This window comes from Ascaphus truei, chromosome 3 (assembly GCF_040206685.1).
Source record: "Ascaphus truei isolate aAscTru1 chromosome 3, aAscTru1.hap1, whole genome shotgun sequence".
Taxonomy (NCBI): domain Eukaryota; kingdom Metazoa; phylum Chordata; class Amphibia; order Anura; family Ascaphidae; genus Ascaphus; species Ascaphus truei.
In genome coordinates, this window is record NC_134485.1 from 234,403,423 (window position 1) to 234,980,138 (window position 576,716).

Consider the following 576,716-nt stretch of genomic DNA (forward strand, 5'->3'; position numbering starts at 1 on the left):
CAGCAAGTTCTACTTAATTCAACAGTTTATAGTAATTTGAAGAAAATTTTGCATTCCAGAGCCATGTGAACTTTTAGAAGAATTTCTTGGGAACGTGAAACTAAGGAGAAAAAAAAGTTTATAAATGTTTGAGCCGAAGTCAGAGACATTTGCACAGCTCCAGAAGGAATTGGTAAACCTGCAATTTTTAGATTAAACTTCACAAAGAAATATTATTGACTGAAGGTAATAGTAGTTTAAGAGAAAGAGAGAGGTAGAGTGGTGAAATAATGTCACAATGTAACTAAACATCTTTTTCATCTGTCACAAATCACTAAGATATAAGAGAGATAGAATGAGAGAAGACTTAGTTAATCGATGCCAGAACATAGAAAAAGAGTTCACAGAAAGTGTCTATGTGTTTGTGTTTCACTAAATATATACATTTCAAATAGTGCTACAATATGTTTAAACATTTTGAGATATAATACTGTAAGAGATGTGTGCAGAGGTATGCAAATGGAAACCGTTTTAGGGTGAAATTAATATAAGGCTTTATTGCCTGTTCCTTTAACAATGTAAACACAAAACATAAAAGAAAAACCTGCTCCACTTTGGAGAATAACTAGACAGTACTGTATTTGCCTTATCTAACCTTGTGAGTAGCTAGGCTGATAACCACCCCAAACACACACACACACACACACACACACACACACACACACACACACACACACACACACATATATATATATATATATATATATATATATATATATATATATATAATCTGCACTTCTGTCTTACCGACCTGGCTTACCTCTGACCTTCCGCATCTCTCCAATCCTGACCACAGCTTACGGACCTCAACGCTTCTACTGGCTCCAACCCCTGACCATGGCTAAACGGACACTGATCATACTACCGGCTCCTACCTCAGACCTCGGCAAGTACCTAACCATTCTACTCTCTCCAATCCTGACCGGCTGCCTGACTATTCACACTCCAGACATTCCCCCATGACTGTGGGTGGCATTTATACCCATTCCCACCTCAGTAGCGGGGTCTCGCCTTGGTTGTGGTGAGCACCCTGTTACATATACACAACAGTCCAACAACAAAGTCTCTTATCTGTTTCTGTTGTTCTTGCTGTAGGGGAAGGCCTCTCTGTTCTCCTTGGCCAGCATCCTTGTGTGCTATGGCACTCTCTGTGTCCAGGTATAGAGGTCTTGTCCCCTTGTCTTGCTGTCATCATACAGTCCTTTTGGGTGCATCATGACATCATCTTTTCCTCAGGTCAGCCCAGTTGTGGGCTAAGAAATCTCTCTGGTCTGTCCTCTATCTCCTTATGTCAGCCCAATTGTGAGCTAAGGAATCTCTCTCCTGTTTCCAACAGGGGGCTTTTCTTACATACTTAATTGGCCAGGTGGAGTCTGGTTAATTGCCTTCTACACTTAACCAGATCCTTGCCGCATTTTAGAGATAGTTTCTTCAACAGGGATAAGTCCCTGTTACATAACTCCCCTGTTTGTGGGAAGCTCAGGCTTACCACGGCCAAAGCCCATCTTTCCACTCTTACTTGAGATATCTTTTGGGGCTCGAATGAGAGTGGATGGAGGAAGAAAACCTCAGTCTCACTGGGATTGGAGCCATTTCTCCAGGCTATTAGTGTCTCCTCCAGAAGGTTCTTGAGATCAGCAATCCTCAGTCGCGCGAGGAGGACTTTGTCCAAGTACAGACTTTTTACTGACCGCATGATCATGAGATTTCCCCTGCGTTGGGTGATCCTCTTTTTTTAGGTAGAATGTATGGCGACAGTCACAGAGTGTTTGCGCAAATAGATTTTTCTTGACATCTTTTCTATGGACTCCAATTTAGCACTAAATGTCCATTCCTTGTAGCCCTTGCTCAGGTCTTGCAAAGCCTCTGCCAGCTTACTTTTGAATTATGGAAACAAAAAAAGAAAAAAAGCGCAAGGCCCATAGAGTAGTATAGTCTAATTTATCCACAAGAAAAAACGGTTAAAAACACTTACAACAATACAGTTGTTTTAAGGCACTTCGGTACTGTGATAGACCGCAGGAACAGAGGCACATAGATAGTCTGATGGTCGGGGTGTTTGAGTCCTAACCCTCCTTCTCCTCCTCGAGCGACGAAGCCTGCACTTCCGTGTCAGGTGACTCGCGACGTCGTGACGCCGCGACGTCGTTGTGCAGTGTCGGACGGTGGTTGGGTTGGGGGCGGGCTTCAGTTCCCTCCAAACATGGCGCTCCTGGGGCTCTGCAAACTGCGACCTCACAGCAACTAAGTGGGTGCTCACTGGCAGTCGGAGCAATGTCAGCCCTACCGGTTTCGAGAACTGTGTTCTCTTCCTCAGTCGCTCGAGGAGGAGAAGGAGGGTTAGGACTCAAACACCCCGACCATCAGACTATCTTTGTGCCTCTGTTCCTGCGGTCTATCACAGTACCGAAGTGCCTTAAAACAACTGTATTGTTGTAAGTGTTTTTAACCGTTTTTTCGTGTGGATAAATTAGACTATACTACTCTATGGGCCTTGCGCTTTTTTTCTATTTTTGTTTCCCTATCTGTAGTCTCCTCTGGTTCCGAGGTTGGTTCCAGACCCTAAGAAGCAGCATACCCATAGACTCATTCGTGATTGGACTCTATACCCATCTGCATGGGAACACGATTTTGGACATTTTTCTAAGTATCAAAATATATCTTTATTGTATTGTGTAAACCCCATCCTACATATGTGACTAATGTGTAAATGCCTTTACCAATTGTATTAATTTAGAGCGCTGGTGGATACTCTGAGGGACAGTGGGGTTTTTCCCATCTAGTTCCCCATTGTGTCTAACCCATTTCAAACCCCTATACTTTTGAATTATGTCTGATATTCGGAATCTATTTCTACTATCCTAGACTCATGCCATTTCATGGTATCACTTAAAGAGCGTTCAAGAATAGCTATTTGAGTTTTCAGCTCTTGAAGCTGTCCTTCTGCACTTCTTTTTCCACTCAATGCAGTTGCCAGTTCAGCTTCTTTGGAATTGGCACAGCCACTATTTGACTGACTTTGGACGTTTAAGGGCATTTGGCCTTGGAGCCCAACTTTCCCTTCAGCCTGCCAGCTGTTCCTTTAAGGCAACGGGCACTATCGCGCGCGGGCGCGCAGAGACTTCCTGTTGCTCCGTAGGAGGAAGTGAGGCGTGTGTCTACACGCGGTGCAGAGCTGTGGACCCCGCACACCAGCCCCCACGGCCGGAGCTGTTCCGGTTACCATCGTAAGGACTGACTGGTGTCTGAGCCGCAGTGGAGCAGAGGCATCACCTGCCAGGGAGATCATCTCTACCTAGGACTTGTTCCTACCATGCGAGCTTAAACCTTGCTGTATGTAAGTAGGGCTCCAATTTTTGTGCTCCGGATGACCTGCGGTTCCTTGTATTTGCCATTGTCCGTCTTGGCATAGTTCTTTTTAATAAATAATTATTTTAATAATCGCTAGGATTCTTAACTGTTTGTGTGTATTAGTGCAGTACTGCTTACCCTACAGTGTTGCGCTATGATTTTTGTTTGTTTGTGTTCTTTTCTTTGCATGGTCTGTCGAGCAAGTGTGCGGATCCCTTGAGGAGTACAGGACATTCCACTGACTATTTGGCGCCAGGTTTTTCTTTATTTTTCTTTGGAATTGAGTTGTGATTCCACATCTCCCAGTTGACTCAGAGCAAGGCTTAAATCCGTTTCCTTTTCTATATTTAAGATCTCTAGCTGCCGGTGCTCCTCCCTGACGTTGTCCAGCTCCAGCTGCAGCCGGGCCCTCTCATTGTCCTGCAATTTGCAGTCATCGGCCATCTTGACCTCATAGTGCAGTCTCAGGCTAGCCACTTGACGAACAGACACCTCTTCACTCTCTTCCTTTATGTGAGCTGTATCTTGAGCTCAGCAATCTGCATCTGCAGAGCTGCAAGTTGCTGGAATGTGTGTTTAGCTGACAGCTTTAGCCCTTCCACTTCTAGGCTGCAAGTCGAACTCATCAGCGAGAGATCCCTGTTTCTTGAGTGCATCCTGCAATTCTTTTCTCAGGACTTTTATATCTTCACTGTGCTCGCTCTGAGCTTGCTTCCACACATCCTTCATATTTTGGAGCCCTGCAGATTTAATCGCCAGGGTTGTCGCTGCTTGCGATTTCCACGCCTCTTTCTCCTGGGCGTACTGAATTTTGGGAATGGAGCAGCTTCTCTGCTTCTCCATCTATTGCTCTAGTTTCTGGAAGTTCTCATGCTCCCTCTCATACAGAGTCACCTGACCTCTAAGCTTGGCTTCCAACAATGCTCTGGTGATGCTCACGGTAGCCTTCAGTTCATCAGGCTGTTCTGCAAGGGCATACTTGGTTCTTAGCAGTTCCTGCAGTACTTGTACTTCCTTAGCAGTCTGCAGATTTTGATCATGCAGAGTTCACTGCTTCTCCTCGGAATTCTGGAGGTTTGTACGCAGACTTTGCAGTTGGTTCTGCAGTAGGTGCTCTGCTTGTGTGCGTTGCTCCAATGCTTCAAACTTTTCATCTTCCAGTAGTCTATTCCTTTATTCTAGCTCATGAAGATTGCTATTCATTTCACTTACGTGGTCAGTCAAATCAGAATTTAACACTTTCAGGCTGTATTTTCTCTTTTTACAGTCTCTATAATTTTCGGGGCCTGTTCATTGTCCTCCTTCCATTTACGCACTTCTGAGTTGAGACTTCCAGTCTCCTGGCGTGAGACTTCTATGTCTATGTTGAGGATGTGAATATTCTTCTGAGAGACTTTAAGATACATATTAAGCCCGTGGACATCTTTTTGGAGAGACATGTGGAACTCTATGGTAACTAGATTCACCCCTAGCTATGCAAACATATAAATGGGTTTGTGGGAGGACCTACATGTGTGATCAAATGCTAGGAGCGGGCCTGGTGTTCTATGGCCATTTCATTGATGACATCATTCTGATCTTGGATGGTGATAAACGGGAGTTGGCTGGTGTTCTCACATTATTTGATGAGAGCACTATGGGACTAAGGTTTACGTATGAGACTAATCCAATACAAATTAAGTTTTTAGATCTGAAACTCTTTGTACGTTTGGGTGATGAGAAAATTTACACAAGAACACACTTTAACGAGGTTACTGTAAATAGTTATTTGCATGCCTCCAGCAACCATCATACGAAATGGTTAGAAAACATCCCCAAGTGCCAGTTTTATGGAATTAAAAGGAACTGTACTTCTGAACAAGACTATATCAAACAGGGTCCAGAACTGGTAACCTTGTTTCTTGACAAAGGTTACAGTAAGGATAGAGTATTGAAGTATTTAATGAGGTAAAATAAACAGAAAGGAACATTCTTTCAATACAGTCTAAAAATAAGAATCAGGTGAGACGATTCAATCCACATCCATCTCGTGAGGCAGTTTGTGATTCGGATAAGGAACAGGATATATGTCCCTGTTTTATAACAAGATTCAATCAAGCAGCCTCAATAAGTAAAGGTGTTCTTGGAAGACATTGGAGTATTCTTCTGAGTGACCCTATCTTAGGACCATTTCTACCCATTAATATTCCTGTGACTTACAAACGTGCAAAGAATACAGTATAAAGAACATCATGGCACCAAGTAAATTACAGCATGTTACAAAATTAGCCACTGGTGTTATTGCTCCAAAACAGGGTAATTATGTCTGTGAAAGGAAACAGTGTCTGACATGTACGAATTTGGTTATCAGGGATTCTTTTTGATAATTTTCATACGGAACTAGCCATGAGGTGAAGGGAAACATTAATTGTCGGTCATCGTTTATTATTTATAGGCTATCTATCTCTTGCGGCCCCCAATATGTGGGTCGAATGATTTGAACTATCAGCACTAGATTTTTAGAGCTTAGTTGAAGAATTATTATGGCAATCAATCACAGAAATCATGGGGCCCAGGACTAATGAAAGGAGTAGGCACACCCCTCCCCCCATAGCACACCCCCCCCCCAACCCATAGCGCACCTACCACGAAAAAATATTTTTTAGCGCGCAACTTTTGTTATACAGAAAAAAAACATTACAATGCAACCTGTTTATTTTTATATTTTCAACAAAAGATAGGTGGCTGGGTGGGTGGGTGAGTGAGTGGCTGGGTGGGTGAGTGGCAGGGTGAGTGGCTGGGTGGGTGAGTGGCTGGGTGAGTGGTTGGCTGGGTGGGTGAGTGGCTGGGTGGGTGAGTGAGTGGCTGGGTGGGTGGGTGAGTGGCTGGGTGAGTGGCTGGGTGGGTGAGTGGCTGGGTGGGTGAGTGAGTGGCTGGCTGAGTGGCTGGTTGGGTGGGTGAGTGGCTGGGTGGGTGGGTGAGTGGCTGGGTGAGTGGCTGGGTGGTGAGTGAGTGGCTGGGTGGGTGAGTGGGTGAGTGGCTGGGTGGGTGAGTGAGTGGCTGGGTGGGTGAGTGAGAGGCTGGGTGGGTGAGTGGCTGGGTGGGTGGGTGAGTGGCTGGATGGGTGGGTGAGTGGCTGGGTGAGTGAGTGGCTGGGTGAGTGAGTGGCTGGGTGAGTGAGTGGCTGGGTGAGTGAGTGACTGGGTGAGTGGCATTGCCACTGTTGGACTGGCTTTGGACGTTTATGGTCATTTGACATTGGAGCCCAGCTTTCCCTTCAGCCTGCCAGCTGTCCCTTTAAGGCCACGGGTACTATCGCGCGCGGGCGCGCAGAGATTTCCCGTTTGCTCCGGAGGAGGAAGTGAGGCGTGTGTCTACACGCGGTGCAGAGCTGTGGACCCCGCACACCAGCCTCCACGGCCGGAGTTGTTCCGGCTACCATCGCAGGGACGGTCTGGAGCTCTAGCCGCAACGGAGCAGAGACATCACCCGGCAGGGAGACCATCTGTATTTAGGACTTGTTCCTACCAATGCGAGTTTAAGCCTTGCTGTCTGTAAGTAGGGCTCCAATTTTTGTGTCTCAGATGACCTGCGGTTCTTTGTATTTGCCAATGCCAGACTTGGCATAGTTCCTTTTAATAAATAGTTTTTTAATTGTCGCTAGGACTCTTAATTGTTTGTATGTATTAGTGCAGTACTGCTCACCTTACAGTGTTGCGCTATGATTTTTGTTTGTTTGTGTTTTCTCTTTGCATGGTCTGTCGAGCAAGTGAGCTGATCCCTTGAGGAGTTCAGGACATTCCACTGACAATTTGGCGCCAGGTTTTTCTTTATTTTGTGTTATTCTGTAAGTACTGGCAGTATCACCGGGCAGCCAACCTTTATTAGAAGTCATTATTATACTATCACACTGTGTTTTACACTTTAGCGCTAGTTCACAATTTTTTGTTCACCATTTAAAAAATGCAAAAATTTCTATTGTAGTCATTGGTTAATTCTTGTTTTCATTCATGGTTTTGCCGGTATGGCGGGCTGATGAGCATCAGCACTGTGGGGGCTATGCACTAAGCTCCGTTAAGTCACTTTTAGACCGCAAAGTGCTCTTAGAACGTGCTTTTGCGCTCAACCCGATGCACTAAGCAACGCAAACTGGCACTTTGCGCTCTAAAAATGACTTTTTTCAGGAATTTTTTCTAAGTCCAACTTTGCTCGTTCCAACCCTTTTTGCGTTAAATTCTGCCCTTAAGCGGGATGCACAAAGCAACGCAACCTTAGCGACCGCAAAAGTTGCGTTGATCAGAACACATCAGGTCAGAGTAGACGCAAAGAAATCTGGACTTAGAAAAAATTCTTGCTTTTCATTTTTGCATGCGCAAAACCCATACAGCAGGCCTGCTGGTGTCCCCGGCTGACTCTGCGGGGGTCCCCAAAGGAGCCCGGGGACTGCGCGGGTGTCCCCGGCTGACCAGGGTGTCTAGTGGTCCCTGGCTCACCAAGCGGGGGTCCCCGTGGGAGTTGCGGGTTACCCGCGGGCCTGCGGTACCAATGTTGCACCACCAAAAATAATAAACAAGAATTATAAATAAATACACCCCCCTAACACATACTATACAGTAATGGCCAAAATTACTATTATCCACATACGGATAATAATGCATTTGGCCATTTTAAATACATATAACATTCAATAAATACAGTCAAAACATATTACACTTACCTTTTACAGGCACCCACGATGAAGGCCATCTTCATCCTGCCCATGCCCCTCCGGTGCTGCAAAACATGCACAACAATCACAATAGCCAATGTAATGTCCCCTAACCCCTTAATCACCATAGTGGTTATTTTCCGCTACAGTCATTAAGTGGTTAACCCACCCTCTCCCACCACTCAGGAGGCCTACATGCCCTCCCACACTAAACCCCACCCCATGATGCCTTACCACCCTCACCCACTACCCACAAGGGAGGCCTACCCACATACCCTTGGGGCCAATATACCCTCCCCCCACCCCCAACACATACAGTACAATAATGTGCAAAATAAATATTATCCAGATATGGATAATATATTATTTGCCCATTATGAAACACATAAAACATGCATAAATCAAAACATGAATTTTTAATCTTAAAATCACCACATTGCATGTTAAAATAAATCCAGCATCTATTGTAAATATAAGGCAACAAATCAGCAGCTCCACAAATGTATATGAAATGTCACACAATTGCATTGAGTGTGTACATGATGCAATTAATCTGTGCACCATGTAACACTATGCAAAATATATGTAACAATAAAATACACTATGAACAATGTCCCCTAACCACCAATGCCATCATGAAAATCAATTAGAAACTAAACCAACATCAATACAATTAGCATGAATCAATTAATCTATTTCCTCAAACAATTAAAATACAATACAAATCAATTATACAATTCTCTATTCAATTCCTAAAGCCAAACCATTGCCAAAACAATTCTAATTTAAAGTAACCACCATCATTCTTTTCTAAGTACCATAAAGAAGCCATTAGCTAAATACAAATGACATTATTCACAACAATGACAAAATAAAGCTGCTAAATACATTAGCCATACATTAAAAGAACCTAAACATGAGCCAAACAATCATTTATTATCCCTGTATGTCTATCCATAAAGATAGATAAACATAACATACAGGGGCAATAATAGAGCATAAAATACAAAGCATTTACATACAAAAATCACATACAATACACCCATTCAGTGTCCGTGAATGTATTATATACATAGCTACATTCACAGGCATTAAATGGGACTGAAAAAATAAAAGACATGAATGAAAAATCATAAAAACCTGTAAAAGTAAAAATAATAAACTTTTCTTTTGTTTACTCACCATTAGATGTCCACTCACCGAAATCCAAGCGACCCAGAAGCACAGGAACCAATCCACAGGTAAGCCATAAAATAAAAAACCATAACAAATCCACGCCTGTGTCTTCTTTCTTCTTTGGGGTCTTTTGGGGTCTTCATCCGTCTTCTTCCGTCTTCTTCCATCTTCTTCCATCTTCTTCCATCTTCTTCCATCTTCTTACGCCAAGCCAAATTAGAATTGTTTTGGCAATGGTTTGGCTTTAGGAATTGAATAGGGAATTGTATAATTGATTTGTATTGTATTTTAATTGTTTGAGGAAATGGATTAATTGATTCATGCTAATTGTATTGATGTTGGTTAGTTTCTAATTGATTTCCATGATGGCATTGGTGGTTAGGGGACATTGTTCATAGTGTATTTTATTGTTACATATATTTTGCATAGTGTTACATGATGCACAGATTTATTGCATCATGTACACACAATGCAATTGTGTGACATTTCATATACATTTGTGGAGCTGCTGATTTGTTGCCTTATATTTACAATAGATGCTGGATTTATTTTAACATGCAATGTGATGATTTTAAGATTAAACATTCATGATTTGATTTATGCATGTTTTATGTGTTTCATAATGGGCAAATAATATATTATCCATATCTGGATAATAGTTATTTTGCACATTATTGTACTGTATGTGTTGGGGGGGGAGGGTGTATTGGCCCCAAGGGTATGTGGGTAGGCCACCCTTGTAGGTAGTGGGTGAGGGTGGCTAGGCCTCACAGATGGGGGGTTAGTGTGGGAGGGTATGTAGGCCTCCTGAGTGGTGGGTGAGGGTGGGTTAACCCCTTAATGATTGTAGCGGTTAATAAGCGCTATGGAGATGTCACGCCTGTATGCCCGCAGACCAAGCTAGACCCCAGTACTGAGGTGGGAACGGTCTGATACCACATCCCCACAGCAGTGGGAGCAAGCCCGGAGTGTGGTATAGCATTGCTGGGCCTGTTGAAAGAGTTGTTAGCATATACTTGCAACACTTGGGAGTGTCCGTGAGAATAGTCGGTCTGTTTGCCAATGTTCAGGGGATCCAGAGAGTAGAGTCGTCAGAGAGCAAGCCAGGACCTAGGAAGCCAGAGGTCAGCAAAGTCGTATACGTAGCAGAGGTCAGCAAAGTCGTATACGTAGCAGGGTTCAAGGGGTAACCAGAGAGCAGAGTTGTCCAGGGAGAGCAGGGGTCAAAAGCCAGGGAAATCCAATGTAACACAGGAGCAGGTATTCACAGGAGCACAGAGGGAGCACAGCATAGGACAGGTAACATACAGGGAAACAGGAACTATGCCGAGCGAGGAAGAGGTGGACAGACAGGGATTATAAAGGGAGGTGCACCAATGGTAGAGAGGGGAGGAGTAGAGAGAGAAGTGGGTCTATTTTGATCTGGTTTAAAACTGATTGGCCGGCCAAGTAGAACAAAGAAAAACCAGTCAAACAAATATTCAAATATTCAAAAGAAGACCAACAAGTGCACTGCAGAAGGGTTAACTCTAAAGAACCCTCGATGGGGGATACCGAGCAGAGCACCCCGCCTAACGCCCACTGGGAGGCAAACTCTGAAACCGTCCCAGTAGACTCGGCGTACCAGTACTCTGCCCGAATACGGGAGTGCACAAGCGCCCGGAACATGGCCATGATGTTTGTTGGGACCCCCCCTCCAAAACCTGCTTCCTGGTTTTACAAATGGCTACATAAGCCAATGCCAGGAGCAGGTTGACCAGGAGATCCCTAGGCTTATCGTTCCGGGACACTGGGCACCCAAAAATAAAAAGATGAGGGGAGAAGTGTAGCAAGAACTGCAGGAGAACGCTCTTCAAGAAGGAAAACAGGGGCTGCAGTCTGGCGCAACTCAAATAAATGTGATATACGGACTCCCGCTCGCCACAAAAGGGACAGGCGGCGGGGGAGTCCGTGAAGTGTGCCAAGTACTCTCCTGTGCTCAGTGCACCGTGGAGGACCCTCCAACTCAAATCCCCGGCGGGACGGGGAACCAAACCTGAATAGAGTTCTTCCACGGGGTCTCTCGCCCTCGTTCGCAGGAAATACCCGCCTCCAGATAGTATCAGGGCGAGGTAGGCGAGGTATATGGAGCACTAGAGAATACAGGACTTTCCTCGGCATGCCGCGGAAACATGCCGGGGACATATCCCCCAACCTGCTGAGGTTGGGGGAGAGAGGAGCCCGAGGGGGTTGCCGTGGCTTTGGTTCCATGCACAGATCCGGAGAGCTGAAGTTGATAGGTTGACAAGGCTCTCCGGTCTGCAATACCCCCTCAATGAAGGTGCGTGAGTCAGGGTGGATGGCATCTTTAATCTCCTGGATCAAACGATGAGGGACGCGGGCAGTATGCAGACCCATACGGGGCGCGAGCACCTCTGCCCTAACCCAGTCTCGCCGCTCATAGTCCAGGAGATCCCCGACTCTGGTCACCTGCGCCAGGATTAGCCGGCGGCAAATAGAGGGTGAATCCAACATCCGAGCCCCCACTGCCGGATTATACAGCAGGGGCTCGGCAAGGAAATCAACCCCCACCGCCTGTTCCTTCCTGGTCGCAGAGACCAGTTTCCAGGCCTTAAGTAAGTCCTGGTAGTATGCCGGCAGCTCCGAGAGGTCTCTACCAAAACCCTCGGGCCTGATGATAAACAGTTGCCGGTCATACCTCATATTGTGCAGCTGGCGAAAGAAACTGGTTGCCAGCTGGCACCACTGCGGAGACGGATCTGCGAATAGGTATCTCTGCAGGTATTGGAGGTGGAAAGTGTGTAACTGGGAGCAGACACACACCACTCCCTGTCCACCATCCTCCAAAGGGAGGCACGCAACTCCCGCAGAAACCCAATGCTTCCCCATCCAGAGAAAATCCATCAACCTCCTCTGGATCTTGTTAATAAATTCGGGGGTCGGACCCATGGCTATCAGCCGGTGCCATAGCTGACTGGCCACCAGCTGGTTGATCGCCAGGGTTCTTCCCCTGAGGGAAAGCATTCTCGACAGATACACCCAAGACCCCAGACGAGCAATGACTCGTTCCTCAAGATCACTGAAGTTTTCTGGGGCCGGGTTCTCTGCAGCAGACAGGTAGACTCCCAGATATTTGAGAGTATCGCTCCCCCACGAGACATTACGAAACGTGGGGGGCAAAGAGTCCACCTGTAAGGGACCCACCAAAATGTCGGAGCACTTGGAACAGTTGATCCGAGCAGAAGAGGCCGCAGTGTAGACCTCTTGGCACGCTTGCGCCCGCTCTAGATCATCTAGGTCCTGGGCCATGAGGAGCACGTCATCGGCATAAGCCGACAGGACTACCCGCATGTCGGGCTCCCGCAGCACCAGCCCGGTGAGCCTCCTCCTCAGTAGGCAGAGGAAGGGCTCAATGGCCAGCCCGTACAGTTGCCCAGACAGGGGGCACCCTTGACATACTCCCCGACCAAACACAAAAGGTGCCGTCAGGGACCAATTAATCTTCACCAGACACTCTGCAGAGGCGTTCAGCATCTGGAGAAAGCCCACAAATTGTGGACCAAAGCCAAACTCCCGCAGGGTCTGCAAGAGGTAACGGTGATCCACCCTGTCAAACGCCTTCTCCTTATCTAGGGACAAGAGGGCGAGTGACAGACCAGTCCTCTGCGCGTGATGTAGCAGGTCCCGGACCAGAATAATGTTGTCATGAATACTCCAGCCCGGGACAGTATAGGACTGGTCGGGGTGAATCACCTCTGCCAGCACTGACTTGAGCCTCAGCGAGAGTGCTTTGGCTACGATCTTATAGTCCGTGCTTAGCAGTGAGACCGGTCGCCAGTTAGAGATCTGGCGGAGATCCCCCTTCTTCGGCAGCAAAGATAGTATTGCCCGCCGATACGAAAGGGGCATCTCACCGGTCTCCAGGGCTTCGGCCAGGACCTCGGTGAAATCAGGTCCCAGCATCTCCCAGAAAAACCGGAAGAACTCCACAGTCAGCCCGTCTAGCCCCGGCGTTTTTCCGCGGGACATGAGACTGAGGGCTTCAGAGAGCTTGGCCAGAGTCAAAGGTAACTCAAGCCGCTCCCTTCCACCCTCGCCGACCATGGGAAGCCCCTCCCATAAGACCCTGCATGTGTCTGGCTGGATGGACTCCGGAGAGAAAAGGTCTACGTAGAATCTCCGGGTTCTGTCCCGGATGCTCTCCGGGTCAGTCAGAGGGGTACCGTCTTCTGCTAGCAAGCAGGTGATATGTTTACGGTTTCCCCTCTTTTTCTCCAGCGCATAGAAGAGGCGCGACCCGCGACCCATCTCCCGAAGGAAGTGGATGCGGGATTGCACATACTCCCCCCGAGCTCTCCGATCTTCCAAGTCCCGAAGAGCGCACTTCCTCTCCACGTACGCACACTGCTGGTATTGGTCTCCTGCCACAGACAGCCGCTTCTCAAGATCGAGCACCTTTTCCCTAAGGGCCTCGATCTCAGCATCGCGCCGCCTGCTGGCACCTTTGGTGTACTCCTGACAAACGAGGCGCAGATGAACCTAGCCCACGTCCCACCATTGCTCTAACGTGGCAAAGTCTGATCTGCAACCTCTCCAGGCCATCCAAAAGTCTCGGACAGACGTTGCAAACCCCTTGTCTTCCAACAACGTATTGTTGAAGTGCCAATAGGCGGCCGAGGGCGCTGCTGGTAGTAGCGCCACCGTCATGGATGCACAATTGTGGTCCGAAAACGGCGCCAGCCTAATGGTACTGTACTGGGCTCGCGACAGGATGTGGCTGGATATATACAGCCTGTCAATCCGGGACCAGGACATCCGTTCACCCCTAAACACCCTAACATGGGTGAACTCAGTGGATGCCTAGGGATGTTGTTCTCGCCAGACGTCTACCAAGGAGTAGCGGGTGATAACCTCCCGCAACTCCCGACGCAGAACACGGGTGTGGCCATTCCGGTCTTTCAGAGCCTCGAGGGTGCAGTTGAGATCACCTCCGAGCACCACGTGTTCGTCCGCGTCGACTGTCTCCACATATTCAGTCATTCTGACGAAGAACTGCCTTCTCAGGGGTCCGGTGGCAGGAGCATACACGTTCAAGAAATTAAACGTGTAGTCCTCGTGCCGGACCCTGAGATGCAACAGGCGACCTGGAACAACAGTTTTGGCAAGCAGTAGCTCTGGTTGAAAGGACTCAGAGAACAGGGTCACCACCCCACTAGATGACGAAGTGAGGTGGCTGAAGAAGACCTTGCCTCGCCACTCCAGATGCCAGCTGGCTTCAGCCTCTGGAGTGGTATGGGTTTCCTGCAGGAAACTCACAGAATACTTTCCCTTCTGTAAAAAGGAGAGTACCTGGAACCTGCGAAACCCGTCCTTACAGCCATTCACGTTAAGTGTACCGATGCTCAAAGCCATTGGTAATCAGGAGTTTTGCTTTCCACAGGCGCTCAGGGAGCTACACCCCGAGAAGCCTTTATGTGGTCTCGCATCAATTTATGAAATTTCAGGACACGAAGATGTATAGGCCCAGAGATTTTGGCCTTGTGGTTAGCCCTGATGTGTACTAAGAGAGAGTGGAGAATCACCGAGGCATCCTTCCACCTTCCAAGGGCCAACTGCACCTTCGTGGTTCCGTGTTTGCAGAGGGTATCCTCCAGGAAACCATCTAGCTCCTGGGCAGGGATAATGGGGGTCAAAGAGTCCACCGCCTCCGCGGTACCAGAGGACTCCTCACTGAGCCCCAACTCCCCGAGCTCCTCTTGACTGAAAAACTGTAGACCCCTGCCCTTCCCTGCGGGGGCCTTTCTCAGCCTTAAAGTTGGTCCCCTCCTCGGTGTTTCCACGAGGGGGTCCACTATATCCTCCCCATCCAACCCCGGGGTGGGATGTTCAGGGTAGCCGGTGGCGGTATGGCGGAGGTAGCGGTCTCCCTAGTGTCCTCGGGGGCCAACGAGGCACACAGTGCCCTCCTGGTCTCCTCTACCACCATGCGAACAAACGGGATGCCACGGGCGTTCGCATTAATCGCGGGAGGGCACTTTTCAGCAAGTACCTCATAGAGAGGGTCCAGCCCAGCAGTCGCCTCTAACAAAGTGCCCGACCAAAACTCCTCACCAGGAGAGCTCACATCTGGCATCTCCCAGATGCAAAATGAAGTGCTCGCTAAAACACCCTCACCCACACCCGCCTCCCCCGCTCCATCCTCCAAACCCCCAACCACGGGGGTCAGCCCTAGCCCATCCCCTTCTTCCGGTGACACAAACCGGGGCTCAGCCTCAGCTGTGCCAACCGAAGGCGGCACAGCCGGAGGGGGATCCTGGCCGACCTCCGAGGCCCCGAAGACAACTGTGTCCGGCACGGCAGATTCACTGAAACACAAGTCCCCGGGGGATGTTCTCCAACTGGGAGGGGTGTTGGAAGGCTCCCCAACTTCCATTTCTAGGAGCAAAGCCTCATGTTGTTGAGCACTTTGATCTTCCACCCCAGGGACGCCAGGTACCTCCTCCTGCATTACCTCCAGATCTTCGAGGGGGGGGGAGTGCATATTTATGGGGTCCAGCTTACACTGGCTATTCCTAACCTGTGGGCCGGACAGGGCCACCCTGTGCAGAATTGATGTTGCATTCCGCTTCAGAGACTTCTGAGGGTGAACGTAATACGGTTCACCCTCCTCGCCCTCCTCAATCACCCTCTTGTTCTTAGTTTTTGCTTTCCTCTTCCTGGGGATTGATTCCCCAAAAAAGGGTACCGCTACCTCTTCAGCGGGAGCCTCCCACCACTTCCCCGCACCCTGTACGGTGCTAACATTGGGGGTAGGGTGCTCCTGGGGGGAGACAGCGACAACAGAGGCTGACTTCTTCAGGGTTATTATTTTCTTCTCCCTCTTTTTCCTGGGGAGAAGTGCAGACGTCACCACCCGAGATGGGGCAGCGACATCTCCTGTGGTCCCAGGGGGGACCTGCGCCCCTGAGGGCTCCGCCGCGGTGGGTGCAGCGGTACAGGTTGTCTCCTCCCGGGGGGGACAGTGACAACAGAGGGTGGCCACTCCAGCGCGACCCCCTCACCCTCTCTCCGCTCCCCGGGGTGAGGTGCAGATGTCACTGCTCGAGACGGGGCAGCGACATCTCCTGCGGTCCCAGGGGAGACTTGGGCCCCCGAGGGCCCCGCCCCGGTGGACGCAGTGGCACAGGGTGTCTCCTCCCAGGGGGGGACAGCGACAACAGAGGGTGGCTGCTCCAGGGCGACCCCCTCCCTCCGCTCCCCAGGGAGAGGTGCAGATGTCACTGCTCGAGATGGGGCAGCGACATCTCCTGCGGTCCCAGGGGGGACCTGGGCCCCCGAGGACCCCTCTGTGGTGGGCGCAGATGTCACTGTTCGAGATGGGACAGCGATATATCCTGCGGTCCCAGAGGGGACCTGGGCCCTCAAGGGTTTTTCCTTCTTCCTCTGTTCTTTGGGGAGAGGTACATACGTCACTGTTCGGGATGGGACAGCGACATCTCTTGCGGTCCCTGGAGGGACCTGGGCCCTCGAGGGCCCCGCTGTGGTGGGCACAGCAGCACCGGGTGTCTTGGCAGAGGGAGGGGCGGGTGCAGGAGCTGAAGTGGGATTTCTATTCCCTTTGGGGCAACTCCTATGAGTGTGCCCCAGCTCCTTGCACAAATAACACCTAACCCCCTCCGTGCCATAGAACACGGTGTATTGAATGCCCTCGTAGGGCACCCTAAAGGACCCCTCCACTGATTCTGTTCTCCCCGTCAGCAGCAGCTGTACCTGCCACCTAAATGAGAGCACATGCCTCAGTGCCCTATCCCTGCAGCCCAAAGATAATTTTGGTATAGGAGACTTAATGTCTCCCAGGGTTTGCAGGTGCGGCTGCAAGAGGCTGTCTGGGATGAAGGGGGGCACATTTGAAAGGATGACCTTTGTGCCTAACCCCTCCATGGGTTCTATAGGGATGTAGGTCCCCCCTACATTGATGCCTTTCTGCACCAGGGTGTGGGTGGCAGCCAGCGTACGGAGGAAGAAAATGCCCCTCCCATACATCTTGATGGCCGCCACCACAGCAGAGGGACCCACAACATCTGCCACAGCCCTCACATAGATCTCCATGTTACGGCCAGGTGACATTGGACACCTCACCCCAAGCTTCCTGCTCACACCGGGCGTGGCCCCAGCATTGTTGTTGCTGGGGTCAATGCCTGCAGCTGCCACCTGCGCCCATGTTGGAACTGGGACTGCGGGGGTTAAACTGACAACAGGAGCCGGGGGAGGTGTGGCCAGGACACTGGATGTACCAGGCCTAGGGCTGTGGTTATTGATCCTAGGGGTCCCAGTTTTTGGAGTCCGATGTCCAGGTGTGGCCCCCGTTGCTGCACTAGTCCTATTCCCCCCAGGCATGATAAAATAAGCCTCTAAGCCTCTAAGTAAGGGGAGGAAGTAGTGCTTAAGGAGAGAGGCGCAGAGAGGAAACTGTCCCTTTAAGAACCAATTAACTATCTCTGCACAGGGAGGGGAAGAAAAACAGCTTTTTAAAACCTGCTGTAATCTTCTCTTTCCCCCCTTATTATTTAACTCTCTCTCTAACAAGAAACCACACCACAATATTGAAGGTCTTAAAGTAAGACACAGAGCTCCCAAAAAAGCAAATGACAAAAGGAAATCAGGCTTAAATTAAAGTGAAACTAGAAGTAAAATAAACAGCCTGAGGTACGGGAGGAGAGAGGGTTTGAGACTGCAGTTTCCAGCCAGCCAAACTGCAGCTTATGCTGGGTTAAAACACTGCAGCCTCTGGGTGAAAACCAAAAATGGTTTTTAAACCTGAAATACACCCAAAAACCCTCCACAAAACTCACAGTATACTCACAGTATACTACCCCACAGATCCACAGCAAAATATAACAAATAAAGAAAGAATAAAGCTGATTCCTTACCAAATGCCTGGGAGCTCTTCACACATGCTTCCGAGTGAGAAGCAAGAGATAGGTCAGAGAGAGAAGAGGAGGAGACAGAAGAGGCAGTCATGGGAATGGCCTGAACAGCTTGGGAGGCGGAGACATGGAAATCCTGATAAGGAGAGTCTGTGCGCGCGCCCCCTGTAAGCTGGGGATGCGCGCGCACAGACTGCAACATAGGTGCGGCCCGCACGGAGCAGGGAAAGGCAGCAGGAGGGGGACGGAGCCAAGCAGAGGGAAACGCGGGCGAGGCCTGTGCCCGTGCGATGGCCAGCAAGGGCAGAGAGGAGCATGCATGCGCGTCCCCTGTGGGCTGAGGGGCGCGCGCACCGGACGCGTCACTAGGCGCGCGGAACGCCGCGCTGTGGGCACCACAGGCGGCAGAGGTAACGGGATGGATGGCTCCACAGGGGAAGATAAGGGAGCTACCGCGGGGGAGAGGGAGCGGGTAGGATTATGGCAGGGACTGTGGGAACGCGTAGGTACGGGGAACGCTGTGGGGAACGCGCTGCGGCAAGGGGAGAGAGGTAGACGGTGAAGGAGAGGAGTGAGAAGGGACAGAAAGGATAACAGAAGATGGGAGAGAGGGAGAGGAAGAGGAAGGAATCTCCTTTGTCGTCACAGGTGATTAAGGGTTTAGGGGACATTACATTGGCTATTGTGATTGTTGTGCATGTTTTGCAGCACCGGAGGGGCATGGGCAGAATGAAAATGAGGATGAAGATGGCCTTCATCGTGGGTGCCTGTAAAACGTAAGTGTTAAATGTTTTGACTGTATATATTGTAATTTATATATATTTAAAATGGCCAAATGCATTATTATCCATATGTGGATAATAGTAATTTTGCCCATTACAGTACTGTATGTGTTAGGGGGAGGGGTGTGTGTGTGTTGTTTATTGCGGGCAATTGTCCCCAGTAAACATGCTAATGTGCCTTAACCCTTCATTGCCTTAGCGGCTATCCGATAAGGTAATGAAGCTGGATTAATGTATTTTTTTTAATAGTGTGTGGGAGCAGGGGGTTCCCTGAGCTGAAACGCATTGATTTCTGCCTCAGAGACCCCCTGCTTCCCGAGTTACAGGCCCGGTTTGGGGCATCGGTGCCAGTGCGGGTGCCATCTTTATAGAGCCCACGTCGCGTCTTGGACGCTATAAAGATGGCGGCGACATTGGCCTCCGATGCCCCATACCAGAGCCTGTAACTCGGGAAGCAGGGGGTCTCTGAGGCAGAAATCAATGCGGTTCAGCACAGGGGGCCCCCTGCTCCCGCACACTATTATTAAAAATACATTAAAGCAGCTTCATTACCATAGCGTATAGCCGCTACGGTAATGAATTATTGTTTATTGTTATGTGTGTTTGAATACTAGTGTAGATGTGCAGGGGGTCTCCTGCGCTGAACCGCATTGGTTTCAGGTCCGTGGACCCCCTACTTCAGGAAATATAGGCCCCTTTATGGGGTGCCGGTATCCCTTGCAGAATGTAAATAACCCGGTCACGTGACGCGGGAGCTTTAAACTGCAGGGGATACCGGCACACCATAAAGGGGCCTATATCTCCTGAAGTTGGGGGTCCTCGGACCTGAAACCAATGCGGTTCAGCTCCGGACACTCCCTGCTCATGTAACAGCCTTGCATGGAGATACAGAATCTCCATGCAAATGTTACATGCGGCTTTTTTTTCTATCAGCTAGCGTACATAAAGGTTAAGAACGCTAGCAGGGGGAAAAAAAGCATCACGTACACTGTGGCTGTTTTGAGCTATTTTGAGCAGGTACGTTAAAAAATGGCCTCAAGGCCTTAGTGCATCGCGTCCCCGGCTTCACTTTTTAACGAACCTGTTTTTTGGCCAAATCAGAACGCAAAGCCATTGAGCTTAGTGCTTAGCCCCCTGTGTTTGGGCTGGAAACCCATCCAGAGATACTGTCAGTTAATGTTATGTAATTCATGTTTTTTTTTTGTTTTTTACAACACCCTGAAATTGAATGACACGCATATCCGTTACAAGCAGGTTGCATGCTCAGAAATTCAATGACACCCATAGAAACACACGTGTATTGCACCACACAATGTAATTTGCACACTACACTACTGTATTACTTCTCGATTGTTAATATACAACGTCTTTCTTTACAGGTGAAAATGTCGAAGAGTCAGCCAGCCCAAAGAATATGCCGTTTGAAGAGGATTGTACATTTGGAATAAGAGCAAAGAAATTTGTATTATAGTATTTTTCATAAAGCCATTTACTGTCGTATAATAAAATATATTTTACATGTGAAAAAAACGTTTTAGTCTTCTGAAGTTTTTAGTGGAATACGTTGGTATTTAAATGTAACTTGCATCACATATCATATCATACAAAATGAACGGGAATAAAGGACGGGTTATATTGGTTTTAGATTTTGAAGACACACTAGCACCCTAGCCTGGAGGTTGTTTGAACTGGGGCGCTCCCTAGGATTTGTGGCGGAGAAAGTGCTGCAACGCCTAGGCTATTCAAATAAATTGGAATATAGATATGTGATTGTGTACGAAGTGTAAAAGAGTATATAAAAATATATACTGGCCCTTTTTTGATGATTTCCTGGTTGCTGCTTGACTTCGGAGAAGGGAATCCCGTCTCCTTCTTAGCGTGGCAGTTGTAGTGTGAAGATAGTCAGCGCAAACCTCATGGGCCTCCCGATGTCGATGGAACCGAATGAAATAAAAGGATATGGATAAAAAGAATTAAAATCTCAGTGTATTAGATACACATGTGGGGGATGGGGTAAGAGGGGGGGGGTGGGGGGGAAAGGGGGAGGGGGGTAAGGGCAGGGGGTGGAAGCAAGGAGGAGGATAATGCTGGAGGGGTTGATAATTGGTTTTCCACTTTAACTAATCAAAGAATACATAAAATTATGGATTCAGTGACTCACACGGGCTTGTGTGGTGTCTCTCCCTCAACGCTGACTGTAGTGGATTTATTACAGACTCATATGCTGGAGTCTCAATATACATAAAACTCACACGGCCTGATGTGAGTCCTTGTCCTCAGAGGGTGATGTCCTGTATGGATGGTGTCTGGGTTGTCTCAGCAGAATTATCCCCCGATGGGTGTAGTGTGTGAGTGTCTCCTCTCCAACAAGGGTTAACAACAATAAAAAAGGTCTTTAATGGGTATACAGTGGAGACATAAGCATATGAAATGCAAACCTGTGGTGAACCATAAAATGTATAGAACAATCTATGACACAATGAATTACAATAAAATAAGACACAATGAAATAAAATGAAATAAAGCAAACACAAGGACTACACTCACACTTGAAGTCAAATAAAATGGCCCAGCCTCAGCCACTCGGTACACTCCTGCACGGTCTCCTCCTCCGTTCTTGTTCCCACTGGCGCGTCCGGCAGCGGAACCGGAAGAGGGGATCTGCACCGGATGTCCTGCAGTGTGCTGGGTCCCTCTCTCAATGAGCTCCGGAGACAAAAGAGGTTTTTATCATAGAAGAATTTATAACCTGTGACTCCAATTATATAGTGTACCTATTGGAATGCACCGGCGGATTACACTATGTGGGTAGTGGGTAGAACGAAACGTAACCTTAAAATATGAATACAAGAACATATTCGTAATATAAAGAATGGTTTTGAGAAACATAGTGTCTCAAGACATTTCCTAACACACCATCAGAAAGACCCCTCCTTTTTAACTTTTATAGGTATCAAACATGTGCCAAGAAATAGGGGGGGGGGGGGGGGTGGACAGATTAAAAGCATTATCTGCCCAGGAATCTTTCTGGATTCACGAACTAGATTGCATGGCCCTTAAAGGGTTAAATGAAGATCTGGACGTGTGGGCATTTTATTAGGGGTTTTAGACCTATTAGACTCTAGACATTATGGTTGCTAAAATCTCTATGCTCTATTCAGTTAATTCCATTGAACAAGTTTTTATCTCCAGGTATAACGTTTGGAGGTCTTATTCTCTATTTTTTATGTGTATTTTACATGCTGTTTTAGGAGTGATGCTAAGTTACAGTTTATTTACTCAATGCATGTCTCTAACATGTTTTTTATCTTATCTTTTTATTTCGTTGCAGAGATTATTGATTAAAGATGTGTAATAAAAAATAATTTTTTTAACATGTATTTCGATCCAATGTCACGCCCCCAGCGCCGAGCGGATACACCGATTGTCCATGGGTCTTAATTGTCTGACCAATAACAATAGCAGTGTGTGTATTTAGTGCTTGGGGTTTGTGCCATTGAATTTATCCCTGAAGAAGAAGCGTCTACATCTTCGAAACGCGTTGGATTAATTGTTGTTATTCACTTGGTACCTTTTAATTGTAGTACTAGTATTGATTGCTCATGCTCATGCTCATTTGAGCGTTACTGTATTCACGGTGCTTTTATCTGCCCGGTTACGGTGCTTTTATTTGCCCGGGTGCGCTCCGCTTTGCTTCACGCCCCACGAGTGACGTCACTGGATTGCGCGATCATCAAGGCGGAACACTACCGCTGTGTGCCGGTCGCCTTCCTACAGTGAGCGCACATCTCCACGGGCGCGTGTTACCGGCCACAGAGACTTCTGCCTTGCCATAGAGACTTTCTTCTGTGACACAGTACAGAACGGACATTAAAGTGGCGCGTCGATTCAGATCTCTGGAGTACCTTAGATGCTGACTGCAGGACGCCGTAGTGTGAGATGCAGATGATGTCTGAATAGCAGCAGGAGACGATCCATTGGGGCTACATCTCTGAGACCACCAATTCTGATGACAACTGTGCGGTAACTTCGTGTGATATTACATGTGAATGCGATTAATGTTCATTTATGATGTACGCAGAACACTTACCTCTTTTTCACTAAATCACTAATTTTGATATATTTCACCATTTGCGTTTTGCGCTGTATCTCGGGAAGCAGGGGGTCCCTGGACATAAAACCAACGCGGTTCAGCTCCGGAGACACCCTAAACATCTACACTATGAAAGAAATGTATATTAAAAAACATTTTAATAAACATCAATACACCCCCCCCTCCCCCTCCGCCCAAACCCATACAGTACAGTAATGGGCAAAATAACTATTATCAAGATATGGATAATAGATTATTTGCCCATTATTAAACACTGCATTAGCATACATAAATAAAGTAAATAAATACAGTTAAACTTACCACAATAGCAGGTCCCTCTGTCCTCCGTAGCAAGAAAGCATATATACATAATAAAGACATTCTAATGGCCCCTAACCCCTTAATCACCTTAGTGGTTTCTAACCGCTATAGTCATTAAGGGGTTAACTCACCCTGACCCGATACAAACCCGGGAGGCCTAAGCACCCACCCCTGACTGACTATACCCACCCTGTATCCATTGAGTAGTATAGTGGTGCATCATACCCATATAATAATAACATGGGCATGATAAGCCTCTATAGCACTCAATGGGCACTCTAATTACAATACATTAATACACAAGACACACAATAATAAAACATAACTAAACTCCAATAAACCACACAGTTTTTTTCCTGCTTAATGGTAATAAAATGTTTGCGATTGGTGTTTGTTTATAGTTAATGTTGTACTATGTTAGCTAATGCGTTTGATGGTTATTTCAGATATTGTTTGAATTTATTTCTTTGTATTTTAATGTTTAAATTAATTCATTAATGTTGTAGTATTTAATTGTTTGATTGGTTACTGTTTCTATTCATTTTGAGTTGGTTTAGTAATTATTTGGCTTCATTGGTTACTTTATAAAATAATTCGGAGTTGTTTTAGGAATTAATTGTTTTGATTGGTTAATGGTTTAATTAATTCATTGTTGATGTTATTGCTTGTATTCATTGGATTAGCTGGCTACTGTTTTTATTTAGTGAAGTGTGGTTTTTTGGAGTTTAGTTATGTTTTATTATTGTGTGTCTTGTGTATTAATGTATTGTAATTAGGGTGCCCATTGAGTGCTTTAGAGGCTTATCATACCCATATTATTATTATATGGGTATGATGTACCACTATACTACTCAATGGATATAGTCAGTCCAGGGTGGGTGCTTAGGCCTCATGGGTGGGTGAAGGGTGTATTAGCACTAAGGATGGGTGTCTAGACCTTGCGGGTGGGTAGCGGTTGGGTTAACCCCTTTATTACCTTAGCGGTATTAACAGCTAAGGTAATGAAGGGGTTAAGTCCCCCCGCAACCTTTCCCCCCCCGCAAGGCCTAAACAGCCACTAAGGGCCAAATTCCCCCTTCACCCACCCTCGCTAGCCACAGTAAGCCTGGCATGGGTGTTTAACCCCTTTATTGCCTTAGCGGTTAGCCGCTAAGGTAAGGAAGTTGCTATAAATGCATTTTTCTTGCATCGGATGCATGCCGGGGGGCTCCGGTGCTGGTATTAATGGCTTTCAGCTCTGGAGACCCCCGGCATCAATCCGAGGCAGGAAAAGGGCCTGATTTTTTCTGTCCTGACATATCGCAGCTCATCGAGGCATCTCCCCACCAATTTACCTAAATTTTGAGGTGAATTGGATTTGGGGAGAAGATCGCCTTTTAGGGCTGCAATAGGCTACGATAGGCGGCGACAGCCGACGCGCGGGTACTAGAATCGCGCGAGTTTGTGATCCTTCAGAAAATGGTCGATAAATGGTCGATAAGCGGCTGATCGCCGCTCAATTGGCGATTTTCTTTTGGTCATAAGATTTTGCGTCGATATAGGCCGTTATCGAGCACTTATCAAAGCTTACTGAATACGAGTAGCCATTTTGGTCGAAAAGTGCTCGATAAGGGCCTTATCGACGCTCTCTGAATGAGGCCCTTAATGTTTTATTGATAATTGATGAGATTTATGTCATAATAACATGATCATTTGTTTTTGGGGGGTTGTGTACTTGTGTATCCCTTTTATTTCCAGGTGCGCTAGCTTTCATGTACGGTACACGGACTGACATTTTGGTGACCCTACTGTATCTGTATTTCTTGGGAGCTGCAAGAATATTTTCTTGATGGAATACAGGTTGTGACAATAAAACCAAATATATCCATAAAGTATTGAACAGACTTAATATTTGGATAGTCATAGTACATTTCACCTCTCATTTTAACCTTCAGTGGGTTGTGCAGAAAATAGTAATTACTTAATACATAACGATGAGTTGTTAAATGGAAGTTAATGTTCTTGTATGCTATTGATGTTCACGCTCTATTCTCACTTAAACAGTAACATTCTCTTTTAATTTATTTAAAAATTGCCATGAGTGAGAGAAAATGAAGGCATGTCAGAAGCTTCATTGCTTCCTATTAAATGCAGTGATTAGGAATTTTACTATCATCACTAGTAAAGATAGACACATAGCAAATAAATTGTAGAAAACAGCAGTGTGATGTATTTGTAACAGTGAATGGAATTATTTTCTCTCTCAATATTTACCGCTCTGCTGCTTTATTTTCAGACAGTCTGATTTCAGATCACTTATGCAGTTTGCTAGATAAATGATACATTATGAACAATATATCTCATTTGTCAATGGAAAAAATATGCAAAACAGGGTAAAGAACACAGGGCCAATCTAATCTATCTGCACTATCCATTCAGCAAATTGTTTTCCCTTAACAGTAAAGGCTCAAATAACTCACGGATATATCACACCAATCCTGGTGGGGACATTTCAATCTTCCATGTCAATCACTGACTCATTAAAGACATTTGAATAATATTAAAAACATAGGCAATCTTCACTAAAGAAAAGTCCTGAAAAGGAGGATATTTCTTGTGAAAGGTTCACAAACCTACAATTATTCTGACTAAATGCCTCTTATCCACTGTCTGGCACTTCATTGTCTTGTTTAATTTTTACTAGATCTCTATAGAGTACTTCAGAATTATACCGAATGTCAGATCCATATAGACCTATTGAGACATGGTTGGCTTTATTATATTATTTGAATAATTAAAATAATGTATTTAGTAAATAGAAGAGTGACCACTGAAAGCCTGAATATCTGTACATTGTCTTTCAACAATGTGCAATTGTAATTGTCGTGTCGGGGAGTAACACGGCAGCAGGCTTCTGAATTACCAGCTGAGCTGTGTCTTTAAATAGTAGCATTTTCCAGCACATTTTGATAGATGCAAAATCAGAATGCTAGCGCACTCTATACCGTGCTTCAGCTACGGTCTGAATCATTTAGGTTGCTCTCCCAAAACCTGGTTTATATGTAGCATTTAATTTACTGTGCTGCCTTATCCATTTGAGATCTGACTGCAAGAGACTGTTCATGGTCCCAAGGTTCAACAAAGTATCTGGCCTCTCTTCCTTACCTTAATGTGCACCCCACGACTGGAACAATCTACCGTAGACTCTCACAGCCGCTACCAGTCTAAGATCTTTCAAAACTAAAGCTGTTTCTCATTTTAATCTGGTCTGTAACTGTTACATACGCCTATAACACATATCTCTTACTGTGCATGCAATGTATTTTATATAATGTATAAACCTGCTCACTTAATGTTACTATGTATTTTATTTGTAACTATGCATTTGTCATCATAACTTTGTGCCCAGGACATACTTGAAAACGAGAGATAACTTCCAATGTATTACTTCCTGGTAAAACATTTTATACATAAATAAATAAATTATGCTTCCTTGGTTCAGCAAGCTGCCTGCTTTCCGGCAGGTTGTTGATCTGTGTGGGGTTTTGTTCTTGGAGTGAGACGACAAGTTGTTTGATGTCACAGGGTTTAGTGAGGAGGTCCTGCTTTGACATTGCTATGTAGTAGTAAGACTGTGGATGGCTGTTGTTTAGACGGGCCCAGAATGTCAGTGTTCTTTTCTGTACAGTGAGCAGTAGAGGAAAGCGGTCCAGCTCAGTCCGGCATGAATTGTTTGATGTACTCCTGTGTACTTGGAGAAGGTGTTTGCAGAATTCCAAATGCAGTATTTCGGTTGGGCTAGTATCCCATTTTGTGAAGTCTGGGTATATCATAGGACCCCACGCCTCGCTAGCATACAGAAGGATGGGTGTGATGATGCTGTTGAATATTTTCATCCAGATTCTTATTGGTGGTTTGAGGTGGTACATCTGTTTCCTTATTACATAGAATGCTCTGCAGGCCTTTCCCTTCAGTGTATTTATGGCCAGGTTGAATTTCCCTGATGAGCTTATTGTTAGACCAAGGTATGTGTAGCTTGCCTTCTGTTCCAGTGCATTGTCATTCAGTGTGAATTGTGATATGGTTGGATGTGTTTTAGATTTTTTTCTGGAATACCATTATTCTGTTTTTTTCTAGGTTCACAGAGAGTGCCCAGGTCTGTCTGAATTTTTCTAGTGTTGCCAGTTTCTGTTGGAGGCATTGTTCTGTTGGAGACATCAGGAACAGATCGTCTGCGTATAGTTGAGACAATCTCTGTTCCAGCCAAGATGAGCCTGGGAGCTGAGGAATCTAGGGCTGCTGCAATCTCATTGATGTATATGTTAAAAAGTGTGGGACTCAGGCTGCAGCCCTGTCTAACTCCACGGCCTTGATGGACGAAGTCTGTCCTTTTGTTATTAACTTTCATGCAGCATTTGTTTTTAGAGTACATACTTTTGATGGTGTCGTATGTTCTCCCCCCTATTCCGCTTTCTAGTATTTCCAGCAATAGACCTGGATGCCAGATGAGGTCGAAGGCCTTTTTAAAATCCACAAAGCAAGCAAAAATGTTGCCCTTGTTGGTGTTGTGGACGAGCTTATTGATTAGGTTATGTAGGGTATAGATGTGATCTGTGGTGCGATGATTTGGCAGGAAGCCTGTCTGGCTCTTACTCAGTACACTCTGCTCTGTCAGGAAGGTGAGGCTTCTGCTGTTCAAGATGCTGTGGAACAGTTTCCCCAGGGTGCTTCTGACACAGATGCCTCTGTAATTGGGTGGGTCCAGCCTATCTACTTTCTTGTGGATAGGGGTTATCGGTCCTTCATTCAACAGTTCAGGGAAGTAGCCAGTAGTAAGGATCAGGTTGAACATTTTCAGTAGAGCTTCTTGTATAGATGCATTGCTGTACTTCAGCATCTCATGTACAATTGGAATTGGTCCACTAGCTTTCTTGTTTTTTATTAGTTTTATTTTGTCTTTTATTTCCTGGTTTGTGGTTGGTATGTCTATGTGGTTTTGGTTTTTCTTTTATAAATGTTCTACAGTGATGTTTGTTTGGTGAGGATTTGTTTTAGTTCTTGTGTCAGGTTTTCTTCTGGGATTTCTTGGTAAAGGTCCTCAAAGTAGTTTTTTTTCCAGAATTTGCCATTCTGAATGGCCAGGTGTCTGTTATTCTGTTTTGTGTCAAGATGTTTCCAAGGTTTTCCAAAAAGTATGTTCATCCAATGCTTCTTCAATTCTTTCTAATTTTTTGGTAATGTGGTTTTGTTTTATCTTTCTTAGAGTGTGCCTGTAGTGCTTCAGGTGTTAGTGATACTTTATTTGTAGTTCTCTATTTTTTGGGTCTCTGTGTTTTTGGTTTGATATTGTTCGTAGGCTTTTTCTAAGAGTGTTGCATTCCTTATCCAACCATGTTTCTTTGATTTTGGCGTTTGCTGTTGGTCTGTTAGGGCTTGTTTTTTCAGATTTGTTTTTTTGCTATTAGATAGAATATTTTGTTAAGATTTCTTACTGCGAATTTTACTCCATGTTTGTTCTGCTCATTATTTGTGTTCTGGAAGCTTTGGAGTAGGTTTTCGACCTCTGGACTGTTGATTGTTTCTGTGTATATCACAAGGCTCTGTTTTGTCCATTTGTAGGTGACTTTCAGGCAATGAAGGTTGGAGAGGGTTTTTTTGTGTTGTGCTTGATTGGTCTGGTCTCTTAATAAAGAGCAAGGTTTGATTGTGGTCTGATGGGGTGATGCTGGTGTGACTATGAAAGCACTGATAGCTTGTGTGTCTATATCAGTGATTGCGTAATCCACTACGCTGCTGCCCAGCACAGAGCTATATGTGTATTTTCCCAAAGAGTATCCCCTTGTCCAGCAACTGATAATGTACAGTCCCAGACCTTGACACAGGTTTAGAAGCTTTACCGTTCTTGTTTATTGTGCTGTTATAGCTGGTTCTTTGACGTGTAACAGAGCGACGACAGCAAGTTTCATTTCCAAAGATGTACTGCACCGACACACTTTATTCGAGCAAATACCCAATATGTACCTGGCAGATACCTGGAATGCGCTGCTCCTCACCTCTGACAAGCCCCGTTGTGTTTGCCTTCCCAGCCTGGGTTCATGCCTGGCTGACGGGCGGCTGATCTGTTAAATGATAATGATTAGGATTTAATAGGCTGCAATGCTTCGTGTGTCTACCAGATGGCATAAATTCATGAATTGTAATGCAGTATATATATATATATACTGTGCAGTATTGCAGCCAGCGGGAATAAAATGCTTCAATCCCTGCCTGAAAAATACCTCAATGCACTCGGGCAGAAAACAGTCACAAACCTCAATACACCCGGGTATACCCGAATTCGTGGGACTAGCCGAGCTCGAATAAAGTGTGTTGCCAGTGTAGTTATTTCCCTCTGTAGATAGGAAAAACAGAACACAGAGTCCAATATTGGTGCAACAGAAGAAATCCAGAGATATAGCAAATCTCATAACATTAAGGACATCGGATTCCTAGTTTGAAACTTGTGTATAACTCCTTCAGAGCACTTGACAATGTTGTCATCCCAATAAGAGTTCATAAGCACGTGACTGCCAATTTGGCTTAAATCTTAGAGTGGGATTTATTGGGTAATGGGGGGACACAAAACCAAAGGCTAGGGATCCCCTTTTCCCCAACCACACTCAGATAAAGTCACAGAACAATATGGGTAATGCAATAAGTATAATATCAAAGTCCACTCACTGTTGATATACAGGCATAAGGAGCAGGGAATCCATGTAGGCGTGCATCCATCTTGATTAAAGATCAGGAAAGAAACCCTCTAGGGAGGAAAGTGGAGCAAAACCCAGAGACAAAACAGCAGGAACCAGCAACCCATAGGTTAAAAAACTCCTTTAATGGTCCAAAAGGGGGGGAGACACCATAGAAAAATATACCACCCACTCTGACGCGTTTCGGGCAAAGCCCTTTGTCAAAGAGTAAACCCCAATAGTAAAAAACACACATTTATATACTTACACATTAATCACCCTAATTGACTGCATCCTCTGGTATAGGTGACGTCAGCAATTTTCGCCGAGCATATCGCGAGACTCACTCACTAGCCAGAGCCCATTTGGACTAACCAACGAGAGTATATAGCGCCATCTACCCCGGAGGACATGTCAATACAGGAGCAAAGATTAAAAAGTGCCTCACGTGCGTCCGCAACCGGAAGTGACGTCACGGAGATCAATCCAAGGTCTCGAGACGAATCCAGACTCTATGGTGCCTCTAAGAGACGGGAAGAGCCCCACAGCGCCACCCAGCCCGGAGTACACAACAACACACATAAGTAATGCGTGTGCAGTGTATCAATAGCAAGAAATGACGTAATGGAGAACAGACCCAAGCCTCAAGAGGCACCAAGACTCACTGGTACCTACAAGAGACGCGGAGAGTCCACACAGCGCCATCTAGTTGGGGAGGCACATCAGCACACACAATCTAAAACATACATCCCTACAGCAAAAACCTCATTACCATAGAATTCATAATACAATGTAACAATAAATGTCTATATTATAAAGATATAGCGATCCATCTATGGATGATTATAGAAAAGCAAACAACAAAATAATAATAAAATGTAAAAACGATGAACAAAAAGAAGAATATACATATAGACATATGGCTAAATAATTAATACATGTATGCCATGACATCCTTATCGCCTCTAAAAATGATAGCGACATGGGATAATACAGTGGTTGGTGGAGAGGTATATACAGATTCACAATATAATTAAAATATTTCATATTACCAGCAATCTTGCTGGTCAAATAGAAAACCTCTCCATATAACTGACTAAAAGACCGATTATTTATACGTACAATGCTAGACTTACAATACATACCCTACATGTTTGTGTTTCTCTCTGCGCTGCTCATTTTAGATTCTCAACAATATGCCTCTGCTGGGTCAGGAGGTCAGTGCCCATCTCTTGAAATTGTTTACTTAACCTGTCTTCTTTGAATAGTATGAAGTTCCTCTCCAGCTGGGACAGGCTGTCTGTGAGAATGCTGGTGGGTGGATAAGGCTGGGGGGTGGTTGGTGTGATATCTTTGCTGGCTGTGTTTCTGATTGGAACTCGATTTTTTTATGTGTATTTCTTTGCTCTCTGTCACACTCTTGTTCTTCAATTCTTGCCTGGACTTTAAGTACTGTACATGGAAAATACTCTCAAATTCCTTCAGACTGCTCTCACTGCATTTGATCATGATGGTGCCATTGTGAAAATCATTTACAGTTAATATAGAGCTCTGTGACTTTTCCCCATCATGGATTCTTATTTGTCTTCCATGACAATTTCCTCCCTTTATGATGTGTGTGTAGTGTTTGCATATTGTAACGTGCCAGGCTGCAGGGGATTCGGCAAAGAAAAGTACGTTTGTTTTTATTTATCTCCTTCTGTATATGAAAAATCAGGAAACAGGGTTTGTTTATGTTCCCTTAGTACATTTTGTTTGAAGTCTTTCCTGGCCGATTTGCTCTGGCATTCCTCAGGATATATATTTCAGAGGTGTTAGGGTCCCAATGGATGGGGGTTATCAGCAGTGTCTGTTTGCTTACAGCCTTGCTGTCTTTTTGATCTTTTGAGGATACGTTTTCCATTTGTGTTGTTTTATGCAAAATCTCTATATTGTATCTGTAATTTCTGTATTATTCTGTGTGTTTTCCTGTGTTGGTGATATTGTAGGTGCAGTAATATAGGTAGATTCTTACCGTTAGCTCTTTTTTTTAGGTTTTTTCTTGGTGTATCAGGGACTGTTTTGATTTCCTTGCTGTTTTCTTCTTTATTAATCATTGTTTCTTGTAGAATTCTTGCTTGCTTGCTTGTATTGTTCCGTTTTTATTGAAAGACTGTTATTTTTGTTGCAAATAAGCTCACTGAGAAGGCATAAAGGTGACAACAGTTAGGAGCTCATTTTAACACTGCTTCTCTCTCAGTAACTCCTCCTGTCACACACCTATGTACACACACACACACACACACACACACAACAATTGGCAGGCTGAATGCCTCTATTTTTCAGTTGGGAGAATAGCAAATCCACCACTGGCTTTTATCCTGCCTGACTGCAGCAGGCTGATTAATCACCAGCTGAGCTTTGCCTTTAAATATCAGCCATTTTTGCTAGCTGCTATGTTAATATTCACCGTTCACCCCTCCTCTTTTTAATTTTTAGTATTGGCCTTAGTATGCGTTCCTAACTTAACAAATCATTACCAATGTCTTACCTAGATACAAATGCAACAATCAGCACTAAAATGCAAAATGTATTAATTTCTGGTAACCAAAATTACATGTACACTGTTGTCGTTTTTAAAGATTGCACTGTACAATATATTTTCTAAGACAATATGACCCATATTTAGTAAGCGCTGTTTTTCCATAAGTGAATAGGTGATAAGGTGTCTTCTTGCACCAGGATATATTTTCTGGAATAGAACTGCAGTAAATATTGCTTATACCTGTACAGCTGCAGCATTATGGTTGGTCGCACTGTCACACCTAATACCGCTGCAGCACCGTGTTTTTTTCATCTGTGCTCGTGAAGTCTCCGTAAGGAGACTTAATGGCCCATTGGGATTAACACAGCAGGGGTCCCTGCGTCTGAATAGGACTCGCGCTTTGTGAATCCTGGTAGCACCTGTCTCTGGGTTGCACCTGCCTGTGAGAGACGCGCAGTAAGTGTGAGACTGAATCAGTCATTCTACCTGTGCGCCTCTAATAGGCTATCGCACGACTTTTATTTATGGGGGGTAGATGGGCTGGGTAAAGGGGTTTGTTGCCCTGGTGTGGTTAGGCCTCTGGGGTGCGTAGTGAGATTGGGCTAACCTTGGGGGGGTTACTACCAACTAAAACGAACAGAGATTCCCCAATGAATGCACTCAAATCAAGTAGTAGGAAATGTTGTAATAGTAAAAAATACTCTTCAATCAATCAATATGTAAGTAAAAAATGTTGTACAGAGGGATATGGTATGATTGTCTTTGACCACACCCTTGTGACACACCAATGCCTAATCACAAAATAATGTGTATATCTTAAAAAATGCCCTTAGACAACAGAAATCTCATATATATATATATATATATATATATATATATATATATATATATATATATATATACAGTATACATATATATTTTTTATTGTGTAGTGTCACCAGTTGGAGTATTAACCCTATGTTTTAGGTAAGAGGCCATAATTTGATGCGTTCATAGAATCGCGCCTCGGGGTCTAGTCACATTTCGTGTATGCCCCATATGCCAGGAGTACTATTAGGTTATTATTAGAACAGATATGAGGCTATAACTGGATACGGTCCTTGAACCGTGCCTCAGGGCTTATGAGCACATTTTGTGCTAACCCTCTACCAATAGGACCCTCTAGGCATTTATGAGCTATCAATTAATGTTATCACATTAAACTGTACTGTGTTCGCATAGTGATGCTATAACGGGTAATAATTCTGTAATAAATACGTCTAGGAGTATATGCCTTGGAGACAGACATTTCCACTTTTGCTACATTTAAGATATATTACACACATTATAGTGAACCAGTACTGGTAAAAGGTATTACGTAACCTTTTCAGTTTTTAGTTAAACATTGTTGATATCACTGTAGCAACATCAGGAACTTTGTAGCTGTATCACTGAATTGGATATTAGAGTAGAGAGTGTGTACAGGCATACCCCGCATTAACGTACGCAATGGGACCGGAGCATGTATTTAAAGTGAAAATGTACTTAAAGGGAAGCACTCCCTTTTTCCCACTTTTGATGCACGTACTGTACTGCAATTGTCATATATGTGCATAACTGATGTAAATAATGCATGTGTAACAGGCTCTATAGCCTCCCCGCTTGTGCACAGCTTCGGTACAGGTAGGGAGCCAGTATTGCTGTTCAGGACGTGCTGACAGGTGCATGCGTGAGCTGCTGTTTGCCTATTGAGCGAAATGTACTTACTCGCGAGTGTACTTAAAGTGAGTGTCCTTAAAGCGGGGTATGCCTGTATATATATATATATATATATATATATATATACACTCTACTCTAATATCCAATTCAGTTCCTGATGTTGCTACAGTGATAGCAACAATGTTTAACTAAAAACTGGAAAGGTTACGTAATACCTTTTACCAGTACTGGTTCACTATAATGTGATAGAACTGTGTGTAATATATCTTAAATGTAGCAAAAGTGGAAATGAAAACTGTTCTGTCTCCAAGGCATATACTCCTAGACGTATTTATTACAGAATTATTACCCGTTATAGCATCACTATGCGAACACAGTACAGTTTAATGTGATAACATTAATTGATAGCTCATAAATGCCTAGAGGGTCCTATTGGTAGAGGGTTAGCACAAAATGTGCTCATAAGCCCTGAGGCACGGTTCAAGGACCGTATCCAGTTATAGCCTCATATCTGTTCTAATAATAACCTAATAGTACTCCTGGCATATGGGGCATACACAAAATGTGACTAGACAACGAGGCACGATTCTATGACCGCATCAAATTATGGCCTCTTACCTAAAACATAGGGTTAATACTCCAACTGGTGACTCTACACAATAAAAAAATATACGTATGCTGTATCGTGTGCAATATAATAGGTCCCAGATATACCTATGTTGAATTAAGTCTATTCAACTGGATACACAATTTACGAGCTATCTATTATTGTCTAGTACCATGTTTGGCATAATTGTAATTGTGAACATACTTCAGTAAGGCACACTGCATAGTGGCCAAAAAAGCGCTGCTGATGCAAATGACTATAGGGTAAAGTAGTAATTACCAGAGAGTGTCTCTAACTCGCCTTAGGTGGTAATATACAAGGTCTCAAGTAGAAAACCAATATGAGAGATATATCCCAAACACACCTGATACTAGTTGTCACTAGTTATACACCTCTTGAAAGCTATGCAAAATATGCAAACATATAAGGTATACAGTTCAACTGGTTGTATCTGTGTATCTTATACAGACCAATAATGCAGATGATGGAACCATATGAACTGTTTTGAAAGTGTATATAGCAACAGTGCTAATATATTAACCCCATGTTGGTCAAAAACGTCCTATAAGAGGTGGTATCGGTGTAATATACTTCAGCTGTTCATTGCTGTGATACATATAATCAAACCAATGCATCAATCATATTAATTAATGTGTAGCAGTATGTGAAAGCGTCCCCCTCAAAAGATCACATAAACATTCAAGTGACTAAAGCTGTAATGTATCTCCAGTATAGGGGACACTTTCATCATGTATACTACCTGTCTGGTCGGTTTGCTATAGGATCACTCTCCGTGGGTATTTTGGATCAGCTATAGTTCACGCAGTGTCCTTCATGCTAGTTCCGCATTGTGACATCATGTGGTCTTCTGACGTACTGTAGTGCCGACGAGTATTCTAAAACAAATCTGGGGCAATCACCAATAAGACCCAGGTATGTGCTGGGCACATGCTGGGCACATGCTGGGCACATGCTGCAACATTTCAGTGACATTTCTGCAGACAGACAAATGGCCCTTCGGATTAACTGCAAGGGACCCCTGCTGTGTTAATCCGTTGGGAAATTAGTCTCTGCAGAAATGTCACTGAAATGTTGCAGCATGTACCCAGCGTGTACCCAGCATGTACCTGGACCGTGTTGGTGATAGACCCAGATTTTCCAAGGCAAGTTTAAGGCAAGTTTTAGAATACTCGTCGGCGCACCTGTACGTATCGCGTTAGAGAGTGCTTTCTCTTACATACCTTCCACTTGATATGAGTGCATTCATTGGGGAATCTTTGTTCGTTTTGTTAGATATACCTTTATCCCAATTTGCACCTCATCATTATTTCTAGTTTTCACAGTTTATTTCTGACATTTGTTTTTTAATTTAAGCTGATGCGGGAGCTTCCCTCTCTTCCATTTTCCCTGTGGTGGTTACTACCACTATGGTAATGAAGGGGTTAAACCCTCCCACAACATTCTCAGTAGGCCTAAACACCCGCTGTTTGGCAACTACCCCCTTCACCCACCACGTCCACCCCCAATAAACCAGGTACCCTGGCTTAACACATTCATTGCCTTTGTGTCAAGCCGATAAGGTAAAGAAGCTGCTTTCATTATATTATAATAACAGTATTGACGCCGGTGGTCTCTGGAGCGAATTGCATACATTTCAGCCTCGGGGAACCCATGTTTTGGAGGTGAAAAAATTACATATGGTGTGTAAAATCATCTCCTACAGTATATGTATGTAACAGACAAAGCAAAATCACACCAATTAAATACTTCCTTTGTATGCAATATTTTTGTTGCGGGCATTTTATTATGTGTTTGGATGCTTGGGAAATGTCTGACTTACTACACCTGTGACTCTATTTCATGTATTGAAAGGAGTAAATAAGCATACTGCACCATTTCATGGTTTTACTTCTATGTTCTAAAAGTGATGTTCTCTAAATATTGGCTTTATTCCTGTTTTATGCTACAATAGTGTGAGGGAGTGTATAAGAGGCTAAACTCTCTCACTGTGACAGACCCAGGAAATCCCACCCTAGCTTCTGTGTCTGCTAGGTGGTTGCAATCAACCCCTGATTGGAACAAACGTTTATAAGACAGCAGCCACGGCCAGCGTGATGGCGATACTAACAGTGCGACTGAACCTAGTCCCATACTTACAGAGGCAACGTGTAATTCCCTGGCCTATCTTCTGTAATCACAAGTTTAAATTTTCTGGTAGTATAATAAACCTCCACAACATTTAAACTGTGATTGTAGGGGTAGAGCGTTGGGCCTCTGTAAGTTCTGCCATCTCCCCCTGCTACCATGAGACAATGTGTCGCCTTGACGAAGCAATGTCACATGGTGTGAGAGTGGGCAAGAAGCCCCACTCATCATGTGATGTCATGTCATCAAGGGGACATGTGGTAGCAGGAGGAGATGCCGACTCCAGAGAAGTTAAGGGGCCCCGTGCACTCACAGTACACCGGCCCCACCACACTCTCAGCTAGCCATGACAGCTATCTCATTGTTTCCCAGCCTGCAAGGAAGATGGTTCAGACATCTGCTAGGAATTAGGGCTTCAGTTTCCAGATGGATTTCCTGGGAATAGCTGGGATTCACACCCAGCATCAAAGTTAAGGACATTCTATGTCATTGTTGATCTATGCTGTTTATGTTTGCTCATTCTCACTTGCTTCAGCAGTGTATTATACCCTGTCTTTTCCAGTCTGGGTAATAAAGGACTCTTTATTTGAAAGTATATGATGTAAGAGGTGGGATAGCACCTCCCATTTTCAGTATAAGAAAACACAGGAAATTCTCAGAATTCAGATAGAAAACCTGATACAGTGGCTTGTGGAATACCAGGCTACACAGCAGCAGCTACAGTAACAACTTGCTGAAAACCAGACTGTACAGTAGCAGAAACTGCAGCACCAACAGGCTGCACAGCAACAGTGAGCCACTGAAAATCAGGCTGTACAGCAACAGACACAACAACATCTGGCACCAGTTGGGAACTGCAATAGCCACTAGTGCCCAAGATCCAGCACTCTGTAATCCTGGCCTAAGCGACCAGGGATTTGGTGTCATGCTGACTAAAATGGGATCATCTGATTATCCAGAGGCATTCCTTGACACATTTAAACAGGTGATTGCCATTTTCCAGTGGCCTCAGAAGGAATGGTAAGCCTATCTGGCCCCCCAGCTAACAGGAGAGGCACAGGCCACATACCGGGCCCTTGACAATGCTGAAATCCTCAACTACTCCCAAGTCAAGGCTGCCATCCTGGGTCGCTTGGTGGTGGACAAGGAAACTGTCAATAATTCCTGTGTGAATTAATGGTATGTGACCCAAGGCCTAGCTTTAAGGGCTCCAGTGGAACCCGCCCTTACCTGGCTGCTGTGGACATTTTGATTACTGGCAGCCTGCTCTATTTTCTGCACCTGTTCAAGGGCTTAAATAGTAGCTAGTGTTGTCTAGCCCCTGCCTGATCATAGTATATGTTTCCCTGTGTTCCTGGCCACATTGGCTTTTAGTTGCTGAGCCTTCCCTGTGGTTTGCCTATTGCTGTGGCTAGCCTGTTCATTTGGAATCCCTTTTGTTGACCCCAGACCATGACCCCGATCTTGCTGCCTGCTGCCTCACCCTGACCCCTTGTCTGTCTCCTGGACTTTGCAACTCTGCCACCAGCCCTGACCCTTGCCTGCTTACCGACTACGGATACTCTTACAGGACTCCATCCATTGGCTCTGGTTGGTTTATTTGCATTCCTACCTCAGTCCTGTTAGTCCGCTTACTGATCGGATACGAGCACTATCACACTAGCCCAGCATTTGCGGAAACCTCTGTTGGTGCTTGCTAAAGCCAGAGACCACAGCTCTAGCGAGATCACTGAACGGGTTGCCCTGGAACAGTTTGTGCATGGCTTGCCCCAAGCAGGAATAGAATGGGTCTGTCAACACCCAGCCATGACCCTCCTGGAAACCACCAGACTTATGGAAAATGTTTTGGCTGCAGAACTTTCATAGGGGGTGGTCCAGGTACTAGGAAATATTTAATATTATAAGCATGTTCAGAAAGGGCATTTTTTCTATGCCAGGTAGGCTAAGGGACCAAATTGAGAGCCTCTACTGGGTCATTTGGGGGGCCTAGTAGACACCAGCAAGGATTCCCAGTGGAGCGTTCAGAAAGTAGAAGGGAACCTGAAACCACTACCGATTTCATAGTATGTTTCTCATGTGTAGAGCTGGATCAAAAGTCTCAGCATTGTCCCCACATGGACAGTAACTATGCACACTCTTACACGACCCTGAAAAGGGTGGTTGGGCCTGCCAGAACCAAATTCGTAGTACCTCTGGAAGTAGAAGGAATTGAGGTGCAGGTTTTGGTGGACTCAGGCTGTAAGCAGACACTGGTGCAAGGGGAGTTGGGTACCTTAGATAAACGTAAGGGTCGGGCCTGAGTACGCATTGAATGTATATGTGGGGATATAAAAAAATACCCCAGTGCCACAGTAAAACTGACTGTAGGTAACAGGGTTATGTTAGTGTGAGTGGCCAAAGAACTTCCATACCCAGAGAAACTGGGTTGGACTTTGGAGTTTTTTGATGACTTGTTCACAACCTCTGCTTTGGCCCCTAAACACCAGGGAATTAAAGCTGAAAAATACTGAGGTAACACCTGGAGAATTGTGATTATAGATTATAGCTACTATTATAACTAATCAAGTTCTTCTTCGAGGTTAGGCTTCCTACCAAAAGTTTAACTGACCAAGGGACACCTTTTATGCCCAGACTTACAGTATGAAGGAGGTCTGTAGCCTGTTAAAAGTGAAATAAGTATGAATCTTGGTTTATCATCCACAAACAGACGAGTTTGTCGAGTGCTTAAATAAAACTCTTAAAAATATGTTATGAAAGTTTATATCCACTGATATACAGCATTGGGATAAACTGCTTCCACCATTTCTCTTTTCTATTGCGGGAGTTCCCCAGTCTTCCACAGGATTTTTCACCTTTCTTTATGGAAGACAACTAACTTGGATGTGTATGTATTAAACCTTATAGAAAGGTTAAATAGCCTAAGGATATTTGCACAAGAAAATCCATGAGAAGCACAAAAAGTGCAGGAAAGGAATTATAATAGAGGGGCTCTGGTAAGAAAATTTCAGCCAGGGCTTCTGTTCCCAGAATGATTGCCTGGAGCAGCCGGGACTCACACCTAGCACAGAACCTAGAGTTTTATAGAAGCCTGCTAGGAAGCAGGGCTTCAGTTCCCAGAGGGATTGCCTGGGAATAGCTGTGGCTCACACCCAGCACCAAAGTTAAGGACATTCTATGATGTTGCAGATCTATGCTGTTTATGTTTGCTTATTCACACGCACTTCAGTAATGTCTTATACCCTGTCTTTTCCAGCCCGGGTAATAAAGGACCTTTTGAAATCATTTGGTGTATGGACTCTTCACTGACCCTACCTTGAAGGCCAATCCATTGCAGCTAGTTTTGATTTTTTTATATCCTATTTTCCATATCCATATCATGAAAGCAGATAACATAATTATTCCTACTCAATCTTTTTTAAATCAATAGACACTTTATAATGCATTCACTGTTGGAACAGATTTGATACACTGTAGTATTAGTCACCATTTGTACTTTTCATAATGTACCCACTGAAGCACCTAGTTTTTTATTGTTGATCTGGCAGACCATTCAGACGGCTAAAAAGCCTCTTAACCTAATGCCCAAATGTGCAGCTACTTTAATTGTTTATTAATATTATTACAAATTGTTTTATTGACATAAATCTAAGGATTTTATGTACTTATTCTTTTCAGTTCTTTACTGGACAGTTAACATAGCATCTTTTCAACAAATAAAGTAGCTCTTTATAATAAATAAATGTATCGTTCTTAAAAAAGAAAAGTACAAAAGTTGTGAAAGTCATTTTTTAATATGAACTTGACAAGTAGGGAAGGAGAAAACAGTAAATATCTGTTTCTTGTGCCAATAACAGACATAAAGTGTGCACCTTTGCAAAATGTGTGGAGATTAAATACTTGGGGGCATCAGGATAGAGGGAGCCTATAAATAATTATGACATCCTGAAAATCTAACTTGGCCATATTCTAGTGCATCCTGAAACAGGTAAAATGTTGATACCTGTTATCAAACTTCTATCACTTAGGGTCTTATTCAGAGAGGGTTCATAAAAAAAATCGCCAGGGAATTTAAAGTGACTGTTTTTTGGGCGTTGCTTTCACGGTATTCAGAAAGGCTCGATTACCAGTGATAGCAAAATGGCCAAAATGGGCGAGTTGCTGCCAGCGAGAGCCTCGAGCCTCTGAAAAGGCCTGAACCAGCGATTCATTTCTGCTGCAGAGAGAGCAGCTCTGAGAGAGCCGCCTCTCCCAGCTGAAATGTCGCCCGAAATGTATTTATTTAAATATACATTTCTTTAATAGTGTAGAGGTGCAGGGGGTCTCCGGAGCTGAACCACGTTGGTTTTATGTCCGGGGACTCCCTGCTTCCCGAGATACAGGCACCTTTATGGGGTGCCGGTATCTCCTATGCAAGGAAATGTCCCGGTCACGTGACGCGAGACATTTCAATGCAGAGGGATACCGGCACCACATAAAGGTGCCTGTATATCGGGAAGCAAGGGTCCCCGGACATAAAACTAACGTGGTTCAGCTCCGGAGACCCCCTGCACATCTACACTATTAAAGAAATGTATAATAATAAATATTAAAAAAAACATCAATACACGCCCCCCCCCCCCCCTCTGCCCAAACCCATACAGTACAGTAATGGGCAAAATAACTATTATCCAGATATGGATAATAGATTATTTGCCCATTATTAAACACTGCATTAGCATACCTAAATAAAGTAAATAAATAAAGTTATACTTACCACAACAGCAGGTCCCTCTGTCCTCCGTTTGCCAGAAAGCATGTATACAAAATAAATACATTCTAATGGCCCCCAACCCCTTGATCACCTTAGCGGTTCCTAACCGCTATAGTCATTAAGGGGTTAACCCACCATGACCCGTCAGGCCTAAGCACCCACCCCAGACTGATATACCCACCCTATACCTATTGAGTAGTATAGTGGTACATCATACCCATATAATAATAATATGGGCATGATAAGCCTCTATAGCACTCAATGGGCACCCTAATCACAATACAGTAATACACAAGACACACAGTAATAAAACATAACTAAACTCCAAAAAATCACACGTCACTAAATAAAAACAGTAGCCAGCTAATCCAATCAAAAGAAGCAATTACAACATCAACAATGAATTAATTAAACCATTACCCAATCAAACCAATTAATTCCTAAACCAACTCAAAATGAATAGTAACACTAATCAATCAAGACTATGAATTACTCCAACATTAATTAATGTAACCATTAAAAGACAAATAAATAAATTAAAACAATCTCTGAAGTATCCATAAAACACATGAGCTAACATAATATAACATTAAGTACAAGCGAACACCAATCGCAAAGGTTTTATTACATTAACCATAAACAAACAATCACATCCACATCATTAACTGCAATAACATGCAAGAAATGCCCCCCAAATATTGGCATAATAATGTATTAATCTATGATGTACCACTAAACTACTCAATGGGTATAGTGTGGGTATAGTCAGTCCGGGGTGGGTGCTTAGGCCTCACGGGTGGGTGAAGGGGGTATTAGCCCTAAGGATGGGTGTTTAGACCTTGCGGGTGTGTAGCGGTTTGGTTAACCCCTTTATTACCTTAGCGGTATAAACCGCTACGGTAATGAAGGGGTTAACTCCCCCCGCAAACCCCCGCAATGCCTAAACAGCCACTAAGGGCCAAATTCCCCCTTCACCCACCCTCGCTAGCCACAGTATTGTATTGTACTGTATGTTTCTTACAGTAAGCCTGGCACGGGTGTTTAACCCCTTCATTGCCTTAGCGGTTAGCCGCTAAGGTAATGAAGTTCCTGTACATGCATGTTTCCTGCCTCAGATGCATGCCGGGGGTGTCCGGAGCTGCTATTAATGGCTATCAGATCCGGAGACCCCCGGCATCAATCGGAGGCAGGAAAGGGCCCTGATTTTTTCTAAGTCCCGACATATCGACCCATCTCCCCACCAATTGACCAACAATTTTGTGGTGAATTGGATTTGGGGAGAAAATCGTTTTTTAGGGCTGCGATAGGCCGCGACACCAGACTTGCGGGTCTCTGAATCGCGCGAGTTTATCAACCATCCGAAAATGGTCGATAAGGGGCTGATCGCTGCTCAGTCAGCGAATATCGGAGATAACATTTTGCGTCGATACAGGCCGTTACCGAGCACTTATCGAGGCTATCTGTATACGAGTACCCATTTTGGCCGATAAGTGCTCGATAAGGGCCTTATCGAGGCTTTCTGAATAAGGCCCTTAGTGTCTTTATACACCTAAAATATTGTAGTTATGTACACAGTATATGGTACAGGGAAACATTGCTTGCCTGAGTCAAAGACACAGATGTTTAAATGTATATTTATGATCCAGAAAATAAGACCATTTTTTAAATAAGAACAAGTTTTGTTTTTCATCTTGAAAGTGACTTTTGGATAGTAATAAAGCTGTTGTTCCTGGCTAACTTTTCTTATCGTAATAAAGATAATATTTCCCTTTGCATGTGCAAAAATTCAGTTCTGTTCTACATACAGTACCTTTGTGAAGGATAAAATATGGAGATCATATCTCTATGCTTTATAGAAACCACTCGTCTCCATCTTATATCTGTTTGCTGTGTTTTTTTACTAATACTGTTTTCTATCCGAGGAATGCCGCTTGCACAGACTCTCGCCCACGCCCACGCAATAAGGAAGTGATATCAGAGAAAACGAAACCTAACTTCAGAAAGCAAGGACACACGTCATTTCTGTGAAACTTGCATCAGCCGACAAGACCCCCGCCCCCATCGTGCCTTTTTTCTACTAACTAATGTAATAATTGGATAAGCTTTGCCGCATAATAGGTGTGGCATTGAATGATTGGCTAGTGTTAGCCTACTTTGATATAAACAGATTGTAATACAAAAAACTCGGCAGTCTTGACTACTTGTCTGATGTCTGAGGAAGCTGATACGTGACTCTGTGTCATTATTGGGATCCGGGGTGCGCACCCAGACTTCATACTACATAATTCGGAGCCCACATCTGAGCAGTAGAGACCCTCGATTGACGGGACCTTAACACCTTTTCCTCACAACTGAACCTATTTTTCATTTACCCCATTCCTCTACTTTTCCTCTTATATTCTATCCCTCATTATTTCCATATGAATCCCCCCTAGGGACTACTATTTCAGATGAGGGGTTAATGGCCTTAATGGGTTAAGAATGTGGGTTCATGCAGGATATTTTCCTTTCTCATCACATGGTGTAGAGCTACTTGATAGCAATGTACATAATCTTACATTTATCTGTATTAAACCTTATTTGCCATTTTCCTGCCCAAGTTTCCAGTCTATCCAAGTCGTTCTGGAGTGAAATTACATCCTGCTCTGATTCTACTACTTGCACAATTTAGTGTCATCAAATATGGAGACTTTCCTCCCTCCAAAGATGGTTGCTTTACCAACCTCAGGATCATTAATAAACAGGTTAAAAAGTGAGGTCCCTGGTCCCTGAGCCCTGAAGTACTCAACTCACAACTTTAGCCCAACCTGAAAAAGTTCCACTTACTGTATGACAACTCTCTGTTGTCTATCCTTCAACCAGTTTTTAATCCAGGTGCAAATATTTTTAGAGTCCAATTTACTTTATTTTGTACAGTACACTAACCTCGTGTGGAATCTTATCAAAAGCCTTTGTAATATCTAAGTAGACCACATCAACTGCATTACCCTGCTCTAAATTACTACTTACCTCCTCAAAGAAACTAATAAGGTTAGTTAGTCATGATCTATCCTTCATAAATCCATGCTGATTATTACCAATAATTTTGTTTACCATTAGGTATTCATGAATATTATCCCGTAGTAAACCTTCAAGTAGCTTTCCCACTATTGATGTCAAGCTTACAGGTCTGTAATTCCTCGGTTGTGATCTTGATCCCTTTTTAAATATAGGCACCACATCTGCTTTATGCCAATCTTGTGGTACTAAGCCTGTGGAAAAGGAATCCTTGAATATTAAATGTAATGGTTTGGCTATTACTGAATTTAACTCCTTAAGAACTCTTAGATGTATGCCATCTGGGCCATGTGCCTTATTTACTTTAATTTTATCATGCCGCCTATGAACTTGTTCCTTAGTTAACCAATTGTTAGTTTCTATAGAGGCTGTGGCTTCATTCTGTGGCACTACTATTACAATTGATTCTTGGTAAACACAGAGGCAAATAATTTGTTCAACACCTCTGCTTTTTCCTTATCTCCAATAATCAGCCTGCTCATCTGACACTGAAAGGGTCCTATATGCTCTTTTCTATTTTGTTTTTTTGTCATTAAGGTACTTAAAGAACTTTTTGATCTTACTTTCTATTGCAATTCTGTGTGCTTTTCTAACAATGTTTTAAAGACTGCCCATTTATCTTCCACATTTGCCCCTGCAAAAACATCATCCCAATGTATGTTTAAAGGATCAAGGACAGTTTCTGGACCAGATGCACTAAGCTACATTAACCTAATTTACATGATGTTAACCACAGTTAACGTCCGTTAATCATAACATAGTTTTCCATAAAGCAAAAAATGTGATGTCAACGAGCATTTACTTCCTTATATGGATTATGCTATTTTTAATGGCTGCTATTCTAATTACATACTAATAAGCCTAAACGATATTGAGTTTATTTACCCTTAGTTTGTTCAAGGTTAAAGCCAGGAAATAATGTTGTTATTTAAGCCATACAGTATGCAGCTCTGATGTTTCTCCCATCCAGACTTTTCTTGGAGAGGAGATTGAGAGAGAATATCTAAACTAGATGATAGAAGTTCATGAAATACATTTTTCAAAATATTAACGAGATGGGCAAAACCGTATATTTTTATTCAGGACATTACATTCCAAACCCAAATACAAAACCAAAAACGCATAAGATTTAGAACCAAAACCCCAAAATGATTTAGATCCAAAACTTAAACGCCATGCAAAGTCTCTTTCTCTAAGTCTTTCGTGCTGTATATTTTGTAATGATTAATTATTTTTTCAGTTATTTTACCATAGTTTCCTAATTGTATGTCTGATTTTGTACTTATTTAAGCATTTTACATGCTTTATTATGCTATTTCAGCATTGTCCTGCTTATTTTAATTTGTTTCCATTTGGTGAAAATCCCCCCCCCCCAAAAAAAATATTAACAAATCCAGTTTTGGCAAAACTAGAACCAGAACCAGAGCATTATTTTTTTTAGAACCAAAACAATGTCAAAAACAAAAACATGAGTGAAAGTACCAATATTAACCTAGTAGCTCAAAAGGCCAACTAGTCATGAGTAACCCATGGCTAGACGCCCACTGTCACAGGAGGCCAGTACTTTTAACACCTTTAACACCTTTACCTACTGTGATCATTCACTAGGCAAAACAAGGTAGTGGAATAAAGTGAGGTTTATTCTGGTGAGACCAGCAGACATACTGTACAGATATTACAGAAAATACAGAAAATATACACTTACTGGAGGTCTGGGGGAGACACTAGCTTAACTAGGTGCAGGGCACCTGTTTCAGAAGGCTTACCCTGTCCGCTCCTGGTCCAGAAAATTCACAGTACCTTCCTCCGGGAAGATACCTGCCTATATCCCTTAACCATGAGCAAAGCGGAAAATAGAACTTGGCCACAAAATGCAGGACTTAGGGCCTCATGCAGTAAGCCCCGATAAGGCTTTTTCGGCATTTTATAGCCGTTTTTTGCCCTCCTGATTCAGTAAGCCCCGATAAGTGGGAATTATCGGCAACTTTTCTTCCGAAAAAAATTTTTTCGCCACCCGGCTGCCGATAAGCCACTTATCGGGACTTTTTTTCCCCGCCTGAATTCAGTAAGCCCCGATCAGCTTTTTGGTGCTGATCGGCAGGCCAGATTGGAGATTTTATGGCCAATCCAGCCCGCCAACTAAAGTTGGCAACTTGCTGAAGGAGAAGCATCGGCAAGGGCGACACTTAGGAAAAATCAGCCCCTTTTCCTGCCTGTGATTGATGCCGGGGGTCTCCGGAGCTGATACCCGCACCGGAGCCCCCCGGCATGCATCCGAGGCAGGAAAAAGGCATTTAAAAGCCACTTCATTACCTTAGCGGCTAACCGCTAAGGCAATGAAGGGGTTAACCCACCGTGCCAGCGTTATTGTGGGTAGCGGGGATGGGTGAGGGGGGTATTTGGCCCTGGGTGTGAGTTTAGGACTTGCGGGGGGGATGCGGGGGCACTTAACCCCTTCACGACCGTAGCGGTTAATACCGCTATGGTCCTGAAGGGGTTAAGGCCTCCCGCTACCCACCCGCAAGCCCTAAACAACCACCGTTGGGGCTAATGCCCCCTTCACACACCCCCACTACCCACAATAATAAAAAAAACACACCCCAGCCCCACAATAACGAATTAAATAAATAATTAAATAATTATATATATATATATATATATATATATATATATATATATATATATATATACCCAACAACACCTATACCCCCCTAACATACAGTATAGTAATGGGCAGAATGACTATTATCCACAAATGGATAATAGTGCAGTTGTCATTTACAATACATACACAACAATAAAGACTTTAAATACATATAGCACTCACCCATGTCCCACTGCCACGATGAAGGCCATCCTCATCTTCATCCTGCCCATGCCCCATCCGCTTCTGCAAAACAAACACAAGAATTACAACATCCAAATTAATGTCCCCTAACCCCTTAATCACCATAGCGGTTATTAACCGCTACAGTTATTAAGGGGTTAAGCCACCATCACCCACATACCCTCCCCCACAAAGCCCCCCAACCACCCTCACCCAATACCCACAGGGGATTCCTACCAAATACCCTTGGGCCTAATACCCCCTCCCCCAGCACATACAGTACAATAATGTGCCAAATAACTATTATCCACATAGGGATAATACATTATTTGGCCATTATTAAACACATTCAATAACGTTAAAATGTAAAGAAACTTGTACTAACCTCATCAATAAGAAGTCTCCGTCGCCAGCATCATCCTTGGGGTCCGTTGCCAACATTAGAAATAGCCACAACATTTCAATATCATTAACATAACACTGAACCCCTTAATCACCTTATCGGGTACTAACCTGAAAGGTAATTAAGGGGTGAAGCCATCCTGCAATGCCTACAACAGTTATGCATAACATCCTCAGTGAAATAAAAACCAATTGCCTAACCAAATTCCATTTAATCATTCAATCTGTAGGCTCACATGCCTCATAAAACATTGCATTTACAGTGTATACATGTAGCATAACATGTAAACTGCATGTACACGCTGCAAATCAATGTTAACAATACAATAATGCCACTCAAATCGCCATACATCACAAGAAGTATATTATTTAATACAATAAACTCACCATCAATGAATTACCACACATCAATTACATCCCTAAACAATTAAAATACCATCCATACCAATTACACAATGAACTAAAGCTATCCTAACAGAGAACAACTTCAAAACATAGTCAAAAGTACACCAACAATTACAATATAATAAAGCAAGGCTTTCCATATCCTACTGTACGGCCTGGAAGCCCAAAACTTACATCTGTCTAAAAATAAAATACATTTAGCACACATCAATGCATAGCCACAATGATTAACAATACAGAATTAGAAGCTTTAACAACACTATCATTTCTTACCCTGTATATAACTGTTTTTTGTGTTGCTTTTTCATGTTTTCATTTTTTACAATGCATATCATTTCTTCCCACTGTATGTATGTCTGTATGTATGTGTACAGATATATATACAGGGTAAGAAATGATAGTGTTGTTAAAGCTTCTAATTCTGTATTGTTAATCATTGTGGCTATGCATTGATGTGTGCTAAATGTATTTTATTTTTAGACAGATGTAAGTTTTGGGCTTCCAGGCCGTACAGTAGGATATGGAAAGCCTTGCTTTATTATATTGTAATTGTTGGTGTACTTTTGACTATGTTTTGAAGTTGTTCTCTGTTAGGATAGCTTTAGTTCATTGTGTAATTGGTATGGATGGTATTTTAATTGTTTAGGGATGTAATTGATGTGTGGTAATTCATTGATGGTGAGTTTATTGTATTAAATAATATACTTCTTGTGATGTATGGCGATTTGAGTGGCATTATTGTATTGTTAACATTGATTTGCAGCGTGTACATGCAGTTTACATGTTATGCTACATGTATACACTGTAAATGCAATGTTTTATGAGGCATGTGAGCCTACAGATTGAATGATTAAATGGAATTTGGTTAGGCAATTGGTTTTTATTTCACTGAGGATGTTATGCATAACTGTTGTAGGCATTGCAGGATGGCTTCACCCCTTAATTACCTTTCAGGTTAGTACCCGATAAGGTGATTAAGGGGTTCAGTGTTATGTTAATGATATTGAAATGTTGTGGCTATTTCTAATGTTGGCAACGGACCCCAAGGATGATGCTGGCGACGGAGACTTCTTATTGATGAGGTTAGTACAAGTTTCTTTACATTTTAACGTTATTGAATGTGTTTAATAATGGCCAAATAATGTATTATCCCTATGTGGATAATAGTTATTTGGCACATTATTGTACTGTATGTGCTGGGGGAGGGGGTATTAGGCCCAAGGGTATTTGGTAGGACTCCCCTGTGGGTATTGGGTGAGGGTGGTTGGGGGGCTTTGTGGGGGAGGGTATGTGGGTGATGGTGGCTTAACCCCTTAATAACTGTAGCGGTTAATAACCGCTATGGTGATTAAGGGGTTAGGGGACATTAATTTGGATGTTGTAATGCTTGTGTTTTTTTTGCAGAAGCGGATGGGGCATGGGCAGGATGAAGATGAGGATGGCCTTCATCGTGGCAGTGGGACATGGGTGAGTGCTATATGTATTTAAAGTCTTTATTGTTGTGTATGTATTGTAAATGGACAACTGCACTATTATCCATTTGTGGATAATAGTCATTCTGCCCATTACTATACTGTATGTTGTGTATTGATGCTATGTTTATTGGGGGCATTTGTCCCCAATAAACATGCTACTATGCGTTAACCCCTTCATTGCCTTAGCGGCTATCCGCTATGGTAATGAAGCAGCATTAATGTATTTTAATAATATTGTGCGGAAGCAGGAGGCCCCCTGAGCTGAAGCGCATTTATTTGTGGCTCAGAGACCCCCTGCCTCCCGAGTTACAGGCCCCGGTTTGGGCATCGGTTACAGTGTGGACGCCATGTTTATTGCGGGGACGCTATAAACATGGCGGCGACACTGCCACCCGATGACACATACCGGGGCCTGTAACTCGGGAAGCAGGGGGTCCCTGCTCCACAAAGCAATGCGGTTCAGCTCAGGGGACCCCCTGCTCACTGTACAGTATAATTAAAAAGACATTCATGCTGCTTCATTACCGTTGCACATAGCCGCCAACGTAAGGAACGAGTCTTTATTGATGTGTGTGTGTTTTATTTATACTGTACATGTGCAGAGGGTCTCCGGAGCAGAACAGCGTTGGTTTGAGGTCCGGGGACCCCCTGCCCCCCGAGATACAGGCCCCTTTATGGGGTGCCGGTATCCCTCTGGTTTGTTTACAGGTCGCGGTCACGTGATCGGGACCTTTAAACGCCGAGGGATACCGGCACCTCATAAAGGGGCCTGTATCTCGGGGGGCAGGGGGTCCCCGGACCTCAAACCAACGCGGTTCAGCTCCGAAGACCCCCTGCACATGTACACTATGAATAAAAGTTGTTTTTAAATACTTTTTTTGGTGCCGAAGTTTGCGCTGAGAGAGCGGCTTGTCTCTCTCAGCTGCAAACATCTATCGGCACCAAAGGCTTATCGGGAGCCTTATCGGGAGCCAGGCTGTATCGCCACAGCTCATCGGCAGCTTTGCTTTCGCAGTGCTTCAGCAGGGATCGGAAGGATTCGGCCCTTACTGAATACTGCGAGGGCAAATCGCCCAAAAAAAACATTTTCGCAATTCGTGCCGAAAATTTTGTATCGGGGCTTACTGCATGAGGCCCTTAGTCACAGCTAGGCAGGCTTCTCTGGTTAAAAACAAAGCCGGTTGCTCTGCTATTCGCAACAGAGCAACTTTAAAAAGCCTGCTAGTGCCTCACCGACCTAAGCCTGAAATCATCTGGTTCTCTGATCTGATGGGTGTGTTGAGCCGGCTCAAAAACCGAGTGAGCTGGAAATATGAATTGGCCAATGGGAATCGTGCCTATGAGCAGTGGCTTCTCCCAGTCAACCCATTGCCTCCCGCAGGGCAGGATCCACCAGGTCTGGCAGTCCAAGTGTCTTCCCTGTGGGAAACCCTTGTTCTCCTGACCCAGTACTCCACCCCTCCCTGCCCACCGATCTGTTCCAACACCTCTGGACTTCCCTTCTCCCCTTTGATTCACGATCTCTATGAAGACATCCCAGCACCTATGTAGATGTGAGGGCTGACTGTATAGAGATTAATACATACAGTATAAAACATATTACATTGATTTATTAAACTTATAACTCAGGGAAAACCTTATAATTATGGGGTGAATGGATTTGTGATACTTGGGGTCAAAAACCAGGATTCTGGGGGACACTGTGTAGCCCCGGTGTAATGAAACTCACATACCCGCAGATCCTGCCTGCATGTCGGGGAGAATTACAGAACAACCGGTAACTTTGTCCCCCGACTCCTACTCAAAATCTAAACACATTTTGACCCAAATATCCCACTTGAACCTCCACTCCCAAAATCCCATGTTTATTGCATAAGGGGAAAAGGTAAAACATATAACAGGACCGGTTTTAGGTATACATTACAGGGTCCGTGGCCTAGGGTGCTACTTAGCTACCAGGGACCCATAGTTTTCAAGGGTAACCAGTTGGGCTTCACCTTTATTATGAAGACTGGCTACCCCCTACCGTCACACCCACTAAGTACTACAAAGGGATTCATATGTTCCTAACACTAGACTATCTACCCCCACCTCTAACTAATCTCTAGGGCAAACCAAGTAGATGAGATAAAGTCACATTATATGTCCTTATATAATGGATCTAGTTGTCTTTTCCCAAAATACAATTTCTGGCATGAATTTTCCAGAGGCAAGCTTAATACTCCTCACAATACGATAAAAAGAATAGTTATTTCTAAAAAGAATCTAAGTAACAAGACCACTACAAGAAGTAGTTCTTACTGCAACAGATAGTATTTTTTTTACTAAGATAGTTGTGGCAATAACTACATGAACATGAAACATGCTAGTATTTGTGCAGTTCCCTGTACCTTTTTTCTAGCAAACAGCAATGGTTCTGTCCCTTTATACTATTGTATGTGCATAATTGTTGATATTCTGCAACTTATTCAGATGCATTTGTAATATTTCAAGAAGCAGTGATTGAACATTTAAATGTGATGACCTTTACAGCTATGCAGGGGCATTTTACATATCAAAATCTCATGTTGGAAATCCTCTTGCCATCTAGATCTTTAATACTCGTGCATATTTGCTAATACTAATCTACAGGCAGAGTTTATCATTCAGCATGCCAGAGAGCATGTTAGTGTGCAAGAGCAAGTGTTCATGTATGATGCTTTTCAGCCTCCATCTTTATGCCTGCTTTAGTGAGACAATATACAGATGTAGCCAGACTTACCGTCCTCAGTGCCATGATTTTCATGGGGCCGATGCAGCTTCACTGCGGCTACAGCTCTCGTAGCACAGTACAGTAAGGCCTGGGTCCCGCTGCATCAGACTGCGCGGCCGCGTGCGTGTCCATCACCAGCTCCTGAGTTCCTCCCGAGCCGGCCTCAGGGACTTCCTCACTGCAAGGCTCGCTACGCACTGTGACGCGTCAGCCAGCAGGTGCTACAATAGATTTGTAATCCCGAGTGGAGACACGTCACGTGGTGTGGCAGGGAGTCAATGAGGAGGGAAGGAGGGGAGGAGGGAAGGAAGGGAGGAGGGGAGCTGTCTGGAGCTATGGGAGGGAGGCGGCTTGGGAGGGAAGTGCAAGGAAGCAGAAAGCATGGACAATGTGGATATCAAGCTATTGTGGCTCCTCACAAGGACACACAGTTATTTTCTAATAGCGTGCAACCGTTTGGTGTTGGTCTTCTGCACATTCCAAGATGCTGCAAGAGAATCCAGCAACAAAGCATTTAAAGCTCATGGAAATGTATATGCTGCAATACCAAGGAATAAGAAGTGAGATTTCATCCTTCCAAAAGCCTTAGGCCGCGCCCACCCGACCCGCTTTGGCCACGACCCCCCGTGCCGAAAAACGTTAACTGCAGATCGCGGTGCAGTGACTTGCATGCACCACCGGCAAGCAAGGCGGCCGTGCGGGTGCGTGCAGCGGGGCCTAAGCTTCCCAGAAGGATTAACACTGCGGGGTTCCATACTTTTGAATGGGACCCTGCAGCATTAATAATTTTGGACCATCTGCAAGGTGAGAAAACTAATACTCACCTTTTAGAAGAGCATTTCTGGTCTGTTTGCTGCCACCACTGCCTGCCATCTGGATCTATATCCCTGCTGAAGGTAAGAGATGCAGGCTGTATTTCCCTCCCCCTGAATAATGTAGATGCCCTTACAGTATATGGGCTCTACATCATGAGCGGGAGGCTATATGGCCATATTTGGGCATTTGCATAATCAAGGGGGCTGGGCAGGACAGGCGTCTATGCATTGTTCTCCTTGGCCACAAGGACTGTAAGTCTGGCTACATCTGTATATTAACCTTGGTATACAATATACTGTATATACACAATTATACACAGTAGTTGCTTCCAGAAAAAGAAACATTTTATATATATATATATATATATATATTTTTTTTTTTTTTTTTAAGTTTCTTTATTGACAGATTTCCCAACAATTAAGGGAAGATAAAATACAGGGTATATACATATTTAGCAAGAAATTACAATATATTTAAACAAGTAAAATGGTCATATGCGTACACTAAAAATAGAGACAGTAAGTTGTGACCACTTTTTATGTCTTTTGTATCTTTAAATTAACTTAAAAACCTGAACAGGTAAACCAACAAATATTTGAGTAAAGCAAGAAAGTGTGGACCTAATCAGGGTTTAGCTGAACTGTAGTATCTTAAGAGTGTGCATCTTAAAGTGGGAATCTTAAGTGAATGTGTAGTTAGACTGTAGTTGGACTAGAGGTGGACTGGGGGCTGGATGCTTCTGCAAAATCTTCTACACTATGCAGCAATTGATGAGCTCATCTGACCACATTATTATCCCATACCTGTTAGCCTGCACAATTAAATCCCTTCACACTTTATTTACTGCAGTCTCTCCTAACACTTGTCTGCACACAACTTCCTCTCCCATCCCACAAATCCCTCTGCAGTCCCTGAACAGACTCTAGCATTGCCAAATGCAGCACGCTCTCAGTTTGTCACAAGTCACTTGTCACTTAATCCACGTGATTTGCAATACGGAAACAGATTTCTCCGTAGTTTTAATCAGCTACTTATGACTATGTCAAACCACTCAGTTTGGTAATGACAAATTCGCAGCTTATAGAATGTCACCATCAAAATAACAATATTAGAACCACATAAGGTTAACATAACATGGAACATAGAATAATAACGGTGTGATGTTTCTGGCTTCAAATAAATTAGATTTTTGACAAATCCGTTGTGCTTTGCGTTGCCCATCCTCACATAGAATAATAACAACATGTCCAACTGAGTACAATATCTTGTTATTGAACTGTAAACACTGGCACAGAAAAAGGAGAAGAGCATTGACATTAAGGATTGAGTGCTTGTATCATGCACACTAGGGTTAATGCATTTTGATGTTGATCAGATTTCTAGCCAATTTCAAACAGACTTGAGGGAGGCTGTCCTCTAACTTTGATAGATTGTTTTGAGAAAAGAATACACGTTTGCCACCCAATAAAAAAAATAACTGTTTCCCCCTTATGAATGTCTGAAATATCATATAAACTAGGACATTCTGCCATCATCAGCCACTGTGTCAGCCGGTGGCTTGCAGACAGAAATAGCTTCTCGGAGTCAAGCTTGTATGTCCCGAATGTATAGAGCAAGAAGCACTCTCAGTAAAGGTGAGAGATGCAATTGATCATTTGGTGATCTTGATAGGTCATCGCGACCCTGAGAAGTGGGGATTTTTTTCTTGTAGTGAAATTTGGTGATAGTATTTTGAACTATTGTAGGTTGATCCTTATGCTTATGTCAGCTGTGGCCAGTTTGTTGGTACAGAATGTTAGCATTGCAGCAAACACATTTTTAAGGGAGGGGAAGTAATGGTTGATAGGTTGCATAATATCGTGTCAGTCAGCCACCCTTTTGGCAAAATCGTCTTTGCTAATATCTGCCAGCGTTTATCTCCTAAAAACAAAACATAACAGAATTGCGCAAAAATATATGAACAAAGGAACAGAATACACAGGACAAAAATATAAACTGAAGCTGGCCCAAAGACTCTTGCCCAAAAATCAATTGAAATGCACAGAAGATGAAGGGATGGACCTATAGCGCATGGGAGAGATAAAGAAAAGAGACCATAGTGCACTCTGTATAAATGTATTAGAGCGCTACTGAAGATCTCACTTACATGATGATGAATAAAAACCGCAGAGAAAACACAGGGATCCTGGCTGTCAGTGTAACTTCTAGATGGACTCCACTTGTCCACTTCAATATAGTTAGACTTACCAGGATACCAACATTTTCCTCAGAGAGAGATGTTAGATAAGGAAGAAAAAAACGAGGGGGGGGGGGGTGAGTGTACCAAAGTACACAGATTTACATCTCCTAGTTTGTCACGTGTGATTGACTACATTTTTTTCTATTTTTACACACCTGTGTCCGTGGGCAGTGCGCTGCTTTGTGCATTTATTTGCATATTTTTTGCTTTCGTTGGAACTTAATCAGTGGCTCGACACGCCCCCAAGAATCCAGTGGTTCCTAGGAGTGGGTAAGACCTTTGAAAGATTTTTTCTCAAAATTATGGATCGTGATCATTACTACAATCTTTGGTGAGTTTTGGACTTTGTTATATAGTTATTGTAATGAATCGGGGGAAATGAAGTTTATCTTTGGACCAGCGGGAATCGATAAGTGATTGGACCTCATATTCCTGTTGTTCTAGGGTGGAGACTGGATCGGGTTTCTGAGAGGGGATAGGAAAATGAAGACCAGGTACGAAAGGTTTAAGAAGGGAGGCATGGAAAACGTACGGAATCTTTATAGAAGGAGGATGGTCGAGACGGTGAGCCACAGTATTAATTTTCTCCAAAATTTTGAATGGACCTAGGAATCTAGGAGATAGTTTAGGCGATGGTGTGCCTAATATTTTTTGAGGATAACCACACCCGGTCACCAGGTTTGAAGGAAGGCCCAGGTTGACGATGACGATCTGCCTTGGACTTTTGTTTGGCAACCGCAGATTGTAAAGTCTTGAGGATCATTTTCCAAGATTCTTGGAGATTAACAACATGAGAGTCAGCCGCAGGAATGCCCGAAGGGGAGGGCGAGAGAGGAAGGCTACTGGGGTGGAAACCGAAGTTGATGAAAAAGGGGGACTCCTGAGTAGGCTCGTTTTTCAAAGAATTTATGGCAAATTCGGCCCATGGTAAGAGGTCCACCCAGTTGTCTTGTGAGTCCGATATAAAACATCTTAGATATTGTTCAAGGGTTTGGTTCATCCTTTCTGTTTGACCATTGGTTTGAGGATGGTATCCTGAGGAAAACAAAAGAGAGATACCGAGTCTATGGGAAAATGCCTGCCAGAATTTCGAGATGAACTGTGATCCACGGTCAGAGACAATAGAAATGGGTACGCCATGTAACCTGAAAATTTCTTTGGAGAAGACATCTGCCAACGTGGCCGAGTTAGGAAGACCCTTGAAGGGAATAAAGTGTGCTTGTTTAGAGAACCTGTCTACTACGACCAGAATGGTGTTCATCCCTTTGGAAATGGGCAGTTCAACAATGAAATCCATTGAAATATGTTTCCAGGGTTGTTCCGGAATGGGGAGAGGCAAGAGAAGACCAGAAGTTTTGTGATGGAGTGTCTTACTCTGGGCACATACAGGACAGGCAGAAGTAAAGTTGAGAATGTCTTGGTTCATCTTTGGCCACCAAAAAGTTCCAAAGGCCAGGGTGTGCAGCGCACAGCAAAGATGATGAGAGCAGGTCTTGCAGTAAAATTCCTTTATTGGTAAGTCATCTGGATGTGGGACAGCAGCAAACTTCAACGCGTTTCGTTCTAGAGAACTTTTTCAAGAAGTGCTGTATACTATACTATCACAGGTTTATTTGAAGAATACAATTATACATACTTAAACAAGAGCAGGTCTGTGCATTGCTTATCTATTTTATGGACAATATTATAATCTGGCTGTGAGAACCTATAATGGATGATATGGAGGATGCACAGGAAACTAACTCACCTACAGCTTATACTTTTAATTGTGGAGATGACTCATGGAGAAGGAAGAAAGCCCTTCGTGTATTTGATAACGTGGTTGAAACAGACACTGATGATATTTGTGATTTGAAAATCTATTTTCAAAGATTAGAAAGACTCTTGATATATAAAACACGGATATGGTGGGATATTGTTGCCACAGAAAACTACCAGAAAACTAAGAGAATTCCTAGAGGCCTGAGAATGAAGAAAGCGCCAACTTTTGGCTTTCCAGATAAAACATTTGAGGAACAGTGGATAACTACATTAAACACTTGTTCCTTTGGCCTAATGGAATTAATATTGCAACATAAATCAAAGAGAAAACAACTTTAGACACACAGATTAAAGAACTACAGGATAAACTGCGGAAATTTAAGGACATTGAGGGCTTTTCTAAATATGACCAAATTTTGGCTAAAACTGTGGAGGATGCAGAGAGAGAAATAATGATTCGTAAACAAAGTAAATATGATCGTGATAGAATAGATTACGAGAAAAACCAGATATACAATTGGCAGAGAACAGGTCCTGTTTTTGACCGCTCTTTGCGGGACACATCTAATAATCAACCACGCAGATCAACTCCCAGCAAATCCATTCTCAAAACAAGTAATTTTGATTATCAAAGTGCCGATTCTGAACTATCTGATGTGGAAACTGCCTCACACTCTGTATCATTTTTGGACATGGAGAATAGATCAAATAATACACAACGAGGGAATATTGTTCAATCCAGAGAGGAGAGACGTCCATCAGAAAGTACCACTTCTCGGGGGGAATCAACATCTGCCAAACAGAATGACACTTATCAAACTGACCAACAGTCAAAAAACTATCAAATGTTCAGGAGAGACGAAAGAGGACAAGGAGGGGGGGGAAGAAAAGACATGGGAGGAAAAAGAGCGAACAAGAGGAAAAAGAATTATTAGCTGACTCTAATAATGTCATTAACATTTCAGGTATGGAGTTGTCGCATGCTGAGATTTCACTATTAAATAAAGGATTAAAATATGCTCCTACTATAGAGATTGACCTCTTCGGTGTAGTGATAGACGTTCATAAGTTTGTACGCAAGCTTACGCTAAAAAAATTCTTCCATAAACCGAATATGGGAGGTGATTCTCAAAATGTGACAACTCCATATGAAGAACATGATATTTCCAGTTGTAATGTAACTAACCCCCCTTCCACTCCCCCTTTAGGAATCCTTGACTCCTTTAGAGATGAATGTACACTCAGAGACATGGAAGATCTTTTTATCCAGGGTAATACATTAGACGATACACAAACACATATAATAGGAGACTGGAGGTCCAAACTTAAAGATAAGTCTGTGTTTTACCCCACTTTTGCTAAAGGTCCATATCTTCGCATGTTTGAGAACCTGGTGGTTCGTGATCTCAGACTGTTGGCTCAGGGGTTTTCCTTCACTCACTCAAGGTATGACAATTTAAGCAAGGATGAAAGAATTGCTATCAAGACTTTGCAGGACAATCCCATGCTAGTCATTAAGAATGCAGACAAAGGGGGGGCGGTGGTAGTGCAGAGTAGGGTTGACTACTTCAAGGAAGCATTCCGCCAACTTGGAGATGTGTCTTCCTACTCTGTACTGCCCCGGGACCCCACAAATTGTTTTTTGCAGGAACTCCTTGAGCTGATAGATCTGGGGACGGCCACACATGTCTTGACCAAAACAGAAACAGATTTCATTATTAACCTCCATCCTGTTATTCCTATATACCACCATCTCCCAAAGATCCACAAGACTTTGGTCAACCCTCCTGGTCGGCCGATAGTCTCTAGCATTGGATCTTTGGGAGATGGTTTGTCTCAATATGTCAATGAATATCTGCAGCCCTTTGTAAGGGCATTGCCCTCCTTCATTTTGGATTCAGGGGACCTACTCACCAAATTGCAAAAAATCACATGGGATCAAGATTATCTGTGGGTTTCAATGGATGTGGTCTCCCTATACACAATCATACAACACGATCTGGGCATGACGGCTGTCCGCCACTTTATAGAATGTCCAGGTAGCTCTATACTCACAACCACGTTCATTATGGAATCAATCCTTTTTTTACTCACTCACAATTATTTTCTTTTTGAGCACGAATTTTATTTGCAACTTCGGGGTACGGCAATGGGGACAAGATTTGCCCCCTCCTATGCCAACCTTTTTATGGGGTGGTGGGAGAACAACTTTATCTATAGTAGCACCAACACGTATAGGCACAACATCATTTTTTATAAACGTTTTATTGATGACCTTATCTTTATTTGGCACGGGACCACAGACATTTTATTAGAATTTATTGAGTATTTAAATGATAACAATCTAGACATTCACCTTACTGTCAATTATCATTCACATCACATAAGCTACCTGGACATTCTCTTCTACATAGACATTGATCAAAAAATACAATCTGATATCTACAAGAAACCTAACTCGAGAAATTCATTTCTTAGAGCGGACAGCTGTCACCCCAGATCTGTAATCAAGGGAATACCCAAGGGTCAGTACCTCAGACTTAGGAGAAATTGCTCAACTCACAGCGATTTCACCACTCAGTCTGGGGAACTGACCAAAAAATTCATTGAGCGGGGATATGACCGGGAGACCCTCCAAACGACGTTGCAGGAAGTCACGGAAATTGAATGTGAAACTGTATTACCCTCTGGATCCAGAATGAGGGATGGTTCTCGTACTACCAACAGTAAGAAAAGAGAGGCTAAGGAAGATGGGATCTGTCCTTTATTTATTTCCCAATTTAATAGATTCAGTTATCATGTAAACAAAATTGTTAATAAGCATTGGGAATTACTTAAAATGGATCCCATACTTCGTGGATATACAGAGGAAGGCCCAAAATTTGTATATAGAAGAGCTAAGACATTGGCCACATTTTTATCACCAAGCGTGATATCCACGCCATTGAAGGATCCAGAAAGTTTCTCCACTAAAGGATCCTTTAGATGCAATCACTGCAATATGTGCAATTTCATGAAGCCTGCTCGACATGTCTTTTCCCACAACCCACATAAACGCTATACCATATACAGCTTTATAAATTGCAATACCACATTTGTGATATATCTTATCACTTGTGGCTGTGGGAAGAGATATGTTGGAAGGACCACAAGGGCCCTGAAAACAAGGATGCAGGAACACTGCAGATTGATTCGAAAACAAGATACTGATCATCCTGTGTCCAAGCATTTTACGGAATGCAGACAGGGAGGCATAAACAGCTTCTCATTCATGGGTATTGAAAAGATAATGAAAAAAGAAAGAGGGGGAAATGTTGTAAAGGCTTTAGACTGTAGAGAATCCTATTGGATTTCACTTTAAAAACAAGACATCCAGATGGGATGAATGTGGAATGGAATCTCAATCATTTCCTTAAATGAGATCATTCAGAGTATACATATTTAAATATTCAACACAGAAAAAATTATAGACAAATTATATATATATAATAAATATCAACAGTCTATTGCCTTTTGCTTTATTACCCCCACATGTCTCCAACCAAACCTTGGACCAATTGACTTATCTTTGCTAAAGGGGTCATTACGTTTACTTAAGTACATTTATTGCTGTCCATGTATTCTGGTTTCTCCTAAAATGCATATGTACCTAACAACTTGTCATAAATTACACATCCATCTACGCTAACATGTATGTAACCATAGTACTGTAATAATGCTTAAGAGGAGAAAAAATATTCTACTCACAAATTCACATGCCTACTACATAGTCCTCCACACTACATATATAAACAAAGGCATCTATTCAACAATATGATTATTAGGCTGTAAACTCCATCCCACATATAGGAGCAAGCAATTTGCTGTTCTTCAGATATAGGTACAAGATTAAATTATACCTTTTTAATTTGTTTTTAATTTTTTCAGAATTCTTTTAAATAATAAAAACAATCTCTATACTACAATTTTTGTCAAACACATAACACTGTCAGATTATGTTTTCCTCATATATGTTTACCTATACTTTTTTGTCTATATTATCCTTTTTCCTTAAAATATTGCTTATTAACAATCTTTTCATATATATTTTTGTGAAGTTTTTTTTATATAAATATTTATAGGAATTGTTTAGTGACTAGTTTTGTTTAATATAAAATTTATTTATTTTTTGTGTATTTTTATGTGTATTTTTATGTGCAGCTGCCTGCCTGGTGACTTTTAGTGGCCCATAGGGATCTAACCTAATGTTTTATTGGCCCCCAAGTTATGGTCATTCACATATTGGGTCCTTCAACGCTTTGGTAGCTGGAGGAAGAGTCTGTGCATGCGCCAATACGGGGAGCAGGAGGGAGGCACACGCAGCTCCCAGAGGCGTACTCTCAGTGTGGGGGCCGTCCTGAGAGGCGCACTGCACTTGATGAGCGCGGCTGGGGACTGCGGTGGCTCCTAGAGTGATCCGGCGTGCGGCGCATGCGCGGCATGGACGAATCCTATTGGTTTGATGACGGGCCATGACGTCATGTCGTGCCGAGCTTGGATAGTGCGGCTGGGACTGCAGACGTTCCCAAAAGCTCCGGCGCGGCGCATGCGCGGCGCTGCCGCGGCACACATGATTTCATTGGCCTGATGATGCGGATGACGTCATTTTTGGCGCGAAAACCCGACGGGCAGCTGTATTTAAACCTGTGATAGTATAGTATACAGCACTTCTTGAAAAAGTTCTCTAGAACGAAACGCGTTGAAGTTTGCTGCTGTCCCACATCCAGATGACTTACCAATAAAGGAATTTTACTGCAAGACCTGCTCTCATCATCTTTGCTGTGCGCTGCACACCCTGGCCTTTGGAACTTTTATATCAACAGCTGCACGCCGTGGAAGGGAGATTCTGGGAAGAACAGTACGTGAGTACATACCTAGGGCTAACCCAATGAGGAAGGGAGGGGTGTCTTTGGACAACCCACCCCAACCTTCAGGGTACCTTATGCCCACTTAAGGTTTAGTACTATTATTTATTATATACCCAGTCTACACTCCCTTCCATATATCTGGTCCTAGCACTGTTAGAGCACCATCACACATACAAAACTTGGCCACCAAAAAGTCTGTTTAATGAGATCTGCTGTCCTTTTGAAGCCTGGATGACCGACTGCTCTAGAAGAGTGACCCCAAAGTAACACTTTATGGTGAAAGCGTGGAGCTGCATATAAGCGTCCTTCTGGTACCCTGAACCTGCTGGGAATGTGAGCTTGAGCTTTCTTGATCTCGTCCAGCACATCAAAGTTGTTAGCGGAAATTATACATTTGGCAGGAAGAATAGGCTCCATGGTTTCATTGGCTTTGTCTTCTGTGGCGAACTGACGAGAGAGAGCATCTGCTTTGACATTTTTGGTACCAGGAATATATGAGATGGTGTAGTTAAAGCGGGAAAAGAAGAGTGACCAGCGAGCTTGGCGGGATTCCAGAAGACGAGCCCCCTCAATATATAACAAATTTTTGTGGTCAGTGAGAATCGCAACTGGTTCTTTGGAACCCTCCAAAAGTTGTCTCCATTCTTGAAGAGCCAGTTTTATGGCCAAAAGTTCACGGTTACCGACATCATAATTCCTTTCGGCAGATGAAAATTTCAGTGAAAAAAATCCACAGGGGTGAAGTTTCTCTTGGGGAGAAGTCTTCTGAGAAAGGACTGCGCCAGCTTATACGCCAGAGGCGTCAACCTCCAAAGTGAAGGGGAGGGAGGTATCTGGATGACGAAGGATGGGTGCAGAAACGAAAGTCTTCTTGAGGACCTCAAATGCAAGAATAACCTCAGGAGACCAGGAAGAGATATCGGCACCCTTCTTGGTCAGTGCGGTGATGGGAAGAGCAATAGAAGAACATTTTTTGATGAATTTCCTGAAATAGTTGGCAAAGCCGAGAAAACGCTGCACAGCCTTAAGAGAATTCGGCAGCGGCCAATCGAGAACAGCTTTCAGTTTCTCTGGATCCATGGAGAAGCCTTGGCTGAAGATGATATAGCCTAAGAAGGCAGTAGAGGACTTTTGGAATAAACACTTCTCCATCTTGGCATATAGGTGATTAGAATGGAGTCTAGAAAGCACTAGTTTGGTATGTGAAATGTGTTCCTCCAGATTTTTAGAAAAAATTAGAATGTTGTCTAGGTAGACTATGACAAATGTTCCCAATACATCGCGGACAATGTCGTTCATAAACTCTTGAAAAACGGCAGGAGCGTTACATAAACCAAAGTGAATAACAAGATATTCATAATGTCCAGAACGTGTGTTAAATGCAGTTTTCCACTCGTCCCCCTCCCTTATATGAATGAGATTATAGGCACCTCTTAAGTCGAGCTTTGAGAAGATAGAGGCCCCCTTGAGACGATTGAACAGTTCTGAGATAAGCGGAAGAGGATACCGGTTCTTCACCGTGATCTTATTGAGTCCGCGGAAGTCAATGCACAGCCTGAGCGATCCATCCTTCTTCTTCACAAAGAAGAAGCCAGCCCCTGCAGGGGAGGTAGAGTTGTGGATGAATCCCTTCTCCAAGTTTTCCTGAATGTAGGACGTCATGGCCTTGGTCTCCGGGACGGAGAATGGATATGACTTAGACTTCGGCAGGATGGTCCCAGGAATGAGATCGATAGGACAATCGTATGGACGATGAGGAGGAAGAATCTCCGCTTGTACCTTGTTGAACACATACAGGTACTCATTATACACGGTAGGCAGGGTCAATAGACTGGAAGAAATGGAATCCAGGCCGGCAAGCACCGCTACAGAAGGCTCCACAGGAACAGCGTCTGTGGACGAAGGCCACTGGAGAGGAAGAGTACCGGTCCAGTCAATGCACGGATTGTGGAGTTGAAGCCAAAGCAATCCTAAAATAATTTGCACCGTGGGAGATTGAAAAATATCGATGATGATTACCTCCTTATGACCATCAGCCAAGGTCAATGTAAGCGGAATAGACTCCCAAATGATAAATGCAGGCTGTATTGGCCTGCCGTTGATGGCATCGAGGCCAATGGGGGTCTTCCTTCTGACCATGGGGATATGATTCTCCGATGCGAACTTCTGGTCCAGGAAGTTAACACCAGATCGTGAATCGAGAAAAGCTTCAACCTTCAGGAACAGGTTTGGACCCTCCAACGTGGCAGGAAGCAGAAACTTCTTTGGGAGAGCTTCGGGAGGAGAGGGGCAAGGAGAGACAGTACCCAGTAGAAGCCCCTCTACCTTTACTGGGTGTGCCCGTTTCCCGGCTTCAGGGGACAAGTCTGGAGACGATGTTCCGGAGAAGCACAGTAGAAGCAAAGTCTATTCAGGTGATGCCGCGCTCTCTCCGTGGCCCGAAGTTGCTGACTGCCAACCTGCATCGGTTCTGGAGACTCCAGTGCCAGGAGAGGTTTAGTAGGCAACCTGTGAGAAACAACAGAAGAAGGAGAGCGAGAACAGTACCTTTTGTGCCATCGCTCCTGAGTACGCTGATCCATGCGTACGCTCAGTGTGATCAACTCCTCCAGGGAAGAAGGCTGGGCATGAGTAGCTAGGTCGTCTTTCAACATATCTGAAAGGCCATGCCAGTACGCGGCGGCGAGTGCCTCATCATTCCATTGGAGTTCGGCGTACAGAACTCGATGGCGTATTTGGCCGCTGATCTTCGGGTCTGAGAAATGTGAAAAAGAGAGAAAGCTGCTGTCTCGCGCTGCGCAGGAGTATCGAATACAAGTTGAAACTCGCATCTGAAGAGAGAGTAATCTTGCGTTAGCTCACTTTTGCGCTCCCATAGGGGGGAGGCCCAGGCGAGGGCGTCTCTGGAGAGCAAGGCGTAGACATATGCTACTTTAGCATGACCAGTGGGAAACAGGGAGGGGGACATCTCAAACTGCACCTCACATTGGTTTAAGAAACCGCGGCAGGCGAGGGGGTCCCCATCGTAGCAATTCGGAGAAGGAATCTGTGGTGTTGGGTTGGCATAGGTAGTAGCCACCGGTGGCATCGGAGCCATGGGACTCTCCTGAGGGGAGAATTTAGCCAATTGCTGGGAGACAGTGGACAGCTGGTTACTAACGTATTTTGGGCCTCTATGGAAATACTGGTACCAACCTCAGGGGGGTCTGTGTTTGTTGGGCTCTGCATAATGTCACGCCTGTATGCCCGCAGACCTGGCAAGACCCCAGTACTGAGGTGGGAACGGTATTACACCACACACCCACAGCAGTGGGAGCAAGCCCGGAGTGTGGTATAGCGTTGCTGGGCCTGTAGAGAGAGTTGTTAGATATACCTGCAACATCAGATGGTGTAAGCGTAAGAATGGTCGTGTCCGTGTGCCAATGTCCAGAGGTCCAGAGGGTAGAGTTGTCAGGGTACAAAGCCAGGTCCAAGGATGCCAGAGGTAAGCGAGGTAGAGTACGTAGCAAGGTTCAAAGGGATACCAGAGAGCAGAATAGTCCAGGCAAGCAGGGGTCAAAAGTCAGATAAACACAGGAGCAGGATACAGAAGGGACACAGAGGGAGCACAGCATAGGTCAGCACACACAGGGAAACAGGAACTATGCAGAGCGAGGAAGAAGTGGACAGACAGGGATTATAAAGGGAGACACACCAATAGGAGAGAGGGGAGGAGCAGGGAGAGTAGAGGAGGAGACAGGGGGCAGTCAGGGGAATGGCCTGAAGGGTTTGGGAGGAGGAGTCAGAAACGTGACCGGCCAAACAAGAGGAGCGTGTGCGCGCACCCTCTGTAAGTTGAGGATGCGCACGCACAGGCTGTGACAGGGAGATGGCCCACAGGGACTGAGAGGAGGGAGCAGAAGGGTGACAGGGCCTAGAGGAGGAGTGTGTTCGCGCGCCCTCCGCGGGCTGAGGGAGCGCGCGCACAGGCTGCGTCACCAGGCACCCCGCTGGAGGAGGGCAGAGGAGCAGACAGAGCTACCAGGGAAGGTGAGGTACTAGCCGCGGGCACAGCGGGTGTCCGGGAGCGGGGAGCGTCACTGCAGGGGCTTGGGGGCCGCGCAGTCGCGCGAGACGTGCGGGGCATGCGCTGAGGTAGTGGGGGAGAGGAAGACGGAACGGGACAGGAGTGAGAAAGGGTAGAGGGATTGGCAGGAGATGGGACAGAGGGAAAAGAAGGGGAAGGAATCCCCTGAATCGTGACAATTATTTCCGCCAACAACTTTGATGTCTTGGATGAAATCAATAAAGCCCAGGCTCATATTCCTAGGAGAGTTAAGGTGCCAGAAGGACGGTTGTACGCTGCCCTGCGTTTTCACCACAAAATACTTCTGTGGGGACATTCTTCTAGATCTGCTGGCCATCCAGGCTTCAAGAGGACGGTAGACCTGATCAAACGGACCTTTTGGTGGCCTAAGATGAACAAGGACATTTTTTACTTCACCAGAGCTTGTCCAGTCTGTGCCCAGAGCAAGTCCGCCCGACACAAACCTTCTGGTCTCCTCATGCCTCTTCCCATTCTGGAACAACCTTGGAAACACATCTCAATGGACTTTATTGTGGAACTTCCCAATTCTAAAGGGATGAATACGATCCTTGTCGTAGTAGACAGGTTTTCTAAGCATACACACTTTATACCCCTCAAGGGTCTTCCCAATTCAGCCACCTTGGCCGAAGTTTTTTCTAAGGAAATTTTCAGATTACACGGTGTTCCTATTTCGATTGTTTCGGACAGAGGTTCTCAATTCATTTCTAAATTTTGGCGAGCTTTTTCACAGAGACTTGGCATTTCCCTTCTATTTTCCTCAGGTTATCACACACAAACCAACGGGCAGATGGAGAGAATGAATCAGACGCTGGAACAGTATCTCAGATACTTCGAATCTGAATCACAGGACAATTGGGTGGACCTGTTACCCTGGGCTGAGTTTGCCATTAACTCATTAAAAAACAAATCCACGCAAGAGTCGCCTTTCTTCATTAACTTTGGATTCCATCCCAGCAGTCTTCCCCTCTCCTCCTCCCCTCTGGTGTTCCCGCAGCAGATTCTCACATTTCCAGTCTTCAAAATTCTTGGAAAAAGATCTTACAAGCTTTGCAAGGTTCCGTTCAAAGACAGAAAACGCAAGCTGATCGGCGACGTCAAGTGGGTCCAGTATTCAAACCTGGAGACAGTGTTTGGCTATACTCCAAGAATATCAAGCTCAAGACTCCTTCCCAGAAACTGGCCCCGAGATTCTTGGGTCCTTTCAATATCCTCGAAAGGATCAACCGGTCGCATACCGACTTGCACTTCCCCCTACAATGAAAATCCCTTCTGTTTTCCATGTGTCGCTCCTTAAACCCCTGATCCAAAATGCCCATTTTCCGGATCGTCCTCGAGGCCCAACCCGGTCGTCATACAAGGACAACAAGAATTCGAAATCCAGTCCATACTCGATTCTCGTTGGTCCAGGGGCAGACTTCAGTTTCTCGTACACTGGAAAGGATATGGCCCGGAGGAGCGTTCCTGGATACCATCCCATCATATCCATCCCCCAGCACTCCTCAGACAGTTTCGTAGGAAGTTCCCTCATAGACCTTGGGAGGATCGTCCGGAGTCCGATCCTCAAGGGGGGGATACTGTAACGGATCGGGGGACTCGCAGTTCCCAGCGTGTCCCCGTCACCCCAGGTTCCACAGTGCCTAATTCCTCCGCTCCCCTACATCCCCAATATCTACCTCCCTCCCTGAGCCGTTCCTCCATGGCACGTCCGCACGCCCTGGCTCACACTCTGTGCACGCGCGCGGTCCCCTCACCAAGCGAGCGCGTTCACGATCACGGGTTCCCTATCATGGGTCACACGCTCCCCGGCATGCCTCTGTCATCCCTGGCCATTCCCTACCTGGTTCCTCCTTCCCCTCTGTCTCCTCTCCCGTACGCCTCTTCCGCTGGTCTTCCCCCACGCTCAGATGCACGAGCGGTGCGCGCGCATAGCAGCCCGCTCTACTTGCTTGCTGCCCCCACGCTCTGGCTCCGCCCCCCGTCGGTTGCAAGCTAGAACTCTTGATTACCTCCCAGGTTTTCCACAAATGATAGTGCAACCTTACAGCAACCCTACAGGATTGCACTATCATTTGACCCTACAGGATTGCACTATCATTTGTGTTATTGTTTTTTCTCCTCATATGTCCATCCTGGTGTCTGCGCTCCCTGACTTCTGGACATTGCCACTATATAAGGATCTATAAGGAAGATCCACTGGAGGTCGAGCTGCAAACTGGCACTGGTTGTATATCATTTCATTCTATATTCTGCATTCACTATACTGCATTATCTCCTCCTATCTGAAACACTCGCAGGAGCGAGTCTTTGTGTCTTTTCAGGAGATTTATGTTTGCAGTGATTTGATTCCCTCACCTAGTAATTTACCCACTCCACAGTTGAGCCACATCTGTATCTATTATTCATGAATACAAGATTATATTCCAGGACTGTTGGAGCACCCATTATCCCCCTATACCTCCAATGTGAAGCCTGATCCTGACCCCTCCCACAGCTTTGACATCATGAAAAGGCCCCTGCCCCACTAAGTCCATGACCGCCAATCAAGAAGAGTGCCCTGTAGTTTAGAGGGGGTTAAGGGTGGGTTTCTATTTATTTTATTTAATTCATAAATATTTATTAATCTGTAAAGAACTTTATGTTGAAGTTCTTATGAATAACTGTAATCCAAAAGGGGAGGAAATCTTCACTCTTGAGCTTCTTGCCGTCAAATGAGACTGCACAGGCTTTTACTGTATATGCCTGTGACATCATATTTGAGTGAGAAATGGTTCCCAAGCAATCTGATTGTCTGGGATAACCATGTGACTTTTTTTTTTTGGTAGTGACGTCATGTAAAGGGAGTGAAGCCAGCCAATCAGAATGGCTGTGCTTCCTTTCCCTTTAAGATGATGTCACAAGGGGGCTTCCGGTGACGTCACCAGACATGCGGCATTTTAGGAGAGCCCTGTGGACCCCTGTGTATAATTAATAAAATAAACACCTTTACCCTAAGCTTTGCGGACCCAGCCCTGGTGCATCACGGAGCGCCGGAGAGACTGATTCGGCCGATCCGTCGATCAGCTGTGGGAGAACCCCTTGCGAGTCGCGGGCCCAGCGGAGGGAAGAGGCGGCGAGGTACTGTGTGTCCCGCGAGGTCTGGGACCGGGGAATCGGCGGCGGACGGGGATGGAGCTCCCCCTGCCTTTGGAGCCAGAGGGACGTTCGCTGCAGCCTCCCGCGGCCGCGAGGAGCGGTAAGGAGGAAATAAATAAGTAAATCCCGGATCGGAGGATCTGTGGGAGAGGGGGACGCCGGGAGGGGGTGGATCCTGGTGCCGTGGCTGAGAGAGAGAGGCGGCCATCTTGAGGAGGCCCCTCACGGAGGTCCCAGCACCCCACAAAGTGCACTTACTGTTGTCAGAAGCACTGAGTCCCATATCACTGCAGCAGCCCAGACACAATACCACAGAATAAATAAATAAATAAATAACTCTGTCTCGCTCCCCCCACAAGGACCCCTGTGCCGTCCTTGCCCCCCATCCCCACCTCCCCCCCTCCCCACCTCCCCCCCTCCCCCCTCCCCTCCCCCTCCCGCCGCAAACAAGAGGTCGGCTAAGAGACCTACAAACAGCCCTCCTCTGTCAGCAAACCAGCCCCACAGAATAGGCACTGTATAAGATAGCTGTGTGTTCATTATGGTTTATGCTTGTTAGAGTTAAAAAGTTAAATATGATGTTAATGTCGGAACGTTTATTCAGAGGGACTCGTTGTTACAACTGATCTGCCATGCTGGGAAACCACCGTTTGCTTATGCAAAAGATCACCTGTTCCACTCGATCATCACAGGCCACCCCTACCCCACTATGGAGCACCCTCCCCCCCCTCTCTCTCCTTCTCCCTGTTGGCTATATACACATAGGGAAAAGGTTCTTGAAAAAAACCATTAAGGGGTCCACACCCTCCTGGACGAGCCAGTCTGTATTCCCGGGTCTACCCCCCAAGGACCCTAAGTCCGAATGCCGGTACGCAAACCCAGCTACACCCTATTGGGGGCACCCTCAGGCCCCCATCCTTTTTCTCTCTGCCAGCTGGTGCTGTCAGGGCAGTCCTTTACCCTTCCGCCCACCCTCTCCCCCTCCACCCCCCGACACCGATGACCCAGGTCCAGACAACAGGTCACTCTCTTCCACCAGAGATGTACTTACCTACCCCACAGACACAGTATTCAGTCACGGTCCCCCGGTTGGGAAAGGGGCGATTCGCAAAGACCCCTCCAGAGATAACAAAAATGGCTAACCAGGCCCCAATCAAAGTTATCTCCCTTAACGTTAAAGGACTACAGAGCCATAGGAAGAGAAAACAAGCTCTCCAGGAGATGAAAAGATCCCAAGGAGATATCATCTTTCTCCAGGAGACACACTTCACAGACCACGAGCCGCCTAAAATATTTAATAATACATTTCCGCTGGGCTATTATTCCTCGTTCAGTAGCAAGAAACGAGGTGTTGTCATTTTAATCCACCAGGGAACCCCATTCAATTTCGTCAAAAAAGTTTCAGACCCAGCTGGTAGATTTCTTGTGGAATATGGCTCACTGGCAGGCACGGCGATCGCCCTGGTCAACCTCTACGCACCAAACGAGAACCAAGCAGAGTTCTTGAAAACAGTCCTAAACACAATCAACCCTACCTACCTATCCTCATTGATAGTGGGGGGTGACCTAAACATGGCCTTAAACCCACTGGAGGATAAGACACTCCCTTTTAACCACCCACACACGGTACTATCCCTAAAGATGGGAACAGCATTTAGAGCAATTATCAAAGATTTTTCCCTAGTGGATGTTTGGAGATCCCAACATCAGGGCCAAAGGGACTATACCTTTTACTCCGCACCCCACCAGACCTATTCTCGCATTGATTACCTTTTTACAACAAAGAATGTCTTGGAGGCCTCCCAAAAAACGGATATAGGCCTGATCACATGGTCGGATCATGCCCCTATCCCATTAACTCTCTCAGTTCCATTCACAAAGTCGAGCGCATTTAACTGGAAACTAAACGATTCATTATTGAATCACCCGTAAATAGAGAGAGAAATCAAGTCAACCCTATCAGAGTACTTCAGGAACAACTCAGGTTCAGTCCCATCCTCAGCGGTACTATGGGAAGCCCATAAGGCAACCATCAGAGGTGCTTTAATCTCCATAGCATCAGATAGGAAAAAAACTAAGGAAAAACTACTCAAAGACTTGACAGAGAAAATAATCAAACTAGAACAGCAACACAAATCCAACCCCTCGGGGAAAATATACAAAACCTTAACTACCGCCAGAAACGAGTTGAAAAAGAGCCAACTCGAGGATGTCGAAAAAGCCCTTCGATGGACTAACCAGAGATACTATGATAAGGGCAATAAAGCTGACAGACTATTGGCCAGTAAATTAAGAGGGGTACAAAAAAGGTCCCAAATAACTGCGATCAAGAACAGGTCAGGTCACATATTATATAATGACAGACACATTGCGGAGGAATTCACCAAATTTTATACCAAACTATACAACCTCAGAACTCAAGAGGAAAATAATAGAGCATCAAGGCTTACGGCAGTCTCAAACTATTTAGATAGCTGCAACCTCCCATCTTTAACAGAGAAGGAGAACGAGACACTGAATGGGAAAATTACAAAAGAGGAATTGGCAGACGCAGTAAAAGCTCTAAAACTATCCAAAGCCCCCGGCCCTGATGGATTCACAAACGCCTACTACAAGAAGTTTCTCCCGTCCCTATCTCCTTACTTGCTGGACTTGTTCAACTCCTTTATGGAAGGTGACCCCATACCAGCATCAATGTCATTGGCTAACCTAGCAATAATCCACAAAGAGGGGAGAGACCGAATGCAATGTGGGAGTTACTGCCCCATATCGCTGTTGAACAACGACCTCAAGCTATACAGCAAAATACTAGCTAACAGATTAAATCCCATCCTACCCAGACTTATCCATAACGACCAAGTGGGATTTGTCTTGGGCCGTCAGGCCTCGGACAACACCCGCAAAATTATAAATATAATAGATCACATTAACCTTACAAATACCAAGGCAGTTCTCCTGAGCTTGGACGCAGAGAAGGCGTTTGACAGAATCAATTGGCTATTCCTAGACAAAACCTTACAAAAATTTGGTTTCAGGGATTCATTTCTAGAGGGGGTCTGAGCACTGTACCAAAATCCATCAGCAGCAATCAAACTCCCGGGAGGTACAGCGCAAAGATTTCCAATAACAAATGGTACAAGGCAGGGATGTCCTTTATCCCCTCTCCTCTTCGCCCTGACGATCGAACCCCTGGCGGCCAAAATACGCGAGAGCACAAACATCCAGGGAGTACCAATTGGCGATATAAATCACAAAATCTCACTCTTTGCCGACGACATAATACTGTCCCTAACTCACCCCCAAACATCGCTTCCCAATCTTCATAAAGAATTGGTGGAGTTCGGCAAAATTTCGGACTACAAAATTAATAATGACAAATCAGAAGCCCTACACTTAAATGTATCAGAATCGGACATTAGCTTACTGAAACTGAACTTCAATTATAGATGGAGTTCCTCATACATTAAATACCTGGGAGTGAATGTATCAGGCAACTACCAGTCATTGTACAAATATAATTACCTGGATTTATTCGGGAAAATCAAAAAAGACCTGGATAAATGGGAAGACTACCAGATCTCATGGATTGGAAGGATGATCTCGGTAAAAATGAATATACTCCCCAGATTGATATACTATTTCCAGACACTCCCGATCCATGTTCCCAGCCCTGAACTCAAAAACATCCAGAATAGAATGTTTAATTTCATCTGGAAGGGCAAACGGCCCAGGGTTGCCAGATCGGTCCTCCTGACATCAAGAGGAAGAGGGGGTCTGGGTGTCCCAGATATCAAAAAGTACTATTTAGCGGCCCAGTTGAGGCAAGCCGTAGTGTGGAACGCAGACCCGGGTCTCTATTGCTGGCGAGATATTGAATCCCACTACGTTAAACCGCCTTCTCTGCAGGCCCACCTTTGGTGCATAGATAAGGGGGATAGACCACCCCGTAGGTTCGACCTTGGTGCCACCAGACACACCTGGGAAGTTTGTCGGAAATACAGATCAAAGTTTAAACTAACTGCTCCAGGCTCGCTGCTTACTCCGATCCACAAAAATCCCCATTTCCCCCCAGGATGTGAACCAAAACAGTTCGACTACTTCCGTCTGAAGGGGGTTAGGGTGGTCGCCAACCTACTGAGCGATGGAAGGCTGCTGAACTTCCAAGAATTATGAACAAAACACAAGGCCCCAGAATTGAGCCCATTTAAGTATCTCCAAATTAGACATTTTCTCCAAAAATTGTCCCCAAAATTTGAGTATCCTCCCCTCACCAGCTTTGAGAGGCTCTGCCGAACTAGTACACATCAAACAGCATTGATCTCTAACATATACGCTGGTATGGAGAGATCAACAGGCCCCTCCACTCACGACTACATGTCCAAGTGGGCGGCGGAACTAAGTATAGACATAGATAGAGAAGACTGGGAGGATATATGGGACGCTGCTTCAGGAACTTCCATCTGTACCACAACAAAAGAGAATATCTACAAAATCATGTTCCACTGGTATCTTACCCCAGCTAGATTGAAGCAAATCTACCCCCTGGCCTCAGATCTATGTCGGAGAGGCTGTGGACAGAGAGGAGACATGGCCCACATTTGGTTGTCATGCCCCAAAATCCAAAAATTCTGGCTCTCTATCCAAACTTTAATCCAGGAGGTAACTAGCCTCACATTAGTCCTAGATCCACTGACCTTCCTCCTGGGCAGGCCAATAGAGGAAATTGACTGCCCAGTAGGAAAATTAATCTCCTCCATCCTTACCGCGGCTAGGTGTGCTGTGGCATTCTCCTGGAGAAAGATCTCCCCCCCTCCATTCAGGCGGTTAAGAGAAGAATAGATGAAGTAATGCTTATGGAACGTCTGATGGCGTTTCTCAAACGCAAGACTGCAAGTCACTACAAAATTTGGGAACCCTGGGAGATTCACTGACACCCAAGAGAATCTGATAGAAGAAATTATGACCACCCAGACCACAGCCTGAAGGACACCAGGGTCAACGGGGCAGGGGAGGCTCACCCCCCCATCTCCATACCCACCCCCCTCCCCCTCAATTCCCCCCCTCGTTTTTTCAGACCACTCGCTCCCCTGGTCACCCGGTGACCCAGAGGTCGTGCCACTCTTGGCGGTACACCCCCCCCCTCCAACATGGAAAATTTGAAAATCAAAGTGTATTAGGATATTGCGACATGATATATGTCTGTAAATTTGCCTGTTTCCTAATAAAAATGTTAAAAAAAAAAAAGATGATGATGTCACAAAAACCCAGATGGCTGCCATCAAATGTTACTTCAGTCAATCAGATTGTTAGATGTATATCCCCTATCTGATTGGATGTAGTAAAACATGTGACATAGTCAAGTTTTGGAAAGGATGGGACGTCACTCCCTTTGGATGATGTCACATACCGCTAAGGTGATCAAGGGGTTAAGGGCCATTAGATTGTATTTTTTGTTGTATTTTTGATGCCCACGGAGGACAAGGATGATGAGGAGGATGATTTTTTGTATCAGTGCTATCGTGCTATAAATCCTATAGCGTGATAAGCCTGTAACAGCTGCATGGAGAAGTTGCGTCTCCATGCACGGCTCTTACAGGTGATCGTGCATTAAAAATATTGATTTTGATAATAGTTTATATGCGCAGAGAGTGTCCGGAGCTGAACCACATTGGTTTCAGCCTTGAGGACCCCCTACTTCCGTCAATATAGGCCCCGTTTTGGGTCGCAGGTTATCCCCTGTGCTTTCAAATATCCTGCGTGACATGACTGTGGTTCAGCTCAGGAGAACCCCTGCTCATGTACACTATTATCAAAATACCAATAACAATTTTTAAAAATTCATTACCGTAGCAGCTATCCGCTATGGTAATGAGGTAGCTTTAATTACATTTGTATTAATAGTGAGCAGGAGCAGTGGGTCTCCTCAGATGAACCGCATTGATTTCTGCCTCGGGGACGACTGCTTCCCGAATTACAGGCCCAGATATGGGGTGCCAGTATCTCCTCCAGTATTTTAATCCCACGGACACGTGACACGGATGATTTAAATATGGCGGTGATGCCGGAACCCGATGCCACATACCAGGGCCGGTAACTTGGGAAACAGGGGGTCCCTGAGGCAGAAATCAAAGCTGTTCAGCTCAGGAGACCCCCTGCTCCCGCACACTATTAATAAAAATTATATTAAAGCAGCTTCATTACCACAGCAGATAGCTGCTACCATATGGTAACAATTTGTTATTTTTTTTTATTTGGGTTTTAATACTAGTGTAGATTAGCAGGGGGTCTGCTTCCTGAGATACAGGCCCGTTATGGGGTGCCGGTATCTCCTATGCATTTAAATGTCCCGCGTCACGTCACCGTGGGAATTAAATGTATAGGAGATTCCGGCACCCCATAACAGGGCCTGTATCTCAGGAAGCAGGGGGTCCACGGACCTCAAATCAATGCGGTTCTGCTCCGTAAATCCACTAATTTTATCACTGCTTTGTGAATAGGCCTCTCAGTCCGTGTCACCTATTGTATATATATTTGTGTAATGCACTTATTTTTATTTTATTATCCTGATATTATTGTATCTTATATCAAAAAAAGTTAATTATTAATTAGCATAATTACTCTACTTTCACTGTATATGAGAGTGCCGCAATCAGTGACCTTTTTCTCTTTGCTGGATACTTTAGTAACTTGCTAATACAGTATATGTCAGCCAAACCTGCCCTCACCCCCACCCCACTTCAGTAACTTGCTAATACAGTATATGTCAGCCAAACCTGCCCTCACCCCCACCCCACTTCAGTAACTTGCTAATACAGTATATGTCAGCCAAACCTGCCCTCACCCCCACCCCACTTGGTTATAGCTTAATGCAAACAAAGAAACACTTTATAATACTGTATGATAAATCCATTTGCATTGAATACTGACATCAGTCTTTTCCCGCTCTCTAGCTCAACTAATCAAATAACTGCCATGCAGTTATTTATGTCATATATTCCAGATAGAAAAAAAAACCATGTGGATTGAGGATTAGGCAAAACAAATCTTGTGCAGACAAATATTATTGCTTGTTGATTCTTGGTTTGCATTGATAGTTGCACACATTTAGCATTACAGAAGAACATTGGTTGCATTGCAAATAACTAGCTCTAAATACTGTACCATAAAACATTAACACAGAATACTGACATCATTATTTTCCCTCTCACGTGCTCAAATATTCAAATCGCTACCAGGCAGCTATTTACTGTACATCATCTTTTCCTTTTAGAAAAAAACAAACGGTTTGGTGATTAGGCAAAGCAATACCTAAGCAGAAAAACATTAGGTACCAAAGCCAAAAAAAGACATCTTTGTCCAACTTTTTGTCCTGCACTCGCCAGGCAATACTCCAAAACAGAAACCTCCTTCACCCACAAAATTGTTAAGCAGGGTAAAAAAGGATATGGACCCTAGTGCCTAAACAGTGCAGAAAGATTTACATTCCTCCCTCTCTCCGCAATACTTCCAATCTCACGCCTTTAATATCTCAGCTATTCCTACTCTTGATATTATTGCTCCCAAAAAATTGCTATCCTACAAACCACATGTAGCCCATCTACCCCTAAGTGAGATTGGTTTGGGTATGCCTTCTCCTGGCTACTCTGTGTGGTGATGTGTACCTGTTGGTAACAGGAGGGCTGAGTGCTCCGCATTGGTGCAGCGCCTCCAGCCAGCCGGGATCCTCTGTGGTTGTTCAGGGGATGAGCCACTACTGACATTCCTCCATACAGCAGAGACAGTCACAGACAGCATTGTCTTTCTTGGTTTTATTGCAGGTAGATGTTACAGATTACAGACATGTATTTCTTGGCTTCCTCATATCCTGACAGGCAGTGACCTGAGCAAGGCATTAAACCTATTCGATAAGGTTCACATAAAGAGATCCATAAGTATAGTGACAAATATATTATGATTATTGCCAATAATAAAGCAAATACATACAACAGCACAGTAAGCACAACACTACTGAATGTTATCCAGTTAATAATATACAAGTGCACAATACAGTTATTTTCAACTTTCCTTAATGAATGTCGTGTTATGGGTAGTTGTCTTGGAAGAGTCGGTGACCAGATATGATGTACTCAGAAAAGCAAGGTGCTGCCGCTTGAGAAAGAATGACCCTCTGGAAGTGTAGACTTTATCCTCGATACCTGGATATACAATAAAAATGTCACATTGCTTTAGTTGATGGGAAAATGGAAAGTGTAATGTTAGGATACAGTACAGTTAATACTGTTAAAAACACTGACATTGAAATGGGCTTACCTTCAAATATAACAATAGGCCCCTGGTCCAATTGTAGACATTGCCCCACCTCCCTGCCCCCCCCAAAACACACATGAACTTTGACTATCCAGTAGGTCAAGGTTTTAGGGATAAGTAATTATTTCCCCGGAATGCTATAGTGCAAAATCTTTCCAGGACGACTGATGTCTCATCTGAAAGTTTGAAGACTCACAATTCCTATGGTAAACTGCAACAGGTGCTCGCATATACCCACATTTAAAGAAAAATTGTACTCCAGTAGACATGAAAAAATATATATTTATATTTCAAAGGTGCTAAAGTACAGAGATCTCTGAACTTTAGCACCTTTTAAATATATATTTTTGTGCAAGTTCACTGGAGTGTAATTTTTCTTTCAATACTTGAGCTCATCTAAAAAATTTACATTCGCAAACTTTAATCCACTCTCAACCCATGCACGTGTTTGGTCAACTCATTTAATCTTGTTCACATGCCTTATCATGGGATACACTCTGCAATAATAATAATAATAATAATAATAATACAAATAATAATAATAATAAAGTGGTTAGAACAGGAATATGGTAAAATGTCCATGCATATCACTTGTGCCTAAACAAACTGTGCAGTACAGCACTTTATCTCACATGTCCATAGGTCCCTAGGTCCAGCCCAAACCACGCCTCATGTCATGTGTTGCTGTTCATCTGAGGTTGTATTTACCTAATTTTAAGACCTGCTAAGGAACAGATGATTGTTATTACAGTATGTCCTGATATGTAAAACCATAGAACTCAAAGAGGGTGTACTTTCTTTTTCAGACAACTGTGTGGTAGAAGAAGCTGGCCAGAAGCATAGCCATATAATTTCACAGGAAAGTAACAAGCACCACAATCACCATTGCACCCAGCTCACCCCACCTCAGACCCAGCTCACCCCACTACAGTCCCAGCTCAGCCCATCTTGGACACATCACACCCCACTCCAGACCCAGATCAGTCCACCTCAGACCTTGACGAAATTGGCAGGCTTGAATCATGTTTTGATCAAAAGATGCAACCAAATGACTCTTTTGTTACACAGACTTAGGTTCAAAATGTAAACTTGTCACTAGTATATTTTAACCCAAATTGGTAGGAGCACAAGATCTGTTCTTTTGTTTTCCACACCTGTAGATAGACCTTCCACTGATAATGCCCAGGAGCAGAGCTTGGACTTAATGGACAAACAAATTGACCTTCTTTAAGAGGATGGACCATATGGAAAGGTGCATGGATGATTAACACTAAGGAGGATAAACACTCCTTGCTCAATTTGTAATAATAAAAGAGAAGTAGAATGTTTAAAGGTTAATGGTGCAATACAGGAATAATTGTAGCAGAGCAACAGGAGGGGAAAGCACTGTGTGCTCCACTCAATTAACTAAATGCATAATGGGAGTAGAGTAAAAATGTACTTTTATTAAAGTACATATATTAAATAAGTGTAAAATATATTAATAAACAAATTATCAAAAAGGTTAAAAGTGTGATTAGACCCAGGAGCAGTGAATAAAGTGCTGATGGCCTAATTAGGTACATCAATACTATTATATATATATATATATATATATATATATATATATATATATATATATATATATATATATATATATATATATATATATTAGAACAGGTGTTGGAGGTCTAGATGTTAGTATCTTAAATCTTTGAATAAACTGAGAAATAGTTCCCAAAGGTACATTAATAATAAGAAATATAATCCTGTCTAGATAAATATATAGACAGGTTGTAGAATAGTACTGTAGGTAACCTATAGTAGCTTTAAATGGCTCCTTCCTCCTGGAGCAATAATCTTAGCTAATGAACCCACTATAAACCACAGAGACATAAACACACCTGTATCCAAATTTGTGGGGATCCAGTAGATTACATCTTTATTGTCATAACGCGAGGCTTTATAAGAACAGAAGGATGAGAAAGGCGGTGCACTGCTCCAAGAAAACAAAGCATGGACTGGAGGGCAAAAATAGGTTAAAAAGCCCTTTATTATCACATGGATAAAAACAGAGAACCAGGAACAGTGCCTCTAATTCATTTCGTGATAGGTAGCGCTTTGCCACCAGGTGGATTGGTTAGGCTACTTCTAGAGGGTAGTGAGATGGTGTTATCCCCTTCATTACCTTAGTTGTTATCACCGATAAGGTAATGAAGTGGCCAACCCCTCCCGCAACCTACCTGGTAGGCCTAACCGCCCACCCTGGGGCAACAACCCCCTTCACCAATCCCCTGTAACCTTATTAAACCAGGTTTTTACACCTCCCTTACATAAGAGGCTTGCCACTACGGTAATCAAACGACTTTTATTATATTTTAATAACAAAGTATTGAAGCAAGGGGTCTACGGAGCTGAACCACATTCATTTGCTCTTTGGGACCCCTGCTTCCCGAGTTACAGACCCCGGTATGGGGTGCCAGTATCTCCCTGCATTGTTTAAATGTCTAGCATCCCATGACTGGGACATTTAAACATGCTGGAGATATCAGCTCCCCATACAGGGCCTGTAACTCGGGAAGCAGGGGGTCCCCGGAGCTGAAATGAATGTGGTTCAGCTTAGGAGACCCCCTGATTCCATACCGTGTTATTAAAATAAAAGCCGCGCGATCGCCTGTTGGAGGCGCGCAGGGAGATTGATTCAATCTATTCTTACTGCGCATCTCTTATAGACTGATGCTGCCCGGTAAGATTCACACACAGCGGGAGTCCCATTCAGAAGCATTGACACCTGCTGTTTTAATTCTGATGGGCCATCGATCTGGGTCTGCCAATCACGGACCTTGGACGGTCAACTCTTTGCACTCTGCGCACCAGTACATGCTCTTATAGATACAAGATGCTGCATCGGTATGTTGAAAAATGGGGTAAGGGGGGAGGGGAAGGAAACTCTCGCTTCAGCTCAATTAACAAAATAAATTGGTAACAAAGGTGCAAAAGGGGATAGAGAACGATTATGAAATTAGGGGAAAGCACACCCTTTTGATAGCACTCATTGTAAAGTTTGATGTGATGGAAAAATTTTAAAATAAAACTTTATTTATATTTATATTTTAAAAAATAAAAAAAGGTTACAAGAAAACATCAATAAATGTGTATAACTAAATCTACCTAAATTATATATAAGTGAATATATCACTATGGTAACTAACCATATAAGACAGACCAAAGTGCTAAATACATAAATTACTAAAACTGAAACAGAGGGGAAATCCTAATAGTTAACATTAAATTACATTAATAGTAATTAGAACCTCAATAGGTCACAGTTGATAGTGGATAGCCCCTAGGTACAGCACTAGAAGTAATTAAAAACCTGTATATCATAAACAGGTAGCGTAAGACTGATAATGTTAATATTTACAAATAAATGATGTATACTTATTCCTACAAGTTATTCCATACAAGTTTGTATGCCTATGTAATATAACTATCATATTAGGTACTTTACTATCTATTGTACCAATTGCAGGTTCTTTGTAGGAATAAGTATATGAAACAAAGGGGTTAACCGGCGCCAAAGAGGGTAAATACCAGTCCTGTTGTGACAGTCCAAATACAGTCCTTGGGATGATGAATGGTGATGATTCTCACCTCAGCAGTGCATATGTGAAAAAAGAGAAAGAGAAATAATAGTGCAGTGAATCAACACAGGGGGGGGGGGGTGATCACAGATATTGACAAAAAACAACAAACAAGACATACAAACATATAACACTAGCACGGCCTAAATATTAATAAAAAGCATATTTATTGATGTGGAAATGTGCATAAACCGCATCCGGAGGGGTAAAATTGCAACCCTACTCACAAAATGCTGGAAAGGTACAGGCAGATCTGCTGTATGCAGCTGGGCTCTCAAGATGGCGACCGGAGCACTTGTGCTGGCGTCCACACGTGACTAGGAAGCCAGGCAGATGACTCAGATGACGAGGCCTCTGGGCGGACGTGACGTCACCCCCGTTGTGTATTCTCCACCGGCTCACAGGACTCCAGTCCTCCAGTCCTCATCAGCAGCCGCAATATCGCCGTACCTCGGTTCAAAACACTAGTTGGAGACTGCAGAGTTTCTCCTTTGGAACTGCAGACTTCACCACACTGGAACACTCTAAAAACTTGAAACTTCCCGACGCGTTTCGTACGCATGCGCGTACTTCTTCAAGGGATGTGCTTGTCTGATAGTCTCTATGGTATATATACCCTCAGTCCAAAGTCCTGGTTGGTTAATTGGATAAGTGGTATTAACCCCAATTAGGGCTAATAGACAACAGCACATAAACAATGGCCTATGCTAATCAACATACATAACAAACATACAACATTAATTGGGATAACAGAAAAGAGAAAAAAAACGTTAAAAACATTTAAAAAGACATTAAAAATATAAACAGTGGCAGAACAAAGAATTAATGACTTAAAAATAAGTGATTATAAAAAGGCTTTGAGTTCAAAGTCGATATTCATTCCCTTAGGGGAGAGGGTTTTAAGTTCATATATCCAGTAAGCCTCACGTATACTGGCCTGCTGGAGTCTACTCCCCCCTCTAGGATTAACATCAACCTGCTCAATTGCCTGACAGATAAGACCCTTGGGATTCTTATCATGGTACAGAGAAAAATGATGTGAGACACTATGTGTCACTAAACCCCTTCTGATATTGTAAATATGCTCATAGACACGTCTCTGAAAGGTTCTCCCTGTTCTGCCCACATATTGCAAGCCACAAGGGCATTGCAATAAATATATAACATATGTGGAGTGGCAGTTAATGAAATTATATATAGGGTAACTCCTATTAGTAACATTAGATGTAAATGTTTTTGAATTTTTACTAAATGAACATGCTACGCATTGATCTCATTGATCTCATTGATCTATTGATCTCATTGATTGAATAGGGACACTTTACTTCAATATGAGGTTAAAAAGAAGGAAACAATAAATACACGTCACAACCAGGTAGCGTTCATCACTCAATATAATGAAATGGCGCCAAAAATTAAACAAATTATAAATAAATATTGGCCTATTTTATTACAAGATGAAGTATTGGCAGATATCCTCCCAAAAAAAGCCAATATTATATTTTCCAGGGCTAATAACTTAAAATCTAAACTAGCCCCCAGTTGTCCGGTGAACCAAAGAAAGCAGAAACTAGGAGGGAATCTAAAAGGTTTCTTCACCTGTGTAAAATGCGTAGCATGTTCATTTAGTAAAAATTCAAAAATTTTTACATCTAATGTTACTAATAGGAGTTACCCTATATATAATTTCATTAACTGCCACTCCACATATGTTATATATTTATTGCAATGCCCTTGTGGCTTGCAATATGTGGGCAGAACAGGGAGAACCTTTCAGAGACGTGTCTATGAGCATATTTACAATATCAGAAGGGGTTTAGTGACACATAGTGTCTCACATCATTTTTCTCTGTACCATGATAAGAATCCCAAGGGTCTTATCTGTCAGGCAATTGAGCAGGTTGATGTTAATCCTAGAGGGGGGAGTAGACTCCAGCAGGCCAGTATACGTGAGGCTTACTGGATATATGAACTTAAAACCCTCTCCCCTAAGGGAATGAATATCGACTTTGAACTCAAAGCCTTTTTATAATCACTTATTTTTAAGTCATTAATTCTTTGTTCTGCCACTGTTTATATTTTTAATGTCTTTTTAAATGTTTTTAACGTTTTTTTTCTCTTTTCTGTTATCCCAATTAATGTTGTATGTTTGTTATGTATGTTGATTAGCATAGGCCATTGTTTATGTGCTGTTGTCTATTAGCCCTAATTGGGGTTAATACCACTTATCCAATTAACCAACCAGGACTTTGGACTGAGGGTATATATACCATAGAGACTATCAGACAAGCACATCCCTTGAAGAAGTACGCGCATGCGTACGAAACGCGTCGGGAAGTTTCAAGTTTTTAGAGTGTTCCAGTGTGGTGAAGTCTGCAGTTCCAAAGGAGAAACTCTGCAGTCTCCAACTAGTGTTTTGAACCGAGGTACGGCGATATTGCGGCTGCTGATGAGGACTGGAGGACTGGAGTCCTGTGAGCCGGTGGAGAATACACAACGGGGGTGACGTCACGTCCGCCCAGAGGCCTCGTCATCTGAGTCATCTGCCTGGCTTCCTAGTCACGTGTGGACGCCAGCACAAGTGCTCCGGTCGCCATCTTGAGAGCCCAGCTGCATACAGCAGATCTGCCTGTACCTTTCCAGCATTTTGTGAGTAGGGTTGCAATTTTACCCCTCCGGATGCGGTTTATGCACATTTCCACATCAATAAATATGCTTTTTATTAATATTTAGGCCGTGCTAGTGTTATATGTTTGTATGTCTTGTTTGTTGTTTTTTGTCAATATCTGTGATCACCCCACCCCCCCCCCCTGTGTTGATTCACTGCACTATTATTTCTCTTTCTCTTTTTTCACATATGCACTGCTGAGGTGAGAATCATCACCATTCATCATCCCAAGGACTGTATTTGGACTGTCACAACAGGACTGGTATTTACCCTCTTTGGCGCCGGTTAACCCCTTTGTTTCATCTGTTTCCCTGACTGGTTGTACCACCAGTCATTCACCTGGCTGCCTGAACATTTATTCATCAGTATCCCTAGCGCTGTTTTGCACCTATTCCTTTTTTCTAGGAATAAGTATATGTAATTTATTTGTAAATATTAACATTATCAGTCTTATATTTATTTATGTTGAATATTCCAATTTCATTTTTTTGATAGTTTATTTGTTGGTTCATTTTCAATGCTATTCAATTGGGTATGATAATATATAGCTATAATTCATATATTTTGACATTTGTGTATTGACTGACATTCATGTTTTTATTCTTTTAACTTGTGGACCAGATGTTTATCTAACACCACTTGTATATATATATATGTTGTTTGATGAGTTTATATACATCTCTGGTCCCATTTTAAACTATCGTATGTTGTATATATATTTCTTTGATAAAGGCCTCATGGGCTGAAACGTGTCAGATGATCCGTCAGCACTACACTTGTTCAATAAAGTTTCAGTAGTCACCAGTTTTGCCTCCCTCCGCTTCTTCATGACGACGGCTGTGCATCATTTTCTGCCTCCTGTTGGAGGAGTTCCTGTTTACTTAATAATTAGTCATATTGGTCCTGCATTGGGGCTTTCTTGTCTTTTTTTATACATACAGTTTTATTTTTTATTAAGTCATTGTTGTGTTTGCAATATTTTTTAAACAATTTTTTTGTTTTTTTAATACTTTTTTTAACGTATTTTACTTAAACAATGGTAAAGAAATAGGGATGGGGAACAGAAACAAAAAAAAGTGACAGGGGAGGGAGAGGGTACATTAACATAGTACATTCATTTCATCCCGTTATACAGTCTATTAAAAATATATATATTTTATTTAAATAGTAAGATCAATTATGTTACATTTTACAATTTAGATGTCAAAGGGAAAAACACATTATTATTTGTATATATAAGTAGTTATTAGTCCAAGGGGCCCAGGTCTCACAAAAGTTATCATACTGTATATTCCTGAAAGGTAGCATGGAGCTTTTCCTTTCGCATAACATTGTTAATTCTATTTATTGTACACTCTATTGGTGGGGGGCTCATCTGTTTCCAGTTGCTTGCAATGAAATGGTGATGGAGTATACACAACCTAGCGCTGGTAACTGCAGGATAATGACATATACAAATATATAAAAAAAATATATAAGTCCCAATAGCAATTGTGAATTACACCTTTACGTGTACAGGAGTCCTGCAGCCTGAATGACTCACGGATTATCCAAAATCCTTTGATCGATATGTTGAAGAAAAGCCCTCCCTGGCGCTGGTCCTCAAAGTGGTATTATGGTCTTGCTATGGAATATTTGGTAGCTGTAAGAATGTGAGATACTGTATTAATATTTTCACAATTTTCGTTATGTTTGGAATATCCCTACTTAAATTTAAAAGGATCACACAACGGTCTTGAGAAATTTTTATCTTTTAGATATCATAAATAATCATGGATATTTGACCCTATTGTAGGTCTTGGAGATTATAGGACACTTTCATCAGATATACAACATTGAACCCACTTCTCCACATCCCCTCCAATTAGACACTTAAGGAAACATTTCATGAATCTCTCAGGAACCAGGTACCATCGAAATAAAATCTAATATCCATTTTCTTTACAGAAATTGAGTGCCATGACTCCATAGGTAATTCAAGACCTAACTATTTTTCCCATTTTAACATATACTGTATGAGGTCTTAGTGTCTAATTGTGTCTCTTGTAGGATATTATATAAAGTTGAGATCAACCCTTACTTGTGTGAATACTCTACATAGTTTTTTCAATTCATTTGATTGAATGCTGTGAGCCTCAAGGAGGAAATAAAATGTTGAATTTCTAGATAATGATGAAATTCTGTATTGCCATGTTTAAATTGTGTGTGATTAGAGAAGGGCCTTAGTTTTCTCTCTCAAAAATGTGGAAGAGCCTGTGGCGCCCGCTTCTCCCATATCCCCAAAGTCCCCTGGTATACACCCATTGGGGGAGTCTGGGTTATCTAGTAAGAGCATTAATGATTAGGGGTAACATGACAAATTTGCTTTTGCCTTCCATCTATCCCATATATAGAGGGAATGATTAATAGTGGTATATCTTGTATTATGTGTGTCCTGGTGTTTTTCTTGATCCATAACAGGTCCTGGATGTTTAATTATGCCAGGCAAAGGAAGGGGGAGGCAATTGTTTTGCTATTGTTTTAATTCTTGTTTTCATCCTTGTTTTGACGATTCTGATGGTTGATTTTTCAACACCTTGTTCATGTAGAAACCACATCCAGTGAAACAGAACATCTCTATTAGATAATTACGGTAACGTACGCATTCCATTCAATTGGTACCACCCATGCACACAAATTCAATGGAACGCATATACATCCATAGTTTACATAGAGCACGCCTGTGCAGCAGTGTACCGACACATCCGCACCGTTTAATTAATCCATCTATTTTTTCTTGATTATCTTAAAGGTGAAACTGGATAAGGGACAGCCAGAATAAGATGCTGATCTCTCACTAATTAAAAAAATCCAGCTGAAAATCAGGAATGTTAAGGCCCACAGCGTCGTAAATAAAAAAAAGGGCTAGAAAGCACTACTGGTTAAGAATAGTTTATTGGCACCTACAAGACGTGCATGGCAGCATGAAGACTGGATTACTGTTTGATTTCAAGTGCTTTTTGTACAGTGTGGAGTTACAGTAGAAGCAGAAGGGAAGGGACGTGCTGTGCTGTGTATACTAGGGTATACTAGCAGGGGGGGGGGCTGAAATTTGGGAGTGTGGGCAAGTTAAATGTGTCACTTGATAAAGACCACGTTTTGTTGGTCGAAAAGTTCTGTGGCTAAATAAATGCATTATCTGATTATAAAATCCGTAGTGCTGTGGATCTATTCCCACTTACTCAGCTTGGATTGCTTTGACAAGTACTCCTTGAACCAGCAGCACCGGTAACTTTATGTATTTGACTTTTTCTTTTGGTGTGCAGCATTTTATTTTTACTTGCTAATGCAAGAAGCATGGCAGATACAATGGGGGAGCTTGAATTAATAGCTACAAGGGAGTAGTATGATATCATAGGCATTACTGAAACATGGTGGGATAAAACTCATAACTGGGCAGTTAATTTAGAGGGTTATTCCCTTTTGTTGAAAGATCGAGCAAATAGAAAAAGAGGTGGAGTATGTTTATATCTTAAACCAGATCTAAAACTTATTATAAGGGAAGATGTTTATGAAGGGAATGATGAAAATGTAGAGACTTTGTGGATAAAAATTAGAAGTGGAGGTAAAAGTTTGAAGAAAATGTTTGTAGGGATATGAAATAAACCATCAACTATCTGTGAGATTGAGGAAGCCAAAATACTTTTACAAATGGAGAAAGTTTCAAAACTAGGCCCATTCTAGTAGCCTTGATAAGAAATTAATCAAGCTTTTTAAGCACTTCCTGAACGATTTGGAAAGTTTGCTATTCAGAAAGCTTTGATAACTTCCCAAAACCGTACGGGGAGTACATTTCCCCAAGCGGTCCCGTTCCTGCTCAAACACACTGAGTGGGAGATGGAAAAAGCAAAATAGCGCCATTTTGATAAGATCACACTATTCTATTAGCCCCGATTATCGGGGCTCTGAAATAGCAAGCTTATCACAGATCTCATCTCGCCACCCTTGGGGTGGCAAGTTGGACTTTGTGAGTAGGACATAGAAAAAAAAATGTATTTTTCCTGCATTGGATTGATACTAGGAGTCTCCGGAAATGATATGCATTAATACCATTTCCGGAGCCCCGCTGCTTCAATCCAATGCAATACAAATACATTTGCAGGCAGCTTCATTGCCTTATCGGCTAACCACTAAGGTAATGAAGGGGCTAAATACCAGTGCCCAGTTTATTGGGGTTGTAGAGTGAGTGGTTGCAGGTGGTATTTGGCCTGTGGTGGGTATTTAGGCTTGCGGGGGGTTGAAGGAGGTGTTAACCCCTTCATTACATTAGTGGTTACTACCGCTAAGGTGATTAAGGGCTTAGTGGCCTTTAGTTTGTTTTTTTATTGTACTGTTGCAGGACATGGACGTGGAGGACGGTGATGAAGAAGGCCTTCATCCTGGCAGGGGTATGGAGCACTTTTATTTACTTTATGTTGACTGGATAATGTTTTATTTTTAATGGGAAAAATAGCTATTATCCAGATCTGGATAATAGTAATTATGCCCATTATTGTACCGTATGTGTTGAGAGGGGTTACATAGTTACATAGTTACATAGTAGATGAGGTTGAAAAAAGACTTCCGTCCATCAAGTTCAACATATGCTTAATTTAGACAACAGATACTTTATCCTATATCTATACTTATTGATCCAGAGGAAGGCAAACAAAAAACCCATTAAGGGGAAAAAATAATTCCTTCCTGACTCTAAGAATTGGCAATCGGATTAATCCCTGGATCAACATCCTTCCCATGTATACTTATTTGGTATATCCCTGTATACCTATCCCATCTAAAAAGATGTCCAACCTTTTTTTGAACAAATCTATTGTATCTGCCATCACAGTCTCCATGGGTAATGAATTCCACATTTTAACTGCCCTTACTGTAAAGAATCCTTTCCTTTGTTGCTGGTGAAATTTCCTTTCCTCCAACCTTAAGGGATGGCCCGAGTCCTTCGTACTGCTCGTGGGATTAATAGTTTGTTTGAAAGCTCCTTGTATTGTCCCTGAATATATTTGTATAGAGTTATCATATCCCCTCTTAGACGCCTATTTTCTAATGTAAATAAATCTAATTTAGCTAGCCGCTCCTGATAAGTTAGAATGCCCATCCCCTTTATTAATTTGGTGGCTCTTCTCTGCACTCTCTCTAGTTCCATAATGTCTTTTCTTAGGATTGGTGCCCAAAATTGTACTCCATATTCAAGGTGTGGTCTTACTAATGCTTTGTAAAGGGGCATAATTATGTTTACTTCCCTTCCATCCATTGCCCGTTTGATGTAAAATAAGATCTTGTTTGCCTTTGCAGCTACTGCATGACATTGGGCACTATTGCTAAGCCTGCTGTCTACAAGCACTCCTAAATCCTTCTCCATCAAGGATTCCCCCAATATATCTCCATTTAATTTGTAAGTCACCTTTTTATTCTTATATCCCAAATGCATAACCTTACATTTATCTGTATTAAAACTCATATGCCATTTACCTGCCCACGTTTCCAGTCTCTCCAAGTCCTTCTGAAGAGAAATTACTTCCTGCTCTGATTCTATTACCTTGCACAATTTAGTATCATCAGCAAAGATGGAGACTTTGCTCTCGATCCCAACCTCAAGGTCATTAATAAACAAGTTAAAAAGCAGGGGTCCCAGTACTGATCCCTGAGGTACTCCACTCACGACTTTAGCCCAACCTGAAAAAGTTCCATTTATGACAACCCTCTGGTGTCTGTCCTTTAACCAGTTTTCAGTCCAGGTGCATATATTATTACTGAGTACAACTTTCTTTATTTTGTACAGCAACCTCTTGTATGAACCTGTATCAAAAGCCTTTGCAAAATCTAAGTAGACCACATCAACTGCATTACCCTGGTCTAAATTCCTACTTACCTCCTCAAAGAAACAAATAAGGTTAGTTTGGCATGATCTATCCTTCATAAATCCATGCTGAGTATTACTAATAATTTTGTTTTCCATTAGGTATTCCTGAATATTATCCCGTATTAAACCTTCAAGTAGTTTTTTACTATTGAAGTCAGGCTTACTGGTCTGTAATTTCCCGGTTGTGTTCTAGCTCCCTGTTTAAATATAGGCACCACATCTGCTTTTCACCAATCTTGTGGTACTGAGCCTGTGGAAATAGAGTACTTGAATATTAAATATAATGGTTTTGCTATTACTGAGCTTAACTCCTTGAGAACTCTTGGATGTATGCCATCGGGGCCAGGTGCCTTATTAACTTTAATTTTTTCAAGTCGCTTATGAACTTCTTCCTCAGTTAACCAATTGTTCATTAATATGGAGGTTGTGGCTTCCTCCTGCGGCACTACTATTGAACTTGATTCTTCCCTGGTAAACACAGAGGCAAAGAATTTATTTAATACCTCAGCTTTTTCCTTATCTCCAATAATCTGCCTACCCATCTCACACTGAAAGGGTCCTATATTTTCTTTTCTCATTTTTTTGTTATTAAGGCACTTAAAGAATTTTTTAGGGTTGACCTTACTTTCTATTGCAATCCTTTTTTCATTATCCATTTTTGCTAATTTGATTGCCCTTTTGCAATTTTTGTTACATTCCTTATAATTCTGATACGATGTATCTGTCCCTTCTGACTTAAAGAATCTAAACGCCTTCCTCTTCTTGTCCATTTCCTCCCCTGGAGGTAGAGGAGGTGGGTATTAGGGTTGTTGTGTTTTTAATGTTTATTGGGGGTAGAGGGATTGGGTGAAGGGGGTAGTTTCCCCAAGGGAGGGTGGTTAGGCCTCTCGGGTGGGTAGCGAGTGTGCTTAAATCCCATCATTACCATAGCATTTACCCCCGCTATGATAGTGAAGGGGTTAACTCCTCCCACAACCTACCCTGCAGACCTAACCACACACCTTGGGGCAACTACTCTCTTCATCCATCCCCTCTGCCCCAATAAACAGGATACTAAGGTTTAACCCCTTCATTGCCTTGGCGGCAAGCCGCTAAGATAATGAAGCTGTTTTTATTTAAATTTTAATGCAGTATGCGGGATCTGAGGGTCCCCTGAGCTGAACCGCATTGATTTCAACCTCGGGGACCCCCTGATTACCGAGTTTCAGGCCCCAGTATAGGGTGCCGGTATCCCCATGCAATGTTTAAATCTCCCACGTCATGTGACCGGGACATTTAAACGAATAGGAGATACCAGCACCCCATAACATGGTTCCTGTATCTCGGGAAGCAGGGGCTCCCCGGACCTGAAATGAATGCGGTTCAGCTCCGGAGACCCCCTGCTCCCTCACACTAGTATTAAAATGTAAATAAAAACACTGCGATTGCCTGTGAGAGCTGTGCAGGTCTCTATGCAGTTCAGATTGCGAGAAGATCACAGGAGGAGAATTTGGAAAAAAGCTGAGATCACATTGCTGCTACGCCGAGCGGTAAAGGCATTTTCCTACAGTACCTCATGTTTTGAGATGGTTTCAGGTTCTTTCCGAATACTGTGATAACACAAATGACAAATCGTTTGGTGGGAATATGCCACATTATTCGAGATGGCAGCAAAGTTATCAAAGCTACTAGAATAGGCCCATAGACTGGGGCAATGCGATTTGCCTTACACTGAAAGGAAACAGGTTTTTGGGGGTGCTTAAAGACAATTACATGACCCAAATTATTGAAGAACCAACCAGGGGAGGGGCAATACTGGATTTGGTATTATCAAACAATGTAGAAGTAATAACAAATATTCAAACGTGGGAATATTTGGGTAATAGTGAACATAACATCATTTGAAATAAAGGATCAAAAACCATATTATTTGGGTTCAACAACGACTTTAAACTTTAGAAAGGCAGATTTTAATAAACTGAGGACTAATCTACAATGAATATATTAGGATGATATTTTTTCGTTGAAAATGTAGAAGATAAATGGGCAGTCTTTAAAACATTGTTAGAAAAGCACACTTATCAGTGTACCCTATGTAATAAATATAAAAGAAACAAGTCTAAACCAATGCGGCTAAATAAACTGCTAGGGGAAGAAATGGAAAAGAATAGGCAGGCTTTTAGTTTCTTAAAGTCAGAAGTGATGGATGCATCATATTAGAATTATTAGGAATGTATCAAAAGTTGAAATCAAATTAGCAAAAATGGATAATGAAAAAAGGATTGCAATAGAAAGTAAGATCAACCTTAAAAATTTCTTTAAGTACCTTAATAACAACAAAATGAGAAAAGAACCAGTCAACCCTACTCAATGCTTTTAAAATTGAGAAAAGACATGTTGCTGTAAAAAATGCTATTATAACGTTTAATGCCCCCCATTCTTGCTTTTATCTCCCTGATGTGTAAGAGCACACACACAACCCACCCCGTACTCTTGGGGTGATTTTGTTTTCACTTTTCGAAAGTTTAGCTCCTAAACAAAGGAGCACTGCGGCGTCGAGCCACTGGGCCACTGCCCGCCCCCCTCACGTTCATTTAACCTGTGAGTGCGCGAGACTTGCACCACGGGTCCTACTATGGCTGGTCCCCCCAAACAATGTTTGGAAGCCGGGGTCCTCGGTTTACCTCTCCCCTCCCTCTCTATCCCTCCCCTCCTCCAAGTTCTGCAAGCATTTGCCACTACCATGTAATAATATGTATATCTTTCGTTGTATATGTTCCCATACCAGATTGTTTCCAAAGACGGATGTACCGACTCTTCAACTGTATGTAAGTTATCACTCTGTTCATTTGTATTATAGAACCTTGAACCCCCACCATGCCGATTAATATAATATCCCAAAACACCAAGGGCTTAAACACCCCCGAAAGAGACGTATTGCTCTCTCGGAAGCCTAAAGACTGGCAGGAGATATAATCTTGCTACAAGAAACTCATTTGAAAAAGAGGATCAGTCGCTGCTGTTCAGCAATGACTACCCCCTAATATACCAATCATCAGCTCCCACACAAAAAAATGGCGTAGCTACACTTTTCCATAAAAACCTAAACTTCAAAGTAGATAAAATTAAAAGTGATCTCGCTGGGAGAATTCTAATTATGACAGCGTCACTGGACTCCACTGATATAACAATAGTCAACACTTATGCCCCTAATGAATATCAAGAATCCTTTTTCCAGGAACTAACAACTTTAATTCTCTCTGTCCAGAAAGGCCTTTTAATCTTAGCAGGAGATCTAAATGCAATTATGGACCCAAATCTAGATAAATCTCCCAGTCCCCCCCCCAGCCACAAAAAATAGTTCCCTCTACTCTGGGACTTGTATCTATGACCAAGGATCTATCGTTGGTAGACTCCTGGAGATTAGTTAATAGCAATGTAAAGGATTTCTCCTTTTTCTCTCACCCCCATAATAGCTATTCTCGAATTGACTATATCCTAATAGACCAACAAATTAGTGATAATATTTCCTGAGCGGTAATTGCCCCCTCTGCTTGGTCAGACCACTCTACGCTTATAACCAAATTGGCTGGCCTCACTTCCAAAAATAAAACAAGGTCGTGGTCCTTGAATGAATCCCTGCTACCGAACCCACAAAATCTCCAACTAATAGAAAAAGAACTGGCCCAATATTTTGAATTGAACAATATCCCAGAGGTTTCCTCTTTTACCCTTTGGGAGACCCACAAATCAGTGATAAGAGGCAAACTGATTGCCCTGGCTTCTCAGAAAAAAAAAGAAAAAAAAAACAAATTGAAACACTAACACAAAAACTATCAGAACTAGAAGTTATTCACAAATCAAACCCATCTCGGAAAAATTACAGGCAGATAATCTTAGTGAGGGGAGAACTAAACCTCTTGTTAGTGTCAAACGCAGAAAGAGCTATAAGATGGACCCAACAGAAATACAGTACTATGAAAAAAGTAATAAAGCAGATAGAATGCTGGCACGCAAATTAATGCAAAAACAAGCTAAAGCTAAAATTCATAACATCCACACTAAAAATGGCTCAGTATCCCACAATCCCAAAATTATAAGCGATGCATTTAAGGACTATTACACATCCCTATACAACCTACCAGGCCCAATGGGAGACTCGGCTAAAAACAAAAGAGCAATAAAGATTCAAAATTACCTAGCAAAATGCCGACTCCCCACTCCGAACGATATCATAAACCTCGAAAAAACTATAGAGCCCCTGGAAATTATGGACGCCATAAAATCCCTGAAAATTGGGAAGGCCTCTGGTCCGGATGGATTTTCTAATCTTTATTACAAGAAATATTCCACAATGCTCCTCCCATTTCTAACCAAAGTATTTAATGATATGCTACTAGGCCTTCCCCCTCCTAGGGATATGCTCCGCGCTACCATAGTGGTAATCCCAAAAGAGGGGCAAGATCCTCTGCTGTGCTCTAGCTACAGACCTATCTCATTGTTAAATACTGATCTAAAACTATATGCAAAGATCTTAGCCAACAGATTAAATAATATCCTCCCTAAACTGGTTCATCCGGACCAGGTGGGGTTCGTCCTGGGTAGACAAGCCCTTGACAACACTAGGAGGACAGTGCATCTAATACACGTAGCACAAAACAGAAAGTGCCCATCTCTATTACTCTCATTAGACGCAGAAAAAGCGTTCGATCGATTAGACTGGCAGTTTATGTCAGCTACGCTTTCGCAGATGGGATTCACAGCTAAAATACTAAATAGCATAAACACACTATACTCCACACCAACGGCCACGGTGAGGACGAACAACTCCTTATTTGATCCCTTTTCAATATCAAATGGAACTAGACAGAGTTGTCCGCTATCACCTCTGTTGTTTGCCTTAGCCATAGAACCATTAGCATGCCGGATAAGGATGAACCCCAATATTGCGGGTATCCCTGTTGTCAGGAAGAATTCAAAATAGCTCTTTTTGCGGACGATATACTATTGACGCTTTCAAAACCTCTTACATCTCTCCCTAACCTTTTTCACGACCTATCAGAATTCGGCTCCCTCTCAGGTTATAAAATTAATCATTCTAAATCCATGGCTCTTAGCTTAAATCTCCCTAAAGAATTAGTAAAATTACTCCAACTAAATTTTGACTTTAAATGGAATTCGAACCATATCAAATATCTAGGGGTCCAATTAACAAAAGATTACTCGACTTTATACAACGCACATTTTAAACCCTTTTTCGATCAGATAGCTAAGGATTTAACAATATATAATAGGAATCCATATATAATATCCTGGTTTGGGAGAATAACTACTATTAAAATGAATATTTTACCTAGACTCCTCTATCTCTTCCAAACTCTCCCGGTTAAAATCTGTCAGAAAGACCTAAATAATGTACAGAAGAAAATTTTGTAGTTTGTCTGGCAAAATAGGCGACCCAGAGTTCGTAAAGACATTCTTTATAAATCCAAAGCAGAAGGAGGCGTGGCTCTCCCGAACTTACAAAACTACTATAGATCCGCACCGCTAGGGCAACTCATTAGCTGGCATTCAAACCCAACCGAGAGGAGGTGGATTGAGATAGACGACCTGATCTGTTCCCCATGTAAAATAGAAAATCTTCTCTGGCTCAACAAAAAGTCTAGACCACCTGAGATCTACAAGAACCCGGTGATATCCTTTGCCTGTAATCTCTGGGACTCCCTCAAAACCAAGTTCCAATTAACCGGTACCCCTTCCCTTATGCAACCACTATTCTCTGACCTCTCCCTTCCTTTTTACACAGGAAACCCGCACTCCCATACCTAGATTCAAAAAAGACTCACAAGAGTCAAGGATATCCTCACCCAAGGTAAAGTCCCCCCATTCGCTTAATTACAAACAAATTATGATATCCCTTCCTCCGAATTCTTCAGATTTCTTCAGGTTAGGCACTATATCCAATCAATTTACAAGCCAAATCAACCCCATGCTTTAACTTTGTATGAGGACTGGTGTCTACACCAACCCCACACAAAGGGCATCATCTCCAGAATATATCACAGTTTATCCTCTATCAAGAACCCCGATAACTATATGGTATCCTGGGAAAAGGATCTTAATGTCTGTATAGATCTCGATACCTGGACAGACATCTGGGAAGCTGCTTCCAAAAAATTCATCATGTGTTGTAATTAAGGAGAATATTTACAAGTTAATATTTAGATGGTATATGACTCCTGCCAGGTTGCACTCTTTTCTCCCAGGCATTTCCCCTCTGTGCTGGCGTGGTTGTGGTGAAGTGGGGAATATACTGCACATATTCTGGTCATGCCCCAAAATCCAACAAACATGGACGGAAGTGTTCACCTTAATACACAAGATACTAGAAATCTCTGTCCCACACGACCCAGGATATATTACTAGGAAAACAAATGGCTAATATCTCCAAAAAAAAAAGCTAGAGTAATATCCCAAATTTTAAACGCTACACGGTGTACAATTGCCAAAAATTGGAAACAACCGGCCCTCCCATCCTTAAATCAAATAAACAACAAAATCTGGCATATAGTCTATATGGAAAAACTCTCAGCCTATCTGAACGGCTCTACCTCGCAATTCTCTGATATTTGGGCTCCTTGGTTCCGCCATGCAGGTATATCCCCATATATAGACTAGAATACTTTGAACAGAGTGATACATGTGGTATTTAATTTGTTGAATAGTGTGCGATATTGGTACAAATGCTACCCCTTCCCTCCCCCTCCCTGATCTCCATCTCCCTCTTCTCTATTGTTCCACAGCCAGTTTATTTGTATTACTGTATCCCCCTTTTCTTTTGTGTAATATGCTGTGTTTACCTTATTTTGTATGTTTGAAAATGTTCAATAAAAATGTAAGTAATACAAAAAAATGAGAAAAGAAAATATAGGACATTTTCAGTGTGAGATGCGCAGGCAAATTATTGGAGATAAGGAAAAAGCAGAGGTATTAAACAAATTATTTGGCGCCTGTGGAAGCCACAACCTCTATATTGGCATTGGCAAGGAAGCATTGGCATCTTAAGAGTGATGCATTTAAAGTGATCATTTTAAGTGATAAATATAGTTAGACTATAGTTAATTACTTACTTTCTTCATGCAAGACCAATAACCTCAGCTGATATGACATGGATCTAATTGCATTCTCTTCACAGGTATGTCCCTTGATGTGCAGGTCCTGTTTAAAAGATTTACTCAGTGGCCTTAAGCAGTGAATATTTTGGTATGTACCTTGATGTGCAAATCCTGTTTAAAAGATTTACTCAGTGGCCTTAAGCAGTGAATATTTTGGTATGTTTGAATATCAAAAGGTGTTTTTTTTCCCCCTCTTAACTCTGTGCTGTTAATTGACCAACTGGAACAAGCTGATTTATTGGGGCAGGGGAAGGGTCATGTGACTGCTTTAGATGTATAAAACACTTATTCCCCTTGCATTGGCAAGGAAGCATTGGCATCTTAAGAGTGATGCATTTAAAGTGATCATTTTAAGTGATAAATATAGTTAGACTACAGTTTGACTAGAGGTGACTGGGGACTGCATCCTTTCTACAAACTCTCTTACTCAAGGCAACAAACGGTGAGCTTATATGACCACACTTTGATCCCATGCTTGTTAACCTGCATATTTTAACCCCACACCCCTTTACAACTTATTTCACTGCAGCCTCTCCCAAAACGGACTGCACAAAATACCTCCCACACCCACTTAGCCCACTGAAACCCAGAACTGACTAGCATTGCAATGCAGCAAAACATTTGACAAGGAACAGGCACACCCCTGCTGTTTAGTCTGCACACACTCACAACAGCTCCATGCAGCACAGCCTACCTCTGGCATCATGAACCTGCTATGTATCTTACCTTTTTTCTTTCTACTGGCCTCATGGAAATGTTACTCCCTCTATACACTACAAACTTCTCCATCCTGGCCCACACCCAACATCACCATACACCCTGTACTACTCAAAAGCCTTTCACTATCTATGGAATGTTGGTGGAGAACTCTAAAAACCAGCACAACAACCACTGCACACTCTAATGGCAAACACCACAAATCTACAAGTTGCAAACAACTACCCAAATTTCTGCTCATACTATTACTCTCTTTTGCAGGTGATATTGAACCAAACCCAGGTCCTCCCATTTCAAATCTGTCCCATGCCCCTGAGAATTCCACCTTTAAATTCCAAAAAGGGCTATCTGTCGCCCATATAAATATTCGGAGCCTGCAGACCAAACTCGACGAACTAAGGGCATGGTGCCTTATGCATAAACCCAAAGCCATCGTTCTTACAGAAACATGGCTAACCCATAAAACCTCTGATGCAAATATCGCCATTCAGGGATACTCCATTTTTAGGAGAGATAGGTCAAAGAGAGGAGGAGGGGTGTTATTTTATATTGCAGACACATTACAATTTACACTGTTAAATTGCCCCTCAAGCCCACGCTCTTTTGAAATTCTAGTTGGCAAAATATGCCTCCCCTTTTCTAAGCCCATCTTGCTCGCTGGCATCTACCGCCCCCCTAAAGCCCCTCTACAATCCCTGGCTGATAATACCCAGTTTCTTGGCTCCATTTCCTCTCTGAACGAGAAGAGTTAGCTGCTAGTTCTCGGGGATTTCAACTTCAACTGGCTTGACCCTAAAAACCATAAAATCCAGATACAACTCAAGTCACTTAACCTATCGCAACTCATTTCCCAACCCACACGGACAAACCTGAAATCGCATAACCATTCCTTGCTAGACTGGATTCTCTCCTCAAACCCCAGCAGAATCCAATCCTCTGGCATCCTTCCGGACATTTTCAGTGACCATGCAATAGTGTACTGTGTAAGGAAAATTAAAACGCCCCATTCAAGCCCTAAAGTTCTCCTCACTAGAACATTTAAAAACTTTAAACCACAACAGTTTCTGGATGACCTTACCAACTGCCCATGGCACAGAATAGATTTGATTCCCAACCCTGATTCTGCGCTCGACTATTTCCAATCCGAGTTCTTAAAACTCTGCGATACCCATGCTCCACTACGCAAAATAAGGGTGCGGGGGCCCATCTTCCATGGGTTACAACTGACCTTATTGAACTCTACCAGTTCAGGGATACTTTGTGGAAAAGCTACAAATTAACTGGCACTACCAAGGATCTCAATTACTACAGATGCATGCGGAACATGTGCACAAGGCAAACAAGGCACGCAAAAGCACAATATTACTCTGACAATCTCCACCAGAATACATCAAACCCAGCTAACTTCTGGAAGGTTATCAATAATATATTCCAGCCTCCTAACCATCAACAACCAAGTAATATCACTAAGGGGGATATTACTCTGACAAACCCCACTGACATTGCAAATGCATTCAATGTTTACTTTGTGGGGTGTGCCACTAACTTATTAGCGAAACGCAGTCCAAACCACAAACCTGAATCTCATCCTGGGAGTACCCCTATAGTCCCACCCCCTCCCAACACTGCCCACAATTTTCAATTTGGCCCAGTATCTGAAGAGGAGATTATACAAGCGCTCCTCAAACTAAAACTAAGCAGCCAATGTGGACCCGACTTACTACAATCTAGGTTCCTACGACTTGGTGCCCCAGCCATTGCCAAACCAATTGCGTCCATAGTCAACTCTATTCTGTCTGCAGGCCATATCCCTAAGACCTGGAAAACTGCCAGAGTTGTCCCAATCTTCAAAAGTGGGGACAAAAACACTGTCTCAAACTACCGGCCAATCTCACTTCTCCCAATTCTATCTAAAGTCATGGGAAAATGTGTCCACTCCCAATTAAACGACTACTACACCAAGACAAATTTCCCTAGCCAATTCCAATCTGGCTTTCATCCCAAACACTCCACCGTAACTACCCTGCTAAAAGTTTGCAATGAAATCCAGTGTGGAATGGAACGGGGACAACTCACTGGTGCAGTATTCCTAGATTTTGCAAAGGCTTTTGATACAGTTGATCAGGCTATCCTTCTTAACAAACTCCAGAGCTCTGGAATAGGGAAGCATGCCTTAAACTGGTTTCAGTCCTACCTATCAGGAAGATCCCAACATGTGTCCATCTCAGGCTCTAACTCCAACCCCCTGGATATCATCTGTGGTGTCCCACAAGGCTCTGTTCTGGGGCCCCTACTCTTCTCAGTGTTCATTAATGATCTTCCCACAGCTTGTAAGGAAGCCTCAATACACATGTATGCAGATGCCACAATCCTGTATGCACACAGCCATAGCCTCTCTGACCTTCAACACATACTTCAGTCTGACTTTTTGAGACTCGAAAACTGGATTTCCCAAAACAAACTGTTTTTAAACACTGACAAGACTGTAACAATGGTATTTGGGACCAAGACTAAATTCTTAAAGCTTCCAGCGACTGAGCTCCATATTAGAACCAACACTAACACCACCCTAACTCCTGTTACCAGTTTTAAATACCTGGGCTTATGGATTGACTCCCACTTAACATTCGGGATGCACTTTCATACCCTGACAACCAAGACCTTTGCCAAACTAGGGGTACTTTACAGGAACAAATCCTCCCTAAGTCTCCTGGTCAGAAAGCTTGTCGCACAGCAGATGCTAATGCCAATTATTGACTATGGAGACATAGTATATGGCACGGCACCTCAAACCCACCTTAGCAAACTTGACACCCTCTACAATTCAATTTGTCATTTTGTTCTCCAATGCAACTACAACACACATCACTGCGAAATGCTCAAAGAACTAGATTGGTCATCACTAGAGTCTAGGCGCAAAGTTCACCTTTCCTGTCTTGCCTTTAAATTCTTTATGGGCAAGCTACCCAGCTACCTGAACAAGCTCCTCACCCCTACCACATGCAGCACCTATCATCTGAGATCTGACTCCAAAGGACTGTTCATGGTCCCAAGGCTCAACAAAGTATCCGGCCGTTCCTCCTTCTCTTACCGTGCACCCCAAAACTGGAACAACCTACCAGAGACTCTCACATCCACCACCAGTTTAAGTTCTTTCAAATCTAAGGCTGTCTCACATTTTAATCTGGTCTGTAACTGTTACATACGCCTATAATATATATGCAATGTCTTGTATATAATGTATACCCTGTTCATTTATGTAACTGTATTTGTAACCATGTATTATTTGTCTTAACTCTGTGCCCAGGACATACTTGAAAACGAGAGGTAACTCTCAATGTATTACTTCCTGGTAAAATATTTTATAAATAAATAAATATAAATAAATATATTAATGAATAATTGGTTAACTGAGAAAGAAGTTCATAGGCGGCTTCATATATGATTTCTGTACCCTCCCCCCCTCTGAATAACTTCAATAAAATTTAAGTTACAAAAAAAAAAGATTAAAGTAAATAAGGCACCTGACCCCGATGGCATACATCCAAAAGTTCTTAAGGAGTGAAGTTCAGTAATAGCCAAACTATTAGTGAGGAAAATTTAAACTAAAAGCATGTGATCAGCGCTCAAACCTATAAAACTATACCTAAATATTAACTAAAATAACCAGGTGCTTTACAAGAATAAAAAGAATATTTAAAGTGTCCCCTATAAGGAAAAACCTAATGTGAATTCCTCACAGCCTGTTGTGGCAGGTTTGGGGAATGGCTGCCTTGGGAATATAACAACCCTATCCACAAGGGCTGTATACCATACACAGAGAGATAACAAATGACACAGATTAAACACAGACAATAATTCCCTGGTGCAATATCAGATAATAAACCTGACGAATCGGAGTAGTCCCATGAATCAAAAGATGGTATAAAGAAGATCCACAGTCCACAATGTCCCGTTCTTTTACACAGAATGCTGGTCTGAAAATACAAATAAAACAACCATTGCGCAGTACCCTATGGTCAGTAATCCAAGACCCCACCGTTGCTATCTACTTATTTAAAAATAGATAAGAATGGGCCTCAAAAGGTTTCTTTAAGTCCCCCCACGATTGGCTCCGACTGATTCCTGCTGCTGGTATCACGCTTTACACTTCCAGCATCAGCATCACCATACCGATTGGGAACAGAAAGGGGCACCAATAGTATAGCACTATAACATTTATTGTTAAAAAATGACAAGCATAAAAACATGCACTCACATGCGAGAATGCCCTATGCGTGTCCTACAACGTGCCGTCCGCTTCACATGGGAGGATGTCGAGGGATTGCAGGGGGAGGCTGGAGCCGGCGTGGGTGCCCGCTTCGTGGCCGCGACTCGGAGCGCCTAGTCCCTCCTCCGATGACATTCCCCATCAATCAACCTCCTTTCCTTCCACAGGGTCTGCACGTTGCAGCACGTTCAACAAGCTCCACCCTACGCGCGTTTCGTGACTCTGACGTCACTTCTTCAGGGGCAATGGAGCTGTGGGGGCACTTGAGGTATTTTATACCCTTGTGCAAAGCTAACAGGGAGTTCCCATTAGTTGAATGTCTAATTGGGAACTCCTGTTGATTGTCCACTTGTTGGCTGATACCTGGCAATTCGTGTGTTTAGCAGGTTTAACCACTTCATGCCTGGACAGCCAATTGCACTAGATGATTACATTCTAGCATGCTGTAAAACACTTTACAAAAAATTATTTTATACATCAATATCATAAAACCATAATAAAACTCTATATATTGTAGAAATAAAAAGTAATTAGCAACCTTGTGGCTTATTATTCAATGTGCGAGATAGCTATTTGTATTGATCACTGTTGCTAACAGCATAAAGGACCCAGAGGTGGAAAGAGATTATTTGCATAGCAAAAAAATAGATAACCTGGTTATGCAATATTCAACATCAGCAGCCACAGACCTAGCTGTCCCTCAAGAATGCTGCCAGATCAAATTCGATGTTTAATCCTCTCGGGGTTAAGGTTTTGAGGGTATATATCCAGTAGCTTTCGCGTCTGGATATAAGGTTGATTTTATCACCCCCCCTCCAATTCTGCTTGGGGCAGTCAATCCCTTTACAGATTAACCCTTCCGGATTTTGTCCATGTTTATTTTTAAAGTGACTGGAGACACTATGTGTCTCCAGACCCCTTTTTATATTATAAACATGTTCTGCAAGACGTCGTTTCAATGGTCTACCTGTTCGCCCTACATATTGTAGTCCACAAGGGCACTCTAACAGGTAGACCACAAAAGGAGTCTTGCAGGAAATGAACGATTTAATGAGAAATCTGACACCTGTAACATTGGATTGAAAATGTTTGCATTTACTGCTGTACCTACAGCCGATACATTTGTCACATGTAAAGAATCCGTCCAATTCCCTAAGCCATGTTGTACTTTGTGTTTTTACGGAATTGAACGGACAGCTCGGGGACAGTTGAAGCTTTAGATTATTGGCCCTTTTAAACACTATCTGGGGGTGTTTAGGTAGTATTGTTTTAAGTATAGCATCCCCTTGGAGAATACTCCAATGTTTCCTAATTATTTGTGTTATTTTGTTTGACATCCCATTAAACTTGGTTATAAAGGGGATGAACTCTACACCTTCTACTTGTTTTGATTTCTTATTGTCCATACTGATAAGGTCATTTCTATCTATGTCCTTTACACTTTCTAAGGCCTTCTCAACCATATTGGGATTATATTCCCTCTGGATAAATTTATCCTTAAGATCATTGGCCTGCATCTCAAATATTTCTGGTTGAGAGCAATTTCTTTTAGTTCTTAAGAACTGGCCCTTGGGAATATTGTTAATCCATCTATGGTTGTGATGGCTAGACGCCAAAAGATATGTATTGGCATCTACTTTTTTATAAAAGGTCTTAGTTTGAATAGACCCTTGCTCTATGAACAATGTAAGATCTAAAAAGTCTATACTTGTGGGGCTGATGTTAAAGGTGAATTTTAAGTTCATATTGTTGTTATTTAAGTATTTTTGGAACTCCCCAAGTTCCTCAACACCTCCACCCCAGATACATAGCACGTCGTCTATATAGCGTTTCCATAGTACAAGGTCCGCCCCAAATGGGCCGCCGGAATGGATGTATTCATCCTCCCACATGCCCATAAAGATGTTAGCATAACTAGGGGCGAACCTTGTACCCATGGCAGTGCCACATATCTGGAGGTAGTGGCTGTTGTCATAGCTGAAGAAATTATGTGTAAGTATATAATGTATCCCTTCTATTATAAAATGTCGAAATCCCTGTTCTAGACTATCATCTTGATTTAACACCCTACTTACTGCTCTGATACCCAGGTCATGATTTATGACGGTATACAGAGACGTCACGTCACACGTGACCCAAATATAATGATCTTCCCATTTTAGGTCCCTAACTAGATTTAATACGTGTGTGGTGTCTCTTAGAAAAGACGGGATTTTAGGGACATATTTCTGCAGAGTGGAGTCAATAAACTGCGACAAATTGGATGTCAATGATTTGATCCCCGATATTATGGGGCGTCCAGGGGGATTCCAAAGATCCTTATGGATCTTAGGAATAAAATAGAAAATTGGAATCCTTGGCTGTGGTACATCCAAGAACTCCAATTCACCCTTTGAGATATTACCATCTAAGAAACCCCTACTAAGGTATTCCTGCAGTTCTGTCTTGAACTCTATGGATGGATTACCCTGCAGTTTTTTATATGTAACTCCATCACTTAGGATTCTCAAGGACTCTTTTTTATAGTAGTCAGAGTCCATTATAACTATGCCTCCCCCTTTGTCCGCAGACTTAATTACAATTTGTTTGTTGTTTTCCAGACTCTTTACTGCATCTTTTTCTAACTTACTAAGATTGTGTTTGGGGATTTTAAACTCACTAGTTGCCTTTTCCATGTCCTGAATGACTAATTCAGAAAAAGTTTCTAAGAAACTACCCTTCATGTGTTTGGGATAAAACACTGAGGGTCTTTTAAATTGAGTGGTGGAGGACGATCTGCTCTCACTATTTTTATTACTCTCGAGAGTCTCCCTACTTACAGCATCTTTTATAAAGTACTTTTTGAGTGTTAACCGTCTTACAAATTTTTGGGTATCTATGAATAAGTCAAACATATTGGGTCCTTTAGAGGGAGCGAAGTTGAGGCCTCTGGACAAAACTTTTTCCTCAACCTCAGTGGTTTTGTAACCGCTGATATTGAATATATTGCTAACCTCTACCGGTGGTTTGGCTGCTCTGACTTTTTTCTCTTTCCTTCTTCCACCTCTTTTTCCTCTGAATCCTCTATTCTTTTGCGTCTCGCTGACCTGGGGGTGTCTTGTCTCCCCACTGCGTGGTAGAGTTATAATGGACTCTGACTACTATAAAAAAGAGTCCTTGAGAATCCTAAGTGATGGAGTTACATATAAAAAACTGCAGGGTAATCCATCCATAGAGTTCAAGACAGAACTGCAGGAATACCTTAGTAGGGGTTTCTTAGATGGTAATATCTCAAAGGGTGAATTGGAGTTCTTGGATGTACCACAGCCAAGGATTCCAATTTTCTATTTTATTCCTAAGATCCATAAGGATCTTTGGAATCCCCCTGGACGCCCCATAATATCGGGGATCAAATCATTGACATCCAATTTGTCGCAGTTTATTGACTCCACTCTGCAGAAATATGTCCCTAAAATCCCGTCTTTTCTAAGAGACACCACACACGTATTAAATCTAGTTAGGGACCTAAAATGGGAAGATCATTATATTTGGGTCACGTGTGACGTGACGTCTCTGTATACCGTCATAAATCATGACCTGGGTATCAGAGCAGTAAGTAGGGTGTTAAATCAAGATGATAGTCTAGAACAGGGATTTCGAGATTTTATAATAGAAGGGATACATTATATATTTACACATAATTTCTTCAGCTATGACAACAGCCACTACCTCCAGATATGTGGCACTGCCATGGGTACAAGGTTCGCCCCTAGTTATGCTAACATCTTTATGGGCATGTGGGAGGATGAATACATCCATTCCGGCGGCCCATTTGGGGCGGACCTTGTACTATGGAAACGCTATATAGACGACGTGCTATGTATCTGGGGTGGAGGTGTTGAGGAACTTGGGGAGTTCCAAAAATACTTAAATAACAACAATATGAACTTAAAATTCACCTTTAACATCAGCCCCACAAGTATAGACTTTTTAGATCTTACATTGTTCATAGAGCGAGGGTCTATTCAAACTAAGACCTTTTATAAAAAAGTAGATGCCAATACATATCTTTTGGCGTCTAGCCATCACAACCATAGATGGATTAACAATATTCCCAAGGGCCAGTTCTTAAGAACTAAAAGAAATTGCTCTCAACCAGAAATATTTGAGATGCAGGCCAATGATCTTAAGGATAAATTTATCCAGAGGGAATATAATCCCAATATGGTTGAGAAGGCCTTAGAAAGTGTAAAGGACATAGATAGAAATGACCTTATCAGTATGGACAATAAGAAATCAAAACAAGTAGAAGGTGTAGAGTTCATCCCCTTTATAACCAAGTTTAATGGGATGTCAAACAAAATAACACAAATAATTAGGAAACATTGGAGTATTCTCCAAGGGGATGCTATACTTAAAACAATACTACCTAAACACCCCCAGATAGTGTTTAAAAGGGCCAATAATCTAAAGCTTCAACTGTCCCCGAGCTATCCGTTCAATTCCGTAAAAACACAAAGTACAACATGGCTTAGGGAATTGGACGGATTCTTTACATGTGACAAATGTATCGGCTGTAGGTACAGCAGTAAATGCAAACATTTTCAATCCAATGTTACAGGTGTCAGATTTCCCATTAAATCGTTCATTTCCTGCAAGACTCCTTTTGTGGTCTACCTGTTAGAGTGCCCTTGTGGACTACAATATGTAGGGCGAACAGGTAGACCATTGAAACGACGTCTTGCAGAACATGTTTATAATATAAAAAGGGGTCTGGAGACACATAGTGTCTCCAGTCACTTTAAAAATAAACATGGACAAAATCCGGAAGGGTTAATCTGTAAAGGGATTGACTGCCCCAAGCAGAATTGGAGGGGGGGTGATAAAATCAACCTTATATCCAGATGCGAAAGCTACTGGATATATACCCTCAAAACCTTAACCCCGAGAGGATTAAACATCGAATTTGATCTGGCAGCATTCTTGAGGGACAGCTAGGTCTGTGGCTGCTGATGTTGAATATTGCATAACCAGGTTATCTATTTTTTTGCTATGCAAATAATCTCTTTCCACCTCTGGGTCCTTTATGCTGTTAGCAACAGTGATCAATACAAATAGCTATCTCGCACATTGAATAATAAGCCACAAGGTTGCTAATTACTTTTTATTTCTACAATATATAGAGTTTTATTATGGTTTTATGATATTGATGTATAAAATAATTTTTTGTAAAGTGTTTTACAGCATGCTAGAATGTAATCATCTAGTGCAATTGGCTGTCCAGGCATGAAGTGGTTAAACCTGCTAAACACACGAATTGCCAGGTATCAGCCAACAAGTGGACAATCAACAGGAGTTCCCAATTAGACATTCAACTAATGGGAACTCCCTGTTAGCTTTGCACAAGGGTATAAAATACCTCAAGTGCCCCCACAGCTCCATTGCCCCTGAAGAAGTGACGTCAGAGTCACGAAACGCGCGTAGGGTGGAGCTTGTTGAACGTGCTGCAACGTGCAGACCCTGTGGAAGGAAAGGAGGTTGATTGACGGGGAATGTCATCGGAGGAGGGACTAGGCGCTCCGAGTCGCGGCCACGAAGCGGGCACCCACGCCGGCTCCAGCCTCCCCCTGCAATCCCTCGACATCCTCCCATGTGAAGCGGACGGCACGTTGTAGGACACGCATAGGGCATTCTCGCATGTGAGTGCATGTTTTTATGCTTGTCATTTTTTAACAATAAATGTTATAGTGCTATACTATTGGTGCCCCTTTCTGTTCCCAATCGGTATGGTGATGCTGATGCTGGAAGTGTAAAGCGTGATACCAGCAGCAGGAATCAGTCGGAGCCAATCGTGGGGGGACTTAAAGAAACCTTTTGAGGCCCATTCTTATCTATTTTTAAGTAAGTAGATAGCAACGGTGGGGTCTTGGATTACTGACCATAGGGTACTGCGCAATGGTTGTTTTATTTGTATTTTCAGACCAGCATTCTGTGTAAAAGAACGGGACATTGTGGACTGTGGATCTTCTTTATACCATCTTTTGATTCATGGGACTACTCCGATTCGTCAGGTTTATTATCTGATATTGCGCCAGGGAATTATTGTCTGTGTTTAATCTGAGCCAAACTATTACATTTAATATTCAAAGACTCCATTTCCACAGGCACAATACCACAAGATTGGCGTTAAGCAGTCATGGTGCCTATATTTAAACAGGGAGCTAGATCACAACTGGGGAATTACATACCTTCATAATTTATTGAAGCTCTCCTAGCTCAGCATGTAATTTATTAACATCATTGGTAATAGAGGTGCAAAACAGGAATTTAAGAGATAAATAGCAAAACGAACACAGATCTCTTTTTTCTGCAACAAACAAGTGAAGATAATATATACATAGTGAATAGCACAAATAAAATTTGATTATACCGAGGGCAGTATTTTTCATGTATAAACGTAAATGTTGTGCACATACTCTATAGCAGTCAGGGCTTATACTGTACTGTGAAAGCCTAAGTTTTCATCCCTTAGTTTTTTGGAATCAGATTGACATATATGGATGCAGTAGTTGTTTTATTATATTGTCCTTGTTAGGATCAGTATAAAGTTGCAATATAGTAAGCAATCTGTACTTGATTAAATCCTAGATATTTTCTTTCGAGATGTTACTAGAGCACTATTCATTCTTGATGTACATATATAATATCTAATATATATATATATATATATATATATATATATATGAACAAAAAACAAACAAAAGCACGTAACTGAGTAAAAAATAAGGTACATTTATTTAAAAAATCAGCAACCCATAAGAATGTGCACTTACAGGATTTCAAACAGAACTATTCGTGGGAGAGAAATCTCTATTGTGGTCATCTGCGGTGGTATGGTGAGTCCCAGGTTTGCAGAGTGGATGTAAACAGCCCAGGTTCACGATGAATTGGCAGCAAGATATAAAGGCATCCAATGCCTGCACATCCTTTGCTCCCTCATACAATGATTGCTAACACTTGAAATTACCGCCAGCCGGAGCGCATGGAAGCCAGGGACTCCAAATACACCAACACAAACGCGATGACGTCACAGCTCTACGCGTTTCGTCACACTGCGGCGACTTCATCAGGAAAACCTTTTTTTTTACTCAGTTACGTGCTATGGAGCTTGCGCTTTTGTTTGTTTTTTGTTCATAGATTCCAAAAGTGGTTGGCTATACCACTCCCCTTAAAGCTGCAAAGACGCTCCCTGGATCTTCTATTGGGACTATATTTCTCTCTGGATTTATTGTTTGAGTGGAACATTCAATTTGGATTTTCCTTTTTTTTTTTCACTATCACGTTATGGTTTGTAGATATTATTAGGTTAAATTGTGGTAATTTTAATTTATTTTAATATTTTAAATATGTTATTATAATTTATCATTTATTAGGGTTATTTCACATCCTCTTTAGCTCTACTTAATTTTTGTGTTATATATATATATATATATATATATATATATATATGTTTTTATATATATATATATATATATATATATATATATAATATATATATATATATATATATGACAGAAAACAACACAAAAATATGTTGCGCTCTGGTGGATATGAGTGATAATATTAATAGTAAAAATTATATTATAACTAATAAACATTTACTAATAAAAAATAGCACACATTTAACTAAATATAACAACAAACCATAACGTGATAGTGAAAAAGAATAAGTCCAATATGAATGTTCCACTTTAAACAAAAATCCAGGGAGATAAGAGTCCCAGATGAAGATCCAGGGAGCAAAGTGCAGCTTCAGATAAAAGTGTTATAGCCAACCACTATGAATCTAAGAACAAAAAACAAACAGAAGCGCAAGCTCCATAGCACGTAACTGTTTAAACAATAAAGTATATTTATTTAAAAAAACTGCAGCCCAAAGGAAATGCACTTACAAGATTAAAAAAAGCAACCATAAGTGGGAGAGAAATCTCTATGTGTAGTCATCTGCGAGGGTGAGGGTAGTCCCAGGTAGGCATGGTACATCTGCACAGCCTGTAGCCACCACCAGCTCCTGTCACGAGTTGGTGCAAAGAATTGAGTCATTCAGTATCTCCACATCCTCTGCTCTAGCATGGAATAGTTGCCAGCACTTAAAAATGCAGCTAGCTGGATCGCAGGAATGCCCAGTACTCTGTGTACACACACCCAGAAACGCGATGACATCACAAACCCTACGTGTTTCGTCACACAAGGGCTACTTCGTCAGGGGAGTTTGATTGGTTAGTGACGGCCAATGAAATAGGCTGAATGATGTAAAATTATTCTTGAACCCTAATTCATGATTCACCACAAAACTGAGGTTTACAAGGTTGAATAAACATTAATACATTTTAAAAATTCCACAAGAATTCATAAATATTTGTGTAATTCAACCATACACTCAAAATAACCCTACTTATTAATTAAATTAATTTAATCACTTCTAATACTACTACTAACAGTACCAGAAAAATAACCTACTAATACCAACATACCATTCAACAAATATGAAAGAATAAACCATTTAAATTGGAATCTATATCTATAATTGATCTTAGCTCTAGTACAGTATACTAATTTCTATCACATAACTCAAATAAATATTCCATTTCATGTGTATATAACCATATATAACTCCTTATGTGTAGTGGGAACAACACAACAACAAAATAACAACACATTAAACAATTGACATATTTCACAATAAAAAAGGAAATACATATAAATAAATAAGAAATATATAATATAAAAAATTTAATGATAATTAATATTTGAATTTATTATTAATCAAAAATAGGAAATAGTTTAATAAATAAAAAATGTACTTATGCTAAAAAATAATACTAATAGAACTGGATTGACTCTAAACTAGAAAATGAAGCACCTATTTTGAATATACTGTAGATAAAAAATATATAAATTACAGAAAAAACCCTCCAAAAACACAGAGCCCTATCCACTTAACACTTGAAAGTATTTTAGACAGGGGGAGAGAAATCACTATAATTTTACATCTAGATCTCCCGCATTTGGAATTCCCAGGCACTAAATGTTGCCCCCCATTACCCAGTGTATTTTTACCAAATTTACTTGGGGCCAGGATATTTTTAATGTTTAAACCCTTACGAAAAACCAAAGGTGCCATAGTAGACAACTGACTGTTTAGGTGTGGATCTGAAAGCAACACTTTCCAATGACGATTCATAATCTGTTTAATTTTATTAGAATAGCCATTGTATTTTGTGATAAATTTAACACCACAGGTGTTTTTGTTCTTGCCTTCCAAAGCCATAGATTGAACAGATTGTTTTAACTTTGATTTGGATAATAGATCCACACGTTCTACAGATCTAACCTTGTTGAATGCCTCCTGCACTAGAGACATATTATAGCCTTATGTTTGAAATTCTCGATAAGACGACAGGATTGCACCTCAAAGACCTGGTCGGACGAGCAATTCCTCCTCAGTCTATGTGGGGGATGGGGATCAAAACATTATGATGACCAGTTGAGAATATGTCTTTGAACTACAGCTTGGAACTTCATACAGCTAGCACAGCTCGCACCCACTCCCCGCCTCCCCCGCACACACGGCTCAAGGATTTTAACCTTTTATCAATAATATATATCCAGACGCGAAAGCTACTGGATATATACCCTCAAAACCTTAACCCCGAGAGGATTAAACATCGAATTTGATCTGGCAGCATTCTTGAGGGACAGCTAGGTCTGTGGCTGCTGATGTTGAATATTGCATAACCAGGTTATCTATTTTTTTGCTATGCAAATAATCTCTTTCCACCTCTGGGTCCTTTATGCTGTTAGCAACAGTGATCAATACAAATAGCTATCTCGCACATTGAATAATAAGCCACAAGGTTGCTAATTACTTTTTATTTCTACAATATATAGAGTTTTATTATGGTTTTATGATATTGATGTATAAAATAATTTTTTGTAAAGTGTTTTACAGCATGCTAGAATGTAATCATCTAGTGCAATTGGCTGTCCAGGCATGAAGTGGTTAAACCTGCTAAACACACGAATTGCCAGGTATCAGCCAACAAGTGGACAATCAACAGGAGTTCCCAATTAGACATTCAACTAATGGGAACTCCCTGTTAGCTTTGCACAAGGGTATAAAATACCTCAAGTGCCCCCACAGCTCCATTGCCCCTGAAGAAGTGACGTCAGAGTCACGAAACGCGCGTAGGGTGGAGCTTGTTGAACGTGCTGCAACGTGCAGACCCTGTGGAAGGAAAGGAGGTTGATTGACGGGGAACGTCATCGGAGGAGGGACTAGGCGCTCCGAGTCGCGGCCACGTAGCGGGGACCCACGCCGGCTCCAGCCTCCCCCTGCAATCCCTCGACATCCTCCCATGTGAAGCGGACGGCACGTTGTAGGACACGCATAGGGCATTCTCGCATGTGAGTGCATGTTTTTATGCTTGTCATTTTTTAACAATAAATGTTATAGTGCTATACTATTGGTGTCCCTTTCTGTTCCCAATCGGTATGGTGATGCTGATGCTGGAAGTGTAAAGCGTGATACCAGCAGCAGGAATCAGTCGGAGCCAATCGTGGGGGGACTTAAAGAAACCTTTTGAGGCCCATTCTTATCTATTTTTAAGTAAGTAGATAGCAACGGTGGGGTCTTGGATTACTGACCATAGGGTACTGCGCAATGGTTGTTTTATTTGTATTTTCAGACCAGCATTCTGTGTAAAAGAACGGGACATTGTGGACTGTGGATCTTCTTTATACCATCTTTTGATTCATGGGACTACTCCGATTCGTCAGGTTTATTATCTGATATTGCGCCAGGGAATTATTGTCTGTGTTTAATCTGAGCCAAACTATTACATTTAATATTCAAAGACTCCATTTCCACAGGCACAATACCACAAGATTGGCGTTAAGCAGTCATGGTGCCTATATTTAAACAGGGAGCTAGATCACAACTGGGGAATTACAGACCTTCATAATTTATTGAAGCTCTCCTAGCTCAGCATGTAATTTATTAACATCATTGGTAATAGAGGTGCAAAACAGGAATTTAAGAGATAAATAGCAAAACGAACACAGATCTCTTTTTTCTGCAACAAACAAGTGAAGATAATATATACATAGTGAATAGCACAAATAAAATTTGATTATACCGAGGGCAGTATTTTTCATGTATAAACGTAAATGTTGTGCACATACTCTATAGCAGTCAGGGCTTATACTGTACTCTGAAAGCCTAAGTTTTCATCCCTTAGTTTTTTGGAATCAGATTGACATATATGGATGCAGTAGTTGTTTTATTATATTGTCCTTGTTAGGATCAGTATAAAGTTGCAATATAGTAAGCAATCTGTACTTGATTAAATCCTAGATATTTTCTTTCGAGATGTTACTAGAGCACTATTCATTCTTGATGTACATATATAATATCTAATATATATATATATATATATATATGAACAAAAAACAAACAAAAGCACGTAACTGAGTAAAAAATAAGGTACATTTATTTAAAAAATCAGCAACCCATAAGAATGTGCACTTACAGGATTTCAAACAGAACTATTCGTGGGAGAGAAATCTCTATTGTGGTCATCTGCGGTGGTATGGTGAGTCCCAGGTTTGCAGAGTGGATGTAAACAGCCCAGGTTCACGATGAATTGGCAGCAAGATATAAAGGCATCCAATGCCTGCACATCCTTTGCTCCCTCATACAATGATTGCTAACACTTGAAATTACCGCCAGCCGGAGCGCATGGAAGCCAGGGCCTCCAAATACACCAACACAAACGCGATGACGTCACAGCTCTACGCGTTTCGTCACACTGCGGCGACTTCATCAGGAAAACCTTTTTTTTTACTCAGTTACGTGCTATGGAGCTTGCGCTTTTGTTTGTTTTTTGTTCATAGATTCCAAAAGTGGTTGGCTATACCACTCCCCTTAAAGCTGCAAAGACGCTCCCTGGATCTTCTATTGGGACTATATTTCTCTCTGGATTTATTGTTTGAGTGGAACATTCAATTTGGATTTTCCTTTTTTTTCTTCACTATCACGTTATGGTTTGTAGATATTATTAGGTTAAATTGTGGTAATTTTAATTTATTTTAATATTTTAAATATGTTATTATAATTTATCATTTATTAGGGTTATTTCACATCCTCTTTAGCTCTACTTAATTTTTGTGTTATATATATATATATATATATATATATATATATATATATATATATATATATATATATGTTTTTATATATATATATATATATATATATATATAATATATATATATATATATATATGACAGAAAACAACACAAAAATATGTTGCGCTCTGGTGGATATGAGTGATAATATTAATAGTAAAAATTATATTATAACTAATAAACATTTACTAATAAAAAATAGCACACATTTAACTAAATATAACAACAAACCATAACGTGATAGTGAAAAAGAATAAGTCCAATATGAATGTTCCACTTTAAACAAAAATCCAGGGAGATAAGAGTCCCAGATGAAGATCCAGGGAGCAAAGTGCAGCTTCAGATAAAAGTGGTATAGCCAACAACTATGAATCTAAGAACAAAAAACAAACAGAAGCGCAAGCTCCATAGCACGTAACTGTTTAAACAATAAAGTATATTTATTTAAAAAAACTGCAGCCCAAAGGAAATGCACTTACAAGATTAAAAAAAGCAACCATAAGTGGGAGAGAAATCTCTATGTGTAGTCATCTGCGAGGGTGAGGGTAGTCCCAGGTAGGCATGGTACATCTGCACAGCCTGTAGCCACCACCAGCTCCTGTCACGAGTTGGTGCAAAGAATTGAGTCATTCAGTATCTCCACGTCCTCTGCTCTAGCATGGAATAGTTGCCAGCACTTAAAAATGCAGCTAGCTGGATCGCAGGAATGCCCAGTACTCTGTGTACACACACCCAGAAACGCGATGACATCACAAACCCTACGTGTTTCGTCACACAAGGGCTACTTCGTCAGGGGAGTTTGATTGGTTAGTGACGGCCAATGAAATAGGCTGAATGATGTAAAATTATTCTTGGACCCTAATTCATGATTCACCACAAAACTGAGGTTTACAAGGTTGAATAAACATTAATACATTTTAAAAATTCCACAAGAATTCATAAATATTTGTGTAATTCAACCATACACTCAAAATAACCCTACTTATTAATTAAATTAATTTAATCACTTCTAATACTACTACTAACAGTACCAGAAAAATAACCTACTAATACCAACATACCATTCAACAAATATGAAAGAATAAACCATTTAAATTGGAATCTATATCTATAATTGATCTTAGCTCTAGTACAGTATACTAATTTCTATCACATAACTCAAATAAATATTCCATTTCATGTGTATATAACCATATATAACTCCTTATGTGTAGTGGGAACAACACAACAACAAAATAACAACACATTAAACAATTGACATATTTCACAATAAAAAAGGAAATACATATAAATAAATAAGAAATATATAATATAAAAAATTTAATGATAATTAATATTTGAATTTATTATTAATCAAAAATAGGAAATAGTTTAATAAATAAAAAATGTACTTATGCTAAAAAATAATACTAATAGAACTGGATTGACTCTAAACTAGAAAATGAAGCACCTATTTTGAATATACTGTAGATAAAAAATATATAAATTACAGAAAAAACCCTCCAAAAACACAGAGCCCTATCCACTTAACACTTGAAAGTATTTTAGACAGGGGGAGAGAAATCACTATAATTTTACATCTAGATCTCCCGCATTTGGAATTCCCAGGCACTAAATGTTGCCCCCCATTACCCAGTGTATTTTTACCAAATTTACTTGGGGCCAGGATATTTTTAATGTTTAAACCCTTACGAAAAACCAAAGGTGCCATAGTAGACAACTGACTGTTTAGGTGTGGATCTGAAAGCAACACTTTCCAATGACGATTCATAATCTGTTTAATTTTATTAGAATAGCCATTGTATTTTGTGATAAATTTAACACCACAGGTGTTTTTGTTCTTGCCTTCCAAAGCCATAGATTGAACAGATTGTTTTAACTTTGATTTGGATAATAGATCCACACGTTCTACAGATCTAACCTTGTTGAATGCCTCCTGCACTAGAGACATATTATAGCCTTATGTTTGAAATCCTCGATAAGACGACAGGATTGCACCTCAAAGACCTGGTCGGACGAGCAATTCCTCCTCAGTCTATGTGGGGGATGGGGATCAAAACATTATGATGACCAGTTGAGAATATGTCTTTGAACTACAGCTTGGAACTTCATACAGCTAGCACAGCTCGCACCCACTCCCCGCCTCCCCCGCACACACGGCTCAAGGATTTTAACCTTTTATCAATACCTCTGACAAACCATGCCACGCATTCGCAAGTGCAGCTAATCACCAGTGGAGTGGTAATATCGGGCAGCTGAGATTAACCCCTTGATGACTATAAAACATTCATGGACAGCGGAGAGATAACATTAGAATGAAGGGAAGGAAATAAAGAATAAATCACGGTTTAGTGTCTTAAAGACACAGTGTGCTGATTGTGTCAGAAAGATTGTAAGGGTTCTGGATGCGGGCAAGATGGAGTCTTAACCAGGTAGGAATGGTATGATGAATAAGAATAAGCAATAATAAAAAATAATACAAATAAAAATAAATAATAATAAAACTCCAGGCCCTTCTCTCCTACCAGGCCCTTCCCCGGGCCGTCCCTCCGCTCCTCCCTTTGCTCTGACAGGTCCCAGCTGCCCAGGCATCTCTCCCCTATCAGGTCCTCCCTCAGGCCGCTCCTCCGTCCCTCCCCTTGCTCCGATAGGCCCCAGCCTCCCAGACACTTCTCCCCTATCAGGTCCTCCCTCAGACCACTCCTCCGTTCCTCCCCTTCCTCTGATAGATCCCAGCCCCCTCACCATTTCCTCTTTGCTCTGCATAGTTTCTGTACCTTGGTGCTGTCTGCTGTTGCCTGGCCCCTTTTGTCTTTCAGTTCCTGTCCCTGGATATTCTGCTGACCTCCCTGGATTTGACCTTTGGCTTTGGACTTCGTTTACGCTGCTCTCTGGAACCCTTTAGATTTGGCTTTGGACTTTCTACCTTGCAGACTTCTATATTCCCTGGACATGGCTTACGGACACTCTACTACGCTGCTCTCGCCATTCCATGACCATTGGCTTACGGACTTTACCTCGCACAGCTGGAGTTGGCAAGTACGGTACCTTATCTATTTTTGTTACCAGGACCATCTACGCTATCTCCACACTCCGGCCGTGCCCCCATTTACTGTTAGGTGTGTGGTATTACTTCTTTCCACCTCAGTCCTGGGGTCTCGTATGGCTTGTGGGCAGGCCGAGCGTTACATTATGCAGAGCCCAACAGACCCAGACCCCCCTGAGGTGGAAGATACCCTAACCACTATCTCCAAACACTTTACCTTTTTGGACAACCAGGTTACCGCTCTTAACCAACAGGTTGCTACCTTAACCTCTCAGATTCCCCAGCTTAATGTCTCCTCTTCCGTTATCCCTCCCAATGTCTCCAGGGAAGGAACAGGTTCTTCGGAGTTGCGTATTCCTACACCCAGTAAATACGCGGGGGACCCGCTTGGATGCCGTGGGTTTTTTAATCAGTGCGAGATACAATTCGAACTGTCACCCTCTCGCTTCCCCACGTAAGGTACCAAGGTAGCTTATGTTTTTTCCCTTCTCTCCAGGGACGCCCTGGCCTGGGCTTCACCAATCTGGGAGCTGAAACCTGTACTCACTTACAACTTCCCTAACTTTAAAAGAGAATTTCATTTAGTCTTTGACACCCCTGGACGTAGTGATATGGCTGCTTCCTCCTTGTTCCACATTTCGCCGGGTCGGAGATCAGTGGCACGTTACGCTCTGGAGTTCCGAACTATCGCGGCTGAGACTGATTAGAACGATGGGGCACTTTCCGCTGCTTTCTGGCAGGGACTTTCGGAATCCTTAAAGGACGAGCTGGCAGCTCATGTAAGGCCTTCCTCACTGGAGGCCCTAATCGCTTTGTGCATCCGAGTGGATCAAAGACTTCTAGAGAGGCGGGCTGAACGTCAACATCCTCGTATTTCTGTTTCCATGTCTTCTAACTGCAGGTGTCCTGCTCTTGTTCTACCAGCATTGGATGCTCCAGAACCTATGCAACTGGGCAGTCATCTACTTCCTTCTATGGAGCGACTTCGTCGGAGAAACGAAGGACTGTGCTTCTATTGTGGATCTCCTGGGCACATCCTGCCGCGTTGTCCCTTGAGGCCGGGAAACGCCAGCGCCCAGTGAGGTATGAGGGAATCTCTCTGGGTACCATCTCTTCTTTTCCCGCTCCCGCACAGGGTCTTCCCAAACGCATCTTACTGCCTGTCCTCCTTAAGTATGCCAGCATCCAAACGCCCGCTCTGGCCTTCCTCGATTCTGGTTCCGGAGGGAATTTCATAAATCAGGCTTTTGCTATCCAGCACAACATTCCACTCAGAGAGAAGGCCGTTCCGGTCGGATTGGAGGCTATCGATGGTCGACCCCTGCAGCCAGCCTTTATTTCCTTGGAGACACTTCCTATTGAACTATGATGGACATTTAGAACTCATTTCTTTTGATGTCATCCATTCCCCTTCGGTGCAAATCATCCTGGGCTTACCATGGCTGCAACTACACAATCCCATCATCGATTGGACTGCCGAGTTCCCCGTTCAATGGAGATCCTCCCAGATGGAGTCGTCTTCTCCGTCCGCTGCGGTATTGGCCGTCTTGGAAACCTGTCCCCGCAAGACACCACTCTATCGGAAGTCTATTCGGAGTTCCTGGATGTCTTCAGTAAGGCCAAATTCGAAGAGCTTCCCCCTCATTGCCCTTTCGACTGCCCGATTGACTTAATTCCGGGTGCTCCTTTTCCTAAAGCCAGGTCATATCCATTATCTCTGCCTGAGACGGAGGCCATGTCCGAGTATATCACAGAAAACCTTCAAAAAGGCTTCATCCAGAAATCCACTTCTCCCGCCGGAGCAGGATTCTTTTTTGTAAAAAAGAAAGATGGGACGCTTAGCCCGTGCATCGATTTCCGTGGCCTAAACAAGATTACCATCAAAAATCGTTACCCTTTGCCTCTAATTCCGGAGCTCTTCGATAGGCTGCAAGGCGTGACGATTTTCTCTAAACTTGATCTACGGGGGCTTATAACCTGATTCGCATACGCAGTGGAGACGAGTGGAAGACCATGTTCAACACGCGCAGCGGGCACTATGAGTACCTGGTGATGCCATTTGGGTTGTGCAATGCCCCTTCAGTCTTCCAAGACTTTATGAATGAGGTTTTTCGTGATCTATTGAATTCTTTTGTGATTATCTACTTTGATGATATCCTTATTTTTTCCAAAACCCTCGAGGAACACATTGTCCATACCAAGATGGTGCTCTCTTGTTTACGGGCCAACAAGCTCTACGCCAAGATGGAGAAGTGTGTCTTTCTCCAATCCTCAACTACCTTCCTGGGATACATTGTCTCGGATCAAGGGTTCACCATGGACCCAGAGAAGCTCAATTCTGTACTCGAATGGCCACAACCTAACTCTTTAAAGGCGATTCAGCGTTTCCTTGGTTTCGCAAATTATTATAGGAAATTTATTGCTGTTTTTTTCTACCTTGTAACACCCATTACGGCCTTACCAAAAAAGGAGCCGATCCGTCCTCTTGGCCATTGGAGGCCAGTCGGGCCTTTGAGTCTCTTAAAAAAACTTTTGTCTCTGCCCCCATTCTGCGACATCCCGTCCCCACCCTCCCCTTTACCTTGGAAGTTGACGCCTCCGACGTGGGAGCCAGTGCGGTTCTCTCTCAAAGAACCACCCCCAAAGATAAACTACACCCCTGTGGGTTTTTTTCTAAAAAAAATTCTTCAGCAGAAGACATTACGACGTGGGGAATAGGGAGTTGTTGGCCATCAAGATGGCATTACAAGAATGGAGACACCTTCTGGAAGGAACCAAGGAACCCATTCTGATCCTGACAGACCACAAAAATCTTTCTTACATTGAAGGTGCTCGTCGTCTTGGGCCCCGTCAAGCTTGTTGGGCGTTGTTCTTCTCAAGGTTTAACTTTATCATCTCTTATATTCCTGGGACAAAGAATATCAAAGCGGATGCGTTGTCCCGTCAGTTTATCACTGAGGATACGTCACAGGAAGTCCCGGAGAGTATTCTGTCCCCCCAATTGTTTATCTCTGCCACCTCCTTTGACATACTGGATAAGATTTTGGAGTCTCAAGCACAGGTCCCCAAAGGGCTAGAAGTACCTGATGGTCGTCTTTACGCAGCCCCACGTTTTCATCTCAAAATTCTTGAATGGGGTCACTCATCCAGATCTGCCGGCCATCCCGGATTTAAGAAGACTTCGGATCTGATTTGGCAAACCTTCTTGTGGCCCAATATGATTAAGGACATTAGAGCGTTCACCTCCTCTTGCCCAGTCTGCGCACAAAATAAATCAGTCCGTCAAAAGCCTTCTGGTCTTCTACAACATCTCCCGGTCCCAGACCGTCCTTGGAGTCACATTGCCATGGACTTCATGGTGGATCTTCCCACGTCTAATGGTATGACTACTATTCTTGTAATTGTAAAGGTCCTGATCACGTGACCGTGGAATGTAAACAAAGCAGAGGGATACTGGCACCCCATAAAGGGGCCTGTATCTCGGGAAGCAGGGGGTCCCCGGACCTAAAACCAAAGCGGATCAGCTCCGGAGACCCTCTGCACATCTACACTATCAGTAAAACACACATATCAATAAACACTTGTTCCTTACCTTTGCGGCTATGTGCTACGGTAACAAAGCAGCATGAATGTATTTTTAATAATAGTGTACTGTGAGCAAGGGGTCCCCTGAGCTGAACCGCATTGCTTTGTGGACCAGGGACCCCCTGCTTCCCGAGTTACAGGCCCCGGTATGTGTCCATAATTTAAATTAATTTGGCTATGCTGCTATGCATAAATGTGTGTATAATATATTGTAAAATTAGATAAATGTAATTGTTGCTATTGTATGGTGTACTTTAGGTCAGGGTGGGGCTTGCTTTCGTATATTGTATTCTTGTTGGGACTTATATTTTTTCACAGGATAACTTGTCCTGTTCAACGTTTGAATTACTTAATTGTTTAATTGTTAGGGATGGAATGTAAATGCTTTAGGGATGTAATTAATTAATGCTAATTGATTTATGTTTACTGGATTGGTATACTTGATTGGATGTATTGGTATTTTGTTTTGAATATGTTATTGTTAACATTCATTTGCAGAATGTATATGGTGCATAGATTGTATGCATCATATATACAATGTAAATGCTATGTTTTGATTGTCATTTGAGGTTTTTGATTGGCATTTGATGATTTTGATTGGAAGATCAGATTGGATTATTAAAGGTAAAAGATTTTATTGTAGTGTGTCTGTATGGAGAAGTGTTATTTGTAGTACAGCATGTTTTTGATAACCCTTCTACATTTATTTGTATATTGGTTCATCATGTGTGTGTATATATATATATATATATATATATATATATATATATATATATATATATATATATATATATATATATATACAGTGGTCGACAAATCACCAAAAAATCTACTTGCCAAACAAAAAAATCTACTCGCCACCTAGTACCACATGTGTGCTGCTTGGGCCAATAGGAGCTCGCCACGATGTTAAATCCACTCGCCTGGGGCGTGCAAATGTATAGGTTTGTCGAACACTGTATATATATATATATATATATATATATATAGTTGCATGATGAAGCCACTGTACAAATGAATGGGTGAAGGGTGGGTATCGGGCCAGTGTGACTTAACCCCTTAATTACCTTTGCGGTTATTATCCGATAAGGTGTTTAAGGGGTTAATTGATATCTTAATGAAATTGGCTTTGTATTGGCTATATATTTGGTGGGCAACGAAAGACAAGGATGTTGCTGGCGATGGGGGCTTCTTATTGTTGAGGTCAGTAGTACTTTATTTATTTTAATATGCTAGTTAATGTGTTTAATAATGGGCAAATAATCTATTATCCGTATCTGGATAATAGTTATTTTGCACAGTATTGTACTGTAGGTGTTGGGGGGATATATGTATTTAATGTATAGGCCAGGTTTATTTTTTTTACATTCAGGGTTAGTTTCTTGTTTCTGCGTGAGACCTCTGGAGACCACCTGCGTTCTCCTCGGGTATCTCACGGGTATCAAGCTGGTGGTTCCACGGGTGAAACCTGCGGGGATGAAGCGGTGGCCTCACATCTGTGGGGGCACCGCGGACCCATAGGTGCGGGGATGAAGCGGTGGTCCCACATCCGTGGGGGCACCGCAGACCCGTAGTAAGCACTTGTAAGTTCCCCAGACCCCCGTGGGAACCACCCGAGGCCCCGCAGACACCTGTGGGTCTGACCCGAAGCTCCCAGACATCCGCAGCCTACCGTGGGGACCCAATTGTGGCCCACGGTGACCCAAGGAGACCACCTGGCGGCCATGGCGCTTGGCGGGACCCACCAACAGGCCTCCAGAACCTGTTTGAAATGAGCTGCTGGTACCCTGTAGGTGGGTCAGGTGCCCCGCCAGCTCGCCAGAGACTCGCGTGGGGCTGGGTTATGAACCCTGTATGTAAAAGGATAAATCATGTATTTATGGGGGGGCCCAGGGGATGGGTAATGTATTTAATAAATAGAATAATGTTTATTGTGGGGCAGTGTATTGTTTTTATTGTGGGTACTGGGGGTGGGGGGGGGTATTGGCCCCAACGGTATGTGGGTAGGCCTCCCTTGTGGGTAGTGGGTGATGGTGGTTAGGCCTCACGGGGTGGGGGGTTAGTGGGGGCGGTTATGTAGGCCTCCCGAGTGGTGGGTGAGGGTGGGTTAACCCCTTAATGACTGTAGCGGTTAATAACCGCTATGGTGATTGAGGGGTTATGGGACATTACATTGGATGTTTTCATTCTTGTGTCTGTTTTGCAGCAGCGGAGGGGGCATGGACAGGATGAAGATGAGGATGGCCTTCATCGTGGCAGCCAGACATGGGTGAGTAATATATGTATTTAATGTATTTATTGGTGTTTATGTATTTCAAATGGGCACATTCACTATTATCCATTGTGGATAATAGTAATTGTGGCCATTACTATACTGTATGTGTTAAGGGGGGGGGGTTATTTCTTTAGAAGTATCTATGTGTTTTGACACTAATGGGGGGGGGGCACATAATTGGTACTGCAGGCCTGCGGGTAACACCCAAGGGCTCCCGCCGGCCTATAGTATCATTGATGTGCATATATGTGTATGTTAGGAGTTGTTGGGGTTATATATTTATATATATATATCTATATATATTTATTCATTTATATTCATTTATTTATGTCAATATATTTATTTATTTATTTAGTGTGGGTCTGGTGTGTGTGATTATTTTTTATTGTGGGTAGCGGGTGTGGGTGAAGGGGGTATTAGCCACAACGGTGGTTTGTTTAGGGCTTGCAGGTGGGTAGCGGGAGGGCTTAACCCTTTCATGACCGTAGCGGTCGTGAAAGGATTAAGTGCACCCGCAAACCCCCCCCCCGCAAGCCCTAAACAAACAAGGGCCAAATACCTCCTTCACCTACCTCCGCTACCCACAATAAAGCTGGCACGGTGGGTTAACCCCTTCATTACCTTAGCGGTTAGCCGCTAAGGAAATGAAGTGGGCTGTACATGCATTTTTCCTGCCTCGGATGCATGCCGGGGGTCTCCGGTGCTGGTATCAGCTCCGGAGACTCCCGGCATCAATCACAGACAGGAAAAAGGCCTGATTTTTTCTAAGTGTCGCCCTTGCCGATTACCAACTTGCCAACTTTAGTTGGCGGGCTGGATTGCCGAAAAACTCTCCATTCTGGAGTGCTGATCAGCAGCGAAAAGCTGATCGGGGCTACCTGAATTCAGCCGAGTTCAAAAAGTGCCGATAAGTGGCTTATCGGCACCCGGCTGCCGATAAGTTTTTATCGGCAACAAAAATTGCCGATTTTTCCCACTTATCGGCGCTTACTGAATCGGGAGGGCAAATTTGGCGAAAAAATGGCGATAAACGGCTTATCGGTGCTTACTGCATGAGGCCCTAAGTCCTATATAGAGAATTAGCAAGCCACATCTTGAATATGGAGTACAATTTTGGGCACCAATCCTTCGTAAAGATACTACGGAACTAGAGAAAGTGCAGAGAAGTGCCACCAAATTAATAAAGGTTATGCATAATCTGTTTTATGAGGAGAGCCTAGCTAAATTAGATTTGTTTCCATTAGAAAAGAGCCATTTAAGAGGGGATATGAACACTATATACAAATATATTCAGGGACAATACAAAGAGCTTTCATAAAAACTTTTCATCCCAAGGGCAGTACAAATGACACAGGGTATCCCTTAAGGTTAGAGGAAAGGAAATTTTACCAGCAATAGATAAAAGGGTTCTTTACAGTAAGGGCAGTTAAAATGTGGAATTCATTACTCATGGAGAATGTGATGGCAAATACAAAAGATATCTTCTAAAAAGGTTGGATGCCTTTTTAGAAAGGACAAGTATACATGGATATACCAAACAAGTAAACATGAGAAGGATGTTGATCCAGGGAGTTATCAGATTGCAATTTTTGGAATCAGGAAGGAATTTATTTTTTCCCTTCTGAGATATCATTAGATGATATTTCACTGGGTTTTTTTTTTTGCCTTCCTCTGGATCAAAATAATGTAAGTACAGATATAGGATAAAGTATCTGTCATCTTAATTTAGCATAGGTTTAACTTGATGGGTGTATGTCTTTTTTCAACCTCATCTACTACGTAACTTGAAAATGTATATAAAAAAAACTGTTACTGAATATACATTCCTGAATGAGATTGTATCTACATTAAAATGTCCAATTACCAGTGTTGACCGTCTTGATGCTATGCAGAATAATAAAAAAACAATGACAATTGTGATCATATGATCTTCAACATATAAATTCATATTTTATTGACTGATTACAGTCACAAACCAGCCGACAATTCGGTGTACAAACACCTTCTTCAGGGATGAAGAACACTTCCCTGAAGGTGTTTATACACGAAACTTCAGATGGTTTGTGGCTGTAATCAGTCAATAAAATGAACTTTTTATAAGTACATTTGACAAATCTATTGATTACCCTATCAATGACATTGCTTATATTGATATTTACGTGAATCAGAATCAAGGAAAAAGATAAATATACATTGACTAGAAAAATAATTCCTATCATCCTATTTAAATTCAAATCTTTGATTACTGCAAGTTGATAACATACAATTGTTAGTCTCAAAATTATATGAGAGTCACTGTCTGGACGATGTTTGAATGGATAACTCTTCAAAGTACAGGTTTCCTCTGGGACAGAGATTCGATACAAAGTAGAGCTCTTCTAACAAGTTCATAATGGTATTGTTCATTTAATGTGACAGCCAAGAACAGTGGAAAGGCAACATTTCTGGTCCCACCTAATGAAAGGTCCACCTGAAACAATGTTTTCCACTATTCTTGGCTTTCACATTATTGTAAATGGAGAATTACATTATACATTTGTGAGTAGAGCTCTACTTTGTATCCCTGTCCCAGAGGAGACCTGCACTTTGAAAATGTGTTTGTCTATGCTATGTTGTGTTGGCTGCAGAAGCAGGATTCTCCTCACCTGAAACGGTTTCCCCACTCTTTGGAACTGAATGGCTAACTCTCTACCATTCCGACATGATGTCAGTATATGTGACTTCAACTCAATTGATAAGTCCAAAATGAATGAATATTACATTAATACAATAGAATTGATAATATTGTAGATATCCCATATACTGTAGGTATCCTCTTGGCCACATATACAGTACTGTCTGGAGGAATGTTATTTGTTACCTATTTGGTTTGCCATATTGTACTTCTATTTGGTATTACTCCTAAAATAATTTTAGACTATTCTGTCTATAGATGGAGACTTCAGTACATGAGTACGTTATTAGGGAAACTCAGATATTAGTTACCCAAAATATAATATCCCTCGCCGAGAAATGTTTTGGATACCTTGGCCCCACAAGGGATTAAAATAGATTGGAGTTGCAAAACTTCCTACAAGGTTGATATCTTATTTATCATGTGTATACCAAGGGATGTTATATTTTGCTCTTCAGCTGGGTTTTTTTGTCTTCGTCTTTTTGTGTGGAAGCACACCGATGGAGTTTGGACGTGATGGGCCTTGTGAGTAACAATTACTTTCAATATATTGCTGAGATGTATTATTCCTCATATACAGAGAACATCATTTTTTTATGCTCTAAAAAGCCAGGATATTAGAGATACTAAATGTGGTGGTGACTTGGACACTCTTGGGGACTTATCGATCTGTTGCCCTGTTACCCTCCCCTCCTTACCTCATTGACAATACAGTGTTTTAATCTCTGAGCAGTTATGTATACCTAGCAAGTTGGGACATATTAAGTTAATAAAGACTATACTTGGACCATGTATGCTCACTAATACCTCTTACGTACTGTAGTTCAATACAACATCAACAATTGTTATTGTTTGATTCACAATTTTTTATATACAGTATATATATCCCGATTAAATATTTTCTATTATCTCTCCCTAATTTACTTTAAAAAAATAATTTATAATTGTTTTAGTTATCTGAATTTTTTTTAGCATTGAAACAGTGTATAGGGATAAAGGGTGGGTTACACTGAATTTAGGTTAGACACACTAGTACTATGGCAGATGCAAAACTGCATTTGGCAGCCACGGGTTAACCACGGTCATGGGCCGCAACATGCAAAGAAATTCTGGGAAGTGCAGTTGGTTTAAGGCGGTCACAGAAACAGTGTCTTGCTACATCTGCAGTTCAACATCCAATAACAATTCTGTGAAAAATATTATGGGTGAATCTGCCATACAAATGTAAAAGGCTTGGAAAACATGCACATATAGAATTTGGCACAACTGCTTTCATTTGTTGAAATGTACTGAACAAAATATTCTTGAATCATTAACCTACCCATTTACTAGTGAACTTTTATCAATGTTATTATTTTTTTCTGGGTTTTTTTTAACATGATCTCTAAAAGGTTGGATGCAATAAAAGCTGAAACAACAAATGGCTTCCTATTAGTGAAGGATTTATCTGGCACTTAAAACCAATTAACCTTCCCCAGCCTGCTAAAACAACAAGAGCCACACATTTGATGAGCCATGTTAGAGACCACTGACCAATTAAAGGGTGATAAAAGGTGCCTCCTAACAGCTTGATACCAGCTTTAAGACATTACAAAATTGTAGCTGGCAAGCAATATTAGAAGGACAGTACTGTATAACCTTCTGCAGAGAGAATAGAAAAATATTTATAAACGTTTAGTCCGGGGGATAACCCAACAGTTTACTAAAACTTTCTGTAGCAGGAAACAAAATGCATTAATAGACACTTTATAACACATAAGTCAAATACATTTTTTTTTTTAATTATTATTATAGAAGTGCACAATAGTCTCAAATGGGAATGTGTTGTTTTTACCACAGCACACTTTGAAAGATTCAGAGAATGCTAATGCATGTTGCACACAGTGATATTCTCTGGAAACAGCAGAAACACGAGTACCTTGATTCTTTGCTAACCTACAGTAGCATTAGCTTGCAGTTTTCCCTCTGGATATATTGAAACAGTTCTGTAATGCCTAATTGAAATTCTCTTTCTGTGTGAGGATGGCTTGTTGTGGTGACAGTTGCTAATACAGAAGCAAGGGAGAGATTCACTCTGTGCTGATGTGAGGTATCGCACCCCGATCTGGCATTAACTGCCATTCAAGTCAATAGTAGTTAATACCACAACGTGGTGCGATACCCCACATTGGTGCTTACTGAGTCCTGGCATAAACATATTTCCTGTGTTTCAGGATGAAAATATACCTTATACAGTATCATGGCAATAATTCTGGCTTGGTGGAAAATGGTAGTGTGCAGCTGGTTTGCAATGTATTCTCTGTCTTAATGTGTGAAGTAAATGCTATGACTAAGACATTCATACTGTATGAATGAACTGCTAACTATATATCTTGAATATAACAATCAGTGGTGATGGGGAGATCCTGTCAAAAGCTTTTCTACACTGTCAGGGACCAAATTAACCAAGCACTGATATATACGCTAGTAGTATACTACTTTTAATGTGGATTAAGTGATTAGTAACACGTCTGAGTACTAGCCCATTTACACCATGTTGCCACTACATTACAAGAAAAAAAAATAGTATAATTAAAAAAGATGACAAAGGCGGAACAGTGGTCATTGTGGATAAGGAAAAATATATATTAGAAGCAATGCACCAATTAAATGATCCCAAACATCATATAGTCCTCCCAAATGATCCCACTGCTAAGTTTAGTAAATTGATTGAAAATATTTTCACAAAGTCCTGGAAGGAAGGTATAATAGATGAGAAAACATTCGGTTCCACCTGTCTTAAACCTTCTTCCCAAAATTATAAGAATTTGTATAATCCACCAGGGCATCTTATAGTCTTATCTTATCTGGATCTGACAGCGGCCCAAACGGTGCAGAAACAGGGAGGTTTATATTCTCTTTAAAGATATACAGCTGATTAATTCTGCTACATTCAGCATTGAGCTTCAGGGTATCCAATTTCCCCCACCACTCCCCTACCCCAATTACGCCCTTCTATCTTATGACTAGAAACGATATCTTATACGCAGTGTTGGGATTCAAAATTTTTAGCAACCGGTTCTCTCTCACTTTACCACCCTTTCATAGTGAAAGATCAAAATAATCAGCTTCTCCCCTTCATCATCATCAGATCCTCCCCCTCATCAGATCTCCTCCAGTCCCCATCATCATCATCAGATCTCCCCCAGTTCCCTTCATCATCCTCCCCAATCCCCCTCAGCATTCTCAGATCTCCCCCAGGTTTCTCCCTCACATCTTCAATCTCCCCTCTCCCATGTCCCCCAGATCTCCCCCTCACATCTCCCCCAATCCTCCTCAGCATCCTCAGATCTCCCTCAGATATCCCCCCCACATCTCCCCCTCACATCTTCCCCTCACTTGTCTGTGCATCTGGCAGCTTGTGGAGGGTGCTGGGTGCCGGGCCGCGTCTCCCAGCATGCTCCAGCATCGCATGTTCCCCCGGCAAATCTTCTCAATATGGCTGTGCGGCGTCAGATGACGCCATTTTGCCATGACAGCATGACATCACGTAATGTGGTTACGTCACGTAACATTCCCTTTGGCATGGCAACGCAACGCCCTTTGACGCCGCGCGACCATATTGAGAAGATATGCAGGGAAAAGATGCCAGGAGATGCTGGTAGATTCTGCCAGCTGGCCGCTGCCCGAACAGGTGAGAGAATTAAGACCCGGTTCGGCGAACTTGTAAAATTTTCGTAACAGGTTTGCACGAACCGGTGCGAACCAGCTGAATCCCATCACTGCTTATACGTGCTGTAGGGATACTATAGTGGTAACAATTGAGCCTTTACTGTACACTTCTATTACTATCAGGTTCGTGATTGCCCTATACTGATTTTGGTGACTAGGAACATTATATACAGCTGTTTGCTAGATTCCTCAGACTTATTACTTTAGGGTTAGACTATATAGCATATTAGTGCTTGACACAACTGTCATCTTATACCAATCCTGCTGCAAGATAAGTTTCATGAAAAGTGACTTATCTGATTGGGATAACTACTTATTTACTATTGTCCCTATTTACAAGCAATAATGGACAATTATCTTAGTCATTTCACGTGCTGAGCCATTTGTGTTCTTTATAACTGGGTCTCCATACACTTTTCCCTTGATTTTTATAATTGTATTGTCTGCCCATCTAGTTAAGGACTATTGATATTATTTTTGTTGAATTAAAATGTACTTTATTTCCACTCGATCTGCTTTTTTGCCCTGATCACTAACAGACAACCTTCATCTGGTCTGTCTGTAATTGGGACAACACCCACAGCAATAGATAATCCATTCAAGTGCATTCAACAAATTAACCAATTTTGGAGGTAGTTTAACCACCTATTTGTTACCATTGGAAGCAAGAGCAGTCAAGGGCTGAGCCTCTTTCTCTTTGTTTTTTTTTACAGTATACTCCAACCTCTGTTTGATTTCTTTGAAAGTCACTTGCAAATATTTCTACAAAGCCTTAATACGGTTATCAAATATAGCACTCACTTTTTAAATATAGTGAGTGCAGGGCTGGTGCTAGGTCTAGCATACCAGGTGGTCACCTAGGGTGGCGTCTGGTGGGAGTGGCGGAAGAGTGTGATGGCGAGAGCAAAGCAGAAAGAAGTGGGTGGGTAAGGATGGTTGATGGAAGTATAAGGTAGGGCATCGAGAGGCCAGGAGAAAAGCAGACAAGGAAACAAGTGGTTGGCTGGCTGCAGCAGATGATGTTTGGGGCAGAGTCTGCACCAGCGGTCCCATCAGGAAGTAAGTGACAACTTCCTATGTCTGCAACTTAGCTTAAATACAACACTAGTACCACTTATCGTTACTACAAAGTACTTAAGCAGCCACACCACACTATTTGGCAACTGCGACTCATCCGCAGTCCCAGGGCATGACATACAATGAAATTCCGAGGATAATCACTTGGTTTTGCATGATCACAGGAACAATAAGTCTTGCTACATCTGTAATACTCTGAGACGACACTATACATGTACAGTACATGGAGTATAACCATACTATAATAGTGCATTGCCAGGTCATCTCTATGGTGTGACAATAGAATAAAAAAGTACCTGGGTACTATCTCGTGAAGTGTGAGTGTGAACAAATAAAATGAAAACGAGTATATTACAACCTTATCGGGGTATTAATCCCCTGGTGATGCCATCCTGTGACTCTGACCCCAACAGGATCTATCCAGGAACCTTGATAGCAATGTAACACAGAAAAAATGGGGGAGCACAGTGAGAGCGATAATACAATGTGAATGGCTGGTGGTGATGGCTCCTGGCTGGGGTCCAGTGGGATGTAATCAGCCAAATGGATCTCCCAACTGTAGGGTTGTGGGAGGTGACGGTGAACTCCAGTTAAAGAAATAAAAATAATATACACTTACACGGCCTTGTGTAAGTGCTGGTGCATCAAGGTTTCACCCTTCCGGTGTGGATTACTTCTTTTCTTACTAATTTTGTACTGACCCATATTTGTCTCTTCGAGGGAGCTATCAGCTATTTGAACTCCCATCCGAGAGTTCTAAATTACATCTAATAGGAACAGACATAGAAGAGGAGATACAAGGGATAAACGACCAAAAGCAGAGCAAAGATATCCTTATGGGAGAACACTCACAATAGCCCATGTGAGTCGTTACATTTATTATCCTTAGCCACTCTCTTATGCACCAGCTTATATAGCATTTGTATTTTCCTCACATCGATCTAATTGTTTTTTTTTCCTGTGAGAGGGAGACCTCTTGAAGGAATAAGAGAAACCTGAAGCAAGAACCAGGAAGACTTCCCTAACCTGATGAGAGACGGCCGCAAGAAAAGAAGTAATCCACACTGGAAGGGTGAGCCAGAAGAAAAGAAACCTTGATGTACCAGCACTTACACAAGGCCGTGTAAGTGTATATTATTTTTATTTCTTTAACTGGAGTTCACCGTCACCTCCCACAACCCTCCAGTTGGGAGATCCATTTGGCTGATTACATCCCACTGGACCCCAGCCAGAAGCCATCACCGCCAGCCATTCACATTGTATTATCCCTCTCAATGTGCTCCCCCATTTTTTATGTGTTCCATTGCTATGGTGTGCCATGCTTTGCGTGGTGCCAAATCTCTCCAGTGGTGTGCTTCACATCATTATTGATGACACTCGAACCCAAAATCCCCTACCTTAGGCAAAATCTGGGATATGCCACAGTCAACTTCCAATTGGAACTGATGAGCTCTCAGCATCCTGTTATGTTGTTGCATACTACTGTAGATCGTTTTTCACAGCTGCTGAGATTAATGTTTGCAAAATACGTAGGGATAGTGAGCCCAATTGTAACTTTGCATCCTCATTCACCTGTAATTATCTAATGACCCTGTTCTTTTAATCAGCCAGTGCCTGCCCATGTCTGGGGTATGATTGTTCCATGGTTTATCACACATAATGAAAAGACACAGATGTAGCAAGACTTAGTGTCTCCAGAGCCACAGCTGAAAAAGCTTAATGCCATATCTCCTGAGATGATGTCTACCGTGACAGCGTTTCGGTAGGTCCGTGCTTCCATATCGGACCTCCTACAGCGTTAATCCTTCGGCACCGGGCCAGCTGTGCATTTTACTCTGGTGCCAGGAATTATTTTCATTTGCTACATCTGTAACTTTCTCAAAAGGATATGTTGCTAAAATTAGAGCTTTAATTTTCTGGTACCACAGCTACAGTACTTTAAACTATATCATCTTGCAACTTAAATGAAAGACCATTATTTTTGTAACTTTAAAATGTACAGTACTGTATATGTTATTTGATTATCATGGAGACCTTGCAAATCTGTTGTAATTGTTTGCTTCTAAAGCTACGTTTTGATTGATCCAATTACACATATATTTTTTTAATGATTGGTGCAGTATTTTTTAAATCTTGATTGTACAGCAGATCATTTTATTCTGCCCTAATGTGGTTCCTAATCAGATTTAAATGCTGTGTCTTTCTTCTTTTTCCAAGTGCTTTACTTTATGGTAATCACAATAATCCTTCCCACGCTGTGATAATTTCAGGAACCATGCTGACCTTGAAAATGTTAAAAACCTAGTTTGATTTAACTTTGCCATTGGGCAAGTGCAATACATGCCCGCCCCATTGAGCTTTATTGCTTTATCCTCTATTTTGGTTGCAATAGAAGATCTAGCTGAAACCTGCCAGCTTTTACTGGTATTTAGCTGGTACGGGTTTTCTGATGACAGGGTACGGAAACATTTGACAATTTATTCCAAGGTTCTATCATTATGCACTATAGTAACAATGTGTTACATGGTTAACCTACTGTAGCAGTGCCAAACATTTACCCTTTTCAAGTTTTCTTTCAAAAAGGATTTTTTTCTAAATTATTTCCATTGTGATTTTATCAAGTACAGGCAAGTATCTATTTAATTATAACACAAAAGTCAATTATTTGTATTGTAGTGCATTCGGTGTAAACATAATAGCATAGTGCTCAAACTTGTCTCTGTCCTTGCATTTTTATTTATACAACTGCCAAGCATGGTGAACAACACAATGTGAAACAAATATCTATAATATTTTAAAGTGAGATTAAAATATGCACTATGTTTTGATCACTAAAATTGGAATTATTTGTTTCATATACTGTATACACATGAATTGCTTGACACAGTAGCTTCTATATAAGGGGGCTTGCTGCTTTGGGCATACAAAGTTGGCATTAGGAGGTACTGTGGTGAAAAGAGCCCATCGACCAGCATAATAAAGGTTAGGCAGGTCCCTGGCCCCTGCTGTCCTTTCCTGGGTCTCAGGTAGCCACCAGACCCATGAGGTACCCTGTTTTTACATGCCCGGTAGCCGTTTGCATCTCATGTAAACTGTATTCTTTATTCCTGAAGTGTGTAAACTGTACTAAAGCGTAAACATGTGTTTGTACACAATATAAAGCATAGTCAAGGTTTCTGGGCATGCGGGACTGAGAAACCCTTTGTGCAACCTGCATGTCTGGAAAAATGGCTATTACTGGTGCTGGAGTGAGAGTTGAGGTGCAGGTATAAAGGAGATAGTGGCCGGGAGGGAAAGGGAGATTGGGCAGGGTTCCATCTGTTGTAAAAGTGGAGCATTTGGTTCTTTCTCCAGCCAGAGCGGCACAAACCAATATCCTGTCGGCCGGGGGAAGTCGTTGCTGAGCTCCCGTTGTTAGGCTTTGCTCTCATTGGCCCGTTTGTATTTCCTTCCAAAGTTTTTAAACTCTCTCAATCCATCCCAAACCCTGATTGGCCAATGCAGCTGAGTCCTCATAGCCTGATTGGTGCGTGAGCATCATCTGTACTGTGATTCGTCACCCGCCCTTCTACCGTGATTTCCTTTGGTAGCGGGGAATCTATGTAAGGGGAAGCAACTCAGCGTTCCACAAGTCTTTCTAATCCTGATGTTGAGGTGAGCTAAGCGGTGTGCTCAAAGGCTGAGACACAGACACCTGAAAATGATGCTGGGAGCCTAAATAAGCAGGGACAGAAAGTGCTTTTGTGTTACGACTGTATTGCAGGAGAAGCGGAGAGCAGGAATTTTAAGCAGGAGACTTGAAAGTGCTCTGCCGCAAAGTGTACAAGAGAGGTCTGGATGTTCCCTAATGTACCTCAACGAGTCTTCAATGGGACACTTAACACCTAGTCAGCTAAAAATCCCCCCAGATACCCCTGTTTTAGTATAGTTCCAATCTGTGTTTTTGTGTGGTGCTTGTGGGCTCCGGCTGGAATAAAATCTCATTATTGCTGCTTTGTCCAGTCTGGTGCATTGATCCCGGGGTTAAGTTCTGGTCTTCCGTGACATGCACAATATATCTTCTGCAGCATATTCTACTGTATATTCCATTTGCTAAAAATACTCAGACACATCACATCGGTGTGTATGTGATAAGAGTCTCAAAGTCAATCAAAGAGAAAAATGTGTGTATTGATTACATTATATGGAAAGTTTTAAACAAATTGCAATTAACAGACTTTCATGCATTACTGGGGTTAATACAGATAAATGTAAGGTTATGCATTTGGGAAGCAAGAATAAACAGGCGACTTACAAATTAAATGGGGACAAATTGGGGGAATCCTTGATGGAGAAGGATTTAGGAGTGTATGTAGATAGCAGGCTTAGCAATAGTGCCCAAAGTTATGCAAAGGCAAACATGATTTTATCTTGCATTAAATGGGTATAACCTAGTCTCTGGCCGCTATTACTTCCCTTGGGCCCTAACCGTATAAGTCCTGCTAGGGACAGGCATTGGAAGGGTAATTCCTCATGAAGGTCTAGTGTGCTATTGCATCCTTGGATACAGTAAGTGTATCAGGGACAGGCCTAGCAACAACCAGAGAGTGTCATCCGGGGGAGGATACTAGTTGATGTGATGCAAACTGATGCAGTTAATGTGATGCCTATCAGTATCAGACCTGCCCTGTTATGGGGTAAGGTTACAAGCCCATCCCCTGGGTTTATACTGACACTCTCCCAGAAGTGATAGTCAGTCTGTCTCCCCTCCCCCTGAGGAGTGGGAGTGTGTGTGATATCCTGAACACCACCAGGGATAATAATCTAGATGGGGCCTGCAAGGCCTTATCCCTAAAGTAGGGCTGTACAGTCAGTCTGACTTCTGCTGTTTACAAATAAAGAGCAGTTGAACCATCCCCCTGTGTGGCTAACTGTCTGGACAATAAGAAGTTCCCAGCATGGATCATCCTGGGACCCCAGGATCCTTAGTGGCTGGAGGCACTGCCATATGAGAGAGAAGCACCCTAAAAAGTCTGTCCTGATTCTCCCCACACCATCGCGGAGCAACTCAGAACCTCCTGGATTACCAACAGGTATGCACAGAACCATGAAACATGCAGGTAGCAACCCAATCTCATATAGGGTGGGGGTAAAGGTGCTACATGGCATAGGGTGGAAGGGAAGTAAACATAATGATGCCCCTTTATAAAGCATTAGTAAGACCACACCTTGAATATGGAGTACAATTTTGGGCACCACTCCTTAGAAAATACATTATGGAACTAGAGAGAGTGGAGAGAAGAGCCACCAAATTAATAAAGGGGGGGGGGACAATCTGATTTATGAGGATTTAAGGATTTAGCTAGCTTCTAAACTAGATTTTTTTCCATTAGAAAAGAGTAATCTAAGAGGGGATATGATAACTATATACAAACATATTTGTGGACAGTACAAGGAGCTTACAAAATAACTATTTATCCCAAGGGCAGTACAAAGGACTTGGGGTCATCCCTTAAGGTTGGAGGAAAGTAGATTTCACCAGCAACAAAGGAAAGGTTTCTTAAAATAAGGGCAGTTAAAATGTGGAATTCATTAACCATGGAGACCGTGATGGCAAATACAAGAGATCTGTTAAAAAAAAAGGTTGGGCGTCTTTTAGGAAAGGTATACTGTACATGGCTATACCAAAATAAGTATACATGGGAAGGATGTTGATCCAGAGAGTAATCTGATTGCCAATTCTTGGAGTCAGGAAGGAATTTCTTTTTCCCCTTATGAGATATCATTGGATGATACAGTATGTCAGTGGTTTTTTTTATTTGCCTTCCTCTGGATCAATACGTAAGAATAGATATAGGATAAAGTATCTGTTGTCTAAATTTAGCATAGGTTGAACTTAATGTACGTATGTCTTTTTTCAACCTCATCTACTAGTAACTATGTAACTGACCATCAAAGCAGCACAATAAATAAATATCTTAACACTGTAGTTTGCATGGCAATATAATTTATTCTCAGATGCAATTTAGTGGTTAATATTAATAATTTAACAAACATTAATGAATTGCTTTCCTTTCCAATATGCCCTCTAAAACCACTGAATTGCAGCAGACATTTAAAAGCAACTTCAAAAGAATAGTAACACCTACACTAATGTTTTATTTATGAAGCACACACAACAGTTCACATATTAATTTGGTGAGATTCATAAACTGTGTAGGGTTGAATAAGTCTAAAGCAAGTGTTTGCCCTTAATGTGTTTTAAAGCCAGCAATTCATTCAAATAAATTACAAAAACTCTGATGAAAGACGTTAGGACTGTTAATATTAGTGTTCTTTTATCCTTCTGTCTGCTTGCACTTTAATAAGGTGCAACCACAATTTTTTTTTATTCATTGTATAATATGAATTGTTTGCAACAGGCACATTAACTGACTCAATTCAGTAGTTAGGTCTTTCTGAGGATACTGTAGAAAATGTTGGTAGTTTTTCATTTTTAAAGAGGGAAAGCGGAAAATTACTGATTGTCACCATATGTACAATGTTATGTTTAGATTAATGATCCTTTCAGTTAATCCTCAATGGTTTCTTCTATAAAGGGGAAGAGTGTAATAACTTTGAACAAAGATGTACAGTAACACTCAAATTGATAACAGAAAAGTTATGAAACAGAAAAATAGAAAAAACTAAAATCACAAAGGGTGCTATTACCTAGAAATTCTTACATATTTATTATGTCAAATAGCCGATGTTTCGATCCATAATGGATCTTCACCAGTTCCAGATTACAAAAGGTATATACAAACCAATGATTGACACAGAAACAATCCAACAAAAGTTCAAAAGATTTTAACATTTACTGTACAAGGACGTACACTAGAAAAGGTGTCAATTTTTATCTGCACAAATATATGTACTGTATAAGTAATTTATTAATTGCTTTGCTCATTGACATTATTTTACTACTTTTTCATTCTCTTAGGTTGTGATACCTTTTAGCAAACCAACATTATGGTTCTTCATAGACAAAATAATAGTGTAAAGAGCTTTAAACCGTATATGTTTCTTTGCCAAGTGTACAAGTGGGTTTAAAAAGCTCTGTACAGTATCATTTTATCTATCAAGAACTCATAGATTAACTGTTGGTCCACTAAAAAGATATCACAACCTACTGTAAATTTAATCTGCTTTTCTCTTGGACTAATACATCTACTAGAACATTCTCTTAGGGAAAGTATGTAACAAAACATAGAAATGAAAATTAAGCCTAACAATTGTGAACTGGTTATTGTTTGCTTTGCATCACCTGCATTGTGCTGGTTGGCAATATTGATTAAATATATTAAAACAGAGATTGTGGAGTATTTATGTGTCCAAGTCAATATTTATTACAGTGAGTCCATGTCAAATCATTTAATTAAAAAAAAAAAAGAATTCAAAACTATTAAAACTATGATGGTGAAGGACATCATAACGTGGTACAAATGCTCGGGTCATGCTTGGGGATCCAAATATATAGTATTTAAACCTGTTTAGTTCTGTATTGACCGTTTTGGGCAGATCACCTTAATGGATCATGCATTCCTACACTTTGTACATTCAAATTTATACACGTGTTTATGTGTGTGTGTGTGTGTGTGTGTGTGTGTATACACACACACACACACACACACACACATATATATGTATATATATATATATATGTATATCCGTCAATGGGCACGTGGTTTCAAGGAGCTAAGTTTGGTGGGATAGCTCATGCGTCTGCTGCCAGGAGAGGGAGGACGTTCCCTGAGCCACACACAGCATCTAATGCTGGAACAACAGACTGTATACCTGAATTTCCGGAGGGACATCTGACTGTGATGCATCGGTAGCAGTGAGGTCTGATGTACTGAAGTAAACATTTGGCGAGCAGCTACTTGTTGGCGCATGGGTTTACCCATACAATGCTTAATTTGCATTGACAAATTGTGAGTGTGCATTTGTCTTGTGATTTTTTATTAAAATTTTGACTTCCCTTTGAGAAAGTCACCCGTTGAGTGACGAAACGCGTCAGGGAGCGTCATCACGTCAGACGCAGGGACATTGACGTCATCACCGCGCGCTGGGACTGACTGACCCGCGCGATTGCTGCAGAGGCTTCCCATCTCGGAGCTACTTTAGAGGACTCCCAAACTGGCAGAGAGGAGATTATATACCCTGGACTTTAATCGGGACATCATCCTGGGACTGCTAAGACCAAGACACAGCAGCTTTTGACCGGATGGTGGTGATTATATATCACAATATGCTTGTTTATATTGTACCTTTGTAAGTGCAATTCTTATCCCCCCGTTCCCCTCCCCCTCATTAAATTGTACTATTTTACGCTATGGTCGTGCGCTCTCTCTTCCCCTTTTTCTTTTAGATTCCCTGTGGATGTGGTTTGTCCACTTAGAGAGCAGCCGGAGACCCTCTACACCAGAACTTACCATCTATTGGACTATTCTGAGGAGTGGTTTTTACACTCTTTTTCCAATTTTCGGATACATATATTCGCAGTATTAATTGTTTATTATTTGTATGGTTTACAGGTTTGATTGCTGTGTTCGGTTTTTTTCACAATTTATCTGTATTTACATTTTAATTTTTATTTTCATGTTAGTTATTTCATAAAATTAGCACATACCCTTTATACAGTGTAGAACCGATCCAGCTAGTTCCATTGTATATTAGTTAAACCATTAACAGAGGCGCAGCTTTGTACTTTTTGCTTTATATATTTATATATATACATATATATATATACACACAGGCATACCCCGGTTTAAGGACACTCACTATAAGTACACTCGCGAGTAAGGACATATCGCCCAATAGGCAAACGGCAGCTCACGCATGCGCCTGTCAGCACGTCCTGAACAGCAATACCGGCTCCGTACCTGGACCGTAGCTGTGCGCAAGCGGGAGACTATAGAGCCTGTTACAAATGCGTTATTTACATCAGTTATGCACGTATATGACGATTTCAGTACAGTACATGCATCGATAAGTGGAAAAAAGGTAGTGCTTTCATTTAAGTAAATTTTTCGCTCCGGTCCCATTGCGTACATTAATGCGGGGGTATAATGCCTGTATACACACACACACACACATATATATATATATATATATATATATATATATATATATATATATTATATATATATATATATATATATATATATATATATATATATATATAGTGACGTCTCAGTCCCAGCGTGGGATCTTATGTCCAGATCAAAGGCAGGAAAACAGTGTTTGTGCACAGGAGGGTTTATTTACAAGGTTCAGATCAGGAACAGGATTAACTCATAACATAAAAGAGAAACAAAAGACCTAACTCCTTTCAGGAGTTCTGACTAATACAGCTTAGTCCCTAACTAACAGAGGGAGAACTAACCTCTTTCCCCACTTTACACACTGTACTTGCAGCAGCTCCCCTTGATGTCTGTGTATGTGCCTTCAGATCAGCACAGCAGCAGCACAGGAAAATGTATGTGCTGCCTTTTACCTTGAAGCTCATTAATTAGGGCTCAGGTGAGAGTGAAGGGAACACACTCTGGAATGTGCTGGGTCCTATGTACCTCCCCTCAAACAACTTTTGCTTCAATACATCACAATACTGTATATATATATATATATATATATATATATATATATATATATATATATATATATATACAAACAAATGTAAATACAACTGTATGCTCATCTGCATGTCTTAGGCAGGTCTGCAACCCCGCCTTTCACCATTATCACCCAGCACACAGCACTTCCACTGCAGCAAGGGATTCTGGGGAATAACATGCAAATGAGCACACAGTGTCACTTTTTGCCTCAATAACCATTTTTAACATGGTTCCCTATAGGCTTAAGCTTGCTGCATGGTCACAGACAGCTGTTATATATATATATATATATATATATATATATATATATATATATATATATAATATATATATATATATATATATATATATATATATATATATATATATATATATATATATATATATATATATTATATATATATATATTGTGACAGAAACCAGGGGATGGTAATAAATTCCGTATATAGGGCTCCCAGGATACTAGACAGTTTCTATCCTGTTTGGCCTGGGAGTGCAGCCTTATAATACATACACTCCATCCCACAGTTTGGCAAGCGCTGGAACTGAGGGATGAGAGATCCAGACCAGAGTTTGTCTGCTGCCTGATTTCTGTCACCTGTCATGCTAATTAGGAATCAGGTATGAAAGACTGATTTCCTGTTTGCTCTGGTCTCCCCACAAGAGCCAGGAGGCTGGAAGGCTGCTGAACTACAGAGGGGAGAAGCCTCTTCCCCAAACAGGTTCAATCTTTCTGTTCATTTGTTTAAGACTGCAAAAGTACCATGTTTTGATGTTGGAAGTGGAAAAGCCACTTCCAACCCTGAGTCAGGGATATCTAAGTTAAGTTATCGCTCAGGTGAGCAGCTTTTGTTTTGATCTGTTTTCTGTTGTATGCACTGTGGCAGTCTCAGTGCCTGGGACTGAATAAACCAGGCATAGCCTGTTTTAAGGAACAGTACGTGACGCCTCATCATTTAACCTACCCTAAAAGACCGTGTTCTAAACAGTCCCGGACAAACGACGGAGCCCCAGAGTAAGCCGTTTGTCACATATGGTGGAGAATGCGGGCAGAGCACTAGGGGGTCTGCGGGTTGAAGAACTTTGAAAAAAAAAAAAAAAAAAGTTTTTTCCATCCTCTGCAAACAAGATGGAAGACTTGGTGGGTGCGCTGGTACGCAATGTCGCTGCCCAGAAAGACGCGAATGAAACCCAGCAACAGCTGTTAATAGCCCAGCAAGAAACTAATGCAAACCAGCAGCAGACGAATGCAGCCCATCAACAGCTGCTAATAGCCCAGCAAGAGATTAATGCCAACCAGCAACAGGCGAATGCAAACCAGCAACAGACGAATGAAGCCCTGCAAAACGCGAATGCAAACCAGCAAGAGACAAACCGCTTGCTGAGAGAGGAGCAACAGCGGTTCGCTCAGGGCTTACAGCAGGAACTCGAGATCCTGAGGGGGACTATCAGTAACCTTCCACTGGCAGCGGCAGCCCCAGTTCCGAAAATGACCAGGGCAAGCCACTACCTTCAGAAGATGGGACCCTCGGATGATGTGGAAGCCTATCTTCTCACGTTTGAACGCACGGCACAGAGAGAGGGATGGCCAGAAGCTGAGTGGGCTGGTCTAATCGCACCCTTCCTAAGCGGCGAACCCCAGAAGGCTTACTTTGATCTAGAGCCAGCCGAAGCTAACGTCTATGCAAAATTGAAGTTCGAGATCCTCGCCCGCCTCGGCGTAACCACGGCTGTTCGCGCCCAAAGGTTTCACGCATGGTCCTTCACGATGGATAAAGCCACCCGAAGCCAGATGTATGACCTCATCCACCTCGCCCAGAAGTGGCTACAACCCGAGATCAACTCAGCCAGCCACATCGTGGAACGGTTGGTCATGGACCAGTTCTTGAGGAAACTTCCCTCTGCCTTACGCCGTTGGGTCAGTCGGAGTGACCCCCACAATGCGGATGAGCTTGTGGCCCTCGTAGAAAGGTACAATGCAGCAGAAGAGCACCCGCAACCCACAGTCGTGGAGCAACCCCACTACCCGAGGTTCCAGGACTCTTCCAGAGACGGTAAAAGGGTACCGGGGTTAAGGGGCGCTGAAGAGCGGCGACCACCTTCACGCAGCACCAGCAACAGTGGTTCGCACACTAAGGGCAATAGCCAACATGGGGAGCCGGGAAAAGGCTCTAAGTGGGACACAGACTATGTACCTAAATGTGTAAATTGTCATGAGAGGGGCCACACAGCAAAAATCTGCCCACTAAATTATGAGCCCATGCAATGCAACAGCGTGGAACCTTATTCGCTGTTGTCCCAATGTATGGGCCCTAGCCCAGAGGACCCCTTGAATAACCATCTGTGGGCATTTGTAAAGGTTAATGGTAAGAGGGTTGGGGCACTTCTTGACTTTGGGAGCATGGTCACACTAGTGTCCGAATACCTCTTGCCCATTAAGAAGAAACAGGGAAACAGTTCACAAAGAGTGGCAATTTGTTGTATACATGGGGATAATCATGAATATTCCACTGTTGATGTTTTTTTGAAACAGAGTTTGGTTCTTTAGATTTCAAGGTGGGTATTGTACCCAAACTGGCACATGATGTGTTAATAGGGACCGACTTTCCCCATTTTCTAAAAATGTGGTCCCCCGCTCAGAATAGCGCCCAGAGTTCAATAGCGGACCATAACGAAGTATTAGAAGAAACAAATCCTTTCCCTTTTTCAGAAATGGAGGTTGACGAGGGCCCAAATAAGAAGGGGAAAAGGAGGAGTGCTGTAAAATTCCCTTCCCCATCACTACTTTGGTAGGGAATACCCCAAATCAAGATGTTGAGCAGACACTTACCACCCCAGAACCGGATAAGACCCTCGCTGACCTAGAGGTCAGTCCTGGGAGTTTTAAGAAGGCCCAGTGGGAGGACCCCACATTAGCGGTAGCAAGGGGAAATATACGGGACCAGAATAGTACTCCTGGCCAACCAGATAGGTCACTTGCTTACCCCTACTTCGAGGTAGAGAACGACCTAGTATATCGGGTTGATAAAAGGAAATCAGTTACAACTAAACAATTGTTGGTACCACGGACATTCCGTAACGAAATATTACACCTCGCACATAGTCATCCATTGGGGGGACACCTAGGGGTGGAAAAGACAAAAGAAAAGGTTCTCCGAAGCTTCTATTGGCCTGGGGTTCTGGCAGAAATTACGAATTATTGTTCCTCATGCCCAGAATGTCAGATCACCGCCCCGTTCAAGGCGTACCGCAGCCCATTGGTACCCCTTCCCATAATAGAGGTACCATTTGACCGGATTGCTATGGATCTAGTAGGACCCCTAATAAAGTCTGCTAGGGGACATCAGCATATATTGGTAATAGTAGATTATGCCACCCGATATCCGGAGGCAGTTCCCCTACGTAGCACCTCAGCTAAAAACATAGCAAAAGAGTTAGTAGTTCTGTTTTCCCGGGTCGGGATTCCTAAAGAGATTCAATCTGACCAGGGAACACCATTTATGTCCCAAGTAACGAAAGAGCTATGTAAACTCCTAAAAATCAAGCATCTCAGAACCTCAGTCTATCATCCACAAACAGATGGTTTAGTGGAAAGGTTCAATAAAACCTTAAAGAGCATGTTACGGCGGGCGGTTGATAAAGATGGGAAAAACTGGGATTGTTTGTTACCGTACCTGTTATTTGCCATTAGGGAAGTTCCCCAATCATCCACAGGCTTCTCCCCGTTTGAACTATTGTATGGCCGACACCCAAGGGGCTTACTGGATATAGCCAAAGAGACTTGGGAACACGAGGTTACCCCTTACAGAAGTGTAATAGAGCATGTTGCCCAGATGCAGGACCGCATTGCTGCAGTCCTACCCATAGTGAGGGAACACATGGAGAAAGCTCAAGAAGCACAGAGGAATACATATAATAAGGGTGCTAGGGTCAGAATTTTTTCTCCAGGTGATAGGGTACTAGTTCTGGTGCCCACCGTGGAGAGTAAATTCCTTGCTAAATGGCATGGGCCATATGAGGTCTTGGAAAGAGTGGGAGAAGTAAATTATAAGGTAAGACAGCCAGGTAGGAGGAAACCTGAGCAAATTTACCATATAAACCTACTCAAGCCCTGGAAAGATAGAGAAGTCTTGTTAACCCTAGTACCCCCAGGTCCGTCAGAGAATCAAGAAACTGACCCAGAGGTTAGCATAGCTGAAACACTGTCCGTTCATCAGAAACGAGAGGTTCAGAATTTAGTGAAAAGAAACAAAGAAATCTTCTCTATACGGCCAGGTAGAACTAGCGTAATTGAACATGACTTAGTCTCTGAACCGGGGGTCCGAGTTAACCTTAAACCGTACCGAATCCCAGAGGCCAAAAGAAAGGCTATAAGTTTAGAGGTTAAAAAATGCTAAAACTAGGTGTAATTGAGGAATCCCAAAGTGGGTGGAACAGCCCTATAGTCTTAGTCCCAAAGCCAGATGGTACAACAAGGTTTTGTAATGACTACCGGAAACTAAACGCGGTGTCAAAATTTGATACTTATCCTATGCCCAGGGTAGATGAACTTGTAGAGAGACTGGGCAAAGCCCGATATCTCATAACCCTAGACCTAACAAAAGGGTACTGGCAGGTGCCCCTCACAGAAAGGGCAAAAGAAAAGACAGCCTTCTCAACCCCAGACGGCCTCTTTCAGTATAAGGTGTTGCCTTTTGGCTTACATGGAGCTCCCGCCACATTCCAAAGAATGATGGATAAAATTTTAAAACCACATGCTCGGTATGCTGCCGCCTACCTGGATGATGTGGTAATCCATAGTGAAGATTGGCAATCCCACCTTCCAAAGGTCCAAGCTGTGCTTGACGCAGTCCGGTCTGCTGGACTAACTGCTAACCCCGCTAAATGCACTATTGGTCTGGAGGAGGCCAAGTATCTGGGATATTCTATTGGCAGAGGTTTACTCAAACCCCAAACACTCAAAGTGGAGGCGATACAAAATTGGCCAAGGCCAGTTACAAAAAAACAAGTAAGGACCTTTTTGGGCTTAATTGGGTACTATAGAAGGTTTATTCCCAATTTTGCAACTAAGGCAACCCCACTAACTGACCTCACAAAAGCAAGAGGACCGCTAATGGTAAAGTGGTCCCCCGAAACCGAACAGGCCTTTAGAAGCCTGAAAGAAGCTCTCTGTGCCCAACCAGTGTTGGTCACACCTGACTTCTCCAAAGAGTTCGTAGTCCAAACCGACGCATCTGAGGTAGGGCTGGGGGCGGTACTCTCCCAGGAGTCTCAAGGTGAGGAGCACCCCATCCTTTATTTAAGTAGGAAACTAAATCCCCAGGAGAAAAATTACTCCATAGTAGAGAAAGAGTGTCTCACAATAAAGTGGGCTGTAGAGACGCTCAAATACTACCTGTTGGGGAGAAAATTCCGGTTGGTCACAGATCATGCACCCCTTACCTGGATGTGTCAAAACAGGGAAAAGAATGCTAGAGTGACCAGGTGGTTCCTAAGCCTACAACCCTTTAAATTTTCTGTGGAACACAGGTCAGGGCACAAACATGGCAATGCTGACGGGTTGTCAAGGATGCACTCCCTAATATCCATGGTCGCTCATCCCTCGAGGTCTGAGCTGGGGGGGAGGATATGTGACAGAAACCAGGGGATGGTAATAAATTCCGTATATAGGGCTCCCAGGATACTAAACAGTTTCTATCCTGTTTGGCCTGGGAGTGCAGCCTTATAATACATACACTCCATCCCACAGTTTGGCAAGCGCTGGAACTGAGGGATGAGAGATCCAGACCAGAGTTTGTCTGCTGCCTGATTTCTGTCACCTGTCATGCTAATTAGGAATCAGGTATGAAAGACTGATTTCCTGTTTGCTCTGGTCTCCCCACAAGAGCCAGGAGGCTGGAAGGCTGCTGAACTACAGAGGGGAGAAGCCTCTTCCCCAAACAGGTTCAATCTTTCTGTTCATTTGTGTAAGACTGCAAAAGTACCATGTTTTGATGTTGGAAGTGGAAAAGCCACTTCCAACCCTGAGTCAGGGATATCTAAGTTAAGTTATCGCTCAGGTGAGCAGCTTTTGTTTTGATCTGTTTTCTGTTGTATGCACTGTGGCAGTCTCAGTGCCTGGGACTGAATAAACCAGGCATAGGGCCTCATGCAGTAAGCGTTGATAAGGGAATTATCACCATTTTATAGCCAAAATTGGGTTTGAGATTCAGTAAGCGCCGATAAGTGCTTGATTTCGCCAGGTTTCGGAGCCGATTATTTTGTTATGGCCAGTCGGCTGCCGATAAGCCTGTTTTCGCCACTGATCGCCACTTTTTTAAATCGGCTGGATTCAACAAAAAAAATCAGCTTATCGGGGCTGATCGGCACTACGAAATTGAGATGTTATGGCCGATTTCTCCCGCCAACTAAAGTTGGCAGTTTGGACGGGAGAACGATCGCTAAGGCTGCCGGAACGGCACTTAGAAAAAAAAAATCTTCTGTACATCAATGGAGTCAATGGAGCGGGGACGTATAACAGTATAGTACTGTTTACGTTTCATTGCTCACAATACAAACGTCATTTGCATTACAGTGTGGGGGGCATTCCCTGCATTGTGTCACGGCTGACGTGTATTATTTGCATAACATTATACTTTTACATGTTTGCAGCATTTGCGGGTCACATTACTCATCATGTGATGATGTGGCAAGGGAAAATACTATACTCAACTCTTAAAGGAGAACCTCACATCATAGCACACATTTTACTGAATTGATCGACAATTGTTTACATGATGTTACACATGTCACACATGTCACACATACACCGTATATTCATGTTCCTTTACATTACACAATGCTTGTAATGTGTCACGCATCTTTAAACGTTCATGTACATCTAAATTCTCATGTTTACATCTACGTTTGGTCCTCCCTATTTTCATGACGTCACTTATTGGACGCGCAATCACATTGCATATTTACATTATAACCGTTGCATTACAAGCACTTCAACCTAACTTATACGCACATGTACAGTAATTCATCATTGGGACACCTTGTAAACTCATTCTATAGCAACTATCCTCATTACACAAATGCATGCATATGCACACGACTATTCATTGTTGGCAACATGTCACAATAACATGGCTAATTACACATGTTACACAAAACTTTTCCCACATCAATCTCAGCCTTTTTGTCTCATTACATGACTGACTCTTGCGTTCACAAGTTTTACATGCATTGCACATGCAACTATTTATTTGCAAGCAATGTTTCTACAAAGCATCACGTCACATCATTGGCAAATATCATCATTCCCTGCAGAATACACACAACAACTGCACACAGCTTGCCACACAAGTACTTTATTATGTTCATGTAAAACCTTGCATTTTACTATGTCACCTGACATCATTATACCTATTTAAAGGACGCCCATTACCTGCTCATTCACAGCTACTCATTTCAAAATGTTGAGATTGTTTAGGAGACGGAGGAACATTCTTTTCTATGACATGCTTGATGATGAAGACAATCATATAGGGCAAGGGAGGGACACACCGAGGGACAGTGACAGGGACAGTCACGCGGATACGACAGGGACAGGGAGAGGGACAGGCCGAGGGACAGGGAGAGGGACAGGAGATCAGAGGAGAAGACAGAGGAGACAAGTTGTGCCTCGTCCGCGTCTGTACAGGGAGAGAACCCTGTTAGATGGGATGAGTGAGGAGGAGATTGTAAGTCGCTATCGTTTGAGTTCAGCAGCAATCTTAGCTCTTTATCAGGAGTAAGGGGAGATTTAGATTTTTTCACAGCCAGAGGTCGTGCAGTCCCTGGGCTTGTTAAAATGCTGTGCTCATTACATTATCTTGCTTCCGCGTCATACCAGACAACTGTGGGAATAGTGGGCGGGGTCTCGCAATCTACATTCTCGCGGGCCTTGACCCAGTTTCTCTATGCACTCAATAGACGCGCTAGGAATTATATTCATTTTCCTACAGAGGCGACAGAGTGGCTGGAAGTCAGGACTGGCTTTTATAATATAGCAGGGATACCATGTGTGCTGGGTGCAATCGATTGCACACATGTTGCTTTGATTGCACCTAGTCAGAGTGAGCATGTGTACCGCAATCGGAAGCACTACCATTCACTCAATGTACAGGTGGTATGTGATGCGACGATGAGGATAATGCATGTGGTACCCAAATTCCCTGGTTCCAGTCACGATTCCTCTATCCTGAGGAACTCTTCAGTCTTCCATGCGTTCGAAGAGGGACATTTTGAATATGGTTGGCTGCTGGGTGAGTACACATTTACATGTTATAACACAAAACACATTTTTATTTAGGAATGTTGGCATTGTACCATTTGATCACTAATGTCAGCTTATGTGTGCTCCATTCATTATAGGTGACTCAGGATACGGAATTAGGCCGTGGCTCTTGACTCCGGTGCTAAACCCTCAAACTGAAGCAGAGGAGAGGTACAATGCAGCCCATATATCTACAAGATCTGTTATAGAGAGGACATTTGGCCTACTCAAGACCAGATTTAGGTGTCTGGACAGAACTGGTGGGGCTCTTCTATACAAGCCTCAAAAAGTCTCTGATATTATCCTTGCCTGTTGCATTTTGCACAATGTTGCACTCAGGCACAATGTACAATCAGACCTAGCTGAGCCTTTGGTAGACGAGCATCCCACCCATGTAGCTGCTGAAAATGAACAAACAGCCAGTGGTGGCCAGACACGCCAGAATCTCATCAATTCATTTTTTTCTTGTAAGTAAAAACAGATATGTTCCAAGTTCTACTTTTATACTTACATTATGTTATCTTAACAATAATGTTTTTTTATATAACCTTCTGTTAGGACACAGATGAATATGGGTTGCACACCTTTCTTTTCTCTGCTGTGTGCACAAAGGGATGTGGCACCGGTATGTTATTGTTGCACAGGTTATATAATCCCTCTTCAATTGTACTTTAGTTGTGTGTATGTGAATACAACTGGGGTAACAAAGCACTAATATTTTAGCATTGTGTTGTTCCTTATGCTAACACAATACACATATTATGCCCATACTCATTCATGCTTCTAGTATGCTTACATACAATGTTATTGGTGCAGTGTAACATGTACATCCATATGATGTGTACACCAGGCTCATTTACATTTTGAATGTGATTAAATATACATGGTGTTGCACATTTAACACCAAATACACACTTTGCTGTGTTGTTTACGGTACTGAAGATGGCATGTCAATGTTTGCAATTTATATATTGTTCCTTTGCATTATAGGTATATCTCCAGTATGACTGATCATGGTATGTATATTTGCTGACATCTCTCATAAGATGTGCCTACCTCAATCTTCCTATAATTATTTGAAGTAAAAACACAACATATTGTTTTAAAGACAAATGTAACATACATGTACTTTCTGTATCATGTATATGCATTTAGCTACTCTTGAGCTTTCATGTGCATTGTATTCGAAAATGATTACTCACATTTTATCACATTTTATGTATGTTTCCTTATAAATTCCATTCATGTAATATAGAGCTGTTTGGAGAAAAGGGGATAACTGTACTTATTTGTTTACTTACGGGAGCTCATTCATCACGGATGAAATTGACTGATCATAACACTCCATGCATGAATGCCTGTAATCACAACAATGCGTACTACATCTTATATTTAGCAATGTAGGTGTTTTTTAATGCTAGGAATTAATAGTCAACATGAATTTAAATTTGTGACATGTGTATGTATAAGTCACACGTGTGTGGATGTGTCCTACATGTACCAAGTGTAAAACTGTGAACAGAAAACACTATTTTGTTGCAAATGTTACTGTCATTTAGCATTTCTAATTTACCTATATGACAATGTTGGTAATATTTTTGCTATATAATTCACGTCACTTCATCATTATCATGATGATAATTATCAAGTATTCTCACAATTGTAACGTCAATCACGTGCACATTAGCATAGACACACTTTTTAAGACAACTGTTTGTGTCTGAATCAATTTGTGTAGGATCCATGTATAACACCGACAAATGATAACACCAGCTTTATTATGGTAGCTTATATCATCATATTGACTATACGATGTATTTTTAGAAAGTTTAATAAACACAGTAAACTATAGTTAGTTAGGTTAATGAAATATACACAGAAACGTACTTCATTACATGATGTTGATGTCATATTCAGAACATCATGCATTGTAGGGGACCACAACATCTGGCCAATAACATTAATTGCTACAGTCCCAAACCATTTTATCAACATACCCATGTAACAAGAGATTTTTAACAATAAAGGGCTAGTTGGTTGTAAGTGTCCTTTACATTGGGAGAAGGAGTGGCTCAGTGAGTAAAGACACACACTGGCACTGAGAGTTTGAAGCAGGGGAGTCTGGTTCAATTCCCGGTGTCGGCTCCTTGTGATCTTGGCCAAATCACTTTATCTCCCTGTGCCTCAGGCGGCCAAAAATAAATTGTAAGTTCCACGGGCCAGGGACCTGAGCCTGAAAAATGTGTCTGTAAAGCGCTGTGTACCACTAGCAGCGCTATACATGAACATGCTCATATTATAATTATTATTATTATTCTTATTATTATTGTTACATAGTTTCGACAGTCATACGTTCCATTACACAATAGAATACACAAATGTGTTAGCAGAGTGGGAATGGTTGTTATATATAAAACACACCATGCCATAAAATGATAGTAGTCATTAAAGAACACTCAATAAAAATTCATGAGGCACTATTTTGCAACATCATTATGTTAATTAAGTGCTTATGCAATATAGGCATAAGTGTATCACATTTTTAATTGTTTGTTAATAAGCGCTGCAAGCAATATAAAATTAGTTCCATATGTAGTATAGTAGTCGGTGGCTCCTCCTCACAATCATCTCATATAAAGGTAGACTCTTCTGAAATCATACATTGATCCGATTGTATCTTCCCCGACATCTCTGAAATACAGCAAACACATGATGGTCAAAGATGGCACCTTACTATATATGTATCCGTGACAACGCGTTACACAGCTCTATATGATTGTGTACATACACACGTCACTCACTTATATTTTAGAAGTACAAGTGTACATCAGTATGTAATGTTTCCTTAAATTTGTAGCAGGCATAACTATGTATATGATGTGAACGTTGCCTGTATACTGAAAAATGTGCGCGCACATCTTAGTGTGCGCACGCACTTCAGGCTTGGCTGCACTAACTGTTTGCGCATGCGCAAAACAAAGCGTACGTTGTGCGTTCAATACAGGTTGAAAATATGATTAAACATACAATCTTTATTTCAAATACAATGAATACGAAACTACATTCGTTCTAAACGAGTACATCTGTATTCTTTTTAAACAGACGTGTTTGGACAGAAAGGACGGCCGATAACACAATGCGCAAATGCAATACGTGTGACGTCATGTTAAACCAGCGTGAAACGCACGCTAACACTCCTCCCACTCAATTAACATTCGGCTAACGCCCAGTTGACGCCCCCACTGTATGACACACTGCAGTTACCGTTACTATAACAAAACATGACAGCCAATAGGCTTTGAGGCGCGCACGTCGCTTGGGGGCGGGACTTACATCCGTAATCCTTTTTAAGGACGCCTTGGGCCATGACAAGGGTCCCACGTCATACGTGGTGGACCCGCTTTTAAATGTTGTAGATGTAGCATGATAACAAAACAGGTATGTGTTAGAGTTATGGTAAAATTTTGCTAATATGTTTAAAGTGATAGGAAAGTACGTATATTTATTCCGTCAGCAATGTGTACTACTCTTTCAGGTTCTACTATATTGTATTCGGAAACAATTTATTTGTGATCGCTACATGTTATGCAGTCTGCTATGTTACGCTGTATCCACGCATTGAAAGGGAAAATGGTGGTTAGACAAAAAAAAAAAATGTAAACGCAGAGTCAACGCATAACGATTGTTATATTTACCATTCTTCTAGAATTAACTCTTCGTCTGCCTGCAACTGGTCACTCCAGAAATGCAAGGCATTTTCATCCACGCTTGACCCAAACGCTGAATCCAGTATGAAACACATCTCCTCCATGAAGCGCTCATAGGAATCGCCACTGCTTTCTTCAAACAATTGGTCGGGAGGTAGGTTCATTTCTTCGGGTACCCATTCCAATGCATTTTCAGCTGAAAGGCTTGGTACAGAATCATAGTAGTTATGTTCATGTACAATGTGGGTTTCAGGAATGGAGGGTGCAGATATTGCAGCAGCTATCGATTCACACGGAACAGTAGTAGCGGATCCATTGCTATTGGCATTAGGAATAAATATGCCTTTAACCACAATATATGTGCCTTCTTTCACGGTGAAATGTTTTTCTTTGGCAATCTTCCAGAAACCATAGTTGTGTTCTAGCTTATCCTGCACACGTTCAAAAAAGTCATTTGTTGATAAAGTGAATCTTATTGATGAATTAAAACTGCGCGCATGCCGACGGTTTTGGTAATAAGGATATTTTGCTCGAATCAAATCATAGATTTGGCGTGTGCTTGCTTGATGTCCGCAAGTTGATAAAATAGCTTCTGAAATCATGTATTTATAACCTAAATTCGGATTCATAATTGTCACCAATTCATCAGCCATTGCAGAGTAGCACAAAAGATGTGTGCAGGTATCTGTTCTTTGCTCATCAAAATGAAACTGCTCAGTGGCTAACAAATTGCTGTGTTTCCTTTTCAAGGTCAACAAAAGTATAAACTGTAACTCCTTATTTCAAACGCCAATTGGATTTCTAGTTATAATTGCTTGAACATTTGTGGTTAGTGATAGCCGCATGTGGGACAAACATGTATCCTTTTTTTATCTCGTTTTTGAAAACATTAGTACACTTTTCATTCAGTAACATTGAGTTTTCTTGCAAAATAACAATGAGCACTGTGTGAAAATAGTGCTTAGACAGCCATATCAGTAAATACACACACCTGCAAAATGAAATGTTTTTTTCCCACATTTCTGTGTGTATTTGAAAGTCTGGTTAAGTCCCTGTCTGCATGAGTTTAAATACGTGTGTATCTATATATATATATAAATATATCTATCTCATAAATATATATATATATATATAAAGTGTATATTGTACTATATGTATATTGTGTGTATGTGTATGTGTATGTGTATATGTATATATATATATATATATATTATATATAAAAAAATATTATTATTTTTTTTTTTTATATATATATATTATATATATATATAAAAAGTAATATTTTTTTTTTTTTTTTAAATATTGCTGGAGTACACACAACATATTGATGGCAGTAAGTAGGCCTTGTATGAAACCTATTTAAATGGTGATAAACATGAGTGAATTAAGTAATAAACATTTGTTTGCGCCCAATAATGTTAGAGGCTCACACTTAGTATACTTCTCAAACATTAGGCCTGTATTATTAAAATACTGTGTTTTCACAAGGAAGCATGAAGTGTATGTTTCTTGTAAATACATCTATACCAGTTTATATAGCACTATACATACACACACACACACACACACACACACACACACAGTGTGTGTGTGTGTGTGTGTGTGTGTGTGTGTGTGTGTGTGTGTGTGTGTGTGTGTGTGTGTGTGTGTGTGTGTGTGCATATATCAATACATACTACATATATATTAGTATCAATTCAGAGATGTTCTTGAAACAAGAACACATAAATGATTAAAGGACAACATTACAATGGGCAGCAAAGGTAAGTAATATGTAACACAAAATCCTGCTGTACACGTACAAGAAAGATGTTTGCAGTTAAATAGGTGCTTTTATAATTGCATGAAAATAATATGCACATGCAATGATTACATCAATTAACACACCCAAATGCAATGTTTTGCTGCAAAGTCAATGGCAGCTTCTCTAAACTTAGCAACTGGCTCCTGGTGGACCATTACTGAACAGACGATTAAAACATAAATATTTAGAACACTATTCATTAATTAGGAGTGTAAACATTTCCAAAACTTCACGTGTACAAGAACATACTTGAAAGTTTGGAAACAACACAGTCTTCAGCATACATACAATAGTAATTAGATAATGTGAAGTCAACAAAACAAGGCCAAAGACATATTTTCTGAATTATAACATTTATTTTTTTTGTTCCTTTTGCGAGCGAGTAACAGGCCTGCTTGTTGTCTCTTGAATTTTCCTTTTTCTTTTGCCACCAACTTTAGGCACAGCAGAGCCACTTTGAGTGGCCTCTGGCACTTCACGGGCAGGGCTTGTGGGCAGTGACTCACCTACAGGGCTTTTGGGCAGTGACTGTTCACCTACGGGGCTTGTGGCCAGTGACTCACCTACAGGGCTTGTGGCCAGTGATTCACCTACAGGGCTTTTGGGCAGTGATTCACCTACAGGGCTTTTGGGCAGTGATTCACCTACAGGGCTTTTGGTTAGTGACTGTGAGCAAGTTGGTAGACACTGCACAAGTGATGGTTGGTCTGTTTCATGTGTGTCTTTTGTTGTTTTTGACCAAAAACTGGTCAGTAGTAACTGCTTGTATTTTGTTTTTGTGGGCTCCTTTGTAGGTGTCAGCTGCTGATTTTGTACAGATGGCAGTGGTAGTATGTCGTCAGGAACCTGCACAGCAATCTCTGCTACTTGACCGGTAACATTTGGGCCTGGTGAATGAATATCAGATGAATGTGGTGAAAACTGACCTGCATGAACAGATCCTGGCTGGGAGGTGTTGAATTGTGGTACATTAGTCATTCTCCAGTAATTAGCTTGTGTTTGCTGAACAACTAATGCTTCGAATGAGGTGTTGATTTTTTGCAACTGTTTCGGCACTTCAATGAAGACTCTGTGGAGATGTGCCAATTGTGAAACTGTTTCTTCCTGCAGTGCAATCATCCTTTCCAGCACTGTCATGAAGTCAGAATGGCGACGATTTTCTGCTTCCACAATTTTTCCCTCAGAAGCTACAATTGCATCGTATGTCGTATTTGCTGGACGATTTGCCGGTAAAACAGTTTCAATTGGAACGTCTTCATGGTCACTTGCTTCTATTTGTGTGTGTATGGCGGTGGCGTCATCATCATCATCATCATAATCCTCTTCATCATGTTCTACAAATAAATGTACAAATTATTAAATGTCATGTTAATCTCTGCTGTGTTACTATGTAATTGTACTGTGTCATAAGTAACAACTAACATGTTTCCATACGTTTTATAACCTCACATTAAAAACTACCTTGACTTAAGAATAATGTTTGGACTCAGAATGAAATATGAGTGAATGAAAACTTGCTGTAAACTCACAACTCCTACATGATAGTTAACATCACTAACACAATACAAGTTGCCTTACACTTCATTTTCACTGACACTAAGTAATCCTATTTAAAGAAGATGTGCAAAACAAATAATGAACATGACAACATAACATATAGAAGTGCACATATTATATGGCCACCAACTGATACACTCACCTTCTAGGTGTGTTGAGCTGGCTGACCCAGGTGAAGACACTTGTTCAGTCTCAGGTGACACATGTCCTTCAGGGGCAACTATATAACAATAACATAAGTTTTACATTTACATGTGTAAATATTGAACAAACAGTTATTGTATGTTCTGTATTTATGAGTACCTAACAGCATCATTTCCTTAACCCAAAATGTGTGTGTGAAAGTGAACATAAATAGTTGTAATAACAATGTACATGCCTGTGTACTTAGAAGTTTTGAGTTCCCTAACATACAACATACTATGGTTCTGCAGTAATGCGTGAGGAAAAATACATTAAATTTGTACATAAAAATCATATGTTGTGTAGTGATATCAGTATCATAATGTACATAACTATCATGAGATGACCATTCACAATGGTTATCATGAAGGTGGTCATATTGCAAAAAGTGTTGCTTTTGGTAGAGGATATGTGTGGTACATTAATATAAGATGTGGCACACATGAATGTGGCTGTGACTAAACAAGACAACACATGCAGTGTGTGATAATGTGTCGTTGATATTAGTTCAACTATAGATATGAGTGAACTAATGTGTGACGTACGGTTTGATAAGTAATGAGTTTTTGGGGCATTTAGTAGCTAAAGTGAAGCTTTCAAATGAGTGTGATTAACTTCAGTTGTGCTAGTCAGGTTGTAAGAACGGTATTCCCTTCCCCAAAAAGCCTAATGAGCCACACCTTTCAATTACTTGAAACAGGTGAAAATGGTGTGAACTAAGTTGCCCCTAAAATGAGGCTGTAATTAGTGTGTGTGCTGAACCCCACCCCCTCTGTTGAAGTGTATGCTGTGATGAGATATTAATTGCAGCTGCTTTAACACAATGGTAGATGAGCTAAATAGTCGTGTGCAGTTTTGAAGTTATGAAAACAATGACATAAAATATGATACGTGTGCCTCATTATGCTGTCTGTATATGACTTAAAGCAAAAATGGACCTTTTCATAAACAACTATAGATGTGTTAGTGCAAGTGATGTTTGTAGGCCGTTGCATGCAATATATTTGATGCATGCTTAAAATAGGCAGTAATGTCATGTTTGTCCGAGTAAAATAAATAAATACACAATAATATTCTACATATTTCTGTTCTGTACCTGTAGCTAGTAATAATTTCTCATTAACATGTGTTACACATGTGTACTACCCTGTTGTTCCCCATCTTCGCCCACCATCAATTGCTTCCACTGCAGCAATGCATTTTGGGAATTCACATGTAAATGAGCACGCAATGGCACGTGCTATATTAGTTACTGCTTTTAGTAGGACTACAACATATATGTCTATTTAGATATATATATATATACAGAATCAGACATATACATATATAGATGCAGGTATGCTTATATTGTGAAGACAGTATAAAAAGCAGTGTAACTATGCAAAATAACTGTAAGCAACGACACGCCTAGTACAGTAATATTTCTCACCTGGTGGAAATTGTGAGGGGTAAATTCCTATATCACGGTCACCAGGTAAGCCTTCCACGACGACGGGAAGTAATTTTGCCCGAAGCAGCTCCTCCAATGGACTTAATATGAGACGTTGTGGTGTGGGCCCACCTCCAGTGCCAGTAGCATGCACGCGTTGGTGTTGTATTTTCTTTTTCAATTTGGACCTAATATCATCAAATCTCTTGTGACAATTCCGCTTGTCCCTCACATGATTCCCACACGCATTGACACCAATGACTATTGTGTCCCACATTTCTTTTCTGCTTGCTGAACTTGTCCGCCCTTGAAAAACATATCAAATATATGAGGTAAATTAATAATAATATAAGCACCAGTTTCCTACACTGCTAGCTGTTCCAAGAGATAGCAAACATGCTGTTTTATGTTTAATATGTGAAGCACATGAGCATTCACTACTAAACCTATACATGTAAGCAAGGTTGCATTCATATTGTATGCAGTTATGGCAAATTGACCGCCTGTGTTTAGTTGTCCTTGTAAGGCATGATAAAAAGCTGTGTTTCCAGACTAATTAACATAGAAAGATATTGTGAAGCTTGGCTGGTGCTGACTGGACTCTCCTTCTTCCAATGGAAGAGCCTCCAAAAGCTGCCCACCAGCAAGCACGCCACCACCATCCACCCCATCAGCAACTGCGCCACCAGCAGCACTCCCAGCACCAGCACTCCCACTCCTAGCACCAGCACTCACACTCCTAGCACCAGCACTCACACTCCTAGCACCAGCACTCACACTCCTAGCACCAGCACTCCCAGCACCAGCACTCCCACTCCCAGCAACAGCACTCCCACTCCCAGCACCAGCACTCCCACTCCCAGCAACAGCACTCCCACTCCCAGCAACAGCACTCCCACTCCCAGCAACAGCACTCCCACTCCCAGCAACAGCACTCCCACTCCCAGCAACACCACTCGCAGCACCAGCACTCCCACTCCCTGCAACACCACTCTCACTCTCAGCAACATCACTCCCCTGAACAGTACGTTCACTCCGACGCGTACTCGCACGAGTAGCACTCCCACTCCCACCAGCATCACTCTTCCAACGCTTTGCGGGCATACTTCCAGCACTCACAAAAAACAGACAAGAAATGTACAGGCAATCACACGAAACACTTCCACATATAAAACAAGACAAAGATGTAAACAAAACAACAATGGACAAAGCTCACCCAATACACAACAAGTCTCTCAGTCAATATGCAAATGTTCAAACAGCCAGCTCTGTGCGTCTCTCTCTCTCTCACTCCCAACAACACAGAGAATGAATAGCAGTACACGTTGCCTTTAAATATGGCGCGCAATCCAAAACATGCTTGTTTCGCCTGATTCAGCAAGATTTGTGATTGGGCAACCTAACAGCACCCCGCCACGCACGCCGATACACCTGTGTGTGATCGGCTAATCATCGTGAGAGTGGGCGGATTTGTTTTCGGGTTGATTTTGAATGTATTCGGCACTTACTGCATACGGAGAGGAAAAAACGCCAATAACATGACTAATCGGTAAGATTGCCGATTTCACATAATCGACGCTTACTGCATGAGGCCCATAGCCTGTTTTAAGGAACAGTACGTGACGCCTCATCATTTAACCTACCCTAAAAGACCGTGTTCTAAACAGTCCCGGACAAACGACGGAGCCCCGGAGTAAGCCGTTTGTCACAATATATATATATATATATATATATATATGACAAACAAAAAAGAAAAAAGCAGCGCCTCTATTAAGCCAGAACCATAAAGTGCAAGAACTATATAAAATAATTAATAAATAATAAATTATAATAGTATATGAAAAATGAACAATATAAACTATATGGTATAAAATATATATATAAAATCAAATCAATCTATAAACCATAAACTAATTCAATAAATATATGAATATAAATATGCAACATAAAACATCAAAAACAGAGAAAAAAGAGTATAAAAACCAGTCCTCAAAAATAAGTCCAATATTGATGTGGGTTCCGGTATGGAGGGTCTCCGGCAGCTCTCAGTGTGGTCAAACCAAGTCCACAGTGAATCTAGGGGAAAAAAAAGAAGAGAGAGCGCACGCCCATAGCGTAAAATTGTATTTTAATGAGGGGAGGGGGAAAGGGGGGTAAAAAATGCACTCACAAGGGTACAATAAAATCAAGCATTGCGTGATATAATCACCACCATCCGGTACGTGTCTACTACGTCTTTGAGAAAGTTACCCGAGAGTGACGAAACACGTCAGGGAGCGTCATCACGTCAGACGCATTGACACTGACGTCATTAACGAGCGCTGGAACGGACTGATCCATGCGCACTGCTGCAGAAGCTCCTACAACACGGAGCCATCTTACAGGACTCTTATACTGCAGGAGTGAATACCATCTGCTCTGGACATCTGTTTAGGAGTACGATCCTGAGACTGCAAGACTGGGACTGCCCCAAGACGTAGTAGACACGTACCGGATGGTGGTGATTATATCACGCAATGCTTGATTTTATTGTACCCTTGTGAGTGCATTTTTTACCCCCCTTTCCCCCTCCCCTCATTAAAATACAATTTTACGCTATGGGCGTGCGCTCTCTCTTCTTTTTTCCCCCCATATATATATATATATATATATATATATATATATATATATATATATATATATATATATATATATATATATATATATATTTATATATATATATATCCTCAGTGTGGGATTGGTTATACTGGCTATGCAAAAATGAAGCAAGGGATAGGTTTTACCATACTTAGTTAAGTTTACCCACCATAACTCTAAGTATGGTAAAACCTATCCCTTGCTTCATTTTTGCATAGCCAGTATAACTAACCCCACACTGAGGAGACTGTAACGTACGTGCTTGCCACAAACTGGTACCGGACCGCGGGGCTGAGGTGGGGATGTATAAGCACCGACCTTAGACCGCGCAGACTGGTCCGCAGTGCGGAAATCATCGTCAAACAGGCCGGGTTCAGGATTGGAGAGAACAGGGTTAACGTTATCCAGGCAGGGTCAAGGCAGGGTCAAGGCAGGCGGCACAGGAGCGGTGGTCGTGGATACGAGCCGAGGTCGTCATCAAGGAATACAACAATGCTTCTTCAGCGAAGACAGCAGGGCTTCAGGGATAGGAACAGGAACTGGGGATCCAGTGCTTCAGCACAGATCGGCACCCCCTAGCCGGGTTCAGCCAAGAGTGGTGGAGACCACTGGGAACAAGAACTGCCCACAGGCAGGCCACAGGAACCAGGGGTGCAGACACGCCACAGGAAACACTGTCCCCAGTGTCACCAGCATAGCGGCTTCAGCACGGCAGCGAAGTCTGCCAGGAACAAAGGAAGCAGCGCTGGGGCTGCTATGCAAGAAGGCCTTGGGATGCAGGGGACTGGAAGCAGGATACAAGGCACAAGGAGGCCTAGCAGGCCAAATAGAGAGTCTGTGACAAGCACAGTTACTTGCAACTTGGATTGCAAAGTCTATGTCCAGCCACTTCCTGAGGCCGGGGCAGGAACTAAATAGCACAGGAGGGCAATCAGGCCAGAGCTGCACAGGAGGCAGCAAGAGGCAGGTGATAGCAGAAGCAGGGAATAGTTTGTCTGGAACCTGCAAAGCTCCTGATGGATGGGCTCCAGCCAAACCCAGGAGTGGATTCCTGACAGAGACCCATTGCTGACAGAAACAGTCTGTCTGTGGGTGGATTTGCTGGCTATGCATCTTAACCCTGGTTGTGCTCAAAGCTGTGACCATTCAGCAATCTTAAGCCTATAGAGAACCATGTTTATGGTTTTGAAGCAAAATGTGGCACTGTGTGCTCATTTGCATGTCATTTCCCAGAATCCCTTGCTGCAGTGGAAGTGCTTTGTGCTGGGTTATAATGGTGAAAGGCGGGGTTGCAGACCTGTCTAAGACATGCAAATGAGCATACAGTAATATTTCCATTATATATATATATATATATATGTGTGTGTGTGTGTGTGTGTGTGTGTGTTTTTCAGGGCAAAAACTCCTAAGGCCGCGCCTATAGTGCCCGCGACTGCGATGCGTGATGTCACCGTTGCCGCTAACGAAAGTTGTATTTCTCTTTGCGGCGACGTCGTGGGCGACCCTGGCATTGATTGGTTCAGGGGCTGTCACATGAGGCGACCATATTCCCGGCTTCTGAAAATCGCGTCGCCACGTCGCCCTGTTGCTGTGTCGCCGTTGCGCTTACTATAAGTGCACGCGGCGACAATGCATTTGTTTTCGGGCGACGTCGTGTCGCTGTCACTGTCACGGTGAGATTATGGCAGGCTGTATAAAGTCACATAAATATATATAACAGATGATATATATTTATCACTGGGTCTGAACTGAAACGAGTCTTAGATATAATAAAGTGATTTTATTCCTTAGGATAGGTGAACACACGAATAATACAGTAACAGACAAGAAGTACACTTACTTAGGGGTTGGGGAATGAGAAGTTTGATGTAGCATTTCTCTTCAGCAATCAGGTAATCATTCAGGTGATATCAGGTAACCATAACAGCAAATGAAGAACGAATGAAGACAAAGGATATATGGGTGGACAGCAGTTTATAAACCTTTTGTCCCTCTATCCTTAACCTGAAGTACCTGTGATTGGTGTTCAATTATCTCGAGCCAATCTTTGATGGGGGAACACATTGTAGGACATGCCCCCCTGCTAGCTGGCACATGCGCAGTAGAACTCTGGGGTCTCATTTCTGTAGCCCCCCATAAGCAAATGGAATGCCAGCCTACCCATCTGGATCTCTAGCAAGATAACCTTTGTTGGAAGGTGATAACTGGGACACTTGGAGACTGCTCTGGTTTGAGCCTCCTCCGCTCTTAAATCATCATGGAGGGTGACAAGACCCTTTGAACAATACTTAAATCCTAGACATTGGGGCGCCTCTAGGGCCATCTGCTATCCTGGTATGCAAAGGAATTCCTCTGAGTCTTTGTCCATACCTTGGGACACAGTATAAAACATAAAACATAAACGTATTAAAATATCCGGTTCTATTGGGTCTAGCAGAACCAAACTTCCCAGTTCTCATGGCCAGAACTGGGACACCATATGGTCCAAAAAGCGACTTGCTACGACCTATGGAACCGGAGTTAAACAAATGCACATTAAATCATTTTAATACAAAAATATCCGCTAAAAAAGAAATCTCAGCTTTTCACTAAATCCCCATTGAAAACAACGGGCTTCTCCGCCATAGACTTTCAATGGTAAATTGCCGCCATTGAGGTCAATGGGGTTTCTCCGCCATTGAAGTCTATGGGAAAAGTCCCGAACTTTCAAGGGGGTCCATACTCCGTCAGGTTGGTCCAGGAGGGTCAAGGATGGTTCTGCAGTGATGCCGGAGCAGTGACTGCAGACACCCCAAACCTTGATCCGCTGGGCCCTCCGGAACCGGAGATATGGAGTACCAAAATACAGCATTTCACACTTAGTCATTTTTCTGAGCCGTTTGTGCCGCCACGGCAAAGCCTATGGCGCGACCCGTTCTTCTCGGTTCGACCCTTATCGGGGGTCCAGGATTTGGGGGCCCGGTTGTGGTCGAGTGGGGGGAAGCCTAGGAACTAGGGGCAAAAAGAATTTTATTCCTAGGGGCCCTAGAACTGTTTATTCCCACGCCACTTGACGTTGACCTTGACTTGTAAGTGATCAAAGCTCTCCTATTGAAAATGTATCCGCTTTGCGGTTTGCGGTCTGGACGGCTGCCAACTTGTTCTTCGAAAGTTACCTCAAGGAACCTCCATTGAAGTCAATGAGCCCATCGACTTTCAATGGGAAACCGCCGCTCTCCCTCTCGGACGCCACCTGCTGGTCTTTACAGGAAACAGGACTAAAACAACAAGATTCTCCATTAGAATGCATGGAGCCCTAATGGCGGCCAATGGGGACCTGCAAAATTGTGCCTGAAAAGGCGGGAAAACTTCACAAAGAGCTATAATCATTAAAGGACTATTAACCCTTGTGCTCCCAGATGGATTCCAGTGTGTGTGTGTTGCAGACACTGATTAAACCAGACATACAATGGAACAGGGGAACAGGGAAATACACATGTACATGTCATTACAGGGGTTAAATCACTGTTCTGGGTCTTAGCCCAGTTAATCCTTTGACTCCCGGGTGAGGTCAGGGGATGGCCAAATGGTGTGTAACCCCTTTAATCCCGGGCCACCCCCTTTCTCCCTCTACACCTCCCCTTCTTAATGGGTGACCTGTGGCCCACTGGCCCTAACGGGGAGTGGGGCACTGCTGGCACCATTAATGAACTCAGTCTCAGAGGGATAGTCCTGGCGTGAAAGTCCATCAGCATTGCTGTTTTCACTGCCCTTCTTATTTGAATGGTAAATTCAAATTCTTGCAAAGCCAAGCTCCATCTCAGCAGTTTGGCATTTTCCCCTGATACCCTCTGTAGCCAACTCAGGGGTTTGTGGTCTGTGATGACCGTGAAAGCCCTCCCATCATAGGGCTGGAGCTTTTTGAGTGCCCACACAATGGCTAAGCACTCCTTCTCAATAGTGGCATATGCCACTTCCCTGGGGAGCAGTTTGCGACTTAGATACACCACAGGGTGCTCTTGGCCGTCGTCCCCCACCTGGCTCAACACAGCCCCCACACCAAAGTCGGAGGCATCAGTTTGTATGAGAAAATGCTTGGTATAGTCTGGAGCAGACAGTATAGGGGCTCCAGCAAGCGCAGTTTTCAGGGCCTGGAAAGTAGTTTCACAGGCAGGAGACCAGATAATAAGCACAGGCAGTTGCTTCTTGGTCAGATCAGTCAGGGGTTTGGCCAGGGCGCTGTACTGTGGGACAAATTTCCTATAGTACCCTGCGGTGCCCAAAAATGCCATGACCTGTTTCTTGGTTTTTGGAACATGCCACTCAACTATGGCTTCTACCTTGGCTGGCTCTGGCTTGAGGTGCCCTCCACCCACCCTGTGCCCTAAGTACAGGACTTCTGCCATCCCTACCATACACTTAGTGGGTTTAAAGGTAAGCCCAGCCTCCCTTATCCTATCCAGCACCACAGCTACATGACCTAGGTGGGATTCCCAGGAATTACTAAAGACAGCAATGTCATCTAAGTAAGCCCTGGCATAGCTCTGCATCCCTTCCAGCAACCTATTGACCAGGCGTTGGAAGGTAGCCGGGGCATTCTTCATCCCAAATGGCATCACTAAGAACTCATAGAGGCCACTTGGAGTGATGAATGCTGACTTATCCCTAGCCTCCAGGGTCAGTGGGATTTGCCAATAGCCTTTGCTCAAATCCATGGTGGTCAGATACTTTGCCCCCGCGAGTTCATCTAGTAACTCATCCATGCAGGGCATGGGGTAAGCATCTGACACCGTCCCAGCGTTGAGCAACCGGTAGTCCACACAAAACCTGGTGGTCTTGTCCTTTTTAGGAACTAGGACTACTGGACTTGCCGAAGGGCTCTGGGATGGAGTAATTACCCCTAGAGTCAGCATCTCCTCAATCTCTCTCTCCATACTGATCTTGACCTCTGCTGACACGCTATAAGCGTGCTTAAGCAGAGGCTGCAGGTCCCCTGTGTGTACTGGGTGTTTGGTGAGATGTGTGGTCCCTGGCATGTCAGTGAAGAGGGCACTATACTGAGCTAGCATGTCCCTGGCTTCTCCCTTCTTCCTAGCACTCAACTGTGCCCCTATCTCTACCTGCTCTACAGTGTTTCCTTGCCTTGCCTCCCCTAGGAGATCAGGCAGAGCATTGCTCGCCGGATCCTCCAGCAGTGGGCTACAAATGGCCAGCACTGCTCCCCTACTCGGTGTTCTGTACTCTTTAAACATGTTGATGTGGTATGTCTTGTGCCTCCAAGGCGCTACCTGTACAACATAGTTGCACTCATTCACCTTTCGGATAACCGAGTATGGTCCCGACCAGGCAGCCATCAGCTTGTTCTCCCGAGTGGGTTTGAGAACAAGTACCTGCTGTCCTGGGATGAATTCTCTGCTACGGGCCTGCTGGCATACCATTGCTTTTGCTTGGTCTGAGCAGCCCTGAGGTGGTCCTGGGCCACCCCCATGAGCATCTCTAACCGGTCTCTGAGATCTACCACATACTGGATCACTGAAGCATCAGTAGCGGTAGTCTCCCCTTACCATCCCTCAAGGAATAGGTCCAGAGGTCCATGTACCCTGCGGCCATATAGTTGCTCGAAGGGGGAGAAGCCTGTAGATTCTTGCGAAACCTCTCGGTAGGCAAACAGCAAGTGCTGCAAGTGAACCTCCCAGTCTTTCCCCTCCACCTCTATAAAGGTCCGAAGCATCTGCTTCAGGGTCCCGTTAAACCTCCCACATAATCCGTTTGTCTGGGGATGGTAAGGGGTAGGGCACCGGTGCTGTACACCGCAGGCATCCCAGAGATAATGTAACAGTTCACTCATGAACTGCGACCCCTGATCGGTTAGGATCTCACTAGGGAAACCTACCCTAGCAAAAATGTTCAGCAACGCTGCTGCCACTGTCTTGGCACTTATGGTGCCAAGCGCTACCGCCTCAGGGTACCGGGTGGCAAAATCCACCACCATGAGGATGTAGCGCTTCCCTGACCTGCTAGGGATCATGAGGGGTCCTATCAGGTCCATCGCTTCCTTCTGGAAGGGTTCCCCTATTATCGGTAGGGGTCTCAGGGGTGCCTTCACATGGTCGCCCGCCTTACCTACTCGCTGGCAGGTATCACAAGAGCGGCAGAAATTGCTCGCATCTCGGGATGCCCCCGGCCAGTAGTAACGCTGCAATAACCGGGCTCGCGTCCTAGTGACCCCCTGATGTCCCGCTAACGGAATAGAGTGAGCTACCCGTAACAATTGCTGTCGGTACCCCTGGGGCACTACTAGCTGTCGCTTACCGGTCAATCCCTTCTCTATCCCCAGGTTCCCTTCTTCTCTGTATAGGAGTCCCTTATGCCATAGGCAGCGTTCAGTGCCCTCCCCTGCCTGAGATTCGGACGCCCGAAGTCTCACGCTGGCCAGGGTAGGGTCTGCCTTCACTGCCTCCCTAAACTGGGCTCCTAAGTCTGGCCACCACCCAGTCATGTCATTGTCAGGGGAAGGGGGGAAGGTAAAGGGAAACAGTAAGTTAGCCTGTGGTTGCAACTGATCCTGGCTTACCTCCCCGGGCTCCTCTGTGCCCTCCGCTAACGTTGGTCCCAAAGGCTGGGGGACTGGAGCGGCCGCCGCCGGCATTGCCGCGGTCTGGCTCCGGGTAACCGCCGCCACTGCAGCGGGCTGGGGCACACGGTCGTAGGTGCAGGTAATCGGTCCCAGGTCGTTGCCCAAAAGAATGTCGGCATCCAAACCGGGTAAAACCCCCACCTCCCGCACACCCTTGCCCACCCCCCAATCCAAAAAGATGCGGGCCACCTGCAGGAAACGTGGCTCTCCGTCGGCCACAGTGATCTGCATCCCAGGGCCTGGGAGCAATTCCTCTGGCCGAACCATGTCAGGTCGGACCAGGGTCACTGCGGCTCCTGAATCAAGCAAGCCGACTGCTTGCCGGTCACCGACTGTGACTGGGGTGAGATGTTTGCTCCGGCCATCCGTCTGCTGCAGGTCTGCGCTGAGATGTCCTCCACTCCTGGCTGTAGGCACCGATGAAACCGGGATAGGGGTGACATGGGACATCTCGCTGGGAGTTGTTTCCATGACCGGTCCTGGTTCTTTAGTGGAAGCCACCCGCGGGCTACCGGCTTCGCAGCTGGGGTGCGTTGCCCTCGATAGGGTCCATGGAACGCAGGGGTTCCAGGCAATCTGGTCTGAGGTGACCAGTGCTGTTGCAATTGTAGCACCGGCGCTCATGCTGAGGATCTCCCGCCTTTGGTGTCCCACTGCCCGCAGGTGGCTTTTGGGTCCACTGGGGGGTACTCACAGCTTTCTTGGCCGGTACCGGCACGATCGCCGCTTTGGCGGGTGCCTTGGTGGTCATCTGGGAACGGCTGACCACATAGTCATCTGCCATCCTCGCCGCCTCGGTGTAAGTCTTGGGCTTTTTATCATACACAAAAGCCCTCACCGCCGGCGGGCACTGCTGCATGAGCTGCTCCTGAAAGATGAGGTCCAGCAGGCGTTGGTAAGTCCTGGCCTCAGAGCCCTCCACCCAGTGTAACCCGTACAAAGCCATGCGGGTCACATAAGTGACATAGGTCTCCTGAGGGTGCCTCTCCTCCAGCCAGAACTTACCCCGGTAAGCTTCAGGGGTAAAACCGTGCTGAAATAGCAAAAGTTCTTTCAGGTGGTCCTAGTCATCAGCATAATCCTCTGTAAGCACCATCAATGTCTGCTTAGCCAAGCCGGAGAGTAGCGGGTCCAAGCGTGCAACCCTATGCTCGGGGAGCACCTTGTACCGCCGACACTGCGTCTCGAAGTTATTTAAAAACATATTGATCTGATCAGTGCCTTCCACGTACCTGGTGAGACTGTGCTTGTCTAGTTTGAGTTCATCTTTGCGGGTTTGGACCGGGGGGCAATAAGCGGGTCTGTTCACTGCCATTGAGATAAACTTTAGCCGCTCCACCGCTGTCCCTCGGTCTCCCCACTTGGTGATCAGTGCCAACATTTCAGAGGTAAACGGGCTGGTGGCCGTAGCCATCGGTGCCCCTCTTGTTGCACTTGGCCCGGGAGGTGCACTTGTCCCCTCCCCGGGATTCTGCCGCTCCGGCACTGGGTTCAGTCCCTGATCTCCGGGCGGCTGTACAAGGGCAAGCTGAGCCGTACCCTGAGACGCTGCAAGCTCGGCTTCATGAGTTGTGATTGCGGCAACCATTTCCTCGACATCCTGGTCCACATATTCCAGTCCATATTCACGGCACTTGTCTCTTAGCTGACTTCTAGTTTTCAGGTAATAGACATTCTCCGCTTCACTCATGGTTCTGGGTCGCAGCAGGAGAGGTGGTGTGACAACTTGCGTTACTTGTTGCACTAACGTGTGTTCAATATCTTTAGACCCAGGAACTCGCAATTACCATCGAGGCCCCACTAGATCACAGTACCCCGCAGAATACTGTAATCTGCCACCAGTTAACCTATAAGCCTGTCACGGTGAGATTATGGCAGGCTGTATAAAGTCACATAAATATATATAACAGATGATATATATTTATCACTGGGTCTGAACTGAAACGAGTCTTAGATATAATAAAGTGATTTTATTCCTTAGGATAGGTGAACACACGAATAATACAGTAACAGACAAGAAGTACACTTACTTAGGGGTTGGGGAATGAGAAGTTTGATGTAGCATTTCTCTTCAGCAATCAGGTAATCATTCAGGTGATATCAGGTAACCATAACAGCAAATGAAGAACGAATGAAGACAAAGGATATATGGGTGGACAGCAGTTTATAAACCTTTTGTCCCTCTATCCTTAACCTGAAGTACCTGTGATTGGTGTTCAATTATCTCGAGCCAATCTTTGATGGGGGAACACATTGTAGGACATGCCCCCCTGCTAGCTGGCACATGCGCAGTAGAACTCTGGGGTCTCATTTCTGTAGCCCCCCATAGGCAAATGGAATGCCAGCCAGTCTACCCATCTGGATCTCTAGCAAGATAACCTTTGTTGGAAGGTGATAACTGGGACACTTGGAGACTGCTCTGGTTTGAGCCTCCTCCGCCCTTAAATCATCATTGAGGGTGACAAGACCCTTTGAACAATACTTAAATCCTAGACATTGGGGCGCCTCTAGGGCCATATGCTATCCTGGTATGCAAAGGAATTTCTCTGAGTCTTTGTCCATACCTTGGGACACAGTATAAAACATAAAACATAAACGTATTAAAATATCCGTTCTATTGGGTCTAGCAGAACCAAACTTCCCAGTTCTCATTGCCGGAACTGGGACACCATATGGTCCAAAAAGGGACTTGCTACGACCTATGGAACCGGAGTTACACAAATGCACATTAAATCATTTTAATACAAAAATCTCCACTAAAAAAGAAATCTCAGCTTTTCACTAAATCCCCATTGAAAACAACGGGCTTCTCCGCCATAGACTTTCAATGGTAAATTGCCGCCATTGAGGTCAATGGGGTTTCTCCGCCATTGAAGTCTATGGGAAAAGTCCCGAACTTTCAAGGGGGTCCATACTCCGTCGGGTTGGTCCAGGAGGGTCAAGGATGGTTCTGCAGTGATGCCGGAGCAATGACTGCAGACACCCCAAACCTTGATCCGCTGGGCCCTCCGGAACCGGAGATATGGAGTACCAAAATACAGCATTTCACACTTAGTCATTTTTCTGAGCCGTTTCTGACGCCGCCGCCGGCAAAGCCTATGGCGCGACCCGTTCTTCTCGGTTCGACCCTTATCGGGGGTCCAGGATTTGGGGACCCGGTTGTGGTCGAGTGGGGGGGAAGCCTTGGAACTAGGGGCAAAAAGAATTTTATTCCTAGGGGCCCTAGAACTGTTTATTCCCACGCCACTTGACGTTGACCTTGACTTGTAAGTGATCAAAGCTCTCCTATTGAAAATGTATCCGCTTTGCGGTTTGCGGTCTGGACGGCTGCCAACTTGTTCTTCGAAAGTTACCTCAAGGAACCTCCATTGAAGTCAATGAGCCCATCGACTTTCAATGGGAAACCGCCGCTCTCCCTCTCGGACGCCACCTGCTGGTCTTTACAGGAAACAGGACTAAAACAACAAGATTCTCCATTAGAATGCATGGAGCCCTAATGGCGGCCAATGGGGACCTGCAAAATGGTGCCTGAAAAGGCGGGAAAACTTCACAAAGAGCTATAATCATTAAAGGACTATTAACCCTTGTGCTCCCAGATGGATTCCAGTGTGTGTGTGTTGCAGACACTGATTAAACCAGACATACAATGGAACAGGGGAACAGGGAAATACACATGTACATGTCATTACAGGGGTTAAATCACTGTTCTGGGTCTTAGCCCAGTTAACCCTTTGACTCCCAGGTGAGGTCAGGGGATGGCCAAATGGGGTATAACCCCTTTAATCCCAGGCCACCCCCTTTCTCCTTCTACAGTCACTATAAGCACGGCCTTAAAGCTGCAGTTCAGTCTTTTTTTTACATTTTTTTTTATTTTTTTACTTCAATAGTTTCATGTGTGCAATCTCTAATTACCTAAAGAACTGTATAGCTGCAGGTCAATTCGTTCTCCATGTATTGATAGGCGAAATTTGGTGACATAATTAGTGAAGGGATCTGTTTTTCTTCTGCTTCTGTCTCTCAGTGGAAGCTCATGAATATTCATGAGCACTCCTGCACTGACATGTGCTAGATGGAGGGCAGGGCTAACAAAGGGTGTGCCAGGGCTTGTGACAGGACATGAAGGGGCAGTGCCTTAGTAAATGCTTGTTAAAATAGAATACAAGAAAATTGGTCTTTCAAAGTTGTTTTTTTAAAAACAGAAAATGCTAAAAGTATTTTTTCTTACTACAGAACTGATTTATTAAAAAAATACACATGCAGGATATTGACTGAACTGCAGCTTTAAGCTGCTACACAAAGCTGTGTTGCTGTCGGAGCTTCACCATTGTGTGATCCCTTTCAGTCTGGAGAGCAGTCTGCATTCTTGGCTTCTCTTGCAAACATCTCTTCCATCACCTGAAGAGCCACCTTTTTACTCTACATCAAACTCATGTTGAGCTGAGGTATCTCCTTCTTCAGTAACATCTTCATCTGCTACTTGAACATCTTGATCTCCTCCTGGGATTGCAGCTGCTGCTTAGACTTTACCTGTAGCTCTGCAGTCAGGCACTGGCTATTCATCTTTGAAGTCAGAAACGTATGTGTCTAGAACTGCCATTTCAGCTTGGCCACTTCTTGCTGTATCTCATTGGCCATGTCATCCAGAAACAATCTAGTCCCTACAGGATGTGATGCCTCTGCGGCCTCTGCATCCGCACCTTCTCAGCAGGTGTTTATTTACTTAGTTGGACTCTTGTAGCTTAATCTTTAACTCATCCATCTTGGCTCACAGATCTTCCATCTCATTCTGATGTTGTTGCAGTTCCATAGTCAGCGCTGATATCAGCTTTTGCCATAGGCTGCTCTGAGTCCTGGAGGTCTGAATCTGTTCCAATGCTGCTAGGCAGACATGCAGTACTTTGTCCATGGAGAGAATATTCTGTAACTGCTCCTTGTGCTCAGCTGCTTTTGCAGAGTCTGAAGTGCAATTATATGCTCCTGACTCTCTAGCTGTTCCTTCAGATCATTGCAGCTCTGCTGTAATTGTTTGCTCTTGAGAACCTGTCATTTCAACTCAACATCATGCAACTCCTGATTTTCTGCATTATAGGCACTTCATTCCTTGTGCCCTGTACCAATCTCGCAGCTTCTGCAGAATGCTCTGGTGCTGCTCTTTCATTCGGAACACTTCCCCCTGCAGAAGATCTGAGCAAGGAGTATCTCCTTTCCTCCTCCAGTTGCACTTTGAGATTTCTGATCTTCAGATGCACTTTGACTACAGCTGTAATATGAACTTCCTCATCTGTTAATGAAATTGTCCAAACGGCACTAAACAGGGTTCACTAAATGGCTGCCTTTCCGTTTCAATCAATCCTTTAGTCAGTGTAACTCAGCAGCTACAATGTATTCCTATATTACTAAGGTAGCATTATCTATTGTTACAGTTTGCAGCTCAAACTGCTAGGAACATTGGCAACAAATTATCAGAAACAGGAAAGGGTTGCAAAGATCTTGCACTGCTGGGGAAGTGTGCTAAAACCTGCTATAGAGATCAAAGGATGCTCAGCATACAGATGCAGCGGCCATAATTTTACGAAATCACACGGTTTATACCACGTAATACCCATGTGATGGCGCAGGATTACTTACAACCGTACCGCTTTAAGACGCGAGTGCAGGCGAGTGCATAAAATGGTATTTTAGGGTTCTGGCTTTTAAACACCTGAAATTGACACAGTAGCACAGTACTGTACACATTACAATTCCTTCATTTCATTGCATATAATTGCACACAATCCATAAAATTCAAACAAAGCAACCACGATAAACACGTGTGCCAGGACAATTGATGGCGTTCATGCTGCGTGGAGTACAGCAGCGCACACGAAAACGGCGCCATGATGCCTTCAAATAACGGCCGCTGCATCTGTATTAAAACTCATTAAAAATTACATCTAGAGTTTAATTAAAAATGGATTTCTTTGAAAAGAAACCCCCTCATATGTAGGATATTGCATGAACGGCTTCTTTAATTGTATCTGTAGCATAAAACGTGCAACTGTATTTCATTCCTATCATATAGAGGATTAGATGATATAGTCAGCCAAACTTGTAAAGAAGGCACACTTGTGGTGCACACCTTGGCTATTAAAACTTAGCATTTAATACATTTTAAATAATAAATGGCTACACATGCTGATCGTGAAGTGACAGTGTGTAAATTATAAAATAATAAAATAATAAAATCACAGGAGGCGATGCTGTCTCACTTTTATCCACTGAGAAGGATTACAAAATTCTCTATTACTAAGGGGCAGGTTGAATGAATCTACCAATTAATTACCGAAATTGGTGTAGTAGATAATAGTTAGCCAACCGTTATCACAAAACTGATTCTAGATATGATGCCCAAGTTGTATATGTTGGACTATGCTAATAGAAATATAATCATTGATCTCTTGTTGCATGTATTTCATTCCTGTAGAATGGAATGGCAGGCGAAGCACTGCAAAAAGCTAGTATACAGTATAGTGTGCGGTATGAAGTGCATAGGATTACAGATGCGATGGCAACCATAGAGGCCAAGGCACATCAGGAAACAGTGTAGTGAAAATGGAATACAATAAAGTGAAACAAACTATATGGGGACTCAAAAATATCCACTTGCAAAAGAAATACAACAATATTTCATTTAGAAACAATAATTATATATAAAAAATATTGATTAACCTCTCCACTCCTCCACATCACTTTGTACATAAAGAATATAAACCACAATTAAAAACCTGAGGACATAACACCAATCTGGGTCATGTCTGGAAAACTGCATGAAAATAGATACTGTATGCATTAATACAATGAACAACAGGCTATACGTTAAGTATAACTCTAAAAGTACTACTGTATAGTTAATGTGAGATGTTCAGTCCACCTTTACAGAACACAAGTTCCAGCAGTTGGCAAGCCCATGCATGAAGTTCTCTAAGGAGATATTAGTTCAAATGTTCTTATTATAGAAACCATGTGTAACAGGGTATGTCCCATAGTACCTTTCTTTCCCCTGTTATATCTGTTATGTAAGTCCTGTTAGCTACAGGCAGTAACAGGTTAAATCTATGGGCTCTTGACCCCCCACCCCCCTTATGCCCCTTTTGTGAGTGATGGAAGTAAGGTGATGACTCATGGCCTGTGTAAGCCTATCAGGGATAGGTACAGACCATGAGCCCGCCCATTCTTGAGTCTTCCAAGTGGGTATAGCAAAGTTTGCTTTAGTTTGCTTCTTGCTCCAGTGAAGAGAGGAAGAAAGAGCTGTGAGTCTCTCCCATGGCAGTCTTTGGACTGAGGGAACATCAGGCTCAGCCACCAAGGCCTGTAAGACCAGGGCCTGCCCCACCTAGAAGTCTGGGACTTCCAAGACTCTGCACCACTGTACGAAGAACTGCAGTGGATGCTGTATGTATACCAATAAAGTTCCCTGTTCTACTATACACTCCTGTCTGAGTATCAGTCCTTAGGCAGGAGGGAGAAGAATGCAGTAGTGGGGGCTGATTTCCGGACACCCTGGGACCCACTACGGCTGAGGCGCTGAACACCAGAGAAAGAACGAGAACCCAAGCCTGTCCAAGTCTCTACTCTACCGCAGACAGCTCAGTATCTCCTGCTCCATACAGGTAGTGCACCACACACACGTAGCATAGGCTGTGCCATCTCCCAAAGGGGGGGTGGGGAACAGTGCTACACATGTATTTCCCCAAGTCCATGATAAGTAACTCCTGGCATCAAGCAATGGGAGTTTCTATTAATTATATTTCCAAAGCAATTGTTACACAAGCGCTTCTCCACTGTAGATATTCGATATGTATTTACACAAGTCAAAACTGGTTGTCTGCAAGTTCTGCAGTATTCAAGCTTCTCAAATTCTTTTGCCCTGTATGCATATTTTTGTGTGATTCCACCAGGTTATTCCTCTCTCTGGTTTAGAAATGGTCACTGTCCTTTTTTGGACCAATACCGTGGACTTGTCAAGCGGTCAATTCTTGACCTTTTTATGTGCTTGAAACGGATTGCCCATATCAATTGTATGAAGACCATAGTCTACATTACTTGAGTGTTTTGAATTTGTTGAAGCACTTTCCAAACGCAACACACCTTATTCTCATGCTGAAGTTTCCAGTCTTATTAGTCGATCGGCGTCTCCTCCAAACAAAATGGATAAAACACAAGATGCTCTACAGTATGTAGTACTTTTATCCTTCTTTATATTGTTTTCAAACTGGTCACTGCTCTTTTTCCCTTTGATAACATCCTTGTTCCTATACATATAAATATCAAGTGAATATAGAGTATTCATTATACCATTTGGGGAGTCTCTTGGTTGCTATCATTGTCCACACGTGGCTTGCTATGAGACATCTATTACAGTATATATATAATGCTTGAATTTAGAATGTATATTTTGTATATTTTACAATTGTGCCTTGTGCATGGTTGCCACACTCATCAAGTTGGACGGACCATGCTTTGACTCACCGCGTGACATCACAGCCCAGAATCACTGGAAATCAAGCAGCCACACGGCCCACCCTGTCTTATAAAGTCCACAAACACCTGGTGTAGCATCTGGGTTTAGCGCTTTTGGCACCAAGAGGGTGGGGGTGAGTTGCATTGTGCCACTATATAAATGTCTGTTTGTTATGTATTTATACACTGAGGGGTGATATGACGAAAGGGCTGAGCCCCTGAAATGTAATTGTTCCTTTAGTGTACACAATGCTTCAGTAAATAAGTAAATACTTTTCCAGCAATACCTGTGCTGTCTCTGTGTGCTACATACATTTGTTTTTTTCAGTATAGTTTTGTGTGGTTTAGACAGAATTATTCTGTACAGTACATTTGATCACCTTGTGCTTTTTTTTACCTTTCTCTATTGAGTATTTCATTGCATTTGTGTGCAGTCCTTGTCTCTTGTTTCAATATTTGTCGTATGTCTGCTGCCTGTTCCCACTTTGCTAAAACTGCACACAGACTTGCAATCTCACTGTTCTTTTTAGAGATTAAACACTTTTTACCAGCAAGTGTTTCAACCATTTCTCTTCTTTCCTCTGTCTCTTCAGCAGTTCTTCCTCTGTACATTCACTTGAAAATTCAAATCTCATACTTTATCTTTGTGATAATACTTTCATTGTTTTATCTCCTCTTGGAGTTGCTGGATTTCTCATCCATACTGTTGTAGAATGCTGGGTTCAGCTGTCTGCCAAAGTCCTTGTCCATGCAACTTCTTTCCCTCCTTTTTTGCTGTCACAAAGTTTTTTTTCTGGGGAGGGTGAGGTGGTCTGACAGTTTTCTGACCCTTCTGATTTCTACAGTATTCATCGCTCTCATGGAAACAAAACAAATATTCTTGCCTCTTGTAATGTGTGCAACATGCAATGCTCTCTATGGTAATCTCTTCCTAACTTGAGTGCTTAGGTAGGTTCTGCCTCTAGTGCAGACTTCTCTGGATCAGTCTCTTGCCTTGACAGTCTCTCCACTGTTGCAGGACCCATTTTCTGTCGTCCCATATGTTACCAGGCAAACTCTAAGGTCCCCTCTTTCTATGTCGGTCGGCACTGGAGATGGGCGTATTTGTTTTGCGAATTTGGATCCGCAGCGGATTGGCCAGTTACTTTAGTCCGCTGATTTCTGTGGATCAATGTCAAAAAGATCGATTCACGTTTCAGAGATTTTTTATTATTATTACCAATACACTCCGTGTATTCCAAAACCCGTGGACGGATTTGTAGAATCCACAGACTGGATTCTTAAGAATCCGCCAACGGATTGCTGAATCCACAGACTGGATTCTACAAATCCAATTACAGGTTGTTTCCAATTGTGGATCTTGATGAATCCATGCAGACTGAAACCGCCCAAATCCGTTTGTGAATTTTACATTGCAATTGAAGAGAGAAATGCAGACACACCATAAACTAATACAAGATACTTATCAGCCGGTGCTCCGAATCAGAAGGGAATCCCGATGTCCCAAAGAGAACAATGAAGAAATGGAGAGATACAGGCACACGGTCTTATAACATATCAAATTTTAATTTGCCAGATGAAAGCAACGTTGCGGCTCTAAATAACAGCCTTTGTCAAGGTGAGGGCGCCGCAAAAAAGATTTGGGGGTAACATCTTCGAAAATCTGAGAAACGGATTTTGGGCGAATTCACCCATCTCTAGTTGGCACTGCCAAAGAAACTAATTCCACTCCCAGGCTCAGGTAAGTCAGTTCCTGAAACCTCCCCCACAGACTCTACCAGCTTACCAGTGTCTGCAAAGAGGTTGCTTCTCCAAGCACAGGGATTCATCCAAACAGGACATTTAATTCTTGTCCCTGGGAGATATTGGGAACACTTCTTCCTAACGCCAGTCTCAGTTAAGCTCTGCTCTATCTGGTATTTTAAAGGTGCCTATTACAACTCCTGACACCATATAATCTGACCCGGATTTCCAAATCCTGCTCGGGATGTTTTATCATTAGTCAGAGTTGATGTTCGTCCAGCTGGGAATCTAACACACTACAGTATCTATATAATTCTACGAAATTATCAAGCATTTGACTATTTATATAATGTCCCTTTATTATAAACATACAAATTATTCCAAATACTTCTGTCCTATGTCAATCCACTAGCATACACTATGTACTGGCACTATAAATTTCCACCAAATGATAAAAAATAGATATTGAATATTTTATGCTTGGATGCTAATGAGTAAAAATGTGCAAAAAACATTATTTTATTTTTAGTTTGAAAGAAGCAAAACAATTAGCAAAATGTTCAAAGGACATTTTTAGCCAAAAAGTTCTGTCAAAATTGACTCTCGGGTTCAATTTGTTTTACTGTACATAGGTAAATATTTTAAAAATACAATTCTTCTTTTTATTGACTGTACCCATGTTTACTTCTGATTATTTAATTTTTGTATCTCATGTAGTTTTTTTTTACTCATCTGAGCATCCTTAGGTGCTCTAGAATTTCACAATGCCTGTATAATTTCAGCAGATCCTAATGAAGGTTTAATTTCTTTATAATTCATGACATATGAAGCAATAAAAGATTTTACACAGCAGTTTGCTGCACACAATTGACTTACTGTATTACATTTGTAGCACAGTTTTTTCGACACTTTATTGTTATATTTATTCCTTTTTTATATTTTGGGTGAACTTCAAAGGATTTAATTATATGGATGTGTTTCATAACTAAAATGTATTTGACTAAACACCATAACTATCAGTTTGAAAAGAAAAGCACAATATGCTTAAAAGTTTAAATGAAGCAAGTGTCATCATGGAAAACCAATTAGCTAAAAATATTACATAAGGCAACCACATTGTCTCTTCAAAAGATTATATGCAACTATAATCCTTTTTAATTTGAAAGTATGATTTAGGTACAAATATAAAGGATTAAGAGGAGGATTTTTGACAAAAGAAGAACAATTGCCCAAACATGTTTATTCTCAGAGATAAATTATGCTCATAAATAATAAAAAGAGAAAAGTATGATCTCTGAAAATGGATTATCAAGGTATAATAATTAATAAGTATAATACTATTTTTACATTCACTGGCTTTCTCCCTAGAAATATTAAAGTGGTTGTGAATGGTCTAATTTTAACAAAGATTACTTTATGAGAAAAGCCTGGAGAAACACAAAGGTTAAAACCAGACAGTTGAAAGGTTTGGGTAAAAAATCACATACAGTATTCTTAATGACTAATAGCCTAGGCATGTTGATTCAAAATGACACTATTCTTGTTTTACTTTGAAACTTTAGTGATAAAGTTTTAGATTTTGTGGGAACTTACTATAATTCTAGTACTATTTCATAATTACTATTTATGTGAGTATATGGTTACTCAATATTACAATACTGCATGCACAATAATCATGACACTTACATAGGTATAAAAAGAACACAAATATGCCAATTGAAGTAGGGCCGAAAGAGAAGTTCAGTAGTAAAATCACTGACCTTGAAGCAGGTGAACCCAGTTTGAATCCAAGTGTCAATGCTGGTGCAAGGTTATTTGGCACCATTAGCACTACCCACCTCTCTCCCACCTCTCTCATTCTCTCCTCCTCATTCTCTCTCCCCATCTTTGTCATTCTCACTCGCCCTCTCTGTCGTTCTCCTTGCCTCTGTCATTCTTGTTCCCCTTCTCTCCCTGTCTTTATCATTCCCCATCTCTCTCTGTCACTCTTTCTCCCTTTCTCTCTCCCCTCCCTCATTCTCTTTCCTCTCACTGTGATTTCCCCCCTCTCTTTCTATCATACTCTTCCCTTCTCTCTCCCCCTCTCTCCCCCCTCCCTCCCTCCCTCATTCTCTCTCCTTTTAAATCTCCCACGTCACGTGACCGTGGGATTTAAATCCTGCAGGGGGATACCGGCAACCCATAGCAGGGCCTGTATCTCATGAAATAAGGGTTCCCTGAGGCTGAAACTAATGTGGTTCAGCTCAGGAGACCCCCTGCTTATGTATACTAGTTTCAAAACCCCAATAACAATAAAAAATCATTCATTTCCGTAGCGGCTAGCCACTATGGTAATGAAGCTGCTTTAATGTAATTTTTATTATTAGTGTGCGGGAGCAGGGGGTCTCCTGAGATGAACCGCATTGATTTCAGCCTCAGGGACCCCCTTCTTCCAGAGTAACAGGCCATGGTATGGGATGCCGGTATCTCCTTCATTATTTAAATCCCCCGGTCACATGACGAGGACGATTTAAAAATGGTGGCGATTCTGGCACCCGATGCCTCATAACGGGACCTGTAACAAGGGAAGCAGAGGGTCCCTGAGGCAGAAATCAGAGTGGTTCAGCTCAGGAGACCCCCTGTTCCTGCACACTATTAATAAAAATTGCATTAAGCCAGCTTCATTAGCTTAGCGGCTAGTCACTAAGGCAATGAAGGGGTTAAGGCACAATAGCAGGTTTATTGGGGGCAATTGCCCCAATAAACATTGCAATATGTACTACCCACCAATACACAACCCACACACCACCTGTGCCCCCAACAACCCCTGTACCCCCCTAACACACATAAAAGCAATTTTTGTTTTTTATGCACAGGAATCATGCTAGAGACCAGCGGGGTCCCTCGGATGGTCCCATTGGTGTCTGGTGGCTCTCAGGTGCTCCCCGAGGGTCCCTGCTGGCCTGCAGTACCAATCCTGTGCCCCCCTAAAAATGTCCAATACTTTAAAATAAATACACCCCCTACCCCCTTTGCACATACAGTACAGTCAAAAATTACCCTTGCAAGCCTGCCACGATGAAGGCCGTTCTCATCCTCATCACTATCCAGTAACCGCTATAGTAATTAAGGGGTTCAAATACAATGAAAAAACCTGTAAAAGAAAAATAACACAAGTTCAATGTTTTTTCTTATCTTTAGATGTCTTCAACCTCCGATTCCCGTGGTCTCAACAAGCTCTCGAACAAATCCACAAACCAGAAAAGCAATGGGCCACAGGTAAAGTCCAAAGTCCATTTCTTCTTTCTTTATCTTCATCTGTTAATTGTAATCCATTTGGGGGTCTTTTCTTCTTCTTCCGTATCTTTATCTTCATCTGTAACGCCATTGTAATCCTATTGGGAGGAGGTCTTCACTCTCCAGCTCCTTGGCGTCATATGAGGCTGCTAGGAATTTTATACGGCCCGTGATATCACATTTAAGTGACAAATGGTTCCCACGCCTTCTGATTGGCTGGGATAACCATGTGACTGTTTTTTTTTGGATGTGACATCATGTAAAGGGAGTGAAGCCAGCCAATCAGAATGGCTGTGCTTCCTTTTCCTTTAAGATGACGTCACAAAAACCAACATGGCTTCCATCACATGTTAATTCAGACAATCAGATTGTGAGATGTATATCCCAAATCTGGTTAGTGTGGTACCGCAGGTCAGCGGACACCCCCGGACACCCGCGAGGACCCCCAGACACCCACGGGGACCACCCACAATAACCACCCGAGGACCCCCAGACATCCGTGGGGACCACCTGGAGGCCCACAGACACCTGCTGGGAAAACTCGAGGACCCCCATACACACACCTGGGGACCGCTGACACTTGCAGGAACCATCTTAAGGCCCCAGGACATCTGCGGGAACAACCCGAGGACGCCCAGACACCCACAGGGACATACCTGGGGACCACTTGAGGGTCCCCAGACACCCGTGGGGCCCCTGGACCACCCGGAGACCAAGTGGCAAGCTTGTGCCACCCCAGGGATATCTGCCAGCCAAGAGCTACGGCGATTGCATCTGGAGAGGTGCCCCTGAGCTCATCCCTGGTAAGGGGGAGACAAGGTCAGGGAGGTAGGTGCACTCAGGTAGTTCCAGTGTCTGGGTTAGGATTGCCCAGGGGGGAGAGGAGTGCAGGTGGGCTGCAGGGAGGTAAGCAGCAGGAGTCATCAGCAGAGGCTGAGGTGCTGGGCCTAGGGGAGGCGAGGCAGGGAGACACTGTGGAGCAGGGGGAGATAGGAGGTAAGTGGGGTGTCAGGCAGCTGGCAGAAGCTAGGGATGGGCTAGGTAGGCAGGAGGTCCCTTGTTCTGACTGGCAAGGAGTGACCCCCCTGATAGATTCCCCAGGGTTCTCAGAGGAGGGGCTGTGGGTAGATAGGCAGCCAGGGAGGAGAGTCAAGGGTATAGCGGAGCAGCTACAGGTGGGCACAGGGCGGTAGGGTCCCTACAGGATAGTGACATAGCTCTTTCCCAGACTTGGTTGACAGGAAAGCGACGGTCTGTACTTGATAGCTGGTCTCTCGCTGGTGCAGAGACATGCAGTCTCTGGGCAGTATGCAGCCTGGTCTGCAAAGGGGCCCCTTCACCATGGACTTGGTTCACCAGGCATGGGGTGGGGTGCAGAGGGAGGCAAAGGAGAATGCCCGGCAGCCACGGTGGAGCCCTGCTCAGCAGGATCTGGACTTCACTGTCCACTGTGGCCAGGACAATGTACTGGATAATGCCGGAGGACAATTTTGCCAGGCCAATCTCTCAGGACGTATTGAGTGCTTCAAGGACGCCAGTGGTGTCCCAGTGCCAGGGAAGGCAGCTGGGGCACCAGGCACCCATTGTGCAGGGGAGGTGTCAAGCGAGAGGGGATTTGGCCCGGGATTAAAGGGGTTACACCCCATTTGGCTACCCTCTACTCTCACCTGGGAAGCAAGGGTTAACTGGACTGGGGTCCAGAAATGTGTTTTTGCCTTGCTTCATCCATCCAATTGTTTATTCCCCTGTATAAATGTACACTGGCGACACACTTTATTCGAGCTCGGCTAGTCCCACGAATTCGGGTATACTCGGGTGTATTGAGGTTTGTGACTGTTTTCTGCCCGAGTGCATTGCGTTATTTTCCAGGCAGGGATTGAAGCATTTTATTCCCGCTGGCTGCAATACTGCACAGTATATATATATATATATAAATATATACTGCATTACAATTCATGAATTTATGCCATCTGGTAGACACGTGAAGCATTGCAGCCTATTAAAACCTAATCATTATCATTTAACAGATCAGCCGCCCGTCAGCCAGGCATGAACCATGGCTGGGAAGGCAAACGCAACGGGGCTTGTCTGAGGTGAGGAGCGGCGCATTCCAGGTATCTGCCAGGTACATACTGGGTATTTGCTCGAATAAAGTGTGTCGCAGCAGTATTGTTTCTGGGCCAGTGTCTGCACCACACACATACTGAGGCTTAAGTGGTTAATGAGCTACAGTTTAGGAAAATACAAATGTGTGGGGTCTTTTCAGAAATATCTGGGCTTCAACAGGCTTGATTGAAGTTAGGTGTGAAAAGTACAGAGGGGTTTTTTAGTGTACAGTATGTTAATACCTAATTTGCAGGCCAAGGGTATATTGCTGGGAGACAGCTAGGACAGGAGGTCTGGGGCATTGGGTGTGAAATATAGCACCAGTGACAAATGTTCACTACACACAGCCCAGCTTCAAAGGATTTCTTGATGGGGGCCAGGGGTGCGGTTACGCAATGAGATCTCAGAATGAGCGACCTTATTAAATATAAGAATATTATGACATGTCCTCGGCTGAACATGCTAAGAGTTACATATGTGTATTCGTGGGACTGATTCGCATATAAGGATTACAGACACATGATGTCTAGCCGGTACTAAGAGACAGATATTCATATCTCTCTTAATTTTAATATTATACAGTAATATTTAGTCTTATTGGGAGCGTCATGCGTGCCGGAATGTATTAATATTGCTCGCGTGCCAGTAAGTACTGCTGAACTGAAGTTATGAAGTTATTTAGCAGTTTTTAAACGTCCTTGGGTGGGAGGAGTTTTACTCAGAGGAAAACTGTCAACCTCACCACTGATTTATGAGAGGGGCTGGGTTTAGGTTGTGTTCAATGGGAAATAATTGTATAAGAACCAGGCTCAGCCTATGGCTATTGTCCTTCATGTCTTTCTTGTCTTGATGATTATGAAGATTGCTGTATGAACTGCCAGTCCAGATATGACTGTTTCATCATTCCATCTTAAGTGAGTGTCCATATTTTGTCTGTTATTTGTATAATCTTGTGTGTTCACCTTTTTCAAGGAATAAATTATATTTTATCATATCTAAGTCTCGTTCAGTTCAACCCAGTTATATTTGGTGTGTATTATTAATAGCCTGTCTCAAAGCTACCGTCACACCGCAAACCTGCCCATCTTATAAAAAAATATTACTACCCCTGTATTACTGTAGGTTGAAAGTAACACAGGCTGAGGAGCAGAACGGAAGAGGTGGGGCAACCTGTTGTCAGGGTGGGTTTGTGGTTCTGCTTTAAAAAAAAAAAAAAAGAGGTATCATTCATGTGTGAAGCACAACTAAACATATCTCTGATATGCAAGTCACAAGTCAAGTCACCAGATAAACAGTTCCAAAGCATTGATTAATCATGTTTTATTTACATTCTAGACACCAGTCAAGAAAAAAAGAAAAGCGCATAACTCATAGTGTAATATGTAAATTATTATATTGAACTATGGTGAAGGTAAGTAATGTAAAAGAGCATGTCATGCAATAACCAGCACATTACCACAGCCAGGTAGGATTTCTTATGGGTGAAGATTGTCGTAGATCACTGGATCCAATGAAAGTGGATCCCTTTTCGCCAGATTGTAGGTGAGGAGATTAGAACTACTGTAAGTTCCAGCCAGTAAACAGTAGACGCAGAGTCTGAGTATATATCAGAGTAATGTCTGCCATTGGAATGGGGCAGAGTAAAGTGGAGGCAACAATAGTATATCAAAAGAGTGAAGTAAACTACTGGGTGAGTGCACAGTGGAAGAGCTAGCACATAAACTGCAGGGGGACTAGCAACTCCGCCCTGGAATTAAGTTCGTATAGTGCAAATAAAGTCCCATAGAGGAACAACTAGCCTCAGTAAAACCAGAGCAGAAATCTCTCCTGTGGCAGCTTATAGCTAAGCTCAGCTGTGTTTACTGAGGGAAAACCTACTGACGCTCTCAGTATAACCCTATAATCTGCACAAGAGACAGCTCTTAAGCAAAAGGCCACAATGTAAGAAGAGAATGAGCTACTCACAGATATTATCTACACTATGTATTTCATTTATTATATATATTTTTACACTCTCCTCACTGATTGTTATACATATTTTTCTATACCACTGGTGCACGTTTTTTCTCTTTTTTTAGACAACAGTCAGGCCTACATCTTACGAATTATTGGGATGCTTGACAGAAGAGAAATGTGGCATTGAAAATGAGAAACCATACTGAGATGATGTGCTGAATAGGAGATGAAAGCACTTGTTTACATTTAAATGACAAAATGCACCTGAAATAATTATGATTTCTCAGTTTGCTTGTATTAATTATCACCACACAGGAAGCTAGCAGCATAAGATTGATTGCAATTTAGCTGTTCATTTGCAAGAGAAAAACATCATATATTGTGTTAGACAGCTTCTATATGAAAGACATTTCTAAAGCATGAATTGGAGGCTGAGGAGTCTTAGATAACAGATGACAAATGCATTGTACCTTCGGCTACAGTGAGACAATCCTCCATAAGGGAAGCAAGGTCTGAGTCAGCCAAGTTAATAGTAAAAATAATATTAGTTATTAAGATGCTATCAGTATGAAAATCATTTATAACCCAGAAAAGATAAAGTAAAGCCTGCTTTAATAACTTCATTTTTCATAGACATCGATAGATTCAAAGAGATAAAAGAGATAAGCCTGGTTAAAAAAAATGATTAAAGATGTAGTCCCACTTAGGTGTAAGTAATAAAGAGGCAAGAACCCACTATAAGCACTCAATACCCCCTGATGTATAATGTGAATGTTAAAAATAATTTTTAATGCTATACTAATTAAAATAATGGGTGTTAAAATTCAACAAATGACACACATATATGATACCCTATGATGAATATATATATGATATTCCAGGTAACGAAGTAAGGCGACAATTTGAGGTTAATTGGATCAAACTGTCCCAGGGAGCCGGTATACAGTAATCCCTATTAGTGGTTAAATAGGTGTATGCTGGTATCAGTGAGGGGCTGTTCAATACCTGTCTCAGGTGTCAGACAGGTCCCAGATGGTGAAGGTGAAATGTGAAATGGATCATAATATGCTAGGTACAGACATAAAGATCAGTATTTCAAACCAGTGTGTGCTCATTTTGCAAATCATAAATCCATAAATGGAAAGTGTAGACTCTCTCTACAATCCAACATGTAGCCACCTAACAGCAACTGGTTGACTCCTGAATAGTAAAGGAGTGGGCTGTTAAACACAGAACACAATGTGCAGAGGCTCATAGACTCCTATAGGCAGTGTGGTTGTCAGTATACCTATGCACATATTCATGAATATGCTTCCACTGTTAGGAGTGCTAAAGCCACTATAAAACTGTGTATGATCAAAAGAAACCTATCTAGTATGCAGAAAAAGGTTTCATGGTGGATACATATAGTCACCTAATAGCAGCTAATTAGCTCCAAAATAGTAAAGGAGTGGGCTGTTAAACACAGAACACAATGTGCAGAGGCTCAAAGACTCCTATAGGCAGTGTGGTTATTAGTATACCTGTGCACATATTAATGAATGTGTTTCCACTGTCAGGAGTGCTAATGCCACTATAAGGCTGTGTATGGTGGAAAGAAACCCGTCTAATGTGCAGGAAAAGGTTCCTTAGTGGATACTGAGTGAGAAAGAGACACTGTTATAATACTGCCACAAAGCAGTACTGAACACACTGTTAGTAAACTGCTCAATGAGCTTATGGTATACAGATCCAGTGAAGGTAAATCAGTCACATATGTACCATATAAATTCACATATAAATCACCTGTGTACTAGCTAATGAAGTCCATGAATACATAGAGCTAATACCACTCATAAATGCAAACGCCGTTGCTAATATACCCCTAGAAACGGTGTGGCTGTTGGTATGCCTATGCACATATTAATGAATGTGCTACCACCGTTAGGAGTGCTGGTTACACTAATGCAACAAAATAACAAGGAAAATCAAGCAGCCTCGCCTCACCATGCGTCACCGAGTCACCACAAAGACTCCTGCCCAACATTGAAGGGAGTACATATTAGCCGTCTGGTAGCTGTTTGCTCTGCAACTCAATAATGCTACCACGTGAGTACTGACAGCGCGCGTGCACATGACAGATGCCGACACACGTGTTTCGCAATTGGAAACGCTTTCTCACTTATAGCCTTGAGAAAGCGTTTCCAATTGCGAGACACGCGTGTCGGCATCTGTCTTGTGCACGCACGCCATCAGTACTCACGTTGTTATAAAGTATAAGTTGTTATAAAGAAATAAACCCCCCCCCAACACATACAGTATAGTAATGGGCACAATTACTATTATCCACAAATGAATAATAGTGCATTTGCCCAATTAAAATACATAAGGAACAATAAATACATTAAATACATATTGCACTCACCGTTGTCCGGCTGCCACGATGAAGGACATCCTCATCTTCCTCACCGTCCATGCCCCCTCCGATGCTGCACAACATAAACAAGAATAAAAACAGCCAAGGTAATGTCCCCTAACCCCTTAATCACCATAGCGGTTATTAACCACTACAGTCATTAAGGGATTAACCCACCCTCACCCACCACTCGGGAGGCCTAAATACCCTCCCCCACTACCCCCCCACCCGCGTTTTTTTCCCTTGGGAACAATTTCCTACTCAGAAAAAGGATCGGATGTTCTACTCCCTCAAACTGTTGTGACAACACTGCCCCTAGCCCTATCTCTGATGCATCGGTTTGCACTACAAAAGGCCTGTTGAAGTCTGGGCTTCTAAGGATGGGACCTTTTTATGTCCTCAAAGGCTCTCTGACACTCCCGTGACCATACCACTTGTGTAGGGGCACACTTTTTTTGTGAGGTCCGTTAATGAGGCTGCAACTTCCGAGTAGTTGGGGATGAACCACCAATAGTACCCTGCTAAACCCAGCAGAGAGCGTACCTGCGTTTTTGTTTGGGGGGTCGAAACTTCTTTCAGGGCAACTACCTTGTCGGCTAGTGGCCTTACTTTTCCACCTCCCACTGCATACCCTAAATATTTGGTTTCTACCTTACCTAAGGCACATTTCTTAGGGTTGACTGTGAGCCCTGCCTCTCTTAGAGATTTGAGGACCGCTTTCAGCCTATTTAGATGGGCCCGCCATGTTTACTATAAATGACAATGTCATCTAGGTAGGCTGTGGCATAAGCCCTATGGGGTCTCAGCACTGTATCCATGAGTCTCCGAAATGTGGCTGGTGCTCCATGAAGTCCAAATGGTATTGTCACAAACTGGTATAAACCCATGGGAGTGGCAAAGGCTGTTTTGCACTTGGACTTTTCCTCTAAAGGTATTTGCCAGTATCATTTTGTTAAGTCCAGCGTGGATATATATTCCGCGTTACCAAGGGCGTCAATTAATTCGTCCACCCTTGGCATCGGATATGCGTCAAACTTGGATACCGCATTGAATCTTACCTTCCCATCGGGTTTAGGGACCATAACTAGTGGACTACACCACTCACTGCATGATTCCACAATCACTCCTAAGTGTAACATTTCTTGTACCTCCTTCTCTACCAGGGCCCTACGACTTTCAGGCAACCTATAAGGACGGGAACGTACTTTTACCCCAGGTGCTGTCTCGATCACATGTGAAATTAAATTAGTTTGCCCTGGCAAATCAGAAAAAACATCATGGAATTGTGTAATTATTTCTAACAAGTACCCTTCTTGTTCAGAGAACAACTGTCTACCCATTGGGATTTTATCGTCACCCACAATGTTCTCCCGTGGGGGCTGAGGACCCAAGTCCGTTTCCTCCTCCACCGGGTGGATGAATAGAGACCGCTGCTTCATCCAGGGTTTCAGCAAGTTCACATGGAAAATTTGTTTACCCTTCCTGGACCCTGGTTGAGCGATCTCGTAATCCACATCACCCGTGCGGCGGAGTACTTTGAATGGGCCCTGCCATTTGGTTAGAAGTTTGCTCTCACAAATGGGTAACAACAACATCACCTGATCTCCTGGGTGAAACACTCTCATACGAGCATTTTGATTGTAATGTCTCTCCTGACTGTCCTGGGCTGATCTAAGATTCTCTCTAGCAAAATGCCTGACCACATCTAGGCGCTTCCTAAGGTCCAATACATATTGCAGGGTATTCTTAGAAGGGGACCGCTGTTCCTCCCAGGACTCCTTTAGGAGGTTTAGAATACCCCGGGGTTGGCGGCCATAAAGCGGTTCAAATGGAGAGAATCCTGTGGAGGCCTGGGGAACTTCCCGACTGCAAACAGCAGAAAAGGGAGAAGTTAATCCCAGACTCTCTTCTCTGAATCTACACATTTCCTCAGCATCCCTTTTAGAGTTCGGTTAAATCTTTCCACCAATCCGTCAGTCTGTGGATGGTAGACCGATGTCCGAACAGACTTGACCTCTAGTAATTTTAAGACATCCTGCATCAGTTTAGCCATGAAATTTGTACCTTGGTCTGTCAACATAACCTGGGGAAGTCCAACCCGTGAGAACAGCTCCAACAACTTGTTGGCTACTTGCTTAGCCGTTGCTGTTCTCAGGGGGAACGCCTCAGCATATCTTCTTGCATAGTCAACTATGCAAAGAATAAACCTGTGTCCTTTCGCAGAAGGTTCTAGAGGTCCTACCAAGTCTACCCCAATCCTCTCAAAGGGAACTGACACCAAGGGTAGAGGAACCAAAGGGGCTGGTTTTTGTCCCTTCGGACTAGTTAGCTGGCACTCCGGACATGCCGCACATAACTTAGCAATATCACTATGCATCCCTGGTCAATAGAATCGGGACGAAATACGGTCCAATGTTTTATTCCTGCCAAGGTGACCACCCCAAGGGACAGTATGGGCTAGAGTGAACACAGATTTAACAAACGCCTTGGGAACCAATATCTGTCTGGTGACCTTCCCTGTTTGTGTCTGCCTATTCACCCTATACAGGATATCATTTGATCTTTCAAAATGGGGGAATACTATCACCCTTTGTGCATTCAATATCTGCTCATCAATTTTTACCACCTTATCATACTGTCTAGCAAGGACTGGGTCTTCCCTTTGCCTCTGGCGAAAATCAGGGAGGTATAGGCTGGTAAATCTCCAGGGCCCATATCCCCCTCCCTCTGACCATCCCCAGCCATCACTTGTGACTTCTTCTGGCTACTAGAATGGTCACCTTGAGACCCAGATTTCTGCAACCAGTCCTGTTTGTCAGAGCGTCTTTGCTTCCGAGTCTTTGGAACCTGGTGTCTACTGGGAAAAAGGTCTGCCGAGAAGGGGAATAGTTTGGCAGGGTTCTCCTGAGCCATAGAAGGATGCTCCTCATGAGAGACTGGAGCCATTAGGTCCGAAAAGAAAGGCCAGTCCCGGCCGAGCACAATGGGGGCAGGGAGCCAAGGAGCGACTCCAACTTCGAGGTAGGCCTCCTGACCTTTTACCTGTAGCCGGATTTTGGCCGTCGGATACCGTTTTACATCGCCGTGTATACATACTATACTCCATGGAGAGTCAAAAGAACACACGTTGAACGGTAACAGTTCCTGGAGGACCAGAGTTTTCCCAGAGCCCGAATCTACAAGGGCCTGTATGTTTTTTCCCCCAACCTGGGCTGGAAGTAGCCAGGGCTTGTAATTTTCTCCAGTGAAGGCCGAGGCGACGGTCCTGCTGAAGGAACAATCCATCTGTGGACAGTCCACATGCCGGTAGCCTTGTTCTCCGCAGGCGGAACATGGCGAGGGTTCCCTCGCAGGAGGGGGCCGTGGATAGCACTCCGCTGGACCAGATACTGGAGACCAGGAGAAAATCACCACCGCGGAGGGGGAGAGTGAACCAGTGGGCACGGCCGCGCAACAAAAATAGCAAAGGCTGGACTGTGCTACAAAGACGGCTTTATTTCAACCAATAGTATGCAAATACTCCCGAGATCATATGAATCATGTGATCTCGGGAGTATTTGCATACTATGGGTTGAGTGACGTCACGTCCGGTTGTATCCGGTACTTTAGGAGGCTATGCACCAAGTAACGCTACTCTTTGAAAAAGCCCTGAGTGGGTGAAACGCGTAAATTATAAGTTATTGGAATTGGGTCAGCAGCTTGGCCATCCACTCATCCTGTGCTGCCTGCTGCTGGGTTAGGAGCTGGGTTTGCTGCTGCAATAGTAGTTGGGCCTGCTCTTGCATTAACAGTCCCTGCTGTTTTGTCTGCTCCTGCTTTAACAGTCCCTGATGTCTGGTCTGCTCGCACAGAAACTCTTTTAAAAATTCTTCCATTTTTCTCATTTTTGTGTGTGTGTGGCCCTTCAACTGCAGGGGCCTCTCAAAATCCCGGCACTTCTGACACCATATGTTGCAGGGTACATGCAACCACACACGCAGGTTCTCTTGATAAGGCTTCTTTATTGAGCCTTAAAAATATGCAGCACACAAAAACAAAATAGCTTCTCTTCAGCATACAAAAACAAAATAGCTTCTCTTCAGCAGACAAAAACAAAATAGCTTCTCTTCAGCGTAGAAAACAAGGCAGCTTCTCTTCAGCATGCAGGACACAGACAGTTCATCACACATGTACTTTGAAAAACAGATCTTATAGCAGTAATCTCTTCAGTATTTCAGTCCTGTCTCGTGAACAGCTAGCATGCATGTGTGTACAGCCTGGGGTTTTTTAAACACCTTGATTATGCAGCTGGGGTCAGACTAATTAAGCAGCCCTTCTCAACTGAAACTTAATCTCGTCACTGTTGCACTGCAAGCCTAAACATTGGTTTGCCAGGTACACTGGCGACACACTTTATTCGAGCTCGGCTAGTCCCACGAATTCGGGTATACCCGGGTGTATTGAGGTTTGTGACTGTTTTCTGCCCGAGTGCATTGAGGTATTTTCCAGGCAGGGATTGAAGCATTTTATTCCCGCTGGCTGCAATACTGCACAGTATATATATATATACTGCATTACAATTCATGAATTTATGCCATCTGGTAGACACGCGAAGCATTGCAGCCTATTAAATCCTTATCATTATCATTTAACAGATCAGCCGCCCGTCAGCCAGGCATGAACCCAGGCTGGGAAGGCAAACGCAACGGGGCTTGTCAGAGGTGAGGAGCGGCGCATTCCAGGTATCTGCCAGGTACATACTGGGTATTTGCTCGAATAAAGTGTGTCGGTGCAGTATATGGCTGGTGACGTTCATTCACCCTGTCATAGGGATGAACACGGATTGGGAACTAAAACATTTCTTGGTTTAACTATGTGAAGTGGTCCTTAGTTTTTGAATTACTGTTCTCCGCCCTTCTAGTTGCTTAACTGTTCTCTATCTATGTTTAGCTTATAGCTAGACTGATTTATACCTCTTATTTCCTTGCAGTATGGTTTATACAATAGTGGTAATCCAACTATTATCATGTTATTTCCTATCACACTACTGTATAACTGTTCATATAACAATTATAACTTGTATATATTAACTATAAATTCATGTTTTGCTTCTATTTATGCATTTTGAATTTGTATGCATTAGTATGTTCATACACCTATATTCATATAGGGGCATGTCCATATATGTACATACAGTAGGTTGATATATGGATTATTATTTTGCTATACAATTTATCCATAGAATATCAACTCAGTTCCAATATACAGAAGTCTTTTGAGTATTTGATGGTCTAAAACATCTACTTACACCATAGACATAAAGTAATGTCTGTGAGATATCGTATCTTTATGTATGCATTGAATATTGCATTTGTTTATATAGAATTTATCATTATTATTATTACCTACATAGTTACATAGTAGATGAGGTTGAAAAAAGACGTACATCCATCAAGTTCAACCTATACTAAATTTAGACAACAGATACTTCATCCTATATCTATACTTACTTTTTGATCCAGAGAAAGGCAAACAAAAAACCCCATTGTTATATCACCCACTAATATCTCATAAGGGGAAAAATAAATTCCTTCCTGACTCCAAGAATTGTCAATCGGATTAATCCCAGGATCAACATCCTTCCCATGTATACGTATTTGGTATATCCCTTTATACCTTTCCTATCTAAAAAGATGTCCAACCTTTTTTTGAACAAATTTATTGTATCTGCCATTACAGTCTCCATGGGTAATGAATTCCACATTTTAATTGACCTTACTGTAAAGAACCCTTTCCTTTGTTGCTGGTGAAATCTCCTTTCCTCCAACCTTAAGGGATGCCCCTGAGTCATTTGTACTCCCCTTGGGATGAATACAGTAGCTCATTTGAAAGCTCCTTGTACTGTCCCCGAATATATTTGTATAAAGTTATCATATCCCCTCTTAGAAACCTTTTTTCTGATGTAAATAAATCTAACTTAACTAGCCTCTCCTCATAAGTTAGATTGTCCATCCCCTTTATTAATTGGGTGGCTCTTCTCTGCACTCTCTCTTGTTCCAGAATGTATTTTCTAAGGAGTGGTGCCCAAAATTGTACTCCATATTCAAGGTGTGGTCTTACTAATGCTTTGTAAAGGGGCATAATTATGTTTACTTCCCTACCATCCATTGCCTGTTTAATGCAAGATAGGATCTTGTTTGCCTTTGCAGCTACTGCATGACTTTGGGAAAAATTGCTAAGCCTGCTGACTACAAGCACTTCTAAATCCTTCTCCATCAATGATTCCCCCAAATTATCCCCATTTAATTTGCAATCATCGATTCATTTTCTAAACGTGTTCACTTCGTGCCTCTTCCTCGTTTCCCACAGCTCAAGGGTTGGCTCAAAGGTGTTCCTCAGAGAAGTATATGTTTACGTGGACTCTAAAGTAAGATTATTTTGGACCGAGAATCTCAATTCACCTCCTGTTTTTGGTCTGAAATGTATCGATTACTGCATATCCAAAAAGAATTGACGTCAGCTATCACCCACAGTCTAATGGCCAAACTGAGCTTCTGAACCAAACATTAGAGCAGTGTCTTGGTGTTTTACTAATACACACCAATCTGATTAGACTACCTTCCGTGCAACTGCTAAATTCCCTTATAACAATTCCCGACATGCATCTATTAACAATCTTTGCCACCTTCGCATATGATCTAAATATATTACCCTCAGAACAGAAATGGTCTCCAGTGGCAACTATAGAATTCCCATACAATCATTCCCGACATAGGGGCCTGTACTATAAGTAGTGATGAGCCCCTTATTGCCAGCTTATCGCCAAAATAGCCTACTGCTATTCAGTAAGCCCCGATAAGCTGGCGATAAGAGCAAAAATCAACGCTTTTTTTTGCCGGAAAAAAATGCCAAACGTGTGGCGATAAGCCACATATCGCCGCTTATTTCCAGCTTCTCAAACTCACAGGATTAATACCACAGGCCGGCTGTGTCCCCGGTGGTCCCCACAGGTGTCCTCAGGCCCCACAGGGCACCCAAGGGGGTTCCCATGGGTATCTGGGGGCCCTCGAGTGGTCCCTGTGGGTGTCCAGGGGCACAACAGGGTTCCCTGGGTGGTCCCTGCAGGTGTCTGGTGGTCCTCAGGGTGTCCCCGTGGCATCCGTGGGTCCTTGGATGGTCCTCGTGGGTCCCCGCTGGCCTGTGGTACCATTACTGTATTAAAAAAAAAACATGGCCTACATTTCAATAAATACACCTCCCCGCCCCTCCCACCTAACACATACAGTACAGTAATGTGCCAAATAATTATTATCCAGGTATGGATAATAGATTATTTGCCCATTATTATACACAACATTAGCCAGCCAGCATAAATAAAGTAAGTAAAAACTGTTCTACTTACTCCTGCGAACATGAAGGGCATCCTCATCAGCATACTGCAGGGCCATGTCCTCCGATGCCAGCAACAATACATAAAAATACAATTTAATGGCCCCTAACCCCTCATCAATTTAGCAGTTAATAACCGCTATGGTAATTAAGGGGTTAACCCACCCTGCCCCACTACCCACCCGGGAGGCCTAAGCACCCACACCAGACCCACTATACCCACCTTGTACCCATTGAGTTCATAGTAGTACTTCATAGCCATATAATATGGGCATGATAAGCTACTATAGCAGTCAATGTCACACTAATACAAAAGCATGAATGTCAAAAATACACAATAATAAAACAGATACAACAAACACCTAAACACCCATAAACAAAAAATAAAAGCACTAGTCAACCAAGCAATTAACTGAATAAATCCACTATCCAATCAATTAAGGCAATAAAACCGCTAGGCATTCAATAAAATAATTAAAACCACTATGCAATCAATAACATAAGTCATACCACTAGCCAAAAAATACATTTAATACCTAAAAGCAGTAACCAACACAACAATTAATTCATACAACAACTAGGCAACACATTAATTGAAACCAGTAGACACCAAAATACATCCTTAAATAAAATCGCTAACCAATCTGTAAAAAGAAACAAACAAGCCATCACAATTCAAATCAATTTAATCTAAACAATAAAAGACATAGAAAATAACAGTCAATAGAAGAAATGCATTTGCCAAAAAATGCATTGGCTGTCACTGTATTCATCTGTACCATAAACATGCACAGATTAATACATTATCAGTCAATAGGCAATGAAAAACATAAAAAAAAATCCAATAAAAAAACCTGTAAAAATAAAAGTACATACTGTACATTCAATATTTATCTTACCTTTAGAAGCGCTGGCCCTCCGAATCCTGGGGAATCAGCAAGCTCTCGTACATGACGTCACGGAACACAATCCAATGCCATCCACGTGAAGATCCAGGACAGGTAATGAAATTCTTCTTTCTGTAATCTTCCATCGTCTTCTTCTTTCTTCATCTGTGATTATTTCTTGTTTTTCTTTATCTTCTGTCTTTATCTTCATCTGTTAATCCAATAATTCCATGTTAAATCCACAATGTTGACCAATGGCTTCTTGAGCTCAAATGAGATGTAACGGCCTTAAATATGGCCTTTGACGTCACATTTGGGTGGCAAATGGTTCCCACGCCATCTGATTGGCTGTGAAAACCATGTGATTTTTTTTAATGTGATGTCATGAAAGGGACTGAAGCCAGTCAATCAGAATGGCTGTGCTTCTTCCCTTTAAGATGACATCACAAAAACAAACATGGCTGCCTTCACAAGGTCTACTACAACCAATCAGAATGGGATATAGTTATCACAATCTGATTAGCTGAAGTACCATGTGACTGTGGCCATGTAGGTTTGGTGACGTCATGTTAAAGGGAAATGAAGCACAGCCATTCTGATTGACTGGCTTCAGTCCCTTTCATTACATCACATTAAAAAAAAAAAAAAAAAAACATGGTTTTCACAGCCATCAGATGGCATGGGAACCATTTGTCGTGGGACCACCTGAAGGCCCACAGACACCCATGGGAACCACCCAAGGGCCCACAGACACTCGTGGGGATGATCCGTGGACCCCCAGACACCCGTGAGGACCACCCGTGGACACTGTGGGTGCCCACAGACATTCGCAAGGACCACCTGGAGGAACATGAGCATAGCGGGGACCACCCAAGGGCCCCCAAACACCCATGGGAATCCCCCAGAGTGCCCTGTGGGGCCTGCGGGAACCCATGGGGACCACCTGGGGACCCCCACTGGCCTGTGGAATAAAAAGAATGAAGAATGTTTTTATGTGGGGGCACAGTGGGTGGGTTGTGTATTGGTAGTTATTACATATTTTATTTTTAATTTTCTTATTAGTGTAGATGAGCAGGGGGTCTCCGGAGCAGAACCACATTGATTTCAGGTCCGAGGACCCCTGCTTCCTGAGATACAGGCCCCGTCATGGGATGCCGGTATCTCTTATGCCTTTTAATGTCCCGCGTCACGTGACTGGAACATTTCAATGCATAGGAGATTCCTGAATCCCATAACGGGGCCTGTATCTCAGGAAGCAGGGGTCCTCGGACCTGAAATCAACACGGTTCTGCTCCAGAGCCTGAGTAGCCAGTGACAAGATGAACTGCCTACTCACCATTTGTTGGAATGTTGCTATCACTGATATTCGGGGCTTTCTGCATACCGTGACAGCAACGCTGTCAAAAATGCTGATTTAAAAACCCTGGCGATTATCGGACTTTACTGCATGAGCCTCATACATCTATTAACCCTCTTTGCCACCTTCGCATATCATCCAAAGATGTTACCCTCTAAACAGGAAAGGTCCACTTTCTCTTCTTTGGTGTCTTCACTCCAGAAAGTTTATCTGACTTTGGCATAACACTTGCGTCAAGCTAAGGTCAATAACAGGAAATTTGTGGATTGTCACCGGATGCCCGCGCCTGTGTACCAACTGCGAGATTGAGTGTGGATGTAGATTGGAGATTTTCCATGAGAAACACCCCAAAGAGATTTGTCCTAAGTTTTTAAGACCATTTTTGATCATTCAAAAGTTCAAACCTAAAGATTATCTTCAACTACCGGGTTCCTGAAAAATACACTCAGTATTCCATGTTTCATTGCTCAAACCCACTGTTCCATAACCCCTATCCAAATTGAGTTCAGAGCCTGCCAACTCCTAAGCAGATCCAGGGACAACGTGAGTTTGAGGTACAAGCAATCTGTGATGCAAAGAGAATTGGCAGGTGGTTATTCTACTTGGTGGACTAGAAGGGTTACAGCCTGAAAGAACAGTCCTGGGAACCAGCCATCCAAGTGTATACCTCGTGCTTGATATGACAATTCTTTTCCTGGTATCCACATAAACCCTCTCATGCCTTTGCCCGTAGATAGGGGAGGGGGTACAGCCAGGGCACAACTAGTAAGGTGTGCTTCCTTGTTTACAGCCTCTCAACTGTCAGCTGTACTAACTGCAGCATGTGATTTATCTGACCTATAAGATGGCACCACACTTCCTGGCTTCACAACTTTCCTGCTACCTTAGCTAGTGGTGTTGCTACCTGCTTCTGTTTGCTTTCTACTTTGGATTACCTGGTTCCTGACTTCGGCTTGCCCCCTGACCATCATGTTTTGCTGGCTGCCCTTGACTTTTGCTAGTGACCTGACTTCATTCCTTTGCTGCTTGCACAAAACCTCTATGTGTGACCTGACTACTAACACTGCTGCCTGTTCCTTGGGACTCGTCTACCATCCGCTCAGCTGACCCGGATTAAAGACGTTTACCTCTGGTGATCGACACTATTAAGACTTTAATTGACTTTCCTCATGGACACACCACAAAACCTGATACTGCCCTGGCTTTATTAAGGCTCTGCTGTCTTGGTAAGTGAAAATCCTCAACTGCTGCAGCAAGAAGAGAGGAAGTACAACCCACGGAGCATCACACTAAATAGCCCAGTGCTACCCCTCCCCCTTGACATTTGCCAATGCCTAACACCCCATGTCCAATAGCAAACTAGAAGGGGGTAGGGGAGGGGGGCTCCAGCCACCCATAACCTATAGCTCATGGCTAACTATCATATAAACTCAGCCTGATATATACTGTATTGTATGGGTTAAATTATGTATCAGATAAGGAAGGATGTCAACATTCCTTGATTTCCCAGGGGTTTTCCTTGTTCTCCTGTTACACTTTTTTAATGTGTTTTATTGTTGATTATGTAAATATTTTTGGGTAATAACCCTTTGGAAGGGATGAGTCAGACTTGCTGAGAAGGTAGAAGTTGTACTTATAAATTACAGTTTAATTTGAATTATATTAAATGAAGATTCTGGTGGCCGGAGAAAATATTTCCTTACTTTCCGCTTTGTTCATGGTTTATTAACCAGTACACATTTAGAGTAAATCTGAATGATAAAATATAAAAAAAAAACCACACACATAAAAGAAAGAAATAGCAGTGAATGTCTTTAGGCAGATTTCGATAAATCGCCCCAGCTGTTTTAGTCATCAGCTCTGAGTTGTTTCTAATCCCAAGTTCATTGAAAGGGGAAATAGGGCTTTCAGTGAAAGGACTTGTGGCTCACGCAACATTAGGCACATTCAGAGTGAGTTTCATTTGACACAGCTGCTTCACATTGGCACAGACTAGTGTGAATCCCATTCCACACATCACTAATCAAAGGAAATGCAAAACTGTAGATATGTTAAGAAAAATGTAGGCTTGAAAGTTACCTGCAGCCTACACAGATTCTACAAACACCCAGATGTTCTTAAATAAATTATTCAAAAATATAGTTTAGATCTGCTGTTAAATGAATGATCATACAGTATTTAGCACTTAGTAAATTATCAAGGTACTGACTGCTGAACCTTTAATACTAGTTTTCAATTGCAGTAAATAGAACTTAACATACTGTATAACACTGACAGATATTCTTTATAAAATATTCTACACTTAAGGTACAGGTAATTTGTCAGTATGTCTGTTTGTGGTCACATATTAATTCACTGAATGATATTACTTCTTTATTGTACCAGAACAAGGAGAAGCAGGTGATTGAAAAACAATCCTTTGAGGGGTTGCATGCATGACATGGACCAAGATTGCTGCTTTAGCTCAGAGCTCCATATCTAGGAGGCCCCTTTATACCCCAAAAGTCACACAAAGGCACAGAATGCAATTTTTATGGTACAGTACCTCGAAACATCTCAGAATAAGACTGAAGAAGACTCCTTCAAATTAAGTTTCTATATTTTTCAGGCCGTGGAAACTTATCCCCTACACACTAGATTTGAAAATGGAAGATCGCAACGTACAGCACTGGATTTTAACCTGGGCTCAGAAGTTGAGGATGCCTCCCTACTGTAATTACGAGAGGGGATCTGAAAAAGCTATTGAAACTGTCAAGAAAACTTTTCAACAAGAACTGAAAACATCAATCTCAGTCTTAAAACAAGATATAAAGGAACGAGGAGAGATGACTGAGTCTAATGAGTGCAGGGCAGAGGAAGTGTACAGTATCAACATGAGGCAGATGCAGGGTTGCAGAGTCTGCTTACACAGTTATCCCTCCTACAATAAAACCATTCCAGTTGCAACAACTTAGGCTAAGGTATTTCCCAGGAATCTATCAGACCAGACCAACTAGAACAATATATGTTATCTTTACTGCAAAAACTACTCCCAGGTGCCACTCCAGACCATCTCCTCATTGACAGAGTACATAGAAAATTGGTGCCAAGGCCAGAGAATGCCACAAGGCCAAGGAACATCATTGTGCGCCTACACTATCTTCATACAATGATAAATATGCCCTCTATTATGCAGAAAGAATAGCATTTACAATTCTTTACAGATCTGGCCTCATCTACCTGGACGAAGACTAAGAGATGTTATCTCAAGCCAATCACATAGGTTGTTCAGGACAAGGGAATCAAATAGATGAGATTTCCATTTTGGCTGTTAATTCTACTGGAGGAGTCTCAAACTACAATATGCCTTATGTCAGAGGGCCTGGCATTTGTCAGGAACAAGAATCTTCCACTACCTCAAGTGGAAGAAGGTTAGCTGGGCCCACCCAAGTGTCAAAGATCATCACATGGAGAATGGATGATGGGGACCAAGTAGAAAGCCTGACAATACAAGGAGAAACATTCAAAAGAACAAACCTATAGCGCAATGGAAAAAAAACAAAAAAAAAACCATAGTCTAATCCAGTGTTTCCCAATTAAATTTAGTCGTGGAACCCTTTTATATTTTGTACCACAAAATGGAACCCCTTAAATATTTTTAGCATAGCACATGAAAAAAAAAAAATTAAATCTGCTGCAGGCGAAACATTTTCTTGGTTCAAGATCAAATACCTTTAAATTGAAAGTTACATTTTGCCAGTGGGAAGTCAAGTACACGTTTTGTCCTCTTTCGTATCCCATAAATAAATGCAGCCGCCCTGTATACGTGCCCATCAGGGATAAAAATTATAAGGTTTTTATGACGGTAAATAAAAGCCACCAGCTATATGCCTGGCAGACATATGCTTAGTCTGCAGTGCAGCAGTGATGAGGTTAACTTCAGCTGGGAAGCTCATGGCAATTAGTTGGATGCCAGCTTTCTAATCAAGGTGTGTTAAAAAAACCCGGATGTGCACACATGCAGGCTAGCTGGTCAGGAGACAGGAGTGAGTTACTGAAGAGATTACTGATATAAGGTCTGTTTGAAAAGTACATGTTTTATGAACTGTTGTGTCCTGCATGCTGAAGAGAAACTGCTTAGTTTGCCATGCTGAAGAGAACCTGTTTTGTTTGCAATGCTGAAGATAAGCTATTTTGTTTTGTCTGCTGAAGAGAAGCTACTTTGTTTTGTGTGCTGTATGGTTTTTAAGGCTAAATAAATAAGCCTTGTCAAGAGACCCCGCGTGTGTAGTTGCATGTACTCTGCAACAGTTTTACTCTTGATTAAATGATAATTATAGCATCAGATTCTTTGTTTATTATTATAGTGTGGGGGGGAAGGAAGCCCGCAGTGGTGTTGGTGTCTCCGTCTCTCCTGGCGGCTGCAATTTTTAAATGTTTTATTTAAAACACGGAACACCAGGGTTTTTTAAAAGACCCCCACTGCCCCAATACATTTTTAAAAGACCCCAGGGTTCCGCAGAACCCCATTTGGGAAGCGCTGCTCTACAATACACGTGTTATTCCTTTACTATACAACACACACACATTTATTTATATATATATATATATATATATATATATATATATATAAACACACACTTCCCCTCACTCCTTCCTATACACTTCCCCTCACTCCTACCTATACACCTCGCCTGCTCAATCACACCTTTCTATACTGCACTTTCCTTATAAGTAGATATCCCGCACGCACTGTAACCGCCACCCACCATCCCTCCTCGCGCTCCCTTCTCACATACCTCGCTCTCCACTTTCTTCACCGGCAGCTTTTGCCATGGGTCAGCCAGCTGCGCTAGCAGCATCTTCCCCGAACGAGCAGCACGCAAAGCCAGGGATTCCCGCATGAGCCTCAGTGGAGCGGTCTGTCTCTCCATGGCTGCTCCACAACCGCTGTGGGGGGAGTGACGGATGGGGGGGGGGAGGGTGGAGGAAAGCCATGGCAGAACTGCTGGGACTGCTCCACGGAACCCCATTTGGGAAACGCTTGTCAAATCTGTAATGGTTAAGAGAAAATCCTGAGATGATGGAAAAAACTTATAGGAAAAAAACATCTTATAGGGCAAAAGAGAGATCATATAGATGCAGCAGCCGTTATTGAAACAAAACGTGTTGTATAGCTCGGAATATGGCGCAATATTTCTTCCAATCGTACCGCCTTAAGACGCGAGTGCAGGCGAGTGCAAAAAATGGCATTTTAGTGTTCTGGCTTTTAAACACCTGAAATTGACACAGTAGCACAGTAGCACAATACTGTATACATTACAATTCATTCATTACATTGCATGAACATTTAATTGCACACAATCCATGAAATTCAAACAAAGCAACCGTGATAAACACGTGTGCCTGGGGCGATTAGCATTGTTAATGCCGCGTGGAGTACAGCTGCGCACACGAAAACGCGCCGGGATTTGTTCGAATAATGGCCGCTGCATCTGTATGAAGGTTCTTGGTCCACTATTGTGAAGTCGTGGAGAGAACTGGATATGGTAGCTGCTGGGCTTCATAGGTATCGGCTCAGATGTAGAAATATGGGGAGACATCAAGACAAAAATACCAGTGAAATCTATTTAATAAAGTTGACGCAACGTGACATGGAAGTACTCAGAGAGACCGGCTGTCCGTGCGAGAGGTGCAGGACGGTTTCCTGATTACAGTTCACAAACTGTGGGATTTTCTGCAATACACAATACCTTCCATTACATTGTGAGTGTGAAGTGCAAATATATTTTTTATGTTTTTAAAGTTTATTAAATAGGTTCCATTATGGTATTTATGTCTCCCCATATTTCTATCCAGTTCTCTCCACGACTTCACAGTAGTGGACAAGAGCCCTTAGAAGTGACATCTGTTCGATATTTTTCCCTATAAGAAGTTTTCTGTTTCCTGTGTGGACCATCATAGCAGGATTTTCTCTTTAAAAATTCTATTACACTACTGTAGATTACACTATGGGGCCTATGCAGAGAGCAGCGAATTTTAAAATTGGCGAATTTATTAAAAAGTAGCTTTTTTGGAGAGTTTTAATCTCCATATGCAGAAAAGTGCGAATTCTGCTATGTATAACATGGATGCGTGTGGCGAGTTTAAATTGGCGAGATGCGCGCTTCAGAAATGTGTTAAAACAAATTCGCGGCTTTTTTTTTCCCTTTGCAATGGCCGCGAGCGGCAGTTTTTTCTGGCGAGTTAAAACTGAGACAATCGCGCCATTTTATTGGCGCGAACAGCCGCTAGATGCCGTTCGCGCCTCTCTGCATACGGATATTTTTAAAACTGGCGAGATTGAGGTTCTCGCCAGCCGCGAGGCGAGTTTTATAACTAGAAAAGAAAAATTGGCGCATTTTTCGGAACTCGCCATTTTCTGCTGCTTTCTGCGCGATTTTCTCCAAAAAATGGCGAATTTCGAAATAGCGCTGCTCTCTGCATAGGCCCCTATGTTTTTTTTTTCGTTTTTTTTCTTTTCCCCTTGCACTATAGGTTTGTTCCTTTGGATGTTTGCCTATTTTATCCCTGGGTGAGAGATTCAAATCAAGCTGTAGGGAAAAAACAGTTGAGTTACAGATGCAGCGGCCATTATCTGATCATTTCACGGATTACTGCACCGACACACTTTATTCGAGCAAATACCCAGTATGTACCTGGCATATACCTGGAATGCGCCGCTCCTCACCTATGACAAGCCCCGTTGCGTTTGCCTTCCCAGCCTGGGTTCATGCCTGGCTGACGGGCGGCTGATCTGTTAAATGATAATGATTAGGATTTAATAGGCTGCAATGCTTCGCGTGTCTACCAGATGGCATAAATTCATGAATTGTAATGCAGTATATATATATACTGTGCAGTATTTCAGCCAGCGGGAATAAAATGCTTCAATCCCTGCCTTGAAAATACCTCAATGCACTCGGGCAGAAAACAGTCACAAACCTCAATACACCCGGGTATACCCGAATTCGTGGGACTAGCCGAGCTCGAATAAAGTGTGTCGCCAGTGTATATTCCTTTGCACACCCCGTGTTGGTTCGAGATTTCTTGAAATTTTCCCGCTTTAAGACGGGGGGGCCTATGCAGAGAGCAGCGAATTTTAAAATTGGCGAATTTATTAAAAAGTAGCTTTTTCGGAGAGTTTTATTCTCCATATGCAGAAAAGTGCGAATTCTGCTATGTTTAACATGGATGCGTGTGGCGAGTTTAAATTGGCGAGATGCGCGCTTCAGAAACGTGTAAAAACAAATTCGCGCCTTTTTTTTCCCTTTGCAATGGCCGCGAGCGGCAGCTTCTTGCCAGTTTTTTCTGGCGAGGCAAAAAGGAGACAATCGCGCCATTTTATTGGCGCGAACAGCCGCTAGATGCCGTTCGCGCCTCTCTGCATTAGGATATTTTTAAAACTGGCGAGATTGAGGTTCTCGCCAGCCGCGAGGCGAGTTTTACAAATAGAAAAGAAAAATTGGCGCGTTTTTCGGAACTCGCCATTTTCTGCTGCTTTCTGCGCGATTTTATCCAAAAAATGGCGAATTTCGAAATAGCGCTGCTCTCTGCATAGGCCCCGGGGTGTGTTAAGATGTGTGGTCTGCAATACCATCGAAAAACTCAAGTGGGCGATCGCGAGCTGTTGCCTTAAAAAATCTAATTGCAATTCAACCTGTCTTTTATTCCCATACAGTAATTCAAGTGTGTGTGTAATTGTAATTTTTTAGCCATACAAAAATTCTCGAACTGTAGAAGATTTAAAATATGAACACACACAACAAAAAGTATTTTTAACTAATTAAATGTTTAATTTGTACAGGATAATAAAGTTAAAATGAATGATACAAAAATACAACATCACTCTACTTCAGAATGTAAAATGCATATTTCGCACATGCTTTTATGTTAAATTGGAACCTTGTTGAAACGCATGTGTGTCATCACATTTCTGCGCATGTGTGTATGTCAAATTGGAACTTGGTGAAATGCATATGCGTCATTAAATTTCTGCGCATGCGTGAATTGGAACCTTGTTGAAATGCATATGAGTGTCATCACATTTCTGCGCATGAGTTTATGTTAAATTGGAACCTTGTTGAAACGCATATGCGTGTCATGTTATTTCTGTGCATGTGTGGAATGTACAGTACAGTACTGCGCATGTGTGTTACTGTACAGTAAGATACAGAGCATTTCCTCATGGAGTCGCTAAATATCTGCTATACAGTAGTACAGTACTGCTGGTAGTGTATATAAATAGTAAAACAACTTTTATTTTCTATATTTATATAGTATAGTGTACATAGTCTACTGTAAGTATATTTAAGCACTAAAAGCAAATGAATGTAATTACTGTACAGTAAGATACAGTACAGTGCATTTCCTCACGGAGTCACTAGATATCTGTTGTACAGTAGTACTAGTCTTTGTGTATCTATAGTTCTGTATATAGTAAAAACACAGTTTATGTACTATACTGTAGTTATATACTGTACAGTATTTCAATGAGACATTTTTATATATTTAAATGTTTTAAGAACTTTACATTGCAGTATGTACTGGATTTTAAAGATTTGTATAGTGTATGTCAAAGATTAATAGTATTTAGATATACTATATTTAAACTACATCAGTACTTAATTTTTTTATAGTACTATTAAGCACTAAAAGCAACTTAATTTCAAGATTGATATACTGTACTGTATACGGTGCTGTACTGTATGTTTGATATTTATATATATATATTTAAATGCCTTTACAACTTTATGTACAGTTTGGTATAGTACTTTACCTGTACTACTGTAAACAGTAAAACATCAAAAAATTATATGTAAAGAATGAACATTTTTATTTTTTCAGGATAACAAAGGAAAAATGCATAATACAAAAATATAAGTGCAGATGTATAGAAAAATTAGATAAGGCACGCAGTAATATCTTGGCTCGTTTGTCCAGCCTACTCACAAGATGTAGATGAATAAAGGGCGGTTTGCAAATGGGGCTGTTACATTAATTATTTATTTATTGTTCATTATTTGTTTGTTCACGAATACAGATTCAAACGCCATCAGGGCTGAGTGTATTATCATAGTTATTTGTTTAATTGTTTAATTGATATATGTGAGGGTATATAAAGGGTACATTCATACCAGCATACACACTCCTGACGAAGCCGGATACAATTTTTTCAAACTGGGCGAACGCGTTGAGCGGTACCTTTTTGATCCTGAAGGCGATCCGTAGTTCACCAGCCCTGCAGCCGTGACGTCACATGTTCCGACGGGCGCAAGAGAACAAGCTCCGACAACAGATCACGAGTGGAGGAAGCTTGGAGAACCCAGGGGAGGCGGTGAGCAGTGCGGTTACCCTTCGTTTTCACTTATTAAGTGATACATGCTTGTTTTAAATTTGCACATTGTAAGTGTGCATTTTATATACTTTTTCATAAAGAATTTATCTATGAGCCTGATCGCGCTATGTAGCATTATCTCATCTCTCATATAACTCATCACATCGCTGACTGTGCCTTTGAGGGGGGATCCTGACTACACTCATTCCATACGGGTAGCAGCCCCAATTGCAAACCGCCCTTTATTCATCTACATCTTGTGAATAGGCTGGACACACGAGTCAAGATATTATTGCGTGCCTTATCTCATTTTTCTATACATCTGCACTTATATTGCGTATTCTCTTGTCTTCTTTTCCCTTACATGCTCCTCCTGGATTGTTAGAGAATTACCTTACATCTTGGAACCCGTGAAACAGGTCCCACCAGAGGGTTTGAGCTGGGATATTAGACTAACTATTATTTATTTTTTGATTATCACTACTTTAATTTTGATTTTGTGTGATTTATATTAGTTCTACACATTCACTTTTTTATTTGACATCTAAGTTGTTCGCGCCTTTATATTCTGCTTTTCACTATAATACAAAAATATAACATTGCCTCTTCTTCCAAATTTACAATCTTGTCTTTTTCTTCATGGATGCTGCTTCTTGGACATCTAGGTCTGTAAATAAAGAGACAATATTATATATTTACAATTGCACCGTACATTATTCAATCCAGATTTTTGGGGTGTTTGGGGAGAAAGGGCATGATATGAGGAACAGTACATTATGACTACAGTGTCTTGAATCTTCCGCTTTGGGGAAGGGTTGGAGGAGACAAAGCATGTCATGGGCTACAGCACTTTAAAATAGGACTAGAGGTTACATTCGTTTTGGGGTGTTTGGGGGGAAGGGACATGGTATGCATGGATTTGAGCACTGTGTCTTAACTGGCAATATTTCTGGGAGAGTTTCCTGCACCAAGGGGGGAGGGTTTTCTGCATGTTGTCTTTGCCCAGCTCCAGACATGCAAAATAGAAAATAAGCTATAAACGAATAAATCATTTTTAAAAATCAACTGTTTTTTATTAAGATTAAAAACATTGGCGGCGCATCTTTATCTTTAAATTTCTAACTTGTAGTCATCAAACAAGTCGGTGGACCTCCAGGGAAGAGCCCTTGTATGCCTCAAAAGGCTATTGATGCTGTCTCATGGTTTTCAGAAGAAGACTGGTAGCTTTAAAATAGCACTTCACTTCATCCATAATTGTTCTCCTTAAATTTGCTGGAAGAGCTTTCTTGTATTTTTTGCCTTCATAATTTACATTTTCTGTCCACTTGCTGTACATCTTAAAACTCATATTGTGTTTAAAGATGAACTGGGCATATTTCTGAGGTAGGCCACCACATCTGATCTTGTATTTCTCCCGGATGCTCTGGGGCAGGTTTCTCACCATGATGTCTGGGAGCTGTACAATCCTGGTGCTGGAGTGGGTGTGCTTCTGGCAGCGGGCGGGGGTAGATGGTCGGGGAGGATGCTTTCATCCTGTCGTGGCCTAGCTCTTACTCCTACTTCAGAATGTAAAATGCATATTTCGCACATGCTTTTATGTTAAATTGGAACCTTGTTGAAACGCATGTGTGTCATCACATTTCTGCGCATGTGTGTATGTCAAATTGGAACTTGGTGAAATGCATATGCGTCATTAAATTTCTGCGCATGCGTGAATTGGAACCTTGTTGAAATGCATATGAGTGTCATCACATTTCTGCGCATGAGTTTATGTTAAATTGGAACCTTGTTGAAACGCATATGCGTGTCATGTTATTTCTGTGCATGTGTGGAATGTACAGTACAGTACTGCGCATGTGTGTTACTGTACAGTAAGATACAGAGCATTTCCTCATGGAGTCGCTAAATATCTGCTATACAGTAGTACAGTACTGCTGGTAGTGTATATAAATAGTAAAACAACTTTTATTTTCTATATTTATATAGTATAGTGTACATAGTCTACTGTAAGTATATTTAAGCACTAAAAGCAAATGAATGTAATTACTGTACAGTAAGATACAGTACAGTGCATTTCCTCACGGAGTCACTAGATATCTGTTGTACAGTAGTACTAGTCTTTGTGTATCTATAGTTCTGTATATAGTAAAAACACAGTTTATGTACTATACTGTAGTTATATACTGTACAGTATTTCAATGAGACATTTTTATATATTTAAATGTTTTAAGAACTTTACATTGCAGTATGTACTGGATTTTAAAGATTTGTATAGTGTATGTCAAAGATTAATAGTATTTAGATATACTATATTTAAACTACATCAGTACTTAATTTTTTTATAGTACTATTAAGCACTAAAAGCAACTTAATTTCAAGATTGATATACTGTACTGTATACGGTGCTGTACTGTATGTTTGATATTTATATATATATATTTAAATGCCTTTACAACTTTATGTACAGTTTGGTATAGTACTTTACCTGTACTACTGTAAACAGTAAAACATCAAAAAATTATATGTAAAGAATGAACATTTTTATTTTTTCAGGATAACAAAGGAAAAATGCATAATACAAAAATATAAGTGCAGATGTATAGAAAAATTAGATAAGGCACGCAGTAATATCTTGGCTCGTTTGTCCAGCCTACTCACAAGATGTAGATGAATAAAGGGCGGTTTGCAAATGGGGCTGTTACATTCATTATTTATTTATTGTTCATTATTTGTTTGTTCACGAATACAGATTCAAACGCCATCAGGGCTGAGTGTATTATCATAGTTATTTGTTTAATTGTTTAATTGATATATGTGAGGGTATATAAAGGGTACATTCATACCAGCATACACACTCCTGACGAAGCCGGATACAATTTTTTCAAACTGGGCGAACGCGTTGAGTGGTACCTTTTTGATCCTGAAGGCGATCCGTAGTTCACCAGCCCTGCAGCCGTGACGTCACATGTTCCGACGGGCGCAAGAGAACAAGCTCCGACAACAGATCACGAGTGGAGGAAGCTTGGAGAACCCAGGGGAGGCGGTGAGCAGTGCGGTTACCCTTCGTTTTCACTTATTAAGTGATACATGCTTGTTTTAAATTTGCACATTGTAAGTGTGCATTTTATATACTTTTTCATAAAGAATTTATCTATGAGCCTGATCGCGCTATGTAGCATTATCTCATCTCTCATATAACTCATCACATCGCTGACTGTGCCTTTGAGGGGGGATCCTGACTACACTCATTCCATACGGGTAGCAGCCCCAATTGCAAACCGCCCTTTATTCATCTACATCTTGTGAATAGGCTGGACACACGAGTCAAGATATTATTGCGTGCCTTATCTCATTTTTCTATACATCTGCACTTATATTGCGTATTCTCTTGTCTTCTTTTCCCTTACATGCTCCTCCTGGATTGTTAGAGAATTACCTTACATCTTGGAACCCGTGAAACAGGTCCCACCAGAGGGTTTGAGCTGGGATATTAGACTAACTATTATTTATTTTTTGATTATCACTACTTTAATTTTGATTTTGTGTGATTTATATTAGTTCTACACATTCACTTTTTTATTTGACATCTAAGTTGTTCGCGCCTTTATATTCTGCTTTTCACTATAATACAAAAATATAACATTGCCTCTTCTTCCAAATTTACAATCTTGTCTTTTTCTTCATGGATGCTGCTTCTTGGACATCTAGGTCTGTAAATAAAGAGACAATATTATATATTTACAATTGCACCGTACATTATTCAATCCAGATTTTTGGGGTGTTTGGGGAGAAAGGGCATGATATGAGGAACAGTACATTATGACTACAGTGTCTTGAATCTTCCGCTTTGGGGAAGGGTTGGAGGAGACAAAGCATGTCATGGGCTACAGCACTTTAAAATAGGACTAGAGGTTACATTCGTTTTGGGGTGTTTGGGGGGAAGGGACATGGTATGCATGGATTTGAGCACTGTGTCTTAACTGGCAATATTTCTGGGAGAGTTTCCTGCACCAAGGGGGGAGGGTTTTCTGCATGTTGTCTTTGCCCAGCTCCAGACATGCAAAATAGAAAATAAGCTATAAACGAATAAATCATTTTTAAAAATCAACTGTTTTTTATTAAGATTAAAAACATTGGCGGCGCATCTTTATCTTTAAATTTCTAACTTGTAGTCATCAAACAAGTCGGTGGACCTCCAGGGAAGAGCCCTTGTATGCCTCAAAAGGCTATTGATGCTGTCTCATGGTTTTCAGAAGAAGACTGGTAGCTTTAAAATAGCACTTCACTTCATCCATAATTGTTCTCCTTAAATTTGCTGGAAGAGCTTTCTTGTATTTTTTGCCTTCATAATTTACATTTTCTGTCCACTTGCTGTACATCTTAAAACTCATATTGTGTTTAAAGATGAACTGGGCATATTTCTGAGGTAGGCCACCACATCTGATCTTGTATTTCTCCCGGATGCTCTGGGGCAGGTTTCTCACCATGATGTCTGGGAGCTGTACAATCCTGGTGCTGGAGTGGGTGTGCTTCTGGCAGCGGGCGGGGGTAGATGGTCGGGGAGGATGCTTTCATCCTGTCGTGGCCTAGCTCTTACCGGGGTTGTCATCTCCTCTAACAGAAGGGTACATGTGTATTCTGGAGTCGGAGGGGGTGAGCATGGGAGTCCCGTGGTATGCTTAGTGTTGGCACCGTGAAGGTCAAATCCAGGGATTGAGAGGGTGCACGGGAGGGGGAGGGAGGGGGTATGTGGTTCCTCCATGGGAGAATAAGGCACCTTCAGGCCACCCTCCTGCATCGTACATACAGGGGCATGTACTCGAAGCAAAGAATAGAGCCCCACAATGTTCCTCTCAATCTTATCCAGACGAACACCCATGCACCTATCCATATTCTCCATTGTCTCCAAAAGATGATCAATCTTGGCCTTCATTCTGTCCCTATATTTCTCTGTTGAGTTGTCAGTGATTTCGATACCACTGAAAACATGCAGCATGTGGGTGACCGAGCTAGATCTGGTGCAAGGAGTGCTGGTGTCACCCGGACGAACATCTGCGTTGCTTGGTGCTGGAGGAGGTGAGCTGAGGGCTTTGGGATTAACATCTGTGGTACAGAAGCAGGTGAACTGGGGGTTTCTGGACAAGCATCGGTGGACAAAGGGTCAGACCAGGCGGATGTTTTGGAATCGGTGGCGGTGGGCGATGGCAGTGAAAAGTCTGGGACGTCTGATTCAGCTTCAGTGGGTGCAGGGGCACTTCTGGTGCTCTTCCAAACAACTTTATCCTTGTTGATTTTGGCCATTTTCTTCTTCACATAATAAGGGCCAGGGTTCATTTCCTTTGGAGCATTCGGAACCTTTGGAACCTTTTCTCTAGGCACCTTTGGCTTTGGATTGAAATCCTCTTCCGACTTTCACTTTCTCGAGGTCAGCACAGCAGAAGAAAGCAGGTTCCTGTGATGGTAAGGGGCTATCCAGGCCACTAATAAAGGTATTTGGCCCAGCTGGGTGCCCCTTAGTCATATTGGGGAATTGTAGATTGTCAGCTCTGCAACCGTAATGGCAACAACACTGTGATTTAAATAAAAATGTATGTGTGTCTCCCACCAGGTATAAGGTGGCGAGACTAATATGATTTCTAAATGAAATGTATAATTGTGGCCGTGTTTTCCTGTAACCGCATAAAGAAAAAAATGATTTTAAAACTTGCGCTTGGCAGCATAAACAAGTGGCTTTTAGCTAACTTTCGCTAGGATTTGCTGTGAGCACCATTCGGGTTACTGTATATAAAAATTGATGAATTAAAGTACCCCTATTTTAATTGTACCAATATGTTAGGCACATAGGGATTTTCATCTAACACGCCAGAAACAGAGGAAACACTTTATTTGTAATCACTGTCATTACCGTAGAAATGTATAGCAGGAAATTCCTGCAAGGTAACGGCGCATATTCAGCCCTTGACTTCTAAAGCATCTTGCTGGCTCGATGCCACGATATCTGGAAAAAGGTCAAGTAAGTGCCTTACTGTATTAAATGTAGTATAATGCAATACTGTTGTATGCAAAGTGACAGAACAGAGTGACAGCATAGGGTTGTTACTGTAATTACGGTGCTGTAGTTAGGACAGTACAGGTAAAGTGTTGTACTCTACACTACTGTACTGTAGGTAAGCGTGGTTTTACTGTACCTGTAAGATTCTTCCATGTCTTTTAAGAGCATATCCAATGATAAGGGATGCCAACAAGGTAAAAAGAATGGATCAAGCACGGGCATGGATTGAAAGTGGCGAGACTTTTCAGGATGTCATCTTTTCTGATGAGACAACTGTAGCTCTTGAGAGATTTGCCACTTTTGCATTTAACAAAAAAGGACGCCTATCTCTGAAGCCGTGCCACAAGCACCCAGTGAAGATGCATGTGTGGGGTGCAATCTCTAGACGTGGACTAAGATTCATAATCATATTTGAGGGTAAAATAATGCACAAAGTCGCATGCTGTGGCCTTATGCACTGTAGCCTTGTACAACTGTAGTTTATTCTGTACCCTAATGTTCAGTTTTAACATAATTTTTTCTTCTCTTCTTCCAGGAATAATGGACAAGTATTTTTCCAAGAGCAAATAGTCACCCGTATTGTTGAATACATTAGGCATGATTTCCCATCAGGTGGTCACCGGTTCTTCCCGGACAATGACCCTAAACATCAACCCTCCATTGCCTATATTCTTGCGAGCGGTATCCACTGGGTTAAGACGTGACAAAGTGAGAATATGAAGTAAGGAGGGAGGAGGTCTGACAAACAGCACTGGGATCTAAGCCGCCATTTTAAGTCAGCATCCATCTTAGGTGCCTGATATTGTCTATTGTCTGTATGAAAGTTGGTATGAAAGCTAGTTTAAAGACACATTTTTTTTCTTTTCGGCTCCTGAAGGTTTTGATATTAAGCTGTTCAGCTAACTACAAAAAGACTTTTAAGAGGGGAGAAAAAGCACAAATGTTATGAAAATAAAAGATAGATAACACCATGTCTCGCATTCCGAGGGAGGTGCCCATGAAGTCCCGTATGTAGAGGAAAAGTCATCGGCTTGTATAAGGTGTTATTGCTGAGTCATTTAATTTCTAATATGAATCCCATAATAATATTATTAACTCGATGTGTTCATGTTCATATTTTGTTTATCTTATATGCTTACGTAGTGACGCACAAGCAACCTCGTTTAGGGGGCGTGGGCTTAGTATTTTGTGTATAAATAAGGCCTGTATGCCACCATGTCGTTGGGGGAGTTTTATTTTGAAACTGCCTCCTGCGTGTGCACCGTAGACTGCAATAAACTTATTTGTTATTCTGCAAAATAATCCTCAGATGACTATTATTTATTCACGCTTTTCACAGACGCCACCGGAGTAAGTGCTCCAGTGTACATTAACTTTTTCTCATTGTTTTAAACTGTTTTTATCTGTTCAACTAATTCACTATTTGTTTCCCCTCCCATTCCAGATCACCAGATTTAAACCTTATAGAACTGGTGTGGCATGCACTGAAGGATCATTTAACAAAGGTTGTGAAACCGTCCAAAAAGGAGGAATTAATACAAGGAATAATGAGTTTCTGGAACGACATAATGACTGAACAAAGATGCAACAACTTCATAGACAATATTAGCTGCGTTTTGCCCGTTCTTTTAGAACGTAATGGGAATGCCACCGGCATGTAGTAAGATACAGTATTGTGCTGTTCTGTAGTAAGGTAAGCACAGGTACAGAAAGTATAGTACAGGTAAGTATGGTACTGACAATAACCTGATTAAATGTTAGCCTTCTATTAAAGGTAGACCATTTTATGTCTGTACTTACTCTCCACTTTATATATACTTAATTATATACAGAACTGTATGTATAGTATTTGTATTAGACATGTGTATTACCTATTTTTTTAAAGATTCATTATAGTTTACATCTAGCGCCCCCAGGGGAATTAAGGTTAATACTGAATACTACATTATATTTACCTTCATTATAGGTATATACATATGATACATATTGCCAACCGGGTGGAGATGAGCCAATGTCAGAGGTGTATTGTGCGTACAAGCAGGGTAACTCATGTAATCTGCATTACATTTATCTTCATTATATACCTTGCCAACCGGGTGGAGATGACCCAATGTGAGGGGTGTACAGCATTGTGAGTAACAGCCGGGATCACTCATGTAATCCGCATTATAGTTGACAGGTGCCTACTGAAGCTGGTAATCAGGTAGGGCCAGGTAGCAAGGATTGCGATTCACCAGGTTTTCAGTCATGGTCGGCCCGTTATTGCAATAGTATTGGGAAGTCGGTGTTGGTACCTGTACACTGCAGGGTCAGGAAGTACGTACTGTACGAATCTTAAATGGATGAAACCTGACCTTTCTTCTTTTGAGTCGCCATGAGCAAACATACCGGCAAAAGCTAGTATCCCAGACCAATGTCCTCTTGTATCTCCCGGAGGAGGGTTTGTGCAAAAAAAGCAATCCTCCTTAGTTAAAGTTTGCCTTATTGAATGCTTCCAGCCTCGTTGGTTTGGTGAAAATTTGAAGAATTCGTATTTTTCAATTATATAGTCTATATCACCGTGGACCATTGTATTGTATGTCTTTATTTATATAGCGCCAAAAGTGTACTCAGTGCTTCACAAAGAATACATTACAGGAAATTATAATAATACATTAAGCGCAGCAAAATCAGACGATAGGAAAGAAAATCCCTGCCCGAATAGTTTACAATCTATAGAGGTATGGTAGGACACTTACAGAGACCGCAGGTGTGGGAATAAGTGTTGTGGATGGCAGTGCTTGGTCACAATGTGTGGTAAGAGTGACTGTGGGACCATAGCCATGAGTGCTGGCTATTGGGTTGCTCTGTGGGGCAAATTTTAAAGTTGGTCAGGATTAAATCAGAACGTTAACACCCTTTGCATGGGAGGAGATGGCAGGGAGGCATGGGTGAGAGAAGGTGTGTTTATGTCTGGTTCAGGATTACGAGCGATATCCCCAGCAGCAGGAAGGAGAAAAAAGAGGGTGTGAATAGAGGATTTGTGGGGGTGCTTTTTATGGAGGGGTAAGGAAGTTGTTGGGAAAGACGTGTATAAATAATGGTGCAGTGTATGGGCACAGACATAGGTAGAGGGGAGGATAGATGAAGAAATGTGGATAGGAGGGGTGTGTGGAAGTTGGAGAGAACAGAAACATTTACAAAGTAGTGAAGAAACATAAGAGAGAAAAAGCAATAGTTAGGGCATAGTGGGATGCAGGAGGAAAGACTAAACCAGGTAATGGAGGATAGGAAGAGTACAAATGATCACAGCATTTAGAAAGTCAAGTTCTCACAGTTACCATTATATCGTCATATTAGGAACCTCATGGCAATAATAATGACATGCATTTGTAGTAGGACTGTGGTGATTTGCAGGAGTTTGTAATACAAACAAAGGCTTATACTCACTTTTGTGTATAGGGTACTAGATGTGGACATTGATAAATGCAGTATAAAGGGCCGGCTTTTAAGCAATGCCTTAATTTACACAAAAATCAGACATGTTTTTTTAAATATTTTTTAGAGCAAGTTTAAAAACATGGAAAGTGTTCTATTTCTTTTAACTCTTTTCATTTGTTTGATGTCATTGTGTGTTTAGCAAGAGTGTGCACAGAGAAAATATTCTTCTCCCAGCCCTTAATGAAGGAGGAGGTAGAGGGAACATTTAATTGACTAGCACTTCCCCAATTTGAGTCTGACACATTGAAAACCTTTTCACTTCTCCTCTTTGCTTTAAACATGAATACAATTATTGAAAGAAGCATATTACATTGTGAAGTTATTTACAAAATGCTGTTTTTTGTGAGCCAGGCGGGGCTGCCCCTTCTGTAAAGTTGATGTCCCATTTTAGTTCTCAGGATAGCTGAAAATCATTGGCAGAATAAGCAGAAAAAGGCATCATAATGAAAAACTGAGCATTTAAAATAACACATTGTGTAGAACTACAGAAATACACACTGGTGTGCTTTTAGTATTGCTGGGGCCTTCAGGCAAGGGAGACACAGCAACATTTTGGAAAGTGGTGGATCAATGTGTTAAGCTTTGTCAGTTATGAAAGGCTATTGCAGTGTTGCAACAGTTGCTTATGAGTTGAGGTAAATTACCTTCACGCCAATTCAAGTTTAAAGCTCTCATGGTTTTTACAATGAGATTATTAATGTGGCAAGCACTTTTCTCCAGAGTGAAATATATATGTTCCATACATGCCTGTGACACAGACATATAGATCAGCTGCTTTCTCACTGCTCAACTTTAAATGAAGGATCTTCTGCTTTAAAAGGTGCTGCTGCTAAAGTACATGAAAGGATTTCTATTCTCTGACCCAAGACATTTCATAATCAAGGTCATTCACTATCTTGATTCATGAGCAGAGGGTTTTGAATGGGATACACCAGCAACACACAAGGGTCACTTCACTGAGGATAATACACTCGAGTGAAAAGATCAATGATGTTGAATTTCAGTGCTATTAGTTATCCGCTGACACTTACAGCTCATCTTAGAAGTTCAAAGATACACTGGGAGCAGGTCAGTGTTCACCAATCAGTAACTGGATGGGGTATTTGTCCCTTTAGAAGGACAATTTATTTGAAACTAAATATTGACAACACAATGAAATTGCCCACTTTACACAGAGGTCATCAAGAATTGTTGATGCACTCAACCTGAAAATAGGTAACTATAGGATAGGGTGATATAGTACAGTATCAACAGTACAGAGGCACACACACAGGCCCATATTGACTAAGCAGTGTTATGCTTAAGACTCCTTCAGGTACTTGAAAACAAGTTACAGTCAATTCAAGTAAATGGCGTAAAGTGTTTTATGGCGCTAGAAGATGTTCTATGGCAAATCACTGCTTAGAAAATGTTTTTGAGTTTGTTTCTTTTACTGCATATGTTTAACCAAGGCCACTTCTTATAAGTAAAAAAATAAAATATTATTATAAATATCACTAATTTCTAATGCCACGATATATTCCGCAGCGCAGAATTTTCACATGCTTACTGTTATATAAGTGCAGTAAAATGTATAACTATACATTGACTAAAACAATGATTACACAGGGATTTGACTGAAACAATTCTCCTTTGTGAAGAATGTAAAGATTCATTAAAGTGTATCTTGCCAAAAATATAATTTCTAATTCTTTTATCGGCATCATTTTCTTTCACCTCTTTGCTGTGAGAGGCCCCACTATGCATTACAATGTTTTCTAGGCCCCTCTCAGTGAAAGTGTTATGAAATTTTTTTTCCATACAGTACGTACTGTAGACTGTACTACTGCATTTTTTCCTTCTATTTCTTTATGCAATGCTCCATAATATAAGTACAATTTTTACGTGTAGCAAATATGCACTGTAAATGAGTCCACTATCAATTTCAGTCGATTGATTGATGTAGAATTTGTGATTTAGTGAAAATTTAAATATCATTGTCTCAGCATCATATCTAATTTAAGGAGAGCCTAACAAAGCTCTTTTATAGCTATCTTTAAAAGATGCCACTTTATACATGAACTAGAAACTTTTTGCTTCCACAGGTTATACAGTACTACTGATATACAGTATTATTTTTTTAACGTACGTCATATAAATTGATACATATTGGCCTATTCATTAACATGTGATACTGGCATTTCCTCAAATTCATTAAACAGTTCTCACAATGCCAAACTATGTGAAAATGTCATTTTAGGTAAGACACGTGTATGCGAAAGAGAATATTTCATGGAATCTTTCTCTCCTTTCCACAAAATCCACAATCTCGCCTGTCTGGGGTAGGTAAGAAAGATGAATTGCGTCAAATAGACCGAATTGGATATGGAAAGTGCATGCACATGAGATATTTGTAGGAATCTTTTTTTTTGCATACAGTAGATATTTCTTAATGACGATGGAGAAAACTCTCTATTTTTAATGCATTAAGAGAATTGTGCATGGTAAAGCTCACAGTTTAATGAATACAGTAGGTGCTATTGAATTTAAGCCTCAATTTTATCATTTTATTGAGGCTAGAGAGGAGAATAGTACAAGCTCTGCATTAGCAAACCTTTTCCTTTGCAATAACTGCATATATATATTATGTTTGGCAAACATTCTTGCAAAGTGTTCCAGTTCAGTTAATTTATGGAGTGCTACTTTTTACATATCTCTGTAAAAACTTAATGTACAAAAAAAATATGGAGAGGTACACAACCTGTGGGATTATAATATCATAGTGTCTCCACTGTGCACAGCTGCCACAACTGCAGTCAACTGGGATTTTCACAAATGGTGAATTGCAAGCATTGTAAGATTCTAAATCCAGGCACACAAACATAAGGCCACATTTTTGTTCCCTGTGTCGTATTTATTAACTATCTTGGTCGTAAAACTTTGTATTCTAGTTCAAAAAGATCAGTTGCAGGAGTTCTCTCTATTGCTACTTTCATAAAATAAAATAAAAACTGTTGTGAAACCATATCACAAACTGTACTACAAAAATGTAAAAAAAAAAATGAAATCCATATTTTTTTAAGTGGTCACATGATCAAATGCATGGAATTAGCCCCAGATGGAATTTGCAACTTATTACACATTATTTGCTTTTTTACACACAACATAAAGGAAACACTTAAATCCTAATTTTTGAGTTCTTCTTCAAAAATAAGAAAATGGTTTTGACCATACAGAGAGCAACTACAATTGTACCCAAAGCAGCAAAATAATTAAGGAAATCTGCCATACTGTACCTTTCCTATTCTATGTCTATTTATATGCTTTCCCAAAATACTCCTTCCTATAAAGTATTTTACATGTCCTTGAATTTCTTCCACAAATGGTAATGAAACCCAAACCCAAAATACAAATTCAGCAAGCTGTCTCCTAATAACTTATTAACACTGGCCTTCAGAAAGCAGGTCCTGTGATTTACACCTGGAACTTTGTTTTATCTCTTGTACAGGTCTCCTTTTCCCAAAGCAATTACAATAAATTCCAAACTATTTTCAGCTTTCTAACCTAATGTAATTGTTTGACAAGTGCAAAAGTTAAATATTTTACAACTGTATAAATGCCTTCTTAATGCGGCTTTTACATACATAAAAGATTAAAAAATAATGATGTAATACAAAAAAATACAACATCTTAGTATTTCCATAGTTTTATCTGTCACCGAGTTAAGGGATATTGCATTACTGTTTTATAATATATGTTTTTTCACTGTTACTGCTTTATTCAATAGCAATTATTCACCTCCATAATTCAGTGCCATGCAGAATGCTAATAAAATGCTAAATCCAATATTTAAGTTGTGTGTTCAAATGTTTAGACGCCAGATTTGCTAAGTTTAGTTTACAGAAATACATTTCCTAACACCTCAGTTGCCAGAATCTTAACCAAGCATATTGAATGTTAAAGCTAAGACCATCTTGATCTGACTGCTATTACGTACATGAGGTAGTCACTAATAACTGATGATATTTAGGAAGCATTATGAGGATATTGCATTTGCTTGTATGATGTATTGAAATAAGTACATCATAATGTAATTGATAATCATGAGTATTTACAAAGTACTGCTACCCCCACAATGTCAATTAAAATTAGGCTTGTGGATAGTGCCTGGTAAATTATTGATTGCTTTGGCACATGAATGGCCCATTCAAAAGGAAAGCTTTGCACCTGCATGACACTCAGTCATGTACGATTCTCACTAATAGGACTACCTTTTGATTTATTATTCGTTACAGTGGCGGCCTCCCTAAGTCTAAATCGGATGGATCCGCAGCTCTCTGATAATCTCGGTCAAATGCGTTTTTTTTTTTGGTCCGGAGTGAATTGCGTTATTTTAGCGCTCGTGATATTAGCATTTTATTCTCGCTGTCTGCAATACTGCAATGCCGTGTAAAAACTCAGGTGGGCGTTTGCGAGCTGTTGTCTTGGAAGTCTAATACCTTCGCGGTTCAACCTACGTTAGTACACAGTCTGTGTGTGCGCGCGCAGTAATTGTAAATTTGCATATTTACATTATACATGAATTTGCAGTGCTGTACTGTACAGTATGTCTCATTTGAAAATTGTTGAAATGCATAGGCGTGTACAGTACTGTAACAGTGTCACATTTTGGCATATACAGCGCTCTCCCCTCGCTCAGGATAATTAACTGCACTGCAGGGTATTTCAACTTCTTATCTTCTCTACAATGCAGTACATCTCTCCCACACCATTCCTTTGAACGTGTGTCTGGTTTCAATCCCATTCCTGCTTGAAAGCAGGTGATTACTGCGCATGCGCCTGTAACTTCGCCCACCACTGCTTGCTTGAGTGAGTGACCAAAAAAAAAAAAATTATTATAATTTTTTTTTTCTCCACAAGCCTGCAAAAACCATCTTGATACTATATTACGATATTCAATCTGTGCTGTAGCTTTTGACTGCGACCCTGTGCGTTTGACTGCACATGGTTGATTTGTGTGCTTTTATGTACTGTATTTGGGGGTGCAGGGATCAAATTATTATGATGAACTGCCTTTTGAAATGATGTCATTTCTTTGAACTGCTGCACAGCTAATCCTTCATGCAGCCCCCTCCCCCACGCACACACAAGGCTCGCTCAAGGTTTTGAAACTCTTATCGACAGACACCTCCACAGAGTCATTCATTTTGTGAAGCTTGTCATTGTGTTTTTAATCCGTCCCTAGCTGAGCATCAGTCACCTCACTGCGCCTTCGTGCAATCCTCTTTGAGATGGGAGCTAGCTTATTACTGCGCATAACTCACCCAACCCCCCCCCTCCAACCCTTTGAGGCTTTGTTTGCAGTAACGCTTTGGAAAAATCCCTTCTCGAATTTGATATGTAAATATGATTTGCACAGCATTGTGAGAATTAAAAAACCATTAACTGATTCATGTTGTTTTGTCATTCATTCTTTTTCTTTGGTGTACTGTGGGTGTGGGTGGGGGGGGGGGCTGTTGTCAATGATTATGATTAGCAGGAATGTAAATAAATATTTATTTTGCCAGGAACAAAAAAAATAAATATAAAACGCTTGCCATTGTGTTTTTAACCCGTCCCTAGCAGGGCATCACATCTCTATGCGCCTGCGTGAAATCCTCTTTGGGATGGGAGCTAGTTGATTACTGCGCATGCACCTGTAACTTCACCCACCACTGCTTGCTTGAGTGAGTGACCAAAAAAAAAAATTATTCTAATTTTTTAATTGTTATTTTCTCCACAAGCCTGCAAAAACCATCTTGATACTGTATTACAATATTCAATCTGTGCTGTAGCTTTTGACTGCGACCCTGTGCGTTTGACTGCACATGGTTGATTTGTGTGCTTTTTATGTACTGTATTTGGGGGTGCAGGGATCAAATTATTATGATGAACTGCCTTTTGAAATGATGTCATTTCTTTGAACTGCTGCACAGCTAATCCTTCATGCAGCCCCCTCCCCCACACACACACACAAGGCTCGCTCAAGGTTTTGAAACTCTTATCGACAGACACCTCCACAGAGTCATTCATTTTGTGAAGCTTGTCATTGTGTTTTTAATCCACCCCTAGCCAAGCGTCAGTCACCTCACTGTGCCTGCGTGTAATCCTCTTTGAGATGGGAGCTAGCTGATTACTGTGCATGACTCACCCAAACCCGCCCCCCCCCCCTCCAACCCTTTGAGGCTTTGTTTGCAGTAACGCTTTGGAAAAATCCTTCTCGAATTTGATATGTAAATCTGATTTGCACAGCATTGTGAGAATTGAGAGTTAAAAAAAACATTAACTGATTCATGTTGTTTTGTCATTCATTCTTTTTCTTTGGTGTACTGTAGGTGTGGGGGGGGGGGCGGGAGGGTTGTTGTCAATGATTATGATTAGCATGAATGTAAATAAATATTTATTTTATTTTATCAGGAACCAAAAAATACAAATATAAAAATAATCATGAATAATACATAATGCAGTCTTTATTAAGTTCTTCTGGCAGATTGAAATTGAGGGCCGGTGGATAAACATGAATAATGCACATTGATAATAATATTATTTAATAATATATAATTTATAATATATATAGTAATATAATTTTTTCCGTCTTTATCTTCTTCCTCATTCTGTGTACAGTACAGTAGTTCATTGAGAGAGGAGAGGTTTTGTGTACATCATTACTGCTGTTTATATACTGTACACTTGACTGTACAAACAGTTCAGACTGTACACAACACCCCCCCTCTCTCCCAGTCCATACTTTTTTCCTGAAAAGACAAGAAAACAAAAAATTAGTGCAGTTATGTGCGTACTGTATTATGGCATTGTGTGCTGTATAGTACTGTTAAACTTGTCTATACTGGAACTACTGTATACTGTGACTACTGTTAAATACTTTGCAACCAGATGGCTGGTGCTGCTCTCTCTGGAAAGAAAAAAATTGAGCAGTTAGGTGCATACTGTATTATGGCATTGTGTACTATATAGCTACTCCACATTGGACTACAGTAGGCAGTTAGTACTGTCAAACTAGTCTATACTGGAACTACTGTATACTCTGACTACTGTTAAATACTATGTAACCAGATGGCTGGTGCTGCTCTCTCTGGAAAGAAAAAAATTGAGCAGTTACTGTACTGTAGGTGCATACTGTATTATGGCATTGTGTACTGTTTAGCTACTCCATATTGGACTACAGTATGCAGTTAGTACTGTCAAACTAGTCTAAACTGGAACTACTCTATACTCTGACTACTAGGAAAGAAAAAATCTGTGCCATACTTACCTGTATCATACTGTACTTACAATACTACAGTACAGTACTATACCATACTACCTTCCTGATGCTTGCCCATTACGTGCGATCACAATGGGCAACACACTCACAAAATGGTCAATATATTTATTGCAGCGTTCCACGGTGAGTACATCGTTCCAAAAACTCAGTATGCCTTTCGCCAACTCATCCTTTTTGGAGGGTTTCACCACTTTTCGTATATGGTCCTTCAGCTGATGCCAGACAATTTTGATCGGATTGAAGTCTGGCGATCTGTCATTGGAAAAAAAGGACAATTAGTTTAAGAGATACAGTACACAGTAAAAACAGTGGGGGAAAAATGAGACACGGTTACCGCACTTACTCCGCTGGCGTCTTCACCCAGTTGATACCGCGCTCAAGGATCTGCGCTGTTGACACAGTGTGCTTCGGATCGTTGTCCTGGTAGAAACGGTGACCATCCGGGAACTCACGTGTGATGTATTCCACAATCTCAGGCACAATTTTGTCTTGGAAGAAAGCGGCTTCATAGATATGCAACCTTTTTTGTGGAATGCAAAGGTGGCAAATCTCTCCAGCGATACAGTAGACTCGTCAGTGAAGATGCAATCCTGGAAAGTTTCTCCACTGTCGATCCATGCCTGGGCCTGGACCACTCTCTTGATTTTGTTAACGTCCCTTATCATGGGGTACGCTCTGTAATGACAAGGAATAAATAATTTTAGCGGTACAGTACAGTTTCTTAAACAACACTTTTACCTCCTGTACTGTCCAGTACTAACCTCACACGTCCATATTTCCATCCAATTCGGCGTCTCATCTTCTTTATGCTGGTCTCAGATACAGTCAGATTGTGATTTTCCTGCAGAGTGTATTTGACCCTTAATGCACTCTTCTCATCATTCTCCTCACTTATTTTGTCGACCAGAAGAGTTGTCTCCCTAGAATGTACAGAAAAACAATCCGGTAAGTTACAGTGCACTGGGCCACAAGCACAGCACATCATTTGGTGTACAAATAGTTCTATAAATATGCAGCAATATAAAAAATATACATATACCGTTGCTATACTGTATAAATATACCGAAATAACTATAAAATTAGAAACAGTAGATCTACAGTACACAATATATTGGCAAACGTGTGGAGTAAAATTAGTAATGCAAATGTGGATTGGAAGTTTTAATTAAAAATTCTTTAGACAGAGCAATTAAGCAATTATATAATTAATGATGTATTGGTATAAATATAAGACACAGACATGACACATTATACTGCTCCTGACGAAGCTGTGAGTAACAGCGAAACGCGTAGAGCCTTGCTGCAGCTGCCTTCACGAGAAGACGCCAGACGCTGGAACTCCCCTACAGACCTCCCTCCGGCACGTCACAATCCATTCCCAGCTGATGCGATCGATCGCGAAAGGGAAGTGACGTCAGACGCCACTGTCGACGGCGCGGCTGGACACACAGGAGGATCGGGAGAGAAAAAACAACACTACAAACACCTATACTATACACCGAAAGATACCTTTATGTGTACAATGTATATGTACAAAGTGTGAGTACATCCATTTACCCATTACTTTTATAAAAGCCATTGTTTTCTGCAATCTGCACCATTGGGTTTTTTATCTCTTCACTTACATATTGCTACATGGGATTCTGAGTCTCTTCAACTCTGGAACAGCCCAAACTGCGGGAGAAAAGTCTGGGGAATAATTGATAGCACCAATACCAACAATCTACACATCTTCTGACTAAGTCAGATACAGGCTTGAAATATTCATTAGTGCTGTAAGTAGAATTGCCCCAAGAGCCAAGAACTGCATCCGATCAACATTTGAATTAACATACTGCACAATTATTGTTTTTTATGTTTTTTATTTACATGATGTGTCCCTGACTGGAGCGCTCCCTTTCCACTCCAAACCAAGACTTCTATTAATATGCAGCAATATAAAAAATATACATATACCGTTGCTATACTGTATAAATATACCAAAATAACTATAAAATTAGATACAGTAGATCTACAGTACACTATTACAGTACACTAGTAGATCTACAGTACAATATTTTATAAAAAAATAAATAAATTTAGTTATATAAATATACTTACGCGTTAGTTACCATTGGTGTCCTTTTGCGTTCTCTGGTTTTTCTGTGTCCATGATAGCTCACGGTGGTTGCTGGCAAAACGATGCCAGAAGTAGCTAACCAGCGTTGGATAGCAGCAATTCGGTGTCCGCTCGTGTACATCTCCTTAATTCGCATGCTGAGCTCCTTTGAAATCTTTTTAACAGGCATTGCTGTGAGTAGAAAGAAATACAAACACAAGAATGTATATTCGATGTTTAGTGTATTCAATGTGCAGTGAATCCACAAAATGGATGTTGTATTTATACGGTAATGACTCACATTAGAGTATGCCCACTTTCAACAACTGTACCTCGTCGCCATGCATAAAAGGTTACACACTTTGCATAGCCCACCACTCGATGATCTTTATCTGAACTTGCCCTTGTCCAGATACTGCATTGTGCCATCTGCTTCCATGGATCAACCCCGATTCTATGGACGCAGGAACCCACTCGCCTCTGCCGTGCCTGTTATGCAGAAAAAGCGAAAGGCGGCAGCCGTTTCCACGCCAAGGCCGAAGCGACAGGCTAAGGCCAATAAAGAAAACCTTCTGCTGACTCCAAAGGCTAATGGTTTTAATAGACGTCAGCCTTATTATGTCAAGAAGAAACACGGTGATGTACACTCCACGCAAAAAAAATGGCAGCCAACCCATCGAACCCGCAGACCACTTCCTCCCATACGCTTCGACGACTCTGCCGCCGCTCTCCCGGATATCTTCAGCCCGTCTTCTCCACTACTCGTCCTCGACACTGCTGCCGCCCTCCCGGAAATCCACAGGCCATCTCCGCCAGTTCTATTCGACGACGCTGCCGCTGGTGCCCCTGAAATCCATAGGTCACTTTCTCCTTTGCGCTTAGACGACTCTGCTGCTTCTCACCTGGAAATCCAGAGGTCACTTTCTCCATCCCTCTTCGACGACGCTGCCGCTTCTCCTCTACCGGATATCCACAGGTCACCTCCTCCAACCTTCTTTGACAACGCTGCCGCTTCTCTCCATGGAACCCCCATCTCATCCTCCGTAGCACCCATCCACCCAGATGTCCACAGCACGCCATGCACAAGAAGTAGCTCGTTAGACTGGATGTGGAATGGGATAAGTGTGGATATCCCCGGGAACTCTATTGTGCTGGCAAAGAGAGATATGCTTCTGGAGACCATGCTAAATATGGAGTAACGGATGCTAAATATGGATCAAAGAATGGATCGACGGATGGAGAGATAGAGGCTGACATAGCGGGGATACATAATTTGCTCAGTGTTCATGCTCCTGTATCCCCGACGCCAGAGCAGGAGGGTGGCATGGATGTGATGAATGGGAGCATCGACCACCTTCCATCACCAAGCGCACCCCCTCCACCAGAAGAATTTGTGTACATGTATGCCGTTGAGGAGGAGGATAACATGACAACCCCGTCAAGACAATGTCAGGAGACAACATGGCGACCAAGACAGGAAGAAAGCTTCCTCCCAGACAACCTACCCTCGCCCGCCGCCACAAGCACACCCGCTCACAGAAGAACACCTACATTTGCTCGCATCGATACGGTGCCCGACATTATCCTGTGCGATATGCCACCGGCACTCAGGGAGAAGTATAGGGTGATGAGTGCTGGTGTACCCCACAAGTCTGCCTTGTTAATTTTTAAGCAACATGTGTCCTACTTGATGTACTGCGAGTGGGCCTTCAGAGTGAACTACGAAGGAAATCGCGTAAAAAAGGTGCTTCCTGAAAATTTAAGAAAGACCATTCTGGATGAATTGAGGCGCTTTTTTTCAATTACAGATTCTGTAATGAAAGGCGTTCGAGACTGCATTAATGGCATTTTGCGCCATGCAAGGCATCGGCCATGGAAGGACAATCTGGTGGGGTACCCATTTGCGTGAGTGTTCAACTGTTGTAAATGTTTGGTAAATGTTTTGTTCCAGTCCCCGAGGGCCGCAAACAGGCCCGGTTTTCAAGGTTGTCCTGAAAACCGGGCCTGTTTGCGGCCCTCGAGGACTGTAGTGGTCTGACTGACTGTTCTGCACACCATCCCACTGTAAATGTTTTGACTTGCCGTTCTTTAATAAAGGAGATGTTGCGTTTTGTATATTTTATGAATAAAGATTTTTTTTTAATCACAGGTAAGACCATACTGTTGTGCTGAACTGTACTGTACATGTTTTGACCTGCTGTACTTAAATAAAGGAGATTTGTGTGTTTTAACTTGTATTAATAAATACATGTTTGTATTTACTGTACACAAGACCTGCACAATTCCAGTCCCCGAGGGCCGCAAACAGGCCTGGTTTTCAAAGGTTACCCTGAAAACCGGGCCTGTTTGCTGCCCTCGAGGACTGTAGTGGTGCAGTCCTGACTGACTGTTCTGCACACCATCACACTGTAAATGTTTTGACTTTCCGTTCTTTAAAAAAAGAGATGTTGCGTGTTGTATATTTTATGAATAAATGTGACTGTAAACCATACTGACTTACTGTAAATGTTTTACTTTCTGTACATAAATGTTTTCACTAGCAGTAAACCATACACCTGTTGATGTTTTGAATTGCTGTGCACTTAAAATGTTTTTACATTGTACAGTATTTGTAAATAAATGTTTTTGTACTTACTCCACCAATAAAAGAACATGTTGATTTGTTTTAAATTGTTCCATTGGCTCTTTTGATACTGTAACAAAATATGCATACTTTTTATTTTTTCGGGTTTATTACACAGTATACTGTATATAAAAAAGTATTGTACACTGTACGGTCGGAAAACATCAGCATACTGTTTCAGGTATTCTATCCTAATCAATAATAATTTTCCACTAAACTGTAGACTCCGGTACGTGGTTTTTAAAATCCGATTCAGCAATGTGCAGGCATTGTTACACAAAGCGATATTATCCATCGAAATCCCTCCATTTGCCGTTTTCTTTTCTGAGGAAAAACAAAAAGAAAAGTTTTACTGTAATGGTCAGTCCCCTAAAGAAGTTCCCAGTCAGTCCCACCAATAATTTTCTCGGGGGGCGTCTCCTGTTCACATGCGCATGCGCCTACCATCGATGTGATGACACGCATATGCGTTTCAAGAAGGTTCCAATGCGCATGCGCTTAGCGTTCCACCAATTGTTCAGTATCTGCAGTACTGTCCTGTAGAAGCCGCTCAGACAATGATATTGCTTACAGGAGAATCGCTTGACTTTTGAATCGCACCGATATTGATATTTTCAAAATAAAAAAAAAAACAGAAAAAAATACGGCAACATTACTCACCATAGAATTTCCCAATCAGCTGGCGCCGGCGCCGGGCCACTGCCAGTCCAGTATTCTTGATCATACACGTTGACAGTTGGCAGCGGGACTACTGCACCTGTAGTCAGCTGATGAGGCTGGAAATTGCTTAGGTACATGCAAGCTTGCTCGAAACTGGACGCGAAATCCGGCTCAGGCTGCAGGTATCCGTGCGTGGATAGACAGCAAGGGTTGTCACTGACGGTGGGACCATTATTGGAAGCTGGTGCTGGTGCTAACGCATTGCTTGCCAGCGACTGTCGTTTCTTACTTGGTTTTAACACGACCTTTTGCCGTCTGCATGATCATAGATACAGGAAAAACCCGGTGATACACACCAATACCCTCCAATAAATTCGGGATCAATATGATAAAAACATGGATCGCTACATAACCTTTTCCTTATTGCATGCTTCCACACATGAGGAGCTGGCGAAAATTTGTAAAAGTCATAGTTTTCGATAAAATACTGATACATTTGAACAACTGTTGCCATCTTATCATCTATTGCATTAATCGCGGCCCATATCAAATACACGTACGTTCTGTCGGGTTTTTGGAAAACGGGCTGCACTTGAACACTCATGGTGGCGGGTCTCTGGAAAATAACAGAAACTGGTCTTTGTCTTTCTTTAATATGAAAAGCCTAAATTGATACATTATTGTAACCTCTTTCTTCAGTCCCAAGGCCAATTTACAATAGCACACTGTGGTATCTTTTTTAAACGAAACACCTGCAAGACGACACATTACTGAAGCGCATGCGCATTACAATTCATGAATTTTTGCCATCTGGCGGAAACGCGAAGAATTGCAACCTATTAAATCCGAACCTGTCAGGAATCTGCGTTCTCCGCGCTCCCCACACAGAGCACTCTCTCCCCTCAGGGAGTCCCTGGACACACAAAACAATCCTGCCTTACCGGCCTCCGCGGCTCAGGTTACCAACAAGACTCACAAGGGGATACTCCAAACGTCAATTAAAAACAGCGTACCACCGAGCCCTCAAGACTCCATGTAATGATTTATTGAAACCTAAAATACAAGATGGAAAAACAAAAACAAATGAAATATGATGTATTACCACATTCCACAATCAGTGGAGAGATATGAACAAAATACTAACCAAACATTGGCATATCTTGACAAATGATGACGACCTCAATCTGGTCCTAAAAAATCGTCCTTCTGTGGTATGGAGACGGGCAGCCAACATTAAGGACCACCTTGTACACAGTCATTTTACTGTAAAAAACAAGAAAAGCAGAACATGGCTCAGTGTTAAAGGCACATACAAATGCCATCACTGTAAGGCATGTAGCTATATGAAGGAAAGTAAAAACTTCATGAATACGGGGGACAACAAAACCTTCAATATAAAACATTTTATCAACTGCAAAAGCACAGGAATCATCTATCTTGCCACATGCATATGTGGCAAAAAGTATGTTGGAAAAACCAAAAGGGAATTGAAAAAACGCATTCAGCACATTGGTTCCATAAGGAACTCTCTAGACACCCCTGTTTCCTGTCATGTCAGAGAACATCATGCAGGGAGTATCAATACACTGACATTCCAAGGGATAGACCACATACCCCCAAGTGTCCGTAGAGGAGACTGGGATAAGAAGCTATTGCAACGTGAGGCCAGATGGATATACCTACTCAATACACAATATCCATCTGGCATTAATGAAGGTTTGGTGTTTACTTCTTTCCTTTAAATAACCTCTTATTGTTATTACATGTAGGTTTTCTTCTTGATCCATCCTCATACTAATGAGCACTGTGAATACCATTCACACCAAAAACTTTGGTCAGAGTTTTAAAGTACATTACCTGGGTGCAGTACCCCTGCACCACCACCACCACTCGGCAACACACGCGTCCTAGGGTCACCATGACAACCACCAGATATAAAAAAGCGACTGGAGACGCAGATATGCCCACTCCGGAAGAAGTTGCAAGAAAGCGACGAAACATGCAGCATGTCGGGTCTTTGCCGATAAAATCTACTTATAACCTCCTGTAGCTGCACAGAGCACTGCTCAATTGTTTCACTGTAGCGCTGTAAACTCAGCCTTTAAACTGACCAAATGCATCTATGATTTGATACACCCATTTAAAGAGGTGTTAGCTCTGCCTTAGGCAGGGCTGTTTTCAATCACTACACATTCAATCAAACTGCAAACAGAATATTTTCACTCACTGCGTTTTTAGCTCAAATATCGGAGCAATACCAATCTGGAGTCCAGGACACTATCAGGAATTGCGCCCGGTCACTGTTCTAAAATCTAGCCCACTCAAATACCTGTCCCGTTTTTAGCGAGAGCCCTGTTGTACTTCCTGATGCGACATTGTCTTAGTCGCAAGGAACTACCTAGACGTGACCCGCTGGTAACTAAAGTACTACTTAGTACCATGGCCAATCCCTTCGGCCACTAACAGTACCTATACTTACCTATTCAGCAGGGATACCTAATATTAGTATCTTAATACGGGGTCTGTGGGCACTTATTAATGGGCGCCAGGGGAGGCACGGCAAACAGCTTCTGTACTTCACCGTATAGTGCAAACTGCGAAGCAGGGCTCCATCAGACTCTGCATCTAATCTACATCTAAAACCTGGCCCCTTTTCCTGTAGGGACCCAGTGATACTCCCTGGCGTGATATTGTTTAATTATACTCACCAAGAATTGCCACGAGTAGCACGGCAACCAGTTGCTCTATGTACAGACGGTTAGAGTCTCACGGCACACGTAGCAATACCCACTGAAGTCGACGCATGCGCAATTAGTATCTCTAATCAAACACAGATCTGTGCGTATGAGAACTGTACCAACAATAGAGCTGTACATCTGTGGGTCTAAACAACCGCCTTTTGAAACACACTGGACAGATACAAGAGGGCACAAATACACTCTATTTCTTTGCAGGGAAAAGGGCATTGTCGCTAGATACACTAGTAAAACTGCACCAGTTTATACATTTACTTCATTTAAACCTGGACCGCTTCGAGGGGGGAACGTACTGCACTCCCTGGCGAGACACTGTTTAGCAATATTTATTAGGAAGCATACCATTTACTCCATATATAACGGCTAAGCGGTGATTAAACAATACATTATCCCTAGAAAATACCTTGAAGTGTATCACGCCCTTTTCTCCCTATATGGGAACCTTTGATTGGTAATACCATTCTAGCTACAACTATTATACTTACCTTGCCAGACGCAGTGAGCCGCCAACAACTCTTGCTCACGCCCTTGACGCATGCGCGGTGGACTCCAGTTGTCTGCGGGTGACCACGAGTGCATCCATAAACATTATCGCTTAACTTTACTGTACAACAAGAACTACAGTTCTAATCCATACACGATCATTACATCTGGATAATCGAGCCACTTATAGTGTGGATAGGGTTTGGCTTAACTCCAAAATATCACCAGGTATCCATTCAAACTTATGAGTACCAACCCTGTGCTCTACACCACCCAATAACGATTATAGATGCATCAATAATCTCTAAGACACTACAGTGACTAACAATAGCTCAGAAATAGCCAGAACTACTTGATACTTATGCCTACTGGGGGCCTACAGTAGATTCTTTAGACCTGTTTATTGTCTATTTTAAACACAGTATATTTAGTAGAATATGAGTATGTATACTGTTTTTACTACACCTTCACTGAATTGAATAAAATATTAAAGACATTTCAATATACACCTTTTTTTCACACCTGACCACTTTTATTTTATAAAGGTCTGCGGTGCGCCTACAAAGGGACTCTTTCTGTGTACCTCTCTAGATACACCCGCTACATACCAACAAGACTCACCTGGCCTGTTATGCCTGCACCAATCTGCAGTGTCTCCCTGTAGCTCTTCCTGTCCCGCCCCTGCCGCCGTCGCGGGATCACTCCCCTCGGCGATTCCTCTGCTCAGCGCCGAGCGCGCCCACGCCCTCCTGTGTGCACACCTGCACCATCCACTGGCTCGGTCCACGCGCAAACACGCGTTACGGAGTGCGCTCATTCTGCACACACTTCTTCTCGTCCCCCGGACCTCAGGCTCCGCCCCCGCACTCCGCACGGGCATACTCAGGTTACCAACAAGACTCACCTGGCCTGTTATGCCTGCACCAATCTGCAGTGCCTCCCTGTAGCTCTTCCTGTCCCGCCTCCATTCCTAATTGGACCTTCCTGCTTTATCTAGCTCCTCTCTGCTCTCAGTGTTTGCTCGACATAGTCTCTGTATGGAAGTACTTCTGGATTCTCTCAGTGTTTTCACAGGTTCTGACGCGGCTTGTACGACTACCCCCTCTGGCTCTCGATCTCGGCACTCCTTGGACAACGCTACCTCTGGTTACCCCTTGAACACGGCTTGGACTATGACCTATCTCCGCACTCCACTCCCTGACCTCGGCAAGGCATTCTTCACTCTATCTCTTCAACCGGTACCGGCAAGTATTGTCTACCTTACTACACCTGGCCTGGCAACACTTTATACCACACTCCGGACACGCTCCATTTGCTGCGGGTGCATGTATTACCACTTCCCCCTTCAGCTCAGGGGACGGGTCTGGTCTGCGGGCAGCACCGGCGTAACAGAACCATTCTCAATAAACGCATGAACCGCGCATCAACCGCGCATGACCCGCGGCTGAGAACGCAACATGAATACGGCATGCACCCGGTGAAGTGCGTAGCATTCAGAAAAAAATCCCGGAAAAATGCGGTGATGTTTTAGAATAAAATGGGCCGCAGCAGTATGTGATTGCAAATATCTCCACAAGTAAAAGTAATCTCAAACTCTAAATATTTTCCTCCTTTGTTAAATGTTTTTGTATTATTTGATATAAGTCTTGCTGTAAAAGAAAAAGTTTAATTAGTATTCCATGCAATTGAGCCCACATTCCACTTGATACAACCCTGCTTGACGTAATCCCACTGCAACATTATATTGAAATGTACATTATCTAAGAATTTCTCTATTTGTCTTCTGTGTATCAGGTTATTTTTTAGCACTTTCAGTAAACACTACTTTTTATTTGAATGTAAATGAAACAGATATTATTAAGGTACACACTGTTAATTACAGTACATGTTGAGTAAAGTTGATCACATAAGCTAAAATTGAAGAGTTTCACCTTAAATTCATATGCTCAAGATGGATATCTGTAAAACTAAGTACGTTACATTTTCTCTGTAGATATTCTGCTTCTGAAAAATGGTAGATATACTACAGTATGTGTTTATGCATTGAAGCTAAGGCTTTTATGACACACAAACACAAAAAACAACTTGTTTAAGAACAGAAAAACTGTCCTTCTAACATTGTGAATTTCTCATAATGTTGTAATCTTGGCAAAAACTTATCTGAAGATTTATTTTCTTTGACATTGCTGAGGAAAGTCAGTACTTGTACTTGCAAGATAAAATTGTCCATGCATATGAAGTTTTTAAAATGTTTCTACCTTTTCTCTGTAGGGATCTTAGTTTTGTACTTCTGAGGTAAAATTATCTTTGAACCACTATTACCTATCGTCATTTGTTATGCGGTGTAACTGTTTTCACAAGACGGTGATATTAGCTATTACCGCATCTTGATGTGAAATCTTTAACCATTAATGTGAACATGCTTGAAGACAGAAAATAATGACTAAAACTGTTCAAAGAACTTGTCCAGCTGCTGGTTGATTTATCCACTAAGTCATGAGGAGTGCTTTGTGTGCAACAGTAATTGGTCTGTTGAGGCTTCAGTCTTGAATTACCCAGGTTCAGTGTAAGATGATTGGAATGCAGTATTCCATAAGATGAAGCCGTTTGCTGCCAGGAAAAATCTATGGATATTTTACAATAATACATGCTGGTATGAACCAGGCTGTATATTTGCAAGTGAATTTGAAATGGAAAAAAAAAAAAAAAAAAAATGATTTTGACAACCAGGATTATCTTTCTATAATACCTGGATAATAACCGTAGGGATGTACAGTATCATTTTAGCCAATCCTTAAAAGTGCACAATGTGCATTGTTCCCTGCAGTATAATGAACAACTGGAACATTACTGTATGTGAAACATAAAACAAACTTTAATGTCTAGGAAAGATGGAACACTTGGAAGCGTTCCATTCTAGGGAGGGATGAAAAGGAATAATACATGTCATGTTTGTTACAGTATTAATCATAACTATATTAAATTATGTTCATAGGGAAGCATATACTATGTGTTGTAGGACATTTTTACATAAATAGAAAAATGGAGACATCACATAAGTTCTCATAACCCCTGCATAAGGTAGAAAGAAGCTTTCTAGCCTTAAATCTTCTGTAATCTTTGTCGTTCAGATAAAAGAATGATATTTTTTAATATATGTAATGAGTCTGGCAGAGTTGTCAAAATAAGAGGTACACTCTTACAGGATTCACTGACAAGTCTTAATGTAAATTCAAACTGAATGTAAAGATAACACGGGATCTCACTTAACTCAAGAAAAAAGATCTACATGTGTCAATTCAAATCTCACACTACTGAATAATTGGTTATATTCAGGTTTTTTTACACTAGCTGTTAAATTAGTGATAGAGGCATATTGAAAAAATACTTCAATCCTGTCAGTTACTGTACCTCTTGTATTAATGAAGTTTATAAAAAATGTCAAAATTGAAAATGTACTGCTTCTAAGAATGCATGTATAAAATTATCAAATACTTTGACTCCGTTTTATTGAATTTTTGTAATAATTATCCCATATATTCTCATGCAAATACTAAAAAAAAAAAGTTACATAGTAGATAAGGATCAAAAAATACATACGTCCATCAAGTTCAACCTAGGCTAAATTTAGACGACAGATACTTTATCCTACAGTATATTTGTACTTACAGTATATTGATCAAGAGGAAGGTAAACAAAAAAAACCAGTGAAATACCATCTAATAGTATTTCATAAAGGGAAAAATAAATTCCTTCCTGGCTCCAAATATTGGAAATCAGATTACTCCCTGGATCAACATCCTTCCCAAACACTCCACGTTAACTACCCCCCTAAAAGTTTGCAATGAGATCCAGTGTGGAATGCAACTGGGACAACTCACTGGTGCAATATTCCTAGATGTTGCCAAGGCTTTTGAAACTGTTGATCATGTCATCTTGTTAAACAAACTCCAGTGCTCTGGGATAGGGAAGCATGCTTTAAACTGAATTAATTCCTACCTGTCAGGTAGATCCCAACATGTGTCTCTCAGGCACTAACTCCAACCCATGGGATATCACCTGCGGTGTCCCGCAAGGCTCTGTTCTGGGGCCCCTACTATTCTCAGTGTTAATTAATGATCTTCCTACAGCTTGTAAGGGAGCCTCCAAATACATATTTGCGGATGACACAATCTTATATTTAAAGTAAGCTTTTAAATGTTCTAGTGAGGAGAACCCCATTCAAGCCCTAAAGTTCTCCTCACTAGAACATTTAAAAACTTTAACCCACAACAGTTTCTGGACAATCTCCACCAAAATACATCAAACCCAGCTAACTTTTGGAAGGTTATCAACAATATATTCCAGCCTCCTAACCATCAACAACCAAGTAATATCACTAAGGGGGATATTACTCTGACAAACCCCACTGACATTGCAAATGCATTCAATGATTACTTTGTGGGGTGTGCCACTAACTTATTAGCGTAACGCAGCCCAAACCACAAACCTGAATCTCATCCTGGGAGTGCCCACATAGCCCCACCCCCTCCCAACACTGCCCACAATTTTCAATTTGGCCCAGTATCTGAAAAGGAGATTACACAAGCGCTGCTCAAACTAAAACTAAGCAGCCAATGCGGACCTGACTTGCTACAATCTAGGTTCCTACGGTGCCCCAGCCATTGCCAAACAAATTGCTTCCATAGTAAACTCTATCCTGTCTGCAGGCCATATCCCAAAGACATGGAAAACTGCCAGAGTTGTCCCAATCTTCAAAAGTGGGGACAAAAACACTATCTCAAACTACAGACCAATCTCACTTCTCCCAATTCTATCCAAAGTCATGGAAAAATGTGTCCACTCCCAATTAAACGACTACTACACCAAGACAAATTTCCCTAGCCAATTCCAATCTGCCTTTCGTCCCAAACACTCCACCGTAACTACCCTGCTAAAAGTTTGCAATGAAATCCAGTGTGGAATGGAACGGTGACAACTCACTGGTGCAGTATTCCTAGATTTTGCAAAGGCTTTTGATACAGTTGATCATGCTATCCTGCTTAACAAACTCCAGAGCTCTGGAATAGGGAATCTTGCTTTAAACTGGTTTCAGTCCTACCTATCAGGAAGATCCCAATATGTGTCCATCTCAGGCTCTAACTCCAACCCCCTGGATATCACCTGTGGTGTCCCGCAAGGCTCTGTTCTGGGGCCCCTACTCTTCTCAGTGTTCATTAATGATCTTCCCACAGCTTGTAAGGAAGCCTCAATACACATGTATGCAGAGGACACAATCCTATATGCACACAGCCATAGCCTCTCTGACCTTCAACACATACTTCAGTCTGACTTTTTGAGACTCAAAAACTGGATTTCCCAAAACAAACTGTTTTTAAACACTGACAAGACTGTAACAATGGTATTTGGGACCAAGACTACATTCTTAAAGCTTCCAGCGACTGAGCTCCATATTAGAACCAACACTAACACCACCCTAACCCCTGTCACTAGTTTTAAATACCTGGGCTTATGGTTTGACTCCCACTTAACATTCGGAATGCACATTGATACCCTGACAACCAAGACCTATGCCAAACTAGGGGTACTTTACAGGAACAAATCCTCCCTAAGTCTCCTGGTCAGAAAGCGTATCGCACAGCAGATGCTAATGCCAATTATTGACTATGGAGACATAGTATATGGCACGGCACCTCAAACCCACCTTAGCAAACTTGACACCCTCTACAATTCAATTTGTCGTTTTGTTCTCCAATGCAACTACAACACACATCACTGCAAAATGCTCAAAGAACTAGATTGGTCATCACTAGAGTCTTGGCACAAAGTTCACCTTTCCTGTCTTGCCTTTAAATTCTTTATGGGCAAGCTACCCAGCTACCTGAACAAGCTCCTCACCTCTACCACATGCAGCACCTATCACCTGAGATCTGACTCCAAAAGACTGTTCATGGTCCCAAGGCTCAACAAAGTATCCGGCCGTTCCTTCTTCTCTTACCGTGCACCCCAAAACTGGAACAACCTACCAGAGACTCTCACATCCACCACCAGTTTAAGTTCTTTCAAATCTAAGGCTGTCTCACATTTTAATCTGGTCTGTAACTGTTACATATGCCCATAACATATGTTTTCTTTAACTGTGCATGCAATGTCTTGTATATAATGTATACCCTGTTCATTTATGTAACTGTATTTGTAACCATGTATTATTTGTCTTAACTCTGAGCCCAGGACATACTTGAAAACGAGAGGTAACTCTTAATGTATTACTTCCTGGTAAAATATTTTATAAATAAATAAATAAATAAATATATGCACACAGCCCTAATCTCTCTAACCTTGGACACGTACTTCAATCTGACTTTTTGAGACTTGAAAATTTAATTTCCCAAAACAAACTGTTTATAAACCCTGACAAGATGGTATTTGGGACCAAGGTTAAATTTCTAAAGCTTCCAATGAAGGAGCTACAGATCAGAACCAACTCTAATACTATCCTAGCCCCTGTTACTAGTTTCAAATATATGGTTTGATTCTCATTTAACATTTGGGTTGCACATTGACACCCTGATTTCCAAAACCTATGCCAAAGTAGGTGTATTAAATATAGGAACAAATCCTTCCTAAGTCTGCTGGTCAGAAAACGCATTGCATAGCAGATGCTGATGCCAATTATAGACTATGGGGACATAGTATATGGCACGGCACCCCAAACTCACCTTGGCAAACTTGATACCCTCTGCAACTCAATATGCTGCTTTGTCCTTTTGTGACAGGGTGAAGTCAGCTACAAATAGTTATGCCTGGGAAACATATGTCTGAGTCCTTCATCCAGCACTCAGAGGGTTAACCCAGGAGGAATGGTTGGGTTATCAGGAGGAAGCAGACACACCTGACAACTAGCACGACGAGATATAAGGAAACCATTTCTTGTAAGCAAGTGGCTGCCTCATACTACAGAGCTACTTCACCGACACACTTTATTCGAGCAAATACCCAGTATGTACCTGGCAGATACCTGGAATGCGCCGCTCCTCACCTCTGACAAGCCCCGTTGTGTTTGCCTTCCCAGCCTGGGTTCATGCCTGGCTGACGGGCGGCTGATCTGTTAAATGATAATGATTAGGATTTAATAGGCTGCAATGCTTTGCGTGTCTACCAGATGGCATAAATTCATGAATTGTAATGCAGTATATATATATATATACTGTGCAGTATTGCAGCCAGCGGGAATAAAATGCTTCAATCCCTGCCTGGAAAATAACCCAATATACTCGGGCAGAAAACAGTCACAAACCTCAATACACCCGGGTATACCCGAATTCGTGGGACTAGCCGAGCTCGAATAAAGTGTGTCGCCAGTGTATCCTAGACAAGCTGCTAGGCAGAGGGATTCACAAACACAGTAAGAACGGTTACTATTGTTTTCCTGACTGTTATAGGTGTGGTAACTGAACGTAGCCAGCCAGCCTGATAGACAGGGCTTTTATTGTAAGTAAGTTCTCCCAATGTGGAGTAGATTGTTATTTTGCTGTTATATTTTGTGTTGCCTTAAAGGGACAGTGTGCCCAAATGTAACATTCTATTGTGAAGAAATAAAATCACTTAATCTTTGCTTTAACCTGAAACTACACGTGTGGACTACTGACTGACCTTGCCTACAGGCCGTCCTGTCACAGTCCTCCAATGCAATTACAACACACATCACTGCGAAATGCTCAAAGAACTAGATTGGTCATTACTTGAGTCTAGGCGCAAAGTTAATTTCTCCCGTCTTGCCTTCAAATAATTTCTGGGCAAGTTATCCACCTATCTGAACAAGCGCCTCACCCCTACTGCATGCAACACTTATCATCTGATATCTGACTCCAAAAGAATGTTCATGGTCCCAAGGTTCAACAAACTATCCGTCCGCTCCTCCTTCTCTTACCATACACCCCACAACTGGAACAGTCTACCGGAGACTCTCACAGCAAACACCAGTCTAAGTTCTTTAAAAAATAAAGCTGTCTCACATTTTAATCTTGTCTGTAACTGTCATATACACCTAAACAACAAAACAGGTAGCGCTAACCGCAATGTGTGTAGTGTAGTTACTATTACCTTATATATTAATTAAAACTATACATAAGGGGCTGCCTAGGACACAAAGCCTGACCCCCTGGTCAGGAAAACAGTATGGACAGGGAATAGTTCCGTGGGCGCCTATAAAATTTTACCACTATAAAGGATATACGAAAACCAAGCCTGTTGGTTGTGAAGATTGTTGATCCTCACGGTGGGCTTGAAAACAAAGAGAAAGCACAACACATAGCGTAATACTGTTGAAACATTAAACAAACAACATATAAGACAACATATAACAGCTGAATACTGAAATTGTATTTTTAGGACAATAAAATCATTTAATAACAATTAATATTTAATATAATGCACAATTTGCATGGACATATAGATTTAAGCAATTAAAAATCTGAATAGGTGGTTCAACTGCTCCGTAGCACCAATGTTGATGATAGCAATGCCTACTCACCAGATGGAATAGGTTTGCAGGCAGTGGATATTTTAGAGAGTATCCCCTCTCATCTGTGTGCTGCTCTCTGCTTAGCTGGCGTCTCTGTCGGCTCGTGGGTGCAGCTCATCAGCAGGGACTCCTGCAGCTCCAGGAAGCACGTCTGAGCAGATGGTACTCAGCTGCAGCTGATTCAGCACGATGTCAGCCACGGACCACCGTGAGCTCGTCTATCTGCTGCTCACTGCTAGCTGGCGTCTCTATCCGCTCGTGGACGCAACTTGTCAGCAGGTACTCCTGCAGGGCGCCAAGCAGGGCGCTTGAATAATGGGAAACCGCAACAGCTGGTTCAACTCGTCGGCGGCTATAAGAGATGGTTAGCTGGCACCTCACGTTGATTCACCGATGTACGGGGGGTACTACACCAATGTGTGCGGGGCTTGAACCTCCACCCTACGCGTTTCAAGAGCGATCTGCTCTCTTCCTCAGGGGTATATGAATAAAATAGTCCAAAATGTCCTTTAAATACTGACTTCACCATTTGGGTAAATAGTTCCACCTGTAGCTAATTGCACATGTGCTGTGCTTGTGATAAAGTTGCTCTTAGTGTGTTTGCAATCAGACACTGCACAGTGAGAATGTCTTTGAACAAAAAAGCTACTTACTATTTTGTACAGCTGTTATACATAATGACAACATTAAACATAACACAATATACAATGAACATATACTACTAACAACATATATATTTAAACATGACACAATAAACAATGAACATATACTACTATACTACTAACAACATATATATTTATGTATATAAACAAAAAATAAATGAATAAAAAAAAAATAAAAAAAATAAAATAAATAAAAAATAAATAAAAAAAAAAATGCATAATTTTAAGGTAGGACATAAAAAAAAAAAAAAAAAAATTATTTAATATAATATTGCGAATTATGATTAGATAAAATGTATTAAACCAGTGCAATTATGCATTTTTTTTTTTTTTTTTTTTTTTTATTCATTTATTTTTTGTTTATATACATAAATATATATGTTGTTAGTAGTATAGTAGTATATGTTCATTGTTTATTGTGTCATGTTTAAATATATATGTTGTTAGTAGTATATGTTCATTGTATATTGTGTTATGTTTAATGTTGTCATTATGTACAGCACCGACAAAGTTTATTGCAGCAAATGCCGCCGGTTCACCGGGATTTACTCCGGCTGGTGCTGAGGAAAGTCAGCACATCAGCCGCATCCAGCCGCGTCCCCTCCGTTCCCCCCCCCCCTCCAATCCGCGCGCAATTTACATACCTTCCCGACCCCCTAGCTGTGCCTGCTGTGCCCCTCTGCTTCCCCGCTCCCCCGCTTACCTCACTTCAAACCTTCAGGGGAGTCGGGGAAGCCGGGGAAGCCGGGGAAGCCGGGGAAGCCGGGCGCTCACGTGACTGTGACGTCACCGACGTCACGCGAACGAGCCGCTTGTCAACGCTACTCCACGCTGCCGCCACGCATCCTGCCAGGCGGTTTTTGCTGCAATAAACTTTGTCGGTGCTGTATAACAGCTGTACAAAATAGTAAGTAGCTTTTTTGTTCAAAGACATTCTCACTGTGCAGTGTCTGATTGCAAACACACTAAGAGCAACTTTATCACAAGCACAGCACATGTGCAATTAGCTACAGGTGGAACTATTTACCCAAATGGTGAAGTCAGTATTTAAAGGACATTTTGGACTATTTTATTCATATAACCCTGAGGAAGAGAGCAGATCGCTCTTGAAACGCGTAGGGTGGAGGTTCAAGCCCCGCACACATTGGTGTAGTACCCCCCGTACATCGGTGAATCAACGTGAGGTGCCAGCTAACCATCTCTTATAGAAACCGACGAGTTGAACCAGCTGTTGCGGTTTCCCATTATTCAAGCGCCCTGCTTGGCGCCCTGCAGGAGTACCTGCTGACAAGTTGCGTCCACGAGCGGATAGAGACGCCAGCTAGCAGTGAGCAGCAGATAGACGAGCTCACGGTGGTCCGTGGCTGACATCGTGCTGAATCAGCTGCAGCTGAGTTCCATCTGCTCAGACGTGCTTCCTGGAGCTGCAGGAGTCCTTGCTGATGAGCTGCACCCACGAGCCGACAGAGACGCCAGCTAAGCAGAGAGCAGCACACAGATGAGAGGGGATACTCTCTAAAATATCCACTGCCTGCAAACCTATTCCATCTGGTGAGTAGGCATTGCTATCATCAACATTGGTGCTACGGAGCAGTTGAACCACCTATTCAGATTTTTAATTGCTTAAATCTATATGTCCATGCAAATTGTGCATTATATTAAATATTAATTGTTATTAAATGATTTTATTGTCCTAAAAATACCATTTCAGTATTCAGCTGTTATATGTTGTCTTATATGTTGTTTGTTTAATGTTTCAACAGTATTACGCTATGTGTTGTGCTTTCTCTTTGTTTTCAAGCCCACCGTGAGGATCAACAATCTTCACAACCAACAGGCTTGGTTTTCGTATATCCTTTATAGTGGTAAAATTTTATAGGCGCCCACAGAACTATTCCCTGTCCATACTGTCATATACACCTATAATACATATTATCTTTGTATGCATATACTTTGTATGCAATGTCTTGTATATAATTTACTGCATAATCTTTTTAACTTATTGTATCTATGTATTTGTCATTATAACTCGGTCCTGGAACTAGATTCCATATTCCTCTGTCTCTCCTTTAGTTTATGGGATCCATTTCTCCCTTCTTTAGTTGCTTGTCAGTTTCCCCTGTCCCAGCAGCTACGCTGCATGTAAAATGCAACATTATTGCTACATGTTGTAGTTCCCTCAGACATTCTGTGAGTTGCCATAGCAGCCCCAGCCTTTCTCTCCAGAATGGGCTAGTCTGCCCCCCCTTCTGTTTGTTTTAAGGTAGTCTGTCCCAAGGCTATTCCTTTACCCACACTGCTCCTCACTTCCTTTCTACCCTAGATCACAGTGAGTACAGTCCTGTCTGCATCCACCCCTCTGGTAAGGCCTTTCTCTCTTACCATAGTCTAACCTCATAGAAGCATCCCACATAGAGAAGCACTCTCTGCCTACACTACACCTACAAGTTCCTGTGTTTTCTACTCCTGCAATAAAGTTAAGAAAGACATTAAGGACTTGTCATGCTTTGGAAGAGGGAAGACATGAGTTAAAGCTAACTGAAGCTATTCATACCTCAACACGTGACCCTAGCTTCAGGATAAACTCTGTGCCCAGGACATACTTGAAAACAAGAGGTAACTCTCAATGTATTACTTCCTGGAAAACATTTAATAAATAAAAATGTTTACTTATTTGGTATATCACTGCATACAGTACCTTTCCTTTCTTAAAAGATGTCCAAATGGGGGTGAGGGAAATAGGAAGGATAGGAAGGACTCTCGTATCAGCTTTTATAAATCTATGGGGCTTCATGCAATAAAGGCAACAAAAAAATACCCCAGGCCGGCGGGGGTTACCCACAGGTGTCTTGGGGCCTCCCGGTGGTACTGCTAGGCTCTGTGGGACTCCAGGTGGTCCCTGTGGGTGTCCGTGGGCCCTAACTGGGTCCACGGGTGGTCACTGCAGATCTCTGGGGGTCCCCAGGTCATCCCACGGGGGTCTGGGGGCCCTCGGGTGGTTCCCATGGGGGTCTGGGGGCCCTCAGGTGGTTCCCATGGGTGCCATTTACACTATTTAAAGGAGAGGACCTTAGGCACACAAATGATACCCCTTAGGGGCATAATATGATTATTTTGAAACAGTGTTATATGTGATGATATTAAGACAGTTGTTCTTGCATTACAAGATTGAAGATGATCGATGTCAGCTCTGCTCCTATGATGGCAGACTCACCAGGTAATGGATACAATCAATTTATTAAGTCTACATAAAACAGATACTAGAACACAACAAAAAAGACCTCCTCCCATGCATTTCGGGCAAATTCGCCCTTTTTCAAGGTGTATGACAAGACATGAAGGGAGGGTTTTATTTATAACTCCCTTCTAATGGATGACTAATGTGTTGCACCTGATTGAATGACATTTATGCAAATCTCAACACATAGGACTTCTATCAGAAAATCACATTGAATATATAATAGAAAAGAAGAAATTAATTAGTTAGATGCATATATCATGCTAAATTTCTCATAGTATCTTAATCTATACCAACACAATATTATGCAGTGTAACATAAAATATAACCAATAACTGCAACTCACTGAGAATGAGCAAAATCAGTTTTAAAAGAATCATTTGATATATACAAAAGACATAACAATAGTTGAAGCCGCTGTATAATATATATAACCTATCAACCATTTCATGACTACAGGTTAATTGAAATATATAAATATATATCATAATTTGGTTGTTTTATTACATAATATTATAACACAGAACAAACCAATATGATAAATGATGATAAGTATAAAATAATAACTGATAAAGACCAAAAAGATAAAAAGGAAAAGAGGGGGAGAGGGGGGAAGGGGAAAACAAAAAACGTAAGGGGAAATAGGAGGGAAGGAAGGAATAAGGGGGGGAGGGGAAGGGGGGTTAGGTTTCGGGTTAGGGGAGGGAAAATGACAAAAATAATAATAGTAAGAAAAAATGAAAACAGTACTGTCCATGATTAATTTGTAGGGATCACAGAAATACCTTCAGGTCCCATTCTGTATTGAGACCCTTGGGCATTAGTGTATCTATGGTGAAGATACAGAACGCTTCACTTTGGTAAAGAGTCCTGGATCTATCTCCACCGCGTTTATGAGCTTTAACATGCTCTAATACAATACATTTAAAGTTACTAAGACTGCCAGATTGACATTCCTTTAAGTGATTAGACACGGGATGTGTAATATCTAAACTTTTTATATGTCTAATATGTTCCAACATTCTTATTTTAAATAAGCGGGTAGTTAAACCCACATATCGTTTATTGCATCCGCAAGTAATCATATAAACGACATGATCAGTATTACATGTCACAAAATTTTGTATTCTTTAGTGAGTTCTGTATTAGTAAAACTTTTACTTTTTTGAACATATTGACATATTTTACATTTCCCGCATCTAAAACATCCTTTAAAGTCTGGAAATAATGTATTTTGAGTCTCCTTCTTATCTGAAATACACTGCCGACACAGTTTATCCGAGTGCGGCTCATTCCGCAAGCCGGGAAATGTCCCGGCTTGCGAGCCGCACTCCCTCAGCGTGCCGCGCATCACCGATGCGCGGTCACGCATCATCGGGTGCCAGCGCCCCCTGCACGCGCGTCCAGGGCTCCCCGAGGGAGCCCTGGTGTCCCGCGATCGCGGGACGGCGGCAGGGGGTTCCGGGGGACCCGGCAGCGGTAGGGAGAGCGCCCCGATCGGAGGGCGCTCTTCCGCTGCTTCGGCGCGCGCCCGTCACCCTGCGGCGCGCGCCAGGATACTGCTGCGGCCAAGAACGGGCAAATGCTCGAATAAACTTGGCCGCAGCAGTACAGAATAATAGTAAGAATATATAGAGAATTATAGTAAGTTAATTCACACAAAAGGTGAAAAGACAAACCCCTCATTTAGACCTTGCGCGGCTAATGTTCCGAGATTGTAGATCCATCAGGATTTTTGTAGCATCTCCTTATTCCAATCTCCACCTCTTGGGCCTTGGGGTACATATTCTATGCCCATAAACTGTAGGCCTGAGGTGTCACCTTGATGGACCTGATGAATATGATTCGCCAGAGGTGTGTCTAGGTTATTCCTTATTGTGCCAAGGTGCTCCAGAACCCTGCGACGTAGCTGTCTAGTTGTTTTACCTACATATTTTTTCTGACATATGCACGCTGCTTGATATATTACTCCAATGGATCGGCAGTTTATAAATTGTTTGATAGAGTTATTTTTGCAGTCATCCCATTTGGAGAATGTCTTAGTAGGATGTGAGAATCTGCAGGCTTTCAATCCTTGGCACTTAAAATTGCCAATATATATCCTTTTCAGACAAGTATCTTTAATAGTTGAAGTAATATGATAACATGTGATATGTTCCATTCTAAAAAGGTGGCTTTAAGGATGTGACATACCATCCTTGGAGATGACTGTCGGACGCGTTAGCGGGAGTACAAGCGGAAGAAGAGGTCTTTCCGGATAGCCTCGCGGCTGACGCTGGGCAGTTTTACCTGTGTGTGAGTGTATTTACTGTTTTTATCTTTGAATACTGTTATTAATAAACTTTATCAGCGACTAATCCAGACTTTGCCCATCCTTTTGGCTTATGGGCATCTGGGAGAGGAGCCACTCATACACTACACCTATTGGGACAGAATACTAAGACGCATCTGCTCCATGGAGACTGATGACAACACCCACTGAGGGAACGAATTCACATATGGCTGTGTGAGTTTTTATTACTATTCCTCCGTTTTTAGGGGTTTCATTCACCCACTACATTCTCCGCTGAGGGTGAAGTCTCACACAAGCCCGTGTGAGTCGTTGAAACTTATGTTTTATGTTTCATAAACTGTTTTATTTTAGTGTCATTCATCACAACATTACTCCCTTTTCCCTCCCCCTCCCCCATCACCATTTCCCCTCCTTGCAACAACACCTATTTATGCACTAATATTGTGTATTATATTATCTTTTATTATTTCTTGAGTTCCACGAGTTTGCGCTGACCATCACCATACTTCCATAGGAACTGTGAAAGCCCTGCGTGGGCGCGCACGCTCTGTAAGGTGTGCGGGAGACTTACAGCAGGAGGCAAGGAGGAAGCACACCGCAGGGGACGCGCTCTTGGATAACTTGCAGCGGGATGCTGTACCATAGGAAGTAAGGAGGGAACACACCGTAAGGGACTTGTTCCCCAATTCCTTACACCTTCCTAGTTCCTGAGCCTTCCCCTTTCCTGAGCCTTCCATGTGGCTTGCCTGTTGCTGTGGCTTGCCTATCCCTGTAGCTTTCTTGTTCCAGAGGTGTGCTTGTTGCTGTTGCTTGCCTATTCCTGTGGCTTCCCTATTCATTTCGAATTCCTGTTGCTGACCCCGGACTGTGACCTCGACCTTGCTGCCTTCCTCCTGCCCTGTCCTTTTGCCTATCACCTGGATTCTGCACCACTGCCGCCTGCCCTGACCCTTTGCATGCTTAGTGACCATGCATACTTTAACAGGACTCTGTCCCTGGGCTCTTTTCGGTTAATTGGCATCCCTATCTGCGGGTCAGCTTCCTGTTTCAGAGATGAGCATTGTCACAACCATTTGCTCTCTGGAACAGCTGCTCCAAATGCACATACCTCTGGCAAGATCTGCATTGAGTGGCATTCTCAATCCTTCTCATTAGTGCAACTATGGAATTATAAATTCTAACAATTAAATGTACTTCAATATACTATACCTTGTTTCATCCCATCCTTGTTCCAACCCCATCTAGTTCTAACTCCACACTAATAAAACCAGCACTTGAAATCAAACAGTAATTCAGTCACACAGATCAGGACACGCAAAGTGATTGTTTCTTAAATGTTTATAAAAATAATTTCTGATGGAAAAAATGACAGCTTTTTTGAATCTATTCTACCGATTAATTATGTAGAACATGGGAGCCATGGCTAGGACAGTAAACTGAATTGAGCTAAATTGAACAGGAGAATTGGGATAGCGGGAGGATAAACTATCAATCTGACGCAAATTGAAAGGGCGTTCCACCCTGAGTTTAAATGGAGCTTTCTCCAGAACAAAAGGAGTCCAAAAAGTAAAATAGGAGATCTACAGTATATTCTAAGCTGATTGGGTCAACCCTGGCGGGACCAGGGGATCGGGGAGAACCACCTCCCACCCCCCCTCATAATCCCTTCCCTTAATCCCCCCCCCCCCTTTCTTTTCTTTCTTCATCTTTTCTTGTTCCTTCCATAGGACAGTAACTGGATAACGCCAGTTGGGCTTTGTCATCACCTAATAGGAAACCAGCACAACAAACTTAGTTTGCTTAGAGACGTAACTATGTTTTTGATTTGGTGTTAATATAAACTACCCACTGGTTTCTTTATGTCTTTTTTTACCACAGAAAATATAATTGTATGTTGTGTTTTTCAATGTCTGTGGATGCTGTTTATTTTCTGTTTACCAAATAAAAATATTTGAAACAAAATACCTCCAATTCATCCTTTATTGACTTTAAAAACGATTTGCTGTTTTCATACAATAATTGAGTTCTTTTTTTATTTTACTCATACTGATGCAAAAATACTTAATTTTATGATTGTTCTAAAATAGATGTTTACATCTTTCATTACTTTATGCTCTGTTGATTTATTTTATGTTTTGTACATTTTTAATATTTAATAACAATTTAAGTTATTGAATACCTCTACAGTATTGCCTCGTTGAGCAGAGGAACTAGGTTAGATTTTCTCTTTGCTTAGTACAACTTTCAGATATCAAGTAATGAAATGTACACTAAACAAATGTCACTTTTCAAATAAGAAATGCATTGGGCTTAAATTAAATATATTTTTTTATTTTAATAATAATTTAGCCTGCCAACAAATATTTCCTGCTTCATTTATGAAACACCGCCAAGTATAAAATAAAATTACAACTAATTTTTCACATAAAACTATAATTGACCGACCACATTAGATTTTCTGAATATTTGATGTTTACTTGGTTAGTAACTATGTTCCACATCTGAACAATGTTCTCCGTGGTTATTAGCTGAGAGCACAATGAAATAGAAAAAAAACACCACTTTTTTAAGGGTTTAGATTTTCCTCATACAGTATAAAAATGAAAACAAGGTATTATAAAATACAGAGAGATTAAAAGACAAGGAAAACACCTGAGATATACAGTATAAAAATTAAACTAAAAATAAAAAGCTTATAATTAAAAATATAATGCATATTTAACATTACACCTACTATATTTAATATACATTTCATTTCTCTTGAACCTCTTCTAAATTATAATTAGTCTATTCAATTGGGACTTTGGTCAGTGTACTATAACTTCAAATTATAATAGTTTGAGCACCATTTTTTGCTAGATTAATTTGATTGAAATACTGTATTTTGCAAAGGTAAACACAAATTAAATGGAATTAGGGGGGGCGGCGGGGTTGTTTACCTATAAATATTGGCAACAGATTAATCAATATGTGGTAAGAAGATAAACCAAGGTGCTGATTCTATAATATACAATCACTGCAACTCAAACAAGAGTTAGAACATGCAATAGATAAATATTTAATTTGTCACTTTTCAGTCCTCATAACTTTGATACCGATGGCATTATATTTTCTGCACACTCCTCGCCGTCGCAATATGGGATGAGTGAGTACATGAAATCAATGAAAATTGTATCTCCAGAACCAATTTTGTAGGGCCTGAGTATCTTTAATTTTCAAAAGCAGATGACTGGAGACACATATTGATCTGTTTTAGGCAGCTTTCTATCATATGAGCAATGTATAAATTGACATCTTGAAAAATGATAGTCCTCCTTTGAGCTGAATCTCCATTTGTGTGCACAGATTATTGTGAACGTGAAAAACACACAGACAATTATCGCAGTGTGTATTCTAATAAATTATGATATTTCTATGAAACACATTCAAGTGAATAAGTATATTATAAGATTAAGTGACCAATTATTTCTTATTCCCACACAGTGAAGAAATCATTCAGTGGTATCAGTGTTTTACATGTTGTTAAACTTGCAGTCGTGCCTTTGACCCAAATGAGGATTATATATAGAATTATTTCCTTAATATCACCAATAATCATGCAGCTGAAATGATGAATACTTAACTCTCCCTTATGTAAGGGTGTAGTTATGGGCAGTTCATGTGACCATTCATGTGAAGAAAAAGATACATCATATGGTACAATTACATATTAAACTTTATAAAAAAACATAAAACAGAGACTATTGAAATCTCACTCACAAAGTGTAAATAAAAAATGCACATTGAATAGGTGTATGTTCACATACAAGCCTGGACCCTCCGGTCTTCTGTACTTGGAATCCGGACCCTCCGGTCTTCTGTACTTGGAATCCGGACCCTCCGGTCTTCTGTTTTGAGAACCTCCATCATTGGAATGGCTTTGGGTGGCCGTCCCAGCATCCCTGGCCCAGCTGTTCCTCTTTCCCTGTGATCACTCTACCTCGCTTCCCCACGTGGCGCCGTGCCAATGCAATCACTGTGATGCGTAGTAGCGCTCCCACATCCCGTGTCAGCGTGCTGATGCATCAACCTCAGCTGTTCCTCCAGGGAGCTCACAGCCCCACGCTCCTCAATATATATTGTATGTACTGTATATATTTTTTTTTATTGGCATTTTGGTCTTTTTAAATTATTTTTAATATATTCATATATTCCATTGAGTGTGTCTTTATAATGAGTTCCTTTAGCATATATTTATATTTGTAATTTTGTTATTTCTAAGTCACTCTTTTAGTGACTATGTATATTGATAATTGTTGTCCTGTTTGTGGTGATTTGGGCCACCTGTACTGTTTGCCAATTGAGTTTCTCCATTTTATCTATAAAATGTGTGTGTATGTTACATTTGATTATCGATTGAGAAAGTCAGCTGTTGCTGACGAAACGCGTTGGGTGATATCATCACGCTGCAGCGAGGTGCAGTCTGTGTACCGTGGATTTCCCTCTTCACATGCTGCTGGAGTTTACATCAGCTTTTCAGCTGCTTTGAGTGGCTTGCGGGCTGCCTGTGGCACTATTTCTGCCTCTACGGCTTGTGGCTGTTGGAGTGGATATCGGGACTGATAGTTTACCTGACTGATCCTGCCTAGGATCATTGGAGGTAAGATACGTCACTTCCTAGAACTTGCATAGCCCTCTCAGATACCTACTAAATTCAATCTACTAGACCTAAGCACCCTTTGACCCATTCTAACCTCAAGAATTCACTCTTAAAGCTGTAAAACGGCCTGGTGGATACTGTATTTCCCAGACATTTCTACATTTCAAGTCACTATGGTCTATGATAGCAACTAAGCCACATGTGGTACAGTATATAAGAAAAGGAAAAGATTAAAAAGCATTCTGGTACCAAGTTTATTTTTTTTTAAAGAAATTTAAAAAAAAAAGAAACCAGTTTTAAATTTTCCATCCAAAATTGCCACTTTAAATGTAGCCACTGTAGGGCTTGCAAATTCTGTGATAAAACCTCTATTTTGCATCCAAGCAATTTGGATAGGAAAATCAATATTGTAAGTTTCATTAACTGAATGTCAGATAAAAACACAGATTAGGTAGCGCTAACTATATGAATAATCAATCCCTAAATTAGGGGGCTGCCTGAATACTAAAACTGACCCTCTGGTCAGATAACAAGAAAGAGAAAAAAGATTAGTATTATAAAAGGCGCCAACAAAAAAGGATATAGTCACCACCAGGAGGAGACCGATGAGGATTCCAGGTGATGTGCTTAAAAACAAAGTAAAAAAACACAAAACATAGTGTAATACTGTATAAACTATTTTATTAAATGTTGTTATTTTCAATTCACCCTTGATCTCAGCTGATATATAATCAATATTATATGTTGTTTGTTTATACAGTATTACACTATGTTTTGTGTTTTTTTACTTTGTTTTTAAGCACATCTCTATCACCTGGAATCCTCATCGGTCTCCTCCTGGTGGTGACTATATCCTTTTTTGTTGGCGCCTTTTATAATACTAATCTTTTTTCTCTCATTAACTGAATGTGTTATTTATCTTCTGTCATGTACTTGCGACCTACAATACAGTATGTAGGTAAAATGAAAAGAAAACTCAAAGTTCATATTTTTGAGGATATTAATAATATTAAAAATATACCTACATTTCTGCATCAAAACAAAACACTTAGGGGCTTATTCACTAAACAGTGATAAGTGGCTTAAGGCATGTTAAATGCCCTTAAAGCTTGATATTGCCTGTTTTGCTCTTCACTAACAGTGAACTCCATTCATTTTTATTCACACTGATACACATACACACTCTTTCTTCACTTGCTTTCAGTAACCTTTTGACACCTCTAGCCATAAAACACATCCACACGGGGGAAGGAACAGCACAGATAACATTCCAAGAGACACTGTTTTTAAGTATACCTTTTGCTTCATTCATTGTAACATCGCCGGAAGAAGAGATCAGTGTATCTCGAAAGCTCGCACAAAAAAAAGCATTTCGTTAGCCACAGAACGGTATCATCTATTTATTTTTTGATTATATATATATATATATATATATATATATATATATATATATATATATATATATATGTGTGTGTGTGTGTGTGTGTGTGTGTGTGTGTGTGTGTGTGTGTGTGTATGTAAATACAACTGTATGCTCATCTGCATGTCTTAGGCAGGTCTGCAAACAAAATACCAAACAAAACTAAAATAACATACAATCAATGTTTTTCTTACCTTTTGATGTCTTCACCTCCGATTCTGACTTCAACAGGAACCTCTTGAGCTTCGATGCAATGCTCATCAACTTCAGGTAAATTCTTTTTATCTTTCTTGAGTCCTCTCTTCTTTATCTGTGTAATGGGTATTCCCTCTAGTCTGACCCACCCACTCTCATATTGCCCCCGTGGTCTATCCAGCCCCCATTACATGGTTTTGTGTGGTGGTGCACCTGTTGGCAACAGGACTCCTGAGTCTCCCGCATGATGGTGTTCGGGGACTGTCAATCCAGACAAGCAGCTGAGGTAGTGTGTGCGAGTCCTACCTATATCACGTGCAGCGCCTCCACCTCATCAGGATCTCTGCGTCCGCAGGGAGATGGTTCTGATGAGGAACTCCTTCTTGGTGGTGATTTCCACTGGAGAGTAACTTCACACTCACACAGTGGGGTTGTCTTTGAACAGGGCATCTTTATTGATGATAGTATGGGCAGACTGCCCCTTGCAGCGGTTAGCTCAGCCGCACATCTTGACGTACTGTCCCTTGAAAAGGTACGCCCTCCCAGGGCAACTTCCCCCACCCTTTACCCATTGATTGGCATGATATAATATAATATGATATCATACAGTATAGGCATGATTAGACACTATGGCAGTCAATGAGTAACATAAAAAAAATAATAAAGCACCAAAAAATATACAATAACAACTAAAATTCAAGCACCTAAATAATACAACAATAAAAAATAACCTAAACAACACAACAATAAGCCAATTACCTAAACAACACAACTATTAAATAAATCAAGCACAAAAACAGCAGAAAATTAAATAAAAACACGCTCGACACATGCATAACATTTAACTAAAAACAAGAAACAAAAATATAAAACATAACAATTAAAAACAAGCATTTGCCAAAAAATGCATTGGCTGTCACTGTATTTATCTATAGTGTATATATACTAAATAATTAACAATGATAAAGAAAACACAATTATAAAAAACAAGCTTAAAATACAGACTTAGAAAAAACAGCATCACAAAAAACAATTGAAAAATACAAGAACCCATAAAACAGAATTAGGAAAAAAACTGCATATTAAAACACAAGACTCCAAAAAATAGAATTAAAACAAAACAAGAATCCAAAAAACGCAATGAATAAAAATACACTCAATGCTTTTATTACTTGTGACGTCTTCACCATCTGATTCTGAGTCTTCAGCAAAGTAGGAAACTTTTGACTATAGGTTTTCATTATAGGTGATTAAGTGGTTAGTGGCAATTAGTTTTTTTTTTTATTGTACTGTTGCTGCCATGGAGGACATGGACGCGGAGAAAGGTGATGAGGATGGCCTTCATCCTGGCAGGGGTAAGTAGAAGTTTTATTTACTTTAAGCTGGCTGGATAATGTTTTATTTTAAATGGGCAAATTATCTGGATAATAATAATTTTGCTCATTACTATACTGTAATGTAATGGTTGTTGGGGGTAGAACGGGTGCCCCTTCATTCCCATTGTGGTTATCTTTGCTCCCATTGAGGGCTTAGGTAACCACACTGGCAATGAATGGATGTATTGGCTTGTATTGTGTTTTAATGTTTATTGTGGGTAGCAGGGGTGGGTAAAGGTGGTATTTGGCTGCGGTGGGTGTTTATACCTACTGGGTGGGTAGCGGGAGGGGTTAACCCCTTCAATACCTTAGCGGTAGTATCTGGTAATGAAGTGGTTAACTACTTCTGCAAAAAAAAAACCCGCCCCACATGGCTTAAACACCCACCATGGGCCAAATACCACATTCAACCACCCCCGCTTCCCTCAATAAACTGGGCACTTCATTGCCTTAACGGTTAGCCGCTAAGGGAGTCAAGCTGCCTGTAAATTTATTTTTATTGCATAGGATTGTAGCCGGGGGTCTTCGGAGCTGGTATTAATGTGTATGTCACGGGGGAGACTCCACTAGCGGGTAGGACCTCGGTGGCAAGAAAAGTGGGGAGCAGGCAAGACTCGTGAGGGTCATAGACAGATGGCAGATTGCATGGTCGGGGGTCACAGGCAGAGGTCAGAGTCAGGCGGCAGGTGGCGTGGTCAGGATTACAGGCAGAGGTCGGAGGCAGGCGGCAGACAGCATGGACAGGGTCACAGGCAGAAGTCGGCTGCAGGAATAGGGAAGGGAAGCAGGTACAGGACTGGAACTCAGGAACAGGACTGGGACTAGGGATCAGGACTGGGAGGAGGACAGGAGCACAAGAGGAGACAGACAGAGGAAAACCCAGAGCAGGCAGAAACAGCAGCACACCCAGTGGACAGACAAAGTAACTGGAAAGGGAGATTTAGGAAACTGTCAGGGCTATTCCTGACATTACTCCCCCTTATCCAGAGAGGTCCTCTGGACGACCCTCCAGGCTCTTCAGGGAAACCTTAATGGTAGGCCAACTTAATGTGTACATCAAGTCAGAGAGAGGTGCATTTATCCACCTCACAGGAGCGTAGGCATCAGCAACGGGTACATCGGGTGCTGCCAGGAAGTCGGAAAACCCTCCAGGCTCTTCAGGGAGACCTTGATGGAAGGCTGACTCAATATGTACGTCAGGTGCTGATGGGAATCTTTGAAAGGTGCATTTATCCTCTTCACATGAGTGTAGGCATCAGCATCAGGTACATCAGGCATTGCAGGGAACTTCAAGATGGGTCTGTCTAATGTCATCAAAGGAGCATAGGCATTAGGATCAAGTGCTGCAGGGAACTTCATGGGGGTGCGCCTAACGTTATCGCAGGGACATGGGCCTCTGGAACAGGTATATCAGACGTTGCTGGGAACTTCATGAGGGGTGCGTTTAACATCACAGCAGGGGCATGGGCATCAGGAACGGATACATGAAGCTCTTCACATGAGTCAGTGGAGCAATTATTGTCCTTAACCCTGCAGAAGACTTCTCGCTCAAACGCAGACTGGCTCAGACGCTTCCACTGGTTTGACAGCGAATTGTCCTAGACATCGTGAGATTATCTCTTCTTTGTTGCTGTGTAAATATTTGTGTCTGGCTCAGCATTAAAGAGCTCCAGCACCTCAACCATGGCGGATTTTCTCGAGCTCCCACTGAATCCTGTGATATCTTTCTTTCACGTTGCAGTAATTTATTCAGACGGAAACACCACTGAATAACCAGTGATGCTTTTTTCATTGTGTGATAGCGGTTATATCTCTGCTTCATTCTAGTCACAGACTAACTCTTAATGGCGGCGGATTTCAAAGCAAGGAATCTGGTTCGGATCATATGGTGTTGTAGAATGACTTGATCAGAATTTCAGTTCGTCGTCATAATCTGCTTCTTCTTTCCAGCTTCATGGAAAGCAGACTGTAGTGCTGAGACAGCATAGCGAATGCGCTTATAGGAACTCACAGCTTGCTTGGTTAGGACACAGGATCTATATCTGCACTGAATCACACAAGCAGCTTTCTTTATATTCCTGTAGCATCTTTGTTGCTGAACCCTTCTAACATTTGACTGCAGTACAATCACACATTGTTTCAGATATTCATATTTCCTCCTTTGTCACTGCATTTTCCAAATTGACTGAAGAATGCAGGCTGCTTTATTCTGGGGGTAGTAGGGGTGGGTAGCCCATTGAGGGCATAGGTAACCACACTGGCAATCAATGGGTTTATTGGCTAGTATTGTGTTTTAATGTTTATTGGGCGTAGATGGGTTGCTATTTAGCCCATGGTGAGTGTTTTTACATACCAGGTGGGTAGTGGGTGGGGTTAACCCATTAATTACCTTAGCGGTAGTATCCACTAAGGTAATGAAGGTGTAAACTCCTCTCACGACCCTCCCAGTAGGCATAAACACCTACCACAGGCCAAATACCCCTACTCCCAATAAACTGGGTACTGGTATTTAACCCGTTCATTACCTTCATTTTTTCTTCTGTCACACCGCGGATCTCATCTTGCCCTTGAGGTGACGAGATGAGAACTGTGAGTTGCTAGCGAGTTGCAGCCATGGTGTGATTATTAAAGCTGGCTGAATAGCTAGATGTCTAAAGAAATGCGAGTTTGAGCATTTTTTGAGCTCCCGCTCGGTTTGTCTGAGCAGGAGAGCTACCGATCATGAAGAAGCACTTATCGAGCGAGTTTGGCATGTCATCAAAGCTTCAGGAATAGCTACCTATGCCAACTTGTTTGAAAAGTGCTAAAAATGCTCAGTTACCGAACCTTCTAGACTGCGCCCCAAAGAATTTGACAAAAATCAAATGTAGTTGAATCAAAATATGTTTGCATTTTAATATGAGCGTATTCAAAATGAACAATTGGTACAATTCTTAGAGGTCTAGTCACACGTGTTAGAAGTATTGTGAATGGGACAAATGTCTACAGTGTGCAATGGTCATCACAATGTTTCATAGATACATCGTTATATAGTAGATGAGGTTGAAAAAAGACATGCGTCCATCAAGTTCAACCTATGCTAAATTTAGACGATAGATACTTTACCCTATATCCGTACTTACAGTACAGTATATTGATCCAGAGCAAGGCAAACAAAACCCCCCAGAGAAATAGCATCCAATTACAGCTGAACCCCATTATAATGCGATCCTTGGTGTCCACTCGATACCACCGCGTTATAATTGGGATCGCGATATTTTTTATTTAAAAAGGCTGTCGTTGTCAGGGGTTCCATGTCTGCTGGAGGGGGAGAGCTGGGATAACTCTACCAGCTCTCCCTGAAGCCGGCATCACAGCAGCACTCCTCCACCCCCACACAGCACTACCTGGAATCTGCAGCAGCAGCTGATCTGTGTGCTGTGCAGAGAAGCTGTGAGGCTGAGAGCGGGGAGCGGGGGGAGGATCTCACGGAGTCTTGGCCAGGATGTCAGCTGTGTGTGTCCCAAGTCAGGAACAAGCTCCCTTCTCTCTTCCCCCCCAGTTAAGGTACAGGGAGGGAGGGGTGGAAATGTGTGTGTATGAGATATGATGGGGGGTGATGTGCAGGCAGGGTGATGTGATGTGCAGGAAGGATGGGAAGGGATGGGCAGGGGGGATGGGATGTGAGGTGCATGGGGGGTGATGTGCAGGCAGGCTGGGGATGTGATATGCAGGCTGGGGATGTGATGTGCAGGCTGGGGGGTGATGTGCAGGCTGGGGAGGTGATGTGCAGGCTGGGGAGGTGATGTGCAGGAAGGGGGATGTGATGGGCAGGGAGGATGTGATGGACAGGGGGGATGTGATGGGCAGGGGGGATGGGATGTGATGTGCAGGGGGGTGATGTGCAGGCAGGAGTGATATGACGTGCAGGCTTGCGGGGGTGATGTGCAGGAAGGGGGATGTGATATGCAGGAATGGGGGATGTGATGGGCAAGGGGGATAGCATGTGATGTGCAGGGGGTGATGGCAGGCAGGGGGGATGTGATGTGCAGGCTGGGAGGATGATGTGCAGGCTTGGGGTGATGTGCAGGCTTGGGGGGTGATGTGCAGGAAGGGGTGATGAGCAGGCATGGGGATGTGATGTGCAGGAAGGGGGGATGTGATGTCATGTGCTGTTCCATAAGTTTCATTATATTTAACGATTAAGCCTTGAAATATGATTCATCTATGAATTCCTCTTGATATCATTTTTTATTAACTTTCTCCTTTATAGCACTAATTGTTTTTCATATCTAATATCCAATGAACAGTCCCTACTAACTATAGAACTGCCTGTATATTTCGCAGGCAGCTGGGGTTGTGGTTACTAGAAGCATCCAGATAAGTATTACACGCAACTGGCTAGCAAAATATATCAGTGTCTATGATAAATAATATATCGACAACTGAAAATCCAAAAATTCTATACAAGTCGTGTGAATTGAAAATATAAAATAAAGTCCCATATTCTTATTATAAAAATTATCAAACATTTTGTGTAAATCTCCTTCCCAAATGATAATGTCATCTATGAAATGGCCATAGTGGAGCAGACCCATCCTATATGGGTTGCCAGAACAAAATATTTTTATTCCCAGCAATGCTTAAACATGTTGGCATAACTAGGGGCAAATCTGGGTCCCATGACCGCTCCACAAACTGTATTTACTGGTGAAATTGCCCATCAAAAGAAAAATAATTGTGCTACAAATAAACATTGACTATTCTCAATAGACCAATGCATTATGTCATTCTGTAGCTATGCTGTTTAGTTTAGAAGAAAATACATTTGGACGTATGGCACACAATGATGTGGTGTACTAGCTCTAAGGGAAGTACCTTGCAAAGAAGATTACTCTGAAAAAATAAAGATGCACAGTTTATTTCTAATCCTAATAAAAACATTCAATGGTTCTAACGGAGGGAGACAAAAGTAATCAACATAAAAAGCGTATAAATATATTTTATTTAACAGTGTGATACAACAAGGAAAAAAAAGAAAACAACAATGTATGTGGTTTAGAAAATAGCATAATAACAAATGCTGGTGCAATATCAGTGCCTGAAGGCTGTAAAGTATATTCAGACTTCTATGATTACCAAGAGGGGTCTTTGAAAAGCAAAGGTGCATACTTTTTTTTTCTTTTATTAGAGTAAGATAAATGTTTATAGATGTTTTAGCAGACATATGGTTGCTTATAAAAGTATATTTAAACCAGGTTTCTCTAAAAATGTTGATTTCCAAAACGAAAGAAAGCAAGCTTTGAACTAAAATGTGCAATATGTTCAAGGCAACAGAAGAAGCAAAAAAGAGAGGGGAAGAAGATACTTTAAGATGGTTACCTCATCATTTCAGATAACTATATGTAGCCATGTCCGCCTCTTACCTCCGGGCTGCGTGTGGGGGAGGCTGTGTGGTTGCTGCAGGGAGAGTGTGAGCTGGCGAGCGGGTTGCCGGTGCTCCGCAAGGGGCACCGCCATTTTGTTTGTGCGCACATGCGCAGATAGTATCTAGAGTTGTGGAGGCCATCTTTGTACACCTGGCGCATGCACAGTATAATGCCAGCAGCGGCCATTACACCCATAGATCCACTGGGAACTACAAGTCCCAGCAGCCTCAGGGGCTGCAGACCACATGTTGTCGGGCAGCCATTAGGGCTGCTGCATTGAACCAGTTAGAACAGTGATAACAGTTAGGGCAGTTGGTCATTTGGGAGCAGGGTACAGAAGAGGGAGGTAAGGTCCCAGGTGCCAGTAGCCCTGGGACTAGGTCATCTTTCCCCTGCAGGCTCCAGTTAGCCCCGAATCACAGTAGGCACATGTAGCTGTATAGGGAAGCCCATAGTTAGGGACTCTTTTCCCTGTGTTGTGCAGTATCAGGGACACCATGTATACGCCATGCGGTGACGCGTAACTTGTGGTCTGGGATCAGATAACCTACGTTCAGAGACTATCTATGGTGGGACGCTCCTGCTGGAGACCACCCCAAGTGGAGGCAGAAGGCGTCGTTGGAGCAGACTGCCCGTTGACTGTTGTTCAGCTACACCCGGGGGCTTGAGCTCCCGGGAAGGTATCCGCATAAGTGCACCAACATTCACGTGGGCAGCGCTGTCTCACACTTGGGGGTGGGAAAAGCCTTTTTGGTCTGGATACTGGGACACTGGTGCCCCTGCACCCAAGTACTGTGGGGATATTCCGCGGGTTGGTATACATATATGACTATTGCTGTTCCTATTGATGTCATTGTTTATTACCTCCCAGTAAATAGTGTTTCCCATACTCTGTGTTTGTATTATTGGGCATATTGTTTTGGGAGGGGTTATCCTACTATGTGAGGATCCTTCTCAGGTGGAGGCGCTGTTTGGTTGAAATACATACACTCCAGGCTCCCCAGTGGCGGAGGATCAGGCCTCCTGTTGCCACACAGATATAGCAGCACACGTAGTTGCCATGACACAGGGGGAAAGGGGGCTACATATGCTACTGTAGTTTTATAGGAAATGAAACAGCTTGTATTGCTGTATGTGAAAACCATAGCTCAACCACCAATTTAACATATTACTGGAGGAAAAAAAACAGTAACTCTTGTAAAATATGTCTCACGACAACAAATGTTATTTATATTTCTTAATGATTTTGATATGTAAAAGAAAAATAAGAAAAGTTAACTTGTTACTGTAGATATTCCAAAAACAGAAACATACCAAATGGATATATTGTAATATTAGACTGCAGATGAAAAACACTTATGTATCTTCATGATAATTTATTCCAAAACTAACAACTCTTGCTACTCCTTTTTTTTAGTAAATTTGTAGAAAATCCAGATAATGTACAGGGTATGCAGGGTGTTCATGACTAAGGTTTCTATATATTGACAGTTACAAGTAATGTAATTTGATTTCTGAATTGACCCCCAACATTAAATGTATGATAATTGTTGAATACTGTGCTCTCACAAACACTCTTCTGGTCCAGCTCAGTTAGTTTGTGGTAAAGAGGGCTTACTCAACACTATGAAGTTAGCAAGCACATACTGTAGCTAGGACTTGCTTAATGGTTGGGCCCCTGGGAGTTAAGCCATCGGAGTTAAGCTAGGAGTCCAAACACTGGGCAAGAACCCTGAACACCACATGTCCATGAGTAGCACAATTGTGGTGCCTCAATGCATTTGAGGGTGGAAATTCCTTTGGCTTGGTTTGGCCCATCCTAAATTCAGGAAAATGTATTGCAGCATTGTTGACATCCAGTCATTGGCTTTCTGTGGGCAGCAGAACAGTATCATTAGCAGGGTAGGTCTAATATTGCTTTTTTTTATCGGGCCCTGTCCAATTAGGCCCTTTCCTAGCTATGTAACTGAAAGCTAGAAAGGGCAGAGAAGATAGACAACTTTCTACGGAGGGTGTTTTTAAATATAGATTGATTACATTTTCGAGTTACACTATGGGACTTCTGGTTAAGTAGGACTTCTGAGAAAATATACCATATGAGGATATCCATGACATTAGCTTTGATAATAAGCAATTGTAATTAAAGAAACACAATTAAAACTACTTCAAGAGTAGACTTACTATTTGGTCATTTTCAACTCTTTATCCTCGCTGTTCTAGTCTTGGTAAGAAGTTCCACTGGCCCCAACACTGAAGGAGAGGCAGGATAAACCCAGAGCAAAGAAATGAACAAGACCGCAATCTAAATTTGGCAACTTTAACTTAAAGCTGCAGTTCAAGCAATATCCTGTATGTGTGTTTTTTTTTTAATAAATCAGTTCTGTAGTAAGAAAAAATACTTTTAGCAATTTCTGTTTTAAAAACACAACTTTGAAAGACCAATTGTCTGTCTTGTATTTTATTTTAACATGCATATTTGTTGCTATAGCAACCATTTAAATTCCCCAGATCTAAAGATGTCGCCAAACTTCGTCGATCAATAGACGGAGAACGAATTGACCGGCAGCTATGCAGTTCTTTAGGTAAGTAGAGATTGCCCACATAAAACTATTGAAGTAAAAAAAAAAACTAAAAAAAAAAAACTAAAAAAAAAAAACGGGAGCTTGAACTGCAGCTTTAAGCTAAGGAAGACATTTTTAAGTTATGTCTACCCTTTCATAAGCACTTTCAAGGTACTCCCCTTTTACCTACTATTATTTTTCCTGGAATTCCCTATTAGTGTACTGCATGACTGTTAAGATAAAAATATATAGCAATACAGATCCCTATTTGTAAATGATCTGACTTAACACAGGTTGGATATGGTATCTGTGGTTATTTCTATCCAACCAGTTCATGTGTTTTACTAGGTAAGGCCTCATCCAGGGTAGAAGCGAGCATGCTGGAACTCGAGTGCTGTGACGTCAGGCGCTCATGCTGATCGGGCGATTCCTAGCCAGCTACTTGCGTGCGTAGGAGGGGGGGGGGTGCCCATGACATCACATGAGCGTTCGCCCTCATTGGCTGAACCACGTACGTGACCAGGGCAAGTGCGACAAATACAACTATATTTGTTTTGCCAAGCATCACGCCTCTGCATTCTCATGGGCACGTACACGCGCAGCATGGACCCAACAATTTACTTTAATTGTTTTGATCGCGAGCGAGTGCGCAAGCAAGCTCACAGCCTGTATGAGGATTTAGTGTTCGTCTCTTTTTGTACAGTACCTACAGATGTAACCGCCTGTTCTCTACCACTTACTGCACGGCAACCTAAGTCGTGCCTATTGCTGCCGTGAGATTTCTGCAATTTTTACGCAAGTTGTACTCAATTTTACTGTGGTATGAAAGAGTGCAGAAATTAAAATTTTGCGTTGTCTGCAATACCGACAAGAAACTCAAGTTGACGATGGCGAGTTATTGTGTCTTAAAAATCTAATTGAAATGCAACCTGTCACTTATTCCCGTTCATGTGTGCACAATCCGATATCACACAGATGTTTAGTACTGTACTGTATGTGAAAAAAAGGGGAAAGTGTTTACAGCACTAATGCTAAAATGTATTAAGTAACTTATTAATTACAGTGATTACAAAAAACCTATACTATAAAAGTGAGGCTGCCATGGCAAATATTGACCAACACAAATCAACAAATACCTTAAAAATAAAAACAAACAGCCGGCGCCTCCCAAAAGGATATGATAACTTAGTAAATATATTCTGACCAAGTATAAAGTCCAATCACGGATACCAAACTGTCCTTAGGGGGAAGAAAAACAAATTTAAAGTGTGCAAAAAGACCCTCTATTGTATAAGGGAATATATCCCAAAACACCTCTGTGATATAAATAAAACACAACCTTTGTACTAGCAGGTTAAGGTCTGCAGCTGTAGGTAAACGGAGTGACTGAACACCCCTGGAACTGAAACAGGAAAAAAAAAAAAGCGCAAACGCATATGGAGAAGTATGTTCAAAATTAATATTGTATATTAAAAGGTAAGATATCTGCGTACATCAGTTTGGATAAAAATAGGCAAATCGTGCACTTAGGTCACATGTTACCCGGCACCACCAGATTCACAGGAACCGCATGAACCGCAGCAACCGCCGTATCACCAGGATTAGGTAGCGCTGGTCGTCCGGCGTCCTGCGCCGTCACAGGCTGTCCTTATGAGACCCTCCATCTGTCTCTGTAGACTCGGTGGAAACTTCTTGGTGCTCTGCCCGTTCGAGCCGCCATCCGGCTCGTCTCTCCTGAGTTCCGTGTGGTTTGCGGCTGGCTCGCAACTTGCCGTAAGGCAGTCGCTTCCGTAAAGTATACTGATGAGTCACTCAAAATCCGAAAAAAGTCTCTCTTAACCTCAGCAGAGGTATATTGCAAAGATAAATGATAAATGACTGTAGGGGCTATTCAATTAGTATATCCAATGCGTTTCATAGCAAAAGCTACTTCATCAGGGATATGACCTGAATAGCATTACCGAGAGTGGAACTTTGGGGAAGTTTAAACATAACCTCACCAAAGCAGAAAGTCTCGCATTAAAATTCTTACAAGAAAATAAACAATTAATTATAAGACAGGCTGACAAAGGACGAGGTGTTGTACTTCAAGATCACTCAGTCTATTAACAAGAGGCGCACCGACTCCTTTGTGACCCTGTCTTTTATAAGAAACTGGCCTCAGATCCGACAAGTCAATTTCTTTTGTCTTTAAAGGTGCTTCTAGATGAAGCTCTATCCCTGACAGTGATTACACCAAAGGAATATTCATTCCTATATACAAATTCACCGAGGATACCGTTTTTTTTACCATCTTCCAAAGCTGCACAAGTCCCTGTTGAACCCACCGGGAAGGTCCATAGTCTCGGGCATATCGTCACTAACCGCAAACCTTTCACAATATATGGACTATTTTTTGCAGAATCTTGTAGGGAAATTACCCTCATATCTGAAAGATTCATCCGCTGTATTGAACCTGTTCACCGACTTTAAATGGAAAAAACTTACAGATGGCTTACATGCGATGTACAGGCTCTGTACACAAGTATTCCTCATGAGAAGGGTTTGACGGTGGTTGATGATTGCTTGAGAAAAGACTCTCAATTTAAGGATCTAAATAGGAATTTCATTGTAAAGGCTATTAAATTCGTGTTGACCCACAACTACTTTTTATTTCTTTCCCAGTTCTTCCTGCAGGTTTGCGGAACTGCAATGGGCACACGGTTTGCCCCCAGTTTCGCAAACCTGTATATGGGGAACTGGGAGGAAACTCACATCTGGTGCAATAATCCGTTTAAAGCACAAATAGAAGTGTGGCGTCGCTGTATAGATGACATTCTCTGTGTGTGGGAATGTGATGAGGAGTCTGTGTACCAATTTATTAATTATCTAAATAACAATCAATTTAACTTGGTATTTACACACATCATACACACAGAGAATGTCAGCTATTTAGATCTGAATTTGTCTGCTTCAGAAGAGCATGGTGTACATACAACCACATTTTTCAAAAAAGTGGATACAAATCATCTTCTTTTGGCCTCCAGTAACCATAAAAAATCATGGATAAGCAATATACCTGGAGGTCAATTTATGAGAGTCAAAAGGAACTGTACTAGTGAAATAGATTTCGAGGAACAGGCACAGTTCTTGTTTCTGAGATTTATGGAACGGGGATATAACTATCAAAGACTTATGATAGAACTGGAGAAAGTCAGGAGAATAGACTGTAAAAACATGTTAATACCTAGAAAGAAAAAGACAAATGAGATAAAAAGGATGGAAGTTGCATTTATTACTAACTATAACTCTATGCATAAACAGATAGAGGGAGTTATTAAAAAAACACTGGAGTATTCTATCTACCGATCCGATTCTGAATGGTCACCTTACCACCTTTCCAAAATGTATCTATAGAAAGGCACGGTGTCTAATAGATAACTTAGCTCCAAGTGACATAGGGAAGGTTTTGGATAACACCTTAGGTAAAACTTGGCTTGGGCCAAAACCCTTAGGTAACTTTCCATGTGGAAAATGCTCAATATGCAGATGCCTTCATTCTGAAAGAAAAACATTCAAATCACGTAATAATTAAAAAATGTATGACATTACTGACTTTATAAATTGCAACACAACTCATGTAGTGTATCTACTGGTATGCTCGTGCGGTCTACAATATGTAGGCCGCACAAAACAAAGCTTAAAACTCCGTATTCAAGAACACGTGAGAAATATAAAAAATGCTCTATAAACTCATAGTGTTAGTCGCCATTTTTCTGTTCATCACAATAAGGACCCCTCATCCTTCACATTTAAAGGAATTAAATATGTTCCATGTAATAGATGGGGAGGGGACAGGTTAAAGGATGTCGCCATTCATAAATGGTCTGAATGAAAATATAGATATATGGTGTCCCTATTAAGTGAGCCTGGTGCTCCTTTGGTTTATTTTTTGTGCATTATTTTTCTGTGCTTTGTTTTCATAACTATATGATAAGTAAGCGGCTAATATGCTGCGCTCAATGTTGTCTCTAACCATTCTTTTAATATTAATTATTATGTACTAATTTTTTGTTTGTTCTATTGCAGGGTCCCACTTGAACATACAAATTTTATTGATATGTGTTGCCAATTTTATAAATAAAGGTTTACTACTGTATGTAGGTTATAATTATGTATAGAGTTATCACTGCCCATGATGGGTTAATTCTGCTAACACCAAGACCTAATTAAGACTATAAGTGTTCTATTATTCACACATATGTGATTTTGTCATACTGAGACCTCATTGGTGTAGAATTAAGCCGAATTGACCTATCATGTGTAGTTATATGGTATATATACACCTGTGTATTTCAATTTTTATTATATCCCTGATGAAGTAGCTTTTGCTATGAAACGCGTTGGATATACTAATTGAATAGCCCCTACAGTCATTTATTATTTATCTTTGCAATATACCTCTGCTGAGGTTAAGAGAGACTTTTTTCGGACTTTTCGAGTGACGTCATCAGTATACTTTACGGCAGCGACTGCCTTATGGCAAGTCGCGAACCAGACGCAAACCACACGGAACTCGGGAGAGACGAGCCTGACGGCGGCTCCAACGGGCAGAGCACCCAGAAGTTTCCACCGAGTCTACAAAGCCAGACGGAGGGTCTCATAAGGACAGCCTGTGACGGCGCAGTATGGCGGACGACCAGCGCTACCTAATCCTGGTGATTGCTGCGGTTCATGCGGTTCCTGTGAATCTGGTGGTGCTGGGAAACATGTGACCTAAGTGCACGATATGCCTATTTTTATCCACATTGATGTACGCAGATATCTTACCTTTTAATATACAATATTAATTTTTAACATACTTCACCATATGCGTTTGCGCTTGTTTTTTTTTCTGTTTCAGTCGTGAGGGGGAAGCTGGAATAACCAAGCAGTCCTGAGGGGAAAGCTGGAATGATCAAACAGTCCTAAGGGGGAAGCTGGAATGAAGTCTCACAGTAAAGACAAACAAACATGAACGACAAAAAAAACAAAGAAAAAAATCATAGTGCAACCAGTAAATTCAGACACATATAAAGACTAACTAAAAGGTAATTGCAATTTAATAAAATAATGCAAATGAATTATAAGGACAAAACAATTGTCCAATAGGCTGGGGACATATGTGGAACACAATCATCCGGTAGGAGTAAAATTGTAATCTTACTTACAACAATGCCGAAAATAATACACCCGTAGATCAAGTAGCCTTCCTCCCCAAAGGGGGAGATGATAGCAGGAGACACCATGTTAATCCTCCGAAGATCTGCGCTGCTGGGACAGCCAACGTCGCCACCGCGCTCACAGACCCGCTGGTCACGCGGTATGGGGATGACGTCACTAAATAGCGCTGATGTTCAAAAGAGTCCTGGACGCCAGTGATACTCTCAGCACTCAATGGGATAGAAGTCGGAGTGGCTCACAGCTCTATGGGGACTATCAATCATCCCCCCCCCCCATAGAGCTGTGAGCCACTCCGACTTCGATCCCCTGAGTGCTGAGAGTGACTGGCGTCCACGACACTTTTGCGCATCAGCGCTGTTTAGTGACGTCATCCCCATACCGTGTGACCAGCGGGTCTGTGAGCTAGGCGGCGGTGGCTGTCCCAGCAGTGCAGAGCTCCGGAGGATTAACGTGGTGTCTCCTGCTATCATCTCCCCCTTTGGGGAGGAAGGCTACTTGCTCTACGGGTGTATTATTTTCAGCATTGCTGAATTTTCCAATTTTACTCCTACCGGATGATTGTATTCCACATATGTCCCTAGCCTATTGGACAATTGTTTTGTCTTTATAATTCATTTGCATTATTTTATTAAATTGCAATTACCTTTTAGTTAGTCTTTATATGTGTTTGAATTTACTGGTTCCACTATGATTTGTTTCTTTGTTTTTTTTGTCGTTCATGTTTGTTTGTCTTTACTGTGAGACTTCATTCCAGCTTCCCCCTCAGGACTGCTTAGTTATCCAGCTTCCCCCTCAGGACTGTTTGGTATCCGTGATTGACTTTATACTTGGTCAGAATATATTCACTACGTTATCATATCCTTTTTGGAGGCGCCGGCTGTTTGTATTTATTTGTACTGTATGTTATTCAAGTGTATATAATTGAAATCTAAAGAGTAAAAACGTGAACACACCAAAATGTATTTTCGATAATTAAATGTTTTATTTGCACACAATAATAAAGTAAAAATGAATAATACAAAAATAGGGGCCTATTCTAGTAGGTTTGATAACCAACTCATTGAGATTTTTGAGCAGTTGTCACACAATTTGACAAGTTTGCTATTCAGAAAGCCTCGATGGCCTGCCAAACCCATACAGGGAGTGCATTTTCCCGAAAGTTCTCACTCCTGGCCAAATATATAGAGCGGGAGCTTCAAAAATAAAAATAGCGCCATTTTGTTCAAATAATGCTATTCTAGAAGCCTCGAATCTCATTGAGGCTCTTAAATAGTGAGTTTATCAAAGATCTCATCTCGCCAGCCCAAGGGTGGCGTTATGGGATTTGAGAGCAGAACAGAAAAAATGCATTTTTCCTGCATCGGATTGAAGCCGGAAAACTCTGGAGCTGATACGCTGTCAGGAATATCCCTGACATAGTTTCCTAGAACTCCCTCTCTCCAGTTCCTTTGTCTGTCCACCGAGTGTGCTGCTCTTTCTGCCTGCTCTGGGTTTTCCTCTCTGTCTCCTCTTGGTGCTCCTGTCCCCCTTCTCTGTCTGTCTTTATAGTTTCCTATTTCCTGTATCTCTTAGCCTTTGTGATCCTGACTCATTCTGTTTCTGTCATGATCTGACCAGATCTGCTCTGACCTGACCTGTTCCCTGTAGACCTGATTTCATATTAAAGGCCCTTGCTATTGAAATAGCTTGTCCCCGTCTGTTTCCTGCTAGCAGTTCCCAGTCCTATTCCCTAGTCCCAGTCCTGTTCCTGCTTTCCTGCCCTATTCCTGCCTTCCTGCTGCCGACCTCTGCCTGTGACCCTGACTACACTATCTGCAACCTGCCTCTGACCTGTCTATGACCCCGACCACTCCACCTGCCGCCTGCCTCCGACCTCTTTCTGTGACCCAGGACCACGCTATCTGCCATCTGACTATGACCCTCACATGTCTTGCCTGCTCCCCGCTGTTCTGGCCACCGAGGTCTGGAGTCTCCCCCGTGACAGAAAATAAAGGCAACTTCTGGATCTAGCCGAAATAGATCCATCACCTGCCTGCTTCAGCAGACCCCTTCCGCTTGCTTTGGGGGAAGATAAGTACTTTTGTAACACCCAATTGTGATCCTGAATTTTTTTTGCTGCAAGTGTTCTGTAGAATTATTGTGCACTTTGTCCATGAGAAGAGTTCCCTTTTCTTGTGGGAATTTCAGTTGAAGAGGCTTTTTTCAGTTTCCAAAAGAAAACTCTCCACTGGTACAGTACAGATGGTATCTCTGTAAAGAAATGTACTGTAAGACATATTGTGTCAATACTTGTTTGACTATTTTTGCTAAGGCTGAAACTGTTGCTGCAGAGACCAGTGCATTTTTCTTTGAAGTTTTTGCAGTGCCTGATTTAATCTCTGCTGGGCCTCATATTCCCTTTTCCAAAGATCAGCCTGTATTTCCCTGCAGTTCCTCGTGTCACAACTTCAGACTCTCAGACTTGTATTTCTAAAAACTTGTGTTACCTTGATTTCTCTGCTTACCCTAGTTGGACCACTGCTGTTTCACATGGTTCCCATTTCAAAAACAAGAGTACTCCCATTGTTTTGTTGCTATATGCCATGATTTCTCTGTAATATGTGCTCTTCCTATGCTTGATTCTACGGCTTCAGATCTAGCTGCAAGTTTCTCTGTAGTTAGTTTCCGGTAATCTGTGATCTTCCTATGCTTGATTCTAAAAGTTGCAGATATAACTGCAAGTTCCTCTGTCTTTATTTTCTCCCAATCTGTGATATTTATATACCTGATTCTAAAAGATTCAGATGTAACTGCAAGTTTCTCTGTCTATGGTTACCCCTGCAATTTATGATATTTCTGTGACCGATGTTAAGGTCTCTAATCTAAAAGTCAGCTCTCCTATCTTTTGTCTCCCTGTTGTGCCTAATATTCTGTTGTTATTCCAATTCTTCTGCTTTAAAGACACATGTCCTGTTTACTGGTTTCCTTGGGAAGTTTGGAAGAAGGAGAAGGAGAAGAAGAAGACTTTAACATCAGGAAAACCTGTGTTAGAAGGGAACAGAGATATGTGGAAGCTTAAGGTGACTCACAGAGTAATTCCAGGAATAGTGGAAAAGAAAGAGAATGCCTTTAACCAAGGTAAAAAAAAAAAGCCTTAACCCAGGCACCTCAATCCGCAGGGAATGAGATTGGTTGCCTCTATGGACAACTAAATAAAGAGCAGAGGCCAAGACTGCACTACAGAAGTGTGTATCCACAGCAATTGCTAAATGTGTAATACAGGAGAAAGAGAACCTTCAGTTGAAGTGTTACCTGGTGATAATGTCAAGTAAACTGGAGAAGGCATACACTGATGCTGCCCAGGATCATCGGTTCGTTGCTAAAATTAACGCCGCACTGGAAATCTCTCTGACGGAAAATTACAGGCTTAATACATAGCTTGAAGCCTCACTGGAGGAAATGTACCACTGCTACACAGAGATGTTCAATGAGAGAGACCTTTGAAGTGTTTAATAGTGGTTTTGAAACTGTAAACCAAAAGTTAAATAACCACTCTGTCCAAGCAAATGAACAAGAGAAGAGACTCCATGAATTAGAAGAGGAGAAAATACTTTTGATAGAAGGTAAGTCAAGGATGCAATTGGCACAGGAAGAAGCAGAGGGTGCATTGGAAAAGGAAAAAGGTAACTCCCTATATTTCCAGTTAGAACTTTCTAAAATCAGAGCATAATCAGAAAGTATATAAGCATCCTATAATTTCAGAGATACGACAGAGCTGTCATCCAAGGAAGGCTAGAGAGACAGCGTTATCTGCACAAACGCTCTGCACCATACAGGCTGCCTATAGAGGGATGAAAATTCGGCAACAACCAAACCTCCCCCTAACACATACAGTACAGTAACGGGAAAAATCCCTATTATCCAGATCTGGATAATAGCTCATTTGTACAAAAGCATAGGAAGTGCTGCCGCTCTCCAAATGTATAAAGAAGATATACATATAGGGTGCATACGGGAGTAATATAAACATAGAGGGAGGAGGGAGGTTAATAAGATAACCAAAAAGAATCCTATGTGCACTCACTATCTACGTTTAAAGGGCTAGGAAAAATTCAATCCTTGGGAGAACCCTATAGCCACTCACTAAATCTATATATATATTTCTCAAACCATCGTATGTGTGTTTGTCTGTCTGTCCTGTCCCTAGGGGCAATCACATTGAAACTTTGGGCCATCACTCCGCCTCAGGCCAATGAGATGGCTCCCTTGGCCCGCCCGCCCCCGCACACCTCTCATTGGCCTGAGGCGGAGTGACGGGCCAAAGGTCCAACACACACACACACACCTCCTCCCGCCCAGGTAAGTAACTCAACCGCTGCCTCCCCTCCCAGCACACACCCCTGCTGCTGCCTCCCACTACTGTGCCTCCCACTACTGTGCCTCCCGCTGCCTCCCACTACTGTGCCTCCCGCTGCCTCCCACTACTGTGCCTCCCACTGCCTCCCACTACTTTGCCTCCTGCTGCCTCCCACTACTGTGCCTCCCGCTGCCTCCCACGACTGTGCCTCCCGCTGCCTCTCACTACTGTGCCTCCCACTGCCTCCCACTACTGTGCCTCCCGCTGCCTCCCACTACTGTGCCTCCCGCTGCCTCCAACCCCTGTGCCTCTGCCCCTCCTTCCCGCATTGCCTCCAAGCTCACAACCCGGCCGCTAGAGTCAGCGGGGGAGCGGCCGCATGGGAGCGAGCGACCAGCACACAGCGGGGGAGCGGCCGCACGGGAGCGAGCGACCATGATACAGCGGGGGAGCGGCCGCACGGGAGCGAGCGCCCAGGACACAGCGGGGGAGTGGACAGCCGACCGGGGGAGCGGCCACAACACGCTGCCTCCCACCTCGGATCCGCGTGGGAGCAGGCGGACGGGTGAGGGAGCGGCCGACGCATACACGCGCTCCCGTCTGTAGACGTCCACAATAGACGGAAGGTTTCGGGGGGGGAGAACAGACAGAACATTTCGGGAGGGGGGACAGACGACCGGCAGACACTGGGGGAAGAGGGAGCAAGCGGCCACATGATACATTAATTGTCACTTACCTCCCCCCCTCACCTCCCGCACCCCCCCCCACTTCCCCCTCCCCCCTCACCTCCCGCACCCCCCACACTCCCTCCACTTTCCCCGCCTTCCCCCCCACCCCTTCCCCCCCACTTCCCCCCTCCCCCCCTTCACGTACCCCCCTTCACCTCCCCCCTCCCCCTCCCCTTCCGCCTTCACCTCCCGTCACCCCCCTCCACCCCCCCACCCACCTCCTGTCACCCCCCCTCACCCCCCTTCACCTCTCCCCCTTCACTTCTCCCCCTTCACCTCCCCTCACCTCCCCCCACTTCCCCCCTTCCCCACCTCCCCCCTTCCCCCACCTCCCCCCTTCCCCTCCTCCACCTCCCCCCTTCCCCTCCTCCACCTCCACCTCCACCTTCCCCACCTCCTCCTCCCCCCTTCCCCACCTCCACCTCCCCCCTTCCCCACCTCCACCTCCCCCTTCCTCTCCACCTCCCCGCTTCCCCTCCTCCACCTCCACCTCCCCCCTTCCCCTCCTCCACCTCTACTTCCCCCCTTCCTCCACCTCCCCCATTCCATTCCTCCACCTCCCCCCTTCACCCCCCCCTTCACCGCCTTCGGCCGCCCTCCCGCCTCTACCTTTCACCCACCCGCTCTTCTGCATTTCACCCACCCACCGCTCACACCCCTGCGCCACACAGCCGCCGCATGCACTGAACAGACACCCGCCACACTCGACACACACCCGCTGCCTCTCACCCACCCCACACACTCGACACACACCTGCCACCTCCTGCCCCTACGCAACAACATCACTGACCAGCTGTCGCCCGCACTCGCCACACACCCGCCACCTCACACCCTAGCAGGACCCCGACCCACAGCCAGCGCTCACTACCCACGCGCCACCCGTACTGAACACCCACCCGCCGCCTCACACACGCTCACACCCTAGCAGGACACACGCCTCACATTTTTACATCACTTTGTCACCAAAATATACATTGTACTGTGGTGTGTTTACAATAAACCATTTTTATACAACATCGTATTACATTTTCTTCCATCTTTCTTTTCAACATTATTATCCAACCTTTCCAACAAATACTAAACCTATTGTTCCACGATTTATAAATAATACTACCTATTACGCATTTACATCCCGGGCAACGCTGGGTATATCCGCTAGTATAATCTAAAATACTTTATTTAACATATATACAAAAAAAGAGACAAACATGTCTTGTATAAAAGAAACAGGGAATTTGTGCAGGAGTGTAAATAACCTGTATAATTGTAACTGACAGGCAAACTGTCCATTCCTATGTAGTTAGGTAGGGGACATGGGATATAAAGGGTGATACATCAATCATCATATATTTGCCCAGTCTCACCTTATAACACATTAACACATATGTAGGAGTATATGTAATCAGTTAGTGAATACTGGGTGTATTGAGTCACTTGGAGTCACCTTAATACGCTTCTCAGACTTGTGCTTGACTAATACCTGTATCTTGTGTATACAGAAATTCATTAGTCAGTGCACTATTTCCTGTTTAAAAACGGAAAAACCTCTTTAGTTGGTTAAACAGATGTCCCTTAGAGGAAATACCACAGATTCTTATAGCATATATACTCATACCATTTGATGCAGTATATCATCATCAACACCCATGAGAATAACATAAATAGTAGCGGTATCACACTCCTCTCATCATAGTTGTATTCGACTGTGATGCGTAACAGTCACACATAGGGATTCAATGCATAGGCAGATCTATAAGCCATAACCGTATGGTTCCGGATGAATACAACCTGGTGTAGCTGCGATGCTCCAGAAATGTCCCCTCTCACAACTCCACACACGCGCTCCCTGATGACGTCACGACTGTGACGTCACTAAAACCAACGTACGTTTCGCGCCACCCGGCGCTTTGTCAAGGTGTAGGGAGTGATCAAAGACCACACCTCTGACATGTTATGGGTGTGGCCGGGGGGGGTGTCCGCATAATCTGGCCAATCACGGCAAAGATGAGTGACGCAGATTTAGTAATGCGGCTTGTGCGTTGCGATCTCAATCTGTATTAACACTGTGTGTGCCTGCAAGGGTCTGCGTCTTGTGCTATGATAGTTTTATTCATCCCTATTGTTGTAACAATTTACAGGACCTTTTATTGAGTGTCATTATGACAGAAATGATGAATTTACCTAAAAAACGGAGACAGAATCTCATATACCTACAATGCAAGGCACTTTATGATCTTGAACAAGACCCCCTTATTGAGATTAAACCCTCAGACAAGGGTGGTAACATCGTTGTTCTCAATAAGGAGGATTATGCCATTGAATGCAGACGTCTTCTGTCAAAAGTTATAGAGTGCTACCGGAAGATCCTACTACCTTATTTAGAATGAAATTATTACATATCCTTACGGAAGGTTTGAATAATAGGGTTATCACGAAGAAGGAACTAGATTTCATCATGGTGAAATGTCCCCAAATGGCCACATTTTACCATTTGCCGAAATTACATAAGAATAAATTGCCACCTCCCGGGAGACCAATTGTCTCGGGAATTGGCAATTTAACGGCAAATGCAAGTAAATATTTGGATACGGTACTTCGTCCGTTCGTTAATTCGTTACCATCCTTCCTTAGGGACACCAAGGATGTACTGCTTAGACTTGAAGATGTAGTAGTAAGTTCTGATACCCTTCTTGTAGTACTGGATGTGGAGGGATTATATACGAGTATCCCACACCCAGTCGGTCTAAGAGCGGTGATCCAACTTTTCTGATCCAACGCGACACAAGTTGTTATGCACATAACGACTTTGTTATCCAATTGTTGGATTTTGTATTAACAAGGAATTATTTCCTGTTTCATCAGAAATGTTATCACCAGATCCAGGGCACCGCTATGGGGACCACCTGTGCTTCCACCTACGCCAATTTATATCTAGGCTGGTGGGAGGAGACGGTGGTCTTCAGCGATGCCCTGGAAGAGTACACTAGATACATTGAATGGTGGGGCCGGTATATTGACGATATCATCATGCTATGGAACGGCCCCAAACAACTATTAAATCAATTTATCTGTGTATTAAACAAAAATGACCATAATCTCAAACTTACCTTTGAAGCAAACGAAACTACACTCAATTTTTTGGATCTAACTATTTCCAAACAAGTAGTTGGCAAATTGACAACCACAATATCCAGGAAAACCACCTCAACGAACAGTCTTCTGTGTGCAGACAGCCATCACCCTCAACATATAATAAAAAATATACCCACTGGCCAATTATTGAGGCTGCGCAGGAATTGATCAACCTTACAAGAATTTAAAAAACAGGCGGTGGATATGAACTCTAGATTTGTACAGCGAGGGTATTCTAAGAAATCGGTACACAGTGCATATGTAAGGGCGAAAGATACAATACGTGCGCACCTTCTAAGTGATAGACAGCATACTAACACACCAGATGAAAAAACTAAAAGGTATATTGGCACTTTTAATAACCAGTGGAGAGAATTACGCAATATCTTCAACAAGCACTGGCACATTTTGCGAAATGACCATGACTTAAGGCAGGTCTTGAAAGAAACACCAACCAGACCTGTAGAAGAGCTAAAAACTTGAAGGATAGGCTGCTTCATAGCCATTTTTTGGTCAAAACAAATAGGACATGGTTAGGAGATAGGAGACCGATTGGGTCATACCCATGTGGTCGATGCCGAACATGTCCTTTTATGAAAGTCACTAAAGACATCCCCGACCCAATAATCCCTAAAACACAGGGCATCAAAAGTTTTATCAACTGTTTAACAGTTGGGGTAATTTACCTTATTACATGCAGATGTGGCATGCGATACGTGGGTAAAACCCATAGAGCCCTGAAAGTCAGGGTTCTTGAACATCTGGGTTCGATTAGGAACATACAAGATACCCCAGTTGCACGCCACATTCACGAACATCATGACGGTGATCCACATTGTTTCACCTTTTGTTGAATAGAACACATACCATGGGGTCCCAGAAAAGGGATCTGGGATAAACATCTGATGCAGCGACAATGTCAATGGATCTTTACACTCCAGACATTGCAACCGAATGGACTCAATGAGGAGTATATTTACTCTGCATTTCTGTAACTGGTTCTTTATCACCAGTTGGGGTGAATGGTAAATGAACAGACTGATGGGGACAACTTCATCACTGTCCTCATAGTAAGGTAGAGGTACACGTATACATTGGAGAAATACAGGAGGCCCATGAGAAGAATTTTGAGTGGCTAATGGAGATGTAAGTAACCGGGGATCTAGGTATACAGTGAATCATACACCTTTTGGAGGCCGTCATGATTTTTTGAGGCGGTCACTTTAAAGTCAATATACCCTTATGATACTACATACCTCATATACACCAAGTACTAGACAAAAGAACTCAAGAATTTAGTACTCAGTAGTATTCGATGGTGGCCGCCACGACTTTCAATGGTGGCTCAGGATATTGTGTACACTCCTGCTGTATTATATACCTCATGTATTATATATCTCATATGTGTATACTGTAAATGTAATACCCACTAGTTTATTCATAATGCCATGTATCCTTTCCCATTAAACACCACAGTAATATCTATTACTCTGGGTGCCTCCATTAAATATATGTCCTACAAGATGGCAAAGACAGGTATACAATTTGTAACCATAAATGTGGTCAACAGGGATCAATAATTGGGATCAATAATTGGGGATCTGGGTATATAATGGAGTCTTAAACTCTATGGTGGTCGTTTTGACTTTTAGAGGCGGTCACCTTAAGGCTCATACACTCCTACGACACTATATACCCCATATATATGTTTGTGTATATACATATGTGCATGTGTATACATGCACGCACAGGTGTGTGTATCTGTATGTATATGTATGTATATGCCACCTATTCCCCGCCACCAATTTTGGTTATATCACGTCCTTCGCATGGATTACAAGGAGTAACTTAACAGTTTCAGTGCTTGAACCCTTATAAATCATACCTAACTCTCTGATAAAATATGTGTTTTTGTGGAGACAATACATTTTAATAATGAGTGAGTTAGATAACTAGCTATAACGCTATCACCTAACATATTTATGTATCTCCTTTAATTATTTTTCTAATTTCTGTACATCAGCTGCCTCGCAGTATTTTACCTTGATCTAGTGGTAATATTACTTCTGTTACATGAGGTCATAATGACATTCAATAAAAGGTCCTGTAAATTGTTACAAGAATAGGGATGAATAAAACTATCACAGCACAAGACACAGACCCTTGCAGGCACACACAGTGTTAATACAGATTGAGATCATCGCAACGCACAAGCCGCATTACTAAGTCTGCGTCACTCATCTTTGCCATGATTGGCCGGATTATGCGGACACCCCCCCCCGGCCACACGCATAAGATGTCAGAGGTGTGGTCTTTGATCACTCCCTACACCTTGACAAAGTGCCGGGTGGCGCGAAACATACGTCGGTTTTAGTGACGTCACAGTCGTGACGTCATTAGGGAGCGCGTGTGTGGAGTTGTGAGAGGGGACATTTCTGGAGCATCGCAGCTACACCAGGTTGTATTCATCCGGAACCATACGGTTATGGCTTATAGATTTGCCTATGCATTGAATCCCTATGTGTGACTGTTACGCATCACAGTCGAATACAACTATGATGAGACGAGTGTGATACCGCTACTATTTATGTTATTCTCATGGGTGTTGATGATGATATACTGCATCAAATGGTATGAGTATATATCCTATAAGAATCTGTGGTATTTCCTCTAAGGGACATCTGTTTAACCAACTAAAGAGGTTTTTCCGTTTTTAAACAGGAAATAGTGCACTGACTAATGAATTTCTGTATACACAAGATACAGGTATTAGTCAAGCACAAGTCTGAGAAGCGTATTAAGGTGACTCCAATTCACTGACTAATTACATATACTCCTACATATGTTTTAATGTGTTATAAGGTGAGACTGGGCAAATATATGATGATTGATGTATCACCCTTTATATCCCATGTCCCCTACCTAACTACATAGGAATGGACAGTTTGCCTGTCAGTTACAATTATACAGGTTATTTACACTCCTGCACAAATTCCCTGTTTCTTTTATACAAGACATGTTTGTCTCTTTTTTTGTATATATGTTAAATAAAGTATTTTAGATTATACTAGCGGATATACCCAGCGTTGCCCGGGATGTAAATGCGTAATAGGTAGTATTATTTATAAATCGTGGAACAATAGGTTTAGTATTTGTTGGAAAGGTTGGATAATAATGTTGAAAAGAAAGATGGAAGAAAATGTAATACGATGTTGTATAAAAATGGTTTATTGTAAACACACCACAGTACAATGTATATTTTGGTGACAAAGTGATGTAAAAATGTGAGGCGTGTGTCCTGCTAGGGTGTGAGCGTGTGTGAGGCGGCAGGTGGGTGTTCAGTACGGGTGGCGCGTGGGTAGTGAGTGCTGGCTGTGGGTCGGGATCCTGCTAGGGTGTGAGGTGGCGGGTGTGTGGCGAGTGCGGGCGACAGCTGGTCAGTGATGTTGTTGCGTAGGGGCAGGAGGTGGCAGGTGTGTGTCGAGTGTGTGGGGTGGGTGAGAGGCAGCGGGTGTGTGTCGAGTGTGGCGGGTGTCTGTTCAGTGCATGCGGCGGCTGTGTGGCGCAGGGGTGTGAGCGGTGGGCGGGTGAAATGCAGAAGAGCGGGTGGGTGAAAGGTAGAGGCGGGAGGGTGGCCGAAGGCGGTGGAGGAGGAATTTCAGCCAATCAGCGTGTGGAATTGGTTCCCACGATCTGATTGGCTGAAATACCTTGTGACACAGCAGCCATCTTGGATTTACTGACGTCATGTTAAAGGTAAATGAAGCACAGCCATTCTGATTGGCTGGCATCATTCCCTTTAAGTGACGTCACAGCAACAAAAAAAAAATTAAGTCTGCACATGGTTTTTACAGCCAATCAGGTGGCTGTTAACCATTGTGAGGGTAAATGTGACATCACAAGCCATATTTAAGGCCGTGACGCCTCATTTGAGCCCAAGAAGCCGACGAGACAGCATCGACTGGGATTTAACATGGGGTTTTATGGATTGACAGATGAAGAAAGAAGATAAAAAACAACAAGAAATGGTTACAGATGAAGATAGAAGACGGTGAGTAAAGAAAGAAAAAAGACATTTGGGGTACCTGAGCCTGATCCTGATGGATGATGGCATCGGATGCTGTTGGAGGCCTTCAAGGTACGTGAGCTTCATGTTACCCCGGGAGTCGGAGGGCCACCGCTTCTAATGGTAAGTAAGATATTCTATGTTTGTAAATGTCTCTTTTTACAGGTCTATTTTTTGGGTGTGTTTTTTGATTTTTTGGGGGAGGCACATTGACTGATAATATATTAATCTGTACCTCTTTCGGGTACAGATTAATACATTATTATGCCAATATTTGGGGGGCATTTCTCGCTTGTTATTGATGTGGATGTGATTGTTTGTTTATGGTTAATGTATTAAAAGGTTTGCGATTGGTGTTCGCTTGTACTTCAAGTTATATTATGTTAGCTAATGTGTTTTATGGATACTTCAGAGATAGTTTTAATGTATTTATTTGTCTTTTAATGGTTACATTAATTAATGTAGGATTAATTCATTGTTTACATTGGTTAGTGTTACTATTCATTTTGAGTTGCTTTAGGGATTAATTGGTTTGATTGGGTAATGGTTTAATTAATTCATTGTTGATGTTGTAATTGCTTCTATTGATTGGATTAGCTGGCTACTGATTTTATTTAGTGAAGTGTGTTTTTTGGGAGTATAGTTAGGTTTTATTACTGTGTGTCTTGTGTATTACTGTATTTTTATTAGGGTGCTCATTGAGTGCTATAGAGGCTTATCATGCCCATATTATTATTATATGGGTATGATGTACCACTATACTACTCAATGGGTATAGGATGGGTATAGTCATTCTGGGGTGGGTGCTTAGGCCTCACGGGTCAGGGTAGGTAGGTGATTAAGGAGTTAGGGACCATTAGAATGTATTTTTTTTTCAATATATGCTTTCTGGCAACGGAGGACAGAGGGACCTGCTGTTGTGGTAAGTATAACTGTATTTATTTATTTTATTTATGTATGCGACTGCAGTGTTTAATAATGGGCAAATAATATATTATCCATATCTGGATAATAGTTAATTTGCCCATTACTGTACTGTATGGATTTGGGCAGGGGGGGGGGGTGCGTGTATTGATGTGTTTTTACATATTAATTTAAATATCCATTTCTTTACGCGTCACGTGACCGGGACATTTCCTTGCATAGGAGATACCGGCACCCCATAAAGAGGCCTGTATCTCGGGAAGCAGGGGGTCCCCGGACACAAAACCAACGTGTTTCAGCTCCGGAGACCCCCTGCACCTCTACACTATTAAAGAAATGGATATTTAAATTAATACATTTCGGGCGACATTTCCGCTGGGAGAGGCGGCTCTCTCAGAGCAGCTCTCTCTGCAGCAGAAATGAATCGCTGGTTTTTGCCTTTGCAGAGGCTCGAGGCTCTCACTGGCAGCAACTCGCCAGGTTTGGGCATTCTGCTATCACAGGTATTCGAGCCTTTCTGAATACCGTGATAGCAACGCCCAAAAAACATTCATTTTAAATTCCCTGGCGAATTTTTTTATGAATGTTCTCTGAATAAGGCCCTGAATCTCTCAAAAAAAATTGGTCATATAAAAAATCACCGAGGCAGCTTTTAGGCATGTTCATAAACTCACGCAATGCTAGTAGCAGTGATTAGGCTATGAACGCCTATCAACACTCTATAATGGTGATTTTATCACAAAATCCTCACGCCAGAAAAAGTTGGTGTAAAGGTGTTGGAAACCTGCAGAGAAGCGGCGAGATGGGACTTAGAAAAAAATAAATTTTTCCTGCATAGGATTGATGCCGGGAATCTCTGGAGCTGATATCCATTAATATTAGCACCAGAGACCCCTGGCATGAATCCTGTGCAATAAAAATGCATTTACAGTAAACTTCATTACCATAGCGGATAGCCTCAGGGACCCCCTACTTCCCGAGATACAGGCCCCGTTATGGGGTGCCAGTATCTCTTTTGCATTTAAATTTCCACGTCACATGACCATGGGAATAAAATGCATAGGAGATACCGGCACCCCATAACGGGAATAGAAGAAAAACAGCGCACTGCCAGGGAGTCAGGTGGTGAAAAATAAAATCCTATTTATTCTGCACAAAGCCAGTAAAAACATCACCCCAGGAGGGGAACAAAAACCTCCTATGCGTTACGGATGGGTAGGTCCTTTATCAAGGAGTACGGGGCCTGTATCTCGGGATGTAGGGGGTCCCCAAGGTTGAAACCAATGCAGTTCAGCTCAGGAGACCCCCTGCTCATCTAAACTATTATCAAAATTAAAATTTGTACACAGGCGATATTTGCACAGGGAGAGATGGCTCTCTCAGAGCAGCTCTCTCTGCAGCAGATACAACTCGCCGGGTAAGGCATTTTCAGAGGGTCGTTCATCAGATCACCGGCTAATCGCCCGTTTTGTGAATTTTGCTATGACAGGTAATGAGGGCTTTCTGAATACCGTGATACCAACGCTCATAAAAACGGTGATTTAAATGGCCCGGTGATTTTTTTTATGAACATTTAGTGCATGAGGCCCTTAAGGTTCTACTCGATGACGCTGTTTCCTCCACTGTAATTACTAAATCTGAATTTCTTTATCTGTATGTACAGCATCCTCATATACCTATATACAATCGCCTTCCCAAAATACACAAGACACTGAGTACCCACCCGGGAGCAAAGGGAAAAAACTGGGGCGCTCCCTACCTTATATGGCGTGTGAAAATATAACGCCTGTGGGCTAGTGTAGAACCAAAGAAGTGAGTATATACTAGCCCTTGTCGCAGTTCTGCAGCTTGACCAAGAAGAAGATGAAACCCAGGATCTTCTTATAGCGGCGATGGATGTGATGTAGCGGTCAGCGCAAGGTGTTGTTCTCACAAGATAAAAAGATAGTAAAAACACATAAAATTAATGCATGTATTAAATATGTATTAAATATGTATTAAATGGACATGGTCAGGCTCTGATCTCTCCTTGAGAAAAACACATCTTGATCTCTCCTTGCCTCCAGTGCAGAGTTGCACATAGAGACTACTATATTTTTAAACTATAGAGGTTTCACTGAAATAAAAACATTGTAACTGCAAATTAGTGTGATGCTGGACTTAGACACTGGAATATCATGGTTCTTTGGCAGAATCTCCCAATCTTCTGCACATTGGTCATCATTTTCCAGGCTGATCTCATCCACCAGCCAAATTGTTTTACTGTGAAAAATAAAATTAGGAAAACGAAAAAGATTAAAACAGTGCAGATGCATAGGCATATTGCGTGACTATGTGAAGAATAACATTAGAGGCAAAAGTGTATACAGTATAATACTTGGTTCTGACCCTGTGGACCATTTTACAAATCTTTATTGTTCCTTGGGTATGAACACCTTATAGTGTCACATTGATGCCCGCTTCCCGTAACCACCATAGGATGTGCCTTGTTCTGAATCCCTTTTGTACATGTGCATTATCGCTATGTTGGTTTGTGTGTTAATTATTTTGTATTCTTTGTAAAAATAAATTGTTGTGCTATATTATACATGTAAAATGACATGTACAGGTATACACGCCTGTATACTTTGGAAACCTTGCAACAGATAACAACCAATCGCCAAATTAGCCCCACCCAAAACCGAGCGCTGCCCCTGTGACATCATCGGTACTGTTCCTAAAATCTCACAGAAATTGTATTGCCACACTCACTGATCTTGATCAGAACTAACTCTTGTACTCTTGTGCTTTCAGATACCTTGTGCTTGGCCAATAGATAGATCCAGCTTCTACGAATGCAAGAACCTGCTTACTGTTGCTGTACCGGCAAAAGATCCTAAGAAAGCGAAAGATGCCTGCTGAACAAACTCTACCCGAGACCCCCAAAAACACAAATGCTAAAGTGAGGAAAGAAAATAAAGCCGCACCCTAAACCAAAGGTGAAGAATCCGGGACTGACGTGGAGAAAGAAGAAAATGGTCAAAACCCTTGCCATTTAGGCTCCCATAAAACCTGCTTCAGCACCAGGTATCTGCACCCAAATACCCATTGCTCCCGGTTCCAGACCCTGCTCACCTTGCCCTGAACCCATCTCAGCCCAACACAGACCTTGCCCGCCTCGCCCAGACCTTGTTCACCTTGCCCCAGACCCATCTAAACCGAACTTGGGCCCTGCTCCAGCCTGGCTGCAACTATTGAATTGGTCAGATGCAGCTTGGCAATGTGTAGAGAATACATTGCATTGTTCGTTTATGACCCGTCTGTATAAGACACATGTACACCTGTTACCAGACCTGCCAGATCGGACAGATGTGACGGAAGGGAAAATAGACCAGATTTTTTTAGAGGATTTACCAAATGGTGAGAGACATCATGGGTCTCTATTCTATTTTAGGTCAACAACAGCACTAGAGAATAAGAAATCTGGAGGATCCCACCCCACCCTCTGTGTCTCCATGTCATAGCCCAGACAATGAGGATACTGGGACAGACCTGCAGGAAATTTTCATCCTGGAGCATTTAGCTGTTAGCTGGGCCTACTTTCAAATGCACACACCTGTGCTACCACAGAAGCAAAGACTTGAGATTATCCATGTGAATGCAATAGGCAACATCCCGCTTTGGTAATACCAACAGAATGTTTGGAAAGATATCTTGCAAACAACGGAGGACAGACAAATTGATATGCCCAACTAATCTTCCAACACCATTTGTCTTTTTAGCAATATTCCCTGTGGTCCAAACAAGTGAACTGTGATGGCTCAATGGGTAAGAAGGCGATTCGTAGCAATTTGAAGAGAGCAATTATAGATTAAGTGAAGAAGTCGTTTCAATAGACTGATGCACAATTTAGTGCTGTGAAAGACACCATTATACACTTTTACAGAATCAGAAGACTGTGGACTGGAGTCATTCAAGTGATGGAAACTTTTATTTAATAAAAGAAACCATTTTTAACAGTTTCAAAAAAAAGTTTTTAATACAGTAATTTATTGTAATCATTGTTTTAATTCTTGTTCAGCCTTGTTTTGCAGGTTTGGCACGCTGATACGCATCTTGTAGGAAACACATACTGTAAAGTAATGTAATGATGAACATCAAAAGCAATAATGAAGGTAATGTACAGTACATACTGTATAATTCACGCATGTATTTCTTTCTAAATAACAATCTCACAATTATTTTACATTTGAACCTGTTAAAGAGACAGCAAGAAGATGATGTGGTTGAAGAAGATTGTATTATTTCAAACAGCATTTGTATTATTTTAGTTATTGTTTAATCCTTGTTTTCAACCTTTTTTGCAGATTTCAGTAGGATAATGAACATCAATAGTGATAATGGACTACAACAAAAGACAGATGCGCAATGTTACATCCAATGTGACAAAATACATACTGCAAAACTTCAGTGCTGATATTCTCGTGAGTAAAGGTCATTTTGTTAAACCATTTGGCCAAAACGTTATAAGCCTGCAGGATGCAGCCAAAGGATTTAACTAAATGACTCTTACTTACGAGAATATCAGCACTGAAGTATTGCAGTATGTATTTTGTCACATTATATGTAGCATCGGGCATTTCTGTCTTTGTTGTATGCATTTGGCCACGCTCAGTAGCTCTCCTTTTTGACACTATATACAGTATAGGCTTTATAAATGATGGGGTGGGTTTTGGGGTTCTTGAGGTTGCTGGGATATTGTGTATATAGTGAAAATGGATTAGTGAAAATGGATTAGTGAAAATGGATTAGTTGCATTCATTTGTCAATACCTGTACTTAGCATGCGTTCCAAAAAGTTCTTACATTCCGTTCGCATGCCCAGAAATTCAATGACACGTACTGTATATGCATTTCAATCAGGTTCCATAGAACACGCATATGCGTTCCATGTAAGTTCTATAGTAGACGCATGCGCAGAAATTAAATGACACGCATATTCGTTCCACACAAGTTTATGTTCCACCGTGTAATTCATGCATCTACCAAGTATTTCTTTCAAATTTTTATAAATAACATTCTCACGATTTTTTACAGGTAAAACTGCACAAAGCCAGCCCGAAGATGATGTCGGTTGAAGAAGATTGTATATTTGGAAGAAGATTGTATATTTGGAAGAAGATTAAAAAAGATTGTATGATTTCACTAAATCTTTGTTATTTATACCTAAACTGTAATTTACTGTGCTCTAATAAGAAAATATAATACTTTAAAAAATACTTTTTAGTTGTCTGAAGTTTTTAGAGGAATAAGTGGTGGGTTTCAGTGAAATAAAGGGGATATCATATTATTGGAAATTAATCGGAATAAGGGATGGGTTACATTGCACTTAGATTAAAGACACATTAGTATATTAGCACCGCCTATCATTACTGCAGAGTACTACACAGAAAGCTACTGTAAAGCTCCATTTTTTTCCAGACACAGCACACTTGCAGTCACTTGTGGTATCCGCATCCAACATGCAAAACATAAATCATTGAACAAAGAAAGGAGCGCAGAGAAGGCAGGACGTCAAAGAAATAGTTCACATTTATTTATACACATTGTAACTTAAAAATGTACAGTGAATTCAGCCAATTGATCGATCCAAATCGGTATACTGTAACTCCTGAAGAAGCACATTAAAGCGTTAAATGCGTAGAGGGTTACATACAGTTCCCACAAACCAAATTATATGGTTTATGTGTCTGTGGGATAAGTTCGGCATTTGAACCTCCCCAAAAGATAAGCAACTTTGAGCGCTTATAGCTAGGCATTCAGCTCTAACGAGAGGAACAGGTTCTTCCTGGTAGTCAGCCCCTGGTTTACTTCATGTTTGATAACCATGTGGTGATCCGGGTTAGTTGGAGCAGGGGGGGATTCTGCGGATCTCATGGTGTTGATGTCGGCGGTGTTTGGGGGATTTGGATCGATCAAGTGGCTGAACTTCACTGTAAGTTTTTAAGTTACTACGTGTATAAATAAATGTGAACTATTTCTTTAACGTCCTACCTTCTCTGCGCTCCTTTCTTTGTTCTCTGTTTGCTGTGCCCCAGTTGATCGCCGGAGAGTTTTGGAGCAGCGGGAAGAAGAGGAACAGGCAGCTGAGAATACCTGACAAGCGCGGTCTCACTACTTTCTTTAAAACATAAATCATTGCCAGGGATTTAGACCTAGCTTCTCACCTTCACGGCAAGTGTAAGTCTTGCTACATCTGTATGTTGACCTGGAAAACTGCTGCACCCGATATAAAACTACATATTATTAAAAATGTAGTGTATTTTCTTTGCAATTTGCAAAACTGGAATGACCAAAATCTGGAATATTTTACACTCCCAACACTACTTACAGCATTACAATAAATTGAAAGGTTGCAGACGCCAGCACTAACAAGAACTAACTGAAATAAAATGCTTCAGAGGTATGATCTTGATAACTGATGTTTTAAAAGGCAGTCGATTACCAACATGAAACAAAATATGCAATGCAAATAGTAACATGAAACTAGCTTTACTTCTTTTAGCACTTCCTTTTTGTGTCACAGTGTGATAAGAGAAATTTGCTAACCTCCTCCACAAACCACGTGAAATCTCTTCCTGCGGTCTTTCCTACTTCTTTGAACTATGACAGGAAGTGGGGAGTGCATTATGATGTCATCATGGAAATACGATCAAATGGGCAAAGGGAGGAAACCGTTGAGCATGTTGTATAGGTAATGTAATTAAGTTGTTAATGTAAATGTCATTACACTGACTACTACCTTTCAAGCCAAACCTTTCATAAAATAAACTGTGGCAGCTGAACATTCTTTTTCTGTTCTTCCCTTCCTTTCATGAGAGGATTTTATTTGCAGATTATGGGGTTCATATAAAGATCACTGCACAATTGCACCACAAGGCAGATCTGGGCAGTGAAATTAGAACAGAAGTGTAGCGTTGTCACTGTGCCCAGAATTACACTGTGACATGGAAACATAAAAACTGTACCACTTGGCTCAACCAATCTGTACATTTTCCAGCCTGTTGTAAAGCCTCAGTCCCCATTTGATCCCTGGCTTCCATCCATACTTAAGAATCAGGATACCTATGTGTTCACCCCAAGCAGTTATGAATTATAGCATGCAGTGATCGTTAATTGTTACAACATTGAAAATATTGTGTATGTCTTTATACTGTATGAAGTAGATACTGGATTATACAGCCATACTAGCTAGTAGAAAAAAAGTATTCTTTTTTTCCACTTTCACACTAATAAAAGTTCCCTCATGCATGTCAATAGAATATTAAGGAATCTATCTTACAGATGCAGCGGCTGTTATTTTAAGGAATCATGTGGTGTATACCTCGGAATACACAGGTCATGGCGCGGGATTTCTTCCAACCATACCGCCCCCTTCCCGCCTTCAGACGCGAGTGCAGAAAATTGCATTTTTGTGTTAAACACTGAAATTGACACAGTAGCACAGTACTGTGCACATTATAATCCATTCATTTCATTGGACACAAACAAACAGAAACCATGAAATTCAAACAAAGCAATCGCGATAAACATGTGTGCCTGGGGCGATTGGCCGCATTCATGCCACGTGGAGTTCAGCAGCGCACACGAAAACGGCGCTGTGATGCCTTAAAATAACGGCCGCTTCATCTTTATTTGCATCTAAAATCACATACTGTAGAAGCGTTCATAGGTTGACTAATATGGACATCACATATTACCCATCTTCAGTTCATTGCACGCAGTTGTTTTATGGTAAGTAAATAGTAGTATGATTATAAACCCCCGGGTGAAAAGGTTAATTAACACAGCATGTGCAAAAGATAAAAGACTGGCATTTAGAGTTTAATTTAAAAAATAATTTTATTTTAAATATCCTGCCTACCATTCAGCTATGAAGAGCATGCATTCAGTCAGCAGAGGTATAGAATAACATTAAGAAAATGCACGTTTTTCTCTATAATTTATAGAATCAAACCGTGACTGGGCCAATTTAAATGTCTAAAAGCTACTATAGAGGAGTCTACTGTACATCTGAATGGCATTGAATAGTCAGTATTCCTTTGGTTAAATTAGTAGCCTACATGTTTAAATCTCTTTGCTTTTATTTTTTTCTGAAGACATGATAAATATTCAGCAAAGACAAAATATGCAACTTTAAAAGTCCCTATCATGTATTTGAAGTGAAAGAGAGGGTGCTTAGCTAAGTGGTTACTGTCCCATGGGCAATACTGGATAGAGTGAAGTGCACTCATGAATAAAATATATAGATTGCTTCTGCTCAATGACTGATTTCTATGGAGCACAGAAGTGTAGCCACTACAGTTTATTTTCACAGTCAGTGTTAAATCACTGGTCCACTTGAGACCAAAACCCTAACTTTTTAATCGTTTCATTCATTGTGATTCCCTGTGCACATTCATAAACAAGATTTTATTTTAATTAGAGCATCTGTCACATTCAGTTAATTAAATTCTTCTATGGCCCAAAGCAGAACTATAAGCTTATTGTTTTTATTTTCGAAGGCATTATGGGTTGATTAGGAAAATATAGCTCTAAGGCCCAGATTCACTAAACTCCATTAGGCCACTTCATGTAACATCAATGTTAATAGAAATGCTGTATTGAATACCATAATATTACACCATGTTTTCTCTTGTAAAGACAAAAGAGCACAGCATTAACGAAAATGGACATTAGTGATAATAAGATGCAAATGATATACAAATAAGGGTATCATATCATCACCTTATTCACTAAACTCTGTTATGGTTAACGACTAGACGTAAGGTTACGTTAGTTTAGTCAAAGCTACTATAAGTCTTGCATTGCTGCCCTCCTTCCCTACCCTGAAAAAAGACTTTGAATTGTATGGATGGGCTAACATCAGCTTTAAGTATGATTTAACTACAGTACAATAGCATTATTTCTGGTATTGTTTCCCTATACTCACCCACCACTGCAGCAAAAGCCCAACTTAAGGGTCTGAATCGGAGTAACACCAAGACTTACAGAACGGCACGTTATTAAAGTTAATGCAAGCTAATGTCAAATTACCGCAATGATAAAGTGAAGTTAAACTTATGCTAATGAGATGTAGTACGGTCGTTGTTTTTTCATATAATTGACTTAGTGGACATGGCGTTAAAATAATGTGCGTTCATGTTTTAGGTTGTCACGTTATTTTATCTGATTTAACAGAGCTTAGTGAATCCCGTCTTAGGGGCCTATTCTAGTAGCTTTGATTACTTTGCTGCGTTCTCGAACGGTTTGACATGTTCCCAACAAACGGTTTTGAAACGTTTGCGATTACCACGAACAAAGCGGGACCCCGGTACTGAGTTGGGAAAGTATGAAACTGCCCACCAACAGCAGCGGGGGCACGCCTGCAGAGTGGGTTGTCTGCGTAACCTGGTCTGGATTGGAGAGATCGGGTTAGTTCAGATACTTGCCGGAGTCTGTGGGCGGAGCTAGTGGGATGTTTGGAGTCCGTTGTGCCGCAGTCGGGGGTTGGAGCCAGGAGATTGGTAAAGTGTCCGTAAGCCTTGATCAGGGATGGAGAGGTGCAGGTAGTAAGAGGCAAGCCGGGGCCGTTATCCAGAGCGGGTCCAATAGTCAAGTCGGGGTCTTTATCCAGAGGGGGTCCTATAATGAAGCTGTGTCGGTACACAAGAAAGCAACAGAGAGACAGCATCAAGGCACAAGGCACAGCAAATGCAGGAACACAAGGCTACACAGGTTTATGCTCAGCAAGGTGAAAGTGAAAGTCTTTTATGTAAACAGTAACCAATGAGGCTGGGGGTGGAGCGGAGGCGTGGCCTCTGCAGAGGAAGGGATAGGGACAAGTGGGCATTTAGGAAATTGCCACACATCTGAGGAGCGGTGCACAACGTCACGTGCGTGCTCCACGCTTGACAAACGTGCGATACGGCCGGGGGGCGGAGCCAAGTTACGGAGTGAAGAGCTGCGGGTGCGCGCACACTCTAAACAGAGCAGGGGAGCGCTGCAGCAGATAATGAGGGAACGCGCCACAGAGGACGTATTCCCCGATTCCTTACAGTACCCCCCTTGGGGAGCGGCCTCGGGACATCTCCCAAATGGCTTCTGCGGAAACCTGGCGTGGAACCGTCTTAAGAGAGTGGGAGCGTGGACCTGGTGATGTGTTATCCAGGACCTTTCCTCTGGTCCAAACCCTCTCCAATGTACCAGATACAGTACTGGACCAATCCTCAGGACCTTCGTGAGTCTATTATAGACTGGACTTCGAATTCTTCTCGGCCTTGTTCCATTATTGGTGGTGGTTTAGCAGAGACAGTGGGGAATCTGGGACTTAGACTGATTTAAGAAGGGAGACATGGAAGACCGCCGGAATCCTCATGGATTGAGGAAGTTGTAGCCGATAGGCCACCGGGTTAACCTGTTCCAGCACCATGAAGGGGTCTAGGAACCTGGGAGCCAGCTTCAGCGTAGGGGTCTGCAACCTAATATTCCTCGATGAAAGCCACACGTTGTCTCCTGGCTGAATCTTGGGTGCCTCATGGCGATCGCGATCCGCCTGTGATTTCTGTCTCTGTACGGCCTCTTGTAATGTTCTCTGAATTCTCCTCCAGGAGTCCTGAAGAGTATTTACTCTGGAGTCTGCTGAAGGGGCCCCGGATGGACTAGAAGAGATGGTAAGGCATGAGGGGTGGAACCCATAATTTATAAAGAACGGCAACTCTTGGGTGGATTCGTTTCTGAGGAAATTATGGGCGAACTCGGCCATGGCTGGAGGTCCACCCAGTCGTCTTGTGCGTCTGATATGAAGCACCTGAGATATTGCTCTAGTGACTGGTTTGTTCTCTCAGTCTGTCTGTAGGTCTGCGGGTGGTAACCTGACGAGAAATGAAGTGCAATATCCAACCTCTGAGCGAAGGCCCGGCAGAACTTGGAAATAAATTGGGATCCGCAATCGGACACTATGGAATGTGGGACTCCATGGATGCGTAAAATCTCTTTAATAAAGATGTCTGCCAGAGTGGCAGAATTGGGAAGGCCCTTGAGGGGAATAAAATGCGCCTGTTTAGAAAACCGGTCAACGATTACGAGTATGGTGTTCATCCCACTAGAGACAGGGAGCTCGACAATAAAGTCCATTGAAAGGTGGGTCCATGAACGATCTGGAATAGGCAAGGGGTAGAGAAGACCTAAAGGTTTGTTGCTGGAGGATTTGTTGTGGGCACAGACGGAGCAGGACCTGATGAATTCATCGATATCCTTGAGTATGTTAGGCCACCAAAAAGTGCGTCTGATTAAATCCGAAGTTCTTTTCGTACCTGGATGACCGGCGGATTTAGAGGAGTGACCCCATTCAAGGATTTTTTTGTGGAATTGTGGAGCAGCATACAGACAACCCTCCGGCACCTCTATACCCTTAGGAATGCGTGATTGGGAATCCAGGATTTATCCAATATGTCGAAGGAATTGGCAGAGATGAAAAGTTTAGAGGGTAGGATAGTTTCAGAAATGTCCTCTGTTTTGTCTTCAGAGATGAATTGGCAGGATAAAGCATCGGCCTTGAGGTTCTTGGTACCAGGGATGTAAGAAATTACATAGTTGAATTTTGATGAAAAAAAGAGCCCAACGAGCCTGACGGGAGCCGAGGCGATGAGTCCCTTCAATATACAACAAATTTTTATGATCTGTGAGGATAGAAATGGGGTTCTCGGTGCCTTCCAATAGATGTCTCCATTCTTGGAGAGCCAGCTTGATAGCTAAAAGTTTGCGGTTGCCCACATCATAGTTTTATTCGGCGCGCGAAAACTTTTTGGAAAAGAAACCACAAGAATATAATCTGTCTTGAGGACTTTGCCTCTGTGAGAGAATGGCTCCAGCGCCTACATCTGACGCATCTACCTCAAGAGTGAAGGGGAGTTTGAGGTCAGGATGGTGTAGGATGGGAGCGGAAGCAAAGGCTTTCTTGAGAGCATCAAAGGCCTGAAGTGCCTCAGGAGGCCAGGAAGAAGTATCCGTCCCTTTCTTCGTAAGAGCAGTGATCGGGGCGACTGTTGAAGAGAAATTACGGATAAATTTGCGATAATAATTTGCGAAGCCCAAGAATCGCTGAATCGCTTTGAGTGAAGTTGGTGGTGGCCAGTCCAAAACTGGCTTGAGTTTCTCGCTATCCATAGAGAGACCAGCATCAGAAATGCTATATCCTAGGAAGGAAGTGGATGTTTGGTGAAACATGCATTTCTCCATCTTGGCGTATAGATGGTTCTCCATTTTGGCTTTATTTTTGTTAAATAAATCATGACACGGTGTAATATGTCAGGTGTTGTTGTTCATCTGAGGTTGTATTTACCTAATTTTAAGACCTGCTAAGGAACAGATGATTGTTATTATGTCCTGATACAGTATGTAAAACCATAGAATTCAAAGAGGGTGTACTTTCTTTTACACACAACTGTATATATGTTGAAAACGAAAGAATGCCTGCGACTGACCTAAAAAATGAAATGTACCTAAATCAGACGAAATATGCTATAAAGTCAAAGGCTGCTGACAGTACTGTGAATAATATAATAATGTTAACGAAATAGAAAAATATTCCACAAAAGCACTCAGGTATACACAAAAGTAGATACATTTATTAATAAATACGTCACATAGAACACAAAATAAATTAAAATAATCTCTATTACCTCCAAAATAAGTGAATAATTTGAAAAGTAACCCTATATAGAGTCAAGCCACTGACTGAAACACAAGTGAAGCTTCAGAGTGAGTGTGAGTAACAGTAATAGGATGGTTATTAGGCATGCAATCAGCCTCACACCTACATGACCGGCCGGTCTAATGAGAATACAGGTAGAACAACACAACCCTCAATCTACAGCCAAACAGGTGCATGTATATATACCAAAGGTACAGGGAAACCTGGTTCTAGTAGCCAAAAACTGCAATGAAAAAAATGCGGGGTCATAAGTGTGTCAAACATAAGGGGTATGATCCACACATATAATGAACCACTAATTTAAGGCAGTCCAAAGATGTAAGTTTATAGCAGCTGCTCCATTAATTAACATACAGTATGAACTGTTCCTAATAGCGTATAAGGAGTAGATGTGCTCAGGCACGGCTATGCCGATACTTAACCACCAGTGAGAGGTAAAGTGCTGAGCAGATGAGAGCGCCGCTTGTGTTCTGCAGACAACGGTAACCGCTGGTTCGCTGCTGAACACCAGGAGTTCATGAGACAGTCAGTGTTAAGGGCACGGAGGTACTCAGAGAGTACAAACAATGCAACAAGCCACAACATTCGTTTCGCCAACTGCTTCGTCCAGGGGCTTAATGAGGATACAGACACACGTTGTTTTTATGTCGCTTCCTTCATGACGTTGACCAATTAAAAACTTGGAGCGCAGAAACAGCACAGCTGATTCGGATCGGTGACAAGACCGCACACAGTTGTGCTTGATGTTAGTTTTATGGGTTGTATGGAGATAATCTGAGTATGAGACAGGGATCATAAGTAACATATATACAAAAGAAAAACGCAGGATGCATAACTATAGCAGGATTACAGCCTACTATACCTAACTTGACATTGTATGTCATAGACAATATATGAGCAGTGCAAACTCTAAAAAAATATAAAGTCAAGTCAGCAAATGCATTGAAACAAATGTTGTAACATAATAACCACTGCTAGTAAAGAATTAAGAGTACACTCTCTGCAGACATACAGTATGAAGACACATAATAACCTCTGATAGTAAAGGCTTAATAGTACACTCTCAGAAGATGGATACAATTACATTAAGCCATTGAATGTTAAGCTATTACAATTAATTAAATGTAACTATAAAGTGTATGTACTATGCTACACACTCATATGATGGAGTGATATATGTCAAATATGATATATAACTAACAGAGACTAAGATTGATAATGGGATAGAAATCGAAATGTCACAATGTTAATATCTTATCCACATATCACGGTTATCTCATATGAATGACACAAACGCAATGAGTAACCCAAAATTTATGATATTTATTGAGTTAACGGAGGAAAAGAACCAAATTCTAAAATGATGAAAATAAACTTGGCAAGGCCATAATAATATGGCATCGAGATGGAGCTGGTACTACAAAAACATGGCATAACCCATATATTTATTCATGCCATCTGGCAGAAGTGTGCCAAGTTTAATAATCCAACGGCAGTCCCGTTGCAACAATGCTTTCTCCAGATCCCCACCACGGATGCCCAAGAAGACATGATCAATGGCAAAGACTCTAAGGAGACTTGGGTCGGAGTTGTGTCTTAACTTAAAAACTCTATGTAGGGTTACTTTTAAAATTATACACTTATTTTGGAGGTATTAGAGATTGTTTTAACTTATTTTGTGTGCTATGTTACATATTAATTAATACATTGATATAATTTTGTATATACCTGAGTGCCTTTTGTGGGATAATTTTTCTCTTTTGTTAACATACATACATATATGTATATATGTGCATTTGGAAAACTACATATTTCAATAGAAGGGCTCGTGGCCTTTCTTTATGGAAGAAAAATGTCAGCTTTAATATATACAATGTTAATTTCATCAGTTAAAGATATAGTTAATTAGGTCAAAGTTACTGCAATATTTGTTAACAATTTGATGTGTTTAATTAAAGACAGATATACATAGCGAATTATACTTCCATTTCAAATTAACTTCATAATTCCTATTCATAGTTTGAAGATGAACTAGAATTAAACAAATATATTTTCCACCATAGTTTGTGCTCTAAGCATTAGCTCATAAATTGTGTAGCACATCATGCTGTTTGTACTTCTCACAAATACACTTGCGTAATAATAATAGCACATCAGGGATTTAACTTTTCGAGAACGAATGCTTTCTGATGTAAGGGTTCTGAAATTTAATAGCAGCTACCATTATAGGACACAATGGAGTTTACTGATTCTGCTCCCAAAGTGTATCTATAGATCCCTGTATTATATGCTTTCAAGAGCTTCAACTAGACAAGATAAGTCATTCCTACAGTGAATGATATAAAACAGTTCTAATTATAGGTAATCACAGAAAAGAGTAAATTATTTAAATGACTAATGCTTGTGGAGTTTCGCAGGATTCGCACAAATATCTAGAACATGTTCCAACTAAAGATAATTGTATTATCAATATGTACAAAAGTTTGGGACACCTTTCCTTTCTTTGCCTCTGACTGAGTTTAGTAATAGGCTGTTGCAGACTGGAGAAAGTTTCAGAGTGGTATTAGCAGGAAAAAAAATAAGTTTTCATTTGGCTCTATTGTAGGAGCCCCAGTGAAATGCTGCATACTGTACTGTTCAATCAACATAGTAATAAGGATTGCCCCTACTACATTTATGTAAAATGTGATAATCTCAGTGGCCTGGCCAGATTGGAGGAACAGACCATTCCAAAGTGATTCAATGAAGATGACAGAGGAGTTTCCTACAAGAAAGGTGGCCTAAAGTGACAATAAATTAGAATGTAAGATCTAACGGCAAGGGATTCATTGAGCTTGGAGTGTTTTTGTCATCCTACTGTAAATGTAATCCAAGTCAAAGCCAATATTGAAAAACTGGAGATAAATCTCAGAAGCGAAGAACTTACTAGCTATAAGTAAATGTTATATACAGCTAAACCCCGTTATAACGCGGGTCTCGGGGTCCACCCCAAGACCACCGCGTTACTAACGGGGTCGCGGAAAAAAAATGGCCGCCGCTTTAACGCAGATTCATCCCGCGGGACAGGACATGGGAGCGGGGACGCCCCTCCGGTCCCGGCTTCCCCCTGACACCACGTGAATAGAAAAAAAAACGCTATACAACCAGTTTCCGCCAGTTTTCAGCTCCCTGCCGCGCGACCTCCCCACCGACGCCACCACCGCAACGGCAGTACTTTCTGGTACTATATTTAAAAATCGCCATGGTCTGAAGTGTAAGTGTCTGTGAGTGTGTGTAAGTGTCTGTGAGTGTGTGTAAGTGTCTGTGAGTGTCTGTAAGTGTGTGTAAGTGTCTGAGTGTGTGTGAGTGTGTGTGAGTGTCTGTGAGTGTCTGTAAGTGTGTGTAAGTGTCCTCACGAGCCGCACGGCGCATGCGCATGCGCACGGCGAACGTGAGGGGTGCCTGCATAAGTGTGCTGCTTTGGAGACAGGTAAGCAGTCTCCGGAAGACCGCTAACCCCCCACCCACCCGCCGCAGCACAGGGCCCTCGCGCAGCAGTACAGGGCCCGCCGTAGCCGCAGCACAGGGCCCCGCCACCCCCCACAACACAATGACTTCCCACCCCCCGCCCCGGGCCCTAACACCCACCTACCTGCCCCCCCGCGCTGCACCGGGCCATCCTACCAGCCCACACAAGTTAGATTTTTCACTGACTTGGAGCAGTATATACAGTATTTGTAAGGGTGAATTATTTATTAATACAGTATATAGCTATAAATTGGTCCTTTAGAAGTGGGAATTTTTGTGAGTTGTGATAACTTTTTATATTTAAAGAGTGTTTAATGCTCCTCCTTTTAGTTTAAGCTTGTATAGAATGCAGTGTGTGTGTAGTGTGCAGTGTGTGCGCAGTGTGTCAGTGTGTGCAGTGTGAGCAATGAGCAGTGTGTGTGCAGTGTGTCAGTGTGTGCAGTGTGAGCAATGAGCAGTGTGTGTACAGTGTGCAGTGTGTGTGCAGTGTGTGTGCAGTGTGTCAGTGTGTGCAGTGTGAGCAATGAGCAGTGTGTGTGCAGTGTGCAGTGTGTGTGCAGTGTGCAGTGTGTGTGCAGTGTGTGTGAAGTGTGTGTGCAGTGTGTCATTGTGTGCAGTGTGAGCAATGAGGAGTGTGTGTGCAGTGTACAGTGTGTGTGCAGTGTGTCAGTGTGTGCAGTGTGAGCAATGAGCAGTGTGTGTGCAGTGTGCAGTGTGTGTGCAGTGTGCAGTGTGTGTGCAGTGTGTGTGAAGTGTGTGTGCAGTGTGTCATTGTGTGCAGTGTGAGCAATGAGGAGTGTGTGTGCAGTGTACAGTGTGTGTGCAGTGTGCAGTGTGTGTGCAGTGTGGCAGTGTGAGCAATGAGCAGTGTGTGTGCAGTGAGTGTGTACAGTGTTATAACCGAATCGCGGTATAACGAGGCGCGTTATAACGGGGTTTAGCTGTATATAAATATATATATATATATATATATATATATATACTTGGGTTAGTAAAACATTAAAAGACTTGGTGGAATAGTTTTTTTTTTTTTTTTTATTACTTAAATTTTTATTGAGCATTTTTCATACAAAATAAGAATTAACAAAACATATAACAGATAAAAAGGGGGGGTGGGGAGGGGGAGGGGAAGCATTTGTAAAAATATAGCATTGTACACAACAATTTAGTTACCACATGTATCACTCTGTTCCGAATATTCTAATCTATATATGGGGATATACCTGCATGGAGAAACCAGGGGGCCCAAATCTCCTAAAATCGTGAGGTAGAGCCGTTCAGATAGGCTGAGAGTTTTTCCATATAAACTATATGCCAGATTTTATTATTTATTTGGTTTAAGGATGGGGGGGCAGGTTGTTTCCAATTTCTGGCAATTGTACACCGTGTAGCATTTAACATTTGGGCTAGTACTCTAGCTTTTTTCCGGGGAATATTTGCTATTGGCTTGCCTAACAATATATATACTGGGTCATGTGGGACAGTGATTTCTAGGATCTTGTGTATTAAGGTGAACACTTCCGTCCATGTTTGTTGAATTTTGGGACATGACCAGAATATATGCAGAATATTCCCCACTTCGCCACAACCACGCCAGCACAGTGGGGAGACCCCTGGGAGAAAAGAGTGCAGTCTGGCAGGAGTTATATACCATCTGTATATTAACTTGTAAATATTCTCTTTTATTACAACGCACGATGAATTTTTGGAGGCAGCTTCCCAGATGTCTTTCCAGGTATCGAGATCTATACAGACGTTAAGATCTTTTTCCCAGGATACCATATATTTGTCGGGGGTTTGATTGCTATTAATAGAGGATAGACTTTGATAAATTCTGGAGATGATGCCCTTTGTGTGGGGCTGGTGTAAACACCAATCCTCAAACAGAGTTAAAGCATGGGGTTGGCTGGATTTATAGGCTGATTGGATATAATGTCTAACCTGGAGAAATCTGAAAAAATCGGAAGAGGGGATATCATGATTCTTTTGCAGAGAAGCGAATGGGGGGACTTTCCCTTGAATGAGAATATCTTTGACTCTCGTGAGTCCTTTTTAAACCCAGGTATGGGAGAGTGGGTTTTCTGTGTAAAAAGGAAGAGAGGGGTCCGAGAATAGGGGTTGCATGAGGGAAGGGGTACCGGTTAGTTGAAACTTGGATTTGAGGGAGTCCCAGATATTACAGGCAAAGGATATCACCGGGTTCTTGAAACTCTCGGGTGGTCTAGACATTTTGTTGAGCCAGAGAAGATTTTTTATTCTGCATGGGGAACAAATCAAATCCTCTATCTCGACCCACCTCCTTTCGGTTGGGTTTTAATGCCAGCTAACAAGTTGCCCTAATTGAGCTGCTCTATAGTAGTTTTGTAAATTTTGAAGAGCTAAACCTCTTTCTGATTTGGACTTATAAAGAATGTTCTCTAGGTCGCCTGTTTTGCCAGACAAACTTCAAAATTTTCCTCTGAATATTATTTAAATCTTTCTGACAGATTTTAACCGGGAGAGTTTGAAAGAGATAGAGGAGTCTAGGTAAAATATTCATTTTAATAGTAGTTATTCTCCCAAACCAAGATATTATGTATGGGTTCCAAGTGGCTAAGTCCTTGACTATCTGGTCAAAGAAGGGTTTAACATTTGCGTTGTATCAAGTTGAATAATTTTTGTTAGTTGAACCCCTAGATATTTAATATGGTTCGCGTTCCATTTGAAGTCCAAATTTAGTTGGAGTAATTTTACTAATTATTTAGGGAGATTTAAACTAAGGGCCATGGATTTGGAATGATTAATTTTATAACCTGAAAGTGAGCCGAATTGTGATAGAACATGAAAAAGGTTAGGGAGGGATGTGAGAGGTTTTGAAAGCGTCAATAGTGTATCGTCCGCAAAAAGAGCTATTTTGAATTCTTCCTGACCAACAGAAATACCCGCAATATTGGGGTTCATCCTTATCTGGCATGCTAATGGTTCTATGGCTAAGGCAAACAATAAAGGTGAAAGCGGACAACCCTGCCTAGTTCCATTTAATATTGGGAAGGTGTCAGACAAAGAGCTGTTCGTCCTCACAGTGGCCATTGGTGTGGAGTATAGAGTGTTTATACTATTTAAAATTTTGGATGTGAATCCCATCTGCGAAAGCATAGCTGACATAAACTGCCAATCTAATCGATCGAACGCTTTTTCTGCGTCTAAAGAGAGTAATAGAGATGGGCACTTTGTAAGGTTTGCTACGTGTGTTAGATTCACTGTGTTGTGTTGTCAAGGGCTTGTCAAGGGCTTGTCTGCCCAGGACAAACCCCACCTGGTCCGGATGAACCAATTTAGGAAGGATACTATTTAATCTGTTGGCCAGGATCTTTGCGTATAGTTTTAGGTCTGTATTTAACAGAGAAATAGTTCTGTAGCTAGAACACAACAGAGGATCTTTCCCCTCTTTGGGGATTACCACTATGGTAGCTTGGAGCATATCTCTAGGAGGGGGAAGGCCTAGTTGCATCTCATTGAATACTTTGGTAAGAAATGGGAGGAGAGTTGTGGAATATTTTTTGTAATAAAGATTAGAAAATCCATCCGGACCAGGGGCCTTCCCAATTTTCAGGGATTTTATTGCTTCCATAATTTCCAGAGGCTCTATAATTTTTTCAAGTTTTGTGATGTCATTTGGGTCTAGAGTGGGGAGTCGGCATTTTGCTAGGTAATTCCGGATCTTTATTGCTCTTTTCTCTTTAGCCGAGTCTCCCACTGGGCCTGGTAGATTGTAAAGGGATGTGTAGTAGTCCCTAAATGCATCACTTATCATTTTGGGGTTGTGGGATACTGAGCCATTTTTAGTGTGGATGTTATGAATTTTAGCTTTGGCTTGTTTTTGCTTTAATTTACGTGCCAGCATTTTATCTGCATTATTATTTTTTTCATAGTATTTCTGTTGGGTCCATCTTATAGCTCTTTCTGCATTTGACCCTAACAAGAGGTTTAGTTCGCCCCTCACTGAGATTATTTGCCTGTAATTTTTCCGGGAGGCGTTTGACTTGTGAATAAACTCTAGCTCTGATAATTTTTGTGTTAGTATTTCAATTTGTTTGTTTTTTTCTTTTTTTTTCCGAGAAGCCAGGGCAATCAGTTTGCCTCTTATCACTGATTTGTGGGCTTCCCAAAGGGTAAAAGAGGACACCTCTGAGGTATTGTTTATTTCAAAGTATTGGGCCAGGTCTTTTTCTATTAATTGGAGATTTTGTGGGTTCAATAGTATTTATTTATTTATTTTATTTATAAAATATTTTACCAGGAAGTAATACATTGAGAGTTACCTCTCGTTTTCAAGTATGTCCTGGGCACAGAGTAAAACAAAATAATACATGGTTACAAATACAGTTACATAAATGAACAAGGTATACATTATATACAAGACATTGCATGCACAGTTAAAGAAAATATATATTATGAGCGTATGAAACAGTTACAGACCAGATTAAAGTGTGAGACAGCCTTAGATTTGAAAGAACTTAAGCTGGTGGTGGATATGAGAGTCTCTGGTAGGGATTCATTCAAGGACCACGACCTTGTTATATTTTTGGGAGTGAGACCAGTCTGGTTATAAGTGTAGAATGGTCTGACCAAGCAGAGGGGGTGATTACTGCTGAGGAGATATTATCACTAATTTGTTGGTCTATTAGGATATAGTCAATTCGAGAATAGCTATTATGGGGGTAAGAAAAAAAGGAAAAGTCCTTTACTTTGTTATTTACTAATCTCCAGGAGTCTACCAACAGCAGCTCCTTGGTCATAAATATGAGACCCCGGGTAGAGGGAGCTATTTTTTGTGGCAGTGGGAGACTGGGGGATTTATCTAAATTTGGGTCCATAATTGGGTTTATGTCTCCTGCTAAATATTAAAAGGCCTTTCTGGACGGAAAGGATTAAACTTTTTAGTTCTTGGAAGAAAGATTCTTGATTGTCATTAGGGGCGTAAGTGTTGACTATTGTTATATCGGTAGAGTCCAGTGACCCAGTAATAATTAGAATTCTTCCAGCGAGGTCACTTTTAATTTTGTCTACTTTGAAATTTACATTTTTATGGAGGAGTGTAGCTACGCCATTCTTTTTCGTGGGAGCTGATGAGTGGTAGACTAGAGGGTAGTCACTGCTAAACAACAGAGATTGATCCTCATTTGTCAGATGAGTCTCTTGTAACAGAATTATATCTCCTGCTAGTCTTTTGGCTTCCGAAAGGGGGGTGTTTAAGCCCTTGGTGTTTTGGGATATTATATTAATCGGCATGGTGGTGGTTCAGAGTTCTGTGATACAAATGAACAGAGTGATAACTTACATATAGTTGAAGGGTCGTACCTCCGTCATCAGAAACAGTCTGGTATGGGAACATATACAACGAGAGATATACATATTATTCCATAAAAGTGGTAAATGCTTACAAAACTTGGAGGAGGGAAGGGTAGAGGGGGGAGGGAGGGATAAACCGAGGACCCCAGCTTCCAAACATTGTTTGGGGGGACCAGCCATAGTGGAACCCGTGGTGCGAGTCTCTCGCATCACAGGTTAAGTGAACTTGAGGGGGGCGGGCAGTAGCCCAGCGGCTCGACGTCGCAGTGCTCCTTTGTTTAGGAGCTAAGCTTTCGAAAAGGGAAAATAAAATCACCCCAAAGAGTACGGGGTGGGTTGTGTGTGTGATCTTACACATCAGGGGAATGAAAACAAGAATGGGGGGTATTGAACGTTATAACTGTTTACAGCAACATGTCCTTACTCAATTTTTAAAAAAAGCATTAAGTAGGATTGTTTGGCATCTATGATTTGGCAGGCTCAGCACTGAAGTCTAAGGGGGGGAGAGGGACAAAAAACATGGAAAAAAATCACCGTAACCTCTATTATTTTAGTCTCTAATAAAAATTTAGTAGTTGAACTTCGGGATACCAAATCAATTATAGGCAACATAACGGTCTAAAACTTGTATTGTAAAAACATTTCTATCTAGAAAATAGTTCCAAGCAAACATTGTATATCCGTCCCTCTAAGTGATCAAATTAGTACGAACTGACTGTCAAACTTTAAATGTCTCAACTTTGTGGGAAACTTGGGAGAACAGTTCCACAGTAAACAAGGACATACTGTAGCCTGAGTTTTGGGGTTTGCACACTTTAGAAACTTAGAGACTAAACTCAGTGGTTTCTTGATGTGCAGTTTGTCGTGGTCATGGTCGAGTTGGTTGACGTGTTCCAGATATCTCGACCCTTGATTAATTTTTAGATAGATTGTTGGAGTGAACCACGTCTCAGCTTGCACCTTATGACCAGACAACGTTGTGATTTGCCTATTGTCTTGAATAGGTGTTAGGAGAGTTTCCAGCTCTAGTTTTTAAAGTGGGTTGGGTCCTTGCTCGCCCAGAGGTTGGAGCTTTCGCCCATGTCTGGCGTTGTGCCTTAGGTGATTGACTAGACCTTTGAGAGGTTTCCGGATCTTCTGGTTCGAGTAGGCCCAATGTTCGTAGTTTTGCCTCACCCTCTGCTGGTGAGAGTAGAATATGCATAGTTTCTTGATAGGTGAATAGTAGTTTACACGGGACGCCCCAGCGGTAGCGGATTTTATTGTTCCGCAGCGAGTTGGTGATCTGCGCAAACATTCTCCATTTGTTCAGCGTGGTTTGAGCCAAGTCCGGGAAGATGAGGAGTGGAATATTATCTTGCTCTATCTTTGGGATTGTTCTAGCGACTCTCAATATCTCCTCTTTAATATGGAAATAGTGTAGGCGTGTGATCACATCCCGTGGCTTCGCTGGGTCTAGGCCTTTTGGTCTAGGAAGCCTATGTGCTCTGTCCATCTGAAGTTTTTCATCCGATGTTTCGGGTAACAGGGACTTGAAAAGCCGGATGAGGTATGCGTCTAGTTGGGCGTTGTCCACTTCTTCCGGGACGCCTCTGATCCGCAGGTTATTGCGTCGTGACCAGTTTTCCGTGTCTTCTAGTTTTTCGAAGATTGTTTTGACTCGGGTTTTTAATTCTTTGATTTCTTGCATTTGGGACTCTTGTACCAGGGCGGTGTTATCCACCTTCTCCTCCACTTCCACAACGCGGTCTCCTATGGACGCAATCGCCGCTCTAATGCTGTGGCGGAAGCTCTGCATCTCGGAGTGAAAGGAGCTTTTTAATTCCTGTACCGCTCCGTCCCCAGCTCTGTCCCTGCACTGCGCCGCAATGTGGGGGTTCTCCCTTATCTCTGTTTGTGTCGGGGGACTCAAGGAGCGTCCGCTACCTCTGCCGCGCGGTCCCGGCGGCCATTTTGAGGCTGTTGAGAGGCGAAGGGGGCGAGCTCTCGGACGGGAGCGAATCCCCCGCTCTCTCGTTCCACCGCGACCGGAATCGCCCAGCTTCCTCTCCTCCGCATCCCAGCACCGTATGTATCTTTTTGGGGGGCTTTTCTCCGAGTTTTAGGGGCTCTGTTTCACTTTTACAGTGGGTTGTATGGGGAGCTCAGCAGTGTGCGGCTAGCTCGCTCGGCTTCCTGGCCACGCCCCCCTTGGTGGAATAGTTTATCTGTTTCCTTCAGTATCAAATACAAATTGTTTCATTGATTTTGTTCAGTATGTATGTACTGCAGCTCAAAGAGAATTGAATAAAGAGGCCTGAGGATTTCATACATATTGAAATCTTGCTTGTTAAATCTTTTTTTTTCCTTCTGGATACCATTGTTTACGGATGTTTCATGATATCATGATCACCAATAGCATACATAAATGTCCAAAATGGACTGGCACTCAAAAATATAAAGATACATTAAAAAAAGCACACGTATCATAGACTATAGCAGTATGAAACAAACCATCTTTTCCTTTTTGTGAACAAAGAAAAACCTGCAATAAAAGGGAGAATTAAAAAAATGGAAGGATCACCCGAGCTTTATTTAATTTCATTTAATTTTGTGCTGGTCCCCTTTGGACATTTATAGATTACGCATGTACCATACTGTACCATAGCAGTGAAAGTACACGACCTGAGCAGCAGGATAGGGGAATTCTGTTGAGACAACCTGACGAAATAGGTGAGTGCCGGTTCTAATTTTTTTTATACACCCATAGGGGCCTATTCAGGTAGCTTCGATAACCAACTTATCGAGATATTTTGGCATTTCCCATACGATTTGGCAGATTTGCTATTCAGAAAGTTCGATGACCTGCCAAACTCGTACGGGGAGTGCATTTTCCCGAGCGTTCTCGCTCCTTGTCAAACACATAAAGCAGGAACTGACAAACAGCAAAAGAGCCATTTCGATAACATCACGCTATTCTAGTAGCCTCGATAATCTCATCAGGGCTCTGAAATAGCGAGCTTATCACAGATATCATCTCAGCACCCCAAAGGTGGCTAGAATGGCTTTGAGTGGGACTTAGAAAAAAAATGCATTTCCCTGCATCGGATTAAAGCCGAGAGTCTCTGGAGCTGATTCACATAAATACCAGCTCTGGAGACCCCCGGCTTCAATCCAGTGCAATAAGAATACATTTAGAGGCAGCTCCATTACCTCAGCAGCTAACCGCTAAGGCAATGAAGGGGTTAACAACCAGTGCCCAGTTTTATGTGGGTAGCGGGGGTGGGTGAAAGGGGTATTTGGCCCATGGCGGGTGTTTACGCCTAGCAGGGGGGGGGCAGTTTGTGGGAGGAGTTAACCCTTCATTGCCTTATGGTAAGAAGGGGTGGCTCCGTGAGTAATGACACTGACTGGCACTGTGTTTAAAGCAGGGGAACCTTGTTCAATTTCTGGTGTCGACTCCTTGTGATGTTGGGCAAGTCAGTTTATCACCAAACCCCCCCTGCCCCCCAGATTATAAGCTCTACAGGGCAGGGACTGTGTCTTCAAAAATGTCTCTGTAAAACAAGCAGTGCAATACAAGAACAACCTATTATTATTATTATTATTATTATTATTATTAATAGTAGTAGTAATGGGCAAAATTACTATTATCCAGATCTGGATAGTAGCTCATTTGTCCATTCAAAATAAAACATTATCCAGCCGGCATAAAGTAAATAAAAATTCTACCTACCCCTGCCAGGATGAAGGCCATCCTCATCACCGTGCTCCGTGTCCATGTCCTCTGTGGGCAGCAACAGTACAATCAAAATACAAACTAATTGCCACTAACCACTTATTCACCTTAGCGGTTAGTAATCGCCAGGGCCGCCAACAGGGGGTTCTGCCGGTGTTGGCGTCCCGGGCCCCTGTGCAGCCGTGCCCGGTTTATTTATTTTTTTTAATTAAAAAAAGGCAGCGACCCCCGTATTACAATAAGAAGAAAACAGTTAAGTAAAAGTTGCGCACTAAAAAATATTTTTCCGTGGTAGGTGCGCTATGGGTTTGGGGGGCGGGGCCTATGCTCCTTTCATTTGTCCTGGGCCCCATGATTTCATTTGGCGGCCCTGGTAACTGCTATAGTAATTAAGGGGTTAACCCCTTCCCCCACTACCCACCCAGGCAGCCTAACCACCCTCCCCAGGAAAACAACCCCCACCCTGTACCCATTGATTGGCAAAGTGCTACACCATGCCCATAAAATGGGCATGAGTAGCCACTATGGCAGTCAATGGGCAACCTAACCAATAAAAACAGCACCAAAAAGACCCAACAATTTAAAAAAAACAAGCACCAAAACAACTCAACAATTAAATAAACCAACACCTAAACAACACAACAATTAAATAAATCAAACACCTAAATAACACAACAATAAAAACACAAGCACCTACACAACACAAAAATTAAGTTAAAACAAGCCCTGCAAATACATAGCAATTAACTAAAAACAAGAAACAAATATACAAAACATAACAATTAATTCAAAACAAGCATTTGTCAAAAAATGCATTGCCTGTCACTGTATTTATCTATAGCCCGAAATGGGCATAGCTACACACACTGGCAGTCAATGGGCAAACCTAAAAAAAACCATCATAAAAAAAATTAAAGAAGCCAAGAATAAAAAAATACAATAAAAAACAAGCATAAAAAAACACAATTAGAAAAACCAAGCAGCAAAAACACTGAATTTAAAAAACCATGAATAAAAAAACAAGAATCAAAAATACGCACTGAAAAAAAATACAATCAATGTTTTTCTTACTTTTGATGTCTTCATCCTCCGATTCCAAGTCCATCATCAACAGGAGGAACCTCTTGACATTTGATGCAATATCCTTAACAGCCAGTATAGATGCAGTGGCCATTATTTTAAGAAATCACGGCGCCGTTTTCGTGTGTGCTGCTGTACTCCACGCGGCATGAACGCGGCAAATCGCCCCAGGCACACGTGTTTATCGCGGTTGCTTTGTTTGAATTTCATGGATTGTGTGCAATTAAATGCAATGAAATGAATAAATTGTAATGTGTACAGTACTGTGCTACTGTGCTACTGTGTCAATTTCAGGTGTTTAAAAGCCAGAACACTAAAATTACATTTTATGCACTGGCCTGCACTCACTCACGTGTTAAGGCGGTACAGTTGGAAGAAATCTCACGCCGTGGCATGGGTATTTCGAGGTATACACCGCGTGATTTGTTAAAATAATGGCCGCAGCATCTGTACGTCCATCTTCTTCTTTATCTTCACACGTATCTTCATCTGTCCATTGTAATCCATAGTAATCCCAGAGGCGGATGTTATCCCGTCGGCTTCTTAAGGTCAGATCAGACAAGACAGGCCGTATATAAGGCCTGTGATGTCAAATTTTAGTGTCAGATGGTACAGTTCCAATCCGATTGGATGTTGTACCATGTGACAGGGTTTTTTGTTTTTTTTTATGGATGTGACGTCATTTTCAAGGGAGGTAAATCACATCCTTGAAAAAATTTCATGGTAATACAATCAATCAGATTGTGAGATATGCCAATCTAATTGGTTGAAGTACAGTACCATGTGACATCTTCCATTTTTCTTAAAAGGATGTAACATTATCTTAAATAGATGATGTCACATCCTTTTTAAAAAATGGCTGCAATCACATGGTACTTCAACCAATCGGATTGTGAGATATACCAAAGCTCCGGAGTTCCCCTGCTCCCGTACAATAGTATTAAAATGTAAATAAAAACAGCGCGATCGTCTCTGAGAGCTGTGCAGGGAGATGTGACTCTCTCTGTGCAGCTCAGATTGCGAGAAGAGTGCAGGGGGAGAACTTAGAAAAAAGCTGAGACCACATTGCTGCTACGCCGAGCGGTGTTGGCATTTTCTTACCTCACGGTTTGAGATGGTTTCAGATTCTTTCTGAAACCGTGATAACACAAATGACAAACAGTTCGGTGGGAACATGCCACATCGTTCCAGATGGCAGCAAAGTTATCGAAGCTACTAGAATAGGCCCCATAGTATACAAACATTTTTGTTTTAAATACACATTTCTAATTGGCTAAGAAGAACCTAAAGGAGTAGAAATGTCTGTGTGGGTTATCTTCTAGCAAGTATATACACAGAATTGATTGTAGTCACTTTTTCAAAATGATTGTAAAGAATCTGTGTGTTTTGTGTCTGGTTTTGCCAAAACTCGAATTTTTTGGTTTTTGATTTGTACCCTATTATGGAAAAAAATCACAAGATAAACAGAAAAATGCTAAGAAAGCAAAACAATGCAGGAAACATGCTCAAAAAAAGTATACAATCTTAAACTAATTGGAAAACTAAAATAATGTAATTGAAAAACTAAACATAATGGTAAAATATATGTTAAAAAATACACTAAGATTTCCACTCCACTCTAGAGGGCCATTAAGCCTGGTGTTTTTTATTGTAGGGTTCTGGTAGATTCTGATTTCTCACATCCGGTTTTGCCCATCTCTAATTTAAAGATTGGCATATAAATGTATCCTACTTCCTTCACTAGAAGTTCTGTACTATAGTGGTAAGAGTGTATTATTTCAAAGACCCTTAGAAGATCAAATGGGTTAATAAAAAAAATGATTAATTATATCAACCGGTTCTCAATATATATTAGTTACGTTTTCAAGCGAGCATTACGTACATTATATATTTCTAAAAAAATTGTGTCCATTTTATACTTTTTAAAATGTTGCCTGTACAATCTTCTCTAAATTTGGAAGCATTCCAAATAGCAGGAATATGTTTAGCTCAGATGAATTGCAGCTTTAAGCACATCTAATTTATATATTATTAAAAAGGATTGTTTCTAAGGACCCAGGAGGAACATTTAGTTTTCATTATTAATGCCCATGTGCTAGTGCTCATTTGCAGTCACTGTGCTGTTTGCAGATGCTGGGACTAAACCAGCTTGTCATGAATATTCACCCTTTTTAGTTCATCAGCTCTTTTCAAACTATTCCTTATCTTACTTAAATTGAGATCAAGTACATTCTTTTGTGAAAGAATGTTCTTTGTTTAACTCATTCAAATACTTTTTGATGGGGAGAAAACAATGCAATCCAATGCAGATCAGAAACACTAGGAACGTGTATAGGGACCCAGCTTTTGACACAGGTTGAATCATTTTTTTTATATGGTGCAATATGCTAGCTGCAAATATCCTCCATCACTCTCCTTATATTTTCAGTTAGCAATAAAAGTATTACCGTATTGTTAAATACTTCAGCAACCACATGTTTGTCCCTTTTATTCAAGATTGGACTTGCGTAATTAAGTGAGTATAATGGTAAACCAGTAACACATTCCCTATCACAGTAGTCACTCCAGGACGGACTTGGTGGTACAAGTAAGGCCTGGGACCCGGTGCTCCCGGCGGCGCGGGCAGCAACACGCGAGTTCCCCACCAGCAGGGAAATCCTCCGGAGTCGGTCCCGGTCCCCCCTGGCTGCACAGCTTACTACACGCTGTGGCACGTCAGCCGCTATGGGATACAAGAGAATGGTGATCCCTAGCGTTGACGCGTCACGTGGTGTGGCTGTGAGTCAATGGGGAGGGGAGGCTTCAGGAGGAAGAGAGGCTTCGGAGAGCGGGGAGGAGTGTGGGGTGAAAGCAGCGTGAGTGCCTGTCTGTGTGTATGTGTGTGTGCCTGTCTATGTGTGTGTCTGAGTGCCTGTCTGTGTGTGTGTCTGAGTGCGTGCGTGCCTGTCTGTGTGTGTGTATGTGTGTGCCTGAGTGCGTGAGTGCCTGCCTCTGTCTGTGTGTGTGTGTATGAGTGCCTGCGTGTGTGTGTGCCTGTCTGTGTGTATGTGCCTGTGCCTGTCTGTGTGTATGTGTGTGTTTGTGTGTGTGTTGCTTTACTTACCTTCAATCAGCAGCCTGAGCCGTGGAGGGGGGGGGGGAAGAGAGTAGCGGGTCCCTCCGCTCAAGCCACGCCCCCCCTCCCGCTCAAGCCTCCCACTCCCGCCCACCTCCCGCTCCGGCTCCCGCTTCCTACAGACCACATATCGCGGTCTGTGTATGTCAGCGCCCCGCCTGTATGCAGTGCGGGCGCGCTGACTCTGGGAGCGGGGCCTTAGCCTAACAAACCATCACTGGCTTTTATTCTGTGAAAATCAAGCATCTTTAAATACACATGTAAATGCCGCCTTGTGATATATATATATATATATATATATATATATATATATATATATATATATATATAAAACACAACAAAAAAAAATTGGCGCCAACCTAACACTATATGTAATACCCTCTAAAAGATATATGTAAAACCTATATAGTGCACAGTGAAGCAAATAAAAAATACAGCTAATGCAATAAAACAATATAAAACATACAGAGTAAAACAACAAAAAGTAAATGTCCAGAAAAATATATATTAAAAAATACAAATCCTAAAAAATACTCCAATAGCTATCCAAAAGAGTCTCTGCAGCCCGAGTGAAGGGAACACCACTTCCTTGAAGATATCTATAAAAACACAGAAAAAACAGGCGCACTCATAGCGTAAAATTGTATAACAATAAAGTTTATGGAATGAAGGATTTAAAAATACACACTCTCCAGGCATCCTCCCAGTCAGACATAGGTTCAATATCTTGGTCAGATCACGCTCCGGTGTCACTGACACTCTCCCTCCCCTTCTATAGAACTAACCAATATAATTGGAAACTAAACGATTCTCTGTTAAACCACATAGATGTAGAAATAGAAATTAAACAAAAACTCAGAGAATACTTTACGCTGAATAAGGGCTCTGTAGCGTCACCAGCAATGTTATGGGAAGCCCATAAGGCAACAATTAGAGGGAATATTATATCCATAGAATCTCACAAGAAAAAAATAAAGCAGCAACTCTACAATGAGTTAGCGGAGAAAGTTCGACTTTTGGAGCAACAACATAAAACCAATCCCTCAAAAAAACTATTCAAGTTACTAGATAAAACCAGATCTGAATTTAAACAGATCCAAACAGATGAGGTGGAGAGGGCGTTGCGGTGGACCAAGCAAAAATATTACGACAAAGGTAATAAAGCCGACCGGTTGCTAGCTTCCAAATTACGAGGTATGAGAGCTAAATCGCAAATAACAGTTATTCAGACAAAATCAGGTAGGAAAACATATTGTGAGAAACAAATAGCGAACGAATTCTCGGAGTTTTACAATAAACTGTATAACCTAAATTTTCCACAAAATAAATTCTCAGACGCAGAGGCGATCAGTAGATATCTGGAATCATGCACACTTCCGGAACTTTCGGAAAGTGACCTCCTAGACCTGAATAAGGAAATATCCCTGGAAGAATTACTAGATGCAATTGCCCAACTAAAACCCAGCAAAACGCCAGGCCCAGATGGGTTCTCCAATCAGTACTACAAAAAATTTAAGATGGTTCTAGCCCCATGTCTACTAGATGTGTTTAATGCGTTTCTGGAAGGAACAGCCATCCCGACATCTATGTCCAAAGCTAACTTAGCAATTATACCAAAGGAAGGGAGAGACCCACTACAGTGTGGTAATTACCGCCCCATAGCCCTCCTTAATTCGGATTTAAAACTATTCAGTAAAATCCTAGCGAACAGACTGGCCCCCATACTCCCAAACCTAATACATATAGATCAAGTCGGGTTTATTTTCGGAAGATAGGCCTCAGACAATACTAGGAAAATTATAGACATAATTGATCATGTACATCTCTCATCCACGAAAGCCATCTTGTTGAGCTTAGATGCGGAAAAAGCGTTCGATAGGATTAGGTGGGATTTTCTAGACCAAACACTAATCAAGTATGGAGTTAAGGGCCAATATCTGGAAGGGGTCAGAGCCTTATACCGAAATCCCACGGCTTTAGTGAAACTTCCAGGAGGAGACACAAACCCTATAAATATAAAGAATGGTACTCGCCGGGGATGCCCCTTGTCTCCGCTTCTGTTTGCTCTCTCCATAGAACCCTTGGCATCAACAATTAGAGACGAAAAAGACATAAATGGAATTAAGATAGGAGAGACAAACTATAAAATATCCCTATTTGCTGATGACATTATCCTGACGCTCGCCAACCCCTTGACTTCACTCCCGAATTTACACTCACAATTAGATAAATTCAGCAAAATTTCGGGATACAAAATTAACATGGATAAGTCGGAAGCGTTAAACCTAACTCTATCAGATCCCGAAGCTAAATTATTACAAGCAAATTTTAAATATAAGTGGAATTCCACAAAGATCAAATACCTAGGAATCCAAATAACAAGGGAGTATACTACGCTATATAAACATAACTACCCACCCCTATTTGAGAGGTTAAAAAAGGACCTCCAGAGCTGGAATGAATACCGGATATCTTGGCTAGGCAGAATAGCCACGGTCAAAATGAATATCCTACCAAGGCTCTTGTATTACTTCCAGACTCTTCCAATAAATATCCCAATGTCAGAGCTTAAAAATATGCAAAACAGAATTTTTCAATTCATCTGGCAGAACAAAAGACCCAGGGTAGCTAGATCTATTTTGCTAGCTCCAAAAGATAGCGGAGGCTTGGCAGTCCCGGATATCATTAAATACTATTTGGCGGCCCAACTCAAACAAGCAATAATGTGGATTAACGATCCAAATACAAGTTGCTGGGTGGGAATAGAGTCTACCTACACGAGACCTCTCTCTCTCCCGGCCGCCATGTGGACCAGGAGGGGAAGAGAGACCTTCTCAGAAACATTAAAACTGGGAGCAATGAGATGTACATGGCGAGTGTGGTCTAGAAATAAAGATAAATATGGTCTGACAGCCAGTCCAACACTACTGACTCCCATATTCAACAACCCTGAATTTCCCCCAGGCTGGCTCCCACAGAGACTCAATAAATTCATGACGTTAAAGCTGATGGTAGCTGACGACTTTGTAGACAATGGTAGAATCTTACCTCTCCCAGAGCTGGAGAAAAAACTGGTTAAAGTACCAGTTTTTGGTTTCCTCCAAATCAAACACTACCTGCAATCAGTCTCCAAACATTCGACTTTCCAAACTCTAACAAATTTTGAAAGACTGTGTAGGAAAGGATATTACTGTAAAGGGCTGATCTCGGAAAAATATTTGGGCCTGGCACGATCGGGGGGTTGTTCCCAACACAGCTATATGATCAAATGGGCAGAAGATTTGAATGCAGAGATCTATAGAGAAGATTGGGAGGATATCTGGGAAGCAGCTTCAAAAACATCAATCTGTACCACTATTAAGGAGAATATTTATAAAATTTTATTTCATTGGTACCTAACCCCAAGCAGGCTGAGCCAGATTTTCCCCGGGTCCCCGGATTTGTGCTGGAGGGGATGCGGGCAAAAAGGAGATATGGCTCATATTTGGTGGAATTGTCCAAAAATTCAGGTATTCTGGGTCATGATTCAAACATTGATCCGACAGTACCTGGGGGTGGAGGTGGAGGTGGAACCGCTGACCATGGTGCTGGCCAAACCAATCGAAGATCTGGAAACGGCGGAAAGTAAAATGATAATTCACGTGTTTACGGCAGCCCGGTGTGCTATTGCAGTGGCCTGGAAAAAGGTGAACGCGCCCTCTAGACAGACGGTGTTACGGAGACTAAGGGAAATAAAAATGATGGAGCTCCTTTCAGCGCAATTGAACCAAAAACTTGACAAATTTCACAAAATCTGGGAAATTTGGCCGGGCAATTAGGAACACATAGACATAACTACAGAGAAACTAGATAAATGGGCTTCTCCCCCCTCCCCCCCCCCCCCCTTTCTTTCTCTTCTTTTCTCTGTTCTTCTCTATTCTTTTCTAAATTCTACGAGAGTCACGCAAGGAGGCGGCTGCTTCCCTAGCACAGCCTAAGATGTGGAAACAGATCATATTAACACAAAGACTATGTTAAAACGAATATTTTATTTAAGCACTGATAACGAATTGTAGAGGGTTTTTTTTTGTTTTAAACACAACTGGTAATACTTGAACAATATATGTGTACCAATGTTGAATATTTGTTGTGTCTCTCCAAAACAATAAAAAAATTGAAACAAAAAAAAAAAAAGTAGATCTTGCAGGGGGTTTTGCATTTAGGGCACAAAAGGAGCGCATTGGTCGGGTGCCGGTATGGGTTGTTGCACCTGTTCCAGCGTTCATTCCCATCAAAGCCAGTGGGAGGTGATGCTGGGGTGGGTGTGATGGCCCGTATCGGCCCGTGATAAATGTGCCCCTAGGAGCTATTTTTTGCAAAATCTCAGTGCTGAAGAAACCCTATCGGGTTATGTAGGATTTAAGATGAAAAATAACACAGCCAGGTGATTCAGCATTCCTTCCTATTTGTATTCAGGCATTTCTGCATAAAAAGATCTTAATGAATAATTTATTTATTTGCACAACCCTTTAGTGCTTCATGAATTGCATCTATAAAAACTTTAATAAGTAAAAAAAATACACACTCACAAACATAGTAGAATATAAAGCATTTTTGAGTAAAACTCAGCCCGTCAGACGCAGGAACCCAGTAAGGAGGACTTCGATGTGATTACCGTGGTATAACCTACTGCAGTAGTCCCTCTGTGTCCTTGCAGGGACCGAAGAATACGAGGGACACCGCCTTCCCCTTGCTCCGGCGTCACACAATGAGTTCTCTGATCCAAATCTCGCGAGAACTCGGTGACGTCAGTGAGTTTCAACCGGAGAGAGTTCACAATGGAAAACGGGCTGGACGGCTGGGCGGCTGAGATAAATGCTATCAGCACAGCAAAAATATGCTGTAGCACATGAGTGAATGTAATGGAGATAAAAACTGGACAATAACCTCCACAGCACTCTCTACGCGTTTCGTCTCGAACGAGACTTCATCAGGAGAGAATATTATAGGTATTGGACGCAGTAATATAGTACGTTGGACCAATCAGAGCACAGAAGATAGCAAATTACTAATAGGATACATGTGATCAATATAAGGGTGAAATTAACCCCTATGTATACCAAAACACATATAGAATAAACTAATAATATTAAACAAAGTGACCAAGCATATCAATGCATGCAATAACATAAACTTTAACAAATGAAATAAAAAGTGAAATACATTTAAGTAATAAGAAAGTTTATATATTTATAAATATAGCACAAGAATTTAGTAGAATATCATTGGCAGATAACTTGTATAGTATTATATATAAAACAGATACTAGTGAAAGGTAGCAATACCCTAAATATAAAGGAATAAGTGAATTTCCACTAGATGTATAAGGAGAAAATGTTGGTACTAGAGAGATTCAGAGGGATCAAGGTGCAAAAATGACACTATAACACACAAAGATTAAATAAAAAGAAAAGGAAAAGGAGGGGGGGAAAAGGAAAGGAAAGGATGAAAAAAGAAAAAAGAAAATAGGAAAAAAAAGGGGGCGGGGAGAGGAGGGGAGGGGAAGGGGGGGGGGGAAGGAGGGAACGAATAAGAATAATAAATAATATTAAAAAATGGACGAAGAAGGATACTGGACCAATGGTGGTCGCGCAAGCAAAGTCAATGGTACCCATATATATTGAGATTCATACGTAAATAATCATGTTTAGGCCATTGTCAAAAGGGAACAGTCAGATATGTATATATATATATATATATATATATATATATATATATATATATATATATATATATATATATATATATATATATACTGAGCCAATGTGGTGATGCTGGTGCCCATATGGAGGGAACGAAATAAATCGCTCAACCCAGACCTCCCTGAGAACACCACACCCCACAGTAGACAAGACTGTGCAACTACACTACTGTACTGATGTCTATTGTGTCATTGAGACCCCCTGGAACCAATGTACCAAGTACATATATCCAGTAGGTCTCCCTAACACACAATTTTTTTAACCTATCACCCTCCGAAAGGGAAGGTGAGATGGCCTCGATACCAAAGATGGACAGAGAGCAGGGATCCTTATTATGTACACTATCAAAGTGTCGTGATAGACAGTGTGACTGAAGACCATGTTTGACATTTCTACGGTGCTCAAGAAATCTAGTACTAATCGTCCTAGACGTGCGGCCCACATACTGTAGGCCGCAACGGCAGGTGATGAGATATACAATGTAGGTACTAAGACAATTAATGTGGTGTTTAATTTCATGTACTGAACCGTTAGAAAAAGATTTAAAGGTATTAATTTTACTCATATGCCCACAAGTAATACATCTATTTGTACCACAGGAAAAAATACCCTTTTTAGGAATCTTAGTAGATGTTATAAATGGTAAATTGATGATGGGCTTGAGTCCACTTGGGGCAATCATGGTCTTCAGGCACCTTGCTTTTTTAAAGACAATAGGAGCTCGTATTGGCACCCTAGGCCCTAGAATGGGATCATTCTGAATAATGCTCCAATGTCTATTGATAATATGTTTGACCTGGTAGGCCAGTTTATTGTACTTGGTAATAAACTTTGGAAATGAATACAAAGGATTCCCGCTATCTCCGCCCACCGCTGGATCAAGGCCAGCATGATCAGATCTGGTCCTGGACCTCTTAAGTAAAACACTCCTATCAGTACCTTTAGCGTCATCAAACGCCCTCCGCACCACCGTTCCATCATAACCCTTTTGGAGAAACTTGTTCATTAAAGTCTCTCCTTGGTCACAGAAATCTGAGTCTAAGGAACAATTCCGGCGGATTCTGAAGAATTGGCTTCTAGGGATATTGTTTAGCCACTTTTTATAGTGGTTGCTACCGTATTGCAGGTACCCATTTGTGGAGACAGGTTTGAAGTGTGTTTTACTATGTATCTTCATGTCTGACCTATCCATGAACAGCTCAAGATCTAAAAATACCACCGTATCTGGATGTATGGAGTAGGTGAATTTAAGCCCCATACTGTTGACATTAAATGAATCCAGTATATCTTTCAGTTGGTCCCTATCACCATCCCAAATAATAATGATATCATCTATGAAACGACCATAGAATACCAGACCCGCCACCAGCCGTGCATTACCCCAAACATGGAGGTTCTCCCACAACCCCATGAAGAGGTTCGCATAGCTGGGAGCAAATCTGGTACCCATGGCCGTTCCACATGTCTGCAAATAAAAAGTCCCATCAAAAGTGAAATAATTATGTGTCAAAATAAACTTAATACAGGATAAAATGAAATCTTTTTGTGACACGTGTAAATTCAAATCTAATTGTAAAAAGTGATTGATGGCTTCTAGGCCCTTAGTATGATCTATGCAGGTGTAAAGAGAACATACATCACATGTGGCCCAACAAAACATATCTTTCCAAGTGATCTCGGAGGTGGAGTCAATGACGTGCAACGTGTCCTTGATGTAAGATGGTAACAATTTCACATACTGTTGTAGGAAGTAATCGACATATTGGGACACGTTCGTCGTCATTGATCCAACCCCTGAGATAATGGGTCTACCAGGGGGATGTGTAGTGTCTTTGTGCAGTTTGGGCAAATGATAAAAAAAAACAGGTGTTCTAGGGTGTCTAATAAACAAAAAAGTGCTCTCTACTTTAGTGATAATACCCATACTAAGTGCATTGAGAATAAGTGCTTGAAAGGCCAACTGAAAATCCATAACTGGATCTTTGTCCAGTATACGATAGGATGAACTGTCCATTGAAAGGCGGACCGCTTCGGACACATAGTCCTGTCTATCCTGCAAGACGATAGCCCCTCCTTTATCAGCTTGTCTTACAACAATGTTAGTGTTCTCTATAAGGTTTCTCAGAGCCAATTCTTCTCCCTTGCTCAGATTCCTCTGTGACAGGTGTGTGTTGTTCTGACATAGCTGTTCAAGGTCCTTCAGAACAATGGTGTAGAAGGTGTCAATGAAGTTACCCTTAGAATGGTAAGGAAAATAGGTGGAAACAGGATGAAAGGGTGAGTGCTTGAAGTCCAGGGCCAGATCCGAATCCTGAACCAAATGCTGGGAAGATTCCCCACACCGGTTCAGGAGGCTGGGCTGGGACGCCTGATCAAATGTCCGACTCCCAGTCGAGTCTGGTTCAGAATGGGTGGTAAATTTGTGTGGTGCAAATGAGTCACACATATAATTGATTTGTGTACTCGTAGTGAAATTATCTATAGTGTCAGGCTCCACAAGAATAGAAGTTAGTGCACGAATGCATTCTTGTTCCTGTGTATTGAAATTGGCATCTAAAGTGTCTATTAACTCTCTGTTTTTAGATGAAAAATGTCTCATCAGTGTGAGCTTGCGTATGAACCTGTTAAGATCCACAAACAGCTCAAACTGATTAGGTAGACTACTGGGTGAGAACGAGAGACCCTTTGCTAACAGTGAGACATGGTAGGGTGTAAGTTCATGTGTTGACAGATTATTGATACCATACTTCACTGGCGCGGCCACCATTAATCTCTTCTCCTTCTTTCTCTGTCTCTTTTTACTCCTCTGATCCCTCTGAATCTCTTTTTCTCCTTTGGGAATTCTGGGCTGGCTCCTGTTTGTCCCATAGGGGATATTTCTTCCCTTTTTCGATGGGTGGGTGTTGGTATCCTTTCTCTAAAAAAGAAATAACAGAAGGAGATGTTTTATTTTTAGGTGAAAAATCCACTGTTCCAGATTCAACCTAATTTTTGGTTTTGCTCCTTCCTTTTGACTTTTTATAGATAAGTCACTATTAATAGGTACTACTTCTAACTTCCGCAGTGGAGAGAATTTATTAGAGACTGGGCAGTTAATAATAGATGCTGTAGGCTCAGGTGAATGATCTTTAGATTTTGCCATAGCTTTCTCTCCAGGAGTGGACTTGGGTTTAGAACTATCTTGGAAACTACTTTTTGTGGTATTCTCATATGATCTTGATCTATGTCTGGTGTAATCCCTGCTATTACTTCTATATTTTGATCTGTTAGGTTTCCCATAATTACCAGATTTATAGTAATCACCTTTTTTTCTCCAGTCCCTCACTCTGTCATTAGCGTAATCATCCTTGTCCCTTGCATATTTATTTCTCTTTCTCTCCACTATTTCATCTTCAAATTTAATGACCCTTTTATTCACAGCCTCATCTAGTTCTACAAATTCATCTAGATTTTCAAAAGGTTTAATGGTGCACTGGATCTCTTTCTATCTCCTTTTTCAGTCTTCAATTTGTCTTTCCTATATGAAATCAACATTTTAATTAAAGAGACCGAGCAAGTTTCCAGTGCCTCATTCCAATTTCTAGAAAATTCATCATCTGTTTCAAAAGTGGGCTTTTTAGAAATTCTAAGCCCTCTAGGAATAATACTTTTCTCTAAATAATTCTGTAGAGAAAGCAGATCTAGCCAATGACGCATTTCATCTTTGGTCAATTTCTCTAATACATCAAAATTATTTTTCAAATCAACATTATTTCCTCTTTCAGCAACAGGTATGACATCTACATTAAATGTAATCTTCTGTCTTCTAGCTAGTCTTTCTTCACAATTTTTCATCATAGTGAAGGTGAGATGGTAATATCTATACAGCGTATATAGATATAATATATAGAGATGGGGCAGCCAATAATAGGTAATATAGATAACACAACAAAAAAAAATTGGCGCCAACCTAACACTATATGTAATACCCTCTAAAAGATATATGTAAAACCTACAGTATATAGTGCACAGTGGAGCAAATAAAAAATACATCTAATGACGGGCTGAGTTTTACTCAGAAAAGGTTTATATTCTACTATGTTTGTGAGTGTGTATTTTTAAATCCTTCATTCCATAAACTTTATTGTTATACAATTTTACGCTATGAGTGCGCCTGTTTTTTCTGTGTTTTTATAGATATATATATATATATATATAAATATATATATATAAATATATATATATATATATATATATATATATACATACAAAACAGCACACTATAAACCCAACGTTTCGGTCCTGGCAGGACCTTCCTCAGGGGGGTGCTACCAGACAATGACACCCAGAGAACATATATACCCCATAGTTCACCATGTGAGGACAATTAGAGGCAGGACCGAAACGTTGGGTTTATAGTGTGCTGTTTTGTCACTGCTAATACATGTCTTTTTGCTATATCTGAGTGTTGCTGCTTTTGTGCCCTCTCTTATGGGAAGACAGGGTTTCTATATTGATTTCTATGGAGCATGCACCTTGACTTTACATTTGTTGCTTGGAGTATTGACTGCTGCTTTTTGTTGTACATTTATATGAGCTGAGCACCCTGTTTTGTGTTTTGCTCACTGAGTTGTGGTGCAGTCTGACTCAGTGACTATATTGTGGTTCTTACTGCTTAATATATTTCTAGATAGATATCATAGAGATTGTATGTTATGGAAGAATTTCCAGATGTGGGGGTCTGTTTTCATCTATATCAGATACTTTGTGTTATAGTGAGACTGATATTTCTAGGATCAGGTATACAGATTCGATTGAGGAAATTTTTAGCACAGAAAAAGTTTCTGATATTTTTAATGATTTGCTTAAACTGAGCAAGAGGGAAGTTGATTTTTTCCTTTATTGTGCAACCCTCTCTCACTATCACCGTGAGAAACTGTTACCAAGAGGGTTCCGCATTAAGAATCAGCCAACTATTGGACGTTCTGATCCAGAATTTTGTAAACGCTGGATCAGTATTCTCAATAAATGCTCATTGGATCTGATAATATTGGTCATTGAACAATCTACTAAAGAATTGAATCGGATAAGAGCTGAGATTGCCACCATTAAAACAAAAAATGACCGTGCCCTGACCGCTGACAAAGAGGTTAATTGGACTGACAAACTACAAGTAGCAGTCGACGCCTATAGAGAAAGCCTCATTACATTCAAACGTGAGAAACTGAAACAAGTTACCACAGACTATAAGGAACAGCACGTCAATAAATGGTTGTTGAAACGATTCCAGGGAGACCAGGCCAAAGATGGAAGAACACAAGGGGAAGACGCGCAGCCACCGCGGGGAGTGCGTACAACACTAGTGATACTGATCACTCGGACAACCAAGACACTGCTCGCACGGATCCATTTTTTAGGACAAGGGGGTGTAATACATCAGAAACCCCCACCCCAAGACCCAGACGCTGGCGAAAGATCTGCAGGGGCGGTGGCCGCAGCAACAAGATTTCTTCCAAGGCAATCAAAGGACAGAGGGGTCCAGAAGGCCAAGAAGTGAAGGACATAGTGTATAACACCTCATCCTACATGTTAAAACCATCGGAAAAGAGTGTCTTTGAAAAGAGCCTATCATTTGTGCCAACACATACACTGGACCCATTTGACTGGGAGGTAGATCTATACAGGCTCAATAGATGCCTTCGCTTGAAGGATTTCTTCTGCAGATATCAGCGAGACGACTCTATGCTTAATGAAGAAAATCGGACATCAATACCTTTCAAACAGGTGAGCTCTTTTGACCCCAAGGTTCATAATCTATACATCACGACATTCATTAGTCTGGTGGAAGCAGATACCAGGGATGCTGTTAAAAATCAAAAAAGAAGCTTTTTTAACCTCACCAAAGAGGAGCACCTTGCAAACAAGTCACTTAAGGATAATACAGCAATCATTATTAAGTCAGCGGACAAAGGGGGGGGCATAGTTGTGATGGACTATGAACAATATAGAGCAGAAATAATGCGGCAACTTAACTGAACTGAAAGGTGATCCCACCCACATTTATAAAAAAGATATTGATACCATAATACAACTTGGCATTAACAATAGGTGGATATCGGAGGAAACGGGGAAATTCTTAACACAGGAATTCCCGATCACTCCAGTGATATACATTTTACCCAAAGTGCATAAGTCTTTGACCTCTCCACCAGGAAAACCCATCATTGCGGCGATGGGCTCCCTATGTCACCTCCTCTCTCAGTATATTGACTTTCATCTAAAGCCGATTGTGGTCAGTATGCCAAGCTATATAAAAGATACCACTGATTTTATTAATAAATTGGAAGCCTTGGATTTTGATCTTACTAACTGCCTCCTGGTCACATTGGACGTTTCGAGCCTTTATACGAATATTGGGCATGCTGAGGGTATGGAAGCAGTAAAGGATCATCTAGACAAATTCATTGGCTATACTGGTCCGCCAATAGAATTTTTACTTCTGCTTATAGACATTGTGCTCCATAAGAATTTTTTCAAATTCGAGAAAAAATTATTTCTACAATGTGTGGGCCCAGCGATGGGGTCTAACATGGCCCTATCGTATGCCAATCTGTTTATGTCCCAATATGAACAAACCCATATCCTGTATGATTCCCCATATGCTAATAATATCAGGACATATATGAGATAAATTGACGATCTGTTCCTGATATGGGATGGCTCTGAAGCAGACCTGTTGCAATTTTTGGAATACCTGAACTCTATTCCGTCAAACATAAGATTTACCCTCAACTACAGCAATGAGCACATCGTCTTTCTTGACACTGTTGTTTACAAGGGACCAACCCGGCTGCTGACAAAGATTCATCATAAAGCAACGGACAGAAATACCCTACTTCTGGCCAGTAGTCACCACCCTGAGCTCTGAAGAAGGGGTTGCCGTACTCTCAATTTCTTAGGGTCTTGAGGATCACCAGTAGGAGTGACGAGTGTGAGGAAGCGCTACAGTGTATGACACACAGGTTCCTTGCAAGAGGTTATAACCACAAAGAGGTCAAAGAGGCCTTAGCCAAGGCAAGAAGGTTTTCCTGTGATCAACTCCGCAAACCAACCATCCAAACCACCACTTCAGATCGTTTTGGGATTAATACCACTTTTAGTACTTCATCATGTACTATTCGTAGAAGTATCATGAAACACTGGCACATCTTGGAAAACGACAAAATGATTGGGAAAACCTTCACCAAACCACCATTATTCTGTTACCGCAGGGGCCGAAACATAGGTGACCTATTGACACAGGCAGATCTGGTATCCAAGTATGCCAGCCCTATGAATTGGCTCTCCAAAACTCCCGGGTTTACACAAATTTCATGGCTGTATAAACTGTCAACACATGATATTGGGGAAAAGCTTTGTCCATCCACACAGTGGAAAAGCCATTAAAATAAAGGATTACATGAACTGTGAGAGTAAATTCGTTGTATACATCATCCGGTGTCCATGTGACCTGTATTATATTGGTAAAACCACACGTATGTTGAAGGAGCGTATGAGCTTGCACCGCTCCTCCATCAGGAAGGCATTACTTGACAGTACGAATAATGAGGATCTCAAACTGCAACCGGTAGCGAGACATTTTAAAGCTCACAAGCATAGCTTGGCAACGCTACGATGCATGCCCATCATGCAAGCACATGCTGGCCCCCATGGAGGAGACAGGGGCAAATTGCTGTTACAACTTGAAACTCGCATGATTTTTGATCTGAACACAATGGCTCCGTGAGGACTAAATGAAGATTTCAAATTAGGATGTTTTTTGTGATTGCATCTTTTGAAATTTTGTTCTGTGTCCTTTTCTCTTCATTAATGCATAGATGCTCATAATTAGGTTTCCATTGCCGGGACTTTGCATTATTGTTCCCCAATGGTGCAGTACTAAATATTAAAATTTAACCAGTATGCCATTTACAATTGCCTAATTTACTGTATATGCATGTTTTTGCTCTGCCTCCTCCTTTCCCTTGTTATCCATCCCTCCCCTTGCCCTCCCTCCCCTTGCCCCCCCTCCCCTTGCCATCTAAACAGTCACCCTCAGCTCTGGAAATTGTTTTTATTCCCCTTATGTGTTGATTCACTTGTTCCTTCACTGTCATTTTCTTTAGGGAGCTGCCACGCTGATGCAATTGACAATGAATGGGGTACCAGATCGGCATGATGTTCTGGTGCTGTCACAGAGCCTTGCACATGCGCAAATTTACTTTGAGCTGACTTCCCAGGACTTCACGCCACACATGCGCTTCCTAGCAACATTGGACGCTAGGATTTTTTTGTCCACCGGGGGAGCCTGTACTCATCTGCACATGTGCGATAGCATACATTGCTCTGTCTCCTGATTTCCAAAATGGCCGCCGTGCTACCACATACACTGATTGCACTCGTGGAGCTCCAGGATTGTACAATTAGCTGCCTCTAATTGTCCTCACATGGTGAACTATGGGGTATATATGTTCTCTGGGTGTCATTGTCTGGTAGCACCCCCCTGAGGAAGGTCCTGCCAGGACCAAAACGTTGGGTTTATAGTGTGCTGTTTTGTCACTGCTAATACATGTCTTTTTGCTATATCTGAGTGTTGCTGCTTTTGTGCCTTCTCTTATGGGAAGACGGGTTTCTATATATATATATATATATATATATATATATATATATATATATATATATATAGTGTTCGACAAACCTATACATTTACGTATACATATACATATACCTATACATATACGCCCTAGGTGAGTGGATTTAACATCGTGGTGAGCTCCTATTGGCCCAAGCAGCACACGTGTGGTACTAGGTGGCGAGTAGATTTTTTTGTTCGGCGAGTAGATTTTTTGGTGATTTGTCGACCACTGTGTGTATATAAATATATATATATATATATATATATATATATATATATATATATATATATATATAAAAATATATATATATATATATATATCTTGCTGCAGTGGAAGTGCTGTATGCTGGGTGATAATGGGGAAAGGCGGGGTTGCAGACCTGCCTAAGACATGCAGATGAGCATACAGTTATATTTGCATATTTGCTTTCCTGTGGAGTGTTTTTGTCACTTTTTTTACTCACCATAACTTAACTCAGTATTATGGTTTAGCCTCTCTTGCATTCCCAGTAAAATCAACCCCACAATGATGAGACCCATCAAGGTCGAAACAGCTGTCTGTGGGTGGTTTTCTGGGTATGCACCTTAACCCTGGCTGTGCTCAAAGCTGTGACCATGCAGCAAGCTTAAGCCTATAGGGAACCATGTTAAAAATGGTTATTGAGGCAAAAAGTGACACTGTGTGCTCATTTGCATGTCATTTCCCAGAATCCCTTGCTGCAGTGGAAGTGCTGTATGCTGGGTGATAATGGGGAAAGGCGGGGTTGCAGACCTGCCTAAGACATGCAGATGAGCATACAGTTATATTTGCATATATATATATACTGCACCGACACACTTTATTCGAGCAAATACCCAGTATGTACCTGGCAGATACCTGGAATGCGCCGCTCCTCACCTCTGACAAGCCCCGTTGCGTTTGCCTTCCCAGCCTGGGTTCATGCCTGGCTGACGGGCGGCTGATCTGTTAAATGATAATGATTAGGATTTAATAGGCTGCAATGCTTCGCGTGTCTACCAGATGGCATAAATTCATGAATTGTAATACAGTATATATGTATATACTGTGCAGTATTGCAGCCAGCGGGAATAAAATGCTTCAATCCCTGCGTGGAAAATACCTCAATGCACTCGGGCAGAAAACAGTCACAAACCTCAATACACCCGGGTATACCCGAATTCGTGGGACTAGCCGAGCTCGAATAAAGTGTGTCGCCAGTGTATATATATATATATATATATATATATATATGCAAATGTAAATACAACTGTATGCTCATCTGCATGTCTTAGGCAGGTCTGCAACCCCACCTTTCACCATTATCACCCAGCACACAGCACTTCCACTGCAGCACGGGATTCTGGGAAATGACATGCAAATGAGCACACAGTGCAACTTTTTGCTTCAAAAACCATTTTTAACATGGTTCCCTATAGGCTTAAGCTTGCTGCATGGTCACAGCTTTGAGCACAGCCAGGGTTAACGTGCATAGCCAGAAAACCCACCCACAGACAGCTGTTTCGACCTTAATGGGTCTCATCAGTGTGGGGTTGATTAACTGGCTATGCAACGAAGCTAAAGGATGGGGTTTACCATACTGTGTTAAGTTACACCATAAGTTAACTCAGTATGGTAAACCCCATCCTTTAGCTTCTTTGCATAGACAGTTAATCAACCCCACACTGATGAGACCCATTAAGGTCGAAACAGCTGTGTAGCTGGGTCTGTGCCCCCTTGGCCCTGTGGCATCGGCTCCTCAGAGTCTAAAGCCACTTGCTGCTATTAGGGGGGCACGCCATCCCGAGATTCCTAGGAAGGCGAAAGAAGAAAGATGGCGACAGGCACGCATCTCAAGAATACGGTTCATTTGAGATCGATGCAGAGGAAAGAGATCGTATTGGATTGAAGTTCATCATTGAGGAGGTGCTGCGGAAAGCCGGTGTGGTCGCAGAAAAGGTGTTCTGCTTACAGGATATCGCACGGCAGGGCATCTACGATGTGACGTTTCATATGGAAGGAGAATGCCTGAATCTCTATGAGAAGGTTAAAAGGATGGCGGAAGACCCGAATATGCGAAGAATTAAAGTGATTCCGAGCTTCCAGATGGACGAGAAAGTGGTGACGGTACACATGTACAACCCGTTCGTACCGAAAGAAGACCTGGTGATGTTCTTGAGGCGATACAGTACAAGTGTTAAAGGTGGAACTGAATTAAAGAACACCTACGGGATCTACAACAGCAAGAGGAGATTTTGGATTAGGATTAAACCTAACCCAGATGGAGTGGGGGGTGTGGCTCATCCACCTTCAACTTTCAGTATCGGAGGGAATCGGGGTTTTTTGAGTTATTTCGGCCAACCTACCTACTGCAGGAAGTGCTACCAGTACGGACATACTAAAGAACATTGTGAAAAAACTGGGGTGGTTTGCAGGAACTGTGGGAAAGAGGGACATTTTGCTGCGGATTGTGACATTCCAAAAAAGTGCGTCCTGTGTGGTGAGTTTGGACACTTTGCACGACAATGCTCGAAAAAAAGTTATGCTCAGGTTGCTAAAATTGGGACTGAAATGGAGTGTACGCAAGAGTCTGCTAATGTAGAGGGATTTCAGGAGATTACTGTAGTTGAGGAAACTTCAGGAGAAGAAATTGAAGAAACTTTGGCGGGTTCTACAAGCGATATCTTGGAGAAAAAAGAGGAAGATCTCTTCTGGACTCCTTTGGCCCAGAAACCGGAGGTTGGGGAAGGGGAGGAGACGGGAGCAGTCGATCAGAAAGATGCGGGGGAGGGGGGAAAACGGTCATTGAGTGTGGTGGAACCTAGCTGGGCGGAAAGTATGGAGTTTCAAGATGCACAGAGGGTGAGGGAAGGTCCCCAAGATGTTATGGAGGAGGAAATGGAAATAGGAGGAAAAAAAGCTCAAAAGCGTAACAATCTGCAAGGGATAGAAACAAAGGAAGATAAGGATAGCCAGAGTAAAGTGGAGCCTAGAGAGGAAGGTGTAGAGGGTAAAGTTGGGAAAGTATCAGGGAAAGTAATCCTAAAAGAGAAAATGGAACATTTTGAGGACGCAGTGGGAGATGTTCTATTTTGGGTGGGTATTTTTCGGAAGCAGCATGGGGGGAGTAGTGAATAACAGATAATAGAAAGATTAGAAAAAATGATGTACCAAAGAAAACAGCTGACAAAAGAGCATTATGAAGAACTAAAAAAGGAGCATGTGCAGTGGGTTAAAATAAAAGAGGCTAGGGGAGAGGTGAGGGAGAAGGAGAGTAGCGAGAGCAATAGCTCGTCCTCACAAAAAAAAACAGATAAGCATGGAGGGAACTAAAATACAGAGAAGTGTAAGCGGAGTAAATGGGAGCGAAAGTGAAGAAAAGGCAGGCCAGAAAGGGATTGCACAGGCAAAGGAGGCAAATTCAGCGGGAGATAGAAAGGGAAGGAGCACCCAGGGAAAAGATGAAGTATGGCTCACAAAGGAAGAGGTTTTGCACAAACGACTAGGGTGGAAATTTGGGCGGAAATATTGGGACGTGAAAGCTGTAAGGGACGCGTGTGAAACTGATGTGAGGAATGGATTCCAGTTAGAGACAAGTAAGAGAGGTTTGGAACGTATGGAGGAAGAATTTAAAAAGATGATCACAGTACTAGAGAGTGGAGAAAGGCGTTGAGTTTCAAGGTTTGGGTTGTAAGAATGAGATGAAAGAATCTTGAAGAAAAATTTTTTTTAGGTCGAAACAGCTGTGTAGCTGGGACTGTGCCCCCTTGGCCCTGTGGCATCGGCTCCTCGGAGTCTAAAGCCACTTGCTGCTATTAGGGGGGCACGCCATCCCGAGCTTCCTAGGAAGGCGACAGAAGAAAGATGGCGACAGGCACGCATCTCAAGAATACGGTTCGTTTTGAGATCGATGCAGAGGAAAGAGATCGTATTGGATTGAAGTTCATCGTTGAGGAGGTGCTGCGGAAAGCCGGTGTGGTCGCAGAAAAGGTGTTCTGCCTACAGGATATCGCACGGCAGGGCATCTATGATGTGACGCTTCATATGGAAGGAGAATGCCTGAATCTCTATGAGAAGGTTAAAAGGATGGCGGAAGAACCGAATATGCGAGGAATTAAAGAGATTCCGAGCTTCCAGATGGACGAGAAAGTGGTGACGGTACACATGTACAACCCGTTCATACCGAAAGAAGACCTGGTGATGTTCTTGAGGCGATACAGTACAAGTGTTAAAGGTGGAATTGAATTAAAGAACGCCTACGGGATCTACAACAGCAAGAGGAGATTTTGGATTAGGCTTAAACCTGACCCAGATGGAGTGGGGGGTGTGGCTCATCCACCTTCAACTTTCAGTATCGGGTTTTTTTTGAGTTATTTCGGCCAACCTACTGCAGGAAGTGCTACCAGTACAGACATACTAAAGAACATTGTGAAAAAACTGGGGTGGTTTGCAGGAACTGTGGGAAAGAGGGACATTTTGTTGCAGATTGTGACATTCCAAAAAAGTGCGACCTGTGTGGTTAGTTTGGACACTTTGCACGACAATGCTCGAAAAAAAGTTATGCTCAGGTTGCTAAAATTGGGACTGAAATGGAGTGTACACAAGAGTCTGCTAATGTAGAGGGATTTCAGGAGATTACTGTAGTTGAGGAAACTTCAGGAGAAGAAATTGAAGAAACTTTGGCAGGTTCTACAAGCGATATCTTGGAGAAAAAAGAGGAAGATCTCTTCCTGGACTCCTTGGCCCAGAAACCGGAGATGGGGGGAGGGGAGGAGACGGGAGCAGTCCATCAGAAGGATGCGGGGGAGGGGGAAATACGGTCATTAAGTGTGGTGGAACCTAGCTGGGCGGAAAGTATGGAGTTTCAAGATGCACAGAGGGTAAGGGAAGGTCCCCAAGATGTTTTGGAGGAGGAAATGGAAATAGGAGGAAAAAATGGATTCCAGTTAGAGAAAAGTAAGAGAGGTTTGGAACGTATGGAGGAAGAATTAAAAAAGATGATCACAGTACTAGAGAGCGGAGAAAGGCGTTGAGTTTTAAGGTTTGGGTTGTAAGAATGAGATGAAAGAATATTGAAGTAATGTTTTTTTCTTTTTTTGCCTTTGTATTGGTTTTTTCTTTCTCAGCAATATAAGAAATGTATTGTGATGTGTTCTGTTTATTACTTTCTGTAAAGGGATACTTACTGATTGTTAATAATGAAAACGTTAATTAAAATTAAAAAAAAAAAATACGGTTGAAACAGCGGTCTGTGGGTGGGTTTTCTGGCTATGCACCTTAACCCTGGCTGTGCTCACAGCTGTGACCATGCAGTAAGCTTAAGCCTATAGGGAACCATGTTAAAAAATGGTTTTTGAAGCAAAAAGAGGCACTGTGTGCTCATTTGCATGTAATTTCCCAGAATCCCTTGCTGCAGTGGAAGTGCTATGTGCTGGGTGATAATGGTGAAAGGCGGGGTTGCAGACCTGTCTAAGACATGCAGATGAGCATACAGTTGTATTTACATTTGCATATTTGCCTTGCTGTGGAAGGTTTTTGTCACTTTTTTTACTCACCATAACTTAACTCAGTATATATATATATATATATATATATATATATATATATATATATATATATATATATATATATAGTAATGATGAGAAAAAGTTAAATTTTTGTTAATGCACACAAGAACTATGGAAAACTTGTGAGTGCTGTTTTTATTAAATATAGATAAGCTATGTTAAAACCTATATTTCTAATGATTTCTGTCTTATCAGATAGTAGATGAAAAGGTGCAATATACAGTACATGTATTTTTCATCTGTGTTCTCCTAAAATAATAATAAAATAATAATTCTATAGAAAATAGTTCCTCATTTAAAGCAACAGAAAATACATTGGAAATATCTGAATCTTGTATATCTCTTGAGCAGGTTCATTCTTTATATTTTTCTTGGATCTTCCTTTGCTCCCTCGTCAATAGGAAATATTCTCTTTTCAATCAGCTACTCTCTTCCGAAGGGGGGGGGGGGGGAATGATTTATGAAACCACCTTGGTATAAATACAAACTTGCTTTATTAATCTAACATTTCTTTCCTACTAATTTTCTTGATGAACTGGTTGTTACTGAATGTTATTAGATTGTATATCTTAATTTCCTTCTTATATGGTTAAAAAAACACCTAATACATAATTAGCCCTCCTCTGGGGACTACTAATTAAGTGGTTAATAGCTGTAATGGGTTAACTGGGTGCAGCCACTATGGTATTGCCCCTCCCCTTCATGTGATGTAGGATGTCTGGTGACAAGGGATGTCACCATAAGGCGATAAAAGGGTAGCATCACCCACTGTTCTAGAAGCAGGTTCCTTGGAGTACCAGTTAGTGAGTCATGAAATACAACTCTGCCCTATCCTCCTCTCTTGACTTCCTTCACTACAAATGTATCCTACCCTGTTTTAACTCTGCCATCTGCCAAGCTAAACTCTTCTCCTTCACATTCTCTAAATTCTTGTTACCCGTAACAGAGCCCTATCCTGGATTTAGTCTTACTTCTCCCATCGTACTTTCAGGGTCACGTTTGCTAAAATCGCCTTCTCTGTCGATCTTTCTGTGGGCGTACCCCAGGGATCTGTCCTGGGAGCTCTTCTCTTTTCTCTTGACACACTCTCTAGGTGAGCTTATCACATCTCATGGATTCAAATATCACCTTTATGCTGATAACACACAATTTTACATTTCAAACTCTGACCTTACACCTGCTGTACAGACCAAAGTCTCTGAATGTCGCTCCGCTATATCATCCAGGTTCGCCGACCACCAAATCAAACTTAACATGTCAAAGATGGATCTTCTCATACTCCCAAGCATGACCCTACTGCCCCCTTCTATATTACTGCTGGCAGTACTATCATACATGCTGTCTTGGTATCACATTTGACTCCTCCCTCACATTATCCTCATTATATTCACATTGAAGATAAAATTTGTTGTTTTTTCCTCCATTATATTGAAAAAAATACACCCTTTCCTCTGTCCCTCAACTGTTAAATCTGTAATGCAGGTCCTCATTCTCTCCTGTCTTGACTATTGCAACCTTTTACTGTCTACTTCATGCCTCTCACTTGTCTCTTCTACAATCTATCCTAAATGCTGCTGCTAGAATCCCTTTGTTCTCTCCTAAATCTGTCTCTTTGTCTCTCCTGTTAAAATCCCTCTCATGGCTTCCAACTACAGTAAATCCTGTATTTCTTACAAAATTCTCCTCCTCACTTTTAAGGCTATACACTCTTCTGACCCTCTTTACATCGCAGCCCTAATTTCTCACTATACACCTATCCTACTCTTGAGTTCTGCTTAAGGATGTCTTTCTTCTGTTTACCCCTTTTGTATCTAAAGCCCTCTCCCATCTAAAACCTCTCACTCACTATCCCATACCTCTGGAATATCCTTTCCCCCCCAACAGCCGACTGGCACATTCCCTCTCCACCTCACACCTCTTTATCCAAGCATATGGGTAACTCTGCTGGCTGATACTAAACCTCATATGCATTGACCTTAGCCCTTTGCAGACGCACTTAAGAGAGCACCCTCGTTGTGTCTCTTTTAGATCTCTCCACTTACCACTTAAATTGTAAGCTCTTTGGTACAAGGACTACTTTTCCTATTGTTTTATGTCTGGAGAGCTTATTCCCATTGTGTTATAATATTATGTCATGTGTATTGTAAAGCACTATGTACCTGAATGGTACTATATAAATAAAGATATAAATATATACATGTTTAAATGTATAGTTATGTGTATTGAGGATTTCCTGTCACCCTTTATTGTTTTCAGTTAAGGAACGAACCCTATATAGTTAGCACCCATAGTCATGGCCCAAGATTATGCTCATGAAGGAAGAGGTGTAAGCAAGTGCTGAGCAGGCGTTCTCAGAGTAGTAGCTCCAGAGTCTACTCCAATCAGCCCCACCATAAAATCATTGGTAAACTCCTGATCCGATATGTACAGTATGGATGAAGAATGCTGTACACAGCATAATAATGATCCCAGAGAGTAGTCTCCCCCCCCAACAAGGTCCATCTGAGATAGGGCATTACAGATGCTATGCAGGAGATTGCCAAACTAACCAATACCAATGGAAACAAGCATAAGTAATTCCCCAACATAGGAGTGAGAACTAGCAGAGAAAAAAGCACAGAGTAACCATATCGTTTGCCACCAGTTAATGTTCAAAGTAATGTCATGCATTCTTTCATGGCACCCATCATAATGTTATCTGTATATCCACGCCAAGCCTGCACCAACCCAGCATACTGAACATGTATGAGAGACTGAGCAATACCATGTACGGTAAATAGTCATCTGTTGTAAACTCCATTAGACCTGGACGAAATGGGTTATATTTGGTGCCCAACGTGGGGCTGGACATGCAAATGAAAAGTTTTTGCTCGTTTTAGAACTTTGGAGCGATGAAAATGTTTTTGTGATTTTTGCTATTTTTTAACTGTTGTTGTGAAGAAAAGTGTTTTGAAAATGTTAATAAACTTTTTGTGTGTGTCTGCATTGGAAACTGTACTTATGGTTATCACACTGTAAAGAGTATTTTTCTTGCAAGTGCTACTGTAGTTATCAAAGACTGTGATTCAGCTGTTCTCTCACTAAAGAGAACTATTTTGAAGTATACTGTAAGATTAATTAGTGAAGGCAAACTGCAAGTTTTGAAAAAGAGAAAGAAATTGCTGTTTCTCGCCAGTGGGAAATTATGTCTACAGTACTAACGACTGTATTGCTAAAAAATTGTGCTAAAAGAGTCTCGCTGAATTATAGTGGGACATAAACTCAGCAAAAGAAATTTCTGCCGAAGTTAATGGGGTTTTTTCCCCACCAGTGTAGCAAGCGCCATTTCAGTGTAACCAGTATCCTACTGCTTGGGGGAAAAGTCTCTCATCTGGCCGACTGATGACTGCCTTTTTAAACCCCTTTGCAATCAGGAATTCAGTATAATTAACTAGGTGCAGCTGCAGATTGCCTAACTAGAGAAGTGTAACCTCCCATATGCTGGAAAGTATGCATACTGCAACCTCTCTATAACCTACACAGACAGTGACTGTCACATATGCCCCTCCCCAGTGTAACTTTGTCCTGTGGAGCAGACTGTGCACCGTTACTGTGCACCAGCATCTGTCCAAGTAGTCTGACCAATCTCTTTCCTTTTTATTCTTTTGCATTTTCAATCGAAGAAGTTTTCAAACTTCTTTTCTGTCTTTTCTGTATCTTTCTTACTCTATAAGCAGGATCCGGAAGTGGATCTAATTAAATGAGTGATGTGTACAGTAGGGGGGAGAAGCCTGCTCAGGTAATTGGCTAACTTGTTCAGAAAGAATTTGAAGGTGAGACAGGAAAGATGTACAGCATGTTGCGTTTGGACACAAGAGATAGTCAACCTAATGTATTTAACATATGTCAATAGTGGGTGTTGAAGTTACATAATAAGACAGCATATTGCATGTCAAGTTTTCTGGGGTGAATTTGGGGTGCTGTACCATACAATATATCCCCAGAGACAATAGTTGGCATTAGCATCTGCTGTGCAATGTGCTTTCTGAATAATGGGTTTAGGCAGGATTACAGTAATTCCCTAAATAGTACACCCAGTTTGGGATAGATTTTGGATGTCAGTTTGTCAAAACAGTATCTAAACCAAGTGTTAAATTGGAGTTAAGCCATATACTCAAATATTTAAAGCTAGTGATTAATGTTACAGCTGTTCTTATCAGTAGCTTGGTCATGGGAAATGTACTAAATTTAGCCTTAGTCCCAAGTACCATAGTTACTGTTTTGGCAGTTTTTAAAAGGAACTTGTTTTGAGTGATCCAGTTTTCAACCATAGAAAAATCAAATTGCAGTACATTTTCAAAGCTAGAGAACCTGGGACTACATGCATATAGGATAGTATACACATATGCAGAGAAGTGTGTTACAAACTGTGGGCAGGTCATTTAAAAAGACAGAACAAAGTAAGGGCTGAGAACAGAGCCTTTGGGAACTACACAGGTAATATCCAGGTGATTAGAGTTGAAGCATGAGATAGATATATTGGGATATTCTTGTTAAATACAAATTAAATCAGTTTTTGAGCATGTGGCACAAAATCATGGTACTGGAGCTTGTTTAACATAATAGTTTGGTCAACAACCTTTGCAAAATCTAGAAATATTGTACTAGCTCCACATGATGGAGTGAATAGGACAAAATCTGAGCAAAGTAGCTTAATAACCTGAAATTAAGAGATGAATGTTCCAAACGTTGTCTGCTTGTCAATTTAACACTGATGTTATTTTGTTTTTTAAATTGAGATATACACAATTCATTCCAGAAAAAAAATAAGAATTTTAGGTACGGAAGTGAGCAAGTGATAGATCAGTTAGTTAAAGAAGAGATACGGTAATATATTGTTTTCTCTTAAGCTGTAGCTGTGCCAGCCTTTATTCTAAAGCCTTGCACGCTGTATCTCTCTGAATACCGGATCCTGATGAACTATGTTTTCCAAAAGTATAGCAATTGACTCGGGTTTCTATCGCTTTTCTATCGGGCACAGAATCCATTTATCGTGCTCAGAAAATTGCATTTTAGCATTGTCTGCAATACCGTCTAGAAACTCAAGTGGGCAATTCAACCAACACAGTACAGCCGTACAGTTCTGCAAGTCTGTGTGTGTGTGTACTGTACAGAAATTGTAATTTGAAGATTTTAATTTGAAGCAGAGATTGACGTTATGAGTTCATACTGTATACAGTAGTCTGAGGTTCCTTAGCCATACACATAAAATATATGAGGACATATACTGTACTGTGTACAGGATACTAAAGGGAAAAGAAGTACAGTATTACAAAAATATAACGTTGCGTCTTCTTCCGAATATAAAACATTTTTTCCGCTCATGCGGATTGGAACCTTGTTGAAACGCATACTGTATGTGTGTCATCACATTTCTATATGTATTATTTATTAATCAATACTTTTGCTAGGCATGCTCTTCTTTTCCTACTGTTTTTATTTTATGCGCATGCGTGTATGTCTCATTGGAACCTTGTTGAAACGCATATGCGTATTATCACTTTTATGCGCATGCGTGTATGCATCATTGGAACCTTGTTGAAACGCATATGCGTGGCATCACATTTAGGCGCATGCGTGTATGACCTCATTCAATTTGAATTTCAACTCTGAAAAAAAAACTTTTTTTCGTTTCTCAACTGTCACGGTAGTGCTGCCCGCAGACCATACCCGTCCCTAGACTGAGGTGGAAAATATAATACATGCACCCGCAGCACAGGAGCATGTCCGGAGTGTGGTACATACGTTGTCAGGCCAGGAGACTTTAGTAAGGTAATCGATATATGTTCTCACAACCCAGGGGGAGCATAAAGGAAAAAACAACAGAGAAAACACAAACTCAGTGCAGACTGTATGCTACAGTGTAACAATATGTGAGGAAACTTGGCTCTCGTGTGCAGCCTACTCACAGGATAGCAGTAAGGTAAGGGCAATAACAGGATCTGTGGAATCTGTGGTGTCGTCTAGGTGTAGACAGGATACCTCTCACATTCATGAATCAGGTAGATCGGAACATGGAAGGGTAAAAAGAAATCTCCATGGTGCAGGTCAATATAAAAGGATAACTTTATGATGTAGTTAAAAAATGCGCACTTACAATATAAAAATCAAACACAAGCATTTGGCACTATAACAAGTGACTCACGAATGTTAGGATGTGGCCACCGCTCACCGCTCACCGCACCGCAGCTGCTTGTCCGCTCTACATCGTGGTAATGTTGGGATCACCTCCAGAGACAGGCTCGCTCACCGCGCCTCCGTTTTTCGTCCGCTCTATACCGTGGTACTGTTGGGATCACCTCCGGAGACAGGCTTGATCACCGCGCCGCCGTTGTTTGTCCCCTATACCCCGTAGTACTATCGGGATCACCTCCAGTGCGTTCTCCATTGCCATACGTCACTTCCGGTTCGCGCACTGAGCTCCGTCACGTCACTTCCGTTGCTGCTGTTTGACGGACGGCTGGCAGGACCAATCCATACACTTCCTGGGCAGGTCCTCTCTACGCGTTTCGCCCAATAGGACAATAGGCTTCGTCAGGAGTATAGGACCCCCCTCCCCTCTTAATCCTTATATACTAGGATCAATTCTGGGTATATTTTAACCCTCGAAATGCCTCATGGAGTATTCAACCAGTGTGCTGTATGCACACCATCATGTAAAACAGGGGTTTCAGCTGAGTATTTGGTGACTATCAATTATCCCATAAAAAGGACCATTTAAGCACATATGTGCAGTAATAAAATGGCAAGAAAACATTCTAAATTTAGTAAATACTAGAAAAATTAATATTGTATTAAAAATATATAATAAAAAATATATAAATATAAAATAGAACACCTGGGCACTATATATTGTGCTTAAGGATACAAACGACCAAATTGGGGATCTAATAATATGATAGTGTGAATACATCATCTTATGTCAACATAGTATAAAATCAAAGGAATCGCATGCAAAATATTCAGAGGAATATACCATGTACCAAAAAGATATTTGAGTACAATAGTATGTTTGAAGTGAAATATGCACACAAACAATTCTGACATCAAGAGTTCTACTCATTCCCATTAAGGGAGTACACTCACAGGCAATTTAAATAATTAATTACATGGTTGCAGCAGAAGAATACAATAACACTCTGTACAATAAAGCCTCTTCAATTATAGACACATAAATATAACATGAAAAGTGTGCAAAATGACGACGCGTTGGCAACCTGCAGAAGAAGCGGGATAAAAATGGAAATAGAGGGAAAGAAGTATTAAGACCAGATATTTATTTCAAAAAAGCATTAGGACCAGATATGTATCTCAAAAAAGGAGCAACATCAATTTCCATGTTTAGACCTCTTGGATGGAGGGTTCTTAACTTATGGATCCAAAAGGATTCTCTCTTAATCAGTTCTAAGTTTCTGTCACCTCCTCTCCAATGTTGTTTTACACTTTCTATGGCCATATATGTCAATCCCTTGGGATCACCTTGATGTTTCTCTAGAAAGTGATTTGAAACACTATGTGTAACTAGATTTCGCTTGATGCTGCTTAGATGTTCCAGTATTCTGGTCCTGACCGGTCTTTCTGTCTTGCCTATGTATTGAAGTTTGCACGGGCATTCTAAAATATATATCACATGATCTGTTCTGCATGTTAAACATGATTCTATCTTAAAGACTTTATTTGTGATATTCGAGCAAAAATCTGTTTTTTTGCTAGTCATGAATTCACACGCCCTGCAACTACTGCACCCAAAAAAACCTTTCCCACTTTGAAGCCAACTCTTTGGGTTAGAACTCTCTGTCTTCAAAGCACTGGGTGCAAGTTTATTTTTGAGATTATTCGCTCTTCTAAAGATAATATCCGGTCTTTCTGGGATAACGTTACCCAGGATGGGGTCATTTTTAGGTATACCCCAATGTCTGGCTATGATGTTTCGTATTTCTTTCGCTTCCCCACTGTAGTTTGTAAGAAAAGAAAAATCGAACTTTTTACTTCTTTCTATCGTTTTGATTCTTGGTTTCAACAAGTCCTCTCGGTTTGTTGAATCCACTTTCTTCAGTGCATTACTTAATCTCTCCTCCTTATACGCCTTCTCTAGAAACCTCTGTTTTAGCTGTTCTGCCTGCATAGAGAAGGTCTCAGGATCACTACATTTTCTCTTTAGCCTTGTAAATTGCCCAGGCGGAACTCCATCCATCCACCTGGGCAAATGACAACTGGATCTCAGTATGTAATTATTTTTGTCCGTGTCTTTAAAAAAAGTCTTAGTTTTTATGTTTTCTTCCTCAATGAATATTACAAGGTCTAAAAAGTTAACACTGTGATGACTATAATGATTTGTGAATTTTAAATTCTTCTCATTGGTATTCAATGACGCTAAAAACTCTACCAAGGTCTCGTGGCCTCCCCTCCAGATTAAAAACACGTTGTCTATGAAACGCGCCAGAGAACCAGGTCAGCCGCCAGGCCACCACCCTGCCAGATCACCTCGTCTTCCTAGACGGCCATGAACAGGTTGGCGTAACTGGGGGCAAACCTGGTCCCCATCGCCGTTCCACATTTTTGAAGATAATACTCTTCTCCATACCAAAAATAGTTGTGGTCCAGAATAAATCTGATACCATCTATAATAAAATTAATCTGTATGTCTGTAAGATCTTCATCCCTTGATAATACCTTTTTTACTGCTGCACATCCTTTTTCATGCTCTATTATGGTGTAGAGCGATGTCCTTGCCAAAAGTTCATAAAAGTGTGGTCAATCCCCCAGGCTGACCCATAGTCTCGGGGATTGACTCACTGACGGCTAATCTGTCATTGTATATTGATACATTCCTTCAAAAATATGTAGTACAGCAGAAAGCGTACCTGAGAGACACAACTGATATAATTAATACTCTGAGTAAAGTGAAATGGGAGCAGTACTTTTTGATGGCCACGTGCGATGTGACACTCCCGAGGGAGTATTGGAGATAGGAAGACGAGCAGGATGGAATCCGTAATTTATCAAAAATGGGGACTCGCAGGCAGATACATTCTTCATAGAATTAATAGCGAATTCTGCCCAGGGCAGCAATTTCGACCAGTTATCTTGGGTCTCGGACACAAAACAGCGCAGATATTGCTCTAACGTCTGGTTGACTCTCTCTGTTTGTCCATTTGTTTGAGGATGATATCCCGAGGAAAACGATAGGAAAATTACGAGTCTTTTGGTGAAGGCTCGCCAGAACCTGGATATGAATTGGGAGCCCCTGTCTGAAACTATAGAGGTGGGAATCCCATGAATCCAAAAAATCTTCATGGAAAAAATATCCGCGAGGGCGGGTGTGGTGGGCAGACCTTTGAGGGCAATAAAGTGTACTTGCTTAGAAAAGCGATCTACTACTACTAAAATGGTGTTCATCCCCCTTGATCTGGGTAATTCAATGATAAAGTCCATGGAGATATGGGACCAGGGGCGTTCCGGAATAGGTAGAAGCATAAGTAAGCCAGAGGGTTTTTGTCGAAGGGCTTTGCTTTGAGCGCAGGTGGGACAGGCACTGGTGAATTCCCGGATGGTTTTAGCCATGTTAGGCCACTAGAAGGTGCATTGGATGAGGTCAAGGGTTCTCCTGAAGCCAGGATGTCCAGCAGAGCGGGAAGAATGACCCCATTCCAAGATCTTGGGGAGAAATTCACTGTCAGAATAAAGCCTCCCTTCTGGTACCTCTAGACCACCCGGAATGTTCCTTTGAGCCCTAAGGTTCTTGTCCAGTATGTTGAATGAGGCAGCAGAAATTATGAGTCCCTTGGGTAGAATGTCTCAGGAACTTCTTCGGGTCTCTCCTCCGGGGACAACTGTCTGGATAAGGCATCCGCCTTCACGTTCTTGGTGCCTGTGATGTATGATAAAGTATACTTAAATCTGGAGAAGAAGAGTGCCCAGCGAGCGTGGTAAGAGCCCAGACGACGTGCAGTCTCGATATATAAGAGGTTCTTGTGGTCAGTAAGAATAGAAATTGGCTCTCTAGACCCCTCCAGAAGGTGCCTCCACTCCATAAGAGCCATCTTGATAGTCAGCAGTCTATTGCCCACATCGTAGTTCCTCTCAGCAGAAGAAAAGAAAATTGAGAAAAAACCGCAGGGGTGCAATTTGTCTTGCGGGGAAGATCTTTGTGAGAGCATGGCACCTGCTCCGCAATCCGATGCATCAACCTCCAGGATAAAGGGTAGGCTCGTGTCAGGATGTCGAAGAATGGGAGCAGAAACGAATGTTCGTTTTAAAGTCTTGAAAGCTGAAGATGCCACAGGAGACCAGGCTGAGGGATCGACCCCTTTCTTCGTGAGAGCGGTGATGGTGGAAAAATTCAGAATAAACCTTCGATAATTATTCGAAAAGCCTAGAAAACATTGAATGGCTTTCAGGGAATTGGGTTGCAGCCAATTGAGTATGGCTTTGAGTTACTCGGGGTCCATAGAGAAGCCCTTGTCCGAGATGATGTACCCAAGGAAGGGTGTAGAGGTCTGATGAAAGAGGCATTTCTCCATCTTTGCGTACAAGTGGTTGGAACGGAGACGTGATAGGACGAGCCTGGTGTGTTGAACATGATCCTGAAGATTGTTAGAGAAGATGAGGATATCGTCTAGATATACGATAACAAAGGAATTGAGTATGTCTCGAAAATTTTCGTTTATGAAATCCTGAAAGACCGCTGGAGCATTACAGAGCCCAAAAGGCATCACCAGGTATTCGTTAATGGCCGCTACATATATTGAAGGCGGTCTTCCATTCATCACCCTCCCGAATACGAAAAAGGATGTACGCCCCACGGAGGTCCAGTTTCGTGAACAACTTAGCCCCCTGGAGTCTATCAAACAGTTCAGAGATGAGGGGGAGGGGGTACCGGTTTATGACCGTGATCCAGTTGAGGCCCCGGTAGTCAATGCAAGGTCGAAGTGAATTGTCTTTCTTTTTAACGAAAAAAGAACCGGTCCCGGCGGGAGAGGATGAATGGCGTATAAAACCCTTCTCGAGGTTTTCACGAATGTATTCGTCCATGGCTTTAGTCACTGGTAAGGAGAGAGGATATGACTTGGATCTAGGGAGTGCGGCGCCAGGACTCAAGTCGATCAGGCAGTCATAAGACCTGTGGGGGGGGGCAATACCTCGGCTCTAGTCTTGCAAAAGACGTCCAGGAAGACAGAGTAGGGCTCAGGGAGATCGATTCTAGGAGTAGACGGAACCGTAATCCCCGCGTGTTGCATGGGAGGAATGGTGCTAGAGATGAGTAAGTCCCTCGGTCTTGATTCCCATCGTATAGGGGTGCGCGACCTCCAGTCAATGCGGGGATTGTGCTGCTGGAGCCAAGGTAGACCTAGGGTGACTTGGGTCCCGGGGGAATGAATAACATCCAAAGTAAGGGTTTCGGTGTGACCGTCGGTGGAAGATAAGGTGAGGGGAATCGTCTCAAGGGAAATGAAGGCCGGGTTCAAGGGTCGACCGTCGATCCCTTCTAATCCGATGGGTACTCTCTTCCTGGTGAGTGGGATATTGTTATACTTTGTGAATTCCTGATCCACAAAGTTCCCTCCTGCCCCGGAATCAACAAAGGCAGCCGCAGAGGCGCGGAATGTGGGACCCGAAAGAGTGACCGGAATCATTAGCTTCTTGGGGAGCTCGTCTTTGGAAAGGGGGCAAGGAGAAATAGCACCCAGGGAGAGCCCCTTCTTACTCACTGGGTGGAGTCATTTCCTGGATGCAGGGGACAATTCCGAATGAGGTATTCAGAGGATCTGCAATAGTAGCACAACCCACGGTCCACGCAAAGTTGTTGTATTGGTGGTCGGGTCTGTTGTGCCCCCAGTTGCATGGGTCCCAGGGGTTCCAGGGCTGGTAACCAGGACGACATGGGTCTTGGACCCGGGAGGAACCTAGGAAAGGGAGCGACCAGAGTCACAAAACAAGGACGTTGGCGTTCGGAACGTCGCTCCTGGAGGCATTGATCCATCCGAATAGCCTGAGCAATCAATTCCTCCAACGCTCCTGGCCTGGGGTGGATGGCAAGTTCATCCTTTACTGTATCCGATAACCCCTGCCAGTAGACGGCGATGAGTGCCTCCTGATTCCAACGGGTCTCAGCTGCTAGGGTCCGGAATTCCAGAGCATATCTGGCCACAGAACGGTGCCCCTGTAATAAAAGAAGAAGAGAAGAAGAGGCCATATCCCGACATGCGGGGGTGTCGAACACCTGCTGAAACTCCTGTCGAAAGAGAGCGTAGTCTTGGGTTATCACTGGGCGTAATTCCCAAATCGGAGAAGCCCTTGCCAAAGCACCACCAGTCAAGAGGAAGTAAACATATGCCACTTTCTTACGTCCCGTGGTGAACTAAAGAGGCGCCATCTCGAACTGGACCTCACACTGGTTTAGGAAGCCGCGGCAGGCCTGCGGATCACCAGCGTAGGGCTTCGGCGTGGGAATCTTGGTCCCCGGTGTGGCTGCGCCAGGAGGTCCGGGCTGAAACGGGGAAGAAGCGCTAGGTGGTGAACCCTGGAGAGAAAGGTTGGTTAGCCGTTGGACCAAGTCAGAGATTTGGGTGGACATGGTCTGATTCTGTACAACCAGGGCCGAGAGAATTTGGTCTAAGGTGGGTTCATCAGTCTCGATCTGGTCTGCGTCAGTTGGGCTCTGCATAATGTCACGGTAGTGCTGCCCGCAGACCAGACCCGTCCCTAGACTGAGGTGGAAAGTGTAATACCACGCACCCACAGAAGAGGAGCATGTCCGGAGTGTGGTAGATACGTGCCAGGACAGGAGACTTTAGTAAGGTAACTAAAGGTACTTGACGTATCCGGAGATAGAAGGATCATGGTGATTGCCATAGCCGGGGGTCGAGGATGCCAGAGGTCCGGGAGGTAGAGGTGCGAGCCGAGATCCGGGGCGGAGAGAGACTACGTAGTGAGGAGGAAGCCAGGGTTCAGAGCCAGAGAGGGAGAGTGGAAAGCCAAGCCGGGTCAATCCTGAAGAATACGAGAGAACAAGAGCACAAGCAAAAACCAACCAAACTAGCAGAAGCTATGCAGAGCAATGATTCCCAGGGAGAACAGGGATAATAAATGTGGGTGAACCAATCAGGGAAGAAGGCAGAGCAGGGGTGTGCCATGGAGCGCTTTGCGATAGGTGCAGGCTGTGATCATTGCCTGTGTTTAGCTGTGGAGCGTAGAGGCAGGAGCGGGGCTGCAGCAGCTGACGGGGGGCATGGCCAGAAGCCCAGAGGCGTGAATAAAATATCGCCGGAGGCGCGCGCTGTGTAAGATCCTCCTGCGCGCGCCCCCAACAAGATGGCGGCCGTGTGAACCAGCGCCGGCCGGGATCGCCGGGCACCACGCCGAGAATACGCCAGCGGGGAGTAAGGGGCGGCAGCAACAACCTCCGAGACAGGTAAGGAGGTGTTGCGTGAGCCCTGCTTCCTGTCATCGACATGGGCTTGCATAACAATTTTTGATATTCTGAGAATCAATCACTACTGTAGCTTTTTAATTCTACACTAGTCATGTATGTACTTTATGAGGTGGGTGGCCCTTGACCCTGTTTGTCCATCCCTCCCCCTCCCAAAGACACTAGACTCTTTCAGAGAACACTGTGCCCTTAGGGACATGGAGAATCTCTGGGAGGAACAGGGTGGATCATTAGAGGAGTCACAAGTTCTGGAATTTGGTCACTGGAATTCTAAATTAATGCAACAATCAACTTTTTACCCTACCTTTGCGAAGGGACCCTTTCTCTCTATGTTTGAAAATCTGGTAATTAGGGACCTCAGGCTATTTGCTCAGGGTTTATCTTTTTCCAACATGAGTGATGATAACCTAAATAAGAGTGAACGGTTAACTATAAAATCACTGCAGGATAACAAAATGTTAGTAATTAAAAATGCAGGGGTGCTGTGGTGGTCCAGAGTAGGACAGACTACTTTAAGGAGGCTTTTCTCCAACTTGGAGATGTGACCTCCTACTCTGGACTACCACAAAACCCCACAAATTACTATATGAGAGAACTCTTAGAGCTCGATGATCTGGTGTCAGTTACTCAAGTCCTTTCTAAGGAAGAGATGGACTTTATAGTCAATCCCAATCCGGTCATCCCCATCTACAACCATCTCCCAAAGATCCATAAGACATTGGTTGACCCTCCTGGCCGGCCAATAGTCTCCAGTATTGGATCTTTGGGAGATGGTTTGTCCCGTTATGTCAATGCATATTTGCAGCCCTTTGTTAGATCTCTCCCGTCTTTCATTCTTGACTCAGGGGATATATTGACCCAATTGAAGGACATCATATGGAATCCTAATAGTGTATGGGTAACCATGGATGTTGTATCCCTGTATTCCATCATTCGACATGACCTGGGATTGGCGGCTGTTCGTCATTTCATAGAAGGTCCAGATAGCTCAATACTTAACACCACTTTTATCATGGAGTCTATTAAATTTTACTCATGCACAGCCCAGAGGAGAGAGCTGACATGCTAGAGCTAGATGCCGGTGAAATTTTAACACGACCTCTGTTATAACGCTGTCTCGGTGTTGTGGACCCCAACGACCACGCTATGAAGTGGTTCAGCTGTATATGTTATTATTCATGTTTAATTTGGAAATTATGATGTATATAGATGGGTCATCTGTATCCTCGGAGGGTGATTAACTGTTTTAGAATTGGATTATGTGAAACATGCTAGCAATCTTTTACTGATATTGTTTTTTTGTCTTAGTTTTTTCTTTTTCTTATAATAGATTAACTTGTGAATGCAGCAATCCGGAAAGACATTTGTATGTTGTGGCTTAGTGTCTGGTTTCTATGGCAATGGTTTAGACGCACACTCCACTGGGTGCGCGCGCACCTCCGTCCTGGTACAACCAGAGCATTTTCATGCAATGGTCGGTGTTGGGGGGTTGGGAGACACGCTCGCATCTGTGGGGATGGTCCCGCGTGCACACTATTAGTCATCTGCGCATGCACTTGGGGGGGGCAGGGATGGTGGCTGAGTGGGAGTGCGGACCAGACGGCTTCAGCGACTTCGGCTTCCCATTGATGGGTACCCGTATGCTGCGTGATGTACCGATTGGTTGAGCGCTCTGCTCTTTCCTCCTCTGCACCCCTGTGCACATGCGCGATTGGAGGAGACTCTGATGTGTAGCATGTGAAGGTGACGTCACCTGGAAATGGCGCGACACCCGACATCAGCTATAGTTTAAATAGAGTGTATGTTTGTATTGTCAGGAACTCCTTGATAAAGTGCGGTCATGCACGAAACGTGTAGGAGCTTTGCACCCTCCACCATTTTTTAATGCAGCTTAAATAAAGTATATTTTCATTCATTAAGACCTGTCTCTCTACTGCTGTGTGTCACGCAATATTTTTTCTTTGGATTATCTCTGAACTTTGTACTTGGCTGCACGCCTGAGGAAACCTAAGGGGATTCAACAACAACAGTCAGCAACTTTATTGCTTATGGGCCATCCTAATGAGGAGGGGAAGATGTCAAAATACCACCCCTAACCTACAGGGAATCATTGAGCCTATTAATCATGGATCAGAATCCCCACATGTGGTCCCCTCTTTGATCAACTTATGCTAGAATTGGACCAGGCCCTTGAGCACCCACCCAACACCTGTACACACTCCATATTTGAGTATTAGAAGCTTTTCGGTTATTATGAGTAACCAACTCGGGTTGTAGATTGTCAGCAATGTGGGCAGGAAACTCCCAAAAAGTAGAGAAGAGGACACAGGATAGTGCAGATTGCTTTATATAAACATAGTAATAAAAAAAGTAACACTCACAAGCAGAAAGAAAATGTAGGCAGTGGGACCACCCTGGGTCACAGAGTGCTGGAAAGTCCAGTAAAACCTCTTCATAGGATAACCGCATGGCGGCCGTACACAGCTAGTCACTGGATCAGGGGAATCAAATTCAGCTGGTCAGTAACTCTTAGTACCGCTGCTCCGCACTCTCCTTCGCCAGTTGGCTCACCCTACACATTTAGTCCAAATAGAACTTCATCAAGGGGCATAATAAACAAGTCCTCCATTGTCCTCTCCTTTTTCTATCCTGAAAGTAACGCACGTCCATGGCTTGGGATGACGTCATCGCGACATGTTGCGCTGCATGTCATTAACATCATTCCAGCTTAAAAAACTTGCATTTCAGAAGTGTAGTTGCAGCAGGGCATAGAGCGGCCACATCACGTCTCAATGCGCTGCGCTTCATTAGAATAGTAGCGTCCAAAGCGTCATGCATATCATTGGTGTATTAGCATCTAATTATGCATATTACGAGTAAACAATATTAGAAACGCACAGCACACACATCAGAGTACCTGCCAGGCTAAAACCTAGTACAGCCTGTAGATATAACACATGAGCTGAATGAACAAACTTGGTACTCACATAATGTGAAAGGGTAAATAGCATGAATCAAGCAATTCTCATATGTATATAGCAAACAAAAATCAGAAACATAATGGTGACGATAGATGATAAATTCTACAACAGAAAAAGATGGTATTAGCACCAAATACATAAATAGCACATCGTGAACTTAAATAGCAAATAGGATAAAAGCTAGATAAAAACATCTGTATTAGTAATGGCAATAATAAAACCAGTGGAGAATGGCATAATAATAACTAGAGACCATAAAAAGGAAATAAACATATTAGAACCACTATATAAAAGATTACACATGGGTCCCTAATGATAAAATCAAACTAAAAACGCATTAATATCAAAATCTATGTTTAAGCATTTTGGTTGTAAGGTTTTGAGTTTGTGAATCCAAAAGGATTCTCTTTATGACAGTTGTAACAATCTGTCTCCTCCCCTCCCATGGATTTGTATTTGTTCGATGCCTAAGTAAATGAGGCCTTTGGGGTCTGAATTGTGTTATATTTAAAAATGCAATGGTACGCTGTGATTATCTGCGCCTAGATTAATGTTCCTGATGTGTTCTAATGTTCTTACTCTCAGGGGGCGTGTGGTTCTCCCCACATACTGTAACCCACATCATGGGCATATTAGAACATAGATAACATATGCACTCCTACAGTTAATACAATAATAGATTTTAGATGTTCTTCCTGTAGTGTTTGATACTACAGTTGAAGTTTTCTTGTGTCCAAATTTACAGGGTTTACAAGTTATGCATTTAAAAAACATTTAGGTTTATTGAATAACCACATCTCTTTCTCTCTATTTTCATTTATTGCTTTTTTTAGGGAACTTCATGCAATGCTGTCCTTTAAATTCTTTGCTCTTGTGAACACACCAGGAAGAAAATCAGCCAGAACCGGGTCACGCTGCAGAACATGCCAGTGTTTTCTTATGATCTGTTGTATTTTCTGTGACTCTCGGTTAAAACGAGTAATAAAAGGAATACAATTATCTTTCACATCTTTCTTTCTTATATTTGTGATTAAAAGATTCTATCTCCATTTTATCTACTTTTTTTTTGCCTTTCTTATTCTTATTTCATTGTATCTTTTTTCGATGAATCTTTTGCCAAGAATTCCTGCTTGTTTGTTATACTCTCCTATTTCTAAACAATTTCTTTTGATCCTCCTTAGTTGTCCTAGGGGGATATTTTCTAGCCATTGTTTATGATGGCAACTGCTGTTTAGTATACAATTGTTACAATCCACAGGTTTGAAGTACGTTTTTGTGTGGATGGTATTATTTTTTATATAAATACATAAGTCTAAAAAGGACATTTCTGTTTTGCTAAAAGTGGAGGTAAAATGCAGGTTAAAAATATTATTATTAAGATAAATGAAAAAGGAGTTTAAAAGCTCCTCTTCCCCACTCCATATAAAAATGATATCATCTATAGAGTGCCGCCACAGGACAAGGTTCGTGCCAAAGGCATTATTATGGTGGATAAAATCATCCTCCCATGCTCCTAAAAACATGTTTGCATAACTTGGCGCGATCTCCACCATGCCTACCTGTGGATATTGAGATGGTATGCGGCGACAAGCCCCCGGTGTTAAAGGATAAGCATGCCGGTAGAAGAATCAGAATCAGTGGCAGAGCAGGACAGCACGTGGTGAGGAGTGCCCTCCAGCAGCAGAAACCAGAAGTAAGAAAGACTCCTGGGTCAGGCTGCTAGAGCACGCTCCTCCCATGCCATCCTGCTCTGCCGGTGCCATCTACCGGTTTTCTAATCCTTTAACACAGGGGACCGGGCTGCATAACATCTCCCCCGCATATCAGCTCCCTCTGCCTGTCCCTACAGGGGGAGGATGGGGAGAGCCCGGGCTATAGCAACGCCACTTGTTTGTGTTGATTAAGTATCTGCCCTTTGTACACACCTACTACCAATTGCTACTACCAATTGGATTGTTTAGTGAGACCCTCGGATGAGCCACGCCTGAGGAAGCAATGAATGACTCTTGCCTAGCACCGAGAAGATGATCAAACTTTACTATCAAAAGGAAATAAAAGTAGTAGCAAGGTTTATATATATAAACCTGTGGAAAGATCATTAACCGTACCCAGATCTGTGGGAGGAGCAGGGATGTGGAGGGATAAGAGACCCCGCTAAGCACACACCATGGGACACACTGGAGAAGCGGTTCATGCCTGAGCCCACCCGGTACTGTCAGATGAAGTTCCAGTATGCGTGCTGACACACCCTGGGGTGGGAAGAGGATGCCAGGCTTATGGTATTCGGTCACCCACCCCTCCCTCCCCTACCAGGAGGTGTGCGTGGGATTCCACTGCTGGCCTGTGCGAGCCACGAAATAAGGAATCACATCCATTACAGCCATTGCGAGTACCTGGCATGCCCACTACCTGTGTGTTTTTTTCAAAGACTCAAACTGCTTGAGTTAAGGTCATCAAGGGCCCCACCGGCATAGTCCTGTCACTACTGTACTATGGGAGGTGAGGGGCAAAGGTCCACCAGCTGCTCCCCACCCTGGTGTTTGATGGCCTGGATAATGCGCTGAAATCTCGACAGGCCTCTGCGCCCATTTTCTGCAGGTGGTACAGACACGGCGGCTCAGCCCCCTCAAAACTGGCCATTTGCTCATAACAGTACAATAACATTGGCTACATCTGTATCCCAGGAAAATTAGCATGCCGACATGATTTACAGGGTGGTCATCAAAAGGGCCTTTGGCAGGCCACACCTCATGACATGTATTTTATGTCCATAGGCATTAAAGGGTTAAACTGCCCATGTAAGTCATAATTATTAATAAGAAAACACGGACACTGTTTTTAGACTTATTCACAGTCAGTAAACCATGGAGAAGTTCTTTCATCTGTGTTATACTGTATGACATAGCTTAATGTATTCTGAATGAAGCCCAGAGAGGATTATGAGAGCTTAATTTAAAAGCCTAAACAGTGTGCAGCTGGAAGATGTCTTTTATTTTACACCTTAAGTGCAAGAGAAATTGCTACGTACAAACCGCTTGGGCGCATACAGTATAACATATTTGTATCACGAGTTGAATTCTGTTTAAGACAGAGTTTTTGAGATGCAGATTGATATTGACAAAATATTGGACTTGAGTGCAATGGTTTGACTACCAACTGCAGCAATAAAATGTCTAACTGTCTTTAAAAAACAATGCCTCCTTTTAAAAGTTGGCAGTACATTTGCATGTGGTCTATGACCAAGGTTACAAAATTGCTGCAGGTTATTGTTAAATGTTTTTCCTGCTTTCTTGTTGAAAATAGAGAACTATCAAATTTCGATAAAGTGGAGATATTCTCGAATTGTAAAAAAAATTAGGGTGTGTTAATTGCGAAAGAATATGCAGAATAAGCATCAAGGTTTCTACAATCCTAAATAAGGCGCGAAGTTTCCTTATTTTGTTTATAAAGTTGCGAGAATGGTAAAATGGAGACAAAGTTGAGATCCTCTCTGCAAAGTTTAAATATCCCGATCGCATATCCCGGGAGATATAAACAATGCAAGGAGATACAGGCACATACCGGGGCCTGTAACTCTGGAAGCAGGAAATCTCAGGAGCTGAAAAACAGCTCCAACTTGCGTTTTTGAGAAAGTCACCCTATTCTAGTAGCTCCGATGAGAGCAGGAGTGGTTAATCCCATCATTACCATAGGGGTTACTACTGCTATGGTAGTGAAGGGGTTACCTCCTCCCACAACTTTCCCGGCAGGCCTAACTACCCACCCTGGGGCAACTATCCCCTTCTTACACCCTTTGTACCCCCAACAAACCGGGTACTCAGGTTTAATCCATTCATTGCCTTAGCGGCTAGCTAAAGGGAAAGGGGAGAATTATGAGAGAGGACGGGGGAAGTGTGTGTGTGAGAATGAGGGGTATGAGAAAAAGTGAAGGGAGTGAGAGAAGAGGGGTATGAGAGAAAGAGAGGAGTGAGAGAGAGTGGAATTAGCAAAGGGAAGGGGAGGGGAGTCAGAGAGAGGGGAGTGGAGAGAGAGAGAGAGAGAGGGGGGAGGGAGAGAGAGAGGGGGAGAGAGAGCGCGAGAGAGAGAGGAGGAGAGAGAGAGAGCGAGTGAGAGAGGAGGAGAGAGAGAGGGGGGGAGAGAGAGAGGGGAAGAGAGAGAGAGAGAGAGGAAGAGAGAGAGAGGGAGGAGAGAGAGAGAGAGAGAGGGAGGAGAGAGAGAGAGAGAGGGAGGAGAGAGAGAGAGAGAGGGGGGGAGGAGAGAGAGAGAGAGGGGGGGAGGAGAAAGAGAGAGGGGGGGAGGAGAGAGAGAGAGAGAGAGAGAGAGAGAGAGAGAGAGAGAGAGAGAGAGAGAGAGAGAGAGAGAGAGAGAGAGAGAGGAGAGGAGAGAGAGAGAGAGAGAGAGAGAGAGAGAGAGAGAGAGAGAGAGAGAGAGAGAGAGAGAGAGAGAGAGAGAGATGAGAGAAAGGGGAGTGCATATCAACCAGTGCAAAAACAGAGCTGTATTCATCAAGGCAAAGAAATCCCATTGAACAATGGGAGTTCTTGCTTTGATAAATCTGGTGCAATTCATTTGCACAGAATTTCCTACGTTTTGCAGCTGAGATACGTTAGTAAATAACCCCCACAGTCTGATATATTGCAATAAAATCTGTGCATCAAGTAACTCCTTCTATAGATTCTCCCTGAACTGGCGCACACTGAGCAAATCTTGGAGCAAAGAACTTGATACATAAATGCAAAAAGAAACACAATGAAAATGATGTTGTATATTGTATGTCAATTTTGTCTTGGTACATCTCCCCCCATCATAAAGCCACATTTACAAAGTGGTACTAACCAGATTAAAAAATGACTTACGGCTTAGCACTGCTTACTAAATATTGCCCATATGTCCATTTAGTTCTTCAGTACATTTTTTTAAATAATATTCTGTTGTGCGCAGAACAGGTATTTTACAAATAGAAGTACAAAGATATATGTGGACTAATATGTCCTCTCTATATACACTGGCGACACGTTTTATTGAAGTGCGGCCGGTTCCGCAAGCCGGGAGATTTCCCGGCTTGCTAGTGGCATCCCCTCGGCGTGCAGCGCGTCACCGATGCGCGGTCACGCGTCATCGGGTGCCTGCGCCCCCTGCACACGCGTCCAGGGCTCCCCGAGGGAGCACTGGTGTCCCGCGATGTGGGGGACGGCGGCAGGGAGTTCCGGGGGACCCGGTGGACCCGGCAGCGAGAGGAAGAAAGCCCCGATCGGAGGGCACTCCTCCGCTGCTTCGGCGCGCGCCCGGCACCCTCCGGCGCGCGCCAGGTTACTGCTGCGGCCAAGAACGGGCAAATGCTCGAATAAACTCGGCCGCAGCAGTAGGTTGCATCTACAGATGCAGCAGCCGTTATTCCAACATACCACGCATTGTATATCTCGGAATACCCATGTCATGGCGCGTCATGACCGTGTGTTGACTCGTTTTTATCGAGTACAGAAAATGGCATTTTAGTGTTCTGGTTTTTAAACACCTGCAAATTGACACAGTACTGTCCTGTACACACTACAATTCATTCATTTCTGCCACGGAAACGTGAAGAATTGCCCCACGAAGAAATCGGGATCCATGAAATTCCAACAAAGCAACCGCGTGATTGGCCGCGTGGAGTACAGCAGTGCACACGAAAACGGCTCCGTGATATGTTCGAAAAACGGCCGCTGCATCTGTATTTGCACGGTTAAAATATCGAAGAACAATAGTACATTGCCAAAGTTGATATCTTTGTAAAACGTGTTTTTAATTAGCAAGAGACCACTATGTATTGTGTTGCTGGCAACAGCAAGCACTTGAAATAACATTGTGCAGCAAAGAATTCAATATTAACCCAAGGATTTCAGTGGTTAAAACTGAGAAAAAAGCTATTATCAGCTCAGCAATTTTGCCAGTGCACTATGAACTTTATTGAGCTACAGCACAATGCACCTTTTAAGAACTAATAACATTTTTGGTTGGTAGTTAAGGAAAACTAATCTCTGTGCTGCCCGGAGCTCTGTATCTCTAAAGTATTCCATGTGTGCACTTTGCACTTTATCTTTAACATCTTGGGCTATTGGTCAATTATATATCTAAAGACTAACCTTATAATGCATCACTACTTTGCACTGGACTATGCTCTTCAGTACTGGTGTAACCAATGTAATTACTCCTGCTGGCGTGTTGCAGAGAGACATACACTACGCATGAGCAGCCAGCAGGTGTAATAATGTTGGCTACATCTGTATGTATAGTACAAGAAAAAATGCATTTTTTAAACCTTATTATGATTTTCTAAAGACTTGTATATGCTTGTAACGTACGTGCTCACCACAAACCTGGACCGGACCGCGGGGCTGAGGTGGGGATAGATATACACCGACCTTAGACCACGAAGCCTGATCCGGGTTGCGAATTCCGTGGTCGTACGTAGCAGGGTCGGGACTGGAGTAGGCAGAATAATCCGTGGACAAGCCGGGGTCAGGATAGGAGAAGGCTGGGTAAACGATATCCATGCTGGGGTTCGGCAACAGGACGCTTGAGCGAAGGTGCTCCAATGAAGACAGGAACAGGAACAGGGGATCCAGTGCGTCAGCACATAACAGCACCCCCTAGCCGGGTACAGCTGTGAGTAGTGGAGACCACTGGGAGCAGGAGATTGCAGCAGGTAACAGGAACAACGATGCAGGCCTCTGCAATGGAGAGTATGCAACAGGTAACCGGAAGCACCGATGCAGGCCTCTGCAGGAGAGATAGGGGATCCAGTACATCAGCACAAACAGCACCCCCTAGCCGGGTACACCTGTAAGTAGCGGACGCCACTGGAAGCAGGAGATTACAGCAGGTATCAGGAACAACGATGCAGGCCTCTGCAATGGAAAGTATGCAGCAGGTAACAGGAATCACCGATGCAGGCCTCTGCAGGACTGGAAGCAGGGCACAGGCACTGCAGACTGGACAAGAAACACTGAGGCTTCAGTGTAACCGCGGCCCGCGGTGGGGCTGCCAGTAACTGAGAACTATGACAAGAAGGCCAGGCAGGCCAAACACAGGCTGTGGCAAACACAGGCTGTGGCAAACACAGTTACTAAAGAAAGTCTACGTCCTGCAACTTCCTGGTGGGCGGGGCAGGAGTTAAAAAGAACAGACAGCCAATCAGACAGAGCTGCATAGGAGGCAGCAAGAAGCAGGCTGCATTCTAATTGCACAAGCAGGTGATTCTTGATTGCAGGTTCAAGGGAGAGTTTCCTAGAAGCTGAAAGGTTCTGTAAGGACAAGGTTTCAGCAAAACCCAGGAGCGGATTCCTTACAATGCTCATGTCTACTCTTAAAATTATAATTGTTTATTTGTAAAAGCAGAACATATTCCACAGCACGGATTGTCCTAATTTACCTGTCTTATATAATAGTATCTCTTAGTAAATATGGTCTTTGTTGTTAAAGTGCCGTGTTAAGAATTTTCAGAGACCGTACAGGCCTATATATTCTTTGTGGTGCAATACCATAATACAGGGCTCTTCAACTACAACACTTCCCCCTTATATACACACACACTCTCCCACTTACACACACACACTCACACTTATACACACACACACACACACACACACACTAACACTTATTCACAATCACACTCTCCCACGCACACACTCCCACACATACACCCACACACGCTCCAACACTTATACACACACACACACTTCCCACTTACACACACTCCCACACACGCATGCTCCAACACTTATACACACACACTTTCCCACTTACACACACTCCCACACACACACTCTCCCACTTATACACACACACACACACACACACACACACACACACACTCCCACATATATACACACACTCTCCCATTTATATACACACACAAACACACTCTCCCACTTATATGTATACACACACACTCTCACTTATACACACACACAAACACACACTCACACACTTATACACAAACACTCTCCCACTTATATACACACACACACATTCCCACTTACATACACACACTTTCCCACACAAACTCCCACTTATACACCACCACCTCACCCCCCTCTGTGAGTGCGAGCTCCCGCCCTCTTAAAATCCTCTCTCTACCTCTTGTCAGCAGCGCCGACAGGAACAGGCAGGGAGGTGAAGTATATCAGTGACCGTGCATGCGGCTGCTGCGGCTGAGCTAGGTCACTGTTATATATAAAGAGAACTGGGGCACTCCCTTTAAAAATAGATGAGTGAATTGGAAGAAATCCCAATTACATAAATGAGACTAATTACAACATAAATAAAAATAGGATAAAGCAAAAGAATGGTATTATACTAGCCCAAAACTATGATACTGCTTAGCCGGAAAAGGATCTTCCCTGGATCCTCGAATAGCAGTTGGGCACAAAGTTCATTGAGCACAAAAAAGGAGAATAGGTACAGTTATAAATATATATCACTGGAAATGTTGATGATTAATAAGTACAAACTGATAATGTATAACTGGGAATGATCAATTGATTCACATGAAATATCAGTGGAGTGAGATGTAAGGGGAGGGGAGGAGAGGAGGGGAGGGAATGGAGGAGAGGAAGGGGGAAAGTTAAGTGACGGAATGGATGATAATAAATCAAAATATAATCACTCACACAACCATGTGTGTGGGTGGTTTACACATCAGAGTCTTGGTAAGTCTAGTTCTGTATTCTCTCTTCTCTCTCACTGGGTTGAAGGAGCGGTCTCCTTGCATCCTCCCAAAGTCCCACAATAGGGCAACAGACAGCCAAGGTGGTCAAAAATGCAATGTATTTAACAAAATAAAATAACAATGAACATACATATAAAAACGCTCGCTTCAGATGCCCGTAGCTTCCATTCGTACCTCACTGCAGTTTGCTCCCACGTCCGGTGAGTGCGACTGTAGCCCGGGAACGCTAGAAAACTACGGTGGCTGGTAGTTGTCAAAATTCCCCAACTTCCCACAATAGAACAAGGTCACTGCTATGTGGGGGTGCCGCCGGGCCTAGGACAGCATGGGAGAGTTATCCCAGCTCTCCCCATCTGGCAGCCGTGGAACCCCTGAGGGGTGCTCACGGAAGCCCAGTTGATAATCACTGCACTAAACAGTGAAAAGCTTATCAAACTTTAAAATCTTGCAATATTTTGTCACCAGCTAAAGGCTGGTGCTAAAGCTAATGTGACATACACAAAGCATTTCTTTTATTTTTACTGCACATGATTGACCCCCGGAGACCCCTGGAGATCTGTGGGGACCCCCTGGAACCCAATGGGACCTGTGAGCCCCCCATAGATTCGGGGGTCTCCGCATGTCTACTGGGTCCTGCAGGTCTCCGGGATTCCCTGCGGGTCTCCAGGGGTCTCCGGAGATCTCTGCCGGCCTCCGGGATCAATCCTAAAGGATGTGATGTCACTCCCTTTCCAAGGTGTCACATCCTTCGATAAACAATGAAAACTGTCACATGATTTACTCCAACCAATCAGATTGGGGGTGTACCATGTGATGCCTCAAATGGTATCCTCAAATGGTATATCTCACAATCTGATTGGATGGAGTAACATGTGATAGCAGTGTAACAGTAAGGGGTAGCCGACCTTCATTAATAAAGATCACCCCTGGCTGTCTGCACCTAGAAACCGTATGTCAAGGGCTGACGTGTCAGCTCTTGGGTCTAGTTGTGCACCTTGATTTTTTGATATGTCTGCTCCCATTTTATGGTCCCCAGCAGAAATGTAAGCTTGGGGTGCCAGGTATAATTAGGATCCCTGTTAGGAAATAGTTGCAAAACAGGGACTTTGGGAGCATGAGATTAAGGGTGGACATTGGGGAGCAACTAGGGTTAAAAACTGTATAAAAGTATTGCTGATCTGAGTAGCCGATAGTACTGTTATATTACCCGAAAATAGTGTATGATTTGCGGGTACCCGTCTGAAGATGAAGACAGGGTGGGTTATGGAAGCCCAATGTTAAGTAAAGGGAAAGCCTGACCTATTGAGGGGCTTTTTGGGTTCCCAGAGTCCAAGAAACATGAAACTTAAGGAGTGTAAGTTTTAGGTGGGATATTTGTGTTGCAATGTATTCCTTTTGTTTGAAGGAATTCGGGGGACAAAGTTACCGGAGGTCCAGTAATTCTCCCCGACATGTAAGCATGATATGCGGGTACGCAAGGTGATTCACACCGAGGCACTCCAGTATCCCCCAGAATCCTGTTTTTTCAGCCCAGGAATTCCAAGCCCATTTTCCTCACAAGAATAACATTCCCCAAGGTCTAAACTTTATTAAAGTATGTTTAATAATGTTTTACTGATGCAGCGGCTATTATTCAATCATTTCTTTGCGCCGTTTTCGTAAAGTCTGCTTTATTCCACGTGTTTTCCATTCGTTAATCTTCCATAAAGGATGGCAATCACACACCGTTTACCGTTGTTGATTTCCGTGATTACTGTGATTGTGATTTGTTTGGGTGCAGTTCCGCGTGTTTCCGAAAGATGGCAAAAGTGAATCCCTTTGCACAGGGCAACTAATAAATTGTGTGTAGCCAATTTGCAGATGTTTAAAAACTAGATAAAAAGAGTGGCCGCTACAGTCACCCATTGTAAAATGACCTTGGTCGCTGAAGACGTTATCAATTTTATAATAATTATCATATATCATAATTAAAATCTCCACAGTATACACAATTCTTGTCCCGTTATTCTACATTGCTACCCCTGCACTTGGTGAATGAACATCATGTCATGTCCTTATACCAAACCACACTGTAGTTACACATTTCTCATATTTTCTGCAATTAATGCTGGAACAGATAAGAAGGCAACATTAGCAAAGATATACTACTATATAATTGAAAAATATGAATTCTTCAAATTTTCACTGAACCAACGTGGTTGGAAACATTCGATAAGGCAAACTTTCACTAATGAGGATTGCTTTTTTGCACAGCCCCTCCCCCAGAAAATACAAGAGGACAGTGGTCTGTGCTACCAGCTTTTGCCGGTATGTTTGCTCATGGCGACTTCAAAAGAAGAAAGGTCGGGTTTCATCCATTTAAGATTTGTACAGTGCGTACTTCCTGACCCTGCCGTGTACAGGTACCAACACCGACTTCCCAATACTATTGCAATAACGAGCCGACCATGACGGAAAACCTGGTGAATCGCAATCCTTGCTACCTGGCCCTGCCTGATTACCAGCTTCAGTAGGCACCTGTCAACTATAATGCGGATTACATGAGTGATCCCGTCACAATGCTGTACACCCCTGACATTGGGTCATCTCCACCCGGTTGGCAAGGTATATAATGGAGATAAATATAATGCAGATTACATGAGTTACCCTGCTTGTACGCACAATACACCTCTGACATTGGCTCATCTCCACCCGGTTGGCAAAGTTTATAATGAAGGTAAATATAATGCACTATACAGTATTAACCTTAATTCCTCTGGGGGTGCTAGATTTTCTTGGGGGGGCGGCAGTTAAAGAGATCCCGCGCTCTCCCCTCCAGGCATTTAAATTAAATGCTGGGGGATCACCCGAAGCATCCATAATACACTTACTGTACCTTTGCTTCAAGCAACGCATTGTCATGGTAACCCAGCATCAAATTACCATGGCAACGTGACGTCACATGACCCAGGGCCGAGCAGGGGGGCGGGGGGTGAGAGCCACTGAGGAGAACAGCCTGGTATAGTGTACTGTATGCCTGCCATAGCCAGTCAATGGTTGTACACATGCGCACTATAGCGTGACTTGATGCATGCGCACTACTGTAATTAGTAGAATAAAAAAACATTTCCAGAAAAGAAACTTGAAATCGAGCGTCAAAAGATGAGGATGAAGTTCGATGGAACTCTAATATCGCTTTTCTAAACCGTTGCCTTTTTAACTTTTATACAACCAGTATTACCAGCTTCACGCTTTTAAAACTTTGCAAGCTACAGTATTATTTTGGACAACACACTATGCACTGTGATTCAATTACATGTCATAACCTGTAATAACATGTCACACCGAGATGTTTATTGATTTTATTCTACGCCATGGTTAATGGAAAACATAAAGTGAAGCATTTTTTTCATATTTAATCAATTTTAAGATTTAGACAATAACTACATTTGCAAACTTATACTTCCTCCTAAACCTGGTCCTACAATCTCCTTCCACATCACTGTTGGAAATACAATCATTCACCCAGTAGCCCAAGCATGCTGCCTAGGGGTCACACTCGATTCCTCTCTCACATTCTCCTCTCACATTCAAAACGTTTCTAAAACTTGTCGCTTTTTCCTCCGCAATATCACAAAGATACGCCATTTCCTCTGTTACTCGACTGCTAAAACTCTGACGCAGGCCCTCATTCTCTCCCGTCTCGATTACTGCAACCTACTGCTGTCCGGCCTCCCTGCCTCTCACCTGTCTCCCCTACAATCTATCCTAAACGCTGCTTCCAGAATCACTCTACTCTTTCCTAAATCTGTCTCCGTGTCTCCCCTCCTGAAATCCCTCTCCTGGCTTCCGATCAAATCCCGTATCTCACTCAATTCTCCTCCTCACTTTTAAAGCTTAACACTCTTCTGCCCCTCCTTACATCTCAGCCCTAATTTCTCGCTATGCACCATCCCGACTCTTGCGTTCTTCTCAAGGATGTCTTCTTTCTACCGCCTTTGTATCTAAAGCCCTCTCCTGCCTTAAACCTTTCTCACTTTCTGCCCCGCACCTCTGGAATGCCCTTCCCCTCAATACCCGACTAGCACCCTCTCTATCCACCTTTAAGACCCACCTTAAGACTCATTTGCTTAAAGAAGCATATGAATAGCACTGTGGATAAGCCTGGGCACATGATACATAAAGCTTGGCCCCTTGCAGACGCACTTACTAGAATTCCCTCCTACTGTCTCTATATGTTCCCCTACCTACCAATTAGATTGTAAGCTCCTCGGAGCAGGGACTCCTCTTCCTTAATGTTACTCTTACAGTGTGTCTGAAGCACGTATTCCCATGACCTGTTATTTATATTATTTGTTATTTAAATGATTACAACATGTATTACTACTGTGAAGCACTATGTATATTTATGGTAGAAAGAACTTGACAAGGCACCAGGAAGAGGGTTTGCTTATACTTGTTCACTGATTGATATCTGATATCTGCATATGTTCTGTGTCTTTCACAATATTCTTGTATCTACATTCAGTGGTTGATATTTGATATCTGCTTATGTGATTTGCCCTCTTTAGACTTTAGATTTATATCATTAGCTGAGTGTGGGATCATTTGACAGTGGGGAGGGAAGGCTTAGGGAAGTACCTCTGGGACCCTTTGGGACCAGGGGGAATGGGCCAGATGAAGAGGTCACCCCTCGAAATGTCGCCCCCCTAGTTTGCTTTCCTTTTTCCATTTTTGTTATTTTTTGCTTTTCTTTTGTGTTTTTTTCCCCTTCTCCTTCTTTCCCCTCTACCACCTATATTTTCATTTCCTCTATGGTGATATTTATTCTTGCATTGGCGTATTGGCTATTGTTGCTATATTTTCAGTTTATTATTAGTGTCATTAAATTATTCATTTGCCCTACACTGGTATTCGCTTATATCTGTAGCTGTGAGACAGAGAGTGCTGGTACTATTTTTTGGATTGTATGTATATTTATGGCGCTATATAAATAAAGACATACAATACAATACAACAGTTTAAACAGTTGTTTTCTAATCCTTCACGATTATTTGTGCAGTACTGTAAAACAGACCAATTGAGTTGCATCTCACCTCACCCTCCCCACCCCCACAAAGCAAAGGCATGGGACTAGCTATCAACACCTCCCCCAGGCTATGAGAAATTACCTGTAACAGAGAAAGTCTAAGACAGTTTCATGATTTGTCTGCTGGTATAAAAATGTACATTTCCTGGTTTCTCGCGCATGCGCATTGGGAACAAGTATGCAATAGAAAGTCTTCAGTGCCAATCAGAAATCCAACGGGAAACAAATAAAATTAAAGTAACTTTTTTTTGAGAAGGCAATAATAATTATGAGCTGTAGACAAAACTTTAAGTGATGAATTTTTTTAATATTTATTACATTTTTACATTTATAAAATCACTACCTTTTTATTTCTCTATGTGGTGGCACACAGTACTGTTATTTTTTTGGGGTCATCCTTTCATACTTTTTAGGGAAATATAACACACACAAACATGGTCTCAAGGGACTGAAAACTTTTATTATATTTTACAACATTTCAAATGATTTTTTTAAACTGTAATCCTGCACGCTCATCACAGAATTAAACCAAGATTAAACATTTTAGTTCCACCTCCACCCCCCCCCCCAAAGCAAAGCAAAGGGCATTCGATTTGTTATCAATACCTCCCCCGGCCGATTCAGGACATTCACACAGAAAGACACATTACGCATGCTTCGGGTCTTCGCTAAGCAATTACTTTTCCCGCTTTTACACGCATGAGCATGGCTGATAAGATGATCTGCACTGTAATTTGGCTAGAATGATTTCACTGCCAATGTGAATTTCAAGTCAAGATATATAAAAAAAGAAAGGCATAACCTTTTTTTTTTCTTTTTTTCATGAGAAGGGATTAATAAATGAGTGATTTAAAGAAACACTTTATGTAGTGTTTTTTTTTAATATTTCATCAATTTCAACATTGTTCAAATCACAACATTATTATTTTAGCAGTGAGGTTGCTTTTTACTGTATTATTGGGCTTTGCAGATGTAATTTATTCAGGAAAGAAACCCCCAAAAAATATATATTTTGTTTGGGGGGAAGGCGGAAATTCGATTTAATACTTTCAATTTTGGGTTGGCTTGATCTGCTTATCATACTGTTTAGGGAAATATCATACACACACACAAACATGGCTAACTTTTATTAACATTTCAAATTATTTCTTTCAACTGTAATCCTGCACGCTCATCACAGCATTACACCAAGATGAAACATTTTAGTTGCACCTTCCCCCACACCTCCCTTAGCCAAGATACAGTATAGGCATTCAACTCGTTATCAACACCTCTGCCTGGTGATTGGGCATTCACACAGAAAGACACAATGTTTCAGGCTTCGGTTCTTGGCTGAGAAATTACTTTGCCTGGTTTCACATGCATGCGCGTGCCTGAGAAGTCCTGCATAGTGATTTGTCTACAATGATTTCACTGCCAATGTGAATTTCAAGTCCAAAAAAAAAATGAAGGCTATTTTTTTTTCTCGAGAAGGGCTTAATAAATGATTTTAAGGAAAACTTTGTTATGCATTTTTCTCATATTTTATCAATTGTTACATTTATAAAATCACTACTTTTTTATTTCTCTATCATGTTGCGTTTTGCATTATAATTAGACCTTGCATGTGGAATTAAGTCAGGGAAGAAACTCCCCAAAAAATATTAATCATTTTTTTGGGGGGAGGGGGAATTCTTTTCAATACCTTCAACTTTGGATCATACCTTTTATTATATTTTACAACAGTTCAATTTAAAATTATTTCTTTCAAGCGTAATCCTGTGCGGACATCCCAGAATTACACAAAAATGAAACAATTTATGTAGTTGCACCTTCCCCCACAACACCCTCACTAAGTCAAGCAAAAGGCATTCGGCTCGCTATCAACACCTTCACTCCCCCGGGCCATGGGACCTTTAAAAATAAAGTAACATTATATTTTAGCCTTTTGTTCTTGGCCGAGAAATTACTTTGCCTGGTTTCACATGCATGCGCGTGCCTGAGAAGTCATGCATAGGGATTTGTCTAGAACGACTTCACTGCCAATGTGAATTTCAAGTCCAAAAAAAATAAAGGCATATTTTTTTCCCTTTTTTTTCTTGAGCGGAGCTTAATAAATGAGTGATTTTAAGGAAAATTTTATGTTATGCATTTTTTCTCATATTTTATCAATTTTTAAATTTATAAAATCACTATATTTTTATTTCTCTATGATGTTGCATTTTGAATTATAATTAGATCTTGCATGTGTAATTAAGTCAGGGAAGAAACCCCCCAAAATATTAATAATTTTTTTGGTGGGTAGGAATTCTATTCAATAACTTCAACTTTGGGTAGGCTTGATCTGCTTTCAGTTCATACTGTTTATTGAAATATCACACACACACATGGTACAGTATCAAGGGAATCATAACTTTTATTGTATTTTACAACAGTTCAAAGAATTTCTTTACATTTTAATCCTGTATGCTCATCACAGAATTAGACAAAGATGGACTAATTTAGTTGCACCCCCCTCTCCCCCACAAACACACACTCAAATTAGCACATTCACACACAAAGACACATACTGTACACTGTAATGTTTCAGGTTTTGGCTGTTGTGCTTTTTAATTCCATGGGGTTTAGCTGGGTCACCTCAGTCGGTGTAAACGACCTTGGAGTTCTTTGGTAAATGAGAGAGGGGTGATTAGGACAAACTATTGACTGTTATTATGCACAGAGTACTGTACAATAAGCTTGGACATTTCCCCTCCCCCCACCCCCCGCCGCTTTCCAGTAGTGCTGCATCTGTGAAAGAAAAAAAAATGGCTGCAGGATTTGTGAATTGAAGGCCTTGACTGGTTAACAATACTGAAAGCCACACAAACGAATAAACTATAACTTGCTTTAAATGTAAACTATAATGATTTTTTTAAAATAATAGGTAATACACACATGTCTAATACAAATACTATACATACAGTTTTGTAAGTAATGAAGTATATATAAAGAGGAGAGTAAGCGCAGATCTAAAATGATTAAAGTTCAATTACCTTCAATAGAAGGCTCACATTTAATAAGGTTATTGTCAGTACCCTACTTACCTGTACTATACTTACTGTACCTGTACTTATCTTAATACAGTACAGCACAATACTGTACCTTACTACATGCTAGTGGCATTCCCATTACACTCTAAAAGAACGGGCAAACCGCTGCTAATATGGTCTATGTAGTTGTTGCATCTTTGTACAGTCAGTATGTCGTTCCAGAAACTCAATATTCCTTGTATTAATTCCTCCTTTTTGATCGTGTTAACAACCTTTCTGATATGATCCTTTAGCACATGCCAAACCAGTTCTATAAGGTTAAAATCTGGTGATCTGGAATTGGAGGGGGGGAAAATGGCGAATTAGCTGAACAGATAAAAACAGTTTAAAATAATGAGAAAAAGTTAATGTACACTGGAGCACTTACTCTGGTGGCGTCTTAACCTAGTTTATATCGCTCGCAGAATATAGGTATTAGAGGCGGTATGTTTAGGGTCATTGTTCTGGAAGAACCGGTGACCACCAGATGGAAAATCATGCCTAATGTATTCAACAATACGGGTGACTATTTGCTCTTGGAAAAATACTTTGTCAATGATTCCTGGAACAAGAGAAGAAAAAATGATGTTAAAACGGAACATTAGGGTACAGAATACACTACAGTTGTACTGTACAGTGCATAAGGCTACAGCATGTGACTGTGCATTATTTTACCCTCAAATATGATGATGCATCTTGGTACACGTCTAAAGATCGCACTCCACACATGCATCTTCACTGTGTGCTTAGGACGCGGCTTCAGAGATAAGCATCCTTTTTGTGGATTGCAAAAGTGGCAATCCCTCAAGAGCTACAGTTGTCTTGTCAGAAAAGATGACAGACTGAAAAGTCTCGCCACTTTTGATCCATGCCCGTGATTGATCCACTCTTTTTACCTTGTTGGCAACCCTTATCATTGGATACGCTCTGAAATGACAAGGAAGAATTTTACAGGTACAGTAAAAACACACTTTTACCTACAGTACAACACTTTACCTGTACTGTCCTAACTATGGCTACTAAATCCAAGTGCAATGGTGCTAAGTGTACAAATCACTTACACAGATAATGATAGATGGATGTCTTTGCAGAACGCCTCCTCTAATGTAAAAAAAAAGTATAAGGAGAGAACATAGCGTAATACAATTTAATAAACACAACAAACCGAGGGTGGGAGAGAAAATAAACTCACATTCTCCCAATCCTTTAAAACGTTGAGTGCTATGAGGGTACACTCACACCACTCCAGAACGCCAGAATCCTCTGAGACAGTCCTTGTAGTTGGAAAGACAGAAGAAGACGGAAGATGGAAGAAGACGGAAGAAGCCGGAGAAGACCCCAAAAGACCCCAAAGAAGAAAAGAAGACCCCAAGACAGACGGGAAGGATTACAAATAGAAGAACAAGACACCGTTATGGATTGTAATGGTTTATTATTTTATGGTTTATCTGTGGATTGGTTCTTGTGCTTCCGGGTCGTCTGGATTTCGGTGAGTGGGCATCTAATGGTGAGTAAACAAAAGAAAAGTTTATTATTTGTACTTTTACAGGTTTTTTTTATTTTTCATTCATGTCTTTTATTTTTTCAGTCCCATTTAATGCCCGTGAATGTATCTATGTATATACATACATTCACGGACACTGAATGGGTGTATTGTATGTGAATTTTGTATGCAAATGCATTGTTTTTTATGCTGTATTATTGCCCCTGTATTTTAAGTATATCTATCTATATGGATAGACATACAGGGATAATAATTGATTGGTTTGCTAATGTTTATGTTTTTTTCATGTATGGCTAATGTATTTATCAGCTTTATTTTGTCATTGTTGTGAATAATGTAATTTGTATTTAGTTACAGGTTAATTGTAATAGCTTCTTTATGGTACTTAGATTAGAATGATGGTGGTTACTTTCAATTAGAATTGTTTTGGCAATGGTTTGGCTTTAGGAATTGAATAGGAAATTGTATAATTGATTTGTATTGTATTATAATTGTTTGAGGAAATGGATTAATTGATTGATGCTAATTGTATTGATTTGCTTAGTTTCTATTTGATTTTCATGATGGCATTGGTGGTTAGGGGACATTGTTCATAGTGTATTTTATTGTTACATATATTTTGCATAGTGTTACATGATGCACAGATTAATTGCGTCATGTACACACTCAATGCAATTGTGTGACATTTCATATACATTTGTGTAGCTGCTGGTTTGTTGGTTTATATTTACAATGGCTGCTGAATTTATTTTAACATGCAATGTGGTGATTTTAAGATTAAAAATTCATGTTTTGATTTATGCATGTTTTATGTGTTTCATAATGGGCAAATAATCTGTTATCCATATCTGGATAATAGTTATTTGGCACATTATTGTACTGTATGTGTTTGGGGGGGGGGGATGTATGTATTAAATGTAAAGGTCAGGTTTATTTATTTTACATTCAGGGTTGGTTCCTTGGTTCTGCGTGAGACCTCTGGAGACCACCTGCGGTATCCTCGGGTATCTCACGGGTATCAGGCTGCGTGGGTCCATGGGTGACACCTGCGGGGAAGAACCGGTGGCCCCACATCTGTGGGGGCACCGCGGACCCGTAGTGAGCACCTGTGGGTCCCCATACCCCCGTGAGAACAACCCGAGGCCCCTCAGACACCTGTGGGTCTGACCCGGGGCTCCCAGACATCCGCGGGCCTACCGTGGGGACCTAATTGTGGCCCACGGTGACCCGAGGAGACCACCTGGGAGCCATGGTGCTTGGCGGGACCCACCAACAGGCCTCCAGAACCTGTATGATACAAGTTGCTGGTACCCTGTAGGTCTGTCAGGTGACCCGTCAGGCCCGTCGGGGACTCGTGTGGGGCTGGGGTGTGAACCCTGTATGTAAAATGATAAATCATGTATTTATGGGGGGCACAGGGGGTGGGTAATGTATTTAATAAATAGAATAATGTTTATTGTGGGGCAGTGTATTGTTTTAATTGTGGGTACTGGGGGTGGGGGGAGGGGGTATTGGCCCCAAGGGTATGTGGGTAGGCCTCCCTTGTGGGTAGTGGGTAAGGGTGGTTAGGCCTCATAAGGTGGGGGGTTAGTGGGGGAGGGTATGTTGGCCTCCCGAGTGGTGGGTGAGGGTGGGTTAACACCTTAATGACTGTAGCATTTAATAACCGCTATGGTGATTAAGGGGTTAGGGGACATTACATTGGATGTTTTTATTCTTGTTTCTGTTTTGCAGCAGCGGATGGGGCATGGGCAGGATGAAGATGAGGATGGCCTTCATCGTGGCAGCCGGACAAGGGTGAGTGCTATATGTATTTAATGTATTTATTGTTTTTAATGTATTTAAAATGGGCACATTCACTATTATCCATTTGTGGATAATAGTAATTGTGCCCATTACTATACTGTATGTGCATATAAGCGTATGTTAGGGGGGTATAGGGGTTGTTGGGTTAATATATTTATATATATATATATATAGATAGATATATTTATTTATATATATTTATTTATTTATTTAGTGTGGGGCTGTTGTGTGTGTATTTTTTTTATTGTGGGTAGCACGGGTGGGTGAAGGGGGTATTTGGCCCTTGTTGTTTGTTTAGGGCTTGCGGGTGGGTAGAGGGAGGGCTTAACCCCTTCATGACCTTAGCGGTATTAACCGCTACGGTCGTGAAGGGGTTAAGTACACCCGCAACCCCCCGCAAGCCCTAAACAAACTGCAAGGGACAAATACCCCCTTCACCCACCCCCGCTACCCACAATAAACCTGGCACGGCGGCTTAACCCCTTCATTGCCTTAGCGGTTAGCTGCTAAGGTAATGAAGTGGCCTTTAAATGCATTTTTCCTGCCTCGGATGCATGCCGAGGGGGTCTGGTGCTGGTATTAATGGTACTGTCCCGGCCAGCTTTATTCTAAAGCTTGCCGGGATAAATGCGGGTCTTTTCTCCGATTTGAACGGAGTTTCCCGCGCGGTGGGCGCTTCAACAGATAAGCGCTAATGGCGCTTATCATTGAAAGCGCCCGTGGCGCGGGAAAACAAAAAAAAGCCGCGCCCGCCGCGTTTAAAAAAACCCGCGGAGAAAGCCGCATGAGACTAAAGGCAGCCGCCACTGTATCAGCTCCGGAGACCCCCGGCATCAATCACAGCCAAGAAAAAGGCCTGAATTTTTTCTAAGTGCCGATCCGCCGCTCATCCGCAGCCTCTCACCAGCAACTTGCCTACTTTTTGTGGCGTGCCGGATTCGCCTGAAAAACGCCATTCTAGAGTGGCGAATAGCGGCGCAAAGCTACTCGCAACTACTAGAATTGAGCGTGACGAAAAAAATGTCTAGTTGCGGCAAAAAGTGCCTTTTCGCCTCGCCGATGGGGGAAAAAAAACGCCAAACACATTGGCGTTTTTTTTGCTTTACGCCAAGTTTTCGCCCCTTACTGAATAGGGGTAGGCATTTTTGGCATGAAACGAGCGAGAAGTGCCTTTCCGCCGCTTACTGCATGACCCCCAAAGTTCTTTATATCTTTGAGCATTCCTGACCACCAGAAGGTCCTTCCAGAAGGTCGATTGTTCTTAAAATGAATATTTAAACTGCACGATAGCCTGTAAGAGCCGTGCATGGAGACGCAGTATCTCCATGCAGCTCTTCCAGGCTGCAGTTTAAAGAATCAGTTGCCAATCGATAGGATTTATAGCGCAATAGCACTTAGAAAAAAACAAGTCAAAGAATGTTCAGTCCGCGCTCTTGCTTCCTATGGTGGCAGAAAATAAATGATTTCTCTCCTTCCTCTTGCAGCTCCTGTGGTTTGAAGTGTCTCCCCCCACTCCAAAGATGGACTCCGGTGGAATACTCCGTCGGCGAACCAGATAACCAAGAAAAAAAGCACAGGAGCGCACAAAGGTAAGGATATGATATAATATAATATAAACAACAACAATGTAGAAACTTACATATACGTAAAAGTTAGTTCATGTCCAAGTCGAACGATATCCTCATCGTGTCGGCTCCACCATTGAACAGGTAAGGGGGCGATGTTTAATTCCTCTCATGTAGCTGGGACTGACTCTGTGGCACTCACTGCAGAATCACTTCCGCGTGTATGCGGATGTTGGTGTGATGTGTAGTGCGAGTGCGCATGCGTGGAAAAAAAGGCCCCCTATAGCTGTCCGCAGATGCCGGTTGGGTTGAGGAATCACGACCGGAATAGATACACTTGAGTGTATGCCAGCCACCAGTGGATAAATAAGCTGGTTACACAATTCGCGACGCGTTTCGTATAACAGGTATACTTCATCAGGCACCTACTTGGGCACCCGCGAGGGGTCTTTTATATGTCCTTCATGCTACATCATTGGTTGTTCATTTAGAGAAACAAACCAATTATGAGGCTAGAAAAGATGAATATATAAATTCTTGACAATTCTATTTGGTGTCATAAGGAAATCTGCAATCATAATGATTGCAGTAATGAGATAATAACCTCTTAATAGACAGTATTACTGTTATTTTCTAAATAATAAAAGGTTATATTCTGATGGCAAGATTAGTTAATGCCATGTTCGTCAAATGTAAGCATATAATATCGCACCCACGGTGTCCAAAGTAAAAAAAAATATAAATTAATAAAAACTTTGTCATATATAATAATATGGACAATAGTACAAAAAACACATTGTATACAAAACATCTAAAAACATAAAAAATACATAAAAAATACATATAACATATATGGATGATAAGAGTGAAGAGATAAAGCAGAATAAGAAAATATGGAAAATTGGGAGGGGAAAAAAAGAAGGAGGAGGTAAGGGGGAGAGAAAGAAGAAAAGAGGGAGGGAAACAAGAGGGGGGAGTAGGGGGGGATGGGAAAAGGAAATAATGGGGAAAATGGGCAAAGAAAGAAAAAAGAAAACAAAAGCCCCCCAATGATCCAAACTCAAAGGGCTCTATAGCCTCAAAGCCCCCCAAGGATCCAAACTCTATATGCACAGTTTATAATAAATGAATGACAGATTCCACATATACTGTATACATTAGTATATTTACCTCATTAGGATATTTACCTCAAAAATTGAGTCAGTTCTACATAATCATTCAACCCTCCCGGATATTTAGTTTGGAGGGTGTATATCCAGAACTGCTCTCTTTTTGCAATTTGAAGGTCTCTATCAACGGCTATAATATTGGTCACTATATGTTCAATACGCATATAGCGAACTCCTGTAGTACTACATTGGTGTACATCTGTAAAATGAGATAAAAGATGGGTGAGTGGTTTGGCTGAAGCTGACAATTTAGGAATATTGACAATGTTTCGGAGATGTTCCATAATGCGCAATTTTAAATGGCGCTTAGTGGAGCCGACACGATGAGGATATCGTTCGACCTGGACATGAACTAACTTTTACTTATATGTACGTTTCTACATTGTTGTTGTTTATAGTATATCATATTCTTACCTTGGTGCGCTCCTGTGCTTTTTTTCTTAGAAAAAAACAAGTCGTTCGATGCTGCATTTTTTAATCAAACTTTAAAAAACTTGTATTTTTTCTTAGTAAATACCGTTTTCACCCACATGTTTTATAGCGCAATAAAACAATGCAAAGTCGATCGGCAATGCACTAATTTTCTCGAAGTTTAGTGAATGAGGCCCATTATATCCAAGTGTTATGACCTAGATGTTCAATGAGATTATTACAGGCACTCTTTTTATTAATATTTGGTCTCACGTATATATCAATAAATCTAGCATTATGATTGTGATAAACCAAAATATCTGGAACCGACTGCAGTAGGCATGTGGCAGCAATATGTTGTTGATGTCAGTTCTCCAAGTCTACTGTACATACAGTAATGCAGCACAAAGTATCAGTCTCTTACATTCTGTCCTTAATCTGCCCTGTTTTGTTCATTTTAGAAGCTACATGAATTTAAAATAGGTGGACTGAATTGCTCGAACAAAAATCTTAATCAAATGTAAAAATGAAGCAACTGTTCAAAAGCAGAAAATGTAAGGCCAATTAAGATGTGTAAAAATAAAAAACAATGAAAAAAGGAAAAAGTACTAAGAAGGTCAACTTTATAGAAAAAATATACATATTTGAGTACAGGCTGAGGATTCGAGTGAGGAGGAAGCTGGTACAAAGCTGCAAAGCATGATTGGACAAGGCAGATAGCAGCATTTTGTGCACACTTTTTTTTAATGTATTTTAAGAAAAGCATTTTTTTGTATATATTTTTGTAAGGGAAGTAGTACAGTTGCTTTCAAGCAGGTACTGTATAAGATCAGAGGTTGAAAGATACATTTGTGTGTCATAAGCATCAAGGTGATATTTGAACCCAAGAGATGTGATAAGGTCAAATTGTGACTTTTATCCACTTGAAACTAATGATTCAGTTACGTGACCCACAGTCACCTTCACTACAAGTCCATCTTTCCTTTGTTGACTACTCATCAACAGTGTAGGTTGTGATAAGCATCAAATAACTGCTGCTAGATTTACCTAGTGAAATTCAAAACCCACAAATAACACAAAAGGAAGGGCTTCTTTGCACTTATCGACATTGTGTTTTATACACTATGAATAGAAGTTCTAATACTCTTTAAAGCTCATACTGAAATGTGTCCAAATTCATGAGGACAAGAAATACTGGCACATTGTTTAGTTGAAATAAGATACTCCAGGTGTATTCAGAACTCATGCTTTTATTCTGCTGACTTCAGTCCATTCTAAATTCCTGGAGAGTGTTTTTCAAGTGCTGGATTATACGTTCCTGCGGTAAAACGAATTCTGTCAATCTGCTGTGATGTTTGGAAGGTAAAAGTTTGTTCATGTCAATGTCAACCACTGCAAAATAAATTGAAGTTACACTCACCAATTCTCTCTTCAATATTTCCTCAAAAGTACTTTAAGATCCGAAGTTGTTCAAATGGGTGTCCTAGAGAGAAAAAGAGGACAAATATATGTGACAAAAATGTAAGACATTATAGGATGTTCCATGTACATATAAATACAATATGCTACAATGAAATGTCTGAATTGTATCTGTAAACACCCTAATAAAAAAGATACTTTATTAAAAAAAAAATACTGTTTGTTGGTGCTCTCACTGCAAGATTCTTGACTTTAAGAACAATCAATGGAATTGGATCAGCACTCAAAAATAGACATTAATGTAAAAAAGAAACTAAACAAACTCACTTCCTCCTCGTTGTTCACTTTTTAGCATTTTTCTTATTTAATGTAGATACCTTTAAAAATGTTCAGAATATTGAAAAAAGTAATTGGACACATATTCACAAACAAACAGCAACATTTCAGGGCCCATGGCCCCTTCCTCAGGCTTAACAATAGCAAGATGCCAAGGAGACCATATACCCCTGAGGAAGTGACGCAATCACGAAATGCATAGGGTCAGAGGTTACAGCTGATTGTGAGAGACGCGTGTGCAACCTAACAGGCAGTGTGAAAACAGCCCAGCAGCTCTATGTGGAACTTTCCCCCGATGTCTGCTCCTGCACTTGGGCTTGGTACACGGAGCACATAGACGAATTGGGTAGCCCACACAGACGTCCCACTGCAGTGGAGGAGCTAAAGCAGTCATCTGCCACTGTTGGATGTGCCTTATTTACTCCTAGTTGTTGTGAGTAGGATTCTGGTTTTTGCCAACCGGCAAAAAACGGCAAATTTTATATTTTAATAAATTAGCTTAACTGGTTATTTCAGCAGTGTTTTGATTATTTGTTTGTTGGTGTTAGTCTTGTCATAGTTGTTTGTTGTTATGTTGTTTACTCAGCCGTATACACTATAATTGTTCCACAGTATATGTTTAATCCCACATGTCCTGAGACACTTCTTTGTGGATTATTCAAGAGGATCCAGATTGGATTGGACTTCGTAATAATGTTTTTGATTACCTTCTATCTGCATTTGTTGGACATTTTTGAGGCGCCGGTATGTATTTGTTATACACTGGCGACACACTTTATTCGAGCTCGGCTAGTCCCACGAATTCGGGTATACCCGGGTGTATTGAGGTTTGTGACTGTTTTCTGCCCGAGTGCATTGAGTTATTTTCCAGGCAGGGATTTGAAGCATTTTATTCCCGCTGGCTGCAATACTGCACAGTATATATATATATATATATACTGCATTACAATTCATGAATTTATGCCATCTGGTAGACACGCGAAGCATTGCAGCCTATTAAATCCTAATCATTATCATTTAACAGATCAGCCGCCCATCAGCCAGGCATGAACCCAGGCTGGGAAGGCAAATGCAACAGGGCTTGTCAGAGGTGAGGAGCGGCGCATTCCAGGTATCTGCCAGGTACATACTGGGTATTTGCTCGACTAAAGTGTGTCGCAGCAGTATGTAAGATGCAAAGGAGAATATATACCCACGTGAAGGGCCATGTGTGGTACAGCATTCCTGGCACCAGCTATATCCATTGCTGTGACATCACACCTCTTCTGGATTTGCCACAGTGCACCTAATGTAATTTCTGGCAAATGGAATACTCACTGGCATGCACAGTAATCTATTAAAACACCATTTACTTCATAAGGGTTATCCCTATACAGTACATGCATAATACACTACAAGGCAGGGCTGCCGACAGGGGGTACTGCTGGAACTCCTGTTTTGGGCCCGGTAAGTAAAGGGGCTGAGGCCCCAGCTCTCCTCCACCCCACCCCCATGTCACGCTGCTCTTTCTCCCGACCCTCTTCTCCCTCACATCCCCCACTCCCTCCTACAGGTCTATAACTACCCCCTTGAATGCTACCAGCACCAGTGTGAATGTGCGCCACTCTCAATGAAGAGGTTGTAGCTCAATAGCATGTTATTAAACCCTTGTAAGGAATCCACACCTCGGTTTACTGCTTACCTTGCCTTACAGACTTGTGCAGTCCTGGAACACTCCCCATGATATATTCTGCAGCTGTGCAAGCTATTACTGCAGTCCCAGCTTGGGTTCAGTTGTTACAGCAATGCTCTCACACGCCCCTATTGCTATAGGTTCGCTGACTTTTAAATATAGCTTTCCCACAATGCTTCTCTGCCGAGCATAATCCTTCTTGGATGTACACTGTGTTTGCCACAGCCACCTGTCTTGGCCACCTTGTTGCTGTTGTCATGTCCGTGTTCATGTCCCTTGTTCCTAGTCCATGTTCCTGGTTCCTGGTTCCTGTGCTGAAGCGGTGGATCTCCAGCATAACTTCAGCTTCCTGTTTCCTGAGGCCTGCTGCCCTTCCCATAGCAGAGGCCTGTCTCTGGTTCCTGGGGCATGCTGCTCTCTCTCCATTGCAGAGGCCGTGTCCTGGTCCCTGTGCTGAAGCGGTGGATCTCCAGCGTAACTTCACCTCCCTGTTTCCTGAGGCCTGCTGCCCTTCCCTTAGCAGAGGCCGCTCTACCAGTCCTGAGGTCTATAGCTCTCTCTCCTTGCACAGACTCATTCTGGACTGCTGCGCTGAAGCATTGGTTTACCAGTGCTGTCCGGCGGTGTGCCCGCTCCGGTCTGCCTACCCTTCCCGGAGACCGGTACCATGGGCCATGGTCGCCGCTCGCGCAGAACCCGCTCCCGCCCTGCAGCTACTTTGCTGAAGCGGGACCTAGTTGACTTCCTGTTACCGAAACTCCGCTTTGATAACGTTCATCCTGATGTCTCCTATCCTGACCCTGGCTCGTCCACTGACTACGCTGCTCTCTCCAGTCCCGACCCTGCTATGTACGACTACGAACTACACATTCCGGATCAGTCTGCGCGGTCTAAGGTCGGTGATTATACAACCCCACCTCAGCCCCGCGGTCCGGTCCTGGTTTGTGGCGAGCACAACCGTGACAACCCTCCTTTTCCCTATGAGTCAACTATGCCTCTATTAGCTTCACACTGCCTAGCATGGCGTTTTATCCCATGATTGAAATGCCTGCAGTTACAGTAGATCACTACCATTACAGTGTTTATAATTATCCCCTTGATCAGTAGGAGTCACTTTGACTTATCAATAGCTCGCCTCACACAGCACTGCTTTACTAGACTATTATTTTCTACATATATTAGCTGAATGGTACTCTGAGCGCATATTAATTAATAGATATTTAGTGTTTGCATGTGTTTGAATACATATATAGTCATAAACGTTTGCAATGGAAATTAAGTAGCTGTTAGTAGCCATTAAATAAGTGAGGTTCTCAATAATTGTAGTTTACGGGCTAAAGTGACACTCAATGTCTTTAGTTTAGATAGACGCCAGGAGGAATATGACTTTGTTGGCGGACAATGTCTTTGAGTGCTCCGAATGAAGTGGCCGAAAGGATACATTTAGGAGAAAGGATGGACTTTTGCTGATCCTGGCAAAAACTCTGTTCTCGCGTAAGTGAAGAAGCACTTTTTTCACATGATTAATGTGTTCTTGTATGGATCTAGAAAAAATTAATATGTTATCGAGATAAATGATTACAATGGAGTTGAGAAGGTCCCTAAAAATGTAATTGACAAAATCTTGAAACACGGCATAGGAGGAGGGAATTGTGGGTATTTAAATTTTATGTGTGTCGTGTATACTTTACTCTTTGACAAAGGCCTGTTGCGGCTGAAACGCGTCAGAGTATTTGCTGTTGCTGTTTTTATGTGCCAATAAATCTTTTTTGTACCTAGTATCCTGCAAGTTTGGTCCCACGCATTTTTTCCATGGCAGCTACACCGCCATCCACGAATCTTCTGCATTGTATACCACTTCGGTAGGAGCACGCCCCACTGGATCTTCAGTGATTTATGAGTTTATTCTTACCTTTTCCATTTGTATCACTGTACCTACAGCCAGTGACACCCATACAAAATATACCTCTTACAAAGGTTAGTGGGAGTCCACACAGAGTGGCTTTCAAAGGTTATAAGTGACATGGATATACTGACTTAACTACGCTGTGTGTATATGGAAAGACAATAGAATTGTTAAAATTGATACATGGACATTCCTTGTGAGCATTGCATAGGAGTCCAATCTCTTATTCCTTCACCTTGACTGAATCAAGGAAAGCAAGCGTAGATACTTGGAAGCCCTCCCCAAAGAGAGTGATAGGGATAAGAATGCGAGAAGGGTTGTCAGCAGAAATAGGGAAAGAAAAAGCGTTCCCAATGAGACTCTCCAAGGTCTCATGGGAACTTTGCGTTTCCCGACTTTTGGGGACAAAATTATGCAAAATGTCCAGAAGTACCGCAGTAAAGGCATAGACCGGCATTCTTGCATCGTAATTTCTCGGATTTGGAAAGACTAGTACCCCTTAATTGAATAAGTTCAGAAGTATCCGGGAGCGGAGCCTCAGCTTGACTCACCTGACCGGGAGTGATCCGGGATGGAGTGACACGATGATGAACCCTCTTTGATCTTCTCTCCTGAAGGCGATGATCCACCTTGATGCAAACAGTGATAAGTTCTTCCAAGTCGGTAGAGCAGTCGTAGGTTGCCAGCTCATCCTTCAAAGCTTCGGATAGCCCCTGCCAAAAAGCCGCGGACAGAGCTTCGTCGTTCCAATCAGTCTTTGCAGCTATAGTCCTAACCTCGAGTGCGTATCTAGCAACAGGGCGATTGCGTTGGGAGACATGAAATAGTGCAGAGGCAGCAGATACATTATGGCCGGGTGTATCGAAACACCTTCCGGAATTCCCTGGTGAAGGCTCCGATATCCTGTGTGAGGTCGGATCTTCATGCCCAGATAGGAGAGGCCCAGGCAAGAGCGTTATCTATAAGAAGAGAAACAATATATGCCACTTTGGCGCGAGGTGATGTGAAGCGGGAGGGATTCATTTCGAATTGTATAAAGCATTGATTAAAGAACCCCCGGCATTCGTGAGGGTCACCCCCCAAAGCGGTTAGGGGCAGGTAACCGCGATTCTTGAGAGAAGTGTGAAGAGGGCATAGTGGCAGGCTCAGGAACAGCAGGAGCAAGAGAAGAACGAGTCTCTTGAAGAGAATGAGTGAGAGACCTGAAGTTCTCCTGAAGGGAGCGCATACTTTGATCACTAGCCACTAATTTTTCCTCAATACTAGACAGGTAGCTTGCTTGTGTGCTCAGGACTCTTCCTATCTCAGCGGGGTCGAAGTTTGTGTGGCTGAGCATACTGTAGCGCATAGCTCACCACAAACGAAGCGTGACCGCGGTGAATTGAGAAATTGAGAAACGCCAACCCACAACCACGCGGGCGCGCCTAGGATGTAGATTGGTCGTGCAAGCCAGGTCAGGATTATAGATGTGAGAGTAGTTAAGGGTACTTATTACCAGTGATAGTAGGAAATAGACAGTGTGTTGGAATGGAGACGGTCCCAAGGGTGATATACATATTACAGAGGGTTATTCAGGAAAACAGAAACCACATGTGAGAGTGTAAATGTGAGGAAATCGGGAGCAGGGCTTGCCAACAAAGGGTTAAGCCTAGCCTAGCCTTCCCGTTAGCCTCAAGCAATAGTTGAAAAGAAAAGACAGCTGCACTATTGGGTTATGCCACTTTACCAGCTGCCTTTATTCACATCAACATAGGTGCAGAAACAAGAGCAAACACCGAATTTTGGGTTCGTTAGGTAAATTAAAGTGACATTTTAAAAAATCCTCTTAATACACCGAGGATCCCGTTGTAAGGATCCTCAACCAAGAGGTTGGTTAAAAAATATATAACCTTTACAATCGTCATAGGTAATTAACATATGATGATGTCATATGAATTCATTCTCTTTAAAGTACAACGGGATCAATACTCCTTTTATTTGGATGGCTAAAAACTTCCTAATATGGGCATAACCAGAAAGGGGGTCATAAATACAAATAACAGTAAAAGTATATGGGATAGACAAAGGCAGATACAGACAGGCATTGTATATATTCATGCTAATTTGTCCAACACATATATTGTAATTCATCACAGGCAAAGTAAATGTGCGCTCTCAACTGCAAGTGCCTGATTTTAATTAGAAGGATACAAAGTTACAGATTGAAGTTGTCGTTGGATACAGCTGTAAGTATCAGAGGACAGCGCCGGAATGTAAACACATGAAATTATTACAATAAATAGCATCTGTTGTTTTCTTCATCATTTAACCTTTTAGGGTGTACTGTGTTTAGCCTCTCAATTCAATACAATTCTCTCTTACAAAGAAGGTTAACCCTATCTGCTCCCGGTTCTGGTAATATGACATATTAAAGTACTTGCCATTGTAATTGTAATGATAATAATGTCTCCCTACAAGAATGTCTTTATTTTTATTGTCTGGGTCAAAGTTTTTGGTGCTGCTTTCATGCTCACAAATGCGCTGCTTTAGTGGTTAGGATGTTGATCAACATACCTCATGCCACAAGGGCATTTAAGTAGTTCACTGACTTACTGTCATAGATTGCAAAGCATTTGAGTAGGATCTTATTGCCCTGGGAAGGATAGGTAACCAAGTTTCCTTTAATAATTCCATTGCAATTCCCAAAATTTTGGAAAGGAAATGTGCCAAATTCTTGTTGTATTCCTGTACTGGTACAACAACAAAAAAAAATCCAACTTTAAGACCCACCTTAAAACACACCTGCTTAATGAACCATATGAGCCATATGAACCATATGATACATACACTTGGCCCCTTTCAGACACACTTACCAGAATGCCCTCCTACTATCTCTGTACATCCTTTCTACCTACCGCTTAGATTGTAAGCTCTTCGGAGCGGGGACTCCTCTTCCAAAATGTTAATTTTTAAGTCTGAAGCACTTATTCCCATGATCTGTTATTTGTATTATTTGTTATTTATATGATTGTCACGTTTATTACTTATGTACATTAATGGCACTATATAAATAAATACATACATACTGTACATAAATACATATGAAAACGAAACAAGAAAAAAATGGTGTCCCAACTGAAGCACTCTGGTATACAATGAATATCAAATTTATTAATATCACAAACAACACTCAAAATTAAAACAATCCGCAGTATCCCTAAACTGAGAGAAAATGTCGCTAACACCTGAATGATTCAAAGTGAATGTATAGTAACTGCCTGAAATAATGATCCAAATAAACACAATTACCCAGTGGTGTGGAGGCATGTGTACAGACTCCCACCACTTTGACCAGCCGGTCTCACACACAAAAAAGCTTGATGGAATACAGTAATATAATTCCCTATCTAAAGCAGAGTATTAATGCATGACAAATCCACACAGATAACTGGTACAGATAAAACAGGCTATAAACTCTAATTGCTGACTAAGGGACTAATAAGTCCTGACAAAATGTACTATTTCCTATTCAGTAATGCCACTGATATGGCTATGATGCAGCAGCATTGCAATTAGTGAAAGAGTGAGTCCTGGTATGAACTAATATGCATATAGGATTGAATCTAATACTTAGCCACAGCCGAGCTTGAAAGTCCAGAACAGCAAAATCAATTCAACTGGTGTAGCTGGAGGTATGGCTCTCAAAACTGCTGCCTCTCCATCATCGGGTCATAGAAGTACACAGAAGGGTTCCACAGCAGAGACTGTATAGCAGCTTCATTGATACTGCAGAGTACATACAGGTGTAACCCTGTGTAGTTTTGGGGTTATAGTTCTTTCTCCTCCTGTGCAATAATCCCTGGTAAGAGCAGGTTGCCAGGCGTAATCATGGGGCTTTTCCCCCACACACATGTGCTGTGCAGTAGTTCAGTGAAGATAGTGTCATCAGGCTCTGTGTCCAATTACAGTGACACAGGGGTAGTGCCTATTGGAGCTATTTATTGCACAGCATTTCCTGAATTTAGAGTGCCTCACCACCTATGAGTGAGGCTAGTCTGTCTCAGCAACCTCCCAAGGCTCTGGCAGGTTTTGTGGCCCTCCCTCAGGGGAGTGGTGCGAGAGAAGACTATTCCTCTTACTCCATCAGGGAGTAAGGGAAGAGCTAAACCTGCTTTAAGTGCCCTTGACTGGGAGTGCAAGGTCAGGGACTTACTTCGGGTTGGCAACCTATTATTATGAGCGGCTAAGAAGACCGGCAGCAGGATGGGCAGTCTGCCACACGTTGCTGTAATAAAGTATGCTGTTGATAAAGATTCCTTCTTGCCTGAGCCTGGAGTCATTCAGGGAGAAGCTGCACATAGAGGTTCTCTTTCTGAGACTCCTCCCTACACTGGTGGTCTGGAAGAGATGGAGGCGCTGTACCAAGAGTGAGTATGACTCAGCCATACCTGGAGAGCCAGTCCTGATGATATCCCCCATAACATCGCGGGCGACTCAGGAGTCCTGTAAGCCAGCAGGTGCACCACACTACACCACGTGTAACATGGGTCAGTTTCCACATGATAGGGCCAATATCAGATTGGGTGGGGGAAACACTGTTAAACAGGAAACAGCACTACACCCAATTATTGAGGCACGGTACTGTAAAAATTACCTAATGTGAAGCATTAAAGCTCCTATATGCACTAAAAGCGCAGAGGGTCAGACAGACCTGGAGAGGCTCAATTCATAACATTTAAGTAGTTATCCAAAGATAGTAGCGGAGCACAGCTGAAGGATGGGGTCAACACCAGCAATGAATAGGTTAAAAATCTTCTTTATTGAGACATGGTGCAGAACGGGGGGAGACAGCAACAACTCTAACGCGTTTCAGGCTATGCAGCCCTTTCTCAAAATAACATTTAATTCCATATGGGTGTCTTTACTACTTGTAGGCATCATCTCTTATGAGAGATATTATAACAACCTAAAAGGTGCACCTTAAGGGGGTTATGCACTAAGCAGTGAGAGTGGGTTTTCTGGGTGCTATGCACAAAGCAGTGATAAGTGCTTTTAAGTGAGATAGCCTTTACAGCATGATACTGCCTGCTGTGAGATACACAAAGCAGTGATAACAGTGCAGTATCGTGCTATAATGGCTACTTAAGGGCACTTATCACTGCTTTGTGAATCTCACAGAACGCAGTATGGTGCTATAAAGATTTATCTCACTTAGGGGGCTATGCACTAAGCTCCGAGCTTTAGCGCTGGCCTGAAAAAAATTAGCACGTCCGATAAAAAATGAAGCCGGCGGCGCGATTCACTAAGGCCCTGAGCCCATTTTCTATCGGACATGCCCAAAACTGGCTTATCGTGCGTGCAATGTATTTTCCCTCTGCTAGCGCACTGAAACTTCCCGTACGCTAGCTGATAGAAAAAAAAGCCGCATGTAACATTTGCATGGAGAATTGCTATCTCCATGCAAGGCTGTTACAGGCGATCGTACACTAAATAAATATATTTTAAATATAGTGTACATGAGCAGGGGGTCTCCTGAGCTGAACTGCATTGGTTTCAGGTCCGAGGACCCCCTACTTCAGGAGATACAGGCCCCGTTATGGGGTGCCGGTATCCCCTGCACTTTAAAGCTTCCACGTCACGTGACCGGGATATTTACATTCTGCAGGGGATACTGACACCCCATAAAGGGGCCTGTATCTCCAGAAGTAAGGGGTCCTCGGACCTGAAACCAATGCGGTTCAGCTCGGGAGACCCCCTACACATCTACACTACTGTCAAAACACACATAACAATAAACAATAATTCATTACCGTAGCGGCTATCCGCTATGGTAATGAAGCTGTATTAATGTACATTTTAATAATAGTGTGCGGGAGCAGGGGGTCCCCTGAGCTGAACCGCATTGATTTCTGCCTCAGAGACCCCCTGCTTCCCGAGTTACAGGCCCCAGTATGGGGCATCGGGTGCCAGTGTCGCCTCCATCTTTATAACGTCCAAGACGTGACGTGGGCTCTATAAAGATAGCGGCGACACTGGCCTCTGATGCCCCAAAACCGGGGCCTGTAACTCAGGAAGCAGGGGATCCCTGAGGCAGAAATCAATGCGGTTCAGCTCAGGGGACCCCCTGCTCCCGCACACTATTAATAAAAATACATTAAAGCAGCTTCATTACCTTAGCGGCTAACCGCTAAGACAATGAAGAGGTTAAGGCACAATAGCATGTTTATTGGGGCCAATTGCCCTCAATAAACATAGCAATATACAACACACATCCCCCCTCCCCCTAACACATACAATACAGTAATGGGCAAAATGACTATTATCCACATATGGATAATAATGCATTTGCCCATTTTAAATACATATAAATTACAATAAATACAGTCAATATATATGACACTTACCTTTTACAGGCACCCACGATGAAGGCCGTCTTCCCACTACCCAGCCAGGAGGCCTAATCACATACACTTGGGGCCAATACCCCTCCCCCCACCCCCAGTACCCACAATAAAAACAATGCACTGCCCCTCAATAAACATCATTCTATTTATTAAATACATAACCCACCCCCTGTGCCCCCCCTTAATACATGATTTATTCTTTTACATACCGGGTTCATACCACAGGCCCACGTGAGTCCCCGGTGGGCCTGACGGGTCACCTCACAGACCTACAGGTTACCAGCAACTTGTTTCATACAGGGTCTGGAGGCCTGTTGGTGGGTCCCGCCAGGCGCCATGGCCCACCAGATGGTCTCCGCGGGTCAACGTGGGCCACAATTGGGTCCCCACAGTAGGCTCGCGGATGTCTGGGGGCCCCAGGTCAGACCCGCAGGTGTCTGAGGGGCCTTGGGTGGTTCCCACGGGGGTCTGGCGACCCCTATGGGTGACGTCATAGGCCTATAAAAGCCTATGTCGCCTCATTTTGAAGTCAGTCGCCAAGGAGGGAACACCTCCCCACCTAAGAAGAGAAGAAGGGCGTAGGAGAGGGAGAAAGAAGAAGACGAAGAAGACGGAGAAGACCCCAAAGAAGAAAAGAAGACCCCAAGACAGACTGGAAGGATTACAAATAGAAGAAAGAAGACACAGACGTGGATTGTAAGGGTTTATTATTTTATGGTTACCTGTGGATTGGTTCCAGTGCTTCCGGGTAGCCTGGATTTCGGTGAGTGGGCATCTAATGGTGAGTAAACAAAAGAAAAGTTTATTATTTTTACTTTTACATATTTTTTGGATTTTTGATTCATGTCTTTTATTTTTTCAGTCCCATTTAATGCCCGTGAATGTATCTATGTATATACATACATTCATGGACACTGAATGGGTGTATTGTATGTGATTTTTGTATGTAAATGCATTGTATTTTAGGCTCTATTATCGCCCCTGTATTTTATGTATAGCTATCTATATGGATAGACATACAGGGATAATAATTGATTGTTTTGCTAATGTTTATGTTCTTTTCATGTATGGCTAATGTATTTATCAGCTTTATGTTGTCATTGTTGTGAATAATGTAATTTGTATTTAGTTACAGGTTATTTGTTATGGCTTATTTCTGGTAGTTAGATTAGAATGATGGTGGTTACTTTAAATTATAATTCTTTTGGCAATGGTTTGGCTTTAGGAATTGAATAGGGAATTGTATAATTGATTTGTATTGTATTGTAATTGTTTGAGGAAATGGATTAATTGATTGATGCTAATTGTATTGATGTTGCTTAGTTTCTATTTGATTTTCATGATGGCATTGGTGGTTAGGGGACATTGTTCATAGTGTATTTTATTGTTACATATATTTTGCATAGTGTTACATGATGCACAGATTAATTGCATCATGTACTCACTCAATGCAATTGTGTGACATTTCATATACATTTGTGTAGCTGCTGGTTTGTTGGTTTATATTTACAATCGATGCTGGATTTATTGTAACATGCAATGTGGTGATTTTAAGATTAAGAATTCATGTTTTGATTTATGCATGTATTATGTGTTTCATAATGGGCAAATAATATATTATCCATATCTGGATAATAGTTATTTTGCACATTATTGTACTGTATGTGTTGGGGGGGGGGATTGATGTATTGAATGTATAGGTCCGGTTTATTTTTTTTACATACAGGGTTGGTTCCTCAGGTCTGCGAGAGACCTCTGGAGACCACCTGAGGTATCCTCGGGCTTCTCACGGGTACCAGGCTGCGTAGTCCACGGGGGACACTTGCGGGGAAGAACCGGTGGCCACACATCTGTGGGGGCACCGCGGACCCGTAGGGACCACCCGTGGGTCGCCAGACCCCTGTGGGAACCACCCGATGCCCCTCAGACACCTGTGGGTCTGACCCGGGGCCCCCAGACATCCGCGGGCCTACCGTGGGGACCAAATTGTGGCCCACGGTGACACGCGGAGACCACCTGGTGTGCCATGGTGCCTGGCGGGACCCACCAACAGGCCTCCAGACCCTGTATGAAACAAGTTGCTGGTAACCTGTAGGTCTGTGAGGTGACCCGTCAGGCCCACCGGGGACTCACGTGGGACTGGGGTAGGAACCCGGTATGTAAAAGAATAAATCATGTATTTATGGGGGGCACAGGGGGTGGGTTATGTATTTAATAAATAGAATGATGTTTATTATGGGGCTGTGTATTGTTTTTATTGTGGGTACTGGGGGTGGGGGGAGGGGGTATTGGCCCCAAGGGTATGTGGGTAGGCCCCCCGGCTGGGTAGTGGGTGAAGGTGGTTAGGCCTCACGGGGTGGGGGGTTAGTGGGGGAGGGTATGTAGGCCTCCCGAGTGGTGGGTGAGGGTGGGTTAACCCCTTAATGACTGTAGCGGTTAATAACCGCTATGGTGATTAATGGGTTAGGGGACATTACATTGGCTATTGTGATTGTTGTGCATGTTTTGCAGCACCGGAGGATCATGGGCAGGATGAAGATGAGGATGAAGACGGCCTTCATCGTGGGTGCCTGTAAAAGGTAAGTGTAATATGTTTTTACTGTATTTATTGTAATTTATATGTATTTAAAATGGACAAATGCATTATTATCCATATGTGGATAATAGTAATTTTTCCCATTATTATGTGTTATGGGGGTGTATTTAGTTATAAATATTGTTTATTATTTTTGGAGGTACAACATTGGTACCGCAGGCCCGCGGGTACCCCTGGACTCCCTCGGGGACCCCGGGATGGTTGGGGACCCCCAGACTCCCGCAGGGACACCCGCACTCCCGCAGGGACCCCAACTTGGTGAGCCGGGGACCCCCGGACCCCCGCGGGGTCAGCCGGGGACACCCACCGGCCTGTTGTATTGTTGATGCGCATGCAAAAATGTAAACAAAAAATGTAAACAAAGAATTTTTTCTAAGTCCTGCTTTTTTTATCACCAGCCTTTAGCTGGTTAGCTTTATTCAGCACAACTTTCATGTACGATCAGTTTGCGTTGCTTAGTGAATCCCGCAGAAGGGCAGGATTCAGCGCAAACAGCTGATCGTATGAGCAAAGTTGGACTTTGAAAAAATTTCAAGAAAAAGTCAGTTTTAGAGCGCAAAGTGCCTGTTTGCGCGGCTTAGTGAATAGCGCTCGGCGGAACTTCACGTTCTAAAAGCACTTTGCGCTCTTAAAACGACTTATCACTGCTAAGTGCATAGCCCCCTTAGAGACTTATCACTGCTTTGTGAATCTCACAGAAGGCAGTATCACGCTATAATGGCTTTTTATCTCACTTAAAAGCACTTATCACTGCTTAGTACATAACCCCCTTAGTATCATAAACAGGCATACCAACTTAGACCTGAATCTGGGATATTACTCAAACTAAACTATCTACAATTTTGATATCATTAATTTGGACATTCATCCATTTTCAATTCTTAATAGTACACCTATCTCTCATAGTGATTCATACTACCACATGTAATCAACATCAAACATATGGGATGTTCTACTATTAATTTTATTTTAATAGATGTACTGTGTGTACTTTATATTGTGCTCTATCCAGTATAATCCTTATATTGATTTGGATATATAGATTTTTTTTAGAATACATTTCTTGTACTTCACTAGCTGCCCCAATTGTTTGCTCTCATTGGCATTAGCTATTTTATTAGAATATATATTTATTTAAATTTATCCATGCACCATAGTTATTCATTTCTACATTGTCCTTTTGGGGTCTGGGAACCCCTTTTCTGGCTGCAGGAAAAATTGATTGCCTGATTGGGGGGGTTTGTTTTTTTTGGGGGGGGATTATCAATTAAGATATATTTTAGGATCACTATAGCGCCCCTACTCTTTTGTTCATACATACATAAATAATACATACATACATACATACATACATACATACATACATACATACATACATACATACATACTATACATACAAACTGTAAGTACTTGTATTGCAGCTATAAAACTTGCAGTTTTCTGAGTGCTCTTTATGGCAGCTATTTTAGCACTTCAACTCTCCAGGGAATTAGGAAATTACAGGGAAGAGTATTCAGGAATTTTAGCATGAGCTAAAATGTAACATCTTCGACTTATAGAATTGAAGTAACATAGCCTATTAGTGCACTGTTAAAACAGTGCTTAGTTCTAGTAATGTTAAGCATCTTAAAAAGATTATTAATAAGTATAACCTTTACATTTTTTTTTTTTAGTATTTTCCACTACGCTTTGTCTCTGTTCTCTGGATGCAATGTTGTACTTTAACTGAATTAAAAATAGGTCCCAATTGTCTTTCTTTTATCTGAAGAAAAAAAATTGCCGTTTGTAATGCCTAGGGATCTTGAACATTTTAAAATGTCCTTCTATGGAGACGTATCAATGTTCTGCATTAACCCTAGTGGTATTTATTAAATAGAGTCTCGTTTCCATTGAGTCATATGACAAATAATATTTTGGGCCATGTTTTTTCACATCCTCTGGAATGCATGAGGAGTACATTGATGACAATATGAGTCCTGCACTAACCTTAACAACACCGGTTTTCTACCTACAAAATAGAACACCATCTACAGATGTAGCAAGACTCACCGGTGGCACGTTCGGAGAAGTAAAAATCTGTGGAGCAAGAGACAGTGCCTGCCACGATAGTGATGCTGGGAGTGCATGCTTCCTAATAGGACCCCTGCAAAATTAATCTTCTGGTGCCACGACCACCGTGGTCTCTTGACCTGGGGTGGCAGCGGCACCGAAGACAGTTAGCATTGCTACATCTGTATGCTATTGTGTGGTCTGTTCTGTTAAGGAAGTATCATTTGTTACTAGCCTGAAGCCAATTTCTGATGGCCACGTTTCATAATACCGGTTTCAGTCTTAAGCATCATTATAAAGGTGCAGTTCCTTAAAAGGGCTGTTATACTTAGTTGGTTAACAATATGTTTTTGTTAAAATCACCTTGACATTACCTTTTTATCATGATTGCATATAACTGGTGTAAATAAATATTGATGTAAACTATATTTTTTGTTACAATGCCTATCATACTTAGGCCTGGATACATCACTCTGTTAAGGTGGATTTAATATCGCACCCAGTAAAGAATAAATAACGGGTTTTATTACCACAATTTTAAAATGGGATATGTCAAGATTGTGGTAATAATTTACCGGTTGGAAAAAATGGATTTGGTTAAACGGATGTGTTGATATTACTAGATGAAACGCTTTATTGGAGAATATTTGTATTCACACATGAATTGATGCATTTGTCTCATATGTGATTTTCTATTATGGATCCTGTGTTTATTATGATATATTATGTATTCCTTATATTTACTTGGTCTTTAAAAATGACATCACTACGTATTCATAGTAAAAAATCACGGCGGACGTACTATTGTAACCACGCCCCTGATGAAGCAAAGTGCAAAATGTATTTCGGTCACAGTTAAGAGCAGATACCTCATGCAGCATGGAGTCTCTGGCATCTTATTACCTGTAGATGCCATCTCCTCAAATATTAAACCGGGACTGTGATGCATATCATTTTGGAGAACTTTCCAGCGGACAGTGGGGTGATACAGAGTGTATACTCCGCCTTAACTTTTTCCATTGGGACCATTGGCCCACTATGCCCACACTTGAGTCATATGCTTCTCTCCTATGCACTATAATGCCAGTAAGGATTCTATTGGTTTCCTCATACTATATGGTTATTTAATCACTCCTGCAATTTTTCCATGATATATTAACTTTAATATTGTTAGGTGTCCTCCTCTGCTCTCACTGATTTGAATTTTTAAATGTTTTAGTTTTGTACGGTCTCTGATATTATGAATGAATTTATTGTTAATATTCTCATATATTAAAGTGTGCCCTAGTTGGAACATCTCTAAATCTTATGTAATATACAGAACTTTTCTCCTTAACAATTTACCTGGTGCAATATTTGGGACAAAATCGCAATGTGGGAATTATCGTGGCTGTTGATAATGCGTTAATACCGCATTGCAATTGCTTGAATAATATTTCTATCATAACTTCTGATCAAAATAACATTAACCCTCTTGATGCCTGTGGTAATCACGGTAATGAAGGGGTCAACACCCCCGCCACCCGCCTGGAGTCCTAATCACCCACACCAGGGCAACTGCACCCCACCACCCTCTAGTACTGGGCAAGAGCCCAATTAGCCAAATGTGAGTAATAGGACTGTTGTTCATTGAAAAGCATATTTCCCAGGAGGGTAGTTTTCCCCCGGCAGGTGGTTAGGTCTCCCAGGGGAATGGCAGTGGGTACAAATCTTACCATTTATTGCCAATTGTATATCGAGGCCCTTATTGATGGGGCCTAGACAGCCACAGTGACAATCAATGGGTTCATGGTTAGAAATGATTTTTAAAGTATTTTTTAATGTAGTGGTGTATTTTACACTTTTACACGTTTCTTTTTTGGGGGGCGAGGGGGAGGAGGAATTCCCCAAAAGCACTTTTAGCCACATTTGGCTAACAGGGCTATAGGCCATTAGTCTAGAGGTGGTGGGGAGGTAGGTTAATTGGGAGGATGAGGGTAGCGGAAGTGGGTGATGGGGGTAGTTACCCCGGGGAAGGCGATTAGGTCTCCCAGGGTGGATAGAGGGAGGGGTCAACCCCTTAGATTTCTTAGTGATTAGTAAAGCATTGCCTGGCAATGCATTACTAGCAACTAAGGTGGCAAAGGGGGGTAGATAGTATAGTTCTATATTGATCTTTATCCCTTTTTGTAACCCTTTGTGGTCAGCAAGTCATGACTGTCACGGGAGACCAGACAGTTTACACCTTTTTACCAGGATCATTCATTGAGCAAACAAGATAATGAAATAAATTGTAATTTATTCGCAGAAATAGGCATACACACAGTGAAACACAAAATACAGACGAAAAGCACACTTACTGGGGGTTGAAATCTAGACTATTCTAGGTACAGAGTTTTACCCTGACCGGGACTTAGCCCGAAATCCTCTGGTTCCCAAATCGGCGTGAAGTTCCACACACCACCGCTCACTTCTCTTCTGAGAACTTGGACTCTTTTAGCCGACTGTTAGTACCAAACTCCTGGAACTCAAATCTGCTTGCAATTCCAGCCACGACCACTACGTTTGATTATTAGAACTTGGGCTCTAAAAACGGGACAGAAACTGGCGGGCAGACTTTCCTGGCTATTTGCGCAAGAGCAACTTTGAAAAACCCGCCCACACTTCTACCGCTGGAAATCTCAGACCTGAATGTCTCAGACGTTCCTTATAGTATTTGGAGATTCCATCACAAAATACTACAGCCAATCAGTGCGTGGGAACTTTCTCAGTAGCCAATCAGAGCAAGCCGCTCTAGAAAGCATGGTCAGCCGGAAATCTGAAATTGCCAAGGGACATGCGCAAGTTTGCCACCTCCGTCCCTGGCTATCCATGCCACCCGCTGGGTCATGCTCTTCCAGGTCTGGCAGAATAAATGGCAAAATGGATGACTGCCATTGTTTCCAGGACGTGGGTACTTGAGCCCTTCCCTGCCACCCAAATGGCTATCACACCTCTGGCATCCTCTGGCATCCTCTGGCTACTTTGAAGTCCGATGTCCAGCAGACTTACTGGCACCAATTTGGTAGCCCTGGCAGCCTGTCTGAACATTGGTTTCGAAAGTCCCAGCTCATTTACAGTGCACAACAGTACATTACAGCACTATCACAGTAGTAATACAATATACGTTAATACCTGTCTAAGTCTCTGGGTATGGGGAATAGAATAGAAAGATGCACTTTTATTTCTATCAGCCCTTATTCCCCACACACTATCTACTGGACTTAGACTGGACTCTTAGAGTCCCCTTACAACCTCATATATGGTTGGAGCACCCCTAAACCCAATATAGGTTCTTGGCTACCTGGGCATTAACTGGGGTATCCCCCTTAACCTAGGGACCCCTTATAGTTACAGGGACACTTTCCATCCCTTTGCCTCATTTACCTTTCTGGGCTATGCTGTTGAGTAGTGCAAGTGTTTTCAAGGGGAGATATTGCCGGGACAATGTGCATATATGTATCCGAGAATCAGGCATGATTCCCAGGAACATTTTTAGGGGAACCGACAACTCCGGACCCCATCTACCTAGGCACATTCTGACAACAATTTCTCCGCAACCCCCTCCCCCCCTCCGACCCCCACTTGAAACTCATGCCCTAGCAATCCATGCTCGCTGGCATCCCTGGAAATTTTAAAACACAAACATTCTTTATTAACGCAAATGACAGGTTATGCATATAACGTTACTTGGCTCAAGAGCTGATTCTCTTGAACCCTTATACTCGGATAAGAGGTAACCAAAACAGGGCTTGACCTTTATTAAGAGTCTGGTTACCCCCTCACTGTCGCAATGACTAGTTGACCCGTGGGCTACTAAGGGGTTACTATATACTGTAATATATTTAAAGTAATATTTTATTATCTGTTTCAGGATGGTTTAGCTTATCTTGCCAATGTATATAATATGTGGAAATTGAAGGGGAGTGCATTTTCAGTGGTAGATATGTGAAAATAAAAGTAGATACAATAGTGCAACACAGTCTCTTAAAAAGTATCTCCAAATCAGTAGATTTCTATAGATTCAGAACTCACATTCTTACGGAAATAAACAGGCATGTAACCCAAACTTGGGTAGGTGGTGGATAGTGTGGTATATTTGTGTCGGTCTTCTCTTCCTCTGTATCTCAGGATTCTTGGGTGTAGTGGGATATCCCTCAGAATGGTATAATGGAAGCCGTATGGATAGGAGAAAACGGAAAGCCACACATGGTGTGTACCATAAAAAACAACTTTTAGAGGGTGCATGTGCGACGGCAAGGAGTATGGCAGCCTAGTCTGAGAGCTCCCTGCCTCGCTTCCCGAAATATCGAGCAAAATCTACCAAAACCCACACCAAACAGCACACAAACCCATATAAAGATTAAACAATTAACCAGGATGTCGCGGAAGACCCCGAAAACGACGAAAAAACGAGGGCTACCAGAATATTTTGGCAGACAGGGGCCGCGCGGTGCAGGCTCAGAAATGGCGCCGGTTTCAAACGCCGGCTCAGAAACTGAACCCAACGGGGAGGAGGAGGAATTAACCCTGCAGGAACAACTGCCGGCAAGACAATGCGACATAACTAGACTTTGCACTGATCTTAAAGCTTTCTTTCAAGCTGAAATAAAAGAGCTGAAAAGGGAAGTGTCCGGACTGGGGGAAAGGACAGGAGTTCTGGAAACAAAGGTGGACCAATCTATAAGAGCCATCCGGAGACAGGATAAAAAAAACTATTGATTTTCAAGAACAAATTAATGAATTAAAGGAGCGTCAAGAAGATGCTGAAAATCGCGACAGGCGAAATAACCTCAGGATAAGAGGGGTCCCGGAGAGTGTCTTGGACTGTGAGGAATATATTATACACTGGATGGAGACACTGCTCCCTGAAAACCCGAAAGACACCCTGGCAATGGACAGATGCCACAGGGCACTGAGGGCTAAACCTTTACAAAACGAGCAACCGAGGGACATAGTAATACGTTTACACTATTACAAAACAAAAGAAACCATACTTAATAAAACCAGGCCCCTACCTGTTGTGGAACATGAAGGAGTGCGGCTCTCGGTGTTCCAGGACCTGTCCCCAATAACACTGGCTCGCCGGAGAAACCTACTGCCCATCACCAGAGCCCTGAGGGAGAAAGGAGTCAGATACCGGTGGACCTTCCCCTTCGGCTTACTAGTAGCTCGGGAGGCAGATCCTTCACCATCAAGGTCCCGGAAGATGGACCCTCTTTCTTGGGCAAGCTGGGACTAGCAGACGGCCCCGTAGCTGCTGACCCGGCGAGTCCAACCCCGGACCCCATCTGGTCACAGACCCCAAAGTCCCCCCGAGCGCAGAAAGATAAAACCTAAAGCTATGAATCAAAACTAAAGTTCAGAGTTATGCAGCTGTTTGGTTGTGCTGCGAAGTTAACTACAAAAGGTCCCATCGTTCACAGTTGAAAGAGACACTGTTGCTGTACGCCCTAATAGACTGCTGAAAATGGCTAGTTATTAAGCTACAAACTCACTTACCTCCTAAGAGTCCGGATCGTGGGGATGAAGAAAAAACTGATTTCCCCATGACGTCCAAGATGGAGCTCGTCGCAGAAGATGGCGGTGCAACACGAGGCAGATGGAGTCCACGGTGACACGCAGGAGCCGGATGGCAGGTCTGGGCGGGAGCCGGGAGAGCGCGCGAGCACCTCTGCATCAGGAGAAGGCCGGATCCAAAATGGCGGCGGCCCGGAAAGACGTCAGCAGGAAGGAGGTGGAACCGGCAAAACAGACGCCATCTTGGAGGAGGCAAGGAGAAACAGAAGGACCCGAGAGGTGGCCAAGACGCGCCGGAACGGGGAAATCGAAAAGGCCCACACCGGCATGATTTAGACAGTCCCAGCTCTCGGCGGGCAAATTTAAACAGATCAAAGCTGCGGAGGACAGCAAAAGACGGCAACGGATAAGAGGAGAAGGTTTGGGAGGTAGCGGGATAGAGGAGGGAGGTAGCGGGATAGAGGAGGGAGGTAGCGGGATAGAGGAGGAAGGTGGAGAGAGGTACAAGGGCATAGGAGGAATTGAGAGGTGGGGAAAAGGGGGGTCCCAGATAGTTTAAAGGGAATGAGGGAAAAGAGGAAGACAGCACTGAAGCGACGGAGACGAAGGAAGATGCAGGTAAGATCAGAAAGAGATGATAGGAGGTTATTGGATAATTGAGGGAAAGAGGAAAGTAGGATTAAGGTAGGATAAGGCAGAAGATAGAGAGAAGGAGCAGGTAGGCAGGATAAAGAATAGATAGAACGCAGGGGAAAGATTAGGTTAACAAAGAAAGTAGAGGGTTCAAGTATGTAGATAGAGGGGGGAGAAACCTGAGGGGGGCACCGTTAGAGGAAGGAGAGACGAAGGTGATAGAATAGGAAGGGGGAGGTAGATAAGAGAGAGGTAGAGGGAACGAGGGAAGCAGAAGGTACAAGCAGGACATACTAGGAAAGGAAGAGAGGATGGAACCAGGAGTGGGGAGAACACAGTAAGTGACTGGGTGGCAACGAGAACGTAAGCTAAAGAAGAAGATATGACAAGGAGAGAGAGATGAGAAGGAGATAGAGAGAGACAGAGGTAGGGCATGAAGCTGGGAGGTGTAAACACACAGAGGAGTATCAAAAGGGGATATTAAGGAAAGAGGCAAGCTAGGGACAATTAAGGGGATCGTTACACAAGAGCAACGATGAAGCCCCTAGGAAAGGGGCAAGGGGACGATTGAGACCTGGTAGTTTAGCCAAAATTAGGTAGATAGCATGATTTAGTTGTTAAAGGGAGGCGAGGAGGGAGCAGCTGGGGAAGCCTGCTCCGAAGTCTGCATGGGCCTGGCGCCAAAGTGGGGGAGCAGAACCCCGAGGCGCACTGGCGCGACCTTTTGGGTTAGATGCTCAGGGAGGGGTGTTCAACATCACGCCTCAAGTCTGGACATCCGGCGCAAGAGCCATAAACCCAGAGGCGGACATGTCGGCGAAAGGAGAGATGCAAGAGAACGCCGACAAATGCTAATTGTTATTGTCTGTTGTGTTGTGTATATGTCTACCCCCCCGTCCCTTGGTGTTTGTTCCCTTCCCCCTATCCTTTCAGAGGGGCCCGGAGAGAGTCGAGCGGGCGGAAAAAGCAGGAGACCCACGAAACGACAATATCAGAAAAACAGGACGAAGCTACGTCAGAGGGCCCGGCACAGTTCTACAAATGAGTAAGGACATAGTGTTAGTATCACATAATGTTAAAGGCCTTAATAGTCCTGCTAAAAGGAGAGTCGCATTTAGAGACTACAGACGCAAAGGTGCAGAAGTGCTCTTCTTACAGGAGACCCACTTTTCCCAAACCAACTTCCCCAAATATCTCAATAAAGACTTTAGGACTCACTTCCTGGCCTCAGCGCAAGTAAAAAAGAGAGGGGTCGCCATCCTAATTCACAATAATATACCATTCAGACATGACAGATCATATAGCGACAGAGAGGGGAGATATCTGATAATCACAGGCACCATTAGGGAGTATCCAATAACATTGGCTACAATTTATGCCCCAAACGACAACGCGACATCTTTTTTTAGTAGTTTCTTCAATAAGCTAAGTAAAGTCGCAAAGGGGAACATCGTAGTGGCAGGTGACCTGAACAGAGTTCTCAATCCAAACCTTGACCGCTGCACAACCACTAACAAATCACTCAGACAGGACGTATTAACTTTGACAAAAGGCCTCACAAGTTGTCAGCTTATAGACATATGGAGAGAGCAACATCAAGGAGTACGCGAGTACACGTTCTACTCCCACCCCCATAACACATACAGCCGGATAGACTACTTCCTAGTATCCAATAGATTGGTCCCTGAGGTCTCTCGCTCAGAGATCCATGATATTTCATGGTCTGACCACGCACCTATAGAGCTGCGGTGCACATTAGTTCCGCTGGACAGACCTAGAGCGAATTGGAAACTAAACGAGATCCTCTTAAAGATCCCAGTCCTTGGGCGGGAGGTGGGGGGAAAAATTACAGAATATTTTGAGGAGAATGAGGGAAGCGTGGCGTCACAAGCCACATTGTGGGAAGCTCATAAGGCAACCCTATGGGGAATATTGATGAATCTGGCCGCCAAACGGAAACGGGAAAGAGAGAAGAAAACTAAAGAGTTAGAAACACAAATAGCTGAGCTCTCTGCCCTGCACAAACTTAATAAGCGGGATCACACGCTTAAACAACTTTTAGATGCCAAAATTAAACTTAATCTTCTCCTCACCTCCCAGGCTGAGAGGGAAATGGCGTGGTCGAAGCGTAAATTTTATGAAAAAGCGAACAAACCTGATACACTTCTTGCCAATAAGCTAAAAAAGAAGCTTCAAAATTACTCTATTCACGCAATTCGGAACCAAAGGGGAGACCTTACCTCCATACCTGGGAAAATAGTAGAGGAATTCAAAATTTATTATGAAAAACTATATAATGGAGACAAGGTCACCCACAACACTAAGACGGGTGAGTTATTAAACACCTTCCTGAAAGAGGCAAAATTACCAACCTTAGGAAGGGCTGAGAGAGAAGCGCTACAGGCGGACTTTACCTTGGAGGAAATTTTGGAAGTCATCAAAGCATTAAAACCGGCTAAGGCGCCGGGACCAGATGGCTTCTCTAATTTGTATTATAAGAAGTACGCCAAAATTCTAGCCCCACATATGCTAAAATTATTTAACGGCGTACTAGAGGGGGGCCTCCTTCCCAGCACAAATGCTTCAGGCGTCCATCTCGGTGATCCACAAACCCGGAAAGGACCCGGCAGACTGTAAGAGCTACCGGCCCATTTCACTGATTAATTCTGATATCAAAATCTACTCCAAACTTATAGCGAACAGGGTGGGTAGTGTCCTTCCCAGGTTAATCCATGCAGATCAGGTGGGGTTTATCGGAGGAAGGCAAGCGGCAGACAACACCAGAAGAATCATTGACTTGATTGATCTGGCCCAAAAGAAAAATACACATTCTATGGTGCTAAGTCTGGACGCGGAGAAAGCCTTTGACAGAATAGACTGGCCCTACCTAACGGAGACTCTGAAGGCATTTGGCTTTGGAGGACGCCTAATGCGGGCCATCATGGCACTGTATGAAGGCCCAGCGGCGAGAGTGAGGCACCAGGGTTTTCCTTCTGAGCAATTCCATATAAAAAGTGGAACGAGACAGGGATGCCCGCTGTCGCCGTTGCTGTTTGCCCTTTGTATAGAGCCCTTGGCGGCGCACATTCGTAATAGCCCAGATATAACAGGCATTTCAGATGGAGAGCAAGAGTATAAGGCCGCTCTGTATGCGGATGATGTTATCCTAACACTATCTAAACCGCTCACGTCCCTTCCTAATGTATTTGAAATTCTGGGCAAATTTAACCATATTTCTGGCTTTAAGATTAATCAGTCTAAATCAGAAGCCCTCAATATAAATCTTCCCAAAGAAGTTGAAAAACTGATTGATCTCAACTTTAATTTTAAATGGCAACCCTCCGCTATCAAATATTTAGGGGTATATCTTACACGGGACTACAAAACTTTATATAAGGCAAACTTTCCCAGGTTAATAAAGGCGCTGGGGGAGGATCTCGGAGTGTGGGCAAAAGGGGGCATCTCATGGATTGGAAGGATACACTGCGTGAAGATGAATCTCCTCCCAAGGATGTTATATCTTTTCCAGAGCCTACCTATACCATTGGTCCACTCTGACATCCTCTCTCTTCAGTCAGCAATAATGAAATTCATTTGGAATAAGAAAAACCCAAGAATTGCTAAGGGTATTTTGACGAGACCCACAACCAGAGGAGGGCTAGTGGTACCTTGTTTGTTCGCTTACTACAAAGCGGCTCAATTGGCCCAAATTCTTCAATGGCACACAGACCCAAGCCTTAGGAGATGGGTAGAGTTGGAGAAAAAGTGTTGTGCACCAATTGACATCCAAACGCTGATCTGGTTGCCCAATGGAAGGGCACGTCAGATCGGCACGCCGCTACAGACCATTGCCAATTCTATTCGGGTGTGGGAGGCCACCAAATTTAGTTGTAAATTAACCACAAAGGCATCACTCATGACGCCAATCATCGGCAACCCTGATTTCGCTCCGGGCCTGAACAGTAAAAACATGAAGTACTGGACACAAGCGGGCATTACCCGACTTAATGATCTGAGGGACAGGATACATATACAATCATTTGAACAAATCAAATCCGCAAAAAATATCCCAAATACAGAATTTTTTAGGTACCTCCAGATCAGAGATTTTTACAACAAAGCTCCAATTAGACCAGCACGTACTAATTTCGAGCAGCTGTGTTCCAGAGATACGGACACAAGGGGACTCACATCTAGAATGTACAGGGAGGTGGTCTGTCCGAAGATGACAAGCGAGACCCGGTTACACTACATTCGACAGTGGGAGACTGACTTAGGGGAGACGCTAGAGGACGAGGAATGGGAGCAGATCACACAAGCAGCAGCTAAAAGCTCCATCTGTACCACACTAAAGGAGAACGCGTATAAGGTCCTGATGCGGTGGTACTACACCCCATCTAGATTAGCTAAATTTGTTGGGGGCTACTCCCAGCTCTGCCCAAAACAGTGCGGGGAGGTGGCTGACTTGCAACACATGCTGTGGTCCTGCACAAAAGTGGCCCCGATTTGGGAACAGATTAGAGATTGGTTACAGCGGATTCTCGGTTGGGAGATCCCCCTGGACCCGTGGTTGTTCCTACTGGGCAGGCGGGTCCAGGGTATGCCAAATGCGACGCACAAATTAATTGCGCATGTTGCAATAGCCACTAGATGCGAGATCGCAGCATTATGGAAGCAACCAGTAATTCCAGTTATCCCCAAGATTCGAAATCGGATTTGGCACGTTTGCCGGATGGAACAATTAACGAGTTTGGTTAATGACACCGGCACAAACTTCCTAAAAGTCTGGTCGCCTTGGCTGACACAGACAGACATCCCCGGGGTGGATGCCACCGCAATCCTGCTATAATAGGTACAGGCGCGTTCTCCTCTAGGGGTCAGAGTCCAGACGACGAATAGCGACGAACAGGTAGGTGACAGCCCCCAGGGTAGCAATCCAACACACCTAGTCTATAGGGATAACTCGGCATACTCGAGATGGAGACAATGAGGGATATCTACAAAGATAAGAAGCTCATAAGAGACTATACGTCGGTAGGCATACCCGGAGAAAACCCCTCCCCCCTTCTCCCCCCCTCCCTTGTCCATCGTCTAGTTTGTCTTGTTTGTCCTATATGTTTGCTTCTTGTTCCATATTGAGGCAGTTCAAATAGTCTAATGTATGATATAAAAACTTTATTGGGATGCTTTAATACAATGGGCTGTGATACAATGTAAGAATCTGTGAACCCAATAAAGAAAAATTTGAAGTTGAAAAAAAAAAAAAAACAACTTTTAATCTATAAAAGACCTTATAGGTGTATGCTTTCCACATGTTCCCAATTTCCACATGTTCCAGCAAGAAGGATTCCTGTGGACCATCCTTTAAAGGGTTTTTGAGCAGCATATTTTCTTTATATCACTTATTGCACTAATTTGCACTGATTTTGCACAATACTATACTGTATCATCACTGTCTAAGTCACTGTAATCACCTCCTTAGAGCGCTGTTAGAATTTTTTCTCAATGTATATAATAGCCAAAATATTGTCCATTACACACATAGGAAAGATAGAGCCTTGAGTAGGTGATCAAATACTTGCGGAATTTCTAGCATTAATACAGATTCCGATAAATATCGGAATGTGATGTTTGGCTGTTAATACCAAAAAATGCATGAGGGCTTTAGTGTAACAATAAACAACATCCCACATCATATATCACCAACATTAAATAGACTCATATCATACAACTTAGGTGATAAGTTGGTATATGAAGACAATATGGAGGGTTGAGGGGAATTAAACAGATAACGAACTAAATAGAATAGATGAGGAAACAAGGAGTTATGGAGATAAAATGGGGGCAATTGTGAGTTTGACAAGCAGCAGGACACCCATAGTAAATACAGATAATACTAGGAAACTTTTAAAGACTAAACTAAGTTGGCGCAGAAAGGAAGGCGCTGATAAGATAATCGTACAGGCTGAAAAAAAAACTGAAATACATGCTTGCTAATGCAAGAAGCCTGACAGATAAAATGGGGGAGTTTGAATTAATAGCTGCAAGGGAGCAGTATGATATCATAGGCATTACTGAAACATCGCGGGGTGAGATGACCGCCGGCAGGGGGGAGCAGGGAAAAAAGTTTGCGCCCCCTGATTTAGAGGGTTAATCCCTTTTTCTAAAGGATGAAGCAAATAGAAGAGGAGATGGAGTATGCGTATATGGTAAACTGGATAAAAAAACTATTATAAGGGAAGAAGTTTATGAAGGGAATGATGAAAATGTAGAGACCTTGTGGATAGAAATTAGCAGTGGAGGTAAAAGTACAAAGAAAATGTTTGTAGGGATATGCTATAAACCACCAAATATCGTTTGAGATTGAGGAAGCTAAAATACTTATTCAAATGGAGAAAGCATCACAACTAGGTAATGTTTGCATAATGGGACAAAAACGTTATACTAGGACCGATCCAGGCCGGAGAAATTTACAGTCAGATGATATAGCCTCAGTTGTAACCGATGGCAGTGCCTCACTTTCTCCATCCTTCAAAATCTTCAAAAATGTGAATGTAGTCTCTGTAAATAAAATACAGTCCGAGTCTCTCTGATATAAAACAATGTGTCCAAAGCATTTAATAATGCTTCCTTCCCTTTGGGAATGTCCGACTGCAATCCCATCTTGCTTAGGAGATAGGATCATTCCTCCCCAGATAGGACCTCAAATGTGATCCTGGGTTAAGAGGGAACACGTGATGCAGAATGATTGTTGGGCCATTATTTGGCCCGGTCTGTCTTACTCCTAGCTGAGGGGGTACCGACCGTCATGACTTTGAACGTTTGACCACTCAATATTAGGCCAATCACTTGGGGGAAGTGGTCTCAGTGGTTTTGATGATTCTGTCGTCTCAAATCGTGGCTCAAGACCCAAATCTTATAGAAAATGGAGCGCCTCTTCTGATACTGTGTATCGGTCCGTCCTTCTCTACCAGCAGCCTCAAGGGAAACCCCCATCTATATTTCAGCTTGTTTCCTCATAGAGTGCTGGTCACCGGGCACATTTCCTTCACCTGTGTAGAGTGACCTTCAAATTCCATATCCAGTTCTGCTTGTGCTTTATTATACGTTTTTTTAGTTGTATAGTAACAGAGCTGTAATATCACATCCCTTTTCCTATTGTGATCTGGGACTGAGAGTTGTGTGCTCTATCCATAAGAAGCTGATCCACCGTTAAAATGAGTACCACATATGTAAATAGTCTCTTTAAATATTCCTGCTATTAATTAACAATTGATTTTGGGAATATTTTTACCCTGAGGTTCTGTTGTCTGTCCCTGTTTTCCAGATCCTCGACCGTGTCCTTCAAGGCAGTAATTTCTTCCTGCAGTTTAAATATTTAATCATTCACATTTGTTTGTATTTAGTCCATTTTGTTTTCCATGTGACGTGTTCTTTCTTCTACACTTGTAATCTCTTGCTTCTAGTCTATTACACAACTCTGTAATTCCTTTTGAAAAGCTGCATTAATATTTGTCCTGGAATAGGATTGTGTTATTTCCCTGCTCTATGGATGTCAGCACACTTGCCCTAAAATTAGTTGTGCATTTATACCTGTTGTGTGATTCCTGTCCCTGTTCAGTGTAATATTGCAACTAATATATCCTTCCCTCCATGGTTGTTCTGTTGCATAGCAACTACAGCACAGACCCCTGTTAGTTTCTCCCATAAACCCTAGTCGTTTTGTTAATCCATCTATATCCTGTGTGTACAGACTTGCCCACTTCCTTTTGGATCCAGCAATCTGTGAGTACACTTCTCTTACTGCTTCACCCATACAGGCATTCTTAATTTACCTCTCCCCACATATGCCACTCACCCACAGGTCCCCTCATCTGTTATTGTTTGTTTTGCAATAAAAAAAAACAGTAATAAAGAAGGACCCCGTGTGCATCTAAAGGGAGTGCCTCACCCTACCTCTTAGTTACAAGGGGCTAGAGGGCCAAAACAATATTCATGAAAAGTTCATCTAAATCTTTTTTTGTGATAGCTCTGCTTTCTTTTTCTCCTTCCATGCCCGACTCAAAGGATCCCTGTGGAAGCGGACAGGTCTGGCCTCCATTTCCCTTGTCAGGGAATAACAGAACCAGGCGACTTCTTAGGAGGCTGGTCTCCTTTGCTTCGGTGGCATCTTCCACTTGGCTGGTGCCACATATGGTGGGGATTTATGCTGCTGAGAAAAGTATATATTCTTTTGAGCCAACCTGAACCCTTTCAGAGCTCCAGACAATGGAGCTCAGCTCTCATGCAGCCATCTCCATTGGCATTACCCATGCCCCTCAAATTTGTTTTGCATTTTAGTGACCAACATTCAAGTTTAAACTCCCCTTTACTCACAATTTACCCTATACAGATATAGCATGAAACTGCAGCATACATATATGGATGTAGCAGACATTATTACCCGTATTATTGAGTAACAACCACGTGAAATAATGCATTCAATGATATGTGCTCTCTGATTATCAATTGTTTTAAAAAACGTTACTGGTTACCAACGTGCCAGAGTTAGCGCAACATATTACATTAACATGAGCAGTAACATCTGCTACAACTGTACACATGCTGAAACCAAGCTCACACATACAGTACACACATAATCATACACTTTTGATTAAAAATGTTATCTAATCATATTTCTTCCAGTTATGTTTCCACTATTCCACCTTGTTCTTTCACCTTTTCAGGTAGAACCTCGGTGGCCGAAACAGTGGGGAGCAGGCAAGGATTGTTGGGGTCACCGACTGAGATCGGAGGCAGTATCGTTGGGGTCACAGGCAGGGTTCGGTGGCAGGCAGCAAGCAGGATCATCGACAGGAAGGCAGGGCATGGAAGCGGGTACTGACACTATGGAGCAGGAACTAAGACCATGGATCAGTGAACAAACAGGGACAAGCCAGATAACTAGCAAGGGCCTTTAATAAGTACAGGACTCCACATGGAACAGGAACAGAAGCAGAAGCATGGGCATAAGGACACAAACAAAGGCAAGGAAGAAACATGAAACTATTATGACAGAGGACAGGAGTACCAAGAGGAGACAGACAGACAGAGGAATCCCAAAGCAGACAGAAAACAGCAGCACACCCGGTGGACAGATAAGGAACAGAAGGGGAGAGGAAGAACTAGGAAAATATATGTCAGTGTTATTTCCTGACAGTAGATTTTGTTGTATGTTGAGATTACTTTTAGGAGACCAATTTGAGGGTACGTCATATTGTACAGTACACTTGAGAAATAAACCTGTGGGGTTTTGAAAGCTATGTACACTATACGTTCTTCTATAAAGAACCCCGATATTGGTCCCCTAAAATGTATCATAACCTACCATGAACCTTATATTCAGAATAAGGCTAATATGTTAAACTTATTCCTTTACCATTTTAGGTGGGAAATTAGGTCAATTTATCTATCACTATTATGGGGGCTATGCACTAAGCAGTGATAAATCGTTTTAAGAGCGCAAAGTGCTCTTAGAACGTGAAGTTCCGCCGAGCGCTATTTACTAAGCCGTGCAAACAGGCACTTTGTGCTCTAAAACTGACTTTTTCCAAGAAATTTTTCAAAGTCCAACTTTGCTCGTACGATCAGCTATTTGCGCTGAATCCTGCCCTTCTGCGGGATTCACTAAGCAACGCAAACTTATCATACGCAAAAGTTGCGCTGAATAAAGCTCACCAGCTAAAGACAGGTGATAAAAAAGCTGGACTTTGAAAAATGTCTTTGTTTACATTTTTGCAGGCGCAACACCCATACAATAGGCCGGCGGGTGTCCCCGACTGACTCCGCGGGGGTCCCCGAGGGAGGCCGGGGGTCCCACGGGTGTCCCCGGCAGACCCCGCGGGGGTCCGGGGTCCCGCGGATGTCCCAGGCTTACCAAGCGGGGGTCCCCGCGGGAGTGCGGGGGTCCCCGCGGCTGTAAGGCCTATAAAAATCTATGTCGTCTCATTTTGAAGCCAGACGACGAGGAGGGAAGACCTCCCGTCCTAAGAAGAGAAGAAGGGCGTGGCATAAGAAGATGGAAGAAGATGGAAGAAGACGGAGAAGACCCCAAAGAAGAAAAGAAGAACCCAAGACTGACGCAATTGATTACAAATAGAAGAAAGAAGGCACAGACGTGGATTGTAATGGTTTATTATTTTATGGTTACCTTTGGATTGGTTCGAGAGCTTCCGGTTCCCCTGGATTTTGGTTAGTGGGCATCTAATGGTAAGTAAACAAAAGAAAAGTATATTATTTTAACTTTTACAGGTTTTTTTTTATTTTTTATTCATGTGGTTCCCCCCCCCCCCCCATTTAATGCCCCTATGATCTATGTCCCTATGGATATACATACATTCAGGGACACTGAATGGGTGTAATGTGATTTGTTTGATGGAAATGCATTGTTTTTTGTGCTCTTTTATTGCCCCTGTATGTAATGTGTATATATATGTATATATATGTATAGACATACAGGGATAATAAAAGATTGATTTGCTAATGTTTATGTTTTTTTCATGTATTTCAAATGTATTTAGCTGCTTGATTTATACATTGTTGTGTGTGTAATGTAATTTTTATTTACATACATGTCATTTTTAATGCTTTTTGCAGTAGTATATTTCAGGGGCTTGCTTTTGAATAATGGCTTATTTCTGGTAGTTAGATTTGTATAATGGTGGTTACTTTGAAGTAGAATTATTTGGTCAATGGTTTTGATTTAGGAATTGAATAGTGAATTGTATAATTGATTTGGATTGTATTGCAATTGATTTAGGAAATTGATTAATTGATTGATGGTAAATGTATTTATGTTTACTTGCTTAGTTTCTATTTGATTTTGTAGATGGCATTGTATGTTGTTGTTCATAGTGTATTTTATTTTTAAATTGATTTTGCATAGTGTTACATGATGCACAGATTAATTGCATCATGTACACACTCAATGCAATTGTGTGATATTTGATATACATTTGTCTAGCTGCTGGTTTGTTGGGAGAGGAGATATCATTTATTTGTAAAAGGGCTGCTGGATTAATTTTAAGATGCAATGTGCTGTTGGTTTAATTTCTTGGACGCTATAAAGATGGTGGCGACACTGGCCTCCGATGCCCCCATACCTGGCCCTGTAACTCGGGAAGCAGGGGGTCTCTGAGGCAGAAATCAATGCGGTTCAGCTCAGGGGACCCCCTGCTCCCACACACTATTATTAAAATGTACATTAATGCAGCTTCATTACCATTGCAGATAACCGCTACGGTAAAGAATTATTGATATGTTTTGACAGTAGTGTAGATGTGTAGGGGGTTTCCAGAGCTGAACCGCATTGGTTTCAGCCTCGGGGACCCCCTACTTCAGGATATACAGGCCCCGTTATGGGGTGCCGGTATCCCCTGCAGAATTTAAATGTCCCGGTCACGTGACGCGGAAGCTATCAAAGTGCAGGGGATACCGGCACCCCATAACGGGGCCTGTATCTCTTGAAGTAGGGGGTCCCCGGACCTGAAACCAATGCGGTTCAGCTCCGGAGACCCCCTGCTGCTGTACACTATTATTAAAATGTATTTATTTTGTGTACGATCGCCTGTAACAGCCTTGTATGGAAATACAGAATCTCCATGCAAATGTTACAGGCGGCTTATTTTTTCTAATATATAAAGTTTCAGTGTGCTAGCTGAGGGAAAATACATTGCACGCACGATAAGCCAGTTTTGGGCACGTCCGATAGAAAATGGGCTCAGGGCCTTAGTGAATTGCGCCGCCGGCTTCATTTTTTATCGGACGTGCTAATTTTTTCAGGCCGGCGCGAAAGCTCGGAGCTTACTGCATAGACCCCTATATCACTACATTTTTGTACATCATCTATGATTAATTACCTACAAAATTAATATTTGTACTTTTCGCTACATATTTAGAATGTCTTGCATTTATTTGTCTCTACTTTTAATTTGTCATTAAAACCAAGATATTGTATCTGAATTCAAGCAAATTTTGTTTGTCTATTATTATTATTGTTTATTTGTAAAGTGACAACCTATTCCGCAGTGTGGTGCAATGGAGGTACAGAACTTTGATCATTACATAAAGAGAGTTACATATAATTACAAATAAAGACAAACATGCACAAACAGATACAGAGAGGTAATGGGGGCCCTGCTCATGAGAGATTACACTCTAGAGGGAATGATGGACAAGTTGAAACAAAAGGTAAAGTGGCTGTTCTTTGTGGAATGGAGTATACCTCAGGCTGGAGTATGGTCTAGCCCAACAACTGATCTCATTAAGGTTTGAGGGTGGGGATATTAAGTATCGTTTATATACTGTAGCATGGAGATTGGTCCGGCCGCACAGCTGATCTCAATGGGGTTTGAGGGCTTGGGGGAGTTGAATGTTAGTTGTGTTCCAGATAGGTTTCCTTGAAAAGTAAATCTGGATCAGGAGGTCAACCTAAACCTTTCACACATTTTGATGTCCATTACATTTCTTTACTGACAGGAATATTCTGCTGCTTCTATAATGAAAGGCTTATAATGTATGAATACAGACGACTCTCCATCTGCACACAGCTCTAACTGATCTCCTCAGCTTCACTTCCTTGATGTACAGAAGTTATGCATATTTACCTCTGCATCGTAATCTAACACAGGGGGGCGCAAACTTTTTTCCCTGCGCCCCCCTGACGGCTGTCCCCTCGCTCCCGCGCCCCCCCCAACCCCAATTTACCCGCGCTCCGGCGTAATGACGTCACGTTGCCATAGCAACGTGACGTCACATGACCTCGCAGCGTCATTTTGACGCCGCGTTGCCATGGCGCCGCAGGGAGGAAGCCGCCGGAGCCAGGGTAAGTAAGGTTTACAGAGGCCCTGCAGCTCCCCCGGCACTTAATTTAAGTGCCTTCGGGAAGCGCGCGGGGCCTCTGTAAACCCCGCGCCCCCCGTCGGCAGGGTCGCGCCCCCCCTGGGGGTCGCGCCCCACAGTTTGCGCACCGCTGATCTAACACAGACTGCACCCACATGGTCCCACCCCTAAAGTTGGTAACATTGAACTGGTGAAGCTGAATAAATCCCTCGTCTCTCTGTTGTGCCCCTCAGCCTGGGGATCTCTGAATAACCCAGTGATTATTTATTTCAGATGCCTCCCTATTTAAGCTTATAGCTTTATCATAGGGGCCATCTGCTTTAAGTTTGTCTATAGATAGTTTAATGGATAGTCTCCTCTGTCTGTTGGATTTGCAGCTTAGAACCTAAACCATATTTAACTGGTATTTACTGCGCAGGGCTATGATTAAGGCAGGGATATAACACTACAGTCTGTTAATTAAGTTAAATCTAAATTAGCCATTAAGCACCAATTAACTTGATATTTTAGGGCTTCCCTTGGCAGCTATTACTGAGGGCAAGATGTAGGCATATGCTGCAATGGAGTGAGTGAGAGTACAATAGAGGACAGAGATAGAGAGGGAGCAAGAGTGAAGGGGAAAAGACTGTTGGGAGAAGGAGGAGAGTGCAAAGAACCTTTAAGGTTCTCTGGACCCCTCCTGCAAGCTCACTAAAGGTGAGCTCATTTAGGAAGTGTGGTGGTGCTGTCCCACTGCAATTTGAGACAGAATTGACTTATTTGGTCTTAACATTGCCATATTTTGACATAGTTGAATCCTCTGCATGGATGTAAGGTTACTCATACTACATAATATATCCCATGCTACGAGCCTAAAGCTATATCTACTGTATGGGCTTGAAGTACTGTCGTTTGAAAGTCCAATATGGCCTGATCAGATTGTTCCCTGCTTTGGGGAGGTTTAGCAGGAGGTATCTCTCTTGGAAGATCTTCCTCCACGTGAGACTGTGGGGTTGGAGCTGAGGCTATGAAGGTGTTGGAATGTGGTGCTGGTCACCCTGATATTCTGATGTAAAATCTGTCTGAAACAATGTTACTGTTTCTTGCAACCAAGGAATTTCTACCTCTCCTAAGCTCTCTTCCTGTATGGAAGTATCAAGGACCACGTGTTCCCTTTGTGATGGTCCTAAAAGAAAGGTACCTATATAAAATATGTATATGATGATCATAAATATCTCCTTAATACACTTCACAATTATTACTCACGCAATATGATGTATGTGCCCATAATAAAATTGTGTATTGTATGTCATATTTTAAGTAGTGCAGCAATTATTATTGCACCTAATGCTGTATAATTGTTAGAAAGTTATTTTTTTATGTTAATATTTTTGTGCAGAAGGTGTCCTAATTAGGTTAGTGTAGTAGAATATACTTGTAAAAAACAAATAACTTTTTGTTTAAATATGTTTGTTTACATTATTATTATAGATGTTATATGGACCTTTGAAAATGTATTCAAGTTTCTTTTAGCCACAAACATCTTCCTAATGTGACACAAAAAAATTGTTAATTAAATAAATGTAATAGTTGGAGCTTATTTATACATAGATGCACACTACACACATGTACACACCATACAATAGGCATGCTCCGTACATATGCAAATGCACAATAAACAAACATCAGATATACACACATACACAGCCTCAATACACATGCATCACATATACAGTACACATACACATACACACACACCCCATACACATGCATCACATATAAATACACACACCATACACATGCATCAAAAATACACACACTGGCATACACATGCATCTTTTATACACACACACACACACATACACACACATACACATGCATCCCATATACTGTACACACCCCCATATATGCAATAAATGCATGATATTCACATATTTGGGTAAACACCAAATTTGCCTTAGTGTTTAGCCGCTAAGGTAATGACGCTGCCTGTAAATTTATTTTTATTGCATCGGATTGACGCTGGGGGTCTCCGAGCTGATATTAATGTGTATCAGCTTCGGAGACTCCCGGCTTCAATCTGATACAGGAAAAATGATTTTTTGTTTTCTAAGTCCTGCTTTCTGATCCTGAATAATCTTTGATCAAATCACAATTCTAGAGCTCCGATGAGATTATCGAGGATACTAGAATAACTACTTTACACTACCGACACACTTTATTGCTCATCGGCCAGATCCGCAAGCCGGGAGATTTCCCGGCTTGCTAGTGGCCGCCCCTCGGCGTGCCGCGCGTCACCGACGCGCGGTCACGCGTCATCGGGAGCCTGCGCCCCCTGCATGCGCGTCCAGGGCTCCCCGAGGGAGCCCTGGTGTCCCACGATGTGGGGGACGGCGGCAGGGGGTTCCGGGGGACCCGGCGGACCCGGCAGCGGGAGGGAGAGCGCCCCGATCGGAGGGCGCTCTTCCGCTGCTTCGGCGCGCGCCCGTCACCCTCCGGCGCGCGCCAGGCTACTGCTGCGGCCGAGAACGGGCAAATGCTCGAATAAACTCGGCCGCAGCAGTATATAAAAAATGAGAGTTTGAGCTTTTCGGCAGCTCCCGCACGATGTGTTTTGCCAGGATCCAGAAATCGCGAGAAAATGCCTTCCCTGCACGATTTAACCAACTCATCAAGGCTTTCTGAATAGCTACCTAGCAAATTTTTGCGATAGCTGCTCAAATCCTCAATGAATTGGTTATCAAAGCTACTAGAATGAGGCCCATAGACTTTATTTTCCATCTTTTTGCAGGTGCCACCTAGGAATCCTGCACAACCATGATCTGAACTATGCAGCTATAGTTCAATGGCGAATAAGTTTCCGGTTGCTAAATTTATTGGTTATCACTTATGGTTTTAACGTCAAGTTATTTTGATGTCAACATGTAAGCAGTCTTAAAAAGATTACTGCTTCTACATGTTTCTAGGGATTAGCGCACTGACGCGCAACACTACAACAATACAGGAGATAATTAATTTAGTGAAATTGGTGTTAGTGTTAATCTTTAATTAGTGTTACATTATGTCCCTTTCTAACGCCCTTTAGTGAATCTAGCCTAGTTTTCACTTTGCCTCATGGCAATATTACTCAACAATATATAATTGTGCAAATATTTTTGAGTTGTACAAAGACCATCAAATTCACCCATCTGTAGTTATCACCTTTCTAAATCATCACGTAATTTTCAATCCCATATAGTATTCTAAAGAGATTAGATGTTTTATTAATTTGTTTATCCTCAGAGGTTTTCCTTTAATTTACCCACTTACCCGTTGAGATGTTATTCCAAGTATGTGGAACTCTTCTGACTGTCATACTAACAAAAAGAGTAGTTCCCAGCACTCCATAAGAAGATAGTCTGGTGATAAGCAATAAAAGGGGAATTAAGTATGAAAACATATCAGCAACATTCGACATCAAGAAATAGATGTACATAAATTATTAAAAAAGGAGGGAACAATTACTCAAGGTGCAAAATGGCACCTTTCAGGAAAAGGGTGAATGGGAGGATAAGGGATTGGGGAAGGAATGGGAAGGGAAAACAGCAGGGGGAATGAGGGGAAATAATAAATATGGGGGGTGTGAAGAATACAGGCAATAGAGGTGGGCAACGTTTCGGGGATTGACCCGTTCTTCTGGCCTGTTCTGTACGATCTGTATGACCACAGGTACTTCCCTCAACCTTTATCCTAACCTCCAAAGATTCAAGATAAGTGAACCTATGCAAAAACGAGGCTCTTTGATTTGACAGGTCAGCGGAAAGAGTAAGGGCATAGTATCACTACATTGGAGGTATAGGGACAGAGTATAGTGGTACCAAATGAAACGAACGCCTCGAGCATAGAGACCAATGGGCACCAGCTAATGGTGATGTGGAACCAATATAAAAGCAAATTAAATCTAATTCTTTATTACCTATCCATGGTGCTCAATTTTTTGACCCATCTAGCCTCCTCTTAGAAGCATGGTCATGTTCCCACCCCAGGGTCTCTTTCCACCCCATCAATAATTTGAAACCGCAGTTGGCTCACATTGTGCCCAGCTTGTGTGAAGTGGTGTGCCACCGGAGCTTCCTCATCACCCCTATGAATTGTGGCCTTATGTTGTCGGATCCGATCCTTATTACATTCATTGGACCAGAGCATCTAGCTCAGCCAATAGAAATCAACCCTGATGGACCGTGGCCATACCCTCCTGCGACGCAATCAATATAGTTCTTAGTTTGAAAGCATAAGTTTTTTTATTAATCCAATAGGACTTTTACTACTAGTACTTATCAATGATATTTACATTACATGAAATATAGAACCATTTTTAAGATTTTTACCTCTGAATATTTTATAGTGCAAATTAATATTATGAATTGATAAAAAAAAAAAAGTAAAGATTCGGAATGAATTATCCTTCATTATCTTAAATTTTAGTATTTCTGAAATCCTAGGGCCATCCACAATACTTTACTATAAAAGATGGTTTGATATTACAAAAGCAATATATGCTTTTTTATATTTTGATATCCGAATCTATCACTTATTACTTAGTCCACGTTTAGATCAATGGTGGTTTTCCTACTCCCACTACTGACCTATTCATTTATTCTATTTTTATAAGATTTTTTTAAAGGAAGCTTTTAAGAAGAAATTTTAGAGAAATATATCTTTTAACACTCTCTTAGCCAAACTATCTATTATTTATTTATTTATATAGTTTCATACACCTATTTTGGTGTCTGTCCTATTTAGATGCTGTAATCCATTTAAGAATGCATACTAACTTCACTATTATGAAGGTGAAGACTGATCACAGCGACAAAATAGGGCTGGAGGCTCGTATCCAAAATAAAAATAATTTATTAATAGCGCATAACAGCAACAAGGCAAAAAAAAAGAGGTCCTCTGACGCGTTTCTCACCCAAAGGGTGCTTTATCAAAGATTTAAAAATAAATTATTTTTGTTTTGGATATGAGCCTCCAGCCCTATTTTTTCGCTCTGCAGTCTTCACCTTCTCACTCTACTTACCTTGGACTGAAGCACGCCACGCCGAGACTGCAGAGACGCCACTACTGTGAGTTGATTACTTGCCTTCATTGCTTACCTTCTCCTACAGCCAGTGTGTTATTACATAGCTCCAGTCGCCTATGCCGCCAGGTTGACGTCTGTGCATACTGTGGGGTGAGTGCTGTTTTATTCATCACTTACCCTTTACTGCGCTGTGTTAGTTCCCCCATGTCGGTTCTCAACTGGGCTTTATTGTGAGCAGGACTGCATTGTTTCAATATATACACACAATATTGTGCATTTCTGTTGGTTATTTCTTCATGGCATACATTGTCTCGGATCTGCAAGTGATACTATTGCTACGTGTTGGAATACCTAGTAGCACCAGTGTAGGTGAAGATTTCTACTTTTAGTCCTACTTTGTTCACTATAATGAAGTAAACAAATGTATGGACCAGCGTCATGTAATTAGTCTAATTGCAACAGACTTGTTTCAACCAATTATGCAAAGCATTGCTTAGAGGCTGGTGGGTTCTTAAGAGACCACAACATGCCTAATGAATCCCCCTGATGAAGAGAATGAACTTCTCAAAATGCGTAGGGTGTCCTTCAAGAGCCACCGTAGCACAAGACTGACACCATCAGAGTCCCGATACCCAGAAGAAGGAACCGACTAAATGGAGCTTGTGTACATCTCGGCAACACAGGAACTGAGTATACCAGCGCACAGCCCAGGGTGAGAGCCTGGACTACAGCAGCCCGCAGAAGGGAAGGAAGAAAACCAACACCGTGGGGAGCGGACGACCCCCGGGGGAGGATCTCACAAGCCCCGACAGACCGAGCAACATGGACTGCAGATAAAGTGCCTGGACAGAGGTTTCCTTCTGTGCAAAGCTGGAAAGCTAAATATTCTGCTGCACTAACAACCACATCTGCTTGTGAGTTTGCAATCGCATTTCTTTTTAATCATTAATTAAAATGTTATTACACTATTTTGTTCTCTATATTACTCTATTAAGGTGCAGTTCCCCACTATTGGAGGACTGCAGAAGGAGCCTACATATCATCTCCAAGGACTTTACTTGAGTTAAGTATCATTATTTTTCCATACTACTTTAGAGTTTGTATTGGCCATTCTGTTCCGTATATATTTATTCCTTTGTTACAGCCCTTTGTGCCCAACCATCCACATTTCATTCGACAGACTTTGTGAGGGGACCAGAAAAATCCCCTGATTTGGACTGTGGCAGCAGGACTCCAACATTGGATTTTGCTCAATTTTACAGTTTATATATCTTTTATCATTATTTGGTGTTTTTAGGTTCATTTATCACTGTGAATTTTTAGAATATTTTTTAGAATATCTTTGCTTTTACTTGGAGTTGTTTTACTGTTAAAGGTGTTTCACGCTTCCTCCTATTGTTTCTTCAAGTTCCTGCACAACCCCAGTAGATCACAGAGAAGGAAGGAAGTATACAGGCACATGGACTTGATAATCAGGCAATTTATTCAGAAAAACATCCAACGTTTCGACTGCCAGCCCTCACCTTGACAAAGACTGCATGGCAGTCGAAATGTTTTATGTTTTACTGAATAAATTGCCTGACTATCAAGTCCGTGTGCCTGGATACTTCCTTCCTTCCACATATGGTACAAAATACATTACAGTTCTGTGTTAATTATGTGTATTTGTTTCATTTCTGAAAGTTGTTCTGCTCCTATGCTTTATTCTATTTTGAGTATCTATGATCTACCTTATTGCCACTTCATACATGTTAATAAAGCTGTATTGCATTTAAAAACCTATATGTAGATTTTTTTAAATAAATCAGTTGTGTAGTATTAAATATACTACTGCATATTTTTCACTCTTTATGCCCTTTTTAATATATATTTTTTATGTATTAAGCTTCTTTGGGTTGCTATAGCAACCATTAAAGAAAGGCACATCACTTCCTCGTTTTAAATAGGCAGCCATATTGGGTGCCCTGGGAATCAGGATCTTTCCCGATAGATCACAGGAGAATGGATCGATAAGCAGCTTAGATAATTGCATTTCTGTAAAGGCAAGGAACTGCTGCATTTATTAAAATAATTTTTTTTTTTTTTAAATACCGGCAAGAGGCATTGCCCTTTTATTAAACTGGCTTGACTGATTAACTCAATTGCTGCTAACTGTACAATGTGTATGTAATATGTATGTGTCAGGGCCTTAACCCCTGTCTAAAAAGGCTTCAAAAAGAAAGCCTGGATCTGACTAATGGATCCAGCAGGGAGCTGGTTAATTGCAGCTACAGACAATTAGCCAGTCTCCACCTAGCTCATCAGTAGATGAGGTAGAAAAGACTCCTCCGTAAACTGCAGGGGATCTTTTCTAGCACTAAGGAAGTGTGTGCTGACAGAGAGAGATCCCAAAGTACCAGACCCTCTATTCCAGGACACCTAGTACCTTGAACCCGCCAGAGGGTACACCCATGGACACCAATCCAGACCCGGACTGAGAGAAAGAGCTCCTGGTAACAGTTACCTCTTTGGAGTTTGGGTCAGAGGCTAGTAAGAAGCTTATCCTCCCAGCCCTGCAGATAGGAAGTGGGAAGTGTGAGTAAGCATTTACAAAGTGATCGGCTGTTTTGTTTATTTGTGTGCTGCATTTAAACTGTGTTGTGTTTGGAAGATACGGGCTAAATAAAAGCCACTATTTATTTCCCCAGTTTATGACGGCCTGGTTTTCCCTCTGCACCGGTCTCCTACAATGTAACTAAATTGTAACTATGGTTTAGTATTATAATTGGCAGTTATTGAATCCTACAATACAGCACTAGTACCATACTGTCTGCGATTTATTAAACCAAGTCATCCTTGGAAAAGAGTTCATTTGAGTTCAAGGAGTCTTGTCTGCCCGATTGATTAATTGTACACATTTCTTTTTCTTTCTATCTAATGATTTTTTTTAAACATTCTGTATAATAAAAGCTTCTGTCAAATAAAAGCAGAGACATTATTTCACTTCATGTACAAAAAGTGAAATTTATCACTTGGCCCTTGACCAATTGACTACAGTTGAGACCAATTAGGTTTCTTGATTCCTAAATGGTTCTTGACATTTTAGGGATGGATTAATCAAGACATGATGCAGGATATTGCCAATCCGGCTTTAACTGCCATTGGCAGATCAAGGTGCGATACCCCCATCACATCTTGATGAATCCCAGCCTAGAGGCTCATCCTAGTAGCTTCGGTAAAATCACTGCCAAATCAAACGTTTTGGCATGACCCTACCTCACCATCTGACATTTGTGTTATCACAGTATTCAGAAAGAATCAGAAAGCATTACCGCAAGTCACAAACCATGAGGTAGGAAAATACCAATACCATTCAGGATAGCAGTGACCTTATCTCAGCCTTTTTCTAAGTTCTAGCGCTGCGATCTTCCCACAGTCTGTAAGAACTGCACGAAGAGAGCTACACAAAGTGTTGCATGTCCCTAAAAAAGCTGTTACAGGAGATTGCACTGTTTTTATTTCAATTTTAACACTGCTTCCCAAGTTACAGGCCCCGGAATAGAGTGCCAGTATCTGCTGTGTGTTTAAATGTCCCAGTCACGTGGCGCAGGAGATTTAAACAATGCATGGAGATACCAGCATATGGGGCTCTGTAACCCAAGAAGTAGGGGGTCCCCAAGGCTGAAATTAATGTGTTTCTGCTCTGGAGACCCCCTGAGTACCTGGTATCTTGGGGTTAGAGGGGGTGGGCAGTAGGGTGCCCATTCAATGCTATTGGGGTTATCTTTGCTCCCATTGAGGGCATAGGTACCAACACTGGGATCAATAGGTTTATTGGCTAGTATTGTGTTTTAATGTTTATTGGGGGTTTAGTAGATGTGTGAAGGTGGTATTTGGCCCGTGGTGGGTGTTCATGCATACCAGGTGTGTAGTGGGAGGGGTTAAACCCTTCATTACCTTAGCACTGATAACCACTAAGGTAATGAAGGGGTTAACTCCTCCTTTAACCCTCCTGGTAGGCATAAACACCCACCATGGCCAAATACCACCTTCACCCACCCCCTTTACCCCAATAAACAGGGCACTGGTATTTAACCCTTTCATTACCTTAGCAGTTAGCCGCTAAGGTAATAAGCTACCTGCAAATGTATTTTTATTACATGGATTGAAGCAGGGCATCTTCGGAGCTGGTATTAATGAGTGTAAGCTCCGTAGACCTCTGGCTTCAATCCGATGCGGTGAAAATAATATTTTTCTAAGTCATACCGCAAACCCATCCCGCCACTCTTGAGGTGGCGAGATGAGATCTGTGAGTTGCTTGCTTCTTCCATCCTCAATTAGATTTTCGTAGCTACTAGAATAATGTGATTTAACAAGAAATGTGAATTGGAGCTCTTTTTGAGCTCCCACTCAGTGTGTCTGAATCGGAGCACTACCGCTCGGGATGGAGCATTTCCGGAACGATTTTAGCATGCAATCGAAGCGTATTGAATAGCTACATATGCCAAATCATTAGAGAAGTGCTCAAAATGCTGGATGAGTTAGTTATCAAACCTACAAGAATAGGCGTAATAAAAGGAACAAGCGCAAATACCGTACTACATTATCAAGTAATCACACTTGTGAACGTGAATAAATAAAAATAATAGTATACAGTCCTCTGATAGGGTGCAACTCCTTAAAGGACTCAGTCCAAGTCCAAATAGAGATATTGAGTTAGGGGACCAGGAGCACACTCACATCCAGGAATATAAAAAAAGAGAAGACAAAAACATGCAGATGTAGCGGCCGTTTTCGATCATTTCTCTGCACCGTTTCAAGTCTACTGTATTTCACGCGGAATTCATGAAGGCTGTCAAACACATGCATGTTTACAGTTGTTGATTTTCCGTGATTAATGTGATTGTGATTTGTTTGTTTGGGTGCAGTTCTGCGTGTTTCCGCCAGATGGCAAAAGTGAATCCCTTTGCACAGGGCAACCAGTGAGTTGTGTGTAGTCAATTTGCAGCTGTTTAAAAACTAGATAAAAAGAGTGCCCACAACAGTCATCCATTGTAAATTGATCTTGCTCGATGAAGACATTATCAAATTTAGGCGTTTCATAATTAAAATCTCCACAGTATACCCAATGCTTGTCCCGTTATTTTACATTGCTATCCCTGCAATTGCTGAATGGACATCATGCCAAATCAAGTCATGTCAAGTTCTTATACCAAACCACAATGTAGTTACGCATTTCTCATATATTCTGCAATTAATGCTCGAAAAGATAAGAAGGCGACTTTAGCAGAGATTTACGACTATATCATTGAATAATATGAAGTCTTCAAATTTTCACTGAACCAAGGTGGCTGTAAGCATTTGATAAGGCAAACATTAACTAATGATGATTGCTATATTCACACAGCCCCTCCTCTGGGAGATACCAGTACAGAGGTTATTGGTCTGTGCTCCCAGCTTTTGCCGGTATGTTTGCTCATGGTGACTGCAAAAGAAGAAATGTGGGGTTTCATCCATTTAAGATTCGTACAGTACCTGTACGTACTTCCAGACCCTGCAGTGTACAAGTACACAAACTGGCTTCCTAATACTATTGCAATAACTGGCCGACCATGACTGAAATTCTCGTGAGCAGCAATCCTTGATACATGGCCCCGCCATATAACCAGCTTCAGCAGGCACCTGTCAATTATAATGCTGATTACATGAGTGATCCCGGCTGTTACGCACAATGCTGTACACCCCTGACGTTGGGTAATTTCCACTCGGTTGGCAACATATATCTATATATATAAAAGTAAAAAATTGTTTGTTTGTGGGATTGTGGCTTGGCGAAACATTGGCATATGGGAGCATTGGCGTATGGGAAACAAGCTTCTTCAAATCGGTGAAGGTAATTTCCCCACTCAGTCGGTATCAGGTGAAACGGGAGTGCAGGGACCGGGGTGGTGGGGATAGGAACATAGCAGTCAGCCACAGGGACCGGGGGGGGATGGAACACCCCCCGCTACCACCTCCCACCCGTGTGGGCAGCGGGAGCAGTGGGGACCGGGGGGAAGTAACACGGCAGCCAGCCACGGGGACCGGGGGTGGGAAAGAACACCCCCCCCCCCGCTCCCACCTCCCACCCTGTGCGGGCAGTGGGAGTGCCGGGAACTTAGGGGGGAAGGGAAGGAACACAGCAGCCAGCCACAGGGACCGGGGGGGGGGAGGAAAAGCCCCTGCTACCATCTCCTGCCCTGCGCGGGCAGCCAGCCACAGGGACTGGGGGCAGGAGGTGGGGACACCATGCGAGCAGGAGTAGAAACACACACACCCCCATTACTTATCCGTGCAGGTTTGAAGTCCTTGCAGCTCCATCCTGCATCATGACTGGGTCAGTACTGTAACGCATAGCTCACCACAAACGAGGCGCGACCGCGGGGCTGAGGTAGCGATTGGTACAAAACGCTGACCACAACTGCGAGGACGCTTCTAGAGTGTAGGATAATCTTGCAGGCCGGATCAGGGTAATAGAAGACAATGTAAATGAGGTACTTGCCGGGTCTTGGAGTATAGAGTAGCGGATCGTTGGAGTACGTAGCCGGAGTCAGGATTGGAGAGCGTTGAGTAGTCATAGAGCCAAAGTCAGGGTCAGTGCAGGAGAGAGCAGCGTCGTCATGGTACAATGCCAGGGTCAGAGCATGAGAGAGTAGTGTAGTCGTATCCAAAGCCAAGGGCAGTGCAGGAGAGTATCACAAGGTAAGTTCCAGGAAGGGTCAGGCAGCAAGGTTCAGGCAGACAGGCACAGAGTAGTGAGTACAGAGTCACACAAACTGGAGTTATGCTCGCAATGACTGAGAGTTCTGAGAGCATAATTATAGGACCTCCTACCAATTGGAGGCAACCAGGAAGTAGGGCTACAGTTCCGGATAGGATGATGGATCATGCAGGTGCATCCCATTGCACAGCCAATAGCGACCGTATTAGAGTGTGCGTGCGCCGCACGCAACCCGCGCAACACGTAGGCGACCCGGTAACGCGCTGTCATCACGTGCCAAAACACCCGCGTCAGTACGGGGGTGGAGATCAGAGGCGGGGCCCGCGAGAACAGAGGCGGAACGAGGAGCACAACTGCGCTGATGAAGCCGACGTGATCCACGTAGCGAAACGCGTAGAGCTTATTGCAGAGCTGTAAGGAGAGGAATCATTGAAGGCCAGCCTCCACCAGACCGAAGAAACCGGATCTGACATCAGACGCCGAGCCGTGCGGTGACGCAGTGGAGCCGAGGCAAAGACAGACGAGTGCCGGGAGTTGCGGGATGGTGAGCCAGCAGGCTGTTCATACCCTCCGATACACTTATCAAGTGTTACATGCTCGTTTTTAACTTTCACATTGTGAGTGTATACTTTTTTACTTAGATAAACATTAAAAAACTTGGTTGATCTGTGCTATGCCAGTTTGTTCTCTCTTTTTGGGTCGTATTCTCCCGAGTTACCAGAACCACCTTGATGACCACTACATCACATATCCACCACTGACTATTAGTCATCCCTGCTGTTTTGACTCTTACATCTTGTAAGTAGTAATTTCAAAAGAGCCAAGATTGTGAAACCTTTTACATTACCCATTGCCATTCTGCTGCACTTAGATTTGTTTTGTTTCTCCCCCATGCTCCCCCTGGATTTCGTGTCTACTATAGTAACAACGTCTGCACAGGGGTGGGACCGAGGGGCGGAGACCGCAGACTGACGGGGAGACCGCGCACCACGCACGCTCCGCGCGTCAAGACCGGAAGAACGAGAACGCGCCCTTCGCCCAGAGACAGAAGAGGCTGATGGGGCCCGCGCAGGACCCGCGCGCCACGCGTGAGAACTACCGCCAGGTTGCCACTCTTGAGTGCCATGGGGATCAGATGGACGAGTAAGAGTTCCAGGGGCAGAAGCACCAGAACGGCAAATCCTCACAAGTACACGTGGACATGAAATCCTGGCAATGCCGGGTATATAAGCTGGTAATTAAGATAAAGATAATGCAGACTACATGAATGACCTCAGCTTGTACGCACAATACACCTCTGACATTGGCTCATCTCCACCCGTTTGGCAAAGTTTATAATGAAGGTAAATATAATTTAATATATATACAGTATTAACTTTAATTCCCCTGGGGGGTGCTGGATTTTCTGGGGGAGGGGTGCAGCAGTTATAGAGGTCCCGCGCTCTCCCCGCTGGCATTTAAATTAAATGCCGGGGGATCGCACGAAGCCTCCATAATACATTTTTAGTTCGTTCCCTTCCAGCAATGCACCGTCATGGTAACCTGGTGTCAAATTACCATGGCAACGTGACGTCACATGACCCTGTGCGTCATTTGAAGCTGGGGCCGATCAGGAAGATGGCTCGAGGAGCGGAGAAGAGCAGCCTGGTATAGTGTACTGTATGCCTTCTATAGCCCGTCAATGCTTGTACACATGCACACTAGAGCGTGACTTGACGCATGCGCACTACCGGAATTTATAGCATAATTCTTTTTTCCATAAACGAGACTTTAAAATCGAGTATCAAAAGATAAGGTTAAAGTTCGATGGAACTCTAATATCGCTTTTTTTAAACGTTGCCTTTTTTACCTTTATACAGACAGTATCACCAGCTTCATGCTTTTAAAACTTTACAGTATTATTATGGACAACACACTATGCACTGTGAGTCAATTACATATCATAACCTGTAATAAAATTTCACACAGATATGTTGATTGATTTTATTCCACTTCATGGTTAATGGAAAACATTAAGTGATGCTTTTTTTACATATTTAATCAATGTTAATATTTAGAAAATAACTACATTTGCAAACAGTTTTTTTCTAATCCATCACGATCATCAGTGCAGTACTGTAAGACAGATAGACCAATTGAGTTGCATCTCACCTCCCCTCCACCCCCACAAAGCAAAGCCATGGAACTACAGTACTGTAGCTATCTAGGACGGTTTCATGATTTGTCTGCTGGTATAGAAATGGACATTTCCTGGTTCCTCACGCATGCACATTGTGAACTAGTGTATAATAGAAAGCCTTCACTGCCAATCGGACTTACAGTACTGTAGAAATCCAACAGTAAACAATAAAAATTCAAGTAACATTTTTTTAGAGAAAATAATTGTGAACTGTAAACAAAACCTTATGCGATGCATTTTTTTTTACTTAATCAATTTTAACATTTATAAAATCACTACATTTTTATTTCTCTATTGTATTGTATGTCTTTATTTATATAGCGCCATTAATGTACATAGCGCTTCACAGTAGTAATACATGGGGTGATCAAATAAATAACAGATAATATAAATAACAGATCATGGGAATAAGTGCTTTAGACATAAAAGTAACATTTCGGAAGAGGAGTCCCTGCCCCGAGGAGCTTACAGTCTAATTGGTAGGTAGAACGTACAGAGACAGTAGGAGGTAGTTCTGGTAAGTGCGTCTGCAGGGGGCCAAGCTTTATGTATCGTGTTCAGAATATCCACAGTGCTATTCATATGCTTCTTTAAGCAAGTGTGTCTTAAGGTGGGTCTTAAAGGTGGATAGAGAGGGTGCTAGTCGGGTACTGAGGGGAAGGGCATTCCAGAGGTGTGGGGCAGAAAGTGAGAAAGGTTTAAGGCGGGAGAGGGCTTTAGATACAAAGGGGGTAGAAAGAAGACATCCTTGAGAAGAACGCAAGAGTCTGGATGGTGCATAACGAGAAATTAGGGATGAGATGTAAGGAGGGGCAGAAGAGTGTAAAGCTTTAAAAGTGAGGAGAAGAATGGAATGTGAGATGCGGGATTTGATCGGAAGCCAGGAGAGGGATTTCATGAGGGGAGATGCTGAGACAGATCTAGGAAAGAGTAGAGTGATTCTGGCAGCAGCGTTTAGGATAGATTGTAGGGGAGACAGGTGAGAGGCAGGAAGGCCGGACAGCAGGAGGTTACAGTAATCAAGACGGGAGAGAATGAGGGCCTGAGTCAGAGTTTTAGCAGTCGAGCAACAGAGGAAAGGGCGTATCTTTGTTATATTGCGGAGGAAAAAGCGACAAGTTTTAGAAATGTTTTGAATGTGAGGGGCGAATGTGAGAGAGGAGTCGAGTGTGACCCCTAGGCAGCGTGCTTGGGCTACTGGGTGAATGATTATAGTTCCAACAGTAATGTGGAAGGAGGTAGTAGGGCCAGGTTTGGGAGGAAGTATGAGGAGCTCTGTTTTAGCCATGTTGAGTTTAAGGTGGCGGAGGGCCATCCAGGATGATATAGCAGAGAGACATTCAGAAACTTTGGTTTGTACAGCAGGTGTAAGGACAGGTGTTGAAAAGTATATTTGTGTGTCGTCGGCATAGAGGTGATAATTAAACCCAAAAGATGTTATTAGGTCACCTAGAGAGAGTGTGTACAGAGAAAAGAGAAGAGGTCCCAGGACAGAGCCCTGGGGTACCCCGACAGAGAGATCAATAGAGGAGGAGGAGGTGTTAGCAGAAAATACACTGAAAGTACGATGGGAGAGGTAGGATGAGATCCAGGATAGAGCTTTGTTCCGAATACCTAGAGTATGGAGAATGTGGAGGAGAAGAGGGTGGTCCACTGTGTCAAATGCTGCAGAGAGGTCGAGTAATATGAGCAGAGTGTAATGACCTCTGTCTTTGGCAGCATGGAGGTCGTCAGTTATTTTAGTGAGGGCTGTTTCGGTGGAGTGAGCAGAGCGGAAGCCAGATTGTAGAGGGTCTAGGAGAGAATAGGTGTTGAGAAAATGGAGCAAGCGAGAGAATACAAGACGTTCAAGGAGTTTAGAGGCAAAAGGCAGGAGGGAGACAGGTCGATAGTTAGAAAGACAGGTAGGGTCAAGCTTGTTGTTCTTGAGTAATGGTATGACTGTTGCATGTTTGAAGGAGGATGGAAAGGTTCCAGAGCAGAGGGAGGAGTTAAAAATGTGTGTGAGCGTAGGGATTATAGTAGGAGCTAGAGGTTTTAGGAGATGGGAGGGAATGGGGTCAAGAGGGCAAGTGGTAGAGGGAGAGGAGGCGATCAACAGCGACACATCCTCCTCTGAGACAGTGGAAAAAGAGTCAAGGAAGGCAGGAGGAGAGTTAGGAAGAGGTGTAGGATGGGAGGAAGAAACAGAGGGGATGTTCTGCCGTATGGATTCCACCTTTTCCTTAAAATAGTCAGCAAAGTCCTGAGCGGAGATGGAGGAAGGAGAGGCAGCTGAGGGTGGTTTGAGTAGAGTATCAAAGACAGAGAACAGTCGTCGTGGGTTAGACTTGTGCATGTTGATTAGTGCAGAAAAATAGGCTTGTTTAGCTTGCGAGAGGGCAGAGTTGAAACAGGATAGCATAAATTTGTAGTGAAGGAAGTCTGCGAGAGTGTGAGACTTCCTCCAGAGGCGTTCAGAGGAACGAGTGGAGGAACGCAGCATCCGCGTGTGGGAATTTAGCCAGGGTCTATGGTTAGAAGGGCGAGTGCGGCAGAGAGAAAGCGGGGCATGTAGATCAAGAGAGGAGGACAAGGCAGAGTTGTAGTTCCTGACCAGGTTGTCAGGGTCTGTAGCAGAGCTGAGAGAGGAGAGGGTGGAGCTTAAAGTGGACTCAAAGTCAGGTAAGTGAATAGAGCGCAGGTTTCTGCAGAACCGGGGGGTAGATGGAGGTGGAGAAGGGGAGAAGCGAGATAGAGAGAATGAGATGAGGTGATGGTCAGAGAGAGGAAAAGGGGAAATGGAGAAATCAGAGAGAGAAAAGTTTTTCGTGAAAACCAGGTCTAAGTAGTGGCCATCCTTGTGGGTGCTGGCTGCAGTCCACTGTTGAAGGCCAAAAGAAGAGGTTAGAGAAAGAAAGCGGGAAGCCCAAGGGAGAGAGGGGTCATCAATGTGGCAATTGAAGTCCCCAAGGAGAAGAACAGGGGAGTCTGAGGAGAGAAAGAAAGAGAGCCAGGATTCAAAGTGAGAGAGAAAGGTAGAAGGGGAATGAGTTGAGGTAGGTGGGCGATAGATGACCGCCACATGGACCGGGAGAGGAGAGAAGATCTGGACAGTGTGAGCCTCAAAGGAGGGAAAAGCAAGAGAGGGGGGAATAGGAAGGGTTCGGTAACGGCAGAGAGAGGAGAGCAGGAGCCCCACGCCTCCACCCCTGCCATCAGGGCGCGGAGTGTGGGAGAAGGAAAGGCCACCGTAGGAGAGGGCAGCTTCCAGAGCAGAGTCAGACTGAGTGAGCCAGGTCTCAGTTATAGCAAAGAGAAGCAGGGAGTGAGAGAGAAAGAAGTCATGCACAGAGAGGAACTTGTTAGAAAGGGAGCGAGCATTCCAAAGGGCACAGGAGAAAGGGAGAGAGGAGGGAGGGTGGCAGGGGATGGGTATGAGGTTGGAGGGGTTAACACCAGGAGTAGAAATTGCATTTGGCAGGCGAGGACGAGAGCAAGTAGAAATAAGGCAGGGACCAGGATTGGGAGAGATATCCCCAGAAGCAAGGAGGAGAATGTGTGAGGAGGATTTGTAGGGGTGTGTTTTAGTGCAGGGGATATAGCTGTGTGGTGTCAGAGGACGCAGGTAAGAAAGGAGTTCATGTGAACAGAGAAGTGGTGAAGAAAGGAGAGATGGAGATATGTGAATGGAGTTAGAGACATACTGAGGCTGGTAAAAAGAAGTGCATAATTTGAGAAGAAGTGAAGTCAATGCAAATATAAATGGTAAAGTCAGCATCACAGCAGTAATGATGCAGTCTGGTATTGATGATATCCTCCTTTCCAGCGTAGGTCAAATGCAGGAATCAGGGCCAGATGGGGTGTCCACTTCTTCCTCACTTCTTTTGAACTTCCTTTTAAACTTCAGTTGTTCAGTCGTCTTGCCACTTATAATGGGATTCAGACTCTTCAAGGGACTGAACATTTTTGTTTATATTTTACAACATTTCAAATTATTTCTTTTAACTGTAATCCTGCTCATCACAGCATTATGTACAGGTACACCAAGATGAAACATTTTAGTTGCACCTTCCACCCCACAAAACCAAGGAAAAGGCACTCAACTCGTTATCAACACCTCCCCCGGCCGAAACAGGACAGTTCCACAGAAAGACACATTATGCTTCGGGTCTTGCATGGCTGATAAGAAGACCTGCACTGTAATTTGGCTAGAATTACTTCACAAGGCATATCCTTTTTTTTCTCTTGAAGGGATTCATAAATGAGCGATTTGAAGAAACACTTTATGTAATGTTTTTTATATATTTCCTCAATTTCAAAAAATTTCAAACCACAACATTATTATTTTAGCAATGAGGTTACTTCTTACTGTATAATTGGGCTTTGCATGTGTAATTTATTCGGGCAAGAATATTTTATCAATTTTTACAGGATCAACCCAGAATTAAAAAATTTACAGAGTTGCGCCCTCCCCCACAACTCCCTCAGTAAACCAAGCAAAAGGCAATCGGCTCCTTATCAACACCTCTACTCTCCCGGGTCATGGGACCTTAAATAAGAAAGTAACATTATGTTTCAGCCTTTTGTTCTTGGCTGAGAATTTACTTTGCCTGGTTTCACACGCATGCACATGCCTGAGAAGTCCTGCATACTAAATGGTCTACAATAACATCACTGCCAAAGTGAAATTCAAGCCCAAAAAAAATAAATAGTCATATATATTTTTTTTTCTTGAGCAGGCCTTAATAAATGAGTGATTTTAGGGAAAACTTTGTTATGCATTTTTTCAACAAGTTCCAATTTGACATACTCGCATGCACAGAAATGTGATGACACGCATATGCGTTTCAACAAAGTTCCAATTTAACATAAATACATGTACGGATTATATATTTTATATTCGGAAGGAGAGAGAAGCTGTATTTTTGAATTATTCGTTTTAATTTATAATCCTGTACAAATAAACATTTAATTCGTTAAAAATACTTTTTGTTTTGTGTGTTCATATTTTAAATCTTTTACAGTTCGAGAATGTTTGTATGGCTAAAAGCTAAGGAGCCTCAGAAAGAACTTCTTTCCCATGTACTGTACTGTATACAGTATGAACTCATATTTTTAATCTTCAAATTTCAGCAGTGCCTGCAAATGTAGCCCCTTTCCCTGTAACTAAGGGTACTACCAGTACTGCTGTTACCTGTTTGGCTACCAGAAGGCCTGAGCCTCCACCACTGGGAGCCTGGGGTATCGCTTGGTCACCTTGGTGTAGCGCCTCCACCTGCCAGGGATCCCAGCATAGTGGGAGAAGCCCCTCACAGGAACCAATAGTAATAGTAAACACACACGGGCATATAACAACAGTATTTACTGACATATAATCTACAGTACAGAACTAACAAGGCCCTGCAAGGCCGCACCCACACAGTAACACCTCCCTGGTAGAACCCCCAAAGTACTGGAGTGCCTGGACACTTAACCCGTTAGTGGCAACAGACCAGTCCCTCCCCAAAGATTGTGTGTGGGATAGTACTACCCACAGTGTGTTTGTCCGTTGTTGCACATGGATGCAATACCTCACTTGTCCTAATCCAGACCAGGCCAGCGAGCAGCTGAGTCCGTGAATCCGCAACATGGTCCTATGCTGCGAATTGCCAGATCCTCTGCTGCGCTGATCCATTGGTGGTTGACCCTAGAGGGGTTACCCGCTGGAGTGTGCCCCTGTAAAATAGTCTCTGATGATGTAGACCTGAATCTGTCCCAAACCGAAGGCAACACTTCCCCACGTGGCGTAGTCACTGTGTCCCTGACACTATACAGTACTGGGGAGCGTCCCTGCTTATGGGCTTTCCCTGCAGCCCACACAAACTAAAGTGAGTCGGGGGTCAATCTTGGACCTGGGGGAAATCTGGCCTAGTCTAGTGGAGCACTGCTCCCTGGACTTTACTTTCTTCCCCTCCGTCCTGCTCCCGACTGACTCCTCACACTCATTCACGCTTAGCTCCTCCTCTCCTCTCCGTGAATCAGTCTGCCCTATTGGCTAACACTGCCCACATGATCGGGCCACCCCAGGGGATCTTGGGAGATGTAGTTCCCCTGCAGAGAATTGGTTTAGATGGCCGCCACTATTCCCATGAGACTGCACATGCGCCCCTTCCTGCAATGGCCACCACAACCTCAGACAGCTCTGCGCATGCGCGACTGGCTCCTGCGCATGCGCGGCAACCCAACATGTTGGCGCCCTTGCCGGCAAACCCCCTCCGAGCACCGGAGCCCTGCCACAACGCCACTGGCCCCCGCTGTAACAAATGTAGCCTCGCTGCACAACTCCCAGAGCTGCATTAGCCTCCCCCTTCCCATGCCCGCTTCAGAGGTAAGGGGAGGGGGTGGGCAGGGGGACATGGCTACACTAAAATGAAATCTCCCTCTCTCTGCTACCTCAGGGAGAAACACAAACTCAAAAGGCAGTTTTTGCATGGTATGGACCTGCAGGAATTGTTTAATGAATAGGGTGTGATGTTGCCCAATTTCACACATAAATCTCTTAGGTGCAGCTTAATGGATAGTCCCTTTGTCTTCCTTCTTTTACCTGGTCTTTCTGGCAGTTTAACATCTGTTGCCTTTCTCACTCTTTACTTTTGACTTCCTTCCATCACTGTTTACTACACTCCCTCTCTTTCTCTCACCTCTTTAAGGATTTGTTTTAGTGACATGCAAGAAGTAATGACTACACAACCCACTCACCAGATACATTTACCTTTTTTGTCTAATGCACTTATCTCTGCTTTTCTACACTTGTCCCCCTTGGATTTTAAGCACTTTGACGTAGTGATTCCCATTTCCCACTGATTGTTTTAATGTTGGATGTTGATATCCCTGTATTGTATGTCTCATTCCATTTATTTTCATTGCTTGCATGCTTCTGTGGGTAGACACTGCATATTTAATTACATTATTTACAAATAATAATAATAATAATAATAATACAGAACACCAATAGGTATACAGTAAAATACAATATCCACGTTACAGTGTTAAATAACTAGCTGTACGAACATGCTTTTACATTTCAAATCCTAGTTATCTATACAGGAGGATTAACCTTGAGGATAATGTGGATCAACCTTCTCTGCAGCAAGAAGACTGGATAAAAAGCTGAATGTTTTCAATAATTGCTGCATTGTTATTTTTGTTGTATGCATTATACTAGAATGGAAGCTGATAATTCACCACAGTTTCATGTCCTGTGTTTTAAATGCTATACAGATGGAGAATGAAAGCATGGATTATGATGTCATGCAGTGCTGTTGAGAGTCAAGGCTCTGTATTACTGTCATTACAATAGCATGACCTTGAAATAACAAACTGTTCTGTAATTCATTTAGGTTTAATCTACATCCTAGCTAGGTTAATAGGAAAGTATTTCAATATAAGTAGATGAAAAAAAATCCCCTTTGGGATGTTTGAAGCTTTATGAAATTGGAAAAAGCTGTATGCAAACAATGATGTTAAACTTTTGGATTTCTTTCCAACTCATTCATCAGACGTTCCAAACAACCTTATTAATGGCTACAATTTCTCATCAGATTAATAAAAAGTGTCACATAATGGTTTAGTAGCAACATACAAGCATGTATAGATCAGTGTATAAAAACCCTCTGCAGGATAGATGTTTTTGCTATATAAGGAGAGAGTGAGCTCTTATTGATTTGGGTATTAGTCCACATGATAGGATTTTTTTAAATATCAGGTGATGCATCATTTTGACGCGCCCTTTTGTGTATTCTATGATGCCTGTTATCTTCTTCTTTCTTTCTTTTTTTTTTATTCCTAGGTCCTCTGATAAAAAGAATCAAAATAAGCCATCTTAATGCTGAATTTGGTTTGATGCACAGCTCGATGCCTCTAAACTAAGACATTTTAGTCCCAGCTAGTCCGCTCTGTCTCACAGAGTAAATCCCATTTTAATCAAATCACAGACACATAGGCAATTACAATTGTGCAATGTGGATGTGGGCGATTTATACATAAATTGTCTGGAATTGTTTCCTCCTGCTCTCTAATGTTGTCAATAGTCTTGGGGATGGGGGGGGGGGGGGGGGGGAGTATCCATAGCAGGATAATACAAAACATTCTTTATTGTAAATTTGGCAGCAAATATATGAATCTTATAGAATGAGTTTCCAATACTAATCTTGAGCATCAAAGTTATTGCCATGACAGATCTATTGTATTGTATTGCCTCAAAGAGAGAGAAACTGCACCATTTAAAGATGCAGATTTTAATATATTGCATCTCTCTTAGTTGTGGTAGCACTTACCACACTGTTCAGTGTTGATTTGAAAACTTGGTAATCTGGGAGTTTCACTTCTTTTAGTTCATCTTTTGTATGCTATCACTGTGAAAAGCAGAGAAAAACCGCCATTTTCACAGACGTATGTATGTATGTCTTTATGTATATAGCGCCAATAATGTGTATAGCGCTTCACAGTAGTAATACACGTGACAATCATATAAATAACAAATAATACAAATAACAGATCCTGGGAATAGGTGCTTCAGACATAAAAGTAACATTTAGGAAGAGGAGTCCCTGCTCCAAAGAGCTTACAATCTAATTGGTAGGTAGAAAGAACGTACAGAGACAGTAGGAGGGCATTCTGGTAAGTGCATCAGCAGGGGGCGAAGCTATATGTATCATGTATATAGTATTGGCCACAGTGCTACTCATATGCTTCTCTAAGCAAGTATGTCTTAAGGTGGTTCTTAAAGATGGATAGAGAGGGTGCTAGTTGGGTATTGAGGGGAAGAGCATTCCAAAGGTGTGGGGCAGAAAGTGAGAAAGGTTTAAGGCGGGAGAGGGCTTTAGATACAAAGGCGGTAGAAAGAAGACATCCTTGAGAAGAACGCAAGAGTCGGGATGGTGCATAGCGAGAAATTAGGGCTGAGATGTAAGGAGGGGCAGAAGAGTGTAAAGCTTTAAAAGTCAGGAGGAGAATTGAGTGAGATACGGGATTTGATCGGAAGCCAGGAGAGGGGTTTCAGGAGGGGAGACGCAGAGACAGATTTAGGAAAGAGTAGAGTGATTCTGGCAGCAGCGTTTAGGATAGATTGTAGGGGAGACAGGTGAGAGGCAGGAAGGCTGGATAGCAGAAGGTTACAGTAATCAAGACGGGAGAGAATGAGGGCATGCGTCAGAGTTTTAGCAGTCGAGCAACAGAGGAAAGGGCGTATCTTTGTAATAGCGACAGGTTTTAGATAACTTTTGAATGTGAGAGGAGAATGTGAGAGAGGAGTCAAGTGTGAACCCTCGGCAGCGTGCTTGGGCTACTGGATGAATGATAGTACGTCCAACAGTAATGTGAAAGGAGGTAGAAGGGCCAGGTTTGGGAAAAAATATGAGAAGCCATGTTAAGTTTAAGTCGGCGGAGAGCCATCCAGGATGATATTCAACTTTGGTCTGTACAGCAGGTATAAGGTATGGGGTTGAAAAGTAAATGTGTGTGTCGTCAGCATAGAGGTAATATTAGGTCATCTAGAGAAAGTGTGTACAGACCATTTATTTTCACTTTTTCAAAGTCATATTTATCCTTCTCTAAATAGAGTTTTTGTGGAAAAGTTTGAATGCCGCTTTGAAGGGGAGGATGTTGGCACGAATAGTGTGGGGCTATAGAAGGTAGCTTTGAAAATGGGGATCTTTAAACCTTTTATTTAGTGTGCAATGTTATGTTTAGAAAAGTAGATGGACTGTCAAAAGCATGGTTTATAGCAATAAATCCTGCTTAAGTCTATTGGCAAGAAAGCACTTTGCACAGCAGATGCAAATGCCAATTATTGACTATAGGGATATAATGTATGGTACAGCACTACAAATTCACCTCAAAGTTGACATTCTTTACCTCTCAATATGCTGTTTTTATCACCTTCAAATACTTTCTAGACAAGTTAACAAATTATATAAGCAGGCATCTCATCCCTACTCCACGCAGCAATTATCTCCTCTAATCAGCCTCCAGAAACCTGCTTATAGATCTAAAATTTCATCAAGAATCTGGTTTCTCTTCCTTCTAGACCCTCAAATTTGCTTCCTGTCTAAGTTCCAGCAGATGTTTGTAACTGTAAATTATAATGTTGTCAACTTTATTTTATCCAGTTGAATAAGATGTGGTTGTCATTGTTGACTTTACTGATATTAGCTGTCTCTGTAGAAAGATTATGATTAGAGATTAGAGAAGGGGCATAGCAACAGCCCTCGGCAGCCCAGGCAAAGCCCGTTATCCCCCCCGTGTCGGTGGCCATGCTGACCATCTCTCTCTCTTCTCACCTAGATAGAGATAGGCAGGGGGAGATGATGGTACGCAGCAGCAGAGCAGGACAGCTGGGGAGGAGTGCGCCTTAGCGGTCCGGTCTGGAAGTCTTTCTTCCTTCCGGTGTCTATGTTTCTACAGCACGCTCCTCCCTGACCATCCTGCTCTGCCTCCATGCACCTCCTAACTACTCTGCCGGATGCTCCTCTGGTTATCTCTGTTGGCCTGCCGCCACCACGTACCATCATCTCCCTCCACTTGCCTCTATCACCACCCTGTCCCACAGGTAGGCATGGAGAAGGAAGGGGAGAGAGCTGGAGGATGGGGGGAGCGCTGAAGGAGGGGGAGAGAGCTCAAGGAGGGGGAAAGAGTTGAGGGGGAGAGAGCTGAGGAGGGATGATGGGGAGACATGATGATGAGGAGGAGAGGGAAAGAGCTGAGGAGAGATGATGAGAGATATCCTCCAATTTGAATGTACGGAATAGGTTCACTTATAATGGGGCCCTGAAATTTTTTTTGCCAGTGGGCCTGTGCATGTCTAGCTACCCCACTGGATTAGAGATATGTGACAACTCAAGTTCACAAAACAGGCAAATATTGGACTCTCTCTTGGAAAATGTAAAATAAATATCACAATTCGCCAGGTCTCTCTCTCTCCTTTTTTTTAATCTTAAATACTTAGCAAAAACTATTTATGAGCTGATTTTCATGAGATTTGCACATCCTTAGTTATGATGAGAAACACGATGGACTAGTGGAAACCCATCTTGTCGAGAATAAACTAAGTGGGCGCTAATTTTTTATAATCTTTTACAAGGCTACAGATTATTTTTAATTGTCTGTATGAATATAAAGTTAAAATGTAACAATATTAATTGATTGATGGAATGATTCAGCATTGTGCCTCTCTGTGACTCTATTAAGGAGCCAGTGCCATGATTGAGTGATATCAGCATGCTTACCCTGAGCACACTAATGCTTCAGAGTTGCAGAAAGTACAGTGTAGGACAGTGCTCTTCAACTGTGCAATGTTGTGGCGGCCATTTTAGAAAACGGGTCCGCAAGGGACTACATGTCCCAGCATACTTAGGTACGGATGTTGGGAGAGTAGGAGAGTTTCTCTGGCACGAAAGGACTGTGCGCTGGCAGTTGGAAGATGGATGTCAGGGAGGAAGGTAGTGTCCGGGTGCCAGTGTATCCCGGACAAGGCCAGACTCTCCCACAGGCCCCAGTTAGGCCCTGAGCCCTGCAGTGAAGCCCCCCAGAAAGGGATGCTTCCCCCTAGCTCACAGATTTAGTACAACGGTGACAGTACGCCACGCGGTGATCTGAAGCCTGTGGTCTGGGACCAGACTCAGGCTATCTCAGAGACATTAAGGGAGACACTCCTGCTGGAGCTCCCTCAAGAGGCAGATACCACCGTGAGGAGAGAGGATTTAGCAGACTCCGCGTTGCGGGATCACATTCCCTGTGGATCCAGCAGCTTTAAGATACCCTGGTCTGGCCTGAGACCAGGAGAGGTACTAACGTGCACCAACGACCTTACACTGCAGTAGTGCTACTCCAGACACTTTGGGTGGGCCATGCTCTGTGGACATCAGGGTAGTTAGGTGCCTAGGGCACCCTCAGTATTTTGATACCACCTGGGTGGTAACTCCTGTGGGGTTATTGTGTTGGGTACACTGTATTTTATTGTGTTGCATTGTGTTGAGATATGTGCAAATCAGTTATATATATACCTGTGTGTGTATTCTTACTGTAATTGGTTCCTGTGAGGGGTTATCCCGCTATGCTGGGATCCTTCCCAGGTGGAGGCGCTGTACCGATGAGGACGAGAGTTCACCCAGGCTCCCAGTTGCAGAGGCTTAGGCCTTTGTGATCCACAGGTAAAGTCAGCACTCCTAGTTCCCTTTGTCATAGGGAAACGGGGCCACATTTTGAGGCGCTGCTGAGATTCAGACCTGGGGTGCCCAACATTAGGGCAACCAAATTATGTCGCTGATCATATCATTACCGTCCTGGCGGGAGGTCTATGAATGGGTGTTGAGAAGCTACATACCACCCCAACAGGTGCTCGCCATTATGCAAGTCCCCGCCGACATCTCCTCTTACGACATCTGTCTAGTACTAGGCAGTACCCGGGCCTACAGCATGCAAATTCCCTAGCCCGCCGGACAGACCCAGAAAAGATATGGTGCACAGTGTTAGTTACCGGTGGGTATGACTTAATGGAAGAAGGAGGTCCACCCACCTTACGGTTCCGGGGAGCGCTAGATAGTGGGTACCCTATAAAGTAATTCTAGGACTGCCATGGTTACAGCAACATAATCCCCAACTTGATTGGACTGATAAAGAAACCATCCAATGGAGTCCCCATTGCATTAAGACTTGCTTAAACCCTTGTCAATAGATCTGCAGTCTAATTACTCCCAAAGAGGATAAGAGTGGTCTACCCAAAGTCCATGCTGAATTCAAGGATGTGTTCGATAAAGTATGATCCTAAGTCCTTCCCCCTCATCGCCCATTTGACTGTCCTATTGATCTCCTACCAGGTTCCATCTTACCCAGAGGTAAATCTTATCCCCTGTCTCTACCGAAACCGAAAGCCATGTCGGAGTATACACTGGCGACATACTTTATTCGAGCTCGGCTAGTCCCACGAATTCGGGTATTCCCGGGTGTATTGAGGTTTGTGACTGTTTTCTGCCCGAGTGCATTGAGGTATTTTCCAGGCAGGGATTGAAGCATTTTATTCCCGCTGGCTGCAATACTGCACAGTATATATATATACTGCATTACAATTCATGAATTTATGCCATCTGGTAGACACGCGAAGCATTGCAGCCTATTAAATCCTAATCATTATCATTTAACAGATCAGCCGCCCGTCAGCCAGGCATGAACCCAGGCTGGGAAGGCAAACGCAACGGGGCTTGTCAGAGGTGAGGAGCGGCGCATTCCAGGTATCTGCCAGGTACATACTGGGTATTTGCTCGAATAAAGTGTGTCGGTGCAGTATTCAAGAGAATTTAAAGAAAGGTTTCATTCACAATTCCTCATCCCCAGCCGGAGCAGGGTTTTTCTTCGTTAAGAAAAAGGAGGGTTCTCTTCGCCCTTGCATAGACTGTAGGGGGTTAAACAAGATCACCTTAAAGAACCGCTACCCGCTTCCCCTTATCTCCGAGCTTTTTGATCACCTCCAAGGAGCCACCATCTTTTCTAAATTAGATTTGCGTGGTGCTTATAATATTGTGACAGGGTGACAAGTGGAAGATGGCCTTTAATACCAGAGATGGACATTATGAGTATTTAGTCATGCACTTTTGGCTGTGTAATGCCCCGGAAGATTTTCAAGAATTTGTTAACGAGATTTTTCGGGAACTCCTAAATCTTTTTGTTATCGTCTACCTTGATAATATTCTAATCTTTTCAAAATCTCTCTCTGAACATATCAAACACACTAAAATGGTCTTATCTCGTCTTCGTGAAAATCACCTTTATGCCAAATTGGAGAAATGCCAGTTTCTTCAGACTTCTACCACATTTCTAGGATACATTATTTCTAACTCTGGTTTTGCTATGGATCCTGTCAATCTTAAGGCAGTTCTGGACTGGCCACAACCTACTTCTCTCAAAGCAATCGTGTGTAAGGAATCCGCTCCGCAGTTTACTGGTTGCCTTACCTTGCAGACTTGTGCAGTCCTGGAGCACCTCTCCTGATGTTTGCTGCAGCCTGGATTCACTCACCAAAGCTATACACACTCCCTCTGGTATCTACTGCAGCTGTGCAGCCTATCACTGCAACCTAGACTTGCATTCATTCATTGGAGCAGTACCTTCACACCCACCTCCGGGGATTGGCCCGCTGGCCTTTAAGTATTGTCTTCCCATAATGCTCCCTGCCGAGCATAGTCCTAACTGGATGTCTACTGTTTTGCCACAAGCCCTCGCTTGTTCTCCTATGCTGATACCAGGTTCCGCCCTGCGTCCTTCAGCTTCCTTCAAGCCGCTTGTTCTCCTATGCTGATACCAGGTTCCGCCCTGCGTCCTTCAGCTCCCTTCAAGCCGCTTGTTCTCCTATGCTGATACGGAGGTTCCGCCCTGCGTCCTTCAGCTTCCTTCAAGCTCCCGCTTGTTCTCCTGTGCTGAAGCAAAGGTATCCCCTATGTCTTCAGCTTCCGGCTTTCCTGCACTGAGGCAAAGGTATCCCCGACGCCCTTCAGTCTCCTGATTCCTGCACTGTAGCGGAGGTTTCCCTGTGGATCTTCAGCTTCCTGGTTACTGGGGCCTACTCTTTCCCTAATCTAGAGAGGCCGTGTCCTGGTTCCTGCGCTGTTACAGAGGATTCCCCAGCCGCTCAGGACTCTTGCGCTGTAGCACTGGTGCACCCGTGCAGCAAAGCGGTGTGCTATTCTGGTCTGCCTACCATCTCCTGTGACCAGTACCATGGGCCATGGTCGTCGCTCGCGCAGAGGCCAACCCCGCGCTCCTAAGCTGAAGCGGGGCTCTCCTGACTACCTGTTGCCGAACTCTTGCCTGAACAATGTTTATCCTGATATCTCCTGTCCTGACCCTGGCTTGTACAACGACGACGCTGTCTTCTCCTTTCCTGATCCTGCTACGTTTGACAACGAACTGCGCAATCCGGATCAGCCTGCGCGGTCTCAGGTCGGTGCTTTTACAACCCCACCTCAGCCTCGCGGTCCGACCCTGGTTTGTGGCGAGCAGAAACCTGACATCGTGTTTCTTAGGATTCGCAAACCACTATCGTAGATTCATTCGAAATTACTCCACCACGGTAGCCCCAATCACAGTCTTAACCAAGAAAGGGTCAGATGCTGCTTCTTGGCCACCAGCTGCGCTCCAAGCATTTGATCTTCTCAAAAAGAATTTCGTCTCTGTTCCCATCTTAGTCCACCCTGACCCCAAACTTCCCTTCACCTTGGAAGTGGATGCTTCCGATATTGGGGATGGCGCCATATTATCTCAGAGACAGTCATCCCAGGCCAAGCTACATCCGTGTGCTTTTTTTTCCATATAAATTTTGTCAGCAGAACAGAACTATGATGTTGGTAATCGGGAATTATTAGCCATTGTCATATTCTAGCCTGCAGTACCCATGCTTGGCCACCGGGATTGCTGCCGCTAAACTAAGGAACATTCCAGACCATGAAACCTGACACCTCTGCACCTGTGCTCTACCTCTCAGCCTGCCTATATAACCCTCCCTTTCCTGTTCCTACATTCCCTGTTTATACTGGTTCCTCAGCTCTTGCTAGGTTCCTGTGTTTACTGCTGTGCTAGCTATTACTATCATCCTGTTCCAGTCTCTTTGTTGCCGACCTCTGCTTGTTAGCTGACTACGCTATCTGCTGCCTGCCTCTGACCTCGGCTTGTTACCTGACTACACTATCTGCCACCTGCCTCTGACGTCTGCTTGTGACCTCTACCATGCTCCCTGCTGTTCCTGCCACTGGGATCCACTTCAGCTGAAGTCCAATCCTTGACAGCCATAAAACTCGCTCTACAGGAATGGACCCACCTCCTGGAATGTACAAAACAACCTATCACCATTCTTACAGACCATAAAAACTTGCTGTACATTGAAAGCACTCGTCATCATGGAGCCCATCAGGCCTGTTGGTCCCTTTTTTTTTTTAACGTTTTGATTATATTATCTCTTTTATTCCGGGGTCAAAAAATCTTAAAGCGGATGCCTTATCTCGCCAGTTCATAGCCGAAGACAAAACTGAGTGTCAATCTGAGATTATTCTTCTAAATACATACTGTCTGCCAATTTTTCGACGTCCTGGATGACATATTGGCGAACCAATCACATATTCCGGAAGGTCAAGAGGTTCCGGATGGATGGCTGTATGTGGCGCCACATTTTCTCAAGACAATTTTGGAATGGAGCCATTCATCTAAATCTGCAGGCCATCCCGACACCTGAAGGACTACTGATCTCATCAAAAGTACTTTTTGGTGCCCCACCATGCAGGACACCGAACTGTTTGTCAAGTCTTGTTTCACATGTGCTCGTAACAAGAGCTCTCGCAATAGACCACCTGGACTCTTACGCCCTCTGCCCATACCGGACGCCCTTAGTTTCACTTGTCCATGGAATTTATTGTTCAATTACCTCCCTGCAAAGGGATGACTACTATCTTCATTGTTGTCGACCATTTCTATAAACAATCTCATTTCATCCCTTTAAAAGATCTTCCCAACTCGGCCACCCTGGCCGATATTTTCACCAAGGAAATCTTTTGCATCCATGGAGTGCCCTCGAACATATTCTCTGATTGAGACTCACAATTCGTTTCCAAGTTTTGGCAATCATTTTCCCAGAGGATGGGCATCTCTTTAAATTTTTCATCCGGGTACCAACCTCAGACCAACGGTCAGACCTAGAGGACAAATCAAACTATGGAGCAATGTTTTATTTCCGACGCCCAAGACAACTGGGTGGATCTACTTCCCTGGGCTGAATTCGCCCATAAAAACCTAAGGAATGAGTCAACTCGGGTATCCCCATTTTTCGTTAACTACGGATTCAATCCTGCACGCCTTCCCATCTCTTTCTCTCCTTCCGGGGTCCCAGCGACCGACAATAGAATCAATTCTCTAAAAGAATCCTGGAGAATACAAAAGACTCTTGGAGAGGCCACTCGCAGGCAAAAATCTCAGGCGAATCGTCATCGGCACAAGGTACCGGAGTTCAAACCAGGAGACAGTATGTGACTTTCCTCAAGGAACATCAGGCTCAAGACACCCACTCAAATTGGCCCCAAGGTTTTTGGATCCCTACACCGTCCTGGAGATTTGGTACATTGGAAGGGATTTGGTCCAGAAGAAAGGTCTTGGATACCTCATCACCAAATACATGCTTCCAACCTCATTAAGTGATTTCACGCAAAATACCCCCTCAAGCCAGATAGGAGTCGTCCAGAGGCCGCTCCTCAAAAGGGGGGTACTGTAAGGAATCGAGGAGCGCGTCCCCTGTGGCTCACTCCCTCCTTACCTGAAGTCTCGTGCAATCCCGCAGTCCTTACAGCACACGAGCACTCCCGCAGGAGCTTTCTAGACATTGCGGAGTCTGGCACCACCCCCCGCTTGCGCCTTGCATCAGCGACGCGTGGCACGCACACGTGACACGTGTGCACCGCTCCCAAGCTGTGTCAACTTTCTCAATCATGCCCACCTGTCTCCTGTGTCTCTCCTCCTATCCGTGCCTCCGCGGAGGCTGCACCTCCACTCTGCCCCCCTCTCTCATTGGTCATGCTCTCCCATATATGCCCAGCTGTGCCACTTGCACTTTGGCTGAGCATAGTTCCAGTTAGCTCTGTTCTCCCACTTTCTGGTTCCTTGTCCTGCCTTGCCTTGATCCTAGCTCCTTGTTTCAGATTGACCTCCTGTGTACCGACCCAGCTATTACTTTGGACTCCGCACTTCTGGCTTACCGAACCGGCTTACCTCTGACCTTCCACATCTCTCCAATCCTGACCACGCGGACAATGACCATTCTACAGGCTCGTTCCTCAGACCTCGACAAGTACCCAACCATTCTACTTTCTTCAATCCTGACCCGGCTGCCTGACCATCGCAACTCCAGATGTGCCCCCGTGGCTGTGGGTAGCTTTTATACCCAGTCCACCCTCAGTACTGGGGTCCTGCCTTGTTTGTGGTGAGCAAAGCGTTACAAGTATAAAGCTAGAACTTTGCAATTTGCCATACACGCATGCGCAGAAATGTGATGACATGCATACACTGTTGACATGTTTAATTCTTAGTTGGCTAGTTCCGCAAGCCGGGAGATTTCCCGGCTTGCTAGCCAAATCCCCTCGGCGTGCCGCGCAGGGAGCCCTGGTGTCCCGCGATGTGGGGGACGGCGGTGGGGGGTTCCGGGGAACCCGGCGGACCCGGAGAGGGAAGGGGGAAGCCCCGATCGGAGGACCGCTCCTCTGAGGCTTCGGCGCACGCACGGGACACCCCGGCGCGCGCCCGGTTACTGCCGCGGCCGAGACCAGGTAAAGATAAGAATAAACTCGGCCGCGACAGTATGTGTTTCAAAAGGTTCCAATTTGAGAAACACTCATTCGCGGAAAACATATTTTACAATCGGCAGAATAGGCAACGTTGAATTTTGTATTTTTGGCTAATGAGTCACAAAAATTATTTAATTCCCTTGTATACTGTATGAACTCATAACGTTATTCTTCAAATTACAATTACACCCACTTGAAGTACTGTGTGGCAATAAAAGACAGGTTGAATTACAATTAGATTTTTAAGACAAATCGCGATTTCCCACTTCAGTTTCATGACGGTATTGCAGACAACGCTAAAATGCTATTTTCTGCACTCGATCAAAAAAGACTAGTAATCTCGAGTCTTAACGCGAGAATATTTCGAGAAATCACGCACCATCACCCGGTAAACAAAAGGATATAACGCGTGAAATGTTCGAATAACGGCCGCTACATCTGTACATTGTATCGGTGTGCCATTTTTCAGATAGATCATGTACATGACCCTTTACATGAGTCATTTAAATCCTATGAATAAGGTTTTACTACGTTGTGTGAAGAAACAGTAAAATTGTGTTCTTCTTGAATTTGAATGTATTAATCAAACTTCAACATGAGTAATTGTATGAAGCATTGACATGAAATAAGACAGTGTGTCAAGTTGCCATACAACTAATGTAACTGTTGTTAGGTACACATACCAGGTTACTGATACAAGATATCACCCTTGTCAGCAGCTCATACTCCTGCAGGCATAGTAAAATAATGTATGTTATAATTGTTAATTGTCAATTATACAATTAAGTAATGGATGTGAACTATCACATTTGTTTAACTACTTGCTATCACAACTCCTCATAAATAATTTTAGTGAAGTATATAATTGTTATAATGAAGTATAAATGCTATAAAAAAATTACATATGTTTTAATGTACAGTAGTTGGTAAGTATAAACATAACGCATTGTATGAATATTCATCATTACCCCAATATCTCTTAGCTTAATGCACAACATTCAGCATTGTAGGATGCACACATTGTAGAGGGGGGGGGAAACATGTGAAGGACAAATGTGTTAAACACTCACATACCATTGTCAGATGAACTAGTGCTAATTCAGTACAAAATGTGGCCTCGAATTTTGAGAGAGCAGGATTCATGATTCGATACACACAATGAAATGAGACTCATCACGAGATGAGTCTAGATTATTTTATATGTAAATTAAAATCTTACATGTGAAATAATTGTTGATTAAAGTCCGTCAGGTCTCTACCCCACTGACTGTATGCTTCCTAACCCCTGCAGGAGGCAAAAGAGGATCCTCCTCTAGATTCTCCCAAATGTTGCCTTGAAGATTGTGACGTAGTGCAATGTTGTGCAGAATGCAACAACAAATCACAATATCAGCAACCTTCTGTGGCGAATACTGTAGGGCCCCACCAGATCTATCAAGACATCTGAAGCAACTTTTCAACAGTACAAATGTCCTTTCAAGCACCGAAACGGTGGATACGTGGGCCGCATTATATAGTTCTTCTGCAGGGGTTTGAGTATTACGCAGTGGGGTCAGAAGCCATGGCCGGCTTCTATATCCTAAGTCGCCTATAAGAAAGTTAAAACACATGAATCTTAAGCTAATATGTAACATATATTCCAAACATTGCCTATTGCCATGTCCTAGTACATGAAACAGGGTGAAGAATACACCACACATATATCTTTACAATACAATATTCTTGAATAATTGGTTTAGACATACTGTAATCACGAATCCGTTGAACATTAAATACATAAAATTACACCTCTGATGGCTATAATATTAATCCTGCAATGTAGAAGCAATGACTATGTGTATTGGACACTAATTTCCTGTTGTTGTGTGATTAATAATTGAAAACTATTTAAAGCTGCATAACATGGATTATATAATTTAAATAACATAACAAATTGCAAATGTAACAAATAATATGTGGTTAAATTATATATTGGCAAAACACAATGAAACATTAATCTCTACATGAAATTTAGATATATGTGCAGTTTGTAAAATATTCAAATGCACGGAAGACTGATTAGTTCTGCAGGATATGGGAATCGTGGCAGGCACCTGGGAATAGGGCTACCACACTCAGAATTTTCATGTGTGTGTCACATACGACCTGCATATTAAGCGAGTAGTAATGTTTCCTGTTACGGAAATGCCTCTCGCCTTCACGTAGCGGGGTCAGTGCAACATGTGTGCAATCTATAGCACCCATCACATTGGGTAGCCCTGCTACATTATAATATGCAGTGTTCAGTGCCTGCGACTCTGTCTGCTCACTAGCAAGATTTATATATATCCTGCGCGTCTAGTCAGTGCACATAGAAACTGGCTATGGACCCATGAGAATGTTGTCGGCGAAACTGCGCCTACTATGCCCACAGTTGTCTGAAAAGATGCAGAAGCAATAAAATGTAATGAGCTCAACAATTTAACAAGGCCAGGCACTGCATGACTCCTGTCTGTTGATGGCTCTAAATCTTCTCTTAACTCCTCATAGAGTTCAAAGACAGCCGCTAAGCTTAATCGATAGTGCCTGATGATGTTGGCCTCACTTAACCTCTCTATGGAGCATCTTGCTCGGAAATATCGGGGCGTCAATTCACGCCTTACAGGGAATTGTAACTCCCTCTCTCTCCTCTCTCTCCTCATCCACACAGTTATTCATGCCAACACCTGGGGACCCAAGGGGCAACACAGATATTCATGCCAATATCCGGGACCCCGGGGGTCACACTGTTATTCACGCCAACACCCGTGGACACCCGCCAGCCTGTTGTATTAATTGTGTGGTGAAAAAAATGTAAACAATGATTTTATTCATGGCTCCATTTCTTTAAACTCTGGCATGCTTTTAAAGTATGATTAACTTATCACTGCTTAGTGAATCACGCTGACTGACAAAAATTGCGCATTTTCTGTGGTTTGCCTGATCGGACGTATTTTTTAAAATTTGTTTTTGGGCTGAATAAATGCCTTTTACCGCCAATAAAGAACTGTTATCACTGCTTAGTGAATCGTGCAACGGGCAGTATCGGTCTTAAAAGCCATATATCGTACTTAAAAGCAGTTACATTTTTAGTTTATAGCCCCCTTAGTGTTACAATGACACTACAGTGAATGCCAGAATCTTATAAATATAAGCCAGGCTGCCAGGAAAGACTGACCAATACAGATCAGACAGAATAACATAAAACAAATATAATCCGACACCTAGGAAAAAGTCCAAACATCAAATATTGAGATCCGACCATATAATAATGTCCAGTCTGGATGGTCCGAGAACCTGCAGGTGTGTCTCAGAGGTGGTCTCACAATATGTGGAAATACACACATGAGATTATCATAGTGTGTAACTGCTGATAACTGTTGATCGAACAACACAAACACTAACAAATAGACAGACTAAAAACAAACCACTAAACATCTCCTAATGATACACTAGGAAACATTTTTTTTTTTTTTTTTATAACTTAAATTTTATTGAATGTTTCAAACATAGGATACAATACACAATACACAGTACGTACAATCTTGGAAATATTCTCAACATTTAGGTAATGATATAATTCTTGTGAAGATACCTGGCCTTTCGGGCCCTACTCCGCCGGGCTATTCCGGGTGGAATAATAATAATAATAACAACAACAACAACAACAACAACAACAACAACAACAAAAGGGGAGTGGGGGGTATGGCGAGGGAAAGACAGGGAGGGGGAAGGGGATGGTATGGGGAGTGGACGCCGACCCTGGCAAGACACGCAGATCGTTAGTGACAGACCCCCGCCCATCCCAGCTCTCCGTAGTCATACTGTCGCAGAGACATTCCTATCTGAGTAACTGTACGTGCAAAAACACATGAGGAGACAGAGAATCCTCCTGAAAGATCCTCATTAACTGCACAGCAAAGCTAGGAATGGTTAGCAGGGTTTAAATACCCACTGTATGAGTAATTTAATAAGCTGTGAAGGTACAGGTAAGCAATCCCTCCCAGCACTGTGGGAGGGCAATTGTCACTAAAAGCCAAATGGCAAAAATAATAAGTATAGAGACTTGATATGCACTAGCATCCTGACCTCAATTCATTGATTGTGTCTTACCTACCACGATCCACTCACCTGGTTCAGGGATTCATTTTGAGAGTAATTTGGATCTAACCACGGTTATCCCTGGACTGGCTGTCACCCGTTACACATATGTTTTAATTGTTTTTATGATAGTTTAGAGTATGTGCTATTTAATATGTGTTACTTTGGTTTATTAATAAAATATTTATTATTTTTGCCATTTGGCTTTTAGCGGCAATTGCCCTCCCACAGTGCTGGGAGCGATTGCTTAATGTACCTTCACAGCTAATTAAATTACTCATACAGTGGGTATTTAAACCCTGCTAACCATTCCTAGCTTTGCTGTGCAGTTAATGAGGATCTTTCAGGAGGATTCTCTGTCTCCTCATGTGTTTTTGTCTGTCAAACATTATCCTCTTTGCACCAGCAGGAACTATACTACATTATGCTTTATAATTACATTTAAATTGTGGTGAGCGGTATCTCACAAGTTATGTATACATAACTGTATGTGCACCCCAGCTTTGTTCCCACCCCCAAAAGGAGAACGCATCTATATCTATCATAGCCAGATTGTGTTACTCTCAACCCCGGGGATCTGTCTGGGCTAACCAAGGCGTCCACACTTTTACAAAATTGGTGCCAGTGTCGTTAACTAGACTCATTAACTTTTCCATCTGGTAAATAAACCACATACGATTCCGAATCTTTGGGATACTTGGAATATCGGGGCGTTTCCATAATGCTGCGATCTCACTCCGCGGTGCTATTGCGAAATGCGCTATTAATTTATTGTTTGCTTTGGTTGGACCTCTTAATGGTCTGTTCAAAAGGAACAGCCATGGGTCTGGGGGAATAGTGAGGTCAAAGATCCTCTGTATCCAATTTCTAATTTCTTCCCATATTGGGGAGATCCGCGGGCAGGACTACAGCATATGTAACAGATCGGCCGATCCTCCGCACTTCCTAGGGCACAGCGGGGAGGATCCCGGCACAAACTTGGATAGTTTCAATGGGGTGAGGTACCATCGCATTAGAACCTTATATGCGTTCTCCTTTAGTGTGGTGCATATGGAGCTTTTTGCCGTGGCCAGGAATATAGCATTCCAATCCTCGTCTTCTAGGGTTTCTTCTAAATCCCTCTCCCACTGGGTCCTAAATGATGGCATTTGCTGCTTCGAACCTGCAGAATCGATCACCTCTCTGTACAATTGTGATGTAAGTCCCTTAGTGTCGGTCTCTGCCAGACAGAGCTTTTCAAACGTCGTCAAGGGGAGATATGGGGTAAATTTGTTATTGAATGCTCGGAGCTGGAGTTATCTGAAAAATTCTGAGTGGGGTATATCTTTTTCTAATCTGACGTGGTCAAATGTTTTAATCTTTCTATTGTAACCCTCCAGGTCTTTTATCCGTATAAATCATTTTTGTTTCCAGACTGACACATCTCCCCCCAGCAGGCCGGTGCAAACTTAGAGTTGTTCCAGATTGGGGACATCGAAGAATGGCTTGTTGTGAGGAAGTATTGTATTTTAGTTGCCTCCCAGACAGATAACGAATTGGTCACTGAGGAGAGCGTCATGTCAGCATATTTTCGCGCTGTTTTAGGTAGGACGCAAAGGAACTGTATGAAGCCGGCGAGAAGAAGTGGGGAACAGATGAAGTTAAATTGCTGAGTTCTAATGGAGCGCAAGCAGCACTCTCTAGCTCCACCATCATTTCAATTGCGGGTTGGATTGCCATTGTACAATTTAGCTTAATTGAGCCGCTTTGTAGTATGATAGTAGGCAGCGTACCGCTAAACCACCCGCTAGCACAGGTCTTTTCATATTTAATTTGTTGACTCTCGTTTTTTTCCCTCACCATATAAATTTAGAGATTTCAGACTGAAGTGAGAGTAAATCATTCAGTCTGAGTGGCACTGGTAATGTCTGGAAAAGGTATAGGATACGGGGGAGTAAATTCATTTTGACACTATGTATCCTATAAACCTATCCAGGATATCCGCTGGGAAGACCACTTATGTAGGTCGTCTTTCAGTGTCCGAATTAGGTTGGGATAGTTTGCATTATAGATGTATTTGGCATCTTTGGCGATATATATTCCCAGATATTTAATATATTTCTGTTGCCAATTGAATTTAAAATTTAATTGTAACAACTTCTCTACATGTCAGGGGAGATTGATGTTGAGGGCTTCGGATTTGGATTGATTTATTTTGAATCCCGAGATGTTCGAGAATCTGTCTAATAAGTCGAATAGGTTTTGTAGGGATGTAAGAGGTTTTGAGATAATTAGTAGGATATTATCTGCGTACAGAGCCGCTTTATGAGATTGAGAGTATGCGTTTAACCCTGAGATGTCCGGATTGCTTCTAATTTGCACCGCCAGCAGTTCAATACATAGGGCGAACAGAAGAGAGGATAATGGACATCCCTGCCTCGTGCCGCTTTTAATTTCGAAAGGGAGTGACGGGAAGCCCTGATGTATCACCCTAGCGAGAGAATCGCCCTACCCACCCGGTCCCCAAAGCCAAATGCTGCAAGCGTCTCCTTCAGGTAAGGCCAGTTTATCCTTTCAAAAGCCTTTTCTGCGTCCAGACTTAACAACATACTTTGTGTGTTATTTGTGTTAGCCAATTCCACCAGATCAATGAATCGTTGGGTATTGTCCGCTGCCTGTCTTCCTTTAATGAATCCGACCTGATCCGGGTGTATAAGTCTGGGTAGGATTAGACATAATCTATTGGCCAGCATGCTATCCGGCCTGTTTGCTTTTTCGTAAAATTTCCTCTTAGACAAACTTAGTGAGTTAGCTGCCCTGGAGGTCAAGAGCATATTCAATTCAATTTTAGTGTCCTTCAATTCTTGCAGTAATTGAGAGTCTGGGTTACTCTTATGTTTTGATGTGAGGGAATGTAATTTCGTTTGAAGCTCAACAATTTTAGATTCCCTTTCCCGCTTTCTTCTTGCTGTGGTGCTGATCAATATGCCCCTCAACGTCGCTTTGTGAGCCTCCCATAATATAAACTGGGAATCCACAGAGCCCGTATTTATGCGGAAAAATTGGTCAATATCACTGACTATAGCCTCACATAACTCAGCGATTTTTAGGATCGACTCGTTGAGCTTCCAGTTCGCCCCTGGCCTGCCCGTACGGATGTGCTCGCACATTAGCTCTATCTGTGCATGGTCAGACCATGAAATGTCATGGATCCCAGCTTGGGAAACCATAAGGACCAGTTGGCAGGAGACAAAAAAGTAATCGATTCTACTATAGGAGTCATGTGGGTGGGAGTAGAACGTGTAGCCCCTATCTGTCGGGTGTAATTCTCTCCATATGTCAGTCAATTGGTTGGCTTTGAGGCCCTTGCGTAAAGAGGTCACTGCTTTTTTATTCACCGTACCCGCACTCCCTGATCTATCTAAACTCGGTTGCATTACCATATTGATATCGCCTGCGAGCACGACACAGCCCCTAGCATTGGAGCGTAAAATCTGAAAGAAGCCGTCAAAAAAGGCAGCATCCTGCTCGCAGGGGGCATAGACCGTAGCCAGTGTTATACATTGCTCTCGTATCGTACCCACTAGTATTATGAAGCATCCATCTGCGTCTCGCTTAATGGTCTGGGTTACAAATAGAATTCTATTACTCAACAGGATAGCCACTCCACGCTTTTTGACCGTCGCGGAGGATAGGTAGAACTGGGTGTAGTTTTTATCTAGGAATTTAGGCGCATTGGTCTTACTAAAATGAGTCTCCTGTATCATTAGGACATCTGCGTATTTTCTTTTGTAGTCTGAGAAGGCTATTTTTCTTTTGATTGGGCTATTAAAGCCCTTTACGTTATGTGGGGAGGGAGGGGTAGGGAGGGGGGCAGGGAAGAGGAGACAGTACGTAGGGAGACACAAAAGGAGTCAAACAAAAAAACAAACATAAATTTAAAAAAGTTATGGAAATAAAACAAACAAAAAACCAGAGTTCAACTCGGGGTCCCCCGAGTGTGACTCTGACGCCCAAAGGGTAGGTCGTTATGCCTGGCCTTGGGAAATGGCCGGCCTCCCCTACTGGAGACTGACCCCCTGGGACTTGTTTGTGACCCTGTCCCACCAGGGACCTATACGAGGAACGCATGCATGGCGCCGGGAGCAAATCCCACCGGCGCGTGTCCGTTAAATAACAGTAACTAAAACTTCAGTGTAACTTTTAAACTTAAACTTCTTAGTGAACTACAGCCTTAATTCATTTTCTAAGTCTGAGTATCTAACCCTATGCACGACCTAACCCTTAACAATGCCCTTCTATCATTTGTGTGTGACTAAATACCTATTATACAGGCATACCCTGGTTTAAGGACACTCACTTTAAGTACACTCGCGAGTAAGTACATCTCGCTCAATAGGCAAACGGCAGCTCACGCATGCGCCTGTCAGCACGTCCTGAACAGCAATACCGACTCCCTACCTGTACTGAAGCTGTGTGCAAGCGGGGAGACTATGGAGCCCGTTACAAATGCATTATTTATATCAGTTATGCACGTATATGACGATTGCAATACAGTACATGCATCGATAAGTGGGAAAAAGGGAGTGCTTCACTTTAAGTACATTTTCGCTTTACATACATGCTCCGGTCCCATTGCGTACGTTAATGCGGGGTATGCCTGTACTATGTACTACTTACTACTTATTAGGTATTACCTACTATTATCTGCTACAGACTACCTATTACATACTACATACCACATATTACCTATTACTTTACCTATTACATGTATATTCTTACCTATTACATGTCTTTTACAGATCTATTGTCTATTACATGTATTACGTGAATAAGTATGTATAGAACGCCCATCTATACACACATTTATATATACAAAACCTGCAAACCAACATAATAATATAACATATATAACATAACATTAAATACCCTTATGTAACTTATCTACCTATATAGTTCTATATATATTAAACACAGAAATGGTGCCGCAGTCAAATCAACTCTGAGAGACCTAATAATACACAAAACAAGATATCACGGTAAAAGTAACCTTCTGGCGGTGCTACGACCCAAATAAATCAGCCATTAAACGGGGTCTTAATAATAGTTATAAATTGGATAGACAACATCTTTTGCAACCTAAGTCTAAAATAACACCTCCTAAAGTAATTCGGTTTATTGGAACCTACAACAACAAATGGAACAGCCTTAAGAATATTCTCCAAAAACATTGGGATATTCTTCTGGCAGATCAGGATCTCCGTTCTGTACTGGGTGATAGAGTCAATCTTATAAGTAGAAGGGCACCTAACCTTAAAAACATGTTAGTCAGGAGCCATTACACTACTCCACCATCAGTTACGTTCCTTAATCAAACCAACTTAAAGGGGTTCTTTAAATGTGGACAATGTTCCACCTGCAGATATATGCAACAAACTAGTGTTTTCCATAATTCTAGAGGAACTCGAGAATTTAAATTTTTTTATTTTCTTAACTGTAAATCTAAAAACATTATCTATCATCTCAGCTGTCCCTGTGGTTTGATCTACATTGGTATGATACCAGGGAATTCCGTGTAAGGGTCCTGGAGCATACACGGAATATTAAAAATGCAGTTAAAGATCTGGCATTATTTAAAAAGATCACTAGTATGGCGCGACACTTCCATGATATGCATAATTCAGACCCTACGTCCCTGGTGGCTTTTGCCATTGATAAAATCAATATTGGTATCCGTGGTGGTAATATAGAACAACTTCTCCTTAGGAAGGAATGTAGATGGATAGTACAGTTGGGTACTATGATCCTAGCAGGACTCAATGACTATCTCAATTTTGCTATGTTTCTTTAATTCTGTACATGTCCTCTTTAATTTCTTTATTCTTTTTATTATTTCATATTTATTTTGCTAATTTTAATTCTGTTATTTATTCATTACTAGCTGAGAGACCCGGCGTTGCCCGGGAATCACAATGTCCCCCCCCCACACACACACTGTCCCCCCTCCCCCACACACTGTCCCCCCACTTCCCCCCACACACACACTGTCCCCTTCCTCCCCCACACACACACACACTGCCCCCCCTCCCCCACACACACACTGCACCCCCTCCCCCACACACACACTGTCCCCCCTCCCCCACACACACACTGCCCCCCCACACATACACTGTCCCCCCCCACACACACACACTGTCCCCCTCCTCCCCCACACACACACTGACCCTCCCCCCCACACACTCTGTCCCTCCCCCCCACACACACACGGTGTCCCACACACACTGTCCCCCCCTCTCCTCCCCCACACACTGTCCCCCCCCACACACACACACTGTTCCCCCCTTACACACACACACACTGTTCCCCCCTTACACACACACACACTGTCCCCCCCATCCCCCCCACACACACTGTCCCCCCCTCCCCCCACATACACTGTCCCCCCCTCCCCCACACACACTGTCCCCCCCTCCCCCACACACACACTGTCCCCTCCTCCCCCACACACACACTGTCCCTCCCCCCCCCACACACGGTGTCCCACACACACTGTCCCCCACTCTCACCACGCACACACAAAGCCCCCTCACCTCTGCCAGGACTCACAGCACCACTCCTCTCTCCCGCGCTCCTCCGATTGTCGCGCGCCTGGCCCTTCTCTGCTCTCCCTCCTCCCGTCCGGGGAGCGCTGCGCAAGCGCCCCCTCTCTGCACCTGTGAGCGCGAGCCGCCAGGAAACGTGCAGCAGGGAAGGTGCAGGGCCTGTCCGGCTGAAGGGGGAGAGTGACGGCCACCGGGAGAGGGGAAGGTGCGGGGCCTGTCCGGCTGAGGCGGGAGAGTGATGGCCACCGGGAGGGGGGAAGGTGCGGGGCCTGTCCGGGGGGGGGAAGGTGAGCTGCGGTCCGGGTGACGGGGGAGAGTGACGGCCACCGGGAGGGGGGAAGGTGAGCTGCAAGGGGGCCTGAAGCAGTGGTGTGAGTGTGTGAGGCCAATGAGAGGTGTGCGGGGGCGGGCCAAGGGGGCCTGAAGCAGTGGTGTGAGTGTGTGAGGCCAATGAGAGGTGTGCGGGGGCGGGCAGGCCAAGGGACCAATGAGATTGCCGCTAGGGACAGGGAACACACCAGGGAAACATACATACATACAATGCTTTCAGAAATATATAGTAAGATAATCTCTATCCTTTGTTTATTTGTTATTTTGTTTGCCCACCCCCCTTTTCTTCAGATTTTTATAAATAATGTATTACTCTCTCTCCTCTATTAATACTCTTTATTTTTATCCATGTCTGTTACTCTTTAGCTTCACGCTAAGTATTCATGTTTTTATAGTCACAATTCTCTTATTTGGTATATTCATGTGTGTCTCCTTTAAGTTTCAATGCCTTTGAACTCTTCCTGCACTACCATAGCAACAGATGATGCATTGTGATTCACAGGATTTTCTGATTGGTTGCTGGCCGCAATGTTACTTTTGGCGCGCATTTGGAGCCCTTTAAAGAGCACACATGGATGCCTAAGCCCTATGGTCCCGGAAGAAGCCTTTTTGGCGAAACGGCTGTAGGAGCGGAGCAGAGACAACCCTCTCACTACCCCTAGACTCCCAGACCCGTGTGGAACGTGTGGACTACACTGATGTTATTTTCTCTGTGCTGGACTCCTGCAGCTGGTCTGTACTGTGCTGCTTTGTCTGCCTCACGCTTGCAGTTCTTACTGATGCTGGGCTGCTAGCCCATGGGGACTTGCTGCTTTACCTGCCTTACTTGTCCTACATTTCAGTGCTCACTGCTTCTGCGCTGTCAGCTTAAGGGGACTTTCTCACTGCCTGACCTGCCCTATGCTTTAGTGTCCACTGTTGCTGGGCTGTCAGTTCACATCTCACTACTGCCTGCTACTTACCATCAGCATTAGGCTGTTCCAGCATCTTTCACAGGGTCTTTTGTAAACTTACCCTTGTTGCTTTACCCTCATTATTTATTATTATTTTTTAAGCCATTTGGGTTTTTTCTGCTGTATGTTACACATCTCCCCAGCTATTATTATTCTGTGACTGTTATGTTATTGTGTTATTCTATGCTATATTTGTAATGTCTTTGATCGGCCGATCTGTGTTACATTACTAGGGGAATTTTCTTTCCCCTGTTTCTGTTATGTTCTGTTGGAACTCTTACTATTTGGTCTTTCCAGGTTAGGGGTTGATTTGTGTTAAGTTATTATTAATTATATTTTGCAGCAGTTTTTCATGTGGTATGTGTTTGAGTTTGTCTCTTGTGTTTTTATGATGCATTGCTAATAAAGTCCATTTTTCAATTTTTCTATTACATATGTAGCCCCCTGTAAACAGCACAGGCTATACATATCTTTCTCCTACTGTGGTAAGTCCTGTTAAGGGCAGGCACCAGTAGTAATCATGGGTTTTCCCCCTTCACGCCCTGCCCTGAGTGATAGATGCAGGCCCCTGACTCTGCTGCAGGCATGAGACAGAGGGGAGGTCCTGCTGACATCATGAGGGGTGGGGCTGACTAAACTTAGTGCAGTTCCTGTCTGTGTGACAGTTAGTTAGTGTTGGAGTGTCTGACTAGACAGTCAGACTGTGTGAGCTAGCTAGGTTCCAGAGGAGTAGGGCCTAGTTAGCAAGAGGTGGACCAGTGCCTCTCACCCTTCCTAGGGGTGAGGGAAGAGCTAGCCCCACCCTGAGCGCCTGCGGCTTGGGGTGGTGGCAGGGATACAGAGAGATCCAGACAGCCCATCCTGCGGGTGTACATCTGGAGGGAAAGGAGAAGGATGGAAAAGACCTGTACCTGTATTACTGCTGCTGCTGGGTGCTGGGTGCTGCTACTGATCTGTGAGTACAATAAAGAGAGCTGCTGCTGTTTTACAAAAGGCTGTTGTGTGATTCTGTAGCATCCACCCTGGGACCAGGGTCCTTTTTTTCTATACGGGTCCTACCCCATACCCTGGGAAGGTATAGAGGATGGAGGCGCTGTACCACCACTAAGAGAATGAGGCAACTACCACAGAAGCCTGGTCCTGTCTCCCCAATAACATCGCGGGAAGCTCAGGCCCTCCTGTTACCGGCAGGTATGCACCACTCGAGCACATGTAACCAGCCCTCACACACCCTAGATATAGCATCTGTGTCTGGGGGGGGGGGAACAAGGGTTACACATACTATTTGAGTGCTCCCTTATTTTGACCCTTCTTTTTTCTTTTTGTGTTTAATATGTCTAGGGGATCCCTGAGCCTTCTTTAACTTTGTAGCTTCTCCATCTCTCCATCCCTTGTAACTTCTAAAACTAACTATTCTAAATGTTTAACCCTTAACCTGTAACCTAGCTAATTTTATTTGCTATAATAACTGCCACTGTGCCCAAGACTGTGTGATCTGCATTACCCCTTAGCATTTTCGCTATCTTCTGAGGAGTCTAACATAGGGCCACCGGTAATGCCTTATCTTATCAGCTCCCCCAGGGTACCTGCCACTCTCCCAGATGTATGGGGCATCTCAGTCAGTAGACAGGCCCCCCCTGTTTGTGTGATTTACGGGGGGTCAGTGTGTATGTTGCAGGGGTTTGGGAAATGCTCTGCGGCGACTCAGCATGCTACCCATGTGGACTCGAGATGTTTACTGCGCTGAGTATTTAGGGGTAATTGGCCCTGCATCTATTTCCCCTCCTTCCCGCGGGGCCCCCAGGCTACATTTCAGGCATATTCTCCAGTCGCCCTTCTCCGGGACGCGGCATACTCTGCTTGAGATCCCCCACATACACCTTCCCTGCCTCCTGATGTGGCTGTCTCTTTAATTTAGCATCCCCAGGTAAGGACCTCTTGGTCCTCTCGCGAGAGGTCTGCCTAACTCTGTCGCGTCGCAATGACGTCATCCCCCCAACCCGCAAAAGGCATAGCAGTTCCCGCTCAGCTCAGGGAAGGAGCAGGACAAGATGGCCGCCGTCCTGAAGTTGTGTGCAGATCAGCTCCATATCCCCGGCCTCCCCTAAACTGTGTGGACTGCTGGGGCAACTACATGTGGGCCTGGGCACAGCAGATAGTAGTAGATAAGGAGGGAGGCCGGAGCTCATACAGGGATCCGTACATAGCTGGATATTGCCCCACCATCCAGTCATCTTTTTTGGAAGCGATAGGACACAGCTCTTGTGGGGAGGACATCAGTTGGGACCCGCCATCGTTCTCTCCCCCACCTCGGCTTGGATGGCTCCCACCTTGCTCCATGTCGGTGTGGGTGATTCTCCTTCATTTCTTGCTGATCGGGGAGATCCCTGCATCGCTCCTGCTGCTCCCAGCTTGCTAAGGAAGTCATCGCCCTCCTCCTGCTTCCTCAAGGTATGTTCCACACCATTTTTCAGCACCATTAGTGCACATGGGAAGAGCCATCTGTATTTTATCTTTTGGTCTCTTAGTGCCTTTATGATTGGTGCCAGTGTTCTTCTTTTGGCGAGGGTGACTGGAGATAGGTCTTGATAAATTTGGAATTTTATTTGTTCGTATTTCATATTTTTGGTGTCTCTTGCGATCCTGCAGACCTCCTCTTTTTTTCTATAATGATGAAATCTCATGATTATATCCCTTGGCAGGTCCCCACTCTGAGGTCTCCCCCTAAGCACTCGTGACATCTATCCAGCAGGAGTTCATTATCAGGCTTATCTGGGAACAGATGCTCCAGCAATTTATTCGTGAAATCTTCTGGGTCTGAGACAGATTCAGGCACTCCTCTTAGGTGGACATTACATCTCCTGTCTCGGTTTTCAGCATCCTCTATTTTGTCTTCTAAGGATCTGACCTGTACAGTGAGTGTAGCCACCTGCTTCTGTGTCTGTGCCAATTCCGTGGTAGTCTCATCAGCTTTGGTTTCCAACGCGTCTGTCCGCTCCCCCAGTGCATCCAAGTCCTTCCTAATGGCCCATAATTCAGTTTTGAAAAACTTTTTCATTTGGGCACAGAAATCCTTGAGGTCTGTTTCTGGTGCATCCACATCCAGGTCTGATATGGCGGGCTGCACTGGGGTCTACATCTTATCTCCCTGTGCTGTGTGTGTTGCTTCTCCTCTCTTGAAATAAGTAGACACAGGTTGTGTCTTTCTGAGAGCTACTTTATTTGTCGCCATCTCGGGATATTCAGTGTTGGTTTGCGATTTGAATCGCTGTTAGATTCGCACTGTTGCGCCGGTGAGAGCGGAGCTCAAAAACTAAGCTTCCATTCGCATCACCTTCGCGCATGCGCCTCGAAACATTTTAATAAAATATAAAATACTATTAAACAGACAAATGTCTTGATCAAGGGAGTAATTGACTTAGATGATGGTCATCCAGTGAGAAAAATTGGAATCCTACTTACAACAAGCAGGATTCCAAATAGCGTTATGGATAGTCTCTATCCTGTATGGCAGGCTTCACACGCATGCTTGTGATGTCCCTCCAGGTTACTCTCGACTCACTGGTAGTGACGCCACATACGCCAATGTTTCGGTGCCACCTTCACTCTCCTCACCGTCCATTCTGAGTGGCACTTACACGGACGCCATGCATCCGGTATGCTAGTGCCTCCTGCACTCTCCTCGTGGACTTTTCCAGCTGTGTGCACAACGCGGAAATGGTAGCTACCCTCCGCTCAGCTCAACACAGCTCAATTTGGCAGATCTCCCAGGATCAGTAGTGGTGAATGCCTTCACCTCTGAACCCTACGTGTTTCGTGAAACATCACTTCCTAAGGGGTATGTGAGGTTCCTTTGCTATTTTAAGTTAGATTTGTATGCCTTTGTAGATCTACTGTATTAACCATAGCCTAATCTATGAAGAAACTATTTATAATTGAAGACACATTTTCAGATGAGTGCTTCCCCTGTATCTAGGTAGCCAAGTATACCTATACAATTACAGATAAATAGAATTATTGTTTTAAATTAAAAAAAATGTAAATAGTAGCAACTTCCCTGTTATAAATGCTCTTTATCAATAACACACATCTAATATAGTAAGTAAAGTAAAATTTATAATAGCTCCACAAAAAAATGCTGACTTGAAAAAGCGACTAATTTGTAATTTTTTTCCAAAGTTATTGTTTGGAAAATTAATTTCATATACACATGCAGCGGCCGTTATCCTATCATTTCACGGGTTGAATTCCTTGGTGCACCCGGTCTTGGTGCATGATTTCTTTAAAATTAAGTTGACAAGAGTTTACTAGTATTTTGATCGAGTGCAGAAAATTGCATTTTAGCATTGTCTACAATACCGTCGGATAACTCAAGTGGGCGATCGCGAGTTGTTGTCTTAAAAATGTAATTGCAATTCAACCTGTCTTTTATTCCCGTACAATACTTCAAGTATGTGTACAGTAATTTTAATTTGAAGATTAACGTTATGAGTTCATATACATTTGAAAGAAGTCCTTTCTGAGGCTCCTTAGCCATACACAAATCCTCAAACTGTAGAAGATTAATTAAAAATTGAATTCGTTAAAAATATTTTTTGTTGTGTATTCAAAAATATGAACATACAACAAAAAGTATTTTTAATGAATTAAATGTTTTATTTGTACAGGATAATAAAGTTAAAATGAATAATACAAACGTCGACTCTTCTTTCGAATGTAAATGTTTATTCTGCATATGCGTGTATGTCAAATTGGAACATTGTTGAAACACATATGCGTCATTATATTTCTGCACATGCGTGTCATTGTGAAACCTTCTTCAGAATTAAATTACTGTACAGTAAGATACAGTGCACTTCCTCAAGGAGTCGCTAGATATCTGCTCTACAGTAGTACTGCTGTTATTGTATCTAAATAGTAAAAACAAATTTTATTATGTAGATTTACAGTATACAGTATAGTATATTGTACAGTATATCAATGAGACATTTTTATATATTTAAATGCCTTTAGAACTTTTCGTTACAGTATGTACTGTATAGTGCTACTGTAAGTGTATGTAAACAGTAAATGCAATGTATTTTAAAGATTTTTCTAGTGTACTGTATGTCAAAGATATATTTAGATACAGTACATATAAATGACATCAGTACTTTATTTATAGTACTATTGTAAGTTTATTTAACCACTAAGCAACTTAATTAATATTTATATATATGTTACATCTGTGAGATATTTATATATATTTAAATGCCTTTACAATTTTATATGACAGTGTGTACAGTATAGTGCTACTGTATGTGTATCTAAAAATTTATTGCACCTTACTTGCAAGATGTTTAAACTGTATACAGTACTGTACAGTATGTCAATGAGATATTTATATACAGTATCTTTAATTGCCTTCAGTACTTTATGTATAGTATTACTGTGTCTAAACAGTAAAAACATGAACACACACCAAAAAGTATATTTAAAGAATGACATTTTGTATTTGTACAGGATAATAAAGGACAAAATAATAATACAAAAATACAACATCGCCTCTTCAAAATTTACAATCTTGTCTATATCTTCTTCGCAATGGCCGGTGCTTCGTGGACAACTGGGTCTGTAAAGAAAGAGACAATATACTATATTATCAATCGCACCGTACATTATGCAATCCTGATTTTGGGGGGTTTTGGGGAGAAAGGGCATGACATGGGGAACAGTACATTATAACTACATTGTGACTACATATGAAAAAACTATTAAACCATGACGCCAGTACAGTCCATTATTATACAGTACTGTATTGTCTCTTTTGGGGGGGGGGGGTTGGGGGAGACAAAGCATGCATGGCATGGGGTACAGCACTTTACATTAGGACTAGAGTTTTACATTAGGGTTTTGTGGGTTTGGGGGAAAGGGACTTGGTATGCATGGATTTGAACACATACCTGACAGTATTGCTGGGAGACTTTTCCTGTACGGGGATGGGGGTGGGGGAGGGAGGATTTCCTGCACGTTCTCTTCGCCAAGCTCCAGACATGCACATGAAAAACAGAAATAAATTATTAAACCATGACATCACTACAGTATCTTCTAGGTTTTTGGGGGGTTGGGAAAACAAAGCATGCATGGCATTGGGCACAGCACTTTATATCAGGACTAGAGGTTTACATTACACTGGGGACACACTTTATTCGAGCTCGGCTAGTCCCACGAATTCGGGTATACCCGGGTGTATTGAGGTTTGTGACTGTTTTCTGCCCGAGTGCATTGGGTTATTTTCCAGGCAGGGATTGAAGCATTTTATTCCCGCTGGCTGCAATACTGCACAGTATATATATATATATACTGCATTACAATTCATGAATTTATGCCATCTGGTAGACACGCGAAGCATTGCAGCCTATTAAATCCTAATCATTATCATTTAACAGATCAGCCGCCCGTCAGCCAGGCATGAACCCAGGCTGGGAAGGCAAACGCAACGGGGCTTGTCAGAGGTGAGGAGCGGCGCATTCCAGGTATCTGCCAGGTACATACTGGGTATTTGCTCGAATAAAGTGTGTCGGTGCAGTATGTTTTTGGGGGTTTGGGGGGTGGAACATGGCATGCATGGATTTGAGCACTGTGTCTTACTGTACCCGGCAGTATTTCTGGGAGAGTTCCTTCACCAAGGGGGGTGGGGGGATTTCCTGCACATTCTCTTCGCCCATCTCAAGACATACAAAATAGAAAATAAGCTTTAAACAATGAAATTATTTTAAACATTCAACTTGTTTTTTTTAGATTAAAAACATTGGTGGCGCATCTTTATTTGTAAATAAATTCATAACGTCTAGTCATCAAACAAGTCGATGGACCACCAGGGAAGAACTCGTGTATGCCTCAAAAGGCCATTGAACTCTCACGGTTCTTGCAACAAGAGTGGTAACATTAAAATAGCGCTTCACTTCGTCCATAATTGTTCTCCTTACATTTGCAGGAAGACCCTTCTTGTATTTATTGCCTTCATAATTGACATTTTGGGTCCACTCACTGTACATCTCAAAACTGACGTGGTGTTTAAAGATGAACTGTGCATATTTCTGAGGTAGACCACCACATCTGATCTTGTATTTCTCCTGGACGCTCTAGGGCAGGTAATTCAGCATGATGTCTGGGAGCTGTACAATCCCGGGTTCTGGAGCGGGTGTGCTTCTGGCAGCGGGTGGGGGTAGATGGTCTACCCCCATGCACCTATCCATATTCTCCATGGTCTCCAAAAAATTATACATCTTGGCTGGGGGCTTCGGGACGAAAATCGGCGTGCCCGGGTGCTGGAGGAGGTGAGCGTGGAGCTTCGGGACAAACATCGTCATGTCTGGTTTCTGGAGGAGGTGAGCTGGTGACTTTGGGCTAAACATCGGTGGACAAAGGGTCAGAGCGGGCATATGTTTGGGAATCGGTGGCAGTGGGTGATGTCAGTGAAAAGTCCGGGATGTCCGATTCGGCTTTGGTGGTTGCAGAAGCACTTCTGGGGCCCATCCAAAAAACTTGATCCTCGCAGATTTTGGCCATTTTCTTTTTCACATACACAGGGCCAGGGTTCTTTGCCTTGGGAGCCTTCGGAACCTTTTATTTAGGCACCTTTAGCTTGGAAATAGTTCCGACTTTCGCTTTCTTGTGGTCGGCACAGCAGAAGAAAGAAGGTTCCTGCTTCCGTAGAACTGGGTTTGATCCATGGATGGAGATGGAAGAATCCATGAAAAATACAGTATCTGGACAAGAGTTCATTCAGATAGAGATTAGCATGTGGCAGTCTATGCAATTTGTGTCACCTTTTATCCACTGTGTCCCTGGCGGATTTTTTTGGTGGACATGAACATGATCTGCAGTTGTTAAAAGTGGGCGTATAATTTACCTGCCGAGGTCCATTGTAAATACACCATTACTTATGTTGATTCAATGCTCATTGACTATATACATCAAATACACATTGAATATACATCGAATATACATTCCTCTGTGCTTGATTTATTTTCTACAGCAGCGATGCCGAGGAAAGTTATTTCAAAGGCTCACAGCATGAGAATACAAGATATGTACAAGAGAGGACACATAATTTTACAGATCAAACACTGGTTACTTAGTTCTGGCCTCGATTTAGCACAAATCATTGTCAGCTATCATGCCCATGGTCAGACTAAAAGTGTAAAGGGAGTCCCCCAGTCACAACAGAGTAAGTATTTTTTTTCTTTCTGCAATTAATGTACACTGGCGACACACTTTATTCGAGCTCGGCTAGTCCCACGAATTCGGGTATACACGGGTGTATTGAGGTTTGTGACTGTTTTCTGCCCGAGTGCATTGGGTTATTTTCCAGGCAGGAATTGAAGCATTTTATTCCCGCTGGCTGCAATACTGCACAGTATATATATATATACTGCATTACAATTCATGAATTTATGCCATCTGGTAGACACGCGAAGCATTGCAGCCTATTAAATCCTAATCATTATCATTTAACAGATCAGCCGCCCGTCAGCCAGGCATGAACCCAGGCTGGGAAGGCAAACGCAACGGGGCTTGTCAGAGGTGAGGAGCGGCGCATTCCAGGTATCTGCCAGGTACATACTGGGTATTTGCTCGAATAAAGTGTGTCGGTGCAGTATTACACTAAAAGCTTCTTGCATATCAAAATTCATTTTTTTGTTTACTTATTTTCTCTGCAATTCTTTTAGAGCCAAAAAATTACTGTACTATTTGAAAAGAAAATATATATATCTAAAAAATTCTCTTGCTGGTTTTATTACTCTAAAAACTTCTTGAAAAACAAAATGCATTTTTTTGTTTACTTGTTTTCTTTGCAATTCTTTTAGAGCCAAAAGATTACTGTATTTTTATTTTATATTGTATTTATATTTATTTTTCATTTTAGAAGTTTAATTTTAAACTCTAGAACAGTCACAATATCATATAATCTGATACCAGCATCAGGGTGATGAGACGCCAATTGGGATGGACATATGGATATGTCAAGTAAGTGTCTTACTGTAATAAAGTACAGTATAATGCAATATTGTAGTATGCAGAGTGACAGCACAGAGTGACAGAACAGGGTTGATACTGTAATTACTGTGCCGTAGTTAGGACAGTACAGGTAAAGTGTTGTACACTACTGTACTGTGGGTAAAAATGTGGTTGTGTTGTGCATGTTATATTCTTCCTTGTCATGACAGAGCATATCCGATGATAAGGGACGCCAACAAGATATAAAGAGTGTACCAATTATGGGCATGGATTAAAAGCATTTTCAGGATGTCATCTTTTCTGCCGAAACAACTAGCTCCTGAGAGATTTGCCACTTTTGCATTCCGCAAAAAATGCCGTCTGTCTGAAGCCGCGGCCCAAGCACCCACTGAAGATGCATGTGAGCTGTGTGATCTCTAGACGTGGACCAGGATGCATAATCATATTTGATGGTAAAATAATGCACAAAGTCCCACACTTAGCCTTATGCACTGTACTATGTAGTGTATTCTGTACCCTAATGTTCCGTTTTTTCATAATTTTTTCTTCTCTTGTTCCAGGAATCATGGATAAAATATTTTTCCAGGAGCAGATTGTCACCCGTTTTGTTAAATACATTATGCATGATTTCCCATTGGTGGTCACCAGTTCTTCCAGGACAATGACCCTAAACATACCGCCTCTGCTACCTATATTCTTGCGCGCAGTATCAACTGGGTTAAGACACTACCGGAGTTTGTGCTCCAGTGTAGAGTAACTATTTCTCATTGTTTTTTTTATCTATTCAAAGATTTCGTCATTTTTTCCCCTGCCATTCCAGATCACCAGATTTGAACCCTATAGAACTTGTTTGGCATGTGCTGAAGGATCATATAACAAAGGTTGTGAAAGCGTTCAACAAGGAGGAATTAGTAAAAGCAATAAAGAGTTTCTGGGTTTACATAATGACTGTACAAAAATGCAACAACTACTTTAATGATATTAGCAGCGTTTTGCCCATTCTTTTAGAGCATAATGGGAATACCACCGGCATTTAGTATGGTACTGTACTGTAGTAAGGTAAGTACAGGTACAGTAAGTATAGTAAAGGTAAGTATGGTACTGACAATAACCTGTTTAAATGTTAGCCGTACAGTATATAGAAGACAATTGAACATTAACCATTTTATGTCTGTGCTTACTCTCCACCTGGTATATATTATATACAGTATGTTCAGTATTTGTATTAGACATGTGTGTAATACCTATTATTTCTTAGAATTCATTATAGTTTACAGGTACGGTATCTTATAGTTTATTCGTTTTGTTTGGCTGTCAATAGGGTTAAGTAGTCAAGGCATTCAATTCACTAATCCTGAAGCCATTTTTTTTCTTTCACAGGGGAAGGAGCACTACTGGAAGGGGGGGGGGATGTCCAATCCTATTGTACTGTGTGCATAATAACAGACCCTAGTTTGTCCTAATCCCCCCTCACTCAATGAACAAAGAAATCCATGGTCGTTTAGACCGGGTGACTCAGTTAAACCCCATGGAATTATAAACCCCAATGTGTCTTTGTGTGTGAATATCCTATGGCACGGGGGAGATGTTGATAATGAGTGAAGGATCAGAAAACAACTGTTTGAACTGTTGGAAAATGTACTGTATTGTAATAAAATTTACAGTATAACTAAATTGGTCTGTCTTGGTCTAATGCTGGAATGAGCGTGAAGGATTACAGTAGAAAGAAACTGTTTGAACTGTTTTAAAATATATTACTCCCAGAGATCATGTTTGTGTGTGTGATATTTCCATAAACAGCATGAAAAACAGACCAAGCCTAGCAAAAGTTGAAGGTATTGAATACAATTCCCCCCCAAAACAAAATTATGAATATTTTTATATTTTCATGGTTTCTTACCTGAATAAATTACACATGAAAAGTCTAATTATACAGCAAAATACAACATCAAGACAATAAAAATGTTGAGGTTTTAACAATGTAAAAACTGATTAAATTTGAAAACAATGCATCCCATAAGGTTTTGTTTAAAGCTCACAATTATTCTCTCCTTCTCAAGAAAAAAAAATGTTACTGAAAAAATTTTTCCGTTGGATTTCTAAGTCCAATTGGCAGTGAGGGCTTTGTACACTAGTTCACAATGTGCATGCGCGTGGAACCAGGAAATGGAAATTTCTTTACCAGCAGCAGATTTTATCAATATAAAAATTGATTAAATATGAAAAAAATGCATCACAAAGTTTTCTATTAACCATTAATTGGAATAAAATCAATAAACATCTCAGTGTGAAATTTTATTACAGGTTATGTATGACATGTAATTGAATCACAGTGCATAGTGTGTTGTCCAAAATAATACTGTAGCGTGGCAAAGTTTTAAAAGTGTGAAGCTGGTAATATTGACTGTATAAAAGTAAAAATGGCAACATTTAAAAAAAGTGATTTTAGAGTTCCACATCGAACTACATCCTTAACTTTTGACGCTCGATTTCAAAGTTTCTTTTCTGGAAAATAAATTATGCTATAAGTTCTGGTAGTGCGTATGTGTCAAGTCATGCTCTAGTGCGCATGTGTACAAGCATTGATATGGCAGGCATACAGTACACTACCGTAGTGTCATTGGGAATTAAAGTCAATACTGTATAGTACATTATATTTACCTTTATTATTAACTTTGCCAACAGGGTGGACATGAGCCAATGTCAGAGGTATATTGTGTGTACAAGCTGTGGTCACTCATGCAGTCTGCATTATAGTTTACAGGTGCCTACTGAAGCTGGTAATCAGGCGGGCCAGGTAGCAAGGATTGCGGATCACCAGGTTTTCAGTGATGGTCGGCCCATTATTGCAATAGTATTGGTAAGCCATTGTTTGTATATTGCTGGGTCGGGAAGTACGAATCTTAAATGGATGAATCCTAACCTTTCTCCATTTGAAGTTGCCATGAGGAAACATACCGGCAAAAGCTGGGAGCACTGACCAATAACCTCTGGTACTACCCAGAGGAGGGGCTGTGTGATAAAAGCAATCATCATTAGTTAAAGTTTGCCTTATCGAATGCTTCCACCCACGATGGTTCAGTGAAAATTTGAAGAAATAATAATTGTCAATGATATAGCCATATATCTCTGCTAAAGTCGCCTTCATATCTGTTCCAGCATTAATTACAGAAAAATTAAATATGCATAACTGCAGTCCGGTTTAGTATAAGGACTTGACATGATGTTCAGTGTATGTCCATTCAGCAATTGTGCAGGCATAGCAATGTAGAATAATGGCCAAAACATTCTCTTTTGAGATTTTAATTCTTAAACGCATACATTTGATAACGTCTTCAGTGTCTTCAACATCTTCAGCAACCAAGGTCAATTTACAATGGATCACTGTAATGAACACTATTTTTATCTGTTTTTTAAACACCTGCACATTGACTACAATCAAGCCACTGGATAGTCTATGCAAAGGGATTCATTATTGCCACCTGGCAGATACGCGCTAAACTGCACCCAAATAAATCCGAATCCAGGTAATCAAGGAAATCAACAACGGTAAACAGAGGTGTGATTGGCAGCCTTCACGGAAGATTAACGAGTGAATGCCGCATGGAATACAGCAGACTTTATGAAAACGACTCCGAGAAATGATCAGATAACGGCCGCTCCATCTGTATTACACTTCTCAGTACACAAAAAAATGTGAGGCCACACAATCCGAGACTGATGGCTCTATTCCCTACAAAATTAAAAGAAAATTAATTCATAAAAAGAGAGCATAAAGCAAAGACACACTTGTGTTATCTTAACATGATATAGTATATTATATTTATGCTCATCTATGTACATTCCGCATTATTTTAACACATGAATATTTTATAGGACTGCTCGGAGATCAACACGGCACAGTTGTACAGGAATATTTTATTTAACCTCGGTAAGCCAATAACCAGAAAATGTAAAGGAAGCCTTGTTATTCTGCAATCAGAAAATAAGGAGATGAAGCAATAAATAAACAAATCTGGAATTATTACGTCTAAGTGGTTGTAATGTTCTTTGCTCTGCAGGTATTATTTTGTGTCATGCAGTACAAATTGTATTGGGAGACAGGAATTTCAGACCAGGGTGTTTAGGCACAATGAACCAGTTCCATCCAGCTGGAACTAGGTTGTTGCCATAGAAACACCCAAATGATAGACAGATTTTTGAATGTTCTGTGGTGGAGTATTGTAACAATGCTTCCAGGATTGCTATTAGGTGTTTTGAAAAATACTGGAACTCACAATCCACACAAATACGTGGATGGAAAACTTTCCTAAACATTAACCCTTTGCCTTTTGTCTGTCTATGAAGAAAAATGAGTGGTGTAAAGTCCTTATAGCTAGGGTTTAGCTCAGAGTACTGGCACTGATACATATGTTATTATATTAAACTCTTGCAAAGTAAGCATGTTTTAAATTTGGCAGATTTAGTGAATGATTTAAAAAAAATGTCAGTGTGTATATTTATTTTAGAATAGTTTAGGGGTTTCTACTGTAATCACTTTGGTATGCAACCTGCAATAATGTATTCTATATTAAGTTTCTCACTCATGCAGACATAATTATGGGTTGATCAGGACTTTTAAAATAACCCCTAATTTTCAGACATTTATAACTCGTGACAAAAAAATCAGATTAAGCTAAAACTTTTACTCATATTAAGTAATTTTGTTTGAGGAAAAGAGGGGGTGGAATTATATCCACAACCTTCCTGGCCCTTAGATATATAGAGAATAGTTTTAATAATTGCATTTCAAGAAAAATGGATTTAGGGAGATTTATAAAGATCCTATCAGAGATCTCCAAGCTAGTCATGCAGTACAGCGCCATGATGTCACCCCGGGCATTTAAACAACTGCTTCACTCTCTTCAAATTCACAGGCTGCAAATTGGACTGACTTCATCACATACAGGAATTTCATTTATTATGATATCTGCTGAACTTTTGTTGATCAAGGTATTTTGCAATACTGGGTTTTTCTTTTTTGGAGCATCACAGTAGCTACTCTGAGGGAAGTACTGTGTGGGTTAGAAGAACCAACAGGAATGGGTCTGAAGACGGATTTTCTCAGAAACGTTGCCCCCCTCTGTTCATTACTTTTTTTTTTTAATCCACCCCCCCCCCCATTTATCTTCCTTCCTCCCTGTTTGGCATTTTTTCTTTTTTGAGTCCCTCCTCCCAGTGTGATCCACCCCTTTATCTTTGCATATTTTTGATCAACCTTGCTGCCTGTCCTGCAGCCTACTCCATGAGCTCAGGCGAAGTATTTTTTGTTCACATTCTTTTTAGATTTTCGTCATCTGTATGACCATCATTTTTGTACTGACTTACTTGGTGGAGTGTCACCACTTTCTTGAGTAAATATTCTGTTTTGATTTATACTCTGTGCAGTGTCTCTTTCTATGAGTGTGCAGGTTCCCGTTTGTGTTTATTGTGTTACTATTATCTTTACTATTATCTAGGGACTCAGGGGCCCTTGTGGGTCCCATGCATCTCTTATTCTACTGTATTACTTTTTGTCTGGAGTGCTGATTCTCTTCATTGTATTACTCAAGTAATAATCCCTGAAGAACAGGGCATTACTGGGCAATAATGCTCTGGCTAGAAGAGTTGACGGCCTGAGGCAAAGTCGAGGGACTTTAACCCAGCCAGGGAATTATTGGGCAGCAATGCCCTGTTCTGAGGGGATTATTACTTATAGGCTACATTTAGGCTTTTTTTCATAAAAAAGACACTTTTGTATAGATATATAAATCGGAACTGAGCTGATGCGCCTGTGTAGAAAAAAGTAAAGTAGTAGATGAGAGGGGAGAGAGGTGAGGGGGGGAGAGAGGTGAGGGGGTAGAGAACAGAGAGAGAGAGGTGGGGGGAAAAGAGAGAGGGTGAGGGGTGGGAGGAGAGAGATAGATGAGTGGGTGAGAGGAGCGAGAGGTGAGCTGGGAGGAGAGATAGGTGGGGTGAGGATGAGAGAGGTGAGGGGGGATTGAGAGAGGGGGGAGAGAAGTGGAGGAGGGGATAAGAGAAAGAGGTGGGAGGGGGAGAGAGGTGAGGGGGGAGAGGTGAGGGGGAGAGAGGTGAAGGGGTGGAGGGGGAGAGGTTAGGGGGATAGAGGTGAGGGGGTTGGGGGGGAGAAAGGTGAGGGGTAGAGGGATAGGGGGGAGGGGTGAGGGGTAGAGAGCAAGGTGGAGGGTTGGTGGGAGAGTAAGGTGAGGGGGTTGGGGGGGAGAGAGCAAGGTGAAGGGTTTGGGGGGGAGAGATCGAGGTGAGTGGGTTGGAGGGAGAGGGCAAGGTGAGGGGGGAGAAAGCAAGGTGAGGGGTTTGGGGGGGAGAGCAAGGTGAGGGGTTGGTGGGGAGAGAGCGAGGTGAGGGTGGTTGGGGGTGAGGGCAAGGTGAGGTGGTTGGTGGGAGAGAGAGGTGAGGGGGTTGGCGGGAGAGAGAGGTGAGGGGGTGGGAGGAGAGAGAGATGAGGGGGTGGGAGGAGAGAGGTGAGGGGGAGAAAAGAGAGGTGATAGGGAGGTGAGGGGGAGGAGAGAGGTGGGGGAGAAGAGAGTGGTGAAGGGGGAGACGAGAGGGGGGAGATAGAGGTGGAGGAGAGGAGAAGAGAGATAGGTGGGGGAGAGAGAGGTGAGGGGGAAGGAGAGAGGCGAGGGGGAGGAGAGAGAGGTGTGGGGGAGAAGAGAGATGAAGGAGGTGGAAGAGAGAGGGGGCGAGAGAGAGAGGGGGAGGCAGAGGTGGGGGAGGGAGAAATAGAAGTGGAGGGGAGAAGAGAGAGAGAGGTGAGGGGGAAGATAGAGAGGTGGGGGGCAGAGAGAGGTGAGGGGGGGAAAGAAAGAGTGAGGAGGTGATGGGGGAGAAGTGTGGGTATGGGAGGAGTGGAGGGGGAGAGGTGGGTGAAGGGGAAATGGGGAAGAGAAGTGGGGGGACATGATTTTAACTACAAACTAAATAAAAGGCAAAAAAAAACTTAGCAGAATCTATACGAGTTGCTGACAACATCCTGTTCGAGTATTGTAGAGGGATTCAGGCTACGGTGATAGCATGTCTCCGCCAGACTCCACCCAGAGACGAGTCGGCGCCGGAAGTGACGGAGGAGCCTGGAAACGAGACACACGCCGGAGATCGAGACGCCACGGATGAATATCCTCTGCATTCGTACCATGTCTGGTTCTTGTGTGTAAAATGTGAGTGCACCAATATATTGCAATCTCAATATAATGGTGGACATACTATACTATTGTGAGTCTTCCTTCCTTTATATTTCGGAGAGAGAAAGTGTCCTTTACCTTAAACCTGACATCCTGGGGGAAATCGCCATTGAGGTTTTGAAAATCCTGATATCCTGCTACCTGTTCTACCATAGCTCCAGTTAGAGAGACAACGTGTCTCTAACCTAGTCAGTGGGGGAAGGGGAGGGAGAGGGGTGGGGAGGGAAGAATCCTGCTCAGCTCAAAATAGACTTTCTAGTGAGGTGCTATCAGGGTGAAACTTAGCGTATAGGAGGAGAGAGAAAGAACCCTATGTGATGCACTCAGCCCTACTAATAAAAATAATAAACTTTTATTTATTGAAAAATGCAAACATAACAAATATATTTAAAACCTAAGAAGTGTACTGTGCAGTTCTGATGTACCTGGTCATTCAGAGTGAACGCACATCAGAACTGCACATTACACTTCTTAGGTTTTAAATATATTTGTTATGTTTGCATTTTTCAATAAATAAAAGTTTATTATTTTTATTAGTAGGGCTGAGTGCATCACATAGGGTGTCTCTAACCTGTCTTAATTTTAAGGAGGAATATGTGAGTAAATTATCATCAGACTTTTTTTTTACATTAAGATACTTTACCATACAGGTCGCACTATGTTTGTTTAATCTCTATTTTTCATATACAGTATGCTGTGAACCATCCGCGCTACCCTCACTTAGAAGAAAGCAAAGACTGATATAGACCTTGGAATGATCTACAGTATAGAGGGTTAAATTAGAGCTGCTTTTCATTTTCTATCATATGTATATTTGCACAATATTGTGGTGGTGATTTGGTATTAATTTTTGGTTTGATGTGGGAGTTTCCCACACTCACTTAATCACATGTGATAATAATTGTTTATATGAGTTCACAATTTATTCTGCACTTATCAATTGATATTTTTTCACTCTTCACTTCATTACTTTAGGCGCCCCCGATCACACCCTTCTTTTATTATTTGTTGCAAGTTTAACAGGTGTTCCCCCACCCTCAGGGAGATTTCACTGTTACCCGGTGTTGTTGTGCTGCCCCTTTTGTACCCAGGAGAGGGTCCTAGATCTGAGTACCTGATAGGGCAGCACACAGGCCTTAGGCCCACCCCACCGCCACTCAAGGGAGTTGTTTATTACTGCAGCAGCAAGGGCATAGATTTAACCCTAACACTGTCTGTGCTGGTACCAGGGCTTATGTGTTAGGCCTCGGCCAAGGTACTTGCTTGCTGGCGGAGGCGCGCTAGCTCCGTGACGTCACTGGCCCGCCCCCGACCCGCCCCCTGACGGCGCGCAGGGAAAGCACCCGCAAGGCCAGGGAAAGCACCCGCTTTCCCTGAGTCTCAGCGCGCCTCAGCACGCCAGCTGGGAGCTTGGCCGAGGCCTTAGGTAGGGCAGATTAGTAGCCAAGAGAATACATGGCTACACAAGTAACAAAGTTACTATTTGGGACCCACCAGCTTCTGACAGCACTTACAGCTGTGAGAGAGCCTGCATGTGCTGCCTTGCTGTGTGAGAGGAACGGAGATGCAGCTGGAGCTTGCGCCGGGAGAGGTATTTACTGTTAGCAGTTTTAAATTTGGTAGTTTTTTTATTTCAAATTCTCAGCGCGCTCGCCCTGCATCTCTGAAAGGTGAATTGGCAAGTTGCCAAAAATTATAAGGTCCTTATAGCTAGGATTTAGCTCAGAGAACTGGCACTAACACATACGTTATTATGTTCTACTCTTGCAAAGTAATCATGTTTTAAATTTGGCAGATTTAGTGAATGATTGTAAAAAAAAATTCAGTATGTATATTTATTTTAGAATAGTTTAGGGGTTTCTACAGTAATCAGATTCATATATGTACATACTTTGGTACGCAACCTGCAATAATGTATTCTATATTATGTACAGTATGCACACTCATGCAGACTTAATTATGGGTTGATCAGGACTTTTAATATAACCCCTAATTTTCAGACATTTATAACTCCTGACAAAAAAAATCAGATTAAGCTAAAACATTTACTCATATTAAGAAATTTTGGGAGAGGAAAAGAGGGGGTGGAATTACATTCACAACCTTCCTGGCCCTTAGATATATAGAGAATAGTTTTAATAATTGAATTTCAAGAAAAATGGATTTAGGGAGATTTCTAAGTTCTTACTCATTTGTGGACAGTCTACTTCTGTATTATGCAGAAAATAGGGACTAGTCTGTCTCAGCAAGAGTGCCCATTTTTCCGCTAAACATTTCCTAAAATGTGAAAAATTCTCCAAAAATAATTTGGCACGCATTAAAAGTCAATTTGCAGGACACATGACCTTTTACTTACTGCTATTTTTGAAAAATGTTGTCAAAAAGTAATGACATTCTGTTGAAATTGGTAACATTTTGAGCAATTTGATCATTTGTGAATATTTAGCAAAAATTCAAACATGATTAGGGAATTTTTGTTTTACCTATATGGTTCAGATTACGTTTTGTTACTGGTAGATTAATTCTATGTAGTCACTGCAAATTGCATTTTGGCACATACTATAGTAACTCTCCCAAACATCTTTAGACAACATGTGGAGAGATACCTGTGGGCAAAAAGGAGCACACCTGAGATACCTGGGATATATGCTAATTTGGACATGTAAAGTATATTTAAATGAGTTAAATTAGCATATATCCCAGGTATCTCAGGTGAGCTTCTTTTTATGCACAGGTGTCTCTCCACCTGTTGTCTAAAGGTGTGTTTATGGTTGGAGATATACAGTATTTAATACCCCATAAAATTGGGACCCCTCTCTTGGGACCCCTCTCTTCCCCAATGAGTTCTGTGATAAGACAGAGATGGGGTGACACGCACCGTAAAAAGGATTGGTTTTCCTAAAATCACAGTCATGTTTTGAAGTGACGGTGGAGTATTCTAAAATAAACTTGTTATGACATTTACTGTACATTTTCACTTAGATTGTGGCTTCAATTACTATACAGCCAGAGGGGCTGCAGTTGCCTCATCTAGGGAAGAGGTTGATGATTCCTACACATTATAATATTTGACTGCAGTTTTATTGTTGCTCCCAGGAGTGACACATTTCAACAATACCAATCTCCCTGCAATCTCATTACTACACTTCTTCCTTGTGTAAAGTTTCTAACAAGTAAACCCTGTATTAAGGGAGAAATACCCAAGGCCAAAAAAATGAAAGACTTTATATACAACACTGTCATCCTCTTCTACAGTTGCAAGATTAACAAAAATGAAATGCCGAGATTCATTAAGCACCTAAAACTAGAATAACAGTTAATGCCAGATCAGGATGTCATACCCCACATCAGCGCTTTGTGAATATCTCCCAAAGTAGCTTAGAAAGTCTGGAAGTTTAACCTTACATTCTAATGTGTTTTGTCACAACCAAATTAGCTAAAATTGTTCATTGGCCTCAATCTGCATGTTCTTTAATTAAGAAAACAGCACTAGGGCAGACAGAGTGAATATTAAATCACAAGCTTTACTAGTTTTAATATTTGATGTGCTTTTTTATGGGCAAATGTTAATCAGGTAAATCATTTGTTGTACAGTATTTAGGCATATCAGTAGTTGCTGAGGTAATTTATTTATTTTTCTTTATTGACTTCATAGCACACAACATTTTGTTCTTTCACAGCATGGTACCCGGACAAACAAATTATTTGTTTGAACTACTGTATCATCTCTTTATTAATTATCTACCAAATTAAATATACTTAGGAACTGCTTATGAAAAGCCATTCATTATGCATGTTATGCTAACAGTATATGCATTGCTCATGCAAAGTAGCATGAAATTATTGAGGACAGTAGCCCCGCCTTAGCGTTTTTCTCTTTTCCTGGTGGATGAGTGCTTAATGAATGGATGGGTGAGGGGAGATAAAGGTTCTATATTTGTATGGCCACTGAATAAACCTATTCAAGTTAGCCAGCACAATCTTAGGAGGCTGTTGCAAAGGATTATCAGTTTTCTGCTTAGAGGGCAACAAGTTTAATGAAGTAGACAGAAATCAAATAAATTATTAATATAGCTTATTGCTGCTTTAAATGAATAGTAGTATACTAGTAAATAAAATATTTCACCTAAATAAAATGTATCCAAACATTTTAATTTTTGCATCTCTGCAAGTTAAGTGCAAACTAGTATGAATGTGAGCTGACTCCTAAGCTTATTTATAGTTCATGGAAATCTTTACATGAGCGTTTAATACAGAATGTGTTCTGTAATTAGAACAGTGAGTTTTTTTAATATTTAAACACATTTCTCCCGAATTATATTTGTAATGCTATATTCTCTGTAGTTTAGGAATATATTATATAATTTAGGAATGTATCTAATTAATAAGAGTAAACATTTATTGCTGATAAATCATTTTAATAGTTTTTTTCTGACATACATCATTATTTTTGCGGCTAACAATAAATGTTTGGACAAACTGATCATTTTTGGAACATTAGATGAAATTTATTTTTTCAATTAAACATATGTTGGACTTTTATAATATGTCAGACAGTGTCATGTTTACTAATAAAGTTTATATAGTCACTTTAATGACTGGGGATATTATTCACAATCCTGTCTCTGTCTTATTTCTGCAAGCTCTTATCCTCACCTCTCACATGTAACTTCTTCTCCATCTGGAATAAACCCATACGACCTCATATCCAGCCCCTGTCACCCTCCCTCCTCTCTCTTTCCCTTTAGAATGTACACTTCCTTTCTAACAAATTAATCTCTGTGCATGACTTATTGTTCTCTCATTCTCTGCTCCTCTTTGCCTGAACTGAGACTTGGCTCACTGAGTCTGACTCAGCACTAGAAGCTGCTCTCTCTTATGGTGGCCTTTCTTTCTCCCACACTCCTCCTCTCCTCAATCTGCCGGTACTGAACCCTTCCTATTCTTCCTTCTCTTTCCTTTCCTTCAAGCTTTTTTCTCCTCTCCATTTCCATGTGGTGGTCATATATCACCCACCTACTTCTACTCATCCCCTTCTGTCTTTCTCTCTCACTTTGAATCCTGGCTCTCCGTCTTTCTCCCTTCAGACTCTCTTATTCTTCTCCCTGGGGACTGCCATATTGATAACCCCTTTCTCGCTTGGGCTTCCCGCTTTCTCTCTTTAACCTCTTCTTTTGGTCTTTACCAATGGACTGCAGCCAGCACCCACAAGGACGGCCACTATCTGCATCTGGTTTTCACTAAAAACTTTTCACACTCTGATTTCTCCATTTCCCCCTTTTCTCTCTTTCACCATCATCTTATTTCATTTCCTCTCTCTCACTTCTCCCCTTCTTCACCTCCATCTACCCATCGTTTCTACAAAAACCTGCATTCCATTAACCTTCCGGCTCTTAACTCCACTTTGCGCTCCTCCCTTTCCTCTCTCATCCACACTATAAACTCTGACAACCTGGTCAGGAAATACAACTCTGCCCTATCCTCCTCTCTTGATCTACATGCCCCTCTTTTTCGATCCCGCTCTCGCTCCTCTAACCCCAAACCCTGGCTAAACTGCCACAAAAATGCATGTTCCACTCCTGCATTCTCTGCAAATTTATCATATTCTGTTTCAATTCTGCCCTCTCCCAGACTAAATAAACATACTTTTCGTCGCTAATCAACACTCACAAGTCTAACTCATGCATACTCTTCTCTGTGTTTGACTCTATACACAGACCACTGTCTATTACATCTCTTTGTTCCTCTATTTCACCTCAGGAATTTGCTGACTATTTCAACCAAAAGGCAAAGGTGGATTCTAATTGGCAAGACATCCCCTTTGTATACTCTTCACATTCTACTCCTTTTCCTACCTTAACTCCTGCCTTACTCAACTCTTTTTCTTCAGTCATAGAGGATATGTCACTGCTGATCTCGTCTTCACCCTCTACCTGCCTTCTTGACCCCATTCCCTCCCATCAACTCAAACCTCTTGCTCATACGCTAATCCCTACACTTACACTTATTTTTAACTCCTCCCTCTACTCTGGTACTTTTCCCGCCTCCTTCAAGCACACAACAGTTATGCTCTTACTCAAAAACAACAAGCTTGACCCTACCTGTCTCTCTAATTATCGCCCTGTTCCCCATCAATTTTGCCTCTAAACTCCTTGAATGCCTTGTGTTCTCTCGCTTGCTCTATTTCATCACCACCTACTCTCTCCTACACCCCTTTTATTCTGGCTTCGCACTTCTCACTCCACTGAAACAGCCCTCACCAAAATAACTAATTACCTCCATGCTGTAAAAGACAATGGTCATTACACTTTGCTCATATTACTTGACCTGTGTGCAACCTTTAATACTGTGGACCACCCTCTTCTCCTTCACATCCTCTGTACTCTTGGTATCCGTAATGCTATCCTCTTCTTCTCTTACCTCTCCCATCCTACTTTCAGTGTCTCATTTGATAACACCTCTTCCATCGATCTCTCTGTGGGGGTACCCCAGGGCTATGTCCTGGGACCATTTCTATTTACACACTATCTAGGTGACCTTATCACATCTATAGGGTTAAAATATCACATCTATGCTTATGACACACAAATTAACCTTTCAACCCCTGACCTTACACCTGCTGTACATACCAAAGTCTCCGAATGTCTTTCTGCTTTATCAAATTGGATGACCCTCCTCTGATACAAACTTGTCCAAGACGGAGCTCCTCATACGTCTTCCGAAGCCTGGCCCTACTGGCCCCTTCTATATTACTTTTGGAAGTACTATCATACACCCAGTACCACAAGTATGCTGCCTAAGGGTCACACTTGACTCCTCCCTCACATTCACAATGTAGCTAAAACCTGTCGCTTTCACCTTTGTAACAATAATAATTATAATAATAATTATAATAATGGATAGGTTGTTCTTGAATAGCGTTGCTAGTTTTCCATAGTGATTTACAGAGATATTTGCAAACACAGTCCCTGCTCCGTAGAGCTAACAATCTATGTTTTTGGTGCACAGGGAGATAGAGTGACTTGCTCAAGGTCACAAGGAGCCAACACCAGGAATTGAACCAGGTTCCCCTGCATAAAAGTGCCAGAATCAGTGTCTTTACTCACTGAGCCGCTGCTTCTCCAGTAACATTGCAAAGATATGCCCTCTCCCTCTGCTAGTAAAACTCTAATGCAGACCCTCATTCTCTCCCATCTCGACTATTGTAACCTTCTACTGTTCACATGTGAAGACAAAAAGACAATAAGACAGTAACACAGACAGTCACACAGACAGTCAGTGTTACTAACGAAATGTGTAGGAGTGTAAACAAACAGTTTATTGGCAAGTATTATTCCCCTGCATACTACTGTGACTTATCCGGTTAGCCCTCAGCTTTGAAACTGAGCCAGCGCAGGTCGTTCGTGATTATGGGATGACCCTGTGACATCAGTGTGCTGCAAGTGGCACAGTGGAGTCTGATCTCTTAATGTGGGATTCTCCCAGAGCCGGTAGTCTATCGGGGTGGCAGTGATTTGTTCCGTTGTACCGCTGAACTGGTACATAGTTTGTCGCTTTAAAGGGACATTACATTTGTGAATCTTCAAGCAAGCAGACGTTCCTGGATCGAGTGTCCTCAGCGGAGCCCTGTGCAGCCTGTTTAAAGAACTTTTGCATTGACTGGAGTAGGAGAACTGTGGGAACAGCTGATACTCACTAGACATATTCGTTTTACCACCAGTGCAGTAACATGTACCCTGAACATGCCCTGTCCAACTAATTTGTCCTTGCTGTACGTGCATATCATACCACGTTAATATTTATAATTACATGTTTACTATTTTACACTATGAGAGGTTGTGCGCTATCTTTGTTTCTTCACATGTGATCTCTTTGGTGTTGAGCCATCAATACTGACGAGCAGCAGACCATCACTTCATCACTTAAAAGGTTAAAAAGTATTTTTCCTTTGGTGCACTTATATGTTCTTATCACTGGGTTTTTAAGAATTTATTTAAGCACTGGTCACATTCACATAAGATCTATACAATGTGCGCGCAGTTTCTTTTATATTATTCTACTGTTCGGCCTTGCTGCCTCTCCCCTGTCTCCCCTACAATCTACCCTAAACCCTTCTGCTAGAATCACTTTACTCTCTACTCTCTCCTAAATCTGTCTCAGCATCTTGTGCTGAGATCCCTCTGCTGGCTTTCAATTAAACGCAGTATCACTTACAAAATTCTCCTCCTCACACTCCATACACTCTTTTGCCCCTCCTTATATCTCAGACCTAGTTTCTCGCTATACACCTGCATGACTCTTGCATTCTACTCAAGGATATCTTCTGTCTACTCCTTTTGTATCTAAATTCCTCTCCCGCCTTAAACCTTTCTCACTCACTGCCCCACACCACTGGAATGTCCTTAACCTCAATATCTCACTGGCACCATCTCTGCACCTTTAAGACCTATCTAAGAACACACCTCTTTAACAAAGCATTTGAGTAGCTCCGCTGGCTGTTACTATACATCGCGGATGCACTGACCTTGGCCCCTTGCAGACGCACTTACCATAACACCCTCCTACTGTCTCTGTAAGTTCTCCCTACGTACCACTTCGATTGTAAACTCTTCGGGGCAGGGACTGCCCTTCCTATTGTTACTGTCATGTCTAAAGTGCTTATTCCCATTGTGTGTTATATTATTATGTCGTGTATTACTGCTGTGCAGTGCTATATACACTGATGGCGTTATATAAATAAAAATATACATATATACATACGTTTCCAAAAATGCAGATGTTCAGCCCCTTGTATGGACCTCTATCAAGATAACATAATTATTGTCTACAATCAGTGATGGCATTCAGAAATGTTAGCAAACGACTCTCTCTCACCTTACCGCCCAAACAGAGAACCTGAGCGGAACTTGGGGACCCAAACCCGGGGCACTGGAACCTAACTCGGTCCAAGCCATGTTATTTATAAATGACCTGAGTGTTACGTCATTTTTTCTAAATTTCACTCCAAATATTCACCAATTTGCACCAATTTATATTTTGTTTCGTAAAAATTCTGGGGAGGAGTCTTGGGAGGGAGTGCCCTCCCTAGGATTATTGATTATTTTTAGGAAATAGAATATGAAATAGTGCAAATTGGTGCATGGAGTGAAATTTAGAACAATTTACGTAATGGTCAAATCATTTATAAATAGCTTGCCTGCAGTCATACTGTACATGGCGAGCAATATTAATCTTAATGCTCCTCCCACAAATTCCAAGATTGTTGCACCCCGCCTCATCCTCTCACCCTCCTTCTCCTCTCTTAGGCCAGGGCCATGGTAAAAAATACAGCGCTACGCTATGCTGAGCCAGGAAACTTACCTTCTGCATTTGGCATGTGTGGGGCTTTGGTAGACGCGTGCTGAGGCGTGTGGAATTGCAGCCGACAGATTCATTTAATTTTTAGCGTTGAGGTCACTCCATGACGTTGGTGCCGTGACCTGGCGCGCTAGCTTAACCTCCCACCCCGCCTCCCACCCGCCTCACAAGCGCGCTCGCTGATGCACATGCCAGGACACAAAAAAGCTCCTGTTTGAGCAGGAGAGCATGAGCGTCAGCGTGGCTCAGCGCTGTATTTTTTACCATGGCCCGGCCTTATGCCCCTCCCCTCCTCTTTCACCCCCCTCCCCTCCTCCTCTCTCACCCCTCCCTTCATCCTCTCTCACCCTCCTCCTTCCCTCTTCTCTCATCCCCCTCCCTCCATTCTTTCTCACCCCCCTCATCCTCTCTCACCCCTCCCTTCATTCTCTCACCCCCTTCCTTCATCCTCTCACCCCCTCCCTTCATCCTCTCTCACACCCTTCATACTGTCTTGTCCCCCTCCCTTAATCCTCTCACGCCTCCTCCCTTCATCCTCTCTTAGCCCCCCTACCTTCATCCTCTCACGTCCCCTCCCTTCAACCTCTCTCACCCCCTTATTCATCCTCTCTCATCCCCCTCCCTTCATCCTCTCTTATTCCCCTCCCTGTCATTCTTAACCCAACTGAACAGCCAGACACACACACACACACACAAAACAGAACAAATACACAAAGGACATAGACAGGACAGAGGCAGGACATAGACAGGACACAAGCAGGAGAGAGGCACAGGCAGGACACAGACAGGAGAGAGGCAGGACACCGGCAAGACACAGACAGGCAGGAGACACAAAGGCAGTCAGGACACAGACAGGCAAGATAAGGTACTGAGGGAATGCTATGGGATGGGAGCAATGGAGGCAACGGTGCTAGAATGGCTAATGGGATAGTACAAGGTATAAGGAAAGGTAAATTATAGTCACTGTACCAGAGGAGATAACTGAGGTGACTGCTCATAATGGCTGCCAGTTGAAAGAGGAAGGGGATATAACCTGACATGCAGGAAAGAAAACAGGAAGAAACCAAGAGCCAAGGATCCTGGATTATACCAATCAGTCAGTGGAAGAGTTGCTAGGCAACAGGCTGAGAAGCCAACAAGGGAGGTACATTGGAACAACATTAGACACTGGAGAGTGACAGCAGTCACAGAACAGGGAAAATCAAACAGGGGCCAGAACAATTGGTGTGGTATGGCTGCATATAAACTACTCAAACCCATGGTTACCAGAAATAAGTGATCACTTATTGAGGTCAAGTTATGGATAAATGCAAGGGACATAGTAGTTTATTTGAGGTAACCATGTAATTTCCTAGACAGGTTTGGAGGTAAAAATCGAGAACATATGGAGATAGTTTCTCAAAGAGATCCCCACCAGAAATAATAGAGCGAACTTTTGGTTATGTGTTATGTATTTTATAGAGCATATATAAAAGTGGTTGTTTTGTGCAACAATTGTTCTAGGAACCATTAGTTTCTTATAGCAAGATACTCCCTAGATCCATATGTAAAATATTGTCAATATGTTTTTTAAATCAAAGGTGGGGTCACAACTGATCACTCTTCTTTGCATCTTGTGTAACCATGACAATGGATTTGGCACTAGATGTTCATTTTCCTCTGCATGCCCATCACTACTCTATATATATATACTGTACAGTTAGTCTGAAAATAATTAGACACTGACACAATTTTCATAATTTTGGCTCTGTACGCCACCACAATGGATTTGAAACGAAACAACCGAGATGCAATAGAAGTGTAGACTTTCAGCTTTAATTTACGGGGTTGAACAAAAATATTGTATGAAACGTTTAGGAATTGCAACCATTTTCATACACAGTCCCCTTATTTCAGGGGCTCAAATGTAATTGGACAAATGAACACAATCATAAATAAAATGTTCATTTTTAATACTTTGTCGAGAATCCTTTGCAGGCAATGACTGCTTGAAGTCTGGAACGCATGGACATCACCAAACGCTGGGTTTCCTCCTTTGTGATGCTTTTCCAGGGTCTTTCTGCCTTAAGTTTTGTCTTCAGCAAGTGAAATGCATGCTCGATCGGGTTTAGATCAGGTGATTGTCTCAGCCATTCTACTTCTTTGCCTTAAAAAGCTCCTGGGTTGCTTTCGCAGTATGTTTTGGGTCATTGTCCATCTGTAAAGTGAAGCGCTGTCCAATCAACTTCACTGAATCTGAGCAGACCATATATCCCTATACACTTCAAAATTAATCCGGCTGCTTCTGTCTTCTGTCACATCATCAATAAACACTAGTGACCCAGTGCCATTGTAAGCCATGCATGCCCATACTGCCTCCAATGTGTTTTACAGAATGAGGTGGTATGCTTCAGATCATGAGCCATTCCAAGCCTTCTCCATACTGTTTTCTTCCCATCATTCTGGTACAGGTTGATCTTAGTTTCATCTGTCCAAAGAATGCTGTTCCAGAACTGGGCTGGCTTTTTTAGATATTGTTTGGCAAAGTCTAATCTGGCCTTTCTATTCTTGAGGCATATGAATGGTTTGCATCTTGTGGTGAACCCTCTTTATTTGCTCTCGTGAAGTCTTCTCTTTATGGTAGACTTGGATAATGATATGCCTACCTCCTGGAGAGTGTTCTTCACTTGGCTGGATGTTGTGAAGGGGTTTTTCTTTACCATGGAAAGGATCCTACGATTATCCACCACTGTTGTCTTCCGTGGACGTCCAGGCCTTTTTGTGTTGCAGAGCTCACCAGTGCGTTCTTTTTTTCTCAGCATGTACCAAACTGTTGATTTGGCCACTCCTAATGTTCCTGCTATCTCTCTGATGGATTTTCTTTTTTTTGCAGCCTAAGGATGCCCTGTTTCACTTGCATTGAGAGCTCCTTTGACCGCATGTTGTGGGTTCACAGCAACAGCTTCCAAATGCGAATGCCACACCTGGAATCAACTCCAGACCTTTTACCTGCTTAATTGATGATGAAATAACAAAGGAATAGCCCACATCTGTCCATGAAACAGCTTTTGAGTCAATTGTCCAATTAGATTTGGTCCCTTGAAAAAGAGGGGGCTACATATTACAGAGATGTAATTCCTAAACCCTTCCTCCAATTTGGATGTGAATACCCTCAAATTAAAGCTGATACTGTACACGGCACTTTAAACCCATATTCATTATTTAACTGTAACTTGGTTTTGGTACACAGCCGAAATAACAAAACTTGTATCAATGTCCAATTAAAACTGGACCTAACTGTATATATAGATACGAATACTGTGTTGACTTCTGTTTTTCCGAACATCAAAAGTAAATCTACTTTTTGTCCCCCAATATAGACTTCTTCTCAAATCGAGATCTTTGTGAACCTAGTCATGAAAGAGTTCTCTAAAATATCAAAGACCAGGGGGAGTCATAACATCACAGAAGGTGAATCTTTAGCGATTAAACAACTCAGCAATCTACCAGGGATCGAAATAAAACCTTCAGACAAAGAAGGCAATGTGGTACTTTGGCCACATTCAATGTATGAGAAAGAGGCACTACGCCAGTTACGGGATCCCCAATGTTACCAGTTGCTTCCAGGTGATCCTACCAGCAAGTTTAAGGTTAGACTTGATGGTATGATCAATGAGGCTGTTTCATTGGGTATTATCACTATTAAGCAGAGTACTGGTCTTATCTCCAAATTTCCCACCTTTTACATGCTTCCAAAAGTACATAAGAACATCTCCCGCCCACCAGGAAGACCCATTGTTTCTGGCATAGGGGGGTTGTGCGAGCCCATTTGCCGTTTCCTGGACCACTTTCTTAGACCTCTTGTGGAAACTCTGCCATCTCATCTCAGGGACACAACTGATGTGCTCCTGAAAGTTGATCAGCTTGCCCTGGGCGGGGGTGCCGTACTGGCCACCTGTGACGTTGAGTCATTATACACCTGTATCCGTCATCAGGATGGTCTCAAGGCAGTCTGGTACTTCCTGTCCAGTGGTGACCTGGCATCAGATTTTTGCTGGACTTATTTGGTTTTGTGCTTACCCACAATTATTTTGTCTTTAAGTCCCATTTCTATCTTCAGGTCCGGTTAACGGCAATGTGCGCCACCTACGCACCATCCTATGCCAACCTCTTCCTGGGGTTTTGGGAGTGGGAGATGGTTCTTCAGGAGGATGTCAACCCAGAGTTTAAGCATGTTTTAATCTGGTTAAGGTTTATTGACGATAAACTCATTGTTTGGGATGGGCTGCCTGAGTCACTCATTAAATTCATTGATAACCTTAATAAGAATTCTCTTAATATTAAACTCTCTAGTACAATCAGCTAAGATTCGATTGTATTCTTGGATCTTAGAATCAATCTTCAGGCAGATGGGAGTTTGCGGCGGATATTTACCGTAAGGCTACGGCCACCAACTCAATACTCCATGCCTCTAGTGCTCACCCCAACCATCAAATAAAGGGAGTACCTGTTGGGGAATTTCTGAGACTAAAGAGGAACTGCTCTAATCATTTAACATTTAATTCTAGGGCACAAGAAATACAGTTGCGTTTCGAAGCTAGAGGGTACAGTTAATATGCCATTAGGAGGGGGATGAAGATTACAAAAGCAAGAACACTTACATCCCTTCTGATCCCTAAAATAAAGGACAAAAACATCAAAGGTCCTTTAATCAGGTTTATCGGTACATTTTACAGCAACTGGTCAACTGATAGATATGCGATCAACAAGTATTGGCATATACTCCTTACAGATCCTGATTTGAGAAGGACCCTGGGAGAGTCTGTCACAATGGTGAGTTGCAGGGCCCCAAACCTTATGGACAAAATAGTCTGAAGTCACTACAGTGTCAGTAGATCACCACATTTTCTATCTAGTGAGGTGCGCAATGGCTTTTCATTTTGCAAATCCTGTTCAGCGTGCAAACACATGAGAAGCACTAATGAGTTTTTTTTACTCTAAGCATACGACCAGATATGAAATTCGCAGCAGCCTTAACTGCTAATCCAAGGCAGTTATATATTATCTAACGTGCCCTTGCCAGCAAATTTATATTGGTATGACGACACGGGAACTCTGTTTCCGGGTCTTAGAGCATGCACGGAACATTAAAAACACGGAACGTGATCTTTCTATGGGGAGAAAAATTACGACTGTAGCGAGACACTTTAAATTACCACACAGCTCGAATCCTAACATGCTGAGTGTCTTCGCTATTGATCAAGTCTCATTGGGCATTTGGGGGGGGTGATTTAGAGAAATCACTCCTCCAATGTGAATGCCATTGGATTATTAGATTAGGTAGCCTTTTACCTCACGGTATGAACGAATATATGGGATTTGCCATGTTCTTATAGATACCACCATCTTTTCTATTTTCCTTTTCCATCTCCTGCCTTGCAAGGTATTTTAGGATTTAGGGTCCATTGAGAGTTATTCCCCTTGTTGACCGGCCAGTCCACAGAAGGGAGGCCTTACCATTCTGATATCCATTTGTCACTTTGACCTTATATGTCAATTATGTACTCTTTCTGGCTTTAGCTTAGGATTTGCTCATTACTACAGGCTACAGCTGGTTGTTTTTTCCATACTTGTAGGTACATGAGAGTGTTTTATTTTGTTTGTATGTCATGTGATGTGCCTTTAATAAACTTGTTATATTTTTGGACACCAGAGTGCTTTTTGTGGGATACTTTTCCTCTTTTTGTTTTTATTATATATATATATATATATATATATATATATATATATATATATATATATAATATATATATATATATTAATTAACACACACAGACATATATATTTTAACACACACAGACTACCGCATGCAAACCACTAATGAAGATACTCAAAAAAAGCCAGCGGTGCTCCAAAGGAAAAGATAATAGGAAAACTATACAAAAAAAGAAACCTTCAAGGAGCACTCAAGTGTATCAAGGAAATAAACAATTTTGTTACAAGATAATAGCAGGGGAGAAAAAGATAAAATGGGGTAGGAACCAAAACCACTACCTAACAAGGGACACACACAGCAAGTATGGAGGCACGGGATAGAGAAAACACAAATGGAAAAAGTAAATACAGGGTCTGGAACTGTAGCAATGAGCAGTCACAATAAATAACACAAAAGCCAGCTCATAATGGAAAAAAGCTAACAAAGTAACAAGCAAAAGTAACAAGTTGATGAATTGCAACATGCAAAGACACATTGTAACTGCTGAGTCAAAGCGTCCAGACACAAGAAAGTGTGGTAGCAAAATCCATGAGGTTAATTAATGACCCCGGTGAAAAGCCTCCAGCTGAGGCCCCGTGTAGAGAGGTAGAGGAAGGGTCCCAACACCGTGCTCCCACTCCTACGCGTTTCGCCGTGAGCCTTCTACTGGGAGCGTTAACAGTCACTGCTGAAGCAGACTATAAATGGCCTAGAGAGTCAGAGTATTTTGGCTTTACACCCCTTACCTTTTGGTGATGTATTCGGTACTGTAATTAACCTCATGGATTTTGCTACCACACTTTCTTGTGTCTGGACACTTTGACTCAGCAGTTACAATGTGTCTTTGCATGTTGCAATTCATCAACTTGTTACTCCTTCATGCATTGCTCTGTTTGTAGTGTATTCTTGCCTGTTCTATACCACTGTGTAGCTTAGGCATGTATGTGCATCCAGTGAATGTTTGGCCCACTTACCTTCTTGTTTCATTCATTTTTGTTAGCTTTTTTCCATTATGAGCTGGCTTTTGTGTTATTTATTCTGACTGCTCATTGCTACAGTTCCAGACCCTGTATTTACTTTTTCCATTTGTGTTTTCTCTATCCCGTGCCTCCATACTTGCTGTGTGTGTCCCTTGTTAGGTAGTGGTTTTAGTTCCTTCCCCATTTTATCTTTTTCTCCCCTGCTTTTATCTTGTAATAAAGTTGTTTATTTCCTTGATACACTCAAGTGCTCTTTTAAGGTTTCTATTTTTGCATAGTATATATGTGTGTGTGTGTGTGTGTGTGTGTGTGTGTGTGTGTGTGTGTGTGTGTGTGTGTGTGTGTGTGTGTGTGTGTGTGTGTGTGTGTGTGTCATTTCCCAGAATCCCTTGCTGCAGTGGAAGCACTGTGTGCTGGGTGATAATGGTGAAAGGCGGGGTTGCAGACCTGTCTAAGACATGCAAATGAGCATACAGTAATATTTCCATTTGCTACTGTGGAGGGTTTTTGTCACTTTTTTTACCCACCATAACCTTAATTATATATATATATATATAAATATATATATATATATATATATATATATATATATATATATATATATACACACACACACATACTGAGTGTAAACAATAATTAAATTATCTTGATAGAGGTCCATGTGAGAATTGCAAAAAAGAGATGGGAGGTGGAGCGCAGAGAAAGAAAATACCAGGGTGAGATAGGGTCAATTTATTGTAACAACAAAACACAGAATTACTTACAATTGGTAAAACAGCAGCATGTAGATACTCCCACAGAAATCTGGTCTGCGTCTATTTGGTTGCCCCTGTCCTGACTACGACACACTGCTTCAGTCACACAGGGTCCCTGACCCGGAACCGGAAGTGTAGCAACTGAGTGATAGGCGGGCTCTCTCAGGTCGTGGCAAAAGCTATAGCAATAGCAACAGCCACTCCAGACTGACGGGGGGATTCCCCAGCAAATACAGAAAATAGGGAGATTCTACTGTGCTAAAGAATGCACTCCTACCCAGGAGTGCAACATAAAAGTATTCAAATAACCCTCTACGCGTTTCGCGCAGTATAGCGCTTCGTCCTCCTGACGAAGCGCCATACTGCGCAAAACGCGTAGAGGGTTGTTTGAATACTTTTATGTTGCACTCCTGGGTAGGAGTGCATTCTTTAGCACAGTAGAATCTCCCTATTTTCTGTATTTGCTGGGGAATCCCCCCGTCAGTCTGGAGTGGCTGTTGCTATTGCTATAGCTTTTGCCACGACCTGAGAGAGCCCGCCTATCACTCAGTTGCTACATTTCCGGTTCCGGGTCAGGGACCCTGTGTGACTGAAGCAGTGTGTCGTAGTCAGGACGGGGCAACCAAATAGACGCAGACCAGATTTCTGTGGGAGTACACTGGCGACACACTTTATTCGAGCTCGGCTAGTCCCACGAATTCGGGTATACCCGGGTGTATTGAGGTTTGTGACTGTTTTCTGCCCGAGTGCATTGGGTTATTTTCCAGGCAGGGATTGAAGCATTTTATTCCCGCTGGCTGCAATACTGCACAGTATATATATATATACTGCATTACAATTCATGAATTTATGCCATCTGGTAGACACGCGAAGCATTGCAGCCTATTAAATCCTAATCATTATCATTTAACAGATCAGCCGCCCGTCAACCAGGCATGAACCCAGGCTGGGAAGGCAAACGCAACGGGGCTTGTCAGAGGTGAGGAGCGGCGCATTCCAGGTATCTGCCAGGTACATACTGGGTATTTGCTCGAATAAAGTGTGTCGGTGCAGTATCTACATGCTGCTGTTTTACCAATTGTAAGTAATTCTGTGTTTTGTTGTTACAATAAATTGACCCTATCTCACCCTGGTATTTTCTTTCTCTGCGCTCCACCTCCCATCTCTTTTTTGCATTTTGGACTGTTATCTGGCCGGCTGATCACCGGAGGGAGAGGGAGCAGCGGGAGAGGAGACCTTCCTGAGGAATTTCCCTAAAGATCCCAGATGAGCGCAATCTCCATCTCCCGGCCATGTGAGAATTGAAACTTTTGCATTTTTGTGAATAAACATTATCACATACCCTGGATCGACTTTATTAGTGGATGTTTTACAACTGACATTATACTTGTGTAGCAAAGACTGGTTTCTGGCTACCAGTCTGCCCCGTCCTGGCAGTAAGCCCTAGTAAGAACAGGCTGCCAGGAGTTATCATGGGTTTTCCCCACTCACAGCATCTTCTTGATTGACAAGGGAGGCGGTGTGACAAGGCCTTTGTGTGTCCAATCACTAGATTCAGACCTGGTACCTACTTCCCTTGTACTTAAGGAGCTGCACTGCTAAATTTAGTCAGTGCCTCAACCTCCTTGAGAGAGGCTGGTCTACCCTTACAACTGTGCAGGGTTCTGCTAAGTTTGTACCCCATCCCCTCGGGGAGTGGAGATGGAGACTTTACCCTTTACTCTACCAGGGAGTCAGGGAAGAGCATGGACTGATTCAGGTGCCCTTGGCCTGGAGTGGAGGTCCAGGGTACATCCTGAGAGTGAAGCCCCACAAAGTGAAGTATGCTGTGTATGCTGTTCTATCAGTCAAAGTACTGAATAAAGTGATCCTGTTTAAATATCTTCCTGCCTGAGACGACAATCTATCAGGGGGAGGGGAAGTAAATTCTCCTGCATGGATTGTCTCCAGATGGAAGAGTTAAAGTTGGGGCGTACCCTGTGCTGTATCCCAGGGAGCGTGGATACCCTTCAGCAAAAGAAAGAAAAAGGGGACAGGGCGTCCGAGGCTTCATCAGAGATCCCTGTGTACCCACTCATCAACGTACTGATGAAGTAATAGTGAGACGTTCCCTGAAGTACTGTCTAGCACTATAAAATGGCGGTTCCCCTGCATGGACAGGCACCGCATGGACTATGTGATCTAAAATGGCGGTTCCCGCCAAACTGGGAGACCGCGTGGATAGTTTGCAGAAAGTTGCAGAAAGTATGCACCACAGCACACCATGTAGCAGTGAAATCTCCCAGAGGGTGGGGGAAACATCGCTACACTTTAAAACTTTCTCTAATGGTGGGAATGTACTTATTCATATTATTTATCCTCCTGTTTTATTATAGTGCTACGTTCATTAAAGTATATTTAAAAGCTTTGTAGAACTACTGGGTTTTATTAGAAAAGACTACAAGCAACATGGAATGATGTTGCATACTTCAGCGCAACACACATAAAAATATTGTTTACAAATGAAAAGGATGAAGAATAGATGTATTAGATGCATGACATTTTAAAAGCAGGGTTTTTCTTTATTTTGTGACTTTAAAAATACAAACAAAAATTGGATGTAATTAAAGTAAGTGTGCTCGTCACAAAGAATACAGCTGGGTATGACAACATAAATATGTAAGAATTCGCATTGTATGATTTATTCAAAAAAGCTTATAATGAAATCTATCACATTAGCCCTTTACTCATCAATATATTAACACTGCAAAAGCCTTTTAGGCTAATGGGTTTAATGTAGAGCATGAACAAAGCAGTTTTCACAGAAATATATTATTTTAAAAATGCTAGTACAGTATATAGTTTTCTAAAATCCAGTTAACATTATTTCCTATAATATTTTTTATTGTGCCTTTTTCAGTTAGGCTCTGAGGCCTTCGTTTTAAAACCTATTAAACACATCTTAAATTATTAAAAACAGTTTAAAGTGGTAGAGAATGTAGAGTGCTTTAAATTTAGGCCAACTACAATATAGGTTAAGTGGGCCTTGGGCCTTAATGTAATGCCTTTTTGTACTGATTTATGTATGAATAACTACTATCGGCCAAGAACACATCAAGGAAGTCTGTTATTTAGAATATAGGTATCATTCATGTATACATTAATGTTTCAATATTTATCCACTAATGTGAAGGAAGTGCTATGAGGTACTGTGTAAGTTAAAGACATAAAACACTCAAAAGAGCATACAAATATCACACAGGCTTCCCAAGCCCACTTAAGTCTCTAAAACCTTATACAATATTTGGGTAACTCTGTTCAGTGAGTGTAAATGAGAAATACAATTGTAAAATACATGGAAAATTAAGCTTGAAGAGAAGTCTATGAAATGATGACCCTCTCTACACTCCAAACATGGATCATTAAACGGAGCATGACTCCTCTCTTTCTTGAGGAGCAGAATTAGACTTGGTAATAAAGAAATTGATTTAAGAGTCTTCATTGGTCATTACAACCACTTGAATTGCTATTGTTGTTCAGCTCAAGTGATATAGATCAAGTGTCAAGGCATACACTTACATATAGAGAGTAGAGATTAAGAATAGGCACTTTCACCTGTGTTTTGGTTCTAAATATTTTTTGGGGAATGTGATTTTGGTTCTACAAAAAATTTTTTTGCCAAATCTCAATTTTTGGAGTTTTGTTTTTAGATATTAACCAATTATGGAAAAAAAATAACAAATAGGCAGGAAAATACTAAATATCATAATATAGCATAAGAAATGCTTAAAACAAGTACGATCCTAAAAAGAAATATTAGAAAACTAAAATAATAACGCTGAAAAAACTAATATAATCAAACAAGATATTTATTTATAAAATGTTTTACCAGGAAGTAATTTGTGAAAAATAGTGATACAAGGCGCTAACTACTTAAAATATAATTAGATGATATAACGTGCAAAAAACACAAGTGCAATTAATAATATGTGCTCAATACATAAACCAAAATAAAGGCAGATAGTTAATAACCCTGCTCAAACCCTCTGGTGGGACCTGTTTCACGGGTTCCAGGAAGTATGATAGATCTCAAACAGTCCAGGAGGAGCATATATGGGAAACACAAGAAAAAATAGTGCAAAATTTAAGTGCAGATGTATTGGTATAGAGATATATGATGAGATGCAATCTTGGCTCTGATGGTATGCCTACTCACAAGATGTCAATGGTAAAAATGCGATTTTCAGATAGGGCTGCTACCCAGTAGGTGTTGATGATATGTGGAACTCCCTTTACTATGCATTCATAGTGATAGCTCCTAATTGTGATAGCTGCCAATTGAATATCTGAAAACGAAAGCACTACCTCATTTAACTGACCTCCAATTAAACAATCTCTACCAGAATTGATCTTATTGCATATATTGTTCTACCATACATTTGCAATTATATACTATTTGTGATTATAACACAATTATAATTGAATAAAATCTCTATAAATGATATTTCATAGGGTGTTAAAATTTGTTAAACACATTCTCATGTTGTTATTTAATTGTAATTATGCTCCGATTGTGCATACCTTTGTAATACATAGCGCTATGATAATTAAATGAATTGTTTTAACGAATTAAACATTGTTGAATAGAATAGGGTATATATAGGCATCTATTAACTCCTAAACCCACACACTCCTGACGAAGCCATATGCAGTTCTCATGGGCTGGGCAAAACGCGTAGAGTGGTGTTTTGGACTAGTGGGCGACCCGTAGTTTCCCAATCCTCAGAGCCGTGACGTCACACGCACAGAAGGACGCTCAGAGAGAAGCTGGGATTTCAAAGTGCAGGCGAAGGAGCTCCGGAGCACCAAGGGGAGGCGGTGAGAGCTGCGGTGAACCCAGTTTATACACATATATTGTGACAAACGCTTGATTGATTTTAGCACATTGTAAGGGCACATTTTATATACCTATTTATTATAAAGTATTTTATACATCAGTTCGCGCTATGTAGTGCTGTTTTTCTCTCTCATATATACCATCACCATATTGACGAGAAGAGCCTAGAGTGAGTTCCACATATCATCAACACCTACTGGGTAGCAGCCCTATCTGCAAATCGCATTTTTACCATTGACATCTTGTGAGTAGGCATACCATCAGAGCCAAGATTGCATCTCATCATATATCTCTATACCAATACATCTGCACTTAAATTTTGCACTATTTTTTCTTGTGTTTCCCATATATACTCCTCCTGGACTGTTTGAGACTTACCAGGACGTAATACATTGAGGGTTACCTGCCATTTTCAAGTATGACCTGGGCACAGAGTTATATCACTACATGGTTACATTCAGTCAATTCACAGACATTTCATGGACAGTTAGAGTTGGAAAATTGGGTACAGAGGATACAAGAGCGGGTGAGTTTCAGATTGAAATAGAGCAGCTTTAACATCCCCAAACATCAGCGATTGGTAGCAAATGGCTCACACCTGTTAGCTTTTGGCTGTGCCACAGGCTGTCTGACTTTGGGGAGACGTAGATATAGACTGAAGGGGTTCAGATTGAATAGGCTGTGGTCTCAAAGTCCTTTGTCCTCCTTGGTCATTAACAGTCCAGTGGGTGGGGTTGATGTTACACATAGGACAAAGCAAAATATGTGAACCCTTAGCATGCTGGTTCTGTGCAGAGGGGAGCAGCTCTTGGGGAACCGCGACAGGCATTTGCCTTTGGGGCGATGCAGATGTAGACATGGTGAGAAACACAAAAATGGGCACTAATATGATGCTTTTGTTTTGGTTTTATGTTCTAAATAATTTTGGTATTTTGGTAGTGGTTCTAAAAATATTAAGGATTGAAAAATATATGGAAAATAAAGAGGAATATCTTATTAATATAAAGGGTGTAATAAATAGTTATTAGTAAAATGTTAAAACACTAAATACAGATGTGTCCAGACTTTCTGTTTTTGGAGCCATAGGTCAACACACCGAAATAAGTGGCCCGTCCATGGCAACCAAAAAAGGAAGTCACCTACGCGTTTCGTGTCAGATGACACTTCTTTCTACCCCTGAAGAAGTGTCATCTGACACAAAACACGTAGATGACGCTGCTACTGCCCAGAGACACCATGAGGATGCCACTAGGGAGTTTTTTGAGTGCTCAGGTCTGTTTCCTACCATCTTCGCAGCTTAGTACTCCCTTTTTCCTTGTACCAACTAGGAATTACTCCCTGTGTGGTTTTGGGTGTTTGCACCCCAACTCCTATGTGTGTCACGGGCCCATTTTGACCTATGTGGTCCATATCTTTATGTAGTGTCATGTGGCCTTCATTTTGATCCAATTTATTGTGGTATTATATGTATTTTATTATAAAGATTTATGTACTAATTTCAGTTTTTCTGGTTTTCTTTTTATGCGTTCCTATTTTTGTGTTTTATGTGCTGAGTAGGCCCCGCTGACCATGGGAGATTAGGAGCTGCAGGGTGACCTTGAAAGCTAAGGGAGAACATTTGGAGGGACAGCGCGCTCAATATCCAATTTTATACAACCAAAAAAGGAAATTTTGTGGTCCAGTTGTGACCTGACCGCATTGTTAATCCTACCGGGCCAGCCAGTCCATAAGAGCTGCACAGAGGAGTCCCAGAGGGAGGCAGTCTCTCTATGTCTCCCAAGAAGAAGCTCTTAAAGGAACAATTACTGTGCATTTTATAATTATTTTTTATGTAGGTTTGAAACAGTTGGTCTCCTGAGCCGAACCCCATTCATTTTAGCCCCTGCTTACTGAGATGCAGACTTCTGTAGGTGGTGTTGGAATCTCTGCAAGTTTAATATCACGGTTTCCAATTGGCCCCTTACAGAGCGGCTACAGGCACCCCCAATGGAGGCAGGGGATCCCTGGAGCTGAAATGAATGGTGTTCAGCTCCAGAGACCCCCTGATTCAAACCTATGTAAAGAAAATAATTTGTCAAAAACAGCGCTTGCATTGCTGTTGGTCTGTCCTTCTCCTTGATGGTTTAGATCTCTAAATATGGACCTTGTACTGCTTGTTTTTATTAAATGTTTGGATCATCCGAGGGGGAATATTAGAGGCCCATATTTAGACATCTACATTATCAAGGAGAAGGACTGGTTTCTGCAGCAGCAGGACAGCAGGATGTATGTGTTTGTGCATCACAGACTTTACTTTCCCTACTATTAAAAGAATCCGGAGCTGAACACCACAAAGAGCTATGGGCCCATGTTCGGGCATCTACATCACCAAGGGACAGAATAGACTGTACAAAATGTACTGTACAATATATAAAAAAAACTATTTACCCCCCCCTTCATTAACTTAGTGGCTAACCGCTAAGGTAATGAAGGGGTTAGCTCCTCCTGCTACCTGCCCGGGAGGCCTAACCACCGTCCCCCAAACAAACATCCCCCTCTACACTAAAGCCCAATATCCCTATTAGCCAAATGTGACTAATAGTGGTTTTGAACATCAGAGAAAACAGCCTGCCCCTCAAACTGTGGGGCCACACAAAAATGCAATAAAAATAAAGAGGGTGGCAGCAATCAATGCAAGAAACTCACTGGGCCCTTGTAACAGGGACTTATCCCTGTTTAAATAAAGCAGACTCAGAGCTCTGAGAATCCAGCAGAGAGATAGTTAATTGCAGCTACTGAATTAACTAGTCTCCGCCTGGAATATTAATGAGAGGTCTGTAAAAAGCCTCATGTGAGACACAGGAGAGAGATTCCTTAGCTCACATTTGGGCTGACATAAGGAGAGCAGAGAAGCCTGCACACGGACACTGTCTTGAGCACAAAGGCTGTGCTGACATCAAGACACCCAGACACCCATAAACCTATATTTCATGGACACAGAAGACCCAGGAACCTGCCAGGCTGACGGAGGGCCAACAAAAGAAAAAACAGTGCAAAACCTCATTGTGTAATATTTAGATTTCATGTGAAAATGTTTCAGCAGGTAAGTATCGCATGTACATCAATATAAAATTGTATAGACATAACATGTTAGGGACATGTTACCACATCACCCGCTCTTCTGCACCAACTTGGTCGAATCTGGGCCACTTTATGCGATGGAATTCTAATCTCTCAGGCTGTTGTCGATGGTCTCTCAGTACGGTCTTAAACATCTATTTGGATCCAAAGATGTAACCGCACCGACACTGTTCTGCTTAGATCCTCGTGTCAGACTCCGGGGAAACCTTTGATGACGTCACTGCGACTCCGTCGAGTCTCGGACGTTCCGGCGGTGTAGAGTAACAGCGGGTGCTAGTGTCCGTATAGAGACACTGAAGGCAGTGTGTTATACTGTAGAGTCCACAATGAAAATCTGGAACAACGCAATGATGCGCACCTCCTACGTGTTTCGTAAAATACTTCGTCAGGGATACCAAATTATGTCATTGGGTACTACATATACCCTGAACTTATTGCTGATTGGCTGCTGAAGGAAAAAATCAGCCAACCAGTACAATGTGTATACAGCTGATTGCATTGATTTAAACATAACATTTAAAATCTATGCCCCATAAAATATGTTTCTATCCCCCGTGACAATTGGGGCATAGATTTTAAATGTTATGTTTAAATCGATGCAATCAGCTGTATACACATTTTACTGGTTGGCTGATTTTGTCCTTCAGCAGCCAATCAGCAATAAGTTCAGGGTATATGTAGTACCCAATGACATAATTTGATATTCCCTGCCGAAGTATTTTACGAAACGCGTAGGAGGTGCGCATCATTGCGTTGTTCCAGTTTTTCATTGTGGACTCTATCACACACTGCATTCAGTGTCTCTATACGGACACTAGCACCCGCTGTTACTCTACACCGCCGGAACGTCCAAGACTCGATGGAGTCGCAGTGACGTCATCAAAGTTTCCCCGGAGTCTGACACGAGGATCTAAGCAGAACAGTGTCGGTGCGGTTACATCTTTGGATCCAAATAATGTTAAAGACCGGACTGAGAGACCATCGACAACAGCCTGAGAGATTAGGATTCCATCACATAAAGTGGCCCAGATTCAACCGAGTTGGTGCAGAAGAGCGGGTGATGTGGTAATATGTCCCTAACATGTTATGTCTATTCAATTTTATATTGATGTACGTGCGATACTTACCTGCTGAAACATTTTCACATTATATCTAAATATTACACAATGAGATTTTGCGCTGTTTTATCTTTTGTTTTCTCTTACTAGTGTTATGGTTTGTGGAGCCATTCCATGAAATCTACAGCAGCAGCCTCCAAGTTTAACCGATTACGTAACAGGTTTAATTATACTTGTTTTTTCACATTATAGCACCACTAAAATCACATAAGTAGAAAAGTTCACTTTATGTATACACTTTGAATCACATTGGATATTTCACTATAACTATCTAGAGCGCGGTTCACATTCACTTTTATTTTACTTGACATGGAGGGCCACCTGCTTAAGATACTTCCTGAGACTTTGGGTGATAAGCTGGTAATGGGAATATCCCTCCAATCCCACAGATAAGGTCTGGGGAAGTAAGTTAGCCCTTACAAAGAGATAAAGGTTTGTTATTTTGTTGTTTTTTTATGTTTTGCCTAGATAAAGGAACAGGCTCAATAAAGCCAAGATATAATTGCACCCAAATCGGTCTCCATTAAATGTACCTCTGCACACATCTCTTACATATGGTGTCAGAAATGGGATGAGAGGTGGCATTAGAATTTCAAAGTAGCCCAGAGACTGCCTTTGAAAATTGTTGCGCTTTTGCCTGCATACAGTTACTGCCAACAGTCTGAGCAACAAAACAAAGAATCACATGCAGAAGTGACCAGATTTAAAGGGCTACACATCCAGGCAGGAAAACTACACTGCACTAGAGAAAGCCACAAAAGGGGCTCCCCAGACTTGAAATAAACGTGCTTATGCATCCGGATACCCCCTGCTCACGTACACTAGTATTCATTTTTTTATAAAAACAGCGGAAAGCCTCTAAGGCAATGAAGTGGTTAAACCTGAATAGCCTGTTTATTGGGGGCAGAGGGGGTGGATGAAGGTGGTAGATGCCCGAGGGTGGGTGGTAAGGCCTGTCGGGAAGGTTGCAGGAAGAGTTAACTCCTTCACTACCATAGTGGTGGGAACCGCTATGGTAATGAAGGAGTTAACCACAACCGCCACCCACCCGATAGGCCTAACCACCCACCCTTGGGGCAACTACCCCTTCACCCAATCACCCTACCCCCAATAAACATTAAAAAAAACACAAGAATCCTACTACCCACCTCCTCAACCCCCAACACATACTGTACAGTAATGGGCAAAATTACTATTATCCAAATCTGGATAATAGCTCATTTGCTCATTCCAAATAAAACGTTATCCAGCCAGCATAAAGTAAATAAAACTTGCACTTACCCCTGCCAGGATGAAGGCCGTCCTCATCACCATCCTCCGCGTCCATGCCCATCCGTTGGCAGGAACACAACAATAAGAAATACAATCTAATGGCCCCTAACCCCTTAATCACCTTAGCGGTTAGTAACCGCTAAAGTAATTAAGGGGTTAACCTCCCCCCTGCTACCCGTCAGGGTGGCCTAACCACCCATTCCAGGGCAAATATCCCCACCCCCTACCCATTGATTGGCACAGTGGTACATCATGCCCATATAATATGGGTGTGATAAGCCACTATAGCAGTCAATGGGCAACCTAAAAAAAACAGCACCAAAAATACATAACAATAAAAAATACCCAAGCACCTAAACACCAGAACAATAAAATAAAAGCCTAACCACAAGAAGAATAAAAGAAATCAAAAGTCTAAACACAAAAGAATAAAATTATTCAAACACCTAAACACCAGAAGAATAAAAGAAATAAAAAGCCTAAACACCAGAAGAACAAAGTAAATAAAATGCCTAAACAATCCAAAAATGTAATAAAAACAAAACATAAATGAAAACATAACAAATAATTAAAAACAACCATTTGACAAAATGCATTGCCTGTTACTGTATGGCACAGGGCACAGATAAATACATTTGCAGTCAATGGCCAAGGAATTTTTTTTTTAAATACAATCCAAAAACCTGAACATTTTTAATTACACACATTCAATGTTTCTTACCTTCAGATGTCTTCACCCTCTGAATCCCGGTGTATCTGGAAGCTCACCATCCACGATGCCATCCTCTGCATCAAGTAAAATCTTCTTTCTTCTATTTTCTTTATTTGTAATCCACAGAAATCCATAGGGAGATGTTGCCTCATTGTCTTCTTAAACTAAAATGAGACGAGACATGCCTTATGTAAGGCCTGTGATGTCAGATGATACAACTCCAATCCGATTGGACGCTGTACCATGTGACAAGCTTTTTTTTTAAGGATGTGACATCTTCAAGGGAGGTACGTCACATCCTTAAAAAAATGGCTGCCATCACATGGTACTGAAACCAATCAGATTGTGAGATATACAATGTGAGGCATCACATGGTTCATCCCCAATCTGATTGTGACATTGACATCTTACATTTTTTTTTTAAAGGATGTGACATTATGTTAAAGGGATGATAAAAGTCACATTCTTTTAAAAAAAAACTGGCTGACATCACATGGTACTTCAGATTGTGATATATATATATATACAACGAGGTACAATCACAATTCGAGGTACTGAAGTACAGCACTATGTGATGGCAGACAGTTCTTTTAAAAGGATGTGACATCATCCCTTGATGATGTCACATCCTTTAAAAAAAAAAATGAAGACATGGTACTTCAACCATGTGATGCCTCACATGGTATATCTCACAATCCAATTGTTCCAGTACCATGTGATGTCAGCCATTTTTTTATGAATGGAACGTACCTCCCATGAAGATGACATCACATCCTAAAAAAAACAACAACCCTGTAACATTGTAGCATCTGCCACTCAAATGTGACGTCAAAGGCCTTATATTAGACCTGTCCCGTCTCATTCGACCGTAAGACGATGGGACAACAACATCTGCCTATTGGATTACAATGTACAGATGTAGGTAAAGAAGAAGATGAAAATAAAGAAGAAGGACTTACTTGCTATTAAGGAGCAGTGTGTCGAGTGTCAAGAGGTTTATGCTGTTGCTGGTGGACTCGGAATCGGAGGATGAAGACGTCAAAAGTAAGAAAAATATTGATTGTATTTTTTTTCATTGCGTTTTTTTGATGCTTGGTTTACATATAATTACATAGTAGTTGAGGTTGAAAAAAGACATAGCCATCAAGTTCAACTTATACTAAATTTAGAAAACAGATACTTTATCCTATATCTATATTTCCTTATTGATCCAGAGGAAGGCAAACAAAAAACCCCAGTGTCATATTATCCAATGATATCTTATAAGGGGGAAAATAAATTTCTTCCTGACACCAGGAATTGGCAAATCGGATTATTCCCTGGATCAACATTCTTCCCATGTTTACTTATTTGGTATATCCCTGTATACCTTTCCTTTCTAAAAAGATGTCCAACTTTTTTTTGAACAAATTTATTGTATCTGCCATCACAGTGTCCATGAGTAATGAATTCCACATTTTAATTGCCCTTACTGTAAAGAACCCTTTCCTTTGTTGCTGGTGAAATCTCCTTTCCTCCAAACCTTAAGAGATGCCCCTGAGTCCATTGTACTGCCGTTGGGATGAATAGTTCTTTTGAAAGCTCCCTGTACTGTCCCCGAATATATTTGTATATAGTTATCATATCCCCTCTTAGACCTCTCTTTTCTAATGTAAATAAATCTAATTTAGCTAGCCTCTTCTCATAAGTTAGATGATTCATCCCCTTTATTCATTTGGTGGCTCTTCTCTGCACTCTCTCTAGTTCCATAATGTCTTTTCTAAGGAGTGGTGCCCAAAATTGTACTCCATATTCATGGTGTGGTCTTACTAATGTTTTGTAAAGGGGCATAATTATGTTTACTTCTCTTCCATCCATTGCCCGGTTAATGCAAGATAAGATCTTGTTTGCCTTTGCAGCTAATGCATGACATTGGACACTATTGCTAAGCCTGCTGTCTACACGCACTCCTAAGTCCTTCTCCATCAAGGATTCCCCCAATTTATCCCCGTTTAATGTGTGTCACCTGTTTATTCTTGCTTCCCAAATGCATAACCTTACATTTATCTGTATTAAACCTCATCTGCCATTTACCTCCCAAATTTCCAGTCTCTTCAAGTCCTTCTGGAGAGAAATTACATCCTGCTCTGATTCTACTACTTTACACAATTTAGTATCATCAGCAAAGATGGAGATTTTGCTCTCGATGCCAACCTCAAATCAGAATTTATTAAAAACAGGTGGCATCCAAAAAGGTGATCGTTTTGAACCCAAGCTTGTGCAAATCTCAATATATTTAGACCCCCAAAAATCTATAAAAGCATCATGGGGCCCAGTGGATAGGGGCCACATTCATCAACCCCGGTCAACAGAGCCCTGACCGTGTCTCAGTGCAGACAAGCCCCCCCCCCTTACCTGACAGAGCAGACATCAGGACAGACTGTCGTCAGAGAATCGCTCAGCAGGGGACGGAGCCCGAGCAACAAACGTGAGTGGCTGGTTCGCTGTTTAGCCATAGACAAATGCCGGAGAGGCCACGATCCCAAGGCAAGGATAATACTATTGAGTCTGCACATCCCCCCTGCCCCCCCCATTGCTGCCACTGCCGCCAAAAAAAAAAAACATAAGCCACAAAAAGTCAACGCATTGGGGGAAGGAAGAGACCGCTCCCAGCTACATAATAAAGTAGAACCGGAGAGGGGAAAATGTGGGAAGTCCAAGGAAGGTTGAAAGAGCGTCCATCTTGTCCCCACTGAGCTGCTGCGGCGGTGCAGACACAAGGGGAGAAAATCGACTCCTCCAGTAATTAAGTCACTGCAGGGGGTGGGAACATTTAATGTTGGTGCCGCTGGTGCACGCAATCTAGTATTTTACCGCTGTTCACCGTCCCGTTACCTGAGGCGGCTGGCAGGCTGGTGGGACTCTCCGGAACATTCATACCGGCATAATCCAAAATGGCCACCGGGGACCCCATTCCGCAGGCCTACGGGGACCAGCGGAAGCTCGGGAGGCCAGCAGAGAACAGGAGCCGAGTCCCCCCTTACTCCCTACTGGAAGTGCTCAATATATCTTTTGGCACGGGGTTCGTTAACCACGGGCTGGGACAGAGGAACAGCATCACCACCACCACTGTGGGATTCCCTCCCATATGCACACCAGTGAGGAGAATTAAGATGGCTGATGGAACGGCACTGAGGTAAGAGCCAGCACGTAGATCGGGAGGTCCGGCTGCTGAAACAGGTGAGGGGGACCCCCTGGGCTTAGAAAGACAGGAGGGAGTGCACTCCTGTCGACTTAAAAAGGAAGCTGATTAGTACAGGTGACAGGATAGAGGGGGAGAAGGGGAAGCCATCTTGCCTCTTGGCTGTTACAGAGGAGTATTAGACACAGGTGATGCTCGTGGGAGAGTGTTACACAGCTCAGAGTGGCTCTCTTCAGGGCCAATCTCTCAACACATACCTCGCCTCATCTTAGCTATTTAACTCTACGAACCCTGACAGTTAAATAAGCTAGGGCTATCTGATACTATCCTTTTGCCCGTCCTTGAATGCATAACATATATAAAAGTTTGTTCTGATTTCACCTAGATACACCACTGGAGAATGGCCTGGGCAGTTGGTAGACTGCACCCACCAGTAAATACCTAATACGGGGGAAACCCACATCTGCAATGATTGGAGAATTGACTTGAACATTGGCTATTTAGAAAAGTTTAAATCGGAGGCGCGTGCGCGGCAGCAGGTGATATGCTAGCTTAACCTAATAGCTCTGACAATGCCCGCATCTTTAAGCCTTAAAATAGCCTTAGAAGCAGTAAAACGCACGAGCAAAACACTAAACAGAGCCCCTGGTTGTCCAAAGATGACAACAAGATCTCAAAAGAAAAAGAATTCACTGAATTTAAAGAATTATTTCTCCTCCACTGAAATGGCACGATCGGGAAAGGCCAAGGCACCAACTTCAAGTCATGGTTCCGACTCAGAGAGAGAGTCAATGAGAGAGAGGAGTGAGAGTGGTGACGGGGAATTAATCACCAGAGGCGACTTGAAGAGTGATTTAAGGAAACTTTTTGGGGATCTGAAATCATTCATTATTTCAGTCAGAAATGCACGATTTGCAAAAAGATATCCATCTAACGAGTGACCGGACTGACGAGCTAGAGAGGAATTGGACACCACAATTAAAGCAGATTGGAAGACTGAAAAAAACACCACCTATCTTAGGTCCCAACGTGCAGGCATGGCCGACAAGCAGGAGGATGCCAAAAACCGAGATCGGAGGAACAATGTTAGGATAAAGGGTATTCCTGAAACAATTACGGACGTGGAGAATTTCATCGCAAGATGGCTGTCCACAATGCTCCCAGATAAATCTGAGCCTGAGCTGCAGCTGGATCACTGTCTCAGGGTGCTACGAGCAAGGCCACAGGCAGAGGGGTCTCCACGTGACGTGATAATGAGCTTCCATTATTTTCAGATTAACAAGGCTCTCAGCCAGATCACCAGGAATTCCCCTACCACTGTATTTGAAGGCGTTAACCTTCTTGTCTTCCAAGACGTATCCCCCACCACTCTGGACAATCGCCGCTAATTGCTGCCTATAATCAAAGCACTGAGAGATAACGGAGTCCGGTATAGGTGGACCATCCCATTTGGTCTTCGGGTGATTAGAAGTGGGAAGGCCTTCGCTACGAGAAATCTAGAGGATGGGGAATAATGTCTAAAGAAATTGGGAGTGAAGTGACTAAATCTATTGGAGTTAAGAGATTCCTTCTCCGCAAACATCATGGAGGGAAATGCAGTGAGCTTCTCATGGAAGTGAAGAAATGGAGACCAATTAAGGCCCCATGAAGGCTGAGTCATAGTTTTAGTCACCCAATCAAGCCTCAAGATATTACCACATTCTCCTCAGTTCACCCCAGTGAATGTTCCTTACTTTGGATGCAACATTTTGAAGCTCTAGAGAGGAGAGGGGCCGCTGGGGGGGGTAATATTTTAAGGTAGAGGAGGATAGGGGGGAGGGCTACAGACCATTTGATTACTAGAGGTTAGCTTTCAGTTCCACATTCACAACTTAGTGAGCCAAGTTTGACACTTCATCTAGACATCCTGTAAGATCAGCACCTACCAGAGACGACATTGAATAGAAAGACTTGGTTCCTAGTTAATTAAGATTAGTTCAGAAGTTCCATTAGCAGTTCAGAATCTCTCAGACTTTGTAGTCCGTTGGCACGTCAGTTCACAAGCGTCCTTCTCATATCGTGATGCCAAGATGTATATTTTGTAGCCCCCTCGCCAGACAGCAGGGTAGAGGAGTCTGGTAACTAAGAAGAGAGGAGGGTTGAGTAACTAGATTTGACCTGTTGAACTGTTGTCTCGATGGGTTTTCTTTCGATGCAGTGTGTTTGTTGGCTGTTTTGATTAATTAATAGAATATGTTTATATAATTTTGCTGGACTAGAGGTGGGAGCTGCTCTTTCCGAGTTGTTCTCCTGCTCCAGTCCCTTGGTGCAAGAAGTATTGCCCTTGACAACAACCGAGACCCTTGGACTCTGGGTATCCCAACACCTAGAGCCCTGGATTCTGCCCCGACAGAGTCCAGTGGATCTTCTCCAACCAAGGGCTGTCAAGTCCAGGTCAAGTTTGACCAGAGTAGACTATATCAGAGTTTTAATATTTCCCCACTCTCTCCTTATGTTTGGTCTTTCGCCCCCCCTCCCGAACCGCCCCCAGTCCATGTCGAAGGTCTCTTGGGTCAGGAAGAAGACTAGCACTCTCCCAAATGCGAGGTGGCTCCGGAGCAGTCCTTTATGTGTAGCAGCACTTGAAAGCAATCCAACCCAAGGTTTCAAATGTCTATAACAATCGTATCGCATAATATTAACAGCCTTAATAGCCCGGGCAAGAGACAGCTCTGACAGATTACAAGAGGAAAAATGTAGACATTATCCTTTTACAGGAAACACACTTCAGTAAGGCGAGCTACAGTACCCGAAATATTTAGATAAACATTTGACAGTTCTATCGCTCATCGGCCACTGTAAAAAAAAAGAGGAGTGGCGCTACTACTTCATAATAGGCTCCCTCTGGTGATAGAGCAGACTAAACAAGATAAGGAGGGAAGATTTTAAATCTAGTGGGTAAGATTCAGGGCCAGTATCTAACTATGGCCAATGTTTATGCATCCTGCGAGCAGAACCCATTATTCCTTAATTTTTTTTTTATTATATTGAGCACATGTGCAAAAGGATATACAATAGTAGCAGGGGTTTTCAACATGGCACTAGATCCTGAGTTAGATAAGTCAGCCCATTCCAAGAGGACTAAGAAAAGGGAGACGGAGTCTTTGCTCAAGGGTTTACGGATTAATCACCTGACAGATATCTGGAGAGAGATGCATCCTGTAGATAGGGGTTTCATGTTCTTCTCCCACCCACACAATAGCTATAGCAGGATAGATTACTTCTTTGTTTCTAGTAAACTGTCCCGAAGATCTCATTAACCAGGATCCATGATATTTCATGGTCGGATCATGCATCAATAGAACTTTGGTGCACCCAAATTAATTTGGACAGACTGGGAGCAAACTGGAAGTTAAATGAGCCAATCTTAAAAATCCCTGAAGTGTTTAAAACTCTCAACTCAGAAATAGATAATTTCTTTAAGATAAATAAGGGGTGTGAGGTCCCAGTTGACTCTATGGGAAGCCCATAAGGCGACCCTTCGGGGTACACTAATTAACACTGCAGCAGGGAGAGAAAAAAGAAAAGAGAAGCGAAAATTGTCCAATTACAAGCAAAATTATAAGACCTCTCTGCTCTCCACAAATGCGCTGGCAGAACTGACACCCTGAAAGAACTAAAGGATGTCAGAATAGAGTTAAACATGATCCTTACCTCCCAGGCTGAGAATGCCTTGAGTTGGTGAAAGAGGATATTCTTTGAAAAAGCAAACAAACTAGATACCATGCTAGCAAACAAAATTAGGAATAGCCAAGCCAATTATAATATTCAGGAAATTCGTCTAAAGACAGGTGAGGTGACCTTGAAATCTAAACTAATTGTAGAGTAATTGGAGAAAAAAAAATCTATGAAGATTTATATAATGGAGAGAAGGTCACTCACAATGTTAATACGAATGCATGAGTTCCTAGCAAGTTCCAACCTACCTAGGCTGGGTAGAGAGGAGAGAGAAAAGCTACAACAGGAATTCACTATAGAGGAGGTTCTTCAGGTAATTAAAAACTTGGAGCCCTCTAAAGCCCCAGGCCTGGACGGCTTTTCAAATCTTTATTTCAAAAAATTTACCAAACTTCTTGCCCCTCACTTAGTACACATGTACAACACAGTGCTGACGGGTGCTTCATTCTCAGAACCCATCTATCTCCTTGTTACGCCGGAGTAGCCCGCAGACCAGACCTGTCCCTAGAACTGAGGTGGCAGGTATGAATACACACACCGACAGAGTGAGGGACGTGTCCGGGTAGTGGTATTAGATGGTGCCAGGCCAGATGGGGTGTATTGCGACAAATACTTGCCGATACCGTTTTCCCAGAAGAATGGTCGTTGCCATTGCCGAGATCAGGGGTAGGAAACGTATGGAGGGATCGAGATGAGTGCCGTGGTCGAAGGGAGCCAGAAGGTACGTAAACAGGAACAATCCGAAGTCGAGAGCCAAAGGGGGTAGTCTGCCAAGCCGCGTCAAAACCGAGAGAATCAAAGAACAAGCACTGTGAAACACCCACACAAAAACTATGATGAGCGAGGAAGCACAGAACAGAGAGGGTATATAAAGCTGGAACAGCCAACCAGGAGAGGGGGCGTGCCTGGAGGAGCCCAGGGAGCTTCAGAGCATTGGATGCTGTTCTTAGAGCTCAGTTGACACTCAGCAAGAGCCAGATTGTAACCATGCGGTGTTTGGGGGAAGAGCCTGGGTGGGGATAAGTTCAAGGGCTTTTGTGTGTGCACTGTAAGTCCAACGTGTGCATGAGAGGAAGCAACGTGGGGTGCGCATGTGCGCGCGGGACGGCGATTCCGCGCCGATGGCTGTGGCGCAGAACATGGAGGAAGAACCTCGTGGAGAGTCCCACTATGCTGAGGGGTAAGTGATGAAGCTGAAGAGGGCTTGCGTGGTTGGGTTGTAGTGGAAGGGTCTGAGCAGTGTAAGGAGAGAGGCGTGAGCTCCGCCTGAGGCGCTGTGCGCTCACATTCCTAACAGTACCCCCCTCTTCAGGATTGGCCTCAGGACGATCCAAGAACGGCTTGTCCGGAAATTTCCTCCTAAAAGTCTTCAGGAGGCTGGGCGCATGGATGTCTTTGAGCGGAACCCAAGACCTCTCCTCGGGTCCGAAACCCCTCCAGTGGACCAAAAACTGAAGCTGCCCCCTGGAGATGCGGGAGTCCAGTAAGGATTGTATCTCGTATTCCTCGTTATTGAGTAGCATGACTGGATCTGGCTTGCTGGTCTGTTTAGGAAAGAAACGATTGGCAATGTGGGGTTTTAATAGCGAGGCATGAAAAACGTCTGGGATCCTCATGGAGGGTGGTAGTTTAAGGCGAAACGCCACTGGGTTAATCTGCTCCATGACGGGAAAGGGTACTAAAAACCTAGGAGCCAGTTTAGGGGAAGGGACTCTCAAGCGGATGTTTCTTGACGAGAGCCATACTAAATCCCCTGGCTTGTAGTTGGGTGCCGGCCGACGGTGGCGATTGGCCTGAAGTCTAGCAGTATCGGCAGCCTTGTGGAGAGACTTTTGTACCTTGGACCAAATGTCTTGGAGAGTGGAAATCCGTTCGTCTACCGCCGGTACCCCAGAAGCCAGATTGGAAATGGGTAGGCAGGGAGGGTGAAACCCATAATTGACAAAAAATGGAGATTCTCGGGTGGATTCACTACGGGCCGAATTGACCGCGTGCTCTGCCCACGGGAGGAGTTGGGACCAATCGTCCTGGGAATTGGAGATGAAACATCTGAGGTATTTCTCCAGCGACTGGTTAGTTCTCTCTGTTTGTCCATTGGACTGGGGGTGGTATGCAGAGGAGAAAGAAGAGACAATTCCCAGTCTTTTAGTGAAGGTCCTCCAGAACTTGGAGACGAACTGGGATCCTCTGTCAGAGACAATGGAAGACGGAATGCCATGGATCCTAAAGATATGCTCGGAGAAAATGTCTGCTAGGGCGGGAGAGGAGGGCAGTCCCTTGAGGGGGATGAAGTGGGCCATCTTCGAAAACCTGTCTACGACAACTAAAATAGTGTTGAAGCCCCTAGACCTAGGGAGGTCGACTATGAAATCCATGGAGATATGGGACCATGGACGAGCAGGCACTGGCAATGGGAGGAGAAGTCCCTGAGGTCTCTGTGGAAGTGTCTTGTTCTGGGCGCATACAGGACAAGCGCGAGTGTATTCCGCAATGTCTTTAGACATACTGGGCCACCAAAAGTTCCGACGAATTAAGTCTAACGTCCTACTGAAGCCCGGGTGACCTGCGGGTTTAGAAGAGTGTCCCCAATCTAGGACCTCTGGAATGAATCTGGGCGAGACGAAGAGCCTGTTAGAGGGGATCGCCATGTTTGAAGGGATTTGTTGCTGGTCCCTTTTGATCTTGTCTAGCGATTTGAAGGTGGAAGTAGCCAAAATTCTTTCGGGAGGTAGGATAGGTTCCAAAGTTGCCTCAGGCCTGTCTTCCGAGGAGTATTGTCTGGACAACACATCTGCCTTCACGTTCTTCGTTCCCGGGATATAGGATAGGTGATAGTTGAAGCGAGAAAAATAAAGTGCCCAGCGAGCTTGTCGAGGACCGAGGCGACGTGCTCCTTCGATATAAAGTAAATTTTTGTGGTCCGTTAAAATAGAAAATGGCTCCCTTGACCCTTCCAACAGATGTCTCCACTCTTGTAGTGCCATTTTAATGGCCAATAACTCCCTGTTGCCGACGTCGTAATTCCTCTCGGCGGAGGAAAATTTCTTTGAGAAATACGCACAAGGGTGAAGTTCATCCTGGGGCAAGTACCTCTGTGATAGTACAGCCCCTGCACCGCAGTCCGATGCGTCAACTTCTATGACAAAGGGAAGATCCGTGTTGGGGTGGCGCAGGATCGGTGCCGTGACGAATGCCTCTTTAAGGGCCTGGAAGGCGGAGATAGCTTCGGCGAACAAGGCAGATGGATCAGCCCCTTTCCTAGTCAACGCTGTGATGGGGGCCACTAGAGTGGAGAAATTGCGAATGAATTTCCGATAGTAGTTCGCAAATCCTAAAAAACGCTGGATAGCCTTGAGAGTCTCTGGTCTGGGCCATTCCGTAACTGCCTGGAGTTTACCTGGATCCATCAAAAAGCCTTCGTCCGAAATAATGTAGCCCAGAAATTGGGTAGAGCATTGATGGAAAGGTACACTTCTCTAGTTTGGCATACAGGTGATGATTGAGTAGACGTGAGAGGACGTACGAGGTGTGACGAATGTGATCCTGGAGATTTTTGGAAAAGATCAAAATGTCATCTAAATAGACAATAACAAAGATGTTGAGCACCTCCCGAAATACGTCATTAATAAAGTCCTGAAAGACAGCCGGGGCATTACATAAACCAAAAGGCATGACGAGGTACTCATAATGCCCACAGCGGGTGTTGAAGGCTGTCTTCCACTCGTCGCCCTGCTTGATGCGGACCAAGTTGTAAGCCCCACAGAGATCCAATTTGGAAAATATCTTAGCCCCACGCAGTTTATCGAAGAGTTCTGTGATCAATTGGAGAGGATAGCGGTTCTTGATGGTGATACCGTTCAAGCCCCGGTAATCAATACATGGCCTCAGAGTACCATCCTTTTTCTTCACGAAGAAGAACCCTGCTCCCGCCGGGAAACTGGAGGGCCGTATGAATCCTTTTCTCAAGATTCTCCTTTATGTAGTCTTCCATGGATTGAGACTCAGGTATCGACAATGGGTAAGTCTTGTACTTGGGCAAGGTGTATCCTGGGACCAAATCGATGGGGCAATCGTAGGACCGATGAGGAGGCAATTGTTCTGAGCGGACCTTGTTAAAGACCTCGCGGAAAGGGTGATACACAGGGGGAAGAATGGAGTCCTGAGTCATTGTGTTAGCAAGAGTTTGAGAGATTTCCCTGACCTCGGTTTCCAGGTGATGGGGGTAGGTGAGACCCAGTCAATTGGAGGGTTGTTCTTCTGCAACCAAGGTAGGCCGAGGGTTACTAGCGTACCTGGGGCCTGGATGGCGTCAAGGACCAGGGTCTCGCAGTGGGAGTAGGTAGATAGGAGGAGAGGTACGGCCTGTAGCGAGATTAAGGCTGGAGACAGCGAACGACCGTCAATCCCAACCAAGGCAATAGGTTGGGCCTTCTTCACCAAAGGTATTCGGTTCTGTTTGGCGAAATCGAGGTCTACAAAGTTTCCTCCAGTACCGGAGTCGATAAAGGCTGCAGTAGATGTACGAAACTCAGCGCCTGCGAGAGAGATAGGAATCGTAAGTTTCTTAGGCAGTGCCTCCTTGGGGAGGGGACGAGAAGAGATAACACCCAGTGAGAGCCCCTCCATACTCACTGAATGTTCCCTTTTCCCGGACGCAAAGGACATGCATGGACCAGATGTTCAGGGGATCCACAGTAGAAATAGAGTCCGCCGGCGTAGCGGTGTTGTCGTAGTGGTTTCCGGATCTGTTGCACCCCTAATTGCATTGGCTCGGGAGGCTCCAGTGCCAGCTGCTGCGAAGGAGGCGGTCTAGGAACCAGAGGAGAGTTCGGGAAGGGTGCTTGGAAGGTTAGTGGCCGGGCATGCTGACGCTCCGAGCGTCGTACCTGGATGCGTTGATCAATGCGTACGGCCAAGTCGATGAGCGCCTCCAATTGGTCTGGCCTGGGTTGCCGAGCAAGCTCATCCTTGATGGACTCCGAGAGACCTTGCCAGAAGACGGAGACGACCGGCTCTTGTCCCCAGTTCGTCTCGGCGGCGAGCGTGCGAAATTCCACTGCATACTGTGTCACCAATCTTCGCCCCTGAGTTATCTGGAGGAGGGAAACAGACGCCATCTCCCGGCGTGCAGGGGAATCAAAGACTTGTCGGAACTCACCCTTGAAGGCTAGGTAGTCTTGTGTCAGGTCTGGCCGCAACTCCCAGACTGGCGAGGCCCATGCCAGCGCGCTGCCCGTCAGTAGGTTGTACACGTAGGCTACTTTCTTCCGGCCGGTGTCATACTGAAGGGGTGCCATTTCAAATTGAACCTCGCACTGGTTAAGGAAACCTCTGCACTCCTGCGGGTTGTCAGCGTACGGCTTGGGAGGCGGTATCTTCACGTCCTGACTGCTGGGTCTGACTGTTTCTGCAGCCTGTGGAGGAGAAAGAGGAACAGGTGCTTCCGGTACCAGAGCTGAAAGTTTGGCCATTTGGCGGGTTAGGGCCACAATCTGATCGGCCATGGCCTGGTTTTGCTGTATCAGCGTAGAGATTGCTTGCCTCAGTTCGGCCTGGTCTGCGTCTTGTGGGCTCATCATAATGTTACGCCGGAGTAGCCCGCAGACCAGTCCTGTCCCTAGAACTGAGGTGGCAGGTATGAATACACACACCGACAGAGCGAGGGACGTGTCCGGGTTGTGGTATTAGATGGTGCCAGGCCAGATGGGGTGTATTGCGAGAATACTTGCCGATACCGTTTTCCCAGAAGAATGGTCGTTGCCGTTGCCGAGATCAGGGGTAGGAGACGTATGGAGGGATCGAGATGAGTGCCTTGGTCGAAGGGAGCCAGAAGGTACGTAAACAGGAACAATCCGAAGTCGAGAGCCAAAGGGGGTAGTCTGTCAAGCCGCGTCAAAACCGAGAGAATCAAAGAACAAGCACTGTGAAACACCCATACAAAAACTATGACGAGCGAGGAAGCACAGAACAGAGAGGGTATATAAAGCTGGAACAGCCAACCAGGAGAGGGGGCGTGCCTGGAGGAGCCCAGGGAGCTTCAGAGCATTGGACGCTGTTCTTAGAGCTCAGGTGACACTCAGCAAGAGCCAGATTGTAACCATGCGGTGTTTGGGGGCGGAGACTGAGTGAGGATAAGTTCAAGGGCTTTTGTGTGTGCACTGTAAGTCCAACGTGTGCATGAGAGGAAGCAACGTGGGGTGCGCACGTGCGCGCGGGACAGCGATTCCGCGCCAACGGCTGTGGCGCAGAGCATGGAGAAAGAACCTCGTGGAGCGTCCCACCATGCCGAGGGGTAAGTGATGAAGCTGAAGAGGGCTTGCGTGGTTGTAGTGGAAGGGTCTGAGCAGTGTAAGGAGAGAGGCGTGAGCTCCGCCTGAGGCGCTGTGCGCTCACATTCCTAACACTCCTTAATCTTTAAGCAAGGGAAAGACCCCAAAAATTGTAAAGCTACAGACCAACTTCATTGATCAACTCAAACATTAAAATGTACTCTAAATTGCTGGCTAACAGATTGGGTCTTAACCTACCTACACTGATCCACCCGGATAGGTGGACAACAGATAATACCAGATGAATTATTGATTTGATCGAAATAGCCAAGACTAGAAAGATACAAGTAATCTTTGTCTGGATACCGAAGAGGCCTTTGATAGAATAGATTGGCATTACTTGAAGGCCACACTTGGGGCATTTGGTTTTGGGGGTAGAATTTTAAAAGCAATCATAGCACTGTATTCTAAACTGACCACAAAAGTTACACATCAGGGATTCCCTTTGTAACCCTTTCAAATTAAAAACGGAACAAGACAGGGTTGCCCGCTTTCATCCCTGTTATTTGCCCTTTACATGGAACCGCTAGCAGCACAGATCAGAAAGAACGCAGATATTTCCGGAATCCAAATTAACAAACAAACACATAAAGTGGCATTGCATGCGGACGATGTCATGCTGATGTTGTCAAGGCCGCTCACCTCTCTGCCTAACCTATTTGACTTGTTAGTTAAATTCAATAGAATCTCCGGGTTCAAAATTAATCAAACTAAATCGGAGGCTCTTAATATAAATCTACTCAAGGAGTTTCCATATCTTTTAATTTTGAGTGGAAACCTTGGCTATTAAGTATCTAGGAATCCGCATCACAAGTAACTATAGAACATTATATAAAGCGAACTATCCCAATCTGAAGGGAGAAATCAGGAGGTGGTCAACTTACGGCATCTCGTGGATCGGCAGAATCCACTGCATCAAAATGAACCTGCTCCCTCAGATTCTAGACTTATTTCAAACTCTACCAGTACCAGTTGTACTAAAGGATATTCGCTCTATGCAGACAAAGATGTCACCATTTATTTGGAAATTAAAAAAACCGAGAATCAAAAGCACGATCTTAAAAAGAACCACACTGGTGAGCGGGTTAGCAGTACCTTGTTTGTTATTGTATTACAAAGCGCCCCCATTATGTCAAATTTCACAGTTGCACATCGACCCCAGTATCAAAAGGTGGGTGAACTCTGTGCGCCACTAGAGCTACAGAATATGATTTGGTTCCCCAAAAGGATCCTTACTGCTGCGGCCGAGTTTATTCGAGCATTTGCCCGTTCTCGGCCGCAGCAGTTACCTGGCGCGCGCCGGAGGGTGCCGGGCGCGCGCCGAAGCAGCGGAGGAGAGGCCCGACGATCGCGGCTTCCCCTTCTCCTCTCCGGGTCCGCCAGGTCCCCCGGAACCCCCTGCCGCCGTCCCCCACATCGCGGGACACCAGGGCTCCCTCGGGGAGCCCTGGACACGCGTGCAGGGGGCGCAGGCACCCGATGACGCGTGACCGCGCATCGGTGACGCGCGGCACGCCGAGGGGATGCCACTTGCAAGCCGGGAAATCTCCCGGCTTGCGGAACTGGCCACACTTCAATAAAGTGTGTCGCCAGTGTAGGTCCATTCATGAACCGCTATCCTCAGTGACCAACTCGCTGGCAGTTTGGGAGGCAACCAGGGTCAGATGTTCTCTCACTACAAAAAAACTCGCTAATGGCCCCTTTATTTGATATCCATGACTTTGCTCCAGGCCTAACTAGGAAGGATTTTAAAATTTGAAAACAAAAGGGTTTTCTGAGACTTAAGGATTTGGGGGGCAGAAAAGGCATCAAAACATTTGAACAAATTAAGTCAGACAAAGATATACCAACTCAGAATTTTATAGATACCTCCAGATCTGAGCATATTATAATAAAATTACCCCTTGCCAAACATTGACAAATTTTGAAAAGTTCTGTATATTGGAAACAGACATGAGTGGACTACTCTCTCAAATGTACAAGGACCTGTTCTGGGCTAGAGTATGGTAGAAAGCCACTTTATATGGTGCGGTGGGAGGCAGATCTGGGGGATGTACTTGAAGAAGAAGAGTGGGATAGGATAGTGTTGGCATCGGCTAAGTGTTCGATTTGCACGACATTAAATGAGAATGCATATAAAATCCTCATGAGGTGGTATCTCACCCCGCTCAAGTTATCTAAATTTGTCCCAGGTTACTCTCCATGGTGTCCCAAACAGTGTGGAGAGTCAGTGGACCTGCTACATATGCTGTGGTCTTGCTTGCGTGTGGCCCCCTTATGGTAACAAATTAAGGATTGGCTATAGAGGATTTTGGGTCTCGACATCCGCTTGGACCCCTAGTTGTTCTTATTGAATAGACCAACACTGGGACTTACAAGATCATAGAACAAACTAGTTGCTCACTTTGCAACGGCAACGAGGTGTGAGATAGCAGCATTATGGAAGCAAAACAAGATTCCCTCATTGGCAAAATCAGGAAAAGAATCTGGTATGTGTGTCAGATTGAGAAGTCTGGTTAATGACAGTGGCGATAAATTCCAAAAAGTCTGGATTGTTTTTTTTTTATGATTGGTTACTTAATTAGTGTATTCTATGCTGTTTGTTTTTTTTATTTGTTGTGTATTTTTGGCGCAGTTTTTTTTTTTAGTTTGTCCTTTGATTGTATAGTGGCAAATCATGCTCATATTATATGGGCATGATGTACCACTTTGCCAATCAATGGGTAGAGGGTGGGGGTAGTTGCCCTGGAGATGGTGTTTAGGCTGCCCGGGTGGGTAGCGGGGTTAACCCCTTAATTACTTTAGCAGTTACTAACGCTAAGTTGATTAAGGGGTTAGTGGCCATTAGATTGTTTTTGATTGTTATGTTGCTGTCCACGGAGGACACGGACATGGAGGATGGTGATGAGGATGGCCTTCATCCTGGCAGGAGTAAGTAGAACTTTTATTTACTTAATGCTGGCTGGATGTTTTATTTTTAATGGGCAAATCAGCTATTATTCAGATCTGGATAATAGTAATTTTGCCCGTTACTGTCCTGTATGTATGGGGGGGAGGGGGGGTTGTTCAAATGCCACCTTCACCCACCTCCACTACCACAATACACCGGGCACTAGTATTTACCCCTTCATTGCCTTAGCGGTTAGCTGCCTGTAAATGTATTTTTATTGCATTGGATTGAAGCTGGGGGTCTCCGGGGCTAGTATTAATGCATATTAGCTCCGGAGACTCCAGGATTCAATCCGATGCAGGAAAAATATATTTGTTTTCTAAGTCCTACTCTCAAATCCCATGTGACAAGATGAGATCTGTGATAAGCTCGGTATTTCAGAGTCCAGATGAGATTATCGGGTCTGACAAGGTGACTCTTTCTCTATATAGGCAGCATCAAATTACACTTTTCTAGTGACATTGTTACATTGTATCGAGTATAGAACTATGGGCCTCATGCAGTAAGCGACGATTATGTGAAATCGGCAAGCTTATCGATTAGTCATGTTATTGGCGTTTTTCCCTCTCCGTATGCAGTAAGTGCCGAATACATTCAAAATCAACCAGAAAACAAATCCGCCCACTCTCACGATGATGAGCCGATCACACACAGGTGTATCGGCGTGCGTGGCGGGGTGCTGTTAGGTTGCACAATCACAAATCTTGCTGAATCAGGCGAAACAAGCATGTTTTTGATTGCGCGCCATATTTAAAGGCAACGTGTACTGCTAATCATTCTCTGTGTTGTTGGGAGTGAGAGAGAGAGAGAGACGCACAGAGCTGGACGATTGAACATTTGCATATTGACTGAGAGACTTGTTGTGTATTGGGTGAGCTTTGTCCTTTGTTGTTTTGTTTACATCTTTGTCTTGTTTTATATGTGGAAGTGGGTCGTGTGATTGCCTGTACATTTCTTGTCTGTTTTTTGTGAGTGCTGGAAGTATGCCCGCAAAGCGTGGGAAGAGTGATGCTGGTGGGAGTGGGAGTGCTACTCGTGCGAGTACGCGTCGGAGTGAACGTTCTGTTCAGGGGAGTGATGTTGCTGGTGCACCGAGTGGTGTTGCTGGGAGTGGGAGTGCTGGTGCTGGGAGTGGGAGTGCTGTTGTTGGGAGTGGGAGTGCTGGTGCTGCGAGTGGTGTTGCTGGGAGTGGGAGTGCTGTTGTTGGGAGTGGGAGTGCTGTTGCTGTGAGTGGGAGTGCTGGTGCTGGGAGTGCTGGTGCTAGGAGTGTGAGTGCTGGTGCTAGGAGTGTGAGTGCTGGTGCTAGGAGTGGGAGTGCTGGTGCTAGGAGTGGGAGTGCTGGTGCTGGGAGTGCTGCTGGTGGCGCAGTTGCTGATGGGGTGTCTGGTGGTGGCGTGCTTGCTGGTGGCCAGCTTTTGGAGGCTCTTCCATTGGAAGAAGGAGAGTCCAGTCAGCACCAGCCAAGCTCTGACCCTAAACCTGCTCGGAAAAAACGTGTGGAGAAGCCACGTAATCCTCGCTTCAATGACCAGGAAAATAGGGCTCTTGTCACTGGCATTCTGGAGCACTATGACAGTATATATGGACATTTAGTAGGTAAGTGTAACTTTACATTTATTATTCAAATACATGTGATCCTAGGTCATCTGAGTTTTGTTCATATGCAAATATGGGTACACAATATCTTTCTATGTTCATTAGTGTGGAAACACAGCTTTTTATCATGCCTTACAAGGACAAATAAACACAGGCGGTCAATTTGCCAGAACTGCATACAATATGAATGCAAGCTTGCTTACATGTATAGGTTTAGTAGTGAATGCTCATGTGCTGCACATATTACACATAAAACAGCATGTTTGCTATCACTTGGAACAGCTAGCAGTGTAGGAAACTGGTGCTTATATTATTATTCATTTACCTCATATCTTTTATATGTTTTTCAAGGGCGGACAAGTGCAGCAAGCAAAAAAGAAATGTGGGACACAATAGTCATTGGTGTCAATGCCTGTGGGAATAGTGTCAGGGACAAGTATCATTGTCGGAAAAGATTTGATGATATTAGGTCCAAATTGAAAAAGAAAATACAACACCAACGCGTGCATGCTACTGGCACTGGAGGTGGGCCCACACCACAACGTCTCATATTGACTCCATTGGAGGAGCTGCTTCGGCCAAAATTACTTACCGTCGTCGTGGAAGGCTTGGCTGGTGACCGTGACATTGGAATTTATCCGTCACAATTTCCAGCAGGTGATAAATATTACTGTACTAGGCGTGTCGTTGCTTACAGTTATTTTGCATAGTTACACTGCTTTTTATACTGTCTTCACAATATAAGCATACCTGCATCTATATATGTATATGTCTGATTCTGTATATATATATCTCAAAATAGACATATATGTAGTAGTCCTACTAAAAGCAGTAACTAATATAGCACGTGCCATTGCGTGCTCATTTACATGTGAATTCCCAAAATGCATAGCTGCAGTGGAAGCAATTGATGGTGGGCGAAGATGGGGAACAACAGGGTAGTACACGTGTAACACATGTTCATGAGAAATTATTAGTAGCTACAGGTACAGAACAGAAATATGTATCATGTTATTGTGTATTTTATTGATTTTACTCCGACAAACATGACATTACTGCCTATTTTAAGCATGCATCAAAGAAATTGCATGTAACGGCCTACAAACATCACTGGCACTAACACATCTATAGTTGCTTATGAAAAGGTCCATTTTTGCTTTATGTCATATACAGACAGCATAATGAGGCACACGTAGCATATGTTATGTCATTGTTTTCATAACTTAAACACTGCAGATGACTACTTAGCTCATCTACCATTGTGTTAAAGCAGCTGCAATTAATATCTCATCACAGCATACACTTCAACAGAGGGGGTGGGGTTCAGCACACACACTAATTACAGCCTCATTTCACGGTCAACTTAGTTCACACCATTTGCACCTGTTTCAAGTCATTGAAAGGTGTGGCTGATTAGGCTTTTTGGGGAAGGGAATACCTTTCTTACAACCTGAATAGCACAACTGAAGTTAATCACACTCATTTGAAAGCTTAACTCTAGCTACTAAATGCCCCAACAACTCATTACTTATCAAAGCGTACGTCACACATTAGTTCACTCATATCTATAGTTGAACTACTATGAAAGACACATTATCACACACTGCATGTGTTGTCTTGTTGAGTCACAGCCACATTCAGGTGTGCCACATCTTCGATTAATGTACCACACATATCCTCTACCAAAAACAACACTTTTTGCAATATGACCACCTTCATGATAACCATTGTGAATGGTCATCTCATGATAGTTATGTACATTATGATACTGATATCACTACACAACATATGATTTTTATGTACTCATTTAATCTATTTATCCTCACGCATTACTGCAGAAACATAGTATGTTGTATGTTAGGGAACTCAAAAATTCTAAGTACACAGGCATGTACAGTGTTATTACAACTATTTATGTTCACTTTCACACACATTTTCGGTTAAGGAACTGATGTTGTTAGTTAATCATAAATACAGAACATACAATAAGTGTTTGTTCAATATTTACACATGTAAATGTAAAACTTATGTTATTGTTATATATAGTTGCCCCTGGAGGACATGTGTCACCTGAGATGGAACAAGTGTCTTCACCTGGGTCAGCCAGCTCAACACTACTAGAAGGTGAGTGTATCATTTGCTGGCCATATAATATGTGCTCTTCTATATGTTATGTTGTCATGTGCATTATTTGTTTTGCACATCTTCTTTAAATAGGATTACTTAGTGTCAGTGAAAATTAAGTGTAAGGCAACATGTATTGTGTTAGTGATGTTAATTATCATGTAGGACTTCTGAGTTTAGAGCAACTTTTCATTCATTCATATTTCATACTGAGTCCAAACATTATTCGTAAGTCAAGGTAGTTTTTAATGAGGTTATAAAACGTATGCTTACATGTTAGGTGTTACTTAGGACATAGTACAATTACATAGTAACACAGCATACATTAACATGCCATTTAATAATGTGTACATTTCTTTTTAGAACATCATGGTGATGAGGATGATGAGTATGATGAGGATGACGCCACAGAAGAGACTGAAATACAATCATGTGACCATGAAGAGGTGCCAATAGAAACTGTTGTACCGCCAAATCGTCCATCAACTTCCACATACGATGCAATTGTAGCTTCAGAGGGAAAAATAGTGGACGCAGAAAATCGTCGCCATTCAGACATGATGACAGTGCTGGAAAGGATGATTGGACTGCAGGAAGAAACAGTATCACAATTGGCACATCTCCACAGAGTCTTCATTGAAGTGCCTAAACAGTTGCAAAAAATCAACACCTCATTCGAAGCATTAGTTGTTCAGCAAACACAAGCTAATTACTGGAGAATGACTAATGTACCACAATTCAACACCTCCCAGCCAGGATCTGTTCATGCAGGTCAGTTTTCACCACATTCATCTGATATTCATTCACCAGGCCCAAATGTTACCGGTCAAGTAGCAGACATTGCTGTGCAGGTTCCTGATGACATCCTACCGCTGCCATCTGTACAAATTCAGCAGCAGACACCTACAAAGGAGGCGACAAAAACAAAACAAGACACACATGAAACAGACCAACCATCACTTGTGCAGTGTCTACCAACTTGCTCACATGTGTCACTGGGCACAAGCCCTGTCCGTGAACAGTCACTACCCAAAAGCCCTGTAGGTGAATCGCTGCCCAAAAGCCCTGTAGGTGAGTCGCTGCCCAAAAGCCCTGTAGGTGAATCGCTGCCCAAAAGCCCTGTAGGTGAATCGCTGCCCAAAAGCCCTGTAGGTGAATCACTGCCCAAAAGCCCTGTAGGTGAGTCACTGGCCACAAGCCCTGTAGGTGAGTCACTGGCCACAAGCCCTGTAGGTGAGTCACTGGCCACAAGCCCCGTAGGTGAACAGTCACTGGCCACAAGCCCTGCCCGTGAAGTGCCAGAGGCCACTCAAAGTGGCTCTGTTGTGCCTAAAGTTGGTGGCAAAAGAAAAAGGAAAATTCAAGAGACAACAAGCAGGCCTGTTACTCGCTCGCAAAAGGAACAAAAAAAATAAATGTTATAATTCACAAAATATGTGTTTGGCCTTGTTTTGTTGACTTCACATTATCTAATTACTATTCTATGTATGCTGAAGACTGTGTTGTTTCCAAACTTTCAACTATGTTCTTGTACACGTGAAGTTTTGGAAATGTTAACACTCATAATTAATTGTGTTATAAATATTTATGTTGTAATCGTCTGTTCAGTAATGGTCCACCAGGAGCCAGTTGCTAAGTTTAGAGAAGCTGCCATTGACTTTGCAGCAAAACATTGCATTTGGGTGTGTTAATTGATGTAAGAATTGCATATGCATATTAGTCACATGCAATTATTAAAACACCTAAGTAAGTGCAAACATCTTTCTTGTACGTGTACAGCAGGATTATGTGTAAATTATTACTTACCTTTGCCTTGCTTGGCCATTGTAATTTTGTCCTTTAATCAGTTGTGTGTTCGTTTCTATAACATCTCAGAATGTATAATAATATATATACACACACACACACACACACACTGAGTGAGTGTGAGTGTGAGTGTGTGTATATATATATATATATGTATATATGTGTATATATATATGTATATATGTGTATATATATATGTATATATGTGTATATATATATATATATATATATATGTATATATGTGTGTGTATATATATATATATATATATATATGTATATATGTGTGTGTATATATATATATATATATATATATATATATATATATATATATATATATATATATAGTACTATATAAACTGGTATACACAAACTAATACACTTCATGCTTCCTTGTGAAAGCACACTATTTTAATAATACAGGCCTAATGTTTGAGAAATATCCTAAGTATGAGACTCTAACAGTATTGTGCTTAAACAAATGTTTATTACTTAATTCAATCATGTTTCTCACCATTTAAATAGGTTTCATACAAGGTATACTTAATGCCATCAATGTTGTGTGTACTCCTGCAATATAAAAAAAAAAAAAAAATTATATATAAATATATATATATTTTTATAAGAGATATATTTATATATATATATATATATATATATATATATATATATATATATATACACACGTATTTAAACTCATGCAGACAGGGAGTTAACCAGACTTTCACATACACACAGAAATGTAAGCGGGGAAAAAACATTTCTTTTTGCAGGTGTGTTTTTACTGATATGCCTGGCTAAGAAATATTTTCACACACTGTTCTTTGTTAGTTTTCAAAAAAACACTATGTGAACGCATTCACAGTCTAGGGATGTTTTTCACAAACGAGATAAAAGAAGGAGAAATGTTTCTCCCACAGTCCCATATCACGAACCACAACTGTTAACCCAATTAGACAAACAAATCCAATTGGCGTTTGAAATAAGGAGTCAAAGTAGTTAGTTTTGTTGACCTTGACAAGGAAAAACAGGAGTTTGTTAGCCATTCAGCACATTCATTTTGATGAGCAAATAACACAGACCTGCACACAGCTTTTGTGCTACTCAGACATGGCTGATGAATTCGTTAACAATATTAATCCCCTTTTAGGGTATAAGTACATGATCTGTGAAGCCATCTTGAACAGTCGCGGACAGAAAGCAAGCACACGCCAAATCGATGATTTCATTCGAGCAAAATATCCTTATTACCAAGACCGTAAGCATGCACGGAATTTTAATTCCTCAATAAGATTCACTTTATCAAGTAATGACTTTTTTGAACGTGACCAGGATAAGCTACAACACACCTATGGTTTCTGGAAGATTGCCCCGGAAAAACAATTTATCCTGAAAGACGGCACTTATATTGTCGTGAAAGGCATATTTATTCCTAATGGCAATAGCAATGTATCCGCTACTACTGATCCGTTTGAATCGATACGTGCTGCAATATCTGCAGCCTCCATTCCTGAAACCCACATTGTACAAGAACAAAAGTACTATGATTATGTACCAAGCCTTTCAGCTGAAATTGCATTGGAATGGGAACCGGAAGAAATGAACCTACCTCCCGACCAATTATTTGAAGAAAGCAGTGGCGATTCCTATGAGCGCATCCTGGAGGAGATATGTGCCATACTGGATTCAGCGGTTGGGTTAAGCGTGGATGAAAATGGCTTGCATTTCTGGAGCGACCAGTTGCAGCCAGGCGAAGAGTTAATTCTAGAAGAATGGTAAATATAACAATCGTTATGCGTTGACTCTGCGTTTAAATTTTTTTTTTTTTTGTAACCACCATTTTCACTTTCAATGCGTGGATACAGCGTAACATTGCAGACTGCATAACATGTAGCGATCACAAACAAATTGTTTCCTAATACAATATAGTAGGACCTGAAAGAGTAGTACACATTGCTGACGGAATAAATATACGTACTTTCCTATCCCTTTAAACATATTAGCAACATTTTACCATTACTCTAACACATACCTGTTTTGTTATCATGCAACATCTACAACATTGAAAACCGGGTCCACCACGTATGACGTGGGACCCTTGTCATGGGCCAAGGCGTCCTTAAAAAGGATTAGTGATGTAAGTCCCGCCCCCAAGCGACGTGCGCGCCTCAAAGCCTATTGGCTGTCATGTTTTGTTATAGTAACGGTAACTGCAGTGTGTGATGCGTGCGGCTCAGTGTTTGTAGGCGTACCCTGGGCGTTAGCCGAATGTTAATTGAGTGGGAGGAGTGTTAGCGTGCGTTTCACGCTGGCTTAACATGACGTCACACGTATTGCATTTGCGCATTGTGTTATCGGCCGTGCTTTCTGTTCAAACACGTCTGTTTAAAAAGAATACAGATGTACTCGTTTAGAACGAATGTAGTTTCGTCTTCATTGTATTTGAAATAAAGATGTTATGTTTACTGGTATTTTCAACATGTATTGAACGCACAACGTACGCTTTGTTTTGCGCATGCGCTAACAGTTAGTGGAGCCAAGCGTGAAGTGCGTGCGCACACAAAGATGTGCGCGCACATCTTTCAGTATACAGGCAACGTTCACTTCTTATACATAGTTATGCCTGCTACAAATTTAAAGAAACATTACATACTGATGAACAGTTTTACTTCTAACATATAAGTGAGTGACGTGTGTATCTACACAATCATATAGAGCTGCGTAACGCGTTGTCACGGATGCATATCTAGTAAGGTGCCATCTTTGACCATCATGTGTTTGCTGTATTTCAGAGATGTCGGGGAAGATACAATCGGATCAATGTATGATTTCAGAAGAGTCTACCTTTATATGAGATGATTGTGAGGAGGAGCCACCGACTACTATACTACATATGGAACTAATTTTATATTGCTTGCAGCGCTTATTAACAAACAATTAAAAATGTGATACCCTTATGCCTATATTGCATAAGCACTTAATTAACATAATGATGTTGCAAAAGAGTGCCTCATGAATTTTTATTGAGTGTTCTTTAATGACTACTAACATTTTATGACATGGTGTGTTTTATATATAACAACCATTCCCACTCTGCTAACACATTTGTGTATTCTAATATGTAATGGAACGTATGACTGTCGAAACTATGTAACAATAATAATAATAATATGAGCATGTTCATGTATAGGGCTGCTAGTTGTACGCAGCGATTTACAGACACATGTTTCAGCCTGAGGTCCCTGGCCCGTGGAACGTACAAATGTTTTTTTGCCGCATGAGGCACAGGGAGATAAAGTGACTTGGCCAAGGTCACAAGGAGCCCACACCGGGAATTGAACCAGACTCCCCTGCTTCAAACTATCAGTGCCAGTGTGTGTCTTTACTCAGTGAGCCACTCCTTCTCCCAATGTAAAGGACACTTACAACCAAGTAGCCATTTATTTTTAAAATCTCTTGTTACATGGGTATGTAGATAAAATGGTTTGGGACTGTAGCAAATAATGTTACTGGCCAGATGTTATGGTCCCCTCCAATGCATGATGTTCTGAATATGACATCACCATCATGTTATGAAGTACGTTTCTGTGTATATTTCATTAACCTAACTAACTATAGTTTACTGTGTTTATTAATCGTTTAGAAATACATAGTATAGTCAATATGATGATATAAGCTACCATAATAAAGCTGGTGTTATCATTTGTCGGTGTTATACATGGATCCTACACCAATTGATAGAGACACAAACAGTTGTCTTAAAAAGTGTGTCTATGCTAGTGATGAATGTGCTCCCGTAAGTAAACAAATAAGTACAGTTATCCCCTTTTCTCCAACCACCTCTATATTACATTAATGGAAATTATAAGGAAACCTACATAAAATGTGATGAAATGTGAGTAATCATTTTGTAATACAATGCACATGAAAGCTCAAGAGTAGCTAAATGCATATACATGATACAGAAAGTACATTTATGTAACATTTGTGTTTATACCAATATGTTGGGTTTTTAGTTCCAATAATTATAGGAAGATTGAGGTAGCCACATCTTATGAGAGATGTCAGCAAATATACATACCATGATCAGTCATACTGGAGATATACCTATAATGCAAAGGAACAATATATAAATTGCAAACATTGACATGCCATCTTCAGTACCGTAAACAACACAGCAAAGTGTGTATTTGGTGTTAAATGTACAACACCATGTATATTTAATGACATTCAAAATGTAAATCAGCCTGGTGTACACATCATATGGATGTACATGTTACACTGCACCAATAACATTGTATGTAAGCATACTAGAAGCATGAATGATTATGGGCATAATGTGTTTTGTCTTAGCATAAGGAATAACACAATGCTAAAATATTATTGCTTTGTTACCCAAGTTGTATTCACATACACACAACTAAAGTACAATTGAAGAGGGATTATATAACCTGTGCAACAATAACATACCGGTGCCACATCCCTTTGTGCACACAGCAGAGAAAAGAAAGGTGTGCAACCCATATTCATCTGTGTCCTAACAGAAGGTTATATAAAGAAACATTATTGTTAATATAACATAATTAAACTATAAAAGTAGTACTAGGAACATATGAGTTTGTACTTACAAGAAAAAAATGAATTGATGAGATTCTGTCGTGTCTGGCCACCACTGGCTGTTTGTTCATTTTCAGCAGCTACATGGGTGGGATGCTCGTCTACCAAAGCCTCAGCTAGGTCTGACTGTACATTGTGCCTGAGTGCAACATTGTGCAAAATGCAACAGGCAAGGATAATATCAGACACTTTTTGAGGCTTGTATAGAAGAGCCCCACCAGTTCTGTCCAGACACCTAAACCTGGTCTTGAGTAGGCCAAATGTCCTCTCTATAACAGATCTTGTAGATATATGGGCTGCATTGTACCTGTCCTCTGCTTCAGTTTGAGGGTTTAGCACCGGAGTCAAGAGCCACGGCCTAATTCCGTATCCTGAGTCACCTATAATGAATGGAGCACACATAAGCTGACATTAGTGATCAAATTGTACAATGCCAACATTCCTAAATCAACCAGTGTTTTGTGTTAGAACATGTAAATATGTACTCACCCAGCAGCCAACCAGGTTCAAAATGTCCCTCTTCGAACGCATGGAAGACTGAAGAGTTCCTCAGGATAGAGGAATCGTGACTGGAACCAGGGAACTTGGGTACCACATGCATTATCCTCATCGTGGCATCACATACCACCTGTACATTGAGTGAATGGTAGTGCTTCCGATTGCGGTACACATGCTCACTCTGACTAGGTGCAATCAAAGCAACATGTGTGCAATCGATTGCACCCAGCACACATGGTATCCCTGCTATATTATAAAAGCCAGTCCTGACTTCCAGCCACTCTGTCGCCTCTGTAGGAAAATGAATATAATTCCTAGCGCGTCTATTGAGTGCATAGAGAAACTGGGTCAAGGCCCGCGAGAATGTAGATTGCGAGACCCCGCCCACTATGCCCACAGTTGTCTGGTATGACGCGGAAGCAAGATAATGTAATGAGCACAGCATTTTAACAAGCCCAGGGACTGCACGACCTCTGGCTGTGAAAAAATCTAAATCCCCCCTTATCTCCTCATAAAGAGCTAAGATTGCTGCTGAACTCAAACGATAGCGACTTACAATCTCCTCCTCACTCATCCCATCTAACAGGGTTCTCTCCCTGTACAGACGCGGACGAGGCACAAGTTGTCTCCTCTGTCTTCTCCTCTGATCTCCTGTCCCTCTACCTGTCCCTCGGCCTGTCCCTCTCCCTGTCCCTGTCGTATCCGCGTCACTGTCACTGTCCCTCGGTGTGTCCCTCCCTTGCCCTATATGATTGTCTTCATCATCAAGCATGTCATAGAAAAGAATGTTCCTCCGTCTCCTAAACATTCGCAACATTTTGAAATGAGTAGCTGTGAATGAGCAGGTAATGTGCGTCCTTTAAATAGGTATGTGATGATGTCAGGTGACATAGTAAAATGCAAGGTGTTACATTAACATAATAAAGTACTTCTGTGGCAAGCTGTGTGCACTTGTTGTTCTAAGTATTTGTTGTGTGTATTCTGCAGGGAATGATGATATTTGGCAATGATGTGACGTGATGCTTTGTAGAAACATTGCTTGCAAATAAATAGTTGCATGTGCAATGCATGTAAAACTTGTGAACGCAAGAGTCAGTCATGTAATGAGACAAAAAGGCTGAGATTGATGTGGGAAAAGTTTTGTGTAACATGTGTAATTATCCATGTTATTGTGACATGTTGCCAACAATGAATAGTCGTGTGCATATGCATGCATTTGTGTAATGAGGATAGTTGGTATAGAATGAGTTTACAAGGTGTCCCAATGATGAATTACTGTACATGTGCGTATAAGTTAGGTTGAAGTGCTTGTAATGCAACGGTTATAATGTAAATATGCAATGTGATTGCGCGTCCAATAAGTGACGTCATGAAAATAGGGAGGACCAAACGTAGATGTAAACATGAGAATTTAGATGTACATGAACGTTTAAAGATGCGTGACACATTACAAGCATTGTGTAATGTAAAGGAACATGAATATACGGTGTATGTGTGACATGTGTGACATGTGTAACATCATGTAAACAATTGTCGATCAATGCAGTAAAATGTGTGCTATGATGTGAGGTTCTCCTTTAAGAGTTGAGTATAGTATTTTCCCTTGCCACATCATCACATGATGAGTAATGTGACCCGCAAATGCTGCAAACATGTAAAAGTCGAATGTTATGCAAATAAGACACGTCAGCTGTGACACAATGCAGGGAATGCCCCCACACTGTAATGCAAATCCCCCTTGTATTGTGAGCAATGAAACGTAAACAGTACTATACTGTTATACGTCCCCGCTCCATTGACTTCCATTGATGTACAGAAGATGTTTTTTTTCTAAGTGCCGTTCCGGCAGCCTTAGCGATCGTTCTCCCGTCCAAACTGCCAACTTTAGTTGGCGGGAGAAATCGGCCATAACATCTCAATTTCGTAGTGCCGATCAGCCCCGATAAGCTGTTTTTTTTTGTTGAATCCAGCCGATTTAAAAAAGTGGCGATCAGTGTCGAAAACAGGCTTATCGGCAGGCGACTGGCCATAACCAAATAATCGGCTCCGAAACCTGGCGATATGAAGCACTTATCGGCGCTTACTGAATCTCAAACCCAATTTTGGCTATAACATGGCCATATTTCCCTTATCAACGCTTACTGCATGAGGCCCTATGTGTCAAGTTTGTGTCAGGTTTAACTCCAGCAAAAATATTCAGTGCGCCATCTGCCGGACAAAAACTGAATTACAATTACATAAATCCCACAAATAATTCTGCTGGCTGACCGAGGCAAGCCCGCGAGTGAGATTGCTATTGCGAGTTGCATCCAGAGTCTGAAATATGGGTTTGGATCAGAGAGCAAAACCCATATGTCCGACTGGGGATGGAGTTAGCACCACCTCCGGTCATTTAGCTTCTAAAGCAAGTACAATCCGGGCGGATTAGCTGTTATACCATGCGGTTTGTCACTTTTTATAGATGCGGTTTAGAAAATACAATTTGCAACAGAGACTATTTTTTTTTTCACATTTCATTCTGCTACGTTGGAACATGCCAAACTATGTGGTTTGGCAATGGTAACTTCGGAGCTATGAGAATAGGCCCCATAGACTTGTAACTCCTTTGCTGCCAATGACGCATTGCAAATCAACCCGTTATGTCTGCTGTTCCTTTTAAATAAATATATGTCTGCCATAAAGAGAATCTATGTTTACTCATGATTTGTAACAGCCAAACTCACTTGTAGCTTTACTATTTTATTAATAATGCAGCTAGCCAAACTGTAAGACAGAAAGGAAACATATTAAAGGTGTTTTTAATAGTTACGAGGCAGGGGGTTCACGAAGCAGAACCACGTTAAATTCAGTTCCAGGTACACTGGCTTTCTCAGATACTTACCTCCGAAGGTGCCCCCGGTAGCATCACCTGCTGGGAAAACAAAATGGAGGTTTCAATCTCCTGCAGCACATGGGCCAATAGGAAGCCACAACGTGATCAGTCATGACTTCTTATTAGCCCGCATGACATTTAAGAACCAGGAACTATTCGCAGCACCTTCAGAGGTCTGTATCTCAGGAAACAAGGGGTCCCTGGAGCTCAGATTATTACGGTTCAGCTCTGTGAACCACCTACTGCAGAACTATTAAACAAAAGCTACAGTAGACTGTAGCATGGAATGCTCATTTAATTAAGCCAAATGGTCTTATACAATTCAGAATGTGTTGTGCATTTCACTACAACAAGCTTTGCAGGCAACATGCGTTATTCAATAAACTGTGATATGGGAACTATGGCACAAAAACTTCCATTACAATCACAATCAGCAGCACAATCACAGGTTAATGAATAAACCCAAATAATAATTTGCTCAGACAAACTTACCAATTAAAATGTGTTGCCTGAGGCAAAAGGGAAAAAAAGTTACTTTCCCAGGGACTGACTAGGATTCAAAACAAAGCAATATCTATTTGAAACCACTGCTTCAATTACTAGGTCATTCCATATCTTTTCTTGTTTAATTAAAGGAGATACAGTACAAATGTTCATGTGTTTCTGTCTGTAGCATATTGTTTGTTGGTTTCTAACAATTACCAACACAGAGTCTTTGTCAATCGTTAGTCCTTTATGAGCAATTACTTTATTCCTGTTCTCTTCTTCTTCATCATTCATTTTGTGATAACAGTATAAAGTCACCAAGGTCATTCAAAACAACAAAAAAAAAACAGGAACTACATGTTCAGGGCCTGGGTAAGCGCATAAAACATGAAAGTAGACGCATTCGAAAAGAAATCTGCACCTTAAAGAAGTTGAATTTATGTTATCTTTTTCTCTCACGTCAATCAGGGAAGCAAAGATTGACAATAAACTAAAGGAGTCTATGCAATAAAAGTCGCAAATTGAATGTGTGACGTTAAATTGAAGCACGAAAACCAAAGCGTATATTGCGTGTGTCTATGTCTATGTACTAACCTATTTTCTTTTCCATTGTGTAAGTTGCAGTAATGTTTTTTAATCATATATATTGGCACAAACAGGTGTTAAATGTGGTGGAGCAGAAGTGATGCCCATGATGCACATATGTAAATGGTATGTACAAAAATAATTTTTAAATATACATCAAAGATTTTGTAGAAACTGATAAATATGTGCCATAAAACCTACAAATTCAGTTTAAAATAATGGTGTATAATTAGAAGTGCTTAAACGGCTATGTACTGTACAGTATCAGGGAAAATAGCATGGATGTTGCATTATATACATTAACAACTTGATATATGTCCACAGTATGGCAATTATAAAGTATCTTAAACTAAACATACTGTATATATTTATTGCCTAGTAAGGAATGTGCAATAATAAATGATTTCCCATAATAACGATAGAAAATGTATCATGATAAAGATATTTATTGTGATGAATCTCTGAATAGGAATAAGGCTGCGTCCCCGCTAGCACTGAGCGGGCGGTGTTTGCGGCGGTTACTTACATATGTAGATATATGTGAAAAGCAGAATTATCAATAGTGGCGCTCAAATTATCCGTGTGCAACAAAATATTGGTGCAATAGTGAAAAAACAATAGTAGATATACAAACACATATGATGAATGCTGCTGTGACCAAGTGGGGGATTGCTCTCTCAATCCCGTGTGAAGTAGATGAAGGTGAAACGCGTAGAGTGACGCTGACAGACGAATCCCACAACCAACCGGAACCCCTGGATCCTGCTGACGTCACTTCCGGTATCGCTGAGATGCATCCGTGAGACGCACGCCAGACAGACAGGCAGATCACAGGGGAAGCAGAGAGTACACTGATCCTGCAGCCGAGATCCATTTGTGAGATCTAAATGCTTGTTACTATCTTTTATCATGTGAGTGCATTGCATTTTACTTACCTTTTATAAATTTGCATACAGTTTGCACTATGTCCGGTTCTTTTGTTCATTACCAAAGGTACCCGAGTGTATCTTCCATTGAGGCTAACATCCACCCTCACCGCAGTTGGCAGATCATCACCTAAAGATACCATTACGTGCACTTATCCAGCCTCACATTTGTGAGTATTCTACATAGACTTTAAGAAAACAACTTCACTTTTTATTTTAACAATATTGCACCATCAGAATTTTTTTTTTCTATCTTCACATGTTTGCGCTTCCCAACGATCAACACATATATGTAGATATATGTAAGATCCCGCTCACGCTGTGCGCGTGCGCTCATGCGCGGGCACACACGCTCACCCATGCTCGGCGCTTAGATAAAACAAAAAATACTTTCCCGCAAGCTCAACTACCGCAATACTCCCCCCTCCCCCCCACATGCACATGCGTGTGTAAATGCAGGACACCCGGTGCTCATGCTTGGAGCTCTCTCCAAGCATGAGCGCGCTCAGCGCCTGCGGGGACTCAGCCTAATAGAGAAGAATGCTGAACACAATAAAAAAAGAAGACATCTATAACTTTAATTTGAAAACATTTATTATAAGAAAAGTTCAAATAATTTGGAAGGTTTACAACTTCAAATGTAAATATGTTTTAAAATAAATTACATTTTAAAATAAATAAAATACTCTTGATTCCCCCTACCCTTTCACATCAGGGATAGGAGAAAAGAAGGGAATCAGCGGAATTGTGTAAACACAGGACAAAAATGTCCTCGAGGTAAGGGTATTTCAAACCGCGGGGAAGAAGGCGAGGAGGGATTGGGCTTTTCTGTTTACGCTGTCAGCTCCGTCTTCTGAATGTAAATGCCTATTTATCAAGCAGGTATGCGACACAATGCAATGCGTCAGGCGTCATTTCAGACTCAGAACTATGGGTCATACAGATGTAGCCATACTTACTGTCCCCGGCTCCGCCAACCAAAATGCAAAGATATGCAGCTTGTCCGCAGCCCCCCAAAAACAGTACATATTGCGGCCCGGAAGGATTAAAGCAGGACCCCTGTACTGTTATTCCTATCATGCCAGCTAGTCTGTAAGAGAAGCAGTCTCTCTCTGTGACTGTCCTAGCAGATTCATGGGCTTTTTATTATTTTACACATAGAATTGAAGCATCGGGTCTCCAGAGCTGAACCCCATTACTTTCAGTTCCGGAGCCCCCGTGCTTCAAACATGTTAAAAAAAATGAGAAAACAAAATGAAAATCACCTGTCAACTAAACATAATGGAATCATATCGTACACCCAGAAACCGGATTGGTTGATATACCATGTGATTCCTTCCTATGGTGATGTGAGGTCACCTTAAAGGGAAGGAATGACATGGTGCATCTAGTTGCTTGGTGTACTATGTGATTCCATCAAGTTTAGTTGAGAAGTCATGCTCAGCCAAACTTGACAGGTGTTCACATGGCACATGGTACATCCACCAATAGGATTGGCGAATGTACCATGTGACTGTCAAATGTAACGTCAAAGGCCTTATATAAGGACTGTCACGTCTCATTTGACAACAAGTGGATGACGAGTCAACATCTCCAAAAAGAAGAAAAAGATATCAAGAAAAGAAGAACTACTCAACGGAGACTGCGCTTCTTTAACCCAAATGTTTTTTTGTTTTTTTCATGCCATAAGCCAGGAATTGTTTTTTTTTGTGGTTTGGTTTATGATTTGCATTGGTCTTTGGACTAGGATTGTTTTAGGCGCAGCCAGTTCTGGATTGCGCAGTTCATAGTCGTTCATAGCAGGATCAGGGTTGGAGATAGTAGCAACATCGATTTCCAAGCAGGGGTTCGGCAACGGGAAGTCAGGTGTGCTCCGCTTCAGCGTAGGAGCAGCAGCAGCACGGGAGTGGCCTATGCGAAAGGAGCGGGGACGGCCCATGGTACCGGTCACCGCAAAGGGAGAAGGCAGACCGGATTAGGCACACCGCAGGGCAGCACTGGCAAACTAGCGCTTCAGCACAGGAGTCCAAAACAGGCCTCTGCGAGGAGAGAGAGCAGCAGACCTCAGGACTCAGAAGGCAGGCTTCCGCTATGGGAAAAGGCAGCAGGCCTCAGGGAACAGGGAGCTGAAGGATTACGCTGGGGATCCAACGCTTCAGCACAGGAACCAGGACACGGCCTCTGCAATGGAGGTACACAGCAGGCCCCAGGAACCAGGAACAGGAACCAGATCTAGGAACAATGAAACAAGAACAGGATGGCCAAACAGGTAGCTGGTGGCAAACACAGTTACATCCTATGACAAAGGACTATGCTCGGCACTGAGGCAATGTAAGAGAGCAGTATAAGAAGCCAGCGGGCCAATCCCAGGAGAGAGGTGTGAGGGCATTCCTCCAATGAGAGAGCATCAAGGCAGAACTCCAGTAATTGCAAGCACAGGTGGATGTGAGGGGAGGTTGTCTGGAAGCAGCACAGTTCTGTAAGGAAAGGGTTTCCACCAAACCCAGGAACGGCTTCCTTACAAGGAGTGGGAGGATGGTCGTCATCTTGGCAAGGATAAGCAATACTTTCATTTATTTAGGGCATTCATTAATTGGCAATGTGGGCATCTTATCTAAATCCCTGTTGAGGGTTTAAGTAGACAGTGCCAATCATAGGATTAAAAGACTAGTCTTTGATTATGTTATTATTTTATTGTAAAGTCTATTTTGTTAAATGTATTTTTTTAATGCTTCCCGGTGGGCAAATGTGCTATAAGCCAGATTTGGCTAATAAGACTATTGCCCATCACTGTGGGGGGAGAAAATTTTGGGGGTAAGTGATCGAGGTAGTTTCCCCAGGGTGAATGGTTAGGCCTCCCAGGTGGGGGGTGGGGGGTTTCAGGTGTGGGCATTAGTCTAGAAGGGGTAGATTTATTGGGGGTGTTGAGGTAGGGGGTGTGGTTAGGTCTCTCAGTGGGTGGGGGGCATTACAGGAGTTAAAACCTTAATTGCCTTAGTGGTTAGCCACTAAGGAAATGAAGTGGGGTTATTAATGTTTTTGTTATACGTGTTTATTTTTTCGGTTAATGCCCAAAATCACTATTAGCCCCACTGGCTAACAGGAATATTAGGCATTAGTCTAGAGCAAGGGTGTGCAAACTGGGGAGCATCAGATTTTTTTTGGGTGGCGACAGTTGCAGAGGCCCCGTGCTCTTCCCTGAGGCATTAAAGTTGAATGCTGGGGAAACGCACGAGGTCTCTGCATCCACAATTTATCGGAATTCAGTAGACTTCTGGATGCGTCACTGTGGCAATGCGGCATCAAATGATACTGCCGGGTCATCGGACGTGCGTGTCGCCATGGTAACACACGTCAAATAACGCTGCGGGTCATGTGACATTACATGACCCACGGTGTCATTAGCCACAGGGTCACAAGAAATGGGGGGGACGAGCGCTGGTACACAGGGGGGGGGCGCAGATCAGAAACTTTGCGCACCCCTGCCCTGGTCTAGAGGTATAGGGGGGGGTTGTAGTTTCTTTGAGGGTGTTGAGGATACGTAATTTAGTCTGGTTTGTCCTGCCCCTTGATGATGTAGATAACCAAATATCGGTCAATATGTTATGAGCGGGAATACTAAGGGACCATATTCGGTCATCAACGTCATCAAGGCGGTTGGAAAGGACATTTAAATGATTTAAATATCATGTTTAACCCCCTTAATGATGTTGATGACTGAATATGGTATTATAGTGTTCCCCCTAATGACCCTAAAGATCTACGTTATCATGGGGCAGAACAGACCAGTCACCATTAAAAAAGAGTGGAAGGTAGAGCACTGCAAAAAGAAAAAGGGCTGGAGGCAAAAAAAATGAACTATTTATTGGGCATATAAGCCTAATGGACAGACACACAATTTAAAAAAACTCTGACGCGTTTCCCGCCGTGGAGGCGCTTTATCAAAGAGTACTGAGGTTCATTCAATGCCTGTTAATATAGTGACCAGATGTAGATGCACGCCCTCTCAACGTTTGAATCCAATTAGGTAATCAAGAAGCAGTGTCAAGTATAACGCAGCAAGGTTTAAGGCTATAGGGCAAACATCACATCAACACAACTGATCACTACACAGGCATAAATGAACAAATGTTTAAAAACACAAAAGAATAATTAAAGACAAACAAATACATACACCATAAATGTCTATAACAAAGAAAAAGAATAAATATATCTAATAAACTAATCTTGAAAAGATGACCAAAAAAAGAAGAAAATGAAATATAGTAAAAAATAAAAATCAAATCAAAAATAATAATAAAGAATAATAGACAGTTAATAAGATATAATTGTAAATATGAATATATGATTATAATAAATTAAAAAAGAAAAGTATTTATTATTATTTTTTATTTTATTTTTATTTTTTACTATATTTCATTTTCTTCTTTTTTTGGTCATCGTTTCAAGATTAGTTTATTAGATATATTTATTCTTTTTCTTTGTTATAGACATTTATGGTGTATGTATTTGTTTGTCTTTAATTATTCTTTTGTGTTTTTAAACATTTGTTCATTTATGCCTGTGTAGTGATGAGTTGTGTTGATGTGATGTTTGCCCTATAGCCTTAAACCTTGCTGCGTTATACTTGACACTGCTTCTTGATTACCTAATTGGATTCAAACGTTGAGAGGGCGTGCATCTACATCTGGTGACTATATTAACAGGCATTGAATGAACCTCAGTACTCTTTGATAAAGCGCCTCCACGGCGGGAAACGCGTCAGAGTTTTTTTAAATTGTGTGTCTGTCCATTTGGCTTAAATGCCCTATAAATAGTTAATTTTTTTGCCTCCAGCCCTTTTTCTTTTTGCAGTGCTCTACCTTCCACTCTTTTTTACTCTTATCAATCATTGGTATGGAAGCACGCTTATCCGATTCATGTGATGCATAGCAGCTGTTTCATCGTGAGGATGTCCTCCAGAGCTGCTTAGTGGATCCGGTTTAGCCAGTGTGAAGACGGGACTCCATCTACCCACCTGCACACCACGAGAAGAAGATATCTCACGGAGACGACTATCGCGGAGGTGCGGACCGTCTGCCGGTTACTCATCAGCCGCCACTTCCCGCACGGTACCTGGTAACATCTACGCGGGAGGATCGGCAGGCACCCGGTGAGACAGCTGGAGGCTCTGTGTTTACAGGTCTCTACCTTTAGCATCTGGTTTGGGCATCCCGGGTTGCCATCCCCGCGGTCTGAGGTAGGAGGATCAGCTCCCTCGGGTACGGTTCAGTCGGGGGAGATTACCAACGAGCGGGCTTGAGGACCATTCCGGCGAAGTCCAGGTGAGGTGGTGGCTGCACCGGCTTTGCACCTTTCATTGGCTATTCTCTATGGGCCACTTGCTTATTATTCATACATACCGGCTTTCTTATATTGATTGCTTTATGGTATATGTTGACATCGCAGTATTCGTAGCATCGTTTTTTTCTCTCAGTCACAATTAAAGCGGTTTTTTTTTCAATTACATTTTTTAACTTAGATTTTAAGCAGGGGGGTCTCTGGAGCTGATTCCCATTATTTCAGCTCCGGGACACCCTGCTTCCAGATGTAAAGACTTCCATAGGGGGTGCCGGGTTAATGGGTTCAACTTTGAACACTCCCTGCTTCAATACTATGTTAGAAACAATAATAAAACGACTATAAATTGCTCCTTTAGGAGCAGTGACACAGAGCGAGACTACTCTCTGGGACTCCTCTTACAGACTTGTCGCTGGCCTGACAGGATTAGCACTGCAGTGGTCCCATTCAGAGTTAATCCTCCCGGGCCGCTTTCTGTTTTCGGGGACGTGATCGCACGCAGCTGCACTGCGGTACAGCAGCCGCACATAAATACAGTAAGTCTGAGTTATGTAAAAATTCACATAAACAAATTGCAAAGATTATGTTAACACACCGACCCCAATATGTCCTGTAGTTGTCACTTAACACTGTATATTTGAAGTAATCAGCTATTAAGGTGTAAAATCTTTTCTCCATGTAGAATATCAATGGGAATCGTCAAGTAGAATGAAAATTATACTGTATTCAGCCGGTGCACATGTTCATCGGTGATAAGAAAGCAACAGCAAATCATATGATGCAGTGATAAGGGAGAGGTATAAAGCAGCTATGATTATTAATGTTAGAAGCTACTTATACAACCTGCACATTTCGTCTTCCCCAAAAGTGCCAGCTGATTTCACTGTGTAATACATATACTGTATGTATAGGTGTTCTTACTAGAGATGTGCTGCACTTGCACTCAAGGTCGCGAGCCAGGCAACATTTTCCCCTCTTCCAGCTGCAACGTAAATTGCTATCTAATCAAAGTTTGCAAGTGAGTCGCCCCAAGCATTAAGTCAATATACATTGCAATTTTGCTTAATATGTAGTTAACTAAATGATCAAATCGCTAGATTTGCTTAATGCTGTGACTATAAATAGGGCCCACACACAATGTTGCGCTCACTGGCAATATTTTACTGAACGCTTGTGCAATTGCAAAATTTAAAACTAATTTGGCAACACTATTACCTCTTAGAGCAGGTCTGCACAACATACGGCCCGCGGGCCGCATGCGGCCCGCCCGGCCTCTCTGTGCAACCCGCGATGAGATTTAAAAAAAATAAAATAAATAAAAAAAACTTTAAAAAAAAAAAAAAAACTTATAAAAAAAAAATGGCGGCGATTTTCCGCTGTCCCGGGGGTGATGTGAGGTGCAGGGGAGGTGAGGTGCAGGGGAGGTGAGGTACAGGGGAGGTGAGGTGCAGGGGGTGATTGGAGGTGCGGGGGGGGTGATTGGAGTTGCAGGGGGGTGATTGGAGGTGCAGGGGGGTGATTGGAGGTGCAGGGGGGTGATTAGAGGTGCAGGGGGTGATTGGAGATGCAGGGGGGTGATTGGAGGTGCAGGGGGTGATAAGAGGTGATTGGAGGTGCGGGGGGGGTCATTGGAGGTGTGGGGGGTCATTGGAGGTGCAGGGGGGGTCATTGGAGGAGCAGGGGGGGTCATTGGAGGTGCAGGGGAGTGTGGTTGGAGGTGCAGTGGGGTGATTGGAGGTGCAAGGGGGATGATTGGAGGTGCTATGGGGGAGAATGATGTGAGGTGCCGGGTGGGAGAATGATGTGAGGTGCAGGGGGGGAGAATGATGTGAAGTGCAGGGGGGGAGAATGATGTGAGGTGCAGGGGGGGAGAAGGATGTGAGGTGCAGGGGGGGTGGGATGTGTGTGGTGTGCAGGGGGGTATTGTGTGTTTGATGTGGAGAGGGTGATGGGGAGAGATGGGGGTATGAGAGATAGATGGGGAGTATCGCAAAGGTTGGTAGTGAGGTGGTTCTGGGGGAGATATGAGGATGATGATGAGAAGTGCTGGAGGAGAGATGATGATGATGATGATGATGATGATGATGATGATGATGATGATGATGATGATGATGATGATGATGATGATGATGATGATGATGATGATGATGATGATTTTACCCGTGCGGCCCAAAAAATTTTTCTTGGAGCAGTTCGGCCCTTCTCGCTTTACGAGTTGTGCAGGCCTGTCTTAGAGGTTTGGTATACATTTAGCAAAGAAGCGAAATTGAAAAAAAAAATACATTTTGGATAGTTTCACACATTTCTTCTTCTTACTGATAACATATGTTATCTGTGCATATAAATGTGATATGTATATACTGTCTGTTAGTTATTTTGTATGTGTTAACATCCTGATCTGCTCAAATTAGCTTAAGACTTCAATGGAATCCAGAGACAAACAATAGATTTCTTGGCATTTTAACTGTCTGATTTACAAACAGCTGCAAAATACTGTATAGTAGTGTTTCCCAAAGTGTGCGCCATGGCACCCTGGTGCGCCGCGGCTTGGCTAGAGGGGCGCCGCGATCAGGGCCGCCAGCAGCGGGAAACAAGGGCTGCTAGTTCATTAAAAAAAAAAAAAAAACCTCTAAAGCCGTCGCCGGGTCTCCCTGGCAGCGCCTGACCCTTGCTGATGCGTGCGAGGAGGAGAGACTTCCCCGAGAGCGGCAGGTTTGAAATTTGCCGCTCGGGGAAGCGGAGGAGTGGTCACGTGACGGCTCCCATCCAATGGGGCTGCAGCCTGCCCGGCATTGCAACTACAGAGCCACCAGACAGAGGCAGCACCAAGGTGTCTGTATGTGTGTGTGTGTGTATGTGTGTGTGTGTGTGTGTGTGTGTGTGTGTGTGTGTGTGTGTGTGTGTGTGTGTGTGTGTGTGTGTGTGTGTGTGTGTGTGTGTGTGTGTGTGTGTGTGTGTGTGTGTGTGTGTGTGTGTAAAACGGGCTGCAGGGGGTGTGTGGGTGGGTGTGAAAAACGGGCTACAGGGGGTGGGTGGGTGTCTGTGAGAGTGTCTGTCTGTCTGTGAGAGAGTGTCCGTCTGTCTGTGTCTGACAGAGGGAGAGTGAGGTCAGAGAGAGTTAGTTCAGAGAGAGTGAGAGAGTGAGGTCAGAGAGAGTGAGAGAGTGAGGTCAGAGAGTGAGGTCTGAGAGACAGAGAGAGAGGTCTGAGAGAGAGAGAGGGGTCTGAGAGAGAGAGAGGTCTGAGAGAGAGAGAGGTCTGAGAGAGAGGTCTGAGAGAGAGAGAGGTCTGAGAGAGAGAGAGAGAGAGAGAGAGAGAGAGAGAGAGAGAGAGAGAGAGAGTGAGGTCTGAGAGAGTGAGGTCTGAGAGAGAGTGAGGTCTGAGAGAGAGAGAGAGAGAGGTCTGAGAGAGAGAGAGAGAGAGAGAGAGGTCTGAGAGAGAGAGAGGTCTGAGAGAGAGAGAGAGAGAGAGAGAGAGAGGTCTGAGAGAGAGAGAGGTCTGAGAGAGAGAGAGAGAGAGAGAGAGAGAGAGAGAGGTCTGAGAGAGAGAGAGAGAGAGAGAGAGAGAGAGAGAGAGAGAGAGAGAAAGAAAGGTCTGAGAGAGAGAGTGAGGAATGAGAGAGAGGTCTGAGAGAGAGAGAGAGGTCTGAGAGAGAGAGGTAGAGAGAGAGAGAGAGGTCTGAGAGAGAGAGAGGTCTGAGAGAGAGAGAGAGAGAGAGAGAGAGGTCTAAGAGAGAGAGAGAGAGAGAGAGGCCTGAGAGAGAGAGAGGTTTGAGAGAGAGAGAGGTCTGAGAGAGAGAGAGGTCTGAGAGAGAGAGAGGGGTCTGAGAGAGAGAGGTCTGAGAGAGAGTGAGGTCTGAGAGAGAGAGAGTGAGGTCTGAGAGAGAGAGTGTGGACTGAGAGAGAGAGTGAGGTCTGAGAGAGAAAGAGAGAGAGAGAGAGTGAGGTCTGAGAGAGAGAGAGTGAGGTCTGAGAGAGAGAGAAAGAGAGAGAGGGAGGTCTGAGAGAGAGAGTGAGGTCTGAGAAAGAAAGTGAGAGAGAGTGAGGTCTGAGAGAGAGAGAGAGTGAGGTCTGAGAGAGAGAGAGTGTGAGGTCTGAGAGAGAGAGAGTGAGGTCTGAGAGAGAGAGAGAGAGAGAGAGAGAGGTCTGAGAGAGAGAGTGAGGTCTGAGAGAGAGAGAGAGAGAGAGAGAGAGAGAGAGGGGTCTAAGAGAGAGAGAGAGTGAGGTCTGAGAGAGAGAGAGTGAGGTCTGAGAGAGAGTGAGGTCTGAGAGAGAAAGAGAGAGAGAGAGTGAGGTCCGAGAGAGAAAGTGAGGTCAGAGAGAGAGAGAGATTGAGAGTGTGTTAGTGTCTGAGAGAGACACCAACTGCGCACTGCAACTGTTAGGTCTGTATATACACCTTTGTTTTTACTTTGGGCGCCGCAGAAAAATCCTGATCACCTTGGGGAGCCTTGAAAAAATTCTGATTGCCTTGGGGAGCCTTGAACCGAAAAAGTTTGGGAACCACTGCTGTATAGCACATAATGCAAGAAATTCAGAAACAAATAATAATAATAAAAATAATAGCAACCGTTATTATAATGGTGTTTAATTGGATAAAAAACTTAACAATTAATTGTAAGGTACTAGTGATTTTCATGAGTCAGTAATAACAGGTGAATATAATTGTTTATGCATATTGTAATGGCTTATGTTGCTATATATACATAATTATTCTAAACAGTCAAATGTATTACATTTACTTTTGTTAACTGAATAATTAGGATTGCTGCCTTAACGTCCTGCCTGCACTGAAATGTATATAGTATCATGGCAGAATTACCTGTACTGTACATAATGGTTTAAAAGCGTCAACACTAATGGATACCTATAACAGTTCTTTACCTAATCTCAAGAAAGTGCACTGAAGTCTGAAAGTTCTCAAGAGTACAAAGTGGAGTACTATTGAGCCAATGCACTGCTTTTTTTTAGGGCAAAATTGTCATACTGTATGTCAATTTTAATTGACCCTGTGTGCTCCTACAGGTATTTGTTTAATTTATTTCTTGTTTATTGATGGTGTTTTACTTTTTCATTTTGGAGCTTGTTTTATTTATTTCTGGTATTTTTTTGTAGTTGTTTATTTTTTAGCTGGCCCATTGACATAGTGCTAAATCATCATATTATATGGGCATGATGTACCACTGTGCCAATCAATTGGTTTCTTGGCATTTGTAATGTGTTTTTTTTTCTATGTAATGTGTTTTATTGTGGACCTTTTTTAGGTTACCCATTTATTGCTATAGTTGCAAAATATGCACATACTACTGTATATGGGCATCCTTTAACACTGTGCCAATCAATGGGTAGTGGGGGTGGAGTTAGTGTCCCTGGGGTGGGTGGTTAGGCTCCCGGGTGCGTAGTAGGGGAGGGTGGGTTAACCCCTTAATTACTATAGTGGTTACTAACCACTAAGGTGATTAAAGGGTTGGTTGCCACAGGGTCGGTGGTCAGGCCTCAGGTGGGTAGTGGGATGTTAACCCTTTAATTACCATAGCGGTTACTACCGCTAAGGTAATGAAGGGGTTAACCCCTCCCGCAACCTTCCCAGTAAACCTAACCACCCACCCTGGGGCTATTACCCCCTTCACTCACCCCTCTGCCCCCAATAAACCTGGTAGTCTGCCTTAACCCCTTCATTGCCTTTGCGGTTAGCTGCTAAGGTAATGAAGCTGCTTTTATTTCATTTTAATATTACAGTATTGTAGCAGAGGTCTCCAGAGCTGAACCGCATTGATTTAAGGTCCGGGGACCCCCTGCTTCCCAAGTTACAGGCCCCATTATGGGGTGCCAGTATCCCTCTGGTTTGTTGAAATCACCCGATACCGTGTGCCGTGACGTTGGAGAATTTAAACATGGGGCGTCGGGATACCGGCACCCTGTAACGGGGCTTGTAACTCGGGAAGTAGGGGGTCGCTGGACTTCAAATAAATGCGGTTCAGCTTTGGGGACCCCTGCTACAATACTGTAATATTAAAATGAATTGAACCCTCCGCGATCGCCTGTTAGAGACGCGCAGGTAGTGTGACCGTTTCAGTCTATCTCTTATTGCGCGGTTCTTACAGACTGGTAGAACCCAGTAGGATACACACAGCAGGGACCCCTGCTGTGTTAATCCGCTGGACAATTAGTCTGGCTGTGGTCCACCTCGCGAGATATTTTGGCATTTTGTGGTTTTCATTCCAAGAAATGGTAGAATCTTGGTGGCTGCATCTGTATATACTATCTCAAACAATAGAAGCGGAATTCCCACCAGGTGCATGGAAAAGAATAAAATATAATGCTATAAATTAAAACATTCGATGTGTTGTGATTGTTTGGTGATATATCCACTCACAAGACAAAGATTGTAATCAAGGTTTTCAGAATAATGCTGGTTTTCTTTCAACTCTGGGACATAAGGAATAGAGAAAAGGGAAGAAAAACATAGCGTAATTCTGAGATGGTGCAAAGGGCAGCAAAATATAACAACAAGAAACAAACAGAAGGCCAAAAAAGCACTCTAGTATATCCAAAAATTATAAAATGTATTCAAGCAATATCAAAAGTATACACAACACATAATTAAAATTCTTGAGATAAAAAAATTTCAAATACCTGCCCTGACTGCCAACACTTGATGATATGTACAGTAAGTATGCAAACTGAATTGTTTGTCAAGAGGAGTAATAAATGCACACTATATGAATAAAAAAAACCTTTCTTAAACCTAATCAGTTGGGCCAGGTGAAAAATATATATTTTTCACCTTAACCCTAATACACCGGCCGGTGTGAGCTGAAACTAAAATATACAAGTGGGGTAGTTTGTCTGTTTCCTGTGGTACCCCCTGCCTGATTGCCCTGTATGGTATGGTATGGTGACCATATTTTTTGGATATACTAGAGTGCTTTTTTGGGGGGCTCTGTTTGTTTCTTGTTATATATATATGTGTGTGTGTGTGTGTGTGTGTATTGTATTGTATGTCTTTATTTATATAGCGCCATAATGTACATAGCGCTTCACAGTAGTAATACAAGTGATAATCATATAAATAACAAATAATATAAATAACAGGTCATGGGAATAAGTGCTTCAGACATAAAAGTAACATTAAGGAAGAGGAGTCCCTCATAACTGTCACATATCCTCCCCTCCAGCTCAGACCTAGTGGGGTGAGCGACCGTGCACACCAGTGAATGCATTCTTGACAAGCCATCTGCATTCCCCTGTCTACTGCCTGCCCCGTGTTCCACTGAGCATTTGTAGGGTTGCAGACTGAGAAACCAGCGTGTCACTCTGCTATTTTTCTCCCTATTCTGACTCATCCAGGTTAGGGGTGTGTGGTCTGTCACCAGCCTGAATTTTCTGCCTAACAGGTAGTACTTAAGACTGTCTACTGCCCACTTTATTGCAAGACACTCTTTTTCAACTATGGAGTAGTTTCTTTCGTGTGGGTTAAGTTTTCTGCTTAGGTACAAGATAGGATGTTCTTCATTCTGGTTCTCTTGTGAGAGGACCGCACCAAGTCCTACGTCCGATGTATCGGTTTGCAAAATAAATTCCCTAGCCAAATCGGGGGTTACTAACACTGGTTGGGCACATATGGCTTCTTTCAACGACCTGAATGCTTGTTTTAGTTCTGGGAACCATTTTACCATTACTGGAGCTCTTGCCTTTGTCAGATCAGTTAAGGGACATGCAAGGGTAGCAAAGTTATAGATAAACCTCCGGTAATATCCAACTAGGCACAGGAAAGTTCTCACTTGTTTCTTGGTGACTGGCCGGGGCCAATTCCTTATGGCTTCCACTTTAGCCATTTGAGGTTTCACTAACCCTCTACCAATAGAATATCCTAAATATTTGGCTTCCTCTAAGCCAATTGTACACTTCCATGGGTTAGCCATTAACCCCGCAGAGTAAATCGAGTTTAACACTGCTTGTACTTTTGGAAGGTGGGATTCCCAATCTTCCGTATGTATCACTACATCGTCTAAATATGCAGCTGCATATAATGTATGTGGTCTTAATATTCTGTCCATCATCCTTTGAAAGGTGGCAGGAGCCCCATGCAGACCAAACGGCAACACCTTGTATTGGAAAAGACCATCAGGAGTAGAAAAGGCAGTCTTTTCCTTTGCCTGCTCTGTGAGTGGAACCTGCCAGTAACCCTTGGTCAAATCTAGTGTGGTGAGGTAATGGGCTTTCCCAAGTCTCTCCACTAGCTCATCAGCCCTTGGCATGGGGTTGGAATTAAATTTTGAGATATCATTCAGCTTGCGATAATCGTTACAAAACCTTACAGTCCCATCAGGCTTTGGTACAAGCACAATAGGGCTGCTCCAGTCACTTTGTGACTCCTCAATCACCCCAAGCTCTAGCATTTTCTTAACCTCTGCTCTAATGGCCTCTCTACGAGCTGCAGGTATTCTATAAGGCTTAAGATTGACCCTTTTTCCTGGTTCGGTTATAATGTCATGCCTAATAACCCTAGTCCTTCCTGGAACTGCGGAGAATACCCTTTTAGTTAATTTAACAAATTCCTTGACTTCCCGTGCCTGGTGTATAGACAGGGCCTTTGATATGTTCACTTCTGGATCTGACGTTTTCCTAGCAGGGAAGGCAGTGGTTTCCACAGTAATTAGAACCTCCCTTTCTTTCCAGGGCTTGAGTAAGTTCACATGGTATATTTGTTCAGGCTTTCGTCTGCCTGGCTGCCTCACTTCATAATTTATCTCACCCATATTTTCAATAACCTCATATGGCCCATGCCATTTTGCCAGAAATTTATTTTCTACTGTGAGGATTAACACTAGGACTCTGTCTCCAGGTTGAAACCTATGGACCCTAGCATTCCTATTATAGCTATTCCGCTGGTTACGTTGGGCCTTTTCCATATGTTCCCACACTATAGGCATAATGGCTGCCATGCGTTCCTGCATTTGGGTTATATGCTCAATTACACTGCGATGGGGTGTAGTCTCCTGTTCCCATGTCTCCTTGGCTATGTCAAGTAACCCCCTAAGGTGTCTACCATACAACAATTCAAATTATGAAAACCCATTAGATGCTTGGGGAACTTCTCTAATAGCAAACATTAAATAAGGTAACAGAAAATCCCAGTTCTTTCCATCCTTATCAATTACTTTCCGCAGCATTGCCTTTAGGGTTTTATTGAACCGCTCCACCAAACAATCAGTTTGTGGGTGGTACACAGAGGTTTTTAACTGTTTTATATGGAGAAGTTTGCATAACTCCTTGGTTACCCGAGACATGAATGGAGCACCCTGATCTAATAGGAACTCCTTGGGAATCCCCACCCGACTACACATCATCATTAACTCTTTAGCAATAGATTTTGCTGAGGCCGTGCGTAGAAGGATTGCCTCAGGATATCGGGTCGCATAGTCTAATATCACCAGTATGTACTGATGCCCCCTGGCTGACTTCACTAAAGGGCCAACAAAATCCATAGCAATGCGTTCAAATGGGACTCCAATTGGTAGGGTACCAACAGACTACGATATGCTGGCAAAGGGGCAGTGAGCTGACATTCAGGACACGATGAACAATAATCTATTATTGCTGCCATCACCCCCGGCCAGCAAAAACTCCTGAGAATACGCTCTTTAGTCTTTTCAACCCCTAGGTGACCACCTAGTACATGGCTATGCGTGAGGCTTAACACAGTGCACTGATACGCTTTTGGCACTAACAACTGTTTTACTCTAACAGACTGTTTTTCCTCAAGGCGATACAACAGATCATTATCCACCTCAAATTAAGGATAAGACAAGGGTCTGTCTGGATTAGTATGGGTTCCATTCCTTACTGAAATGGAATTTCGGGCTACTGACAAAGTGGGATCAGACCACTGGGCACTCTTAAAGTTACCTGGGCTAACCTCTAAATCAATAAGGTCAATGTCTGGTTCCGGTCTATTAGATGGTCCGGCACCATTTTGTTCTGGGTTGTCTCCCACTAGTGCTTTTACAGGGTATGGCTGTTTACTCCCAGACTTATTTGTGCTGTCTAGTTCGTCTCCCAAAATGTCAGCAAATGGGAAATCATCATTACATTCATCTGACGAACTAGTGGCAAGTTTTTCAGCAGCTGGCCATAAACTTAGAAAATGGAGAAAATCTCTACCAATAATCATGTCATGGGCTAATTTTGGTACAAGACCAACTCGCCAATTTACAGAGCCACACTGTGACTCAACCTGTACTTCAGCAGTGGTGTAGTTATGTACATTCCCATATATATAGGAAATATCAATCTGTTGGGAGTCATCTACCTGAATACCATTTACCAAATCTGGGTCTATGAGGGTAACCATACTCCCTGAGTCAAGTAATGCCTGAACACTTTTTCCCTCTACCTGCATGGAACACCAAGGGTAACTATTCAGACAACCCTTTTTTGTTTGCAGAACACACAGTTTGGGCATACAGTGAGTAGTCATCCACATTATTACTACCCACATTCCATTCCATGGGTTCAACCATTCTGGGACAGTCCTTTGCCATATGTCCAAACTCTCGACATTTAAAACATATTACAGCATAGTCCCTTATAGGTTCTTCCCGCTTAACAAAGTTCCTTTCTCTTGTGGTTATGTCGCTGGGGTTATAGATCCCAACCTGTTCATCAAAATTCCCCCTTTTCCCTGGAACAGTCTTACCAATTTTGCTGGGGCTCTGGGCCTTCCGGTTCTGAGGCTGCCCTTGGATAGGGGGTTTAAGCCATTCTCCTGCTGCACTGTACCGTTCTACCAACGCGACTAACTGGTCAGCCGTTTGGGGATCACTCTGGCTGACCCAGCGACGAAGGGCAACAGGTAAGCCTTTCAGAAATCGGTCCATCACTAGTTGCTCCACAATGTGGCTAGATGTGTTGATTTCCGGTTGTAACCACTTTCTGGCAAGATGTATTTTGTCAAACATCTGTGATCTTGTGGCTTTATCAAGGTTGTAGGTCCAGGAGTGAAACCTCTGGGCACGGACGCCGTTGTCACCCCTAAGCGCGCCGGGATCCCTTTTTTAGCTGGGTGTAATCACTGGCTTCAGCTGGTTTCAGATCATAGTATGCTTTCTGGGCCTCCCCACACAGGAACGGTGCTACCAGACTTGCCCATTCAGCCACAGGCCATTTTTCTCTCTCCGCCATCCTCTCAAACACCATCAGGTAGGCCTCTACATCATCTGCAGCCACCATCTTTTGCAGGTAGTTACTCACTCTAACCACCTTAGGATGTGCTTCTGCGGCATCCCCGGTAAGCCTCTCAGATAGGCCTTGGATCTCCTGATGTAAAGCATGGCTGGTATTTTGCTGCTCCTCTATGAGCAGTTGATGAGCTTCAGCCTGGGCCAGCACCAGTCTCTGCAATATTGCCATGTTTTTCTGCTGTGTGGCAATACCCTCAGCCAGCCTGCTATTGGTTTCTTGCTGTATGGCATAACCCTCAGCCAGCCTGCTGTTGGTTTCTTGCTGTGTGGCATAACCCTCAGCCAGCCTGTTGTTGATTTCATGTTGTGTAGATGTGGATTGGACCAGGGCTGTAACTACTTCCTCTATTCCCTTTTGCATCTTACAGGCTTGTCAGTGTGATGCCCGCATAAAACTCCGCCATATGTGACAAAGTACCTTCTTGCTCTGTACCTTTTGTCCAAGGATCAGCACTTTCACACAGCCTTCCAGGTAGAGGAGACAGTCTTCTGACACAGAGGTGAAAAGCTTGGCCTGTTTATTTTGCCATACAAATACTACAGCAGATAACAGGAGTAAATCAAACAAACAAAACAAAAGTATTTTTCTCAGCAAAACACAGCTTTTCAGCACACCCTCCTCTTGAGAGTCAAACAGCCCTGTCTTGCTCTGTTTAGAGCAGCCTTTTAATCATCTCCCTGCTCAATCAGCTGCTCAAGTCCTGTCAAAGCTGGGAGAGCTAGAAGTCCCGGTCTGAATTCCCTTGGGTAAATCTCCAAACCGTGGAGTGGAGCAGAAACCCTGCACTAATTTATGGCCGTAATATCCTCTTTTCACTACTGTTCCCTCATATCTCTCACAATCTATATATATATAAAACTGAAAAATTGTTTGTCTGTGGATCTGTGCGCTTGCTGATTGGTTGGTGGCGGCTCCCGCTCTGATTGGCCTGTGGGATGGGGTGACGTCAGAAACACGGCTACACATGCCCTCACACTCACAGCCCCCAGACACCGTGTGCTCCTATGACCGAGAGCCACACGCCGTACACCCAGACAATTTACCCTCCTAAGCCTCACATCTTGGTCACCGAGGACCACCGCCTCACACCCTCCACTCGCCGCCCACACCGCCGCCTCACACTCTCCACACGCCCTGTCGTCTGACACCCTCCACCTGCCGCTCCTCCCCCACCCCGCCGCATCACACCCTCCATCCACCGTGCCTCACCTCCAGCCACCCCACTGTCTCACTCCCTCCACCGCACCGCCGCCCCAGCAGTTTCCTGGCTCTCCCCCTTCCCCTGGCTCTCTTTGGCTCTCCCTTCCCCGGCACTCCCCCCGGAGCCTGCTCCTCCAGCTCTCCCTTCCCTGGCGCTCTCTCTTCCCCGGCTGCCCCCCAGAGCCCGCTCCCCGGCTCTCCTTTCCCCGGCTCCCCCCCCCAGATCCCGCTCCCCCCCCCGAGCCCACTCCCCCAGCTCTCCTTTCCCTGGCTCTCCCCCAGAGCTTGCTCAGAGCCGCGCTCGGTGCCGCTTCCTGCCCACCAGCTACCTGTATGCCTCTGCCGTCACCTGAGTATGGGGGACAGAGGGGGGGGGGAGCTGGAGCATTGATGGGTGCTAGAGCAGATGAGCTGGGGTTTTCCGGACGAGCATCGGCGTTGATGGGTGCTGGAGCAAGTGAGCTGGGGGTTTCCAGTCGAGCATCGGCGTTGATGGGTGCTGGAGCAAGTGAGCTGGGGGTTTCCAGTCGAGCATCGGCATTGATGGGTGCTGGAGCAAGTGAGCTGGGGTTTTCCGGACAAGCATCGGTGTTGATGAGTGCTGGAGCAGGTGAGCTGGGGGTTTGCGGACGAGCATCGGCGTTGATGGGTACTGGAGCAGGTACAGTGGGGTTTTCCGGATGAACATCGGGGCACTTGCATGTATGGGGCCCGTCCAAACAGGTTGATGAAGTTGATTTTGGCCATTTTCTTCTTCACATAATGAGGACCAGGGTTCTTTGCCTTTGGAGTCTTCGGACCATTTTCTTTTTTCTCCTTTGGCTTTGGCTTGGAAACAGTTTCTGCCTTTCACTTTCTCGTGTTCGGCACGGCAGACGAAAGCAGGTTCCTACGTTCGTAGAATTGGGGTAGATCCATGGAAGCAGACGGAAGAATGCACAATGCAGTATCTGGACAAGAGCAAGTTCAGATAGAGATCAACATGTGGGAGGCTGTGCAATATTATGCACTAAGCTCCCATTTGAATTTTTTGTCGGAAATGGACACGAGCTTCAGGTGTTAAAAGTGGGCGTACAGTGCTTAACCTGGTGACGCGGTGGTGATGTCATCGGGGAAGGACCGCAATCGGAATCACGGCCGCGAGTACGAGTGAGTTGTGCGGATCCAACCCCAGCCACCAGCATTGGATACTCAGAAATCCAAGCTGTGGACGGCACTTTGTATTCTATGCGTCAATACCAACCAATATGTGACTGTAAATCTTTGGTCTTGCGTTTTTTTTAAATAAATGTACTATGTGTTTTTTATACATTTTATGGTGACTATAACCTGGAGTACTTGTGGAAGTTGGTGATTCGGTGACCACGTGGGGACCAGTGATTGAATTGAAAGACATCACATATGCTCGATTACTACTTCATTGTTGTAAGTAGCCATCTGTAGAGTGAAAGAATCCAGGCTCAAGAGGTAACTGCGCAAGGGTCTGTGTCTCTCTTTAATTCACAGAAAACCCCAGTTCTGAGGAGGCCCGAGGGAATTAAGGATTCAAAATGGAAAGACAAGATTTACTTTTTTCACTGTGGACTGGAGCTGGTATTATTGTTCTTATTGTTCTGTTTTTGCGCCAAAGAAAATTGTTTTCTCATATACATCTTGGTATCTGTACATGTCCTTGGATAGACTTGTTATATGTTCTCTGGCTGGCACTCTGCATTGTATGCATATTACTTACACAGTCCAAACCCCTTTTCACTCCAGTTACATTTGGGTTAATTCAAATGTTTATGTATTGTTTGTAATCACATTTAAATTATTGATTCACCAATTTAATTTATCATCACAAATTAGTGGTCACACTACTAGTTAAGTACAATATCACAATTAGATCACTTTTTAGGTGGAGAGCTTTTTTATGCAAAATTTCTAGTGTTTGTTAGTTATACATTCTTCTGTGCTTGATTTATTTTCCAAAGCAGCGATGCCGAGGAAATTTGTTTCAATGGATCTCAGCATGAGAATACAGAACATGTACAAGAAACGACACAGAATTTTACAGATCCAACGCTGGTTACGTACTCGGGCCTCATTTTCAGTTATCATGCCCATGGTAATGCAAAAGGTGTAAAGCGGAGTCTCACAGTCAAAACAGAACAAGTATTTTTGTTTTCATTACTGTATGTAATTACTGTATTACTTGTATAAGCTTATTTTTAGAAGAAAATATAAAAAAATGTTGGGCTTTAGATGCTTATAAAATAATGTACTGTATTGTACTGTATTACTCTAAAAAGTCTTGCCTATCAAAATGCATTTGTGTGTTTACTTTTTTCCTTGCAATTATTGTAGAATACTGTATACAGTACTCTACAGTATGTCATGTATTTGTTTGTTAATTTTGGGCCTACTCTAACAAATTGTTATCTTGTCCTTTATACTGTAGGATGACAAAGCGTCTGGTGGATGAAATCAGCGAGGCAAATGATGAGCAATGTGCAGCAAGAGTCAAGACTGATCTAGAGAACACTCATAATATCTCAGCATCTGAGACCAGCATCAGGCAGATGATACGCCAATTGGGATGAAAATATGGACGTGTAAGATAAGTGTCTTACTGTAACAAAGAACAGTACTGTATTGTATATTGCATATAGTACTAAATATAGTATACAGTAGTTATAAGCCCCGCAAATACTTTATAGTATAGTAAAATGGTTCAGTATATTGCAATAGTACTGTACTGTATGCAGAGTGTTGTGCCGTGCAGTAGTTACAGTAGGACAGTACAGGTAAAGTGTTGTACAGTACTGTACTGTACAGTAGGTAAAAGTGTGGTTTTACAGTACCTGTAAAATTCTTCCTTCTCATTACAGAGCGTATCCAATGATAAGGGATGCCAACAAGGTCAAAAGAGGCAAGCACAGGCATGGATCGAAAGTAAAAAATAGAGTACTGTATGCCACCTCATATAGAAATAAAAAATAAGTAATTTTAAGAATGTATAAATTGATAAAATATTAAAAACAGGCATCACTCAATGTTTTCTTCAAATTACGCATTTATTAAGCCCTCGTCTAGAAGAAAAGGAGAAAAAAAAGGGCAGAAGTGGTTCTTTTTTTTTTCTTCAGACTTGATATTCACACTGGTAGTATAGCCATTTTGGCCAAATCCCCATGAAGGACTTATCACATGTGCACATGCGTGTTAAACCACTTGTAGAACAATAATGAATCAGCCAGGGGAGGTGTCGATAAGCAGTTATAAGCAGCTGAATGCATTTTGCTTTGTGAGGGGGGAGGTGCAACTCTACTGCATACTGTAGTTCAAAGAAATCATTTGAACAGTTTTACAATCCATGTTCTCACAACAGTACAGTCAAAATTACACTGTCACTTAAATTTTTTATCCTCGTTGGATTTTTAAATCAGATTCACAATGCACAAGCAACGTTTTTAAAAAGCGATATTAGAGTTCCATCGAACTTGCTCCTTATATTTTGCCACTTGACTTCAAAGTTTCTTTCCTGGGAAAAAAAATGATGCTGTTATTTCCGGTATTGCGCATGCGTCAAGTCGCATCATTGGGAATTAAAGCAGCAGTTCAAGCAATATCCTACATGTGTGTTTTTTTAAATTAAATCAGTTCTGTACGATGAGAACAAACTTCGGACCGTTATTGTAAGCCAGTGCTGGTGCCGATGCTGGCACATTGCTGGTTAGACGAATCTTAGATGGATTAAACCCGACCTTTCACCTTTTGCAGTTGCCATGATAAAACATACTGTAGAAATCTGGGATCAAACACCAATACCTCCTCAATCTCCGGTAGAAGGGGCAATGCGAAAAAAACAATGATCGTTAGTTAAGGTTTGTCTTAACGAACGCTTCCACTCACATACGTCAAGTGAAAATTTGTAAAAATCATAGTTCAAAATGAAATATTCATATATGTCTGATAAAGTCGTAATCTTATCTGTTGCAGCATTAATTGCAGAACATATTAAAAATGCATAAGTACAGTCAGGTTTTTTATACATGTACGGTGTGGTGTACACATGGTGTCCTGTCCAGTTAGCAATTGTGCAGGGATACTGTAAGAATGTAGAAAAAAGCCCACAGCATTGTGTTTTAGAGGTTTTTACTATGAAACGCCTACATTTGATAACATCTTCAGCGTCTACAAGGACCAAGGTCGATTCACAATGGACCACTGTGGTACTGTAGACTTGTTTTTATCTGGTTTCTAAACACCTGCAAATTGACACAGTACCACAGTACTGTACTGTACACATTACAATTCATTCACTTCTGCCACCTGGCGGATGTGCGAAGAATTGTACCCAAAGAAATTGGAATCCAGGTAATTCAAGGAAATCAACAGCGGTAAACACAGGTGTGACTGGTATGATTGGCGGCATTCAAGGCAGCATTCATGGAAGAATAGCGCGTGAGTGACGCGTGGGATACAGCAGAGCTCACAAAAACGGCTCTGTGTGTAACGCTCATGCTGCCCACAAACCTGACAAGACCCCGGTACTGAGGTGGGAAGGCAGAATACCACACATCCACAGCAGCGGAGGCGTGCCCGGAGGGTGGTAGTTTAGAGTTGCCGGGACTGGGCTGTAGAGAGAGGGTTAGTGTACTTGCCGGTTCCATAGTTAGAGATATTGTCAAAGTCCATAAGCCAAGGTCTGGGGATAGAGAGAGCAGCGTAGTGAGTGTCCGTGTAGCCGAGTTCAGGGTTAGAGAGAGCAGCGTGGTCAGTATCCGTGGAGCTGAGATCAGGGTTAGAGATGTACATGAGGTCGAGGGTATGCCAAGGTCTGAATTCCAGAAGAGGTCCGCAGCCACCCAGGTCCTCCACAAGGTATCCGCTGTAAAGACAAGACAGGGAGCAAAGCACAAGACATAGGGCAGAACTAGGCTACGAGAGATTATGCTGAGCACTGACTGAGTGCAGGAACAGGAATTAAGTAGTAACAGGAAACCAATAGGAGCGGGAGCGGAGGCACGGCCCCAGAGGAGGTTGGGATAGGACACAGGAGACAAGGGGCAAATCAGTGCTTGACACACAGATGGTGATCAGAGGAGGCGGGGCCAAGCTCTGTGGCAGCAGCTGAAGAGGAGCGAGTACGTGTGCGCTCTATATCTGGAGCGGGGGTGCGCGCATGGGCGGAGAGGGGAGCGGAGGCAGCGGCAGCCGCGATACTATTGCCAGGTAAGTAGGGAACACGCCGCAAGAGACGTGTTCCCCGATTCCTTACACCGTGAAATGTTCGGATAATGGACGATGCATCTGTAGAATTTCAGTAAATGCAGGACACTTTCTTAAAATAACATAATAAAACATAAAACAAAAATCCATTTACAGTACGTTACCATTTCATAGGTTTTTCCCAGAGATGTCAATAGCGTAGAAAGATGAAAATTCAAGTGTTGATCCCAAAACACACCTCTGTTGGATTATGATTTCATAACTACAGGGCAAACCCTATATACCATTCTTTTTCCATTGAAAACAACATACGCCCTGTCATCTTCAAGTCAGCTGCTAGGTTTTACGACAGAGAAAAAAAACTCCTACAAATAAATTTAGATTCTTGCCTCAATATATAAACAGACTCATAACTTCCTTTCCCTAATACTTAGACACACGTGAGTCATATCAATAGATTCCGGTGATTATGACGGATATAACAAGACTAATTGACCTTTTGCTCCTAAATTTGAGTGACAAATGGATATCTGTCCTTGGCACCTCTTGCCCATGTTAGTGTGTGATCTTATTGCATGTCTCCTTGCAGCAATAGCAAATATGTTCTTGTTATTATGCAGCGAAGGTGACATCACATGATATTCTCATTTTTTAATAAAGTCCTCCAACTAAGCGGTGAACTGTGGGCCACTTCCCTCTGGGATGCACAAGTGATCATTCAAGAATGTTTTGTTTCCTTTGAGGCTGACAGACTAGTATCTGGATATCGTTGATTCTTTCTTAACTACACATACATCACTTTTGGTGATTGCTCCGACCCCCAATTTAAGCCCTTTTCAAGACCAGCACAGACCCAGGAAAAGTCATAAACCCAATATATTGTATTTTTAAATCAAGCTGTAGCTATATTAACCCCTGAAGCACCAGATTGATTAAAACACTAAGGGGCCTATGCAGTAAAGGTTAATTAAAAAATCACCGGGCCATTAAAATCGCCATTTTTGTGAGCGTTAGTATCACGGTATTCAGAAAGAGTTGATTACCTGTGATAGCAAAATTCACAAAACAGGCGAGTTGCCGGCGGCGTGATGATAACCTCTCTGAAAAAGCCTTACCTGGCAATTCCTTTCTGCTGCAGAGAGAGATGCTCATAGAGAGCCGCCTCTCTCAGCACAAATCTCGCCCGAAATTTATGTTTTGTAATATACATTTTAATACTAGTGAAGATGAGCAGGGAGTCTCCGGAGCAGAACCGTGTTGATTTCAGGTCCGGGGACCCCATGCTTCCCGAGATACATGCCCCGTTATGGAGTGCCATATCTCCTATGCATTTGATTCCCACGGTCATGTGACGCGGGACATTTACATGCATAGGATATACCAGCACCCCATAACAGGGCATGTTTCTCGGAAGCAGGGAGTCCGCGAGGCTGAAATTAAAGCAGTTCAGCTCAGGAGACCCCCTGCTCCAACACACTATTAATAAAAATTACATTAAAGCAGCTCAATTACCTTAATGGATATCCGCTAAGTAAATAAAGGGGTTAAACACCAGTGCCATGTTTATTTTGAATAGCTAGGCCTTGTTTAGGCCTTGAGAGAGGTTTGTGGGTGGAGTTAACCCCTTCATAACCTTAGCAGGTTAATAATGCTAAAGTAATTAAGGTAGAAGAAAAAAGGGGGGAAGGCGGTCACAGCAATAGAAGTCCAGCCCAGGAACAAATAAAATTAAAATCAGCTTTAATATTACATGCTGTACATCACAGAAGGGGCACTCTGACGCGTTTCGTCCTTCTCCAGAACTTTATCAAAGAGTATACTACCCTTATCACACAGATTCCTTAAGTAGGTGTTAAACCAATATGATTGGTTGGTCTTAATCAAAGATCCATTGAATCCAATAAAGTTAATGGTGAACCTTAATTGGGAACAACCCTCTCATTGAGTCTGTGTGAAACAGATTGGTAACAAAAAATACATAATAACATATAACAACAAACATATTTAAAAGAAAAACACAATGTTATACAATGTGATGTAGAGCATGAATTAATAAATTTTAAGAAACCACACATATGGAAGTGAAATAAAAAATTCATATATGGTGAGAATTATATCTGCAATAAATTGACTTATAAATATTTATTTTAATATGAAGTGGAAGCTAGATATGTTTTAAACAATAAATGTTCTGAAAGATAGTTTACAGGATTAGAGTCAATGTATGACTCAATCCATATGTATACATATATACTAGCCATATGGCACACATGTGTAGTAACACAAGGTACTAAATACAATTAAATAAAAAAAATATATATATATACTTCTTCAATACAACTTGAATATCACTCTGCATACTGAACCACCTATAGGGAGATGCAAAAATGATTGGTAGTATTGTGCAACATTTGAATGGAGTGCATGGACATACACTCTCTCCACCCCCCATTTTCTGGGTCAAAGAAAATGTTTTAATTCCCAATCGGTATTTATACCGTGTGGATGGAGGGTATTGAGAGTGTATATCCAATACATCTCTCTTTTGTTTAATGCATTCTCTCTGTTGCCACCCCTGGCGTGACAGGGAACGTGCTCAATGGCAGAAAAGGTGAAATTTCCAATGCCGCCTTTAAGGCATTGTGTGAAATGTTTTGATACTGGATGGAGTAAATCACCCTTCCTGATAAGGCGCACGTGCTCTGCCATCCTGGTTTTCAATGATCTTATTGTGCGACCTACATATCTTGATCCGCACTTGCAATTAAGGACGTATATAACATAACTGGTGTTACAATTTAGAAAGGTCTTAATTTTGTATTTACTTGTATTATTGTTAAACATAATACTATTCGTTGGAGACGCGTGCTGGCACATGGCACATTTGCCACATTTGAAAAATCCATATGGGATACCCTTAACATTTGAAAAACCAGACCTACTATTGTACATACTGGGTGACAGATGAAAGGCCAAAGTTTTGGCTTTGCGATATGTGAATCTTGGTCCACTTTCAACAATTGGGCGTATATCTCTATCCAGCAACAGGGTATGCCAATGCTTATGAACGATATTGCTAATCTGTCTAGATTGTTGACTAAATGTTGTGATGAAATAAGGACTTTTCCTTTCGTTCGAGGCATTGGTCATCCCTCTGCTGGGCAGTGATCTTTTATTTTTACAAATAAGAGTTTTTCTATCTGTAACATTCGCTTTGTTAAAAGCTACTGAAATGTCTTCGGCAGAGTATCCCCTAGCTAGAAATCTTTTGGACATCTCTTCTGATCGAGACAAGAAGACCTCATCGTCAGAGCACAGCCTTTTTAACCTCATGAATTGAGCTCCAGGAATATTCCTAATGAGTGACCGTGGGTGGCAGCTCTGTGCACTCAGAAGTGTATTCCTGGAGTTCTCTTTGCGATAAATGTCTGATTGTATATGCATATTGTTGTCAATGTACAGGACTAAATCTAAATAGTGTATATAATTAAGATTATGTGCAAAAGTGAGTTTGATATTGAGATTATTTAAATTTAAACCATCAATGAACGAAATTAGTGTGTGTTCATCACCCTTCCAAATTAATATAAGATCGTCAATATATCTCCTATAAAAGACGATATGTTGACGAAACAAATTGTCACTGTGAAAAATAAACCGTGATTCCCAAAAACCCAAAAATAAATTAGCATATGATGGTGCAAAACTTGTGCCCATTGCTGTGCCTAATAATTGTAAATAAAAAAGTGAATCAAACATAAAATAATTGTGCGTAAGTAGAAAGGAGATGGATTCCAATAGAAAAGTGCAATGTGAAATAGATAGCGTAGAAGGTTCCAAATAGTGTTCAATAGCTGCATGTTCCTTTTTGTGTTCTATAATGGAATACAGGGAGGCCACATCAAGTGTGACCCACCTGTAGTCCTTGTGCCATGTGAAGTCCTGTAGATTGACAATCAAATCTGCCGTGTCTCTGACGAATGAGGGCAACTGTACCACCAGGGGTTGTAGAAACTTGTCCACATACCGCGACAACCCGTCTCCCAAAGATCCAATACTCGCTACAATGGGTCGACCAGGAGGGTCAACCAGCGATTTATGGATCTTTGGGAGATGATGAAATATGGGAGTCACGGGATGTGGACAGTTAAGGAATTCGAATTCCTTATGGCTAATGACATTAAGGACTCTGCCAAATTCTAACAACTCTAATAGTTCACCATGATATTTCAAAGTTGGATTGCCCATAAGACGCCGATAAGAGGTAGCATCCTGTAATTGTCTCAATGCTTCTTTTTTGTAATAAGTTGAAGACATAATCACAAGTGCACCCCCCTTATCAGCGTGTTTAAGCACAATGTCATTATTCTTTTTAATACAATCAATCTGTCGAACCTCAGTGTGACTCAGGTTACCAGAATTTACATTTGAACAAGTGTATCCTTGAGCTAACAGACGTAAGTCCCGTTCCACTAAATGCTCAAACATAGTGATGGAAGGCCCTCTGTTATAATTTGGGCAAAATGATGATTTTTTGCGATAGCCTGAATCCTCCTGGCCAAAGAATGGTTGAGTGGATGTTAACTGTAACTCAAGTAGTGTATTTAAATCGGAAAGGGCACAATTTTCTTGAAAAGTCATTACGTCTGTAACATTTGTGGGAGGCAATAATGGATTATTGCTCATGTCCAAATTATCAGGACTGGTTTTTAAACCAAAAAGTTTCTTTAACGTCAATTTCCTGGTAAATTTCTGGAGATCGATCACCGTCTGGAAAAGTTGAAAATTTTGTGTAGGTGCAAACCCAAGTCCCTTATTCAGGAGTGTCAATTGGTCAAATGAAAGATCAATGCCGGATAAATTGATAACATTACCGGAATCACTTATTCGTATTTCTTCCGCTTGGCCTTGCCTCGTCCCTCGTTTCCTTTTGGATCTCCTGGTTCTCCTCGCCCCTTGGGGCCTGCCTGTAAAAAAGCTGATGACGGTTGACCAGAAGATTTAGACATTTTGTTTTGGGAAGATGATGTAGAGGCTTGGTTGTCATATTTAGAGGCCCCGCGGTTCTCTCTAGAATAATCTACAGACCTGTCAAATGAGACTATATGGGATCTATATTCTTGATCGGAGACATCAGATTCAAAACTAGAGGTCTCAGTTCTAGGATTTTTTAGAATGGATTTATTTGGAGGATTTTTTGTCCATCTTTTTGTATGGCGTTGGCCCTTAGGTGTACTAGAGCCTGTAAATTCTTTTATAACCACAGGTTTCTGCCAGCAATATATTTGTCCTTTACTATAGTCAACACGGTCTCTTTCTTTTTTTTTTATAACTTTCATTTTATTAGGTGAGGCAATACAGACATGTTAACACAAATCATTGGCTTACAATGCGTCATTTTGTTTCCATACTGCTCCTCCAATCAACATACAGAACATAACATGACATACCGGACGAACAGAGGAACCAGGGATAGGGGAGGGGGGGGAGGAAGGGAGTGGGGGTGTGATGAGCGACATTGGCGGTTTGTGAGCTATGCTAATTTAGGCTTTCCTATTTAGGGCCGGGATCGCAGCTCTTTACGTAGCTATATGCCTACTTGCCTTTGTTAGTGCGTGATAACCTGTAGTGAATTCTCCCTTTTGACGTCGCTTACCCCCGTACCTAATGTCTAGGATCCATTTCGCCACCGGAGAACGCTTTTGCTAAAAATCATTGCAAAATGTTGGTAAGATCAACCCCCGGGATGTCTGTCTGTGTCAGCCAAGGTGACCAAACTTTTAGAAAATTTGTGCCGGTGTCGTTGACCAGACTTGTCAACTGTTCCATCCGGCAGACGAACCAAATTCGATTTCTGATTTTGGGTATAATTGGAATTTGTGGTTGCTTCCACAGTGCTGCGATCTCGCATCTGGTGGCCGTGGCAAAATGCGCCACTAGTCTGTGTGTTGCGTTCGAGAACCCCTTAACCCGCCGGCCTAACAGGAACAGCCACGGGTCCAAGGGGACCTCGATCTCCAGTAGACGCTGTAACCACATCTGTACTTCTTCCCAAATCGGGGCCACTTTTGCGCACGACCACAGCATGTGTAGCAAGTCTGCTCTCTCCCCGCACTGTTTGGGGCAGAGCGGGGAGTAGCCTCTGACAAATTTCGAGAGTTTTGTTGGGGTGTAGTACCAACGCATGAGGACCTTATAGGCGTTCTCCTTTAGCGTGGTACAGATAGAGCTCTTCGCTGCTGCCTGTAGGATCCTATCCCAGTCGTCGTCCTCTAATGTGTCCCCTAAGTCAGCTTCCCATTGCCTCATATAATTAAGTCTAGGAGTGTCAGCTGTCTCTGGACATATCACTTCCCTGTACATTCGAGAGGTTAGTCCCCGTGTGTCCGTTTGTCTGGCACACAACTGCTCAAAATTTGTTCTCCGTGGCCGAATTGGGGTCCTGGTGTAGAAGGCCCTGATCTGCAAGTATCTAAATAATTCGGAATGTTTTTTTCCTCTTTTACATGAGCGAAGGATTTAATTACACCCTTCCTGCCGAGATCATAGAATCGGAGATAGCCTGCTTGGATCCATTTTGTGAACTGAGCGCTGTTTAGGCCAGGAGCGAAATCTGGGTTGCCCCATATGGGGGTCATCAATGACCGCTGTGATGTAAGAGAACATCTGAATTTAGTGGCCCCCCACACTTTCAGGGAATTTATCATGGCCTGCAGTGGTGTGGACATCCGTATGTGACTACTCTTAGGTAGCCATATCAGGTTCTTCAGATCTACCGGGGCGCAGCACTCCCTCTCCAGTGCCACCCATCTCCTAAGAGTCGGGTCTGTGTGCCACTGCAGAATCTGCGTTAATTGAGCTGCTTCATAGTAAGCAAACAAGCACGGCACGCCCAGCCCCCCTCTTGAGGTTGGCCTCCTCAAGATATCTTGTCTAATTCTGGTTTTTTTTTTGTTCCAAATGAATTTTGTTATTGCGGACTGTAAAGAGAGGATCTCTTCTCTTGGCAGGGGAATCGGAAGGGTCTGAAAGAGATACAGCACTCGTGGGAGAAGATTCATTTTTACGCTTTGTATCCTGCCTATCCACGAGATGTTATACTCTGCCCATTTCCGTAGGTCCTCCTTTAGTGTCCTAAACAACTGTGGGTAATTTGCCTTATATAAGGTTTTGTAATCTTTGGTGAGGTTAACCCCTAAATATTTAATCGTAGAGGGCTGCCATTTAAAATTGAAATTGAGTCCAATTAGTTTTTCGGTTGGTTTAGGCAGATTTAGATTGAGAGCTTCTGATTTGGCCTGATTAATTTTGAAACCCAAAATTTGATTAAATCTCCCTAGGATTGAGAACACATTGGGTAGAGAGGTAAGAGGCTGTGATAATGTCAGGATCACATCATCTGCGTACAGGGCAACCTTATGTGATTGCTCTTTAAAAGTTATGCCCTTGACATCCGGGCTGTTCCTAATGTGTGCCGCCAAGGGTTCTATACATAGGGCGAACAGCAGGGGGGACAGCGGGCAACCCTGCCTCGTGCCACTTTGAATCTGAAAAAGCTCTGAAGGGAAGCCCTGATGCCTCACCCGAGCTGCCGGCCCCTCGTACAGTGCCATAATGGCCTCCACTAAGCCTCCTCCGAAGCCAAACGCCCCCAGCGTCTCTTTCAGGTACGGCCAATCAATCCGATCAAACGCTTTTTCGGCGTCTAGACTAAGCACCATCGACGGAATATTTTGCTTTTGGGCCAGATCAATAACGTCAATTATTCGTCTGGTGTTGTCTGCCGCCTGTCTACCACTAATGAACCCCACCTGATCTGGATGAATCAGCTTGGGAAGGACGATACCCACTCTATTAGCTATGAGTTTTGAGAAAATTTTAATGTCTGTATTGATTAAAGAGATGGGCCGGTAGCTCTTACAGTCTGCCGGGTCCTTTCCAGCTTTATAGATCAGTGAGATGGACGCCTGGAGCATCTGCGCCGGGAAGGAGGCTCCCTGCAGTACCGAATTGAAGAGTTTCAATAGGTATGGGGCTAGAAGTTTTATGTATTTTTTGTAATAGAGGTTGGAGTAACCATCTGGACCTGGCGCCTTGGCTGGCTTAAGAGATTTTACGACATCTGTCAACTCTTCCAAAGAGAAATCTACCTGTAGTGCCTCTCTTTCCGCTCTACCCAATTTGGGCAAATTTGCCTCTTTCAGGAATTCTCGGAGATTTTTATTTGTTTTTTGGTTGTGGATAACCTTACCCCCATCCTACAGCGACTCGTAGTAGTGCTTAAATTCCTCTACGATTCACGTAGGGTTGGAGGTAAGTTCCCCTCCCTGCGTGCGAATTCATTGTATTTGGTAATTTGGTTGTTTATTTCGAAGTTTAGTCGCTAGAAGTGTGTCTGGCTTGTTTGCTTTCTCAAAGAATCTGCGTTTCGTCCAGCTCATTTCTTTTTCAGCGTGAGATGTCAGTTTTAGATTTAGTTGCTTTTTGGTATCTTGGATCTGGGTCAAGATTGCCTCGTTTTTTGAGGTTTTATGTAGTGCTGTTAGGGAGGTCAATTTCCCCTTCAGTTCCTTAATCTGACTCTCTTGTTCTCTCTTGCGTCTAGCAGCTAGGCACATGAGAGAACCGCGGAGGGTAGCCTTATGGGCCTCCCACAGAGTGGCAGGTGAGGATACACTTCCCTCGTTCTCTTCAAAGTATTCTCTGATTTTGTCTGCGATTTCAAAATCAAATTTAGGTATTTTTAGCAGTAGTTCATTTATTCTCCAGTTCGCTCTCGGTCTATCTCGCAGCTGCAGCTCGCACCGCAGCTCTATAGGTGCATGGTCTGACCACGAAATGTCGTGTATGCCCGTGTGGGAGACCATCGGGACCAGTCTGTTAGATACAAGGAAGTAATCTATCCGGCTATAACTGTCGTGGGGGTGGGAGTAAACACGGTCTCTTTCAAACTTGACATGTTTTTTGTCGCTAATATCATCCTCAATCGTTTCAATGTTAGACAACAGAGTTTTGTCATTTTTGACAAACTGTTCCATCTTAGAAAATGGCTGCAATTTAGTCTGAAGTATAGTAATCTCTGACATTAATAGCGATTTCTCTGCAGTTTTTTGTTGTATTATTAGATCCATTAATTTAAATGAACACATATCCAAGGCTTTAACCCAATCCTGTTCAAATTGTTTGTTAAGAAAACCAAATGATGGTACTTTTTTAATTCTTAATCCTCTAGGGATCCTGTTGCATCTGATATAATTCTCTAGTGAGGTAATGTCCCACCAGAGTCTTAAATTCTCAACCAGAAGTTTTTCCAATTTGACAAAATAGTGGGTTAGGTCTGATGGTTCATCACATACAATGTCAGAAATTCCGTCAAATAAATGCGCTGCCTTTCTAGATCTTCTTGTATTATCACTACATGTGTGAACATAGGTAGTGCTTTCCACATCAGATATAATGTTATCATCTCCACTGGATTCTTCCATAGCGTTTAAACAGTATAAAATTGATAAATATTACCTAAAGAAGATAAATCCTGAGCAATGGACTTAGAATAGTGGATTGGGTAAAGGTGATTCATATATATCAAAAAAGGGAATTGATAAAAAAATATATTATAAATAGTCATAAATCCATGTGTAGAAGAGATATATATATATACCTAACGAGCTACCAGAAAAACAATAATTGTACTAGAAATATGGGAGTGAACCCAAAACGACTGATGCTGCCAAAGTCAAGTATAATAGAGTATAGGGAAAAAACTCGATCCACTAAAGATATGTAGCAATTCACCATAGGACACAATAAAAATCTTCAAATTATAAGGATTAGACTCACCCAGGGCGGGGGGCCCGTTGTGCCGATAGTGACCGGGTGCAGGAAATGACGTGTCCAGGGACACCTCACTCTTGAACCTCCTGAGGCCACTAGCTGCTGCCCTTGCCCTGCCCGGTGTCTTAGGTATCCTGCGTGCGGTTGCGTTGAGCTGTTCCACACTGCTGAAGGATTTCCTCTGGCGTGGCTTTCCCCGTGATGCGGATGGCTGCGGCGTCTTCCTTCTTGGGTAAACGCCGACACGGTGTCCACATAGGGGGACCGCTGCCTGCTCATCCGTACACGCTGTTTCCTGCAGAGAGGAGGAGCGGTATTGCTTCTCAGCCGATGATGCGCTCTGGCGCGTCCACGCGTGTGGAGGGGGGATGACGTCAGTCCTTCAGGCTTAGGAGTCCATGGTGAATGCCTGCGTGCGCCAGCCAAAACAAATGCAGGTAGAAGAAAAAAGGGGGGAAGGCGGTCACAGCAATAGAAGTCCAGCCCAGGAACAAATAAAATTAAAATCAGCTTTAATATTACATGCTGTACATCACAGAAGGGGCACTCTGACGCGTTTCGTCCTTCTCCAGAACTTTATCAAAGAGTATACTACCCTTATCACACAGATTCCTTAAGTAGGTGTTAAACCAATATGATTGGTTGGTCTTAATCAAAGATCCATTGAATCCAATAAAGTTAATGGTGAACCTTAATTGGGAACAACCCTCTCATTGAGTCTGTGTGAAACAGATTGGTAACAAAAAATACATAATAACATATAACAACAAACATATTTAAAAGAAAAACACAATGTTATACAATGTGATGTAGAGCATGAATTAATAAATTTTAAGAAACCACACATATGGAAGTGAAATAAAAAATTCATATATGGTGAGAATTATATCTGCAATAAATTGACTTATAAATATTTATTTTAATATGAAGTGGAAGCTAGATATGTTTTAAACAATAAATGTTCTGAAAGATAGTTTACAGGATTAGAGTCAATGTATGACTCAATCCATATGTATACATATATACTAGCCATATGGCACACATGTGTAGTAACACAAGGTACTAAATACAATTAAATAAAAAATATATATATATATACTTCTTCAATACAACTTGAATATCACTCTGCATACTGAACCACCTATAGGGAGATGCAAAAATGATTGGTAGTATTGTGCAACATTTGAATGGAGTGCATGGACATACACTCTCTCCACCCCCCATTTTCTGGGTCAAAGAAAATGTTTTAATTCCCAATCGGTATTTATACCGTGTGGATGGAGGGTATTGAGAGTGTATATCCAATACATCTCTCTTTTGTTTAATGCATTCTCTCTGTTGCCACCCCTGGCGTGACAGGGAACGTGCTCAATGGCAGAAAAGGTGAAATTTCCAATGCCGCCTTTAAGGCATTGTGTGAAATGTTTTGATACTGGATGGAGTAAATCACCCTTCCTGATAAGGCGCACGTGCTCTGCCATCCTGGTTTTCAATGATCTTATTGTGCGACCTACATATCTTGATCCGCACTTGCAATTAAGGACGTATATAACATAACTGGTGTTACAATTTAGAAAGGTCTTAATTTTGTATTTACTTGTATTATTGTTAAACATAATACTATTCGTTGGAGACGCGTGCTGGCACATGGCACATTTGCCACATTTGAAAAATCCATATGGGATACCCTTAACATTTGAAAAACCAGACCTACTATTGTACATACTGGGTGACAGATGAAAGGCCAAAGTTTTGGCTTTGCGATATGTGAATCTTGGTCCACTTTCAACAATTGGGCGTATATCTCTATCCAGCAACAGGGTATGCCAATGCTTATGAACGATATTGCTAATCTGTCTAGATTGTTGACTAAATGTTGTGATGAAATAAGGACTTTTCCTTTCGTTCGAGGCATTGGTCATCCCTCTGCTGGGCAGTGATCTTTTATTTTTACAAATAAGAGTTTTTCTATCTGTAACATTCGCTTTGTTAAAAGCTACTGAAATGTCTTCGGCAGAGTATCCCCTAGCTAGAAATCTTTTGGACATCTCTTCTGATCGAGACAAGAAGACCTCATCGTCAGAGCACAGCCTTTTTAACCTCATGAATTGAGCTCCAGGATTATTCCTAATGAGTGACCGTGGGTGGCAGCTCTGTGCACTCAGAAGTGTATTCCTGGAGTTCTCTTTGCGATAAATGTCTGATTGTATATGCATATTGTTGTCAATGTACAGGACCAAATCTAAATAGTGTATATAATTAAGATTATGTGCAAAAGTGAGTTTGATATTGAGATTATTTAAATTTAAACCATCAATGAACGAAATTAGTGTGTGTTCATCACCCTTCCAAATTAATATAAGATCGTCACTAACCTCCAAACAGCTGAGACAGCTGAAAATAAGTTAACATTCAACACACAGACCCCCAGCAAGCTCATTTTGGGAACCCCTGAGCCCCCACAAAATATATATGTATATAAGTGTCAAAAAGGAGAGCTATTGAGCGTGGCAAATGTACAGGTATACAACAAGCAACAGAGAAGCCCAATGCTACCTCCAATATGACAAAAATATACAGTACAATATTTATACAGTATTCTCTTGAAAAAGGGTAATTTAGTAATACAGCGCGACCGAGTGACGCCATCCGAGGTGGATGGAGCGGCGGCAGTACACAGTGCAGTCTGGATCTGCCGCAGCTAGATCGATTCTGTGCCACTATCCTCTAGCACCCATGAAGGACTAACAGGGGTACTGTTAACCTGGGACTTACATACCATCTACCTATACAGCGCCACTGGTGACTGAGCCGCAGACTGATCGGGCTGGGATGACCTGTGGCATATGTGGGGTCTAATCCTTGGAGACAGGATCCCGTGGTACACCAGATGACATCTGACTAGAGACGGCTTATTCGGCTGGTTGGTGCTTGGGTAACTTGTCCCTTGAAATGCTGTCATTTTACCATCTTTGATGTACGCAGTTTACTCACCGTTTATTGTGTCTCACATTATATATTTTTAATACACTATGAGCGTTGTGCGCAGTTTTTTGTGTCTTCATCCCCACATGAAGGGGGGACCTCGGGTGGTTCCCACGGGGATCTGTGGGCCTTCTGGTGGTTCCCATGGAGGTCTGGGGGCCCCCGAGGGCTCCCCACGGGTCCCCGTGGCCCTGTAGGGGTCTAAAATTCCTCCCTGCAGGTGTCTGTGGGTCCTCAGGTGGTCCCCGTGGGCATCCGGGGGTCCTCAGGTGGTACCCGTAGGCGTCCGGGGGTCCTCAGGTGGTCCCCATAGGTTCCTGCTGGCCTGCGGTACAATTCCTGTAATTAAAAAAACAAAAACATGGCCTACATTTCAATAAATACACCTCCCCCCCAACAAACACATACAGTACAGTAATGGGCAAAATTACTATTATCCAGATATGGATAATAGATAATTTGCCAATTATTAAACACATTAGCCATGCAGCATAAATAAAGTAAATAAAAACCGTTCTACTTACCCCTAGAAATGTGAAGGGCATCCTCGTCAGCTTACTGCAGGTCCATGTCCTCCGGTGCCAGAAAAAATACATAGCAAAATACATTCTAATGGCCCCTAGCCCCTTAATCATCTTAGCGGTTAATAACCGCTATAGTAGTTAAAGGGTTAATCCACCCTGCCCCGCTACCCACCCACCCCGGACCCACTATACCCACCCTGTACCCATTGAGTCGCATAGTGGTACATCATACCCATATAATATTGGTATGATAAGCCACTATAGCACTCAATGGGCACCTAATCTAAATACATGAAGGCCAAAAATAAACAATAATCAAACATATACATAAGCAGCTAATCAATGCCATTCAATAAATCAAAACACGCGCCAACAAATGAAATAAATACAAGCACAAGCCAACCAATTACATAAAAACACTAACCAACAAAACAATTACTTAATTAAAACCAGTAGCCAACAAAGCAATTCATTAATAAAACCATTATCTAACAAATCAAGTCAAACCAAGAGCCAAGCAAAAAAAGAAATATTTTAAAATGCTAATCAATGTAAACCATAAAAATAAACAAGCCAACCACATAAAACAGAATATAAGCCAAACAATCATGCCAAATCATAAAAATAAAACTCTCTAGAAAATAAGATTAATAGATTGGCAGTCTTTGGGCAATCAAAAACATAAAAATAAAGAAATACAATAAAAAACTGTAAAAAATACATTTACATATATTCAATATTTTATTTACCTATAGAAGCAAGCGTTGGACCTCCGACTGCCGGGGAATCAGGAAGCTCACATACCGAAAACGCCTGAAACTCCATCCGATGCTATCTGCCATGAAGATCCGGATCAGGTACCCCAATTCTTCTTTCATTTCTTTTCAATCAGCTTCTTCTATCTTCTTCGTATTATTTCTTTATTTGCTTAATCTTCTTTCTTCATCTGTCCATCCAAAAACCCAATGGTAGATCCACAACACGATGTTGTCTCGTCAGCTTCTTGGGCTCAAATGAGGCACCACGGCCTTAAATATGGCATGTGACGTCACATTTGGGAGGGAAATGATTCAACAGCCATCTGATTGGCTGTTAAAACCATGTGCCCTTTTTTTTCTATGATGTAATTGAAAGGGAATGAAGCCAGCCAATCAGAATGGCTGTGCTTCATTTCCCTTTAAGATGACAAAATTCAAGATGGCCAGCATCACATGGTATTACATCCAATCAGATTGGGGATATAGTTCCCACATCTTGGTCCACCCGATCAGCTCACTGCAACTGCACAGAAGAAAGGTACAGGCTGCAAACAAAGAGGTGAGAGAAAGTATCAACAAGGATCTCTCCCTCCAACTAAACCTTACCTTGAGCCCCAATATCTATTATTAATTGACCACTGGGCCTAGTGATATTTCTAAGGACAGCCCTGAAGAGAGGGGGAAGACAAAAATACCAGGGAACTACTGTAAGTGTGACGGTGAGGGAGTAACCAGGCTCACTACTAAAGGTTAAGCCCACTTGTTTGCACCTGAACTGTGTTTTGGGGTCTTAGAGTGTTAGCTCTTGGACCCGTGTATTGCGCATGTGTTGCCTTGCAGTGTGTAAGGGATACAGGCTAGTGTAAAGGAAGCAGGTTAGCTTACACTCTATCTCAATACACCAAAAGTCTGTAACATATTTTAACAGAAGCGTGTATAGAAGGATAATAAGCAGCAGTGTTTTAAGAAAATATGTTTTACTTTATACATGTAACATAAGGCTGGGTCTTTTCATCTCGGGTCAAAGGAGAACTCCTGGCCACCCCAGGATTTGGTGCCAGGGCGTCTCCTGGAAGTCCCATAGATCAAAGTAACACTTGTGCCATAGGTGTGAGCAGCCAGATGGGCAGGATAGCTAAGTTAAGTGCTAGCATCCTGGGATGAAGGCAAGCTATCTTGGCCAGTTGTCACCTGCTCCAGATGTTCAGCATTGAACTTGCAGGTCGCTTAGAATAGTAAGTGAGCAAGATGGCGATCTGTGCACATGCCCTCTTACGTTTCTGCAGCCATACTGTAGGTGCCAGCTTTCGCAAACCTGGCAAAGTGTGTAATTGGTGAGCGATGACATTCCCATGCCGGGGGTTGGTGGACAAGCTGTGTGACTGCCTGTCCCAAAGTGTATAAGACAGCTAGTCACTGTCCCAGAGGTGTGATTCAATGTGTGTTCCAAGAATTCCAAGCTCTGAGTAAGTAATCTAAGATTGTCAGAGGCTGTGTCCAGTTACAAGTCTCCAGCAGGAAGAGGCTATTTGAAGGAAAAGCTGCCTGGATTATTTTGCTATTTGTTTTGCAATGGTTACTAGGGTAAGCTTGGTCATAAGCCTCTACAACTAGGAAAGGTAGTTTTTGTTAGCTCAGATTTCCAAAGTAAGTGTATTTTTAGTGTAAATTGTGTTACATTGTGTGTTTGTCTTTTCCTGAAATAAATTACAATTTATTTTACCTCCTTGTTTTGCTCAATCATATGATCCCAGAGTAAATGTGTTTATAAACCTGGTCTCCCGTGACACTAAGGCTCAATCAAAAGCGAGCAAGGAACTGTAAATAATGTGTGAATGTTTGAGACACCTTAGTAATGAGGGGGCTTATCTAAACTTACATTTTTTTTTACATCACCCAAACAAACTCAGCTCTAACTATAAATAAAAATTTATAGACTAACAACAAACATGCCATCCACTAAACAACAACAAAACTGGCGGTCCCGCGTGAGGCCTCTCTATTCTTTAAAAAACAAATTACAGGAGTCAAAGATCAAGAAGCCTTTGTCGCAGGCGAAGACGCATAGCCAGGACCAGACTCTGAAGAAGAGGCAGATACCCGCTTACCCGCAAAGAAATGCTAGTATTTGTCCAAGACATCAAAAGCTCTTTCCACTCCGAGATACAGAGTATTCGTCACAGCAGCAGATAGGAGATAGCGTCCATAGAAGATCACATCATGGACTTGGAGGAGAAGGTGGACACCACCGCCCTTGCCCAGAAGACCCAAGCCCAAGAAATCTACGACTTAAAAACCCAAGTCAAAATTATTTTTGAAAAATTGGAAGACACAGAGCACCAGTCAAGACTCAATAAGAGGAGTTCCGGAGGAAGTGGACAATGCCCAACTAGACGCATACCTCACCCGGCTTTTTGTGTCTCTGCTACCGGAAATATCGGAGGACAAATTTCAGATGGACAGAGCAGATAGGCTTCCAAGACCTAAAGGCCTGGACCCAGTAAAGCCATGACATGTGATCACACGTCTAAACTATATCCGTATCAAAGAGGAGATACTGAGAGCGGCTAGATCTACCCCAAAGATAGAGCAAGATTATGTTCAACTTCTTTTCTTCCCGGATTTGGCCCAAATCACGCTGAATAAGCAAAGAATGTTCGTGCAGATCACAAATACACTGAGGAACAATAAAATCCACTATCGCTGGGGTTTCCCGTGCAAGCTTTTGTTTACTGCCCAACCAAGGTACGAGCCCCTCAGAAAAACCACTGAGCTACAGTCTCACAGCTAGGACTACCAAGGGCCATGCTATGGACATCCAGCCAGGACACGGATTAAAGCCACTGACACCTGTGAGTAGAGCTATTACTACACTGACCGCTAGAGGACACCGACTGGCAATATCAGAGACAGCCGTCCGCCATTGATGCAGATAACAGACCGCACACCATACACTTTGGCAAAGACCTATAGACATCACGCAACTGATTGACAACACGAATGCTGAATCTTTTACACAACCAAAACAGATAGAAGAGAGCGTAAGGCTTAAACCAACAGTCCCACTTACACAGGTCTAGGAAAAATATGAATCTAACATTGACGAACACCGTGACAAGTTAGAGAAGGCCTGGCAAAAAACTGGAGGTGAAATATTTAATGTGGCAAATATTGGCAATTGTAAGGAATCCACTACTGGCTTTGACTTTTGCCTTGCAGACCTGTGCAGTTGCAGGCTTCCTCTGGCAATCTATGGCACAGGTGCTGCCTCTCATTGCAGCTTTTGCCCTGTGCTACTTCATTGGAGGAATTCTCACACACCCTCCTCCTGTGATTGGATCTCCGCCCTTTATATTCTAGGCGTTGGCTCTGAACCAGCGCCGAGCATAACTATTCCTACCTCTATGTTACTGTCTCTGCCACAAACCACCCCAGGCCTCTCTCCTAGCGTTCTTACCTTCCAAGTTCCTGAGTATCCAGAGGCCTGGTCCTGGACGTCTGTGCTGAAGCGTTGTTGCCAGCACTGGCCTGCTGCTATCTCCTTGCAGTGGCCTACCCTGGACGTCTGTGCTGAAGCGTTGATGCCAGCACTGGTACTGCTGCATTCCCTCCTAGCAGTAGCTACCCTTCCTGTCCTGTGGCCTGCCGCTATTCTCCTGTAGTGGTCTATCCTGGACGTCTGTGCTGAAGCGTTGATGCCAGCACTGGTACTGCTGCATTCCCTCCTAGCAGTGGCTACCCTTCCTTTCCTGCGGCCTGCTGCTATCTCCTTGCAGTGGCCTGCCCTGGACGTCTGTGCTGAAGCGTTGATGCCAGCACTGGCCTGCTGCTATTCTCCTGCAGTGGCCTACCCGGGACGTCTGTGCTGAAGCGTGTTGCCAGCACCGGTACCTGCTGCATTCCCTCCTAGCAGTGGCTACCCTTCCTTTCCTGCGGCTTGCTGCGATCCTCTTGCAGTGACCTGCCTTGGACTTCTGCGCTGAAGCGTTGGTTCTACCCGACGCTGCCCTGCGGTGAACTTCGGCCAGCCTGCTGTCTCCTCCTGCTGAGATCGGCGTCATGGGCCGAGGCCGCTCCTCGCGCAGAAGCCACCCCCGCGCTCACGCTCCTAAGCTGAAGCGGGGAAATCCTGACTACCTATTGCCGAACTCCTGCTTCCATAACGACGATGCTGCCTTCTCCTATCCTGACCCTGCGATGTACGACTACGAACTGCGCACTCCGGATCAGTCTGCGTGGACTCAGGTCGGTGATTATATAACCCCACCTCAGCCCCGCGGTCCGGTCCCGGTTTGTGGCGAGCATCGGCGTAACAGTATGCTCGGCCCGTTAAAACCGGACCGCGCCGTGGCGGGGGATGGCAATTTTCCAACTGAAGTTATGTCCCGTCCTGCGTATCAGTCCCACTATGAAGGCCAGTATTTGTGTGAAGTAATACCCCTGATGGATGAAATGTTTACCTATGAAGGTTTAACCCCTTTGCAAAGACAATGCCGTTGTGATCTCTTTATTAAGGCTTACTGTATCCTGAGCTTAAAACAGTCTCTAGCCGAATGTATTCGCTCCCCTGATTCCCCTTTAACCTGGGATAATGTGAACCCTATGGAACTGGCCGACGCCCAAGAGGCAATCTATGCCCTGGCCTCATCACTGGACATTCATCTAGTAGAACAGAGCGCCCTCCTCATGTTGGCTCAGTCTCAAGATACACTCCATGTATTTTCCTCAACACTAGACACTCACATAATAGAACAGGATCCCCTCCTTGCCAGCTATGCTGCTGCTTGGCAGATTCTCTGTGCTACCAGTCCTGTTACTAAACCTGTGGGGTTACCTCTCTCTCCTAAGAATGGTCAAACCATTTCTCTGTCGCTGCCCGCTAAGGAAGAAGCTGCCACGCTCCCTAATCCTGAGTTAACCTCCCTAAGTTCTGTCCCTGAGGTTATTTCGGTCTTAAACCCTGCTAGTCAGGCTTATGCGTTCCCCACTGTATATCCCTGCAGTCCCCAGGTCAGTGTGTCTTCCCTAGCACCAGAGAATGAGTCCTGTTTGCCCTCTTTTCCTAAACCAAAAATTCTAAGCTCTGTTTCCGAGGTTTTTTCTGTATTAACCCCTGCTAGTCTGCTCTGTGAGGTTCCTACTGTTAACCCTAGTATTCCGCAGTCTAATGATAGGTCCCTAGGGCAAGAGGCAGAACCCCCTATGACCCCACTCTCGGAGACTAGCTTCTATTTCTCTGATTCTCAGGTACAGAGTAATTTAACCCTTGGGGTTTTTCCTATGTTAACCCCTGCAGGTCAGCCCTGTGAATCTTCCTTGGTAGATCCCTTTAGTTCGTCAGTCAGGGATACCTCCTTAGCCTCAGAGGATCAACCCCTTTTGTCCTCTGACTCGGCTAAAATTCTCGGGGTTATGCCCCCTGAACTTTCGGCAATAATACTGGCTCCAGTAAAAAGTACTCTGGAGCCGTTTGTTTCTCTAAACCTGTTCGCAGAATCCCTACTCCTAGGTATTTCACTCACCCCGTCTGTCACTCAGAGAGCTGAGACCCCTGCTTCTGAGCATAGACCCCTTTTCGTGGAATCTGTTGTCGTTTCTGATGTCCCAGACACTCCTTCCCAAATACCCACTTCAGAGACCAGCACAGGCGTGGTTACCCCACTTGCACTGTCTGAGTTCTCCTCTTCTCAAATCCTAGGGTTTAAAGCGAACAGTACATATTATGCTCCTTTCCAAGTGACCCCTACTGAGATCAGCGTATCTGCTGTTGCTCCCTCAGTACCATTAAAGTTAGGGCCCTTCTTTTTGAAGGATCAGGCTTTCAAGTTTGAGACTCCCTTTATCCCTGACTTTGTAAATCTGCAGTCCCTTCTCACTGTAGTTAAAAATTCTCCAGCAGCCGCTGAGTTAAGCTTTGCCGCTGTCAAATCTTCTGTTATAGAAGCAACCTTGCCTAGCTTACTTCTGTCTGTCCTATCTGTGATGCCTATCACCTTTACTAAAATTTCTGTTTTGCAAGGTATTTCTCCTATTAAATCTGTGATACCTGCAATTCCTTTTATCAGTTCCAAAACTCCTGTCACTAAGTCTCCCATGGAGTCTGATGCCCTCACTAGGGATTCTCAGGGACCCAATTCTGTAACAAGCAAGATGTCCCTTGTGTCTGTTGGAGAGTTTACCCCAGTTTCTCTCACGGATCATGCCACAGCCTCCGGGATGATCAAAAATGACTTTAAGTCTGGGATGCCCATTCCTGCAATAATACTGTTTCACGCTGATTCGCCCACAGTATTCGGGGTATCCACTACTGACTGTATGTCTACTACCACGAACTCAGGGGTATCGCATTTGGAACTTTCCCTTTTTTCAGAAGATACCGTCTTTAAAATGGACTTATATTTCTCTGTGTCTTCCACAATACTTGGGGTACTTGCTATTGACTGTCCTGTCCCAAGACTAGGGTTACCTCTCAAAAAGGTGCCTGGAGCTACCGATGTTAAAAACCCTATGTTTAAAACAGTAACAATTTGCATTGCTTCTCCCACAGTATCATGTGAGACCTGGGTACCTGGGACCTCCACTCCGAAGCCAAGCTCTAGTTCTCTGTCTTCTTTCTCTGTGTTGGAGGCACCCAGCTTTAACCCCAAGACTTTTTTCCCTAAGGTCGATGCACCGCTTAACCGCCTGCCTTGTTTTTTGGATAAAATCTGTTTTCTCACCTTTCAAACAGACTCCTTACTCGCAGGTCTCTGTGCGGTGCCCAAAGTGCCCATTCTGTATGGCAATTGGCCTCTCCCTAAGACGAAGACACCCTTACTGGACCTCGTCGCTTTACCTGAAGCGTCCGTTCCTGTTCTCTATGGGTCCACTATGGGTATAGACATGCTTATTATGTCCTTCGCCAAGGCCACAATTTCGGATTTGATTCTCTCTAAAGATCACAAACCAAAGGAAGTGGATCCTTCTTCAACTGCCAGTACCATGAGTTGCATACACACTGCTACAGACTCTCTCAAATTGCTTGGGATAGCAACCCTGCTTGGTATCAAAAGTACCGCTGCAATAGTGTGTAGTGAACCCTCCCGCCCCATTCCCTTGCTAACAACCACCCGGAATTCCTTGGAAGCTAAAGACTCTCGCAACTTCCTCCGTGCTGATTTCACCAAAGACATTGCCTTCTCTGAAGGTCCCTCTGCCATTTTTGTCCAACAATCTGTGTCCTGTGTCCCATACTCTTGGACTATTACTATGCACCGGACACCTGGCTACTGTCCTTCCGATGTTCCCATTCCGGAGCCCTCAGGTCCCATTGTCCATGTACCAAGAACTGCAGTACCACCGCTGTCTTTCATGGCACTCGCCAATGTACATCTGGATTGTGGACCTAATTCTCGCCGGAGACACTTCAGGAACAACTCAATGTCTCCCAGACCTATGAATGGTCCTGTTCACCCAGGCTTCTCACCCAGTGGTGGGGGTACTGTAAGGAATCCCAACAAACTATGGGCTTTCAACGCCACCTCTCGCCTAAGGAGGTTTAGGAACAATTCCATGTCCCCCAAATCTGTGATGGATCTTGTTCGTCCGGAGGTCTCACCTGAAGGGGGGGGTACTGTAAGGAATCCACTACTGGCTTTGACTTTTGCCTTGCAGACCTGTGCAGTTGCAGGCTTCCTCTGGCAATCTATGGCACAGGTGCTGCCTCTCATTGCAGCTTTTGCCCTGTGCTACTTCATTGGAGGAATTCTCACACACCCTCCTCCTGTGATTGGATCTCCGCCCTTTATATTCTAGGCGTTGGCTCTGAACCAGCGCCGAGCATAACTATTCCTACCTCTATGTTACTGTCTCTGCCACAAACCACCCCAGGCCTCTCTCCTAGCGTTCTTACCTTCCAAGTTCCTGAGTATCCAGAGGCCTGGTCCTGGACGTCTGTGCTGAAGCGTTGTTGCCAGCACTGGCCTGCTGCTATCTCCTTGCAGTGGCCTACCCTGGACGTCTGTGCTGAAGCGTTGATGCCAGCACTGGTACTGCTGCATTCCCTCCTAGCAGTAGCTACCCTTCCTGTCCTGTGGCCTGCCGCTATTCTCCTGTAGTGGTCTATCCTGGACGTCTGTGCTGAAGCGTTGATGCCAGCACTGGTACTGCTGCATTCCCTCCTAGCAGTGGCTACCCTTCCTTTCCTGCGGCCTGCTGCTATCTCCTTGCAGTGGCCTGCCCTGGACGTCTGTGCTGAAGCGTTGATGCCAGCACTGGCCTGCTGCTATTCTCCTGCAGTGGCCTACCCGGGACGTCTGTGCTGAAGCGTGTTGCCAGCACCGGTACCTGCTGCATTCCCTCCTAGCAGTGGCTACCCTTCCTTTCCTGCGGCTTGCTGCGATCCTCTTGCAGTGACCTGCCTTGGACTTCTGCGCTGAAGCGTTGGTTCTACCCGACGCTGCCCTGCGGTGAACTTCGGCCAGCCTGCTGTCTCCTCCTGCTGAGATCGGCGTCATGGGCCGAGGCCGCTCCTCGCGCAGAAGCCACCCCCGCGCTCACGCTCCTAAGCTGAAGCGGGGAAATCCTGACTACCTATTGCCGAACTCCTGCTTCCATAACGACGATGCTGCCTTCTCCTATCCTGACCCTGCGATGTACGACTACGAACTGCGCACTCCGGATCAGTCTGCGTGGACTCAGGTCGGTGATTATATAACCCCACCTCAGCCCCGCGGTCCGGTCCCGGTTTGTGGCGAGCATCGGCGTAACAGCAATCATGAAAAGTAGCTTCAGCAGGCCATAACTCAACTGAGGTACAACCATAGATGTTACCAACTGCTGTCAGAGACATATATTACCTACTTCAAGAGAACCAATATTGGAAAAAGCCTACAATCGATTAGGAACATAATGGCTGTGAGCAGAGTGAAATCACTGAAGCTGAAAGCCATAGAAAGGACCTCTTACTGGAGACTGAATCACAGCATTCTGGCGCATCCATTCAAAATGGATCTATAACGGTGCAAGCTACAGCAGAGTCCGCATATGGAAGGGCTGCATACAGTCAAAAAGAGATAGCAATTAAATTGAAGCGTGCCGTTTTGAAGAGGAGGAGCAAAGGGCTGTTATCGCAGCCACTGCTGCCTCTGCTGCAGCCACTGCTACTACCACTTCCAACGCTGACGCTGCTACTGCTACCCATGGTGCTCCTGACGCCACTGCCACTGTGGCAAATGCAAACAGTCTTCAAGTAAATCTGAACTTAGTATGGCAATGACTAGAAGAGTGCAACGGCATGTCATAGATTATTGAGGATACACTCTTCAAGAGGATTGAAGACTTTCCCAACATTCTAGTCAAGAATAAGGTTACGAAAGCTTGGAGATCTGCTGCTGGAATTAGAGTCTGCAAAGACTGACCCACTTCTGCCAGGCCTCAACTTTGTAGACAGCGCTTGTGGAGTAAAACCAATCCTTAAGAAACTGTCACACCACCTACAAGAAAGATGGATCTCACAGGGTTCAAAATACAAAAAGGAGAAGCAGGTCACCTAACCTCCTTTTTCATTCTTTTCATGGTTCACTCAGCAAGCATGAAAAAATATACTAGCTTAGGCCTAGCATATAAACCATACAAGTACAAGCTACTTAAAGAATGACAGACCAGTCACAAGATACTGTACCACTAGAACACATATATCGGTTCATAGGACGACTTCACTCCTACAACATATACACGAACTTACCATCCAATCGCTACAAGAAAAAAAGGGGACTGTAGGAGGTGTGTGCAGAACTTTAAAATAGAAGATGTATTTAGGCGGAAAACTAATATATAGGGCTTTTATTAGCCTAGGGTTTTAATAACAAAAATACATCTTATGTTACAGAAAGCAAAAAGGAGCAGCCAAAAGAAACATACCTAGCTCCACTAACATACTTAGTCCCTACCTGTGGGTTGGAGGCCATAGCCCCTTACCAATAATAACATAAATTCAGTGTGGGGTAAGGTTTACCTCCGGGTCCTCAGCTTCCTCTTGGTAGCGATAGAGGTTGGAAAGTCCAAGGGCATGTTACCCTCCACAGTGGTGCAGGGTGTCTGACTGTCTTGTGCAGGACGGTCCCTCTTCCACGGTCCAGGTATACTAAAGCTTCCTGGATCAGAGACCTACTTGCAGTGAGTACTACAGGCTTTATAAAGGCTTTTATTGAGGCAGCTGAGCAAGCCAATGAAGACAGGTCTCTGGCTTTAACCTGCTCAGTGCTGTCTCAGGCTCTGAAAGTCTGTTTCCCCTGCTTGATTATGTGAAAGGGAAACCACTCTATTACATGGGCCCAAGCAGGGAGTGTCCCATACCCAAGCAACCACATCCATTTAAAAAGTGTATTTGTTTAAGAATGAAGCCCATAAAGGAACGCAGGAGCCTACTCAAAGAACTCCACCACAAGTCATCTCTTCAGACTGCAAACAAGCTATCAAATGAACAGAGTGTGATATTGAAAAGCATCTAGCAGCTTTACATCCAGAGACATTTACACCTAACCCTCTCAAGACCTCTAACCCTGTAGCAAAGCATAACGGGGAGGAGGAAGTTGAGAAAATATCATCCCCATCGGTCACATCTAAATGCACTGAAGTTTGTGGAGAAGGATAGGAGATCCTGCTCCAAAATATGTCTTGTCACAGTACACCCTAAGGGACAACCTGAAAGGTCAACAAGAATGTACGCCATCCTTGATGATCAAAGTAACATGTCATTACTCAGGTCAGAGTTCTTTAACAAGACAACACTTCTCTCTACATGCTCAGGACATGTGCATGACTTCTGGAAACATCGGGGAGGAGAGCAAAAGGCTACATTGTGAGTTCTATAAATGGTAGAATGAAGATATCACTCCCTACACATATAGTGTAATCAGATAACAGAAAATAGGCGCAAAATTCCAACACCAGACGTGACATGTCACTTCCGGGGAATAGTTGATTGTATCCCACCATTACAACAAGACACTCCGATCTTAATACTGCTTGGCACGGTTATCTTGATGGTACATAAAGTCAGGGAAAAGTGCAATGGATCCCATAATGGCCGTGTGACTAAAGACTTGACCTGGAATGGATAATAGTTGATTATAGAAACAAAGGCTTAACAACAAACAGAAACAAAGTGATAACCCTGAAACTTACAAAGAGATATTTACAGCAGAGAAGTGTGATGATGGCCAGATGACAAAAGATGACAAACTAGCCCCATCAATGGAAGATACAAATTTCGTAAAGATGATGGATGGAGAACTCTTTAAAGACGAATCAAATAGTTGTGTGGCTTTGCTTCCATTTTGTCGCTATGTCGCAACTTGGAGAAGCCGGAGACAAATTGTTACTTTGTGGCCTTCATGGAGAAGATATTCAACAGTGGACATGCAGAGCCTATTCATCCACTGAAAGAAGGTGAAGAATGCTGTTACCTTCCATCCTTTGGAGTATACCACCCCCAGAAACGTGGTCAAACTCGGGCAGTATTTTACTCAAGTGCTCAATTTCAGTCTCCTTAAATGATGTTCTCCTTACCGAAGCAGACTTAACAAATAGTCTTCTAGGAGTGTTAATCCGCTTTCCGAAGGAGCCTATTACCCTAACAGCCAACATTCAACAGATGTTACACTGTTTCCTCGTTTGAGAGGATACCAGACTCTACCTAAGGTTCCTGTGGTACTGTAACAACAATGTTGATGACCAAATCATAGTGTACCAGATGAAAGTGCATATTTTCAGTTAAAGTCCATCAATCAAAGTAGCTCAGGACAGGCCAATAAAGGGAAGAGGAGTATAGTACAGACACTAAGATGTTTGTCAAACGAGACGATGAGCTAAAATCAGTCCCTACAGAAGAGGAAGCTATCGACTTACTCAAAAGAACCCAAAGATGTTGGCAAATACCAACCTAAGGCTCCACAAAATAGCTTCTAATAGTGCCATAGTGATGAAGGCATTTGATTCAGGCGATCATGTGAATAATCTGAAAGCTTTAGACCTTGCAGTCGATACGCAAGCCTCAAATTTAGCTGGCATCTTAATATGGACACATTCACGTCCTGACGAAGCCCTTGAACAAACCACTAATTAAGAACATCACTTAGTTCATCTCGCAACCTTTTCTCATCCACCCAAGAAATGTGATCAACTCTTATATATTAATCTTTGATATTCAATTGGGAGGAGTGTAATATATGGATCGCAACCCTTTAGTAAAATTCCTTTGGTTTTGTAATGAAAAAAAAAAAGAAGAAAATCAAGTTCCAGCAAAATCAAAACCTCAAACAAGAAAAACGTTTTAGAGTCAAGAACCAAAACAGCAGTGAAAGTGCCCACCTTTACTATTAATATATGAAAAAAATAATAAATAATATCTGGGGAACGATATCTCTTTGCTACCAGAGGAGCCTGCAGTGCCCTGAGATGAAAACACAGCTGTTTTGAAGAATATTGCTAGCTTCTCTGGAAGCGAAGGTGTTAAATGAAATTATCAAGTGAATTTGCAAGTAAATTCTTTTTGAAAGCTGCTAACACAAAACATTCCACATGGCTCAGCAAATAGTTGATACTATACAATATAAGAAAATAGCACTATTACAAACTGAGGTGCATTTTCTTTAAAGTGTAAAAGGTTGAACAGAAGCTGTGCCTACATTACTGCACTGCTGAAGGTAACATTTTATGATTTTTTTTATACAGTACACATCTTTTATACACATCAAAGCAAGATTACTCTGCGTTTTGTGCATCTGGAAAATGCATACAAAAATGTGCATTGCATATGTAAAGAAAAGAAAAAAAAAGTCCTGTAAAAGTATATGATGTTGTTTATAGAATGCAGGGTTTAAAGCTCATCCTTCAAAAGCCCCCTCTCTCTGCCCTTTATTGTGCCTGTTCTGTTTCCCATTTGTTATTTATGACACCTTTACATCAGCTACACCTGGCACATTTCCTGCTCTGAACAGATAAATTATCCTGCTGCTCAACTTTTGACTTCTCTTGAGAAGTAATTGCTGGTCTTTAAAGTAAAGAACTGTTACACTTTCAGGTGCCTAGCCTTTTTCAATTACACACACATAACTAAAGCGAGCAGGAGCAAAACCAGTTCTCACAACTAGAAGGCAGCTGGCAAAAACAATTGGCTTCATGCAAAACTCCATGTACAACGTTACCAAGTACAACGTTACCAAATGTCTGAAAGGTTCAACCAGGATAGATTTAAGTGTGCCGGCAAAAGTGACTAAAACCCTCCACAGTAAAGCATAAAGCAATTGTAAATATTCCCGTATATTCATTTGCATGTCTTAGACAGGTCTGCAACCTGTCTTTCACCATTATCACCCAGCACACAGCACTTCCACTGCAGCAAGGGATTCTGGGAAATGACGTGCAAATGAGCACACAATGCCACCTTTTATCTCATGCTCACATTACATGAGCAACCCTTAGCCAATGCATGCTGCTTTAAATACAGCTTTTAAGCAAGGGCTTGGGAAATGCAAAGCCAGTAAACCCACTCACAGACATGTTTTAACCTTGATGGGTATCATCAGTGTGAGGTTGGTTGCTGGCATTTGTTCAAATGAGATAAGAGTCGGTAATCACCACAGTTATTAAGGTTATGGTGGGTAAAAAAAGTGACTAAAACCCTCCACAGTAAAGCATATGCAAATGAATATACAGGAATATTTACAGTTGCTTTATGCTTTACTGTGGAGGGTTTTAGTCACTTTTTTTACCCACCATAACCTTAATAAGTGTGGTGATTACCGACTCTTATCTCATTCGAACAAATGCCAGCAACCAACCTCACACTGATGATACCCATCAAGGTTGAAACATGTCTGTGAGTGGGTTTACTGGCTTTGCATCTCCCAAGCCCTTGCTTAAAAGCTGTGTTTAAAGCAGCATGCATTGGCTAAGGCTGAGTCCATAGAAGGCACGTCTGTGCTGAGCCGTGCGGGCGCTCCGCGCTGAGCCCCTGCATCCTCCATGAGGATGTTTTTGATGGGGCTCACGCGAGCGTCTGCAGGCGTGCTGAGGTGCTGGATTTTTCAGCCGACAGCCAAACTGTTTTTCAGAGCGCTGTCGGCTGAAAACATCCAATCAGCGCGGAGCAGCGTCAACGTCACGGCGCCGTGACGTCGGCGCGTTGACGTCGGTGCGTCGCGGGCGATTGGCCCAGCGATGTCACTGCCCCGCCTCCCGATCGCGCCCGCTGGCTCGCCTGCATGGGCATGAAATCGCGCAGATTTCAGCAGGCGAGCCTTAGCGTCAGCGCGCCTCAGCCCTGCTACCCCCTCTATGGCCCCAGCCTATGGGTTGCTCATGTAATGTGAGCATGAGATAAAAGGTGGCACTGTGTGCTCATTTGCATGTCATTTCCCAGAATCCCTTACTGCAGTGGAAGTGCTGTGTGCTGGGTGATAATGCTGAAAGACAGGGTTGCAGACCTGTCTAAGACATGCAAATGAATATACAGGAATATTTACAGTTGCTTTTTTTATATATATATATATATATATATATATATATATATATATATATACACATGTATATATTATATATATGTATATATATATATATATAATTTTGGTGATTTTTGTGTTGTCTACAGTCATCATCCCATCATTGACCCATCTGTGCTTCTGTACAAAACTTTCCAAACCTGGATTGTTATGGATAAACCAAGGGGCACCTTTAATGGAAGTTGAGGAAACAGGAAAAGATAAGGCATTTTATTTTATAATTTGATGTTATAATTCCTTATCTGGGATCTACCATACAGCTGATCTATCTAGTGCTGGAGGGAGTCAGTAATGCATTGCAAAGTAGTACCCCCCCCCCCCCCCCCCTGTCCTCCTATTTCCCCCAATCAAAGCGTTAAATCCTTCCTAGAGATGTAACAGAGCTGTAACAGAGCATTGCTCCATAATGTGTTGCAGACAGGCAACTGTCAGCGAAGGATTAAAGATGAGTATTCTGAGTCACAGCTAGGGAATGTCTAATGTCTGGAAC

At 42.6% G+C, this 576,716-nt stretch overlaps 1 protein-coding gene and 1 long non-coding RNA gene across 2 annotated transcripts; one reads left to right on the top strand and one right to left on the bottom strand.

The window, feature by feature from the left end:
- The first annotated feature begins 511,010 nt into the window (after positions 1–511,010).
- LOC142491028 (uncharacterized) lies at positions 511,011–514,225 on the top strand. The gene is made up of 3 exons (XM_075593364.1): positions 511,011–511,332; positions 512,722–512,799; positions 513,163–514,225. Exons 1-3 carry the CDS (start codon positions 511,056–511,058, stop codon positions 514,212–514,214), a joined length of 1,407 nt encoding a protein of 468 aa, XP_075449479.1. The 5' UTR covers positions 511,011–511,055; the 3' UTR covers positions 514,215–514,225.
- A 902-nt stretch (positions 514,226–515,127) lies between these two features.
- Positions 515,128–518,710, bottom strand: LOC142491029 (uncharacterized). Its single transcript, XR_012800231.1, has 3 exons — positions 518,684–518,710; positions 516,212–516,366; positions 515,128–515,172 (listed from the first exon to the last, which is right to left on the bottom strand). It is a non-coding gene; the product is annotated as an uncharacterized LOC142491029 (long non-coding RNA).
- Between the last annotated feature and the right edge of the window lie 58,006 nt (positions 518,711–576,716).

Coding starts and splice junctions, on each gene's coding strand:
- LOC142491028 (XM_075593364.1), top strand. CDS start 511,056: ATGTGGGACACAATAGTCATTGGTGTCAATGCCTGTGGGAATAGTGTC. Junction 511,333..512,721: donor TCCGTCACAATTTCCAGCAG/GTGATAAATATT, acceptor TGTTATATATAG/TTGCCCCTGGAGGACATGTG. Junction 512,800..513,162: donor CAGCTCAACACTACTAGAAG/GTGAGTGTATCA, acceptor ATTTCTTTTTAG/AACATCATGGTGATGAGGAT.